The 555,308-nt window shown below is 39.2% G+C and overlaps 11 protein-coding genes, 1 long non-coding RNA gene, 1 other non-coding gene and 1 pseudogene across 39 annotated transcripts; 7 read left to right on the forward strand and 7 right to left on the reverse strand.

Moving 5' to 3' along the window:
- Positions 1-27,755: 27,755 nt before the first annotated feature.
- On the reverse strand, positions 27,756-28,727 carry LOC101954399 (forkhead box protein R2-like; annotated as a pseudogene).
- Positions 28,728-58,500: 29,773 nt separating this feature from the next.
- Positions 58,501-244,271, forward strand: Mast2 (microtubule associated serine/threonine kinase 2). Of its 12 annotated transcripts, none has more exons than XM_005317979.5 (30): positions 58,501-59,036; positions 84,151-84,298; positions 88,317-88,459; positions 129,281-129,312; positions 185,815-185,906; positions 213,992-214,067; positions 216,861-216,881; positions 218,814-218,892; positions 221,011-221,165; positions 223,783-223,858; positions 225,585-225,794; positions 229,787-229,888; positions 231,908-232,040; positions 232,967-233,028; positions 233,286-233,371; positions 233,821-234,029; positions 234,566-234,704; positions 236,726-236,858; positions 237,578-237,743; positions 238,231-238,332; positions 238,582-238,704; positions 238,882-238,991; positions 239,360-239,514; positions 239,757-240,040; positions 240,138-240,332; positions 240,963-241,189; positions 241,399-241,521; positions 241,963-242,099; positions 242,228-242,421; positions 242,718-244,271. In XM_005317979.5, the coding sequence occupies exons 1-30, from the start codon at positions 58,854-58,856 to the stop codon at positions 244,214-244,216; spliced, it is 5,394 nt and encodes a 1,797-aa protein (XP_005318036.2). In that variant the 5' UTR covers positions 58,501-58,853; the 3' UTR covers positions 244,217-244,271. The 12 variants fall into 12 exon arrangements, with proteins under 12 accessions (XP_005318036.2, XP_013219463.2, XP_013219471.2 ...); XM_013364009.4 differs by having other exon boundaries at positions 242,231-242,421; positions 242,715-244,271; XM_013364017.4 differs by having other exon boundaries at positions 242,231-242,421.
- LOC120891107 (U2 spliceosomal RNA) lies at positions 132,445-132,632 on the reverse strand. Its single transcript, XR_005735529.1, has one exon. It is a non-coding gene; the product is annotated as a U2 spliceosomal RNA (small nuclear RNA).
- Positions 244,272-248,503: 4,232 nt separating the features above from the next.
- Pik3r3 (phosphoinositide-3-kinase regulatory subunit 3) lies at positions 248,504-366,472 on the reverse strand. Of its 3 annotated transcripts, none has more exons than XM_078026183.1 (10): positions 366,451-366,472; positions 281,108-281,216; positions 278,508-278,606; positions 268,537-268,717; positions 267,954-268,079; positions 265,426-265,568; positions 261,981-262,157; positions 255,315-255,389; positions 254,305-254,475; positions 248,504-252,287 (listed from the first exon to the last, which is right to left on the reverse strand). In XM_078026183.1, exons 2-10 carry the CDS (start codon positions 281,188-281,190, stop codon positions 252,089-252,091), a joined length of 1,254 nt encoding a protein of 417 aa, XP_077882309.1. In that variant the 5' UTR covers positions 281,191-281,216; positions 366,451-366,472; the 3' UTR covers positions 248,504-252,088. The 3 variants fall into 3 exon arrangements, with proteins under 3 accessions (XP_077882309.1, XP_005318039.1, XP_077882310.1); XM_005317982.5 differs by lacking the exon at positions 366,451-366,472 and adding an exon at positions 324,001-325,118; XM_078026184.1 differs by lacking the exons at positions 261,981-262,157; positions 366,451-366,472 and adding an exon at positions 324,001-325,126.
- On the forward strand, positions 254,463-259,994 carry LOC144368034 (uncharacterized). The gene is made up of 2 exons (XR_013427753.1): positions 254,463-258,688; positions 258,784-259,994. It is a non-coding gene; the product is annotated as an uncharacterized LOC144368034 (long non-coding RNA).
- Positions 366,473-370,361: 3,889 nt separating the features above from the next.
- P3r3urf (PIK3R3 upstream open reading frame) lies at positions 370,362-370,710 on the reverse strand. Its single transcript, XM_040288600.2, has one exon. It carries the CDS (start codon positions 370,635-370,637, stop codon positions 370,395-370,397), a length of 243 nt encoding a protein of 80 aa, XP_040144534.2. The 5' UTR covers positions 370,638-370,710; the 3' UTR covers positions 370,362-370,394.
- A 3,878-nt stretch (positions 370,711-374,588) lies between these two features.
- Positions 374,589-379,709, forward strand: Tspan1 (tetraspanin 1). 3 transcript variants are annotated; one of them, XM_005317984.5, is made up of 8 exons: positions 374,589-374,743; positions 375,188-375,252; positions 377,891-378,097; positions 378,294-378,368; positions 378,484-378,582; positions 378,663-378,815; positions 378,923-379,006; positions 379,290-379,709. In XM_005317984.5, the coding sequence occupies exons 2-8, from the start codon at positions 375,196-375,198 to the stop codon at positions 379,335-379,337; spliced, it is 723 nt and encodes a 240-aa protein (XP_005318041.2). In that variant the 5' UTR covers positions 374,589-374,743; positions 375,188-375,195; the 3' UTR covers positions 379,338-379,709. The 3 variants fall into 3 exon arrangements, with proteins under 3 accessions (XP_005318041.2, XP_040144531.2, XP_021575896.2); XM_021720221.3 differs by having other exon boundaries at positions 374,603-374,733; XM_040288597.2 differs by lacking the exon at positions 378,294-378,368.
- A 2,485-nt stretch (positions 379,710-382,194) lies between these two features.
- Positions 382,195-395,539, reverse strand: Pomgnt1 (protein O-linked mannose N-acetylglucosaminyltransferase 1 (beta 1,2-)). 2 transcript variants are annotated; one of them, XM_040288601.2, is made up of 23 exons: positions 395,425-395,539; positions 394,360-394,472; positions 391,227-391,396; positions 390,517-390,631; positions 390,288-390,406; positions 389,190-389,255; positions 388,987-389,100; positions 387,708-387,825; positions 387,415-387,513; positions 387,138-387,265; positions 386,765-386,835; positions 386,483-386,558; positions 386,205-386,288; positions 386,072-386,113; positions 385,808-385,866; positions 385,454-385,526; positions 385,239-385,367; positions 385,030-385,155; positions 384,070-384,134; positions 383,821-383,865; positions 383,294-383,429; positions 382,956-383,065; positions 382,195-382,864 (listed from the first exon to the last, which is right to left on the reverse strand). In XM_040288601.2, exons 3-23 carry the CDS (start codon positions 391,344-391,346, stop codon positions 382,777-382,779), a joined length of 1,983 nt encoding a protein of 660 aa, XP_040144535.2. In that variant the 5' UTR covers positions 391,347-391,396; positions 394,360-394,472; positions 395,425-395,539; the 3' UTR covers positions 382,195-382,776. The 2 variants fall into 2 exon arrangements, with proteins under 2 accessions (XP_040144535.2, XP_005318042.2); XM_005317985.4 differs by lacking the exons at positions 394,360-394,472; positions 395,425-395,539 and adding an exon at positions 391,869-392,002.
- Positions 394,992-410,306, forward strand: Lurap1 (leucine rich adaptor protein 1). The gene is made up of 2 exons (XM_005317986.4): positions 394,992-395,589; positions 405,004-410,306. Exons 1-2 carry the CDS (start codon positions 395,392-395,394, stop codon positions 405,523-405,525), a joined length of 720 nt encoding a protein of 239 aa, XP_005318043.1. The 5' UTR covers positions 394,992-395,391; the 3' UTR covers positions 405,526-410,306.
- Positions 410,307-423,204: 12,898 nt separating this feature from the next.
- On the reverse strand, positions 423,205-442,273 carry LOC120890754 (uncharacterized). 4 transcript variants are annotated; one of them, XR_013427754.1, is made up of 4 exons: positions 441,997-442,273; positions 435,897-435,971; positions 434,050-434,173; positions 423,205-425,981 (listed from the first exon to the last, which is right to left on the reverse strand). XR_013427754.1 is itself a non-coding variant. In XM_078026187.1 (3 exons), exons 1-2 carry the CDS (start codon positions 442,267-442,269, stop codon positions 434,078-434,080), a joined length of 369 nt encoding a protein of 122 aa, XP_077882313.1. In that variant the 5' UTR covers positions 442,270-442,273; the 3' UTR covers positions 423,205-425,981; positions 434,050-434,077. The 4 variants fall into 4 exon arrangements, 2 of the variants coding, with proteins under 2 accessions (XP_077882313.1, XP_077882312.1); XM_078026187.1 differs by lacking the exon at positions 435,897-435,971; XR_005735168.2 differs by lacking the exon at positions 423,205-425,981 and having other exon boundaries at positions 431,586-434,173.
- On the forward strand, positions 433,380-471,534 carry Rad54l (RAD54 like). The gene is made up of 18 exons (XM_040288609.2): positions 433,380-433,517; positions 433,603-433,689; positions 435,448-435,567; positions 447,023-447,083; positions 447,777-447,912; positions 448,376-448,445; positions 448,561-448,849; positions 449,470-449,594; positions 454,407-454,557; positions 459,509-459,635; positions 460,615-460,689; positions 461,013-461,143; positions 461,707-461,817; positions 462,085-462,208; positions 462,573-462,651; positions 463,184-463,363; positions 468,649-468,812; positions 468,905-471,534. Exons 1-18 carry the CDS (start codon positions 433,515-433,517, stop codon positions 469,113-469,115), a joined length of 2,244 nt encoding a protein of 747 aa, XP_040144543.1. The 5' UTR covers positions 433,380-433,514; the 3' UTR covers positions 469,116-471,534.
- Lrrc41 (leucine rich repeat containing 41) lies at positions 469,232-491,677 on the reverse strand. Of its 4 annotated transcripts, none has more exons than XM_005317987.5 (10): positions 491,413-491,677; positions 487,308-487,394; positions 486,595-486,665; positions 475,464-476,601; positions 471,922-472,182; positions 471,208-471,372; positions 471,015-471,113; positions 470,327-470,449; positions 470,017-470,092; positions 469,232-469,923 (listed from the first exon to the last, which is right to left on the reverse strand). In XM_005317987.5, exons 1-10 carry the CDS (start codon positions 491,609-491,611, stop codon positions 469,704-469,706), a joined length of 2,439 nt encoding a protein of 812 aa, XP_005318044.1. In that variant the 5' UTR covers positions 491,612-491,677; the 3' UTR covers positions 469,232-469,703. The 4 variants fall into 4 exon arrangements, with proteins under 4 accessions (XP_005318044.1, XP_013219561.1, XP_013219559.1 ...); XM_013364107.4 differs by lacking the exon at positions 491,413-491,677 and adding an exon at positions 491,040-491,354; XM_013364105.4 differs by lacking the exon at positions 491,413-491,677 and adding an exon at positions 490,670-491,021.
- A 267-nt stretch (positions 491,678-491,944) lies between these two features.
- On the forward strand, positions 491,945-500,320 carry Uqcrh (ubiquinol-cytochrome c reductase hinge protein). Of its 2 annotated transcripts, XM_078026189.1 has the most exons (5): positions 491,976-492,105; positions 495,864-495,890; positions 496,319-496,466; positions 496,611-496,772; positions 500,104-500,320. In XM_078026189.1, exons 3-5 carry the CDS (start codon positions 496,404-496,406, stop codon positions 500,134-500,136), a joined length of 258 nt encoding a protein of 85 aa, XP_077882315.1. In that variant the 5' UTR covers positions 491,976-492,105; positions 495,864-495,890; positions 496,319-496,403; the 3' UTR covers positions 500,137-500,320. The 2 variants fall into 2 exon arrangements, with proteins under 2 accessions (XP_077882314.1, XP_077882315.1); XM_078026188.1 differs by lacking the exon at positions 496,319-496,466 and having other exon boundaries at positions 491,945-492,105.
- A 9,000-nt stretch (positions 500,321-509,320) lies between these two features.
- On the forward strand, positions 509,321-539,495 carry Nsun4 (NOP2/Sun RNA methyltransferase 4). Of its 4 annotated transcripts, XR_013427755.1 has the most exons (8): positions 509,321-509,594; positions 513,682-514,016; positions 518,930-519,084; positions 523,524-523,684; positions 525,592-525,748; positions 530,176-530,238; positions 536,348-536,472; positions 538,062-538,221. XR_013427755.1 is itself a non-coding variant. In XM_078026190.1 (7 exons), exons 1-7 carry the CDS (start codon positions 509,502-509,504, stop codon positions 538,336-538,338), a joined length of 1,209 nt encoding a protein of 402 aa, XP_077882316.1. In that variant the 5' UTR covers positions 509,349-509,501; the 3' UTR covers positions 538,339-539,495. The 4 variants fall into 4 exon arrangements, 2 of the variants coding, with proteins under 2 accessions (XP_077882316.1, XP_005318046.1); XR_001230175.4 differs by lacking the exon at positions 530,176-530,238 and having other exon boundaries at positions 509,333-509,594; XM_078026190.1 differs by lacking the exon at positions 525,592-525,748 and having other exon boundaries at positions 509,349-509,594; positions 538,062-539,495.
- The last annotated feature ends 15,813 nt before the right edge of the window (positions 539,496-555,308 follow it).

Genomic DNA, 555,308 nt, shown 5'->3' on the forward strand with positions numbered 1-555,308 from the left:
AGGTATAAGAGCAAAATTATTGTAATCGTAACTAAATTAATGTATTTGATGTAAGGGTGTTTTTTAAAGTAAAAAAAATACTTAAACTGTTTAAAATATTTAATTAATGTCATTAAAATAATTTTTTAAATAAATGAGGCTGGGGCTGGGGTTGTGGCTCAGTGGTGAGCGCTCGCCTAGCATGTGTGAGACCCTGGGTTCCATCCTCAGCACCACAAAAAATAAATAAATAAAACAAAGGTATTGTGTCCAACTACAACGAAAAAATAAATATTAAGAAAAAAATAAGGGCTGGGGATGTGGCTCAAGCGGTAGCGCGCCATGCCTGGCATGCGTGCGGCCCGGGTTCAATCCTCAGCACCACATACCAACAAAGATGTTGTGTCCGCCGAGAACTAAAAAATAAATATTAAAAATTCTCTCTCTCTCTCTCTCTCTCCCCTCTCTCACTCTCTCTTAAAAAAAGAAAAAGAAAAAAGAAAAAAATAAGTGAGTCTGGGGTTGTACTTAGTGTAGAGTGTATGCCTAGCATGTGCAAGAACACAGATTTGATCTACATTCTTGGGGCGAGGGGAGAAAGTTGTACCTGAAAACCGTAAAACATGATAGAAAGAAAAACAAGGCAATATAAACAAAAAAGACATCCTGTGTTCCTGAATCAAAAGTCTTGATCTTGTTAAGATGGCCATACTCCCTAAATTGAGTTGGGTTTCAATGCAAATCCACCTGGTTTCTTTGCAGAAAATTCATAGAGAGTCTAGGAGACTCATAATAGTCAAACCAATTTTTAACAAGAACAGAATTCCAGTTTCCATTTCTAGTTGATTTGATCTGAATGTGTCCTTGAAAAATTTATAAGTTAAAATTGAATCCCTGGGCTGGAGATGTGACTCAGTGGTAAAGTGCTTGCCTAGCATGCAAGAGGTCCTGGGTTCAATTCCTTAGTGCACCAGTGCATGTAAGCACACACACAAAAACGGAATCTTATTTGTTGGTAATGTGAGGTGAGACCTTAAGGAGGTAATTTGGTCATGAATGATAATCTTGCTCTTATAAAGAGGCCTGAGGAAGCACTTTGCCCTACTTCTGCGTAAAGAAGTCACCATCTGTGTAGCAGACAGCCTTTATTAGTCACTGCATCCACAGCCACATTGATTTTGGACTTACCTGTCTCCAGAACTGAGTAACAAATTTCTATTTATAAATTACCCAGTAGAAGATATTTGTTATAGCAGCCTGAATGCATTCGTGCACAGGTCAAACAGCTACCCCCAGAATTGGAGAGAAACAGATAGATACAGAGAATCTCAACATATTGGAGCAGAAACCTCCATGAGAATCAGTGCCAGTATGGGAAAACTTGAACTGTAATAGACAAACTGACCGTAACTAGGTGTGGACAAGTCTGAGAACAAAAACTCCAGAGGGCCACCTACTTTGGTGAGTTCAACCCTAGGAACTCGACCTGGTTCTCATAATAACTATCAGAGAAAAATCCCCTTGTCTTCCAGGATGAGGCAGGGAAAAGGAACCACTTTGAAATAGTCAGGTCTGCCTTCAGTAGACACTAGTTAATAAATGCCTAACAGGCTGCGCCTGTATCAGAACCTAAGTGACCTAAGAGGAAGGCAATACCCAACTCCAGCCAAATCTTGCCTTCTTATTCTGCTCAAGAGGGGAAAAAAGACTTGAGAAGCACTTGTGAAGTCATAGTTCATAGGCTCACTAAAGATTAAAACATATGATTATAGAGTTTTTCCTACCTCCTCACCTCACCACCACAATATTAAAGTCCTCTATATAATAGTTCCTTTTACCCAGAGTATCTTTCCAATCTATCAGAAACAAATTATAAGACCTATTAAAAGGCAAAAATTGGGCTGGGGTTGTGGCTTAGTGGTACAGAGCTTGCCTAGCATGTGTGAAGCATTGGTTTTGATTCTCAGCAACCACATATAAATAAATGAAATAAAGCCCATAGATAATGAAGAAATTTATTTTATTTTATTTTTTTTAAAGAGAGAGTGAGAGAGGAGAGAGAGAGAGAGAGAGAGAGAGAGAGAGAGAGAGAGAGAGAGAATTTTTTTAATATTTATTTTTTAGTTCTCGGCGGACACAACATCTTTGTTGGTATGTGGTGCTAAGGATCGAACCTGGGCCGCACGCACACCAGGCGAGCGTGCTACCGCTTGAGCCACATCCCCAGCCCCATGAAGAAATTTTTTAAAAGGCAAAAGTTTTGAAAATACAGAGTATCAGAAGCAGTAATAGCACAGATATTAGAATTATCAAGCAGGGAATTTAAAATAACTGATTAGTATGTTGAGTTCTAAAGGATAAAGTACACAGCATGCAAAAACAGATAAAGTAAGTAGAGAATCATAAACACAGTAATGGTAAAGACCAAAACCACCATAACAGAAATAAAGAATACCTTTAATGGGCTTATTAGTAAACTGAACACAGCTAAGAATCCCCGAGCTTGAGGATATATGAAATTTCTATTAAATTAAAGCAAGGAGAACAAACACTGTATGTGGGTGTATGTGTGTGAGAGTGTGTGTATTTTCCAATATGTCCAAGAACTGTGGGACAACCTGTGAAAAATGTTAATATGCTTAATGAGAATTTCAGGAAAAAAATGAAAAAAAAAACCAGAAGAGCTTCTTTTTATTTGTTCTAATTAGTTATCCATGAAAGCAGAATGCATTTCGACTCATTTTGATTCACAAATGGAGCACAACTTTTCATTTCTCTGGTTGTATATGATATAGAATTGCACCACATGTGCAGTCATACATGTATCTAGGGTAATGATGTTCATCTCATTTCATTATTTTTTCTACCCCCATGTTCCCTTCCATTCCCTCTCTCCCCTTTGCCCAAAGTTCCTCCATTCTCCCCATGCCCCACCCCCATTATGGGTCAGCATCCACTTATCAGAGAGAACATTTGACTTTTGGTTTTTTGAGGTTGGCTTACTTTGTTTAGCATGATATTCTACAACTCCATCCATTTACTTGCAAATGCCATAATTTTATTCTCTTTTAATGCTGAGAAATATTCCATTGTGTATATGTACCATAGTTTCTTATCCATTCATCTGTTGAAGGGCATCTGGGTTGGTTCCACAGTTTAGCAATTATGAATTGAGCTTCTATGAATATTGATGTGGCTGTGTTGCTATAGTATGTTGATTTTAAGTCCTTTGGGTATAGACCGAGGATGGGATAGCTGGGTCAAATGGTGGTTCCATTCCATTTTCTAAGGAATCTCTATACTGCTTTCCATAGTGGTTGTACCAATTTGTAGTGCCACCAGCAATATATGAGTCTAACTTTTCACCCACATCCTCGTCAACACTTATTATTGCTTGTATTCTTTTTTTAATTTTTAAAATTTGTTTTAATTAGTTATTCATGAGAGTAGAATGCATTTATGCACTTTGATATACATAGATGGGACATAATTTCTCATTTTTCTGAGTGTACATATTGTAGAATCATGTTGGTCATGCAGTCACATATATACATACAGTAATAATCTCTATTCCATTCTACTATCTTTCCTATCCCCACATCACCTCCTCTTCCCTCCTATCACTTCCCTTTATCTAATCTAAGGTAATGCTATTCTTCTCTAGTGCTTCCCGCCATATTGTGAATTATCATCCGCATATTAAAGAAAACATTCAGCCTTTGTGTTTTTGGGATTGGCTTATTTCATTTAGCATGATATTCTCCAATTCCATTTATTTACTGGCAAATGCCATAATTTCATTCTTCTTTAAAGATGAATAATATTCCATTGAGTATATAGACCACATTTTCTTTATCCATTCATCTATTGAAGGACACCTAGGAGAGTGGGATAGCTGGGTCAAATGGTGGTTCCATTTCAAGTTTTCTGAGGAATCTCCATAAAGCTTTCCACACTGGTTGCACCAATTTGCAGTCCCACCAGCAATGTATGAGTGTACCTTTTCCCCCACATCCTTGCCAACATTTATCATTGCTTGTATTCTTGATAATTGCCATTCTGACTGGAGTGAGATGAAATTTTAGTGTAGTTTTGACTTGGATTTATCTAATTACTCAAAAAGTTGAACATTTTTTGTATATTTATTGATTGATTGTATATTTTCTTCTGAGAAGTGTGTAAGCATCTGTTCTTTTCCTTAGCCCATTTATTCATTGGTTATTTATTTTTTTGGTGCTAAGTTTTTTGAGTTCTTTATATATACTAGAGATTAGTGCTCTGTTTTAGTGTGTGTGTAGTAAAGATGTTCTCTTACTCTGTGGTGATTCTCTTCACATTACTGATTGTTTCCTTTGCTGAGAAGAAGCTTTTCAGCTTGAATCCATCCCATTTACTAATTCTTGATTTTATTTCTTGTGCTTTAGGAGTCTGGTTAAGAAAGTCAGAAAGAGTTATTTAAAATAAGTGATAATGACTGAGAATTTCTCCAAATTTATGTCAGTCGCTAAGCAACATTTACAGGGAGGTCAGAGAACACCAAACAGTAAATATTTTCTAAAAAAAAATCAAAATTGTTAGATGCTGTGGCACATGCCTATAATCCCAGCAAGTTCAAAGACTGTCTCAGAAATTTAGTGAGACCCTGTCTCAAAATAAAAAAATAAAAATAAAAAGAGCTGGGAATGATGCTCAGTGGCAAACATCCCTAGGTTCAATCCTCAGTACTGAAAACAAAAAAGAAAACAAAAGAAAACAAACCCCCCCACACACACACACAACTAGGCATATGGTTTTCAAACTAAAGGAAATCAAAGATATAGAAAAAAACCTAAAAGAGGGACTGAGGTTGTGGCTCAGAGGTAGAGCGCTTGCCTAGCATGCTTGAGGCACTGGGTTCAATCCTCAGCACCACATAAAAATAAAGTAAAGGTATTGTGTCCACCCACAGCTTAAAAAAAAAAAAAAAAAACCTAAAACAAAACAGAAGAAGCTTCCGATCTTCTTTTCCTTGGAAGCTATGCAAACAAAAATAGTTGAAATATTTAACATGTTGAGAAAACAAAACCACCAACCTCGAATTCTATACACTGTAAAACTATCCTTTAGAAACGAAGAGAGCTGAGAGCTGGGTGCAGTGGCCTAAGCCTATAGCCCCAGCTACTTGGGAGACCAAGGCAGGAGGATTGCTTGAGTCCAGGATTTTGACACCAGTCTATGCAACATAATGAGAGCCTGTCTCTTAAAAAATAAATAAAAGGTGGGCTGAGGTTGTAGCTCAGTGGTAGAGTGCTTGCTTGCATATCATGTGTGAGGCACTGGTTCAATTCTCAGCACCACATTATAAATAAATAAAGGTTCACCAACAACTAAAAATTTTTTTAAATAAATAAATAAAAGGAATTATACATAAAGACCAAGAATGCAAGGTATGCAAGGCTGAAAATCAATAGGCTAAAAGAGTATGGAGGTTGCTCAAAACAATAAAAATAAAACTAAAATATGGGGCTGGGGATTTGGCTCAGTGGTAAAGTGCTTGCCTAGTATGCATGAGGCTCTTAGTTCAAATCCCCAAGTACCAAAACAACAACAACAACAACAAAAAACTACAATATGATCCAGTTATCCCACTCCTAGGTACATATTCAAAGGAAATGAAATTAGCATACAAAAATTATACTTGTATGCCCATGTTTATTGCAACATTATTAACAATAACTAAAAATATAAAATGTGCTATGTGTCCATCAACAGAAGGGTACAGAAAATGTGGGAAATATACATAATGGAGTATTATTCAGCCATAAAGAAAAATTAAAATCCTGTCATTTGCAGAAAAGTGTATGGAACTGGAGCACATCATGTTAAATGAAATAAGCCAGACACAGAAAGACAAATATTGCATGTTCTGTCTCATATGTGGAAACTGAAAAAAAGAAGAAAAAAAAAGTCAATCCAAAAGTAGAATGGTGATTATTAGAGACTGGAAAGTGTTTCAGAGAAGGGCCAAGAAGAGTGCGTGGATATGATCAATTCACATTGTATGCACGTGTGAAAATATTACGGTGAAGCCCATTAATATGTAGAATTAGTATGTGCTACTAAGAATTTTAAATTAAAAAAACAAAAATCGCACGATTCCAACAATATATGCAGAAAAATCACTTTATAAAAGCCAACATTCAGGGCTTGGATTGCAGCTCAGTGGCACAGCACTTGTCTTGTGCCTATGAGGCACTGGGTTTGATCCTCAACACCACGTGAAAATTAATAAATAAAATAAAGGTATTGTGTGCATCTACAACTAAAGTATATATATATATATATTTTTTTTTTTTTAAAGCCAACACTCATTTATGATGAAATCATCAGCAAACTAGGAATAGAGAGGAATTTTATAAAGCATAAAGCAACATTTACAAGCTGGGTGCTGTGGTGCACACCTGCAATCCCAAAGACGTAGGAAGCTGAGGCAGGAGGATGAAGAGTTCAAATCCAGCTTCAGCAAGTTAGTAAGGCTCTAAGCAACTTAATGAGACCCTGTCTTGAAAGGAACAAAGAAAAAGGGCTGAGGATGTGGCTCAGTAGTTAAGCATCCCTGGCACCCAAAAAACAAAAAAGAACATTTACAAAAACTATAGTTAACATTTACATATTTACTAGAAAAATTTTGCACAAAGATCAGGAGCAAGAGGAGAATGTCACCTTTCCAATATATTAATGGAAGTTGTAGTTAACACAATAAAACAAAGAAAAGGAAATAAGAGAAATACAGACTGAGAAGGAAGAAATAAATTATCTTTATTCCAAGATGACATAATCATTGGTGTAAAACCCAAAAGAACAAACAATAATAACAAAAACTTTCTGAAATTAATAAACAATTATAGTAGTGTTGCAGGATTCAAGGCTAATATACAAAAGTCCTATCTACCAGCAATGAACCATGGAGCACATTATGTTAAGTAAAGTAAGCCAGACATAGAAAGACAAGTATTGCATGTTTTCTCTCATATATTGAAACTGAAAAAAAGAAAAAAAAAGTCAATCCAAAAGTAGAATTGTGATTATTAGAGACAGAAAAGTGTTTCAGGGAAGGGCTAAGAAGAGTGCATGGATATGATCAACTCACACTAAATATGATCAATTCTAACACTAAAAACACAATGTCACATACATTAGCACCTGCCATAAAGATAAACACTTAGGTATAAATCTAACAAAATATATCCAAAATCTATATGAGGAAACCTACAAAATCTCATGAAAGATACCAAAAAATAAATAGATGAAATGATATCCATGTTAAAAGTCTAATATTATTAAGATATCTGTTCTTTTATACTGCATCTACAGATTCCAAGCAATTCAAATCAAAATCCCAGCAAGTTATTTTGTGGATGTCAACAAAATGATTATAAAGTTTATATGGAGAGGTTAAAGATTTAGAATACTAACACAATATTGAAGTAGAAGAACAAAGTTAGAGAACTGACCGACACTACATGACTTACAAATTGACTACAGGGTAGAGTGTGGCTCCGTGGATAGTGCTTGCCTAGTGTGTGTGAGGCCCTGAGTTTAATCCCTAGCCCCGAAGAAAGAGAGAACTATAAAATTGCATTAATCAAGACAGTGTGTTATTTGTGAAAGAATAGACAAATCAATGAAACAGAATAGACAGCCCAGAAAGAGACTCACATAAAATAGTCAACTGATCTTTGAGAGAGGAACAAATATAATGCAATGGAGAAAGTTATCTTTTTAACAATTAGTGCTGAAACAATTGGATATCCACATGCAAAAAACATTATACACTTCACAAAAAGTAATTAAAAATAACCTGGGGTGGGGGGAGGGCTAGGGATATGGCTCAAGTAGTAGAGCGTTCGCCTGGCATGCGTGAGGCATTGGGTTTGATCCTCAGCACCACATAAAAAATAAAATAAAGATATTGTGTCTGCCTAAAGCTAAAAAATAAATATTAAAAAAAAGTAACCCGGGTGTGCACGCCTGTAATCCCAGTAGCTTTGGAGGCTGAGACAGGAGGATCACTAGTTCAAAGCCAGCCTCAGCAACAGTGAGGTGCTAAGCAACTCAGTGAGATTTTGTCCCTAAATAGAATACAAAATAGGGCTGGGGATGTGGCTCAGTGGTTGAGTACTCCTTAGTTCAATCCCAGGGTCCCCCCTTCCCAATTAAAAGTAGATTATAGACCTAAATGCAAATTTATAAAACTATAAAATAACATAGAAATCTAGATGACCTTGAATTAGTGATAACATTTTAAATATAACACTAAAGTCATGATTCATGGAGAAAAAGGTTCATAGGTTGGATTTCATGTAAAATTCACTATCAAGAGAATGAAGAGATAAGCCACAGACTGGGAGAAAATATTTTCAAAAGACATATCTGACAAAATACTGTTACTCAAAATATACAAAGAACTCTTAAAACTCAACAATAAGAAAATAAGCAATCCAATTTAAAAATGAGCCAATATTTTGAAAAGGGTGAAAGACTTTAACAGACACCTCACCAAATAAGACATATAGATGACATAGCAGACCCTAAAATACTAATTATTGAGTGAGAGAAGCTATATGATTTGGTATGGTGTGTCTCTCAAAGGTTCAGTGATGGAGGCTTGGTCTTCAGTGTGGTGGTATTGAGGAGGCAGCAGGTAATGAAAATAATTGATGGTCATGGGAGTTCCAGTCCCATTAATGAACTAATGCTGTCTCATGAGAATGGATCTGTCTCATGGCCCTAGATTAGTTCATATACAGGCTGTCATAAACCATTCTGTCACCTTCTCAAATGCCTCCTGTCATTTTGATGCCATCGGCTTGAGGCCCTCACCAGAACCAAGCAGATACAGGTACCCTGCTGTTGAACCTCCTGAACAGTAAGATAAATAAACCACTTTTTTCCAGACTTGAGTATTTTGTTAGAGCAATATAAAATAGACTAAGACAAAAATAAATCTGAAAAAGCTACATACTATATGATTTCAACTATAAGAGTTCCTGAAAAATGAAAAACTATGGAGATGGTAAAAAAAAAAAAATCAGTGGTTGCCAGAGGTTTGGGGATGGGAGGATGTACAAACAGACAGAGCTACACAGGATTTTTAGGGCAGTGAAAATACTTTGTGATACTATCATGGTGAATATATGTTATTATAAATGTGTCCAAAACAGCAGAATGTGTGTCTAGAGTGAACTACTATATCAGTGTGTCAATGATGTGTCAATGTAAGGCTCATCAGTTGTAACAAAAGATCACTTTGGGAGGGAATGTTGGCAATAGCAGTGTCTGTGCATGTGTGAGGCAGACAGTATATGGTTTATCTCTGTACCTTCTCATATCTATGATCAACTGATTTTCAACAAGGGTGAAATGATAATTCAATGAAGAAAGAATAATCTTTCCAAAAAATGGTTCTAGAGCAACTGAATATTTATGTGCATAAGAATAAAGCTGGTATCATTTATGAAATAACAAATGTTTTTATATTTGATTTGATTCAACTCATTACAATCATTATTCTGATTCTTATAATCCCATTTTTGGCCAGTAGGAATTCCCCTATGGTTGATTCCTATATTATTTTAATGTAACACCAGTAGTCAGTGTTAGCTTCCTTTCTTTCAGGCACTCAAAGATAATTTCAGGCTCACCTTGCTATTTCTTGTCCCAGACTTGATATCAGCCACTGCTCAAAAAAAAATGTAGATACTTTTTAATGGAAAAATTGTGTTTAGACACCACAATTTGGGCACCAGAGGGGACTAATTGCTGCATTGTTAGAATATCTGCATTTATCTTTAAGAAGATTCTAGGTTGTTAATACACAGATAATAAAACTTTTCCTTGTGAGGTTGTTAAAGACTAGAGAATGGAGACTTTCCAATTAAGCAATATATTTCACAAAGAATTAGTCTAAATATATTAATCAGAAACTAAATTTTATTAGCCTTTTGTTGTTGTCATTTCTCTTTTTTCTTGAAAAATAATAATTTGGACTGGAAACAAGGAGTAAAGGAGAAGGACGGTTTATTTATTTATTTATTTATTAAAAATAAAAAATAAAAAGAACTTGCTTTGGGGGCTGGGGTTGTGGCTCAGTGGCAGAGCGCTTGTCTCACACACATGAGGCATGGGGGTTGATCCTCAGCACCACATAAAAATAAGAAAATATAATATAGATTTAAAAAAAAGAACTGCTTTTAGGATTGGATGAAAAAATCGTTACAGAATTACCAGAAACAAAGACGGAGCAGAATTTTTTATGTTAGCCAAAGAAATGTATAATCCTGAAGTGCAGGGGAGAAAGAAAACCATGAAGTGGTTCCTTAAGAAGGAAGAGGGTTAAAGAAGAAAAGGAGACAGTAAATGTTATGGAGTACCTACTGCTCCTTTTTGGTGCCCAGCCCAGGAGTAGTCAGTTATTCTTCAGAGTCATTGTATATTATTAATTTGGTAGGCAAATTACCAGAGAATCAAAGGATAAATAAAGTACTTATTTACACACCATAACAGAACTGAACTCAAATTTCAGTTCACCATTGTCCTTACTTCCTTCATAACTCAGAACTTCTTGAATCTCGGTAGAGGACCACATTGCATTTAATGTGTTGGTTTTGACTTTTATCTAACACTCATGGTTTTATTTTGGTTAAGAGGAGAAAGGTAAATGATGACTGAACACCTTGTGATCTAGATTATATTTCCTCCAGGGGTCAGTTTCAGGGCTTCCAGGAGTTGGGGTTAGCCAGAGAAGCACTCTCCAAACAGGATGTTTTTCCAACTGGGCTTTTTTTTCACAAAGTACTTTCCAAAGACAATTGCCTATTTCATAGGCAGCAGTTCTCAACACTGGCTACCTATTAGAATCAACTGAGGAGTTTTAAAAACAATACTATATCTAACCCCAAGAGATACTGATTTAATCGGTTTGGGATAGGGCACAGGCATCTTATGTTTTAAAAAATTTCCAAGTGATTCTAATACTGTATTCAGCTAGGGATGAAAACAACTGTTCTAAACAGCGAAAAACCTGGAGGCTTTTGATAATAGGGTGGGGAGGGAAAGGTATACATAGAGAACAGTATATGCTAACCTGTTTGATTATATACCCCATCAGTAAAATACATTAAGTGCCTTTGTGTTAGTTGTATGTAACACAAACTATAAAGCTAAAATCTGATAAATATAAACAATATTTTAAATAGTTTTTATTTTATTTTTAGTGGTATAAAAACTCTTAAGGGAATGGGGGTGGAGCTCAATGGTAGAGCTCATGTTTATCATGTGAGAGGCTCTGGGTTAAATATTTAGCACCACAAAAACAAAACAAAACATAAATGCTTCTAACTCTATTGGGAGCGATGAGACAGAATGGGATTGATTCTTTTAAAAACTTGCTTTAATATATTTTGAAAGTAATTTGAATCTATTGTTCTAAGTTTAATTTATTTCCATGGTTGGTTTTAATGGCTGTTATAGTTTAAAAAGATAATTCTCAAAAAGGTCCACGAGTCCTTTCAGTCTTAACACTAAAGTAACTATGTTATCTATATAGTACTATGTAGCAATAATACTACAAACTTAAAATGGGTGTGGTGGCACGTTGTCTGTAGCCCTAGCCTTTGGAAGGCTGAGGCAAGAGGATTCCTTGAGTCCAGGAATTAGTATCCAGCCTGTGCAGTATTGTGAGATCCCAACTGGAAACACCCTCCTCCCTCGCAAAAACAAAAAAACAAAAAACCATATTTATTGTCTCACAGTTTTGGTGAGTGGGATTCTGGATATGCCTTAAGTTAGTTCTCTGCTTCAGGGTTTCACAAAGTCACAGTCAGTTTATCTGCCAGAGCTGCTGTCTCATTTGAGGCTTGATTGGACAAGGATTTGCTTTCAAGCTCATGTTGTTGTCAGCTGCATTCAGTTCCTTGGAGGCTGCTGGACTGAAAGCCTCTGTTTCTTGCTAGCTGTCAGCATGAGGCTGCCTTTAGCTCTTTGTGAGGTTTGCCTCTCCCTGGGGCAGTTCACAAAGTGACAACTTGCTTCTTTCAAGCCATCAAAGGAGAGAGTCTCTCTTTATATAAATATAATCACATACAGCTATTCACATACATAGAGTCACCTTTGTCACATTCTATTGGTTAGATGCAAATCACAATCCCACTCACTTTCAAAGGGAATGGAGTGTATAAGGTAGTGAACACTGGGAGGTGGGGTTCTTGGGGACTGCCCTAGAGTCTGTCTGCTATACTTACCAAATGCCTAATACATTGAGAGGAAAAGGAAAAGCTATTTTTCATGGTTGCAAACAAATGATAAATGTAGAAGGAATAATAGAAGATCACTATTTTTAAACTATCATACTGGATTATATAAATAAGAAGAACAATAAATACTAAAAGAATGATTAAAAATATGTTGGCAAACAGATATTTACATAATCTAGACCTATCCCCTCACAGATTTTCACTTCTACTAACAAGTTAACCTCTGACATTAAACATCTAAAAAACTAGACAAAATATTTGAAACAACACTTCTCAGATGATGAAAAATAGGTCCCACATGAGTGTGGTCTCTGAGAGAAGGGGAACAAAAGAGGAGAGTCTTAGCTGCTGCAGCCTCCTGTGTGGAAAGAATATGTGGCCAGAGTTTAGGGAAGTGCAGCATTCTCCTAGAGTTCGGGAGACAGAGTTGAGAATTTGAGAAGGCCAAGAAGAATAGAATTTTCAAGGCAAAGTACCAGAATGAAGAGAGCAGCACAGAGAAGTCGGATATGGATATGGAGAACACTTCGGAAGATTCCCAGGTGAGTACTGATGAGAACAAGTGTGCAAAAAAACATGGAAAAATCCTGAATTCACATAGGCCAGAAATATTAAATATTCCCAAGAGGCAAAGTAGCCCATCAGGTAGAATGCTCAGTACTTATTAGTAGTGCCTTAGCAGGGTTGCAAAATTAGGCTCAGACTAAAAGCTGCTCTGGTTCCACTTAAAGTTTCAAAACAAACCATGAAGGATCAGTTTCCTAGAACAAAACTCAAGAATATTTATAGGAATCCAAAAATATCCAGCACGTAACAATTGGCAATGTAAAGTATCAAATAAAAAATTATCAGGCATGCAAAGAAACAAAGAATAGAGCTTATAATGAGGAGAAAAATCAACCAGGAGATCACCCAGAAATGACAGGTAATTGAATTAATAGACAAGAACATTAAAATAATTGTCATAACTCTATTTCATATGTTCAAGAAGGTAGAAAGAAGCTTGTGCCAGCTAAAGAGACACATGGAAGATATGTTTAAAAATCAAATAAAACTCATAGAAGCAAAAAAAAATGAGATGAAAAATACATTCGGGGGCTGGGATTGTGGTTCAGCGGTAGAGTGCTCGCCTCACACGGGCGGGACCAAGGTTCGATCCTTAACACCATATAAAAATAAAGGCATTGTGTTGTGTCCATCAACACCTAAAAAATAAATATTAAAAAAAATACATTGGGGGCTGGGGTTGTGGCTCAATATTAGAGCACTTGCCTAGCATGCGTGAGATCCCTGGCACTACATAAAAATAAATAAATAAAATAGAGGTATTGTATCCATCTACAACTAAAAAAAATTTTTTTAATCTAAAAATATATATTTATGTATATTGACTAGAATTAGCAGCAGATTAGATCCTGCAAATCAGTTAACCTGAAGACATAGTGATAGAGACTACTCAAAATGAAACATAGAAAGAAAAATCTTAGAAAAATAATGACTACAAACACAAGTTGGAACCCACAGGATGGACTATGTTAGGAAACCTGTGTCAATTCTGTCTCCTTGATAGCTTGTGTGTTGGACAGAAGCTTTAAACAGAACTGTCAACCACTTGACATAATCGACATTTATAGAACTCTATACAAAACATTAGGAATAGAACACTTATCAAGATAGACTATACTCTGGGTTTAAAAAAAAAGTCTTGGGGTGGAAGTTGTAGCTCAATGGAAGAGCGCTTGCCTAGCACGTGCGAGACACTAGGTTTGATCCTCAGCACCCCATTTAAAAACTAAATAAATAAAGTTAAAATTTTTTTAAGGGGCTAGGGTTGTGGCTCAGCAGTAGAGTGCTCACATAGCATGCAAGGCCCTGGATTTGATCCTCAGCACCACATAAAAATAAATAAATAAAATAAAGGTATTGTGTCTAACTACAACTAAAAAATAAATATTAAAAAATTTAAAACTCTTGATAGATTTAAAAGGATTCCTGCGATACAAAATATGTTCAAAAATGAAATTAAACTGGCAATCAGTACTAATAAGTTATCTAGTTTACTTGTTAACTAAATAACACACTTTAAAATTACACAAGGTTCAAAGAAGAATTCAAAATGCAAATTAAAAACTAATTTAGAGTGGGGGCTGCTGGGGTTGTGGCTCAGTGGTAGCATGCTTGTTTAGCATTCATGAGGCACTGGGTTCAATTCTCAGTACCACATACAAATAAATATCATAAAGGTCCATCAACAACTAAAAACATTTAAAAAAGAAAACAAAAGAAAATTTTAAAAATAACAATAATTTAGAGGGGTTTGGGATGTAGCTGAGTTGCAGAGTGCTTGCCTAGCATGTGTGAGGCACTAGATTCGATTCTCAGCACCACATACAAATGAATAAATAAAATAAAGGTATTTTGTCCATCTACGACTAAAAAAATTTAAAAAAATTATTAGTCTCCATGAAAATGAAAATAAAACTCAAAATATCAATATGTGTGAAATAGAGCTAAAATAGTCCATAGGAAAATTTATAACCCTAAATGTGTGTTAGACAAGAGGAAATTCTTGCTTTCACTGGGAATTAACCATATTTTCTCTCTAAAACATAGGATAAATGGTCATTTTCCATTAATTACCAATTTTCAGAATATTGTACATAAACTCACTTTTCATTATTTTTTTTCTGAGAATCCCTATGAAATTATTTTATTTATTCAATAGTTGACGATCAATAGTCATCCTTATTTTACTTCATTTTTGATTCTCAAATTATGTCAAATTTGGTCAATGAGAATCCATCTGCTTGTGGCATAACTTTATTAGTCCTTGAGAGCTTCCTTGTTTTCTGCCCCAACAAGATATCCTGGGCTCATCTCTTGCAGGTGGCCAGCACCCGGCTATGGTGGGTTCACAGAAATTAGATAAAAGAATGCGGTAGGAACTGGAACTGAACAAACCAAAAAATGGGCCCAGATTCTTTACTTAAGGAGGAATACATCAAAGGCAGGGATAACATTTTTGCAATAAACAGGTTATCCTTTCTCTGTGCTAGACTTTTTGTGTGTGTGTGATGCTGGAGATTGAGCCCGGGACTTTGTACATGCAAGGCAAGCAAGCACTCTACCAACTGAGCTATATCCCAGCCCTATACCAAGCTTTTGATGGAGCAAGGTAGAATGCCACTTGATCCAAGAATTCTCAAACCAGCAGGGTTGCCAAGCTGGGAGATACCAGGCTTTCCTGCCTGATGGCTTCCACATCATCTCTTTAGTTCACTCACAGTTCACGGATGGTTCTCAGCACTCACCTATACTTTCCTTGCCCCATACCTTTCATAAGTTATTTCATTTTAGTGGGAAAAAAATTAGGGATTACAATATGGATGCTAGTCACACTGATTACTGTTGGAAAACTTTATTTAGATTCTCCTGAAAGTAGACCCTGAAACAAGAATTCAGTGCAGGTAATTTATTTGGAAGATGATCCCAATAAGTACAAATCAGGAAGTAGAGAAATGAATCTGGGCAAGAAGAAAACCAGTAAAGTACATGTTAATAAACAGATTACTGTTAACAGGCAAATGGAGCTAAATCCCACTGGGAACCTTATAAGGAACCATCAAGAATGTGCCCCTGGCTGGGCCTGGTGGTGCAAACCTGCAATCCCAGCAGCTCAGGAGGCTGAGGCAGGAAGATTGGGAGTTCAAAGCCAACCTCAGAAATTTAGTGAGATCTGGGCTGGAGTTGTGGTAGAGCTCTTGCTTAGCACATGTGGGTTCAATCCTCTGCACCACATTTTAAAAAAAATTATAAAAAAGGTTAAAAAAAAAAAGAAAAAGGAAAGAAACATATGCCCTAAACAATTTAGCAAGACCGTCTCTAAATAAAATATAAAAAAAGGGCAGTGGATGTGGGCTCAGTGGTTAAGTGCCCCTGGGTTCAATTTCTTTTTCTTTTTTTAAATATCTATTTATTTTTTAGTTGTAGTTGGACACAATACCTTTGTTCCATTCATTTATATCTAATAATGGTGCTGAGGATTGAACCCAGGGCCTCGCATGTGCTAGGCAAGCATTCTACCACTGAGCCACAATCCCAGCCCTGGGTTCAATTTCTGATACCAAAAAATAAAAAAGTGCCCCTGAACTGTTTCACCCCACCCCCCACCCCCCAACAGAACTGTTGGAATATTTATTCACTTGTTTCCATTGTTTGAGAGCTATCCCTAGATTAAAAATTCCAGCACTTCCATCAGTTGCCCAAATTGAAAAGCTGGCACTGGAACTGTTCCCCACAGCCTCAGGTGAACTCACATGGGCATAAAAAGATAGGGAACAGGATATCCAAAGAATCTACTACAGTTTGCCATTGCTTCTAGGTGCTTTCAAAAGACTCTGATGGGATTAGCCTGGTGTGGTGATGCATGCCTATAATCCCAGGGACTGAGGAAATTGAGGCAGGAAGATTTGCAAATTCAAAACCAGCCTCAGCAATTTAGTGGGACCCTTTGGGGGTGGGGAAGACAGCCAGTATGTCATTGGGGGGTTCTTCTGCCCAGAGGAATCCAAGACACCTTAAACAGCCACCCTAATTCTTAATATCTCAAATAAATAAGCCACCCTAAGTCTCAATATCTCAAATAATTAACACATAATAAAACACAAACACTTAGAAATATATGTACAAAAACAAAATCCCTGATAGATCTAGTCCACAGGAGTTCTTGAACTGGACAAAGACAAAATGGCTCCAGTGGTTTATTTAAGGGGGTACATCAAAGGCAGGGGTAAGGTTTCAAGGGCGAGTCTCGCTTTGTTAGATCTTGCAGTAAGCATGTTGATTGACATCTTGGCAGGTCACACCCATCTCAGGTGCTTGGTTGGATCTTAGGCAGAGCTTGAGGGGGAAGTTCACCTATATCTGGTAGTCAATCCCTGTGGGGAGTGCCCGCGGGAGTTCCCAGTGCCAGACTTATCCCCTCAGGAGGCTATTTTCACAAAGTAATCCTCGCACAGCCCACAGATGGCTAGTGACAGGACCCGTCTCAAAATAAAAAGTAAAAAGGGCTGGGGATGTGGCTAAGTGCCCCTGGGTTCAATCCCCGCCCCCCCCCCAACTAAAAATAAATAATAAAGTAAAATCACAATGGACATGAATTTTTTAAAAATGGAATTCATATTAATATTTCCATTTCAAAATAAATACTATAGAATTTTGCTTTAGTTTTAATAATTTGCATTTCTTTTCTCTCATACTGAAAACTTTGACTCTTTTTAAAATTTATTTTTTATTAAAATTTTCTTTTTGTGGTATCAGGGATTGAACCCAGGACCTCACCCATGCTACATAAATGCTCTATCACTGAGCTGAGCTACACATCAGCACTTTTTAAAAAGTTATTTTGAGATAGGCTTTTTTTCTTTTTTTTAAAGAGAGAATTTTTTAATATTAATTTTTTAGTTTTCGGTGGACACACATCTTTGCTTGTATGTGGTGCTGAGGATCGAACCCGGGCCGCACACAAGCGCGCTACTGCTTGAGCCACAGCCCCAGCCCCTTGAGATAGGCTTTTTGTTGTTGTTGTTTGGTATTAGGGATTGAACCCAGGGACACTTTACCACTGAGCTGAATCTCCAGCCCTTTTTACTTTTTATTTTGATACAAGGTCTCACTAAGTTGCTTAGGTCCTCACTAAATTGCTGAGGCTGTCTTTGAACTTTTAATCTTCCTGTCTCAGCTGGCATAATTGCTGGGATTATAGGTGTGCACCACTGCACCTGGAAAATCTTGGCTTTTAGTAACATTAACATTTAGTTTTTTCAACCTACAGTATATATTATTGGATTAAAAATTACACTACCAATATTATAGGAGTAATAAAATTATTGAATAATATTTAATATTTCTGAAGTTTTTTTCATCTTCAAGATATACCCTTCTCTGCTGGGCACAGTGGAGCATATCTGTAGTCCCAGGTGTTTGGGAGGCTGAGGCAAGAGGATAGTAAATTTGGAGGTCAACCAGGGCCGCTTAATAAGACTCTGACTCAAGATAAAATAAAAATGGCTGGGGATGTAGCTCATTCAGAGGTTGAATGCTTCTGGGTTCAATCTTTATGAAACCACATATACACACACACACACACAAAAAAAAAAAAATAGAAAGAAAAAGAAAAAAGAAAGAAAAAAAAACTTGTCCACAAACGTTTATAGCAGAATTATTTGCAATAATCACAAAGAAAAAAACAACCCAAATATTCATCAATCAATGATGAATAAATAAAATTCTATAACTCTATGCAATGAAAAGGAATAACATATTAATTACAACGAGAAAATGAACCTTGAAAACATTATGCTAAGTGAAGGAAACCAGTCACAAAAGATCATATATCACATAATTACATTAGTAGGAAATGTCCAGAACTGACAAAGTCACACAGCCATAAAGTAAATTACAGGTTGTTGGGAAGTGGAAGGAAGGGTGTCAAGAGGATCAGAAAAATGGTAAAAGGAAAATGGTAAGCTAATGCATTATGGGTATATTTTTAGGAGAATGAAAATGTTTTAAAATTAGATAGTGGTTATGGTTAAACCGCTCTGTAAGTAATCCACTGGAATTGTATATTTAAAAGGTCAGATTATGCAGTATGTTAAGTTGTATCTTTAAAAATATTTTTTAAAATAAGTTTTACTGGGCTGGGGCTGTGACTCAGCGGTAGAACGCTTGCCTAGCATGTGTGAGGCCCTGGGTTTGATCCTTAGCACCACATAAAAATAAATAAATAAAATAAAAGTATTGTGTCCAACTAGAACTAAAAAAAAAAAATTAAAAAAGTTTTACTGACTTAAAGGTGTATAAAGTATCGTCTTCAAAAGTCAAATGAAACAATTTGTTGATAGTTTTGTTAGACTGTTAATTCATTTATTATAATTTATTTTAAGTTTGGAATTACTTAGTGTTTTTTTTCCTTTAATGGTACTGGAGATTGAACCAAGAGGTACTCCACCACTAAGCTACATTCCTAGCCCTTTTCATTTTACATTTTGAGACAGGGTCTTGCTAAGTTGCTGAGGCTGGCCTGAAACTTGCCACCCTCCTGCCTCAGTCTCTAGAGTAGCTGAGATTACAGGTGTGCACTACCACACCCAGCTGTTTTTTTGTTGTATTATTTTTGCATCATACCATATACTGACATATTTTTTATTATTAAAAATGAATTTTGCCAGGCGCGGTGGCATGTGTCTCCTAGCTCTTTGGGAGACTGAAGCAGAAGATGACTTGAACCCAGGAGTTTGTGATCAGCCTGAGCAACATAGTGAGTCCCTATCTCAAAAAAAAAAAAAAAAAAAAAAAAAATTAAAAAAAGTTTGTGGGAAGAACACTTGAGATCTACTGTACTGTCTTGGTGAATTTCAAGTATATAATACATTATTGCATGCAATATATAGTTACCATGGTGCATATTAGGTCTCTAGAACTTATTTATCCTTTTAAAAAAATATTTATTTTTTAGTTGTAAGTGGACACAATATCTTTATTTTAATGTGGTTCTGAGAATGGAACCCAGTGCCTCACTCGTGCTGGGCAAGCACTCTACCACTGAGCCACAACCCCAGCCCTAGAACTTATTTATCTTATCAGTGAAAGCTTATACACTTTTATCAATATCTCTCCTTTCCTCCACCCTCACAGGTTCTGGTAACTACCATTCTACTCTCTGTTACTATGAGTTTGACTTTTTTTTCCCTTAAGATTCCACAGATAAGTGAGATTATGAAATATTTGTTTTTCTTTCTTTTTTAAAAATATTTGTTTTAATTGTAGGTGGACACTAACCTTTATTTTATTTTTACGTGATGCTGAGGATGGAACCCAGTGCTTCACGCATGCTAGGCAAGCACTCTACCTCTGAGCCACAACCCCAGCCCCCAAAATATTTGTTTTTCTGTATCTGGCCTTTTCACTTACCATAATGTCTCTAATTTTATCTGTATTGTCATAAGTGCCAGGAGTTCCTTATTTTAAAGGCTTTTCCATGATAGTGGTGGTGTGTGTGTATATCACATTTTCTTTATCCATCCATCTGTTGACGGACACTTTGGACACTTCCAAAGTGTTTCCATATCTTGGCACTATAAATAATCCTGCAATGAACATAGAGAAATGCAGATTTCTCTTCAACATACTGATTTCATATCCTTTGCATATGTATCCAGAAGTAAGATTGGTGGATCATATGGTAATTCTATTTTCTGACAATACTCATGCTGTTTTCCATAATGTCTGTACCAATTTGCATTTATGTTGTCTCCAACATTGTACAAGGGTTACAAAGGCTCCCTTTTCTCCATATGCCAGGACTTTGTTATTGTTTTCCTTTTTTTTTTCTTTCTTTTTTTCTTTTCTTTTTTCTTTTTCTTTTTGGAGTACTAGAGATTAAATCCAGAGATGCTCTATCACTGTGCTACATATCCAGCCCATTTTGTTTTTTATTGTGAGACAGTGTCTTGCTAAATCACAGAGGTTGGCTTCAAACTTGTTCTCCTACTATAGCCTCTGGAGTAGCTGGCATTACAGGTGTGAGCTACCACACCTGGCTGACTTGTTATTTATTTATTTTGCAGTGCTGGAGAATCAAACCCAGGGCCTCATCCATGCGAGGCAAACATTCTACCACTGAACTACATTCCCCAGCCCCTTGATTTTTTTCATAAAAGCCATCCCAACAGGCTTGAGGTGATATCTTATTGCAGTTTTGATTTTCATTTCCCTGATGATTAGTGTTGTTGAGTATCTTTTCATATATCTATTGGCCATTTATATGTCTTTTTGGAAAAAGGATTATTCAGCTGCTTTGTCAGTATTTTGATTTTTTTTTAATTTTGCTACTGAGTTGTATGAATGTTTAATTCTTTTTCAAATGTAAAAACATTACATGGTTCAAAAATCAAACACATAAAAGTTATATTTAAGGGTGTATATCTGGAATAGAGCACTTGCTTTGGCATGCATAAGGTCCTGACTTTGATCCCCAATACTTTAAGGAAAAAAAGAGTTAGGCTCATAAATCACTTCTGTCTATCCTTCTTCATCCCATTTTCCTAGATCTCCCTATAAATAACCATTTTCATTAGCTTCTGATTAATCAATTAATCACTCTAGTGTATATTTTTGCAAAAAAGCATAAATATTATTTTTCTACTTTTTTCTAACCAAAAAGTAGTATGCTTTATGCTTATTCTGTATCTTGATTGTTTTCACTTAATATGTCATGAGGATCACACTCTAAAATACTTATTCTCACTCTTTTAAAAATTTTCTTTCAAGTTGAGGTAAATTAATCATAAAAGTTACATAATATATATTATATAAAAATATAGAATTTTACATAATATGACATATACATAATAGTTAAACCAGTTAAAATATATAGTTTAGTGACATTGAATACATTAACATTGTTGTTACATTGTTCTCTAAAACATTTACATTTTCCCAAATTGAAACATTGTACCCATTAAATACTATTCCCCATTCTCTCTCTCTTTTTTTTTAATATTTATTTTTCAGTTATCAGCGGTCACAATATCTTTGTTTGTATGTGGTGCTGAGGATCAAACCTGGGCCGCATGCATGCCAGGTGAGCGCGCTACCGCTTGAGCCACATCCCCAGCCGCCCCCATTCTCTCTTTCTCCCAACCTTTGGCATCCACCATTATACTTTCTGTCTCTATAAATCTTCAACAAGTGGAATTTTACAACACTTGTCCTCCGATGAGTGGTTTATTTCACTTAGCATGATGTCTTTGGGATTCATCCATGGTATAGAATTGGTCAGAATTTTCTTCCTAAAAAGACTGAATATTGGGCTGGGGATGTGGCTCAAGCGGTAGCGCGCTCGCCTGGCATGCGTGCGGCCCGGGTTCGATCCTCAGCACCACATACCAACAAAGATGTTGTGTCCCCCGAGAACTAAACAATAAAACATTAAAAAAAAATTCTCTCTCTCTCTCTCTCTCTCTCACTCTCTCAAAAAAAAAAAAAAAAAGACTGAATAATGTTCCATTGTTCTATTATACCACGCTTTGCTTCTTTGTCCACGCTCAGGTTGCTTCCATCTTTGGCTACCATAAATATTGTTGCTCCAAACATGAGTATACCAACATCTTTTGAGTCCCTGCAGCCAATTCCTTTGGGAACATGTCCAGTAGTAGAATTATTAACTATCTTCATTTTTTTTTTCTTTCAGTACTGAGGATTGAAACCAGGGATAATATAAGTCTGAGCTACATCCTTCAATCCTTTTAATTTTGAGACAGGGTCTCACTACGTTGCCTAGACTAGCCTCAAATTTGTAATCCTTCTGCTTCAGCCTCCCAAATAACTGAGATTATAGGTATATGCCATGGCTCCTGGCTCCTCATTTTTTTTTTTTTTTTTGTTATCGCTGCAAGAGCTGAGGGATATATTATAATTTATTTAAGTGATCTTTTTTTGATGAATACTTTGTATCATTTTCAAATTTCTGCTATCATAAATATTATCACAATGCAAATAACTGTGTGTGCCAGTCTCAGTGGGTGGCACATGCCTGTAATCCCAGTGGCTTGGGAGGCTGAGGCAGGAATATAATGAGTTCAAAGCTAGCTTCAGCAACTTAGTAGGTCCTAATCAACTTAGTGAGACCCTGTCTCAAAATAAAATACAAAAAAGGGCTGAACATGTGTCTCAGTGATTAAGTGCCCTGGGTTCAATCCCTAGTCCCTGGAAAAATATTTTAAAAAATTAAATTAAATTAAAAAGAAAAAAAAGAAAAATGGAAAGAACCATGTGCACATGTTGTGCTTATGTTGTTTTATATTTATGTAGGATGTGGATTGGTCATTCATCATTCTAGTTACCCTGGCTCTTTTAAGTCAGGCCTCTCAAAATCCATTTGAGACTCAGGATCATTCTATTCTCATAACTTTCAGGAGTCAGAAGAAACTTGGTGGAATTTTTGTAATCATGTACCAGTTCCATGCTTCTTCTGGGAGTACAGGAATCTTATTATTGCCCCTTGCTACCCTGGGAATCAGGAAGCTCTGTGAGGAGGCTACAGATATGTATGCCCAAGTATTCCACCTGGCCATGTTAATGATTGGGCTTGTTGCCTTTTTGTGTTTTCTACATAGGTATACTATGCCATAACCATATCTCAACAGTCAAGTCCAGGCTTAATCCTTTCTCTCTCCTTTTTGCTGTTCCTTAACTCTTCTTCCTAACCTCCACATACCCCAAGCCAGTCTTAATCAGTCTTAACCACTGGAAACTTGCTCTTCTATCTTGTGTAGCTAAAGCTTTAATTCTCAAAGCCAAGAAACACTTTTTAAAAAATCTGACATGTTATTTCTTCCCAAAGGTTGTGAGACAGTAAGGTCATTGAATTGTGGGAGGAAAGCGGTCTAAGAAAATGCATAGGGATAGTCTAACTCACTTATTCTGTTGCAAATCAGGATCAATCTTTTCAGTAATCTAATAATCTTCTAGAAGAAAATTTGCATTTTCATACTCAGGAAATTAAGGCATCCAGTTATCTCATTAGCGGTGAGGGATATACCCTGATTTTGATATAGGAACCCCAGAGGTACTTCTGCCTTCTTCTGCTTTGAGTTGAACCAGACCTAGCTGCATACACTGAACAAAGTTTCTAACAAATCTGGAAATGTTCTGAAGCCTTTGGTTCCCTTCTTTTCCATACCAGTTTCCATGAGTGAATTAATAGGAAGCACATCATGCTTGAGCTGTAGATCTTATTTTCTTGAGGACAACCAGTTTCTTGGACACAATGAAGGGGACCCCTATTTTTCCAGGAATATCCATGTTTTTCCACAAAGGGAGCACTGAGAAAACAAATTTAGGGGAAAAAATAGAAAAAGCCGAATTTTCTGGCCTTAGAGATAGTCTAACTGTGCCACCAACCAGGTATTTGACCACAGGAAAAATCACTTAACCTTTAAGCTTACATCACTTTATCTATAAAATGGGTATAATACCACCCCCAGCGATAAAATAGTTAAAGGGTCTCATATACTGTTTGTCTCTGTGCAAACAGACCACATTGTTATTGCAAGGATGATTGCTTCCTGTATGGCCAGATTAGATTATTTAATAGATTTCCTGCACATGGAGTATGTATCTACTCAGGCTTCAGCTGCTGTGGTGCATCCAGGGTAACCAAGATGAGTTTCCTCGTTCATCCAGTTTGTTTTATGACCTGGTCTGGCTTTAGTTTAGGCTGACATTGAACAGGTTTCATCCAGGTAGAGCTGCCAGGACTACCTAAGTAAGCATCCTAAGAGGTTGGAAAATTATTACCTGGATCCCGTTCATTATAGATAAGGGCCTCTCTATTCTTGGCTCTCTGTTCTTGGTTTTGAACTCCTTCATACCATTCCTTCCTTACCTCTCCCTGCTTTCTCTGTTTCTTGTTCCTTCTTCCCTGCTTATGCTTGTATTCTTTAGACCCAGACCCATGCTCTGGCCTAGGCTATCCCTGGCTAGACCATCAATCATCTGTTTAGCTTAATCATCTATTTAGTGATTTACCCAGTCTCTATGAAGCTGATCTGAAGAGTAAGGCCTGTCTGAATAATTTCCCCTGTAACTTCTCTCAAATCCAGGATCACAAGGCACTTTTGAATGAAAAACCACTGGGATTGATAGAAATTATAGAGAAAAACAGGGTAATATTACTATTACCCCTACTCCACAGACAATGTATGAGCAGATGGGGACTAAACACCACTGTGGTTAGACATTAATATTAAGATAATCTTATCTTCTTAAGTCATGCCCTCAGACACGCACACTCTAATACTTACTCATTGTACACAAATATCATAGACACACAAAAGACATGCACATTGTCATGTTTATACATATTGATACAACATATACACACAAATACTCACTGACATGCACACATCTTAGGTCAGAAGATCTCAATAGAGTAAGGAAAGTGATTGACTGGTTCCCTTTCACTCCCAAAGTCTAAGACAAACAGGTAACATCTTTACACAGATAAGGACTTGGGAGTTTGAGGAATAACCCCTTTCTGGTTTTGTTCATTCTTGCATTGACTGCAATCACAAAAGTAACAAAAGCTGTCTTATTGAATGTGACTCTGTGTCCAACACTGCTTTACCCCCTTAAAATATGCATCTAATTGAGTTTTTACCACAGCTCTGTACAATGAGAACATTCCTGTCCTCACTAGGCTGTGAGATCATCTTAATGTTAATGTCTAACCATATTGGTGTTTAGTCCCCATCTACTCATACAGGACCTCAGTTGCCCTCAAAATTCTCCCCAGATATTCCAAAGGGTACTCAGGAGTGTCTCACAGGAGTTGAAGGAAAATTGTTTCTATTCCTACATTCCAGTCCTCTCTTGTAGGAACCTTCCCATTATCTGGTATGCTCCATCAGAACTGTCCCAGAACTCTCCAGCAAACATAGACATCCTCCCACCTGTGGCCCTGGCACTATATTTTGTAGTAAATGAAGGGAAGAGGGCAATTATCAACACCCCAACTTTGTAACTGGGTCTCCAAAGCATCCCCAAGTGTGCCCTTTCTCACTAAGATTTTTTTTTTACTTGCATCCACAATATTTTTATTAACCCCAAAATAGTCTATTAATGGTCAGAACAAGTATAATACAGAGGTAGTATTTACAATTATATTTTTGAAGGAATTGTTTGAATATCTTGCTTTTAAAATTCAACCTAAATAGTTTCTTATCAGTTATAGTAAATCATTAGAAATGTAATTTTTTAATTGTTTAAATATTGAATTGGCTGTTTTTGTATTTAACAGATATTTTTGTATCCCCTTTATTGAAAGTTTCGCAACTAAATGGAAACTTAAAATCTATTTTCTAGATTTTAGTTAGCATATATTTATTTAATAATAAACTAACATAGAAAGCAAAAAGTCATGCTTACATCTGATTTTTTAAAAAGTTTATTTGTACAGAAAAGATAAATTTTGAAATTATAAAGCCAAATGCCAAAACATTTGTTGTTGTTTTGTTTTTGTTCTTTTGTAATACATCAATCACATCTCTTGATTCCCCAAAGAACATAAAAGAAAGTCCAAACACCTAAGTAGTACATAAAAGGTCTTGTGGCTATTTTTCTTATAGCCATTCCCGGCCCTAATGTAACTAAACTGCACTGAACTTATCATTCCCCGAAACACTCCATTCAATTTGTTAACACTGTTGGCTCTGTAATGTCCTTTCTCCTTTATCTGCTCAGCAAATTCATATTTACACTTAGAAACTAGCTCAAAAAACATTTGCTTCTCAATGTTTTTTATCTTTCCCAGGAAGAATGCCTCATCTCCATGATAACTTTCATCACATTTACGTAAGAATTATCTATCTCCCACTAGTTATCTGATAGTTTTTTTTTTTTTAATCATTAGCACCTAAGATGGACCTTGACACATTGGCATTTCCTCAATAAAGATTTGGTGAATGAAAGAATGAGAAACCAAGCTTTGTCATGAAAAAGCTTTGTCATGAAAAGTTAATCAAGGAGCAATTCAAGGTTTTTTTTGATATTCAAACTAAAAGTAGTTGCTTGGAATTATTTGTCAGTACTGGAACTGGATAACAATAGGATAAGGCTGAGTAGACCAAGACCAGAAAAAAAGTGAGGATTTGAAGAATAAAAAAGATCACTTAAAAAGTGACTAAACCTCAGGCCCAGTTCTTTGTATATGTATAGACCATCAGGCGATACACAAGGTTGCCCACAGTCTGGGTCCATCCTATATTTTATGCTTTATACTGCAGTGTTTACTTTCATATGTGAGCCTACCATGGCTCTGGGACCTGACCATGAAAACTGTATCAAAAGTCACAAGATTTTCAGCTTTGAGTCTTTAGTGTAGGGTTAGGTGGAGGAAGGCTTCAAAAGGACAGAAATCTCTCAGACATTTCTCGAAATGTTTGTTGGTGCACTGTTTGATGTAATATATCTCTTCTAGAGAGTACTTCAGTAGGCCTACCAGAAGTACTGGAAAAAGGGGCATGGATACCTCACTGATCAGAGATCAGACTTAGAGAAACCTCAGCTTTCTGAAACAGATCAGAACAGAGAAGTAAATACTAAACAGAATTTTAGTATTTTTTTCACATAAAAATATTCCCTTCTTTCCTTAGTTTCCATGCCATTATTCCTGGGATTTTCTGCCTCTGTTCAAGATTAGAACAACTGCCACTATCTTGATGAAACCTCCATGAATTCCCACCTGGATAAAAGCCCCACCTCCTCTGCACTTACCTCTCACCTTATTTAACACCATTCTTGTAGTTAAAGACCAACTTGGCATCAACCAGGCAGGGTAGGCTGAGGGATTAATAAAGGTCATTCAGACTATGGGTAGGCATAGAAAGGAGGGCAGTATTCCAGAAAGGGAGCAGTTGTTCAAAGGTCACAGAGGGAGGGCATCAAATCAGATTGGCTCATGACATGTTGGATGCTCTCTCTGAGGCCAAGAGACAAGTATCCTCCTGAAAGTGGAGGTGTCCCTCCTCCCTGAGCCTCCAGAGGCAAGAGCAAGGCTTTGCATAAGCCTCATCCTGAAGAGTGACTGGCACCTTTTCAAAGCTGCCCAGGAAGCAGAGGATGTGGTGAATGGTGTTTTTTTCCAGCCATCTGGAGCTGTCCAGAAAAGAGGAAAATGTCAAGTGAAGTTGTAGATCTGTTGCACCTTGAGGCCACAAGGCTGTTTGTTAAGGCTGTTTCTTAAGGCTGGGGCAATTAGGTAGCTGTAATTGAATGGAGGCCAAGGTCAGGATTTCCTTTCCTGGTTGTTGGCTTGCCACCCACAGCTTTGGCTTCTGAAAGCCATCCCTTTTGTTAAGGGGCTTGAGGGCCACAGAAGATGTTGTCCTATTATTCCTCAGCATCCTTTTCTGTAAGCTCACAGTCACTTGGGGAAGAGATGTGTTGCTTCTGTTGGAGAAACTGATCCCTGGAGGAAAGTGGCAGGGACTCCACCACTAACTGAACCTCTGAGAAATTAGACTCTTCATCTTTTGTGGGTGACTGAGAGGAAGAACCCATGCTTGTCAGATCCTTACTACTGGGCTTTGGGGCCTCCTGGCTGCTGAGAGGGCACACAATGTGCCTTCTTGATGACACCTGGCTTATTGGGGTTTACCCACATCCACAAATTGGGTTCAGAATGAGAAACATCTTGGACAGGACCAGGTTTCCACTCTCTGGGGGCTTCATTACTTGAATTTTGTATTTGACAAGGTTCTGCTCAGCTAAAGAGCTCTGGTCCATGGTGTAAGGCAAGAATAACTCATTTCCCATGTCCCAATCCAGAGGTGCTGGAACCCATCCATGAAGACTATACCAGGGGTCAGGATTTTTTAGCATTAAGTCCATGTTTAGTGTGGAAATAGGTGGAAGAAGACTACTGAATGGACAGATGTCTCTCAAAACTTTTGTTGGGGCACTGAAGCAGTCTCTCCTATTGAGGGAGTTTATGAGTAGGCCTTCGAGAAATACTTGAAAAAGGGACACCAATGCCTCACTGGTCAGTGGTCAGACTTGGAAAAACTCCAGCTTTCTTGGAATGTCTGAGATGGTATTTCTCTTTTACTCTCAGTCTGGTAAGATTATTGAAATCTACTTGTTTTCCAAGGGCTTGACTTCAAGTGCCTGGGAAGGTGACTCTCTGGAAATTCTTCGATTAGGTATATGTTTAAGAAAAATTCTTTCACATATGCACACTGAGCAATATTTAGGAAAATTGTACTATACTGAAGAGAAAGGCCCTGATGTGGCTGAATTGAGCAGAAGATGACCTCAGCATTCAAAATGACCCATGGAAAAGAGCCCTCACAAAGATTTTGATGCATACGGTGTTCCAGCCCTTTTGTAGCAGATGCTGTTGGTACCTCGTCCTTATCCTTTGTACCATTCACTTAGGTGCTCACTAACAAACTTCCGACTGCCTACAACTGTATCTCTTTGCCTGAATGTCACTAAACCTCTTAGTCTGGCAGTCTGGAAGTACGTGGCAGAGGTAGGGGATGGAAGGAATTAGCTGGGGCAGTCTTCAACAAATGACTGATGGGGGGAAAATATGCACCTATATATTTTTTTTTCAAGAATACTTTTATTAAAGGCTTGAAGGTGACATGGAAAATAGAGTAAAATGGTAATAGAACACCTGTTTCATATATTATATTCTGTTCTTTTCAGAAAAGACGTCCATTCCCATTCTATGTTTAAGCTACCTCCATGTGATTTTCTGGGCATAATCTGTCACAGTTCATCATCCTCGCATGCACTAACTCTTGTTTTGTTTTTTTTTTTTGGTATCAGGGATTGAACCCCAGGGCATTTAACCTCTGAGTCACATTCCCAGCCCCTTTTTATATTTTATTTTAAGACAGAGTCTCACTATGTTGTTTAGGACCTTACTAAATTGCTGAAGTTAACCTTGAACTCTCAATCCTCCTGCCTCAGCTTCCCGAGCTGCTGGGATTACAGTGTGTGCCACCATGCTAACTCTGTATTCTACACAATTTCCCAGGTAAGAAGTTTCTCCATTACATTAAGCACCAATCTTGATGATACCTGGCTTGATAATTCATTTTTAAATACCTTTATTTTATTTATTTATTTTTATGCGGTGCTAAGGATTGAACCCAGAACCTCGTTCGTGCTAGGCAAGCGTTCTACTGCGGAGCCACAACCCCAGCCATGCTCCCACTGATAATTCATTTTCTATTGACTTCTTTCTCTTTCCTTTTTTATTCCTCACTTCTTCCCAGTGTTTCCTGATCTTCTTAATAAACAGCTTACTTTTGAATCCTTGTCTTGAGGTCTGTTTCTAGGGAATTATAATTAAAGCATACAGTCTCCAAGGAGAAATCAGTCCCTCTGGCAAATATAGGGATTGAATGATGATATTCCCTTCACCCATCACATTTTTTTTGAGAAAATAAAAAAGTTTATTTAAAAATGGACCAAAGACCTGAACAGACATCTTATTAAAGAAGCTACTTACAGATAGCAAATAAACAAATGAAAAAGATGTTCAACATCATATATCATTAGGGAATTAATACAATATAATAATACATGATATAATATTACATGCCTATTAAAATAGCAAGAGTCCTAAATACTGACAACACTCAATTCTAGTGAGGATGTTCAGCAACAATAATTTATTTTTTCTGATCAGAATGCAAATAGTACATCACTTTGGAAGACAGTTCAGTGAACATACCTTTCTGTATTATCTAGTAGTTATACTCCTTGGTATTTCCCTGAAGGAACTGAAAATTTAGATACATACAAAAACTTGCACATGGATTTCTTTTTATTTTATTTTTTGGTGGACACAACATCTTTATTTTATTTTTATGTGGTGCTGAGGCACCAGCGCTCGGCACATGCCAGGTGAGTGCGTTACCACTTGAGCCACATCCCCAGCCCATAATGTTTTTTTTTTTTTATTGGTTGTTCAAAACATTACAAAGCTCATGATATATCATCTTTCATACATTTGACTCAATTGGGTTATGAACTCCCATTTTTACCCCAAATACAAATTCCAGAATCACATTGGTTACACACTCACATTTTTACATAATGGCATATTAGTGACTGTTGTAGTCTGCTACCTTTCCTATCCCCTACTATCCCCCCTCCCCTCCCCTCCCATCATTCCTCTTTACCTCATCTGCTGTTGTTCAGTTCTCTCCCTTGTTTCCCCCTGCCTTTCCCCTCACATCCTCTTCTATGTAATTTTGTGTAACATTGAGGGAATTTTTTTTTATTTGTTCTTTTTAGATATACTTGAGCCACATCCCCAGCCTGCACATGGATATCTATTGCAATTTTATTCATAATTTCAAAATGTGGAAACAACATAGATGTCACTCAATAGGTGAATAAACTTGATACATGCAGACAATAGAACAGTGGTGATTTAAAAAAATGAGGGCTGGGGTTGTGGCTCAAAGGTAGAGCACTTGCCTAGCATGTGAAAGGCACTGAATATAAATAAATGAATAAAAGAAAGGTCCATCAACAACTGAAATACATATATATATATAATTTTTAAAAAGAAATGAACCATCAAGCCATAAAAAAACATGGGATACTCTCTGTTTATTTATTTATGATCCTGACTATTTTATTTTTTAATATTTATTTTTCAGTTGTAGTTGGACACAATACCTTTATTTTATTTATTTATATGTGGTGTTGAAGATCGAACCCAGGGCTCCGCACTTGCTAGGTGAGCACTTTACCACTGAGCCACAACCCCAGCCCCCTGACTTTTTAAAATGTTTTTTAAAAATATATTCTTCTGAGATATACATAATAGTAGAAAGTATTTTTTTAGAGAGAGAGAGAGAGAGAGAGAGGGAGAGAATTTTTTTAATATTTATTTTTTAGTTTTTGGTGGACACAACATCTTTATTTTATTTTTATGTGGTGCTGAGGATTGAACCCAGTGCCCACCACTTGAGCCACATCCCCAGCCCATAATGTTTTTTTTTTTTTATTTGTTGTTTTTAGATATACATGACAGGGGCTGGGGATGTGGCTCAAGCAGTAGCGCGCTCGCCTGGCATGCGTGTGGCCTGGGTTTGATCCTCAGCACCACATACAAACAAAGATGTTGTGTCCACCAAAAACTAAAAAATTAATATTAAAATTCTCTCTCTCTCTCTCCCCTCACTCTCTCTTAAAAAAAAGAATATTTAAAAAAAATAGATATACATGACAGTAGGATATATTTTGACATATTATGAATATATGATATATAACTTCCCATTCTTGAGGTTATACATGATGTTGAGTTAGATGGTAATGTATCCATATAAGAACAGAAAAATTATGTCCAATATATTCTACTATCTTTCCTATTTCCATTCTCCTCCCTTCCCTTTATTCTCCTTTGTCTAATCTTCTATTCTTCCCTCCCCACTCTTTATTGTGTGTTAGCATCTTCATACCAGAGAGAACATTTAGCCTTTGTTTTTTTGGGATTGGCTTGTATCACTTAGCATGATAGTTTCCAGTTCCATCCATTGACTGGAAAATGCCATAAATTCATTCTTATTTATGGCCGAGTAATATTCCATTGTGTATATGTACCACATTTTCTTTATCCACCCATCTGTTGAAGGGTATCTAGGTTGGTTCCAACCTAAATAGCTTAGCTATTGTGAATTGAGCTGCTATAAGCATTGGTATGACTATGTCACTTTAGTATGCTGATTTTAAGTTCTTTGGGTATATGCTGAAGAGTGAGATAACTGGGTCCAATAATAATTCACTCCACATTTTCTGAGGAAACTTCAAACTACTCTCCAAATTGGTTGCACCAATTTACAGTCCCACCAGCAATGTATGAGTGTACCTTTTTCCCCACATCCTCATCAACATTTATTATTATTATTTTTTTTTGAGAGAGAGAGAGAAAGAATTTTAATATTTATTTATTTATTTTTTAGTTTTTCGGTGGACACAACATCTTTGGTTGTATGTGGTGCTGAGGATCGAACCCAGGCCACACGCATGCCAGGCGAGCGCGCTACCACTTGAGCCACATCCCCAGCCCCTCAACATTTATTATTGCTTGTATTCTTGACAATTGCCATTTTGACTGAAGTGAGATGAAATCTTAGAATAGTTTTGATTTGGATTTCTCTAATTACTAGAGAAGTTAAACATTTTTTCATATAATTGTTGAATGATTGTATATCTTCTTCTGAGAAGTTCCTTAGCTCATTTATTGATTGGGTTATTTATTTTTTTGGTGTTAAGTTTTTCGAGTTCTTCATATATCCTGGAAATTCATGCTTAATGTGAGGTGCAGATGGTGAGGATTTTCTCCCATTAATAGGTGCTCTCTTCACCTTCTTGATTTTTTTCTTTGCTGTGAAGAAGCTTTTTAGTTTGATACTAACTCATTTATTGATTCTTGGTTTTACTTGTGCTTTAGGAGTCTTGTTGAGAGTGTCAGTTCCTAAGCCGACATGATGGAGATTTGGGCCTACTTTTTCTTTGAGTAGGTACAGGGTTTCTGGTCTAATGCTTAGGTCCTAGATCCATTTTGAGTTGAGTTTTGTGCAGGGTGAGAGAGAGCAGTCTAATTTTATTCTGCTACATATGGATTTTCAGTCTTCCCAGCACTATTTGTTGAAGAGGCTATCCTTTCTTCCATGAATGTTAATGGTGCCTCTGTCTAATAAGAGATAACTGTATTTATGTGAGTTTGCCTCTGTGTCTTCTATTCTGTACCATTTGTCTTCATGTCTGTTTTGGTGTCAATATCATGCCACTTTTTTTTTTTTTTTTTTTTTTTTTACTATAGCTCTGCAGTATAATTTAAAGACTGATATTGTGATCCCTCCTGCTTCACTCCTCTTGCTGAGGATTTCTTTGGCCATTCTGGACCTCTTATTATTATTATTTTTTTTTTAAAGAGAGAGGAGAGGGAGAGAGAGAGAGAGAGAGAGAGAGAGAGAGAGAGAGAGAGAGAGAATTTATTTATTTATTTATTTTAGTTCTCGGCGGACACAACATCTTTGTTTGTATGTGGTGCTGAGAATCGAACCCGGGCCGCACGCATGCCAGGCAAGCGCGCTACCGCTTGAGCCACATCCCCAGCCCCTCTTATTATTTTTTTTAATGTTTCTATGAAGAATGCCATTGGAACCCTTTTTTAATATTTATTTTTTTAGAAATAGTTGGACACAATACCTTTATTTTATTTATTTATTTTTATGTGGAGCTGAATATTGAACCCAGGGCCTCACATATGCTAGATGAGAACTCTACTGCTAGAGCCACAACCCCAGCCTTGGAAACTTTTTTTTGAGGGGTGGGTACCAGGGATTGAATTCAGAGGCACTTGACCACCTAGGCACATTCCCAGCCCTATTTTGTATTTTATTTAGTGACACAGTGTCACTGAGTTGCTTAGTGCTATGCTTTTGCTGAGGCTGGCTTTGAACTTGTGATCTTCCTGCCTCAGCCTCCCAAGTTGCTGGGATTACAGATGTGTGCCACCTTGCCCAGCTGCCATGAGAACCTTAATAGGAATTGCATTAAATCTGTATAGAGCTTTTGATAATATAGCCATTTTTACAACATTAATTCTGCCTATCTAAGAGCATGGGAGATCTTTCCGTCTTCTAAGGTCTTCTTCAATTTCTTTAGTGTTCTGTGGTTTTCATTGTAGAGATCTTTCACCTTTTTTGTTAGATTGTTTCCCAAGGTTTTTTTTTTTTTTTTTTGAGGCTACTGTGAATGTTATAGTTTTCTTAATTTCTCTTTCAGTTGATTCGTCATTGGTGTATAAGAATGCAATTGATTTATGTGTATTAATTTTATATCCTGCTACTTTGCTGAATTCATTTATGAGTTCTAGAAATTTTCTGGTGGAGTTTTTTGTATATTCTAAATTTAGAACCATGTTGTCAACAAATAGAGCTAGCTTGAGTTCTTCTTTTCCTATTTGTATCCCTTTAATTTCCTTCTTTTGCCTAATTGCTCTGAGAGTTTAAAGGACTATGTTGAATAGAAGTAGCATTACATTTTGTGTGTGTGTGTGTGTGTGTGATGCTGGGAACCCAGAATCTCACAAGTGCCAGGCAAGTGCTCTATCATTGAGCCACATCCCTAGCCCAGTCATCATTCTTGTCTCTCCCCAGAGCCTCCTGATGTGTGGTAACTCACACATGAGTAACATACACACCAACCCACTAATTCTACCACAAGCCAGACTCAGAATTTAGTTTGGTTTTATCTGGGACATCAATGCTACACCTGCAAGAAGAGGGAACTGAGCGTTAGAGGAGGAAAGTGACTGTGCTGAGGTTTGGTACATCTGGGCTTGGTCCAGGCCTAAGGGTTATTTATATTTGCTCTTGGTGGAGGTTTGAATGTGGAAGCTTAGATGGGCTTTTGTGTCACAATAGTGCTGTTAGTACCAGCAGCATGGTGACATGAGGCTGAGGCTTTCAAAAAGATTTTACTAAACACTTGAAGATGGGCTGGGGATGTGGCTCAAGCGGTAGCGCGCTCACCTGGCATGCGTGTGGCCCTGGGTTCGATCCTCAGCACCACGTGCAAATAAAGATGTTGTATATGCCAAAAAAACTAAATAAATAAATATTTTAAAAAAATAAACACTTGAAGATGACATGGGAAATAAACACAAAGTAAAATTATATCAGATCACCTGTCTAATGAATTATGGTCTATTCTTTTCAACAAAGCATCCATTCCCATTCTATCTCCAAGCTATTTCCATTTGGTTCCCTGGGCATAATCTGTCCCCTTCTAATCTGCCTGAGACTGGTCTGCAGAGTTTTCATCTTCTGGACAGAGGAGATATAGGACTATTTTTCTAGGGCACAGACCTTCAGTCTTTATCAAAATATCTATTGACTCAATATAGCACAGTCTCAATTCATCTGAAACAGTAGAGATTGTTTTCTCAAGATGACACTTCAGACTTTAGAAGTCTGCTTTTCTTTTTTTGATTCAACTACTTTATCAGCTCTGCACATTGTCAGTATCTAAGAGGCCACTCTGACCACTCCTCTGCTTTGCCCACAGGCTTGTCTCAGTTTTCTTTCACTCACACTGACCCTATACCTAGATTTTATTGTTTTCTTCCTTTTCTTTTTGGTACTGGAGATTGAACCCAGGGATCTTCTACCATTGAGCTACATCCCTACCCCTTTTTATTTTTTATTTACTTTTTTTCTTCAAACTTAGGGCCTTACACATCGTAGGCAAGTGCTATACTGCTGAGTTATGTCCCCAGACCCCTTATTTTTAAATTTGAGGCAGTGTTTTAGTCACCCTTTTCACTGCTGTAATGAAAAGGACCCATCCAGAACAACTGTAAAGGAGGAAAAATTTATTTGAGAGCTCGCAGTTTTAGAGATCTCAATCCACAGACAGCAGGCTCCATTCCTTGGGGCTTGACATGAGACAGAACATCATGGCAGAAGAGTGTAGTGGAAGGCTGGGGATGTGGCTCACGCGGTAGCACGCTCACCTGCATGTGTGTGACCCGGTTAGATCCTCAGCACCACATACAAACAAAGATGTTGTGTCCGCCGAAAACTAAAAAATAAATATTAAAAAAAAATTCTCTCTCTCTCTCTCTCTTTAAAAAAAAAAAAAAAGAAGAGTGTATTGGAGGGAAGCATCTCATGTGATGATCAGAAATCAAATAGAGAGTGACCACATACAAATGTATACCCCAAAGCCATTCCCCCAATGCCCCTACCTTCTCCAGCCACACCCCACCTACCTTTAGTTAATCCCATTAGGTGATTATTTCACTGATTGGGTTGAGGCTCTCATAATCCAATAATCTCTTTTCTGAACCCTCCTGCACTGTCTCACACATGAGTTTTTGGGGGACACCTCACATCTAAACTATATCAGGCAGGGTCTTACTAAGTTACCCAAGCTGACCTCCAATTTGTGATCTTCCTGCCTCGGCCTCCCAAATTTCTGGAATTACAAGAATGTACCAGCTAATACCTAGATTTTCTAAGCAAACTATAATTAGTTAAGCATTCCTGCCTATTCTGCCTTTCATCAACCCCAGGGCTTTTGGGAAGATGTTGCTTCATAACCCATGATGATTGTAAAATAATCTTGTCTACCCTGTAAGATTTTAGATAGGCTAAAGATTTTATCTCGAAGACTGGCTGGTCAACTGGTTTCATTTACAAACTCCTCTCACACATAGAACAAGAGCAGGCTTGAGAGTCTTCACTGAATCCTGAGAAGATCCTAAAGGGTGTATATCCCCATTTAAAAGCACCCAAGGCATTGTACTCTCATTGCCTGTTATTACTCAGAAATGACTTGTATTTGAGGAGTGGCTTGCTTACTCTAGCCGGGGGAAATTGATTTTATTACTTTGCCTGGAAACAGAACAGAATTGAGATGAAGAAGCCGAGAGGGACTTTTTCTTTTGCCTAACTAAGAAGCCGTAGTTCTCAGAGACACTCTTGAACAACTGGTCTTGGGCCTACCTTATTATTGTTGGTAAGTTATAAAGAAAAACTGCCAACTGGATAGCTGGTGAGGTCAGAATCATCCAGCCTTGGGTCAAGGTGAAAGTTGTTGAAGTGTACATGTGTGAAGTTAGTTGTATATTCCATTTCAAGAAAAACACAGCCATATCTTTTCCAAGTCCCTAATTCTTTAGGTCAGTTTACTTATTTATTTGATTAAAAAAGATGTACTTTATTTTTCTTGTGACTGAATTGGAAAAAGGGTGGGTGGATTAGGTTGCTTGGAAACTGTACCTGGTATATTAGCCAGAGTTCTTAGACAGAATCAATATGGGACACACCTATTGGTATGGTGAGCACGCCTAGTCTGAAAATCTGAAACCCCAAATGCTCCAAAATATGACTTCTTTGAGTGTCAACATGATGCTATAAGTGGAAAATTCTATCCCTGACCTCATGTGACAGGTTGCAGTCAAAATGTTGGCATATGAAAATATTTTGAAAAATTACCTTCAGGCTTATGTGTATAAAGAGTATATGAAACATAGATAAATTACATGCTTATACTTATCAAGATTTGCAAATATTCCAAAATAAAAAAAAATTCAAAGTCTGAAATACTTCTGATTCTAAGCATTTTAGATTATGGGTAGTCAACCTGCAGGTAGATAAACAGATGAGAGGAAATTTGTTAGTGGAATTGGCTCACGTGATTTAAGAAGTCCCACAATAGGCCATATGCAAGTTGGAGACCTTAGGATATTGGTCATATGTCTCAGTCCAAGTCCGAAAACTTCAGTACCAGGAAAGAAGATGGTATTATTTTCAAGCCCTAAAATTAACTCTCAACCTGCTTAAGGTATTCTGCAAACAATCTGGTTAGGCTGACATCTGGATTTCAAACATTTGCAGGCTTCTTAATCTTACAGGTTTTTAAAGGTGCCCATGTAGTTTATGTACATGTCAGATGTTTCATAAATTAATTTTGAAAGAATGAATAAATTTGAAAAAAAATTTTAGGATGTTATGAACATTTATTTTATTCATTTATTTATATATGGTGCTAAGAATTTAACCCAGTGTTTCACACATGCTGGGCAAGCTCTCTTCTACAACCCCAGCCCAGGAATGAATGAATTTTAATGAAAAAACACATTCTCTCTCTCTCTCTCTCTCTCTCTCTCTCTCTCTCTCTCTCTTTCTGTACTGGGGATTGAACCCAGGGGTGTTTTATCACTGAACTACATCCACAGTACTTTTTTATTTTGAGACAGGGTTTCACTAAGTTGCTTAGGGCCTGACTTTCAACTTGTGATCCTCCTGCCTCAGCCTCCTGAGTCTCTGGGATTACAGGCATGTGCCACCATGCCTGGCTGACAGTCTCTTTTAACAAGTGAGTAGAGAGCTGGGCATGGTGATGCATGCCTGTAATCCTAGTGACTCAGGATGCTAAAGCTGGAGGATCAAAAGTTTGAGGCCAGGCTTGGTAACTAAGGGAAACATGTCTCAAAATAAAATTTAAAAAAGGTTTGGAGGTATAGAGTTCAACTCTAGAGCACTTGCCTGGTGTGTTAATACTAAAATAAATAAAATAAAATAAAATAAAAGGTGGGTGGAAGAAGAAAAGGGAAAAAAGGAATGGAAAATGACTAAAGGAAAAGTGAATTTGAAGGATCAAGGATCAAGTCATCATTTGGTAAATAAAGTAGGTCAAATAAATTCAATGTAACTGTGTTTTGGTCTCAAAACAAACCTAGTTGCTTGGGGACTGATGAAGATTTTGTCTGGGCCTGACATTTCCTATCTCTTCCAACATCAGCTCTGAAGATCTAGAAATGGAAGCAGATCCACCCAGATGTTATAACTGTCCAATTCTCTCAAATTTTTTTTCTTTTTTGAGACAAGTTCTCTATGTTGTCCAGAGTAGTCTTGAATTCCTCCCACCTCAACCTCCCAAATAGCTGGAAGTACAAGAGTGTGCTACTACGCCCAACAATATTATCAATATTAATATCATTAATAGCATATATAATTATTAATAATCATAATAATTATTATTGCATAGTGCTGGAGACTGAACCCAGAACCTCATGGATACCACTGAGCCACATGCTCCATCTTCTGTCTGAATTATTTCTAACCAGAGCAGGTATTCAAGACTTGACTCAAGAAGGTGTTCTCTCTCAGAGAGTTGAAAAACCCAAGATTTTTGAAACCATTTCCTCAGGGTGTAAGAAGGCTGTCTATGTAGCATAATGTTTAGAGGGTTAGAGGGCAGGCTCCCATGACAGACAATGGCTTCCATACTTTACAGCTATGGTAAATAATGCACATGCGTGAGACCTTAGGTTCAATTCTGAGCACCACATAAAAATAAAGATATTGTGTTCAGGACTGGGGATGTGGCTCAAGGGGTAGTGCACTCACCTGGCATGCGTGGGGCTCTGGGTTCGATCCTCAGCACCACATAAAAAAATAAATAAAATAAAGATGTTATGTCCACCGAAAACTTAAAAAAAAAAGTAACTATTAAAAAAATTTCTCTCTCTCTTAAAAAAAAAGATATTGTGTCCACCTAAAACTAAAAAATAAATATTAAAAAAAATAATGCTTTTTTGCTGCCTGTGAAACTTTCTCATCCGGCCTCTTTGTGTGACAGAATTTGCTCCTCTAGTCCTAGGATACAAGACTCAGGCATGGACTACTGTAGTATTCCATTTCTCTGGCCTTTGATTTGTCCACAGGTGACAAGTTACCAAAGTAGAGTTAAACAGAGTCCTTTCTTGGCATCATGTATAGATTGTGGAAAGCACTCTACCACTGAGCTACAGCCCCAGCCCCAGCTCAAAAGTCTCCTTTTTGACTGAAGTTTTTTTTTTTTTTAACCTGAGATAATATGAGCCTGGGGCTTCTGGCTACTGTCTTTCCTATAGTGGAAAGAAACCAAGTGGCATTGTATTTAATAATATAAATGCCTACCACTTATTCGGTACTTAGAAAATGTTAGTTTCCCTTTACCATAAGCTTTGTAAATCCAGTCCTCACTTAAATATCTTCTGATTCTGTCATTCTGTAGCTTTCTTTTTCTTTTCTTTTTTTTTGGTACTGGGGGTTGAACTCAGGGGCACTTGACCACTGAGCCACATCCCCAGCCCTATTTTGTATTTTATTAGAGACAAGGTCTCACTGAGTTGCTTCACACCTCACTATTGCTGAGGCTGGCTTTGAACTCAAATTCTCTTGTCTGAGCCTCCTGAACCACTACAGGTATGCGCCACCATGCTCAGCTCATACTGTAGCTTTTTGAAGGATAAATGATCCTTCTTAGGCCTCTATTCTACCAAGAGTCTCTAATTTTTATTTTCCTTACCAGGGAACTAATCAAAGAGAGTTTGAGGAAATATTGGCTATGCAAATCCAACAGAGGAGTTTCACAGAACTGAGCACACAGAGATAAAGAAAACAGACGTGGTCTCTGTCCTCTCATGTCTCTGTCCTCAAGGATTTGATACTTTAGAGGGTAGATAGACAAAAATATGAACAATGACAACACAATATATCAAATGCCATGACAGAATTGTACACTGGGGCTGTGTTGCGGGGGAGTTGGTGAAACCTCATAAAGAGACGTAGGGTAGGGGAATGAAACTTTGGTCTGCATAGCTGCATTCTCCAGATGAAGCATCAGCACAGGTAAGTTCTCCAGGCACCTGATGGTTCTGCTAGTGCATATAAGTGCCCAGCTTCTGTGCCATAGTATAAACTGCTGCAGTCTTGAATCCCACTAATGGCAACTTCTGAACTTTCTCCACAACTACTGTCTTTCCAGAACACAGAGTGGAGAGATCAAAACAACCAAGACTTTCATCCTAATACAGCTATAGCTCCTAGGGAGGAGGAGAGGACTAGGAAAACTGGTGGCAGGCTAGGGTGGTGAGTCAGGCAGAAGACAGCAGTGGCTGGAGAACAGGGCAAACTAGAAGAAATATAGACAGAATAGCTCCAGTGGTCCCATCCATTACATGTCCAACCAGAAGGTCTGATTTCTCAGCCCTGTAGAAGGCAATCCTCACTGTCTTCACAAAGGAGGTAGAAGCTCTGTTCTCTCTATAAGAAGTGCCAGGCTACAAACATCTGAGAAAATGCTCAATCCCACGACTGTTTTAAAAAATACCAATGAAAACAACAATCCAGGCCTAGTGGTGCACATCTGTAATTCCAGCTACTTGGGAGGCTAAGGCAGGAGGAGTGAAAAGTTCAAGGCCAGTCTGGGTAAGTTGGTGATACCTTGTCTCAAAATAAAAAAACAAAAGTAAAAATTCCTCTTCAATTAGTTTCCTGACTGAGAAAAATAAAACTTAGAGACTATTGGTAGAGTAGAGGCATAAGAAGGACCATTTGTCCTTCCAAAGGCTAGAACAAGACAATATTTAAATGAAGACTTTATTTTCAAGGACGATGATGATTTTTTTTTAAATGGGATGTAGCTCAGTGGTAGAGTACCACTGGGTTCAATCCCCAGTATTACAAATAATACAACTACCAAATTTTCCCTTTCAATTTGTGACACATCACAGCTTCCATTTTCTTAGAAGGTTACAGGCAAGTAGATACTCCCAGGGACTACAGTGAAAGAGTAGATTAGAAGGCGACTGGTTTCAAATGCACACAAGCACTTGACCTATGATTTCACAGAGCTGTTAATTTTAGAAAGGGAAATTGACAAATGGAGGCCACAGTAGACACCTTTTGGAGTGTCCTCCCAGTACCCAATGTTTCACAACTGAAGGACCTATACATGTTGCTACCTTCCTTATTTCAGCTTCAGAAGTAGAATCTTGGCCCATTGTCCACTATTGATTGCACTGGGATAGACACCTGACCAAACCAGATCAATTATATTGTGTTTCTCACATAGGAATTCTGGGTTAGTATGGGCTATCTTGAATAAAAGAAGTGTAAAAATTCTGTAACAATGTCAGTACTATTATCCACCAAATGGACGGAAGAAAAGAGAAAATCGGTCTGCAGAGAGAATAAAATAGGGCAGTGTTAATATCAGCTTTACTGATAGTAAGGGATGGCTGAATAAGTAATTATATATTATGTGTATGGTACATTATCAAATTGCCATCAAAAATGTCTTAGAGGGGCTGGGGATGTGGCTCAAGCGGTAGCGCGCTCGCCTGGCGTGCGTGCGACCCGGGTTCGATCCTCAGCACCACAAACAAAGATGTTGTGTCCACCGAAAGCTAAAATAAATAAATAAATAAATAAAAATTCTCTTTAAAAAATGTCTTAGAGGACTGGTTAATGGCATGCAAAATGCTTAACATACAATGACAAAAGTATCAGGGTATACAATTTTCCAAAAAGTTTTCAATTGCACAAAACTTTCAACGATAGTTAACTTGGGGCAACCTTGGGTCATTTTGTACTTCATCTTATTCACTTTGGTTTTATTTGAATTTATGTATGGAGCATTGATAACATAATTAAGGCTGTATGAGAAACATTTTATATGTATATATATATATATGTATATGTATATCTATATCTATATATATATATTTTTTTCCTCTACTGGCAATAGAACCCAGGGTTGCTTTATCCTTGAGCTGCATTCCTAGCTCAACCCACCTTTTTCTTGAAACAGGATCTTGCTAAACTGCTGAGACTGGCCTCAAACCTGTGAACCCCCTGCCTCAGCCTGGGATTATAAACCTGAACCACCATTCCTGGCTGCGATATACTTTTTATATTTATTCATTCATTTATATTGGTGGTATGGGGATTCAACCCAGGGCTTCAAGCATGCTAGGCAAGCGCTCTACCACTGAGTTGTAATCCCCAGCCCCTATACACTTTTTTTTTTTGACACTGGGGATTAAACCCAGGGGCACTCAAACACTGAGCCACATCCCCAGTCCTTCTTTAAATTTTTATTTAGGGACAGGATCTCACTGAGTTGCTTAGGCCCTTGCTAATTTGCTGAAGCTGGTTTTGAACTCAAAATCCTCCTGCCTTGTCTTCCTGAGCTGGTGGGATTATAGGCGTGTGCCACCACACCTGGCCCTATATACTTTTAAGTTGCTGTAATTTTAATGATAACATAATTTCATAATTTATTCAACCATACTCACTGTTAAATTATTTTGTACTGTTTGCTAGGGATCAAATTCAGAGTCTTGGGCACACTAGGCAAGTACTCACTCTACCAGTGAACTACAACCTAAGCTTTACGTATAGGTTTTTAATAATTTTTACTATTTTAAGGGATATTATGAAAAAATATCTTTATTGTATTAAACTTTCTTCTATATCTTGCCTTATTTCCTTAGGATCCTTTTTTAGTCATGAAGTCATTAGGGTGGAACATTACTATCGTTCATGAATAATTTTGGCCACAGTGCTTACTATAAAGGCTAAGCCTACTTCCTTTGCCCTTTGAAACACAGGGGAATCCCAGGTCAAGCACATTGCCTCAATAGCCAGCTAGTTCTTTTTTTGCCTCTATGGTATACAACATGAACAGACATTCCAAAGAATTAAAGTTGTAGAACTCATGATTGAACACTGAGAGAGAATATTAGGGGAGGAAGCCTACCTTCTTGTTTGGTAGAGAAACTGTGTAGAAAAACTTTCTGTTCCAGGAACCCCTTACCCTCAATGCTCTCCTTTCTCTTCCTTTGATGGATAATTGAATGACACTAATTCTCATGGTTTATACGTACTACTTAGATTAATTTTATGGGTCAGGGTCTAGTCTGAGAAACAGAGCCAATTCCATGTCATAAAATGGAAGGAATTTTATATAAGGAGCTAGTTACAGATGGGTTGGAAGTGAAACAGAGCATGAGAAAGCAACTGAGAAATGAGCAACAGCAAGAAGTCTCCACCACTTCTAGGGCTGAAGAATCAACTGAGGAAATGGTATTAACTGTCCATGAGTAAGGGTCATTCAATGTGAACTGAAACTATACAGGGAAGGATTGCCTTTGGGGAACTGAATTTGGGAGAAAGAGACTCTGGGGAGATCTAAAACCATAGAAAAGACACAGTCAATGTTAGAGGTGCTCTAAGGTAGAGATCTGCCAATCCCTCCCATTAACCAAAAACAATCAGTTTAGGAAACCCTAGAAATATAACTTGTATGAGTCAGTCCCCTGTAATTAGAAGAACAGCAAAAAATGAATTTGAGACTGGCACAGTTAATAATGGCTGAGATTTAAGAGGCTGTTCCCAAGTCTATTCGGATTTTTAAAAATCTAACCTTAAGCCAGCATAGTGACATAGACCTCTAATCCCAGCAATTCAGGAGGCTGAGGCAGGAGGACTGCAAATTAGAGGTCAGGCTTGGCAAATCAGTGAGACCCTTTCTTAAAATAAACAAATAGAATAGGGCTGAGGATGTAGCTCAATGGGAGAGTGTCCCTGAGTTCAATCCCCAGCACCACCAATAAATAAATAATAAAACCAGTGCTATACAGAAAATAGATTGAGAGCAAAAACAGAAATGGGGATTCCATTAGAAGGTTATTTCAGTTGTGCAGGTGGGAAATGATAGTGGCCTGGAATGGGAGTGGCAGTAGAGATTAGATTTTCTCCACAGATAGACCCAAGAGGATTTGATGATTGATTGCATGCTGAGAATAAGGAAGTCAGTGGCATCAGGGATAACTCCTAATTTAGATTTAAGGAGCTGGATAGGTGGAAGTGCCATTCATCAGGTGTGGTTAAGTAAAACAAGTACATCAGGAAGGAGGAAACAGGTTAATTCCAGGTTTGATTCAGAAAGCATACAGGATAATCTTGGGACATCCTCTTTTCCTGAATGCAAGAAAATTATCAGACTACTGGGGCTTGTCAAAAGAATGAAAAGACACAGGAGCCAATCTAAAGGTCAACCCACTGGTCAAAAATAAGGTAATTGACTAAAATGAATTGAAACCACGAGTCCATAAATGTCTTTAAATAACAATGAAAAAAACCCCACTGGTCTCCTTTGGAGATGACAGGACACTCATTCTGAAAAATTGATAAACATAGAAAGAATTGAGCACACATTTTGGTCCTTCTGTACAATGAAATATTAACTTAGAGTCCCTAACAAAATAATATATTTAGGCAGTGGTCATCATGTCTGCCAAAACCTTTAGGTGAATGGTTAATGGGAAAATCTATAATAAATGGATCAGGCTACTAATATCTGAACCTACTCATGTATCTTATCAACATTGAAAGTGGAACCCCCAGTTATCATGTGCTTCCTGATATGCTGCAATGAGAATTACACAGCACTGTGCATGAAGTATCCTCATAAAGAAAAATGAGTCTGAACCTCATCAAATCCCCAGAAATAATTGCCAATTTACTAGGGATAGGGTAATATGTTGAACAACATCATGAGATGCAATCAGCTGAATGAGAGTAAGAGAAGTGCTATAGAATAAATGATTTGTTGTCTTTAGTAGATAAATAATATAAAAAGACTGGTTGGGGCAGGGGATTTTTCTTCTGGAGATAGTCATCAGTAAGCCAAAATAAACACTTAAGAGTACATGCAGGGCTGGGTTTTCTGGAAGTGAAACAGAGCATGAAAAAGCAACTGAGAAATGAGCAACAGCATGTGTGAGGCGCTCACCTGGCATGTGTGAGGTGCTGGGTTGGATCCTCAGCACCATATAAAAGTAAATAAATAAAATAAAGATATTAAAAAAACTTTAAAAAAAAGAATACATCCAGTGGAGCTGGGGTTGTGGCTCAGTGGTAGAATGCTTGCCTAGTATGTATGAGGCACTTGGTTTAATTCTCACTACCACATATAAATAAATAAAATAAAGATCCATTGACAACTAAAAAAATATTTAAAAAAAAAAGAGTTCATTCAATCAGGAGGCTGAGGCAGGAGGATCATAAGTTAAAAGCCATCCTCAGCAACTTAGTAAAGTCCTAAGCAACTTAGTGAAACTCTGTCTCTGAATAAAATATAAAAAAGGACTGGGGATGTGGCTCAGTGGTTAAGTGCCCCTGAGTTCAATTCCCAGTAACTCCCCTGCGGAAAAAAAAATACTCAAGAACTGTGGAGGAAGAATCAGTCCAGTGTAATGCATATTCCTTTGAAGGTCTACTGCTAGCAGTAACCAGCCCTATTCCTTCTACAGGGGCCCTACCCACCTACTCACTTTGCCTGATGAAACACAAAGACTGTTATACAAGAATTGCTTGCAAAGTTGTATCAGATACATGTGTGATGTGGTGGCTGCAAATGCCCAGTTCTTAAGGGTGCAACTTATGACAAGTCTGTCCATCATGGTGTTAATTAGCTAAAGTTTGCTAATTTTAGTATGTTTGCCTAGGAATGAACTACACACCACTGCTGAATGGCACTATAGTCACAGAGAGTCCTGAATTCTTACGAGGTTGAAGAAGATTCCACATGCAAATTCTATTGAGGTTATCCTCATGTATTTAAAAGTACATCATTGTTCAGTCCAAACAATTGTTTGGATTATCTTCAGTTAAAACCAATTCTATCCACTCCCATAAGGCTACCTGAAAGTCATACAGTTGGTATCAATACAAATTCATAGTTTCCTACCTAATTTTAGGTTATCTGCAGTAGTTTTTATCATCCTTGTTCAATCTACCCTCAAAATCTTCATCATTCCAAGAGCTGCTGAGCCTTCTTGTACCCACCTTAAATTTTAAGCACATTATCACATTCTGTTGTATTAATTCTATTTGTAGCATGCCCTTCTGTAGACAGTGCTTCTGTTTCCCAGATGAACTTGAGTGTGTAGGAAATACAGAAAAGGAATTGCTCCAATTCTTTGAAATTCTGGATTCGATGACTTAAGAGTAGATAATTAGATTCCAAAATGTAATTGTTGTTTCCTGAATAAATCTTTCTCCTATTTTATCTAAAGTTCTCAAAAGGCTAGAAGATGTTCAGAAAATATTATAGCAGGCTCATGAAAACTCTTAAAACCTAAATTTCTTTCTACGGAGACAAAATAGAACAAGACAAACCACCTTAAACTATACCTTAAATAGGGGAAAGGAGAATCTGTTATAGATTAAAGGAGACTTAAGAGACTAGCCACCAAATCAATGTATAGATGTTGTCAAAAATAATTTCCTCAACAACTGCAGAAGGATGTTTTTGTGCCAAGGAGGGAAAATTGATCACAAACTGTGCATTAGGTGATATTAAGAAATTATTACTTTTATTAGGCATAATGTTATTATGATTATATTTTAAAGGTCATTATCTGTAGCTATACATAGTTATATATGGAGATGTTTGCCTGCCTAATGCTTACTCATCTATTACATTAACTTTACTATGACTTCTTCAGAGAGTGTTACCCAGCACATTGCCTAATATGAGAGAGACTCAATAAATGTGTATTTCTAAGTTCCCCAGTGATGCCACTGTGGCTACTCTTCTAGGTCAGTGTTTTGCAACTATCTGCAACTTTTAAAAAAATCTTTGCATAGACTTTTATAAAATGCAATATAAACAACCAGAAAAAAGTAATAACACAAAAGATGTAACTTTTTATTATTGATTTACAGACAAGATTACTCTGCCAAATTGCTGTAAATGGTTTTTTAAGAGCTTGCTCTCAGTTTCTTTCTTTATTTACTGTTTTATAGATCGATAGCAGTTTTACGACTGGCACAGTGTGGTTTGGGGACCATACTTGGGGTAGTTCTGTTCCAGATAATCTCTAAATTTCTTTATGCTCTTAGGAATCAAGAATGTTTTATTTTAGGGTGATTACCTTTTAAAGTCTGTATTATATCATTTGTATTTGATATATATCAAATTGTTGATATATAGTTAAATACACAGTTATATTGTTATATATATATGCATATATTTGCATACACACATATATGTATGTATATATATATATTTTTTTTTGGTATATTTGTTTTGGGTATGCACCTTCTGCTAATATAGGCATTTGGTTTTTTCATTAACCTCTATAACATTTTCAGATGTTAATATCTCTCCACACTCAGTAATAACAAAATTATTATTCTTCCACTTCTTCCCACTCTTCTTCTTCTTCTTTAACATGTACTTGTAGTTAGTGACAAACGATACTTAAAACAATTTTTCTTAAAAATTTTTTTCTTAGTATTTTCTTTATACCTTATCCTTTAAATAAACATACCTTTATTATTTTAAACAACATCTTTTGACCTCCCAATAATGAAAGATAAATAAGACCAACTTATTTACCTATTTCCCAACTTCTGTTCAACATATTGTTATTTCACTTCCACAGATAATGACATTTATACAATACTCTGAAATTATAAGGCCCTCAGTAATTTTTGTCTCAATCTGCCATTTGTTTACAGTGATGTAATGTCTGTGAGTTTGGAAGCTGTAGGCCTCCTCACTTTTCGTTTTTCTTCTTTTCTTTCATTTGTTCCTTTTTTCTTTTGCAGTACTGGGGATTAAACCTAGGTCCTTAGACATGCTGGGCAAGTACTCTAATTTTTATTTCTTATTTTTATTTTGAAACATGTCTGGCTAAGTTGCCCAAGCTGGCCTCAAATTTGAAATCCTCCTGCCTCAGTTTCCCAAATAGCTAGTGTGCACCACCAAGCCTAGCTGGCCTCATTACTTTTCTTTTTTTTTTAAAGAGAGAGAGAGAGAGAGAGAGAGAGAGAGAGAGAGAGAGAGAATTTTAATATTTATTTATTTATTTTTAGTTATCGGCGGGCACAACATCTTTGTTTGTATGTGGTGCTGGGGATCGAATCCGGGCCACACGCATGCCAGGCGAGCGCGCTACCGCTTGAGCCACATCCCCAGCCCCTCATTACTTTTCTTGACCAGGAACTCTCCATTCAAGGGTATGTTGTGTTCTGTCATAGACACCAAATATTTTAACCATGAGTTAATTATATATATGAAAATATATATAATCAATCACTCAAGATATGTGGCTAAAATTAAAAATATCCAATAATTTTTATCTACATGTTTTCAAATTTATATGCAACTCTTTTTTAAAAAATATTTTTTTAGTTGTAGTTGGACACTATACCTTTATTTTATTTATTTTTATGTGGTGCTGAGGATTGAACCCAGAACCTTGCATGTGCTAAGCAAGCACTCTACCGCTGAGCCACAACCTTAACCCCTATATTCAACTTTCAATGAATGAGGGGAAGGTAGTATAACTCAATCTCTGCATGGACTGATATCTAGAGAAGTACAGTTCAGCAGCCAAAAGTAACTTCAAAATGGTATAACTTGACAAGTAAAGCCCAAGGAAAATGAGCCCTCTTATTTCTCTGCCAAAGGTACTGCTTGAGAATTAAGAAGAAGATTTTTTAGAAAAACTCATTACAACTCCTCCTCCTTTCTTACCTACTTCTCTTATATACTGTGGGCAACCCATAAGTTTTTTTTTTTTCTTTTTCTGCTTTTCTACCCCTGCCTTCCACCTTTGATTCTCTCTTTTCTTATAGCTCTTTTTGAAATGGATCAACTTAGCTTCTTGGACTAAGTTTTCTTTCTTTCCCCTTTAGTTATTGTTTCTATTCCTGATTCTCCTTATTCTATATTCTCAAAGTTTAAAGAAGCAGTCTGTCATATAATAAAACTCTCTTGGCTAGGTAAAAACTCAGGAATGAGAAAGAAGGTTGTGGGCATCTGCTTGATAGTAATTTTCATCTGTCACATCTATTTCTAATGGAGCTTTCCCCAAACTTGAGTCCAAGATATCCATCTTGTATATCTTATAGGCACCACAAAATCAACATGTCCCCAAATTGTACTTCTTTGTAATGTTCAGTGAGTGTGTTTGTTTAATATTTCTCTTTCATATAAGACTAAATACTTGCTGAGTGTGTGAATAAATGAGTGAATAAAATAATGATACTTGTCCTTCTTTCAGCATTCCATAGGACAATGAAAACTATCATAATCCACGTGGTTATTTAAGCTAGAATCCTGACTCTTCCCATTTGTTCATTCCCTGTACCTGGTGAGTTCACCAACTCCAATAGGTTTTACATTTTTAATATTTATCCTTAATTTTCTCTCTAGCCCTTCTACTATAAGACCCTGACAAGTATGGGGTCATCCTTTATGAATTCTTTTGTAATCGACTCCTAAGTGGTTTTTGATTTTTGCTCTTATTTCCCTCCAATATACCTGTTACTAATCGTGCCAGACAAGTTCACTATCTCCTGTTAGCCCAAGGAAAATGAGCCCTCTTATTTCCCTGCCAAAGAGTAGTCACAGGCAGTTATATTCTACATCACACAATACCACTTTCTTAATTCCTAGATGTTACTTATTGGATTAGGATGGGATACTAATTTAGAAGTGTAGAACTTAACCTTAGTGTAGGTTCCCCAGCAGCTATTGAAGCAACTTGTAAAGTAAAGTAAAGCTTAGCCAAATAGCTTCTTATTCTTAGGTAAGTGAATAAAGAAGTAGGAAATTACTCATATATTAGAAGTAAAAATTCAAGCTTTAAATATTGCCTAGAGCTAGGTGTGGTGGCATATGCCTGTAATCCCGGTGGCTCGGGAGGCTGGGGTAGGAGGATAGCAAGTTTAAAACAAGCCTCAGCAATTTAGCAAGGACCTAAGTAACTCAGTGAGACCCTGTCTCTAAATAAAATACAAAAAAAGGGCTGGAATGTGACTCATTGGTTAAGTGGCCCTGGATTAACGCTCCAGTACCAACCAAACAACCAACCAACAAACAGAAAAATTGCATAGAAAGGTCTGGTAGTAGAGAAAATGCTTCCATAAGACAGTTTTGGCTGAGTTGTAAGCATTGGTAAGTGGAAGTGATGGTACAGAACAAAGACATAGCATGGTAGGTAAAGGTGCTAATTGATTCTGGAAGGAAAAACAAAAACGTACTTGAAAGCCAAACACAGTGGTGTGTACCTGTAGTCGGAGTCTTCAGAAGGCTGAGGTGGGAAGATCACTTGACCCTAGGAGTTCAAGACTAGCCTGAGTGATATAGAGAAACCCTGACTGGAGGTGGGGGTGGGGAAGGGGGAGAAAGATAAGAAAAGAAAAAGAAACATGAATTAAAGCGAGACCAAGAGAGAAACTAATCATGGTATAAAGAACATAATGTGCCCTAAACACTTGCCACTGAGGGGTCCTAGAGATGCTTCCAGTTCCAAATTCTCTGAGGCCAACTGGGCTTTTATTTTTAGATTTCCCTGAGATTACTGTTTCCCTTTATTGCCAAGTGTATCCTAGTGTATTTAGTATGGTTTTGTTTTTCATCTGTAGCTGGTGTCCTGCCCAGAATCAAATTTGTGATCCACTAGCTACTCTAGCAAAAGAGATATCAGAAAGAAATCACATTTAGTGATACAATGGAGATTTGGCTAAGTGTAACACACACACACACACACACACACACAATAACAGTGACTTCAACAAGAGAGAACTGTATTTCTTTTTCACATAATAATACGCAGGGCAAGTATGAGCTACTCTAGAAACTTTCTATATTATCCCATTGTTAGCCATAGAATTTTTTTCATCCTTGTAGTTCAAGGTGGATTTTTATCATGACACTTTCTGAGCAATAAAGTGGAAGAAGGGAGAAAGGAGAAAGGGAAGATGAACTTCTCCTCTTTAAGAACATAATTCAGAAGTTGCACTCAGAACCTATACTCACATGTCATTAATTTTAGTCTCATGGCTATACATAGCCACAAAGAAGGCTGGAAATTTTGTCTTTATTCTGAGTAGCCATGTGTCCAAGAATAGGAAGAAGGGAATGGGTATTGGGGGACAACTATCTGTTTTGCCACAATAATAATATAGGAATCCTTGAAGGTGATTTTTAGAAGAGCAATCTGAGCTTCTTTGAATCACTTAGGGAGTCTTAGAAAAGTAAAGCATGCTAGAATCACTGAAAGCAGCCTTCTCCTGGAGAGTTTGTGTAGATTCCCCAACCCCCTAGAAATGCTGAGTACAAGCTCCCTTAACAGGATTAGCAAGCAATCATTGCCTGGGGAGAGGGAGCATAATTATCCCTTTTATAGTAAGCATTTAAGAGGCAAGCTGAAGGTCTCTAAGATGTGGGTTCCTTGGGGAACTTGCCTTGAGGCTGCCTATTTCCCTGGGTTGTAACTGTGCTCTGTATGGAACTTAAAAGGGTAAGGACTAAGAGCTTCTTCTGTGGGAACTCTGGCCTGGCCATCTTTGACTAAGTTTAGCACTGAGGGAATGGAATTGTCTTCCCTGAAAAAAATATCTATTGGATTGGGAGGACCTTTCCTTGAAGGCCATGCTGTGTGATCTATATTACTCTGTTCAGGCTACCACAATAAAATACCATAGACTGCCACAATAAAATACCATGACTTAAACAACAGAAATTTATTTTCTCACAGTTCTGAAGTCAAGAAGTCCAGGATCAAGGAATCAGCCAGTCTCTCTTGGTCTCGCTTTAATTCATGTTTCTTTTTCTTTTCTTATCTTTCTCCCCCCACCCCACCCCCACCCCCAGTCAGGGTTTCTCTATGTCACTCAGGCTAGTCTTGAACTCCTAGGGCCAAGTGATCTTCCCACCTCAGCCTTCTGAGGACTCTGACTACAGGTACACACCACTGTGTTTGGCTTTCAAGTACTTTTTTGTTTTTCCTTCCAGCCTGTAGATTGCTACCATCTCACTGTGTCTTCTTCCCTGTTTTTATCTCAGGACAGAGAGTGAAACTTTTGGTGTGTCTGTTTATAAGAACACTAATCCTTATGACAATATTTAATTTTACTTCTATAGAGTTACCATTTTCCAATACAGATGCTTCTCAACTTATGATGGGGTTACCTCCTGATAAACCATCACAAGTTGAAAATATTCTAAGTTGAAAATGTATTTAATACACCTAGGCTATTGAACATCATACCTTGGCTTAGTCTATCTTTAATTGTGATCAGAACACTTACTTTATCTTACACCTGGGTAAAATCATCTAACATAAAGCCAATTTTCTAATAAAGTATTGAATATCTCATGTAATTTACTGAATACCTAGAGCAAAAATACTTTGGCAATAGGTTGACTGTAGAGTATTAGTTAACTCCCCTTGTGATCACATGACTGACTGGGAGCAATAGCTCAGTGCTGCTGCCCAGCATCGTGAAAGAGTTTTGTACAATATATTGTTAGCCTGGGAAAAGACAAAATTCAAAATTCAAACTACAGATTCTATTGAATTCATATCATTTCCAAGCCATTGTAAAATAAGGAAATCATAAGTCAAACCATCAGAATTCAGGGGTCATCTATATAGTCACAATGGGGAGTTAAGATTTCAACATATGCATTTTTTTTTAGAGAGAAAGAGAGAGAGAGAGAGAGAGAGAGAGAGAGAGAGAGAGAGAGAGAGAGAGAATTTTTTAATATTTATTTTTTAGTTTTTGGTGGACACAACATCTTTATTTTATTTTTATGTGGTGCTGAGGATCGAACCCCGTATCCTGTGCCCCGTGCACGCCAGGTGAGCACGATACTGCTTGAGCCACATCCCCAGCCCACATACACATTTTTGAGATGACACAAATATTCAGTCCATAACAAATGGTCTTAAAAAGAAATTATGTTGATGGGCTAATCTAATTCTAGCCTGACTAGGCTATGGAAGTTAGATTGATTTTCCTAAGTAGAATTCAAAGATAGTCACATGTTCCTCCCTGCTCTGAATCCACTCCCCTTTGCCGTGTAACTTTAGTCACTTCCCATACTGACTTACTTTGGCAATGTGGCACCAATAGAGACTTGGCAAGTGCTTTGAGGTTGCTGTCCCTTTGTTCTTGGAAACCCACTACAGCTGCTGAATAAAGAAGTCCAAGCATGCCTAATGGATGATGTGGTGTATATGGCTTTGTTGCTCCCATTTCGATGGCCAGTAGCTTCCCAACTGCTAGACGTATGAGAGATGGCATTTTAGATGATCTAGTTACTAACCACTTTCATACTCTGAGGTTATGGAACAGCCTGTATTAGTACACTTCTGAATACTGTGGCCCTCACTTATGGGCTCTAAAGCAATTTAATCAAAAGCTTATCTTGAGTATTTCACTGGCATTTCAAAGCAAATACATCTAAAGTGAAATTACTATAATCTCTTTCAAACTTTCTTTCTCTTCCATTTCCCTATATCAATTGCCCAAGCCTGAAACTTGGAAATTATTTAAAAAAATTTTTTTAGTTGTGGATGGATACAATACCTTTATTTTGCTTATTGTTTTTATATGATGCTGAGGATTGAACCCAGTGTCTCACATGTGTAAGCCAAGTGCTCTACCAGTGAGCCACAACTCCAGCCCCTGGAAAATATTCTCTTTTTAAAAAATTTTTTATTTATATGTGATACTGAGAATCAAACCCAGGGCTCACACATGCTAGGCAAGTGCTCTACCACTAAGCTACAACCCCAGCCCTGTAAATTATTCTTAAGTCTTTATTTCCCTCTCCCTCTCTATCCAGAAGTAATCAACAGGTCCTGTTGTTAGTGCTTTTCATTTTTCTCTAAAATGTACCTACTTTCTTTCATCCCAATTATCATTGTCTTAGTACTAGTCACCATTGTCTCCTTCCCAGTTAATATAATATCTTAGTAATTTGCATAGAATTTAGTAGTGGAGTGGATGTGAAGTATGTGAGAAAGGGAGTACTCAAGGATCACTCTGAAATTTTGGCTTGAGCAATTGAAAAAATTGACTTGACCTTTTTTGGTGGGGGTGGAGTACTGGAGATTGAACTCAGGGGCACTTGACCACTGAGCCACAATTCTACCCCTATTTTGTATTTTATTTAGAGACAGGGTCTTGCTGAAGTGCTTAGTGCCTTGCTTTTGCTGAGGCTGGCTTTGAACTCCTGATCCTCCTGCCTCAGCCTCCTGGGATTATAGGTGTGCACCACCATGCCTGGCAACTTGTTATTTATTGAGCTGGGGAAGATGGGAGAAAAAGTAGATTTGGAGAAGATTGTGTCACCTGATCATCTCTGGCTGATGGGAGGCTGAGAAAGCATCTGGCTTGTATTAATTTTTTTTTTGTTGTTGTTATTTGAGCTGGATCTCATTTTGTTGTCCAGGCAGGCCTCAATTTCTGGGCTTAAGCCTGGCTTGTGTTAATTTTCAACAACTATGTAATAGAAATTTGTTAATTACCATAAACTTAGCCACTCAAAATAACATATCTTTTTTTTTTTTTTTTTTTTTTTTTTAGAGAGAGAGAGAGAATTTTTAATATTTATTTTTTAGTTCTCGGCGGACATAACATCTTTGTTGGTATGTGGTGCTGAGGATCGAACCCCGGGCTGCACGCATGCCAGGCGAGCGCGCTACCACTTGAGCCACATCCCCAGCCCAAAATAACATATCTTATCTCACACTTTCTGGGGGACAGAGGTCCAGGTCTGACTTAGCTGTTTGCTGTCTCAGGTTTTCACTACTCTTCCCTCAAAGCATCAGCTGGGTTGTATTTTTTTAAACAATTTTTAAAAATTTTTTACATGTTATTGGATCTTTATTCATTTATTTACATGCGGTGCTGAGAATCAAACACAGTGCCTCACACATGTAGGCAAGCACTCTATTACTGAGCCACAATCCCAGCCCACTGGGTTGTATTCTTATCTGGAGACTCAACTGGAGAAGGGTCTGTTTCTAAGTTCAGTCTTATTGTTGGCAGAATTATTTTCCTTGTGGTTGGAAGACTGAGCACTTGGGGTTTGTTTTGTTTGCTGTTAAGAGTCTGCCTTCAGCTCTTATAGGTTGCCAATTTTCTGCCACATGGTCCTTTCCATAGGCACTGAATTCAGAACCTGACATTTGCTTCTTCAAGTTCATTATGCAAGTGAGTCTTCTAGCAACACAGAGCATTATATGTTGTAACATAATTACAGAAGTGATATTGCATCAGTTTTGCTGTATTTTATTGGTTAGAAACAAATCACAGATGCCACCTACACCGAAGCGGGGAGGGTATTATACAAAGGTGTAAATACTGGGGAAGGGATGTATTATTCTAGCTACCCTAGAGTCTGTCTGCTTTCCTAGTCTCAGTAGTGGAAGGTGAAAAGTCAAATGGGGTTCTGGTCCATAAATTACCAAGGCTGAGTCAGTGGATTCTATTGCCAGAGACTGAATCTGGAATGATCATACAATTATGAAGAGAGGGTTAGAGTTCCTTTGCAGGGGTGCTCAGTAGCCGTGTAGAAAGAACATGCTGGTAGTAATAACAGTGTCCCGAGATTGTTGTCCACATGCAATCTGTGGAAGTCCCTTGTTTCTGCCTATCTGCTTATTTCTCCAATCTCTAGTTTTCTGATCCTTTCAAAATACCCTTCCAAAAAATTTCTTCTTAGGCTCAGGATGATTGGAGTGTTTTTCTGCACATGTAGTGTCACAGCATGGGTTAATGAGAGAAAGGTAGGCAGAGACTGGGTTTTGGATGGCCTTGCCACTTATAGTAAATCTTCCCCCGCCACCTTTTATTGACACTGAGGATTGAACCAGGGGCACTCTTAACACTGAGCTACATCCCCAGTCCTTTTTTTTTTTTTTTTTTTTTTTAATTTTGAGACAGGGTCTCCCTAAGTTGCCCAGACTGGCCTCAAACTTTCAATCCTCCTACCTCATCCTTTGGGGTAGCTAGGATTACAGGTATACACCCAAATTTGTTTTAACTGTTTTAAAGCAAAGGAATAATGTTACATGAAGATCCTTGTGAGGTCTTTTTGGAGGATTGGTTTCAAGAGTATGAGACTGGATGCAGGTGAACCAGTTGGAGGGCTTTCCCAGGCAAGCAGGTGAATGCCTGGGATTTGACTTGAGGCAGTGCCAGTTGCTTGGAAAGAAGAGGCAAATTGGAGAGATAGTGGGGTTACAAAAGCAACAAGACTTGTTTGTTAATTGGATGGGAGGGAGGGAGGGAGGAGAAGAAAGGAGTCCAGGATGACTTTCAGGTTTCTGCTTGAGGCAGCTGAATGGGTAGTAAGGAACTGGGACAGGAATGTAGGAACAGGTTCATGACAGGTTGTCAAGTGCTTTGTTTATGTGTGTAGGGTCTGATATCTGATAGACCTCTGTGTGGGTCCTCACTCTGCACTTATTAGTTCTGTGATGTTGAGCACAATTTGTGACTTGAACCTGTTTCCTCAACTGTAAAGTGGAAATAATACAACTTATTTCTTGTTTGTGTGTATGTTCATTGAATGCACAGTATCCAAGAAGGCACTCCACCTTTAAAAAGGGTTCAGAGAGACATGACAAATGGGTGTAGCTTTCAGGAAAGGCTTCTGGGAATGAACTCTTTTTGGGTCAAAGAGGAAAAATACAGCATTGCAGCAGACCAACAGAAGCCAGGAGGACAGGCAGGGTTGAGTTGCCACTGCACGTTGCTGAGCAGATGAGTCACTTGGAGGCTGCAGATCAGGCTGCCCAGGGCACCGCAGGCTGGCCTGGGCACGATGACTTCATTGTCAGTGAGGAGTCCTGGAGATCATTCCGTAAAGACATTTTTGTTCCCAAGGAGTCCATTACTTCTTCCTCTTTCATAGGATTTTTTTTTTCCCCACGCTCCTACTGCCTGGAAAGAACAGGAAACGATGTAAAAGGGATATAAGAGCCAGAATTTGTCTTTTAAGTCCTGTCTAGGTTTATCGCTGATTTGCTGGGTGACCTAGTAAGTTTCACTTCACCTGAGTCTCCTTATCTGTAACATTAAGAATGAGCTGGCTATACTCCCAAGCGTTATGTGAGAATTAGAGGAAGGTTGGCAGGCACTGAATTAAGAGGCATTCATTAGCATTTTACTCGCTAATTGTATATTTGGTCTCCTTCCTGCTCCGGACCCTCTCCCCCTCCTGCTGGAATTCGTTTTTGGATTTCCTGCACCGATCTTGGCTCGGCATATAGACTCATGAATGGATGAATGGAAGAATCAATGAGAGTCCGCAGCCGCCTCGGCAGGCCGGGAGTCCCGCCCCTTTCCGCTTCCCAGCGCGCGGCGGGGCCACGGGCGGGTCTTTTGCGACCGTTCGCTGGCGCGTGCGCGGGAGGCCGCGCGCGTTCGGAGGTGGCGGGCGGGCTTCCCGTGCGCGCGCGCGAGGGGCGGGGCCGGCCGGAGGCTGGCTGGCTGGCGGGCGGCTGGCTGCTGAGCCGGCGGCGGCAGCGGTGGCGGCGGTGGCTACGGCGGCGGCGGCGGGTGGCCGGCCCAGCGTGTGCCGGGTGGAAGAAGACAGGGGGTGGCAATGCTGCCGCCTGCGTAAGGAGCGCCGAGGCGATCGCGGCGCTTGAGCCTCCAGAAAGCGCGGAGACGCTGCGGGCCGGGGTCGGTGGCTTCGGGAGCCCGCCGGGCCATGGTGGCCGCGGGCGGTGGTTGCCGCGGCAGCGCTGCGGCCCGGGGCTGTGCGAGGCCGGGACGGTCAGGGTGCTGACGCCCTCCGGGCCCAGCCAGAGACATGAAGCGGAGCCGCTGCCGCGACCGACCGCAGCCGCCGCCGCCCGCCCACCGAGAGGATGGGGCTCAGCGGGCGGCAGAACTGCCCCAGTCCCAGCCCCTGCCCCCGCGCCGGCGAGCGCCGCCCGGGAGGCAGAGACTGGAGGAGCGAACGGGGCCCAAGGGGCCCGAGGGCAGGGAGCAGGTAGGGAGGGTTGGGGTCCGGGAGGAAAAGGATGGGGAGGTGGAACCTGAAAGGGAGTTGTGGGGGAGGGGACCTCAGGCGAGGGGACCCGGGCTGGAGCCTTTGAGGGGTGTGGGGGCTGAGTAGTTTGGGGAAGGAGGTGTTGAAGTCTAGAGAGGAAGAAAAATTGGGAGTGGAGGGAGGATATGGTGGCTTGGAGTTGAATTGGAAATGGGGGAATAGGGAAATGAAAAAATGGTCCTAGAGGCATTTGTAGCTAGGGGTTCTGGATGGGGAGAAGGAGCACTGGAATGTGGGCTACGTGAACAGGCTGCAAAGAGTAGGCTTACTAAAAGGAGTATGGAGCTATTCAGAGGGGTAAATATTGAAGAGGAATTGCAATTTGAAAGAGTGTTATGCTTTTTTTTTTTTTAAAGAGATTGTCCTCATGAATTATAAAAATGGGACATTCTTAAACGTTTTCTGATTTGGTCATCCTTATACTTTTGTACTGGTGTGTTCAGAATCATTGTTAACATTCTCCTTAGAAACGTCTACTTTATGAAATGCCAATTTTTATAACATTTGCACATGTGCAGTCCCAAGCTAGAAACATAATCATAGTTCTAGGCTTTGCTTTTTAGTTTACCACTGAAAATACTTTAATGGAAAAACAGAGAAAACAATGTAAAAATATTCATCGGGTTTCTAAATGGACAGAATGTGTTTATGTAATTTATTAGACAATAGTAGGTGTATTTATGAGTAGGGGATAAAGGTCAGTTTTATCAGGAAGGAAAAGCTGCCACTATTAGCTTTAGAAAGTTTTGGAAGGAGAATATGTGATCCTTGATCTTGATGGATTTGCAGAAAAATGTTCTGTAGTCATGAACTCCACTGACAACTTTTCTTTTGCACAGCTTCACTCCAGACCCCAGTGATTTCATCCTTGAATATTCATTTCAAGACTTTTTATAGCTTTCCTGCCTCTTTTCCCTCAGTTAAATAAGGATCTTCATTAGACATCACTATTGTATAGTTTCAGTGATGCTCATCCCTGCCGTTGGATTTTTTTCTGAATTTTGTTTTTCCATGTTATATTTTAAATAAACTGCACCCTTGGCTGTCTCTGCCATTGCTTTTAGGCTGCTGAGCATTATCCTGTTGCTGCAGTACCCTTCTACCCATCCTTGTCTTTTACATCCTGTGCAGTGCCTGTTTAAAACTTTAAAAATGTACAGTCAAGTCCAGATCCTTTTCTGACTCAATTTACCTGGTACAGTTGACCTTAGTATATATTTTTCAGAAGTTCAATATTACTTGACTTTTCCCTCTTTATGTTTACTCATTGTTAGGTTTAGTCTCAGAAAGAATTGTCCATCCTTTTCTTTGAGGCTTATTCCTGTACTTATATTCTTCTGCTCTTGTCTGCTAAAGACCCTTGTTATGTATGTTCTCTGACTTATATATCAAATAGACATAAAATAGCATAATTTTCCTGAATTGTGTAGCCCATCCACGCTACTTTATTTCTTTTTTGCTTCACTAACAACCTCTTGAAAAATGTCTCAATTTCTTTACCTTGTATACATTCCTGATATCTGGTATGTCCTATAAACTTACACTTTCCCAAAATTGTTGTCTTCATGGTCATCAGTAACTACTTTTTGGTTTACATTTTCATTGAGATTTGACTTAGGGTTCACAAATCAAAGGTTCATTTAGCTTGTGAATTTTTACAGAACAAATACACCCATATGATGATTATTCAGATCAAGATGGAATACATTTCCAGTACCCCAGATTGCTTCATTGTGTTTTCTTTCAGTTACTACTGTCCTCCAAAGTAACTGTTTCATGACTATGACCATAGATTAGTTTTGAACTAATACTTTATATGAACGAATAATTCAGTTTGCTGCCTTTCATTACTAAATTCTTTCATTGGATCATGTTTGTGAAGCTCACTTATGTTGTTCTTTATAGAAATACTTTGTTCTTTTTAATTGCTGTATAATTTTCCATTGTGTGAATATGCTGTGAAGAATACTAAAATTTGTTTTTCAAATTAAAATACAATGTCTGCTACTGGTGAAAAGTTTCATTGTGAAAGAGTTACTCAGAGAAATCTGTGGAAGTTCTAGGGACCTTTTTATGACAGAATCTCATAGTTTTTTCCTAGTCCTCATACTCTCTGACCTGTGTGAGCTGTTTGTCACTGTTGGCCATGTGTTCCTTCTTGACATTTTCTTCTTTTTTATGTAATCCATTCCACTGTTGCTTCCCTGACTGCTCCCTTGTGTCTGTCTCTTTTCTCTTCCTGTTCCCTAAAATGTTCCTTGAGGATATGTCCTCTGTGCTTAGTTTGTTCGTTTTTTGTTTGCTAGTCTCTAGCAGGCTCACTCTATTTGTGGCAAGTGCTTAGGATGTGGAACAAGGATCTGTAGTCCTCTGTTAATGGCATTGTGTTACAGAACCTTGTAGAGTCATCTGTCTTTAGGCCTGACCTCTTTTCTTAATTCTACATTTCAGTTTTGGGGTTTAATATTTCCACTACAGACTCTCAGCATTTGTGTTCTTTAATTTGTGATTTTTATGACTTGATATGACTCTGAAAGTCTATGATTTATAATAATTTATGATTTCAAAGGGCAAAAATTTCAAAATGTGTTATGGGTGTGTTATTAGGCTGGATGGATTCTGTTCATTGTGAAGGTAAATAACTTTGTTCTCCATTTTTTATGACATGGAATAGTGTTTTTTTATACTTTATATTTTGTTGGTATTTATGAATAAGTTCCGATGAAGATGCAGGAGGTCAGTGGCTTCTCCCTACATCATTCCTTTTTGTCAACAAACTTGACATTAAATACATAATATTTGCCTTCTCTGATGCCCTTGACCTCCTGGGCTAGTCATTTGTTAGGTTGTACCAATACTGCCTTCACAACATCTTTCAAACCTTTATTCCCACATGTTAAATTATAATATATGGGCTGGGCTTGTGGCTCAGTTGTAGAGGGCCTACCTCGCATGCGTGAGGCCCTGGGTTCGATCCTCAGCACCACATAAAAAAATAAATAAATAAAAATGCAGATATTGTGTCCATCTACAACTTAGAACATTTAAAAAAATATAATATATTCTGTGTTTTATTTAAAAAGATTCGAACTCATTGCTTACCTAGGGATCAAACCTCATGCATGCTAGGCAAGTGGAAAATCTTCTACCACTTAGCTATATGCCAGATACCCACCTTGCTTTTTTGAAAATTTAGTTTGAGACAGAATCATGCTGAGTTACCCAGGCTGGCCTTAAACTTGAGATCCTCCTGCTTCAGCTTCCCAAGTAGCTGTGATTATAGTCATCTACCACTACACTTGGCTTTAAAACTTCCCACTTTTTATTAGAAAAATTAGAATTAGATTTTTTTCCCCCCTTGATTCCTTAGGGCCCTTTGCTTTTCCACTGGGCCATATCCCCAGTCCTTTTTATATTATATTTAGATTCAGGGTCTTACTGAGTTGCTTAATGCCTTGCTAAGTTGCCTAGCCTGGCTTTGAACTTGTGATCCTCCTGCCTCAGCCTCCTGAGCTGTTGGGATTACAGGTGTACACCACTGCACCTGGCTTATTTTTGCTTTTAAGGTGCAAATTATTAAAGGTAAGAACTATGTCATTGTTTTATCTAAGATAATGCATATCCAGGAGAGCTCACAGGAGATGCTAAATAAGAATTTATTGAATGAATGAATGAGTCAATAGAAAACTAATCAAATAGTTTGAATTTGGGTGATGTGAATAATAATGGTAGTATGAGAAATAGACAAGTAAAGGACATGGAACATTTTTTAGGATGGGCGAAGTTGAGTTCAATTTTAATGTTTTTAGAGTACCTTTAGTACTACTGAGAATTTTCAATATTATTTTAACAAATTGGCTTTTCCTTACCCTGCACTGCAGTGTTAGTATATTGCAAAAGTATAGGATACAAAACACACAAGGGAAGCTGCATAACATGTAAGGAACTAAAATTGGTCTGATATTACTGGAGCTTGAAAATGAAGACATAGTTGCTAACCTAAGATTCAAAGAACTTCTATTGTAGATAGACTTTAGTATAAAGGGTAATAATTGTGTTTTAGCTTGATTACTGTGATGGTCATGTGTAGAATACAGCATAGGACATGATGACCGAGACATGGGCATTTGAGAATTCTTATTTTTCAATGCAGAAAGTTTTATCTGCCCTCCTTTCCTTCTTTTTTTTTTTTCAAAGAGAGAGAGAGAGAGAGAGAGAGAAAAAATTTTTAAATATTTATTTATTTTTTAGTTTTCGTTGGACATAACATCTTTGTTTGTATGTGGTACTGTGGATTGAACCCAGGCCACACGCATGCCAGGCGAGCGCACCACCATTTGAGCCACATCCCCAGCCTCCCTCCTTTCCCTCTTATCTAGGGTATGGATGTGGGCTAGCTCCTAAAAACCTGTTAACTTCAGAATATTTAGTTTTATCAAAAGTACTAGAGGAGAGGGGCTGAGGATGCAGCTAAGTGGTGGTGCACTTGGCTATTATATGCAAGGCCAGGGTTTGAGCCTCATTAGGACACATATAAATGAAATGGAATGATAAAATACTGAGAGCAGAGAGCCTGAGATGGTAAAAGCAGAAACGGGTTTGCCAGTTTTCCCTGATGAGGTTAGGACACATGTGCTTTCAGGGTTTTCCTATCTTTGTTCTTCTCGATACCCTTTATCCTAAAGATGAATTTACTGTCTTAGCTTTTTTCAACCCTATGTATTCATAGAGCTGAATATTGCAATCTGTGTGTCTCCTTTATTGCTGGTCTTAACTGCTTTATGTATCTTTGGTAAATCTCCCACTTAGTTTTGTACTTTTTTGGTGAAATTCCAGTGGTACCTTGGTATTTATTAGTTTTTATCAGTAAGTGTTGTTTTTATTATTAATCAACATTTGGGGTTTCAAAGGAGTTTGAAAGCTGGAGCTGTTGAATCAAAGCTTAGCCTTGGAGGAAGAGGAAAAAAATTCTCAAGAATGGTGAGTCTAGGAGGGGAGGCAGAGGCTGGAAGTTATGAAAGTTGGGGCTTACACAGAATGCATTGTTTGTGAAATATAGACCACATACAAACGAAGATGTTGTGTCCGCAGAGAACTAAGAAAAAATAAATAAGTGTTAGAATTCTCTCTCTCTCTCTGTCTCTCACTCTCTCTTTAAAAAAAAAAAAAAAAAAAAAAAGAAAGAAAGACATTTTAAAAAAAAAAAAAAAAAAAAAGAATGGTGAGTCTAGGAGGGGAGGCAGAGGCTGGAAGTTATGAAAGTTGGGGCTTACACAGAATGCATTGTTTGTGAAATATAGTTGACCACCATTTTGCTTTATTGTACCTCATTGTTAATTTCCAAATACTTTCGTCTTTGAACCAGGTCCATGTATACAGTAGATGTACAGTAAATAATTGGTGGGAAAAAAAAATTGACATCAACCTGAGCCTCCTGCTTTCAACTTCACTCAGTATACTTTATCAACATTTTTCTACTTCTAAACTTTTAGTTTTGGGCTTGCCACAGTCTGACCTTCACATTGTCTCCTATCTCTAGCTCACTCTCCTTTTAGGATTTCTTCTCCAAAAATTGTGCAAGCTTTTTGGAACTTTCAGCCATTGATTTTATTTTATTTATTTTATTTTAGAGCATTTGTTCTTATTAATTAATTAATTAATCAATCAATTTTTGCAGTTCTGGTGATTGACTCCAGGGCCTTGCATATGCTAGATAAACACTCTACTACTGAACTCTACTACTATACCCCAGCCTTCCAGCTGTTGATTTAAAACAATTTTTTAAAAATTTTCTTTTTATTGTCACTCAGTTCATGCCTTTACTTTCTTCCATATCCTACTTAATTTTTCATGGACTGTCATAATCATTCCTACCCATCAGCTCCTTTGCCTCTTTTCTGTTAGTCAGACCTGCCTGACAAACCCCTATCCATGATTAAACCAACTGTTTTTTTTTTTTTTTTTTTTAAATCCTGTTCTCCACCTGAATGTGACTGGCAAGAAAAAACCATACTGACATCTAAATATGTGATCACTAACCTCAAGGTAATTGTCAGTCCTGACAGTCAATCTTAGGACATTTCACTAGTTTATTAACTTTCCTAACCTTAAATGATAGTTTAAGGGCTGGGGTTATAGCTCAGTGGTAGAGCTCTTGCCTCAAATGCTTGAGGCACTGGGTTTGATCCTCAGCACCATATAAAAATAAATAAATAAAGATAGTGTGCCCATCTACAACTAAAATTAAAAAAAAAAAAATGATTGTTTTTCTTTTCCCCTGAATCACCAATACTCACTCTGTCTTCCTTACTTTTAGTTGATGTCTTTGCTTCCTGTTTCACTGAGGGGAAATAAAAAGACAACCAGAAGAGAGATTTCATAAGCTTACCTTATCAATTGGCTTATCTGTATATATCCCCACATTCTTTGTTCTCCCACCTATTGGTGTGGGTCATCTGTTCCTGCTCCTATTTAAGGTTAGTCCTTAATTAAGAGTTGCATGTAATTGTTTTATTTTTGCAAAGCTGGAAGCATTAATAATACATGACTCAAAAATGTAGTAGAAAACTATACTAACTAAAACAGAATGGTATCTGAAAAAATGCTTAACGTCACTAATCATCAGGGAAATGCAAATCAGAATCTCAATGAGATATCACTTCACTCCAGTTACAATGGCTATTAACAAAAAGATAAAACAAGTCTATTGAGGATGCAGAGAAAAGAGAACACTTATATACTCTTGGTAGAAATGTAAATTAGTACAGTCATAGTGGAAAACAGTATAGAGGGCTCCTCAAAAAATTGAAAAATAGGCTAGCATTCTCACTGGTATGAAATCAGTATGTTGAAGAGACATCTCCACTACCTTGTTTATTGCAGCACTATTGACAATAATCAAGATACGGAATCAACCTGTTAATAAATAAATGGATAATATAATACATATATATATATACACACTCACACACACACACATACATACACATATATATGTACACACATACACACACTCACAATAGAATAGTATTCAGCCATAAAACAAAGAAAGCTTGTCATTTGCAACAATATGAATAAAACTGGAAGGGCATCGTTAAGTAAAATAAGCCAGACAAGACAAATACTGCATGGTGTCAATAATGTGTAATCTAAAAATGCTGATGTTATAAAAGTAGCATAGTGGTTACCAGTGAAGGTGGAAGGAAAAGTGGATGAGGAAAGGATGGCAAATGGGTACACAGTTGCAGTTATAAAGAATAAATTCTGGTGTTCTATTGTTCTGTAGGACAACTTGTTAACAATGTATTGCACATTTCAAAGAAGATTTTGAATGTTTCACCACATACAAAGTTTGAGTTGATGAACATATTAATTACTTTGATTATTTCATTACACAGTGTATACATGTATTGAAACATCACATTGTATCCCATATATTTGCATCATTATTTTGTGTTTATTAAAATTTTAAAGAGCTGAGAGCAGAGGCACACACCTGTAATCCCAATGACTGGAGACTGAGACAAGAGAATTGCAAATTCAAGGCCAGCCTGGGAATTTAGTGAGACCCTGTTTTGAAAAAACAGGAAACAAAACAAAACTTTGACACACACACAGGCTGGGGATGTAGCTCAGGTGGTAAAGAAAAACAAAACAAAACAAAAAAAGGAGGGTTGGGGTGTAGCTGAGTAGTAGAGTTCTTACCTAGCACAGTTCTGTCCCCAGCACAGGAAAAGAAAGTTCTGTTCTGGTAATCTTTTCATGTTCTGCATCAATTTTTCTTCTCCATTGAATGGTTCTTGTTGATTGGTGTCATATTTCCCATCTTAAAATATCTTCATTAAGCTTAGAACTCCCTCATTCATTCGATTCAACAAATTTCTTCATTTTTTGAGTACTATGAGGTTAGACAGTGAGAAAGGCTAACAGTCCCTGTCCTCAGGAAATTTTGTATCATTTGATCTGCATTTGACATGGTTGATCATTCCATTGTTTGGTTTTTGGGATCATGCTCTATTGATTTTCTTTCTCACAGGAAGTGCTTTAGGGAATTCAATCTTTGATCTGCTTCTGTCTTTATTCTTTTCATGTGTTTTCATATTTTCTTGGTTTATATTCCATCTCTGTGTTGATGATTCCTGCATCTGTTTTTGACCTTTTTCCTGAGTTCTAGACTGATATTTCTAGTTGTGTGTGTAATATTTCCATTTGAGTAGTTCCGATCTCTTAATCTTAACATACATCAAAGATGGACTTTTTTTTTTTTTTTTTTTTTTTGGTATTGGGGATTGAACTCAGGGGCACTTGACCACTGAACCACATCCCCAGCCCTATTTTGTATTTTATTTAGAGACAGAGCCTCACTGAGTTGCTTAGGGCCTTGCCATTGCTGAGGCTGGCTTTGAACTCAGGATCCTCCCAAGCCGCTGGGATTATAGGTGTGCAGCACCACACCCAGCCTCAAAACGGAACTCTTGATGTTCTCTTCCCAGTCTGCTGCTTCCTTACTTTTTCCCAGGTCAACAAATACTGCCATTCATTCACTCATTTACCAGACCAGAACTTGAAATTGTGTTTGATTTTTTTTTTTTTCCTTAACCTTACCTTCCACATTTAGTTCTTCTGAACTGTTAGGTGTTCCATTCAAATTGCATGAAGCTTTTCCCCATTATCTCCACCACTACCCTAGTCCTATCCTGCATCATCTTTCATCTGGATTATAGTAAAAGTTCTCCTAAATGTCTTCCAGATACTATTTTTACTGCCCTCTTTACCCCTCTGTGATATTTTGCACACAGCAGGTCATCATGTAAAAGCTGAAATAATAGCTTGTCACTTCCCTGCACAAATCTCTATAGTGACTTTCCATCACAATTTAGATCAGAATCGAAAGTGTTGACTTTAATCGTACAAGATTCTTTGTGATCTGATCCTTGTCCTTCTCTAAACTCATTTCCTCTCATTCTTCCTTTTGTTTACTAGTTCTAGCTACACTGACCACCTTCGTGATTCCTGGGTATATTAAGCATGCTTTTGCCTGAGGACATGAAAAAAATTACTGTTATTTGAGGACTTTTGCACTTGGTAGTTTTCTTTATCTAAGGTACTCTTTTTCAGAAGTATATATGGCTTTCTCATTTTGTTCAGGTCCCTGTTCAGATATCATCTCAAGGATTCCTTCTTTGACCAGCCTTTCTAAGTTAACTCTCTTGGTCACTTACTTTCCTCTTTGTATTCATGTCTTTTATTCATGTTATTGTCACATATTTGTTTGTTATTGTATTTTCCATTAGAATAGATGCTTGCTGAAGGCAAGAATTTGTGTCTGTTTTTTCTCACTTCTGTGTCTCTAGCCTCTTTAATTGTACCTTATATATAGAAAGTACCAAATAGTCTCTCACCCCTTTAACTAGGGATTGAACCCAGGGCTTTGCACATGCTTGGCAAGTGCTGTACCACTGCGACACATCTCCACCCCTCAATAAGTACTTTTTGCCTGAATACATAGTAAATGAGATTAAGTCAAATTCTGAGTTCAGATTCCACCTCTGTGACAAGTTACTTAAGTTCTCTAAGCCTTAATTATCCCATATGTAAAATGGAGATAATAATATTACCTATTTCATAGTGTTATTTGTAAGGATTTAATAAGTTAATCTCTTTGAAACATAACAGCCTGATATCAAGAAGCACTCAATACTATTATCATGTTTTTAAGATATATGCACAGAATTTAGTAATATAGAATTCATACTTTTTGCTATTCTCAACTGGTTTTAGAAAGAAATACAATAGAAAAAGATGTCTTGACCTTGACCTTTGATTGGTATTATTGACCTATTCTTATTTTGTTCAGCTTGAAAGGGAGGCTTTAATTTGTGTAATTTTCCCTTCAGAGAATTTTCCAGATTTCTTTACTAAGTAACAGGGTTAAAAGAAGAGCATAGTGCTGGGGCTGTAGCTCAGTGGTAGAGCGCTTGCCTAGCATGCGTGAGGCAATGGGTTCGATCCTCAGCACCACATTAAAAAATAAATAAATAAAATAAAGGCATTCTGTCCATCTGCAACCACAAAAATATTTTTTTAAAAAGGAGAGCATAGTCTTCTTAGGTTTTAGGATATAATTAAGAACAAATCAGCCCAGGGTACCTATATTTTAAAATTTTGTGGTAGCATTTCAGCTATACCAGCTTTAATACAGCAGTGCTCTTTAAGGGACAAGCTGAGTATCAGATACACACATTCTTTAACCCTTAATATGTTGGCAATATAATGTTGTCAAGCCTTCTGTAAGGTATTGGAAATGTTTTAAAAAGGGGTTTAGAAATAGTTGGTAATAATTTTTAAAAAGCCCTTAAGTAATTTCAAAGGAATGTTACCAAGATAGTTATGTTTGGGTAACACAGGAACATTTGAGTCCTACTTTTGATCAGTAAAAGAAAAAGGACACTGTTATTAGCACAGGTTTTGGTCTTTATTTTAGTAAAGAACACTAGGTGTTCTTTACTAAAATAGGTTTATAGGTGCTATAACAGATATATTCAAAAGAACATAAACTGGTGGGACCTAACTTCCTTCTTCTACAGAGGACTTATAAGGCCACCCGAGGAAAGAGGATGATAGGTCAGACTGAAAATGGCTTAATCATTTCCACCCATATTTCTTTCCCAGAACTAAGTTACAGGACAATGCATAACTGCTAGAGGGCTGGAGAATGTCAAATAGCTTATGCCCAGGAGGACAGAAAATCATGTTTGGTTAACATCTAGCTATTCCCTGCTATAGCCCTGAGACCCAAATGTAGTCCTTAGCTAGAATGATATAGATATCCTTTATTTTGGTTATAAATGGCCTAAAATTATAGTATCCTTTTATTCCTTCTAGGCCCATAGTTTTGGGTCACAACCATTTAGTGTAGGAGGAAAAGCCTTTTCCCAAGCATGGTAGAAGATCTGAAAAGCTTGTTTCCTTCTGCCTGTGGTAGAAACTGATCTCTTGGAACCCCCACTGTCCTTCAGGCCTTGATGTGGAGAGAGCTGTCTTTAGATTCTCTCACTTTGTTAACCCAGCCATGTGGAAGAGGAAAAATGTCAAAAGTGATTCAAAAAGAAGCCAGAGAAGCCAGGTGACTGGGTCCCACCTGTTTTTACATTAATAGCTCCTAAAAGGAAGTATGATCTAGAGAGCCTACCTTTATAAAAGTGCTTAGACTTTTAATTTTTTTAAGTTATGGTAAAATACATTTGGCCTGGAATTTACCATTATTGACATTTAGTACATTCAGAGGTTGTGCATCCTTTACCACTATCCAGTTCCAGAACATTTTCATCACTCCAGAAAGAAATCTCCGGATTTATGGATTCTGTATATTTCCTATAAATGACCTATCATATGTGGACTTTCATCTGGCTTCTTTCACTTAATCATGTTTTGGGGATTAGTCTACATTGTAGCATGTATTAGTACTTTATTCCTGTTTGTGGCTAATTAGTATTACATTTGATGTATGATATATTTGGTTTATTCATCAGTTGATGCACATTATGTTTTTTCTGTTGTGGTTATTATGGGGTCGTTCTGCTATGAACATATGTGCACTAGTTTCTGTTTGACTATCTTTTTTATTTTGAGACAGGATCTGATAAATTGTTTAGGGCCTCACTAAATTGCTGAAACTGGCCTTGAACTTGCAATCCTCTTGCCTCAATCTCCTGAGTTGCTGGAGTTACAGGTGTGTACCATTGCACCTGGTTTGGTAATTTTTTTATTAAAAAAAAATTTTTTTTTGGTACTGGGTATTGAACCCAGGGGTGCTTGACTGCTGAGTTATATCCCCAGTTCTTAATTAATTAACTAATTAATTAATTTCAAGATAAAGTCTTGCTAAGTTGCTGAGGTTCTCACCAAGTTTCCCAGGCTGGCCTCAAATTTGGGATCCTCTTACCTCAACCTCCTGAATTGCTAGGATTACAGGTGTGTCCCTCTGTGCCCAGCCTTTATTTAACTTTCTGAAGGATTTCCAAACTATTTTTCATAATGGTTATACCATTTTGGTATTCCCATCAGCAATATATGAGGGTTCTAATTTCTATGTCTTTCCTTCACTTGTCATTTTCTTTCTTTTTTTTTTTTAAGAGAGAGAGAGAGAGAGAAAATTTTTTTAATATTTATTTTTTAGTTTTTGGCAGACACAACATCTTTGTTTGTATGTGGTGCTGAGGATTGAACCGGGCCACACACATGCCAGGTGAGCGTGCTCCTGCTTGAGCCACATCCTTAGCCCTCACTTGTCATTTTCTGTTTTTAAAAATTATAGCTGTACTAGTGGATGTGAAGTGGTATTTCATTATCCTTTTGATTATCATTTCCTTACTAGGTAATAATATTGAATATATTTTTATTTACTTATTGACCATTTGTATAGAAATGTTTATTCAAGTCTTTGCCTATTTTTAAACTAGGATTTTTTTTTTTTTGGTGGTGGTTGTTTTGAGTTATAAGAGTTCTATATGCATTTTGGATAATAGATTTACCAGGTAAATTATTTTCAATTATTTTCTTCATTTTTTATTCACTAGTTTATTTTATTTTATATTTTCTCTCCTACCCACCCTCATCAATTTATTTTAGAGAACTAAGTTGGGATTTATGAACTTGGAATAAAGATTAAATTTATGTTTCTATACTTTCGGTGGCTTTATGATTTTGTGCTAAATCTCTTAGTTTTTTCTGCTAAATTTTCTCTTTTACACATTGAAACAAATGTTCCCTTTTATTACTCTAATGATGTTCTATTTCCTTTTCTTTCTTTTTTTTTTTGTTACCAGGGCTTGAACCCAGGGCATTTAACCACTGAGCACATCTTCAGCCCTTTTTTATTTTTTGCTTTAAGACAGGGTCTTGCTAAGTTGTTTAGGGCCTCACTAAATTTTTGAGTCTGGCTTTGAACTTGTGATCCCACTGGCTTTGGTGTTATATTTTCTAAGTGAAGTCTTTGAGTATTGTGAAAAAAAGTACTTGATCATGTATGCCTAAATACCTGTCTTATGTCTATATTTATTCTTTCTTTCTTTCTTCCTTCCTTTCTTTCTTTCTCTCTCTCTTTTTTTTTTTTTTTTTTGTGCTAGGCATTGAACCCAGGACCTCTGCTGCTAAGTTGTATTCTAAAACCATGTTTATAGAATTTTATTTTGCCCTGTGAGAAATTAAATTCTTACTTGGTAATCATTTCTGGCATTTTTAATTCTCATCTTGTTAAAAATTATTTAATTATGAAACAGATTTACAGAAAAGTGCTTTAGATACCATATGCTGTTACTATGGTAACAGATTATTTGCAGTTTTGCTTCAGAGTTTTTTTAAAATCATTTTTTAGTTATAGATGAACACAATATCTTTATTTTATTTTTATATGGTGCTGGGGATCGAACCCAGTGCCTCACACATATGTAGGCGAGCACTCTACCTCTGAGCCACAGCCCCAACCCTAGAGACTTTTTTAAAAGAAGTAAAATGTTAGAGAGATACTATTAGCATCCTTTCTCAAGAGGAAACAAGTGCTCTAAAGATGGTTTGCATTAAATGTTTTATTGGGGGAGGGGAGAGAGACCTTTTTTACTACAGATATTTGTCCATAAGCAAGATGCAATAGTATTTGTTTTTAAATTATGTGTCATACCATATGAATCCTTTTATTTTATCTTTTTTTTCTCTTGACATTGTTTTTGAGAATTATGTGTGTCATAGATGTGCAAACATTTTCCTGTAAAGGATCAGATAATAAATATTTTAGACTTTGTCATACTGTATTTGTCACTGATATTCTATTATAGTGTGATAATATCCAAAGGCAGTATGTAAAGAATGAATTTGAATTGGCTGTGTTCCAGTAATTTTATGCATAGAACTAAAATTGGAATTTCATATAGTTTTCATATTCTTCATATCAATAGTAATATTTCATGAAATTTGTTTTCAACCACTTAAAAACAAACTATTTTTACCTTCCTGGCTGGATATAACTTATCACCAGTGGAATTTGACTTGTCAGTTGTAGTTTGACAACCTCAATCAATGTTAATACATTTAGATCAATTTCATTAATCATTAACTGTTATGGAGCATTATTTTGAATAAATGACAATTTATCTGTTTTTATAGTAATGGGCTCTTAGGTTATTTCCATCTTCTCTACTATAATGCTGCAGTAAACATTTCCTTATGCATATCTCCTTGTGTACATGTGCAAAGAGTTTCTCTTGCTAGGTGTATTGTCAGACACTTTCTGAAGTGATTTGTGCCAGTTTGTATTTTGATCAGCGATATTTCCCTATGTTCTTGTCAACTCTTGTTATCAGGTCAAGAAGAAGAACTTTGTCAGTCACCAGAAACTCTTCTCTCTGTACCTCATCCCATCACAGCTCCTTCTTCTCTTTAAAAGTAATTATTACTTTGACTTAAAAAGTGATCACTATCTTGTACTTCTTTATATTTTGGAATGTAGTTAGAATATCCATGCATTATTCATCTGCTTTATTTTTGTCATTAAACTTTTGCTAATATTTCAATAGCATATTAGTGTTTTAAATAAATTTCCCTTTTTGCTAGTAAGATTCAGAATCCTTTCATTTAAGCTGGGCATGGTGGCCCATGCCTCTAATCCCAGTGGCTCAGGAGGCTGAGGTAGGATCATTGTGTTCAAAAGCCAACCTTAGCAACTTAATGAGGCCCTAAGCTACTCAGTGAGACCCTTTTTCTAAATAAAGTACAAAAAAATGGGCTGGGGATATGGCTCAGTGGTTGAATGCCCCTGGGTTCAGTCCCTAGTACCAAAACAAATATTTATTTATTATCTTTCATTTATTTGTTATTTATTTATTTGGATTTTTTGTCTTCTGTGACTTGTTCATGTGCTTCAAGGTTTTCTTTTTCCATCTTTTTTTTTTTTTAAATTTTATTTATTTATTGGTATGTGGTGCTGAGGATTGAACCTAGTGCCTCACACGTGCCAGGTGAGCACTCTGCCACTGAGCCATCACCCCAGCCCTCCATCTGTTTTTAATTGATCATTGGGAGTTCTTTATTAGTGTCATTTAAATATAAAGAAAAAGCAGAATTTGAAATTAGAATTGAAACTTGTAGTAGCTTAGTGGGTTTGGATTTGAAATGAGGAAAAGAATGTTTATTTTGTAGTGCTGGTTAAATCAAGATTGAAAATGTCTTGTTTGAGCACAGGCCTGTAATCCCAGTGGCCAGGGAGGCTGAGGCAGGAAGATCACAAGTTTAAAGCCAGTCTGGGCAATTTAGCAAGGCCCTAAGCAATTTAGTGAGATCCTATCTTAAAATAAAAATGAAAAAGGGATGGGGATGAAGCTCAATGAACCCTGTATCAGTGACAAATACAGGGTTCAATCCCTGCCCCCCCACCCCCCAAAAAAGCCTTGTTTGTATTGGATCTTTACCAAACATTTTTGTTTTTTATTTTGCCTGTTTTTTGTCTCTGCTGTACATTTATTTTTAAATTATTTTTAAAAATATTTGTTTTTCAGTTTTAGGTGGACACAATATTTCATTTTTATATGGTGCTGAGAATCGAACCCAGTGCCTCACGCACACCAGGCGAGCGCGATACCACTTGAGCCACATCCCAGCCCCTCCTCTGTAAATTTATGTCAGAATATCTCTTACTTTTTTAGCAGAACATGTATTTTTAAGATTCTTCCTTTCCTTTTTAAAAGCTTTTTATTGTAAAAATATAAGTACAGAAAAGTACCAAAAACAGATACATGACTTAGTGGATCATAAGATAAACATAACTTTAGAATCCCTAACCAGGTCAAGAAGAACTTTGTCAGTCATTCAGAAACTCCTCTCTCTCTGCCTCATCACATCACAGCTCCTTCTTCCCTTTAAAAGTAATTATTACCTTGACTTAAAAAGTGATCACTATCTTGCACTTCTTTATATTTTGGAATATAGTTAGAATATCCATGCATTATTCATTTGCTTTATTATCCATTAAATATGCAGCAGTTTCCAGTGGCAATACTGTTACCTCCAATAATGTTGACTGAAAACTGCTGATTTGTTAATATGCTGTTGACATTCTTTCTCCACCTACATTTTGTGGTTGACCTATATCTATATTGTCAGATTATACAGCCATTATATATTATATTTTCTCCTTTTTAATGTACATTTATTCTTGTTTTAAATTTTTTTTTGTAGTTGTAAGTGGACAGAATGCATTTATTTTATTTGTTCATTTTTATGTGGTGCTGAGAATTGAACCTAGTGCCTCACATATGCTAGGCTAGCACTTTGCGACTGAGCTACAGCCCCAACCCCATTTATTTTTAATTCTACAAATAATTATATAATTCTAATTAATATATTGATGTGTCTGTAGTGACTTTTTTTCCTACTTTAGGCACTCCTTCCCCCCAGAAACTGGAACTTCATGCATGTGCCTTGACACTTGCCTTATTTTGTTGCTTTGAATGAGTCATATTTTAATGTTCTTTGTGCCTTGTGATTTTTGTTGAAAATCGGACATTTGAATATTGGTAACTTTGGAAATCAGCTTCTCCCCATTTACTTTCTGGTTTCTGCTGATTGTTGAAGGCTGTAGTAATCTATGAAATGCATTTTCCCAATCTTTTTCATATTTGGTCATTAAAATTTGTTTTTTTTGTCATGTTTAGATTTTCTTGATCACCAGGAGCTGGCCAAACACACATGTGCACGTGCATGTGCACATGCGCGCGTGTACACACACACACCGACACACACACAGACACACACACAAACTTCTGCCAGTCTTATAGATTTACTTTTTGCTGGGATTTTACTTCAATAGTTAGCCAGATTTGCATACTTGATCCTGAAGAGCATTAAGGTCTTTTTAGGTCTTTCCTCAATGTATAGTTTGCCGGAATATGCACATGACTTTCTAAATTACATAGAATATTCAGGTATTTTTGATTGCTCTATTTTTCCAAAGAAGTTCTTTTCTGTTCTTGCAGACATTAAGTGGTCTGTTTTATGTCTCAGTTATAATCTTTTGCTCCAGATGGCTTTGGGTGTTCGAATTACCTTTCAGTGTTTTCACTTTGATCAGGTTCTGAGGTATAATGAGAAGACCACCTTGCTCTTTAGATAGGTCCCCCAGACAAGTTAAAACAAACACAAACTGCTGGACATGGTGACACACATCTGTAATCCCAGTGGTTCGGGAGGCTGAGGCAGGAGGATCGCAAGTTCAAAGTCAACCACAGCAATTTAGTGAGGCCCTAAGTAACTTATTGAGACCTGTCTCTAAATACCATATTAAAATAAAGGGCTGGGAATGTTGCTCAGTGGTTAAGTACCCCTGGGTTCAATCCCTGGTACCAAAAACAAAACAAAACAACCCCCCCCAACAAAACAAAACAAAAACCAAAAAATCCATAAACTCATTTATGTTCAGAACCAGGGACCAGGGTCCCACACTCAGAGCATCATGCCAAGGAGGAGCAAATTAAAAATCCCACAAAGCTTCTCTATTAAGTTGACTTTTTTTTTTTTTTTTTGAGATTGCACTATATTGCCCAGGCTGCCTTGTATTTTCAATCCTCTTGTCTCTGCCTCCCAAGTAGTTGGTTGTAGACAAATACCGCTCTGCTGGGCTTTTAAAATTGACTTCTTAATTCACCTTTCTCTTGATTACTTGTAAACCTTGGTTCTGATAGTTCTGCTTGTTTTTCAGTGTTTTTGTGGGAAGATGAGAATTTGGAACTGTAGTATACCATTTTGCTGGTGTTATCTCTGTTTTTTTTATATATATATATATATATATATATATATATATATATATATATATTTTAGTTGTAGATGGGCACAATACCTTTATTTTATTTTTAATGTTTTTATGTGGTGCTGAGGATCAAACCTATGCCTCACACTAGGCTAGTGCTTACCCCTAAGCCACAACTCCAGCCCCTCTGGTTTTATTTTAATTTGTATTTCCTTAATCATGAATAATATTGAGGATAGTTTCATATATTCATTTGCTATACTTTGTTGAATTGTCTACTCAATCTTTTGGAGCATGTTTTTATTGGCTTGTTTCTTTTTTTATTATTGGCTTGTGAGAGATCTATATATACTGACTGACTGTCATGTTTTCTTTTTTAAACCTTTTTTGAAGAGCAGAAGTTTTAAAATTTGCAGATGTTTAATTTATATAGTCATTATTTTTAAAATTGTGTGTTATGTCCTAAGAATTTTACCTACGTCAAAGTTAAATTTCTTTTAAATATATGTATGTATATGTTGTGGATGGACACAATACCTTTATTTTATTTATTTTTTTATGTGGCATTGAGGATCAAACCCAGTGCCTCACACTTGCTAGGCAAGCACTCTACCACTGAGCTACAACTCCAGCCCAGAGTTAAATATTTTTTTAAAAATTTTCTTTCAAAAGTTTTATACTTTTAAGTTTTCTTTATAATCCATTTGGAGTAATTTTTGTATGTTGTGCTGATATGTTTGAAGTATGGGTCAAGGTTCATTTATTTTGCATGTGGATATCATGCAGAGGCTTTTTGATATGGATTAAGAGAATGGACTTTGATAAATGTGGTGGAGTTTGACTCTTGGCAGGATAGGTTTTGCCACAGGTGTAGAGTTCTCTTTACCAATTGGATTGCTAGTCATATGGGAAAAGTCAGCTTCCAATGAGAGTTAACCCATTTTTTTCAACCTGACAAGTTTTTAATGTGTATACTCCTATTTTCAGCTGTGAATTTTTTGCCTACTTGGAATCCTATCCTTGATAGCATAATGTAAGTATACTGCTAGGCTTGTGGGTAAAATTAGTCTGAGATTTGGAGGAGGGAAATGGTTTTGAGTCAATGGGTGGGAAAGTCTGTGAGGACTATGTACAGCAATAGAAAAAATATCCACAATTCAGTAGTATTGAGTTAAAAGAGAAAGAAGTAAACTCTAAGAGTTGGAAGGAACATGGAGAGATTATGTAGTCTAGGAATTTAATTTTTTAAAGCATGAAATTTACATGGTATATAATAGACACATTATTACTACAATAGAGAAATACAGGCTATATATAATTCCTGGCTTGCTAGCTCTAATTCCACCTTTAAAAAAAGTCTTGCTTTAGAAAGAATGTTACCAAATGGGCATGTGGCGCATGCCTGTAATCCTAGCAATTTGGGAGGCCAAGGCAGGAGGATTGCTGGTTCAGAGCCAGCCTCGGCAACTTAGAGAGGCCCTGAACAACTTAGTGGGACTTGTCTCAAAAAATAAAAAGGGCTGGGGATGTAGCTCAAGCCATTAAGTGCCTCTGGGTTCAATCCCTAGTTAACTCTCCCTGCAAATAAAAAGAATGTTATCATACAAGTGAATTGACTTTTGTAGGATTTACTCCAAACCTGCTGTATTAATATATTTGGGCTACTATCACAAAATTCCATAAACTGGGTAGCTTATAAACAATATAAATTTATTACTTATAATTTTAGAGGCTGATAAATCCAAGATCAAGGTGCTGACAAATTTGGTCTCTGGTGAGGACGACTTTCTCTTATGCAGATAGTGCCTTCTCTCCTGGGCCTCATTTGTAAGGGCTCTAATCTCATTCATGAAGCTGTGATCACATAACCTAATCACTTCCCAGAGTGTCCTTAGGGGTTAGGATTTCAATGAATGAATTTTAAGGAAGACATAAGCATTTAGATTCATTTAATTTGGAAAGTAAACCAGTTGCAAACTTGAATACTTGATTATCAATTTCAAATAATTTGTGGCTGATTTCTCACAGTTGATCAACTTCTGTATGGTGGCATCATATAGCAAGTTGTTGATTTAGTCTTATTGCTCTCAAACTTTGGTGTGCTTCAGAATCACCTGGATGGCTTGTTGAAACAGATTTCTGGACTCTCCATGGAATTTTAAAAAAATATTTATTTATTTTTTAGTTGAACATAATACCTTTATTTTATTTATTTTTATGGGGTGCTTAGGATCAAACCCAGGCCCCTGCATGCACTAGGCGAATGCTCTACTGCTGAGCCACAACCCCAGCCCCTCCACTGAAATTTTTGATTTAGTAGATCTGGGATGAGGATTGAGAACAAGTTCAAGCTGGTTTTGGGACCACACTTTTAGAATCACTGTTTTAGGCAAGAAGAGAATTATTCATTGTTTCCTTTGGTTTTCTTTCTTTTGTACTAAACATTTATAGTTCTCCTAATGGTTGTTAGAAAACTGCTGTAAATTTATAGGTTTGGTAATATTTACTATTGCCATAGCAGTGTTTTATTTGTAAACTTGTTTTTCCTTCTGTATTCTCTTGCTGCTAAGCATACCACCCCAGCCAGAAAACTGAAAGTCACTCTTGTTGCCTTTTTCTCCTTAACTCTCTATTTTAAGAATCATTTGAGGGCAGGGGCTACAGCTCAGTGGTAAAGCGCTTGCCTTGCATGTATGAGGCACTGGGTTCAATCCTCAGCACCACATTAAGTCAATCTACAACTTAAAAAATATTAAAAAAAGAATCATTTGACTATAGAAATGATAGAGAACAATATAATCTAATTTAAGCAGAAAAGAACAACAAAACCTGTAGGTTTGCTGGACCTCATAAGGGATTAGAAATGTAGAAAACTTTAAGAAATAAGGGTGGAAGTTAGTAAGGAAGTTCTTCTCATGCTTCTTTTCTTTCTCTAGGGCTACATGTGGTTTGGTCTTACTTGCTTTGTTTTCTAGTCCTGTCCTTTGATTACTTCGAAGTAAATTCAGTAATGCTCTGCTATTTTAAAAAGTTCAGTCTAGGGCTGGGGTCATGGCTCAGTGGTAGACACTTGTCTAGTATATGTGAGGCACAGGGCTCGATTCTCTGCACCACATAAAAATAAATAAAGATCCATTGACAATTAACAAAATACTTATTTTAAAAAAGTTCAGTCTAGGGGGCTGGAGTTATAGCTCAGTGGTAGAGCTGCTTGCCTAGCATGTGTGAGGCACTGAGTTCGATCCTCGGCACCACATAAAAATAAATAAATAAATATAAGGAATTGTGTTCATCTACAACTAAAAACAACAACAACAACAACAACAACAAAATTAAAAAGCTTCAATCTGGGGCTGGGGCTGTAGCTCAGTGGTAAAGCACTTGCCTTGCATATGTGAGGCACTGGGTTCAATCCTCAGCACCACATAAAAATAAATAAAGATACTGTGTGTTTATCTACAACTAAATACATATTTAAAAAAAAGCTTCAGTCTAGTTGAGTATAAGAAGTAAGATGCAAAAGAGTTCATTTTGAGTGATTACATTCATATCAAGTTTTTGGACTTTGTATAATTAGTTATGCTGTTAAAAATCTGAGATCCCGGGCTGGGGATGTGGCTCAAGTGGTAACGCGCTCGCCTGGCATGCACATAAAAATAAAATAAAGATGTTATGTCCACTGAAAACTAAGAAAAAAAAAAGTCTTGAGATCCCCTGGGGTGTGTGAGGGGATCAGGGATAGTGATTAGAAGAAAGCACAAGGGGGCTTTTTGGGATGCTGATTATATCTTTCTTTTAATCTTTGAAAAAAATATATAAATATATACATATGTATTTAGTTATTGATGGACCTTTATTTATTTACTTACATATGGTACTGAGAATTGAACCCAGTGCCTCACACATGCCAGACAAGTGCTCAACCATTGAGCCATAATCCTAGCCTTTTCTTTTAATGTTGATGCTGGTTACATGGGTATGTTCACTTTGTGAAAATTCACTGAGTTGTATGCTTAGGTATGTGTATATCTGTGCAACAAGTAATATACTTTCAGCAAAAGTTAAAAAGACGGCCTAGCTTCAAAGTTAAATTTCTTATCTAATTTAAATTTTCTTCCCTTTGCCAGGTTTTGAAAGAAGAGATTAGGAATAAGAAAGGTCATGATCCAGTCTTTCATTTTTTTCTTCCCTCTGTTTTCTGGCTTTTTTTCTTTGGTATGTCCCAATAGGGACTAGAGAGATTGAAAAGGATATATTTTTCTCTTAATTGGTGCCGACTGAGTCCTCTCTTGGTTGTTCTTTCTTCTTTGGTGAAGACTGATTGGATGCCTCCTGCACTGAATTATTTCTTATAATAAACAATTCCTATGAATCTTGATACACCAAGTGGTAGAAGTATATGTTGCTCTCTTGCTATATTTTGCACCATTAACTACTGTTTCCAATTTACCTTTATCACTGCTCACTTCCACTGTATTTGCCTAGACACGTGGGAGACTTTGATGATTCAATGTCTCAACTTTACCTTTATCCTTTTATCCATGTTTTGTGCTTAAACATTGGTAAATTATGTCCTGGATGGTCACCACCAACCAATATTCGTATTTTCCCATGTTTATGAACTCGTGAATCAACATATGACCTTAGAGATTTTCTTCTCTTTCATCTTGTCTTAGAGAAGTGGACATTTTCCCATTTTTTCCTTTGTGGCTTTTAGTATTCCATGGTGCCTGTTACTTGAGTCTTCCTTTCTCCCTTTCTGTCCTTCCCTTCTTTCTTTTTCTTCCTTTGGATTGAACTCAGTGGCTTCTTGGTTGTTAGGTAGGTGCTATACCCGAGTCCTGAATCTTCTTTTTCAAATGCTGGATGACATAGGTATCAGTTGTTTCTTAGACTTCTTATTTTGTCCCTATAATATCTAGTAATGCACTCACTACTTATAGCTTCTGTAACAGTCCATCTTATGTTTCTATAACAAAATACCCAAGCCTGGGAACTTTATAAAAAAAGAGGTTTATTTAACTTACTGTTTTGGAGATCTAGGTTCATCTGCTTATTCTGTTGAGGGCTTTTTGCCTACATTAAAAAGCATAATGGAGGGTTTCATGGTGGGAGTACATGTGAGAGGGAAATCACATAGTGAAATAGGAAGCCAGAAAGTTTTAGGGGCTAGGCTTGCTCTTTTTATAGCAACTCACTCTTGAGGGAACTAACCAGGTTCCTTGTAGAACTACATTAGTCCTTCTTAATGGCAGGAGTACTCCTAAGGACCTAATTACTGCCCACTAGCCCCCCAACTCTTAAAGGTTCCACTGCTTCTCAGCGTAGCCACATTGAAGATCAAGCTTCCATCATGTGAACCTTTGGGGAGCAAACCATATCCAAACCACAGTAGCTACCTTCCTGAAGATGTGCCTCATTTGTCTAATTTTTCTACCAGTTAATACTGTTAAAAAGGTAGGATTTCCCTTTAAAACATACATATCTTGATGGTGTTGTATATTGTTTACTGAGTGAGGAGGAAAAGGCATTGGGGTGCAGTGGATGAACAAGACTAAAATGAGGCAAAAGGGAAACTCTGTCAGTATTTCATATTGTCTCTATCTTCTCCATAGTATTTTTATACTTTTTTGTTTGAAAACATATTGGCTTTTATTATAGGCATCTGAATAAAGCTCTAAGTTTTCATTTAGGACTAATTGAATATTAGTGGTATTTCTAACTTTGCATAATAGGTAAAGGAAGGCCTGCTATTTGATGATTTATTTAAAAACTAAACCCATTGGGTTGGGGTTGTGGCTCAGTGGTAGAGCGTTCGCCTAGCATGTGCGAGGCGCTGGGTTTGATCCTCAGCACCACAAATAAAAATAAATAAAGAAAAGGTATGTGTCCAACTATTTCTAAAAAATAAATATTAAGAAAAAAACCACAGGGGCTGGGATGTGGCTCAAGTGGTAGCGCGCTTGCCTGGCATGCATGAGGCACTGGGTTTGACCCTTAGCGCCACATAAAAATAAAATAAAGATTGGGCTGGGGTTGTGGCTCAAGCCGTAGTGCGCTCGCCTGGCATGCGTGCAGCCAGGGTTTGATCCTCAGCACCACATACCAATAAAAATGTTGTGTCCGCCGAAAACTAAAAAATAAAATATTAAAAAGAAAAATTCTCTCTCATTAAAAAAAAAATATTATGTCCACCTAAAACTAACTAACTAAATAAATAAACCACACACAAAAAACTAAACCCAGATGTAATGGCCTGTGCCTGTATTCCCAGCTACTTGGGAGGTTGAGGCTGGAGGATTGCTTGAGTCCAGGCCATCTTAGGCAACATAGTAAGATCCTGTCAAAAACAACAACAATAACAAACACCAAAAAACTTTTCTTTACTGGATATGGGAAGAGTGTGATTAAAAGAAGAACAGTAAGTAGATAAATATAATTAGAAGTTTTATGTCATTTTGTGAGCCTTCTCTATTTTTCCTTTGTCATTTCATAATCAGTATCCCTTGTCCCAGTGGCTTGGGAGGCTGAGGCAGGAAGATTGTAAGGTCAAGGCCGGCCCTAACCAAGCAACTTAGTGAGACCCTATTTTTTTTTTTAAGAGAGAGAGAGAGAGAATTTTTTAAAAAATACTTATTTTTCAGTTTTTGGTGGACACAACATCTTTATTTTATTTTTATGTGGTGCTGAAGATCGAACCCAGTGCCCCACGCATGCCAGGCGAGCGCGTTACAGCTTGAGCCACATCCCCAGCCCCCCTATTATTTTTTTTAATATATATTTTTTAGTTGTAGATGGACACATCTTCCTTCCTTCCTTCCTTCCTTCCTTCCTTCCTTCCTTCCTTCCTTCCTTCCTTCCTTCCTTCCTTCCTTCCTTCCTTTCTTTGCTTGAACCCAGTGCCTTACACATGCAAGGCAGGTGCTCTACCACTGAACTATAGCCCCAGCCCCTGAGACCCTATCTTAAAAAAAAAAAACAAAATTAAGGGCTGGGGATGTGACTCAGTGGTTAAGTGCCCCTAGGTTCAATCCCTGGTTAAAAAAAAAAAGAAAAGAAAAAATTCCATGTCCTTGCAAAGCATACCAGGCTTTTATTAAGGGAACTATGTTTCCGGCTTTAGCTATTGAGTGGGAAATATAAAATACTGATACTTTTTAACTAATGAATGTTGTAGAGATGTTCAGTGTAAAGTTCTTATACTTCAGGAAAGTGACTAAAAAACTATAATGTTTTACTCTTTTTTTTTTTTCTTTGAAGGATGTGGTAACTGGACTTAGTCCCCTGCTCTTCAGGAAGCTCAGTAATCCTGACATCTTTTCATCTACTGGAAAAGCTAAACTCCAGCGACAACTTAGTCAGGATGACTGTAAGTTGCGGAGAGGAAGTCTGACCAGTTCTCTGTCAGGTAAATATCTGATTTTGTCTGAATGTGGGAGACTGAGTGGTAGAGAGCATGTTTTACATGCATAAGGCCCTGGGTTTAAACCCCACAACAACAACCAGAAAATGAGAGCAAACAAAACCCAGCAATAACAACAAAACAAACAAAAAGAAATGTGGGACTTTGTTGTTAATATTTAAAGTTGTATCAACTGAACATTTTGACAGCCTCTTCTTTGCCAGTCTTGTATGGAACACTCCTAGGTAAGACTGTTTTCTCTCCTTATATCTTCTTCATGGACTCTAAATGCTAACCACCTGAACTGATAGGTATTTCTTGGTTCACCAGTGCTTCTGGCTACATTCCCCCTCAATCTGATTTCTCTCTCCTCTTATGTGGATTTCACATCTCTTTTCTCCTTTTGATTTTCTTTTTCTCTCCATTCACCAAACCTAAGTCCATATGCTTCCCCATATTCTTCAATGAAAAGGCAATTAAAAAATTCAAGGGAAAAAATATACAAAGAAATTTTGGTCTAAATAGAAGGCAATTAAAATGTAGCATAATCTTAGTATAACAGAATATGAAAAAAGGAGAGTCTATCCTTTGACCATAGCTAAAATTGTTAGTTAAGTAGAGAAGAAAATGTAATCCTATCATATTCCTTTGTTTAATAGTAAACAATTTTCAGTTTCTATTTCTTTCAGTTCATTTCAGGGTTATTCCTTTGGTTTTATTTTCTCATTCTTGTATTGAAATTTTTACTTTGCCAATTATCTATATAGACAATTCTTGTTTCTGTTCTATAGAATTCTCATCTTTTAGAGATGTGATTATCTTCTAATTGACCATGAATGAGTGGATTTTTGAATTAAAATTTTAAAAAGTTTATTATTATTTGGATTAAATCTTTTTCCTTTGATCATCTAACAACCAGAGTCCAGTCTTTTACTCTGAAATGCTAAATCCCTTCTATCCTGTAATTATGTGACTACTAGGTTCTATACTGTGGAAATGGAGTTGGGTTTGACTCTTTTGTCTATAGAATTTGCATATAATCTGATTTCAGCATTTTGTCTTGCTTTATGCCTTTTTAGGTATTTTCATTTCTGAGTACTGAACCTAAGATTTTGCAGAACAAACTAACACCCCTCTTTTTTAAAAAAATTTTTTTTAGTTGTTGACAGACATAAATACCTTTATTTCTTGTTTTTATGTAGTGCTGAGAATTGAACCCGGTGCCTCACACATGCAAGGCAAACACTGTACCAACTCAGCTGCAACCCTAGCCCCAATACCCCTCTTAACTACAGCCTCCCCTATGCTTATTATAGCTTGTGTCTTTCCAGTTTCATTGGTTCTGATCTATCTATTTACTTTAGATCCTCCTCTCCAAAAGAAAACAAAATATGAAAACAAACTAAAACAACCACTCTCCAAAATATATGTATTTTATTTGTTTATAAAATTGTTTTGTTTTGGGGGAGAGGCACCCAGGCCTCATGTGTGCTACATAAATGCTCTACCACTGAGCTATAACCATAGCCCTTTAAAAAAATAATTTCACCTCTAAATAGTCAGTTAGTTTCTGTCTGTCTGTTTTGGTATAGCCTGGAGGACAAAAGATAAAAGCATGTGTTCACTCTGCTACTTTTTTTTTTTTTTTTTTTGGTATTGGGGCTAGAACCCAGGTCCTCATTCATGCTAAGCACACCCTTTTTCACTGAGCTACACCCTCAACCCTCACTCTGCTATCTTTAATTGGAAATGTTTTATTCAATAACCTCTTGAATTATCCTAAGAATAGTAATTAGGATTTTTAAGATTTTCTTTTTTTCTGTATTATTTGTTTTACTAAAAGGCTAGTTTTGTTTGTACATAATATTTCTTTTATTTTATGTTGTTTATTTTCCTCAAATTCTTGGCAGTTGAGGCTGGGGTTGTAGCTCAGTGGTACAGTGCTTGCCTAACATGCGTGAGGCACTGAGTTTGATCCTTAGAACCACATAAAAAATAAATAATATAATGTTGTTAATATGAAAAAAAATTCTTGTCAGTCTTTCTCATTTGTGTTTCAAGTTCTTACTGCTCTTTGCTCATATTGGGTTCTACTAAAGTTGTATGAACCTTTTTATCTAGCAGGCTCTTACTTTGAAGAGGGATATGATGATACTAGCCTTTTATTGTGGGTAGGATGAGTCAACAAACTAGCTTTCCTTTAGAATATATAGGTGATGAGTTGGCAGGTTGTTTATAGGATTATGTAGTATTTGCAAAATGAAGTTCAGAGGGCAGGTATGCAGGCTTTACTGTAAGTTTGTGAAAATTTTGAGTTGAGAACTATTATTATTATTATTTTAAATATTTTTTAGTTGTAGATGGACACAATATCTTTATTTTATTCATTGTTATGTGGTGCTGAGGATCGAACCCAGTGCCTCACACATGCAAGGCAGACACTCTACCACTGAGCTATAGCCCCAGCCCCTTCATCATTTTTTTGATGCTGCAGATTGAACCAAGGGCCATGTGCATACCAGGTGAGTGCTGTACCACTGAGTGACATCCAGCCCTAATATGATTTCTTGTGACAATTTTATGGAGAGGCTTCCCAGTAAAGGGTATATTTGAAAGGAGACTTGAAAGATAACTAGATTTTAAAAAAATGTATCACATTTTTTTTTTGATTAAAAGTAAAACAGGGCTGGGCTTGTGGCTCAGTGGTAGATCACTTGCCTAGCATGTGTGAGGCACTGGGTTCAATTTTCAGAACCACATATAAATAAATGAATAAAATAAAGGTTCATCAGCATCTAAAAAAAAAAGTAAAAAAAAAAAGTAAAACAGACTCAGTTTTTTAAAAAATTTGAGTATAAAAACATGTATCAGGGCTGGGGATGTGGCTCAAGTGGTAGCGCGCTTGGCTGGCATGCGTGCAGCGCGAGGTTCGATCCTCAGCACCACATACAAATAAAGATGTTGTGTCCACCGAAAACTAAAAAATAAAACATTAAAAAAAAAAAGAAAAAAAATATGTATCATGACAAAGTGAAGTTCTTAGTCTTTCTCCTACATCTTAGTTGTTTTTGTTTAGTTTTTGCCAAATTGCTGTTCAAATGAGTTATCTCATATTTTGTTTGTAGCAAAAACAAGAAAACTGTAAATAACTAGGATTTTGCTGGCACAGGAAGATTTAAGTGAATTAGGTGGTTAAAATTAAGCCAATTGAGAGTACTAGGCATAATGCTGAAGCTGAATGAGTGAATGGGTGTGAAAAAGAGTGGAAGGAGATGAGGCCAGGAAGTAATCTTGATCTATGGGGGTCTTTTTATGATGTTAATTCTTTAAATAATTAATTCTTTGGCTTAATTCTTTAAATAGTAGAGAGCCAACAGAAGTTTTTAGGGAAGGAAATTATACCACTACATTTATTTTGGTTAGACCACTAGCAGCAATGCGAAGAATGTTGTGAAGAAAGGATGAAAGTGGCAAGTTAGCTGGCAAGTTCCTGAGGTTCTAGACACTTAGTCTTTTTTTTTAAAACACAATCTTTACAGGTGACTTTCATGTAATTTTCAGTGAGATTAAGGCAGTCAGTAAATTGGATTGAGCACATGAAGTCTTCTAAGTGAGTCTTCTGCTCTCTAGCAGTGTAGATTGTTTCTCTTCTGAATCTCAAGGCCAGACTTATTTAGGAAAATTTGTCTGTACCACTCATGTTGCACTGAGTTAGTGAGAAGCCAAGTAGATTGGAAGAGATTGGAAAACTCCCATACTGATGGTTAGGTATATATCAAGGTAGGAGGTTGGCATGTTATTGAATATTACTGAAAACAGTCAATTCATTTCAGTGTCCTACTTGGAATTCTCACTACCACCCAGACATTTGGACATTTTAATGCACTATAGATTATAAAATGGATAAGAAAGACTTTACTTTGTATTAATATGATTATATCCACTTGACATCATTGCATCTGTATTTTTTCATTTATTTATCAATAAATAATTACATATATATTTTTTGACCCTTGGTTTGAAGGTAAGCAGCTGCTCCCTTTGTCCAGCAGTGTACACAGCAGCGTGGGACAGGTGACTTGGCAATCTTCAGGAGAAGCATCAAACCTGGTTCGAATGAGAAATCAGTCCCTTGGACAGTCTGCCCCTTCTCTTACTGCTGGCTTGGTAAGTGATAGTAAGGATGTTGGCTTTTTTGGGGAACAAACCCTTGAGCCTCATTTGTCATTGCTACATATTATTCTCCTTTTTAGGATTTAAGTAATTTCTCAAAGTGAAGTATGGAACAAGATTGGAATTTTCATTGAATATATTCTGTTGACTCTCTCAGGCTGTCACTGTCACTGGTACTAATTAGTGAGCATCAAGGAAAGATTCAGTATGGTTATAATGTTAATGAATACATTTCCTGGGAAAGAACTTTTTTTTTTTTTTAATAGAAATGATTCTAAATTTTGTGACATTGTGTTGCTTCTCTATACAACTCTGTGGTATACATATTTAATACATGATAGGGAACATCTTTGAAATACAGTGGGTACTTAAATATACATTAGATGATATTTAATGGATTTTGTGTGAGAAGCAGGGCATGTATGATAGTCTGGGCATGCTGTTTTCTGCCTGTCCTTGTAAGTCATACCATTTTACCTTCAATGGTTCTGCCTGGCTACCTAAGGCACCCATTAATTTTCTGCCAATTTCATACCCTTTCCTCTGACCTTTAGAATAGGTATAATAATAATTTTCAAGGTACAATAGCAAACTTGCTCCCATTAAAATGTAATCTAATCCATACTTTAGAATTATCAGCCTTTTGTCTTCCATGGAATAGAAAGTTTTACCCATTTGTTCATCCCAGAAGAGGGGATGGGGGAGGAATTCTTTGTGTAGCAAGAAGAGACCTGAATTTTTGATCAAGGGATTTCCTAATATTACCTGAAGTTTGGGATTCTTAGGCTGTAGAGAGAACCAGGCACTTCTCCTTATGGCACTTCTCCTTTCCCCAAATTTTTATTTTTAAAATTTCAAACTTACAGAAAAATTGAATAAATGGTACAGTGAACATCCATATAAGCCTTTGCCTGGATCAGTTTGTAAATATTTAGCCATACTTATTTTATCTGTATGTATATTTAATTTTTTCCTGAGACATTTCAAAGCAAGTCAAGGACAATATTATACTGTATCCTTAAATATTTTTTTCTAAGATCAAGGACAGTCTCCTAAATTACTGTAATATATTATTAGATCCAGAAAGTTTAACGTTAATTTAGTAAAAGTATCTAATATAAAAGCCATTTTCAGATTTCCCAACCTGGTCCCCACATGTCTATAAAAGCCCCAACCCTTCTTATTTAGCCTTTGGAACTTAAAAAATATATATATATATATGGGATGTGCACCCTCATAAAGTCTAAGGGTAGTTTTAGGTATCTACATTTTCCTTAAAAATACTATACCTAATTCTACAACACCCCTTTTAAAACTACTGCCACCAACTTAAAGGAGAGTATTTGATTTTGAGGTCATGTGTCATAGAAAGGATTCCTAGACTAAGGTTGGTGGAGTCCTAGCCTAGGCTAAGTGAAGTAAATACAGTAGTCCTTAGTATTTGTGGAGAGTTTGTTCCAGGAATCTCTCAGATTTCAAAATCTGCAGATTCTCAAATTTCTTATACATAGTGGCACAGTATTTACATATAATTTATGTATAGCCTCCATATACTTTAAATAATTTCTAGATTATTTATACAATGTAAATGTTACATAGACAATTGTTGTATTGAATTATAAACACATTTTAAAGGACACAAATAAATAGATGAGGAACTACATGATGTCTGGAAGTGTACTGAGTGCAGGAGCTTCCTCTTCTGTGAGTTGGTGCATGCCATCCTCCTGGCATGTGGATGAATTGCTCTTCCTTTAAGCCACGCTTCCATGTGCTTAGCTGTCCAGGAACACTGTAAACCCTGTACTTTGGTTTTTCATAGAGATTTCATTATATATGCATGACTCAAGCATAGACAACTGTTTAGAAATGTGATTGAACACAAAATGTGTTACTAATGCTAATAGGCTGAGGGGAGGAAACCCACAAGCAAGGCTAGTCTGTTTAAAAATCTTCTTGGCCTCTCTGTGTAGCATTCCTTTTTAGGTATGAGGCCAGATTCCTTTTGAAATGGGGGTCTTGCACTATCAGAAAAGATAGGTCAGAGAATTTCTTTATGGCCAGTTCCAAGATAGAAAGGTGTGGGAGATGAGGGTGGGTTGGGTGTAGAGTATTTTTTGTTTCTGTGTCCTGCCTTGGGGAAGAGAAATTCTAGATTCTATGTATAGCTTTAGGGAGAAGGGTAAAAAAGAATTGATGAAAGAAGGGCTTAAAAGTATTGATGAAAGAAGGCTTAAAAGTATTTCAACTTGGGCTGGGGATTTGGCTCAAGCGGTAGCACGCTCGCCTGGCATGCGTGCGGCCCGGGTTCGATCCTCAGCACCACATACAAACAAAGATGTTGTGTCCGCTGAAAACTAAAAAAAAGAAAGAAATAAATATTTTTTTTAAAAAAAGTATTCCAACTTTATAACAAAAAAATTGAATTCATTTTTATCACTTTGGGAAGCTGTTCTGAAGCTACTTTAAGAACTAAGGACACAAAGCCAATTTTTTTTTTTTTAAAGAGAGAGAGAATTTTCTTTTAATATTTATTTTTTAGTTTTCGGCAAACACAGCATCTTTGTTTGTATGTGGTGCTGAGGATCGAACCTGGGCCGCACACATGCCAGGTGAGTGCCACCGCTTGAGCCACATCCCCAGCCCAAAGCCAAATATTTTGACTTTATTATTTTAGTTATTTAAGAAATAACAGGGCTATGTGAGTTGTGAGATTGGTAAACCTGGCAAAAACCACAATATATATGTGGTAATGTCAGAAGGTGAGATTCATATAAAATAAAATCAGTCATTTTAGAGTGTACATTTAATAGCATTTAGTACATTCACAATGTTTGCAGCTACCATCTACCTAAAGTTCTAAAATATTGCACTACTCTAGAAGAAAACTGTCTACCCATTAAACAGTCATTCCTTATGCTACCCTTATCCCAACCATGGCAACCACCAATCTGCTTTCTGATCCTAGGGATTTACCTATTCTGTATTCACATAAGTGAAGTCATATAATAAGTCCCACCTTTTGTGTCTAACTTTTGTTATTGAAGATTGAACCCAGGGACACTTAACTGCTAAGCCGCATTCCCATCCTTTTTTTTTTTTTTTTTGAGATAGGGTCTCACTAAGTTGTGTAGGGCCTCCTCTCTAAGAGGAGACTGGCTGCAAACTTATAATCCTTCTGCCTCAGCCTCCTGAGTTGCTAGTGACTTTTTTCATTAATCATGTTTTTAAAGTTTTTCTATATACTACATACCAGTAATTTATTCCTCTTTATGACTGAATAAAATTCCATTGTATGGATTTATAGTAGTCTCCCCTTAGTTGTACTTTGGCTTTCCAGGGTTTAAGTTATCTGAGGTCAATAGTAGTACAAAAATAGGGAAATTCCAGAAATAAGCAGTTCATAAGTTCTAAATTACGTACTATTTCAAGTAGTTTGATGAAGTCTTATACCATCCTGATCTGTCCTGCCTTAATCATCTTTGTTCAGCTGTACATGTTCCCTGCCTGTTAGTCTCTTAGTAACCATGTTATCAGATCAGCTGTTCTGGTGTTGTAGTGCTTGCTTCAAGTTACTCTTGTTTTACTCAATAATAGCTCCCAAATTCAAAAGCAGTGATGGCAGTTTTACTACACAGTATATTTAATTATTATTATTTTCATCTTACTGCCTAATTTATAAGTTACAACCCCAGCCCCAGGGATTTTATCTTGTCCTTCTGTCTTCTTGCATTCTTTCTTTCTTGGCTGCAATTGAGTAGCTTTCTATCATGCCAATCTGCTGTGATGCTCTGTCTCACTTCAGGCCCAGAGCAATGGAGTTGGTTGACTATTGACTGAGACTTCTCAAACTGTGAGCTAAAATAACTTTTCCTTCTCTAAGTTGTTCTTGTCAGGTATTTGGTCACATCAGTGAAAGGCTGAGTAACATGTCATCTGATGTAGATACTCTTTAAAAAAGTAATTTAGAGCTGAGGGTATAGCTCAGAGGTAGAGTGCCTGCTAAATGTGCATGAAGCCCTAAGTTTGATCCCCAGCAACACACAAACACACATACACACACACACACACACACACACACGAGTTTATTTATTTAAAGTTTTATTATGGTTTCTTTGTTGACTCATGAGTTTTTTTTTTTTTAACATTTATTTTATTTATTTATTTTATGTGGTGCTGAGGTTCAAACCCAGTGCCTCACGCATACTAGGCGAGCATTCTACCAGTGAGCCACAACCCCGGCCCCTTGGTTATTCTTTTTGTTAAGAGGAATATGTTTCTGATGCCACCTAGTGTCATTTCCAGGGTATATGAATAATGTTTCATAAGAGGTTTTAAAACAAAAATTGGGAGATTTAATGAGATTTGGGTATTAACAGTCTAGAGTTTTTCAAAAACATTCTCTCCTTTTTTTTTCTGGCAATATCAGGTTTCAACCCCAGGGCTTTGTGCATGCCAGGCAGGCACTCTTCCACTGAGCAACAACTTCAGCTCAGGTATCCTTTCTCAAATACCAAAATAATCATTATTTTACCTGAACAAATTTGGAGCCAAATTTTACCTAGGATTGTTAAACATTTTTTATCTCTTCTGTGATGATTTATAAAGAATTTAAGGTATATCAGGCTGGGGATGTGGCTCAAGCGGTAGCGCACTCGCCTGGCGTGCGTGCGGCCTGGGTTCGATCCTCAGCACCACATACAAATGAAGATGTTGTGTCCGCCGAGAACTAAGAAAAAATAAATAAATATTAAAATTCTCTCTCTCTCTCTCTCTCTCTGTCCCCCTCTCTCTCTCACTCTCTCTTTAAAAAAAAAGAATTTAAGGTATGTCATCCTAATATAAAGACCTCTTTATTGTCTAAGGAAAATTAAAATTTAAAAACATTAAAAATGAATTGGTTGTCTAATGGTATCTTAGTTCATTTTGCGTTGCTATAATAGAATACCTGATTGGGTAGTTTGTAAAAAGTAGAAATTTATTTCTCACAGTTCTGGAGTCAGGGAAGGCCTAGATCAAGGTATTGGCATGTGGTGAGGGCTTCCTTGCTACATCCACAGATGGTGGAAAGTGGAAGGGCAAGAGAGTGTACCCACTCCTACAAGCCCTTTTTTTAAAAAAAAATATATTTTTTTAGTTGTAGATGAACACAATATCTTCATTTTTATTTGTTTATTTTTATGGGGTGGGGGGACTGAACCCAGGGCCTCACGAACTCGAGGCAAGCGCTCTACCATTGAGCTACAACCCCAGCCCTACAAGCCCTTTTTATAGTGGCATTAACCCATTTTGGGGGCTACATTTATACCATAATGTAATGAATTCTTATAATTTTTTGTTTCCTCAGCATCCATATCAAATATATATTAATTTTTTTTTAAAATTTTAATTGGAAGCAATGCTCAGTCACCCTTAATCGAATTTCCAGTTCTGTATCCCCTCCCAGTTCCTTGGTATTGTCAGTCCAGACTTCTGTCTTATGCAACCACCTCCTGCAGCCACCTCCTGCAACCACCTCCTGGTAACAACTAGGTGCAGGGGCTGTGCAGATAGTCTGATGTGATTCCCTGTCAGTCACAGTGTGACCTATTGGAACTTATGTCTGCTTGATTTAAACTCACTAGTTAAAACTCCCCAAGGAAAATCTGTTTGGATAACTTCCTGGACCCGAATAAGTTAGCTTGGGGATCTGCCACTCCATTTTCTGATGTGTGTGTGTGTGTGTGTGTGTGTGTGTGTGTGTGTCTTCCAGGTGTGCCATGTACCCCTCAGGGCCTTAAGTAATAAAATCTTGATTTTTATCTTATGTTTCCCCTTAATCATTGAAGGAGTGATCTCTACCTTAAAGATCTTAATGTACCATAACAATTGGGATTACAAAGATATCTTATTGAATTTGTTGATGCTTATAATACATGGGAAAATGTTTATGAAAGTTTTCTAAAAAGTGTCATGTGTCAAAGAGAATGATATTAAAGTTAAAAGTTACACCAGGGTTGGGGTTGTGGCTCAGTGGTATTAAAGTTAAAAGTTACACCAGGGTTGGGGTTGTGGCTCAGTGGTATAGTGCTTGCCTAGTGTGTGTAAGGCACTGGGTTTGAGCCTCAGCACCACATAAAAATAAATAAATAAAATAAAGGTATATTGTGTTCATCTATAACTAAATAAATTTTAAAAAATATATTTAAAAGAAGTTAAACCAGTGGATTTTGTTTTTAATATTCTACAGAATGTACCAGTTCTGGCTTTTTTTATACCAGGGATTGAACACAGAGGTTCTTTACCACTGAGCCACATCCCCCACCCTTTAATTTTTTTTTTTTTTTTTTTTTTTTTTTGAGACAAGGTCTCACTAAGTTGCTTAGGGCCTTGCTAAGCTTTGAGCTTGTGATTCTCCTACCTTAGCCTCCCAACCTCTGGGATTACAGGCCTTGGTCACCGGGCCCAGTAGTACTGGCCTTTTGATTGGGCCTTTAATGTCATATAATGCCATGCGTGTGTGTGTGTGTGTGTGTGTGTGTGTGTGAAAATATTTTTTTTTAGTTGTTGATGGACCTTTATTTCTTTTTATGTAGTGCTGAGAATTGAACCCAGTGCCTCACATATGCCAGGCAAGCGCTCTATCACTGAGCTATAACTCCAGCCTGCGTCTGTGTATTCAACAGTGCTAGGCAAAGATTGAAAAGCAGTGCCATTAGTATGTTTTGTCATGTAAGCAGATATTTGAATTGTGCTAGAGAACTAGTTTTTACTAGATATTAGGCCTAGGTTCTTTTGCATGCATTCTTATATATTTCTCAGCCATATTGAGTGTATTGTCATTTTTCCATTTTTGGAATCTGTCTTGTCTATAGATTGTATCGGGAACAAGACTGATTTTAGAGATTGGAGACCATTATAAAAAGAGGAATGTTAAATAGTAGTTGGTGAAAATAGTTAATATAGCAGACCTGAGATTGTAATTCTTAACAGGCCTTTCTGCAAGGTTGGCTCTTAGCTGATGTCTGGGAACTTGAGCTCTTATTTATTTATTTATTTATCTTGTGAGCTCAAGTGTGGTACATACTAGGCAAGCACCCTATCACTGAACTACATCCCCAGTCCTTTGGAACTTTTGTAGTAAACAGTTTCCTACACTGATAAAACTCTTCCTTGAATGGCAAGGAACAGTGACTCACTGTGCCTAGACTATACAAACCATGTAATTTATGCTAAGCACTTGCTTTCCTTTTGGCAATCTGAAATTTTGAAGGCAGAGGGGCCATATGACTAGCTCCAATGCATGCTTGGAGTACTCAGTCTCTGGTGAACTTTCCTGGTAGACAGTATTTTATGTATGTTGTCAGAATTTGTTGCTGGAGGAATTAAGTGTGCTCTGTGTGACTTTACTAGGAGAGAATTCTTATAGGCTTATACCTGATTTCCTCCAGACTACTTTTTTTGCTGATTTTGATTTGTATCCTTTCACTGTAATAAATCTTACTTATGAATATGACTATTTGCAGAGTCCTGTATTTACTCCTAGAGAATCACTGAACCTAGGGGATGGTCTTGGGGGATCTCCGACACAGGGAGTCTTTGCAAGGCTTGTAGAGTAGTTAAGGGTCATCTTCCAAGATTTACATTAATGATGGAGATTGCAGATTATTTTATGTTAATTACTTTAAGTCAGTTCATAGCACCTGATCCATGTTTTTCTCTGCCGCTAATTACTTAAGGAACGGCATTGTTTGCCTTGTCCTGTTAGGATGACAATGTTTCTACCATGACCTCCTTGTGTGCTTTATGACATATAAAGGAGATAAAAAGATCAGGATTCTTATTTTCTTGGTCTGTTAACTCCTTGCATTGAGTCTTATTTCATCTTGTTTTTATTGTTTTTGTTCAGTTAATGTTATTTATATGTCTACTATGTTAAAAGTATAATGCTGAGAAAGAAAATTAGGATACATATCTCTTAAGCTACCTTATTTATTTATTAATTTATTTTCTCCTATACTTTGCCCATGCTTAATAAATCCTCTTCTGTTTTCTCTTTTTTTTTCTCCTCAGGATTTCCTGATTGATATTTTATGTTGGTGAATATGTTTAACAGTTTAGGTACTCAAAAAAATAAATGTTTTAGATTGTTCATCTTATTTCCCATTCTTGCAACATTGTTTCTAACCCATAAAATGACATAATTTGCAGCATATACTCTGGTATGTGGATGTATGTGTGCATACATGTAGGTTTGTATGTTTAGTAACCACAATTTGTTAGTGTTGAATGAGAGAATTATGGGAAGACTTTTGATTCAAGATATCCTGTCAGTATTTAACATGTGGAATGTATATGTAATAAATAGCTTAATAACAATGCAGCTCTAATAGGTTAAATTGAACCTATGCAGTCCATTTAATTCTGTGATCCATTTGAAACGAATTTGTAAATTTTTATCCTTAACTGCTTACATTGAGGTATTTACATCTATTGTGGGACTTGGGAATTAATCTTGCTATGGTGTTGTAAAGTTAGAAGTAAATCAAACAATGATAGTCTCATTTCTTTGGGTGGAGAGGTATAAAACAGAGATGACATAAGAAAAATTATACTTTTGAGGATAATACTAGATTTGTGTTTAAATTAGGGTCATGGTATCTCTAGGCTGTAGAATTCTTTCCTAAATTGTGTATGGTTTAACTAGTAAGTAATAATGTATCCACATGATATTGGGGCTTTTTTTTATTCATTTAGCAAACATATTTCAGGTTTTCATTGGATTTCCAGGAATTGTTTTGAATGTGGGAGAAAATAAGATGTATAAGACACTGTCCTTAATTATAGAGAACTTCTAGTTGCTATGTGATCACTATATGAGGCATATTATGGTCACAAAAGAAGTGGTGATAAGTTGTGAATGTGTGGGTATTAAAAACTTAATGATAATGCTTGAACTGGGTTTTAAAAAATTAGGGGGAGGGGCTGGGGATGTGGCTCAAGCGGTAACGAGCTCGCGGCATGCGTGCGGCCCGGGTTCGATCCTCAGCACCACATACCAACAAAGATGTTGTGTCCGCCGAGAACTAAAAAATAAATATTAAAAATTCTCTCTCTCTCTCTCTCTCTCTCTCTCTCTCTCTCTCTCTCTCTCTCTCTCTCTCTCTCTCCCCCCCTCTCTCACTCTCTCTTTAAAAAAAAAAAAATTGGGGGGAGGATACTAGGGATCAAACCCAGGACATCATACATGTTAGGCAAGCCCTTTTCCATTTTGCTATATTCCCAGCCCTGTTTTATAAAATTTTGAGACAGAGTCTTGCTAAATTTCTCAGACTGACCTTGAACTTGGGATTCTTTTGCCTTGGTCTCATGAGTACTTGGGATTACAGGTGTGTGCCATCACGCCTGACAGAGAAAGGTGATAACCAGAGTCAAAGGGTAGAGGGCAGATAATGATAAATAAACAAAGGGTGTGTGTGTGTGTGTGTGTAGATCACTGTATATTGTTTAGAGAAAGTTTTTTTTAACTGAATGAGGGTCTTTGCCCATGTTCTTTATTCTCTGTACATTTTTTTTTGTTTTCCTCCTCAGTTGTCTCATCTCTATTTAATTTACTTTAATTCTGACCCTTTTCTTAATTGACTTATATATGCAAAATATCCTACTTTCTGGAATAATTATCTAATAATTATACTCTTCCTAGAAACCTCTACAGGTTATGCTTTTAATCACAAGGAATTGATGGAGATCAGAGAGTGAATCCATTAACCAAAAGATAAGAATATGGGAGTCAGAATAGACTTAAGGATTGAATGATTGTCTAGTAAACAATTGTGAATAGAGCTCAGGAAATTTGTGCTAGAGATATAGATTCAAGTGTCAATATTCATCAGTATGAAAATGGTAGTTGAAAGTATGAATGTGGATGATGAGTTCATTTGAGGGAGAACATGGAAAGATTTAATACTAAGGACAGCCTGTAGGAACACCTCTTTTGTTAGGTGGTTATCTCTGTTAGCATAGAGATCATGTCTTTTTTAATAGATCTTTTTGGACTGCTTTTTTTTTTTTGGCAGTTTCTGTACTAGGTGCTGCATGTACACAGAATAATAAAATATGGTGTTTGTGCTTAGCACAATTGTAGGCTTTCAGGAGGAAGGGAGATAGATGTGTAGTAAATAGTGGGAAGCAAAACATGCTGTAGGGAAGTGAGAAAAACTGCTTATCTTCAGTAACTATTCCATTACTGTGTCTCTCAATATGATTAGTTAGGGATTTTGCTAATCTTTCAAGCAGCATAATCAATTTGTGGAATATTTTATATTGCTTAAAGAAACCAGGTAGTCATTTCAACAGAAAAGTTGCTTTAAATATATATATCTCTTGTGATTATAATTTTTCCGTAGACTGCCAGTATTAAATGGGATAAAAAGATGTTTGCTGCTTTGCTTTAAATAAAATGCTTAGAGAATTAATTAAGAATAGACAGATTTATATTGAAACAAATGTAATTGTTCTCAAAGGGTATTGAGAATTGATCCTTTAGTAAATGTTAATATTTCTTACTAGCTTTTATGAGTGGCACTGATTATGGAAGGGTAAAAGATATAGACATGAGTCTTGTCTTTATGGAATTTAGAGCTTCATGTGGTGACAGACACTAGTAAATTTTCAGAGAAATAATATATTATTCTGAGTTAGCATTGATGTAATTATATCTATAAATGGCAATGAAAAGATTAAAGTTAATACTTTCAAAGAACCACAGTGTTAGAAATATATTTTAGTATAAATAAAATGAATATGTATGGTTGTTAACTTGGTTTTTCAGTATGAAATCATAGTCCATGTCCTCTGTACAGTGACTTTAGAACTGTATTAAAAATATCTCTGACAACAAAACTTTTTATGAGACATTTTATTGTGTTTTCTGTAGTTCATTTTAGGTTCCTGGTTATGAATGCAATTGTAAATTGCTATAGTGTGCCTATTAAAGAAATTGATGGGCATCCGATCTAGTCTTTCTGACTTTGAAGGAATCTGGTTTTTCATTATCAGCTTATGGTGGCAGTCTATTACCTGCATTATATTAAAGGACCTGTGCTGTTTTCCCTTCAGCACCAAAAACATTGATGTGAATGTAAATAATTTGCATTTCTCTAATTGCTAATGATATTGAACATTTTTTCATATATTTGTTGAGTGATCATATTTCTTCTTTTGTGAAGTGTCTGTTCAGTTCCTTAGTTCATTTATTGATTGGGTAGTTTGTTTTTTGGTTTTCGAATTCTTTATATATCCTGGAGATTAATGTTCTATCTTATGTGCAGATGGCAAAGCTTTTCTTCCATTCTGTAGGCTCTCTCTTCACATTTTGATTGTTTCCTTTGCTGAGAAGGAGCTTTTTAATTTGAATCTGTCCCATTTACTGATTCTTGATTTTACTTCTTGTGCTTTAGGAGTCTTGTTAAGGAAGTCAGGTCCTAGGCCAACATGGTGAATATTTGGGTCTACTTTTTCTTCTGTTAGGCATGGGGTCTCTGTTCTAGTACTTAAGTCTTTGAACCACTTTGAGTTGAGTTTTGTGTAGGGTGAGAGATAGAGGTTTAATTTCATTTTGTTACATATGGATTTCCATTTTTGCCAGCACCATATGTTGAATAGGCTATCTTTTCTCTAGTGAATGTTTTTGGCACCTTTGTCTAGTCTGATATAACCATATTTATGTGGGTTTGTCTTCATGTCTTCTATTCTGTAGCACTGGTCTTCATGTCTGTTTTGGTGCCAATACCATGATGGTTTTGTTACTATAGCTCTATAGTATAGTTTAGATTTTATATTGTGATGCGTCCTGTTTGACTCCTCTTGCTGAGGATTGCTTTGGCTATTCTGGGTCTCTTATTTTTCCAAATGAATGTCATGACTACCTTTTTTATGAACAACATCATTGGAATTTTAATAAGAATCACATTAAATCTATATAGCGCTTTTGGTAGTATGGCCACTTTGATGATATTAATTTTGCCTATCCAAAAGCTTGGGAGGTCTTTCTGTCTTCTAAGGTCTTCTTCAATTTCTTTTTTTAGTGTTCTGTAGTTTTTGTTGTAGAGGTCTTTCACTTTTTTTGCCTAAGTTTTTTTTTTTTTTTTTTTTTTTTAAGCTTTTGTGAATGGGGTAGTTTTCCTAATTTCTCTTGCAGTGGATTTGTCACTGATGTATAGCAATGTGCTTGATTTATGAGAGTTGATTTTTTTTTAATTAAAAAAATTTTTTTAGTTGTCAATGGGCCTTTATTATTATTTATTTATATGTAGTGCTGAGAATTCAACCCAGTGCCTCACACATGCTAGGCAAGTGCTCTACCACTGAGCTACAACCCCAGCCTCCTATGTGTGTTGATTTTTTTTTAATATTTATTTTTTAGTTGTAGTTGGACACAATACCTCCATTTCACTTATTTACTTTTATGTGGTGCTGAGGATCGAACCCAGCGTCCCGCATGTACAAGGCGAGCGCTCTACTGTTGAACTACAACCCTAGCCTCTGCTACTTTGCTGAATTCATTTATTAGTTCTAGAAGTTTTTGGTGGAGTTTTTTGGGCTTTCTAAATGTAGAAGTATGTCGTTGGCAAATAGTAATGGTTTGAGTTCTTCTTTTCCTATTTGTTTCCCTTTAATTTCTTCTAATTGCTCTGGCTAGAGTTTCAAAGAGGGCATCCCTGTCTTGTTCCAGTTTTTGCAGGAATGCTTTCAATTTTTCTCCACTTACAATGATGTTGGCCTTGGGGTTAGCATATATAGCTTTTATAATATTGAGGTATGTTCCCATTATCCCTAGTTTTTCTAATGTTTTGAACATGAAGGGGTGCTGTAATTTTGTCAAATACGTTTTTTGCATCTATTGAGATGATCATATGATGCTTGCTTTTAAGTCTATTGACGTGATGAATAGGCTGCTGCTCTAGAGAAGAGACTTGCAGGATGGAATCACACCAGGGATCTAGCTTTGATTTTTCACTTAATCACTTTAGTAGTTTTTACAGTGCAACTCATTTTAAGATGTCTTCCTCTAAGACAAGGAAGATTGGTAGGAATTAGAATTTAATGATAGGATTTTGAGTTTCTATAAAAGTTTTGAATTCTTTATGTCAGTGTTTGAATTAAAGGCCTTCCTTTGTCTTTTTTTTTTTTTAAATTTCTTGTAGTTGTAGATGGGCAGAATGCCTTTATTTTATTTATTTTTATATGGTGCTGAGGATCAACCCAGTGCCTCACACATGCTAGGCAAGCACTCTGCCACATCCCCAGCCCCTTCCTTTGTCTTTTTGGATATGTCTATTGAAATGTGAATGTGTGTGTCTTTCATTTTGTTTTTCCCTTACTGGGGATTGAGCCCAGGGGTGCTCTACCACTGAGCTACACCTCTGGTCTGGGATTATAGGCTTGCCCTATTTGTTCTTTAATAAGATTTTAGTTTTATCCTTTAAAAAACAATGGGGAAGATGAAACCTATTTTTAAAGGAAAGTACAAAACAATTTTTCTGCTTTTATTTGTGCTTGAGACTTTTTTTTTCTGATTTGATGGCATAAAATTTATATTGTAAATGAAATGTGTTATTGATTTTTTCATTCTATGATTGCTTATAAATATTGCCTAGATTTAAAAAAAATGGCAGTAATTTTTGTAGGTTTATCTCACTTCAATTTTTCCATTTGACCTCTTAATTTTCAGCCCCACTTGAAATGAATTACCTGAGCCAGGGGACTGAGTTTGCTCCTGGCAAACAGAATTAATGGATTAATTTTCAAAAGGGGCAGAAAACTCCCAAGAAAAAAGTGTCTCTTAGATGTAAAGGAAAGTGCATTTATGGGGAGAGGGTAAAATGAAAATGTAAGAATTTAAGCTTATTTATTTAACTTTTTATTTTGCAGTAATTATAGACTCACAGAAAGTTACAGAAATAGTACTGAATGTTCTGTGAACCCTTTACCCAGTTTTCTCCAATGTGTTATCTTATATGCTATAGTAGCAAAACTTGGAAATTGATAATTATATAGCACTTAAATTGGATTACCAAGCTTTTTTGATTTTTTTTGGCAGTGTGTGGGTTGGGTTGGGGGGAGTGGGGGGGTTACCAGGGATTGGACTCAGGGGCATTTAACCACTGAGCCACATCTCCAGCTCTATTTTGTATTTATTTAGAAACAGGATCTCGCTGAGTTGCTTAGCACCTTGCTTTTGCTGAGGCTGGCTTTGAATTCTTGATCCTCCTGCCTCAGCTTCCTGAGCTGCTGGGATTACAGGTGTCCACCACTGGCGCGATTTTTGCATTTTATATGTATTTGTGCTTGTGTGTTTGTGTGTGGGTGTATGTAGTTTATATAACTTGACTCCATGTGTAGGTTGTGAATTGACTACCACTACAATCAATGTACAGAACTGTTCCATTATGATTAAAGAAGACCCTTATGTTACACTTGTGTACTTGCATTCACCTCTGTCTTTGTCCCCTTGCAACCATTAATCTGTTTTCCTTTTCCATGTTAATATTACATAAATGAAACTGTATAGTGTATAGCCTTTTGAAATTATCTTTTTAGGCTAAGCACAGTGCTTTTGAGATCTACCCAAATTATTGCATATGTTGCTGGGGGTGTAGCTTAGTGTTTAGCATGGGTGAGGCTGTTGGTTCAGGCCCTAGCATCAAAAAACCCACAAGCAAACCACAACAAAAAACCCACACACAAATTATTGCATGTATCCAACAGTTCCTTCTTTCTACTTTGTTTTGTGGTATTCCATTGTATGGCTGTGCCACCATCTGTCTACCAACATGCTGATGAATTGGATTTTAAAAAAAAGAAAACTATTACAGTTTTAAGGATTCTGCATATATTCTAAATTCTTTGTTGGATATGTAGTTTGCAAATATCTTTTCCCAGTCTCTTCTTTGATTTTTAGATTCTTTTTAACTGAGTCTTTTCCAGAGCAAAAATCTTTAATTTTGATTAAGTTCAGTTTATCAATTTTTTTCTCTTTTGGATGTGCTTTTGTTGTCATCTCTAAGAACTCTTCATCTATCCCTATTTCCTATGTTTTCTTAAAAAATTATAGCTTAATATATTTCTTTTAAATCCATGATCCATTTTGAATTAAGTATATGGTATGAGGTATAGGTCAAGACTTATTTAGCCTGTAGATGTGCCATTGTTCTAGAATAATTTATTGAAAAGTCTATTGTGGGAAGCCATTTCTGACACGTGATTGGGTGGCTCCCGTTAAGGGTCTGAGGTGCTTTGGCTGTGTGGAAGCTTTCCTGGCCCTTTCCTGATGAGAGAGCCCATCCGTGTGGAGGGGTGCCTGGCCACTGACCTCGGGGACACAATCACTGACCCTGACCTTGGAGTGCAGCCCCCCCTCAACCTTCATTGGATGGAATTCTCCCCTGAATCTCTTGTTCCCCAATAAAAGGCTACTCCCAGGCGTGTTCGCTCTCTCTCTCCTTTTAGCCCTGAGTAATCCTCACTGCTCTGCTGGGCGGTTAGAGGTGGGAACCAGAGAGGTGAGCCGTCTCGGACCTAGCAATAGAAATAAGGTAACTGAGTCTGTGTGTTTATTTCGATCTCTTCTAATTAACTTTATGCCTAGAACCTCATTAATGAAACCATTGCGCAGGCCGCATGGTAGAGTCTATCCTTCCTGCACTGAACTATTTAGCATTTTTGTTAAAAATCATTTGAACATATATGGTGGTGGTCTATTTCTGGTTTCTCTTTTCTGTTCCATTGACCTAAGAAACTACCCTTCTGCCAGTACTACACCGTCTTGATTACTATACTATATTGTAAGTCCTACCATCAGGTACAGTTGTTGAGAGCCACAGCGGAATGGCCCCTGGCATTTTTCCAGAAGTAATGGTTGAAAGGTGAGCCATTAAGATGATGCTGGATTGATTCAATTGTATATAGACCCCTGCTATCTGCTTCCAGCGCCCGCTACTTTGGAGTTCCTGTTGAGTTCTAGTGGAGGTTCTGAGAGTGAGTGCGCATAGCCCTGGGGAGTTCCGATTGGGGTGCTGGAGAGCTGTGTGGGTGGTGTTCTGGAGAGTTCCCAGGGAGTATGCATGGAGTGCTGTTGGAGTTCAGGCAATAAAGTTTCCTGTTTGAAGATACAAGTGCTTTGTGGCGGCTCGGATTTGTGCCCAGCCAGACTGCAGCATATAGTAATTCTTTACTTTTTATTTCCATTAGGTATAATGATTCTTTATTCTTTATTTCCAAATTGTTTTGCTCTTCTAGTTTCTTTCCCTTTCCATATAAATTTTAGTCATAAGCTGTTTAAATCTACAAAACATTCCTTTGATTTTTTGATATAAATTGCATTGAATCTATATATATGTGTAATAGGAAAAACAAAACTGCTTTTCTTACTCTCACACACACCACAACACAGAACAGTTCTGACACAGATTTGTGGGGCTTTTCTTAATACTTCAACCAACTCTCCAGGATTGGACACCAGCTGAGTGTCTTGCTGCAGTCGGGGTGGCTGGGCAAAATAAGCGGGGGTGGGGGGGTGGGGGGGGTGGGGGGGTGGGGGGTGGGGGGGTGGGGGTGGGGTGGGGGGGTGTGACGAACAACTTTTGTACATTGATACAGCAGGAGTGGGAGCCGTATTTTTGTAGGACAGGAGCGGTATTTATACATTCCACACAGCTTATCTTAATTAGCATAAACTAGATACATCAGTCAACCAATAAGAAATCTCCATACTGGTGTTACTTCACAAACCACTTCCTCTGGCATTTTGCCAGGCGCCATCCAGACTTGTTTACAGACTCTAATATTCCCCTGGCAAAATGCCAGGCGCCATCCTGACTTGTTTACAGACTCTAACAGTGTCTTAAAATTTAACTCAACTCTGACATTAGCTACCTAGAATTAGCATCAGATCCCACAGGTTTTGGTCTAGTTCAAGATTTCCCTACTTCAGATGCCAATCTCAAGCACCAGGATGTTTTACCTGTGTTTCTGACCTACTGGCTATATCAGGGATTCCCATGACCCCCTCCTTGGGTGGGAAATTTGGTAGGATGGCTCACAGAACTAAGGAAAACACATTTACCAGTTTATTATAAAGGATACTGCAACTGATAAAGAGGCACATAGGATGAGATGTGGGAATGACTGTGGAGCTTTCATGCCTTTTCTGGGCACACTACCCTCTAGGCATTGTTGTGTGTTCAGCATCCTGACATGGATTTTTATGGAAGTTTCAGTCATGAAGGCATGATTGATAATCAACACAGTCTCCAGCCCCTCTCCCTATCCTGGAAAATGGGGATAGAAATTTGTAAGCTTCTGATCTTAGCTTGGGCTTTCTGGTACCCAGCTCTCTCCAGGAGCCCAGAAAGAATCACCTCATTACAACAAAAGTCATTCCTATCACTCAGGACATTTATTCCAAGGAAATAGGAGCAGGTCATAAACTGGGATGAAGATCAAAATAGGTATTTCTTATTATAAATCACAATATCACAGTAAGTTTTGGGAGAGTGGCATTTTACTCATGAGTACAGTATGTCTCTCAATTTATTTTAAATTTTTATTAGCATGTTATAATTTTTAATATAAATGTCTTGTGTATGTTTTGTTAGATTTCTACCTTTTTCATTTCCTTATGTTTTCTTCCTTGAGGAGGTGAAATTCTTGAAGAGGAGACAGTTCTGAGTATACATAGCCTGTGGTACACAGGAAACTCCAATTAATGTTTATTGAACAAATATTGAAATGACTAAATGGAACCAATATGTGGCTGCTTCTGTAAGAAGTCTTGGGAAAACCTTTTCTGATGAGGTATACTGTAATCAATAAAAGTAAGGCCATTGTAGTTGCATGTGCAATTGCACATGTGATTTTTGACATCAAACATTTTTGTTGATTTTCTTCTCTCCTTTTAATTGTACTGCTCTAGATTCATGTTTTATTAGCAAAATCCTTAATTATTTGAGCATTACATGTAATTTGGTTTGGTTTGTTTTGCTTCTATATGTAAAAGATATGTTCTTTCTTTTGAAAATATATTATTATCTTACTGATTTTAAGTTAAGAGAATTCTAAATGTTAGAATACAGTAAAATAAATGAATAGTTACATTGAGGAGATGCAGAGCAAAATCAGGCCTGGAACAATATTCTGTATAGTAGTGGGGGAAAGTTAGCCTTTCCACCTAGTTCTTTATGTGAGTGTGCATCAATGTGTATGTCATGGGAGCAGTGGACTGGGCTGGGGAGGAGATATACATCATGTACAGGGTTAGCTTATTTATTTTAGCTACTACTTTAAAAAATGTTTTTAGTTGTAGATGGACATAATACCTTTATTTTATTTACTTATTTTTATGTGGTGCTGAGGATCAAACCCAGTGCTTCACACATGCTAGGCAAGCATTCTACCACTGAGCTACAACCCCAGCCCTTAGATAATACTTTAGCAAGAGAATTAGTACTCTTTTTCAGGTATTAATTTTGTCTTAGGATTAACATAGCTTTTAAATCAATATATATAAAATTTGCATGAAAAGTCTCCATCAAATTTTTGTTCTCTTATTCATTTAGTATTGGGTATTACATCCAACAGTGCTTTACCACTGAGCTACAACTTCAGTTCTTTTTTTTTTTTTTTAAAAAATATTGAGACACAGGGTCTTACTAAATTGGTAAGGTTCTTCCCAAGTTGCTGAGGCTGACCTCAAAGTTGTAATCCTCCTAACAGCCTCCTGAGTCGCTGGGATTTCAGGTCCCACTCAGCCTGGCTTTTTTTTTCCCCTTGTTGTATTTAACAGTTGTATCTCTAGAACCCCAAATAGCATCTGGTACCTCAAGGATATTTAATTTGTGGAGTAAGCGATGAAAGTAGGATTACTGTTAAAATATAGTGATTTCCTACGCAATTGAGTAACGAATCTTAACTATAAGCCTGTGCAAATCATAGGAAATGGTTTCTGTGGGTTATCAGGAAAATCATTGTCTTTTTTGAGGAGCATGTTTGTTCTGTATAAAAAGGCCTTTCTATTTGGAAGAAATTTTACTTGACTGATTGAGTCTCTATTTAAGCAACAAACAGCAAAGAATCTTTGTTGAGAAGATCCAGGTTCTATTCTTTGGGCTGGGCACATGCCATCCTAGACTGTGACAGGCCTAGGAAAATCTCCCCAAGACTGACTGCCTCAAGATTTAGATTTTATAACAGAAATTAACCTTCTCATTGTGCTTACCTCGGCTTGTTTACTATGTAAAGATCCTTAGGACTTTCTGCATAAGTTACTTATAAGACATTTTATTCATGATTTTTTTTGACACATGGAAGGAAAATATGTAGAGAAGTGTGTAAATGCAAACTATTCTGAGAATTTATTTAACTAATGCATATGTTCTATGTTTTAATCTAGTTCTTGCCAAATAGTCCTCTCAATACTGAAATAATGTGGTAGTAGAAAATTGATTAAAATGCTGGCTTACTCATCCATTTTGAATAGGAAATTGTGCTCTATCTGTTGTATTTAGTTAAAGCTGCATGTTTTAATAAAAAGCATGTGTTGTGGTTTATATATTTAGGTTTCCTGCAAAAGCTCATGCATGAGACAATGCAAGAAAGTTGAGAGGTGAAATGTTTGGGTTATGAGAGTTAACCTAATCAGTGCATTAATCCCCTGAGGGATTAACTGGGTGGCAACTGTTGGCATGTTGGGTGTGGCTAGAGTAGGTAGGTCATTGGGAGTGTGTCTTTAGGGTATATATTTTGTCCTTATTGAGTGGAATTCTCTGCTTCCTGGTACCATGTCCTGAGCTGCTTTCCTTCACCACTCTTCCACCATGTCCTGCCTCACCTAGGGCCCCAAAGAAGCAAATTGGCCTTCTGTAGACTAAATCCTCTAAAACCGTGAGCCCCCAAATAAACTTTTCCTCCTCTAATTGTTTTTTAATATTTTTTAGTTGCAGATGGACATAATACCTTTATTTATTTATCTTTATGTGGTGCTGAGGATCGAACTCAGTGCCTCACATGTGCTAGGCGAGTGATCTACCAGAGTCATAACCCCAGCCTTCTAATTGTTCTTGACAGGTCTTTTGATCACAGTAGTGAAAAAAATGACTCAAACAACATGGGTTCAAGTTTCTAATACACTGAGCAGGTTATTTCTCCTTCCTGGGTCCTAATTTATTTAGTTTATGAAACAGGGGATTTCAGATAAATTAGCACATCCACACATAAATCAGATTTATTTGAAGCAAAATTCACTGGCCCATTAGAATAATTATAAGTTCTAAAACCTTCTCTTTCTGGCTGTTATATCTGCTAACCTCCTAATTATTCCACCTGTTTTATGTGAGATTCTGTCATAAAGCATATATCTTGCCATTCTTTCTGCCTCCTGCTAGTAGCTTTATTATCTTTATCTTTAGCAACCACAAGGATCCTTCCAACATCCTGGCACAGTTGTTGGAACTCATGATCATTTCTAGTCCATTTAAGTTCTATGCCTTGTCATTCCTTTGAAATGTTCTTACTTAAAATTGTAACTATAGTTAGCCTCCTCATTACAACCTGACAGTTTCTGTTTCCTCCTTTAATTATCCTTAAAATATACCAGTTCTCAGGATCATTAGTCTTCTCTATTAGATCCTTCTTCTTTTTCCCATCCTTTAATTTTTGCTTTCCTCCTTTTTAAACTTAGATTCCATGATCTGTTAACTTTTACTTTTTAGTCAATGTCATAAGCTTTTACTGCATTTTTTGTTAACCTGTCTAGCAAATCCATGTGGTAAAACTTTTTCCTTTTTCACTGTGGTTTAGTGAAGCAGATTGGTGGCCCTATAAAATTACAATGAATACTTTCAGTCATTTTGCACCTCTGTTTATGAATTCTACTTCTCCATTAATGTATTTTCTGGTTCCTTGCCTTATCTTTCCAGTTTTCTTTCCTCTTTTCAATTTTCAGTATCCTTGTTCTCTACTGATTTCCTTCTTATTTCACAGAAAACAACAGCTATGATTTGGAAGCTTCTTTACTACTAAAGTTACAAATATTTTGTAATTTGTGCCTGTGTTTTCTTAGAAATATTCTTCCTCTTATCTCTCTGTTCATGCTCTGAATTCCTTCCCATTTTTTGAAGAATAATTTTTTGGAGAAGTTTCACTGTAAAGGGCAGGAAAGAGTTAAATGGAAGCTGAAGAGTTCTTTGGATTCACTATCTTTATTTCCTCATCTGTTCATTCTGCAACCCATTGCCCCTGGACTTCTGCTCATACCACCCATCCACCTCCAAAGCTGCTCTTAAAAGGGTACTGGTGACTTCCAGGCCAGTAAATTCAAGGGACATTCTTCAGTGATGGGCCTCCAGGCAGCATTTGTTGCCGGTCAACAAATGCTGACCACACTTTTTTCTTGGCCTCTTTGATAGCACTAACGGTCTGGATTCTCCTCCTTATCCCTCTTTTAACTTTTCTTCAGTCTCCTGCAATTTGGTCAGTACTTACAAATATTATTTTAATATTAAAGATTTACCATATTAGAAGAATACAAAATTTGTATGAATTTTTAAGAAAAAAATATGAGTCTAAATAGTCCAGGTTGTGCAGGAAAGTTTGGGCAGAGAACATACTACTCTGTCAGAGATACTGAAAAAGGTAATGTTAAGATGCATTGAAATGTCTTCTAAATGACTCTTCCTAGCAACCTTATAAAGTAGATGGCTGTATTTCCTGCTTAATCACAAAGGATTTGAGGTGAGGAAAGATGGGATAATGTTCAGGAAACAGTACATTGTTCTTTCTGATTGCAAAGCTAATTTACAGTGAGGTAGTGAAGATAAAATCTATTAGTTCTGTGTTATGGGTGTCTTGAATGCCAAGAGGAGAAGTGTTTTCTTTTTTGAACTTGCTTTTTTAGATAGTGAGGACTGGTGGAAGATTTTTAAGATGTGTGTAACACTTTAGGAAAGGGAACCTGTCTTGGCCAAGGGTTGATAATCCTATAAATTTGATTACAGTGACCAGATGGCATTTCCCTGGAAACTTTTCTCCAGTTTTCCCAAAGTAACAAATGGAGCCCTCTTCAACATTCTTGTTAATACTTTGCATACCTTTGATGTGGAACCTCTTGCATTGCATTGCATCATCATTACTTGTTTGTATTTGGCTTTCTCATTGGATTTAATCTCTTCTAGGATAGAATTATCTGTTCGTGTATAATATTGATTTTGGTAATCCTTCCCCGTTCTATCTTAGTGGTTGGCATAATAAATGATTTCTGAATTAGTAGATGAATAGTTTGAATTTTGAATCCCTGGTCGCATGGCTTTTGAAAATGTACCATTTTAAATATTTCTACTGATTATAGGGTTGAATGAATTAGAGACTACTCCTGCTTTTCTCTGCTGATATATATGTTTTAGTTAATAAAATTATCTTGATATAGAGGTTCTATGGCTTTAAAAGCCTGTGACTTTGCAGTCACTAATTATACTATGTAGCATACCCTATGCAAACTGTCTGTCTGTTCAGGTCTTGTGTTTGTTTTCCCCATAGACGTAATCCAGCCATTAGTTGTTTAAAGCAGCAGATGGAGGAAGGAGTCCAGGGAGCTGTGGATTTATTAGCTCTCACAATGAAAGACCACACTGGTTATGCTAAGGATTAAAAAGTTTCTGCTGAAAGAAAGGGAGATGGGTCTTGCTTTCTGTGCTATTTTCAGCATTATGGCTAGCTCTTGTGACTATAGTCAATTGTAAGAAAAAGATCTTGTAAATAGGCCTTCCTTCAAGTCCCAGACCATTGGTTGCAGCTGTCATAATTTTAAAAGGGGCAGCTTTTCTTCTTGCATACACACCAAATCTGACCCATAGTTACTGCTGTATTTACTTCTTAGGGAATACAACAGGCTAATTCAGGGTTCTTATATATATCTTTTTCTGTCAAATTTGTAAATTTGGATTAATATTTCTTGGAATCTTTTGCAGAATTGATAATTTTTGCATCATGTCCTATAGATTGAAGAATAATGATTGTGAATTAGAAGATAATGTATATAATCCTCTTCCTAAAAACACTGGGCTGCTGTATTAACAATTTTTCTTTTTTAGAAAAAATCACCAACTTGCATCACCTTTCCCTGATGCTTACTAGGATTCTAGTAAGTAAGACAATTACAATAAAAAGTATAAACATGGAAAGTATAAACATGGCTTATGGATGTTTAAGTGATAGAATCATAGTATGAGAGCTAACCTTTCTCTCTTGAAATATTAAAAAACTACCTATTTTTGAACCATGAATTAAGAGACAAACATCTTTAAACTTAGCTGAAGTCCTACTTTGAAAATGGTAGCCAGTGGCCAAAGAAACAGTTTGAGATGATTGAAGGTTGAGTGAAACTAGGCTTTTTCATGCTGTGCCCTTTTAGAAGTCTGGTGGAATGGGTTGCGTTTCCTGTGACAGCACCGTCAGCAGTGAATAGATGAATGAATTCCTCCATGCTCAGAACTCACAACACGTGTACTAGCCCCCTCCAAGGACATAAAAGAGCAGCCAAACCGACCTTAGCAATGATCCAAGCTCCTGAAGAAAGAGGCTTTTGGGACTGTCCAAGATGTGAGGACCAGCGTGTCTAGCAGTAAAGAAACAAAAGAGCCTGTGACAGTATCGAAAGAATCTGACATTTGCTTTGTCTGTACAAAGGATGAAAGGAATTTTGCCGACTTAATCAAAACAATAACTGGTTTTATATCAGTTTGAGTCTAAAAACAGGCATCAGAATAATATGTTTTTCTTTGTATTTCGGAAGAATTGTTATTTTTTAAGAAAACGTATGTGGAATGGTTTTGTTTTGGAAAGGAAGACGTGATATGGATTTTATAAGCTTAGTAGCTGTAGGTGGAGACTCTGTTGTTTTGTTTGCCAGCCTTTTTAAATAAGCAGTGAAATCAGGATATCAAAGATTGGAATTCTTCCCCCCGTCCTCAGAGATCTTTGTTCTTTTCTTAGTATTTTGAAAAATTCCAGTCAAAGCCTTATGTATGGAAAAGAAAAACAAATGCAAAGTGTTTCCCCTATTTTGGGCACTGATTCTGAAGGGATCTGTCTGTATCTCCTGTGAAGGAAGACGTGGCTCTGATGTGAGGCAGTGATTGTGTACTGGTGCTAGCCTGGTATAGTGGAGTAGCGGATTAGTGGGCACAGCCTGGTGTGCTGAATGGACTGTTTGCCTCTTTCTTCAGCATTTAAATAGGCACTAAGGCACTACTAGTTGACTGTCTGGGGAGTGGCTTTTTTTGTGTGTGTGTCTAATATCTGTTATGGATGATTCCAGTATTTTACGGAGGAGAGGATTACAGGTGAGTAAAAGACTGATCTCCTTTTTATTGTTTTGAAAATGTATTGAACATATTGTTGCAATTTTGTTTAATTCATTTGAGGCAGGAGGTAGGGTAAAGTGCCACTAAGTTCCTCTTTATCCTATCATATACAGTTATAATTAGAGAATTTGTCTAAGATTTTGCTACTTGGTGGAAAAATACTGCCTGGGCTTCCTTATATTATATCAAGTGAACGGACCATTAAATTATATGGATGCAAGCCTAATTTTGAGCATTAGACAAAATTGCCGACAGATTATTTACAGTAAACATATTCTGTCCCTGACTACAATGCCTATGCCTATTAAGTGACATATAAATACATATAGCATTTATTTGATTCTACATATAATTTTAAAAACTTTTCTAAAATTATCACATTGTATATATATAGTCTATCCATCCATCTATATACTCCTTAAGTCTTAGAAGTAATTTGGCACATGAAGAGGCTAAGTAAGGTATGATAATAAGGAGGAATAGACTGATAGATAACTTTCAACTGAATTTTAATGAATACCCTTAGTACTAAAAGAACACAAGCTAAGTTTTTAAAATTTGATGATTTTTTTTCATGCTTTGTAAATTAGATCATCTTGCCTTAGTCTTCTTTGTAAAGAATAAGCCAGCTTCTATTTAGTATATCACTGACTAATTTTGAGAATTGACACGATAAAGATTCCAGTATAAAACACTGATCTAATTAAACTGTGAAGATTTAGTCAGGAAATATAGCTCCTCCTTTTGATTTTGGTCTATTTATTTGTTATTTCTTTTTTTTAAAAATATTTTTATTTTTTTATTTGTTTGTTTTTATGTGGTGCTGAGGAATGAACCCAGCCCCTCACACATTCGAGGCAAGCGCTCTACCACTGAACTACAGCCCCAGTCCCTATTTTTTTTTGTTATTTCTAAAGTTTTCTTTTTGTGTACAAAGCACCTAGGGTCTTTTTAATTGCCATGAATTAATGTTATTTTTGTGTTTTTTTAAGTGCTCAGAAAGAATATATTAGTAAACTTAAACAAAACATAAATTGAAATAAATTATATTTTTAGTTATGATTTGTATTTCTTATTAATGTCATTATAAACATTCAAAGTTCACCAACTCTTTATCAATTGTCCAGTGTGCTTTGGACTTTAAAAGTCAATATGATAAACTATTTCTTACATTATTTCTTCTATTACTATGACTGGTTTGATGAGCTTTTTTACTTGATTTGTTGGGGGGAGTTTGGGAAGTACTTATAAAATGCTCATAAGACCTCACATAAAAATAGTGATATATGTCCAAGTAGCTGCTAATAATTAAAAATGGCTGGTTCTATTAGCTCTTTTAATTACATTGCCTATTTATTTCTCTTTAGTTGCCAGGATTCAGAAATGAAATCCTATTTGTCTGATGGGGAATATTTTTAATTATTGTGCTGTTTTGTGTTAAACCGATCATTTCTTCCTATAGTGACTGACTCAGTCTCCAGCGTCTGCTACCCTATTCACTGATGTCCTTCCTCTTGAGTCTGTTTCTTTCTAGTGGGAGTGCCAAACTCCTAGATTACATAGTACTAGAGGGTGCTTTCCTGTAGCAATACTTGTAATTTTTTAAAAATTACTTTATGGCTTATTTTCCAGAAGACCAGAACATTTTGAAATAGAAGTATGCTTGAAAATCCACAGTTTAGATTATTTGTTTTAAATAAGTAAACTACAATATAAACTTAAAAAAGTAAATTTTAGATTAATATACATAAACATGGAAAAGCTAATGTATGCTTACTCATATAGGGGATCTACTGGGTAACTTCATATTAGAAGTTGAAAATTCAAATGTTTGGGTCTAATTGCTTTTTGGTGAGATAGACTAAACTTCCTAGAAATTTCCCAGAAAATCAGCCAACCATGAAACCTGCTTTGATCCCTCCAACTTTCTTTACCAGATTTCTTTAGAAATGGAAGTTTATAAACAGCGCATTTATAAGTTCCATAAGAGTATGACCTTGTCTGTTTTGTTTGCCATTTTCTCTCTAGTGAACAGAACAGAGCTGGGCACAAAGCTGTGTTTGTTGAATGCATGAATAAAACAAAAACAAAAAATAAAGGAGATGTTATTACATTATTTTATTAAGTTTTAAAAGTTCTGAACATGGCTGGAGATATAGCACAGTGGTAGTATGCTTGCCTAGCATACACAAGGCCCTGGGTTCAACCCCTACTACTACTAATACTACTAATAAATTACATTATCCAGTAATGTAATTATTGATGTAATAATGACAATTATTATTATTTCTGGACAATGTAATAAATAAAAAATAAAAAAGATACTGAATACTAGGTTAAAAGAAATAATATTTGTTGCTGGGCTCACTGGTGCATGCCTATAATCCCAATGACTCAGGAGGCTGTGGCAAGTGGAGCCCAAGTTTGAGATCAGCCTTAACAACTTAGGCCCTAAACAACTTGGTGAGACCTTGTCTCAGAATAAAAAATAAAGAGCTGAGGATGTAGTTCAGCAACAAACTGCCCCTGAGTTCAGTCCCTATTACACCCCCACCTCCCAAAAAAGAAAGATAAAGAAATATTTGTTGTTGACATTGTGATAACTGTTTATCTAGAAACACCAAAGGAACCAACTAAAAAGCTATTAGAATAAAAATATCTTAGAAAAATAACCAGGAACAATATCAAGAAACTAATTGAATTCTAATTTGCCAGCAATATGCAATCATAAAACAGGAGAAGATATTTCGCCCATATTAGCAACAAAATTCCCCCAACACCAAAAATAACTTTAATGATAAATATTAACACACATGCGCACACACACACACACACACACACACACACACTCTCTCTCTCTTTGGTACTTCTTTGGTACTGTGGATTGAGAACCAAGGGTGCTTTGCCACTGAACTATGCATGTAGCCTTTTTTTTTTTTTTTTTGACATTCATTTGAATCAGATGGGATATAATTTCTCATTTTCTGAGTGTACAGGTTGCAGAATTACATTGGTCATGCAGTCATGTATATACCCACAGCAATAATAATGTCTATTTTATTCTGCTGTCCTTCCATTCCCCCCTTCCCTCCCCTCCTCTCCCCTCCCATCACTCTCCCTACGCAATCTAATGTGACCCACTTCTTTTTTTCCCCCCTCACATCGTCATACCTGTATTCTGTATAATGAAGGGGGTCTCTTTCCCTCTTCCATGCAATTCCCCTTCTCCCTCCTTTTCCCTCCCACCTCTCTTCCCTATCTAGAGGTAATTTTCTTCTCATGCTCTTCCTCCCTACTCCATTTTGAGTCACCTCCCTTATATCAGAGAAGACATTCGGCATTTGTTTTTTTGGGATTGGCTAACTTCACTTAGCATAATCTGCTCTACTGCCATCCATTTCCCTGCAAATGCCATGATCTTGTTATTTTTTAGTGCCGAGTAATATTCCATTGTGTATAAATGCCACATTTTTTTATCCATTCATCCATTGAAAGACATCTAGGTTGGCTCCACAGTCTAGCTATTGTGAATTGTGCTTATGCAGCCCTTTTTATTTTGAGATAGGGTCTCGCTACATTGCTGAAACTGACCTTGGAATCCTCTTGCTTTAGCCACCTGAGTCCTTGGGATTACAGGCATGTGCCATTCCACCTGATGGAAACTATAAAATATTTTGAGAACATAGAAGGAAAGATGTATTATGTGTGATGTTAAAGATAACAATATTATAAAGATGTTAAAAAATAAATAAAATAAAAAAAAAATAAATCTAGCTTAGGTGAAGGTAGCTTTTACCAGATCAGCTAATTTGAACCTAAATTAAAGCAAAACAACTAGATCACTGTAATTTTGGTACAAAATAAATGTAGTGATAATAATAGTAGGCTAGAAATAGACTAGTTTATTTAATAATTTAACATGTAAAAGAAGACATCAATGAAGGGAGGAAAAGTTACTCAATAATTATGATGGAATTATTGGGATAATTAACTATTGGGAGAAAATTAGGCTTTATCCTTACTATTATATAGTGACATAAGTTCAGTGTAAATAAACCAAACAATAATAAGAAAAACAGCATTCTTCATGTACAAATAAGAATTTTCTTTCATATTTGTAGTATTTCAAAATTAGCATGAAGTTTTATTTTACAAACTTTAAATGTGGCTAAATTTATTCAGTTGATGTTGCTTTTAAGTGTAGGTTTCATTAGTTTAGGTTTTTTTTTTAATATTTATTTTCTTAGGTGTGGATGGACACAACACAATACCTTTATTTTTTTGTGGAGCTGAAGATGGAACCCGGGTCTCGCCTGTGACGTGAAGGCATTTGAGTTTGAAACATTTATGTCTCACTTGAAAAACTTCTTTTTTAGCCTTCCCTCTCTATTGTGTGAAAACTTATGCATTTGGGGGTAAACCCAACTTAGGCCTAAATGTATTATTCAGTTTTGTAAAATGGCCATGGATATAATATACATTTCCTGGTTTTCATCTCAAAATAGTTTTGGTAAGGAATGTATTTTTAGGAATTTGTCCATTTTATCTTTTTTTTTAATATTTATTTTTTAGTTATGGTTGGACACGGTACCTTTATTTGATTTATTTATTTTTATGTGGTGTTGAGGATTGAACCCAGGGCCTTACACATGCTAGGTGAGCGCTCTGCCGCTGAGCCACATCCCCAGTCCCTTGTCCATTTTATCTTGAGAAAAAAATTGTTTTATATTATTTGTTTGCACTTTGGGCTCATCTGCTCTTCACACTTTGCTGAATTTATTCTCATATTCCTTTCATATTTCTAGTATTGGGTGTTTATACTTTTGTTTCATGATCAATATCAACAGAACTTTGTCTTTTTTTGTTAGTTTTCTACAAATCAGCTATCTCTTTGAGCTTTTCCATATCATTTTGTTTTTGGTGTATCTTTTGCAGGTGGTATGCGATAAGTTTTTTGTAAAATTGTCTATTTATATTTATTATAAATAATGTTAAATTTGAACTTGTTCCTGCCATACATATTATGTCTTGTCTTTCATGTGCCACATTTCTGTGCCTTATTGTCCCCCAATCCCCATTTTTATTATAATTTAAAAATACTGATAGAGCCCATTTTCTTATTTTTCATTTCCAAATCTAGTGATATGCTAGACCAAATTTAAAATTTCAACCTTTCCTTAATAACACAGGACTCTTTACTTCTAGATTTACATGCTATTTATGACCCATATTTTAGTTTTTTCCTAAAATAAATTTCACATATTAGATATTTCTATTATTACTATTTTATATAGTCATTTTTTTAATTGAGATTTTTGCATGTTTACCAGTTTCTAGCTCAACATTTATTTTTAGATTTTAGACTTTTCTTCTGGGAATATTTTTCTTCCTAAAATATATCATTTAGACATTCTTTTAGTATAGGTATGTTGGTAGTAAATGCTTTATTTATTTACATGTCTTTATTTTGCCTTTGATCTTGATAAGATATTTGTCTGTGTATATGGTTTTTATAATAGTAGCCATTTTTTCTTACACTTTACTAAACATATTATTCAGCTATCCTTTATTTCCATCATTACTATTGAGAAATGTATTGCCAGTGTAATTGTCATTCCTTTGAAGCTTCTGAATCTTAGACTTTTTAAGTTCTTTTTTCCTTTGGTGTTTTTCAGTATTTCTATTACCTACCTGGTCTAGGTTTTTTTTTTTTTTTGTGTGTGTGTGTGTGTGTATGTGTGTGTTTAGTACTCAGGATGGAACAAGGGGCACTCTGGTTCCATATTGAGCTACATACCCAGCCCTTGTTAATTTTTATTTTGAAACAGAATCTTGCTTAGTAAGGTTGTTCAAGCTGACTTTGAATTTGGAATCCTTCTGCCTCAGACTCCTGAGTTGCTGGTGTTACAGTAGTGTACCACCATACCTGGCTAGATTTTTAAAAATTAGTTCTTCTCAGGATGTATTATGCTTCCTATATGTGTATTCATTTCTGTCATCGATTTTGAGAATCTCTTAGCCATTCTCTCATCAAATATTACAATTTTCTCCATTTAGTTTTTGCTTTCTGGTATTTGAATTAGACATGTTGAGCACAAATACTACATACAAAAGGTCATATATTGTACATTCCCATTCAAATATTAGAATAGCAAAACTGATCTATAGAGTTAGAAATCAAGATGATGGTTTTCTTGGGGAGTAAAGGTAGTGATCAGAAGGGGGAGCCTGAGAAAGCTTCTGGATTGATGGTAACACTTATTTACTTTGCTCTGGCTGTTTGTACTAGTGTGTTCAATTTAGGAAAATTTCAGTTGTGTGCTTATGTGCACTTTTCTGTGTTTATATTGTATTCCATAAGTAGTTTAAAAGTATTATCTTTAATCTAGTGGGAAACTGAAGTATAGGGTGGCATTAAGCAAAATTTTTGAGAGGTGATAATTTTGGACTAGACTCACAGTAGATTCCAACAGACCAAAACCAGCATGGATCACTCATCCTAAGTGCCATGTAATCAAACTGAACTTTGAAATAGGTATTAGAACAAACCAAAACAAAAACACCTAATAGCCAGTTGGAGGGGGCCTAGTTTACCTGAACTGTAGCTCAATGATAAAAAAAAAAAAAAAAGTCCTCTATTTTAACTTTATGAAGAAGGTGGCTTTTAAAATGACCAATCTACTTTTAGTTCCTTCTTTTTGCTTTCTCCATTCATTTTCTGCCAGAAAGCCAAATCCCTCTGCTTAGCTCAGCAGAACACCCATTCTAATGAGATGTTGGCCGATACTAGAATAAAATAAAATTGGTCTTTAAGCCATATTTAAATCATCAAATAAAAGCCAAGTTGATCTTTAAAACAGGTTTGTTGTAATTTTGTCTTTTGACAGTGATGTTGTTAGCAATGTATATCTGGTAGGTCCTAGAATGTTGTTCTCCACTCCTAGTCTCAACTCTAACGGTGTTATTTATGTTAGTCATATGACGTAGATTTAAATATGAATTATCTAAGATACAAGAAGATTGAGTTATATTTCTTGGAGCTGGTTCTTTTCCTTTTCTGGGAAAAATTTGCAGGGAGAAGAGGAATGGCTAGGGTGAATATATGTATGAGTGAGAATTCAATAGACAGTAGGAGGAGGGGCTCAGGGAGGGAGTTGCCTCAGGGAAAGATAGCTTTAATCAACAGTCACGTCTGTACTGGTGACTGTGAACATAAAGCACAAACACCAGTCTTGTGACTTTGTGACTCTTGGCTTGCATTTTTACTTGAGGGGGTAGTGGTTATCTCCTTTGGACACTTGAGGCCTTTGTCTTTACTTTAGAAATATTTTATGCATTTAGTCATTGTGAGTAAGTGAGTAATACATACAGGCAGGGATTCCTGATGGGTCTGTGTGAATAGCAATATTTCATTTGTTATATAAAACCTTCAGAAGTTTGCTTTATTGGCACGTGAAAGGGAGTGAGTGTTTATTTTTTGAGGATTTAGTGTGTGTAGCTTTCTTCGTACTTTTACATGTAGTTCTCAAAACCTTTTATTTTGCTCAATATAGTCATATAATACTTTAAGTTTTTTGGGAAGTGTCATCTTTAGCAGGAAGTATCAAAGTACATCAATTTGAGAGATCCAAAATGGTAATAGAATTTTGGAGACCGTTAAAATAATATACCCTTGGTGGTTTTGGATGGAGGGTTGTTAGTTGTCAGGGGTGTGGTTAGTTTTTAGAGAATAGCACTTTTTATCCTTTGGCATTAGATCTTTGTTGCTGCTGAGATAAATTAGAAAAATGCAGTTTCTTATTACTCATGATAATCTATAGTGTATAACCTTAAACTTTTAAATATATTTTCACATTGTAGCCTTGGAATTACTGTGAGTTAGAGTAGGTATCTACTTGTGTGATAGAGGTGTGCAGAAAAGAAAAACGGAGTATAGAAAGGCTTGATGACCACTGACATTTAAGGAGGCAAGTAAGAAACCATTGTTTGTGTGTGTGTGTGTATGCATATATATATTTAAACAATATATATGTGTGTGTATACACACACTTATTTATTATTTATTTTTTAATATTTATTTTTTAGTTGTAGTTGGACATAATACCTTTATTTTTATTTATTTAATTTTATGTGTTGCTTAGGATCGAACCCAGGGTCTCACACGTGAAAAGTGAGCGCTCTACCGCTGAGCCACAACTCCAGCCCCATTTATATGTTTACATATATATATATATGTGTAAACTCTGAGCCCTGGGTTCTTTATACCATGTAGAAATATCTGGTTACGGGGCTGGGGATGTAGCTCAAGCGGTAGCGTGCTCGCCTGGCATGCGTGCGGCTCGGGTTCGATCCTCAGCACCACATACAAACAAAGATGTTGTGTCCGCCGAGAACTAAAAAATAAATATTAAAAATTCTCTCTCTCTTTCTCACTCTCTCTCCTCTCTCACTCTCTCTTTAAAAAAAAAAAAGAAATATCTTGTTACTGTCTCCAAACTGTCTTTATTGTTCCTGAAACTCATATGAGAACTATTCACCTAGCATTTATAAAATAAAGTACTTTTTTAATACATGATTTTATTTGACTTTTACAACCATTATCACTAAGCAATTAGAGGTAGTTGAAATACCAGGTATGTTAAGATGTGAATCTAGTTTTCTCAACTTCATATTTTGTGCTTTTTCCTCCATCTTAACATTATTGTATAATGTAAGGACTCTATCATTGCAACTTGTTCTTAGGGGGATGCCAAGGGTATTTAGTGGAATAAGCAAATGGTCAAAAAGAACAAAATACATTAGAGTTTCATAGAGATGTCATAACTGCATACACATAGGTTTTTGCCTTGTCTCCTGACCTCAAGAGAGGCTCGTGCCTAATGGTGAATATGCGAAAATGAACCTCCACAGTGTCCAGAGCAGTAGTAATGATAGTATATGGGAAAGACAGATTTTTATGAAGACCGAAAGGTTTATTTGCTGTCAAAGTTGACAAGATGTTTATGTTTGGAGTAATTGTTTTTTAAAGGCCAGTTAATAAAATTATTAAAGAGGATTTCCTTAATAATAGGTAATGTGGGGGCTGGGGATGTGGCTCAAGCGGTAGCGCGCTCGCCTAGCATGCGTGCCGCCCGGGTTCGATCCTCAGCAGCACCACATACCAACAAAGATGTTGTGTCCGCCGAGAACTAAGAAAAAATAAATAAAAATGTTAAAATTCAAAAAAAAAATAGGTAATGTGTCTCCCTTTTTAGAAAAGGGAATGGGCAGAACTTTAAAAGCAATCAACATTAAGCTGTTTAAGTAGTTTGCATGGATAAGAAAAAAGCAGGAGGTTGTGGCTTCATGAAACATGTTTTAAAAGGTAGAAGTATGTGCTGTCAGATGCTTCTGATCAAATAAAAATAAATGGAGACTTAAAAATGCATGGAGGTTCTTTATCTGGAAACCATTGGTAACTTAGCAAGTATGGTTTAAATAGAGTTGTAAAGTCTAAGTGTATTTTCAGTGTGTTGAAGAATGAGTAGGAAGTAAGAATTTGGAGATGGTGGATATAAATAACTAATTCAAAGTGTGACTGTGAAAAGAAATACAACTGATAAGGCAGTGATTAAAGAGTACCATGATGCACGCCTGTAATCCCAGTGGCTCAGGAGGTTGAGGCAGGAGGATCAAGAATTCAAAGCCAGCCTCAGCAAAAGCAAGGTGCTAAGAACTCAGTGAGACCCTCTCTCAACAAAATACAAAATAGGGCTGGGGATGTGCCTCAGTGCTCAAGTGCCTCTGAGTTCAATCCCTGGTGTACTACCTGCCTCCACAAGAAAGGAATGTGTAGTAACTAAGGAGATTCCTTTCTTCTTCTTTTTAATGTCAACATTGGGTATGCTTGAATGTGTTCAGCATGTGAATTGGAAGATTATGAAGAATATGGAGCATTAAGGAGGGACTTATAGATCAGAGAAGGCTGGGACAGACTGCACCTTGTAATGTATTGTCAGTTATTACCAGCCTCGTTTATGAGAGATGATGATGAGTCAGAGAATTTATGTTTTTTTTGCCTAAATGGGAAGTATGTAAATTCATCCCACCTTCCTGATTATGTAGCTTTCCACCCCAACCTGCTATGAATATTCCTCATGAGAGGAAGGATTGGGAAACCATTGCCCCTTGCTTGCCTTTATCTGATTGGAGAACATATTTTGTTCCACTAGGTCATAGGCATGTTTTTATGGTACAGAACTTGGTACAGAATGCACTAATCTGGAACCCTGGGTGTCAAATGTAGGTTTAAGGAATGGGTGAGGAAGATAAAGAGATGGAGTCCCCTGGATGCATTTTCATGGGCACATTTTCCTTGCTTTATAGGGATTTGAAAAGGGGTACCATATGCATTTTAATAGAATTTTTGTTAATTTTTGTTGTATAAAAGTATAATCTAATATTTACCCATTTAAACTATTTAAAAAACCCTCAGAATTGTTAATATAGATTTGAAGAACAAACATTTCCAGTTTTATATAAATTGTTTCCAAAAAGTAGACATAGAAAATATATTTTTCCAACATATTTAAAAATTTATATATATATGTGTGTGTGTGTGTGTGTGTGTGTGTGTGTGTGTGTATATATATATATATATATATATATATATATATATAGTTGTAGATGGACACAATATCTTGTGACCTAATCACCCCCTAGAAACCCTATCTCTTAATTAAGTTTCAACATGAATTTTGGAGGAGGTGCAAACATCCAAACCATAACAACGAGGATAGTATAAATATGATGTCAAAACTGGAGGAGAACAATTTGAGAAGGGAAAGGTCTTAGGCCTTTCTTATTTACATAAAGACAAAAATCCTAAGTGAAAGCTTTCAGACCTCAATGATTTTATTAGTGAAGACTTAATATTTAAGGTAGAAATAACACATCTTATACAGATTCATCCATAAAATAGAGAAACATCTTCCAGCCAGTTTTAGGAGGCCAGCACTGTTGTGATAACAAAATTTGACAAGACATTCATTATAATAGAAAACTAAAGATGGGCTGGGGTTGTGGCTCAGTGGTAGAGCCTTGCCTAGTAGCATGCATGAGGCACTGGGTTTGATCCTCAGCACCACATAAAAAAACTAAATAAACAAAATAAAGGTATTTTGTCCATCTACAACTAAAAAAAATATATGTTAAAAAAACTAAAGACTGTTATCCATTGTGAAAATAGGTACAGAAATCATTAATGAAGAATTAGCAAATAGAATCTAGCAATGTACTTGATGAAGGTGTGTTTAATTCAGAAATGCAAAGTGAGTTCAATACTAGAAAATTAATCACTGTAATTCTCCATATTAACAGAAGAGAAAAACTATAGGAGCATTTCAGTAGATGCAGAGAAAGCATTTGACAAAACAGCTCAGTGGTAAACTGCTGGTCTTACATGTATGAGGCCCTGGGTTCCATTCCTAGCATGGGGGTAGGGGAGGGACAAGACTTGAAGCAAATTGGGAACAGAAAAGAAACTTTATCAATCTGATAAAAGTCATTTATGAAAAACTACTACTAATACAATATTTAGTGGTAAAATATTGAATTTTTTCCCTCTGAAATCAGATGAGAAACCAAGTAAGGATGTCTACCACTTTCATTCAACGTTTTATAGGCAATCCTAGAATATGGAAAGAAGTAGAATGCTTCCTAATGATTGTTTATATAGAAAAGTCCTAAGGAATATACCAAAGTTATTATGATTAATATAATGGTGAATTCAACAAAGTAACAATACATTTGTCAATATATAAAAATTGATAGCATTTGTATACTACATGCAAACAATTGGAAAATAAAATACATTTTTAGAATCTGTAATAGTTTTAAAAATGTGTCCTTAGGAATAAGTTTTAAAAAGTGTAAGATCTTTAAAACTTTAAAAAAGGGCTGGTGTTTTGGCTCAGTGGTAGAGCACTTACCTAGCACACATGAAGCCCTGGGTTTGATTCTCAGCACTGCACATAAAATAAAGGTCTATTAACAACTGAAAAAAAAAAACATTAAAAGAAAAAAATTTAAGGGCTGGGGTTGTGGCTCAGTGGTAGACCACTAACCTAGCACATGTGAGGCCCTGGGTTCGGCCCTCAGCACCACATACAAATAAATAAGTAAAATAAAGGTATTGTGTCCAACTATAACTACAAAATAAATATTTTTTAAAAAATTTTAAAAACCACAAAAACTGTAAACATTAAAGAAGAGCTAAGTAGAGAATACTGTGTTCATGGATTGGAAGACTTACTGTTTTGAAATATTACAGCAGGCTTTCTTTTAGAAATTAATGATCTGATTCTAAAATTTATGTGGAAATGCAAAGAATCTAGAATATTCTCATCACTCTTGAGAAAGTACAATTTAAGGAGCTATACAACTTGACTTCAAGACTTAACATAAAGCCACAGAATCAGAAGTACCATTTTGTTATAGTTTGATTTTCAAAAAAAGCACTATAGCACTTTGTTAGGGAAAGTGTAGCACTTTCAATAAATGGTGCTGAATTAAGAGATTGCCTTTATGGAAACAAACAAACAAACAAACAAAAAACGAACCTTAAGCTCACCTACATATTATCTCAAAATTAATTCAAAATAGGTCATAGACAATCAAATCTAAAACCATAAACCCTATAGAAATAAAATGTTGGAAAATATTTTTGTCACATTGGAGTGGATAGAGTTTCTTAGATACTATACAGAAAGCATTAACCATTTTTTAAAACAACAAATTGTCAGGGCATGGTGGCACATGCCTGTAATCCCAGCAATTTGAGGCCAGTCTCAACAACTTAGTAAGGCCCTAAGCAATTTAGTGAGACTGTCTCAAAATAAAAAGGGCTGGGTGTGGCTTAGTGTTTTAGTGCCCCTGGGTTCAATTCCTAGTATCCCACCATCCCAGAGAGAGAGAGAAAAAAAAAAGAGAAAGAGAGAGGGAGAGAGAAAGAGACACATTAACCATCAAAATGAAAAACTTTTGCTTATCAGAAGACAACTTCAGTAAGATAGACTACATACTGGGAGAAAGTATTCACAAATATACGAGACAAAGAACTTGTGTCTTGCATATATGAAAAAAATCAATAATAAAAAGAATCTAATTAAAAAGAGGGAAAAAATTTTAAGGTACTTCATAGGATAATGTATACTGATAATTTTTTTTTTCTACATGAAAAGTAGAAGATTTATGTTTGGTACCATCAGTCATCAAAAAAATGCGAAATTAAAGAAAGCCACAGTGAGTTACCATCTACCAGATAGCTAAAAGACTATATTCATTGGCATGAAGAACAATTGAACATTCTTTTATTTTTAATGTGAATGTAACAGGTGTTAGCTAGAATTTGAAGCAATTGGAACTCTTGTGCATTTGGGTTTTTGTTTATTTGTTTGTTTTTTGGTACTGGGGATGGAACCCAGGGCTGTTTAACTACTGAAACACATCCCCAGCCCTTTTTCATATTTTATCTAGAGATAGGGTCTTGCTGAGTTCCTCAGTGCCTCAGCCTCCAAAGCCACTGGGATTACAGGTGTGTGCCATTGCACCTGGCTCTCGTGCATTGTTAGTGGGAATGTAACATGGTCTAAGAACTTTAGAAACAGACCTGGTAGTTTGTTATAAAAATAAACATATATTTGCCTGTAACCAAGTAATTTCAACTCATGCATATCTATGTTTATATGCATGTTATCCAAGTTAAGGAGCCAGCCTAGGTATCTATCAACAGATGAATGGGAAAAGGAAATGTGGCATATATACACAATGGAATATTACTCAGCAATAAAAGAGAATAAAATCATGGCATTTGCAGGTAAATGGATGGAGTTAGGGAAGATAATGCTAAGTGAAGTTAGCCAATCCCAAAAAAACAAATGCCCAAGTTTTTCTCTGAAATAAGGAGGCTGATTCATAGTGGGGTAGGGATGGGGGAGCATGGGAGGAATAGAAGAACTCTAGATAGGGCAAAGGGGTAGGAGGGGAAGGGAAGGGGCCTGGGGTTAAAATGATGGTGGAATGTGATGGACATCATTATCCAAAGTACATGTATGAAGACATGAATTGGTGTGAATATACTTTGTATACAACCAGAGATATGAAAAATTTGTGCTCTATATGTGTAATATGAATTATAATGCATTCTGTTGTCATATATAAATAAAAAAATTTTAAAAATGAAACTGTGGGTAACATAGACTACCATATATGCTTAAACACTCTCTCAGCTCTACCAATCAAGTTCTGAACCCTTAGAAGTTATTGTAACTATTATATAAAATTATATTAAAATCCCTGCTTTTAAAAAAGAAGGATCACTCTCAGTGTTGAGTGTAAACTATAGAGGGCCAATGACTGAAGAAAAAATGAATACCAGTTAGGAGATTGTTGAGAGGGCAGAGAAGAGACCATGGTGGCTTAGATTCAATACCAAAAGCCAACAGTATTTTTTCTTAACACCTTTAGTAGTAAAACTTACTTTACTTGAATTCTTTTGGTAGCAAAATTAAACTGTGCTTAGAGTTTTATCACATTTATTGTGACTGTCATACATCTTGCTGCAAAAAATTTAATGTATGTAATTTATTTTGTTGCTATCCCAGTCCTTGTTGGGGGTGTTAGGTATATATGTATATACATGTGAACATGCACATACCCACACACCCACACACATACATATGTACACACAATTGACTTTTAATAAAATCCCCTTAAAATTCTAATATCTGAAACATGACTGGATCCAGAATTTTTGTTAAAGAGCATGGAGATATGTGTCTGTGGAGATAGTGAGAAATGGTTGGAATCTGAATGTATTTTAAACTTAGAGCATTTAAGAATGGGGGCTGGGGATGTGGCTCAAGTGGTAATGCGCTCTCCTGGCATGCGCCGGGTTCGATCCTCAGCACCACATACAAATAAAAATAAAAGATGTTGTGTCCACCGAAAACTAAAAAATAAATATTAAAAAATTCTCTCTCTCTCTCTCTCTCTCTCTCTCTCTCTCTCTCTCTCTCTCTCTCTTTCTCTCTCTCCCCCCTCTTTTCTCTCTTCTCTCTCTTTAAAAAAATAAAAAAGAATGACGGATGGATTAAAAAAAAAATACAGCTGTCCAGAGTCTTGGTCTCTTGAGGCGGGGAAAGGCTATGAGATGGAGTCATTTTTGGATTTTTGGTGGAAAGAACAGTTCTTTTTTGGACTTGTTGGCCTTGAGATACTGAGTAGACAATTAGTTGTCCAAGTGTTTGGAATTTGGGAGACAGATCTGGGAAAGAAAACACTTGTAAAGTGTTGGGGGGTATAAATTGGTACAGTGGTTTGGGGAGACAATTTGGAATATCTAATACTTTAGGACTTTGCATTTCTACCTCTAAGTGTATGCTTCCAGGAAACTTTGTATATGTGTGCACTAGGAAACGAGTACAAGAATATTATTTTTGATAGAGAAGAAAAACATTGAAAGAAAATTAAATGCTCATTTATTGAAGAGTGGATAAATAAATATTAGCATATTTATAGATAGGACTCTTTGTAAAAATTAGGTGAAACTCTTTGAAACTCAGGTGAAGTACAGCCACATGGGCAAATCTACCATTATGTTTTTTGGGGGTGCTAGGAATTAAACTCAGGGTCTTGAGCATGCTAGGCATCTTCTCTACCATTAAGCCACATCTCCAGCCCAAGTTTACTAATTTTTGTAGTGTTGACTAATTAATGTCACTGAGTCAACAGATGAATACATATAATATGAAACCATGTATATATAATTTTAAAATATGCAAAATAGTACTAATAATTATTTATGAATATATATGATAAATGGTATGAACCCTGATTCTTATGTTAAGGAAAAAATAAGCAACAAATTAATAATAGTTGTTAAGATGGGACTGGTGAGTGAGCTTTAGGAAAGCAAGACACAAGGGCCCCAAGCTGTAAGAGTTAGTTTTTTTTTTTTTAATGCCAGAGTTAATCATCTTTTTGTTATATATTTTATATTCTTGTTTGTCTAAATATTTTTGAATTAACTCTTCCCCTTCTCCCAATCCCATTTCATTTCTTTCATGTCCCTGCTGTTAATAATATGAATCCTTTACAGTTCATGAGCAGTTCTTGGGAAAGAGAATCTACATTGGAGAGAGGGTTCCATCTAGTGGGAAAAATATTGCAAGTATTCTAAGAGACATTCTTTTTAGGAAGGAAGAATAAAGAGATAATCCTGACATTTTTGTTTTCACTGACCTTTTAGAGACAAAGGGAGAGGTTATTGTTTAGAAATATTTAGTCTTTGCCTTTATTATGACAACCCTAGGACATTTAGGCAGACCTACAGGACTCAGGGCCCTGTTTCTGTCTAACTTGTCTGTGTTTTGTTTTTCAGAAGGAGTTGAGCCTTCCAAGAAGAGGCAGCTTGTAAGTAGATGATTTTTACCATTATGATTGTGATTATGATGATCTCCTGCTTAGGAATCCCTCTTAAGAACTGTTCTCAGTATCCCTTGGAAAAATTCCACTCAAAAAATTAGTTTTTTATTTGATTTCTATCAAGGACAGGAAAGTCAGTGAACCAGCTGGTCAGAGCTTCCTCTCTTTCCTATCCTTCTTCACCTTCAATCCCCTTCTCTTCTTATTTTTTTGCCAGAATTTTGGGTAAGCTTTCATCACAATCTTATTCTTGTTTGGGAGGATTTACTGAGTTTTGGTAGACTCAAAATAAGAAGGTTAAGATATTGGGGCTGGGAATGTGGCTCAGGCGGTAGCGCACTCGTCTGGCATGCGTGCGGCCCGGGTTCGATCCTCAGCACCACATACAAACAAAGATGTTGTGTCCGCTGAGAACTAAGAAATAAATATTAAAAAAAAAGGTTAAGATATTAAAATTGAAACTCTTTTATCAGAATCTGTCCCACAACATGGTCCTAGGGGAAGACCAATCTCCCTGACAAGTTGGGCAGCTAAGTTTGGATATTAGGTTGAAGTAGGTCTCCAACCTTTGTATTTTATTCTGGCTTCAGGGTGGTTAGGGGAGATTGGAAAATAGTATATCCATGGGTTTTAATTTTTAAACTTTTTCTTGGTCTACTTTTTCTCCAAGAATTCTGTTTGAACAATATTATAGATCTGGCTATCAGAATCATCTAGAATGCTTGTTAAAAAAGCAGAACATAAGGCTAAGAATGTAGCTCTGAGACAGAGCTTGTGGGAGGCCCTGGGTTCAACCTTCAACACTACAAAAACAAACAAACAAAACAACAAAAAAAACAGAATGTGAACTTATTGAATTATGCTGTCCATGTTATATACATGTGCACATGCACATACCCACACACCCACACAATACATATGTACACACAATTGACTTTTAATAAAATCCCTTTAAAATTCTAATATCTGAAACATGACTGGATCCAGAATTTTTGTTAAAGAGCATGGATTTTATAACTTATACCATATACTCAGATCCATCATGATTTACTAAAAGCTAAGTCTGGGAAATACTAAGAAAAGAGAGCTTTTATAAGACAACTTTTCCTCAAGGAGAAACATATGAGATATAATTAAGGAATAAGACACAGTGATATTCATACTTTTTTATTAAGTATACTTTGTGTATGCATCATGTGGTTTTATTAAGTGTATGAAACACATAGTAATTCTTTCTGTTAATTTCATTTCAGAATTTTGATTTGATCTGGTTGATTTGATCCAATGATTAAATTGTTTTCTGAGATTTTTGTAAAGCCTTTTTGGCTAGTTTATGGAAGCTCTTTGTTGTTTGATATAAGGAGACTCTAATTATAAGTCAGAAAACTTGGGGGGTTCAGTCTTGGCTATATCATTTAACAACTTTTATAAATCTAAACAAATCACTTGTCTCCTCAAAGGTCAGTTCCCTTATCTATGACATGAAGGTCCTGACCCCTCCTTTTCCTTCTTATTATTATTAAAGCTGTCAGAAGGATCACTTAATATTATGTGGGTAGTTCCTTCCTACTTAGTTTTATTCTAAAATTTGTTTTTAGAATTCTTATAAACTTATGGATTCAATTTGGATAAGTTGTTATTTAAGGGGCACATTTCTTTCTTTAAATTGAGTTTTAAGGGTGGATTTCAGGGGCTGGAGTTGTGGCTCGGTGGTAGGCTTGTCTAGCATGTGTGAGGCACTGGGTTCAATTCTTAGCACTACGTATAAATAAATGAATAAAATAGAGGTTCATCAACATCTAAAAATATATTAAAAAAAGAAAAGAGTGGATTTCAGTTCTAGTTTTCCAAGCATCCTGACTCTTCTATAAGCTAAGCAAGGTAAGGGCACAATCAGAACTGAGAGGGCATAGCTTTTCAGCATTGTATTCAGCAAATATTTGTATTTGGTCACTTTTATGTTCTTTCTGACATTTTTTTTTCACTTGGTTTCCTCTATTTGGAAGCTCTCTAAGATTTTTTTTTTAATATTAAGTGAAATAGATTAAAGCCTTAGGCACTTAGTTCTTGTAGGAACGTGTGCCTCCAGTGAATGGAATTTCTGGGGAGGAAGAAGAGGGAAGGGATATCCTTAGTAATATTTAGTACTGGAAGAATTTTTGGTCATGTTAGCTTTAAACTAGAGGAATTTTTTGGTAATTTTAATGCTATCCAAAGTTAGGCCTACTCCAACTGCCTTAAAATGTTTAATTAAGAAGGATCAAAATGATCTTTTCCTCCTCTTTTTAATAACAATTCACATTTAAAAATTGATCATCATTAAATATCCACTTACACCTCTTCTATGCTGGGAACTGCTCTAAATTCTGAGGTTAAAGGGTTCAGTTAGATAAATTCTCTTTTGAGGAGCTCCTGTTAAAATCTAAGTTCTTCAATACAAAGTATCTTTTTTTAATTTCTAAAATTAGAGACAGAAAAATATTTGTTCAGAGGAAGGGAGGACACATGAATATTGCTTTTAGTGTGTTTTATGTTGCTATAATATCTGGAATGATTTATAAAGAATAGAGGTTTATTTTGGTTCATGATTTTGGAGCTGGGAAGTCCAAGAACATGATACTGGCATCTGCTCAGCTTCTGTTGAGGTCCTTGTGCCATTTAATTTAGGAAAAGGGACATATGCAGAAGAGGCAAAATAGGAGAGGGCAGCTTACCTGTAGCAACCTGTTTTTGAGGTAACTAATTCAGTCCCACTAAAGACATTAATCCTGCCTAACCTATTCACTCCTTTTTGTTGTTGTTGTTAGTAAGAAGCACATTGTTTATTAAAAAAAAAAAAAAGCCACGGAAAACATGGAGGTAGTGAGGAACTTAGTATGCAGGGCCCGAATCAAATTCAACTTCGCCAATCCCTCCTCCACAAGGTAAGAAAGCAAACAAACCAGAAAAAAAAAGAGAGAGGGGGGAAAATAAATAAATAAATAAATAAATAAATATATATATATATATATATATATAAATAAAGAAAGAAAGCACAAAAAGAAAGAAAAAGATCAAGTTAAGCTGCTTTAACAAACCGAAAGTGGCATGGGGGTGCGGGGCCGGGGGTGGTGGTGGTGGTGGTGGTGCACCATTCCTGGAAGTACTGTGATATACCAGGTTGATGTGTGGAGTGGATGAAGCAAGCTCTTATTCCATCTCCCTGCTCCAAAAATCTATTTAATATATTGTCCTTGGATAGAGGATGTATCAGATATTAAACTGATAAAACAGATACTATCCATGATCTTAGCCAAAAAGCCAGTGCCTCCACCACTTCTCCGTACTGTTATTTTGGAAATCAAATCTCAACATGGATTTTGGAGAAGACAAACCATATTCAAACAATGGCTGACACTAATCTAGATATTACCACTAGCAAGTTAGTTTTTAAATAGGAGTTATGATTATTAAACTTGAATTGTCTTACATTAAATGAGGGTATTAGTTACTTGATCTTTCTGCTTGGTCATCTTTCCCACATAATCAGAACTCCATGGAACTTCTTTTTTATTTTTCTTTTTTTAAAAAATTTTTTTGTTCTTTTGAGTTATACATGACAGCACAATGTATTTTGACATATTATACATACATGGAATATAACTTCCCATTCTTGTGGTTGTACATGATGTGGAGTTACACTGGTGTATTCATATATGAACATAGGAAAATTATATCCAATTCATTCTACTCTATTTCCCATTTCCATACCCTCTTCCTTCCCCCCACTCCCCACTTTTCAATCCAGTGAACCTCCACTCCTACTTCTCCTCACCTATTATGAATCAGCATCTGCATATCAGAGAGAGCATTCAGCCTTTGATTTTTTGGGATTGGCTATTTCACTTAGCATGATAGTCTTCAGTTCCATCCATTACCAGCAAATGCCATAATTAATCCTTCTTTATGGCTGAATAATATTCTATTGTGTATTTGTACCACATTATCTTTATCCATTCATCTGTTGAAGGGGACTTAGATTGGTTCCATAGCTTATCTATTGAAAATTGAGTTACTGTAAACATTGGTGTAGCTGTGTCACTATAATGCTGATTTTAAGTCCTTTGGGTATATGCCAAGGAGTGTGATAAGTGGGTCAAATAGTGGTTCCATTCAAAGTTTTCTGAGGAATCTCCATATGCTTTTCAGAGTGGTTGCACCAGTTTGTAGTCTACCAGCAATATATGGTATACCTTTTACCCCACACCCTCCCCAACATTTATTATTACTTGTATTCTTAATAATTGCTATTCTGACTGGAGTGAGATGAAATCTCAGTGTAGTTTTAATTTGAATTTTCTCGAATAGCTAGAGATGTTGAACTTTTTTTTCATATATTTGTTGGCTGATCGTATTTTTCTTTTAAGTGTCTGTTTAGTTCGTTTGCCCAATTATTAATTTTTTTTGGTATTAAGTCTTTTTGAGTTCTTCATATGTCCTGGAAATTAATGTTGTATTTCAGGTGCAGTTGGCAAAGATTACCTCCCATTCTGTAGGCTCTGTCTTCATGCTCTTGATTGTTTCCTTTGCTGTGAAGCTTTTTAGTTTGAATCTGGCCCATTTATTGATTCTCGATTTTAATTCTTGTGCTTTAGGGGTCTTGTTGAGGAAGTCATTTCCTAAGCTGACATGATGGAGATGGGCCTACAATTTTTTTTTTAGGCATATGGTTTTGGGTCTAATGCATAGGTCCTAGATCCACTTGGAGTTTTGTGTGTGGTGAGAAATAGGGATCAAACTTCATTTTGTTACATATGAATTTCCAGTTTTCCTAGCACCATTTGTTGAAGAGGCTGTCTTTTCTCCAATTCATATTTATGGAGCCTTTGTCTAATATGAGATAGTTGTATTTATGTGGGTTTGTCTCTGTATCTTGTATTCTGTACCATTGTGTCTTCATGTCTGTTTTGGTGCCAATACTATGCTGTTTTTGGTACTATAGCTCTGTAGTATATTTTAAGATCTGGTATTGTGATGCCTCCTGTTTCACTCCTCTTGCTGAGGATTTCTTTGGCTACCCTGGGCTTTTTATTTTTACAAATGGATTTCATGACTGCTTTTTCTATTTCTATGAAGAACGTCATTGGAACCTTAATATAAATGGCTTTAAATCTGTATAGTGCTTTTGATAGTATGGCCATTTTGACAATATTAATTCTGCTTATCCAAGAAAAAGGGAGATCTTTACATCTTCCAAGGTCTTCTTCAGTTTCTTTCTTTAGTGTTCTGTAGTTTTTTATCGTAGAAGTCTTTCACCTCTTTTGTTAGATCGATTCCAAAGTATTTTATTTTATTTTTGAGGCTATTGTGAATAAGATAGTTTTCTTAATTTCTCTTTCATTTGATTTATCACTGATGTATAGGAATGCAAATGATTTATGGGTGTTAATTTTATATCCTGCTACTTTGCTGAATCCATTTATGAGTTCTAGAAGTTTTCTGGTGGAGGTTTTTGGGTCTTCTAAATGTAGCATCATGTCATCAGCAAGTAGGGATAGTTTGAGTTCTTATTTTCCTATTCGTTTCTCTTTAGTTTCTTTCTTCTGACTAATTGCTCTGGCTAGAGTTTCCAGGACTATGTTGAATTAAATGGTAAAAAAGGGCATCCCTGTCTTGTTCCAATTTGTAGAGGGAATACTTTCAGTTTTTCTCTACTTAGAATGATGTTGGCCTTGGATTTAGCATGTACAGCTTTTACAATGTTGATATGTCCTACTATCTCTAGTTTTTATAGTGTTTTGAACATGAATGGATGCTGTATTTTTTAAATTTTTTTTCTTGTAGTTGTAGAAGGATAGAATGTCTTTATTTTATTTATTTTTATGTGGTGCTAAGGATCGAACCCAGTGCCTCACACATGCTAGGCAAGCGCTCTGCCACTGAACTACAGTCTTAGCCCTGTATGCTGTATTTTATCAAATGCTTTCCCCAAATCTATTGAGATAATTATGTCATTCTTTAAGTCTACTGATGTGATGAATTATGTTTATTGATTTCTGTATGTTGAACAAATCTTGCATCCCTGGGATGAATCCCACTTGATCATGGTGTACGATCTTTGAAGTGGCACCCCCTTTCTCTATAGAAAAATGTTAACTAGGCTTCTCCAGAAATCTTCACCATGGCTGATTTTAGGACTGTCAGCAAAAGAGTCTGTGCAAAAGAGTTCAATGTAGATAAACTTCCTATTTTTCTGTCGCCCTGTTTTACTTGGCCATGGCCGAGAAGATACCAGCACTCCAGGTGCTGAACACCCCCTTACTAGTTTTTCACAAAAATATCCAGTATAGTAGTTTGTGCAAAAATGTGCAAACAAGTCCTCTGGCCTTGAGCTGGGCTTCACAGAGATGTCTACATTTTTAAGATAAGTTACCAATTGGGCTCCATGGTAACAACTGTCAGGGGGAAGAAAGAAAGGAGAGAAGCTCTCCCCTTCTCAGGTGTTGTCCTGGAAGAGTTAACTTGCCCAAAACAGTGAAAGAAAAAGCTGTTTTTATGTGAACTTCTGCAGACTGAGAACTTCTGAGTCCCTCCCCTTACATGCTGGGTATAAAACTCTGAAACTACCTGAATTTGGGGTTCAGGGGATTGATTGATTATAGCAAAAGCTGTGCCCTTTGAACCTGGCTGAAGCCAAATAAAACTGTTTCCTGGTATCTTCAGTACCTTGCCTCATTTGTCCCTACAACATCTTTTTAATATGTTTTTGTATATGATTTGCCAGTATTTTGCTGCAGTCTGGCTGGGCACAATTCAGGAGCCACTTGTCAAAAGAAACGAACTTTATTTTTAGAACCATACATGCCAAACAAAACAGCTCCTCAGGAAAATCTTCAGAGCCCATCTGCCACCACCGGCTTCCCATAAGCCTCTCCCAAAACCACAAGCCTCTCCACTTCCCACAATCCTCCTGCTCTTGAGGCCGATTGGCTGGGTTGCGTGGGTGGAGCCAAAAGAAGTCCCCCAATGAGCAGCTCCGTAGTCTGAAAGGGCAGGGAAACAGCCCAATGAACATCACCACAGAGGAGCCAATGAGCTAGAAGTTGCTGGGGCCGCTGTGAGCCAATCATCAGCTGGCAGTCTGAAAGGGCGGGGAAACAGCCCAATGAGCATCACCCCAGAGGAGCCAATCAGGTAGAAGTTGCTGGGGCTGTTGTGAGCCAATCATCAGCTGGCAGTCTGAAAGTTTGCTGGGGCCCCTTCGACTGTGGCTCTCAACAGTATTTTCTTAAGAATTTTTGTATCTATGTTCATCAGGGATATTGGTCTGAAATTTTCTTTCCTTGATGTTTCTTTGTTTGGTTTTGGCATCAGGGTGAAACTAGCTTTATAGAATCAGTTTGGAAGGGTCCATGGAACCTCTTTTATAGAAAGCTGAATAAGTGTTTATAGGTAGTATTTAGAAGGAGACAATGAATTTCTTAGAATTCATAATAGAGAAGCTAGGCGATTGATTGTTCCACCATGTGTTTGAATAAATTGAATTAATACTTTATAGTTTGCAACTGGTATCCATAAAGTCAGTGACCTGCCATTTCTTGTTTTTGTAGCCTAGTCTGGAAAGTTTTAGAAGTTCTCATAATTGTTCTCTGAGTCCTGGTCAGAAGGAGAGAGATGTTACATTTGTATTCCTGTTTGTCATCTCCCAGAGTGGCTCCTGCACGAGCAGATACTGTGCTCCATTCTAGGTATAAAGTCCCTAAATATTCCTTTGGCATATTTTCTCAAGTATAGTTTGTTGACACAGAAATTTAGAGATTGCAGCTAGTTCTTGTCTCTTAAGAGCCTCATTTTCACTTAATTAATTATTAATTAAAATTAGCATAATTTTGAAAATAACTGAGCAATATAAATGAATATCAGTAATTTTGGAGGCTCTCACTTGTTATGCTTTTTCTTGTAATATGGTATCTGCTTTCAAATGGACAGGAATATAAAATGGGTTTTTAGACATGTGATATCTTAACATCATGTAAAACATACTCTTCTAGCCAGATATGGTGTTGCATGTTGATAATCCCAGCTGCTTGGGAGACTGAGACATGAGGATCACAAGTTTGAAGCCAGCTTTAGCAACTTAGTGAGAACTTTCCAAAATTAAAAAATAAACAGGGCTGGGAACGTAGCTCTGTGGTAGAGCTCACCAGGGTTCAGTCACCAGACTATAAAATAAATAAACAAATGTGAACATAAATATAAATATATGTGTACTTCCACCCAACAAGTAGTTCCTCCAATGTCTCCAAATTGATAAGTGGAAGGATAGCTTAGAAACAAAGAACTTAGGCCTAAGAATCAGGATGACCTGGGTTTGAGTCTTGGCACTACTATTTATTAGACCTTTTTTTGGTATAACAAGTGCTATTTTTTGTTTGTCTTTTTGCCTCCATCTGCTTTTTCATTTGCTCAACTTTATCTACGTATATCCTTGCAATTCCAATTATATACAGACACTATTCTAGATATTAGATATATAGTAGTAGTAAGTAAAACTGATAAAATCCTGTACTAATGGAGTTTCTATTCTGCTCGAAAAAGAGTCAAAGACATACATGGTAGGTCAGTGATAATGAGTATTCAGAGGAAAAATAGTCAGTTAAAAGACATAGGGTTGGGGCTGGGGATGTGGCTCAAGTGGTAGCACGCTTGCCTGGCATGTGCGGGGCGCTGGGTTCGATCCTCAGCACCACATAAAAAATAAAATAAAAAAATGTTGTGTCCACCGAAAACTAAATATATATATATATTTTAAAAATTTTAAAAAAGACATAGGGTATATGTTTTTGTGAAGTAAACATTTCAGTTTTAATTTGGATTGTTCAGGAACTAATTTTCTCTTTAAGGTGACATTTTTGAGTGTAGAACAGAATTCTGGGGGGCAGGGTGGTGGTGGTGATTAGGTTATGATAGGAAAGAAAGCTGTTAAGTTCCAGTATGAGGAATGAGAATATCAGCCATGTCTGCCATTCTGATAAGGGCATTGTTGGGATGAGTTGGTTATGAAATTTCTTTTGGCCTGTCACATATCGTTTATTTTAAACTTATCTTCCTGAAATTAAATCATTCTCATTTTTAGAAAGCTATTTATATTTAAACCCATCTAGGTTTTTAAAAAAATGCATTAAAAAAATCTAGTGCAGAATATTATACCTCAAGAAATTGATAACCTAGTTCTAAGTGTACATATCTGGGAAAAAAGAATTTGGAGTCTTGAAGTTATTTATATTTATTTACCCAAGCCAGGAGAGTATTATATTTTGTTTTTTCAAGATAAAAATGGTTCTAAATGGCTTTCTTTGTATAATTCTGTGGACGGGACCTCTTTCTGGCAATACTTTTCATTTAGGATTACTTGTTTTGTTTGCAAATTTCAGCACTAATATCTAATCCTTACCAATGGGAGTTCTTTGTGAATAGTGTTCATGTCACAAGTTACCCAGAAAGTCAAGTCTTTCTAATATCATTTTCATATCAAGGTAGTTGGTCTCAGATTTCACAAAATGTCTTGCATTATTCCTTAGAGGATATCTGCTGTCAGTGGAGGTAAGGAATGATTTTAAGAGTGAAGAAGGTAGCTATCTCACCAATTGTGGTGTGTGTGTGTGTGTGTGTGTGTGTGTGTGTGTGTGTGTCTGTCTGTCTGTCTGTCTTGCTGGCTTTTATTCTTAGAGCCCTGAAGAATTCCTTCCTGGGGTTCAAGGATGTGAGGTGTGAAACTTTGTCTTTCTGAAACTGACACATTGTCATGTACTTCCCCACTGTGATATAACTTGATGTCTTGATCAGTGCTTCTGGATAATATACTAAAAAGAGATATCACCTGATACATAAGTGTAATAAACCCGTGAGGTATTGATGATGATTAATTTTTCTGTGGGGTTTTGAAAAGTGGTAATTTTGGTGCCTTTAAGCACTGTGAAGGCAGAATTGGTAACCTTTTTTCTATGGTCTTTTGGGCTGGGATTGTGGCTCAGCGGTAGAGCACTCGCCTAGCACAGGCAGGACCCGGGTTCGATCCTCAGCACCACATAAAAATAAAGGCATTGTGTTGTGTCCATCTACACCTGAAAAATAAATATTTAAAAAAATTTGGTCTTTTATAGAAAATGATTTCACATATTTTCTCTACCTATCTAGAAGGAAGGCAAGTATTGGCAGAAGTTGGCAGGGGTGTTGCAGTAATCATCACTAATTTCTTTACAGAAATTATTTTGTTTTTAGAAAATGGACATAGTTGTTACTGAACTGTAAGTATATGGACATAGAACCTAAAAATTCTTGAGAGCTCTTTTTTGTTATTGTTTATGTTGAAATAACTCATTGTTAAGTTCATGATTCTACATTTATATTTCTAGCCCTCACAACTGTCAGTTTACTATAATCTACTTGGATATTGCAGAGACATCTCAACTTCATTCAGCATTTATGAATCTGTAGTCATTGTCTTTCTCACAAAACAGCATTTCTCTTATTTTCTAGCTTACTAAGTAGTAGCACTTCCTCAAGATGGAAACTTTAGTGGTCCTTGTTGGATTTTTCTTCCTCATATTCTTAAGTCTTTTATCCTTTTCAATGTCTCTTTTCATTTCTTTTTAAAAAATTCTCGAATTATATATAACAATGGAATTTGAACAATGGAATTTGTTGTTACATTTTGCACATGCACAGTGTCTCATATATAGAAAGTAGGCATATATAGAAATGGATTCAGAAGAGTATTCTCTCTGAGTTGGGGATTTAGCTCAGTAGTAGAGTACTTGGCTAGCATGCAGGAGGTCCTCGGACTCATCCTCAGTACTGCCTTTCACCCTTTCCCACTCCTCCAAAAAAGTGAATTCTTCCTGAATCAAGTCTCCTAAAGGAACAAACAGCCCAGATACACCTTGATTGCAGCCTCCTGATACCCTTAGCAGAGAGCTAAAATGTGCTTGAATTTCTGACATAGAAAATAAGATAATAAAACACCATTTCAAACATATGACTACAGTCATCTCTCTTCAGTTCATTCAGTCCTGTATGTTAATTCTTATTTCACTGAATCTTAGGTTAACATTCTGCTTGTCAACTAAAAAGAGTTTTGGAAATTCTGACTCAATTACCTGGAATGCTCTGGAAATTGTCCAATTGTCCAAGTGATGCCACTGGAAGCTTGTGTCCAAGAGTCTATTCTTTGACATCTCAGTGGTTTTAAATACCTGCTGTAGTCTTTTTTTCTGAATCTCTGAGTACTTTTTTGTTAAGGCACAGAATCTGACTTCTGGTTGATTGCAGAGCCTTCTGACAGGATCAACATAAGACAGAATCTCTGTAGATGACAAAGACTTAAATATCTGTGATTAATTTATTACTGATAATTTTTCAGTGGTGAAAGTTCAGATAAATGTTTATAATAAAAATAATATAACTAACAAAGGAATTGAGTTGTTTCTGTGGCATGCAAAATAAGAATAGTAAATTCAATCCAAAAAGTCTTAACAACATGTTGCTAAAAGAAGTTCTTTTCAAAGAAGACACTGAATATTATATCTGACTTAGAAAACATGAACATAATTTTTACAGTGGAAAAATATCTTATTGTATAACATATAGTAATCTTGTGACACGACCCACAAACCAAGAAAATACTGAAAATATATTAGGAATATCAAGTAAAGAGATACAGTGAGTCTGGAGTAAATCCGGGTATCTGTATTTTTATAAAACTTCATTGACCTAGAAGATGGTAGATTCAGATTTTAAAAATAAGGTCATTAACAAGCAAACATTTTACATAACTGAAATTAATCTGTTGTTTCCTAAAATCTAGCAGAACCCTATCAGATGGGCTGTCTGATAGGGTTCTGCTAGATTTTTACTTCACCATACTGGTGTGGTAAAGTAAGCAGCCATGTTGGGAAAGCCTAGGTGAAAAGGAACTTCTAGTAGCTTCTAGGAACTGATAGCCAGCAAGAAATTAGGACCCCCTGTCCTACAGCAACAAGGAAATACCTGCCAACTACCTGAATGGGCTTAGAAGTGTATTCTTACTGAGTGGGGAGTTTAGCTCAGTGATAGAGTACTTGGCTAGCATGCAGGAAGTCCTGGGATCCATCCTCAGTACTTTCCCGCCCTCCCTCCAAAAAATGAATTCTTCCTGAATCATGTCTCCTAATGGAAAACAGCCCAGTTAAACCTTGATTACAGCCTCCTGATATCCTTAGCAGAGAACTAGGTAAAATGTGCTTGAATTTCCAACTGACACGTGTTACTACATGTGAGCCTTTTGAGTAGGTATAGACTGGTATCTCACTGAGGTTTTAACCTGTAGTTCACAGATGAATAATGATGTTTTCCATGCCCTTGTTGGTCATTGTATATCTTATTTTATGAAATAAGTGTCAAATCTTTTGCCCATTTTGAAAAAAACCGAATTTTTAAAATGACTTTTGAGTTGTAAGAGAGGTATATTATCCAGATATTATACACTTTTCTAAAACAGAGAGAGACTATTTTCTTCCTGTCTGTGGTTTACCTTATCCTTTTTAGAATGTCATGTTTCAAAGAGCAGAAAGTCTTAATTATAATATTGTTTAGTTTGTGAGTTTTCATGGTTAGTATCTAATCATGTTCTGTTCAAGAAATCTTTGCCTATCCCAAGATCATGAGGATCTTTGCCAATCTAGAAGTTTGTAATTTTACCTTTTAAATGTGTGGGTTTTAATCCCTTTGAATTAATTCTTACAGCTTTAAAAATTGTGTCAAAACAAAAGTTTTAGTATAAACATTTAAAGGTATAAATTTCCCTCTCAGCACTCTTTTAGCTGTATTCTATAAAGTTTGGTACATGTATCTTCATTATAGTTTAATCCAAAGTATTTTTTAGTTTTCTTTGTCATTTCATGTTTGACCAGTAGATTATTTAGAAGTGTGTTATTTATTTTCCAAATATTGGGGTATTTTATGGTAATTAATTTTCAGGTTTTGGTCAGGCAATGTAACTTATAGGATTTTAACCTTTTGAAATTTCTTTTCTTTTTTTTAAAGAATTTTTTCACAATGCCTTTATTTTTATTTATTTATTTATTTATTTATGCCTAGCACATGCTAGGCAAGTGTTCTATTACTGAGCTACAATTCCAGCCCTGAATTTTTTTAAGATTTCTTTTGTGGCCTAATATGTTGTTTTTCTTGATGAATTATTAATGTCTATTTGATTAGCTTCCCTGACTTCTAACATGTGCCACCTCAGCTTTGTGGAACTACTGTGCTCTATTTGAACTCTAGCTCTCTGTGCCATGTAAGAAAAGTGTTCCCAGGCAGTTTGGGGGCAGCTCACATTTTGAGTTTTCTTTCTTTCTGGGTGTATATTCTTCTATTACCTGTTTCCCAGAGCCTGAAAACTGTTGCCTTATGGATTTTGTCTAGTCATATGGTGGTTTGTAGTGGAATGGCTAGTTCTGTTCCATAATCTCATAGTTACACATGGAAATATTCTAGTCTTTTAGGGCAGTACCTAAAATTGGAAGATTTTTTTTTGGGTTCTCTCAAAATGTATATTTTTTTGCATCAAGTATAAATCTAATGAAATTCTCATTCATTTTTACTTCCTTTTTTCATATTCACGTAGGTCAGTAATATGTATATTATAATTTGTTGTCTAATATGATTTTGTTCCTATTGTAATCTATAGCATTGAGTAATATTTTCCTTTAAAAATATTAGGCATAATTTTTGTCTCTTACTATAATACCAGTTAAGTTACTAATTTTATTTAAGTATTTTTTAAAAAATATTTTCTTAAATGGACAGAATATCTTTATTTATTTATTTTTATGTGGCACCGAGGATTGAACTCAGTGCCTCACATGTGCAAGGCAGGCACTCCACCACTGAATCCGAGTCCCAGCCCCCTATTTAAATCTTTTTTCTATCCTATTTGTTTCATCATTTTAAAAATCATCTTTTATGTTTAGGCATTTTAGCATCAAATTTCATAATCATTTACATTAAACCTAACTTTCCCTTTGTTTTTTATGATTGTTTTACTTTTATTTTTTTTTTAAAGAGAGAATGAGAGAGGAGAGAGAGAGAGAGAGAGAGAGAGAGAGAGAGAGAGAGAGAATTTTTAATATTCATTTTTTAGTTCTTGGCGGACACAACATCTTTGTTGGTATGTGGTGCTGAGAATCGAACCCGGGCCACACGCATGCCAGGCGAACTCGCTACCGCTTGAGCCACATCCCCAGCCCCTGTTTTACTTTTAAACCATGAAGGGAGAATCTTTGTATTTAGGTAAATATTGGATAGATAGTATTATTCTTTTTAAGAGCAATCACATTAGCATTCTATATGGAATTTACTTGTCTTTTTTGAAGGCCATGATTTCTGTTTATTTACTGTTTTCTTCAGTGATAATAATTTTATGTGTGCCTTTTTGTAAAGTACAGGTAAAATCTGTTCACTTTTGGTGTTAGCAAATGTTTTTTTCCAAATGTAAGTTAAACAACTTGTTTGTAAATTTTCTTTTTTCTTTCCCAAGCTCTACTTCCTTATTTTCCCCTCTGTAGTGAGTACAACTTATTTTCATTTTTAGTGATCTATAGGATTTTAAAATAAGATGTTGTATTCAGAGAGTACCAAAAATATAAATTAAAATGCAAAAATGGAGAATTTCCATACTTTAAAAATTATTTTTCTTTTTAAATATTCAAAATTACTAAAGATTAAATTCAACTTATTTAAACAATTTCTAATTACCTCTGATATGCATTTTTATAAAAGTTAATTATGATTCTAGCATTAATTAAACATTTGCCAGTGTAAAATGTTGGTTTCTTAACCTTTGTAATGTTCCTAAATACATTTACTAGTAATATGAATTCCTTAATTCTTCAAAATGATTCTCAATTGCTGTGTACAATTGTTATGAACCCTGACTTAAATTATGAGTACTTTCAGAACCATGAATGTAAACAGAAGGAAGTCAGGTAAGTGGATGTTTAACTCTAGTATTAGTCAATAATTTTTTTAGGCAATAGATTATTATTTTCATATTATCTGAAAGAAAGATTTGACAGGTTGTCTTTTCATTTCAAAAACCCTGTGCTGCCCAAATATTCCATACTCTCAAGCACAGTTTTCTCTGAAATTTACAGTTTTATAATCCACACATGGAATTCCAACAGAGTTGCCTTTTTTTTTTAAGGATATGGGAATGAAAATATGGACAAGTGTTTTTCTGGAGCCCAAACAGTAAGTTACAAGAGTAAATTTTTAGGATTCCATTTTGTTACGGCAGAATGTCATATCTCATTGGCAGAGGCATCCTCATTTCTTTCTTTCATTTTTTCCCCCCTGTATTTGTAGATGGACAGAATGCCTTTATTTTTTTTATTTATTTTATTTTATTTATTTTATGTGGTGCTGAGGATCAAACCCAGTGCTTCATGCATGTTAGGCAAGCACTCTAGCCCTAGCCTCCATCCTCATTTCTTTAATGAGCTAACTTTTTTAGTGTTTATGTTATTTCACAAACACAGGATCTCTAAAATGAGTGATCCATGTTAGAGGCCTTTCTACCCTGGCTCTAAGTTTGTGATCAATTTGTATAAATGAATAAGAAAAGGTAGATGTTTCATTTGCTGTACCGCAAAGTGTTGAGCCCTGTCTTGAGTATTAAGAAGAACTGGAGAATACCTAGTGGAAACTTAGAACCCTACATAATTGGAAGCCTCAACTGTGGATGGGACAGCCTGAGGCTGGGGCTTTTGTGACTGACCTTGATATCAATGTGATGCTTTCCAAAGTGCACTACTGAGAGGTGTTACATATCTGAGAGAGAATTTGGTTATCTTTAGGACTCATGGAGAACCAGAGCTGTGAGAGCTGAGGAATTAAACAAATGTGTGTATGTGGGGGGGGAAAGTAAGTGCCTACAAGATGCTAAGTGTTGGGAATTTGCTTTCGTGATTAAACTAGAACAGTGAGCCTGGTACAATGATGAACACCTGTAATTATAGCCGCATGGAAATTTGAGGTAGGAGTATCACAAGTTGGAGGCCAGTCTCGGCAACTTAGACCCTATCTCAAAATAAAATTTAAGAAAGGGCCAGAGATGTAGTTTCAGTGGTAGGCCTAGCATGTACAATGCCCTGGATTAAATTCCTAGTATCAGAATAAAAATCAAAAACAAAACAGAACAGTGTCTTTCAAATATTTTAGACGCTGACACTTAATAACAAATAGATTTTCATTGCTACTCATGATGCATGTTTGCATATAGTTTATATTATTTCAGCAGTAGTTGTCAGAAACACACACATTTCACAGAATTTATATGTGAAGCTCTCATATTCTCTTTTCTATTTCTATATCCTCTTAAAAAAAAAAAAAGTTGATCCTGACTTCCTAAGTTGGTTTTAAGATTTTCCAAAGAGCCATGACCTGCATTGAAAAAGCACTGGTTGGAGTATGAATTAGTTAGTCCTTTGAATGTTACTCTAGAAAACAGTTTAACATGCTCTACCATTTAGATGAATGAGAAGAGCCCTTTGGTGTAGGTCCTCTGCAGCAGGGTCAACACTGTTGCTTACCTTTTGGCTACCAGTCTCTAACTCACAGTTTACCTTGTTCCTTGGATTTCTCAGATGATTTCCTATTCATTTAGACATATGCCCTTTAGTGTGGAGATAGTTCCTGGAGAGGAAGACCGATATCAATAGCTAACGCTTCTATGGTGCTTTCTCTGTGATAGGTACTTTCTGTCTTACATATATCTATCTTCACTACATCCTTAATTATCTTCATTTTACAGGTGGGGAAACCAAAGCATACACAAGTTAAGTAGCTTAATTCAAAAGAGATCTTCTGCAGCTTACCTTAAAGTCTTGTAGAAAGTCTGCCATATAAATGCTTTCATTTGGGCTGGGGTTGTGGCTCAAGTGGTAGCGCGCTGGCCTGGCATGCGTGTGGTCCGGGTTCGATCCTCGAACCACATACAAACAAAGATGTTGTTTCTGCTGAAAACTGAAAAAATAAATATTAAAAAAAAATTCTCTCTCTCTCTCTCTCTCAAAAAAAAAAACATGCTTTCATTAATGGTTATTGGATGAAATTAAATTAGTTTCTGGGCTTCTTTTCTTTTTTTTTCCCATGGGCGCAGTCTTTTATTTTGTTCATTTATTTTTGTATGTGGTGCTGAGGATTGAACATAGTTCCTCACATGCTCGAGGCAAGCACTCTGCCACTGAGCCACAATCCCGGCCCATGGATTTATTTTCTTAACTTTCCTTATGCTTTTCTCATTACAAGATTTTTCAAATGATTAGATAATAATAGAAATTGAATAAAAAGTGGTTTCAAGCTTACAAGCAGTATGAGTTCCTTAAATTGGTCAGAGTCAGAATTTGAATAAGACTATACTTTGAGCTCTAATGTTAAGGCCCTGTCATCCTTCTCTAGGCCTGGGAATGAACAGTGTTGCAGAAATGCCCGATTATTCTTAGCATATTACAGATCCCAAATTGGTAAAATAATGAGCTATCTTCCAATCCCCGGCTCATTGCAACAGCTGTTGTAGCCTAGCCTATGCCTCCTGGGTTAATAGTATTTCTGACATAGTGTGAGTTTTCAAGTTGGTATGTACAGTTTCTGCCAGGGCCTTCACTGCTGCCAGCTCTGAGTTGGAGGTTGCAGCTGATTTGTCGGAGAGGGAATTTGGTGCTTGTCACTGACAAGGAACAAGGTGCTCTCTGGGGCTCTGATTTGCTGTCTACTGAGTGTGAATGATGTCAAGCAGATCAGAGGACAGCTGATTCATTTGGGATCTGAAATTCACTCTGGCTCCCTACTGCCTCCTGGGCTTTTAGGTCTTTTTTTAGGGGGGAGAGGGGATTCTGAATATCATGGTTTTGGAGAAAAGTTCTTTAATTTTCCCTGTAAGTTTGGGGAGCCTTTGTAAATTTCTTTTGGCTGATGTATCCTTTGTGTGAGAGAACTTCCTGCCAAGGAGGGCAGAGCTTGAATAGCCAGGAGAATGATGAAACGGAGAAGGGAGAGACTGGGCGCACCTTGCCTGCGGATTCAGTAAGGAGGCTGGGGTCTCTGACTGGAAACCGGAGAATGTCAGGAAAAGAACTAATGCCAACTAACACAGCTTCATTTGCTTGGATGAAGACTGCCTTGGAGATGCCTGTCGGGAAGAGGGTTGAGCTGGCTTCAGTAATTCAAGGTCAAATTCGTGGTCCCTGTCCAAGGCTGTGGAGTTTCCAATTCAGGAAACTTGAGTTGGATATAATTTTAGGGTTCCTAGGCACTTGGGGAACTGCGATAACAACGAAAATAGTTTTTTCCTTGTATTGAAAGCAAGTGCTAGTTTAAAATTAGTGTCAAAGCTGCAAATACAAGCCCCAGGAATGTGAGAAACAGATGGAAATGAAAAGTACCTCCTCTGACTGAAGAGTGTTGCATTCCTGCCCCTAGCCTGTCAGCTCAGACCCTCAGACCTGCCCTTTTAGAGCCAAAATGGGGCTCCTTTAGGATGTGCCTTAAATCTTATTTCTCTATAGGTCAATATAAAAAAGTGCTTTATCATGTGAGAATTTCAAGTCTCAGAAATGAGGAAAGGCTCCACTGCAGAGTGACATTTCCAAGAGCCACTGAGGCTTATTTAATGAAGTGCTGAGGGAATTGATCAGATAGAGAACCAATGGAAGAAGAGTCCTAGAATCCATTTCACCTTGAAATGCCTTTGCTTAACTCACAGGGTGGAGAGACTGCACTTCAGATTTTTTTCCTGGGTGTTAGTGCTTATGCCCAGACATTATGGCTTAGTCAGATTTCTTCAGTGGCTTCCTTTGGGCTGATGCCTTTCAATGTCTGTTGATGCTCATTGATTGAATTACTACTAATTCTACCAGACCCTGGAAAATAGCACTTGTTTGAAGTAAATAATCGAGCATTTTATTCCCTTATAAATGGCCATAAAAAAGAAACTTAATTTAAAGTAAAGATGACTTGATAGGAAAATGAAATTTTAAAATGTAGTTTGTAGTTTAAAAAAATGTAAGTGGTCAATAGTCATGCTTTTTGAATATTGATACAGTGGTATTGGGAATCCTTGTATTTGTTTTAATGACTAAATTTGGAAAATACTACCCAAGGAACTAGTAAGTAGTTTATAAATCATCTTTCCATTATCAAACACAGCTTCTTAGATTCAAACCCCATCATATAACCAGTTTGCAGAGTGGTAATTAGGATTAAAAAGGAAATGAAATTTGGTTGTCATAGACTTTTATAATAACAATAATATATTCATCCATCAAAATAGTTAAATTTCATTTTATGTGGTAAGATTTAAGGCTCTCAAACTTGATATAAGCAATATTGTTCATGCTAACAAATATTAAGTGGCATATGTTTAATTAGCTCTAACTTATATAAAGGGAAAATATGTTGAGCTTGTGGAAATTTGAGCATGACTAATTTTAAATAGTTGTCCAACCTCCCCTTTCCTATTTTATCACACCTGCCTCCAATGTACTTACCTAAGAAATAAGCTGAAGTCAGTTCAAGGGTTAATGAGAAGGAAGGCAAAGATTTCTTCTAAATATGTGTAATTAAACATAAGCAGAAGGTCACCATATCCATATTCTAAAGAGTCAGCAGTAATAATACAGGAAAGTAATGTTATTTTGAAACAGGTTAGGTGCTTTTATGATACTTAAGTAACTTTTTAATCTTGTAATTAAAATATTATAATTAAATATTTTATATGTATATACAAGCCATGCCAATACTATAGCAAATTAAATACTGTAAATCTGTCATTTATTTTTCATCATCTGGGTCATACTTACTATTGACAACAAATTAGAAATCTATATTTATTACCTATCTGTTTTGAATCTAATTATCTTATTTAATAACCTTCAGTAGGACTGAACATATTAAGATTGGGGCTGGGGATATAGCTCAGTTGGTAGAATGCTTGCCTCGCATGCACAAGACCCTGGGTTTGATCCCCAGCACCACAAAAAATAAAAATAAAAAGATGGTTAGATTGTTTTCAGGGAGAAAAGGAACCCAGAAATTTAAATTTAAAATTAAAATAGAAGCAGATTTAAATAGAAGCAGATTTAAATAGAAGCAAAGTTTATTGTAGGGAATGAAATGACATAATTTAATGTACTCATTAGGGAAGAGTTAGCCAAATAAGTTGGTGTCATGGTAGATAAAGTCAGAAATTTATAAACTTTTGAGGATGTTTTACTTTTGTGGACATATACATTTCTTTAGGAAGTTTTAGTCATTGAACATGAACTGTTACCTGCTTTTTACTAGTTGATGAGTTGCAAATATGTTCTTTTTGGATGATAAATTATCACTGACCCTCTTTTTCCTACCGTGGTCCTTGTCAGAATCTCTACTCTTTGCCGAGGAGCCGATGTAAACCAGCATAAGTTCTCACCCTCATCAACTCCAGCTTTCTCCCTTGTTAAAATCCCGTTTAGTGCTGATTGTGTTCTGGCTACTTCTCCTCTTGCCTTTTTCCTGAGCCCACAAGCCCACAGCAGCCCTGGCAGTCCCTGCTCCAGCTGCCCACTGCAGTGGAGGTAAGGAAATCTGTTGTAATGTGAATGTGGGTCTTGGTGATTGCTTCTGACCTTATAGATAAAACCCATACTTTACTCCTTAATAATGGGAAGAATCTGAGTAAGATTTAAGTCCTATCCAGAGAAGAATAAAGGGAACTCACAGATCTCTGCTATATTCAAATTTTCTGGAGAAAAAAATACGTTAGTATGTTAAGATTGTTTATGTGCCAATCCTGACCACAGGGCTATCCTGTGAGCTGTGACCACTCCAGAGCAGGACAGCGTGCTAGAGATCGTCAAAGATTAAAACATTCAAACTTCATGTTTTACACAGCAGGAAAATTGGAGACCAAAATGGGTGCTAGAGATCTTCAAAGATTAAAACATTCAAATTTCATGTTTTACACAGCAGGAAAATTGGAGACCAAAATGGGTTAAATTATGTGTTTAAGTTGATGAAAACAGTCCTCTTGTATTTCTTTCTGCCTTCCTTTTTATATATTCAGTATTACTTCAGGGCATACTATGCACTGGACTTACTTAGCCTTGGGCATGGAAGACAAAATAGTGACCACAAAGTGATAAGTCCCTATCCTCTGAACTTAGGTTCTAGGGGAGACAGAGAGACAAACAAGTTAATGAGTAGATAAATAACATAATGGATGGCCAGAATTGCTACTGAGAAAATGCAGTAAAATAAGGGGAATAGAAAATGTGAGGGCCAGCCAGGAGTTGACGTTTTCTATGAGATGGTCAGGGAGGTCCTCACTGATGAATTGATGTATGAGAAAAGATCAGAAGAAAGTCTTGGAGACAGAATGGAGGGATCTGAAGGAAAAGTGTCAAGGGCCTAGTTTAGGAGCTTGCTTTATGTATAGTTTGTGCAGCACAGAGTTCCATGAACCTGGTTTCAAATAAATAAGGTGATTATTGGTAGGAAATCAGGTCTGAGATGTAGTGGGGAGGCAGATTAAGTAGAAATTTAAATGCCATTGTATTTATTTTTATGCTGAGTGAGGTAAGTAGCCATTGGAGGGTTTAAAGTCAGAGAATATCCTGTTCAAAAGTTAAAAGGCTATTGGTGTAATCCAGGTTAAGAGACAATGGTTATTTAAACCTATGATGATGCAGGTGTAAGAAATGATTAGATTTGGAATGTGTTTTGAAGATGAATTTGATAGGATTGTTTTGATGGATTAGATTCAGGTTTATGAAAAAAGGGAAGTTAAAGATGACTAGAAATTTTGGACTGAAAAGCTAGAAAATTGGAGTTGATTATAAACTGATACTGTAAAATATCTATAGTTAATTACACCTTTAATGAGAGATAAACAAGGTCTGGGTTACAGGTATACAATTAGAAATTGAGGTGATATATATGATATGAATCATTAGATTTATGGGTTCCTCCAGCCAGTGACACTTAATAGATATATCCAAAGATTGAGTCTTGAGGTAATCTGACTTCTAGAGGTTAGGGAGATAATGATGAACTGGCAAAGGAGAAACCAGAAAAGACTAGCTGTTTAGGAAGAACCAAGAAAGGTATCTTGGAAGCCAGTTGAGAAAAAAAAAATTCAAAAAGAAAGGTGTGATTGATTAGTAGGTAAGTAATGGTAAAGCTTTTTTTAAACATTTATTTTATAGTTGTAGGTGAACACAATATCTTTATTTTTATGTGGTGCTGAGGATTGAACCCAGTGCCTTAGGTAAGTGCTCTACCTCTGAGCCCCAGCTCCTTGGTAAAGCTTTTTGTTACGAAACAACAACAACAAAAAAAGTAACGTTAAAAACTAAAAGTGGAAAGCACAAGTTTTGAATTACAGGATTTGATATAGGAGCTCAAATTCTGAAGACAACTTGGGATAGTGATACTGACATAGGACATTGTCAGAAATTGACTCCTCCCTGAGGGCACCCCTTCTGGAGTAACTGATCTTTGGTATGAATCTGAGAAAGACAGTAAGTTGAGTAGCACCTACAGCCTAAGGTATGCCCAATCTTTGCACAAGGCTTGAAGCTAGAACACACAACCTAGGGCATTGTTTTGCAGTATTGGGATAAAAACTTGTTAAATTTATGGGTATTTTTTCCCTTAGACTTGTTCACATGTTTGATTGGTGTTTATTCTTCTTTTATATCTGTTCCATGCAAAATATCAGTTCAGTGATATGACAAGATGACTTTAACTTATTTACAGAATATTTTTGTACTCCTTTAAATAATATTGAGATTCTGGGATTCAGTTACTTGGAAATAGTTTGGTACTTTTTGAGGAATACTTTTATTGGTATACTTTTTTTTTTTTTTTTTTTCCCAGTATGTCCATGGTCTTAACCTCTTTTAGGTTTGGTAAGACCAGAGTACCATTTGGGACTGATTTTTCCTTTCTACTAAAGCAATACTTTCTGAGTACTCCACCTGATGCCTGTTTATTGTTTTTTCCCCCTTGGACTGATGGGAACAAACTGTCCTGGCACTGTGTGAGCTCTGGAGAGAGTGCCACCTGCTCCTTTTCTTGGACAATTTTCTTTTTCACATGTGCTGGTTGGTACTTGGCTAAAAACTTAAAGAGGAACTTCCTGCAGAGTTTTTTTCTGTACAGCTCTCTGCTCTCTGATACTCAGCCTTACAAATTCTAGCCACCTTAGCATTCCCACATTCTCAGTTCTGTTCCCTAACTCAGGGAGACTGCTAGGCTCTTTTTGCCAACCATTCTTGTGTTGACATGTTATTCCTCCAGTTTCCTAGGGCAATCTTAGAGTTTACTTTGTGTGTTCTCCTTCTGTCTATCATATGTGGTTTTACATATTTCATGTGATTTTTTTTGGGGGGGTAGTATTTTAGGGTTTTTGTTTTGTTTTTATTATACAGGATCTCACTATGGTGCACAAGCTGACCTCAAACTCCTGGGCCCAAGTGACCCATCCTTTTGCCTCAGCCTCCTGAGTAGCTGGAACTATAGGAGTAGGCTTTCATGCATTGCTGATTTTTTATTTTTAAATTCTAAAGCACAAGGATATATCTTACCTCTGTTTCCTCATCTTGGCAGGGAGGAGAAGACCCTTAAGGTCATGTTTCTATTATCAGAGATTATTGGTTGATTTACTAACCTGTTAGAATTTATTCTATTTCCACTATTTTTATCCTTTTTTTAAATCTTGGCTATAGAAGAAAATTAAGAAATGAAACAAGAAGATTAAGAAACATTTGCTGAGCATTTATTGTGTACTAAACTTTTTTCTAAATGATCTATATGTTTATTTACTTAATCCTTAAAAATAAAAATACTCTGATGAGGTAAACAACAAAAGTTCATTTTATTGATGAGGTAGGTAATCCAAATAAATCTACTTTATAGGTGAAGACACTCTTTTACAGAGAGGTTAAGAAAGTTATTCCTAAATAGTGGAAATTGTCATTCAGCCCCACAGCTTCTTATACCAATATGTCCATGGTATTAACCCCTTTATTATTATAATGTTTCTGATAAAATATGTGGAATTGAGTAGTATTTATTTAGTAAGTTAACAAACACCAAGGACTTAATAGCTCCAGTCATTGTTTTAAGAACTTTAAATTTGTAGGTGATTCAGTTTTCACACACTGATTCCATGAGGATAGATTTTATTATCACTGCTCATTTCATACAAGGGGCAGCTGGAGAGATTAAATAAATTGCTTAAGATAATACAGCTGAGACTAAAACCTGCAGTCTGGCTTTAAAAATCATATTCGTAAACTATACTGTTCTGCTTCTCTATGATACTTCCTATATGCAGTATAATGTGTCCTGAACCAAAATAAATTTTGCAGCCCCAGGTCTTCATTTATCTCAAGGTAACATATTTATAACATTCTTTAATAAATCCCCCTTCAGTCTGGGATGAGAATTGGTATTCTCACAGTCCAGGGTCACTTCTAGGCCATTATTTTTATTGCCTGCTTTTAAAAACCTGTTTTTCTTCTATGCTTACATCATTCCATTTTGTTAGCTTTTACTCCTGTTTCTTTCTATCCCCACCAATCAGTGGTGTGCTCTGTGTTCACATTTAGAATCTAGGACAGAAACAGTGCACACAATGACAGGCTTCCATTCTACAAAATCCTTACCCATGAATATGTGCCTATTGAACTTTATTGTTATTAATCAAGTGAGTAAGTGGAAAGAGGAGGAAAACAGTTTCAGTAAATAATGTGAATAAGAAAAGAAGTAAAAATTGAGAGCTACTGGCAGTGGCTTTGACCTCTATTTAAAATTAGACCAAGAGAGAAGGAGTTAGGATCTACCACCTCTCAGTAGTCATATAGAAATGTCTTTTATCCTTTTTGAAATACAACTATTGTTATGAACTAAATTATGTCTCTCCAATATTCATAGGTTAAAGGCTTAATCCCCAGTACTTCAGAATGTGACTATAGTTAGAAACAGTCTTTAGAGAGATAATTAAAGTTAAATGAGGTCACTGGGATGCACCCTAATTCTATGATTTATGTCCTTACAAGAAGAGAGGATTAGGACACAAGTGTGCATAGAATGAAGGTCTGTGAAGACATAGGGAGAACATGGCCATTTGCAAATCAAGGAGTTTGCCCTCAGAAAGAACCAGTTCTGCCAATACTTTGCGCTAACACCTTACTCCTGGACTTCCAGACTCCTAAACTTTGAGGAAACAAACTTCTGTTGTTTAAGCCGTCCAGTCTGTGATATTTTGTTATGGCAGCCTTTGCAAACTGGTGCAGCTATTAAGACTTGGCTGCATTCCCTCAAAGAGGTAAAACCAGCATCCCTTTGCTTCATAGTGTAGTGAGAACTGACCCTGTTCAAAGTTGTTATTCAACCTCTTTACTGATTGCATCTTAGAAATGGATAGTCTTGGGATCTTACAAATCATTGTCCATAATAATTTGAAGAACAATTGTTGTTTCCACTCTAACTCTATGCTACAATTCTTTAGTTTTTGTTTTTTGTTTTGTTTTGTTTTGAGGTGGGGTCCCATATAGTCACTTAGGATGACCCTGAACTCCCAGACTCAAGGAATTCTTCTTCCTCAACCTCCCAAATGCTGGGGCTACAGGTGTGCATTACTGTACCATCTAGCTCTATACTCCATTCTTGTTTGTGTCTTGATTGGAAGGGATGAGTCTGTTATAGATCAACCTTGATGGGTATGATCAACTTTAAGAGGCAAAATAAATTTGATTATCATCTGATTGAATTAAATACCTCCAACCTGTAGTCAACTTGTAAATCTTCTAAGACTGTGATTGCATTTAATTGCTTGGCACTCAAGCATTGGTAGTATTGCATTTTTGGAATGACCCTGTTTTAAAAGATTGTTGAAGTCTGTGGTGTTAACTGGTATCCCTGAAGAGAGAGAGGATATGGTTACTGTCCCAGCTTTAGGTCTGCTGGGCATAGAATTTTGATGGTAGTACCTTCCTGGAACATAGAATGATTTAGATTTTGATTTAGTTTTGAATTGCCTTAGACTTGAGAGTTTGTAGCAAGAAATTCTTAGAAGAGTGATCTCTGTATTGGAAGGATTTTAGCTTTAACCTGCTTTCTTACTGCATAGCAATACCTTCCATGTAATGTCTAACAAAAGCTGTTCAACCTTTGCTTGAATTTCTTTGGCAACAAGGAGGTTGCTATTGAAACTTTCAGCCATTGTGCCAGTCAGCCCTCTGGCCCCTCCCGTGTGAGGCTTTTTGTAGACTTGTATGGCAAAAGGACAGGTGTTACTTTGGACCTCCTCCAAAATGAGGCAGCCTTTGAACCCTTTTTGGGCTAGCATCAATATTATTTCCTGCCAAACAGAAAGCACTGTTTTCATTTTACCAACACCTGCTTTTCTTGTCTTTCTTCTTTTAAACAACTGCTTTTCAAATTAATTCCAAAAGAGGAACATCTCCAGAACTTGTTTTTTTCTTGACCCTTCCATATACCAGTTATAGGCAAATGACTTCCCTTTTTTCTACCTCAGTATTCTGCATCATTAAAATGAGGGTAATAACACTACTTCAAGGATTGCAGTAAGCATTAAACAAGTTAATACATGTCACATTTAGACTAATACCTGCCATCCTCATAACTTCATTTTGTTTCCATTTTCTCGTGTTCCGACTTTCCTGGGGACAGTATCCCTTACCATATATCCTTACCACGAAAGCCTTTTTCCTGGCTAAGGAAAGGCCATGGTAGCTAGGTACCCTACTGCCCTTGTATGCAGCTCACTAATTTTATCTCTGAAGACGCCCTTTGGACTTGCCAAGACAGAGATGGAAATGAGTTTAGCCTGCGCCAGCACAGGCTTCATAAGTGAAGGTTCGGGCTATGTGAGAAATGCAAAGGGAGTTTGAATTAAAGAGATGGACTCTAATTACCTTTAAACAAGCTCCAGGACGGCTTCTCCTACCCCCAGCCTCAAGCTACCTATTAGGGTAGCAAGGTTTACTGAAGAGGAGAGAGAGAGAGAAAGAGGGAGAGAGAGAGAGAGAGAGAGAGAGAGAGGGAGAGGGAGAGGGAGAGGGAGGGAGAGAGAGAGAGAGAGAGAGAGAGAGAAAAAACACACGCCAGGGAGTGGACTTTTATTGGGGAATAAAAAATTCTGGGGGAAAAATCCCATCCAATGAAGATTAAGGGGGGCAATGTCCCAAGGTCAGGTGCGACAATTGGGTCTTCGGGGTAGTGGCCATACATGCTTCCACATAGACAAGCCCTCCTAACTGAGAAGGGTGGGGAAAGCTCTGGACACGAAGATGTGTCTAAGCGATCGAGCGCCTCTCACCCAGTCAGGGAAGTAACTCAAATCATGTGCAAGGATGGCCTCCCACAAATGAGAAACACTCTGAATTACATTATTTTAAAAGGACCATTATGTGGCAGTGGAAAACTCATCAGAATGGTGTTCAGGTATTCATTTATCCTGTGTCAGGGAAGGAGTGACTTCAGAGTATCTTCAGGAGAAGTGATTCTCTTATTAGGGAAGGAAACACTGGTTTTGGGTTTTGTCTTTTTAATGGAAAGGTGAAGTAATGAAGAATACTAGCTGATTTAACCCCAGGAAACCTTGTATGGGGAGAGTTTTTCAGAGACCCTGGCTTCACCAGACTCTCAATATAACTATAAACATATGACTTTTCTGTTCAACAAAATGCCAGATGCTCACTCCTGGCTTAAAAGTAGGAAGATGATGCGTTCTAGAATATTTCTGTTTCTAGAAGTAGGAAAATTTTGTTATACTGAATATAATGTTGTATTATGGGAAAAAATCTCAAGAGCATTCCAGAGAAGAGAAAGATGTACTATAGCCTACATTATCAACTCAGGTCAATATTATATATGTGTATATATTCTACAGCCCCACCTTCTCTTTTTTTCTTTCTTATTTTGAAGCAAATCTCAGACTTAATGTTATTTTATGTGTAAATATTTCAGTTTGTATCTTTAAGGATAAGGATTCTTTAAAAGAAGAACCACATCATGTTAGCACATACCTAAATTAATAATTTATCAATATTGTCAAATGTTTAGTTAGTGTTCAAATGATTTTTATAATTTTTTTTGGAATAAGTAATACTCTGTTTCCCCCCAACACCCTTTGTGGTGTTGGAAATCAAACCCAGGGCACATGCTAGCCTATCCTGGGGCAACAGGCCTAAACCTAAATTGTCACGGACAGATTTGTATGTCTTGTTATTTTATGTCTCCTTTAATCAAGGGTTTTCCCCCTTCTCTTTCTTTTCCTTGTTGTAATTTAATTGATTGAAAAAACTGAGTTGCTTGTTAATGGAGACTTGACCATGTCCTGGATTTTGCTCATTGAATCCCTGAAGGCTTAACATATTCTTATGACCCCTAAATTCCCAATATGCTGTTTGATCTGATTCTGATGGGGGAGTTACTTAATAATTTGGTAATGTACATCTTTCAGGAAACAGGTAATGCCAGATCACTCCTTCATTTTGATAGTATTGGCCCTCTGATAATTATCACCTAGATCTTAAGAATTATTAGGAGTTTGCAGAAGATGATATTCCCATTCCCATCCTACTAGCTATAATATTATACAAAAGCAATTTTCTCCTCATTACTTACTTGTCTACCCTGAGGTGCAGTGATATACCCTTGAGTCAACTCAGCTAGACTGGTTTTGTTTTTGTTTTTGTTTCCTTGTTCTTTTTGTTACTGGGGATTGAACTCAGGGGTACTCTACCACTGAGCTACATTTCTAGTTCTTTTTATTTTATTTATTTATTTTTTTATATTTATTTACTTATTTTTTTTTTAGTTTTCGGCGGACACATCTTTGTTTGTATGTGGTGCTGAGGATTGAACCCGGGCCGCACGTATGCCAGGCGAGCGCACTACCGCTTGAGCCACATCCCCAGCCCCTCTAGTTCTTTTTATATTTTATTTTTAGTTAGGGCCTTGCTAAATGGCAGAGGCTGGCCTCAAACTTAAAATCATCCTGCCTCAGCCTCCCAAGTTGATGGGATTATAAGTGTGTGCCACCATGACTTATCTAAACTTTTTTTTTTTAAAGAGAGAGAGAGAATTAATATTTATTTTTTAGTTTTCAGCGGACACAACATCTTTGTTTGTATGTGGTGCTGAGGACCGAACCCGGGCGCATGCATGCCATAATGCTTGAGCCACATCCCCAGCCCTATCTAAACTCTTTACTGACCTTTAGTTTAAAGCCTGCTTTCTACTTTGTAGTGAAGGTTCTTTGCCCAGAGCAGTGCAGCCAGAAGTTTATGATACTTGCTATATAAGTAGCTAACCCAATGCTCAGCTGAGGAAAGCTGGGTAAAGAGAGGAAATGTGTTTAGAAGTCATCTTGGGGCAGGTTGTTTAAGACTTGGGCACAGAGTTCGTCTTTCATGTCCTTGGATGATAAAGAAGGAGCTGATGCCAGTACTGATTACCTCATTTTATAGATAGGATGGATTCAGGGAAAGAGAATCCAGCCATTAAAGAACTAGTACACAAAGAGTAGAGACAGACACATGTAATTTTTATGACAGATCCTTGGCATAGAAGAATTAATTTTTATGACTTTAGTTATTTTATAATGTATATAAAATCATGCCCAGAGTGACTTTTCCATCAGTGATAGATCTCATATATTATGGTGGCCCCATAATATTATAATGAAACTGAAAATTTCCCATTGCTTAGTGATAAAGCTATTATAACATTATAGCACAATATAAGGTGTAAACAAACATACTGTGCTACCAAACATGAAAGCACATAGGACATACAATTATGTATATGTAGTCTGTTATGCTTGATGATGACAATAAATGACTATATTACTGATTTATGTATTTGTTATAGTATACTTTTAATGGTTATTTTAGAGTGTACTTATAAAAAACTGTATGCTGTTTAACTGACAGGAGCCTCATATATCTCAGGTTTATTCATACATGAAAAATGATTGCACCATTTTCTCTTGATTGAATTTCATGTTGTTTTATTCATCATGGCCCTGGAAGGAATAGGCTATAACACATGTATACACTTGATATCCTTGTTATGTAAGCTACACCATTTAGGTTTATATAAGTATACTTGATGTATGTACAATGACAAAATCATTTGAAAATGTGTTTCTCAGAATATATCCCTATCATTAGTGCATGACTGTATATTTTCTTATTATTGTATTTATATCTTCAGGATGAATTTCTAGATCCGAGATTGCTGAGTCAAAGAATAAAAGTATATGTAATTTTATTAGTTTTGTCCAGTTATGCTATTTTGTATTTCCACCATTGCTCATAGTCTTGCCTTCAGAAAGTAGTGTCAAACTTTTGAACTTTTGCCAGATAGGTGAGAAATGCTATCCCAGTGTAGCCAACTGAAAAGTCATATTAAAGTGTTCCTTACAGATGAAGAATTTATTTCCTAATATCATATGAAGGGAATTTGTTTTCCTCTTCTTGAATATTGAGATGACATATGTCTGTCTGTCTGTACACCTAGCCACATAGTAGGATCTCTGAGCAGGAGAATAAATTCATATTGGCAACAGAAATGTTCCTAGCATGGGGTAGAACTAAAGATCCTTTTTATCTAGTAGGTGTTCAGCTTTCAACTCTATTGAAATCATTCACAAAAATTCTCTGGACGTCAGCAGACTCCCTGCTACCCCCATCCAGTACTAGGGATTAAACTCAGGGACATCCTACCACTGAGCAACATCACCAGCCCTTTTATATTTTTAAACTTTGAGACAGAGTCTTGCTAAATTGGCCAGGCTGACCTGAGATTTGCAATCCTCCTGCCTCAGGCTCTTAACTTGCTAAGATTCAAGTGTGCATGACCATGCCTGGATAATTTTAAAAATTTAAAAATTTCAGGATTCTTAGAATAGTTCAGACTTTTCCTTACAGCTATGGGTCAAGAAAAGAAAGCCCAAGTGTTTGTATAGTCCACAGCTAAAGATGAATATTAGTTTTTAAAGAGGTTTATAACAAACAAGGAATATGTGACACAGATTATATATGGCCTGCAAAGCCTAAAATGTTCATTATTTAGCCCTTTACACAAAATGTTTGCCAGCCCTTCCTAATTTACTTGAAAATCAACTCCTGAAATTATATCCCATCACCCTGAATGTAATAATTCCTACAGATATTTTCATATTCACAATATAGCTATTCAAGTCAGAAAATTAACATTAATAAATACTGTCATGTAATACATAAACTTAATTAATATTTCACCAAATGTCCCAGTAATGTCTTTTATAACAAAATTATCTGATCCAGTATAACCCCAAAAGCATAGGCAATGAAAGCAAAAGTAGGCAAATGGGATTATATCAAACTAAAATGCTATTGCACAGCAAAGGAAACAATAAAGGTAAGAGGTAATCTATGTACTAAGACTGGGAGGTTTTTCTAACACTTTTTATTAGTGACCTTGTTTGTTTACTTGCTTTTATGTGGTGTTAGGGCTCCAACTCAGGGCCTTGTGCATGCAAGGCAAGCATTCTTCCACTGAACTTCAAATAATTCCACTGAACTACATCTCCAGCCCCTGGGAGAAAATATCTGTAAATCATGCATCAGATAAGGGGCTAACATAAAAAATATACAAGAGACTCAGCTTCTCAATAAAAATAAAATAAATAACCCTATTATAAATGGACAAAGGAGGGCTATAAGTGGGTGTGTAGTTCAGTGGTAGAATGCATGCTTAGTTTAGTAGAAGCGCTGGATTTGATCCCCAGAATCAGTCATTCAATCAATCAGTTAAAAAACTAGCAAAGGACTTGAATAGACATTTCTCAAAGGATATGCAAATGACCAACATACATATATGTAAACATTTTTAATGTTTAATGTCTTTGTCAGAGTAATACATACACATTAAAACCATAATGAGATATAGCCTCTGGCTTACTACATTGACTGTTATCAAAAAGATGAAGGAATAGTGTTTACAACAATGTGGGGAAAAGGAAACCTCTCATATACTGTTGGTGGAAATGTAAATACAACCATTTTAGAAACATTATGAATGTTAATCAAAAAACTAAAAAGAGAATTCTCTTATGAACCAGCAATGTCACAGCTGGGTATATACTAAAGGAATTGAAATCAGCATTCTTTGTATTTTATTATTTTTTTTTAGATGTAGGTGGAAATAATACTTTATTTATTTCTTTTTAAGTGATGCTGAAGATTGAACCCAGTACTCACATGTGCTAAGTGAATCCTCTACCACTGAGCTATAACCCCAGCCCTGAAATCAGCATTCTGTAGAGATATCTGCATCTGTGTTCTTTGCAGCATTAGTCACAATAACTAAGAAAACAACCTAAAAGTCCATTAACTGTTGAATGAATTACAAAAATATGTGTATACACAATGGAATACTGTTCAGCCTTAAAAAAAAAAAAAACAAGTTCTTCCATTTGCAACAACATGGATAAATCTAGAGGATATTATATGAAATGAAATAATTCAGACACAGATAGATACCATATGATCTCACTTATATGTAGAATCTAAAAGTCAAATTCATAAACAACAGAATGGTGGTTACCAGATAATGGGAAGGTAAATGGGAAAAGGGAAGATGTTTGTCAATAGGTTTGAATTTATAGTTAGATAACATGGATCATGTTTTATTGGCAGCATAATTACTAGTTTGTGTACTGTATATTTCAAAGTAGCTTAAACAGAAGATATAAAATGTTCTTACCCACAGGAAAAAGTGTCTATTTGAAATAACGGATATACTAATTAGTCTGATTTGATCATTGCACAACATATGATCAAACAACATTTTTCAAGACATCACATTGTACACTATAAATATATATGATTTAAAAAATCTGATCCATGATCATGTGTTGGAACTTTCTAGGCTTCCCCACCGACACTTTGGTGCAAGTCAAGCACTCTATTCCTGAGCTCTACACCCATGCCCTGGATGTTAGAGTTTTGTTGTTATTTCTCTTTAATCTCCTATCTGGAGCAATTTGGTAGAATTTTTCAGCTTAGAAAAGCTGACACTTTTGAAAATTATAAGGCCAGTTATTCAGTCTGTCATTCTCTCAACATTATGTTCAGGTTACGTATTTGGGGCAGGAATATCACCATCTGGATGTTATGTTCTTATTGTACCCAATCAGGTGATACAGGATTTCATTTTGTCATGTTAACCTTGATCACTTGATTTCAGATGGTGCCTGCCAGGTTTTCACTATAAAAAACCTGCCAGGTTTTCTCTTTTAAAAAGTATTTTGTGAGAAGAAATAAAAAGTGATCTATTCCTCCTGTTTTTCAAAAATTTAAATTATCCTCCCCAAATTTCAGCCTACTATTTGTAGTGTCCATTGATGTTTTGTGGCCATGTTAGTTTACTACTCTGGTTGCCAAACAGTCTTTTTCTAATTCCATTGTTCTTTCTTTACTCGCAAGTTAGCATTCTACTGTACAGAAAGCTCTCTGCTCTCCCCGTTAATTTCCTCATTTATTATGTCACATGAACCTAAAGATTCCTATTTTATATAATGGCTTAAAATCTGTTAATATCATTACACACTTTGTTGCTGATATTGTACTATTTGGTCAAGGGGAATTTCTTCATGCTGGCTTCTGGGCTCCATCATTCTTTGAATACTTTCTTACTTTTTGGCCCCATAAGATATTCCTGTCTGGCTTATTTTGAACCCTCCCATTCCTGTCCTCTAATTAGCCATTTCTTTAAGGAGTGTAGTTCTTTTTGGTGGAGAATATTATTTAAAAGCCAATATATGGATAGTAGAGGGAATTGATGGTATTTGGATTCACTTTTCTCAGGGAATGTATGCATGTGTCGCACATATCGTTTTTAAAAAAATTATATTGGTGCAGAATAGTTATACATAATAGCAGGATTCATTGTGACATTCATTCATGCATATAACATAAATTGATCAATTCCGTTTCCCAGTCACCCCCCTTGCCTTCCCTTCTTTCTTCCCCTTTTCCCCCTTCCTCGGAACACTTAATGCTCTCCCTTCTATTTTTATGAAATCCTTTTGTATTTTTAAATCCCTTTATTTTGTCTCTAGCTTCCACATAGGAGAGAAACATATGACCCTTGATTCTCTGAATTTGACTTATTTCACTTAACATGATGCTTTTCAGTTTCATCTACTCGCCTGCAAATGATATAATTTTGTACTTTCTTATGAATGAATAAAACTCCATTGTATATATTATTACATTTTATTTATCCATTTATCTGTTGACAGACACCTAGGCTGGTTACATAACTTGGTTATTGAATTATGTTCTATAAACAAAGGTACAAATGTATGCTGTCTTTAATCTTTTGGATAAATACTGAGGAACTGTATAGCTAGGTCATATGGTAGTTCCATTCCTAGTTTTTTGAGGAACCCCCATACTGATTTCCATTGTGGTTGTACTAACAACTCCATCAATAGTTTGTTAGTGTTCTTTTAACCCGTATCTATTGTTACTTTGATTCTTTTTTTTTTTTTTTTTTTTTTTGACTGGACATTGAATCAGGGGTCTTAACCACTGAACCACATCCTCAGTTCTTTATATTTTTTATTTTGAGACAAGTTCTTGCTAAGTTGCTTAGGGCCTCACTAAGTTGCTGAAGGTTGCTTTGAACTTGGAATCCTCCTGCCTCAGCCTCTAGAGTTGCTGGGATCATAGACATACATTACTGTTCCTGGCTTGTTACTATTATTCTTGATGATTGTCATTCTGATTGGAGTAAGAGTGTAGGTTTGTTTTGTGTTTCCCTGATTGTTAAAGAAGTTGAACTTTTTTCTTTTATACATTTGTTGGCCACTTGTACTTTTTTTGAGAAGTGTCATTTGCCCATTTACTGATTGCCTTGTGTGTGTGTGTGTGTGAAGTTTTTTTTTATATACTTACCTAAATGTTGGAGTGTTGCCTTTGTTTTCTTCTAGCATTTGAAAAGTTTCTAGTGCTTTTCCTAGGTGTTGATCCATTTTTTAAAATGTTTATTTTTTTTAGTTTTGGTGGACACAACATCTTTATTTTTATTTTTATGTCGTGCTGGGGATCGAACCCAGCGCCCCATGCATGCCAGGCGAACGCGTTATCGCTTGAAGCCACATCCCCAGCCCGTATTTGATCCATTTTGAATTGACTTTTGTACAGGATGAGAAGTTGAAATCTAGTTTCATTCTACATATGGACATCCAAATTTTGTAGCACCATTTGCTTAAATGGCTGTTGTTTTTTTTTTAAAAAAACATATGTTTTTTGGCACTTTTGTCAAAGATCAGTGTATTTGTATGGGTTTGTCTCTGTGTCTTCTGTTCCATTGGTGTACATGTATGTTTTTATGCCAGTACCATGCTGGTTTTGTTTCTCTAGGTCTGGAGTGTAATTTGAAATTGGGTATTGTGATACCTTCAGCATTGCTCTTTTTTACTCAAAATTGCTTTACTGTTTGGGGTCTTTTATTCATCTTATGCATTTTAGGACTTTTTTCTAGTTTTCATTCCTAAAGTTTCAAAAATTGTCTGCTATTATTTCATTGAATAAGTTATCAGTATCATTTGCTTCTATCTCTACTCTTTCTTTAATGCTAATGAGTCTTAAGTTTGGTATCTTAATGTTGTCTTAGAGTTCTTGTATATTCTGATTGAAGTTTCTTTTTCTCCCCTTTTAATACTCTCTAATAAAGATTAGCTACCTTGTCTTCAAACTCTGAGATTGTTCTTCTTCTTGATCTAATCTATTGGAGAGACTTTCAGCTGAATTTTGTATTTGATTTATTGAGTATTTTATTTCCAAGATTTGATTCTTTTTCAGAATCTGTTTATCAAAATGCTTATTCCCATCCTGTATTTTCTCTTAGTTTAGTTCTTAGAACTTCTTTTAATTCATCATTTGTTTTAAAAATCAACTTTTTGAATTATTTGTCCCTGATTTCATCCACTTTGATACCTGTGGATTCAGTTGTTGTTGGTGGGGTTGGAGTTAATAAACTTTTGAAGGCATCTTTTTGGTTGTTTTTTTCATGTTTTCTGAGATCCTGTATTTGTATATCTGGTGTGATGGCTTTCTATTCCTCTTTTATGTGAGGATCTTTTAGTGAGCAGCTGTCTCTTTACAGGAAGCCCTGGGCTGGGTGTATATTTTAGCTATAACACATCTGATCAGTGTAATCAAAGTGCTAAGTTTAATCACCAGTACCACTTTGAGATGAGAGAATAACTGCCTATTACAATAGTAATTTCATAGCAAACCATGTCACTATATACTAAAAAATTATTATTAATGATCTCTACAACTGTGTTAGCCAATAAGAAAAGTGGGTAAGAAATAATATAGAATAAGCTGAAAAGATTAAGGATTAATAGTAGTATACTAACTTGATTTGGAAGAAGGGTTGAAAAATAAAGAGAACAAAAGAAGAAAAAGGTAGAGAGAAGAGAGACAAAAGATAGAATTAGGAAACCAAGAATGGAGAGGGGGAAGGGAATAGGAATGAGAAAGAAGCAAAGAGGTGTTACAAAGGATCTGATTAATTACAAAATATGTCTAATAGAACTGGATAAAAAAAACAATCAAAAAAAATCACTTTACATAGAACAGCTTATGCAACACACTCATTAAAAGATTTGATTTTCTTCCTGAGATTTTCTAAATGGAGACATTTTTTTCTGGGGTTTTGATTCTAGAATCTTCCAGCTATGAGGATGTTCTTTTGACTGTAATATCATACTATTTGTTTTCAGCTATGACACTAACTAAATATCTTAGGAGAATCTATATGCTAAGCTCCAGCCCTCTTTGCATGGCAGCAAGTATTGGGGGAGTATTGTCCATTTCAGAGCAGAATTCAACCTCAATATGGCTTTGTTATTGAGAATGGAGTATAACTTTGGCAGGCCTGCTAGCCAGCGCTCTTCTCTGGGGCTGGGGCCTGTGCACTGATCTGGAATGTGCCTCACCCCTCATTCTGAGAAATTCAGTCCCATGTTCTAAGGAGAGGTTTGTGCATCAGCCCGTCCTCCAGACCTTTCTGGGTTTGGGGAAGGTAGCAGGATTTGTGGTAGAATATTATAGGTTCATCACTTTCTATCTGACCCTGATCAGAGTTCAGATTTATAGTTTCAAATGAAAGCACTTCTCACACTTCTGCAGACAGAAGATATAGACCCCCACAATTGCTCAGAACTTTCCCTGAGTCTTTGTTAGTCTCACTCCTCTATCCAGATTGACTCACAACTTGGGCACCTACCAGTTTAGTAAAAATAAAGCCTCAGTGGCTGTGGGGTTTCGAGGACTTAAAAAGAAAAGCATACCAAGAACAAAACAAAATAAAATTTAAAAAAGCAAGAAAATTGAAAAATAGAGATGTCTAATTTCCATCTTAGAAAGTCCAAAGTTGTAGCTGCTTTCCCATTTTCATTAAATCTGCTGGAAAGGGCTGGGATTTTCCCAAGACAGCTGACTTCTCAGTGTCTGAGTAGCTTTTCTGCTCAGATTTTGAATTTGTTGTGGATATTGGTACCTGCTTTCTAAACTGCCTGGGAGATTTTCCTTCAGCTCGTTGGAGGGGGACTTCTTCTCTTCCATTGTACTACTGTGTGCCTAGTACTTCTCTTTCTTTTGTAGAAACTGATATTTCTGATTTTCCCAATTGCTACATCTCTGAGTTGCCTACTGGCCTTTTCCCACAGCCTTCCCACCTCAACCTGCTGCTACAGAACTGTTATTTGATTCAGTCTCAGAATGCAGCTACCATATGGTATCGGTTTCTCTAATCTGCCATTTTTTCCTTATACATGTACCTTAAAGCTTTGTGTTCACATTGGTACCTCTATTTCAATTCTCGTTCAGTCTAGTTTTTTCTATTTTCATATTTTTAATTCCCTTCTTCGACAGTAAGAATGCTGATCCCCATTATCTTGTATTTATTTTCTTAGTTGATCATTTCTTATGTTCATAACTAATCTTTTGCAACCACTGAGCTTCTCTGTGTGTGCTCTCCTCACCTTGCTGGGTCTCCAACACACTATGCCTGTCAGACACTACTGTTCTTTCCAAGCAAATAACCATCAGTTTCTGACCTCAGAAGGGCTAGGGATGTGGTTCAGTGGCTAAGGGTTCAATTTCCAGTACCAAAGAAAAAGTTTATGAATTTTATAATTTACATTTATAAAATTCACCAATTGTGATTTGATGGCTTTTACTAAATTTATAAAATTGTCCAATAATCACCATAATCTAAATTTAAAACATTTCTATCACCCCCAATTTTTTTTGTGCCCATTCGTAAGTTAATTTTACTCCTTCTATTCCCAACCTTAGGCAATCACTAATCTGCTTTTTGGCTCTGTAATGTTGCTATTTCTGAACATTTCTTATAAATGGAATCATACAATTTGTAGTTTTTGGTTTCTGACTTCTTCACTCAGCATGTTTTTGAAATTTATCTATGTTGCACTTATTAGTAGTTTGTTCCTTTTTATTGTTTATTCCATTATTGTGTAGACCATATTGTTAGTCTGTTCAGCAGTTGATGGACATTTGGATTTTTTCCATTATGGGGACTGTTATGTGATATTCCTGTGAACATTTGCATACATGTCTTTGGGTGGGCACATATATATATTTTTCTCTCTTTTGGGTAGAGTCCTAGGAATGAAATTATGTTGCATGATTAAGTTTATGCTCACTGTTTTTTTTTTTTTTTTTTTTTGGTGGGGGGATGCTGGGAATAGAACCCCAGGGTCTTACAAATGCCAGGCACATTCTAGTGGGCTTATAGTAAAAGCTCACTGTGATATTAATTTGCATTTTCCTAATGACTAATGAGCATCTCATCACATTATTTTTTAACCATCTGTATATTTTTTCATAAAATGTATTAAAATATTTTGTGCATTTAAAAATTGGTATTATTATTATTATTATTATTAATTATTTTGTGGGTGGGAGTCTAGGTCTGAGTATTGAACCCTGGGCCTCACACAGGTGTGTTCCACTTCACCTATCTCTGATACTTCTCACTTTTTATTAGAAAAAATCAATTAAATGTTCCTTCTCTTGGTTCATTAGGGCCCTCTGCTTTTGTGCATCAAACATAGATTACTGAAATCATTTTGTCTCTTACTGGGTAAGTTCTTTGAGGACAAGACTGTTTCATTTACTATTATTAAAAAAATCTTGGCAGTATAGTATATTCAGTATAGTATAGAATATTCAGACATAGTTATTTTTCCGAATATTTGTTAGAAATGTAGATACCCAATAAATATCCTACCATGTATAATATCCAAACCAATAGGGCAGAGATTTTTATATAATTAATTCAAAAAGAGCTGCTACTAGCCTTGTAGGAAAGAAAATTTTGGTCTATAGCAAAAGTTTTTTCCTTAGTTCCTCCATTGCCTTGTGCCATCAGGAATTTACCTCTATAGAAATATATCCTTTTGATCAACAACACTGAGAACCTACTGTACTCTCTAGGTAGAATTTCTAGATGATTGGAATATCTCCTAGACCTTCCTCTAAGGAAGAAATAATCACTAATCATAATAAATTCATCAATTTGTATAGTATAAGGTCATAAGTGCTACTGGGGGAAAAGGGTAGAGAAAAGGGAGTTAGGAGAGAAGATCAGTATTATAGGGAAATTGGGAATGTGACATTTGAGTGAAGTCTTGGAGGAAATTTTTGCCATTAAATAGCTGGGGGAAGGACTCAGTAAAGGGAGAAATTAAGATGGAGGTCTTTGTAGCTAGATGTGAAATTAGCACAGTAGGGCCTGTGGTTGTAGTTCAGTGGCAGGGAGTATGCTTCGCATGTATGAGGCACTGGATTAGTTCTTCAACACCATATAAAAATAAATAAATAAAAAAGTATTGTGTCCATCTAAAATTTAATTTTTTTTAAAAAAAAAGGAAATTAGCAGAGGAGTGAAATCATATGATTTATCCTTTTAAAAGATCACAATGTTAAGAATAGACTAGGGAAAGGGATAAGGGTAAACCAGAGAGATTGGTTTGAAGGATAAAACCAAGCAAGAGATAAATAATAATAATATAATGGGTAAGTAATAATATCTCCCTTGTCTAACAAAAAAGCATGTATTCTCCCACTCTGGCCTCTCAGTCCTAATGGAAACATAATTTGGATATTACTATAAAATAATATCTGGAAGTGCTTGACCTTAAATGGCTCCAGGTTTTTCTCTATCTTGTTTATACTTAATGAGACAGAAGTAATCTTTTCTTCATTCTAAATTATAAAAGGAATTAGCCAGTGCTCAAGTTCCTAGGAACAGCTAGATCTCTAGGTTGGGAAGTTGGAGGGGACTGAGAGATCTACAATCATGCATCCTGCTTAATACCCTATGTTGCTTCAAGCTGGGAAGTGGGCTTCATAAGTAAATTTATGGCAGCTTTTGTAGGGATCAGATTTTGTAAAGTGCCTTTTAGTTATTGGATGGCTAGTTAAAGGATATTTTAAAACTGAGAACCACATAATCTCCAAATATGGCCACGTAGTTACTGCAATCCTAGGCCAGAGACCAACTTTAGGCATTCCAATGAACCAGGCTCTGCCACTCACCAGATTTGAACAAGCAGGAGACACATGGCAAAGGCAGGAATTTATACTCACTGTGGCCACACCAGGAAGAAAAATAGCAATCTAGTGCCTGAAAATCTCTCAGAGGTGCTAACAATATTCTTGGGGTTATATTGGGAAGAAACAAAAGTGAGTGGGTTGTGGAGCAAGAAGCATGCATAGTCAAACAGTCTTGGATATACTAGTTTGGTTGATCATTATCTCAGGTCTGATTCTTCTGGTGTCTTGACACCTGGGAAAGGATTGCCTACAAGGCTCCATGTTCCTGGAAGTTGAGATAAGCTGGAAAAGAGAGAGAACTCTGAGAGAAAACAGGTTAGAATAACAATTGGGATTAGTTAGGACTATGATTGAGATCTCCTTTTATTTAGGGAGATGACTGAAGTCTTTCAGGTGCTACTTTGGTGGTCTAGAACAGGACCAGGACCTTTGAAAGTAGGTAGTTGAGAAGTAGGTGTAAGATCTCTTCAATGAAAACTATATAATAGGGCTGGGATTGTGGCTCAGTGGTAGAGTACCCGCCTAGCATGGGTGGGACCTGGGTTCTATCCTCAGCACCACATAAAAATAAAGGCATTGTGTTGTGTCCATTTACACCTAAAAAATAAATATTAAAAAAAACTATAGAATACTGAAGAAATAAATTGAAGAGACATAAGAAGATGGAAATACCTCTTATGTTCATTAGTAGGCATGATTAATATAGATAAAATGGCCATACTCCCAAAGCAGTATACAGATACAGAATCAATGCCATCCCTATCAAAATACCAATGATATTCTTCACAGAACTAGAAAAAACAGTCCTAAAATTCATTGGGAGAAATAAAAGACTCAGAATAGTCAAAGCAATTCTAAGCCAAAAAAGCAACTGGAGGCATCACAATGCCTGACTTCAGCTATCTAACTACAGAGCGATAGTAACAAAAACTGCACTTTGCTGTCAAAAACAAAACAAAAAAACAAAAAACAAAAAAAAACAAGACACATAGACCAGTGAGATAAAACGGAAGACACAGAGACAAACCCACACAGATATAGTCATTGACAAAGGTGCCCAAAACATACATTAGAGAAGGGACAGGACAGCCTTTTTAACAAATGATGCTGGTTATCCACATGTAGAAGAATGGGAGAACTGGTTATCTACATGTACAAGAATGAGACTAGCTTCTCATTACTCCCCCTGCATAAAAGTCAAATCAAAATGGACCAAAGACCTAGAAATTAGATCAGAAACTATCAACTCCTAGAAGAAAATGTAGGTTTGACATTCCGGCATATAGGTTCAGGCACCAGTTTTCTCAATAGGACCCGTAAAGCTCAGGAAATAATGCCAAGAGTTAAAAAAAAATGGGATGCCATCAAATTAAAAAGCTTCTGTACAACAAAGGAAACAGTGAGAGAAATGCAAATTAAAAATACACTGAGATGTCACCTCACTCCAGTTAGAATGGCAGTCATCAAGAATACAAACGATAATAAATGCTGGAGAGAATGTAGAAGAGAAGCAACTTTTATACTGGTAGCAGAATTGTAAGTTAGTGTAACCACTCTGGAAATCAGTATGGAGGTTCCTCAAAAGACTAGGCTTTGGTATTTATTCTAAAAAATTAAAGTCAGCATACCATAATGATATATGCGTACCCATGTTTATAGCAGTACAATTCACAATAGCCAATCTATGATACCAGCCTAGATATCCGTCAGTGAGGTGAATTAGTGAATGGGATACATACACACACACACACACACACACAATGGAGTTTTAATCATCCATAAAGAAGAATGAAATGATGTCACTTGAAGGAAAATTGATGTACTGAAGACCATTATGTTAAGCAAAATAAGCCAAACTCAGAAGGTCAAGGGTCACATGTTTTATCTCTTATGTGGAAGCTATAAAGGAAAAAGGACAAGAAAGGTGTGTGTGGAAGTTTCATGAAAATCAAAGGGAAATCAGTGGAGTAGAGGAAAGGGCCCAGGGAGAGAGAGGAGGAGAGGGAACGGGGAAATACAGGGTAATGTTATTGGCCAAATTTATGTCATGTGCATATATGAATATGTAACAACAAATCCCACAGTTTGTACAACTGTACGGTTATGAACAACTGTAATGCACCAACAGAAAATATGAGAGAAAAAAAGCTGGTGGTTGATAACCTGTTTATTATGATGTTCCTATAATCTTGAAAATATCTTAGTTGCTCTTATCTTCCTACCTTCAGCCTTGAATGGGGAGGAGAGTGATTAGGTTAATTTAGGACTAATCTACCTTGTATTTCCAACTTAATAATGATTAACCTCCCTATGTGCAAAGTTGAACCTGCTCTAAAGTTCAATCCATTTTGTTCCATTATATCATGTATGGAACACATATGGAAACTTAAATTGCACAATATTTATACCCTCTATGGTAACTTTGAAATTTGGGGACTTAATGGGTTAAGATAGCAAAAGGAGACAGAGATGCCAAGCTAAATTTAACTACCCATTTGGGTACCTGCATGCCCAAGTGAAGAGTCAGTGCTTTTAGCAAAAGCAGCTTTTAAGTCCTTATTATATCAATTCAGCAGTGCAGAGATTGTACAGTGTGCTTCAGCCCTTACTCCCGCTATTCACTGAGGTGGCCATGGAGAGACCTGAAAGAAGAGAGAAAATGTTAGGCCTCACTCTGAAAAACCAAATCTTTGCAATTGGCAGCAGAGCATTAGCTCAGGGACTTCCAGGTTACCTCCCTGACTGGACACCCACCCAGTACTTTTATCTTCCTATGATGAATGAATGAAGGCTTAACCTTTATCTTTTAGGATCCTGAGAAAATGACCAGAGCCCATTGAAATGCATTAGCCAGTTACTTGTTTTGGATCTCAGCTGAGTCATGGCATCTGTATCAGAGTGTCTGACCTTTTTTTCCCCCTTCCCAGAGCAGCTGTCACAAATTTGCCAAGTGAGATTATGTGTACCTTCATGAGGCATGTGAACTAGAAATATGATCTTTAGTATCTCGGATTTATTTTAATTTATTTTAAAGTTTTAATAAGATCGTGGCAAATGAAGTTGGAATCAATTGTCTATCCTTGAAGTTTTAAGGGATTTACACTTTCATACACAATGAGTTTAGAATATAATAGTTTGATATGACTTATATGTGCCAGGTATCTTCTTTATTTTAATCCTTGTGACAGATATTTATCAGGAGCCCACCATGTGCCAGGCAGTGTTGTAATCATTGGGAACACAACAGTCAACACATTAAACAGAAGTCCCTGCCTTAATAGAGTTCAGATTGTAATGGGAAGAGAGACAACAAAATGAAAGTGTAAGATACATAGCGTGTTAGATGATGGCAAATACTGCGGAGATAAATATATCAGGATAGGGGGGCATGTTTGAGGAAGAGTTACAGTTTTAAATAAAATGGTCAGAGGGGGGAAGTCTCTGAAATCATACTTGAGCAAAGACCTAAAGAACTTGAGGGACCAGGCCCTGAGGCTCTCTGATGAAAACATTCTAAGCAAAGGGAATATCAGTTGTAAGGCTCTAGACAGAAAGGCTTGTTCCAAGAAAAGTGAGCCCAGTGTGGCTGAAAAGTGAGCTACAGTGGGAGGGGTGGCAGAGACCCAGACCATATGACAACACCTTGAAGAACATCACGAGAGCTGTGTTTTACTGAGTGAGATTGGGAGAATTCTAAGTGGAAAAGTGACATGATATTACTTAATAAAAAGGTAAAAAATTGTGGTTTTATTGAGGTATGATTGAACCCTAGTAGACTCTACATGTTTTAACTATATAGTCTGATGAGTTTTGGCATACATATACATTTCCAAAACAATGATAGTCATTAAGCATATGATTTTGATAACGAGCATAAAGATTATATAAACATGTCTGTAACTCTCAAATGTTCCCTCAGACTTTAAAATCCATTCCCGCCTCTGTTTAGGCAATTACTAGTCTGTCACTACAGATTAGTTAGCATTTTCTAGAACTTTGTGTAAGTGAAATCATATGATATATACTCTTTTCTACATGGCTTTCTTGATTTTGGCATAACTATTTTTGAGATTCATCTGTTGAGTGAAATCAGTAGTTTATTCCTTGATATTGATAAGTGGTATTACATTGTGTGGAATGGTTTGTGTCCAATGATTTGTTTATTATTTACTTGTCCACGTACATTTGGAGTGGTTTTCAATGTTTGGCTGTCACAAATAATAAAAAACCACAGTTATGTCCCATTATTTTGTTCAATCTCATAATCTTTGTCTTAATTGCCTATATTTAGAACAATTGTATTTAATGCAGTTATTGGCGTGAATACAGTAAACCACTTAACATGGTCCAGTTCTGTCCCCACATAGTCATTACATAGTGACTACACAGTAATAGACATTTGTCATATTTTACTAGATGTCTGATAAATCCGAGATACTAAAGATCTGGTAAGATATGACAAATGTCTATTACTGTGTAATAGGAGGAAGCTACCAACTCTTGAGCAGCATTAATATTTTTTTAAAAGGAATATCTTTTAAGGGTTTACATCTATTATCTTGCTATTTGGTTTCTATTTAGCCCAACTATATTTGTTCTTTTCTTTTTCTGATTTCTTGGACCGTTTTTAATGATTTCACTTGATTTACTTTATTGGATTAACTATATTTTTCTTCTTTTTTCAGTAGTTGCTTTAATTTATAATAAAATTTTAACTTCCCACAGATTACCTTCAATTAATACCATACTTCCTATATTTAATATAAGAGCTTTAAACAGCATACTTCCATTTCTTTCCTCCCAGGCTTGGTGCTATAAACTCCATAGTAAGTTTATATATATATGTGAAACTGCATCTTTTTTTGTATTTTTTTTTTTTTTAGTTGTAGATGGTCACAACAATATCTTTATTTTTATGTGGTGCTGAGGATCAAACCCAGTGTCTCACATGTGTGAGGCAGGCACTCTACTACTGAGCTACAGCCCCAACCCAGTAAATTATATTTTTTAAAAAATTAATTATACTTTAAAAACTTATTTTTCTATGTGGTACTGGGGATTTAACCCAGGGGTGCTCTACCACTGAGCCTATGTCCCCAGTCCTTTTTTATTCTTATTTTGAGATTAAGATTGGCCTTGAATTTGAAATCCTCTTGCCTCAGCCTCTCAAGTATCTGGGTCTAGAGGTGTGGGTGTGCACTATCACTGCACCTGCAAAATTACCCTTTCAAGAGTTGTTTGTTTGTTTGTTATAAAATTTTTGTGGTACTAGGGATTGAACCCAGTGGCTCATGCATGCAAGCAAGTGTTCTGTCACTGAGCTACATCCTCAGCCCTACTTTAGAAAGAATTAAAAAGTTAAAACAAAACCTGTAATCCTCACTACTCAGGAGTTGAGGCAGGAGGATAGCAAGTTCAAGGCCAGTCCAGGCAATTTAGGAGACTCTAACTCAAAATAAAATTTAAAAGGAAAACAAACAAAGGGCTAGGGATGTAACTCAGTGGTAGAGCACTTGCCTAAGTTGTGTGAGGCTATGGGTTCAGTCCCTCGTACTACAAAAACAAAACAAAACCCCAAGAAATTTCTATTTATGTACATATTTACCATTTCTGGTGCCTTTCCTTCCTTTGTATCCAAGGAAAGATTTCCAGATTTCCACCTGGTATCATTTTCTTCTAAAGGGTTTCTGGTGATGGTGGCCTACTGATAATGAATTATTAGAGCTTTTGTGTGTCTGGAAAAGTCTTTATTTTGACTGTGATTTTCAAAGATATTTTTGCTTGGTATTGAAGTCTAGGTTCAATACTTAAGTGATTTTCATTGTCTTCTGTCTTGCATTTTTTTTTAAAAAAAGTAATGTCATTTTCTTTGTTTCTTCTGTGATATGTAATTTTTCTGTTTGCTCTTAAGATTTTCTCTCTATTACTGGTTTTAAGAAACTTGATTATGATGTGCTTTGGCTTACTTTTCTTCATATGTCTTGTACTTAAGGTTTATTAAGCCTCTAGGATTTGCAGGTTTTAGTTGTCATTAAATTGGAAATCTTTGGGCAACTATTTCTTTAAAAACAAACAAACAAAAAACCCGACCTTTTGTCTTTTCCTATTCTCTTTCAAGGATTCTAATTTCTAATTACAAATAGTGTCTGCTTAAAGTTGTTCCGCAGCTCACTAATTCTCTTTCCTTTCAACATTTTTATTATGCATATTTAAGATATACAATATGATGTTATGAGAATACATAAAAAATAGTAAATAGGTAACTTTTGTCAAGCAAATTAACATATCCACCATTTCACATGGTTACCCATTGTTTGTTGTCTTTTTTTTTTCTGCAGCAAGAACAGCTAAAATCTACTCATTTAATATAAAGCCCATATATAGTACAGTTTTATTATGTATAATCCTCATGCTGTACATTAGATCTCTAGATTTAATCATCCTACACATCTGCTACTTTGTATTCTCTGATCTACATTTCTTGATTTCCTTCCCCTATCCCATCCCATCCTTACTGTTGTAATGTTGTGTTCATTGCTGTGTCCGTCCATTCTTTCTTTCTTTCTTTTTGTCTTTCTTTGATGGACACAATACCTTTATTTTATTTATTTATTTTTATGTGGTGCTGAGGATCAAACCTAGTGCCTCACACATGCTAGGCAAGTATTCTACCACTGAGCTATGATCCCAGCCCAATATCTGTTTTTTTTTTCAGATTCCACATATAAGTGAAATCATGCAATATTTTTCTTCATGTGTCTGACTTTTTTCACTTAATGTAGTGTTCTCCATGCTCATCCGTGTTATAATAAATAGCAAGATCTCATTCTTTTTTTAGGGTTGAATATTATTCCATTGTATGTTTGTACACTTAGATATTGGGAATAATGATAAAATGGACATGGAACTGCAGGAATTGAGAATGAGGTAGTAATTTAGGAGGAGGGAGTGTTGGGTCAAATGGTAGATACATTTTAATTGGTTTAGAAACTTACATACTGTTTTCCATGATGACTGTTCAGTCTACATTTCTAGTATACTAGAGTGCCCTTTTCTCCAAACCCTTGAAAACATTTTTTTGTCTTTAATAAGTAATGTGGGAAGAACTGAATTTTGACATGCAAAAGAGTGAAATTGGCCTCTGTGTTATACCATTATTCAAAAATCATCTCAAAATGAATAAAACTCCTAAATAGGTAGCCAGAACACATAGACTTCATAGAAGAGAACATAGTGGGAAAGCTCCTATAAATTGGCTTTGCAGTGGGGTTGGGATTGTGGCTCAGTGGTAGAGCACTCACCTGATGTGTGTGAGGCCCTGGGTTTGATCCTCAGTAACACATATAAATAAATAAAATTAAAGCTATTAACAAATATATATGAAAAAAATTGGCTTTGCAGTGACTTTTTGGATAACACACCAAAGCTCAGGCCACAAAAGAAAAACTAAATAAATGGGATTACATTAAATTAAAAAGCTTCTGCATAGTGGAGGAAATAATAAACAAAATGAAACAGTATCCTACAGACTGGGAAAAAATATTTGTAGGGGGCTGGGGCTGTAGCTCAATAGTAGAGTGCCTGCCTTGCACATGTGAGGCACTGGGTTCAATCCTTAGCGCTACATAAAAATAAATAAATAAAGTTATTAAGAAAAATATATTTGCAGGGCTTGGACTGTAGCTCAGTAGCAGAGCACTTTCCTAGCATGTGTGAGGCACTAGGTTTGATCCTTAGCACCACATAAAAAATAAACAAATAAAATAAAGGCATGTTGTCCATCTACAACTATAAATTAAAAAAATATTTGCAAAATGTATATCTGATAACGGGCTAATCCAAAATTTCTAAAGAACTCAAACTACTCAACTTAAAAATAGGCAAAAGACCTGAAAAGATATTTCTCAAAGAAGGCATAAAAAATACCCAAAAGTGATATGAAAAGGTGTTCAATATGGTTAGTCATCAGGGTAATGCAAATAAAAACTTAGATCTATCACTTCATTCCTGTTAGTATGGCTGTTACCAAAAAATATTCTTTCCATTTAAAAATTCCTTTATGAGTTTTATTTCATATATTTTCTCTTGCCGTTTCTTCAAGTTGACTAATCTTTGCTTCTTTGGTATCTAATCTCCTGTTAATGCCATCCAATTTAATTCATCTCTAATCTCAGGAAGTTCAGTGCTTTAAATATATCTTCTATAATCTCTCCTTAGCATGGTCATGTTTTCTTTTCCCCTACCTTTCTGAAAACATGGATATAGTAATGACTTTGATGTTCTACCTACTAATTCTATCATCTGTATCCTCTCAGTTTATTAATCTTCCCCCAACTTTGGATCCTATTTTTCTACTTTTTTTTATGCCTCATAGGTTTGTATTATATAGCAAAATTGAATTTTACCTTATATGCTGCATATTTTTGTATTCCTTTCAAACTTTCTTCTGGCTTACAGTTATATTTCTTGGAAATAGTTCGATGTTTTTGAGGATTACTTTCAAGCTAGCTTATGTGAGTCCAGCACAGCATTTGGGGTAATTTTTCCTTGCTTCTAAGAAAATACTTCCAAGGGGCTGGGGATGTAGCTCAAGCGGTAGCGCGCTCGCCTGGCATGCATGTGGCCCGGGTTTGACCCTCAGCACCACATACAAACAAAGATGTTGTGTCTGCCGAAAACTAAAAAATATTTAAAAAATTATCTCTCTATCTTTAAAAAAAAAAAAAAAGAAAATACTTCTGAGTACGCTACCCAATATCCTCTGAATCATAAGGTTTCACCTTTGTCTAGTCCCAGCCTAGTGTAAGCACCAGGAGGGAGTGTTCCACCAGTTCTTTTTCCTGGGTGTTTCTTCCCCTAGCATTGATTAGTACTCAGCATAAAACTTTAGGGAAACCCTGTGCAGATCTCCAGAGCTTACTGTGTCACACTTTCCATTTGCTATAGATTTCTTCTCTTTGGCATTCTGTCCTGAAATTCCTAGTTGCTTCAGCCTCCCTGGATTCTCAACTCTAGTCTCTTTAGCTTAGAGAGATCATGAGGCTCTATATGTAGGGTTATTCCTCCCTGTGCTGTTGCTGGGAAGTTGCTCCAGATAATAAGCCTAAGTAATCATGAGACTTGCCTTGATTCCCTTCTCTTAGCAGTCTCCCTTCTGCATTGCTTATTTCCTGGTGTCCAAATATTTTTCAGGTTTTTCTTTGGTTTACTAGATAGTAGAGGGACAAGAGTGAAAACAGGAATACCAATGAGAAAGTGATTTTACTTTATTCAAAGAAGAGATGAGTGGAAAGAGAAAGATCATTCCATTCACAAATGCTCTACAGGCTGGGGTAGTAACAGGGATGGAGGTAATGAGAATTGTTTAGTCTCAGGATATATACATATATATACCTTTATTTGATTTATTTATGTTTATGTAGAGCTGAGGATCAAACCCAGTGCTTCATACTTGCTAGATGAGTGCTCTACCACTGAGCCACAACCCAACCCCTAGTCTCAGGATATATTTTGAAGCAACAGAAATTGCTGCTTGTTTTGGTTGTGGGTTTCAGAAAAAGACAAGAATCAGTGAAGATATGTGGGGTTTACCAGAGCATTAGGATGAATGGTGATATCACGTCATGAGACAGATACAAGGGAAGGGTAGCAGGTATTAGAGGAAATTCAGGAGTTCTATTTTGGAAATGTTACTTGAGCTGCCTTTTACACATCCAGGTGGAAATGTCAAGAAGGCACTTGGATATGAAGTTTGCACTAAAGAAAGAGCAAAGAGCTAGCCATGAAATGCTGTATATCATCAGCATCCACATGGTTTTGAAAGTTATGAAACCAAAAAAACAAAAACAAAACAAACAAACAAAAAAACACCTCGTCATTCAGGGAGTGAGTGTTAAGAAAAGAAGAAATTATATTTCAGACCTGAGCCCTCATAGCATCAAGTCATTTAGCGGTCAAGAAGAGAAGGAAGCAGGAAAAGAAAATGAAAAATGAACTGCTACTGAGAGAAAAGGAAACCTAGGAAAGCACCTTGTCTTGAAACTAAATAAAAAAGAGTCTCATGAAGAATCACACAGACTTTAGGAACGAAAGAAGCAGGCATACAGTATATAATTGCATTTATATGAAATCCAACAGCAAACAAAATTAAGACGTGGTAATAAAAGAAAGTGGTTGGGGGGAGGTGTGGGCAGTGAGTGGAAAGAGACACAGGGAACTTTCCTGGTTACTAGAAATATTCTGTCTATCATTTGTGATGTTTTTATATGGGTAGAATATGAATTTTAAAGAAAGGAGTTATGTTTGTCAAATGATAAGTTTACATAAGATAAAGACTACCCTGTGTGCATATATGATTACATGACCTGTGTAACTCTATATCATGTACAACCAGAAGAATGAGATGTTATAATCTATTTATTTTTGATATTTCCAAATGCATTCTACTATCATGTATAACTAATTAGAACTAATTTAAAAATTTTAAAATATAATAAAGGTCAAGATTTACATACATTTAAAAAAATATGAGGACTGAGAATTAACCGCTGCTAGTATTGATCTTGATACCATTAGTTTCAAAGGCAAGATGGGAATTTGTGTCTAGAGTGGGGTAAAGAGAAACTGTGAAATTAAGAAGACAAGACACAAAGCAAAGGCTCCTATATGGGATTTTTCCTAAATAGGAGAACCAAAGAAGTGAGCAAATATAAAGGGGGATGGGGTTACCTATGCAAGTTCTTCTCCTTTTGTTTTAAATGGAATAAACGTCAGCACATCTTTATGATGATATAAATGATCCAGGAGGCAGTGGTACAAGAGGCAGTGGGGGAAGATTGAATAGGGACATGAGTGGAGTTGAATTAGATCTTTCCTACTTTTATTTCAGATAGGAAAGGAGAGCATACAGAGTAGGTGGGCTAGAAGATTTTTATAAGAGGAGTATGTAGTAGTGCTTTATGATGTTTTTTTTTCCTCCCAGTTAAATAAAAACTAGAGATAGCAAATGGTGAGATTTGGGAGAGGGAATTAAAGGTTTGAGGAGAAGATGTGAATTAGTTTTCTTGGAGAGGGCATAAACACATTACTAGGTATATATAGTAAGGTTGGCTAGTGGTAACAAGAACCCACTTGATATTTGTCGCTATAAATATAATTAACCTCATTCTATGGATTCAGGTGCAAACTGGATGGACAGTTGGGTTTTAAAGGGTTTGGATTTCACTAGATGCATAATGTGTTTTATGAAATCCAACAACAAACAAAATCTTACTACCTCCTAAGGACATCATAAAAGGGTGATATAGTTCTTGGAGAATAGCAAGACTTCATTTAGAACTAGAATTTAAAATGAACCTTCAGAAAATAAATTAAGAGCTGGGTGCTGTGGCACATGCCTGTAATCCCAGCAACTTGGGAGGCTGAGGCAGAAGGATCACAAGTTCAAGGCCAACTTTAGCAAGACCCTGTCTCAAAATAAAAAAAATTTTAAAAGTGGAGGGCTGGGATATAGCTCAGTGGTGAAGTGCCCCTGGGTTCAATCCCCAGGGAAAGGAGCAGTGGGGTAGGGTAGTGAGGGGAAAGAAGGGGAGGGGAGAAATTGAGAATACAGGGAGTTTGCTGATGATGTGGTTCAAGGAGGCACAATATAAGCTTTTCTGAAAGATCCAGGAATGGGAGGAGACTGTCAAGTTTGAAAATGGCCTTGGACATTTAAGGATGATGATCATGGTAATTAGGAATGTGGATTCCTCATGGTGATTTCTTAAGGGAAGCTGTGTTATCAATTCTAATCATAATCTCTTTCTTGAAATTGATCTCAATCCTTCTGGTAGGTTTTTGCCACATTTTCAATAATTCTTCATTCCTTACAGGATCTGGCTGTGACCTTCCTGATAGCTTTCATGACCTACTTCTTTTCCCATTTTCTACCACCCACTCTTGACCTCTTCACTCCTTCTTGAACATACCAAATTTGTTCTTATCTCAGTACCTTAATCTTTGCCTTTCCCTCTGCCTCCCAGCTCTTGTTATGTGGCAGTCCTTCAGTCATTAAGATTTTTGATCAAATGTCATCTCCTGGTCAAGACTTTCCTGACTACCACTGCTTCCAATCCCATTCCTGTCTCTTATTTCCTTCTTTTCCCCTTCTTTCTATTCCCTGCTTCTCCCTCTCTCTCTTTTACTACGTACTCTGTCATTTTTTTTTCTTTTTTTATTTTTTAGTTGTGGATGGACACAACACCTTTATTTTATTTATTTATTCATTCATTCATTCATTCATTCATTCATTCATTCATTCATTCATTTATTTATTTATTTATGATGCTGAGGATCAAACCCAGGGCTTCACACGTGCTAAGTGACATGCTCTACTGCTGAGCTACAACCTCGGCCCTGCTCTCTCATTTTTCCTTCTTTTCCTCTGGCACTATTCACTCTAGTTATAAGGACAGTCTTTCTCTTATTTCCTCCTGGTTCCCAGCACCTACAACAGTGCCTTGTGCATAGGAGATGTTCAATAAATATTTATATGGATGAATTATAAATAATCTTTAAAATATAGGCTGATTTTTAAATAAGTTCATGCACAAATTTCAGTAACATCTTGCATGATCTGTTTTTCTCCAACCACAGGAAAAAAAACTTTATTAACATGTAATAGAAACCAGTTTTTTTGTGTTTTTTTTTAATTTGTTTTAATTAGTTACACATGACAATACAATGACCTTGACATTCATACATTTGATTCAGGTGGGATATAATTTCTCATTTTTCTGAGTGTACCGGTTGCAATCATATTGGTCATGCAATCACATATATACACACAGTAATATTAATGTCTGTTTCATTCTACTATCCTTCCTATCCCTCCATCTCCTTTCCTCCCCTCCCCTCCAATCACTTCTCTCTACCTAATCTAAGGTAATGCTATTCTCTCTCTCGTTTTTTTCTCACATCTTCATACATGTGTTTTGTATAACGATGAGGGTCTCCTTCCACCATCCATGCAATTTCCCTTCTCCCTCCCTTTCTTTCCCACTCCTCTTCCTTAGTAGAGGTAATTTTCTTACCCTACTCTTTCTCCCTATCCCATTTTGAGTTACCCTCCTTATATCAGAGAAGACATTCGACATTTTTTGGGGGGATTGGCTAACTTCATTTAGCATAATCTGCTCTAATGCCATCCATTTCCCTGCAAATGGCAAGATCTTATTATTTTTTTAGTGCTGAGTAATATTCCATTGTGTATATATGCCACATTTTTTTTATCCATTCACCCATTGAAGGGCATCTAGGTTGGCTCCACAGTCTAGCTATTGTGAATTGTGCTGCTATAAACATTGATGTGGCTATGTCCCTGTAGTATGCTGTTTTTAGGTCATTTGGGTATAGTCCAAGAAGGGGAATAGCTGGGTCAAATGGTGGTTTCATTCCCAGCTTACCAAGGGATCTCCATACTGTTTTCCATATTGGCTGCACCAATTTGCAGTCCCACCAGCAGTGTATGAGTGTACCTTTTTCCCCACATCCTCACCAGCACTTATTGTTCTTTGTCTTCATCATGGCTGCCATTTTTACTGGAGGGAGATGGTATCTTAGAGTAGTTTTAAGTTGCATTTCTCTGATTGCTAGAGATGATGAGCATTTTTTGGTATATTTGTTGATTGATTGTATATCCTCTTCTGAGAAGTGTCTGTTCAGGTCCTTGGCCCATTTGTTGATTGGGTTATTTGTTTTTTTGGTGTTTAGCTTTTTGAGTTCTTTATTTACCCTAGAAATTGGAGCTCTATCTGATGTGTGAGGGGTAAAAATTTGTTCCCAGGATGAAGGCTCCCTATTCACCTCACATATTATTTCTCTTGCTGAGAAAAAAACTTTTTAGTTTGAATCCATCCCATTTGTTGATTCTTGGTTTTAATTCTTGTGCTATAGGCATCTTATTAAGGAAGTTGGGGCCTAGCCCCACGTGATGGAGATTAGGGCCTACTTTTTTTCTATTAGACACAGAGTCTCTGGTTTAATTCCTAGATCCTTGATCCATTTTGAGTTAACTTTTATGCATGGTGAGAGATAGGGATTCAATTTCATTTTTTGTGGGTTAGTCTCTGTGTCCTCTATTCTGAACCATTGATCTACTAGCCTGTTTTGGTGCCATTACTCTGTAGTATAGTTTAAGGTCTGGTATAGCGATACTACCTGTTTCACTCTTCCTGCTTAGAATTGCTTTAGCTATTTTGGGTCTCTCATTTTTCCAGATGAATTTCATGATTGCTTTTTCTATTTCTATGAGGAATGCCATTGGGATTTTGATCAGAATTGCATTGAACCTGTATAGTGCTTTTGGTAGTATGGTCATTTTTAATAATATTAATTCTGCCTACCCATGAGCAAGGTAGATCTTTCCATCTTCTAATGTCTTCTTTTATTTGTCTCTTTAGGGTTCTGTAGTTTTCATTGTAAAGATCTTTCACCTCTTTTGTTAGGTTGATTCCCAAGTATTTTATTTTTTATTTTTTGAGGATATTGTGAATGGGGTAGTTTTCCTCATTTCCTTTTCAGAGGATTTGCCACTGATATACAGAAATGCCTTTGATTTATGGGAGTTGATTTTATATCCTGCCACTTTGCTGAATTCATTTAGTAGTTCTAGAAGTTTCTTGGGTCTTCTAAATATAGAATCATATTGTCAGCAAATAGTGCAAGTTTAAGTTCTTCTTTTCCTATAGTTATTCCTTTCATTTCTTTCCCTATCTAATTGCTCTGGCCAGTGTTTCAAGAACTATGTTGAATAGAAGTGGTGAGAGAGGACATCCCTATCTTGTTCCAGATTTTAGAGGGATAGAAACCAGTTTTGTAGAAGAAACCTAGGCCTGTTCTGAAATTTATGATAAAATGAGATTACTTACTTTATTGATTAAGCTGTTATAAAAATAATAATTTAAAATTTCATAGATTAAGTTAATATTTCCGTATCTTATGACAAGAACATTAATTTCACGAGATAGGAGATTTATTTATTTATGCATGCTGGAGATTAAACTCATGCCCTTACACATGCTAGGCAAGTTCCTTACCACTGAGCCCCAAGTCTTGATAACAAAATATTTTAACTTCTGTTTATTTTCTAAATAAAATTGCCTTTTCCCCTTCCTTCCTTCCTTCCTTCCTTCCTTCCTTCCTTCCTTCCTTCCTTCCTTCCTTCCTTCCTTCCTTCCTTCCTTCCCTCCCTCCCTCCCTCCCTCCCTCCCTCCCTCCCAGGGGCACTTAACCACAGAGCCACATTGAACCACATCTCTAGCCCTTTTTATTTTTTATTTTGAGACAGGGTTTCTTACAGCCTCGCTAAATTGCTGAGGCTGGCTTCAAACTTGCAGTTCTCCTACCTCAGCCTTGCAAGCTGCTGGGATAACAGGCGTGCACATGGTTTTCTTCATTTGATATCATTTCAAACATGGTTGTTACCCTTAGAGAGTTTCTTGTTTGTTTAAGAAGCAAACCAAAACACTGGCAAAGCGCAATGGCAATACAAGACAAAAGTCAAGGCAGCAACAAAATTTATTGCAAGGTGGAACACACTAAATTATGTAATATAACTGGGACAAGCAGTAATTGCTGACTAAGTCCATTTAAAATGGTATACTGCTCAACCCATATACTAGTGTCACTCTTTTGTTCCTCCATAGCTACTCAAGGTCTCTGGGATCATGGTGTCCCTGTTATAACTGACATTTTGCTTTCATTGCAGTTGTCGGACAAGTAACCGCAAGAGCTTGATTGTGACTTCTAGCACATCTCCTACACTACCACGACCACACTCCCCACTCCATGGCCACACAGGTGAGTGCTTGGAGGTTAAGAAAGATTGGATGAAAGAGTGTCCACAGAAGCCACTTCAGTACATTACATTGTCACATCACTAATTGAAGCATACAAGAGTTTATGAGGTTTTTTTTCTTTCTGTAAAAGAATGTGTTCAGTCTGCTTTTGACTCTTAGTAGCTTCTTCCCTTGTCCTCTCACATTCCTTTTAGACTTGTACATATTTGGGGGCTACATGTATCCTGGGTCAGTGGCCAGGATATATCTTTATATATGCTAGAAAAATCTTTATAGTTTATTCCTGATTTTTTAAGTTTGTCAAAAAGATTTTATTAAATTATATTAAATTTAATATATAAAAATTATATTAAATATGCAAATAAATTTTTAAAAAAGTGAAGTTAAAGAGTCTCAGAATATCTTATGGATGCAAATTTCAGAATGTAGAAGATTTGAGAATATAATCTAATGTCAAGTTAATGTAAGGCCCTGGGTTCGATCCTCAGCACCATATAGTGTTTTCTACCATGTTATGGCTCCAGTATCTTGGGCCATGTAATGAAGGTCCAGTAACATTTTATCCTACCATGCCCAAGGATCAAGGCTCACAGAAAGGAATCTGGTTAACTTTCTCCCCGTTAGACTAGGAGGAAACAAAAATAAGAGGAATATTTGTTTCAAATTGATTTTACATATTGGAACTAAAGCACATGACTTCATGCATTCAGACTGTCTTCCATCTGGAATATACATTCCAGATAATGTAAGTACCAATTTACATGCCTCTGACGGAGGAATATATAAAAATGATGAGGTTTACATGAACTCAGCCACATTACTACTTCCACGAAAGGCAAAGACTTCATTTGAGGATTTATCAATGTATTTGGTCTAGACATATTCTTGTGTCCCATGGGAGCCAGAACAGCTTTGTTAAAGGGACTGCTGTATTGCTACATTGTTCTTTGCTACACACTGTTTGTAATAGAAATTCTAAACCTGGTGTTAATGGAAATGTAACAGACTTAGACCCATAGGAAGCTGTTCAGAGATTGCTGCCCAGATTTGGTAATTCATGAGTACTGTCGACCTAAACCTGGACCCTCTCTTTGGGGATATTGAAGTTGTGAAACAGGTTGGTATCAAGCTGAATAAGATAGGTCTCTTTCTCTTGGGTTTATCTTCTTGCTCATAGTTTACTGAGTCTTTGAAGGGAGAAAGAAAGAAAGAATGCATATGGATTAGTTGTCAGGACCCCGAGAATCTAGGGATTCTGAAACTGAACTTTGTCCTTGGAAGAAAGGTCTCATCTCAAACACTGGATTAGGTCATATAATTTCGCCTGCTTTTGTAATTTATAAAAACTCAGCATGCATCTGACCTGACCTTTTCAACATATAGAAATAAATTTAGCTTGTCTGACTTTGTACATAGTTTCACAACTGTAATGTGAGTACTAGGCAGTAATTACTATTGGCTGTTCCTCTCTGAGATGATTATCTCTTTATTTAGATTCCTGGCAGTTAGAGTTTATGACTAATTCTTCCCTATTCAAGTGGCTTTGATTGAGAACATCACCTGGCCTTTTCAGTCTGCCTGGATCCATGGACTGTAACTCCATTTTTTGAGTTAACATGTGTAACATGCTTAGAACTTTATTAAAGTTAGGGTCATCTTAACAATCAACAGCACAAAGTCCAGGGGAGGGGAGTAATTGACATTAAACACCCAATACATGGCTCTAGACTATATTTAACCAGCTATTGAGAAAGACAGCACTGATTGTTCCTCACAGATCAAATTTGACATTAGATTATATTCTCAAATCTTATACATCCTGAAATTTGCATCCACAGGATATTCTGAGACTCTTTAACTTCACTCTTTTTAATTTATTTGCATATTTAATATAATTTTTATTAAATTAAATTTAATATAATTTAATATTTTTGACAAACTTAAAAAATCAAAAATAAACTATAAAGATTTTTCTAGCATATATAAAGATAAAAATGTTATTAAAAATAAGTTTCTGCAAATCAATTTCCAAAAGAAAAACAGTTAGAAATTAAGTAAAAAAGTGTCTTTTTTAAATGTGACCAACAATTTTGATGAAAGTGGAACTTGTATAAGGCTACCCTGTTTGTTGAATACATCAACCCATAGGGAAGTACATAGCTGTGAGTGCTGCACGTAGTATTCAATCTTAAATGAGCTGCAAGTGACATTTATTTGACTTAAAATACTGAACACGAGAAGTTAATATATTTTGTCTGAAACTGTTCCATTGACCAATAGCACTCGTTTTTAATTCAATCAGATAAATTATAATGTTACTCATATATCTATATTAAAGTAAAAGGAAAGAAAGGAGGAAGGAAGAAAAGAAAGGAAGGAGAGAGAGAAATAAAGGATAAAGGAAAGAAGGAAGGAAGGGAGAGAGGGGGAAGCAGGAAGGAAGAGAAAACAAATAAATAAAATACTGAGGAAATGAACAAATGATCACTTTTGTTCTAAGAAAATTCCATATGTGCTTAAGCTTTGTTAGGGTCAGAAGTATACATAAAATTCCTATGTTTAAATTCTAACCTCAACACCTAAGCTTATGACTCTACTTGGAGATAGAATCTTTTTTTTTTTTTTAATATTTATTTTTCAGTTTTCGGTGGACACAACATCTTTATTTTATTTTATATGGTGCTGAGGATCGAACCCAGGGCCCCATGCATGCCAGGCGAGCGCATTACCACTTGAGCCACATCTCCAGCCTCAGAGAAAAATAATATTTATTTTTTAGGTATAGATGGACACAACACAATATCTTTATTTTTATGTGGTGCTGAAGATTGAACCTGGGCCCTGCCCATTCTAGGTGAGCACTCTACCACTGAGCCACAACCCCAGCCTCAGAGATAGAATCTTTAGAGAGAAATTAAGTTAAAATAAGGTCATGACCCAATATGACTAAAGCCTTTGTGAGAAGTGTGTGTTAGGACATACACACAAAGGAAAGATTTTTTTTTCCTCCAGAAATACTTTTGGTCCTTTATGTTATTTCATTAATAATTGACAACTTTTAAATGAAAAATCTTGTTCTCTGGGAGGAGAACATTGGTTTAAACGAACAGTGAATTTAAATCTATTCTCTTGTATTTTCCATTCTTATTACTCCAGCATGTGTTTATGTTTTATATGTGTTCCTATATGTAACAACATATTATATAAACAAATAAAATGTTAGTAATGAATAAGATTTCTGTTCTATAAGAGGGGAGTTTTATTGAGTCAAACGTTAGGGCTTACATAGCTTTTTTCTCTTTTATTTTAATTCAATTATTTATTCTAATTTGTTATACATGATGTCAGAATGAAATTCATTTCATATTATGCACATAGAGTACTTTAACTTCATTCTTAAGTCTTAACTCTGTTGAATAACATGAGGTCTGATAATTTGAAAGTGGTTTTAATTATTCCATATATTTCAGTGCTTATGTAGTATTAAATATCTGCATAAACAGCTTTCAGCTTCAATAAGATCAAATCAATAGGTACTTAGCCATCTGGAAATGGAAATTTCCTAATTCTTTTTGTTTGTTTGTTTTTTGTGGTTGATGAATGTTTCTGAGGCTCAAACCCAGGGCCTCATGCATGTTTGGCAAGTACTGTACAGCTGAGCCATACCTCCCGACATCTCTAGTTCTTCCTTTCTTTCTCCTTCCCTTCCTTCCTTCCTGTAAGCAAAACTAAAGACTGTACAGAGATATACCACGTGCCCCCCTCACTCATATATAGGCTTCTCATTATTAATATCCCCCACCAGAGTGGTACTTTTGTTATAATTGATATGTACACTAGTACATCATTATCAGGTGGTCACTTATTTACATCAGGGTTTACTAGTGGTATTTATGTTTTATATGTGTTCCTATATATACAACTGTGTATTTAGACAAATGTATAGTGATATGTTTTCAACATTGTAGTAACATACAGAATATTTTCACTGCCTTCACTGCTCTATTCTCTGCCAATTAATACTTCTCTCCCTCTAACCCCTGGCATCCATCAATCCTTTTACTGTCTATAATTTTGCCTTTTCCATATCACGTAGTTGAAACCATACGGTATTTTGCCTTTTCAAATTAGCTTCTTTTACTTAAAAGTGTATTTAATGGCTCAAGATTCAAACAGCAGGAGTACTGCTTCTCAGTGAGGTGGGTAAGAGGGAATTCACTGAAATTCAATATTGTAGAGTCAGAGTCCTTTAGAGGCTCTGAGCCAATAAACAAAGAACAAGAATTAGTCGGATCCAAGCCTGTTAAGGCAGCAGCAGCAACACTGGATAAACACAGAAGGGAATGATAACACGCAGAGAGAAACACACAGTGGATAAATTTGGAGAGAAAAAAAAACCTGTAGATCAGGGGCTGGGCATATAGCTCAGTTGGTAGAGTGCTTGCCTGTCAAGCACAAGGCCCTGGGTTCAATCCCAGCACCACAAATAAATAAATAAATAAAACCTGTAGATCAGAAAAGCAAACTGAACTTAGCTGATCCAGAGGCTGCTCAGTGAAAAGTGAGCTGTATTTCTTTCTTTTTTCCCCCCATTTTTATAATAATTCTTTTGAATTCTTTATCTGATATTTTATCTACTTCAATATCTTTGGGGTCAGTTTCTGGTGAATTAAAAACTTAAGGAGGTGGTGTGTTACCTTGTTTTTTTATATTTCTTATGTTAGTTGGGTTTTATGTATCTATTAGAAAGGATTATCTATTCCACTCTTATGTAGGCCTTTTTAGGGCACAGTCTTCACTTGCCAAAGTGTCCTAGAGCTATCTGGATTGAGACCCCCTTGTAGGTGTGGTTCCCACAACCTCTGTGTTAATTTTCTGTTATTGCTGTAGCAATGGACATCTGTAGTTGAGACCTAGGGGCCTACCCCTAACTGTTTCCACTTGGGATCTGGTTGTTAGTTTGAGTTTTTGTCTCTTGTATTATTTATATTGAAATATAACTGAAGATTGGGTGTCATTAATTTGTGGTTGAACAGCAAAGTCTCTACCCTGTGAACTTGTAGTGTCCCTGTAGGTTTCTAGCAGCTCACAAAACAAGAGGTAAAAAACAATAGCAACAACCAATTGTAAACAATATACAACATTAAATTAAATACCCAGTTTCTTCAACATTAATTACTATACACACACACACAAAATGGTGGGGTGAGCAATTGTCAACAGTAAAAATAATAACTGTGAACTAGATCTGGCTTTAAAACAAACAATAGGTGTCAATTATGTCATCCACAGCAGTAATGATTGTATTAGCCTTAATTGTGGGGGTGGGATTTATATAACCAATTAATTCTAAAAGATTGTAAAAATACAATTTAATTAAGAGAGAAAAATGTGATAGGAAAGTAGAAAGAGTTTATAATTTCAAAAAGTCAACAGAGAGAATGTAGAAGAGATGTAGCAGGTGATGGTTATAAGTTCAAAGAAGAAAAAATAGAAACAAAGTAAAGAAAGAGAGGAAAAGAGAATAGTAGAATTTGTTAGCAGAAGAGGGAAAGAGAAACAAACAAATGAAAACAATATAAAACAAAACAAAAATATACAAACCAAAAATCCTAACCCTCAAAAGATAAGGCAAGGAAAAATAACTACATTTAAAAAATGCTAAAAATGAGAGAAAAAGAAACAAATATGAATGTATGTATATGTCCGTGAACAAATCAGCACAGCAAGAAAACACACACACACATACATACCGCTGAAAAGGAAAAAAGAATGAATCATTTCCACTGAGGTGGTCAAAATAGTTGATGAGAATGGATGGTCAATGTCTATATCTGACTGTCTTTCTGTTTATTCTTGAGCTATGTACTGACAGTGAGAACAAGGACTGGGGGTTGTTAACCCCTTCTTTTTGTGTTGCTTTCTGAGCTGCCAGATGAGTAACCCAGGTCTAAAGCTGGTTGAAATGAGTTGCAGCTTCCCTTCTCACCAGTATGAGGTGGGATGGAATGGGAAATACTGTCAGTTGGAGTTTTGTCTAAAAAAGACCAAATTGATGAACTTCCAGAGTAGGCTGCTGCAGAGTTCTGGGAGGGGAGTTCTAGTTGGTTGGGATTAGGTCTAATCAAGCCTCAAGGACATTGTTGGTGGTATCTGCTCTGGAAAAATTAGATCAACACACCCTGCAGCTGCAGCTTGGCCACATCAAGATGGTAAGTCAGCTCTCTGCTGCTACTTGAGAAACAGAGCACTTTTGAAGCCCCAGTGTACAGTGGAGCCCTCAGGATCAGCTAAATTCAGGTTGCTTTTCTGAGCTCAGGTTTTTCCATGCCAAATCTTTTTCTCTGTGTTCCCCTCCCTCTCTGGTGCCAGTGCTGCTACCACTGCTGCTATCATTGCTGCTGCCAAGGTCAGTTGGCTCCAGTGTACTCTTTCTTCTTTTTTTAATGTACCCAAATTTCTGGGTCTCTAAGACACTCTGACTATCCAATATTGAATTTGAATCTCAGTGTTGTATTTCTTAATTGGCAAGCTGACAGGAGCCATCTTGAAAGGCCACGTTGCAGTTTACTGCTGTGGGAACGCAGAAGATCAAAGCAAGCATTGCCATACTGTCCCAGCAAGTGCCTACCTTATGGTCTAGGGTGTACCAAGCAGAATGCATCTGGTCTGTCTAGACAAAACTCTGATTGACAGTTCTTACCATTCCGTCCTACCTTCTACTGGTAAGAAGGGAATAATGAGAGCTATTTTAATCAGCTTCAGTTTTAGGCCACTCCAGCTGGGAGCTGAGTGAGTAAAACAAAAAGAGTAAGGGCTTAACAACCCTCAGCCCTTGCTCTGGCATGGACATGTTCTATATCTCTTAGTACATAGCCCAAGAAGAAACTGAAAGGACAGTCAGGCATAGGCAGTGATCATCCATCCTTGTTGATGGTTTTGACCACTTCTGTGGAAAAGATTTTTATTTTTCACTAAGAATCTTTTTTTCCAGTGGGCACAATGGTGCACACTTTTAATACCAGCAACTTGGGAGGCTGAGGTTGGAGGATCACAAGTTCAAGACTAGTCTTAGCAACTTAGTAAGGTCCTAAGCAACTTGTGAGACTCTGTCTCAAAATAAAAAGTTGAGGGCTATAGATGTAGCTCAGAGGTACTGTGCCCCGAAGTTCAATCCTCGGTATCAAAAAAAAAAAAAAAGAATCTTTTTTTTTTTCGTGTGTGTGTGTGTGTGTGTGTGTGTGTGTGTGTGTGTTCTTACTGTGCCAGCTCATTTTTTTCCTTTCATTTTTAACTTTATTTTTAGTGTTGCTGAGGATTGAACCCAGGGTCTCACATGTGCTAGGCGAGCACTCTACCGCTCAGCCACAACCCCAGCCCTAGGGTTAAGGTTTTTGATTGTTTCTCTTTCTCTCCTTTCTTTCCCTACTATCAGCCAGATTCTCCTGTTCTTTTTTTCTCCCTCTACATTATTTTCCTATTTTCCTCTTTCCTTATAACCATCACTGACTGCACTCTCTCTATTCACACCTTGAACATTCTAAACTTTCTTCTATTACTTTTTTCTCTTACATTTTCTTTTCTCTTAATGAACTGTATTTTTACCATAATTTAGAACTATTTGGTTTATATAACTCCTGCTGCCATCACTCATGTTGTTGCAGTTATTAGTGCTGTGGATGATGTGGTTGGCACCCGCTTTTTACTTTAATCACAGATCTAGTTCATGATTTTTGTTTTTTCTGTTGGCAGTTGCTGCCTCACCATTCTTGTTCTGTGGTAATTAGTGTTGTGAATGTAATAGTAGGCACTGGGTGTTCATTCACTTCTACATATTGTTTGCTTTGGTTGTTGCTATTGTTTGTTTTGTGCTTTTCTTTGAGGTGCTGTGAATCTATAGGGACACTACAAATTCATAGACTAGAGATTCTGCTGCTAAACTCTTTCTACCCAGAAGCACACCTTGTTCCACATACAAATCAACCACACTCAAACTTCAGCAATACTTTAATACAAAGAATAGAAAAGCATAACCCCCCCCCAAATTAATGACCAGGCCCTAAGCAGAAATGGCTGGGTAGAAGGGGACCCTCAGATCCCACTCATGGACCCATTCCTATAGCAGAAACAAAATTAACACAAAGGCTGTGGATACCACAATTACACAGGGTCTCAATCTATATGAAAAAAATAAGGTAACACAGTGCCTCCTAAAGTTCACAGTTCACTAACAACTGACTCCAAAGCTATTGAGTGAATGAGATATCAGATAAAGAATGCAAAGAAGGATTATAAAAATAATCCGTGAGGCCAGGCAAGGTGGCTCACGCCTGTAATCCCAGTGTCTCAGGAGGCTAAGGCAGGAGGATTGTGAATTCAAAGCCAGCCTCAGCAAGGCACTTAGCAACTCAGTGAGACCCTGTCTCTAAATAAAATACAAAATAGTACTGAGGATGTGGCTCAGTGATTGAGTGGCCCCGAGTTCAATCCTTGGTATCCCCCCCACCAAAAAAAGATGGGTGAATTCCAAGAGAACACAAACACACACAAAACACACATACACACACACACACACACACACACACACACACACACACACCCTGAGGAATCAAGGAAGTCAGTGTAAGATATGAATGAAAAAGTCAATAATGAGATAGAGGTATTGCAAAAGAACAAAATAGCAATCTTGGAAATAAAAGACACAATAAATCAAAAGGCTCAGCTGAAATTTTCTCTAATAGTACCATGCTGAAGACAGAATTTCAGAGCTGGAAGACAAGTGGCTGGCCTTGAACATTTATTTAGACAGTATTAAAGAAAAGAAAATAAGTAAACATGACCAGAATATACAAGAACTCTGGGACAACATTAAGAGGCCAAATTTAAGAATCATTGGAATTAAAGAGAATTCTGAGATACAGGTTAAAGGTATTGGTATTTTGATGGGGATGGCATTGAATCTGTATATTGCTTTGGGAGTGTGGCCATTTTATCAATATTAATCATGTCTACCAATGAACATGGGAGGTCTTTCCTTCTTCTTATGTTTCTTCAGTTTCTTTCTTTAATATTCTATAATTTTCACTGTACATGTCTTTCACTATCTTGGTTAGATTTATTCTTAACCTCTTCAGGGAAAAAATAACAGAAAAATTCCAAACCTTGAGAATCAGATGGATGTCCAGATATAAGAGACATTCAGAACCACAAGTAGACAATATCAAAAAAGAACTTCTCCGTGACACATTATAATTAAAATGCCTAACACATAGTAGAATTTTAAAAGCCCCAAGAGAAAAACATCAGGTCTATATACCAATAATGAATCTGCTGAGAACTCCAATCAGCAGATTCATTCACAGTAGCCTCAAAGAAAAAAAGAAAAAGAAAGAAAACAAAACCTAGGAATAAATCCAACCAACATAGTATCACCCACCAAAAATTGTTGCTCTGAAGTTTGTGATACAAATTGACAAATAATCTTAAGTCTACTTTTATACACCAGTATACCACTTCATCTTATAATAACAAACCTTATAAAACCAAAATATACTTAAATCCTTCATTTTACTTACACATATATATATACACACACCCCAATTGAATACATTGATGCCACTTATTATTTTAAACAAACCTCCCATTACCTATTAGATGGATTTAGAATGAGAAAAATAAGCAGCTGGGTGCAGTGGCACATTTCTGTAATCCTGATAACTCAGGTGGCTGAGGCAGGAAGATCACAAATTTGAGGCCAGCCTCAGCAACTTAGCAAGACCCTATCTCAAAATAAAAAACAAAAATAAGTAAGCTGGGCATGGTTACACATGCTTGTAATCCCAGCGGCTTAGGAGTCTGAGGCAGAAGGATCGCAAGTTCAGACAGCCTTAGCATTTTAGCAAGGACCTAAGCAATTTAATGAGACCCTGTCTCAAAATTTAAAGAGGGAGGATCTGGGGATGTGGCTCAGTGGTTAAGGGCACCTGCACTCAATCCCTCAATCCCCAGAAGGAAGAAGAAAGGGGGAAGGGAGTAGAGAGAAATTTTATTTTATTTACACTTCTTTTTCTTCCTTCCCTTCCCTTCTCTTTCTTCCTTCCTTGCCTCATAATTGGGCATTGAACCAGGGGCACTGTATCACTGAGCTATTTTTCCCAGCCCTTTTTATTTTTTATGTTGAGACAGGGTTCATTAAGTTGGCCAAGCTGGCCTCGACCTGTGATTCTCCTGTATTTGCCTCCCTAGTAGCTGAGATTGCAGGCATGTGCATCCATGCCTGGCCACTTATTCCTTTTCTGATGCTTCCTCACTCTTTCTGCAGGGCTTAGTTTCTCAACCCTTGTAACTTTCCTTCTCTCTGAATTTTTTTTAACATTTCTTAGAAGGCAAGGTATCAAAATCCCTTGTTTTTAGTTTAAGAAAATATTTCATTTTCATTTTTAAGAATAATTTTCACTGGCTGGGGATGTGGCTCAAGTGGTAGCACGCTCACCTGGCATGCGTGCGGCCCGGGTTCAATCCTCAGCACCACATACAAACAAAGATGTTGTGTCCGCCAAAATCTAAAAAAAATAAATAAATATTTTAAAAATTCCCTCCCCCCCCCCTTTAAAAGAAGATTTTAAGTTGGTCTTTTGCCGCAGTCTGGCTGGGCACAATTCAGGAGCCACTTGTCAAAAGAAACGATTTTTAGAACCTCACAGGCCAAACAAAACAGCTCCTCAGGAAAAACCCTCAGAGCCCAACTGCCACCACCAGCTTCCCACAAGCCTCTCCCTCAACCACAAGCCTCACTGCCTCCCACAATCCTCCTGCTCTTGAGGCTGATTGGCTGGGTTGTGTGGGCGGAGCCAAAAAAGTCCCCCAATAAGCAGCTCCACGGTCTGAAAGGGCAGGGAAATAGCCCAATGAGCATTACCACAGAGGAGCCAATCAGCTAGATGTTGCTGGGGCCGCTGTGAGCCAATCATCAGCTGGCAGCTGGAAGTTTGCTGGGGCCCGTGGCTCTCAACATCTCCCCCTCTCTGTTTAAACAACAAGCATGTGGCTTAGGGACCATGCCTGCCTTAGGTTGTCCAATAGTACATATGGTCCTTACCCGTTATCGGATGAGCTGACCTCAAGGCGTCAGCCTCCTGTCTTACCATTGCAATTGGATCTTACCCGTCACTGACTACTGGTCCAGTATACAGCCACACCTGTGGAGAGGTCTTTGTACCAGCGGAGGGGTGAGGTTCTTTGCCTCACCTCTGTTGGCCCCCTATTTTACCTGAACGATCATGACAAGCAGAAGGGAGGAAGATACACCAAGCCAATTGACGGTTCCTTTTGGAAAAATTGTACCACCGATGACATCATCAGCAAAAATACCCCAACACTACCACAAGTCGCTGCACCAACAGATAGTTCACAATGCATACAAGTGATACATAGTCCAGGCAAGTTCTGCAAGCAGTTCAGTGATGGCTATTGCAGAAGCTGTAGATTGGTTTTATCTTTGTCTTCACCAGCACTGGGATTAAGATAGGAATTCTGGCAATAATGGCTAAAGAAAAAATTATGTAACATTCTAGAAGGCACTAAAAGAAAACAATTTTCTTAACAATTTACATTGTCTTCACCGGCACTGGGATGAAGATAGGAATTCTGGCAATAATGGCTAAAGAAAAAATTATGTAACATTCCAGAAGGCAGTAAAAGAAAACAATTTTCTTAACAATTTACATTGTCTTGAAGAGAATTATTAAATATAATGAAAAGGAAAGGTGAAAGTAAACAAACAGATCTGTTAACCTCCTTTTTTGTTCATATATTAAAACAATTCTTAATAGTTATTTACGCAATTTAAATTAAACCATTTAAATCACGTGAAAAAAAATTTGGATCCATTTTTTCATGAGCGCTCATCATATATGATATATGGACATACGTACATTCAAATATACAACACATAACATAATAGTAAAGGCCTTATAACTTTTTACAGGTGAAATCTCCATTGCAATGTTTAAAAACTCTATAGTCAAAAAAATAGAACTGATCAGCAAAACATTAACCTAGGTCTAGGCAATAATAAAATAGATATTGAAAAAAGCATCCTGGTTCAGCCAGATGTAAGGATAGCCAAACTGGAGTATCAGTTGTTACGGATTTGAGCCAAATCATCTTCTTTTTGGTCTGTAGAAATCGCTTTAGTTAATCTTTCTGGAATCCAAATCGGCTGCTGTTCTCCCTGTGGAAACACACAAACAGACCCCTGACTCCAGACAATTACTGGGTCAGGACCTTTCCATTGTCCTGTTAGAATATCCTTCCAAAGTACCTTGGGCTTATGTACATTTTTTGGACACATATGCCTTTCTGCAGCACTAAGCCCTGATGAATCCAAATTTAAAAAGTTTAGAGTAAAAAGGGTTATTTTAAGTTTATCTTTGGGGAATATATACCCCTTCCCAATTCCCTCTTTTTGCTTTAATAAGTACATTTTAATAGTTTGATGAGCTCTTTCAACTATACCTTGTCCCTGTGGATTGTATGGGATTCCTGTTGTATGAGTAATGCCAAATGTTGAGCAAAATTGTCTGAAAGAGGTAGAAGTATAACCAGGGGCATTATCTGTTTTAAACTGTTTTGGAACGCCCACAGTGGCAAAATTTTGTAAGCAATGAGCTATAATATCTTTAGTTTTTTCCTCCGGCATGAAGGGAGCCCATCAAAAATCCAGAAGAAGTATCAACTGTAACATGCAAATATTTTAATTTTCCAAATTCTGGCAAGTGTGTGACGTCCATCTGCCAAATATGGTTAGGTATCAATCCTCTAGGATTGACTCCAAGATTAACTTGTGGTAAAAAGGTCACACAATTTTGACATTGTTTTATTATTTGTCTAGTTTGTTCCTTAGTTATTTTAAAATGCTTTTGTAAAGTATTAGCATTGACATGGAACCTTTTATGAAAATTTATAGCTTCTTCTAGTGAAGAGAATATGTATGTCATGTGTAGTTTTATCTGCTAAATCACTGCCCAAACTAAGGGCTCCAGGCAATCCTGTATGTGCCCTGATATGTCCTATAAAGAATGGATCTTTTCTGTCCCAGATTAGACTTTGTATAGTGGAAAGCAAAGAGAAAACAGTAGAGGAAGGGGAAATCCTACCAGTATCTTCAAGGGATACTATAGCATTAACTATATACTGACTATTGGAAAATAAATTAAATACAGAATCTTTAAACATCACAAAAGCTTGTAATACTGCATTAAGCTCTACCTTTTGAGCTGATTGTTTGGGTACTAAAAATGTAAAAGTTTGATCAGGTGTAACTATTGCTGCTGTACCATTATTTGACCCATTAGTGAATATATTTGGAGCATTCATGATAGGTGTTTTTCTTGTCGTTTTTGGAAAAATTACAGGATGCAATGACTAAAAAGACAATAAAGGATTAGATGGTTATCAAATGAAACATTAGATTTGCACATGATTATTGCCCAAGTATTTAACTCATTAGCTAACTCATCAATTTGATTCATAGTATATGGAGTAATAATTTTATTGGGAGAAATTCCAAACACTCCCTTTGCTGCTTTTATTCCTTTGAGTATTAATTGTCCTACAGCCTCAGGATACCTAGTAAGAATAGTGTTAGGAGAATAAGATAAGTGTATCCATAATAATGGACCTTCTTGCCAAAATACTCCTGTAGGAATATTTTTTGTTGGTAGTACAATAAATAATAAAGGCAAACTTATATCAATTCTGTCCAAATGCATATTTTCCATATATGTTTCAATGATTTTTAATGCCTTTCTTGCTTCAGGCGTTAACATTCGGGGTGAATTTGGATCTGATGGACCTTTTAGGATATCAAATAAAGGTCCCAACTCTCCTGTTGGTATACCTAGATAAGGCCTTATCCAATTTATGTCTCCTAATAACTTTTGAAAGTCATTAAGTGATTTGAGTTGATCTACTCGTATTTGAATTTTTGGTGGACGGACCATGATTGAGGATAATAGAACTCCTAAATAATTAATTGGAAAATTTAATTGTACTTTATCTATTGCTATCTCTAGATTATAATTTTTTAATAAGTTTGTAAGTGTGGCATAACATTCTAGCAATGTGTTTTTATCTTTGTGTGCTAATAATACATCATCCATATAGTGAAATATTTGTAGTTCAGGATTTTGATTTCTAAGTGGCTGGATTACTTTGTTAACATAAATTTGACACATAGTTGGGCTGTTAGCCATCCCTTGAGGGAGTACTTTCTATTCATATCTCTGATCAGGACCTTCATGATTCAGTGCAGGGATAGTAAATGCAAAACGTGGACTATCCTCAGGATGAATTGGAATTGAAAAAAAAAACAATCTTTAATATCTATAACTAAAACATATCAGGTTTTTGGCAAAGCAGACAATTGAGGAATCCCCAATTGAGCAGGTCCCATAATAACCATTTTATTATTAATGGCTCTTAAATCTTGCAGTAATCTCCATTTACCAGATTTCTTTTTGATGACAAAAATGGGAGTATTATGGGGAGATACAGAAGGTTGTATATGTCTTTCCGCTAATTGTTGTTTGACCAGGTCATAGGCTGCTTGTATCTTTTCTTCAGTCAGGGGCCACTGAGGAACCCATACTGGTCTTTCTGATTTCCAAGTAATTTTTATTATCTCAGTGGCCCTTTCTGAAAATCCAACCCATGTCTGTCTGTTCCTTGATCTATTTGTATTGGTGCTGCTATACCTTGTTCTTGTTTTTCTAATCTTTTTCCTTTCCTAAAACCTTGTCTAGCTATAATAGTGGGTGCATTCTTCCTTTTCTCTTTCAACACTTTAAATATTTCTCTCCACTATCTTCTTGCTTACACAGTTTCCAAGGGCAAGATGAATATCATTCTTGTCTGTGCTCCTCTATTGAAGAATTTTTATCTTTGATTTTCTCTAATTTGAATATCATATGCCTTCATATTATCTTTTCAAAATTTATTCTGCTTGATGTTTCCTGAGCTTCCTAGATCTGTGGCTTCTTGTCTGACATTAATTTTGGGAAATTTTCAGTCATTAGTCCTTCAAATATTATTCTGTTCCTGATTCTCTTTCTTCTTATAGTCTCATCACATGTATTTATGCCTTTTTTAGTCCACAATTCTTGGGTATTTTGCCCTTACCCAATTTTTTTTCCCTTTGCTTGCTTTTAAATTTTGAAAGTTTCTATTGTCATATCCTGAGCTCAGAGAGTCTTCCCTCAGATATGCCCAATCAGCTAATAAACCAATCAAAAGCATTCTTTTTTTAAAAAATATATTTTTTTCAATTGTAGTTGGACACAATACCTTTATTTATTTATTTATTTTTATGTGGTGCTGAGGATCAAACCCAGGGACTCGAACATGCTAGGTGAATGCGCTACCACTGAGCCACAACCCTAGCCCCTAAAAGCATTCTTTAATTCTGTTATAGTGAAGTTTGTTTTTTTTTTTTTAGCAGTTCCTTTTGATGCTTAGAATGTCCTTCTGTTTGCATTTATTATCCGTCTGTTCATGCATGCTGTTTACTCTTCTATGCAAGCCATTAGCATATTAATATAATCTTTAAAATTCTTAGCTGGGCTCCGTGGAAGGTGGGAGGTGAGTTTGAGGCTAGTCTGGGAAACTTAGTAAGACCTCATCTCAGAAACAAACAAACAATAAAAACTGTTTCCTAATCTGATAATTTCAACATTCCTGTCATATTTTATTAAGGTTCTGATGCTTGTTCTGTCTCTTTAAACTATTGGTTGCCTTTTAGTATGCTTTGTGATTTTTTTTTTGTTAACAGATGGATATGACTACAATAAAATAACTAGAATAAATAGTAATTTACTTACTATTTGTAAGGTGTGGGGAGAGAGGAAGTATTCTATAGTCCTATGATTAAGTCTTTGTCTTTTTGTCATGTCCTCACACTCAGAGATTCTTCCATCAAATATGAACTAGTCCTATCAGACTTAGACCCTCACTTTATATGGTAGGAGGGCTGTGGGAGGCAGGTGCTGAGGACTTCTCTTTCAGTTTAACACCAATAAAATAGCCTCTTCTGAGGACAGGCCTTGTTAAAAACAGAGTAGTGCCTTTTTCTCTCCCCTGGGTTTTCTTCATTATTCACTGTGAAGTCCTGGTGAATTTCTTGTGGATAAAACTTATGAACATTAAAACAAAACAAAACAAAAAACCAACTTATGAACATGTGGGAGACTGGCTATGACTGGGTCCCTCTGGAGTTTTTAACCCTCAGCATAATCCACATTGAACCTTCAGCAGTTTATCAATTACAATTGAGGTTTTCCTGCTTTGGCACTTGTTTCCATGAAAGTTTTTGCTTGTGAGTTTCTGATGTAGTGAATTCTGATTCTCTTTCTGCCTCTCTGTCTTTCTAGTTTGGTGAGCGATGATTTGCCCTGTAACTTCATTTTGCTCACAGATTTAAGAAGAATTGTTTTTTCAGTTTGTTCATATTTTTACTTGTTAGGACAGAGTAGCAATTCCTAACCTCTTTACATTCCAGACCAGAAATTGGAATCAGTCTATTTTTATTACCCGGAACTATTCCATTGTATAACTGAACCACAACTTAGGTATTCATTTTCTCCCTAATGTCTAATTAGGAGGCAAAAAACAGACGGTGATTTGAACAGGTGAAACTTTAAAGCAGAACGAGAGTACCCAAGGAAGAACAGACTTGGAAGGAGGTCTCTCTAGGATGGATTTAGCCTCCTCTATGCAGGATATAGAGGAGAGTATGTAATTGCTCCTCACTGAGTGGCAAGGATATTTTCTGGTTTTCCAGGGCCAGAGCTGGTCCACAATCACTTGGCAATCAGGATGCAGCCCTCTGGAGCATAGACAAGTCAAAGCCAATGGTCAGGCCTCCAGAGAGGGGAAGTGGCTGCTGTAAGCCAGAAGCCTGAAGAACACTGTACCTGAAGGAAGGCCATGGAAGACAAACCCTAGGGGACAGGAGATACAGCAGACAATCAGAGGGAGTTGGGGAACTAATGTGGGACTACAGCACACGGTATCCTTGTAGGTAGGGTTTTGGAAAGGGGATCATCAGGTTCGTCCAGGGCTGCAAGTTTGTCAGCATGTGATCAGGACAAAGTGCTACCACATGTCCTCATTCCTGATGCTGACAATAGTGTGGTTGTAGAATTAGTACCTGGAACCTCTTCTTTCTGCAATGCCCCTGCAGTACTCTCTACTGAGAAGGTTGACATTTTTCTCTATAACAGGTAAATGCTTAAAAGAATTATCTCTTTTTTTATAGAGCAGATATTGAAGGATGAATTTGGAACTGAGCTACATTAAATTGATAATTAGCTCAGACATTCAGATTGTTTTTAGTTGTTTTTTAAAAATATTTATTTTTTTTTTAGTTGTACCCAGTCAATGCCTTTTGTTTATTTATTTTTATGTGGTGCTGAGGGTCAAGCCCAGGGGCCCGCATGTGCTAGGTAAGCGTTCTACCGCTGAGCCACAACCCCAGCCCTAGTTGTTTTTTTTAATATTTTTTTTTAGTTGTAGTTGGACACAATACCTTTATTTATTTATTTTTATGTGGTGCTAAGGATCGAACCCAGGGCCTCCCACATACTAGACAAGTTCTCTACCACTGAGCCACAAACCCAGCCCAGATTGTTTTTAGTTTTTCACTGTTAAAGTCAATGCTTCAGCAGATATCCTTCCTCATGTATTTTTTGTATATACATACAATTTTTTTTTTAGGATTTAAGTATGGAATTTCCAAGTTTTAGAATATACTGTACACCATGTATGTATTATATGTCAAAATACATTCTGCTGTCAGGTATGACTAAAAAAAAATAAAAATAAATAGTGTGGCAAAAAAAAAAAAAGAACCTATAGAGTGAAAGTGTATTGAATGATGTAAGTGAATAAAACATTGAAAAAGTAAAAAAAAAAAAAGAATATACTGTACAAATTTTTAAGAATAACATCAATAGGTCAGAGGGAATACATATTTTAATTATGTTGTATGTATCCCCTAACTGATTTTAAACTAATATGCTGGGATTACAGGTGTGCTTTCTTTAAGCCTTTAGCCCCTATCATTCTAGATGAAGCACCCCTCCATTATCAAGGAATAAGATCCATCTGCCAATGCATGTTAAGGACTTCCATTATGTGAAGGTGGGCAGCAAGACCATATCAGTGCCAGCCATCAGAGTGAATCGACAGACCTCAGGCTGCTGCAGCTTCTGTTGGTTCTAAGTTACCAAGAAGGAGTCAACATTTAAGGCACTGGTTGAAACATTTTCTTCACAGGAGAAGAGACACAGAAAGATCAGTGTCTATATTGTGCATCAGTCTCCCATGGCTGTTGGGTCTCTCCAATAACCTGTGCAGAAAACTGGACCACACACAATACTCTTCTGTTGCAGGCAATCCCATTTCTTTCAGATATACTGGAGGTGTCATATGAACACACATTTACCAATACAAAGAAGTTACTGCCTAGCCAGTATAGGAGAAAAATTTCCCTTAACAAGAAGAAGAATCTGGCTCCAAACAATAGCTCAGCACCCAGCTCCCATATAAAGTAATGCTCCAGGCCCAGGGCACTGATTGAGCAATCCCCAAAGGGGTGACAGGTGGCGTGATGTTGCTTCCTCAACACCTAGTAATCCACTCCTCTCTACTCCTTAACATTTAGTTAAGTGCAGTTACTTCACCTCTATCTTCCTGAATCCAGTTGGGCTAATTTCATTATCTCTTAATCCTGTTTGTGTCAACCCTCATAACCCCAGGTTACCACACCCCACTCCACATCTTCTGTACTTAGTTAATGTAAACCTATGAACATTCCCTCTTCTTTTTTCCCTTAATCTCATGCCTCTCTGACTTTAGAAATCCTTCCAATTATCTTTTGTATTTTTAATCTGTTCTCTGAACATTCTCTTCTAGTGGAATCATAGGAGGACAGGAGAGGGAGAACACTGCTTGTCCAGCAGCCAGCTCAAGTATTAGTAAGCTCTGTTCTCTCCCACACTTCATACCATTGAGTTAAGGAGTAAAAGTAGGTATCCTCTTTCATCTTTTCATTACTCTCTGTCCTTTCTTCTTAATCCCCCAAGGTTCTAATCTTATACCATTAAGTTATATCACCTAGTACCCATCATTGCTGCTATAAAAGTCTCCACATATTGCCTTTGTAGAAATTTTAGCTCTTGTCTCATATTACTCTCTGCAGTTCTATTCCTGTATTATTCTTCATGATCTTCCAGCCTCTCAAGTTCTTTGAATTCCTATCTTCCAGTGAACTCCCTTATGCTTCCTCAAACATTTTACCCTGGACATATTCATTAGGTCTTGTCTTTATGATTTCAGTTTCCTTCCTGTTCTCTAGACACCACCTCAAATCTTTCTAGCCCATATCATCTGTACATCTCTGTGAGTAATTCACGTTTGTCTTGATTTGGTGGAAGAAGTTAAGGACAGGAGATAAAAACATTGGACTTTTCAGTGTATAAAAGGATTTGGGGCCAGGGTTGTGGCTCAGCAGTAGAGCACTTGCCAAGTATGCGTGAGGCACTGGGTTCAATCCCGGCACCACATATAAATAAACAAAATAAAGGTATTGTGCCCGTCTACAACTAAAAAATATATATTTTTTTAAAAAAGATTTTGAAGCTGTGGTCTGAATGAGATCACAAAGGAATGAGCATAAACAGAAAAGACTAAAGGTACAAGATCTGAGCCCTTGTGCCAGGTGCGATGGCATACACCTGTAATACCAGTGACTTGGGAGGCTGAGGCAGGAGGATCATGAGTTCAAAGCCAGCCTCAGCAACAGCAAGGCACGAAGCAACTCAGTGAGACCCTGACTCTAAATAAAATACAAAATTGGGCTGGGGATGTGGCTCAGTGGTCAAGTGCCCCTGAGTTCAGTTCCCAGTACCAAAAACAAAAAAGATTTGAGCCCTTGAACATCCCCATTCTTAGAGATTAGGGGAATAAGGCGAGAGGAGACAGGAAAGAGGATAACTTAGAAAGTATGGTGTCCTGAAATCTACATTTAAAAGAAGTATTCAAGGAATAGAGAATGTATGCTGTGGACAAACCCAGTGAAATGAAGTCTGAGAATTGCCAGTTAGACATAACAGTTGATGCCAGTGTTGACATTGAATAGCCATTTCGATGGAGTAATAGTGCAAAATACAACTAGAAAGTCAAGAAAGAAAGGGAAAAAGCACTTGCCTAACGTGTGAGGCCCTGGGTTCAACCCACAGGACCATAAAAACAAAATATAAATAAAATTTTAAAATAAAAGGATGCTGTGATGGTGGCACACATCTGTAATCCCAGCAATTTGGAGGCTGAGGCAGAAGGATTCACAAGATCAAGGCCAGTCTGGGCAACTTAATGAGGCCTTAAGCAACTTAGTGAGGCCCTGTCTCTAAATAAAATATAAAAAAGGGCTGAGGATGTGGCTCAGTAGTAAAGCACCCCTGGGTTCATCCTCTAGTACCCCCCAAATAAAAGAACTTTTAAAGGGGTGAATTTTATATGTAAATTATATTGCACTTTTTTAAATTGAGAGAAATTCAAGCAGTTTGAGATGCGTTCTTAGTTGGTAAAACTGTGAGGAAATATCTGTTATAAAAATCAAGATAATGTTGACTTTATGTGGAGAAGTGTTGGGGTTTTGACTGAGAAGATTATATGTAGGCTTTGGAAGGTAGCATTGTTACTCTGGGTGCTGTTTACACAGGTGTTTGCTATATAATTGTATTCATTTATAACTAAACTGTGTGGGGAAGCAGCTGCTTCAAGGTCAACCCTCCCAGTTCTGTGGGTTTGTTGTTTCATTATAACTTATTTCTCTGGGGTGCATGATGTCTTGCCTTTGAACTGCCTCCTCCAACCTTTAAAATGCTTGATAAAGTTGAAAAAGCCTACATCCTGGGATGCTGGGTTTTCTATCACATTTTTTGTACTATTGAGCCACTTCTGGATATCTTAAAGAAACAGTTCTTCTCACTGATGTGTTTTCTGGGGCTAGAACTGAAAATGGTAAGACATTACGAATTGGTTTAGAATTTTTTTAAATGTTAATATTCTGACATCTTACAATCTTCCCCATGATAAGACCAAATCAAATGATTTTTATTCTGCCATAAGTAGTAGCAACTTTAGTTTTTTTAAGGCAAAGTAAATAGAAAAAATAGAAGAAACACAATAAAGGTAACACAGGTATTTTTAGGGCTCAGCATCTGTAGTATAATAAAGAATTTTTGTAGTCTTTGTCCTAAGTTCTTGCACGCTTCTAAATGCTTTTGAATTTTCCGAGACTTAGGATTGTTGCTTTGCTAATGAGGTCATGGTCCCTAGATAGTTTCATCCTGAGTGCTGGTCACCAGAAAGACTAGCCATATGATTAGAAGGATGTAACTTTGGGCCAGCCTTCCCTGCAGAAAGGCATAGGGGTATAAGATTGAGTTGAACTATGTAATGAAATCCCAATAATAACTCTGAACAACAACTATAAAATTAATTAATTAATTAATTAATTAATTAAAAATAACAACTCCGGGCACCAAAACTCAGTAAAGCTTCCTGGTTGGTGAACACATTAATGAGTGAGAGGGTGGCAGTCTGATTCCAAGAACATAGGAGTTCTGCATTTCCTCCCAGACCTCATTCTCCCTGAGTGAAACTGTAATAATAAGCATAGTACTTTCTTGAATTCTGTGAGTTGATCTAGTGAACTATTGAACCTTAGGAGACTATGAAATTCTCAATTTTATGACCAGTCAGCAGTATACCTGTGTCTCAGTAACTCAGTCCCCACAAGACTTAGGTTTAGTAAGGTAGTCTTGTTGAGGACTTTGCTCTTAACCTATGGGGTCTGCCCTAAGGCTGTACACTTGGTGTCATAGTTGAACTGAGTAGGTGGAGTTTTTTTTTTTTAGAATAGGTCTTAAAGTCTATTGGGAGCCGGGCTGTGGCTATGGCTCAATGGAATAGTGCTTGCCTCGCACAGGTGAGGAGGCACTGGGTCTGATCCTCAGCACCACATAAAAAGAAGGAAGGAAGGGAGGGAGGGAGAGAGGAAGGGAGGGAGGGAGGGAGGAAGGAAGGAAGGAAAAGATAGATAGATATTGTGTCCATCTACAACTAAAAAAAGTATTTTAAAAATTCTACTGGGATCCTGTCCTGGAGGAAGGAATGCTCATTGGTCATCTGCTGGGTTACCAGGTGGTAGGAATCCACCATGATTTCCCTTTGCACTACAGAGACTTTTTGACAAAGATTTCAGTCACAGACTTAATGGCCTGTTTTTGCCTATGTCTTGGCAACAACTCCATAACTTGGAAACTATTTTCTTTCTTTGACATTGGCCATATAAAATGTTGAATTGTGAATCAGCTCTTTAAAATTCTGAGTAAATTTAAGAACCCTAAAAAATGATAAATTAATAAATACTCATTGACATTGTAATAAAGGTATAATGTGTGGTGCCTTTAATTCTGTAGATGTGATCAAGGATTCAACTTAAGATTCAAAATAAGCCTTTGATATAGAGGTATTTGTAAACTAATTCTAGATAAACACAATCGGATTTTGACCTTATGTAGTCCCTAATCACTTTTCATGTGGATTGTTGAACTTTTGGAGGGGGACACTTTTTCTGATGTATCACTTTATACTTGTCATTCTACTAAGAATTTGTCAGTAACAACATTAATAAAATAAAATGTAGGAGAAAATATTTCCAGATGGAAATTAATTAAATGTAGGAGAAAATATTCCCAGATGGAAATTAATTAAGTTTAGGAGAAAATATTAAAAACATTTGTATCATAAAATATAAGAATTGCATTTGGGTTTACAAATATTTAAAGTATGGATTGATACTAGTTACTCCTATTCGCTCCATCTGTCAGACTATGTCATAAGTTGTATATGATATATCATGAGCAAAAAGTGGAGTTCCATGACATACCCTCAGTCATTCCTCCCTTCAGCATATAATAACATATTGCAGTATTGCATTTTTACAATATTTTGTAATAGCTATAGAGGGGCCTTTGAAAATGTGGTACAAGAAGGAAATAAACTAGTTCTCTTGTAGCAAATTAAAATAATGGCCAAACTAAATGATGTAATGCAGTTTTTTAAAATAAAATATCCAAATTTTCACACTTTTTCTATACTAGCTAGTGATTTTTAATAGTATGCTGTTTAAAAGATAATTGGGAAAGGTTAGAGAAAATATTCTTTGTCTTTTTAGAGTGAATGTGACATTTTAACATTGTGTGTAGAAGTGGCTACATTTAAAAAGAAAACTATGCCATAGAGAAAGCATTTTTGAAATATTCCTATCTATATGTGATTTTCGTTGACCAAAAAATATGGTACCCATAAAAACCGATGAAACCACTACTTTAAAACATTGGAAATAGACTATTTCTAACCTTCCAAATTTAAGGTTCAATTTTTGCTAAAAATGCAAAACTATAATCTTTCTGTTTACAAGAATTGCTGGACATCATAAAAAATATCATTCTTTGAATGGAATTGAAAAACAAGTAGTATCATGATCTAAGAAACAGATTGAACAATGCACTTCTGAGGAAGCTACATGTCTTTGCAAGGTGTATTTTGTATGTATAATAAAACTAAGTCACAAAATCTAAATTCAAAAACCAAACCACAGGATTAGGGGCAGCTTAATGGTAGAAAACTTGCCTAGCATGTTGCAAGGCCCTGGTTTTGATCCCCAGCACCACACACATACCCTAAGATTTCTAAAAATATGAGCCAACTTAATCACATTTCACTCTCAAAAGAAGAAAAAGGAATTTTGTACTATGGATAAAATATTTTTAAATATTTGTTTTACTAATTTATATTTATTTTAAACAGATTTCACTGGGACATATTATACAATAATCAAAGTATACACTTTGATAACTTGACATATGTAGCTATATATTCATGAAGCCATCACCACAAAGTAGGAAATGTATTTGTCATTTCCCAAAAGTTTCCACTTAACCTTTTGTGACTCCTCCCAACTCCAGGCAACTACCCATCTGCCTTCTGTCACTTATAGACTAGTTTGAATTTTGTAGAATATTACCTAAATGGAATTATACAGTTTTTCTCTAACATCTTGTCCTTTGCATTTCTATATGAATTTTAAAATCAGATCATCAAAAAGGTACTTTTGATTGGGATTGTGAGTAATTTGTAGCTCAGTTAGAGAGCTGACTTATTAACAATATCAGATCTTCTGACCCTTGAATATGTTTTTTTTCCATTTATTTAGATCATCTTTAATTTTTCTCAACAATGTTTTGTTTAGTTTTGTATGACTTTTGTCAGATTTATCCCTAAGTGTTTCATAGTTTTAGGCACTCATAAATGGTAATTTTATTTTCAATTTCTGATTATTCCTAGTATATATAAATATAATTTACTTTTGTATATTGATCTTGAATCCTGAAGCCTTGCTGATTCACATATCTAGTAGCTTCATTATAGATTCTGTCAGATTATTTACATAGACATCCACGTTGTCTATGAATAAAGACAACATACCTTATTCCATTGGCTAAATCTCCAGTACAGTCTTGAATAGAAGATATCCTTGTTTTGTTCCTGGTGTAGAACATTTTTCTCTTTACTATTAACCATGATATTAACTGAAGGTTTGTCATAGACACCCTTTATCAACTTAAGTGTGTCCTTCTTTTCTTTTTTTAAAAAAATATTTTTAGTTGTAGATGGACACAATACCTTCATTTATTTACTTATTTTTATGTGGTGCTGAGGATTGAACCCAGTGCCTCATATGTGATAGGCAAGCACTCTACCACTGAGCTATAAAAGTGGTTGTCTTTTTTTTCATAATTTGCCAGACTTTTTTTTTTTTTTTTCAAATGGTTGTTGGATTTTTGTTGAATGCTCGTTTCTGTGTCTGGTGACAGTGGAATTTTTAAATTGTAAACCAATTTGTGTTTCTGTGATAAATATTACTTGGTTATTACATAGTAGCTTTTTAATATATCACTGTATTTTATTTACTGAAATTTTTTAAATATATGCATCTATATTCATAAGGGTTATAAGACTGTAGTTTTCTTGTAATATCTGGTTTGGATATCTAGGTAATGCTGACCTCATGGAATGAGTTGCAAAATAATTCCTCCTCTTTGATTTTATGGAAGAATTTATGTAAAATTGTTATTTCTTCCTTAAATGTTTGGCACAGGGCTGATGTTGTGGCTGAGTGGGTAGAGCACTTGCCTAACATGTACGAGGCACCGGTTTCAATACTCAGCACAGCATAAACATAAATAAATAAAATTAAGGTATTGTGTTCATCTACAATTAAAAAGTATATATATATATATACTTTTTTTTTAAAGGCAGAATTCTCCAGTAAAGCTTTAAACCTGAAGTTTTCTTTGTGTGGTGATTTTAAATAAGTTGAAATTTGTTTAATAGATATAAGGCTATTCAGAATTTTTCTTTCTGCGTGAACCTTTATAGTTTGTATCCTTCAAGGAATTTTTCAGTCTCATTTATACTGTCAAATTAATTAATATAAAGTTGTTCATAATATTGCCTTATTTTTCTGATATCAGTAGACTCCATAGGACTGCCACCTTTCTCATTCCTGATGTTGAAAATTGTGTCATTTTTTTTTCCTGGTCAATCTAAGAAAACCTATGTGTGCTTTTGTTTTTATTGGTTTTTTAATCAATTGATTTCTGCTGTGAACTTTATGATTTCCTTTCTCCTGGGTTTTATTTGCTTTTCTTTTTCTAATTGCATAAGATAAAAGCTGAGGACTCATTGAACTGAGTCCTTCTTTTCTCATGTAGGCATGAATTTTCTCTCCAAGATCTGCTTTAGTGGTTTCTGATATATGTTTTTATTTTATTTGTTTTTTCTTTTTCTTTTCTTTTTTGTTTGCTACCAGGAATGGAACCCAGAGGTGCTTAATCACTGAGCCATATCTCCAGTCCTTTTTATTTTTATTTTTTAATATTTATTTTTTTAGTTTTAGGTGGACACAATATCTTTATTTTATTTTTATGTGGTGCTGAGGATCAAACCCAATGCCCCGCGCATGCCAGGCTAGCACACTAACACTTGAACCACATCTCCAGCCTCTCCTGTTTATTTTTTATTTTGAAATAGGGTCTCACTAAGTTGCTTAGGCCTCACTAAACTGCTGAGGCTAGCTTTGAACTTATGATCCTCTTGCCTCAGTCTCCTAGTGTCTGGATTACAGATGTGTACCACTGCCTGGCTACATGTTCATTTTTAATAGTTCAGAACACTTTTATAATTTCCCTTTTGATTCTTCTTTGATCCACAATTTATTTAGAAATATACTGTTTAGTTTCCAAATATTTGGGGATTTTCCAGAGGTCTTTCTGTTAATTTATTTCCTATTCAATATAATTGTGGTCAGAAAACAGATTTGGTATGGCTTAAACTTTTTAAAATTTATTGAATCTTATTGTATGACCCTGAAAAGAATGTATACCCTGCCTATTATTTGGTGCAGTGTTCTATAAGTATTATGAGGTCAGGGTAGTTGGTAGTGTTCAAGTGTTCAATGTTTACTGATCTTCTTTCCCACTTCTCAATTTATTTAATCAGTATGGACCTGTAGATATTTATTTTCTAGTTTGGATCTTTTTAGTTGCTCAAATTCTTTCTCTTTGACCATTGGATGTTCTATCAGTTGGCTCCTTCTCCTCTTTGACATAACACCCATCAACATGGTAGTTTATCACTTCCTTACCTTCTGATACTATTAAATACTCTAGGCATTGGGCTTAAAATTATTATATATATATATATTTTTTTTCTGGTCCCAGTTCTAGAATCAGCCATTTCTCCAAGGAACCTTGGATTTTTTATTGGAAATAATATTAAAAACCAAGATCTGAGAGTTAGATAAGCTTTGTTACTCTAGTATCCTTTCTTTTAGTCCTTAGCTGAAAGATCAAATATAATATTAGTATATATACTAAATTATGTATATACATATATCTATAAACATTTCTATGCAACCATCTGTATTTCTATTAAACATGAGTTCTTCCCTGTTGACTCCAACTAATCCATTATCACAGGGATCATTTTTGCTTTTTCACTTTGCTTTTCTGTAAATTTCCACTCCCAGCAGTGAGAAACCTGGTTTCCACCATTTCCCATCCATATATCTAATTATTTAGGTTTATGAAGTGTCAGCACTTCATGAAATATGGTGCTTACTTCAAAGTGAGCTTTCAGGTGGAAACATACAGACAATTTCTGCCAAGTAGGTCCTCCTAAGTATTAGCCTGAGCTGGAAGACAGAACAGAGAAGTATGATAGGTTCAAGAACTATTGTGACTAATACAAAAGTAAGCACACAGTTTTGTTCAGAACTTCTGAGTTTTAAGTTACAGGGGACACATGAAACATAATTGAGGAGATGGCAGTAATTCCTACACCATTTGAAGGTTGGATGTGCTTTGCAGACTTGGGGGACTTAAGTATGGTCTGTTTTAAGGTAACTCCTGAGTCCCCACCTGAGAACTTTGCTTCCGCTTAAAGCACATAGGCTTCTGGTTTAGCTCCTTGGATGCAGTATGCAGAGATGAATGTGCAAGACATTCCTGTTGCCCTTGGATAAATGTTTGAGCATTTAGCTGTACCATCTGCACTAAAGGAGCTCTTGAAGCCTTTGGAAAATTGGGTTAACTTAACAAGGCAGATTGGAACCTGAAGTGTTCCTAGAAGGACAGGAAATAGGTAAGTTGCTGCTGGATCTAGAATGGATATCTGAGAGATGTGGATTCTTATAGGCACCATGGGAACAAGGGAGAAAACCTGTGGGCTACCAAACCTTTACAAAGACAGAATTTGTAAACTGATGGTGGCCTGAAAAAATAACAAGATATGTTAATTGCCAATGGGAAAGGAAGATTTCTTTCCGAAAGATCATGTCAGCCCTCCTCAGAAGGGAACCTCTCAGAGGGTTTCTTTTTCTTATTCCATCCACAGGTAACAGTCCTTTGGACAGCCCCCGGAATTTCTCTCCAAATACACCTGCTCACTTTTCCTTTGTTCCTGCCCGTAGGTAAGTTGCAAGAAAACTTTGTCTGTGAATAACACATGTGGTACACTTGCATGAAAGTTAGTTGAATATCAGATTCCTCCTATAAGTCAGTGCACTTTCAAGTATGTTACCTTGGATTACCAGCCATCAAAATCCTTCCCTGCTTTTCTCTCCCAGATTATAATCATCTTATTCAAGTTTTGCTTTCTGTGTAATTTATGTATTTGCGTTTGAATGTTGGAATGGGAGAATAAATTTAAGAAATAGATTTATTTTTATAATTCTTAATCATATGTCCCTGGTGTCCTAAAAGTATGTTCCAAAGCACTGTATCTCAACTGATAGCTGTCCTCAAGTGATCAGTGGGAAAATGGGCTCTCTTCCCTGGAGGACCAAAAGGTGTACTCTTACTTCTCTAGCTCAGTGTGTTCCAAGGGACTGGAAGGGCCTGACATTCCTCTCTGCTCACCTTTGAAAAGCTGGCCTGTGTGTGGACATAGAAAGACTGCAGGGTCTTCACTTATCCTTCCAAGAATTTAGAAAGATTTGGTACATACGGAGCCATGCTTTTATTTCTCCTGCCATTTATTTACTCACTGAAAGTGCTGTAAGAGTGTCTGTGGCCCAGGATAATCATCTTGACAGCTTCACCCATGGCTAAGGTATCACCTGGCTTCTAGAGAAGTACAGGTTGATAGAATCCATCTAAACTGTGTGCCAAGGCTCCGTTCTTATTTATTTATTTATTTATTTGCTTATCTATTTATTTATTTATTTATTTATTTATTTATTTATTTATTTATTTATATCAGATCGAACCAAGGGGGCATTTAACCTCTGAGCCTCATCCCCAGCCTTTTTTTTTTTTTTTAAAAAAAGCTTTATATTTTGAGACAGGGTCTAAGTGGCTTAGTGCCTTGCTAAGTTGCTGAGGCTGACCTTGAATTTGTGATCCTCCTGCCTCAGTCGCCTGATTCACTGGGATTACAGGCATGTACCATTACACCTGGTTCAAGTTTTTAATTTTTTTTTTAACTTTTAAGTTTTTTCCTGGTTAGAGTCTTAAGTACCAAAAACTAAGTACTCCAATTATGAGTCCAGATTTAGAGCTATTAATAAATGGAGAACATAATACACCTTGAGGCAAGAATAGTTTTAATATTTATAGTACTTTTTTAAAAGACATGACCAAAAAAAACAGACTTTTGGAAATAGCTATTCAAATGAAAATCTAGAAGAAATATATCCCTTCCACTCCAGGATTCTGTGTAGTTGAATAGACCTTGAGCAGGGAAAAGTTTGATGACTGATTTGGATGCCCTTCCTGATCCCTGCTTTATTCAAAAGAAACCTCATCCAGATGTGTTTCCCGGACTCATCTCTCCTACCCTATGTAACTTCCAATTAGTTAACCAGGGATTCAAGTAGTATCACTTACAATATAAGAATCTGTTGGATTGATTTTTTTTTTTTTTTCTGAACAGCTGGAAAGACTTATCCCAGACTTTCTGCCTGGACTGTGTATGAACTGTAGCCTAGATTAAGTATGAACTAGGACAGCAGGACCTATGACCAGATCCCCCAGAAGTGGCATTGAGTCATTTTCCATTCATTCAATAAATTTTGACTGAACTCTGACTTTGAGCTTGGCACAATGATGAGTGCGTAGTATTACAGTGGTAACAAAATAGTCATAATCCCTACTTTCTTGAAAATAGATAGGGTCTATGTACTTGTTTCCTTCCTAAGGAATGCTATCCCCTCAGATGTTCACTTAGTTAATTCATTCTTGTCATTCATATCTCATCTTAAATATATTTCCTTAGAGAAACTTTTCCTAATGACACAATCTAATGGTACCTCCTTGTTAGTCTCAATTAAATCATCCAATTTTATTTTTAAACTAGTACTTTCTAATATTTCTTAATATTTTCTTTTTGTCATGTTTTTTCTCTCACCTCAACCAGAATCAAGTTACCTTTAATACCTTAATCTGTTGAAAACTGTGTCTCCTGGTACATAATAAGCATCAATGCTTATTGATCAAATGGGTGATGAGAGAGACAGACAATACATGAAAAGCAAATATTTAGTTGTAAGCTCTGATAAGTACCATGAAGGGAAAGAACATGATGCTGCATGAAAGAATAAAAAGAGTAGGCTGTGAGTCCCCACTGGTGGTCACATAAAGCCACACTGAAGGATAAGAAGCAGCTACCATGTTAGGTGTGAGGTTACAGAGTTGGGGACTATCCTAGGTAGAGGGAATAGCAGGTTCCGTTGATGCCCTAAATCTACTTGATTTAGGCTTCAAAAGCAGGACCAACTGGGAGGCTTTGGGGCCTGGTATTACCACTGGCTCAAGTCTACGCTCATAGGCATGACATTTGAGTCATGTGAATGGAACATAGACCCCCGGGCTGTCCTCCTACAGAACACAGTGGGAAAAACTGCTAGTTTTTTTTTTAATATTTATTTTTTAGTTGTAGTTGGATACAATATTTCTTTTTTTATGTGATGCCGAGGATCGAACCCAGGGCCTCTCATGTGCTAGGTGAGCACTCTACCGCTGAGCTACAACCCCAGCCCAAAACTGCTAGTTATTGATGGGGTGGAGAGGAATGCTTCAGCCATGCCAAAGAGGGACCAAAAATTGTTGGTTCCTTGTTATTGAGGTCATTTTACTTCCAACTTTTACACATTTATAAACAGAATATTTGCCTTCATCAAGTTAAACCAAATGCTGGGGGTCAAACAGATTGCTATCTCTGGTTCCCATTGGTTCTCACTGTGATGTACATCTTTTCACTACAGCCATGGCCACAGAGCAGACAGGTAATAGTGGGTATGATGGGGAGAGGGGCTGGACCACTGCTATGCATGGCCAGATAATGTGGCTTGTGATTTTGTGCTTGGTGAGAGAACTGGTTGTGATGATTCTTCTCTGACTGTGGGTATGAACACTGGGCCTTTCATATCTATCAAAGAGGCCTCATAGGATCCACTACCTGCTGGAACCAAGACTCAGAGCTCATATTCTTGGAGGCAGGAACTACTGAATAGTTCCAAACTTCTGAACCTAGGTACAAATCCTGCATTCTTACAACTTTCCTCAGTCTCCCAGTGAGGAGGCCAGACAGAGGAACTAGAGACATCCTATGGTGACATTTCATTCTGATAGCTCCTGTTCTTCAGTGTACAGAGAAGTGACTGCCATGCAGTTGGTTTCCATTTTTATCTAAAGGATTGAAAATCACAAGTGAAAAGGTGTATTTAATAAGGCCTTAGGAAATCCAACACTGAATTACATTTATCTTTGCTGAGCTCTATTTTCCTGGAATTAAATGGCTTTCTTGTGTAGAGCACCCAGGGCCCAGCAAAGAATCAGAGAGAACAGCATATTTTATCACCCTCCTGGACATTTCTTTGCTTCAGAGACAAGGTTCCAGCAGAGTTCTGATTTACACATGCTGGCTGCCTGGGTGGCATGAAGTTTGAGTCATGTGCATGTGGCATGGAACACTGGGCTCTTCCCTTACAGAACACAGTAGACTAGCTGCTCTGTGTTGGGAAAGGTGGGGAGCAGTGCTTCCAAAGGAGAAGCCCTACCAAGATTTATTCCCTTTTTTTCCTTCCTCCTCCATTTCCCATCTCCTGCTGTAACTCTGAGAAGCCTTGGACAAACCATTCCAATCTCTGGGCATCAGAGTTTTCTCTGCAAATTGTAGTAAGAACTTAACTTCTAAAGGTCTTCCATTGCTGATAGATGTAAGATTCTGCCGGTAGCAGTGAAGATATTTCATCTGGCTTCAACCTCAGCAGGCTGTATACCTCCAAGCTCCACAAGAAACAATACTTTATGCCACTTTCCACAGTGCAGGCAAACAATCATGTGTTTATATTTTAAAAGCTTTAAGTCAGATACCCCTTTAATCTTTCTCTTCTATAGTAAAGCATGTAATTGTGGTTCTTTGAGATAAGAGCTTTGTGGGGCATACTTTTGAGAAAGCAAGGAAACCTCCAGAGTTTCATATAAAGCCAAAGGTATGTCACCTCCATCCTCTTTTGTAAGGTTACTGTCATTCTGTGGCAAACATTTTCAAAGACTGATTTTATGGGTCCTAATGGATCCTAGATGGACTATAACTATTTGCTGTCTATTGATGTTCAGTTCAGATCCAGATGATGGTCTGCTTTTTCCTTACTATCAACCCAGTGTCCTGGGAAAACAAGAGCCCTTCACATAGTCTTCAAAAAGAAAATAAAGCTAGGTGTGGTGCTTCATGCCTGTAATTCCAGCTATTCTGAAGGCTGAGGCAGGAAGATTGCTTGAACCCAGGAATTTGAGGCCAGCCTGAGCAACATAGCAAAACCCCATCTCAACAAAAAGGAAATAGCTGCATTTCAGTGGCAATTGTGTCCTTATGATAATGCCTTCAGGTAGAGTACTCTGTTGTTGCTTCTTTTTGAAAGTGAATGAGTTGAAAGTATTAAAATATTTATTCCAAAACCACAGTATTATATAATAGATATAAAAAGCTATGGGTTCCTTCATAGTCAGAAGTGTCCATCTCTGAAGTGGAAAACATACATCAATAGGCCTCTTGTAGGAGAGAGTGTGTGCTAGATGGAGCAGTACTGTTTGGAGATGAGAAGAAGCCCTCCAGCAAATCAACTGCCCAAACATGCTGATGGACATAGCCAGGCAGGTCCTGGGCTCAGGGTGGGGACCTGTAGAAATTACCTAATATTCTTCTTCTTACATAGGACTGATGGACGGCGCTGGTCTTTGGCCTCTTTGCCTTCTTCAGGCTATGGAACCAACACTCCTAGCTCCACTGTCTCAGTAAGTAGCCAAATCTGTGGCCATACCTCCTTCATTCTGATCCATACAACACTGTCCAATGCTACAAAATGGTTCTTGGCTTTTCCTTTAAAGCCAAATTCATGTAGATTGCTTGGGGGTAGTGCTGATTGGGGCAGAAGGCTAGCGACCCTTCAAAACATAGACAGATCCAGAAACACCTTTGGAAGGTTCCCTCCCCTCCCTGGAGTCAGTTTTTCCTGGTTGAGTCAGAGAAGGGCTTGTGAATGCACTTTTTCTTTGCCAGTGAGACTGAGCATGGGGACTCCTAAGCATCGTTTCCCTGCCCACCCCCAACCTTATTTCTAGAACTGCAACCAAGAGCAAATCACCCCTCCCATGTCACAAAGCTCTGGCAGACCTTCTGCCTCCTTTTTTACCTTTTTCTTTCCAAAAAGTCAAGAAAGAATGTGATGTATATTAACGAAAGACTAGTCCTTACTCTAAAATTTTACTTATTTTTTTTAAAGAAGGTTTTAGCCAAAAAAACACAACTGATATGCTAATTGCTACCATGTGCAATCAACCCTAAAATGAGTCCTCCTTTTTATTAAAGGATGACAAGGTTGGAAAACTTAGTGAAAAGCTAAATACTAAGTGTTTTAGGCTTTACAGAATGTATATTTGATGAGTGTATCCCCATTTCTGTTCTTCAAGTCTTCTATGACTGGTTTGTCTGTAGTCATGAATCCCAAGCACAGCAAAGGATCACCATTTTCTCCCATGACTAGATATTACTGTTAAATCAATCCAAAGGTCTTATTGATCTTTGGCAGCTAAGCTTAAATACCCATTTTTCCATAATCCTTTACTCAAACAAGTGATTTTTTTAAACCCAAAGTAAGAGTTGTGTGTGTGTATATTCTATGTATGTATATGTATACACACATATACTATGTATATTTTTTTCATCTGTTCAGTAAATTTAACTCAATCCATTGCTCCAGCTTATTGGGATATTTTAAATACCAATTTTGTTCACCATAATTTATTGCCCTGCTAGCTTTATGTTAATTGGGTGAAAATTCTTTTTGCAGCCTAAATGAATTCATTTTTAAAAATGTTGCCAGGATAGAGCACAGTGCAGACATTGCATTGTTTATAGTTTTTGTTCTATATAACATTCCATGAGAGAGACACACACTGTTAATCCAAAAAGTGCTAATTTCTCCCTTGATGTTGACCCTATAGCATTATATTTCCCTCTTCGTGGTGCTACAGCTTTGACTCTAAATGATTTAGATTTTTAAGCCCCAGACCCTTGATTAATTGATAAGTAGAAATTGGGCCAATAATGCTAGACTTACCTGCTCTCTCAGAATCTTGCTGATTCTGGAGCCTGTGGGTTGCTACAGCGTAGCTATATGTGTGGGTTTCCTTCAGTGATGCTGGTTCACTTCCTCAAATGGTCTGTTGTGACTGGCAGACTCTTGTCAGGAATCCTCAATCACTCAGCCATGTTTAGAGTTTCATGATTGTTTTCAGATCAAGTTTAATCTTTAGGTCTAGATCTAGAAGGAATTTTCTTCTCTGGTATATTTGCCCGCCTTGTGTTGTCCCTAGTATCTGGACATAGCTTCCCAGCCTCACCAAAGCTAGTTTTTCTCTAGATAACAGTTGAAAAGAAACATGGCTGAGCTGTCCCCTGATGGCACTCTTAAGGTTGTAAAAGGGAAAACTTAAGGGGATGTCATTTGCAGCTTACCTGGAACATTTCTTGAGCTAGGAAGTGTGCTCTCTACTTGCTTACTATCTCAAGAAGCCAAAAGCTTCATAGAAGGCCAAGGGTCCTTGCAGAAGAATCTGCTTTTTACTACCTCAGAAGGCTCCTCGGTGTTGGAGAGTTCTCACACCTCATGAAGGTCTGAGCCCAGCTTCTAGCACAACTCCTGAAGGACTCTAGTGTCTTGGCTTGATCAGTACTGAGACCTCTGAAGGTTTCATGGTGAAAAGAATCGTGCCCAGTCCAGGCTACAGGAAAGGAGCAGATGCTTTGTGTTCACATTGGCTAGGGAGTCCCTGAGCAGTTTCAGTCCTTCTCCACTCTTGGACTGCCCTTGCTCCCGTCTTTAATGCTGTTTGTAATGTTTTCCCCCATAGTCATCATGTTCCTCACAAGAAAAGCTGCATCAGTTGCCTTTCCAGCCGACAGCTGATGAATTGCACTTTCTGACAAAGCATTTCAGCACAGAAAGTGTGCCAGATGAGGAAGGACGACAGTCCCCAGCCATGCGGCCCCGCTCCCGCAGCCTCAGGTGAGGAATGCTCTCCTACTGTTCTAGTACCCAGGGGCCTCGGTTTGCTACACACCACAGGGATTGGCACACATCTCCTGTAAAGCGCCAAGATATGAATATTTTAGGCTTTACAGGCCATATAATCTCTGTCACAGCTACTTAACTTTGCTGTTGTAGTGTGAAAGCAGCCACAGGTAACATAAAAGCTTTGTTAGTAACACAGGTAATGGGCCAGATTTGGTCTGCTGGCTGTGGTTTCTAACCCCTGGTGGAGCATATTGGCCAACTTGAGTTAATCAAATCCAGTTTTGTATTCAGGTTCAGCTCAGCCCATTACTCAAAAGCTATGTGATGATGCTGTCATGTGGTCTTTCTCTTTTTCCCTTCCAACTCCATTCAGTAAAAGAGAGTAATAGTATTATTAGTTCTAATGATTACCTGACTGCAGAACTGTGAGGCCCAGAGTGAATGAGCTAGGCCAGATGGAAAGCTGCTGTTACAGACACAAGTGGCTGACTTGGGGAAGGAGCCCAATTTAAAAGCAGAATTAATTGCCCATCTGAAGCTGAATGCAGTGGCATATAACTGTAATCCCAGTGACTTGGTAGACTGAGGCAGGAAGATTGCAAGTTGAAGGCCAGCCTCGACAACTTCAGACTGTGTCTGAAAATAAAAAGGGCTGAGGATGTAGCTCAGTGGGAAAGTGTCTTAGTTCAACCACCCGTGCTATAAAAATTAAACAAAATAAAAAATGCCTTTTCAAAGCCATCTCAATTTTAATTCCTTGAGTCACCTGGGCCTGCCTTCATCAAACTAAACAAACCTTAACAGCTGATTTGTCTGAATTCCCCTGAGTTAGTTGGGGAAAGTACTGAGGCTCAAACCTAGAGCCTTGCACATACTAAGCTAGCACTCCACCGTTGAACTACACCCCCAGCCACTAACTGCTCATTCTCTTTGGTATTAGCTTATAAATATGTGCTAGCATTCCAAGTTAAGGGAGAGGGTGGAGATCAAAATGAGCTCAACTTCATGAGACCCTTCCTAGGGTCTCTGTGAAGTAAGAAATTGGCTAACATGTACGGGGTGGTGTCCCAAGGAAACAGTGCCTCCCAGAAAAAATTCCCTAAGGTATTGCTGGCACTGGGACAGGGAGTGAGCTGGGCCAGATTGATTCAACTTCAAAGATTAAAGATGATCACTGAGACTTAAGTGCAAAGGATCAAGAATACAAATGAGTGATGTAAATCCGAATGACTATCCTTATCTCACAGAGGAACACCTGAATCTTGTGATCTCAGCAACTTACATAGAGTAAAGGGTATATTTTAGGACTGAGAGGACCACAGTGACACTCAGGGAAGTCCCTCCTGTATTATTCTTAAATACTTGATCATTTGCATCAGGAGGGCAGACAGAACAAGGCTCACTCCCAGGCTCACGCCTGAAATCCCAGAAAGGCAAAGAACAGTTCTGAACCTAGCCCAGTTGAGATCTCCTATCAGGGCACTAAACTAGGCAGGACCCAAATTTAAAACTCAGAATTTTAAATTCTTTAAGGAGATGTAACTGCATGTGGGCCAGTGGGGAAGATTTAGGTTACAAGGGAAGATAATAAATTAAGGCTGAAAACACTGTTATTCTCTTTAATAGATGATCCAGACATACAGCTCACTACAGGCTAGATTCACCTGTCTCCCAGGCCGGAGGTCAAGTTAGCTCTCTAGGCCACAGTTTGTTTGGAAAAAGAAATAAGTGTGTAGAGTCTTCCTTTGGTTGCTTTGGAGGTTGATCAATTTGATTTGATTCCCAGAGTGTGCGAAGGTATAGCAAACCCCACTGGTCAAAGCTACAAGGACACAGGGTCTTGTTCTGAGGAGGTCATCCCCAGGAAAGCCACCAGTGGGCTCAGGAGTAGGCTCCTCCTTTCTCAGCCTTTTCAGGCCCTGGCAAGAGTTCTTTGTGAAAGCCATCCTTCTTGTAGGAAGATAACCTAGCACCAGATGGCACTGGTTTTGAACCTTACAAGGTACACTGGGAGCTCTAGGAATAAGAAAGGCTCTGGAACTCATCACATGCGCATTCTTTCTCTCTTATTTTATGGAGATTGAACCCAGGGGCATTTTACCACTGAGCCATATCCCCAGCCCTTTTGATTTTTTTGAGACAGGTTCTCACTAGGTTTCTTAGGGCCTCGCTAAGTAGCTCAGTCTAACCTCATGATAACTTTATGATCCTCTTGCCTCAGCTTCCCAAGCTGCTGGGATTACAGGTGTGCATGACCATGCCCAGCCAGCTCTCATGAAGATGGGAGCTTGGGCCAGGCATAGTGGCACACACCTGTAATCCCAGCAGCTCAAGAGGCTGAGTCTGGAAGATCGCCAATTCAAAGCCAGCATTAGCAAAAGCAAGGCACTAAGCAGCTCAGTGAAACCCTGTCTCTGAATAAATACAAAATAAGGGTAGGGATGTGGCTCAGGAATTGAGTGCCCTGAGTTATTGCCCAGTACCAAAAAATAAAAAAGATGGGGATGGGTGCTGAAATTAGTGGGAGGGCAGGGGTTCTAGGGATGGTCAGCTTTCTCTTTGAGAGTTTCATAGTATTAAAATAAGATAATTTTTTTTTCTTATTCAGTCCTGGACGGTCCCCGGTTTCCTTTGACAGTGAAATAATAATGATGAATCATGTGTACAAAGAAAGATTCCCTAAGGTAAGGATTCACTTAAAAGAAGCCAGTACCCCAAGGATGGCTGCCTACAGCCAGTCCAGTAAAAACACTTTGGGGTGAGGGGTGAACTGCTGCCTCCAGAAGTAACCAGGAAGAGGAAAGGCTCCCACAGGAGGAGGAAGACATAGGCATGCAGACTTCCAGACTGTGTGAGCAGCAGGAGGCAGCAGGGTCTATGAGTTTATGGGCTATATTTGCAGAACCTCTGCTTGTCCATTCCCCAGAGGGACTAGAAGGGAATGTCAGAAAGGTATTCCAGCACATGTTAAATGGGAAGGAAAGAACTGGAGGCCTGACTTTCCACTGTGCATATTAGGATCTGTGAGTCATGGTCCCCCCATGACATGATTTTCCCTCTAGAATCACCTTCATTTGGTACAGATTTCTTAAGCAGGCCCCAGACAGTATACAGACAGATGCTGTACCTACAGGAAGGCCACAGGGAGCAGTGAGTAGGAGACAGAGGGCATAGAGTTGTTTACTAACATTTGTATTTGTGTTTTCAAGGAAAATGTTGATGGAAGAAAATAGGTTGTTATCCTGAGATAGCTGAGAAATAGCATTCACACTTGTCTGCAGAACCTAGGACCTTGCTTCCCATTTGCATTTCTGTTTGAACACCATTCTGATCTGGCCTTACTGCAGAAAGCAGCCAGCTCTGTCTTGAGAGGGAGCAGTAGACTGACAATCCCTGACAGTAGAATCCTGGGATGCCCAAACCTCATTCTTCAACCTCTGTTCAGAACTCTCTGGGTCTGTTTGTTTCTGTCTCAGTTGTGCAATTGGGGGTCCTGCTCCTTTTTGAGGCCCTTCCTCTAGACTCAGGTGTAGTCTCCTGTAAAGATATGATGGCTGATGGAGATGATGACCCCTTGTGCTTTTCTTGATGGACAATAAAGCAATAGCAAGGAGCAAACTGCCTGAATTGAAATCCACTCCTACTGTTTACTAACTGTATGACTCCATTCTGCTCTTCTGGGATCCAGGCAAGAGTCATGTTTCTATTCATAGTCCTTTATTCCAACTTGGATCCAAGACCAGACAGATTCACAACTTCAGTAAACATTCTCTGACTACCTGCTTAGCTGTGTCCAGCAGAACCTCTGTTAAGCAGGTCCTCAGGTTAAGTAAAAGGATCCTGAGATGATAATATTGTCTCTGATTTGAAGAACTTCCCAGTCCAGAGAAAGGCTTAGAACTCAGCAGTATCCATACACTACATGTATCCAGTTGAGGCCAATGGACGAAGCACTGATGAAAGAGAACTCCTGTTTGCTGGGGAAAGACTTCCCTATGGAGAGGTAATGCTTGTGTGACACGAAAGGAACTAACAGGAGCTTGTGAGGCAGACCTGCAGGGCGAGAGGGCCACAGTCAGAGAACAGAATAAACAAAGACAGAGGCATGAATGCCAGGGTAAAGGAGAACAGCAAACCTTCTATGCCCCCAGACAAAGAGCGTGCTCTATAGGAAATAGTCAGGGACAGGCAAATTCAGGCAATAGAGGCCCTTGAATATAGTGCTAGGGCATTCTGACTTAACTTGAAAGTGATCTTCTTGTTTCTTCAGTCATTAGATTTCCCAAATGCAACATCAGAAAACCAGGCTCCCATGGAGCCTGTCCTTTAGCTGTTACCAAGTCCTTCAGCTTAGCTCCAGCTGAGATAGGACTAGAAGGGAACTGTCACTTTTCTTGCTTTTATTCCCAGGCCACCGCACAAATGGAAGAGCGACTAGCAGAGTTCATTTCCTCCAATACGCCAGACAGTGTGTTGCCCTTGGCAGATGGAGCCCTGAGCTTTATCCATCATCAGGTGATTGAGATGGCCCGAGACTGCCTGGATAAATCTCAGAGTGGCCTCATTACATCACATTACTTCTATGAACTTCAAGAGAATTTGGAGAAACTTCTACAAGATGTGAGTGACTTGGTGCCAGGGCTGTGGTAAAACCTCCACATAGTGGGCTGCGATCAGAAATTTGCAGGTTCCCAGTCTTCCCAGCCTGCAGGCACCACCAGGTATCCTTATACAGGATATACAGGAACCACCTCCACGTGTGGTACTGATAGACTTAGATCCCTCCCTAGTTCCTTGCATCGTTGAGTAAAGCCTGTGTGGTATCAGTAGACTCAGTTCTATAAGTCCTTTCTTCTCTACATCTAAAGCTGTATTATTCTGCCTGAGGCTCTAACACTATAGATTCATAAATTCTTTGACTAAGAGATTTGTTACCCAAAGTCATAAAGTGGCCCCAATGGATGTGGTAGGCTCTCTTTTCAAAAATGATTGGTTTAGGGGCTGTAGCTCAATGGTAGAGTCTAGCATGTTTGAGGCATTGGGTTCCATCATCAGTACCACATAAAAATATATAGATGAATACAATACTTTTATTGTGTTCATCTACAACTAAAATAATAATAATAATAATAATAATACTTGGTGTAAGCAGAGCCTCCCAACTGTCTCTCCTCAGCCCAAAGGAAGCAGGGCCAAGGCTTAACCTGTGGGTTTATCCACTTGCTGATGTTCCACTGACATGGTGAGAAGTGCTCTAGTAAGATTTCTATGTGTAGAGATCTGATCCTCTGCAGTATGAAAAAAATCCCTGTGAGGCTAAAGGTAAATTAATCCAGAGACAGCCAAGACCAAGCATACTGCTTTAGGAAGTCATATTGAATTTGACTTCAATATGACTTAAATTCAATATGACTTTAGAAAGCCAAATTCCCATGAAAAGCAGCTATTTGTTTCTACTCAGGAATAATTTTCTAATAGTTTTTCATTAATAAATGGGGTGCCCCAGAAACATTTAGGAATCAAGGTATTGCTAAATGATTACCAAGTCTCCTCCTTTTTAAAAATTTTTCCCGCTTGAGATATGTCGCTGTATATTGCCCTGCTGGCCTTAAACTATGGGCTCAAGGGGTTTTCCCACCTCAAGCCTCACGTGTAGATGTATCTGGGACTATACACAGGCACCACTATACCCAGCTTCGAGGTTCCTTCTGAAACATTGATCTTCTCAAATGCTGAAATCAGAGTCTTGCCCAAAACCTCCAGGCATTTTCTCAGACTGACTATCCCTGGGGTTAAGTGGTTGATGTACTAGGAAGACTACTGATTGTGGAGCCAATTTGTTCCTTTCTTCCTTGATTTGTTTGGCCTTTGGGAGGGGGGTGTTAACAGGTATTCAGTGTAGACTCCCATCTCAGGAATTTGCTGTTGACTAAGGTTATAGGCCCACCAATATATATACTTACAGTAAAAAAATAACAGCTTTCATTAACAATGTGTACTGTGTACCAGACACTATCTTCCATTTATTATAATACAATGTGATTGACAAGCACAAAAAGAGATAAGTTCTGAGCACAGAGAAGGGCTCAGCATGGTTCAGAGAAAGTCAAATCTTGGCAAGTAGAAAAGCCTAGGAAACAGTGTAAGGAACTTGGTGCATTCCAGAAATTGCAGATGAAGTAGTTTGGCCAACTAGAGTAGATGCCTGCAGGAAAGAGTTGGTAAGTTTGAAGAATTAGACTGGTAGCCAGATGACGAAGGGTCTTTCTCGGGAGGAATCCAAGCTTAGATTTTTAGCATAAAGGCAATGATAAAATGGCAATCATTCATTCAATGAGATTAAATCAAAAACCATCATCATTAGCTTTATGCTTAAAATAATAAAGATTGCTAGCATTTACAGAGCACGTAATACATGCTAGACACTGTATTATCTCATTTAATTAATTTAATCCATACCCACCTATAAGGAAAGCGCTATTATTATTCCCCAAATTTAAAGATGAGTAAACTGAAGTTTAAAGGACTGAATCACCAAGATAACTCATTTCTTAAATAGCAGAAGTAGAACCCAAACTCATGTTTGTCATGTATGTATGTACATAAACACACACACACACGCACACAAGAATAGGTTATAAGGGTGCTGGAGATGTAGCTCAGTGGTAGAGTGCTTGCCTAGTATGTGCCAGACCCTGGGTTCCATCCCCAGTATCACATTTGGAAAAAAAAATACACACACACATACACAGAAATCTTCATTTGAAATATTTCTTATAACCTATTCACTACTCAGTCTTCTGAGCTTCCCTAAGATTCCACTGAAGCTGCTCAGACAAAAGCAACCAAGGAAATAATTGACTAATTGCCAAATTCTGTGGCTTCTTTCAGGCCTCATCTTTCTTCACCTTTCTACAGGACACTGTGAACACCTCTTGAACCTTAGCTCTTCTGGTTGTCAATTCCTTGTTCTCTCTAGCCTTGCTGCCTCTTCATAAGTTCCCTCTCTACCCACTCTAAAATGCTGCTGTTTTACAGGGCACTGTCCAGAATCTCTTTCCTTTCTCCACCCTTGTGCTGATGAGCCTTTTCTACTCCCAGGTCCTTAGTGGAAGACTCCCACCTGCTCCTTTATTTTCCTAAACTCCAGACCAGTGACCTACCTACTGAACTCCTTCACTGACTTCCCCAGATTGGTGCATATTCTTTGGTCATAAGTAATAGAAATAAGACTCACAGAAGTTTTAACAGTAAAGGGATACTAAGATATGGATGAAGAGGGTAGGTTTTGGAGAACTGAAGATAAAAATGCATCAGGCCTTAAGAAGGGACCAGTGTCAGCAACCAGAAACTGACAAGCTCTGGAAGTGCTCATTCTCCTTTCTTAGCAGTTTTTATCTGTGCTCTGAGGTTAGATATGGCCATCTTTTTTCACCAAGTGTAGATTATACAGTTTGGCTACACAGATAATAACTGTTATCTTTCTGAGCATTGAAAAATTCCCAGGAAAGCAGTCCACACTGGTCAGCTGTTGGAGGTGGAAGGGAAGGTGCAGCCACAGAGTATCAGGGTGGATCCTAGAAGCATGAGCTGTTCTCAGAAGACAAGCAAGAGGTCCTGGGGCCTGGGGCTGGGGCTCAGTAGTAGGGCGCTTGCCTTGTACGTGTGAGGCACTGGGTTCTATCCTTATCACCACATAAAAATAAAGAAAATAAAGGTATTGTGTCTATCTACAACTAAAAATATTAAAATTTTAAAAAAAGAAAGAAAGAAAGAGGCTCCTGGGCCCAGCAAATACCAAGGTTGTCTATGAGGACACCTCAAACTTAAATTTGCCTCTTCTGCCCCACTGCTCTTTTCTCTAAAGACAAACTTCTCATGTTTTTAGTCTATTGTTTATCTTCTTGCAGTTCCTGTTTCACTAAGGGCTCAGTGAAGTTTCCCTAAAAATGAAGTTGCAGTTACCTCCCTTCCTGCTTCTGCCACCCCTCAGATCCATCTTAGAAAATGGCCTGAGGCTGTGCACTTACCTTGGTTTTTACTGCCTTGACTTCTGCCTTGTTCAGTGGAGTTATTGCATTAATGATTTCCCTGATTTTAGGCTTGCCCTCTTTAGTGCACCCTCTGCTCTGCAGCTAGTGGTCTTCCTGAAATACCTCTCTGGTCATATCATTTCCTTGCTTTGAGGTCTTTTGTTCCTTACAGTGTGTCTGGGGTACAAGGTGAATATCTATGAAGGCTCTATTGAGAGTTGCCCCTTAAGATGGGGTGTGGAAGGTAAATCAAGCTTGTTGGTTGTAGGAGCAGGTAAAGGTGTGTCTGGGTGACATTTCTTGGTCTTGTAGTATTCTCAGACTCACTGGTCTCTCATGAGTGAGCAACTTTCTCCCTCCCACAGCTGACCAGCCTTCTCCTCTGAATTAATTCCTTCCTTCCTTCCTTTCTTCCTCCCTCCCTCCCTCCCTCCCTCTCTCTTTTTTTTTTTTTGCTTTACAGAGCTCTCTCTACTACCAATAATTTCTCTCTGTAGTCAGCTCTGCCCATTATGGTTCTGCTCAGCCCAGCCACACCAGACCAGTAGCTTGCTGAAGTGACTTTTGTCTTCTTTGCAGGCTCATGAGCGCTCAGAGAGCTCAGAGGTGGCTTCTGTGATGCAGCTGGTAAAAAAACTGATGATAGTCATTGCTCGTCCAGCTCGTCTCCTGGAATGCCTGGTAAGTGGACTCGGGAAGATTAGATGGGGAGATGGGGTTTGAGGTTGTAAAGGAAGTATCCTGCCAACAACAAAACTGTGGCAGCACCACTACCATCTCTGTTGCTTAGGTCTGTATTTAAATATGATCTCTAAGCACTGGGGGACTAAACAGGTTCCTTTGAGGACAAATTGATGGTCCTGATGGGTATGGCAGGGAAAGTATTAATCTGACTTATTCCCACATTGAGCCACCTTGTACCTATTTAATGCTAGACACTGAAAGTATAGACATGAATAGAACAGAGTCCTGATCTCAAGATACTTCCTCTGTAGTGGCACTAGCAAATATAAAGCATGTGGATATATAAATAATAATTGTAATATTTTAAGAAATGTCATAACTCAAGTGAATGCAAGGTGCACCAGAAACCTGGTGAAGGAAGTGCTTTAGTTCTGTATAGAATGAGCATTCAGTGAAAGCTTCCTGAGGGAGAAGAGGCCTATTCAATGACCTGAAGGATGAATGCACATTTGCCAGGCCAGGGATGTGGGGTAGGAAGACAGGGTGGATTTGATGAGGTAGCGAGGGATGAAGTTGGAAGGCGGGCAGCACTAGATAATGGAAGGTGTTGCCTTCTCAGCTCAGGAGTTTGCATTATCCTTTAGTCCACTTGGAGCTACCACAAAGTTGAGGTTAGAATATGGCATGATCAGGTTTACTGTTTTCTTAACTGACTTTATTAAGATATACTATACATTCAATAAAATACATCCTTTTGGAGTATGCAGCCTATTGAATTTTAACAAATGTATATCTGTATAATTACTGCCATGGTTGAGATTTTTGTGTTTCCTTAAAGAGTTTTCTCATGTCCCTTTGCCGTCAGTCCTCTCCCCACCCTGCTTCCAGGCACCACTTATCTGCCTGCTTTTGCTGTGGATGTTTGCCTTTGTATAGTTTCATGTAATGAACCCGTGTTCTGACTTCTTTCACTCTGCATAGTGTTAATTTTGAGATGCATATGTTGTTGTATGTATCAGTATATGGTTCCTATTTATTTCTGAATTAAGTATTCTATCAGATTTAGTTCTAAGAAATATTACTTCAGCCTGGACATGGATGGTGAATTGGAAGAGAGGGCAGGATGAGCAAGGAACTGAGGACAGAGGCACTTAAAGCAATTAATGTGAGATAGGGTGATTTGAATTAGGACAACGGTAGGGGGGGAAAAGAAGCAGTAGATTAGAGAGGTATTTATAAGGTAGATTTCTGAGATGGGGCTGAGAAAGAATAAAAAGTTAAGAAGACTTCCAGGTCTGGTGTAGATCATATCTGAGTAGGTAGTTTAATTCTCCAAAATAGAGAGACTGTATGGAATGAAAACAGGCAAACCAGAGGTTAGAGAGCCTCTGCATCAAGAACATGAAGTCTGTGGCAGAGCAGGGGCTTGGACCCAGCAGGTTTGCATGCTGGTTTTCCATTTCTTCTTACTTTGTCACCAGGCATTCCTGTGAACCTTGAATTCCTCACCAAGGTCAAAGAGTTGTTAGAAGGATTTAGCCCAGGGTATGGCACTTGGTAGGCACTCAGAAGTGACACCTTTATTATTATATGCAGACAGTGACTATGCTTTGGTCAGCATTGGAGCTTCTACCCCTTGCATATAGGAAGTGCATAGTGAATGTTAGAAGGTGTATATGTACCACTATGACTGGGAGCTGCAGCTCTTATGAGCTGTAGTCGAGTGTGTGCCAGGACTGCTCTGGACTGGGCACCTGTACACACCTGACAGTACCATCTGGCTAATGGAAGGCTTGAAACCTGGTTAGCAGACAGAGCTCTCTTGATGGGAGACTGCTTTTTCCCCATTTTTTGTGATCCCTGAATCATGATATTTCTGGTCTTCAGAGGTTGAGGTGTCTTATCACAGAGAAGGACCTCTTATTCATCATCCTCCTCTATATACTATAAAACCAAAGAGATCAATAGCAGTCACTTGTATCTTTCACCAATGACCACCTCTCTCCTCTGGTACAGGAGTTTGACCCTGAAGAGTTCTACCACCTATTAGAAGCAGCTGAGGGCCATGCCAAAGAAGGACATGGAATTAAATGTGACATTCCCCGCTACATCATTAGCCAGTTGGGACTCACACGGGATCCCATAGAGGGTGAGCATGCTGCCTGGGGGCTATAAAGAAGAGATTTAGCCTGGATGTGGACATAACATGGCATCTGGGGCCTCAGGACCATAGGAGGCACCCTGTGATCTCTGTCATAAAACAGCCTTTTTTTGGGAATTACTCTTCATATCTGTCTACTGTGTCCCTGTCTGGATTGCCTTGGGCCTAGCTAGGTTGGATTTAGAGCCTTAGGCCAAACTAGGCTACCAATAAAGGACGACAGTCACATTTTTTAAAATGGTCGTCTCCTCCACATACTTGCCTCTCCTGCTGACCACCTTACAAATCCTCCTGTCTTTGGAGTGGTCTAACCCAGCGCTTCAGAGAATATCTTCATTCTTTTGGGCTTCACACTAAGCCTCTGCATGAATATGGGCTTGCGTATCCTAATCTGTGGTTGTCCTGCTCCTGTCTTCCCTGCTTTCCAGCCCCACCCCGCAAAGCAATCTTGGCCAGCAGGATGGCCCAGCCTTAGGCCCTGTTTCCAGGAAATATCCCAAGTTTGAGATGAGTTTCTATAGAATGTATCAAGCTTTGTGAATGGCACTGGGCTCATAGAGATAGTGGTACAAGGAGCTGAGGTTGTTGCTCAATGGCAGAACATTTGGCTCGCATGTGAAGCACTCACACCACATAAAAATAAATAAACAAAATGAGGATATTGTATCCATGTATAACTAAAAAAAATATTTAAAAAGAAAGAAAGAGTGGTATAATAGCATTTGGCTTATTTTCTGATCCCCAAACTGTAACTACACTGAGGATAGAGCCACAGGACTGGATTTGTATCCCAGGCAAATGCAGAAAGCATTAATGCCTACCCCATATGAACCTATTCTGTGACCTAACGGTACTGCTATGATGTCTGACAGTGTCACGCACACTTTTCTCTTGTGTCCTTGCTGTATTTCTAGAAATGGCCCAATTGAGCAGTTACGACAGTCCTGACACTCCAGAGACTGATGATTCCATCGAGGTAAAGACCCTGACCTCCCATTCCTGGAGTCTGAACCCTATGAAACAAGAGGAAGTGAATTCTCTTTAAAAAGAGAATATCTGAAAGAGGGATGGGGAATTGGTGACTGCAAACACTGAGAAGTCATGCTGCTTCCAGGGAAGGATGGACAGAACACTACAGCAGGGCTGAGCTGAGCTGGTGCTTGGTCCTGGCTTTCCCCAGCACATGGACTCTGAGAAGCATGACTGCCTCCTGCCTTTTCCCTTGTCTTCCAGGGCCGCGGGGCATCTCTACAATCTAAGAAAACCCCCTCTGAAGAAGACTTCGAGACTATTAAGCTCATCAGCAATGGCGCCTATGGGTAAAGGCAGGGGTCAGAATGTGGCCAGGAGTAAAACGAGTCAGCCCTTGTTCTCTCCATTCTGGAAGCATATGATTCCCAATCCCCTGGGCAGCCGATACCTCAGGGCCCACAGGTGGATCCTCTCACTCCCTGAAGCCCCCTGGAGAGGCAAGAATTCAATATCCTGTGACATCTGAGCATTGCTCATTTCTCAGGCAAAATGCTCATCCCTCTTGGTAACATTTCTCCTTTCCCTGAGCTCTGGAAGCATTCATCTGTGTCCTCAGGTCCTGGCTTACCAGGAAATTTGAAATTTGGGCCAGGGAGCTTAGATCCCTTTCATTAATATGTACATCCCTGCTCCCTCATTCTGTGCCTGGGTAAGGTGTGACATGTAGTTCGGGTAGTGGAATGCACAGCTCTGGTGCTGACAGCCTTTGGAGGCTGAGCTGGGTTGCATTTCTCAGGGCCGTATTCTTGGTGCGGCACAAATCTACCCGGCAGCGCTTTGCCATGAAGAAGATCAACAAGCAGAACCTGATCCTACGGAACCAGATCCAGCAGGCCTTTGTGGAGCGTGACATACTGACTTTCGCTGAGAACCCCTTTGTAGTCAGCATGTTCTGCTCCTTTGAGACCAAGCGCCACTTATGCATGGTGATGGAGTATGTTGAAGGTACTGAAGGTATTGGGAAAAAGGTGGACTGCTGTGGAAGCCATGGTACAGCCCAAGACTTTAATAAGGACCAGTAACTGTATATTATGTAGGACAGTTTCAGAGTCAGCTTCCAAGCCCTCTTTGGGACTCCTTCCTGCCTCAGAATCTCAGGCCATTTGGCCATGGTGAGCACAAAGCTCCTCACCTCACTGTGAGACTGCCCATTTCAGTTACAGTGAGAGGCAATAGGATGTAACCGTCTAGTGGCTGTAGAATTCATTCCCCAGAGCCACAAGTCATTATGCAGGCATAGAGGCCTGGGTTTCTTTCCTCCTTTGTCTTAAACAATGATCTTGACAGCCATTGGCAGATTCACTTCACTTCCCACTCCTCTCCACACCCTGTCTCCCACTCATGCTAGCAACAGAGGGCTAGAATCAGTCTCCAACACCAGGGTACCCTGTGAGGCTATCTCCTTTGGGACCTGCAAACCTGGGAACTGGCTAGAGCAGGGAGCTGGATGCTTCTCTCATAATAGTCTGGGCTTGTTGCAGGAGGAGACTGTGCCACTCTGCTGAAGAACATTGGGGCCTTGCCTGTGGACATGGTGCGGCTATACTTTGCAGAAACTGTGCTGGCCTTGGAATATTTACACAACTATGGCATCGTGCACCGTGACCTCAAGCCTGACAAGTATGCCCACAATCTGGGTCCATTGTTCATGGTTTCCCTCTTGAGTCTAGATAAAGGGAGGAAACACAGCATGTCTGAATGTGTTCTAGAATGGCTCCTAGGAAACAATGATGGTGTGTGTGTCCTTTTAGGCCTAGTACTCCAGCCTCTTGACCATTTCATATGCCAAGACCACTGCCACAAGAGCAGGAACATCATAAGGCTTCAGTGACATGAAAGAGTCACTGAAATCCCCTGAAGAAACCAAGCAAGAACTAAGGAATTAGCACATCTAATAGATTCCTGAATGAGTGTCCTGACATTTATTGATACTACAGTGTGCCAAGCACCATATTCTGGGTTTTAAATATAGTCCTTTTTGTATTGAACTTAAGTCTAGTGTGAGAGACAGATGATATATGTGTATGAGGCTTCTTCTTGGAAGGCATTCATCAGGTGGAAAAAAGTAGGAGGAGCTTTCTAAAGCAGGGGGGCAAGAAGTATAAAGATACACGGGTAAGAGAGAACATGATCTATTCAGGAGCTCCAGGTAGTATAGCTTAGGTGGTGGTAGGTCGGAGAGAAGTGAGAGAAAAGACTAGAGAAGAGATGCAGGGGCTAGACCATCAAGGATCCTTTCAACTTTGGGTTTTCTTTTAAGGAGCATAGAGTCTTCAGAGGACCTGTTGACCAAGGTGTGATAGAACATGTTCAGATTTGGGTTTTGGTATAGAAAGACCACTCTACTAGTGGAAGAGACAAGTCACTCAGGATACCAGGCCAAAGACAACAATGCCTGCACCAGACCACAGGGACAAGATGGAGGAGGGGATAGTGTAGGGAAATGGAAGGGAACAATTAATGTTGGTGTTGGGGTGGAAAGGGAAGCAAGGAAGCAGAAGGAGACTAGGTTGCCTTACAGATTTCTAGCTTGGAACTGGTACAGAGGTGATAAGCCTCCATGGTAGAAAGTAACTTTGGCATTAGATAGACCTAAGTTCACATGACCTCATGCTTGTTTAACTCTATGAGTTTGTCTGTTAATTAAATTTACTCCTTTCTAAGTGAGAATGATAATACCTTTGATGTTTAGTTGTACCAGAAAACCTTTCAGGGGCCAGATTTTGTACATGTATATGTGCATGTGCATTAGGAATTGAACACAGGGCCTCATGCATGCTAGGCAAGCATTCTATCATTCTGTCATCCCCTACCCCCAAATATTTTTAAAAGTACTTATCACAAAGCTCAGTAATTGACATAAATTACTGTTTTTTCACTGAGAAGAGGAACCAATTGGGAGGCATGCCTTTGTTTTGAACAGGTTGAGTTTGTGGTATCTGGGAGGTTGAGTAGGTATGGAGCTTGAGAAAGAAGTCAAGAGCCAGAGACAATGATTTGGGAATCATTAGAACAGAGAGGTGGCAGGGTGAAGCCTTTGGCACAAAATGAAATGGCTCAAGCAGAGTATGTTAATGGAATCTGATTTCTAGTTCCTCCCAACCAATCCTCCTTATAAGACAGCCATGGACATGGGATAAGATTATGTGCCCCTTTCCCTTCTCCCTGAAATGGGGATAGTGAGCTACCCAAGTGAGGAGAGGGATTAGGGATGGCTAGAGCAAACAGCCTTAGGATAAGTCGATCTCAGCTCTATGGAAGAAAGTCTCTTCCTCTTCACTGGTAACCTGTTCCCAGTATCAATTACAGGTGGAGCAACAAAGAAATGAAGTCATGGGAATGGGTGGAAGGCAGGCTAGCTATTTGTGTAGAATGTGGCACACACACCCTGACATACCCACCAAGAAGCAAGGAACTTCAGGGCTTTATTCTGCAATATGGAGGAAACACACTTTACCCACTGAATAGAGCATTTTCAAAGCCAGAGCTGTGTATTTTTTCATAGCTGCCTGTCTCCCTGCTTATGTCCCACAGAAAACCATAGAGGCCTATGTAGGAAAATTTGGCAAATAATAAAATGAGCACTTGTAGAAAACCTTGAAATAACTCTGTTTTTTTTTTCCCCCCCTGTGGCCTCCTAGCCTCCTGATTACATCCATGGGGCACATCAAACTCACTGACTTTGGACTCTCTAAAATTGGCCTCATGAGTCTGACAACCAACTTGTATGAAGGCCACATAGAAAAGGATGCCCGGGAGTTCCTGGATAAGCAGGTAAGGAAAGTAGGTGAAACCTTGGGAACTGAATTCCAGGACTCATAATTAGGTCTTGGAGCCACATGTTTACTTGTGACCAGATGTTAGGATTGGAAGCTTCTATCTTTTCAACCTTTTGGTTCCAGGGAGACATTGAAATAGCACATTTGGAAAATAGGATGGGCCATGAGAATCATATGAATATAAAATCCAAAGTCATCTTTCTCCTCTGGGTTTGGAGAAAATAAGTCATATAGCTATTAATGTGGTTTCATATGAGATCAGTCCTGAACCCCTGGCCTGAGTCAAGGGCAGACCTCTCCTGGGGCCTGTTGTTCTTGGAACATAGCTCCAAATTCCACTTGGCTGGGGCTCAGTTCCCTGAGAACTGCCTCTGGATGTTGCCTGATTTGACTTTTCAGGTTGTGAAGCTCACAAGTCCCTGTAGTAATCACATAAGGATAGGTTCTGTTCTTTGGGCTGGAGGGCAGAGGCCGTTTGTAGGACCAGATACCAGAAGGGAATGTTGCAAGCTCAGGGAGATTAGACATTATGATTAATTAGGAAATACACCCCACCAAGAGTTCCAATTCTGGTTCCCTGATCCTGTTTCTCAATTAAGGCAAGCTGAGTCTTCAGAGACTTCTTATCTAGGGTAGGAGCATCCCCACTCCTCCAGCCATCATGCCAGTGAGCTGCCTCAGGATGCTGAGCCAGCCTGGCTTCTCTGTGCCCAGGTGTGCGGGACTCCAGAGTACATAGCGCCTGAGGTGATCCTGCGTCAGGGCTATGGGAAGCCAGTGGACTGGTGGGCCATGGGCATAATCCTGTATGAGTTCCTGGTGGGTTGCGTCCCTTTCTTTGGAGACACTCCGGAGGAGCTCTTTGGTCAAGTGATCAGTGGTAGGTACTATCACCCTTACCCAGTGTGGAGTCAAAATCTAGGTCCACAAATAAGAATTATGCATGCCCCTGTTGAGGCCTTGGATTTCTTGTTCTGAATTCAAGTGTGTGTGTTTAGTATGCTTGCTTCTTAGGAATATGTGTGCATGCACTCACGCACTGAGTCCCCTGGGACCTATCCTGTGAGTATGAACTCTTTTTTTATTTTAGCAAATAAAGCAGGGTGAGCTGGAGCTCCAGGACAGAGGAAGTCACTGTTTTTATAATGCCCACCCTGGATCAAAAAGCCAGCAATGTTCTAATAAGGAGTGTGATTCCTCTTGGAGGGGAGGAGCCTATAGAACTTAAGGAATTTGGCTCCTAGATGGGGCTTTTTAGGGGCTCTGGACTGGCCCTTATGACCTCTCTTCCTTAATATTACACTGGGGCCTTCTGCATCTCCCCACTATCTATCTTTCCCTTTCTCTCTCATCCCTGATGACTTCAGATGAGATTGTGTGGCCTGAGGGTGAAGATGCACTACCCCCAGATGCCCAAGACCTCACCTCCAAACTACTCCACCAGAACCCTCTGGAGAGACTGGGCACAGGTAAGTTAGGCCCTACTCTTTCTTTCTCACCACTTAGGAAAGGGGAAAGGGAGACCAAGCCCACACACCGTGAGGTTCAGGCTTCAGGTGTGGACAGTCTTTCGGGATCCTGAAGTTCTTCCCTGCTTGCTACAGGCAGAGAAAGAAAGGTGTTTGAGCTTAGGCTTCCAGGTGCACCTTTTCCAGGTCTGGCTTCTTGCTTGACTTGCTGGCCTGGACTCCACACAACTCATCCTACTTCTTGTCTAGGTAGTACTTATGAGGTAAAGCAGCACCCATTTTTTACGGGTCTGGACTGGACAGGACTTCTTCGCCAGAAAGCTGAATTTATTCCTCAACTGGAATCAGAGGATGATACCAGCTACTTTGACAGTAAGGTCGCTGGGGGTGAGGTGGAGTGTTGGTCCTACCTGTGTGCTGAAAAGTGCCTATGCATACTATGCCTATGCAGTGGGAACAACTTCTCAGGGCTCTGCTGAGGTCTGATAGGGTCACAAGGATGCCATCAGCAGGGTCCCTGAAGGGAACTGTCCTGTGTGTCTGGCCCAGCCCGTTCGGAGCGATACCACCATGTGGACTCAGAAGATGAGGAGGAAGTGAGTGAGGATGGCTGCCTTGAGATCCGCCAGTTCTCTTCCTGCTCTCCAAGGTTCAGCAAGGTACGACTTAGGAGGCCAGATCAGAGGGATGGGAGAAGAGGACCTGTCAAGAGACACACCTGGGGCAGGCTGAGGGAGTTGGTGATAGGACCACTTCAGAAAAAGAAGAGCAGAGTGCTGGGCTGCATAGAGTAGATGCTTCTAGAACCACTCTCACTAATTCCTGATATAAAAGATGTCAGGATCAACATCTCTTATATCAGGAATTAGTAAGAGTGGTTCTAGGTCAACAGGATAAGTGCTTCCCCAAATATTCAACTGGGATGTGGGGAAAGACTCAAATTCCAGTTTCAGGTGCCAAGGATGTGATTTGTCATTTGGGAGATGTCGCTGTCAGAGCCAACTCCAGTGTGTCCCTGTGCCCACAGGTATACAGTAGCATGGAACGGCTCTCACTGCTGGAGGAACGCCGGACACCACCCCCCACCAAGCGCAGCCTGAGTGAGGAGAAGGAAGACCGCTCAGATAGCCTGGCAGGGCTAAAGGGCCGAGACCGGAGCTGGGTGATTGGTTCCCCTGAGATGTGAGCACCCAGGGCTCGCCAGGGTGGGCAGCACAGCCAACCCTCCCTATCACACAAATCTTAGGAGAGATTCAGGTGCTGGGGAGGTGTGCTTGTGGGGTAAGGTGGCATTCTCAAGGCAACCCTGGTGGAACATCTGAGGAGAAAAGTTCTGTGACTGTAGCTCTGTGTGCTCCTAAGGAAGCCTTGGCATGAGAGGGAGACTGCTTGGGTCATCTCACCCCAGGCTTTATGTCTCATAGATTACGGAAGCGGCTGTCGGTGTCTGAGTCGTCTCACACAGAGAGTGACTCAAGCCCTCCAATGACAGTGCGACGCCGTTGCTCAGGCCTCCTGGATGTGCCTCGCTTCTCTGAAGGCCATGAGGAGGTCAGCAGCACCCCCAGGAGGCAACAGCAGGAGGGTATATGGCTTCTGACACCCTCTTCTGGAGAGGGGGCATCTGGGCCTGTCCCTGAAAGGCCTGTGGAGCGGCGACTAAAGCTGGATGAGGAGCCTCTCTGCCAGAGTGGTGCTTCCAGCTCAGGTGTGGCAGTGTGTGGTCAAAGGGCCTCGGCTGGGAGGACACTACAGGTAGGGAGGCTCAACTGTATTGTGGGTCTCATTGTTCATTTGGCCCATAGCCACGGAGACTCGAAGCCGTGGGACCCCACAGCTGGCTGAGGGAGCCACAGCCAAGGCCATCAGCGACCTGGCTGTGCGTAGAGCTCGCCACCGGCTGCTCTCTGGGGATTCTATAGAGAAGCGGACCACTCGCCCTGTCAACAAAGTGATCAAGTCTGCCTCAGCCACAGCCCTTTCCCTCCTCATTCCTACAGGTGCGACCCCTAAAGAGCTGGGGTAAAACCCATAGAAAGGGCCTTAGAATCTCTGTAAGCCTGCAGCAGGGGTACAGGGGGCAGGTGTGTGTGTGTGTGTGAACCTCTGAGAAACTGTATGTCCCTTTATTATGAAAATGAAAGTCTCCAAAGGTGTGCATTGGTGTCTGGAGTTGTGTGTGTGTGTGTCAGGGCAGGACAGCACAGTGTGACAAGTGTAGGCTTTAAGGCAAAGATCTAATATTCAAATCTTGGCTTCATCAAGAAAGGCTCTTGGCCTTGGAAAGTTTTTAATCCTTCTAAGCTTCAAGTTCTTCATTAAAAAATGTGGATAATAATAATGGCTAGCTTGTAGGATAATTGCAATGTTTATTTATGTATGAAGAGTTTATGTAGTCCCCAGCACATGCATAAATGCCGGTCCCCATCACCTGCACCCCCACCTCAGACCTGGGAAACTGAGCGGGTGAGAGGGCTTTGGGTCACGGGTTATGGGGAAGATACACCTGGGTCAGGCTCTGTCTGTGACTGGGGCTTGGAAGGAATCAGTAGACTAGAAAGGGCGCCAGGCTGGGACCATGGCCAGGCCAAGGCCTTTGACCCACTAAGTCCTGGCTTCTCCTTCTCCAGAACACCACACCTGCTCTCCATTGGCCAGTCCCATGTCCCCACACTCCCAGTCGTCCAACCCGTCATCCAGAGATTCTTCTCCAAGCAGGGACTTCTTGCCAGCCCTTGGCAGCTTGAGGCCTCCCATCATCATCCACCGAGCTGGAAAGAAGTATGGCTTCACCCTTCGGGCCATTCGTGTCTACATGGGTGACTCAGATGTCTACACTGTGCACCACATGGTGTGGGTATGTCTGGCCATCTAGACTTGTTGTCTCAGCTCCATCACTCCTCCACTTTCCCCTCAATGGAGCCTGTTTGTCCTTTCTTCTGTCACTGCCCATGCTATCCACAGGGGTCAAAGGGTGATGGTAAATGGGGTCGCAGCTTAATGATCAGAATAAGCCCTACACTTCCTGCCCAAGCTTCAGACTAAAGATGCTCTTTCCTGAGACAGCATGTGGAGGATGGAGGTCCAGCCAGCGAGGCCGGGCTTCGTCAGGGTGACCTTATCACCCATGTCAACGGGGAGCCTGTGCATGGGCTGGTGCACACAGAGGTGGTGGAGCTGATCCTAAAGGTTAGTGCTGGGAATGCTGCCCACTGTAGCCCCTGAACAACCCCAGTCTTGTTAGTCTGGACTGGCCAGAGAGGAGTGGGAGGATTGAACACACATAGCATAGATTCCAGGGTCACAGAGAACTTGGTTGGCACAGCAGAGAGTTTTCTCCAGAAAGCAACAGCCTCATTAGCCAAGGCCCAGATTCTTCTGAGCTGTGGGTAGGACTGGCTAACAGGGCAAGGGAGCTTCTTCTCTGTCTTCCCGTCCCCAAACCTCTCTGGACACCAATGGAAGCCATTTCCTAATCTGTGAGAGGGAAGACAGGCCTTATTCAGACATGTTGGCACAGGAGCAAAAACTGGAGCTGTGGTATAGCCATATGCAGGGGTAGGGACAGGAGCAAGAATATGGCTACTATCTTAGCCTAGACCTCATGCTTTGCTTTGTTTTGCTCCCCAGAGTGGAAACAAGGTGGCTATTTCAACAACTCCCCTGGAGAACACATCCATTAAAGTGGGACCAGCTCGAAAAGGCAGCTACAAGGCCAAGATGGCCCGAAGGAGCAAGAGGAACCGGGGCAAGGATGGGCAAGAAAGGTGAGCCAATTAGTCAGAGGTCTGCTATGAGCACTTGGGTACTGGCAATATGTCGGGTGGCTTGACCCCAGGCCTAGAGTGTGTTGTGCTCCATGCACCGACTTGGCCTTGGACCCTTATCGTTACAGCAGAAAAAGAAGTTCCCTGTTCCGGAAGATCACTAAGCAGGCCTCCCTGCTGCACACCAGCCGCAGCCTTTCTTCCCTTAACCGCTCCTTGTCGTCGGGGGAGAGTGGGCCAGGCTCTCCCACACACAGCCACAGCCTTTCTCCCCGATCTCCCACTCAGGGCTACCGGGTGACCCCTGATACAGTGCACTCAGGTACAAAGGGCTCTCTGCAGGTAGAAACCACCCATTGGGAAATAGGAAGTGCCTTGGCCCTCTGCTCCCCGCATGTCCCACTCTCAGAATCCCTTTCAGCTCATGTCTAAAGATTCAGTAGTTTTGGGAGGAATTGATGGGGAAGGGAGTGACTTTATTTCTGTAGTCTGGGTACTAGTTCTTTGGTAGGGGAACATGGACAATCCTGGCACATCCCAGTGAGCCCTCCCTTGCCCCTTGGTCACTTCTTACAGATAAAATTGATCCACCTTTGTCTCTCTGTTTGTACAAAGTAGGGGGGAATTCATCGCAGAGCAGCTCCCCCAGCTCCAGCGTGCCCAGTTCTCCAGCTGGCTCTGGGCACACACGGCCCAGCTCCCTACATGGTCTGGCACCCAAGCTCCAACGCCAGTACCGCTCTCCACGGCGCAAGTCAGCAGGCAGCATCCCACTATCTCCGCTGGCCCACACCCCTTCACCACCACCAGCAGCTTCACCTCAGCGTTCTCCATCACCCCTGTCTGGTCATGGAGCCCAGGCCTTTCCCACCAAACTTCACTTGTCACCTCCACTAGGCAGGCAACTCTCACGGCCCAAAAGTGCAGAGCCACCCCGCTCCCCACTGCTTAAGCGGGTGCAGTCAGCAGAAAAACTGGCAGCTGCACTGGCTGCTTCTGAGAAGAAGCGAGCTCCTTCTCACAAGCATGGTCTTGACCTGCCCCACTGTGAGCTAAAGAAGGAGCTGCCACCCAGGGAAGCCAGCCCGCTGGAGGTAGTTGGGACCAGGGCTGTGCTCTCTGGGAAAGGGGCACTGCCAGGGAAGGGAGTGCTACAGCCTGCTCCTTCACGGGCCCTAGGGACCCTTCGGCAGGACCGAGCTGAACGACGAGAGTCACTGCAAAAGCAAGAAGCTATCCGTGAGGTAGACTCCTCAGAGGATGACACCGATGAGGAACCTGAGAACAGCCAGGGTGCACAGGCATCCAACCCAGAAGTGAGCCAGAATCCACCCACCAGAGGAACAGGAGAGGGTGGGGAAGAGGATACCTTCTTGCCCAGGGACTCAAGAAACCAGGGTCTGGTGGTCCCAGGCCTATTGACAGGGGTCATATTAGGGCCTCCCAGAATAGAAGGTGCTAATGTTCCCCAGAGGTGGCTTGGGAGTCCACACGCCTTTGAGGAGGCTATCACCTCCTCCTCACCAGGCCCTAGCCTGTGTAGGTCTGGACCCTCAGACCCTACCCCCGCTGAAGGCTGCCGGAAGGCCCAGCACCTCCACACCCAGGCATTAACAGCACTTTGTCCCAGCTCATCAGGACTCATCTCTGCTGCTGCCTCCACCTCTGGGAAGTCAGGTACATGGTCCTGGAATTTCCTTATTGAGGACCCAGACAGGGTATCCCCAGGCAGAAAGACAACAGTGGAAGGTGGGCTATCCAACCCCCAAGATTTGGAAACTACAGCTCCAGTCCACCCTAAGAGCCCATCTCCCAGACAGGAGAGGAAGTCAAAGCCACCCAGTGCCCCTAGGCTGGCCCATACACCACGTGAGGTTCCCAGCCAAAGTTGGCTGTGGGAGTCTGAATGTGCAGAAGTAGAGAAAGAAGAACCACCCCTGAGCATCACCAAAGTGCCTGATGCCTCAGGTGACAGAAGGCAGGACGTTCCATGCAGAGGCTGTCCTCTTACCCAGGAGCCTGGGCCCAGCCTGCTTTGGAGGAGCCGAGGACCAGGGAGCAACCCAAAGCATCAGGATTCCACATTAGCACCAGATGAGGTTTTAAAACAAACATAGCAGTTGTTTGCTATTTCTTGTACCAGACCTGTGTAATACACGCTCCTGGAAACACCTTTGTGTTTTGCATGCTTCTTTCCTTCAGTCATCATACTCGTAACTGTCGGTCTAGGTCCTGTGTTGCTGCTGGGAATATAACTGTGACTAAGACAGTTTCCACCCTCTTGGGAGGAACACACTATCTAGCTTCGCTTCTCAGAGACCATCTGGGTTCAAACATGAAGAACAGGTGAATAGGTAGTTTTGCTGAGTATGGTAGAGGGAGGGCTGTCAAAAGTGCAGCATATACAATATACCTGGTATGTTCAAGAAACCAAAGATAATTCAAAATGGAAATGGGTATGGCAAATTAAACAAGGTATGGCAAATTAAGCAAGACCGTATCTAATGGTCTTCCATTGTGTAGGTGATACAGAACTAAACCAAAGAAGATCATGTGGCAACTAATATTCCTACTAATGGATAATAAAGCTTGGGCTTTCCTGCCCGAGGTAGATCTGGGATTGAACCTAGGTCTCCCTTGACTATACAGCCCACATTCACCTCATTCAGAGTGTGTCTTAGCCAGTAAATGAGGAGGAGAAAAGGTACTAGTAGGTAAGGAGTTTAACTTTGAATGTTTTGGTTTTAAGGTTTGGTTTGGGGTTTCCCCATCCCTTTTTTATATTTTATTTAGAGACAGGGTCTCATTGAGTTGCTTAGGACTTTGCTAAGTTGCTGAGGCTGGCTTTGAATTCATGATCCTCCTGCCTCAGCCTCCCAAGCCACTAGGATTACAGGCATACACCACTGCACCTGGTTACTTTGGATGTATTGAATTTGAGCTATTTCTGGGTCATCCAGAAGGTAATTGGATGCACAGATCTGGAACTCAGGAGGAAAATCTATACTAGGTAGAAATGAGCCAACAGTGTATCAACAATTAGTGTTCCTGAATCAACAATTCAGGAACACTGATATTTAAGGCAAAGAAGGGAGACTCAGAATAGCAACCAGAAGAGGAATCATAAAATCCAAGAGAAGAGTTTCAAAATGGAATAGTTACTTGATAAAATGGTGAGTGGTCAGGTGAGATGAAAATAGAAAACTGCCTGTTCAGTGGTAAGTCCTTAGTATTTGTAGCCAGCAAACCCTTCCTGGGATGTTTGTCAGGTATGCCCCAGCAGTAAAGGTGGACATTGCTGTGTGCATTCTTCTTTGAGTAGAGCTATACTTTGTGAGTAGTGCAGAAGAGAAGGAAAGATGTATGTTGGTGTAGGGGGAGTCAGGAGATGGCATCACAGGGCAGGGAGTGGGGCTTGGTGGAGTATCAACGCTAGGGGTGTCTCCATGCCAAACCATCGTGCACTGACATTGTACTGAATGTCCCACAATCCAATGCCTGGGTCTCAAGGAGAGGGGTCAGGAAACTGGGAGACAGAATACTACCTTTGAGTCAGTGGCTGGAGGGGTGCCTCCTGTACTCTGCAGCCCTTTGTCATCCTGCATGGGGAAGGTGGTGGCCACCAGAGGGCGTGCTCTATCCACCTTCTGGTCCTCTTGATTTCACTTTCTTCTTCCTTCAGTTATTTATAGACAGCAAATCATGGGCTGCCTGCACTGGGCATTGGGAAGATAGGTTGCAGGATCCAGGAGGACGGCTTGGGAGATGAGTGCCCCACATAGGTCAGGATCTGGTCAGAAGCACCATACCATAAATATAGGTGAAGCGGATGGAAGGAAGCAGATTTTGCAGTTTCAAGAGAACTGCCTTCTTATGGGTTTTGAAATAAAAATGGGAAGAAGCCCTAGGACACCAAGCATTGTGTAGTGCAAATGCCTAGGGTACATGCCTCAATGGTGCTGTCCTTGAAAAACACTGAATTATCCTGAGGGGAGTGAGGAAATTCTGAGAGGCAACTTCAAATTTATGTTTTATGAAGATCACTCTGGCTACAATACAGTCAGGCTTGCATTGAGCAGATAGGCCAGAGAGAGCACGATGCAGTGACCCATATAGTGGTCTGAACTAGGATAGCAACAGTGAAGAGAAAACCTTAATCTGAGGAAGGAGGGAAGAAAGCATGGGAAGATGGACACAGATTTAGGGCCGACAGGAAAGAAATGGTTATTTAAAGCTCTACGAGGATTTCCCAGAGAACGTGCAGAATGAGAAGCCCAAAACTCTAGGATTAGCTGGGAGGATGGAGCCACTGAAAAGAGAAACATGTGAGAAATGAGGTTTGCAACATTACAAAATCCGTTTTATAGACTTACATTTTGTAATGTAGCAGTGTACAGTGACAGGCACCTACAATCCTAGCTGAGGCTGAGGCAGGAGAATCACTTGAGCCCAAGAGTTCAGAGCCAGCCCGAGCAATGCAGCAAAAGAAAAAAAAATTGTGATTTGCCCTAGGAACAATTGAAAGTTACTTATAATGTTTTATACAGGTTCAGGTTTGTAGTTTAAAAAGATAACTGGACGCCATATGAGAATGAATTTGAGGGGGCAAGAATGGAGGAAGGGAGACCTTCTAGGGATTAGGCTCTGTAGCAAAGCAATGAATTTAGAGAATTGATGGTTTCATTGGTATTTAGAAGGTAAAATTAATAAGGGTTGGCAGAGGGTTTTATAGATATGGAACAAGGCTATCAAAGATGTTGACTACAGCTGGGGTTGTAGCTCAGTGGTAGAGTGCTCACCTAGCATGTGTGAGGTACTGGGTTCGATCCTCAGCACCACATAAAAATAAGTAAATGAAGGTACTGTGTCCATCTACAAAAAAAAAAAAAAAAAGATGTTGACTACATCTCTGGCTTATGCCAAAATGAACCCAATTTCCATTCAGCGAAATATGAAACAATGGAAGAAACCAGGACCAGAAGGTGACCCTGCACATTCAGTCTCTGGCAGGAGAAATAGATGTAATTGGCCTAAAGATGGTGGGTGGATTCATGGATGTGGAGAAAATGGTTAGGTAAAAAGGCTTATATGAGAGGAAGGCTGGAGGAACATCAGAAAAACTAGGTGAATGAATTGTAATGAAGTCAATGAAAGAGCTTTCCATGAAGAACAGTCAACAGAAATGGATACTGAAGACATCGAAGTCGGCAGTTTGGGGTAGTGGAACCTGTACTAAAATGCTTCAGGTGAGGAAATAAACACATTTAGGCAGGTCTTTCAAAAGGTGTGGCTTTGAGGGGTGGGGAAAATAAGGAAAAGGATATGGGATTGAGTAGGGATTGAGGACATATAGAATTAGAGATAACCAAAAAATAATGAAAAAATGGTAATTCATCATGGGAGCCAGGAATGGTGACACAATTATAAGCTTGTAACCACAGCTACACGTAAGAGAGTTCCCTGAGAATGTGAGAGAAAAATAGAATCCAAAATATGGTGCTGAGGAGATAGGCTTTTGTTGGAAGATATCTTTGTGATTAAAGGTGGGACTGAGAGGACTTTTTAGGGTATTTGTAGGTCTGGTGGTAGGACGAGAAGGGAATTCATAGCCAACCATGTGTTTTCTCTGAAGTAAACAAGTTTGAAGTGCCTATGGGCCCCTCTAGTTCCCAGTGGAAATGACCAGATAGATGGCAGGTAGAAGTCGAAAGACAGGATAGGCAGGAGATAAGAAAGGAATTTTGAGTGTCCTCAGCACACTCAAAATATTTTCCCCACCTCTTAAATTTAGGTTTAAGGGAATTCATCCACACCTTGTATGTATAAAGTATATAGAGGGGAGGAAGGACTCATGCAGTCACTTAGAGCAACAGACCATTCCCTGCTCAATCTGATTTTGTAATTGATGTATAATTGGGTGAGGCCTGAGACACATGGATGAGAACTACAACATACTGTGTGACAAGATACATTGTCATGTTTGCTGATTATATTCCTAGCACATAGGAACCTTAACAAAGTGCCTTGAAGTATAGTGACAATTGCCTAGGAAAACAAAAGGATAAGACCCTAAGACAATCCATTTACCCTGCCCCCAGAGTGAAAACACTTCTTTCTAGGCAGAAATATGTGATGAGCTTATTAGAAGGGGAGGAAATGGCCCTCAGATATAATTTTCTCAGTATCTGGGTGGACAGGGCTCATGGTAATGCCAGTTAGGGTCTTCCTGTTCAGGGGAGGAAAGGAACACCTTATGACCTCCAGTACAGCCTCAGGACTGATCTTTTGGTGTTTATTAGAAGGACTAGGAGTGTCACTGGTTTTTCAACACCCTAGTCCTCTTACCTTGCCCTTGCCCCACCCCCTGCCCCAGCCCACCCTTCCATAGCATCAAGACAAAAAGGTGCTTTATTGCAATGTCTTTATTGCATTACTGCAGCAAGTTGGCCAGACTATCCCCTCTTGGGGAAGGTAAAAAACAAAAGCCACAAAATTGTCTTCCTCACCTTCCCCCCACCCTCACCCACAACTGCACAGCAATGTCTGAACACATTTGGTGACAAGAACAATTTGCAAAAGTGGTCTAGGAACTACATTATGAATTGTCCCAACACAAGACACATAGTTGGCTTCCTTGTGAATCAGATTTTTTTACGTAAACTACATGAATTTTGACTACATCAAAGACAACAGAATAGGCTTTTCACAAGTAACAACAGGGCACCAAAGTCACATGCTGGAATTTGTAAGGAAATAAGATTGGTTGTCACAAGTGGCTGGAGCTAAAGCAAGGCTGAACAGTTGTCAGCTGGGGGGCCAGGCAGGTCTCTTCTGGACCCTCTGGTTTCTGTGGCCATTGAAACCTCACAGAGGCCTACGATGGGGTCTTAATGGGCAGCAGAGATCAACCTAGAAACCAGGAACTGCCCAAATGTAATTCTTGACTCACTCAATAGAATGCATAGGGCTAGTTTCCTTTCAGCAAGAAGAGACCCAAAGAAGATACCAAATTGGTTCTCAGAGCTTCTTCAGGGTATATGAGGTCTAAAGTAAATGGGAAAGCCCATCAAGTCCTGGGAGAAGGAAGATTAGAGGTGTTAGGAGGTCTTTATCCTTGGCCAGATCAATGATAAGGACATAGGCAATCTATCCAGGCCTGAACCATGGCCAATGTTTGGCATCTAGCCAGGTAGAGAGAGCCTTGTTCAGTGATGAAAGCTCCACCTGGAAAAAAGGTAGGCCTTGGACCTGTGTCCAGCCAGCCCCAAGCTGCCTTCATGTTGGTGGCTGGTTTATCTAGCCAGGAGAATAATGGGCCTCACTGGTCTTGGTTTGTCTCTGCCTCCATGAGAATGCAGTTAAGATGCTGAGAGAAAATCTCAGGGCCCAGGTCACAGGACAGGACACAGAACTATACTCATATGAAAAAGTTGCCAAGACCTGCTCCCCAGCCATGGAGTGAGCTTGCCCCACCACACACACTGGGGTCACTATTTAGCAGAACGGACCATATGCCATTTATGCTGGCTCAGAATCAAGCAAATCATGTGGCAACTGGTCAGAAAAAAAAACACCTTAAAATTTCTCAAATGATCCTTGATTTCAGATCTCACAAAACAATGAATTCAAGAATGAGAAAAGGAAAAAAGGGGGGACAGGGAGGAATGTAGGAATGAAAAACAGCAGTCCTCCACAGTCAACCCAAGTGTAGATAGTAAGATAGTGCTCTGCTCTCATGCTGCACACTCTCAACGTCTGACCAACAGGGTACAAACTACCCTGATACATTGTTCAACACTACAGATGTGTGTATCCTATCCCATTTTGGTTTATTGTAAGAGACATTCAGAACACATTAAATTTTAGTACCTGATAGGAGGGATTCCTTGCACCCAATCTTGAGCATGTAACTACTTGAGCAGGTTCAACACCAGATGCAAAGCCACCCTGGGGTGACCACCAGCAATTAGCATCCTATTACTCAGTAAACCTTTCAGCAAGATTTCAATCTGGCAGTTTGGGGAAAGGATGTGTTAGCTATCAGTTAAGGACTTAACTGATGGTGGAGGGATTTCACTTGTCTCTATCTCAACCCAATCCTTAAAGTGTAATGTAAACAAGGAAAAGCCAAAAAGATATGCCCTTTCCTTTCTATCCTCATTGTTAGTAACTCTGGAAGTCTTTCCAAAAACTTTTAATCTATGTCTGTCTATATAATACTAGTCCATTCTAGATATTGTCACCAAGATAATGCTCAGGGAAAGTAATATTTGTTTTTTCAGCCCCAAAACTAGAGTTTTCCTAGCTATGAGCCTTAGGAACCAAGATCCAGGTACTAGCTCAACCAGGATGCCTGACTGCAAAGCTCTGGACTCAAAACAGCTGACTCACACTAAGCCCACTATGGTTCCAGGATTGGCTCAGAGGCAGCTGGACTCTATTTGTCAAATGAATGCTGACTGGAGAGTGTGGGGCAAAATGGAGGCAGAAGTTGATGCCTGCCCTCCACTCAGCTCGCCTAGCTTCACTCAGCTGGAAGGCTTAAGCCACATGGAGCAGAAGATTCCTGGCCTAAGATTACAGCCACTGGAGCATGAGGGCAGACTGTGCACATTGCCCTAATGGCAGGATCACAAAAAAGGCAAAGACAAAAGCTTCCAGATGGCTTCTACTAACAGTCTAAACTCCAAGCCATCTTCTCCCTGCAAAAGCTTCAAAACCACTATATGGAAGCACATGTGTAATGTGGCGTGACCCTCACCCTGGACACCAGGGCCTCTGGGTCTGTGATTTACTGAGGTGTCCCTGACCACAACCTGATTCTCCTCCTTAGCCAAGTAGGCTCCCGAGCCCTACCAAAGCAAAGGAGGGGTAGATGAAAAGAAATTAAATCATTTATAGTATTTTTGCAGGGCCTTTAAACTTGGGGAAGCACACATAAGAATGTTGTTCTATATCATTATTTGGTATATCAAGCCATCTAAAAGCACTGGATTGCACCTTTTCTTTACTCATACAAACAAGTTACAAAGGTTTCAAACAACAGATCATTCTTTAGGCTAGGGAAACACCACACAAGCACCAACTTTGTTTTATGATTCAAAGCTCACTATCCCCACAAAAAGAATGCTATTTCTCATCTGAGAAACGAGGGCAGGGCAGAAGGAAATACATCAACCAGTTTTAGTGTTTGCTAAAACTCACATTTCTAGTTTTCTTATTTTCAAGTTTTGGTACAGAAGTATGCATTTAGCTACTAGTGCCACTTTCTCTCCTTAGACCTTAGTCTGGCAACAAACATTGTTTTGCTGGTGTCTGAACATAAATGCTTCTTTAGAGGGAGGAGATAGTGAGACGCTGAAGCCTAAATTATGTTGGTAAGAAATAAAGTACCTTCAGTTGACGGAGTTTTTTACCCCTTGCTTAGATTCTTTAAATGAAATCCCAAACCTCCCTACTTTGCTTTGGTTGTCTTTTTTTTTTTTTTTTTTTTTAAACCAAATCCCATCCTACCACAGAACCAAAACAGTCATCTTTTGGGGGAGAAGAGAAACTGCTAAAGCAAATCTGAACTCCCAAAAGAGCCATGTCTCTGCTGCATTCTCAGAGTTGAAGAACAAAAGAGGACATGGACTCTTCAGATGTTTCCAAGTACGACTCCCACCCTCTACCCCATCAAGCCTAGTGTTTCTGTAGAGGGTGCCTGGCTAAACAAAAATAAAAACCCCAATGAAATAGACTTTCCAAAACAACATCTGCTTACAGGTTAGTATGTCAGTGCAGCAGCACAGCTGAGACCCAGAGACCCCAGGCCCCTGATTCCCCCCATCCTGGCCAGCTACTGCTCGGCCTCTCCACTTCCACTTCACATTCACAGATTCACTTCTTGTGCAAAACAAGCAGTCTACGTAGAAAGAATGCCCTCATCGTAGTCTAATAAAAACTGTAGAAAAAAATGCTAGAGAGCCACCTCTCTTCCCACTCCCTCTTTATCTGCAGAGTGAAGGCATCTGTGCATGAACAGGATAGGCAAGCCTAACGTTGAGGGAGTCATTGTGCTGAATCAGGGATGTCTGCTGGTAATGGAGCACCAGCTCCTTCAGTGAGCTGTACAGGTTGTAGGGCTCTGCAAAGCCATATCCCCGAGCAGTGCTGTAGATCACACAGTGTTTCACTTCCCCATCGGCACTACAAAGAGACACCAGAGAAAAATGTTAAGGCAGTACATGAAAAAGGGACAATGAATGGTCAGAAGTCTGAGAGCAATTGTTACGTAAAGGAGGAGACCCATAAGTGTTTTGTCAATCAGACAAAGCTTGTAAAATTGTGTTCTCCTCACCCTCTTATAGGTTTGGCCACAGACAGACATATTGAATGCAGAGTTTATTTCTCAACTCTTAATTCTATTCATTGATCTACATGTCTACCCTTCTCAGTACCACACAAGTCTTGATTATATAGCTTTGTAATAACTTATGAAATCAATGTGTGACTTCTCCAACTTGTTTCTATTTTTTGAAGGTTATTTTGGCTACTCGGGATCCCTTGCATTTTCCTACGAATTTTAGGAACATCTTGTCAATTTCTGCAAATACCTAGCTAGGATTCTGATAGATCTGTGCTGAATGCATAGATCAATTAACCATTCTTAATATATAAGATATTTTCACTTATTTTTATTTATTCCTGACAGTGGAATGTAAATATTTTGACATATTTATACAAACATGAATTAGGATCTAATTAGGATCTATTTTTCTTAAAAGATTTCAAATCTTGCAAAAACTATCCTCCCCTGTCATTTCCATTCAGATGACTTCAGCAGCACAGGTCAAAGAGAAATGAAATGTTGCAAGTAGTTCTATCTTTGGATGACAGTAAACCAATGCACTTTATGATGCACTTCCATTTTTTTGCCCATAAACAACCATCCATCCTTTCAAAGTCCAGCCCCAAACTTCTTTTTCTTCACCATAATTAACAGTTCTACATGTGACCAACCTACTACTGATACCTATTTCACAGTGATTTTGTTTATCCTAAATAATTTATGAAATGAAGAAAGCCTGGTGCAACTGAAAAATGTGGTTTTTGAAACCTGGCAAACTTGATTTAAACACTTGAATCCATGACATAAATAGACTACTGAAGGCAGGATGATCAAACAAAGCAGATTAATATGAATGTCCTTTGTCTATCCTTACTTTCTTTGAGGGCACAATAACTTTGCCATCTTTATTTTGCCTTCTGCCATACCTAGGAGTAGCATAATTATATAACAATAGTAGTAGGTAACATTTACTTATTATGCCCTATTTAAAGCATACTACATTTTATATATATATATATACACACACACACACACACACACACACATAAATATGTTATTTGAATTTTACCAAAACCTCAAAGTAGGTATTGTTTTTATTACCCTCATTTTATAGATAAAGAAACTGGGCAAAGAACAGTTAAGTAATTTACCCAGAGTTACACAGCTGATAAGCAGTTAGCACCAACATCTGAACCCATTATATCTGGCACCAAATCTTGCCCTCACCATCATATCATCTTCTAAGTACAAACTGTGTCAAAGAAGATGTGCCTTCTTAAGGAATATACATAACACTCAGGCAAATTCTGATTAAGATAGAGTTATCTTGGGCTGGGGTTGTAGCTCAGTGGTAGAGTGCTTGCCTAGCATGTGCGAGGCCCTGGGTTAATCCCCAGCACCACATAAAAATAAATTAATTAATTAAATAAAGGTATTGTGTCCAAATACAACTAAAAGTAAATTAAAAAAAAAATACAGTTATCTCCAAATTTCACTTTCCATTAAAAAGAAAACAGACTTTTCCCAATAAAGTCCTAAGAGCATCTTAAGAAAAATGTATCCACATTTTATATCACTATCTAAATAAATTTAATTAAAAATTAAATTAGGCATATGAGACTACTAAAGAATTTTTTTTTCAATTCTAGACTCACAGACACTTGAACTCCAATAGCAACAATACAAGGCCTAATCTGTTTACCATGTAAATTAAAATCCCCAAGATAACTTTAGATATTATTTTTTCTAAAACTGTTTTCTTTGTACCAGTATTAATGATCTAAGTAAGCCATGGGTCTTTATTACTATATGTTAACTAATTTCATGAGGGGTTGATTTTCTATTAATCAATGCATAAGATTTCAAAAGACTTACACCACAGAGCAGGCATAGCATCCTTTCTTGCTACTTTCACGAATTAAAAATGCACCATCAGGTTTCCCATAAAGCAAGTCCTCTGCTTGTACACGATTGATATCTTCAACAAACCAGGTTTTCTCATCATAATGTGGCAAGTTTTCATCTTCCTCATTGATAAAATAGGTCCTAAAATTTAAATATTTAAAATATTATTCTAATAATCAGTTTATTTATATCTAATAGCAAATTCATAAATAAAATGCTCTTCTAAATCTTTAACCATAAAGTGACAAAATCAAAATTGCAATTGGTTGGGTGTTGTTATTTTTTGTTTGTGGTGTACTGGGGAGCTTGAGCCCAGGGGTACTCTAGCAAAGGTACAGCCTCAACCCTTTATTTATTTATTTATTTAGGCAGGTGCCAGGGATTGAACCCAGGGTGCTTAACCACTGAGCCTCATCCCCAGCCCTTTTTTATATTTTATTTAGAGACAGTGTTGCTAAGTTCACTAAATTGCTGAGGCTGGTTTAAACTTGCGATCCTCCTGTCTCAGATCCTCCTGTGTCAGCCTTGTGCCACTGGGATTACAGGTGTGCGCCACCATACCTGTTATTTTTTATTTCAAGACAGGGTCTCACTAGTTGCCTAAGTTGGTCTCAAACTTGGAAACCTCCTGCCTCAGCCTATGAAATCACTGGGATTATAAGCACAGCTAGTTAGGTAGTTTTTAACAAATTCATTACTTGCTATGGTACAGAAAACATAGAATTCACATGTCTTATCCAATAAGCTGAAACATACATATCTGAATAGCAGTTTTTACGCATCCAGTTTTCATGGGACTGGACAGGTTTCTGAACTCAAGTGCCCATGGGGTACTCTTAAGACAATTCAATTAAAAAGAGATGCAAAGTTCTTCATTCAATATCCTCAAGTGACAATGAGAACCACTTTTCAGCATGATAAGAAAGCCTGTCTTATACTAGGAACAAAGCCTCTGACAGAAAGGTTTAGAGACAACTTACTCATCAGCATCCTCATTCTTGATTCCCAGCCAGGCATTCAGGCGCTTCTGTCTCACTCCTTTGTGATTGAGCCATCTGCCAGAGGGAAGAAACCATGTCAGAATTTATATAAACTGCTTAGACAAAGTAGATAAATCCAAGGCAACCAAATTTCCTGAGTCCAGGAACCTCTTATTTTCCCTAGTGTCACAAAAAGTAGCCAGAGGTTTCCCTAAATGAGTCTCTCCGTTACTTTTATTTAAATTATACTATGATGAATTAATCTTTTACACAAACGGCAGAAATACAGAAAACAAGTTGAAATTAGACACATCTCTTACTTTCCTTTTTTTTTTTTTTCCTTTACTATAAGCTTATGCCACTCAAACACAGTGGCACATCTGTTTCAGAAATCATTAGTTTGGTGAGCATGGTATCACTAAGCCAGAGGACCCACTTCCTGTGTGACCTGTTGAATTAAGTTTAAAATTCTAACCAGTAATTTCAAGATCCAATTTTGTACCTAAGTAGACAAGAAATTCAGGATGGCAAACTGAGTAATTAATATGAGTTTATTTTATCACCAAGCAAATCATGGTAACTTAAAATACTAACATTTAGATATAAAATGATGTAAACTATTAAGTTTATTTCCTTCTAGATGGCCAATAGTCTAAAACTTAAGTAGAGAATAAAAACTTTCATTCATTACCTCCCCCAACCAAGACTCTTTATCACTCAGGTCTCATCATGCCATCTCCTCAGACATAACTACCCTAACTGTGCCAACCAGACAGCCCCCAATCATTCTCCACCCTTTATTTTATCAACTTCATAGCACTTGGTTAAAATTTATAATTTTATGTTTTCACTGCTTAGGTTTGTCTCCCTCACTAAAATGTAAATTGCTTTAAAGAAAGGGGTCTGTCCTGTTCAAAGCTATATTCTCAATGCTTAAAATGGTACAAGCACAAGGATATTCAGATATTGATATTAAATTAATACACAGTAAACATTTGCTGGTGGACTGCTTTTAGAGGGCAAGGGGTGAGGGGCCATACTGGGGACTGAACCCAAGGATGCTCTACCACTCAGTTATATCCCCAGCCCTTTTTAATCTTTTAGATTTTGAGACAGGATCTTGCTAAGTTGCCCAGGCTGGCCTCGAACTTTAAATCCTCCTGCTCAGCCTACCAAATCACTATGCAACCAAGCCTGGCTAGTGGACTGCTTTTAACAAAATCTTCACAATTCCAGGATCATCTTCTATCTGTCTCTGACCTCAAGTACATTACATAATCTAAATCATACCTAATTTTTTACATAATCTAAATCATACCTAATTTTTAACTTTTTTTTTGAGAGAGAGAGAGAGAGAGAGAATTTTAATATTTATTTTTTAGTTTTCGGTGGACACAACATCTTTCTTTGTATGTGGTGCTGAGGATAGAACCCGGGCCGCACACATGCCAGGTGAGGGCACTACCACTTGGGCCACATCCCCAGCCCCTTAAGTTTCTTTTAAAATTCTTTCACACAGATTTTTCAGACTGTCTCAGGAAGACTCGCCTTTTAGTTTACCTGATTTCATGTTAATACTTAATGAAGCTGGAAAATAGATAATATGATTTTGATAGAACCAATTTAATAACAATCCCACATTACCACTTCTAGTAAAATGTCTTGAGACTCTCCTCTAAACATTCTTATCACCAAAGTTTTCTATCCTTAAAGAAACCAATCTTCTCTTTATTAAAGAAACAAGTAGGGCTGAGGCTGTAGCTGAATGGCAGAGCGCACGTATGAAGCACTGGGTTTGATCCTTAGCACCACATAAAATAAACAAATAAAGACATTCTGTCCATCTCCAACAACAACAACAAAAAAAAAAGGAAAGAAACAATTATACTGGGTAAGAAGTTTGAGCTGAATTAATCACACCATAGTTTCTCCTGAGCCCCATTTTCTTTTAACCACCAACCACTTTACACCAAGCCTTCCATTCTGGGAGGGAAATTAGCACAAGAAAGGCTAGGAGAAAAGGAAACAAAGAACAATGTTTGGTCTACCTTCCATTTAAGAAACTTTCTCAATCTCCCCAAAATCCACTTGAAAGATTATTATGCAGTTTGGAGTCCTATTAACAATGTCAAGAGCTGTTTAATTTTTAAAAGTCATTTTGAAAAAGCTCAAATTACATTAGTTAATATGTAATTCATACTTAATTTACTGTTATTGAGCAATACATAATCACATGTAAAGGCTGTAAATTCCATGGGAAAAATATGAAGCAAGGCGTCAAAAGACCTATATCTAGTTCTCTCTTTTATAAATTTTTTTAAACTTTTATTTTAGTTGTTAATAGATCTTTTCTTTCTTAAATTTATTTATTTATTTATTTATGTGTATGTATGCGGTGCTGAGGATCGAACCCCAGTACTTTACACGTGCCAAGCAAGCGCTCTACCACTGAGCCACAACTCCAGTCCCTTATTTTCATTTTTTTGTTATTTTTAATGCTGATTCTAATTGTGTAGTCTCAGACCAGCCTCTCTTTGAACCTTAGTCAGCTCTTCTTTCAAGAAAAAAGAAAAAAAAAAAAACAAGGAAAATATACTCCCATAGTTTACACTGAAATTATCTTCAGAGAGAAAACAATAGTTTATATCCTTTCCTTGCCTCTGCCCCAGCAAGTCGGGGTGGAGGTGTATACAGCATTCTTTCTAAAGATCTAATTGGCCTTATAACCTAACTAGCACACTTGAAGAGGAAGAAAGTTTGTGTTTCAGTCTCCAGTGATCAAGAGATTAAGCTAGGAAGTCACTCAAAGAGGGGACAGAAAAAAACGTTTCAACTTAAAGCAGTAGTCCCTGGACATAGAATAAATATGAAATGGTGTGACGAAGTGGGTGGCTCACACACAGGCACTTGAATGGAGCACAAGAACATTTTAATATACAGGGCCTATTAATAGTCAAATAGGAGATTATTGTGAAGGGCACCTCTAAATTTTCTAGAACAGAAGTATTTAACCAGATGGCAGGGCCCAAAGACTAGGAGCAGAGGAAGCAAGCAGGCAATGATAGCAATCAGGCCAGGGAGGACCTTGTGCTTCCGTAATTTTCTGGTACGTGAGATCTTGGAAAAAATTGATTTGATTTTCCCCTGAATAGCCTTTGTTTTTTTTTCCTCTGCCTTTTTTTGGAGGAGGGGAGTAATACTGTATTTACATATATATATATATATATATATATATATATATATATATATTTAAAGATAGAGAAGAGAGAGAGAGAATTTTTTAATATTTATTTTTCAGTTTTCGGTGGACACAACATCTTTATTTTATTTTTATGTGGTGCTGAGGATCGAACCCAGCGCCCCGCATATGCCAGGTGAGCACGTTACCACTTGAGCCACATCCCCAGCCCTACTTATATATTTTTAGTTTATTATTTATTTTTTTTTAATTTTAATATTTATTTTTTAGTTATCGGCGGACACAACATCTTTGTTTGTATGTGGTGCTGAGAATCGAACCCGGGCCGCACACATGCCAGGCAAGCGCGCTACCACTTGAGCCACATCCCCAGCCCCTATTATTTATTTATCTATTTATTAATTTATTTATTTGCAGTGCTGGTGATTGAATGCAGGGCCTCACATTTGCTAAGCAAGCACTCTATCACTAAGCTACACCCCAGCCCTCTTTTTCAAAATTTTTATTTGGTTTATTATAATTATACATATTAGTGGAATTAATTGTTACATATTCATACATATACACAATTGGTCAATTTCATACCCCAATAAATTGATTTTACTTTAAAGAAAAAGAAGAATGTGACTTGTCTTGCACCAAGTTTTATGCAAAGAGCATCATACTCCCCTAAATAAGAGGAAAGTGAGTAGGCAGAGTGGTGCATGCCTATAATACCAATGACTGGGGAGGTTGAGACAGGAGGATTGTGAGTTCAAAGTCAGCCTCAGCAACTTAGTGAGATCCTAAGCAACTTGGCAAGACCCTGTCTTTTAAAATATAAAAAAGGGCTGGGGATGTTAAAATATAAAAAAGGATTGGATTAAGTGGTTCTGGGTTCACTCCCCGGTACCAAAAGAAAAAAAAAAAGAACAGTTGTTCATCAATTAATAATGGTTAAATAAAATATGGTATATCCATCCATAAAATGGAATACTATTCAGGTCATAAAAGGAATTGAGTGCTATATATAGCTACATATTACATGGATGAACTTTAAATATCATGCTAAGTGAAAGAAGCCAGTCTTAAAAGACTGTATTAAATGTTTCCACTTATATGAAATGTCCTGAATAGGCAAATCCATACAGACATAAAGTAAATCAATAGTTACCTAGGGTTGAGGGAATGTAGGTAGTAGGTAGTAAAACATTTTCTACTGTGATGAAAATGTTCTAAAACACATGGTAATGGTTGTATACCTCTGAATATACTAAATACTTTGAATTATACACTATTTTTTTTTCTGAGACAGAATCTTTCTATGTTGCCCAGGTTGGTCTCAAACTTGTGGACCCCAATGATCCTTCCACTTCAACTTCCTGAGTGGCTGGAACTACAAGTATAAACCACCTCATCTGACTTTCAATCACACACTTTTTAAAATGGATAACTTGTATGGAATATAAATTATGTCTCAATAAAGTTTCTTAAAAACAGAATACATCATCCTCTGCAGTACTCTTTTAGCTGCAAAATCCCCAGTTCATGTTACTCAGTGCTTATCATTGATGTATCTATATTAATTGTCTCAGCAAGGTATTCATTTTTTAATTTATGAATACCAAATTTAGATTTATGAATACCAAAAAAAAGTAAATGGTAACCATGAAAACTAACCTTAACTCATAATGAAAGAGAAATATTCAGCACTGAAACAGATCAAATCCACCAAACCTAGAGATAATTCTCGGTTAGAAACATAAAACTGTATAATATTGAATACTGGACTATCCTCTTTGAAACAACCCTTCTAAAAGCGACAATGGCTGTCTGTGTCATCCACATTATCTAAACTCTTTTATGTTTAGCTTATAGAACTCATTAAAGGAGGTTTCAAGGTTTGGTTTATCATATTCTGTGGTCTGAATGTTTGTGTCTTCCCAAAATTCACATGTTGAAATTCTAACCACCAAGGTCAATGTTATACTATAAGGAAGAGGAAGGTGGTTAGGTTGGAGTTGAAGCCTCATGAACAGGATTAATGTCCTTATAAAAGAAATCTAAAAGACACCACTCATCCTTTCATCATGTAAGAATATAACTAAAATGGGCTGTGTATAAAACAGGGCAGTCCCTCACCAGGCACTGAATCTACCAGGGCCTTAATCTCAAGACTTCTAAGTCTCCTAACCTGTGAAGTGACTTTTGTTGCTTATAAGCTACCCAATTTATAGTATTTTGTTACAGCAACCCAATGAATAAGATTCCACATTTATTCATGTCCTTTGGGATGGTATATTTCCTAATATCCTAATATCTTTATTGCTTTTCAAGGCAAAGAAGTACTTCCATTCATTCCTTTGGTCCACGGCATAGCCTTCTTGGTCTTTCTTCAACTTTGTGATGTGACTAGAACTACAAAAGCATCCTGAAAGTGGGTGTACCCTACTTTTACATAAGGGCATGTCATTATCTTATTTATAAAGCTCTTCTCTATGCTATATATACTTGCTTAATTTTTTTGGGCCACGACAGCAAACAGAAATAATCCCTTGAGACAGGTGTTATTAAAAACTACTCAGAATGGTGTAGTTTTGTTTATCTCAAAAAAATATTATCTAAATTTTCCTCTACTGAAACTCATTTGCCACTGTTCCAATCTCTAGGCTTACATTTTGTTCCCTCCCCCTTTCTCACACAAAGAAACCCTAGGGTCTCTGAAAAAAAACAGAATCAGAGGCCTTTTCTCTTCTTTTTTTCTTACCAGGAATTTGAATTGAGTGGTATTATATGCATAAAAGTGATCCACACTTATATTTCTTAAGTCTATTCATTACCTAGAACTAAACCTAATATATTTTCTCTTTTCATAGATTCTCTCCCTCTATAAAGCAGCCATTTGTCCTTCTAAAAATCCTTTTAACACATTTTATTTGATTATATTTGGATAATATTCCCATTATACCTATATTTGGCTAAACTATATAGCTTTCCCTATTATTAAAGAATTGGGTTTCACTACTCAAGTTATCTCAAGTGCCCATGATAGACACATTTCTGTTATTTAAATTCAGAATTTCACTTCTTGAGTATAAAAATCCTGTAAGAGACTGTTCTGATAACTGTTTTTGTGTGCTCCCATTGTTAATGTATCTGAGGGGCAATTTTGGTTTCTATGATTCTACCATGTAATCAAAGATTCCAGTTTTTATGTTTTAGGCTACATTAACCTTTACTTTTTCATCTATATCACTTTGTGATGCCATAGTCACCCTCTGAGATTTCCAAGGCATTTGTATACAGTCCCACATCCTGGTTTGCCCCCTCTGGGACCCCCTACTACTAAGAGGGCTGTGTTCCTAAACTCTTACAATTTTACTGACCAGTTCTCAATTATAAAGTTCTTCTTCCTCCTATACTATCTCTAGTTCCATTGGTAATCTGATGCTGGTGTCTCCCTCCCCACATAGCCTCAGACTACTTACACAAGATGCTGATCTCGGATCTTGCGCAGCTGTATCAGGTCAGGTTTGATACTATTCATTTTTTTATCTATTTCTCGGTTGTCCAAAGCTTGTTTCTTCAAATCCTGCTCTAGACGAATTTTGCTGTCATGAATCTCACCAAGACGTGATTTCAATTTATCATAATTCATCATAATTCTGTGAAAATATTTGATATATTAAGGCTAAAACAACAAAGCAGAAAAATCCTGTAGCATGAATATGATCCTCAAAAAAAATATTTTTGGGGGGGTACTGGACATTGAATCCAGGGACACAGGGGCACTTAACCACTGAGCCACATCCTCAGCCTTTTTAATATTTTATTTAGAGATAGGGTTTGCTGAGTTGCTTAGGGTCTAAGTGCTGAGGCTGGCTTTGAACTTACAATCCTCCAGCCTCAGCCTCCAGACCTGCTGGGATTACAGGTATGTGCCACCGTGCCCAGCTCAAATATTTTTTGTTTTTAAGAGATAGTCCCTTGCTATGTTACCCAGGCTGGTCTTGAATCTGGGCTCAGGTGATTCTCCTGCCTCAGCCTTCTTGGTACAAGAACTGCAGGCAAATGCCACCCATGCCTGGCTACTATCCTAAAAATATCCTAAAAATAAGCATGGTAGACATTTGTTGTTTTTGCCTGATCCATTCCTAGTCTTCTGGAATGGCAACATGATGTTCCTTATAGGTAAGAATTCTCTATCCTCATCTCAGATCCAGGGACACACACAGCCCAGGCTAGCCAATAAGAGCATTTCATGTGATCCTATCCCCATCCTCAGGCCATTATGATTGATTCAGTAATAAGAATAAGATCCCAGTTGACCCAGTGAGTCAATTCTAGGAATTTTGCTAGAACTATTGTTAAAAAAAAAAAAAAAAAAAAGAGAGAGAGAGAGATTCTCTCTTTCCACTGGGGTTGCTAAATTATGAATATGTGATCCTAGGATTTCCAGGAGTCATACTGCCACCTCACAGGGGAAAACTGCCTAAGGATAAAGGCAACTCCGAGAAAAGTTGAGCCAAAAGACAATGTAAAAAGAATCCCAGGGCTGGGTTGTAGCTCAGTGGTAGAGCGCTTGCCTAGCATGTGTGAGGCACTGGGTTCAATTCTCAGCACCACATAAAAACAAATAAATAAATAAGCTGGGTGCAGTGGCACATACCTATAATTCCAATTGCTTGGGAGGCTGAGGCAGGAGGACAGTGAGTTCAAAGCAGGCTCAGCAAAAGCAAGGCACTAAGCAACTCAGTGAGACCCTGTCTCTAAATAAAATACAAAATAGGGCTGGGGATATGGCTCCGTGGTCAAGTGCTTCTGAGTTCAATCCCTGGTACCTAATAAATAATTCTCAGCACCACACATAACTAAATAAGTAAATAAATAAATAGGTAAATAGGTAAATAAATAAATAAGAAGGCCCATGGACAGCTAAAAAAAAAAATTTTTTTTTAAAAGATCCCAATGACCTTGTATAGGCCCTGGACCCTTGTTCAACCATGGCTGAACAAGTAAAGCCATATGTATGACATTTAAGAGATAGCACAGCCCAGCAATTCAGAACAATGACTTCGCAATTAATATACCTAGCTTTAATCTCTCTCCTGCCACTTAGTGTGGGGCTGTGGGCAGATTATTTAACTTCTCCGTGTCTTCATTTCTTTTATCTGCCTAAAAATGGACTTCTACAATAGTACCTACCTTCATTAAATTATTATGATAATACATGTAAAGGGAATAGAGAATATTGCCTAGCACCTCTTGATAAGCACTCAAAAGATAGTAACTATAAGCTCTTCAAACACATGAAGTTTTGCTATATTCCAAATCATTTTAAGCAATTATTCACATTACTCATTTGTCCCTCAATAATATGTGGCTTAATTCTCACACATTCCAACATGATATTATCCACAGTTTATGGAGGATGAAACAGACTTAAAGAGATTAAGTAACTCACCCAAGGTGGCAAAGCTAGTAAACAGCCAATGCAGTTAAGGTCATGATTTTAACCATCAAATTAATACTGCCTCCCAGGATGTAACTCTATATTCAGGCACACATAAGTTTTCCAACAATGTGGTACCAATATGACAAATAGTTTTACTTTACCATTGCATATGGTTTACCATCCATACATTTAGGCCTCCCAAATCCTTTCTGCACCCTGAGTTCCAAATCTAAATAACCAGCTGCCTGCCTCCCAGATAGCTCTATTTAGGTTCTCATTGGAACAAAACTCATTAGGTCCAATCCTGAACTCTCATCACATACTTTCTTTCTTTTCTTTTCTTTTTTTTTAATTAATATTTTTAGTTGTAGATGGACACAATTACCTTTATTTTGTTTATTTATTTATTTTTACATGGTGCTGAGAACAGAACCCAGGGCCTCACACATACTAGGCAAGAGATCCACCACTGAGCCACACCCAGCCCATCATCACACACTTTCTATTTTGGTAAATAACACCATCTCTCAGTTGCTCCCACTGAAATCTAGGAATGATCTTTACTATCTCCTATGCCTGCCACATCTGGAAAGAATTTTTATCAACTCATCCTTCTTTTCTACTATTGCTCTGATCTAGGCCCGCACCATCTTTTAACCTGATAGCCACTCTCATTGTAGCTACCTATAATTGTCAGGCTGATCTTCTTTCCTAGAGTCTTTTCTTTTCCTGCAGTGATACAGCATTTGACCCAGAGGTGCTTTACCACTGAGCTACACCCCCAGCTCTTTATTTTCATTTTTTATTTTGAGGCAGGGTCTTATTAAGATGCTTAGGCACTTGCTAAATTGCTATGGCTGGCCTCAAATTTACAATCCTCCTTCCCCGCCTCCTACTCACTGGGATTATGGGCATATGCCACTGCACCCAATTTACCTATAGTCTTATTACACTCCAATTTATGCTTAGACAACTGCCAAAGTTGACTTTCAGTTAAAAAAAATATTCATTAAGTACCCATTGTATACTCCAAAGGACCATATAGGTATTGAGGTTATATCAGGAAAAGTGAGCCACCATGCCTGCTTTCAATGAGTTTGCAGTTGAGTAGGTATGGCATTCAGTAAGTATAACACTAAGGATCAGGACCACACACTGTAGGGACAATGACAAAAGCCCCTAAAGTGGATGAGGAAATCAGGGAAGATTTTCTAGAAAAAAGTCAAATCTAATCTGAGTCTTAAACATGAACAGAAGGTAACAATTTGGAGATGGCGAGTGAAGAAAGAACACAGAAGAGAGGAGGTTCAGTTTGGTGCCATTAATATGAACATTATAAGTAGTTCACTATAATAGGAATGTGTAGTTTGCGGGGATGAAATCAAGCAAGGTAGGCATTATTGGAAAAGAAAAGAAGTCTTATCTCACTGGCATACTGGGAAATATTATATACTTGATGTATTTGCAGACAGACTTACCGTTCAATCTCCTTTTCATTTCCCTCTCTGCGAAATCGCTCAATATATTCTTTGCTGTGTTGTTCTTGTGTGTGACATTGCTCTTCAAATATTTTAATAGTTTCATTAAAAGCTTCAATTGCAGTCCTCTTCATCTGTATTTCCTACAGAAAAAAAAGAAATGACATAAATCCCATTATCTTTATTAGTTTTCATAACCTTGATCTTAAATTCTGTAATCCTAGTTATAATCCCATATAAAACCCAATTAAGATGGCTAAAACAAGACACTTTATTCAACTTCTACCCTATCACTCATACACAAAAACATTATTCAAACTGTAAAAGAAAAAAAACACTACCTGAAATAAGACTAAGCACCACAGAAAGGTCTCCAAGCTGCCAAGAGACTGACCCTGAACACCTGTCATCAGGATCAATTTCTGCCTTTGCACCTATTTTTGTGCTGAACCCCCAAAAGGTTCTGAAGGAGTAAATGGATAAAGCTCAGAGTCCATGTACCAAAGTGCAAAGTCTTATTCCCAGTAGAGTCCTACAGAGTCTATTTATTCTTACTTTCATTTCTAAAGTACATACTTAATTTTCCAAACAGACTCATTAGTAAATTAATCTGATTAGGAGCAAAGAATGAAAAGGGGAGAAAATAGCTCCTAAGGGTAGATTCACTAAGAATAATAAGATGAAAAACTAAAAACTCAGGCTGGGGATGTGGCTCAAGTGGTAGCGCACTTCCCTAGCATGTGTGAGGCACTGGGTTCGATTGTCAGCACCACATAAAAACAAAGTAAAGATATTGTGTCCACCTAGAACTAAAAAATAAATATTAAAAAAACCCTAAAACCTCCACAAAACAAACGTAAGTCCAAAAGTCCAGTAGGTTAAGCCCTTCAGCATCAGGGTAAATGGTCCTGTATATTTCAACAAGTTGCATTTGAATCAAGATTCCCCTAAAATCTTCAAAAAAGGTTGGGGGGGCCTATATTTTGTTTAGTTTACTTTTTAGAAAGGCAATAAATCTTCATAAAGGTCTAGAAAGATTGCTATCCTAAATATCTTTAATTCTAGAAGTTTTGATACTTATGGGATAATTCCTCAATTTTCCAACTTTTACTAATTTAAACTAATAATTACTGAAAATTACTATATAGAAAGTCCCATCAGAGGGTAAAGAAATTTTTGAAACATAAAGCATGCCTTCACTTTATGTTAGGTATAATAGATAGGTAGAATAGATTTCTGAACCATAACAAGGCCTGATTTCAAGTCATGGCATGGAAACCAAGTGAGATTAACTAATTATTTATTGTTTTATGGAAACTTCACAGAGGAGATGACATTTGAGCTAAGTCTTAAAGAGTAGGGTAGAGGAAGAAAATGCAGCCCTGCACACAGAAGGCATGGTATGAAGTATATATGAAATAATAGGATATGTTCCAGGATCAATAATTACTCAGTGGGACTAGTGATAAGAAGATTAGCAAATGAGGGAAGCTAGAAACTTGTGATGGGCCATAAAGTTGCATGTATATCACACATATTCAGATAATACTAAACACTCACTGGAATGTTCATATCTAAATATCTAGCTGCATATTCTACAACTCTCAAATTATAATCAACTCTTAAATTATGGAGGGTCTTGACTCCCTTGTAAGATTAAAAGTTACCCATAAAGCTCTGACCCTGAATCTTCAAAGAAAACACCCAAACTTTTGACTCTACTAACACCAGTATATGTACTGGTAGGTAGGGAAGCAAAAGGAAAAGTATTCGAAATCACAATCAAAACTGCAGCTCCCCCATACACAATGCCTCTACATCTACCACCAAAACTATAAAGCTACTTGTATTTGTGCCCTTTCTCTATCTTCTCCCTTTATCTACAGGTGCTACATGTCTCACCTCCTCTTTCTCAGGTACTTCATTTTATCACATTAGCCAGCCCCTTTTACATTATCAACTTTCCCTGTCTAATGGTTCGTTCTCATTACCTTACAAACAAATTTGGGGGGGGGGGACTCTCTTAATCCTAAATTCTCTTAGAGTCACAGTTAAGTTCTTGAAAGAGTTATTTAGTGCGTGTTTGTATGGGGGTCTCTCTTTGCCCATACACATCAATTCACTTACAACCATTTAATTTTTTTAATCACTTACAACCATTTAATACTAAGTAGATAGCCAGACACAGTGGCATTTTCTTGTAATCCAAGCTTCTAGAGAGGTTCAGGCAAGAAGATCACAAGTTTAAGACCAGTCTCATTAATTTGTTGAGACTCTGTCTCAAAATAAAAAATAAAAAGGGCTGGGGATGTAGTTCAGTGGGCTCAGTGGTAGAATACCCCTGATTAGATCCCCAGCTCCAAAAAAGAAAAAGAAAGAAGAAAAAAAAGGCATTATTAATACTAACTGATATAAAATTATACCTTTAACCAATAAAAAAGCAACTGAAGATCTTCAAGAGAATTATAGAAAATATAATGTAACTAACACTGTATACCCATTAGCTCAAACAACAAAAATATACTAACCTGGGATGTTCTGGTATATTCTTCATATAGCCTATCATACTCTTTACTCTTTTCCTGATACTGAGAGTGGTACTCTTGCAGTTTTTTACCTACTGCATCGATGTTATCTTCTTTTACCAACTGATCCTACACAGGGAAACAAAAGAAAAAATGTTAACAATTCTGACATAAGTTCTTCCATGTCTATAGGTTTTTAAATTGTATTTTAGCTTTAGAAGTTCAAGCCACATTAAGATCAAGCATACAAAAGCATTAAATCCTTCTGTTAACACTAAGATCAGCCTTTAAATCACATAAACATCATTAGGACTTTAAAAATTAAGAAGTAACTAATTAGAACAAATAAATTTTTTTAAAAAAAAGAAGTTAAGTATAAGTGGGAAGCATATAAAGTTAATAACCACACGTAATGGGTTATTATGAAAGGGTAGCCACAAAATGTTTCAAATATATCTAAGAAATATCTAAAATATTAAGTAGGAAATTTTAAATGACTAGATTTCTTTTTTTGACTGATAAACAGAATCAAATGAGGTTAAATAATGACTTTCTCAATAATTATCAAGAACTTCTGTAATCATACCTGTTGGTATTTGGAGACTGGGTACATAAGCTTCACATCGAGTTTGGGATTATACTGAGCAAGAGATTCATGATGATAGTGGTTAATGAGCTCCACCACAGAATTAAATGTCAGAGGATCAGAAAAGCCATATTTACCATCCCGATGATAGATCTTTATTAACTTATTATTGCCTCCCTTCCTGTGAACAACAAGACAACTGTTGATTTTTCCCCAAAATTCTACTGAAATATTACTTTCATAGGGAGACAGAAAGTTTGGTTCACATAATAAACAAATTTTACTATGTTCATAAGGCTAGAGACAGTGAAAAGGCATACACATAATTATGAATGTGAAAGTATACATAATATTATTTTCACATATATTTATTTTGCCCATAAATATCTTGGTTATTAAAGATCAACATTCTATACATTCAGAATCAACAAAGTCAGCCCCCAAAAAAATCACTTAAGAAAAATAAGTAAATTGTATCTTTTGTTCTTTTTCTGAATGAAGCTTCTAATTCAAATTCTACCAAGGATTACAGATGTAGCTCTGTGGTGGAGTGCTTGCCTAGTACACCAAAGGCCCTAGGTTGATCCATGGCACCACACATTAATAAATAAATAAATAAAAAGTAATCAAGTTCTACCAATATTTTTTAGGACAGAGACAAACTCTTTAGGACCTAAAGATAGGCAGTTCTGTTTTTTGGCAGCCATCTCTAAATGAAGGTGATAATAATCATTGTCACACAATCACCAACATTCTCAAGTGTTTTGTTAATGCACAAACATAATTAAGTTCCTTGAATGATTTATGGCTGGGTAACTGATCTAGCACCTTATACTACCTTTTATACTTGTTTATAATACTTGGAAATGAATATCTAAATGTTATCATAATATGTAAATGATTCAAGTTACTCAAGTGCTTCACAAAGCATAGCTTTTGAAGAGTCATGTATATCACAGATGTAATTTGATGCTTAAATTGCTCAGACCATCTTTATTTACTGAGTCCTAGCCAAATGATACCTTGAAAGATAATTTATAACCAAAATTTAAAATAGCAATGTTTTACAAGTATCATATGGCACAATCTAAAACCACAGCAGATAAATACCTTACAGCATAGCAAAATACTGTACCATTCCCATTCAACTTTGAACAGCATACAAGCCTAAGGGAAAAAATAACGCCCCCATATGGTTTAAGTCATGCTATTCATTATAAATGATAAGTGAGACATTGGAATTTGTGAAAGGTCAAATACGATATGTTTGAACCTATGAACTAGTTTAAATTATTGCTTAGAAAATATTATTTAGAGGGAACACATAATCATATATAGTTACTATAGGTGTGTACACTTACATTTACTCACAATAAATTCAAGCTGGTCTCTCCATTAAAATTAAAAGGCATTCAATCATTCAAACAAATGAATTTAACATCTACTATTACCAGGAATTATACAAACCACTGTAGATACAATGATAAACAAACAGTATGCTGTTCTAGTTCATGATCTCATGGACCTTGAGGAACATATATCCATCTTTCATTTTATCAAAGATTAAACAGTCCTCAAAATATGGGAATGAGAAAAAAAAACAAGATGATTTCAACATTTTTATATTAAAAATTCAAATAATGAAAATGACATTTATTTATTGGCCTAAAGTTACAAAAAAGAACTTTTTTTTTTGAGATGCCTATTGAACATTCAAAAGCAGATGATACAGCAACCTTAAAAAAGTCTGAAGTTCAGAAGTAAGGTAATTCAGGAGTTGTCAGCCTGTAGGTGTTATTTGAAATTGATAATAGCTGGACATATGAAGAGGTACAAGGTCTAAACCCCAGGAGACACCAGTGTTTAGTAATCAGGGATATGAGAAAGAACAAGCAAGAGACCAAGAGTCTAATAAAGTAAAAGTGTGACATCCTAAAAATCAATTTTTTTCTTATCTTTTTTTTTACGTTTATGTAAAAATCTAGTTGCTATGCTTTTTTGTTCTATTTAGTTATACATGACAGTAGAATGCTTTTTTATTTTTTATTTTTATAGTTGTTGATGGACCTTTATTTTATTTATTTATATGTGGTGCTGAGGATCAAACCCAGTACTTCACATATGCTAGGCAAGCTCTCTACCACTGAGCCACAACCCCAGCCCAGTAGAATGCATTTTGACACTTCATACATAAATGGAGTGTAACTTCTCATACTTCTGCTTGTACATGATGTAGAGTTACACCAGTCATGTAATCATATATGCACATAGGGTAATAATATCTGATTCATTCTTTTATCACCCCTACCCCCATATCTCTCCCTCTTTTCACACCCCTCTATCTAATCCAAAGTACCTCTATTCTTCTTTAACTCACCCCAGTGTGAATTAGCATCAGCATATCAGAGAGAACTTTCAGCCTTTGGTTCTTTGGGATTGGCTTATTTCACTTAGCATGACAGTCTCCGTTTCCATCCATTTACTAGCAAATGCCTTGATTTAATTCTCCTTTAAGGAGAGTAATATTCCATTATGTATATATACCACTTCTTTAATTTGTTAAAGGCCATCTAGGATGGTTCCATAATTTAGCTATTGTGAACTGAGCTTCTATAAACATTGATGTGGCTGTGTCACTGTAGTATGCTGATATAAGTCCTTTGGGTATAAACTGAGGAGTGGGGTAACTAGGTCAACAGGTGGTTCCATTCCAAGTTTTCTGAGGAATCTCCATATTGCTTTCCATAGTAGTTACACCAATTTGCAGCTCCACTAGCAGTGTATGAGTGTACCTTTTTCCCTATGTCCTCGCCAACATAAAAATAAATTTTTGAAAAAACATTTCCACAAAGAGGAAATTATAAACAGGTCCAAGGATCACTGAGTGTGGCAAAGTACAGATAACTAAGTGACCCTGACCAAATGGTTTTAGTAGAAAGATGAGGATGGAAGCCTGACTGAAATGAATTCAAGAAAATGAAAGAAAGGGAAGAATAAATGCCCACAGACAATTATCTCAAGGAATACTGCTGCAAACAAGAGAGAAATGTGGAAGGAGATATATGGTCAAGGGAACTTTATTATTATTCTTAAATAGGAGATAACATGTCATATTTATATTCTAAAGGGAATGATTCAGTACAGAGACAAAAATTATTGATCCAAAAAAGAAGACAAGATCATTCCTAGAGTGATATCCTCTAATAGATTAGAGGGATAGGACAGGATCCAGCTTACAAATAGAAATGTAGATCCTGAGCCAAGTACATTGATGTACACGCCAGTAATCCCAGCAATTCAGGAGACTGAGGCAAACGGATTACAAGTTCCAGGCCAGCCTTAAAACTTAGCAAGGCCCTGTCTCAAAATAAAAGGAGATGTAGTTCAGTGGTAGAGTGCCCCTCAGTTCAATCCCTAGTATTGGAAGAAGAAGAAAGAAGAAAGAAGGAAGAAGAAGAAGAAAAAGGGAAGGAAGGAAGGAAGGAAGGAAGGAAGGAAGGAAGGAAGGAATGTAAACCTGGAACAATCATCCACCAGAATAAAACAAAAGCAGATTATTCACACTAATATGCAAATAGGTTGATATCTAATGGCAACAGGAGTATGAAGGAGTTCTCTTTTGACTGAGTCTAAATTCTCAGTGAAAGAGGAAGTTAACTTCTTAAATAAAAGAGGGGAAAGAGTTATTGATTTAAGAGAAAAAAAAGAAAGTGTAAAATTGTCACCTAAGAAAGTGGAAGGATGAATGAATTATGGAAATGCAGAAATTAAGCTGGGTGGTGGCCCACTTAAAGTTAGCAGTCAAGAATTCAATGTGAGACCAGTCGGTATGGCTTTTTTTTTTTTCTACATTGAGCTGTCCAGGTATAGGCAGGGAATACATGCAAAGTTGAATTTAAGAAGTATTAGAATTTGTCTAGGTAACTATAATGCAGGGAGAGAGGAGGAAATTTTTGAGAGTTCACTCACAAAATAATTTTTTGTTTTGAGACACACTCTCACTGTTACCCAGGCTGGCCTCAAGCTCCTGGGCTCAAGAAATCCATCAGCCTTCCAAGCAAGTAGTCTATAATTCCAAGTAGCTAGGATTATAGATATGTGCCACCAAACCCATAGCTTTTAACAAAAGTAATTTTAATAACAGACCATGGACTCTAAACAGAGGAGGCAAAAAGAGAAGACATGGAGGAATTAAGGAATGGTGAATTTTTAATAATATGTACGTCTCTGTGAGTCTGTGTGTGTGTGTGTGTGTGTGTGTGTGTGTGTGTGTGTGTGTGTGTGTGTGTCTCACTCACTTCATTCTACTTTAATAGAGGAAAATATCCTCCTGGTATTCAACTATCTGGACCAATGCCTAGCAGATAAGAGAGTCTTAAAGATTTGTTAAATATCCAGATTTTCTATAATGAATACTATTTACTGATTTAAACAATATCAGTTACTGAACTAAAAAACTTCCTTGGACTGGGGTTGTAGCTCAGTGGTAGAGCACTTGCCTGGCATGTGTGAGGCACTGGGTTCGATTCTTAGCACTGCATATAAATAATAAATAAAAAATGGTTCATCAACAACTAAAAAAAAAAAAAACTTCCTTATTGCCTATTCTCTGCAGTCTAGTTTCACTCATTCTTTTCGTTTGAGGATCACCAGTGACTTCTGCTAAATCCAGACTCTGTCCCCTAGACCCCAGTCCTCCCCCTTCCTAGTATTTCATTCTCCCATGACTTTTTTTGGGGGGGGAGGGCGGGGATACCAGCAATTGAACCCAAGGGTGCTTAACCACTGAGCAACATCCCCAGCCCTTTTTGCTATTTTACTTAAAGACAGAGTCTCATTGAGTTGCTTGGGCTTCACTAAGTTGTTAAAGCTGGCTTTGAACTTGCGATTCTCTTACCTCAACCTCCTGAGCTCTCCTGTGGCTTTGATGACACTATTTTTTGCTTTCAACCTCTCAAACTATTCTTCCTGTCTTCTTCCTGATCTAAATACTGTTATTCCCTCATTTTTTTTTCTTCAGTCTCTACCCTATGTTCCCACTATACACTCTTTCTTTAAAATCCCATTTATGGGGCTGGGAATGTAGCTTAATGTAAAGCACTTGTCTAGCATATGTGAGACCCTGAGTTCAATCCCCAGTACTGCCAAATAAATAAATAAATCCCATTTATTCTACACATAGTGTACCTGGCTCTTTTTATGGTCATATACTCTTTCCCAAGCATTAAACTCACATTTCTAGCTATATCCTTGATACTTTTTTACCTGGCAATTTTGGAATAGCTAAACATCAACATCTATCTCTTCTTTTTTTTTTTTAAGCTGTAGTTGGACACAGTGCCCTTATTTTATTTATTTATTTTTATGTGGTGCTGAGGATCGAACCCAGGGCCTCAGACTTGCGAGGCGAGCGCTCTACCGCTGAGCCACAATCCTAGCCCCCTATCCTTTCTTTTCAATAAAACAACTGCTCCCAATTTTCCTATTTTTATAAATGGTACTTTCATTTAAGCCTAGCAGATTCATTCTGTAATCAAATCCCTCCCTTTTGGTCTTAACTCCACATTTAACTCCTCAAATCCTTTCCTAGAGCCACCGTCCTGTGAAATTGTGTATTCAATCATTTGACCATGTCATTCCTCTGCTTGAAGCTTTTTATCTATTTTTTTTTTTTGCACCTAGAAATAAAATTCAAATTCTTTCCCATGGCTCATTAAGCTTTCTGAGATCTTGTTTCCTCTTACTTCCAACTTCATCACCTACTACTTATGGTTCACACTATAAAACAACCACAAAACTGTCTCTATATTCATGTGACCTATCAAATTTTTTCAAAATTGGAGTCTTTGCATTTCTGTTCCCATTCCCTGGAAAACTTTTCTGGCTGACTTTCTAGTCTACCAGTTCTCCCCTTAAGACCTTTTTAAACTCCCTAGCCCCATATTCTTTGTCATATGTGCTCCCTATATTGTACTTCATATATTATGAAGTATTCTCCCCTGCCTCTCTGTTTTGGTGTGTATGAGGCGATATTGGGGACTGGACCCAGGGGGTGCTTTACAACTGAGCTACAACCCCAGCCCTTTTTATTTCTTTATTTTGTCACAGGGTCTCAGTAAGTTACCAAAGCTAGTCTCAAACTTGCAATTCTTCTACTTTAGTCTCCTGAGTCACTGGGACTACAGGCATGCACCACTATGCTGAGCTCATTTTTTTTAATGTATCTATTTTATCTTCTTCTCAGCCCTCTTTCCTCACTAAGAATATACACACAAGAAGTTAGAGGCCATGTCTGTCTTTCTCATCATTTTCTTTGTTTAGTACCTGGAATACTATGGGTACTCAATAACTATTAAATTATTAAAGAATAAATCCTACTCTAAATCACCACTATCTCTTAATTTATAAAAGCCTCCTTTACAGTATCCTACCTCTTTTATTCTTTTTACTAAAATTGAGTCTGATCACAACTTCCCTGCCAAAAAAATGCAACAGTTCCTGCCTGCCTACCTATAATATTAAATACAAACTCCAAATTTTAGAATTCAATGCCTTTTTCAACATGACCCCTTTCCAATCTTCTATCCCCTATCACTTCCTCCTCTTTACATACTTTACCCTCTAACCAAATGGGACTCTATTTCACAAAGCATATTTGCAATTTCTTATCTCTATATCTTTTATTCTACTGTAATCTATTCCTGCAACTCCTCCCTTAGTTTCTCTATATCCAACAATTTTCCTTCTTCAAGCTATAATGCAAATGCAATTTCTTCCATGGAGGCTAGTTTTCTATATTCTCTTAACAAAATAAACCCTTTTCTTCTTTCAATCCCCAAAGCATATTATTTGAACCTCTCCTATTATTGTAGTTCATTCAAAGCAGTTTTCTTAATCCCTTTGTCCTCAGTAGCCTAAGTGATCCTTCAGATCACTTCAATTCATTGTTGGATGCCCTGCAGACTAACAAGTACTGAACTATTAGCATTTATTAAATTCAGTTAACACTATTACTTTTCTTCTAGCAAGATCTATCAAAACTCCACTCAACTATTATTTTCTCTGAGAACCCTCTTTGTCTTTCTCTTATTTAATCTGTCCATTCAGATTATTTACTGACCACATACTATATGTCCAATTGTTATGCTAGATACATGAAAATCTTAAAACATTCTTATCAATGTATATCAACTGATGAATAAATAAAATGTTATATATATACAATAAAATATTATTCAGCCTTAAAAATAATGATATTCTGATATGAGTAAAGCTTGAAAATACTATGGTGAAGAAATAAGCCAGACACAAAAGGTTTTGTATTGTATGATTCTCCTTGAGATATTTTAAATAGTCAAATTTGTAGAATAATGATTACCAGGGGTTAAAGGAAGAATCTGATATAATACTTAGCATACTGCATTAAGCTACAGTGTATTTTTCATCTTTTCCAACAACACACTTGTATTATAAACTTTTAAACATAAAACTTTGCCTTATGCAGATCCATATTCCCAATCCTTGCACGGTAATTAGTATATAGATAATCCTATCTATTTTACAGCTGGCCAATAATAAATAACTTAAAAAGAAAGATGCTAGCTCCCCATATCCAGAAGATCACATGGCTCTTTTTGAGAAATACTATTCAAGGAGTTTCTTTTATTTTTAATTGATTTTTTTTTAAAAAAAGACAGTGGAATGTATTACAATTCTTATTACACATATATAACACAATTTTTCATATCTCTGGTTGTATATAAAGTATCTTGACACCAATTCATGTCTTCATACATGTACTTTGGTTAATGATGTCCATCATATTCCACCATCCTTGCTAATTCTCTATCCTTCACTTTCCCTCCCATCCCTCTGGTCTATTCCTTGGAATTTCTACATCCAGAGAATGCCAGGTGAATTAGGAAATATTAAAGATCTCTTCCAGTTGTAGGACTCCAGCATAAAATTTTCAAGCTAGCTCAAGACTAGGAAGCAATGAGGAAGAAACTTTGCTTGTCCTTATTCCTAAGAAGTACTACAACTTCAGGTAAGTTATACAAACTCTGTAGGCTTTTTCTCATTTGTAAGATATAAAATTGTTGGGCTGATGGAATGCTTGCCTAGTATATGTGAGGCACTGGGTTCAATCATATAAATAAATAAATAAATAAATTATTAAGCAAATTTTAAAAAATAAAATAAAGTTGTTGCTTTGGGCCAGAGTTGTGGCTCAGTGGTAGAGCGCTTGTCTAGCATGTGTGAGGCACTAGGTTCCATGGCCGGCACTACATTTAAAAAAAAAAAGACAAAATAAAAGTATTGTGTCCATCTACAACTAAAAAAGTATTTTTTTAAAAAAATGTTGCTTTTAATTATGTGTAATTAGGAATCTAGATGTAAAATAGCATCTTCATGTGGTATTTAAATCATTTTTCAAAGCTTTTTTTTAGCCAGGTGCAGCGATGTACATCTGTAATTCCAGCAGCTCAGGAGGCTGAGGCAGGAGAGGAGGATCCTGCAAAGCCAGCCTCAGCAATTTAGTGAGGCACTAAGCTACTCAGTAAGAGCCTGTCTCTCTAAATAAAATATTTAAAAAGGTAGGAATGTGGCTCAGTAGTTAAGTACCCCTGGATTCAATCCTGGTACCAAAAAAAAAAAAAAAAAAACTTTTTCCCAAAATCAACTTTTTTCCAAAGCCAGGCACAATGGTATATGTCTGTAATCCCAGCTATTGAAAGATTAAGGCAAGAGAAGCACTTCAGCCCAGGAGTTTGAGGCCACTCTGAGCAACAATAAAAAGGACTTGAGGTATGACTCAGTGGTAGAGTGCTTGCCTACCATGCATGAGTCCTTGGGTTCAACCTCAAGCATTGATAACAAAATAAATAATACATACTACAAAAACAAATTATGAATCTTTATTATAATTAACTATTTTAATTATTAAAGTTAAATATGGATATAGAGCTAATGCAATTTTCTTAACCATTTTTAATATTCCATCTCGGACTGGGGTTGTGGCTCAGCGATAGAGCACTCACCTAGCATAGGCGAGGCCCTGGGTTCATTCCCTAACACCACATAAAAATAAATAAATAAAGATATTGTGTCCAATAAAATATATATATATATCCATCTCTATAAGTATAAAAGAGCCATACATTTACCATTTAAGAGATTCTAATGTTCCCACATGAAAGACATGGCACAGGCTGAGAACTGCTTTATCTTTTACATGTCTTTGTCAGCCAAAATTATGCTGAGCTGTACTTTCTAAAGACTGCATTAAGGGATTGGGGTTGTGGCTCAGTGGTAGAGCACTTGCCTAGTATGTGATGAGGCACTGAATTTGATTCCCAGCACCTCATATAGATAAATAAATAAAAATAAAGGTCCATCAACAACTAAAAATATATATATGTATAAAAAATATTGCATTAAGGAAAACAATAGGGTTATTGGAGGGATAAATTCATCAATAACCTTAGGCTTTCTCATGATTTCTACACTTCATTAATAAGGTCAACTATATTCTTCTTATTCCCTTACTTAGGGATTTAGCCTTTTCATTTTTTGCTATATAAAAAAATTGCCATTTTTATATAAATATTCAAATATGGGTCTGGGGATGTGGCTCAAGCGGTAGCGTGCTCGCCTGGCATGCGTGCAGCCTGGGTTCGATCCTCAGCACCACATACAAACAAAGATGTTGTGTCCACTGAAAACTAAAAAATAAATATTAAAAAAAAATTTTTTTTAAATAAATAAAAATAAATGTTCAAATATTAATGTACAGAAATAAATTTTTTTAAAAAGAAAAAAATAACCAACTGAAACTTATGTATCTGAACTAAATAAAAATATGAAAAAATATGCATATAAATAACTCAAATAAAATACAGAACTCTCTATAAACCCTGAACTAAAATAATGCTAGGAGAACACTAGCCAAAAGACCGAAAAGTACTTACCTCAAAGTCAAAGTATAATCTCCCTGCATTTTTGTTGAGGCATCTCGGACCAAGAAGGTACCATCTGGCATATCGCGTAATTTGTCATTTACCTCCTCCCTGAAGAATAGAATTACAGGAATTATAGAAAAAAGTGAAAACACTTAAGCATTAGTTGTGTTCACATGATATTACTTAGACTAGTTGGAGATGGTATATTTAAGGTTATAGAATCATGGAGACCTCCAGAAGACATTTAGTTCCTTGCCCTAGTGTACTCCTTCTGTTTTGATTTTTAGTGATGTGAAATCTAACTCTTCCAGATTTCAACTACCTAGAGAGGATAGTACTTTCAGTAAGCATTCAGGGCTTTCTTAGGCAGGTCAGGGAAAACCAGCAGCTGTTTAGAAAGGTTATATTTAAGCCATAGTGGCAGCTATTTCTAAACTGAAGGGAAAATTCACTTAAGTTCACAATCTTTCAATATGATATTCTCTAATTTAAATTTATACTGACAATAAATTCTTTTTGCAGATTGGTTTAGTACTTTAAGGAATAACATTATAACAGTCAAATAAATGGCAGGACATAAAAGACCACTAAATTATAGTATAACCATATGATCTTAAAATATTAATTTAAATGGCATTAAATACAATAGACCTCTTGATTGTCTACTACAAAACTTAAAATGTTTTGATCAATTTTAATATGAAATATATACTAAGACCTATTCAAAAAAATTAAACACAGAATTACCAAATGATTCAGCAATTCCACTTCTGAGTTTATATGCAAAATAATTTAAAGGATTAAGATATTTGTACACCAGTGTTCATAGACGCATTATTCACTATAGCCAAAAGATAAAAATAATCCAAACATACATCAAGTACACATATCTAGATGAAAAGATGAATAAAAATGTGTATATATCACATTAGGATTTTATTTATTTTAACAAATATGATTCCACTTATATGCAGTACCTAGAATAGTCAAATTCATAGAAACAGAAAGCTGAATGGTGCTAAAGGCTGAAAAAGAAGAGAAAAGTGAGTAAATATTTAATAGATACAGAGTTTCAGTTGGGGAAGATTAAAAGTTATAATAATATATGATAGTGATGTTGACTAACAATGTGATTGCACTTAATGCCAGGGAACTAACTGTATGCTTAAAATGGTTAAAATGGTAAAGGTTAAAAAAAAAGAAAAAGAAGCACCACTTTGGTAGTGGGAAAGAATAGAGAAGAGAGAAGAAAGGACAAGGAAGACAGCTTCAACATGGAGTTTGATTTGCCAAAAATGGATAAGGGCTGGGGTTGTGGCTCAGTGGTAGAGTGCTTGCCTCAAATGTGTGAGGCACTGGGTTTGATTCTCAGCACTACAAATAAATAAAAAATAAAGGTTCATAAACAACTAAGATGAATAAATAAATAAAATTTTTAAAAAGATGGATAGGAATTTTTAAAGAACAAGATATATTAGATAGGAAAGACAATAGAATGAATTGGACATTACTTTCCTATGTTCATATATGAGTACACGTCCAGATCTCCACATCACATACAACCTCAGAATGGGAAGTTACACTCCATGTATGTATAATATGTCAAAATACATTCTACTTTCATGTATAATGAAAAAGAACAAATAAAAAATTTTAAATATATATATTAGAGACCCATTAAAATTTAATAAGGGAAAAAAAAACAAATAAAAGAAAAAATGTTTAAATTAAGAAATATACACACACAATACACATATTTTCCCTCAATTGGTTCATAATTATACAAAACCATATTTTACTCAAAAAACAAATCTGTCGGGGCTAGAGTTGTGGCTCACTTGCCTGGCATGTATGAGGTGCTGGGTTTGATCTCAGCATCACATATAAATAAATAAATAAAATAAAATAAAAGATCCATTTACAACTAAAAAACATTTTTAAAAAAATCTGTCCTAGAGTCTAATTTCTCAAGTGAAGTATGTGAATAGTCTGTATCAAAATCACCTAGGGAAGGTTGGTAAAATGCAGACTCCTGGGATCTATGCAACTGAGTTTTGTGCATGCAACAATTTTGGAACCATTGTCTTATAGAGAAAGTAAAGTATCTAAAAATATTTTTAGTTCTAAATCAAAGGTAACTATCCTAAATGTGTAAATTTCATTCATTCAGAAATCTATCCTCTTTATAGTATTATAAAAAATTAAGCCACACTCTTAAAGATTTTCATGTCACTTTCATGGGCAGAAATAAAGACTTTTTTTAAATGTTCTCACAATATTTAAAGTGGTAATCTGTTTAAGTGACAACAGGTAGAGTATTAAAATGTTTTAGCTACTAATTCTCAAAAATGAGTTTTTAAAAACTGCATTCAACCAGGGATAATGGCAAATGCCTGTAATCCCAGCAACTCAGGTGGCTGAGGCAGGAAGACTACAAGTTCAAGGCAGTCTCACCAATTTAGAGAGACTTTGTCTAAAAAAAAAAAAAAAAAGGAGGACTGGGGATGTAGCTCAGTGATAAGAGTGCCCCTGGTTCAATCCCCAGTACCCAACTCCCACAAAAAAAAAAAAAAAAAACCTGCATTCAACTATAGTAAAATTCTAATTACCTGGAAATATCTCCCCAGTACCATTCTGCATCCTGAAGAGAAATGGAACTGTCCTTCATTCCATTTGTAACTGCTGAAGTCATTGGCTTAGGTGGCTTTGGTGGAAGAGCTGGAAGAGAAATTAATATTGTTTTGCATATGTAAATTATTTTTTGTTTTCTAATTTCCTCAGAGCCAGCTTTTTTCTGGGTATAGACCTCAGGTGCATTTTTTTTGCACCAGGGACTGAACTGAAGGGCACTTGACCACTAAGCCACATCCCCAGCACTATTTTGTGTTTTATTTAGAGACAGGGTCTCACTGAGTTGCTTAGCTTTGAACTTGTGATCCTCCTGTTTCAGGCTCCTGAGCTGTTAGGATTTCAGGTGTGTACCACTGTACCAGGCCCCAGGTACACTTTCACCTCTGAACTATATCCCCACCCCTTTTTCATTTTATTTTGAGACAGGATCTCACTAAATTGCCCAGGCGGACCTCAAATTCAGGATCCTCCTACCTCAAGCTTCCAAATTGCTGGGATTACAAACCTGTGCCAGCAGGCCCAGCTCAAGAGCAGTTTCTTAACCAAAAAATATTACAATTGAAATAGTTAGCCTGGTGCAGCAGTGCACACCTGTAATCCCAGGGACTCAGAGGCTGAGGCAGGAGGATAACTAGTTCGAGGCCTGTCTCAGCATTTAGTGAGACCCTGACTCAAAATAAAAAAATAAAAAGGGCTGGGGAGGTAACCAGGTACTAGAGCACCCCTGGGTTCAATCCTCAATACCTGGGTAAGGGAAAATTTTTCAAACACTTTTCAATCAAATTAATGTTATCCAAAGAAGGAGTCATTTTGGAACTCTACCAATAATTGCCTGAAACGTAAAAATCTCAACATATTTACATTTTTTCTTCCTTATACAATATTAACTTTTAATTCAGTAAAACTGCATTTTTTTTCCAAAAGACAAAGTAAAGCCCCTTCCCAAACAATTCATTCAAAAGCTACTAAGTAGGGTGAGCATGGTAGCATACACCTGTAATCCCAGCAACTCCGGAAGCTGAGACAGGAGTCTCACAAGTTTCAGGTCAGTCTCAGCAACTTAGACCCTTCAGCAACTAGTGTTTCAAAATAAAAATATAAAGGGCTGTGGATGTAGCTCAGTGGTAAAGAGCCCTAGGGTTCAGTTCCCAGTTACAACAACAAAGTACCATCAAGAAACTAAAATCACAAGCAGTGGGAGAAAATTTTTGAAAATACATTTGATAATATATCTGTAAATATTTTTTGAAATACAGATAAGAAACCTCTCTAAAACACCTGAAGAATTCTTGAAACTCAATTTTAAAAATGGGCAAAGGATTTAAATAGATAATTCTCTAACTAAAAAATGATGTATAGATGGTCAACAAGCACGTGTAAAGAGGTTCAACGTAAACAGCCATCAGGGAAATGCAAAACCACAATGATACCTCTTCATACCCACTAGGATGATTTTAATAAAAAAATACAGATAATAACAAGCATGAGTAAAGATGTGAAGAAATTGGAACTCTTTTATTTATTGGAACTCTTTTATTTATTTGTTTGTTTGTTTGTTTGTTTTGTACTGGGGATTGACTCGGGCACTTGACCACTGAGCCACATCCCCAGTTCTATTTTGTATTTTATTTAGAGACAGGGTCTCACCGAGTTGCTTAGTACCTCACTTTTGCTAAGGCTGGCTTTTGAACTTGCGATCCTCCTGCCTCAGCCTCCTGAGCCACTGGGATTATAGGCATGCACCACTGTGCCCAGATGAAATTGGAACTCTTATTATACTGTTGTTGAGTATGTAAAAATGATGTAGTTTCTTGGAAAAGCAGTCTGGCAGTTTCTCAAAAGGTTAAAACAAAGAGTAACCATATGACCCACCAATTTTACTCCTATGTATATACCCTTAAAAATGAAACATACATGCACACAAATACTTGTACATGAATGTGCACAACAGCACTATTTATAACATCAAAAATGAAAATAATTCAAATGTCTATCAGCAGATGAATAAACATGATGTATATAAAATGTGTACATTAGAATATTATTTGTCAATAAGAACTGAAGTACTAATATATAATACATCATAAATAAACCTGAAAACATTATGCTAATGTTTTGAAGCCAGTCATGAAAGACCACATATTATATGATTCCATTGTCCAAAATAGACAAATCTATAAAGCTAGAAAGTAGATTAATGTTACCTAGACTAAGGAGCTAAGAGAGAATAAGAAATCACTGCTAATGTAAATAAGGTTTATTTCAGGGTAATGAAAATGTTCCAAAATTAACCAAACTCTATGAATATAATAAAAATCCTTACATTATCCTATGTGAGTGGAATATATTTTATGTGAATTATATATCAATAAAGTTGTTAGCTAGACACAGTGGAGCACACCTATAATCCTAGCTACTCAGAAGGCTGAGGTAGGAGGATTGAAAGTTTCAAGCCAGACAGAGGAACTTAGCAAGATCTTAAAAAATTTTGGCAAGATTTTAAAATTAAAAAAAAAAAGGAAAGGAAAAAGAAAAAAAAGGCTGGTAGTACAGCTCAGTGGCAGAATACTTGCCTAGCATGCACAAGGTCCTACATTTGATCCCCAGTACGAAGCCCCCACAAAAAAAAATTAAGAATCAGATTTAGGTACTTTTTAAAACCAGGAATTTATGGCAGATCTCAGCCCTCCTCATCCTCTTATCCTGGGATGTGTGCTTAAATATTATGTCTCCAGTCTATGCTGGGGCACATCTAGTTTTACAAATCAGAGGCTGTCTCTGAAGGATAGCCTGAACTTTGTAGCACTCTTCTTTTGAAGGATGATTATTTTCCCACACCTCACATAAAACTCTGGGCCTCTGTTCTCCCTTAGCTCTATTTTTCCTAAATGGACTATTGTCCCTTTCCCACACCTTAAAATTGATTTCCTTGTCTCTCTTATTATTCTATATACTCATCTACTCCCATAGCTTCAAACAATTTCTAACTTCTGGATCTTTTCAGACTAGCAATTGTCTAACAAAAGACATATCAGGCATTTATTCAATAAAATATATTTTGAGCACTTAATATGTATCAAGCACTGCCATACGTTAAACCACTGCTTCTCACATTTTAATATGTGCATAAATCTTTCAGGGGCAGGGATCCTGTTAAAATGCAGGATATGATTTGCTAGGTTTAGGATGGGGCCTGGGAGTGCATTTCTAACAAGCTCCTAGTGATGCTATTGTTGATGGAATGTCTCTTTTAGAAAGTTTCTTTGGGGTAAAGAAAAAAAAAATCATTCAAGTGGAGTACAGTAGCTAAAATATAGTAAATACATTTAGTTCTTCACTCTTTCTGTTAATCACTCCTAAACGGCAATAAAATACATTTTTAAAGGTATAAAAACAATATCAAAGAAAATAGGAAATAACAGATAATAGCAACACAACTTTAGTACAGGAAATGCAACCAGATGAATTTGACTTGGTAGAATGCAAAAAATGAAGCCCAAACCTAAATAGAGAAAATCCAAACAAAAGCAATCTGTTCATACCACTATACTCTGAAAAGACCAGGAAATGCAGGCACAATGTATCTCTGAAAAGAGGTTTCAGGATGGGGCTGAAAAACAGAAGAACTGGCTGAGGATATTGAAAGAGCAGTTAGGCCCTCAGTTTTTCTCCCCAACACTACCAAGCAACAAGGCAGCTATCCCCATTACCCTCTAGACAAAGGCTGCCTGTCAACTCACAAGTCCGAAAAAACAATGAGAAAAACTGGACTCAAGGAACAATAACTAAAGCTAAGAATAGGGGTGACCTATTTATTAACAATAGCAGAAGCTAGGAAAAGTCTACCAAACAGCAAATGCCTAAGGCCTCTTTCTTTCCCCTGTTCTCTGAACGATAAGCTCAAGTTTACACCCCAGGCAGAAGTTATGGAGATATTTTTCTTCGGGAGAAACTTACAGGATCCTAAAAAACGACTTAAAATATAGATATTTTGGAATGACCCAATGAAAAAGGTACTCATCATCTTATCATCTTTTAGCAAAAGACAAGAAGTTTTGCCTACTTGCATTGAGCTTCAAATCTGCCGTTTAGTGCATCTCATTCTTAAATAAGAACAAACCACTTTAAAAGGAAGGAAATTTTGACACATTTTATTGCATGACTGAACCTTGAAGACATTACGCTAAGTAAAATAAGGCAGCCATAAAAAGCAAAATATATGATTCTTCTTACATGAGGCTCTCCAAGTAGATGAATTCATAGAGACATAAAGCAATGGCACTTGTGAGGGACTTACAGGAGCAGGGATAGAAATGTTAAATGGATACAGAATTTCAAATGGGGAAGATGAAAACGTTCTGGAGAAGGATGGTAATGATAGTTACACGATGTGAATCTACTTAATGCCACAGATCTTACATGTTTAAAAATTGTTAAAATGGTAAATTTTGTTATGTACAGTTACAACAATATTATTAAAAAAATGTTTTAAATACCAGACATTTGAGGAAAACAAAAAAGAAAAAGAAAAGGTATTATAGAGTAAACAGTCAAGGAGAAGAAAACCTCACAAATACACAAAAATGGTATAACAATCTCAGATATATAAAAGGAATACTACATCTATGAAACACACACAAAGTCTATAATGAATTACATTCAAAGAATAAGAGCACTTAATATATTCAAGTTATGGCAAATTAAAAAAACTCAATTGCCAAGCTGGCAGATAAAGTGGAAATCTCTCGGGAAGTGGAACAAAAAAGAAAGTAATAAAAAACAGGAGAATCATCCTAGAAAAATCCAATACTAAACTAACAAAGGAGTTATAGAAAACAGGGAGCAAAACATTTAGGATAAATAAGGAAAAATTTTTCAGAGCTGAAAAACATACATTTTTATAATTAAAATGCCCACAGAGTAGGCCACACAATTAATAAAAAAGACCCAAAACAGGGGCTGGGGTTGTGGCTTAGCGGTAGAGTGCTTGCCTAGGTTTGAGGCCCTAGGTTCAATCCTCAGAGCAACATATAAATAAATAAATGAATAAAATAAAGGTATTGTGTCCATCTACAACTAAAAAAATAAATATTAAAAAAAAAGTATATCCCTGTAAAATTTCACAACATGAAGGAAAAAGAAAAGGCCTTGGGATTACAGGCATGCAGCACCAGGCCCAGCTAGCCTAATTTTACTATAAACCTTGTGGTACTCTTTCTGAACTATAAACTCATATTGCTTTGCTAAACATCAAAATTAAATTAAAAGAAACCTCTGATTTATTCTAAGTCTACCACTTAAACCAGAGTTAGTAAATCATCTCACCTCTCTAAGCCTTAGAAATGGTATGTTGAAACCAATAGGTTAGGAAATTCTGATTTTTATGTTTTCAGAAATTTTGTAAGCTATTGTCATTAAAAACTAAATCAGGGCTGGGGATATAGCACAATAGTAGAACGCTTGCCCAGCATGTGTGAGGCACTAGGTTCGATCCTCAGCACCACATAAAAATAAGTAAAATAAAATACCCCCACAATTCTTTCACTTCATTGAGATGTCCATTACTCATTATTTACTTTTTATTCTGGCTGGTATTTATTTTTATTATATGCTGGTATTTATTCATCTCTTTTGCCTGTCTTATTCTCCCAACTGCACCTGCCTGCCAAGATCCCAAACATATAGATCATTTTCATACTTCTTCCACTCTCTCACTAACTGGGGAGTTATACCATCTTCAATTTGGTTTCACTAGTAGTAGTCTCCAACCATAAGTGGACCCTCAACACAATCCACAATCTTTCCCTAATTTTTTACTCTCCCCATTCTTCATTATGGCTACTTCAAATCTCTGCCTTTTCAAACATCATTTTATACTTTCTTAACTCATCTTTGGCAGACCCAGCTCATATCCTATGAAATATAGTGTGAGCAGAGTTACTTCAGTTTCCTGTCATTCATCTATAAATATATGTGCATCTACTCCCATTTTTTCCTTAATATCTAAATTAGTCACTCTAACAATGTTCTAGATCTCATTTCCTTTCCACCAGAGGGACTATAGTCCTCTAGCACCCTATGATTTTTAGTCTCTCCTGCTTTACTGGAAACTTTCCCAAAAGCTTATAAATATGCTCAAATCACTCAAATGTAGTCCTCTAAGACAAGTGATTCTTTGGGGTTATAAACTCCTTTTGAGAACTGATGAAAAAAAGCTTTAAGTCTTCTTTCAAAAAAAATTGCTTATACACAAAAATGAGCATATAACATGTAATTCTGGAGAAGTCTACAAATCTCAGGTTAAGAATACATACCTCACCCATTTCCTTCATACCCAAGCTTTTTGCAAAGAGCTAAACATTGCCTCTTTGCACTTGAATTCCCTCCTGAGTACATCACAATCTTGCCTCCCAACTCCAACCTCAACTCTTGCCAAGGTCACTGACCATGTTGCTAAATTCAGTAGATATTTTTCAATCATTATCTGTGATATTTGATACTGAAATACTCTCTTTACTCAGTATCTGAGACCCTATACTTTTAAAAAATATTTTTTAGTTATAGATGGACATAATACCTTTATTTTATTTATTTACTTTTATGTGGTGCTGAAGATCGAACCCAGTGCCTCACACATGCTAGGCAAGTGCTCCACCACTGAGCTGCAACCCCAGCCTGACGGTAAATTCTTTATAGTTTTTCTACTTCTGGTCATTCTTTCACAAGCTGCTTTCCCCAGGCTAGTTGGAGTATCATCAGGAATTTATCTTGACTTCCTCTTACCCTCCACTCTACACTAAACCCATAACAAACTAGCAATCCACAGGGCTGATTTTAGTGGTCATAACTGTACTGTTCTGACTTTAAAATAGGTACTGTTTCCCCACACCCAGAGTGTTTTGATTTACCAAAATTCAAAAATTGGAAAATTCTGCTGGACAGAGTGGTACAATCCAAGAGACTCAGAAGGCTGAGGATCTTGAGTTCAAAGTTAGCCTCAGCAACTTAATGAGACCCTGTCTTAAAAAAAAAAAAAGCTAGGGATGTGGCTCAGGGTTAAATTCAATCCCTGGTACCAAAAAAAAAAAAAAAAGGGGGGGGGGATTCCATATTGAAATCCTCATCTCTGGCTTTTTGGCTTTTCTTTCCAAAAATTTGGCTGGGCAAGGTGGTGGTGCACAACTAGAATCCCAAATACTCTTGAGATGAAGACAGGAAAATCACAAGTTCAAGGCCAACATGCCCAATTTAACAAGACCCTGTCTCAAAATAAAAAGGGCTGGGGATGTAGCTCAGTGGCAAAGTAAAGTACCTTGAATTCAACCCCAAAACCACACACATACAAACCTGGGAGATCAGGATAATCTGAGCTCATACTGCCATAAGGCAATAATTACTCCCTATGGTTTCCCAGACACCTACAGCTAAGTATCAGTTGCCATTTTCATTTTGTTGGTATAGCATTTTTTAAAAATATCCAGCCTATTTCACGGTCTTCCATATAAACTTGGAACACTACATTCTGTACATTTTTCTGAGGTAATTTCATGCTGCAGACTTCCAAATTTTATTAGTCACCCAATTCCCACAGGGCTAATTTGTACATGTAATTCATGCTTCAATATCTTTTTAGGAAACCCTCTTATTTATTCCCTCCCCCAGCAAGACTGAAGTGCCCCCATTTGATTTTTTTATTTTTTTATTTTTTAGTTGTAGATGGACACAATGCCTTTATTTTATTTATTTATTTTTATGTGGTGCTGAGACTCAAACCCAGTGCCTCACATGTACTAGGCAAGTGCTCTACCACTGAGCCATAACCCAAGCTCCTATTTGATTCTTTTAAAAGATATTTTTAGTTGTAGATGGAAATAACTTTATTTTTTTAATGTAGTGCTATGGATCAAACCCAGTGCTCTCACACATGCTAGGCAAGCACTCTACCACTCAGCCACAACCACAGCCCTGCCCCCATTTGATATTATAAGCATTACCTGCTTACCCCTACTGTCATACTTCCCAGTCTGTATGAAAATAATATCCAATTTTGTCTACATCCTCTACCAAACCACCAGCTCCTAGTAAGCAATGTATACTATACTAGGTACTGTAACCTCAGCACCTAATATAGTACCTAATACGTGACAGAATCTCTTTAAATATTTTGTTGAGTTAGTAATGAAACTCCTGAATATACTTACCCATCTTAAGCTTATCAAAGCAAATAACATTGTCATACCAGTTTTAGTAAAAAGATTGCCATAAATACTCCTCCCTAGTAAGGGCACATAATAACTAATATTTATGCTTACTTTTATGTCAGGCACTGTTGTAAATGCTTTATATATATTATCTAATCTAATCCTCACAACAACCTTATAAAATAGATACTGTTATAACTATGTTACAAACAGAAAATCAAGGCACAAAGAAGCAAATAAGCTAATAATAATAAATAAAGTTAGCTTTTGTCCACCCTCTAAAGGCTAAAGCTATAAAAGGAACCAGCAGTCTTGTTTTGCTCCCAGAGGCTGTCCTTTTAACCACTTCTCAGATTGTCTCTCACTTGTACAGAAACGGATGATCCTTTTCTAAGAAAAAAGATAAATGTTTGAGAAGATTCTTTTGAATGAAATTAGTCATAAGTCAACATCCCAAAGAAATGAAATAATTAGGGAAATGTTCAAGCATGAATATCATAATGAGTTTTGATACTGCAAGCATGCCATGAGCAATTCTTATCTGAATGGAAAGTAAAACCTTACATGAAATGCTGTATATATGCATATTCAACATATACTTTTAGATTAATTTGGAAACCTTTAGTTTAAAATAAACATTATCCAATAAATTCTTCCAAGTAATAGAGAATACTGCTTTAAAGCAGCCTTATTAAATTGTAACAACTAGGAAAACTGAAAATTCAAATTGATTGAACTGGGTATTCTAAGAAAAGAAATTTGTGCTTAGAATGTAACAAATTCTAGGGGCTGGAGTTGTGGCTGGGAGGTAGAGTCCTTCCTTGCCTGGCATGTATGAGGCCTGGGTTTGATCCTCAGCACCACATATAAATAAATAAATAAAAGATAAGATCCATTTACAACTTAAAAAAAAAAAAAAGAATGTAATTAATTCTATAACAATAGGCAAAAGTACTAGTCCTTTAATCAGGGACCTGGGTTCTAGTCCTGGATTTGTCAGAACCAACTAAGTAAAGCTTTGGAACAAATGGTACTTTTTGTTTTAGTTGGGGTTTTTGTGAATATTAATAATCCATCTCCCTTTCTTTGGTAATAGTATCCCAACTTCTTCAGGTAGATTCATCTTCCCCCATGTACACATCTCAGCAAATCCAAGTTTCCTTCTATTCCCTGATCCAAGAGATGAGAGCACAATCTAAATGCAAATTGGATCTTTTCTATGGGACTTTGAATTCTGAGCAAAATGATGCAAATGACAGAGCAAGACTCAGAGTTCTAGCTAGAGCAATTAGGCAAGAAAAGGCATCCAAAATGGAAAGGAAAAAGTAAAACAATATTTGCAGATGATATGATCCTATATATAGAAAAATCTCAATGAACAAAAATAAAACAAACACTACTACAGCTAATAAACAAAGCTGTAGAGCTTCTTTGCCCCTCTCAGCCTTCACAGAATTGAAGAGTTGAGGAATTCTCTGAACAAGCTTTTTCATGGCAGGTTCGATCTTCTATCCAGACCAATAAAACTTTCTCTATACCAAAAATAAGGTTGTTTGCTTTCTTATCATTCATATGTTCAGTGGAGCAGCCCTTTAATTTTCTTCAACAACTTTCTTTTCCTTTGCATTCACAACTTGGCTAACTATTTGGTACAAGAAGCCTAGATTCTGGCCTATCTCAGCTTTCTTAACATGCCTTCCTCACTAAATGTAATCATTTCTAGAATCTGATTCAAATTGAGAGACATGTGACTCTTCCTTTTACTTGAACATTTAAAGGCCATTGCAGGGTTATTTATTAGCCCAATTTTAATATGGTTGTGTTTCCAGGAATAGGGAGGCCCAAGAAGAGGAAGAAAGATGGGGAATGGAAGGACAGTGAAGCAGTCAAAACACACAAAACATGTATCAATTAAGTTCAGTTTTATATAGGCAAGCTTTGTGATGCCCCAAAATAATTTTAACAGGGCTGAGCCGATAGACAGCTCAGTGCAAGAGTGTCCTTGGGTTAAATCCCCAGTATAACAACAACAACAACAAAAGGGTTGGATACAGAGGGAGAATAATTTTTTCAACATATGAGATTGGAATAACTGTATATCCATATGTAAAAGAAATAAATTTTACCTATGTACAGAAATTACATCAAACTGAATCAAAGATCTAAATGTAATAGAACTATAAATCTTTTAAAGAAAATATAGAGGGGAAATCTTTGTGATTTTAAATTTGACAATAATTTCTTGGATTTGACACCAAAAGCACAGATAATAGAAGAAAAAGTAAACTGAACTTTATCAAATTTAAAAATGTATGTATCAAAAGACATTATCAAAATAGAATCGGGCTGGGTGTTAAGAAAAAGAACTTTAAAAACACTAAAAAGAGGCTGAGGTTGTAGCTCAGTGCAGAGTGCTTGCCTCACATGCATGAGGCCTTGGGTTCGATGCTCAGCACCACATAAAATAAATAAATAAAAATAAAAATAGATATTGTGTCCAACTTAAAAAAAGAAGTAAAAAGAGAATCAACAGAATGTGAAAAAAATATGTGCAAATCATATGTTTAATAAAGGTTTACTATCCAGAAAATATAAAGAACTTCTACAATTAAAAAAAATTCAAATCTGGCAAAGGACTTGAACAGACATTATCTAAAGAAGATATACAAATGGACAATAAGTACATGAAAAGATGTTCAACATCACTAGTCTTTAGGGAAATGTAAAATGAAACCATGAGTTACTACTTCATACCCATTAGAATTAAGTTCCGTTTTATATAGGCATTAGAAAGGCTATTATCAAAATAATGGAAAATAACAAGTGTTGGTGAGGATCTGGTGAATTAGAATGCTTGTGCATTACTGGTAGAAATGTAAAATGGTGCAACTTCTGTGGAAAACAGTTTAGTTATTCCTTAAAACATTAAACATAAAATTACCATATAGTATAGCAATTTTACTTACAGCTGTATATTCTAAAGAACTGAAAGCAGGAACTCAAACAAAAAACTGTATTCCAATGTTCACAAACTTATTCACAATAGCCAAAAGCTGGAAACAACCCAAATGTCAGAAGAGAGAAAATGTGCCATATATATATAAATGAATTATTATTCAGCTTAAGAAGGAATGATATTCTGATACAGACTACACATTCATGAACCTTCAAAACATTAAGATAAGGTAAATAAGCCAAACACAAAGATTTGTATGATTCTGCCAGGGGTGCACGCCTGTAATCCCAGTGGCTGGGGAGGCTGAGGCAAGAGGATTGAGAATTCAAAGCTAGCCTCAGCATAAGCAAGGCACTAAGAAACTCAGTGAGTCTCTGTCTCTAAATAAAATACAAAAATAGGGCTGGGGATGTGGCTCAGTGGTGCCACTGAGTTCAATCCCCGGTACCCAAAAATAAATAAATAAATGCAAATAAAAAGGGCTAGGGGTGTAGTTCAGTAGGTAGAGTACCCCTGGGTTCAATCCACAAAGGGAAAGAAGGAAGGAAGGAAAAAAAAGAAAAATGTAAAGTAATACCACTCTTTTTACTAAGTAGGTTTTGGAAATTAATTTTTCCTTAAAAATATTATTTATGAGTCTAGGATGTAGTTCAGTGGTAAACCACTTGCCTCCCAAGCATTAAGATGAGCCACATCCCTAGGCCTTTTTATTTTGAGAGAGGGACTTACGAAATTGCCCAGGCTTCCAACTTTCAAGAATTTCTGGCCTCAGACTCCCAAATTGATGGGATTATAAACAATTGTCAACATGACAGCTCCTTTTACTTACTTTGAGACAGGGTCTTGCTAAATTGTAAACTGGCTTCTGATCCTCCTGCCTCATCCCTGAGTCACTGGGATTACAAGGTAGATGCTGCCATCCCACAGATTTTTGTCAGTTTTAATTTCTATAATAGTTCATATCAATAATATAACTCACACAACTCAAATAATCTAAAACTCTTTAGTCTCTGATAATGTTTAACAGTGTAAAGTGTTCTCAAAACAAAAAAAGTTATAAAGCTCAGTGTGTATGTAGCTCAGCAGTAAAGCACTTGCTTAGCATGAACAGGATTCTGGGTCCCACCATTAGCACAGAGAGGATTGAGAATCATTGATCTACTCTGACCTATATTTCAGAAAGAGATTTTTTCCCCCTTTTCATTATTGTCTCTTTTTCCAGGTACAAAATGGGTTTTTGGTACAGGCTAACTTATACCCTGAAAAAATGAGAGCTAAAATGAAGAAGAGGCTCATATCCTGATCCTATAATCTACTCCAAAAGCCCTATTTGTTAAAGAACAAAACACTGCTAAGCAAATGTAACATAATAGGCACCAAAAATATTTATTATCCATTCACAGGATATTTCAGTTATCTCTAAACCAAATTTAACTAACATATGCAGAACTATAATTAAAAACATAAAATTAATCATTCCTGTATTACGAAAAGAATCTCCTGTATTTTTAGCTTAGCTGGCTATGTTGGTTGTTTAATGTTACATATTACTTATTTAAGTTACTTATTTGAAGCAATTAACTAAAAAATATAGGAATTTGCAATGCTCCCTTTATATTTTCCATTCTCAACCCATTTTTTAATTATTTTAATTTATTTTTGTACTGGGGATTAAACTCAATGGCACTTAACCACTGAGCTACATACAACAGTTCTTTTTATTTCTTATTTTGAGTCAGGATCTTACTAAGTTGCTTAGAGTCTTGCTAAATTGGTAAGGCTGGCTTTGAACTTGCAATCCTCCTGCCTCAGCCTCCCAAGACACTGGGATTATAGGCATGCTCCATCACACCCAGCTCAACTCATTTTATTTAACATATATTTTTTTAGTTGTTGATGGGCCTTTATTTTGTTCATTTATTCATATGCGGTGCTGAGAATCAAACCCAGTGCCTCACACATGCAAGGCAAGTACGCTACCACCGAGCTACAACCCCAGCCCTCAACTCATTTTTTTATTAACATTTACTCTCCAAATAATAAATCCTTTCTTCTACAGATATCCTTGATGTGAAAACTCTCAGCTTAAGAAAAATGTTTCATTCACATAATCACTTGCTGTATCATACTGAGGATACTTAAATACTAAGAACATAAAAAGATTATCTTGTTAAACATTATCAAAGGCAAATGGTGCTATCAAAGAGAAGTACACAAAAACCTGAAATAGTTCATCAGATGATAAATTCTGACTACCTAAATAGAAAGTTTTACCCACAATAATATAACTGACCACATCAGTAGAAAGGTATTCTTGGGCTGGGGATGTGGCACAAGTGGTAGCGCGCTCGCCTGGCACGCGTGTGGCCCGGGTTCGATCCTTAGCACCACATACAAACAAAGATGTTGTGTCCACCGGAAACTAAAAAATAAATATTAAAAAATTCTCTCTCTCTCTCTCTAAAAAAAAAAAGAAAGAAAGAAAGGTATTCTCAATTTCTGAAAACCATTTTTTTTAGTTGTACATGGACACATACCTTTATTTTATTTATTTATTTTTAGTGTGGTGCTGAGGATCAAACCCACTGTCTCACACATGCTAGGCAAGCACTCTATCGCTGAGCTACAACCCCAGCTCTCAATTTTTTGAAACCTTAAACCAGCTTTTACTTATTATTATCAAGGAACCAAGGAACAAGAAAAAGAATTCCAGTACATAATTTATGAATAAGTATACTCAAAATGCAGAATAAAATAACTTCTAAAATAATTTCCTAAAGCTCAAAAATTTATTTCCTTTTAGAGGAATAGAAATATAACACGTTAGAACTACTCAGGATGTTAGTGATATAATCATAGATGTAGCAACATACTTAGAAAAAAATGACTGGCTCATTAAGCTACCCAAGGGGAAAAGAAACAACTACCTTCAGGGAAAAGAGAAAAATGTTATTTTAATTTTTAAAATCTCAATTTTTTTAAAGCCTAAAAATAAAGTCATGGAAACAGAGGAGAAAGAAAAAGCTTTTCATCTTTCTAAGATAGAAAAAATGGATAGCTTTTATCAACTTCTTTTAAAAAAAAAAAAGATAATGATTAAACAAAATTTCTCCCCAGCATCAGTGAACTGCCACATTCAAATCCAGACTTCACTGACTATTTGGCATGCAACACTGAATTACGAACAGTTTTGCTCATGCATGGATAAATGCGATTTTTCCTCACTGGAATGATTTCTCTGTAGCATGCTCATTAGTAATACACTAACCCTTTCCTATGCCCCAACAACCAATCTGCTTTGTGAGCTAAATCCCAATCCCAAATCAGATGTTGTTGGCAAAACTAATCTCTGAAAGAAAACAGTATAACAGCCAATCATTACACAGAATCTGGATCGTATGTTACTGACGTTGAGACAGAAAACTGAAGTTTCCAGCAAGTAGTTTCAGTTGAACTTCTTGTCCCAGAAAAATTAAAGTTATAATTTTATCTTTGGAGATACATGCATTTTCTTTAAATTATAATATTGATTTTTCTTTGAAAACATAATTGTCTTCGTTTTTTTTTTAATTTTTATTTTTGTAGACATGTATGGACAACATGCCTTTATTTATTTATTTTTATGTGGTGCTGAGAATCGAATCCAGTGCCTCACACATGCTAGGCAAGCGCTCTGCCACTGAGCTATAGCCCAGCCCAAAAACATAACTTTCTAAAAGACTGTTTCACAACCAAAATAAACAATGATTTCAACAATTAGAGGAAAAACTTCAATTAATTTAAAGTTAAAATATGGGTGGGGGTTGTGGCTCAATGTCAGAGCTCTTGCCTAACATGTAGGAGGCACTGGATTTGATCCCCAGCACAGCAAAACCAAAATAGTTAACAATAAAGTTATTTAGATTGAATTACTAATAGATTTTTCTCTCCCTCTGTACAAGCTACAGTTCCTTCAGATTTCAATTTTTTTTTTCATTCCTCTCACCCCCCCCCACCCAGTACTGGGAATTGAACACAGGGGCACTCTAATTACATTTCTAGTCCTTTTATTTTTTATTTCAAGACAGAGACTTGCTAAGTTACCCAGGCTGGCCTCAAACTTCTGATCCTTCTGTCTCAGTCTCTGAAGGTGCATTGTTATAGGAGTACACCACTGTACCAGACTCAATTCATTTTGATACTGTATTTTTGCCCGCCCACTCATCTGACAATTATAATTAGGCTAAACAGCTTCTTCTGTTAAAGTTAACAGTCTTAAGACTCCAAAAATATCAATACTGTGACTAATAATTTCCTCCCGATAGCAATGAATTAATTATATGTCAATTAATATATCTTGAATGACTTCTCCAGTTGAGAGTACAAGATGATTAAACATGATATATTTTATACTTACTATACTCAAATAAACAGAATATTGTTTCTTAGCATTGATTACAAACACACAGATGGAACTTTTTTCCCCTAAATACATCCTTTTCACAGATAGCTGATCATTGATAAATGAAAATTACTGGTCTAATGTAAAAATCCCCTGGCTTAGCCATACCTAGCAATGCAACTTTAAACAATCCTCTCAAACTCCTTCTCTACTTAACTACCTAATGATTGTAACTACACTGTCTCTCCCATCTCTAGTTTTTACGGTCTTTTGTATCTGGCCATTAGAGAGATATAATATCCTCAACAGATTTCACTGGAATATCAGATATTTCATTAATACTTTGCTGGGGTACTAAGGGTCATTCCCAACTGGTAAGCTAAATTCAATTATGAATATCACAAGGTATTTACATGTGAAGTGGCACACACCTATAATCCTGAACCCCGCTTCTTGGGAGGCTAAGGCAGAAGGATCCTAAATTCAAAGTCAGCCTGGATAACTCAGCAAAACCTTGTCTCAAAATAAAATTTTTAAAAAGGGGAAGGATAGGTTGGAGACGTAGTTCAGAGATAGAGTGCTTGCCTAATTTGTGGAAGGCTGTCAATTCAATTCCCAGTATCACAAAAAATAATAAAAATAAGAACAAAAAAACAGCATTAATATATTTTAAAAGTCAATAGTCAATAACAAAACTGAAGCTAAGTACGATTAGACATACAAGGGAAAGGAGGTAGCAAAAAAATGTATGAAACACTTCTCAATTCATTTCATAAGACCAATATTTTTGATACCAAAGGCAGAAAAAGACAACATAAAGAGAAGCAAACTAAAGACCAATAACCCTATGAACACAGACACAAAAATCCTCAACAAATACTATCAAATTAATTCCAACAATATATAAAAAGGATTATATATCATAAGCAATTGATATTTATTCTAGGAATTCAAAGTTGGATCAATAAACAAAAATCAATCAAGGCAATAAATCATATTAATGGAAGAAAGGGCAAAAACCTCATGATCATCTCAATAGATGCAGAAGAAGTATTTAAAAAATTAAACACCATTTCATGGTAAAAAAAAAAATACTCAAAAACTAGGACAGAAGGAAATTTCCTCCACCTGCTGAAGAACTTCTATAAAAATCCTACAGCCAATATCATATTTACTAATAAAAAAAACTAAATATTTTTCCCTATGATCAGGAACAACACAAGGATATTCACCACTTTAATCAACACTATTCTTGAGTTCTAGCCAGAGCAATTAGTGAAATGAAATAAGTAAAAGGCATCCAGATTGAAAAGAAGACCGTCTCTATTTCCATACAGAAAATCCTAAAAACACACAAGAAGGTATTACAATAAAGGAGTTCAGCAAGATTATAGGATATGAAATCAATATACAAAAATAAATAGTATTTTTACACATGGACAATGAACAATCCAAAATTGAATTGAAGAGAATAACTCCATTTGCAATAGTGTCATAAAGAATAAAATACTGGACTGGGGTTGTGGCTCAGTGGTACAGCATTCACCTAGCACATGTGAAGCATTGAGTTCAGCCCTCAGCACTATAAAAAGAAATAAAGCAAAGGTATTGTGTCCATCTACAACTAAAAAAAAAAAGAATTTATAGAAAAGGAATAAAATGCTGAATAGACATTTCTGTGAAAAAGATACACAAATATCCAATAAGCAAAATGCTCAACCTCATTTGTCATCAGGGAAATGTGAATCAAAACCACAGTGAGATATCACTACATACTAAGAAAGCTAAATCAAAACGACAGATAATAACAAGTGTTGATAACAAGGACAAAATGAAACCCTCATATGTTGCTGTCAGGGATATAAAGTATTACCTAGCAATTCCACTCCTAGGTATACACCCAAAGGAAATGAAGACATATGTCCAATTAAAAATTTGTACATGAATGTTCAAAGCATTATTATTCAAATTAGCTCCACATTATAGGTAAAGAAAATGAGGTATAGTAAGTAGGACTTGTTCAGGGTCACAAATTTGGTAAATGACAGAAAGATAGCTATTATAATATTTATTGAATACTGACATAATATTTATTGAATATTGATAACTATTATAATATTTATTTATGTTCAGCATTATTTTATCTATTCAGTCTTAGATATTTTCCTTAAATATTTTCATTTTATAGTTAAAAAACAGACTCAGTGAACAATAATAATAAAAGTGATTAATAACTAAATATCAAAAGAGTCATTGCCAACAAGTGCCATATAGAAGTTCAAGAGAAAGGGATTATGGTGGCTTGGGTAAAGAGAGTTTGGAGACAACAATATTTGAACTTGGAACCTGAAGAATAGGTAGGATAATATTTTTTGTTTCTTTGATTTATTCTTTCCATATTTTTTTAAAAAAAGGTATTTGTAAGAGTTTCACATTGCGTGTTTCTGGGTTTTTTACTTTGATATAAAAAAAATTCCTCCTTAATTTTAATTAAAATACCAAGGTTATCTATGGATATTTAAAGGGGCCCAAGATAATTTTCTGACCTCTGGTATATGATTTAAAACTGCTTAGGAAATTGGAGCTTCCAATTAACTCTATAAGTTGAGTATGAACTCCTCCATAGGTCTTCTAGCCAGGCATGGTTGCACATACCTATAATTCCAACTACTTAGGAGGTTGAGGCAGATAGATCCCAGGTTGCCAACTTCCCGAAATTAACAAGACTCTATCTCAAAATAAAAAATAAAATGGACTGGGGATGTAATTCAGTGGTACAGCACTCTTGGGTTCAATCCCCAGTACCAAAAAAAAAAATTTATAAAGGTCTTCTAGAATAGATTTCAAGCATAGGTTCCTATCAATTATCCATCCATCTATTATCTAAAGTTCTTTTCCTTCAGACAGACATTTATATTCAGTTATTATTTTTACTATGGTTAATAGAAGAAAATGGAATTTGAAACAATTAAAAGCCACTGAGGGTAGAATTCTTGCCTAGCATTTGGGAGACTCTGTGTTTGATTCCTAGCAGTGCCCCCCATACACACACACACCCAGCCCCCTAAAAAAGAAAAAAAACTTGTTGAAACCAAGAATTTAGTTCTTTAATGCTGAAATGAAATAAACAAAATCAGAGCTTTTTAAGGGACAGTCTTTTTCGTTTATCATTTTCTTCAGTATTAACACTTTCATTCTTATTTTGTTGCAAGAAACTTTTAGATATGAAACATTTTGCATTAAGGAATATTCAAGAATATATCAGAATGGATTTAATAAGAATGACTACATTTTACACAAAGTTACAGTAGGGATTGCCATATGTGAATTTATTACTCATTAGTTTTTATATTTCAAGATGCTTATAATTGTCATCTGTAAATTAATTTCTACAAGAACTAGTCATCATTCTAATCTGTTTCATTTGTAGGTAAGTTCCTATTTAATGGGTTATGACTTCAAGTGGGTATCTGATACTTTTTGATTGGATCTGATAACTATGAAGAATTAAATATAAAAATTTTTAATGAGCTGTTGATAAGATAGCTTCTGAAAATCTGCACCCATTAAACAACTATTCATCTTTAGTCCCATCCCTCAATCCTAGGTAACCACCATTTATTTTGTTTTTATGAATTCAACTAACCACTTTAAATATCTTAAAAGTGAAATATAGTATTTGACTTTTTTAACTGATACATAAAAATATAAAAAATAGAACATACTTGTGAGGTGCCATGTGAAGTTTGACACATGTATATACTGCATGATAGTAAAGTCAGGTTAAACATATATATCTCCTCAAATATATATCATTCCTTTATAATAAAAACATTCAGAATCTTTTCTTCTAGCTTTTTGAAGTATACAGTACCCTACTATTGTCACCCTACTATGCGACAGTACACCAGAACTACTTACTCTTATCTAACCATTAGTACTCATTGACCAACCTCTCCTCAAGCCTGTCTCCTACTCTTCCATGATGCCAGTAGCCACCATTCTACTCAGCTTCTATAAAATCAAGTTTATATACTGCACATGAGTGAGATCATGTGGTATTTGTCTTTCTGTGAATGATTTATTTCACTTAACATTTTTCCATTTCCATCTATGCTGTCACAAATGACAAAACTTCATTCTAGTTAGAGTAGTCTTTTGATATATGTACAACATTTTCTTCATCAATTTATCAGTTGTTGGATACTTAAGCTGCTGCTATTTCTTGACTCTTTTGAATAATGCTGCAGTAAACATGGAGTGTAGACAGCTCTTCAACACGCTGATTTCATTTCCTTTGGATATATATCCAATAGTGGGACTGCTGGATCATGGGGGATTCTATTTTTAATTTTCTGAGTAACCTTCACACTGTTTTCCATAATGACTATACTAATTTACATTTCTACCAGCAGTGTTCAAGCTACAACCTTGCCAGCACTTCTTATCCTTTTTCTCTTGAGTGTGTATGTGTGTACACATGTAAGTATGTGTAGGCATATGTGATGCTAAGTATCAATCAAACCCAAGGCCTAATATATGTCCATGCATCTACCACTGAGCTATATCCCCAGCCTCATCTTTTATCTTTTTGAGAATAGACATTCTTATGGGAGTGAGGTAATAATTCATTGTGGTTCTGATTTTTATTTCCCTGATAATTAATGATGTGTGTGTGGGCACACATGTGTGTGTATGTGTATCACTGGATTAAACCCAGGGGCTCACATACGCTAGGCAAGCACTCTACCACTAGGCTACATCATCCACCCATTTTTAAAAGTTTATTTTAGTCAGGGTATTGCTTAATTACCCAGGCTGTCCTCAAACATATGACCTTGCTGCCTCAGCCTCCTGAGTGTATTTTTATAAAACTAGGGGTTTCTTTTATATGAATGATCATAATTCATTGAAATAATCTCTCAGGGGCTGGAGCTGGGGCTCAGCGGTAGCACATTTGCCTGGCATGTGTGAGGCACTGGGTTCAATTCTCAGCACCACATATAAATAAATAAAACAAAGGTCTATCAACAACCAAAAAAAAAAAAAAATATATATATATATATATATATATATATATATTTAAAAAAAAGAAATAATCCCTCAATATTGACATCAACCATTCTCTTGCCAGTTATATCCCAGTTCCTTGTGTTTTTGCCACACAGTTACAATAAATCCCTCAACCATGTGGAATCAATCCAACCACCTGCTTCTACTAACTACTTCCATACTATAAATGCTGAGTTCTGCTGAAAACCCCAACAGCTTGGGAATTCATGCCACTGTAAACTCTCTTATTATAACTGAGATTATCATCCTGTTAGTAATTTAGACATAACCTCTGGTTAGTGACCTCTTACATTACACATAGTCATCAGTGGTAACTCTAAATCTTAAACCCAACACTTTATACAGTAGTCCCCCTTATCAACAGGGGATACAACCTAAGACCTCCAGTGGATGCCTTAAACCACAGACAGTACTAAATCTTTATATACTGTTTTTTCCTATACATACATACACACCTATGACAAAGTTTAGTTTATAAATTAGGCACAGTAAGAGATTAACAATAATAACTAATAATAAAACAATCATAACAATATACTATAACTAAAGTTATATGAATGTAGTCCTTCTCAAAACATCCTATTGTAGTATATTCATCCTTCTTGTGATGAGTGAGATGTGTGATAAGATGAAGCAAGATAAATAATTTAGGCATCATGATAGTATTAGGCTACTCTGTAAAAATTACTTGAACACAACCCCTGAAATACCACAACAGTCAATCTGACAAACCAAGATGTGTACTAAGTGGGTCTACCCTGGGACAAAAGGATGATTCACATCTCAGGCATAACACAATAGAACAGTGTGAGATTTTATCACTCTACCCAGCACAGTATATAATTTAAAACTTAATAACTGTTTATTTCTATAATTTCCCATTTAATATTGTTATTTATTTTTTAATTTTAGGTGGACACAATATCTTTATTTTTTTATTTTTATGTGGTGTTGAGGATCAAACTCAGCGCCCCACGCATGCCAGGTGAGCGTGCTACCGCTTGAATCTCAACCCCAGCCCCCCATTTAATATTTTCAGACCACAGTTGACCACAACTATGAAAAGCAAAACCTTGGTAATGGAGGACTATGGTCTATCTCTTCTTACAAATGTTCTTTATCAAGAAAAAGAAATCTGGGGCTGGGGATGTGGCTCAAGCGGTAGCGCGCTTGCCTGGCATGTGTGCGGCCCGGGTTCGATTCTCAGCACCACATACCAACAAGTATGTTGTGTCCGCCGAGAACTAAAAAATAAATATTAAAAAATTTCTCTCTCTTTCTCTCTCTCACTCTCTCACTCTCTCTTAAAAAAAAAAAAAAAAAAGAAAAAGAAATCTGACCTAATCCAATTTTCCAACCTACATTCTTCTTCAAATCCATGTTCTTCCTTCTAAGTGTCAGACAAAGGTTTATCTCCTCCTTCCCTGAGCTAATAAACTTTTCTCACCTTCAAATCCATCGCCTTCCTGTTCCATTAAATCATACAAACCCATATATTCAATCTTATCTCTACTTTAAAATCTCTACCAAAACAAAAGAAATATACAGCTCTATCTTTTTTAAAAAAATGTGTTTCTAAGCTCTACTTCTCTCTCTAGCTACCTTTCACATTTGTTTCACAGCAAGTTTTCTAAGATTGATCTATATTTGCCATTTTTTTCATTTCATATTTACTTTAAAAAAATTTAAGTTGTAGATGGACACATACGTTTATTTTATTTATTTATTTTTATGTGGTGCTAAGGATGGAACCCAGCGCCTCACACATACTAGGCCAGTGTTCTATCACTGAGCTACACCTCTAGCCCTCACATTTACGTTTCAATCTATTATGATTTGACCTCCACCCCAAACACTATATACATGTCTCATTAAGGTCCTCCCAATAGAAAAGTTTAGTACAAGTTTCTCTATCATTATCTCATATAATCACTTTAAGTTTTATACTGGTACTCATTGTTTCCTTTTCAAAACTCCTTTCCTGGGCTTCCCAGAGACCAATCTAGCTCTTTTCCTACTTTCTCTGCTTCTATTGAGTCTCAAATTGAATCATACTGGTTTAACATACTATGTTTCAAGACTTCTCCACTATATGCAGGATAAAGTCCAAACCCTTCACACAGTATATATGGACACACATGATCTGGTCTTTGCTCACTCTTCCAAGATCATTTTCCTGCTTCTTTCCCACAGGTACCTTTTACCCTAAACACACCAAAACACCCATAGCTCACCAACAGTCAACACTTTTTTATATCTTTGTATGTATGGTTCCCTGTACTTCATAGAATGCCCATCCCTGCCCTCTTCTTTAACCACACTTCCTTTTCCAGCTAATGACTCAGACCATGCATAGTTTTTTCCATGAAACCTCTAATATCCTCAGGCCTTGTTAAGCGCTACTTACTCTTGATTCCACAGAGCTTTTCTTAACTCTCTAATATAAGGCTTATTGATTATAGGTTGGCTATTGATCCCTGTATCAGTATTAAGACTGTGAGGTCTTCGAGGTTCCACATTTTCTTGTTTATCCTTATATCTCCAGTGCTGAATGTCTGATTAATAAAGGGCTCTCTAACAGTTCCCTACCACTGTATCAGAAAAACAATGACTTTCAACAAAGATGTAGAGTACCTGCTACATGCCAGATACTAAGGTATTATTTCATTAGATATATATATATATATATGCATTATTATTTCATTGTTTGTATATGTACATATTCTCATATATCATATTTCATATTTTATAATTCTTTTTAATATTTATTTTTAGTTGTAGTTGGACACAATACCTTTATTTCACTTATTTATTTTTTTAAACATTTATTTTTTAGGTGTAGATGGACACAACACAATGCTTTTATTTTTATGTGGTGCTGAGGATCGAACCGGGTCCCACCCACGCTAGGCAAGCGCTCTACCGCTGAGCCACAATCCCAGCCTTCACTTATTTATTTTTATGTGGTGCTGATGATCAAACCCAGGGTCTCGCACATGCCAGGTGAGCCCTCTACTGCTGAGCCACAACCCCAGCCCCATATTTTATAATTCTTATAAAAATCCTTCTGATTTAAGTATTATGCCCATTTTACAGATGAGAACTATTCGATGTCACACAGTTGGTAAACAGATCAAATCAAACCAGTCTTCTAACAAAATACAATTCTTTTTCCTCTCAAGGAAGCCAAGTACACAAAGGCATGACTTTAAAAGTTTCTAATCAAGTTTTGGGCATCCCTCACATAATATGTAATGTCAATCCCAAACTAACTACTTATAGCAGTTATCATAGAATTCAAAAACATCCACCAAGCACATTCTCTTCTAGTAAGGGTTCTCTTTTATTTATATTTCCAATTCTTCACTTCATCCAACCCTAAGAAACAGAGTTGGTAAAACTTTATTCTCAAATTTAGAAGCTATAGTAGACAGAATAATTGCCCTCTAAAGAACCCCTGGGACTTATAAATATGTTACATTACATGGCAAAAGGAACTCTGCAGATGTGATTAAGATAATAATGTTAAGATGGGAAGATTATCTTGAATCATCTGAGTAGACCAAAGTACTCACAAAAGTGTTTAAGAAGGAGTAGGAAGGGCTGGGGATGTGGCTCAAGTGGTAGCGTGTTCGCCTGGCATGCGCGGGGCGCTGGGTTCGATCCTCAGTACCACATAAAAATAAAATAAAGATAGTGTGTCCACTGAGAACTAAAATAAATAAATAAATAAATTTTTTTTTAAAGGAGTAGGAATGTCAGAGTAGAAAAGGAAAAATAATGATGGAAGCAGAGAACAAGGGGGGTGTGATTTGAAGAAATGATAACCATACATACTGGCTTTGACATTAGAGTAAGGGGCTAGGAACCAAGGAATGCAGGTAGAAAGGTAAGGAATGAAGCTAGAAAAGGCAAGAAAATGGATTTTCCGTAGAACCCCCAGAAGAAATGCGGCTCAGCCAATATCTTGATTTTTAGGTCTTCTGACCTCCAAAACTGTAAGATAATAAATTTGTTTACTTTCTTTTTTTCATGGTACTAGGGATTGAACCCAGGGCTTTGCACACACGGGCAAGTGAGCTACAATTTGTGTACTTTTAAGTCACTAAATTTATAGTAATTAAGATATGGAAGCAATAGGAAACTAACACAAAGTCCCACTTATTAATGCTTCAAGTAATAAGAAGCAGCTGCAAGTTTATCTTTCTAAAGAATAAGCTTTTTCAAACTTAACTTTAGTATCTATTTGTAAATCTTTTCTTTTTAAATATACCTTTAAATTTTTTTGCTATATAATAACAAATTTAGGACAAACATTGTCCACAATCCCATAATCAAATTAATATTTTCATTTAATCATAGTACTTTCTACATCCTTCCCTTCAACATATTCTATTTTGTTTTATTTTGCTTTTTGGTGCTGGAGACCAAACCGAGGGAGGACTTTGTACAAAAGCTCCTCACTGAACTATACACAGAGACCTCATATTTTCTATTTTTTACATATTTGCAGTCATATCAAGGAATGAATTTTATGTTTCTTTTCATTTTGCTTCATTTTTTTCTGAGTTTTTTTAAAGAGAGAGAGAGAAAAATTTTAATATTTATTGTATAGTTTTCAATGGACACAACATCTTCATTTTATTTTTATGTGGTGCTGAGGATTGAACCCAGCACCTCGCGCATGCCAGGCGAACATGCTACCACTTGAGCCACATCCCCAACCCCCCTGAGATCTTCTTAACCATCCATTTTTCAATCATAGAGAAGAATTTTTTGCAAGCCAGGCACTGTGGTGCATGCCTATAATCCTAGCAACTTGGGAGTTTGAAGCAGGTTCAAGACTAGTCTCAGGGGCTGGGGTTGTGGCTCAGTGGTAGAGCATTTGTCTCACACATGTGAGGCACTGGGTTCTATCTTCAGTACCACATAAAAATAAGTAAACAAAATAAAGATATTGTGTCCATCTATAACTAATATATATTTAAAAAATATTTCTAAAAAAGACTAGCCTCAGCAACTTGGCAAGGCTCTAAGCAATTTAGTGAGATTCTGTCTCAAAAATAAATAAATACATATTTTTTTAAAATAAAGGGTTAGGGATTTGGCTCTGTGACTAAGCACCTCTAGGTTCAATCCCCAGTATGGGGCAGGGGTGGGGGGTGGGGGAGGGGGATCTTTCGCAGCTTCTGCAACATCTCAAAAATACTCCTCCTAGATGTCCTGCCAGCTCCAAATCACCTCCATTGAGCTGGGCCCCTATATGTGGGAGATTTCTACCAGTCCTGTGAGATGCAACAACAGCTTCTGGGGAAGCTGGACAGAGGAGGGAGTCTGAATCTCCATTCTAGGGAAGACCTTGAAAATCAGATGTGGCACCAAGACAGATACAATGGCTGGTCATATCCAGTGGATATAGGGATTAACAGCTTAATGGGCCTAGGAATTCCTCAGAGCCGGCTCTTACTTTGACTGGAGAAAATAAATCAGGGACCTAGAAGATGCTGTACATATTTGCAAAAACTTCTGAATCTTTTGGGAAATAATTTTGTCTGGGTAATAAGATTAGAATACAAATACAACAGAACTTTTCTTTAAGTAGGTATTGTTATTAGAATCTCAGACCTGGCTGGAAGACCTAGACCTCAGGGGTACTGCTGTAGTTTGAATGTGTCCCCCAAAAGGCATGCAGCAGAAACTTAATTCATTTATTCTCTGTCTTTGTCACTCTCTTTTTGCTGGGATTCCAAACCAGTCCTCAAGCATGGTAGCCAAGTGCTCCACACTCCCATCCCAGATACTTAATTCTCAATGCAGCAGTACTGGGTGTGTTTGTGTCATGAGGGCCTGCCCTCATAAATGGATTAATGTCAATTATAAAAAGGGCTTAAAGCTGGGCATGGCACATACTTATAATCCCATCTACGTGGGAGGCTGAGACACAAGAATTGATTGCAAGTTTGAGGCCAGCCTCAGCAATTTAGAAAGACTAATAATAATAATAATAATAATAATAATAAATTAATTTAAAAAGGGGGGGCAGCAGAGGCTGCAAGTTTGAGTACTTGCTCTCTTGTTCTTTTCCCTTCTGCCATGGAATGGCAGAGCAAGACCCTCAGCAGATGCCAGCACATTGACTTTGGACTTCCCATCCTCCAAAACTGTGAGAAATAAGCTTATTTTTTAAATTAAAAAAAAAAATACACCTCCTAGGCAGGCCTGATGCCAGCTTCAGCAACTTAGCAAGATCCTGTCTCAAAAATTAAATAAAAAGGGATAAGGGGCTAGGGATGTGGCTCAAGCGGTAGCGTGCTCGCCTGGCATGCGTGCGGCCCCGGTTCGATCCTCAGCACCACATACATACAAAGATGTTGTGTCCACCAAAAACAAACAAACAAAAAAATATTTTTTAAAAATTCTCTCTCTCTCTCTCTCTCTCTCTCTCTCTCTCTCTCTCTCTCTCTCTCTCTTTCTCTCTCTCTCTTTAAAAAAAAAAAAACAAATTTAAAAAAAATAAAAAGGGATAAGGATATAGCTCAGTAGTAGAACACCCCTGGGTTCGGTCTCTAGTAACAAAAGGAAAAAAAATTTTGACTTTGGGTTTTAATAATTGCTATTCAAACTATAATACCCTTCATTGGCTATCCCTATGAGTCATTCCTTTACTTCCTTTAGATCCCTGCTCAAAATGTCATCTTAAATGTGAGAAGATATTTGCAATGTATGTAAGAGACTGAGGACTTTCTGAGAAAAAAAAAGAGAGAGAGAGAGAGAGAGAGAGAGACATGAAGGACTAATATCCAAAATCTATATCTGCTACAAAATCAGTAAGACGGAAAAAACAAAACAAGGACAATCCAAGAGAAAAATGGGAAAGACCATGAAAAGGCATTTCATGATATAGGATAACCAAATTGCCAATACATAAAAAGAGCAATCTCATTAGCAATAAGGAAAATGCAAATGAATTTTAAACCACTACACAATACAACTATAAATGCTTAAGATTTATAAAAATTTGATGTCTAACAACACTTAGGGTATTGTAGATATAGAAAAACTCCCAAATACTGTTGTGGAGGGAAACAGTTTAGCATTCTCTAAAAGGGATGATAAACATATTCTATAAACCACAATTTTGAATCCTAGACATATGTCTTACAGAAACATGCTGATATATAGCAGGGCATATGTATAAAAATGTTCATAATAACATTGTCCACAATAACCAAAAGCTGAAACTACCCAAATATGTACTGTAGGAAAAAAATGATATACAATGAAATACTTTATGGTAATAAAATAACAAATTTCAGCTACATGAAAACAATATAGACAATATAGAAGGAAAAACATAAGAGAAGATATATTGTTTAATTATATATATCAAAGTCAAGAAGAGACAAAAATAATATGTATCATATAGGTATGCAACCATAAAGAAAAGGAAGTAATTACCATAAAAAGTCAATAATTACCTCAGATGGAAAATGTAACTGGAAAGCGACATGCTTTGGGCTTTTGGAAAGCTGGCTACCTTCAATATCTTTATCTCAGTGGTTATGTGATTTTTCATTTTATATGAAGCCAGTAAACTATGTGTTTGTTTTATACACTTTTAAGTATGTATTATATTTCAAAATAATAAAGTTAAATTGCCATATCAGAGAGTGAGTCCTTCTCTGACTACTCAAAATAAGATAGCAACTCATTCTCTGCCCTCCATCCCCCTTACCCAGTACTTGTTTCTGTAGATTACTTACCTCCACCTACCATACTATATATTTATTTCTTAATTTGTGTACTGTCCTATCTTTTCCCACATATGGCAAAGACTATTTCATTCACTGCTACAGTCTATTGAAAAGAGTACCTGACAAAAAAAGCACCTTTACAACTTCCTCCATGTTCATATAATCCTTAACAAAGAGGTGAAACACAGTTTTTGTTTTATAAAAATAGAATATTTTATTTATTTGTTTGTTTTTTGGTACTGGGTGTTGAACCCAGGGGCACTGTACTACTGAGCTATATCCCTAGCCCTTTTTTTTTGAGACAGGTTCTTGCTAAGTTTCCAAGGCTGACCTTGACCTTGGGATGCTCTTGGCTCAACATAGGGAGTTACTGAAATTACAGACATGTGTCACCACATCTGGCTAATTCATTAATCTTAAGAGCTAAACTATATGGGCTGGGGATGTGGCTCAAGAGGTAGCACGCTCGCCTGGCATGCGTGCGGCCCGGGTTTGATCCTCAGCACCACATACCAACAAAGATGTTGTGTCCGCCGATAACTAAAAAAAATAAATAAATATTAAAAAAAATTCCCTCTCTCTCTCTCTCCTCACTCTCTCTTAAAAAAAAAAAAGAGTTAAACTATAATGCCTCAATTTTTTAAAATGTGGGGAATCAGTAATATCTGTAAAATCAGTAATATCTGATTTACTATCACCTGCTCATGGTCCCAAACCCAGAAACAGTAAAAGACACTCTCCTTTCCTCCCCAAGTAAAGCCTAGAAAAAAAAGAAACCACCAAAAGAAGAAAACTTAGACCATTTCACCCTGCCTCATTTTTATTTAGAGGCTTTCTCTTCCAAACCTGCTTTTATCCTTAAATTGCCTCTCTCCATTTATGGTACCAGCTCCCAAGTAAGAAACTAAAAGTCATTTTAGATTCCTTCATTTCCCTCAGGATAGTCTCTAAGCCCCATCAATTCTACTTTTAATACAACTCTCCTATTTATTCTCATTGCTATTACCTTACTTTAGGGTTTTATAACATCTTTTGTCTATACTGAAATAACTTCCTGATCAGTTTTTCTTCTTTAATCTTACTTTCCTCCATGTTTTTCATTTTGCAGCAAACATGTTCTGTTCCCTACTTTAAACCAATTAGTGCTATCCAATGCTCTGTGGGATAATATCCAACCCCTAAATACATTTCAGGGCCTTTGACAATGTTGAACTCACCTATTTGTCCAGATTTATCTAATGCCACTTCCCACCCCTAGGCATTTACACAGGCTGTTACCTCTCCACTATCCCACCAATTAACCAATTATACCTCCTTTGTGTTGTGCGTGTGTGTGTGTGTGTGTGTGTGTATTCTTCTTTTACTATAACACAAACATGCATCCAACCAATATTTACTGACTACTTTCAGAGATAGAAGGTATTAGAGAACCAGCAATTACTTATGGACTCTGTCCTGATGAAATTTATAATCCAATGAGACCTAAAGAGGCTAAACTACTAATAATAAATTGTAGTTAAGAATTAAAAAGAAGACTGGGGTTGTAGCTCAGTGGTAGAGTACTTGCCTCACATGTGGAAGGCACTGGGTTTGATCCTCAGCACCACATAAAAATAAAATAAAGGTATGTGTTCATCTGCAACTAAAAAAAAAAAAAAATTAACAAAAAAAAAAAAAAAAGAATTACAAAGAGCCAGGCACAGTGGCGCATACCTGTAATTCCAGCTGCTAAGGAGGCTGAGGTAGGAGGATCACGAGTTCAAAGCCAGCCCCAGCAATAGCAAGGCACTACACAACTCAGTGAGACCCTGTCTCTAAATAAAAATACAAAATAGGGCTGGGGATGGGGATGTGGCTCAGTGCTTAAGTGCCCCTGGGTTCAATCCTGGTACAAAAAAAAAAAAAAGAAAGAATTACAAAGGAGCCAGGCATGGTGGTGCATACTTGTAATGCAGCTTGGGAGGCTGAGGCAGGAGGATCCCAGGTTCAAAGCCATCCTCAGCAACTTAGCAAGGCTATAAGCAACCTAATGAAACCCTGTCTCAAAATAAAAATTTTAAAAAGACCTGTAATCCCAGTAGCTCAAGAAGCTGAGACAGGAGAATCTCGAGTTCAAAGCTAACCTCAGCAACGGCAAGGCACTACACAACTCAGTAAGACCTTGTCTCTAAATAAAATACAAAATAGGGCTGAGGATGTGGCTCAGTGGTCGAATACCCCTGAGTTCAATCAATAGTACCAAAAAGGAAAAAAAAAAAGAATTACAAAGAAAATAATAGAATACAGAGTATAATGAAAATATAACCAGACTTGGTACCTGCCTTTAATACCAGCAACTCAAGAGGCTGAAGCAGGAAGATTACAAATTCGAGGCCAGCCTTACCAACTCAACAAGACCCTCAGCAACTTAGAAAGACCCTGTTTCAAAATAAAAAAATAAAAGGGTTGGGAATGTAGTTTAGTGGTAAAGTACCCCTGGATTCAATCCTCAGTATCACAGAAAGAAAGGAGAAAAAATGTATATTATATGATAGCCAGGAGAAAGGGAAAGTTATAAAGAAAAGTACTGTATATACTTTTTTACATGCAGTTCTTCCTATATAACAGTGTGAGCTCCTTGAAGACAAGGATTGTCATCTTCTTATCAATAGCCAGGATAGTAAAAGTCAGGTACATAGACTATCCTACAAAGATCGATCCTGTTCACCTCTGAGCTAATTACTGTGCCCAGGCAAGTACTCTTTTTGACCAGGCCTGGGTCATGTGCCCACCTTTAAACCAATGGATTACGTCAATTCCATTAAAGCCAAATCAATTACAAGAGGAAGAGGCTTGGTTCTAAAGGAAAATAAGGGAAGCTAAATAGGCAAAAACCAAAAACCAGCATTGCCATTATCTCCCTCCAAAACATATCTTACGCCCTGCCACACTGTAAAGAATTTAGGTAGGACTGACCTTTTCCCCAGCTCCAAAGGTAGACCCTGATTTGATATAGCAGTTTCTCGAAGTATGATTTGTGCCCCAAAAAGTCAGTAACATCTGGGAACTTGTTACAAATACAATATCCCGGAACTCAACCCCAGATTTACTCAAACAGAAACTTTGGGAGTAAGGCCTAGAAATCTGTGTTTTAAAAAAAAAAAAAAAAAAATCCTAGGTAGTTCTAACGCATGCTCAAATTTAAGAGCCACTTGTCTAGACAGAGAAAGCTCCTCAGATTTTAATCAGTGATCCTTTGGAACACAAGGATGATTCAATTAGTCTAGCTCAGTATTTTGGGGTTATATTCATGGGAACATCATCTTTCTCCCCCAGGAATGAGGAATCATATAATCCCAGGAGCCAACGGCAGCCATCTTTTACTATAGGAAAGCCAGCCTGAGAAAATAGCTGATAAGGAGTAAATCCCAGAGAATTACAGAAAAAACAAGGCCAAAGCCTGACAGCCTTGATGAAACCATACCAGAGGCCCTCACTCTTGTCTTTTCAATTACATATGTCCATACATCCTCTTTGTTTTAACCATTTGGGTTGGATTTTTTCTATTACTGAAAGTGAAAGTATCCTGATATCTACTAAATCAAGTTACAAATATTCCTAAACACCATACAAAGAAAAAAACTTTTGATATTGTATGTCTCCAGTGTTATATGGGACATATTCATGTATTTTATCTGGCAACTCTAAATTTCCCTGGCTGAGCCTTAGAAATCAGAGAGGCCCAGATCAGTCCCAGTACGGCAGATATGGTAGTTGCTCTTATATTTCATGATTATTTGGAGAAAGACTAAACCCCAAATTCTGAATTAATGTCCTGCAACAAGCCTAAACCATCTGATTGTCCTTTTAAAAACTAAACAGAGGAGCTGAGGTTGTGGCTCAGTGATAGAGCACTTACCTAGCATGTGTAAGGCACTGGATTCAATTCTCAGCACCACATATAGATAAATGAACAAAATAAAGGCCCATCAATGTCTTAAAAAAAATAAAATAAATTAAACAGAGATAGGCATGGTGGCGCCCAACGGTAATCCCAGTGACTCAGCAGCTGAGGCAGGAGGATCCCAAATCCAAGACAGCCTCAGCAACTTAGTCAGGTCCTAAGCTGTTTAGTATAATTCTATCTTAAAATAAAAAAAGAAAAAAGGGCTGGGAATGTGGCTCAGTGGTTAAGTGCTCCTAGGTTCAATCCCTGGTACCAAAGAAAAAACACTGAACAATGTATACTTACTCCATTGTATACCTATATCTGTACTCAGGCATTTAAGCATTACAATAATTAGGAAAAAAACACAAATCTATATTAATTGTCAACAAATTTAGCCCATAACATAAAATGAAACATGTATGCCATGGTTTCCTTAATTTCTTCTCACCTTCATAGCTCACCAAACAAAGAAAGAACTTTAGAAAAATTTTCTTTCCTAAAATACTTCTGAGATAGGCCTGGTGACACATACTGTAATCCCAGCTACTCCAAAGATTGAGGCAGGGATTCCAAGTTCAAGGCCAGGCTCAGCAACTCAGTGGAATCCTATCTCAAAATTAAAAATAAAAAAGGGTAGGGGGTATAGCTCACTGATAAGTTATAATCTCCAGTATCAAAAGTATTAAAACTTACTTTTGAAAGTAAGTTATAATACAAATATAGATCTATACAGAATTGTTTATAAAAGTAACTTGTGAGTAAACCTACCTCAAATAACTATGGCCATATATACTGCTACTTAGCAAACAAATGTCAGAGATCAGAATTTTAACACTTCAAAACAAGAGAAAAATAAGCCTGTCGTAGTGGTGCATACTCTAATTCCAAGGACTAAGGAAGCTAATGCAAAAAGATCACAAATTCAAGGCCAACCTGGGCAACTTATTAAGACCATCTAAAATAAAAAATAAAAAGGGCTGCCAGACACAGTGGCACACTCCTGTAATCCCAGTGGCTAGGGAGGCTGAGGCAGAAAGATGGCAAGTATAAAGCTAGCATCATCAACTTAGTGAGGCCCTAAGCAACTTGGCAAAACCCTGACTCAAAATTTTAAAAGAGCCAAGGAAGGGCTGGGGATGTGGCTCAAGCGGTAGCACGCTCGCCTGGCATGCGTGCGGCCCGGGTTCAATCCTCAGCACCACATACCAACAAAGATGTTGTGTCCACCGAGAACTAAAAAATAAATATTAAAAATTTCTTTAAAAAAAATAAAAATAAAAAAAAAAGAGCCAAGGAAGTTGCTCAGTGGTTAAGCACCCCTGTGTTCAATCCCCAGTACCAAAAAAGGGAAGGGGGACACTAAAGATGTAGCTCAGCAGCAGAACCCCTGAGTTCAATCGCTGCCCTCACACCTGCCATTACTATAAACTTGCTCACTCCTTTAGTTCAGATCCTCCCTATCCACCCAATTAAAATAGCAATCTTCCCCTCCACACACACAGTCTCTGCTTTTTCTGCATAAAATTTATCACAATCACTAATATTTTACTTATGGATTTGATTATTCTCTGCTTTCCTCCCTCTCTTGGAAATGAATGCTCCATAAAGACAGGTTTTTTAAAAAATTTTTTTTAGTTGTTGATAGACTAAAAAAGTTTTATTTTATTTATTTATATGTGGTGCTGAGAATCAAACCCAGTGCCTCACACATACCAGGCAAGTGCACTACAACTGAGCCACAGCCCCAGCCCCCATGAAGACAGGTTTTTGCTGTTTTGTTCACTGCTGCTCCTAGAACAATTCCTGGAAGCCAAACATTAAAAACATGAATGTATTAATACACAAAAATATGGGCATTGTTAAGTGCTTTACAATTACAAATATACTAAATCTTCTTGAATGATTATTATCACACCCATTTTTTTAGATGAGGAAACCACAACACATAAAGAGATAAGTAAATTGCCCAATGACACATCCTAGGAAGTGGCAGAGACACAATCTAAACTCAGGCAGTCTGGCTGGGGAATGTAGCTCAGTGATAGAGAGCTTGCCTAACCTGGGTCCTTTACTACAGGTTATTTTAAAGTAATATCCTAATTTTTAAGGCTAACATTCAAATCATAAATTATTCCACAGGTTCCAAGTTTACTTAATTTATTAAACTTGAGAATTTGAAGTTTGTTGTTTTACAAAATGCTCTCACTCATTCACTTGCTGTACTACTACTGTATTCCAATACCTATGTTCCTCAAATGAGAAAAGTGCCACAAGTTATTTACCTCTTTTACCTTCTAGTAAATAACTAAGAAGAAAGACAAAAAAAAAAAAGAGGTCTATCTTATATTTAACTCTTAATAGTATTTGACCCCATGAATTCCAGCTTAGAAAATGAAAATGGGTTTCCCACTGCTACTTTTGAAAAAAGAAAAAAAATAACTTGTTATTATTTTTAGGTTTTGGTTTTGCAGGATTCTGAATGGAACCCAGGGGTGCTCTACCACTGAGTACATCCTCAGCCCTTTTTATTTATTTATTTTTTTAATTTTGAGACAGGTCTCACTAAATTGCCCACGGTCGCCTCAAATTTACCAATTTTCCTGCCTTATGCCTCCAGAATCACTGGGATTACAGATGTATGCTAACAAATCCAGCAGTTTATGTACAAACACAAAGACAAGAATCTTGAAAAGAGGTATGATTTAGCCAGCCACAGTGGCACACACGTATAATCCCAGTGGTTCTGGAGGCTGAGGCAGGAGGATCACAAATTGGAGGCCACTTTGGGCAATTAGCAAGACCCTGCTTCAAAATAAAAAATAGAAAGGGCTGGTGATACAGCTCAGTGGTAGAGTGCCCCTGGGTCTAATCCCCAGCATGTGTTTTCCAAATGACTTTCCAAGTTAGCCACTGTTCACTATTTACCTAACATCCATTCCCTCCTTCTTCCCTTTTTAATAGCATCCCTCCCTTATAAACTGTATCCCCTCAGGAGAAGTCAACAAACACCATTCCAGATTCAGGCACATAATTAGCCTAAGAGTAATCACAAGTGATTGGTTCAAGAACTAGTATAGGATGTGAAAGAAGTCCGCTAGAGGTTTTTGGAAAGTTTTCTCTCTCCAAAAGCAGAGGCACATAAAGGGACACCTTTCTTCTTTCAGAAGGTGTTGTGTATGGATATAATGTCTTGAATCACTGCAGTCATTTTGCTACCAGCCTAAACATGAAGCCAATCCCAAGGATGACATATATGAGCAATAAAAACAAAACATGAATTTTTTACTGAATGGCTGAAATCCACCAGCCCTGAAGCCTATTATTTGAGAAGATAAAATTTCTTCTCAAGCCATTTTGAATTAGGTCTTGCTACTTACAAGTAAAAACATACAATATGAAAAATATCCCAGAAATAATATCAGGAGAAAAAGTTTGTGGTTAATTCTACAAATGTTTATAAGAACCTCAACATAAATTATACCATACTGAGTGAACCTATTATAGAACTGAAAGTCAAAAGTCTAACATACACCTGTAATCCCACTGACAGGAGGCAGAGGAAGGAGAATCTCAAGTTCTAGGCCAGGCTTAGAAATTTAGCAAGACCCTCAGCAACTTAGCAAACCCTATCTCAAAAGATAAAAAGGACTAGGAATGTAACTCATTGGTAAAGCACCCCTGGGTTCAATTCCCAGTACCAAAAGAAAATTTAAAATGTCTAATATATATGAACAAACTCCAAAGCAATATATTTCTAGCACAAACAATTCCTTCTAGTAAGGTTTTTTCCAAAATAAGTTCAGATTTCAAAATTTTAATTCATGATTATTAAGTTTAAAAATTAAAAATATAAATATTTAAGATTACATAACCATAAGCTCTGGATTTGTTGCCCCATGCCCTCAGAACATGAGAAAGGATATTCAAGGCTGGATAATAATGGATGGTACTGACTTTGGCCTTGTGGCTCATCAATACCAGGTCACATGATAGTTTTCATATTAACATGACATATGCAAAATGGTATAATCTGGCTGGCTGGACCTAGACCACTGTTTTTATTTTTCCAAAAAAAAAAATGAAACAACCAGGCCAGGGTTGTAGTTCTGTGGTAGAGCACTTGCCTAGTATGCATGAGGCACTGGGTTCAATCCCTGACACCACATAAAAAAAATAAATAAACAAATAAAATAAAAGTATTGTGTCCATCTACAAATAAAAAAATATATTTAAAAATAATGAGATAACCTTCTTACTTTATATGAACTTACAAATAAACACAGGAAGATCTGGGGTTGTAGTTGTAGATCAGTGGTAGAGCACTTGCCTAGCATGTATGAGGCACTGGGTTCAATCCTCAGCATCACATAAAAATAAATAAGATATCATGTCCATCTACAAATAAAAATATTTTTTAAATATACACAAGATATAACATACCATATATGAGCAAGCTATTTGGAAACTAATCTTTAACAAGGCTTAATGACTAACTGTACCTTGATATCATATGTGAAGTCCTATTCATTCTAAAGTTAATTGGTATAATAACACATTGGGTAACTCAAGTCTCCAGTTGGCCCTGTGCTGTGTAAAACTAACCTAAGAGCTTTGAAAAACTTACTAATTCTTCAAATTTTCAAAACAACTTTTACCACAAACCACAAAATCTTGCTAATAATAACATTAAGTACTGCATCTTTTCATTATCTCCTATATTTAAATTTAATGGTCACAGGATGATAATAAACAATTAGTCATTAAGCCTTATTAAAGATCAGTTTCCAAATAGTTTGCTCATATATAGTATGTTATACCTTGTGTATATTTTTTAATTTTTATTTTAATTTTTTTATTCTAATTTGTTATATATGACAGCAGAATGTATTGCAATTTATATAGAGCACAACTTTTCATATCTCTGGTTGTATACAAAGTATATTTACACCATTTGTGTCTTCATACATGTACTTAGGGTAATGATGTCCATCTCATACCACCATCTTTCCTACCCCCATGCCTCCTCCCTTCCCCTCCCACCAGCCTTGTGTACATTTTTTTAAAAAAACTTTAGTTGTAGATGGACACAATGTCTTTGTTTTATTTATTTATTTTTACAAAAAATCAAATTGGCTGGGTCCACCAGCCTAAGATTTAATAAAATACTCTGGCATTAGATATTTAGAGAAAAGAAGATACAAAAGAAATATGAGGGGCTGGGGTTGTGGCTCAGTGGTAGAGCACTTGCCTAGCATGTGTGAGGTACCAGGTTTGATTCTGGTAATTAATTTTCTAATTATCTAATGAGATGTTGCCACCCTAACAAAATTTATCAGCACCACATATAAACAAATAAAATAAAGGTCCATTGACAACTAAAAATATTTTTTTAATTATACATATATATATATATGGTAGCCAGACCTTAAGAAGTTTATCTCTCCCAGCGGTTCAGGAAGTTGAAGCAGGAAGATCACAAGTTCAAGCCAGCCTCAGCAACTTAGCAAGGCCCTAAGCAACTCAGTGAGACCCTGCCTCTAAATAAAATATAAAAAAGGGCTGGGTTGTGACTCAGTGACTAAGCACCCCTGGGTTCAATCTTTGGTACAAAAAAAAAAAAAAAAAACAGCAGCAGCAGAAGCTTATCTTCTAGGGGAGATAAATTACATTCATAATTAAATACCATAATATAACACACGATTCCATGCCAAAGTAACAGACCAAAAGACCCTACATATAAAGAAGAAGTGCACTACTAAAATTTTTGGAGAAAGTTTTAAGAAGCAAGGGGGACTGGCACAGAATCCTGATTTAAAGATGGGGGTAGGATGAGTATATTCTACATAGGAAGCAACATAAGCAAAAGCCTGGAGATAGGAATAAGCAAGATATATTCAGGATACGAGGCTAGAAGGAATAGGATAGAAGAGAAATGTGAGAATAAAGGATCAGTAATAACGTTCTAAATGTAAGTTGGTACCATATACTGAAGATCATTTATACCAAGTTAAGAATATATCTTCTGCTTAAAAGAAAGGGAAAGGGCTGTGGACATAGTTCAATGGTAGAGCACTTGCTTAGCACGTAAGGAGGCCTTGGGTTTGATTCCCCAGCCCTGAAAAAAAGGGAAAGCTATTGATATTTATTTCAGTAGGATAGTAACCCAATGAAAATAACATTTTAGTAGGATTAGCCCGGCTGAAGAATTCTGAATAAACTAATGGGGAAGAGGAACAATAAATCAGAAATAGCAATCAGTTAAAAGAGTTACTGTTTAAGAGCCTAGGCTTTAAAAGTCTGGTAGACAGAACCACTTTGCTATCTGCTAGCTATAAGCCATTAATTAGTTACCAAACTTATCTAAATCTCAGTTTCCTTGTTGGAAAGTGGGATAATAGTACCTATTTTATAAAGTTTTTGTGGGCTGAAAGTAATAGTATATATGAAAACATAACATACTGCTTGGCTATAATAATTATTCAAAAAAATGTTATCAACTATTACCTTCAATAAAAATCATTTCAAGGGGGCTGGGGTTGTAGCTCATTGGGACAGCACCTGCCTAGCACATGAGAGGCACTGGGTTCAATCCTCAGCACCACATAAGAATAAATAAAATAAAGGTATTGTGTCCATTTACAACTAAAAAGAAATTTTCATTTAAAAAATAATTTCAATATGAGGTGATAAGTACAAGTGCAAAAGAAAGTAAGAGGAAAAAATGACTTGGAGCAACATTTCCATAGGCTCATGAGATATTATAAATAGGAAAGACACAAAACTTAAAAAACAAAATGGACAAAGCCCCTCAGTTTTAATTTAACACAGTAAATATAAATAGATATAACCCACTAAAACATAAGTTCTTTGGTGTACTCAATTTTTAGGAGTCATAAAGGGACACTGAGAACAAAAAACAATGAGAACCACTTCTCTAGACTATGTTTTGCCAAACAAATAAAAATTTTAATTTTCTAATTATCTAATGAGATGTTGCCACCCTGACGAAATTTATCTTGATGAGAACCAAAAAGTCTACAATTCTAAAGAATGTATCTGTTACTTTCAAAAAAGGAACATTACATTTTCCCTCACATCAGAACAATAACATCTAATCTAAGATGCTGAGCTAAAAGTCCACTATCTATAAGTTTTGTGCATGAGTTACATCAGTCAAGTTAACCTTCCAATAGTTTCTGTACCAAAAGTGGGACTCTGAGAGGTCTATCCTGCAATTGCTTTGCTACAGAATAATCCCAATTCCCAAATTCACAGAAAGATTAACCAAGATGCTCATTCTTGGCAATTCTCAGGACCACAATCTTAACATTTCTAAAATAAAAAAGTTTTATGTTTCAGTAATTTCAATAGCTGACAGAAAACACAGAAACATTAAGCTCCCATTTGAACTCGATTCTTACATGGTCAGTAACTTATTAGAAACCTTCAGGATGCAAGGTAATGATAGTTATTGAAAGATAGGCTGGAGGGAAACACCTTTGAAAAATATTTTTTGAGACCACTAGAAGCAATTAACAGAAGAATTTTGCATTTATGGTTCTGTCTAAAACTAAGATGAAAAACATACAAAAAATTGGCCCTATTAATAATTAAGGGCCCTAAGTAAACAAATGTCTAACTCAAAAGTTATTTAACTAACCCTAGGCTATTGCAATAGCCGAGGAATGAGATGACCAAGGACCTTAAGTAGAAAATACCTAAAGGCTAGGAAAAAAAAAATCTTTGGTTATTTATTAATTCAACATATATTGATTAAATTGTCTACTACCTGCAAGACCCTGAGCAAGTTAAGAAGCTTCCAACCAGATGGGAAGACAATTCCACAGGGACAAGTACAAATAAATAAACATAGTAGCTACTCTCAACAGAATGGAAGAAATTCCATCTGAGAAGTGCTATAAGAGGGAGAAAAAAGAAAGGAAATAAGACTTCTAATAGGGATCAGAGAACATATATCCTGGCAAAGAAGGTATGTGATCTAGGTTCTAAATTCATATATATAATCTCAACAAGTGAACACTAGGAGTGAAAGGCATTCCAGGAAGAGGATAAAAGCATACAATCAAGGAACAGCAAATAAAAAATAGCTCTACATAAGTTATGATGAACTCTAGAAGAATGGACTAGAAAATTAGAAGTAAAAATAGAGGGACTCTGATGACAAAGTAAGCTATTTGGCACATTTTTGTTTTAAGTAGGCAAAAGGAAGCTACTGGAAGTTTTTTAAACCCACTAGAAGATTTATCATTGGAAGGTAAATCATCAGATAATATTTTTAACATTACTGTAGACTAGAGAGAATAAAATCCGGAAAACATTTAGTGTGTTATCATGCCAGTCCATGCAGGGAATAATATGAGTTTCATATAGAGTAGGAGCTAAGAAAAAGACAGATACAAAACATGCTGCAACCACTTCACTGATGATTTACTTATAGTTTTAAATGTTTCAAAGCTTAATTAATCATACAAGGTTAATATGCACATTATTTCTGTTAAAAAATTCATTTCACTGGCAATGTCTCAATATACTCAAGTATGGTTCCTTTTTTAAAAAGCTAATAGTAATAACTAACCATATTCTATATTAAGGATGCAAAATGAATAATAAAAAGCAGCATGTACATATTTTCAGCATTCTGAATAGAATTTCAGTATGCACAATTTCATTCAAGAATGAAAATTTTAAACACAAAAGTTTATTTCCATGGAAAATAAAGTTCGGATCAGAATTTTCTATAATCTTATAAGACCACATCTTTACACAGTTACAAGAGTCAACTTTTCTTAAAAATTATTTTTGGAAAAATTCAACTCAACTTGGCCATTATTTTTCTAGTATGCCAATATTTTTCAACCATTAATGCCTTCATTTTCTCTCCTCCTCCCTACTAACCTCCCCGCCCAACAAATTCCCTTTGTATGTCTCCAAGGCAAGACACTATGTGATACAGTACAATTCTAAGGCAGAATATATAATTCTTATAATAACAGAAATCTAAAATTATTAACCTTACTTTTTACAAGAAAGGTTTCAGTAATGCACTAAAATTCTTAGCAAATGAATGACAAATGTATCTAATAGAAGTGAAGCTTTACCATTAGGGGGAAACAAAGGGGAAAACACACACAATAGATGGGTGGCAAATCTTACAAACTTTACAAAACACCAAAAAGCAGCATCTGGATTACAATCACAATTATAAAAGCAAATAAGAAGGTTCTAAAACAATAGAAAAGAAAAAAATTCTGAGTGATGAATAAGAGTGAAAAAGGTTTATTCAATATTAGTATTAGTTTTTAATATAGCATCATTTAACATCATTAGTAATTGAAAAAAAAAAAGGATAATTTACTGTTCAAAAGAACACAGAAATAATTTCCACATACCTCCTATAAGGCATTCACACTTCATTACACTTGCATGGGCTTAAATCCTTTCAAAGATCTCCAAAAATACATAATCTTATAATAAACCAGGCTCCCAATGACACACAATTTATCCTGTAGGCTTAGTTACAACATTTTAAAAAAATACAATGAATTCATCCTCAACAAAAACAGAGAGTCATAAAGGCAGTTTACTTATTCAAAATCATTACATAAAGCACTGTCTGTAATTGCAAACAAGGTTTCAAAATCTGACAGCTAATAATCATAAAGTCAGAATTCAAAGGGAAAAAAAAAAACTTTGTTTCATTTTTCCCTCCTTTTTCTTCCCTACCAGATATACAGAATGTCTGAAAAGGCCTTGGATAAAGCTCTAAAATAAAGACCCTGTATGGTATATGTTACAATGTGTATAGGAACCTATCACATATATGTACAAATCATATATTCACAAGAAAGAGAAAGGTTTTAATTTTACCCTGAAAGTTGAAGTTATATTAAACTCTATCCCATAAATTAAGTCAACATAAATTAAAGAATAATAAAAAGATTGCATGTAGATCTGTCTGAGTTACTATATTCTAGGAAGGAAAACCTCAGACTAAGGCCATGACTGAACAAGAACGCCCAATCCCTGAAAATCACTAACCGGCATTTGGCTTCTATGAGAGGAAAAAGGGAGTCTTAAAATGAATATCACGTAGGCAACTCAGTTTCTGAAGTTAACCAATGTAAAACACAACGAACCAAATCAGACTAATGTATGAGATGATAAGCTTTAAGAAATTCTCCCAAAGGGAAAAACTGACTTCAAGAGTGGAATATAAAACATCATTTGCAGGTAAGAGTTTTAATTGAAAGGGAAAAAAAAAAAAGTGGAGGGCCGACAAAAACCTGAACGACCCTCAACGGCAAAAATAGAAAGTAGTCTTTCCTCCCACCCCCACTCTATCCCCCACCCCCACCTTCGCAGGACAATAGGATCAGGGTCCTAACCGCAAACTTTAAATGTGTAAACCAGAAGCAGTTTTATAGCAGCTCTAACTGCAAATCTGCCCTTCATCCCGAACCTAGCGCACCCCAGCATACTTCTGCCCTGAAAACATTATCAAGGTCTTGTTAAACACAAATCAGACCCATCCCAAGATGCTTCCCCCCCCCCAAGTACCTGGAGGATCCATTTCAATATAAAATATCAGTTCTGTCGAATAGGGCATCATCACCTCCCTCCAGTCTGCGTCATCGCGGTCCATACTCCACACCGTGTTGTACATCGCGCTCTCAGGGGTAGGTCGTTAGGAAATGTATAGAAAGCATATATACTTTTTGGTCTGATATTTAAAAATCTAAAAATACATATCTACAAAAGTTCCGCACGGAAATGTACTTCGGGGTTTCCAATGGCTGGTAAAAGTCCAGCCAACTACCAGGACGAGGACAGACAGGGTCCTCCTCGTCTCTCCCACAGCACCCAGAAAAATGCCTCCCTGAACTTTCAAGCTATGGGCTTTTCTCCTCAAAAGTGCTACAGAGAGGCTTGTGCGGAGGAGGGTAGAGGTGTTAAAAAGCGGCTTCCCAAAAATCCTTCCTATACAATCGCTCTCCAAAGAGAAAAGCTCCCGCTGCCTCCAAATCTTTCCGCGGAAGACACTTTTGTGTCCTCTGAAGGAAGAATTAAAAGGGGGGAAAAACGCGTCGCGAGAAAGCTGGGGAATGACAAAGAAAGGAATAAAAAAAAAAAAAAGAAAAAATTTAAAAAGGGACTGGGAATTGCGTTCAAGTTTCGGGGTCCCAGTGGTCTGCAGAGAGCGATTCCCTCTAGGGCCAGGATTCGGGTTCCGTTCTCGTGGGGCTCGGAACCGAAGCTGCAGCAGCTTTGGAACGAGGGCCGGTCAGAGAGTCCAGAGAGCTCGGCTCGGCTGGGCGCTCCAGCCGGGGTGTGAGCAAACCCGCCAGTGCCGGCTACCCTGACGCTCGGCCCTGATTCCAGCCACTAGAGTTTCATTTTAACAGCGCGGAGGGGACATCCTCCCCCGCCCCCACACCCCCTGCCGAGGCGCCACCCAATCTCGCGGAATAGGGGGAACAGCCAGTATCACCACTGCCCCTTCCAGTCTATCACGCCTCGGCGTACAAGAACTGTCAAGTGCCTTAGAAAGTGTTGAAGCAGCGGTCCTCCACCTCGGCTTTCAACTCTCCCTGCCTCTCTCTAGGACTTGGCTCCTCAATCAGCATCCTCTCTCCACCACAGCCTCAATCAAAATGGTACAGTCCGGGCGCTGGCCGCTCGCCAGGAGTCGGTGCCGGGAGCACGCCAGCCCAGCCGGGAGGGTGAGGGAAGGGGGAGGGAAGGGAACAAGGTAAAATGCGCGGTGATTGGCTGATCCCGGTTGCCGGAGCCTGGAGCCTGCGTCTTTTGTCTGCCTTGCTCCGGCAGAGGAGCGGGAGACGACTGCGCGCCCCAAGCGGGCCAATCAGAAGACAGCCGGCGCCGGCCGGTGTGGCAGCGATTGGTCAGACTCCAGTTACTAAGCGGGACAAAGGCAGAAGGGGGGAAGGAAAGAAGGGGGGAAAAAAAAAAGAAAGAAAGAAAGCGCAAACGACGGTTACTGACAGGCTGAGCGAGCGCTCGGGCGCTCAAGCTGCCCGGAGACAGGCGGGGCTCCCGCTGAGCCTCGGTTCGCCCGGACGAGAGGAGGGGGAGGACCGGCTGGCGCGCGACACCTCTGCCCAGAGACTGGCCACTGGGGAGGGGAGCGGAGGTAGAGGGGCTCTTACTGTCTCTTGGCGGGGTGTGCGCTTGTCTGGTCCTTCGGAGGTCTCCAGGCAGAGACCTCATCCCCATGCTGGGACTGCCCTCCCCCCAGTCCCCGTGACAACTTGTCAAATAAAGGAAAGGTCGCCAAACCCACTTGCAAGACCGATCCCTCTCAGCGAGAGGATGTGCCCATGGCCCCCTGAAGCTTTCCCTGCCGCTACTTCAACGCAATGTCATTTTGAGTAGTTAAGCATTTCGCAGTTCATCTGCGCGTCCCACCTAAGGACTTTTGAACCCAGAGGTAACTCCCTACACTTGAAAGAAATAGTGGGACATCTCAGCAAGTCCTCTAGTTTGAGTAATCAAGCCAGGAAAAAAATATATATATCTTGGAATTATAGTGCGTATGAGATTTCTAAGATAAATCACAGGTGTTATAATGTCTTGCCAAAATGGTTCTATTCTGTTTCCCTGATAGACCCCTAAAGCTGTGAGATCAGCTTCCGTATGAAAATGCTGAATCTTTCCATGCATTTCAGAAACAGCTAATTAACTTGCTGGGGAACACTGAATAGCTAAAAGTAGATTTGTGCCTGGATTGCCATCCTTCTCTGAGGAGGCCAAAAACTGCTCCATTTCCTCTTTGTACAGAAGTAACAAAGCCCATTGTATTTGAGTTGACAACCTGATTTAAGCCCTAGCAAAACCTCCTACCCTGAGCTGCTCTGCTATATTGATTCGCCCATAGAAAAGTTGCCAGGTTTCACCCTATACTTCCTAAAGTAATCCTGCTTTCCTTAAAGGCGCCCTGAATTGAGACAGTTCCTGAGAGCAGACAGACAAAATGTGTACATACTGAGTATAAAGGGGCAAAAAGATGCTAAGTGTGGATGAACAGGGTTAAACTAAGAAAACACCAGTATTCTTCTTTACATTTCTGGAAAAAAAGGCTATTCAGAAGCCAGATCAACTTTGGGGCAGAGCTCATTAATTTTAATCTCAGAACCATTCCTTCAGGTAGAAGATACTGGAAGGTCAACTGTAATTTGTGGCTGGCTTCCCAGCAGCTTCTACTTCACCATATCTGAGAGCCAGAAGTACTCATATTTCTAACACTCTACTGTAAACCCAGTGATGCCTGAGGTTGAGGCAGAAGGATCTCAAGTTTGAGGCCATCCTGGAGCTTAGTGAGTCCTTGCCTCAAGTGAAAAAAAAAAAAAATTGAGGGCTGGGGAACCAGGTGCACTGGCACACACTTATAATCCCAGCAACTGGGGAGGCTGAGACAGGAGTGTCTCAAATTCAAGGCTATTCTGGGTAACTTAGAGAGACCCTGTCTCAAAAAATTAAAATGACTGAGGATGTAGCTCAGTGTTTGAGCTAAGCCCCTACATTCAATCCCTATTATGGTGGGGGCAGAGGGTAATTCACATTTGATACCTTACAAGCAGAACAATCAGTTAAGGACAAGTTGAGGTTTTTATTTTATTATTATTATTTTTTTTTTGATACATTCCCAAACAAAATAAGGGTGAAAAGACTAAGTGTGGAAAAGATAATGAGTTTCAGATTTCCACAGCAGCTTTTGCCTGGACTGTTTTTCATCAATTAGTGATAAGGTTCCAACTTCTAATACACAGCAATCACCTAGTCCTTTCCCACACCTAACACTTTGGGGGATGGAATGAAGGAATAACACAGTATATAATCAAATGCTCAAGACTGACACATGGAGGGCTGGGGTTGTGGCTCTGTGGTAGAGCACTCACCTAGCACATGTCCAGGCCCTGGGTTCCATCCTCAGCACCACATAGAAGTAAATGAAATAAAGGTGTTGTGTCCAACTACAACTTAAATATAAATATTTTTTTAAAAAAAGATTGGCACATGGAATAAAGCTGTGATTCAATCTTGTCACTTGTCAATATAAAATTGTATAACCCAACTCTCCAATTTAAATAGATTTTTGAATAGGAAACCTCCAAAAAGTAATGATGCATGAAGCCATGATCAATTAAGGGGAAGTACAGTTCCTTCAGAAAAGTTTGAACAGTGCTCTGCCATGGTAGAAACTGCCTGTCAGATGATGCTCACTTTCCTCCGAAACCTCCTCTTTTGTGTGTTTGGGGGCGGGGTGGGTACTGGGGGTTGAATCTAGGGTCTTAGTTTCAGTTGAGAAACAGAAGTAAACTTCTGATTACTTGTCACCAAACTGCCTAAGGCTTTTTGGCAAACACAGAAAATATTAGCTCCAGTGTTCTGGACCACTTCCATGCTGGAGAATTATATTTGGCCTGGGTGTGGATTAAATTCAGCTCTAAGAGCTCAAACTTCTGGGTCATAACCTGCTACTTTGGGAGTTGCTTTTTTTTCCCCCCTCTTTGCCTCTCTCCTTTCTTTTTTCAATTTAGTCTTAGATAAATCACAAAATTTGTGTGCTTTCATTTATATATGTGAAATAAGAGAGTGCCTTCTGATTTATGCAAGCTACTTTATTTTGAAACACTCTGAGAATGAAAAAAAAAATGCCACTTAAGTATTTAGAGTAGTACTTTTCTGTAAGTCCAAATGAATAAGATGTCCTTCATTTTTCACCCCAGTCTGGTTTTGTTATGAAACTGTTCAAATATGCTCCATTTCCCCCTCTTTATTTCAGAGATGGATGAAATATTTCTTCTGTGTTCTGAATTTAGGATATGATCTCAGAGTTCTCTTTGCCAGCAAAATCAGCTTGGAACTCAGCCAGAAGTTCTTCGTGATTAAAGGTGCCATCTGAGCACACAATATTTTTTTTAAAGACTTGCAAAATAAAAATGTACTTTCCCCCCACTGAGGTCCCTAGTTTTAATACCAGATCTGACTTTAACCCTTAGGAAGAAATTCCCCCACCTCTTGTTTTTTCCTTCTCTCATCATCTTCTCTTGACCACTTATCTTGTGTAAGGTCCAAACCTATACAGCCAAATAAACTAAATATAGTGGGACTTCAGAAAACACTACAAATTATCAGTTGCTAATTTCAGGTACTCCCCGGCCATGTTCCCTGTGAATCATGGATATAACAAGTTTTGATGGAAAAGTCTGCCTTTATCGTGTAAAAAGAGCAAAGTTAGTGGGTCTTCTGGAAAGACATTTCACCTGGGAATTGATATTAACCTCTTGAGACAGAAGTATCAAAATCATGATTTTCTATTTTTCTGAACAACAATCCTTTTATTTGGCATTGTCATTTTCTTATCTCTCCTCATTTTTCCTCTTCTTATTCTTTTTTTTTTTTTTTTTTTTTTTGGTATCAGAAATTGGTACCAGGAATGCTTAACCACTGAGCCACACACACACCCCCTTTTTTTTTTTTTTTTTTTTTTTTTGACAGGGTCTCACTAAATTGCTTAGGGCCTCGCTGAGTTGCTGAGGCTGCCTTTGAAATTGCAGTCCTCCTGCCTTAGCCTCCCAGGCCACTGGGATTACAGGCATGCCCAGCTTTTGTTTTGTTTGTAGTGTTGCTGGGGATCAAACAACCCAGGGCTTCCACTTGCTGGGCAAGCTCTCTGCCTTTTACCTATATCCCAATCTTCATCTTTTCTAACACTTCATTATTCATGATAGAATTAATCATATCAGCCCAAATCACTGTGAAATAATGACATTAGATGAGTGGGTAGACTTCATAAAAGTGGCATTCCTTCAGATTCCTTGGCTTAGGGACAATTTCTGAGGGCTTCCTTAGATCCATCAGCACATGATGTAGAATTGTCATGCCTCAGTCTCCCCACTTTGTGTTCTTCTTCAGCTTTAGGGTGTCACAGAGCAGATCTTTCTCTCTAGCCTGTCTGCCCTTCCAACAACACAGGGGCCACCTGGTTGACCTGTGTGTCACTGCTTCAAACTTCCCCTCTGACAAGGCAACAGATTTCAGCTTGGCTCTCACCAGGAGAGCAAATAAGATCCAAATGACAGGAACAATAGTCCAGGCTGTTTCAGGTGGGCAGGGCACAAACAGGGCAGACAGCTGGTGAGCTCTGTTGGCTCTTTTAATCTCCATAACCCTGAGAAGGAAGAGGGTTGCATTTTTATTCTCATTTTACAGAGGAGGAAATTGAGACCCAGAGTAGTGAGAGGAATTGTTCAAAGTCATGCAGCCACTTAGTTAAAGAGCCAAGACTAGAGCCCCATGTTCCATTGCAGGTTCATTGCCTTTCATGTGACATCACACAGTTTCCCTCTCCCCTTCATTCAGTTGACAAGTATTTACTAATGCTTCCAGACACTGGGGATTCAAAAATGAGTAAAACAAAATCTGTAACCTTGAGTCCAGAATCCGTAGAGGACCCATCAACAAAGAAATAAAATAGGCATATGGTAGAAAAATTGGCAAAGTTCTCTGGGAACCCCAAAGACAATGATAATCTAGGCCCAGATGCAGGTAAGAAGATACTTCCTAGAGGAGGTAACATTTGGCCTTTCCCAAACTTATAAACAAGTCTTTTTATTTCTGTTTTCCCATTCTATATGACTAACTTCAAAATTGTTCCAAAATAAGGCTGAGGCTATAGCTCAGTTGGTAGAGTGCTTGCCTTGCATGCATAAAGCCATGGGTTCAACCCTCAGCACCACAAAAAAAAAAAAAAAACTTGGCTGGAATTGTGGGTTTTGGCTCAATGGTGGAGCACTCGCCTAGCTCATGAGAGGCCCTGGGGTCAATCCTCAGCACCACAGAAAAATAAAATAAAGCTATTGTGTCCAACTACAACTAAAAAAAAAAAAAAAAAAAAAAAAAAAAAAAAAAAAAAAAAACTGTTACATAATAAAGAAAGGCCTAGAAATGTAGATCAGTGGTAGGGTGCCCAGAACAAAAAAAAAAAAAAAAAAAAATCTGAACATGTCACTCACTTACTTAAACCCTGAGGTAATTCTTCTTGCCCTCAAGATAATGTTTAAGTCTCTTAGTCTCATATCCAGGTCTTTGATAATCTAGTCCCTGCCTACCTGTCAAATCTCTTCATATAGTTCTTTCTTAAGAACTAGCTCTACTGAGATACTTCCAATTCTCAGAACAGTAGTAAACTTCTCCACACAACACACTACAATATAAAGTGGCAAACACCTACTTCTTTGAATCTGATCTCACAAACTTTGCTCACATGGGTCTCCCTGTACTAAGCTCTGCACAGCCCTTGGCATACTATGTGTTAAAGTAGCCTTTGCTTGTCTTCCTCCCACCACTCTTAGAATTCCTTATAGGTCAAAGGTGTGCCCTCAGTATGGAGCCTGGCACAAAGTAAATGGCTGGGCATGTTCTTTGAGTGAATAAACAAAAGTTACAAGTAAACTCTCCAAGAAGGCTCTGGAGCAGTGTAAGCTCAGGTTATCCTAGTAAGCCTTTCTGTAGGTTCTCAGCTGACTCCCCATTTAAAAGGACAAAAAGAAAACCAAAAAATTGTATAGTTCTTTGGTTACAGAAACCTTCTCCTCCTACTGGCTGCCTCTAGGGTCTTCACAGACACTCAGTTCGCCTGCCCTTTTATTTTATCAGCTGTGAGTTGTTTGCAAAATTCCAAGCAGTTTGTAGGGAATTCAGGAAAACTCAGCAGCAAAAAGAGAAACTGGTTTCATTTTCCAGCCCAGCTCATTTCTGAAATGTAACACCATATAGGGCTTTCAAGTATGCTCACTTCCTGGGGTCACTATTTCAATAGTTCTGAACAATTTGTAGTTTGTGCCTTCTTTCTAGAGGTACAGTAGTAATCACCCTGTAATTTCATAGGTCTCAAATCTAAAACCCACTTTATATTTCACTGTTAAAGGGTAAAATCAGTCCAGTTCACTTCCTGAACAATCTTGTTTTTTTTCAAAAAAAAAAAAACTTTCTTTGCAGTGAACAATACAATTTCAAACATCCTTTAGAAATCATTTTTATAATGTATTATTGAAACAAAAATCCTTCAGTCTCATAAAATACCTCTGCAGGGGCATCATCCTTGAAATCTGGGAAAATGGTGGAATTTCTAGGATCTAATGATGACACTGTTCCTGTGCTGTCCTCTGCACAACCCTCTGCACACTATGTGTTAAAGTGTCTGTCCTAGTTCTTCCTCCCATCACTCTTTTTTTAAAAAATATTTTTAGTTGTAAATTGACATAATAGCTTTATTTTATTTATATTTTTTAATGTGGTGCTGAGGATCAAACCCAATGCCTCACACATGCTAGGCAAGCACTCTACCACTGAGCCACAACCCCAGCCCTCCTCCCATCACTCTTGTGGGTAGAAAGCATGACCTCAGATCATCTGTGCCCAGCATAGGGCCTGAAACAAAGTGGATCCACTAATTTCTTTGTCAAGTAAGAAAAATATAAGCATGGATTGTAAAAGGCCTGGTCATCTATGTCTTTTTTTTTTTTTAAAGGTCTTTTTTTTTTTTTAAGAGAAAGAGAGATAATTTTTTTTTAAGAGAGTGAGAGAGGAGAGAGAGAATTTTAATATTTATTTTTTAGTTATTGGTGGACACAACATCTTTGTTTGTATGTGGTGCTGAGGATTGAACTTGGGCCGCACGCATGCCAGGCAAGCGTGCTACCTCTTGAGCCACATCCCCAGCCCAACATCTATGTTTTTAGATGTGAAGATTTGCCTGAAAAATGATACATTGCAGGGATTTTTTATTCTTTTCTTTTTTTTCCTTCTTTTTTTTTTTTTTTTTTTTTTTTTGAGGAGGAGGTGGCAGACTCACTAAGGTCTCACTAAGTTGCCAAAGCTGACCTTGAATTTGTAATCCTCTGGCTTCAAATGACTTACCTTTTTTATCCCCCCTTCGGTACTAGGGATTGAACTCAGGGGCACTTGACACATCCCCAGTCCTATTTTATATTTTATTTTAGAGACTGGGTCTCACTGAGTTGCTTAGCACCTCGATTTTGCTGAGGCTGGCTTTGAACTTGTGATCCTCCTATCTCAGCCTCGGGGGCCACTGGGATTACAGGTGTGTGCTGCCACACCCAGCTCAGATGACTTATTTTTAATTCAAGGGTAGAAACTACCTTGTTCATCTTATGCTTCTTGCAAAAGAGGCACTCAATGAAGATCCTTATTTTTCCCAAACTTTGTTCTAGATTCTGTTTCTCCCCTCTCAGTGCCAATGGGAGAAATTCAATATTATTTTAGAGCTAAGGCTCCAAAGGTACTGGGAGCATATGTTCAAAAGCAATATATTTCATATTGTAAAAAAAGAAATGTAGTTAGTCATTACATATATCAAATATGTAATATAATTATTGCTCTTAAAGTAGATTTATTAAATGTTAATGGTGAAGGGGAAAACAGTCCAAAATTACAAGCTCTTTTAGTTCAGTTCAACTAAGCTCCACCCACAATGGGCCAGAGTACTTGTGCCAAGTACTCAGTAAAACACATTTCTGCCTTGGATGAGCCCACCATTTAGCAAGACAGAAAAAGCAGTTTCACTGACTCCAGTGCTTTCAAACTCACTAACTCTCCCTGAGGCCATAAGATCAGAGCAAGATAGTACCCTTTGTTTACCCTCCCTATCTTTCCTCTCCAACAGCCTTTCTCTGTTTCTTAGCCTCTTCCTGACTTCCTTGACTGCTGAATATTAACCTCATACTCCTTGCTGATTTGGTTCTTGCAGCATTGACTTCTGGCTGTATTCCCTAATGACAACTGAAACTTGTCCTTTAGATCATGTCTTCTTTCTAAGACAATGGAGGAGTCTAGCTCAGTATCCTACCCTGATAGAATGGGTTTTGTGGTTAGAGCTTCTCCTGGGTTCTACCAGGACCCACAAACAAGAACCAGACAATATCTATCATACCTATGAGTTGCTTTATCTGAAATTTTTTTTTAATATTTATTTTTTTATTTTTATGTGGTGCTGAGAATCGAACCCAATGCCTCACACATGCTAGGCAAGTGTGCTACCACTTGAGCCTCATCCCCAGCCCTTTATCTGAAATCTTAACTCTATCATGGACTACCCTTCCTACCCTTCTTTATTTTATTTTTATTTTTTTTACTTTTTGGCCAAAAATAGAGATTGAAGGAAATTATTTTCACCTAAACCACTTCAGTGTGTGGAATAATGCCCCCCCAAAAAACGTTCAAACCCCTGAAAGCTCTACATATGACCTCATTTGGAAAAGGGATTTTTGCAGCTATAATTAAAGATCTTGAGATGAGATCATTCTGGATTTAAGGTAGACTCTAGATCTAACGACAGGCTCTTTGTAAGAGAAACACAGAGGAAGACTTGAGACAGACACAGATAGAAGGCAATTTGAAGATTTGAAGAAGTGGCAGAGATTGAAGCCCTTCACCTACAAGCCAGAGAACACCAAGAATTACATGCAATCACCAGAAACTAGAACAAATCAAAGCCAATTCTTCCTCAAAGTCTCCAGAAGAAACCAATCCTGCCAACCTCTTGATTTGGGACTTCTGCCCTCCAAAATTATCAAAGAATGAATTTTTATTGTCTTAAGCCACCTAGTTGAGATAATACTTGCAATCTTAGAAAATACAACCATAATAATTTAATTTTTAAAAAGTGACATTTAGGGCTGGGGTATAGTTCAGTAATAGAATACACGCCTAGCACATGCAAAACCCTGGGTTTGAGCCCCAGTTTGGTGCGAGTGCGTGGGGCAGGGGGGGCATTTTAATGTCAAGATGTAGAGAGGTAATAATTTCTTTCCAAGAAATGACTGAAGTCACTTTAAATATAGTGCTCAAATTGATGAAATTTTGTCTTTGACTGGCTCTAATCCTAGGAACCACAATCCTAACCCCAAGGTGGGTCCTTTAACCATTTTCTCCTAACACCTTCAACTGTATCTTCCTCAGGTTCTTCCAAAAGAAGTCACCCTGACAAAGCCAGATCAAAACCACAATCTCCTTTGGCTTCCTCCTCATGCCCCTCCCCCACTTACTAGTGGGGATTGAACCTATAGGTGCTTTACCATGACGCTGCATCCCCAGCTTTTTTTTTTTTTTTTGCAAGAGGGGGTGTACTAGGAATTGGTACCAGGAATGCTTAATCACTGAGCCACATCCCCAGCCCTTTTTATTTTTTAATTTGAGGCATAGTCTCACTAAATTACATAGGACTTTGCTAAATTGCTGAGGCTGGTTTTGAACTTCCTATCCTGTCTCAGCCTCATGAGCCAGTGGCATTACAGGCATGAACCTCCGTAACTGGCCCCAGCTCATTTTAATTTTTGTTTTGAGACAGGGTCTCACTAAATTGCCCAGACAGTTCTCAAATTAGAAATCCTCCTATCTCTGCCTTCCAAGTAGCTGGGATTACAAACATGAACCACTGTTTGCAGTTCCTCCTGCTCTTACACTCAGGCAGTTGGACTTAGTTAAAGGAAAACCAAACTTCCTACCTTAGCTCTGAGCTGGTCTCTGGTTATGATTGAAATTACTTCTGCTTCCTGAATCTGCTTCCTCTGGCATTCCAAACTTTCACCATTGATCTTGAATGACTACCTCCCACCCTCAATACATGTAACCTTGCCTCTTACTTCACAAAGACCAACAGGCATAACACCCCCTTTTTCCCCCTCCAGAGTCTATAAACTTGTACTCATCCATGTTTTCTTGTCTTCCTCCAGTTGAAAGCTAATCACCAGATCTGACCTCTGGATGGCAACCTCTTCAGCCTTCTAAAACACCAGTCCTAACCCATCTCCTATCTATCCAGATGGCCGTTGGATACCCCATGAAACAATTCAATTTCATCATTGCTAAACTAGTTCCTTTTCTAGTTAGTTGGCAGGACCAGATAAAATACAGGTTAGATAGGGAGAAAGCATGTGCAAAGGTCCAGGAGAGAGCATATAGCTCTTCCAGGGCATTGAAAGCAGTGCAGGATGGCCTAATGCTGAAAGAAGGTAAAAGGTGGTGAGAAATGAAGCTACAAAGTAAGTTCAAAGAGCCTTGTAAACCAAGAGAAGGAATGTACACTATATGTTCAAGCAATGCTGGGAAACATGAAAGAGTTTTAAGTAGAGGAGTGGCATGATCAGATTTGCATTTGAGAATCACCACAAATTGCAGAGTAGGTTGAAGGCACAAACTTGGAAAACATTGTTGTTCCAACAATTTCAGCAAATGATGGAGAGTCCTGTGTAGATTTGAGAGATGTTTAGGAGGTAGAAAATATCACAGTAGGTGAATAATGTTTGCCACTGTAAACAGTGGGTCAAAAATAAGATCATAACCTTTCTAATGGAGAATGCTTCCCTCAGTTTTCCTCCTTTGCTTCTCCAGGTGATTTATTCATTTCCAGGACCTCACTGACTGGATCAGCATCCCAAGAACACTACTTAAGGCCTGAGGGTGTGAATGGATAGATGACCCAGGCTGGTGACTCAATTGCCCCTTTGTAGTGGACACCTTCTAATACCTCTGAACAGTTCACCTTGAAGTCTCCCTTATCAATTTGAATGCAACCTTGCCCCTAGCCCTTGTTGATGGAACCCAGGCCAAGTCAATTAGAGTTTCTTTCACAAATATTTAGAAATAGTACCCCAAACAAGAATTGTTCTCTTCAGTGGTTGAACCTGTAATATAGACTCATTCTCTGGAGTTGGCTGTGTGACTCCTGCTCACCCTGAGGGCTGAATTTCAAAGGAAACCAGTCTTCAGAAACCAAAGAAGGCTGGGCACTGTGGTGAACATCTGCAGTCCCAGCAACTGGGGAGGCTGAGGCAAAAGGGATAGCAAGTTCCAGTTTGCTTCAGCAATTTAGTGAGATCTTTAGCAACTTGGCAAGACTCTATCTCAAGATAAAAAAATCAAAAGGACTGGGATGTATCTCAGTGGTAAAGCACCCCTTGGTTAAATCGTGAATACAAAAAAAAAAAAATGCCAAAGAAAGATGAAGGAAATTCTGGGGAGTAAGGATAAATAATGAAAAGAACACATGCAGAAATCAATTCCCTGAGCTGCTAGAGCTTGAATATGATTGTTCTCCAAAGATTCAGGAGCTAGAAGCTTGGTCCACAGAGAACAGGGAACAGAGAGAAAAAACTGGGATTGGAGAGGTGGTGGAACCTTGAAGAGGTGGTACCCAGTGGGAGGTAATTAGGTCATGGAGGCACCACTCAGAAAGGATTCATGCCCATCTTGATGGAGCGGGTTAGGTTTCAAGGCACTAGATCGAGTTGTTAAATAGAATGTCCTCCTCATCTCACATTTTTGCTTCCTCTTTTGAACACATGCTTTTCCTCATGTTCCAATTGCCGCTCTCATACATGCTTTTCACCATGTGATGTCATCTGCCATGTTAGGATGTAGCATAAGGACCTCATTATATGTGGATGCCCAAACTTGGACTTTTCAGCCTCTAAAACTGTGAACCAGGAAAAGCCTCTTTTCTTTATAAAGTATGCAATGTCGGGTATTTTGGTATAGCAACATAAACCAGACTGAGACATGAGCCTCCTAACATCTACCTTTGTTCTTATTCTAAGATCAGACCCACAAACATTTGCAGAGCACAAGGCAGATGTTTAAGTGAAAGTTCGTATATCGTGTGTCAAAACAGTTTTAAATCAATCTAACAAACCATTAATTTGTTTGTTTGTTGTTGTTGTTGTTGTTGTGCTGGGGAACCCAGGGCCTTACGCAGGTGAGGGAAGCACTCTACCAACTGAGCTATATCCCCAGCCCACATGCCACTAAATTAAAAAAAAAAAAACAAATAACTAATCCTCCTATCTTGCCAAACATCATATGCTTCATGCAAACCTAGAAAGCTAAACTCAAAATTAGAATTCAAAGATCCATAGGGTTCTGACAGAACATACAGAACATGGAAAGGGGTTGAGAGAGCTGACCCTCTTGTCTTCCCACCCTAGTTTCATCCTGCACTGCAAGGGTCTTTGTGCATATGTCTAATCTCCTTCCACTTGTCTCTTACCAATAACTATCCCTTGACCACCCCTTGGGTCTAAAGGAGGTGACACTGACAATGCTGTCTGTCCTCAGGAGAACAGATCCAGGGAAAGGACCCATGCAGTTACTGAAAATTGACTAGAGGTCATTTAGGCAGGAAATTCCGAGAGTCAAGATACTAAGCACTAGAAGAGGGAAGCAAGGGCTGTGAGTGAACAAGTTCCCATAGACTCCTCATCATAAGGGTAGAAGAAGGCTCAGAGAAGGGCAAAGCAAGGAAAGCCCTCTAGGCATGGGGCCCAGAGCAGGGTCCCTTCTTTTAGGTCTAATGGGGAATGTTTATGGAAATTGTTTATGTAAGCAGGTTACAACTAAATTCTGTTACTTGCAACACAAGAATCCCAAGACTCCTGTCCTTTTTAAATTTTATTTATTTATTTATTTTTGTAATTGTAGATGGACAGCATGCCTTTATTTTATTTGTTTATTTTTATGTGGTGGTAAGGATTGAACCCAGTCTCTCATGTATGCCAGGCAAGCACCCTACCACTGACCTACAGCCCCAGCCCCAAGACTCCTGTCTTAACTGTGAACCACAGTCCCGGTTTTCTCTCTCTTTTCCCTAAGAGCCTGGAGTAGTGCCTGAGAGAGAGCTTTCTTTTTAGCCCTAATGCCTAACAAATAGGACAGAACCAAGGAAGCAGCTTCTGTCATGAGTTCCGCTACCAGTGTTAAATTATATTGGTCAAGCACTGTGACTTTCCTCTCCCATTTTAATTATACTTCCAATTACCACTTTTTGGCTCCATAGGTAGCCCTCAATTTAAAATGTCACTTTATTTTATTCTTGAATCTTCAGGCATCAAACAACTCAACATCATATCAGAGTTTATGGATCCTGCCTCTCATCTGATTTGGGAGTCCTCCAAAATGGAAAGGATGTTCAGATGCTAGGCAGCCAAATATGTCAAATCTTCTCTATAACACTATTAATCAGACCTTGAAGGTATCTCCCTTGGAGTAGATTCTGGTTCTCTCCCTTGGGAAGCTTTGAGTATTTCATTGAGGTACTGTGTGTTGTTGAGGCACTGTGTGTTCTTATGCACACGTGCGCACACAAAATTTGGTTTAGATCCTGCCAGTCATGCCTCTCTCCAATTGCATGCTCCCAGTTGAGGAAATAATGATATAAATTGGACCATAGAGTTAAATGTCACTATGAGCTTGGCTTCCAAGATAAGTAGCAGCTTCCTGCTAGAACTGCCTCTCAGTGGCCTATGCAGCCTGGACACTGTAGCAAGGCCCTCTCTCTCTCTCTCTCTTTTTTTTTTTTTTACTTTTTTGTGTTGCTGGGGATCGAACCCAGGGCCTTGTGCATGCAAGGCAAGCACTCTATCAACTGAGCTATATCCCCAGCCTAAGGCCCTGTCTCTTTAAAAAAAAAAGGGGGGGGGCTGGGGATGTGGCACTCGCCTGGCATGCTTGGGGCGCTGGGTTCGATCCTCAGCACCACATAAAAATAAAATAACAATGTTGTGTCCACCAAAAACTGAAAAATAAATATTAAAAAAATTCTCTCTCTCTCTCTCTCTCTCTCTCTCTCTCTCTCTCTCTCTCTCTTTAAAAAAAAAAAACGGCAGACATAAACTGGTCAGTTACCAAAACCAACCAGCCTAACACTGGAAAACACATGGGCATGTAGGGCATAGTCTTAACACCTGCAAAATCCTCTCTTTTAGATTACCTGTGATTTCCCACTTTTGAAGAAGGAACTCTGTTTTCTTGACAGTATTGCACCTTACCATCAGACAGACTTGTGCTAACAAAAACAATATATTCTTCTCTTCATTTTTCTAACATAGTATATGCTGTAGTTTGGATTCCAAAGTCCCCTAACGGTCTATGTTTTAAAGCTTTTAATTCCAGCCTGGCACTATTGAGAGGTGGTGGAAACTTTAAGAAGTGGGGCCAAGGGCTGGGGATGTGGCTCAAGCGGTAGCACGCTTGTCTGGCATGCGTGCCACCCGGGTTCGATCCTCAGCACCACATACCAACAAAGATGTTGTGTCCGCCGAGAATTAAAAATGAATATTAAAAAAAAAAAAAAAGAAGTGGGGCCAAGTAGGAGATCTTCAGGTCATTGGTGTGTAACTTTGCAGGAGACAGTGGGACCCATACTGGAGATTTAACCCAGGGATGTTTTACCTTTGAGCTATGTTTTTATTTTTATTTTGAGACCCAACTGCTTCAGCCTCCTGAGCTACTGGGATTACAGGTGTGTACCACTGTGCCCACTTCTGCCATGATGTTCTGCCTTGTCACAGGCACAAAGCAATGGGACCAATTGATCATGGACTGGAACTTCCAAAACTTCAAACCAAAATAAACTTTTTATTATTATTATTATTATTATTATTATTATTATTATTATTTTAGTTGTAGATGGATACAATGTCTTTTTTTTTTTCATTTTTATGTGGTGCTGAGAACTGAACCTAGTACCTCACACATGCTAGGCAAGCACTCTACCACTGAGCTACAACCACAGCCCAAAACTTTTATTTTTATAAATTAAATCTCAAGTTATGCTGGGCATGGTGGTACACACCTGATATCCCAGCGGCTTGGGAGGCTGAGTCAGGAGGATCACAAGTTCAAAGCCAATCTCAGCAAAAATGAGTTGCTAAGCAATTCAGTGAGACCCTGTCTCTAAATAAAATACAAAATAGGGCTAGGGGGCTGGGGATGTGGCTCAAGTGATAGCACGCTCACCTAGCATACGTGAGGCACTGGGTTCGATTCTCAGCACCACATAAAAATAAAATAAAGATATTGTGTCCACCTAAAACTAAAAAATAAATATTTAAAAAAAATACTTAAAAAAAATAGGGCTGGGGATGTGGCTTAGGGGTCGAGTTCAATCCCTGGTAAAAAAAAAAATGATAATAATACCCACAAAAACCCAAGTTATTTGTCATAGTGATGAAAACCTGATTAACAAAGTATCTTCCCCCAATGCCCTCAAAATTGACATCAGCAATTGCTTGAACAAGCATGTCACCACAGTTACCAGGGACCTGAACACCCAAAAGGGCTCAAGAGAGTGAGGGAATAGACTTCCTTCTACATTTTAAGCTGACTTTTGAATTGGCATTCTGATAACTTCAAGTTAGAACACTAAACAATTCTATAGTACTGGAAGAATTTTTCATAAACATTGTGATTTTTTTTTTTTTTTTGGTACTAGAAATTTAACTAGGGACACATCCCCAGCCCTATTTTGTATTTTATTTACACACAAGGTCTCACTGAGTTGCTAAGCACCTCGCCATTGCTGAGGCTGGCTTTGAACTTGTGAGATCCTCCTGTTTCAGCCTCCTGAGCCACTGGGATTACAGGTGTGCTCCTCCGCACCTGGCAAACATTTTTTTTTAAGATGTTGATGGATCTTTATTTTATTCATTTATTTATATGTGATGTTGAGAATCAAAACCAGTGCCTCAAACATGCTAGGCAAGTGCTCTACTACTGAGCCACAACCCCAGCCCATTGTGATTTTTTTAAGGGAATATCATGTTTCAAACATTCTTTATTTTATTTATTTGTTTTTATGTGGTGCTGAGGATCAAACCCAATGCCTCACCTGTGCTAGGAAAGTGCTCTACCACTGAGCTACAACCCCAGCCCCATTGTGATTGTTTTTAATTTCCTGTATTAATGAAGTAGGACCATTTTTCTGTGGTAGAATGCATGCCCTGGATTCAGTTCCTAGCACAAACATCATCATCATTATCACCATCATCTTCATCATCATCATCATTGAGGTCCATTTATGGCCTATGCTTATGCCTATGTGATATTATGTGTATCACCTTTTGCTGAGATCAGGCAAAATTAGAGAAGTTGTAAAGGTATAAAAATCAGGCTCAACAATCCCAAAAAAACAAATGCTGAATGTTTTCTCTCATATGAGGAGGCTGATTCATAGTGGGGTAGGGAGAGGGAGCATGGGAGGAATAGATGAAATCTAGATAGAGAAGAGGGGTGGGAGAGAAAGGCAGGGGGCAGGGGTTAGAAGTGATGGTGGAATGTGATGGACATCATTATCCAAAGTACATGTATGAAGACATGAATTATTTTATATACAACTTTATATACAACTAGAGATATTGAAAAGTTGTGCTCTATATGTGTAATATGGATTGTAATGTATTCTGCTGTCATATATTTAAAAATTAATTAAATAAATAAATAATATAAAATCAGGCTCAATTCTCTCATAGGGTCCAGTATCACTGTTGTAATAGGATGTCTTTTCACTTGAAAATGACTTAAGTCTCATTTCTCACTTCAAGAATGGTGCACAGAGGTGCTCAATATCAACAAGAACCAGACTTTTTTCAGTTGTCCTTACTTTTATTTATTTATTTATTTATTTATTTATATTTTTTAGTTGTAGAGGGACACAATACATTTATTTTATTTATTTTATTTTATTTTTATGTGGTGCTGAGGATTGAACCCAGTGCCTCACACATGCTAGGCAAGCACTCCACCACTAAGCCATAACCCCAGCCCCAATTCTCCTTACTTCTAATGTTTCCAAAGGTGACAACAAGGATAGATCCAACAGCTCCAGGCTTAACATCCTACCCAATTAGCAATTTCATCCACCAGAGCACAACTTTCCCAATACAGTTGCAGAAAAATTCTGTGAGATGAATCTCATTGGCCTAGTTTGGATGACACACTCACTCCTAACAAATCAGTGAGTCCGGTAAGAGGGAATGTTATAACTGGACAGGTCATGTGGCCATCTCTGGAAGTAGAGTAAGAGGGTTAGGTAGTTGCATCAGAGCTATTGAGATTGAGAATCAGGAAAGGACAGTGTCTAAAGAAAATTGGGGCAGACAAAATATATGTTCACTCTATTGAAGAGCCTTTGTTCATGTTTCTCTAAGATTTTGGCCATATACACATTTGGCATACACATACACCACATAAATAAATAAATAAATAAATATGAGTATGTAAATTATTAAACATTTCCAGATAAATTCAAATGACCAACCACTTTCCCCAGCAACCTCTGGATAGCATCATGGGTTCATGAAACCCTCATCCTTTCATGCTGATAGACCTATACAAGACAGATAAATTCCACCCTGTTTCTTTCCTCTGCAGTTGAAGGAATTTTACAATACCTGTTCTTAAATTCAGTCCTGGAAACAACTGACTCCATAGGAAGTGGCTAAGCTGTTCTGTATGTGGAACACAATGTGCTGCACTATTTTGGAATGTCTATTGAGAGCCAGGAAATGCATGTGGAACCAGAACTTAACTGATTTTTTTTTTCGCTATGAAAAAGGGGACTTTTTAGGATTTAGAAATCAGAATAATACATTTAATCATTAGGTCTTTAGAGTGATTTCAAAAATCATTCTTCTCAAACAATATAGAATTCCTGCATCATTTTCTAAAGGGTCTGGGTTTCCAAACTCTAGTGTATGCTGCTTATCCTAAGCATGTTATCCTAAGTTACATTCCATTCCTCAAGTGAGAAAACAGTTCTTGGTTTGGTTCTACCATGATATCTTTTCGAACTTTTGGGAATCCCCCCCAGTTTTTTTTCTTTGGTAAAGTACTCCTAATTAAATCCCCAGTAACCTCTCCACCAAAAAGCATAATAATTCCAGATAGAATTCTCAAAATACAAGCCACATGTCCTCAGCCTTATTTATCTGTTAACTACTATATGAGAATGTTTAATATTTTTTTACCCAAGTTATTCTAGCATGAGTACCTACTTCCCAACTTATAGAAATTGACTCTACCTCAAACTATCAAAATATCTTTCAGCTATTCCTTTTTGTTTTTCCTGATGCTGGAGATTAAAACCATAGCCTCTTGTACATTAAGGATGGTATTCCAATGATATACACTCCAGCCACAGGTTACTGATTTTTTTAAAATATTTTTTTTTAGTTATTGATGGACCTTTATTCTATTTGTTTGTTTGTTTATTTATTTATTTATTTATGGTGCTGAGAATTGAACCCAGTGCCTCACACTTGTTAGACAAGCACTCTACCACTGAGCCACAACCCAGCCCCCCAGCTATTCCTTTTTTTCCCTTTTCTTTTTCTGGTACAAGGGATGAAACTCAGCAGCACTTAACCACTGAGCCACATCTCCAAACCTTTTTTTTTTTTTTTTTGAGACAGAGTTTAACTAAGTTTCTTAGGGTCTCACTAAGTCACTTTGGCTAGTCTTGAATCTGACAATCCTGCCTCAGCCTTCCAAGTTGCTGGGATTACAGGCATGCACCACCAGGCCCAGCGTCTTTCAGGTATTTCTTATTCTCTTCTTTTTTTTTCTTGGTACTGGGGGTTGAACTCATGGGTACTCGACCACTGAGCCACATCCTCAGCCCTAATTTATACTTTTTATTTAGAGACAGGGTCTCACTGAGTTGCTTAGTGCCTTGATGCTGCTGAGGCTTGCTTTAAACTCGAGATTCTCCTGCCTCTGCCTCCTGAGCCACTGGGATTATAGGTATGCATCACCGCGCCTGGCTTCTCTCAGCTATTTCTAAGAGCATCTCCAGGGTGCTTTGACTTGAGAATAAGTTCTTCAATGACTAATCATCTTACTCTTTTTTTTTTTTTTTTTGCTTCTGTGACAAATGACTTCCAAGAGCTTGCCACATCTCCAATAGTGATCAAAAGCAACAACCTATTCTGGCTTTCTGGAGAACACTTTTGGACCTGGTTTCTCCTGTTGATGGGGCTGGAATCTGCTCCATAAAAGTAGTGTGCTTTTTAAAGACTATCTCCATCCTACCTGATTTCTTTCTTTTCTCCTCCCCATTGTTCTGGTTTCCCAAGAGGTGGGTTATAAAGATTTATAAATTCCTTGACATCTTGTTAGAATTGAATGTGGGAGTTGAGAAGGAAGAAGAATGAGGAATGTCTGTATTCTCCTCCAACTCATTTCTCACAGAGAATGTACTGTGATTACTTCACAATTATTTTATCACATGTCTCTCTTCCCTTGTAGACTACAAACCCCTTATTTACCACAGTGCCTGACTTATATTAGGTTCCCAGTCAACGCTCATTGACTGAATGGCATACTAAATGATAGCTGTACCCGCAAAGTACCATGAGAACATAGAGAAAGTCATCTGTCAGTCTCAGATAACCTTCCTTGGAGAGGGGGGAAAAGCAATACTTGGAATTTGGTCTTGAAGGATAAAAACAAGAATTCACTAGGCAAATGAGAGGAAGTAAGAGTAGAAGTTAAGAGCTCAAATGTAGTTCAATAGCAAAGGTCATGCCTAGCATTCATGAGGCCCTGGATTCAATCCCTAGCATGGCAGAAAAAAAAAAAAAGTAAAGGCTAAATTGTTATAATAAAAAATTCAACATTCAGTGTGTCAAACAAGTCAAATTTATTTTCCTGTCATACTCCAGCCCAGAAGTAGACAAGTAGTCCTGGTTGAGTGAGAAATTCTATCCATAGGTCCCGCTAAAATTCATGAAAACTCTATTAGTAAAAGGAAGGAGGAGGAAATGTTACAGCCATCCATTCCAGCTTGAGGGAATAGCCTATCTAAAACTCATGAGACTAAAAGAGATCAGCTTGTTTGAAGAATAGAAAAAAATTCAGAATGCCTAAAATATAGAACATGAGGGGCAGAACTGGTGGGAGATGAGGAGAAGAGACAAGTAGAAGCCTGATTTCGAAGGTCCCCTCACTATCCTTCTCTCATCTACTTATAACTACCCCCCATCACACACCCATCCATTCACCTCTGCTGTAGCCTTTCATCTGTCAAGATCAGAGAGGCCTCAGGGCCTTTATGCCTGTTATCCCTCTACCTAGAATGCTTTTTTTCCCCAAAAATCTTGACTATCACTGCTACCTTTTTTTCATTCAGGTCTCAGCTTAAATGTTACCTCCTCATAGACCTAAATGTAAAAGGCCTTCCCTTATGTTGCTAGTCAAAGAGGCCCCCTCCACATCGCATTTTGTTCCAGTACTCTATTTTAATTTCTTGCTAGCACTTATCACAACTAAAATAATTTTATTTACTTTTTTTTGTTCATTGCCTCTATGTCCAGCTAGAAAGTAAATTCCATGATGTCAGATGGTTCACATTTCTATGTAACCAATGCCTAAAATATTACTCCATAAATGTTTACCAAATGCATTTAGTTTAATTCCTTTATTCTTTTTAATTGCAATTTAGAAATATTATGAGTTTTGCCCAGGGCCATGGTGTTTCAGTTTTCTTTCCCTCCCTCCCTCCCTTCTTTCCTTCCTTCCTTCCTTTTTGGTTAATATAGTAAATTTTATGTTTTATTAACCACAATTAAAATAAATTTATGATGTTTGTGAGCCAAAAAAATATTTACATGAATATTTGTTCAGAATTATCTATACTTGAACAGGTTGGGATACAGCTCAGTGGTAGAGCCATTTGCAGAACACTGGATTCAGTCCTCAGCACTGGAGGAAAAAAATGCTTCTCACTATGGATGATTGTGTGTGTGTTGCCCAGATCAAACTCAGGACCTTGGGTGAGCTCTGCCACTGAGCAACATCCCTAGTCCCATAATTGAAAATTTTATAAAAACACTTTTTATAAGACTATTAGCTCTTTAATCTATAGAAGGTTCATTCCAACAAATTTAGAAGAAACAGGATATATAATATTTCAAGTTATATGTGTTCTGTTTCATGGTACAATGCTATTTTTCTAATTTACTAAAAATTTCCAAAAAATAAAATTTGCCAATTTTATTTTATTATTATTTTTTGCAGTTCTGGGGATTGAATCCAGGGCCTTACACATACTAGGCAAGTATTCTACCACTGAGCTATAACCCCCACCCAAATTTGCCAATTTAGAAGGCATTTTAAATCCATCTCAGTTTATTATAGAGGAAGTAGTGATGTTGAAGATGAATGAAAATTTGCAGGTGCAGTGGCACACATCTGTAACCCTACTTGGGAGGCTGAGTCAGGAAGATTGCTAGCCTGGGCACTTTAGGGAGACCCTATCTCAAAATAAATTGTAAAAAAAAAAAAAGAGGGGGATAGGGATGTGATAAAGCACTTGTCTAATAAGTATGAGGCTCTAATTCAACCCCCAGCACAGCACAAAAAAAAAAAAAAAGATAGATCCAAATGTAAAACCAAAAATTATAAAACTTCTTTTTTTTAAAAAAAAATATTTATTTTAGTTTTCAGTGGACACAACATCTTTGTTGGTATGTGGTGCTGAGGATCGAACCCGGGCCGCACACATGCCAGGCGAGCGCGCTACTGCTTGAGCCACATCCCCAGCCTCAATTATAAAACTTCTTGAAGAAAACATAGGAAGAATTCTTTAAGACCTTGAGTTAGAAAAAGCTTTCTTAAATATGACAAAAAGGTATTCTATAGCCAGTAGGATAACTGTAGTCTACAACAATCTATGATGTACCTTAAAATAACTAGAAGAATCTGAAGTTTCCCAGCACTCAGAAGTGACTAAGCACATATTTGAGAAAATGGAAATGCTAATTACACTGATTTGAACATTATACATTTTATAATAAGCAATTCCAATAATCATTCCATACTGCATAAATATGTAAAAATATTACGTGTCAATAAAATAAATAATGAAAATTTTTGAAAAATAATTAAAAATGGACTTCATCAAAATTAAAACTTCTGGGACTGGAGGTGTAACTCAACAGTAGACAGAGTGCTTAGCATGCATGAAGCACTACCTTTTGCATTCCTAGTAGCAAAGATAAATAAAGCCACCATTGAATTACAGTATACCTGTAATCTCAGCTACTCAGGAGGCTCAGATAGAAGGATCCATATGTAGAACCAAACCTGGGCAATTTAGTGAGACCCTGTCTCAAAATAAAAATAAAATAAGAAGGGCCCAGAGTATAGCTTAGTGGTAGCATGTGTGAGGCTCTGGGTTCAATCCTCAATACTGCAAATAAATATATGCTGGGGATGTGGCTCAGTGGCAGAACACCTCTAGAATTTCTAGATTCAATCACTAGTACCAAAAACAAAACAAAACCTTTATATCCAGAATATATAAGGAACTTGGAAATAAAAAACAACTCCATTAAAAATAGGGAAAAGATGTGGATACTTCACCAGAGTAGATATAGAGATGGCACATAAGAAGACAGTCTAAACCACTAATCATTAAAGAAAAGCAAATTACAACTGCAATGATACACCACTAAATGCCTATTAGAACAATCAAATTTTTAAAAATCAAAACCCAAAAAACACAACAAAAGCCTGACAGTATCAAGTGCTGGTGAGAATGTGGAGCAAATGGAACTCTCATATACTATGGGAAACAATTTGGCAGTTTATTATAAAAACAAACATACAATTATCATATGATTGCTATAAATCCAAGAAAAACAAAGATTTATGCTCACACAAAAACCTGTTTAAAGCAGCATCATTCATAATTATTAAAAACTGGAAATGACACAAATTTCCTTTAATTGGTAAATGGATAAATAAACTGTGATATAGCCATATAATCCACCACTCCTCAAAAATAAAAAGGAATTAATTACTGATACACTTAACAACATGAATGAATACCAGATGCATTATGCTAAGGGAAAGAAGCCAAACTCAAAAATCTATGAACTGTATGATTCCACATTTATACTATTATGGGAAGGCAAAACTATAAGAACAGAAAATGGTGACTGTCAGGGATTGGAATGGAGATAGAGATTGACGACAATGAGATAATACAAGAGACGTTTTTAGGGAGTAAAAAAACTCTTTTATGTCTTTTTGTAAGGTTTTGTTTGTTTTTGGTATGAGGATTAAAGTCAGGGGCATTTAACCACAGAGCCACATCCCCAGCCCTTTCTAATTATTTATTTTTATTTTGAGATAGGGTCTGCTAAGTGCTTCAGACCTCTCTTAAGTTACTGAGTCTAGCTTTGAACTTGTGATACCCCTGCCTCCAGCCTCCCAAGTCATTGGGAATATAGGCATGTGCCACCACACCCAGCTACTCTTTTGTATCTTGATTGGGGTAGTGGTTAAATGACTGTGTGCATTTGTCTAAAACAGTGGTTCTTATTTGGAGGTAATGTCCTAAGGACATTTGGCAATGTCTAGAGATGGTTTTGGGTTGTCACAATTTGGAGAGGGGATTCTCTCAGCATTTACTAAATAGAGAGGCCAGAGATACTACTAAATCCTACAATACAAGAAGATATCTCCTCCGTGGCAAGGAATTATTTAACATAAATTATCAATAGTACTAAGGTTGAAAAACTCTAGTCTAAACCAGAGATCAGAAAATAATAGCCCAAAGGTCAAATTTTGCCCACCACCTGTCTTTGTATAATTTACAAGCTAAGAATGATTTCTACCTTTTTTTAGTGCTAGGAATGGAACCCAGGGCTTCCTGCACGGTAGACAAGCATTCTGTCGCTGAGCTATACTCTCAGCCATGACTTTTACATTTTGAAATGGTTGCAAACAGTAACAAAAATATCAGAAGAATAGCTTTTTGAAAGTTATAAACACTCGAATTTCCATGCCCGTAAATAAAGTCATGCCGTTTTGTTTATTTATTGTCTGTGGATGTTCTGGCACTCCAAAGGCAACTGAGTATGACAGAGACTGTATCCACAAAGCCTAAAGTGTTTACTCTCTGGTTCTTTAAGTTTGTTGATCCCTGGTCCAAACCATAGTAATGTACCAAATGTTACCCAAAAAGAAAGTAAAGTTAACTTATGTAAGTTTTACTTATATAAATTATAAAAAGTGAAAAAAATTAGATGTGAAACTTTAAAAGCCCACATTGAGCTACTATGAGCTATACTGACCTACACATTTCTATAACTGTCCACATTCTTTGGAATTCATTTCTCATTGAATTTCAACAATAAAAAAATTTCCTATTTAAAAAAAAAAAAAACATATGCGACATTTTTGACCATGAAGAATCTTATTCTGTCTCTTGACACAGAGACATCTCTCCAGAGAAGACATCTGTTATGCAGCAGCTCAAACCGCGTGCACTTATCATCAGATCAGTAACAGGGTCTGACTGAGTCTCTCTGAGCCGTGACTATCCCTGAACTGAATGAGGCATTTATCACACACTGTAGTGGACAAACCAGCTGACCATCATGCACAGGGCCCAAGAGTCTGTCAATTAGCTCCTGTCCATTAGCCCTTGTCCAAACACACAAATGTGCTGGCCCTGGTACTGCAGTCACGTTATCAGTCCCCTCCAGACCCTGGAAGCGAGAACAGGCATGAGCTCGTTGTCTCCTACAATCCCTCATCTCCATTTGGACAAACTGTCAGTTAATTAGCTAATGTGGGTAAAAATGTTTGAAGCCAAAAAATGTTCAATTGGGGTATTGTTGTAATAGGCCACTAGACCCCCCCTCCTTACAACTCCCTCCACCTCAAAGTCTGCCCACAATACTTCTGTTTGCTCATTGGAAAACTACATAGGAAGAGATTGAGTGGCTATACATGTTCAAGGCCAAAGCTCCTCCAGCCTCCTGCTGTAGGTGGTTATGGATTTAGTCAACTAGACTCATAAATCTCAAATCCTAGGGGGTCCAGATTGGCTTTCCTCTTTGAAAGGACCAGTAGCTAGGGGGCTGGTGTTGTGGCTCAGCAGTAGAGTACTCGCTTAGCATGTTCAAGGCCCTGGGTTTGATCCTCAGCACCACACAAAAATAAATAAATAAAAATAAAGGTATTATGTCCATCTGCAACTAAAAATGTATTAATAAGAAAAGAAAATCTCTGTTTAGAAAGCTGATCCCTAAAGTGCAGTGTGATGGCTAAAGTGCCCACAGCTTCTGACACTTTGTGCGGTTTACAAATACCAAAACAGGAAGGTGCCAGTGCAGGCACATCCCTCCTGTCCATCTTCCCTCCCTGAAAGTGGGACTGAAAATAGCTGACCTCAGTCACCCAAGGCCCAATTTCAGAAGAGTTAACAGCACAATTTCATTATAGCCATATTTGGGCAATTCTTGTATGATCCCTGCCAACACTTAGGAAGTAGGTGGAACATCCTCTGTCTCTTCCTGCATTTCTGTCATATTTCCTCCCTATTTCCATTCCTAAGACCTCATCAGTACTCTTTTGGGCAGCTATAACAGCCTCCTGGACCATCCCATTCCACGCCTTCCCTGCCCTCATGCCTGCTGTCTTTAAGCTCTGCACTGCAGCCAGAGCAATTATTTGAAAACACAATTATGACTTTATTGCTCCCTGCCTAAAAATGTTTGATGGTGAGCCAGTTGTGGTGATGCACACCTATAATCCCAGCTACTTGGGAGGTTGAAGCAAGAGGATCACAAATTCTAAGCTAGCCTCAGCAATTCAGAAAGACCTTTAGCAATTTAGCAAGATCACAAATAAATAAATAAGTCTGGGGATGTAGCCCTGTGTTAAAATAACTGCCCCGGGATTCGATCTAAAAAACAAAAGCAAAAAAAAAAAAAACAACCAAAAAAAAAAAAAAAACACTATTTGATGGCTCTCTGTCACTCATAGATGAAGTCTAAACTCTGTAACTTCACCATCAAATTGCTTTGGAATCTAGTCCCCACTTCTTACCTCACAGCACACTATGCTTACACCATCCCAGGCAGTTTCCCCTTTCACAGCTATGACTCAGGCCAGCTCACATCCTTTTCCTTCTTTCTGAAATGCCCTCTATATTTCTGTATTTGTGAAAAGCCTTTCTTAATAATCAGCCCAAATGTAACCTTTTTCAGGAAGCCTTCCATGTGGTCACCTCTGAACCCTCAGAGCATTTTGCTTGTTTTTCTCTTGACCTATTCTGTTTTATGTGATGGCTACTAATGTAGAGGTATTGTCTTCCCTACTGGTCAGTAGGAATCTTAAGAAAGTTCTATAACCTATATGTAGCATATAGTAGGCGCTGGTAACCATTTAGTGATGATGAACAAACTGCAGGTTATAAACTAATAGAAACGTGAATTAGAAAGAAGAAAACTAGGATGGAGGTAAAACCTCAAATTATGATCAAAAGAAAAAAAGGTTGGCAGGATTGAAGAATTTTCTGTTGCTCTCCCCAAACCCCACGGTGCTAGGGTTCAATCCCAGGGCCTCACACGTGCAAGTGCCATACCTCCAGCTCAGCTGTCATGTCAATAACAACAGCTTACAAGATCTAGGCAATGTGCTAAGAATTATCACATTTACTCATTACATCCACTCTGCAATGTAGATATTATTATCATCTACCTTTGATAGATTGAGAAACTGAGGCTTGGAGAGGGCAAATTCATTTTGTTTCAGATGCTGACCTTATTGGTTTAAACACATCCCACACACTGCCACTTCAGAGACTTTATACTTATAAGCTTTACTCTGTGCCTGAAACAATCTTCCCCCAGGTATAGGCAGGACTTGCTTCCTCTTTTCTTGGAAGTCTATGCTTAAATATCACCTTATCAATGAGACCTCCTGTCTATCTCATATGAAATGACAAATTATTCCTATGACCCACTTCCTCTTACCTGCTTCCTTGCCTTAGCTCTTATCTCTATCTGTCATATACATATTTTACTTATTTCTTTATTCCCAATTTCCTGTCAACTACATTATAGATTTCATGGTCACATAGTTAAGGGCAAAACCCAGATTCAAAACCCAATTCTGACTTCAAAGCCAGATAATAAAATTATAGTTGTGAGACAAAGGGAATAGACTTGTTCTCCAAGGGCCCCAAAGATAAATACTTTTGATCAGGGGGAGGCTTTAGGGAGATTAATTTTGCCTTAACATAGTATGATCTAGTTGTTAGCTGAAGTTCTCTCTGCCTCCTAAGAACCAGATAAGATTGGCTCAAATCCCCATTCCAAAAGGTCTGAAAATCCCCAGAGCAATTATACTGTCATATCCACCTCTTTCTCTGCTTCCACTATCCAAATTTAGCTTATGGATTGCCCCACATGGCATATGCATTATCCCTTTCTTGCACCTGGTCCTCAGCCCTTTCTATAACTACCATACACATTCAACATACATACACACACACACACACACACACACACACACACACACACACATCCATGACAATAGCCAAACCCCACCAATGTAGTAAAACAAACAGTCTGATCAGTGGAGGAATTTATCAGCCAGAGTAGATCAAGTCATTGACTTGATAATGGACACGTTTCTTAGTCTCTTAGGCCTCCAAGAAACAACACCAGAAAAATAGAAGGTTCTGTTTTTCAAGTGTTTTTTGTTTGCTTGTTTGTTTTTTCCTGCAGTGCTGGGAATGGAACTCAGGTCCTTGAACATGCTAGGCAAGTGCTGTGACACTCAGATCAACAAGAACTTTTATAACATTAATAGTGCTATATCATAACGCAGGTACATTAATAACAGGGTAATAGAGTGCATTGGCACAATCTTTCTAGAAGAAATACATATCATTTTTTATTGTTTTTTTAGTTGTATATGGACACAATACCTTTATTTTATTTATGTATTTCTATGCGGTGCTGAGGATTGAACCCAGTGCCTCACACATGCCAAGCAAGCACTCAACCATTGAGCCACAACATACCATATCAATATTCTTAAAAATCAAAATTATCTGACCCAGATACTTCCAGAAAAATGTGTAAGAAAATAATCCAATATATGAACAGAGATTTTAGGAGGATGTCAAGTCATTTTATGGAAGGGCTTCGGAGTAGGGAGGAAGGACTGAAGAAACACCAAAGAGAACAATGAGATCTGACCTCCTTGGCAGAGCTAGATCTTGCTGTTGCCAAAAAAGCATGGTCAAAGGTTTATGCACAAAGATTTTTTTTTTAACCTAGGGGCACTTAACCCCTGAGCCACATTCCCAGTCCTTTTTATATTTCATTTAGGGACAGGTTCTTGCTAACTTGCTTAGAACCTCACTAAATTGCTAAAGCTGACTTTGAACTCACGATCCTCCTGCCTCAGCCTTCCCAGCCACTGGGATTACAGATGTGCACCACTATGTCCAGTACACAAAAATTTTTATCATGACACTTTCCCCCCCCCTCTGGTGCACAGAGGGTACAGTGTATCAAACCCAGGGAATTGTGCATGCTAGGTAAACAATCTACCACTGAATTACAACCTCAGCCCTCATCAGAGCATTTTTATAATAGCAAAAATAAATAGAAACAATCTATATATCTAATAATAAGGGTTTGGTACTGGGCTCAGTGGCATAAGCCTGTGTCCCAGGGGCTCAGGAAGCTGAGTCAGGAGGATCACAGTTCAAAGTCAGCCTCAGCAACTTGGTGAGGTCCTGAGCAACCTAGCAAGACCGTTTCAAAATAAAATATAAAAAAGAGGTGGGGATGTGTCTCAGTAATTGAGCACCCCTGGGTTCAATTACTGGTACAAAAAAAAAAGAATAAAGGTTTCACAAAATAAGTATAATAACTCTATATAGTAGATTATATGGTAATTAAAAATTTGTAAAAGAGGGGCTCTGGTTGCAGTACAGTGGTACAGCACTTACCTAGCATGTGTGAGGCACTGGGTTTGATCCTCAACACCACACATAAATAAATTAAATAAATAAATAAATAAAATAAAGGTATTAAAAAAAAGATTTGAGGGGCTGGATTTGTAGAATGCTTGCCTAGCATGTATACACACTGGGTTTGATTCTCAGCACTTCATATAAATAAATAAAATAAAGGTCCATTGACAACTAACAACATATTTTTTAAAAAGTTTTAATTCTAGTTTATTAAAAAAATTGTAAAAGAATTTTAGAATTAGATACCATAGCATGCATGTGCTTGTACTCCCAGTTACTTGTAGCCAGATATGGGACAGTTCTTTTAATTTTGTTAAATAAGTAAGCAAGATACAAAATTATTTATGCATATTATTATTAATATTATTATTTTGGTACTGGGAATTGAATCCAAGGGTATTTTATCACTAGTCCTTTTTTTTTTCTCTCTCTCTCTCTCTTTTGTGGTGCAGGGGATTGAACCCAGGGCCTTGTGCTTACAAGGAAAGCACTCTACCAACTGAGCTATATCCCCAGTCCAAGATAGGTTTTTTTTTTTTTTTTTTTTTTTTTTTTTTTTTTTTGAGACAAGTCTCATTAAGTTGCTGAGGATCTTGCTGAATTGCTGAGGTTGGCCTCGAACTTGAGATCCTTCTGCCTTAGCCTCCCAAGGAACTGGGATGACAGATGTGTGGCACCAGCCATTCATATAGTATATAAACCATGTAAAAGAAAATCTCAAATCCCCAGAAATGAAAAAAAAAGGTAATAAATTAAAGTGATATCATTTTTTTATCTCTTAGTAAATGCTTTCTATGTTTTTCTTTTTGCTTGCTTGTGTTTTCCAAGTTTTTCACAATGAACAAACATTAAACATTTTTTTATAAGTCATCCATTTTAGTTACTAAAAATATGACTATCACCTTATCATATCAGTCTGCCTCAGTCATTTAAACACCAGGAGAAAAAACTTAATGGATCACAGGTGAAAGTTAGCAAATATTTTTTTTAATGTCCTACAACTTTTCCCCAATCATCAACAAAAAGAATCAATTTTTCTTAATCCCACCATAGACAGAATGCATCACTTCATTACATGATTTTTTTTTTTCTTGAAAAGTAAAATAAGGGGCGGTAGAGCACTCGCCTAGCATGCGCAGGGCCCTGGGTTCGATCTTCAACATCACATAAAAATAAATGAATGGAATAAAGGTATTGTGTCCAACTACAATTAAAAAAAAAATTTTAAAAAAGAAAAGTAAAAAAATTTGGATATAGTGGTGCATGCCTGTAATCTCAGCTAACTGGGAGGCTGAGGTAGGAGGGTCACAGGTTTGAGGTCATTAGCAAAACCCTCTCTCAAAGAAAAGACAAAAAAGACTGGGGTTGTAGCTCAGTGGTAAAGCACCCCAATGGGTTCAATCACCAGTACTAAAAAATAAAAATAAAAAGGGTTAGGTCTAGATGTGATGGCTTACACCTATAATCTCAGTGATTTAGGAGTCTGAAGTAGGAGGATCACAAATTTCAGGCCACTCTCAGCAATTTAGTCAGGCCTTGTCTCAAAAAAGGACTGGGCAGGGCTGGGGATGTGGCTCAAGCGGTAGCGCGCTCGCCTGGCATGCGTGCGGCCTGGGTTCAATCCTCAGCACCACATACCAACAAAGATGTTGTGTCCGCCAAAAACTAAAAAATAAATAAAATATTAAAAAAAAAATAAAAATAAAAAAATAAATAATAATAATAATAAAATAATAAAAAATAATAAAAAATAAATAATAATAAATAAAAAAATAAAAAAATAAAAATAAAAAAATAAATGTGTGTGTGTGTGTGTGTGTGTGTGTATTTAAAAAAAAAAAAAAAAAAAAGGACTGGGCAGCCGGGCACAGTAGGACATGCCTATAATCCCAGGGGCTCAGGAGGCTGAGGCAAGAGGATTGCCAGTTCATAGCCAGCCTCAGCAAAAGGGAGGCACTAAGCAACTCAGTGAGACTCTAAATAAAATACAAAATAGAGCTGGGGATGTGGCTCAGGGATTGAGTGCCCCTGAGTTCAATCCCTAGTACAAAAAAAAAAAAACAAGGACTGGGATGTAGTTCACTGATAAAGTTCCCTGAGTTCAATCTCTAATACCAAAAATTTTTAAAAAAGGGTTGAGGATATACTCAGTGGTACAGCAGCCCCAGTTCAATCCTTGATACCACAACAAAAAGAGAAGAAAACACTTGGGAGGCAGAGGCAGGAGGATCACAAGTTCAAAGCAGCCTCAGCAAAAGCAAGGGGCTAAGAAATCCAGTGAGACCCTGACTCTAAATAAAATACAAAATAGGGCTGAGGATGTGGCTCAGTGGTCGTGTGCCCCTGAGTTCAATCCTGATTACTGCCCCCCCGCCAAAAAAAAAAAAAAAAAAAAAAAAGGTAAAAGAAAGAAAAAGAAAACCTAGGAATAGAATATAAACTTGTCCTGAACCCCATTATAAAAATGAATAGACACTAGGGTTCCAGCTCCTAGTGAGATACTAGTGCAAAATTAGGTGCAGGCTGATCAATGCTAGAGAATGAGATCTGTGGGAGCTGTCTGCAGGAATCTCTACTTGTCACTTTGGGGGCTCTGAGGACACATTCTGCCTATAGGCCCCTTGGATGGTAAGGTTTCCCTCACTGTGTGCAATGGCTGATTGCCAAAGATTGCTGGATGAGGAGACAGAAAACAAGATTTTGTGGGGGGGGGGGCGGGTATTGGGGATTGAACCTAGGGGCTTGTGCGTGTTAGGCAAGCATTCTACTACTGATCAACATCTTGGCCCTTTTTATTTTTTATTTTGAGACAGGGTCTTACTAAGTTGCCCAATTGGTCCCAAACTTGCAATCCTGATTCAACCTCCTGAGCATCTTTGGATTATAGGTGTGCATCACAAGCCTAGCAAGATTGTGCTTCTAGGATAACATAAATGGGACTATCTTCCTTAAACTTTCCTCTTCTCCTTCCCTGATGCCCAGTAATCCTCCAGATTGCATTGCTTCACCAAAGAAGCAATGCAGGGCTGAGGTTGTAGCTCAGTGGCAGAGCGCTTGCCTGGCATGGGTGAGGCACTGGGTTCAATTCTCAACACCACATATTAATTAATAAATAAATAAAGGTCCATAGACAACTAAAAAAAAATTTAAAAAAAAAAGAAGCAATACAATTGCTTAATGCTTTTCTTCCCTCCTAAAGCAAATGTCACCATTGATGATGTGTAGCTAATACTGTGTGAGACTACATTACCCACAGACTTCCCTTACCTCTTGGCTCTGCCACTCAATTTCTTTTTTTTCTTTTTAGTTGTAGATGGACACAATACTTTTATTTTATTTTATTTATTTATTTGGTATCCAGGATTTAACTCAGGGGCACTCAACCACTGAGCCACATCCTCAGCCCTATTTTATATTTTATTTAGAGACAGAGTCTTACTGAGTTGCTTAGCACCTTGCTGAGGCTGGCTTTGAACATGAGATCCTCCTGCCTCAGCCTCCTGAGCCACTGGGATTACAGATTGTGTGCCACTGTGCCCAGCTATTTATTTATTTTTATGTGGTACTGAGTATCAAATCCAGTGCCTCACACATGCGAAGCAAATGCTTTATCACTGCGCTACAACTCTAGCCCATCTGCCACTCAATTCTTGAACCTCAGTGTCCTTAGCTATAAAGTAAGAGATAGTAATCCTAGAAGCACAGAACAGTGCCCCTCTTCCTGGATACTCTTTGGGAACAGTCTGAAAACCCAATCCTTGAGTTTACATAATAATATGACTATGCCCGCCCCAAACTGCCTGGTAGCCTGAACAATGAAAGGAAACACACAGGCCCTACCTGGTGATGGTAGCAGTCCCACCATGGCTCCCCATTCAGACCTGCAATATGCCAAAGCCAGGGAACAGCCAGCCAGCAGTGGCCTCTTCCATCTTTTTTTTGTGTTTTGTTTTAGTACTGGGGACTGAACCTAGGAGCACTTAACTACTGAAGCACTTCCCCAGCCTCCCCCTGGGGGATATAATTATATATATATATATATATATATATATATATAAATATATAATTATATATATATATATAGAGAGAGAGAGAGAGAGAGAGAGAGAGAGAGCTAGAGCTGTGTTTTTTTTTTAAGTGACCTTTTTAAAATTGTATTTTATTTAGACACAAGGTTTCACTGAGATGCTTAGAGCCTTGCTAAGTTGCTGAGGCTGGCTTTGAACTCCTGATCCTCCTGGCCTCATTCTCCAGAGCCACTGGGATTACCAAGTGTATGCCAACGTGCCTGGCCCCTCTTCCATCTTTAAGGCAGAGTAATTGCCAGGTGGGATTAAAGAATCCAAATTATTGAGATTCTGTCCAAGGATGTGGTCACAGGCATATCCCAAACTGAATTCAGCTTCCCCTCAAATGTGTTACTCTTCCTGCTCCCTGCTGGAAATAAGAGTATCACCCTCACACCTCCTACTATAGCTTAGATTGTGAATGTCCACCAAAAGTCCATGTGTTAAAGGCTTACAAGTGTGTGCCAAGATGGCCCCTGCTTATCTATCTAACCTCATCTTTTTCTACTGACTGCCTTATACCTTACAGTTTCCTCAAATTCCCCATCTTCTCTTACCTGCTTGGGTTTTCCCATGCTATTCTCTGTCACTGATGTCTTTCTCTTCTTCCCCTTTATTTCCAGACTAGATCCTATTCCTGTTTTGAGACTCAACTCACATTTCCACTCTTCCAGGGGGCTTTTTGCTCCCCAATTCCCCCACATGCCCCAAACTGGTATTCTCATTGCTGCCACTTAGGTAGTATTGTTTCAAACACCATGGATGTCTTAATTCATTTAACCCTCACAACAAACCTTGCGCATAGATATTTCTATTATTCTTATTTTACAGATAAGACTACTGAGGTTTGGAGAAGTTACAGCAAAATTTCCAAGACCAATCACTAAGTGGCTCTGTAGTACTGAAACCCCAGGCCTATTTAAAAGAAGAGAGAGAGAGAGTGCGAGAGCAAGCACTAGAGTGCTAGAGCTGTATTTTTTTTTTTTTTAAAGTGATGGGGTCTCATTCTCCAAGCTGATCTCCAACTGCTGGGCAGTGTCAGCATCCCGAGTAACTGGGACTACAGGTGTGCCCCACGCAGACTTGTTCTTTTCTGATTATAAAATACCAAGAAAAACACAAGAAAACACTCCTATTTAGTCTGGCATGCAGTAGGCACTCAATAAATGCATCTCTCTTTGCCTATACATACAAGCATTTTTCAACACAAACCACTCACAATGTCCTTGCAGTTTTGCTTCCTAAGGGGAAGCCCTTGGGATCTCTCTCTGCACCCCTCCATCCTGCCCTCAGCAGTCCCCTGGGAGACAAGGAGTCCCTAAAGGATAGGGATGGGAGGAATTAGCTCTTGGTGCCTAAACACATCAGTACAAATGAGGCAGAACGCTGATTTCAGGCTTGGAGTGGTCCCTCAGAAGTCTGTGGATTCCTGTATCCTCCACCCCACCAGCCCTAAATCTACTCACCTACCTTAAACTTTTAACTCCTAAAATCTCAGGCCCAGTCCTGGAGACCAGGAACCATCTACTCAAGGTGACTGATAATCTTCCACACTCTTCGTTCAGGAGGGCCTAATAGACCTCAGCTTCCTTCTCTCCACCTGACACCTCCTAGCAGGACTAAATACAAGTGTCCCTGGACTCCCACTCGTGCACCCATTTAGTGTCCTGAAGCCCTTAGGTCAGGAGAGGCGCTTCCAGCCTGGCGCTGGTGCCAGGTGCATCTGGCTTTATGGAAAGAACGACCATGAACCAGAGCAGATTTGCTTCACAGGAGCTTTGGGAAGGCTCTACAGAAATTGTGGACAACCGCATCCTTCTCAGAGCCAGAAGCTGAGATGGGAGGAGAATGGAGAAGAGAGGAAAGTGGGGAGGAAGCTGCTGAAGGGAGGAGAGGTGCTCAATGGCCTTGAAACTGGTGGTGGAGGCAGGCATCTAGCGACCTCAAGATGGGCCTTCGTCCTCTAGGGAGAGAGATGGGGCCAGGGCTTTATGTCTGGTATTAAAGGAAGTTGCCAGTCCGCCCCAAGATGACTAAAGTATAGTGAGAATACATGAACACACACCTTCACTGTTAAGAAACTTCCAGCTTGAAAAAAAAATCTTTCAGCTACAGTTTCCTCAGGTTTCCCTGACAACTGTTACCCCTGGGGCTTCCTGATACCTGGGACCCGATCACAAAGCAAAAACAGTTGGATCTCAAGTCCTGGTCCTGACTGTCCTGTTACCCTTTGGACTTCCACTCCAGCCTCAAGGGCCAGCCTCCCAAGGCAATTTATTCATGCCACAGAGCCGATCAGTGCCAGCTCTGGACCTTCACGCATGCTGTTCCTTAGTCAGGAAAGTCCTTTCCTCTTGGTTTCAGCTAAAACTTTGTCCCTTCTTTAAGCCTACCTGGAAAACAAAAACAAAACCCTGTGTTTCTTTCTCAGGTTGCCTCTAGGGATCTGTGTCCCTGCCTAAACTCCCAGTGTACAAAGTCTAAACTTCTCTTTCAGTCTTGACATCTTTCTTGGGGTTGCCAACTATTTTCCCTATTAGTCTGCAAGTTCTCAAGAGCAAGGACCAGGACTGATTCAACTTTGTATCCTCAGTGCTAGGGAAGTGCCTGGCATATGGTGGGGACAGCAATGACTTTTTATTTTATTTTTTAATTTTATAGGCCAAAATAAAAGAAAAATTCTATTCCAAACAAAAAATTTGGTAAGATTGTACCCAAAATACACCATAAATTTGAGTTCTAATATGTATGCTCACATTTACACTTCCACAGTTTTGTGGAGAATAGATTTGAAAAAAAAAAAAAAACTGAAAAAGCAAAACAAATTGAGGTGGTTTTTTTTTTTTTTGCCTTGCTGTTTCATTTTTTAAATTAATTTATTTATTTGTTCTAATTTGTTATACATGATAGCAGAATGTATTTCAATTTATTTTTTTTAAAGAGAGACAGAGAGAGAGACAGAGAGAGAGAGAAAATTTTAATACTTATTTTTTAGTTCTCGGCGGACACAACATCTTTGTTGGTATGTGGTGCTGAGGATGGAAACCGGGCTGCACGCATGCCAGGCGAGCGCGCTACCGCTTGAGCCATATCCCCAGCCCTGTATTTCAATTTATAGTACACAAATGGAGCACAATTTTTCATTTCTCTGGTTGTACACAAAGTCTTGTATCCTGTTTAGATCTCAGACTCCTCCCTCACTCTTGGAGTAAGATGAGATGACCCCCAGGCTGCCTCTAGCCCTGTTCCTGTTAGCCAGTGACTTCCTGGATCTCCCAGCCTCCTAGGATGACCCAACCTTGGTCAGGGGTCAGGAATACATCTGAAATCCTCCCACTTTCTTTAGATCAATTAAGAGAAACAGTTGTGCAAGGTTATTGGGAATCTCAAAACTCTAGATCTAGTGTCAACACACCATGATGTTGTCCCAGTGGGAGGGAAAGTCCCACTGCCCCCAGGCTCCTGAGGCCTTTTAATCAACTCCAACTGAAGGAGGGGGAAACCAGCTCATTTCAGAAAGTGAAAAAAAAAAACCATTTACAGCTTCTCCCCAGTACATACAACTCTCTTCAGGAGCAACATCAGCAGCCTCTCAACATCCTGAAGAACAGCTCTGAACCAGCTGGTTCTCCTTTCCAACCTTCTCACCTCCAACCCAACCTGGGCTAAAAATACCGAATTCTTGAAAAAAAGATTCTCAGTTCAGGGGGCTGGGCCTGTGGCTTAGCGGTAAAGCACTTGCCTGGCATGTGTGATGCACTGGGTTCGATTCTCATCACCAAGTAGGAATAAATAAAAACTGAAGGTCTATCAACAACTTCAAAAATATTTTAAAAAAAAAAGAAAAAAGATTCTCAGTTCAGGTTTTTCACACTGTACAAGAAGCTGTCAGCCCCCATTGCATACTATCATGAATGGAACTGGCCACATGAACCACTTCTTGAAATTCCCATACATAGATTCTCATTTTACTGGAGCCACTTGGAATAATGCTAACTTAACACTGTAGCCCTCAAATTCAGAGAGACAGACCTAGATGCGATTCCAATTCTGTTATTCCCTGTTGGATAACGTTGGGCATGTTATTTACCCCCTCTGAGCTTTATTTCATTCACCTATAAAATGGGGACAGTGAAGGCTGGGGATATAGCTCAGTGGTAAAATGCATACTTAGCACTTTTGAGAGACACTATGTTTGATCCCCCTCCAAAAAAGGGAATGATGAGGCCTGGGGTTGTGGCTCAGTGGTAGAGCATTCTACCAAGTATGAGGCACTGGGTTCGATCCTCAGCACCACATAAAAATAAATAAAGGGATTTTGTCCATCTACAACTAAAATAATATTTTTTAAAAAAAGAATAATGATTTACATACACAATGTGGTGGTTGTGGCCATTATCTAAGATTTATGAATATACCTATCATCAGCATTGACAAATATAGGATGTCAAATCTGAGCATATTTTTTATTCCCTATTTCCTACATTTTCTCCTGAAGCTAACACTTTCCCTGGAAACTAAATATGGAGATATCTGAAGCTAGAACTGTTCAGGACAAAACCAGTACTACATAATACTAAAAGCTACCTTACAGACCCAATTATAGACTTCAAAAGAAAACAAAAAAGGTTTGAGGTCCAGAGAGGGGACAGGGTTTGCCAGAGGTCACACAGCAGGTATAAATAGGTAGAATAGGGGGCAAGCAAGGAGAGGGAGGAAAATGGGGGTTATGAATAGAGGTTCCGGTGGAGGTATTGAGCTGAATCCACAGACAGGCAGCTGAGCAAGAGGACCTTCAGCTGACATTGCCCCATTTCCCATGCCCAGCAGGGCCTGGCATTTGCCTCTCTTTGGAGCTGCTCCTTTTAGGTTCCTGAGTTTGCAATAGTTTCCCAGAAATGCTAGGTAAATACCTCTGCTGTTTGCTGAATAACCAGCCCCATAGATCAAACAAGGGTCTCCATACCTCAAGGTTAGCTCCTTTTATTTTTTGGTCCTAGGGATTGAACCCAGGGCCTTATGTATGTAAGGCAAGAAGCACTCTACCAACTAAGCTATATCCCCAGCCCCTCCCCAGCCTTTTTTATTTTTTGTTTTGAGATAGGATTCTTGCTAAGTTGCTTAGAGCCTCGATGAATTGCTAAGGCTGGCTTTGAACTTGTGCCGCAGCCTCCTGAGCTGCTAGAATTGTGTACCACCATGCCTGGCAAGATTGGCTTCTTCTTTATAGATGCCTGGCTCCTTCAGGCACCACACCAGACAGGGGCCCTCAGCAAGGTCCCCTGTCAGGGCCTTACCAGGGGTTCTGGATCCCCACTACCTGAGATAACTTTCATGTACACTGTGTAGCTCAGGGCTCAGCATTTCCTTTGAAGAATGTCAGTGCCTCCCAGCCACCTCAAGAAAAACGTGGAATATTTTGGTGCCTATCTTGCCAAAAAAGATAGCCAGACACGAGTTGTCAGCCTCCTATGTGATAAGAAATCATACTAACCTTCGGAAATGTCCTTGACTGATATCACCTGCACTTTGGGGGAAGCTGGAAGTGTTGGGGCCAATTAGCCAATATACTCAGCTATTTAGTGATTGTTCTTTTTTTTCAGGGGAGGAGTGTGTTTTTTGGTACTAGGGATTGAACTCTGGGGCGCTTTACCACTGAATCACATCTCCGGTCCTCTTTATTTTTTAATTTTTGAGACAGGGTCTCATTGAGTTGCTTAGAGCCTTCCTGAATTGCTGAGACTGGCTTTGAACTCGAAATCCTCCTACCTCAGCCTCCTGAACTGCTGGAATTACAAGCATGCGCCACCACACCCAGCTTTTTGTGTTGTTGTACTAGAGGTTCAACCCAGGACTTTGTATATGCTGGACAAGCACTTGGGCTACATCCATTCCCACCCCTTCCTTCCTTTCTTTCTTTTAATTTTGAGACAGGGTCTTATCTTTTTTTAAAAAAAAATTAAAAAATATTTATTCTTAATTTTAGGTAGACACAATATCTTTATTTTTACATTTATGTGGTGCTGAGGATCTAACCTGGTACCTCGTTCATGCTGGGTGAGCATTCTACCACTGAGCCACAACCCCAACCCTGAGACAGGTTCTTATTAAGTTGCACAAGCTGGCCTTGAACTTGTGATCATTCTGCCTCAGTCTCCTGAGTAGCTGGGATTACAGGCATGTTCCATCTTGCCCAGATTTTTTATTCTTTTTTGCTTTTTGGGTGCACTACTAGAGATTGAACCCAGGGACACTTTACTGTTGAGCTATACTCCCAGCCCTTTTGATGTTGTATTTTGAGATAGGGTCTCCTAAATTTAAGAGACCAGGCTGGCCTCGAATTTATAATCTTCCTGCCTCAGCTTCTGAGTGCCTGCGATTACCTGCAAGTGCCAGCATTCCTGGATCTATCTATCTTTCTTTCTTTCTTTCTTTCTTTCTTTCTTTCTTTCTTTCTTTCTTTCTTTCTTTCTTTTTTTCTTTCTTTCTTTCTTTCTTTCTTTCTTTTTCTGGTTGTACACAAAGTATATTCACACAAATTCATGTCTTCATACATATACTTTGGATAATGATGACCATCACATTCCACCATAACTTTAACCCCATGCCCCCTCCCTTCCCCTCCCACCTCTCTGCCTTATCTAGAGTTCATCTATTCCTCCCATGCTCCCCCCCTCCCTACCCCACTATGAGTCAGTCAGAATTAAAATCAAGAATCCATAAATGGGATAGATTCAAACTAAAAAGTTCCTTCTCAGCAAAAGAAACAACCTGTGAGGTAAATAGAAAGCTTATATCTTAGGAGCAAATTTTTACCCCTCACACATCAGATAGAGCACTAATCTCTAGGGTATATAAAGAACTCAAAAAGTAAACACCAAAAATAAAAAATAAAAACAAAACAAAACAAAAATCCTGGATCTGTTTCTTTAGGGGGATGGATAATTACTGTGTTTGTCCAAATTGGTCTCAAACTTGTGATTTCAAGTGATCCTCCTACCTTAGCCTCCTAAGTGCTGGAATTACAGGTGTGCACAACCACGCCCGGCTATGATTTGTTTCTTAGGTTATATTATCTTCATTTTTTATAGTTCTATTCTATCCCCACCTTCCTCTTCCCTCCCCTCATCCTCAGGAACGAGGAATGTGTCCTCATGGGCAAAGTCTGTCTTCTGTCTGGTTTATTGCAGGTTTATTACCTCACCTAAGTTCATGTGTCCCAGGCTGTCTGTCTCCCTTCTAAGTTCTTATGTGAATTCCTTTGCACATCCCTAGGAGGAAATCTGGTTTAGACTTTCATCTGAAGGTAGAGGCTTTATTAATTAACTTCTCAAAACTTCCGATTCAAGGATACTCTAATTCTGAGGTCTTGGATTCAGTGATGCCACCATTCTAGATTCCTGAGCTTCTGAAACTCAGATTACACCAAGCTAGAATTCTGTGATGCCAAGATTCCATGACTGTGAACTCTATGATCTAGAGTTTCATTGTCTTTTATTGTGGTTAGTGAATTTTGTCATTGACTTGGTGACAAGAGCAAGGATTCACTTGGTCTGGTTTTCAGCATTTGTTTCCCAGAATTTGCAAATCTAGACTCTAGGCTCTCTTCTCTGGATTTGCTGAGATAGAGGAAGAAGATGGCTGATAAGAGAGGGATTCCCACTTTTCCTGAGGCTGTTGGGTAGCCCAGTCCTAGGCCCCAACAGTTCATTCTACCTCATTCAAGCCCCTCATTTGTCTCTATATCTGAGAATAGCAGGAAAACAGTCTCCTTTACAGCCCTTCCTCCCTGGCCTGCCCTAGGGTCCAGGGGAAGAATATTCAGTGGAAGACTGCCCTAGCCAAATGGGCAGCAGGGGAGAGTTACACACAGGGCAAAGAGCAACGAAGGAGGGCTGGGGATGTGGCTCAAGTGGTAGCGCGCTCACCTGGCATGTGTGTGGCCCGGGTTTGATCCTCAGCACCACATACAAGTGAAAATGTTGTGTCTGCCGAAAACTTAATAAATATTTTTTTTTTTAAAAAAAAGAGCAATGAAGGAGGCATGAAGATTCCCTAGGAATTTCTGAAGCCTTCCCCAGAGGTGAGGAAGGAAGAGATATGGGAAATGAGGGTGTAATTGAAGGCACTGGGTGAGGATGGGTAATTGGTATTGCATCGTAATATTGGAGATCAGCCTCCAGACACTGACCCATTAGTGACAAGGGACCTCTAGCCCGGTGCTCCAAAGGCTGTCTGGTCTGGCTCCTACCCTTTGACCTGGTGTTCTCATACCTGAGTCAGACTCCCAGAAAAACCCAGAGGGAAGGAGCTGGGGGATGGCGAAACAGATCTTCCAGAGTCACTTCCTGGGAGGGCCCACTGAGGCTAGAAAGGGGACAGAAATTTCCAGGCTTAGTGTAGAAACTCAGGTAGAAACTGAAACTCGGGGCTCCTGACTCCACTCCAGAACTGCTCTGTCTCTGCTCCAAAGGGTCCCAAAATTATAAAATGCTCCTCCAATCACATGATTGAAGAGACTCAGGGCTGGAGGATGGGCCTGCCCCAGGCTACCTCCCAGGAGCCTTTTGGACCCTATCCTCCAGTCCCAAAGCAGGAGACTAAAGCTGCCAAACCCGATTTTCTGGTGGCTGCCTGAAGCTGGCTGGAGCAGGAAGCCTTCTTCCTGGCATTGGACACCTCAGGCCACCATCCTCCTCCCCCTTACCTCATGATTCCCTGGCCTGGCCTTCAACTCTGCATCTGTGCCAGCTGTTCCTCAGCTTCTGAAAGTGCACCCCGACTTCTTCACTTCTTCCTCCACCTGACTGACATGGGTTGCACACCCCCTCGATTTTCTCATCTATAGATGGGAGCAGTGGCCTGCCTCTTAGGGAATCAAGGAATCAGTTGCAGCTGTGGAGGGGGGGATCCAAAGAAAAGGGGTGTGAGAAGGGGGCCCATCACTTGCAAGTTTGGTGTGGTACTGGGAGCGATGCCTGGGGAGTGAGAAGAAAGCACTGCCAGTAGAAATCTGGAGGTATGGTTGCTGGGGTAAGGATACAAGGTAAGGGGGGGTGTGCTCCCCCTGGTTTTCTTACTGTTACCCCACCTATGGGAAGCAGAAAAAAGGAGAGTCACAGAACATCATCCCAGACTACGTGCCCGCTGTGTTCAGAGCCCTACCACTATTTAATAAGTGCTGCCTGTGTGGTGCGTTTAAAGTCTGTCTCCCTCCGAGCTGTAACCCTCATGGGGAAGAACTCCCATTGTCTTGCTTACTGCTCTATCTCATCTCCAGAATTTAGCACCTCCCTGGCACAGAGCAGGAACCATTAACTGCTACAGAGCTACACATTTAAAAGCAGAAGCAGAGGCACCTTTAGAGGCTGGAGACCTGCCAGGTGAGCTCACCTAACCCAGGCTCCTGCTCCAGGCTGCCCCATGGCTCAAGCATTCTCCTCTGGCTTGGGAACTGGTGTTCTCAGCTGCCAGGGAACTCTAGCTGGATGGAAGAGAGTGAGCTGCACCCAGTCATCCAGGGGACCACCTAAACTGAGGTGGTGGGTGCCCTCTAGCTGTTGCTGCCTCTGAGAGCCTGGAGGGGGAGGAGGGGCAATGGAGGAGCGTCATTGCAGATAGAGCTAAAAATAGCCAGAAGAGATGATGTCATTGAGTTCCTGCATCTTAGCACCCCCTTACACACACACACACACACACACACACACACACACACACACACATACATCCTCATTCACTCTCAAAGACAAAGATATACACAAACATGGCATACATGCACATGCACACACACACCACACACACACACACTCACCTTATATAGGGGAGGGAGGCTTCTAGGTCCCAGGGCTGCAGGGGCAGGGAAGTCTGGTGAGTGTGTCTACATGTGTGTGTCTGTTTGTGCCTGGGTTTGCATGAGTGTGATTTCATGTGTCTATATCTATATGCTGGTATGCTTGTGTCTGTGTATGTTCATTTGTAGGCATGTGTATGTATTGTTGCATGTATCATGTGGGGGGTCTATATGCATTTGTGTTGGTGTGTATCTATTTATGTGTCCGCATGGATGTGTGTGTTTCCTGCCTTTGTGTCTGTGAGTCCACTTATATTTATATGACTGCATGTTTGTGGATTGTGTCTGGTATCTTTATATGTTCGGGGCCCCTTTGTGGGCCTAGGGCACTGGCCTAGCCACCTTCTATCTCTGATATTCAACAACCCTTTTTCCATACCCTGAGAAGCCCACCACTTTTGTATACTATGCGACAGTGAATTCTCTGCTCCAGACCTCACTGCAGGGTCCCAGTCTCTGGCAAGCCTTGGATGGACTTAGATAGAGTTTATTTTCCCTTCACAGGCAACAAAGATCATTAGCCAGACTTCTTGAACACCAAGGGGCCACCCCATACCCAATCCTCAGGGGCATTAGGACACACACTAACATGCACAAAGCAATACATTAGAAATAGAGACCCTCACAATGTTCCCAAACAGTAGGACACAACCCTAAGGAGACACACCCCTCAGAAATTCAGTTACACCCAATGACACATGCGCACACTCAGAAATCCAAATGGAAAATCCCCAGGCCAGAGAGCTCAGCACCCTCCCCCATTTCTGGGCTCAAACTCAGTCTTGCCCCACCCCCAAGTGCCTCAGCTCAGCTGCCAGTTCTGCAAACACTGACCTCAGAGGATGGCGGGGGCTGAAGATGATAGGCCCTCCTCAGACTAACTTTTCTGTACTCTCTCCTCCTTCAGGCTGCCCCCATCCCCGCCCCTGACCTTGATTTTTCTTAGCAGAGCCAATGCTGTCTCAGGCATACCCGTTCCCTCACTAATACTCCTTGACATACACAACCTGCCACAACACTCATTCCATGACAGAGGCATATCCAGTCACATGTGCCTTATACTCCCATTTTCCTGTCACACACCCTTTAACACACACACATAACAGGACACAACTCCTACTAGAGCACTTATGGGTCTGTTTTCATCCCACTCCACTATGCTCTATGCTCTATGCCTCCCTATACCTTCCAAGATGTCTATCTCCCTGTGCAGATGGGAGTGGAAGGCAGGAGAGCCCCTTACCTCATAGAGCAGATCAAAAGCTGAGGCCAGGGCTGGAGTTGTGGCTCAGTGGTAGAGTGCTTGCCTGGCATGCGTGAGGCCCTGGGTCAGTCCTCAGTACCACATATAAATAAATAAAGATTCATTGACAACTAAAAAATATTTTTTAAAAAAGGGTTGTGGTTGTGGCTGAGTGGTAAGAGCTCTCGCCTGGCATGTGTGAGGAACTGGGTTTGATTCTCAACACCACATACAAATGAATAAATAAAATAAAGGTATTGTGTCCATCTACAACTAAAAAAAAAAAAAAAAAAAAAAAAGCTGAGGCCAAAGATAGTTGTGTGTTGCTGACCTTGTCCTGTCCTTCCACTGTCTGTGATTCCTATTGTTATCACTGAAGCCTGTCCCTGGGAGTATTCAGCCCCAACCCTGCCCTCATACCCTTCATAGTTGGTTAGAAAACCCTCAGTATGAAATTAGGTAGTTTGAGCAGAACGATTTTATTTGTGGTTCACCATCCACAGCCCCTTGAAGATGAAGGTCCAGAGTAAGCCAAGCTTCTGGGCATTTCTAAAGGATCAGAAAGCTCCCAGGTTGACAGAGGTGTCTGAGAACTGAGGAAAAGGAAGGAGAAGGAAGGGAAGTTAGCATTTCTGGAGGCTCCCATTGGCCCTTGGATTCATCCACCTCCCCAAGCCCTCTACTTCCAGCCATTCCATTCTCCATTAAAGCTCTCAATAGCTGGGATCACACCTGTAATCCCAGCAACTCAGAAAGCTAAGGCAGGAAGTTCAAGTCTAGCATCAGCAATTTGGCAAGACCTGATTTCAAAATAATAATAATAATAATAATAGATGTGACATACTAGTACAAACTTTAAAAATAAAATAAAAAGAATTGGGGATGTGGCTCAGTGGTAAAGCACCCCTGGGTTCAATTCTCAGTACAAAAAAAAAATTTTTTTTTAAATAAAAGCTCTCAACATTTAGGAAACCTGCCTTCAAGATACCACCATAACTTTGGGATGATATTTCACAATTTGTCCCTTAGAGTGCCTAAAGAGAAGCAGATGAGGAAAAGCCAGTGGCCCTGCTTTTCAAACCCCCACCCTGAGTCACAAGTCCCCTCTACAACCTTACTTCTCTGCTAACCTTGAGGTGAGAGGATCCACACACTGGTGGTAGCAGTATGGGTGTTGCTGATTTCTGTGGTCATGGTGGGAAGATTGGTGGCAGCTGGGCTTTGAGGTTTCTGCCGGTACCTTCTGCGGCTACACTTGAACATACTGGGAATCCGGGGACGGGGCCAACCCATACCTGGCCTACGGTAAGGGGAACTCAGGCCCCGGGGCCGAGGGGCACGGACAAGCTGAGAAGGCCCCATGAGCATAAGAAGCTTCTGCAGTGTGCCCGAGGGGTGTTGCTGACCAGGGCAACTAAGGCCTCTATGACATACAGTCTGCCTAAGGGTGGTGCTCTTTATTACAGATCCTGGCCCCCCATGGAGCCGGCTCCCTCACAGTTTTCCTCATTGGGTCCAACTCAAGAGCTAGACAGAGCTGGGTTGTCCCTTGGGTAAAAGAATTCTAGGTAGGGGGGAAACAATCACTCAATTTTTTCATTTATGCACATTAACATTATTATTATTTTTTTTTTTAAAGAGAGAGTGAGAGAGGGGGGAGAGAGAGAGAGAGAGAGAGAATTTTTAATATTTATTTTTTAGTTCTCGGCAGACACAACATCTTTGTTGGTATGTGGTGCTGAGGATCGAACCCGGGCCGCACGCATGCCAGGCGAGCGCGCCACCGCTTGAGCCACATCCCCAGCCCACATTAACATTATTAACAATGTTTATTGAGCACTTGTTATATGTCAGACACTGTGTTAAACACTTTACAAATGTTGTCTAATTTCATGATAAACTTACAAGAAGATTCTATTATTATCCCCATTTGTACATAGTCAGCTTTCTTTATTCCCTGTAGTTATGTTCCACAAAGTCACCACAAACATTAACCAATTCTGTATCATCCCCAGGGGAAATGCACAGGTTGCTACAACTCTCAGTCACAACATTTTTTGAAAATGTTCAGTGATCAACACATAACCTGTTTTTTGTGAATGGAGATACCTTATTTAATATATAGTATTGAGTCATTAACAATGAACTTGTGGCCACCAGAAGTATAATCTGTGCCTCATTCAAGTTTATCTAACATATTCATTTTCTCCAAAGCACATTATGAGCTTCTTGTGCTTAGGAACCTAGAGGATACTTTAGCACTACTACTAGGAGCTATTTTAACCTGCAAAATCACCAAAAAGAAAAAAAAAAGTGAAAAAACATGGCATTAAATAGACTCTCAAAACAACATTTGTTTATGAGAGAAAAAAAAAAAAAGAGTCCTCTCATTCAACATACCTCAGCTGGAAATGTATATGTGTTTGGCAACTCAAATTTTTTACCTTGTCAGGTATGGTGGCACATATCCATAATGCTAGCTCCTCAGGAGGCTGAGGCAAGATGATAGCAAATTTAAGGCCAGCCTCGGCAACTTAGGGAGAACTTCTCTCAAAATAAAAAGAGGTGGGGATATAGATGTATGGTAGAACAGTTGCCTAGGATGTGCAAGGTTCTATGTTTGATTCCCAGAATAAAAAAGAATATTTTGATTTTTACTTTGCTATGCATGTACACAAATGACTGCAAAAGTGTCACAAGTATTCGTTTGGGGTTAAAAAATAATTTTAATGAGTAGGTAAATTCACAGTTATGGAATCCATGAATAATAAGGATTGACTGTATAAGAAAATTGAGGCTCAGTGAGATGAAGTAACACAATTAGAGGTAGGCGGTAGTTCAGGTCCATGATGGTCAAGGTCCAGAGCATTATCTCTTGCTACTCTGTGCTCATTCATTCATTCAGGAATTGTTCACTAACAACTTCATATTAGTGTGGGCACCGGGGACATATAGAAGAATGTGACCTGTTAGACGAAAGAGAAAGCCTTATGAATAATCAATACAGGTGGAAATGTAAGGGCACTAATTTTGTGTACATCTCCTTCCTTATAGATAGGGGCTCTGCCCTGCTTTGCACTGAGTTGGGGGACTTGGACTTGCCTTTCCCTCTATAACTCAGCCTTCTATCCCTTTCCCTTCTACTCTAATGTCCACCTTCTGTCCCATAGAAGCCTGCTGGAAGATGGTAGGGCCCTCAGCACTACTGTGGCAGATCTTACCATCCCTGACTCCAGCCTCTACTCTCCTTATCCTCAGTCTCAAAATATGACCTTGCCCCACCAAACTTTAGCCACTTACCTGTAAGACTCTCTGCCCCTCCTTTTCCTCAGATCTAGGACCAAGGCCTTCTCCCCTGCTCTTTATTGAAATCAACCCGACCTGCCTCCTTAGATTCCATCTGAGTTGGCACAGTAGTTAAGAGGTGCACTCTGGGCTGACTGACAGGTTGATTCCTAATTATACAACTTGTAAGTGGTAGACCCAGGGTTCTACTGATCATGGCAAGTACTTAATTTTTCTATGCCTCCAATTCCTCATATTTAAAGTAGGGATTAAAAAGAAAATATCTCATAGGATTGTTGTGAAGGAGGAAAAAAGACAATATATGTAATGCATTTAAAGCATAATCTGTATTATTATTTTTTTAAAGACTAGTCTTGATAGGTTGCTAAGACTAGCCTTTTGGTTTAAAAAAAATTTTTTTTAGTTGTAGATGGACACAATAACTTTATTTTTATGTGATGCTGAGGATCAAACCCAGTGTCTCACACATGCTAGGCAAGCACTCTACCACTGAGCTACAACCACAGCCCCTCAGACTGATCTTGAACTTGTAGGTTTAAAGGATCTTCCCACCTCAGTCTCCAGCAACCCAGTTTATAGTCTTCAATATTATGATTCTCTCTCTCTTCTGTTTGTTTAGTTGCCTCCTCCCACTTAATTATAAAAAATTTAAAAATATACTTCCTGGACTTGGGGTGTAGCTCATCCCGTAGCCCTTGTGCTATATGGCTCTTCCTTCTGACTTTGCTCTATGCTCTTTCCCCTGTGACCTAGAGCAGGAAGAAAATCCCATTTTAAAACCCCATACCTATTCAGACCAGGAAACAGATGTTTAAAAACAAGCCTAAGAAAAGCCACCAGGATCATACAGCTAAGAAATGACAGAGCCAAGATTTGAACACCCAGTTTGAGTAACTGGAAAGCTAGGGCTTTCCCAACACCTCTTCATCAGGAATGGTGAATGGGAGGTTGAGGAGGTAGTCCTGGGAGGACTGATGAAGACAGAGGTTATAGAGCCTTGGAACTGGGGTGACTCCTTTGTGGGACCATGATGCCACCTGCTGGCAGAAAGAAAAAGGGTATGCACAGAATGCTAAAAGAAGACTGGAGAGGAAAATATGGGGAAGGAAAAGAGAGGGGGGGAAAAAAGGGAACTTAAGGTTTTATGGAGGGAAAAGGACTGGGAATCATGTGCTACTCAGAGGAGAGAACAGAAGCTGCCAAACTTGGTCATTTTCTTGAAAGTGTGGCTGGTGGGCTGCAGCTGGGGCTCAGCAGTAGCATACTTGCCTGGTATGTGTTGAGGCACTGGGTTCAATTCTCAATACCACTTATAAATTAAAATATTAATTTAAAAAAGGTCTATAAACAATTAAAATAATATTAAAAGTAATAAAATAAAAATTAAAAAAAAGAAAGTGTGGTTGGTGTGTGTGTGTGTGTGTGTGTGTGTGTGTGAGAGAGAGAGAGAGAGAGAGAGACAGAGAGAGAGAGAGAGAGAGAGAGAGAGAGAGAGAGAGAGGCAGACAGACAAAGATAGACAAAGAGGAAGGCAGAGGCAGATGCAGAGTGTCTTAAAATATGTATCTCAGATATTCTATTGTTTTTTAGTTGCTGGGAATCAGTGCACAAGGAGTCCAGAGTGCATGTGCACACACATGTGTGCACCAGTAGCTGTTTTTAGATATGTGACTATGTGTTTGATGTGTGAACATATGGATGACAACCTGGGGAGATGTGCTCTCAGAGCCGTGAGCATAGGGTGTGGAGGAGTGCATTAGCAGATGTAGGATAAGAAGTATGTGTGCACTGTTGTATGCAGGGCACTCAGAAGTTCTGGAAGCCACACGCCTCAGCCCCATCCTTCTCCCGCTTCTTGAGATCAGGAGAAGCATAACCCATGGGTGATATTTCTAGGCGGAGGCCCATTGCTGCTGTAATGATGGGGACCAATCTCCAAGCAGCAGAGGGCAGTAGGGACAAGGGGAGGCTGATTGCCATGGGTGGGGCCAGCGAGCGGGCAGAAGGAAGCTTTTAAAGCGCCTGCCCCACCTGCAGGTGAGCACTGGAGTGTGAGATTCTGCCTGCCTTGCCGGTTCACAGAGTGGAAGCTCCCTGGAGTTGTTCTGTTTTCTTCTGAAGCCTCAGCAGGATCCCTCTCAGAACTAGCTGCCGAGAGGTCTGAACAGGTGATGGTATAGGATAGAGATTATCTTGTGAAGTGATATTAATTTTGAAATTCGTGAAGATCTGGAAGAGCCATGGGGAGGGTCCTGGAAAGGTCTGGATTTGGTCTGGAGAGGAGCCTTGAACATACAGGTGTTAAGTAAGGGTATATGAAGTGACCTACCTGCAGTGTGGGAGTAAGGCTTGGGGTGCTCGTGCAGGAGTCAGGGGTGTTAGGATCCCAGAGACGCCAGTTCTGGCAGAAGGTCTGGTACATAGTATAGGTGGGTACAGATGTCAGAATGGGAACTTCGTAAAATCCTGAGGAGTCCAGAGTTCAGGTGCAGAGAAAGCTTGGTGAGATACGGGTCCAGGATGTTGGGGTCTGGTGTGTTGGGGCGTAGAAGGCAGGGCCAGCCCAGGTGGGGTGGGGGACATGATATCCTAACTTGCACCTCTGCCCCTAGGAGCCACCATGCAGTGCTTCAGCTTCATTAAGAACATGATGGTCTTCTTCAATACGCTCATCTTTGTAAGTATGGAAGTTGTGTGCCCTGTGGGCTCCCTACAGGAGCAGGTCACCATTTGAACAGAGCCTAAGCTGGGGAATGGGAGACTACTGTGCCCAGACTTTGCCTTGCAAGTTTCCCTTATGAGAGGTCTCCCTTCAAATGCTGATTCCTGGATCCGGTAGAAGTGGGGCTGCCACAAGGGGGAGGGGGGCTGTTTAAGAAGGGAATGGAGAAGTTTTAGGACACCCCCTTCCTTCTAGGAAGCTTCAGCTCAGGTGTAGGGCAGGGCAAGATAGGCTAGCAGGAGTGATTCTCCCCTTTTTATAGGCATAGGGGGTTCTGAGAGGGGAAGGGATTCACCTAAATTTTTCTAACATGGAAAGCAATTTCAGTGGCCTCTGTAAGTGGGAGGAGGGAGTTGAAAGGAGGCAGGGACCATGTCTCCTTAGAGCAAAGAGTCTGTCTCAGATAGCCCTTATTCATTCAACAAACACATTGTTGGGGCTGAGGGTATAGCTTTGTAGTAGAGCTATAGCATCTATAAGGCCCTGTAGAGCACAGTAAAACAAAAACAAACATTCTTTGACTAAGACTCTAGCCAGGTGCTCGGGTAGTAGGTGAGCAGGGCCATTTTCTACCCTCAAGGATATCAGATCCAGTAAGCCAAATAGGCAGATAACTGTGATGCAATGTATGTCTGGATTTAACAGAGGGGATAAGGGAGCCTATAGGAAGGGCTAGAACCTAGCCTGGTGGGAGAATACTTCCTGGAGGACATAACTGGAGCTGGGAATTTGTATTGGGTGGGGAGCTATAAAGCATACATAAACCCCAAAGGAAATGAAACTCGATATTGTTCTGAAAACCAGGAACAGATTGCATAGGGCATGTTTGAGAAACTAAGCAATGAAACTGGCCAGTAAGCCCTGGAGATGAGGGTAGAGATAAGGAGAAATGGACAAAGTATACAAAGGACAAAGCCCTGAGATGGTGGCTAAGGGATGAAAGAAGGGACAAGGAAGACAGAGGTCTTAGAGATGATGCTTATGTCTGACATGAGCAACATGTGGGACAGGAAGGGAATATCTCACAAGCAATTGTCTACCCAGTGGAGATGCAGCTCAAATTGGAGCTTGCTGTGGATATTTGAAAGTCACGTGCCCATAGGTGGCCAATGAAGCCAGGGGACTGCAAGAGAGCCCTTGGGAAAAGTGAACTCTGGGATTAGCTCAGTGGTAGCGCACTTGCTTAGAACACATGGGGCCCTGGGTTGTACCGTGAGTGGGGCGGGAAAGGTGACCTGTGAAAACAGATTATTAGGGATAAGCAGGGAAATAGCCACCATTAAAGAGATGGAGGAGCAGCAGTGGGAAAAGGAGGAGGAAAACAAGGAGAGTAAGATACCAGAAAGGTCAAGGAGATAAGGCCCGTGAAGTGATTTAGCACAGGAGGTCACTAGAGAACTCAGAGCTACATTATAGTGGATTAGAGTGAGTAAAAGGTGAGGAAGTGGAGACATGAAATAGAAATCAGTTTGGAGAAATTGGGTGGGTAGACTCTGACTCCTATGCAGTCCATACCTCGTGTTTTCTTTGACTACAGAGAACTAGCTTTTATTCATATATCTGGATGGAACCATAGGATTCCAGGGATTGGGAGAGCAGAATCTTTTTGGCCTGAAGGGGTTAAAGGCAAATCCGGCTTGGTGTTTGGCCTCTGTTGCCCTGGCTTTGCCAGGCAGGGCTGAGTAGAGTAGGGCAGGCCTAGGCTCCTTGAAATTTGACCCCACGGGCTAGAAGCCCAGTGTTCTGGCTGTCCTTAGGCAAACATGCCTGAGATCCAGCCACAATCTGCCAGCTTATCCCTGATTCTAGCCTTGGTTTCTATAGGTAGAAGGTGGGGACTAGGCACTAAATTGATGTCAGGCTGATTCACCCATTGATAATCTGAGTCAGAGACGCTTTATGTTAGGAGCTGTGGGAACTGAGCAGGACTTACCCCAACTGGCTCCTAGAATTCCCTATGAGGATTAGGGTTGAGACGGAGCCCTTTAAGAGAAGCTCAGGCTGATTTCCCCCTCGGGTGTCCCAATTTCTATTTGTAAGGCAAGGGGGACTATGTGGATAAGGAGAAGGTCTGGTGTCTGATCCCAGAAGGGAGCCAAATGAGACTTCAGGGTGGGTGAACCCTTTCAAGCACCACCCTCTTCAAAGTAGGGAGCAGGTGCAAACTTCAGCCCCGCCTCTGTTACCATGGTGACTATTGAGCCTGCTCAAAGCTACCACCCGTTCCCACCTATTAGAGGACAGAGGTGTTTTAGGTGCTGGTAGCCCAGAAAGGAAATGAGAGATCCGGCCCTCACCTGCCTGTTTTCACTCCTAGATATGTGGCAGGACCCTAGCATCAGTAAGGGAAAGTCTTCTCTCTTCCCTGACCCTGTGGATGTTTCTAGTGCTCCTGATCTCATTTGTACTCAAGTGTGCAGTCTGGTGCTCGCTATGGTTTTCCCAAATCCCATCTTTCTGGCACTAGAGGATGTTTCCCTCCCCACATGATTCCCCAGCCAAGGAAGTGGGAGACATCCTCCTGACTCAACCGTATGATAGGGAGCTATTTGCCAGCATTGTTTGAATGCCTGCCTGACTTCTCTGTCCCCAGCTGTGTGGTGCTGCCCTGTTGGCTGTGGGCATTTGGGTGTCGGTTGATGGGCCATCCTTCGTGAAGATCTTTGGGCCGATGTCATCCAGTGCCATGCAGTTTATCAACGTGGGCTACTTCCTCATCGCAGCTGGAGTTGTGCTCTTTGTTCTTGGTTTCCTGGGCTGCTACGGTGCTAAGTCTGAGAACAAGTGTGCACTCATGACGGTGTGTCAGACCCAGTTCCACAGGTCTATGACCAAGGACCCCCTCACCCTTGGGATCCCCAAATCCTACTTTGTACTCCAGGGATTTCCAATATAAGGGATCCCTGCCATGTTTTTACAGTAGGAGGGTCGGTTAGGGCAAAGAGAGCACGAGGGGCCATCTCTCCCTAAAACTCAGACCCCTGTTCCCCAATCAGTTCTTCTTCATCATCCTCCTCATCTTTGTTGCTGAGATTGCAGCTGCTGTGGTTGCCTTGGTGTACACCACAATGGTGAGGCACTGAAATGGGTAAGGGAGGAAGAATGGGCAAAGCCCTGGGAGTGGGCTAAGGCCTGTACATGGCCACCTTCCCTACCAGTCCCTCAACATTGGCCTGCTCTACCTAGGCTGAGGAATTCCTGAAAATGGTGGTAGTACCTGCCATCAAGAAAGACTATGGTTCCCAGAAAGACTTCACCCAAGTGTGGAACTATACCATGGAAGGGGTAAGGCAGACTGAGGGGATTTTGGGGGTGGAGATAAAGAATCAAGGCCCCACCAAACACCTACCCCACCTTGCTTCCAGCTCAAGTGTTGTGGCTTCAACAACTACACGGATTTTGAGGACTCACCCTACTTCAAAGAAAACCAACTCTTTCCTCCATACTGTTGTATCAGCAATAACAGAACAGCTGAAGATTCTTGTACCATGAATGAGGCCGAGAAAAACCCTGTACAGGTGAGGGGCATGGAAGGGCGGGGGCTGCTTTAATGGCCTCAGAGTAGCAAATAGGGATGAGGGGTAGGGTAGCTGCCAACTATAAATGCTCTCTCCCCTTCCCCAAGGGTTGCTTCAAACAGCTTCTGCATGACATCCGAACCAATGCAGTCACTGTGGGTGGTGTGGCCTTTGGAATTGGGGCCCTGGAGGTAAGGCAACAAGGAGGCTGGGGCTGGGGTTCTGATTACCACCATATCTGGGCTGCTTAACTCATCTCTGAGGCCTCTCAGAAGAGACAGACATCCCCCCCCCCATGCTGGGAATTGAACCCAGATTTCTGTGTATACTAAGCACATGCTCTACCAGTGAGCTATATCCAGCCCAGGAGACAGACTTCCAACAGAGATGCATGTAGGCTGTCTGGGGCGCAAGGGACCAATGCTTGAGGATCTCAATCATATCCCTCATCTCTCCCTGTTCCTTTCCCACCAGCTGGCTGCCATGATTGTATCCATGTACCTGTACTGCCATCTGAAATAAGTCCACTTCTGCCTCCGCCATTGCTGTTGCCACATGGGAACTGGGAAAAGACACCATGGCACTAACAGTGTCACTGGGGCTGGAGTGGGCCTGCCCTTGCTGCTCTGAACTTGGGGCTAAATAGAAAACCACCCCTTTTAGGTTGGGACCCACCTGTTCCAGAGCCTTTAAGGTAGCCAATTCTTCTGACTATTTCCTCAGTCTGTTTCTTCCAGCCTTAATACCCCCTTAGGCTAATGGGGGCTTTTGATGATTCCAGTCTCCACCGGAAGATGAGAGAAAGGGACCCATAGCCTGGGCATATTAAAAGTCAGCAGGATGTGTACAAGGCACTTCAAAACTGAAACACCAATTAAAATGTTTCTATTTGGACTCTGTGTATCCTTGGGGAGAGGGACTCAGCTTGCCTAAATCTCTTTCAGATTCCAGTGGGGCTGGCAACTCAGAAGCCCTTGGAAAAACTATAGAAGGGAAGTGTGGGGGGGGTTAGGTTCCAGGCCTGGGAGGGAGCCCAAGGGGGATAGGTAAAAGGGCAGTGAGGAAGTGAGAGCTGGGCCAGTCTGCCTTCCTAGAATGGGGTAGGACTTTGGCCTGAAATTTTCCTCCTCTGGGTGGGGGCACTGGACTGGAAAGCTATGAAAATAACCTTGTGCCCAGTCAAGGGAGAACAGAATTGTTACCAGGGCAATGGGAAAGTCACTCCTTAGACTCTGGGAAGCCCTTCAATAGTGCCCATCAGAGGGTCCAAGCTGCCTTCTCACTTAGGCAAAATCCTAGATCTGTTCCAGCTTTGGGGATCTTAGAAAGCAGTCCCCCACCACCTCCCACCCAGCATTGGGGATGAAACCCCAGGACACTCTACTACTGAGCTAAATCCCCTATCTATCCATCTAGAGTCAGGGTCTCACCCATTTGCCAAGACTGACCTTGAATTGCTATCCTTCTGCCTCGGTCTCCCAAGTTGCTGGAATTACAAGTGTGTACCACCATGCCTGCCCAGCAGACCTGATCTCTTATTTAGTCTTAACCATCCCTATGACCCAGGTAAGGAAACCAGGACTTAAAAAGGCCAAGTGACTTGCCCAAGTCCCACAGCTTTAGTGAAGAAATGAGTCTAGACTTGGACTCTAACTTTAGAGCCTAGTGTGGTCCTTTCTGACATGATGGTAGTTTTACTTGAAGTAGCACCTGACCAGAATGTTCCTGAATATTGCTGAATAAGGCATGACATCACAAAGGAAGAAGGCTAGCTGGGCACAGTGGCATATGCCTATAATCCCAGTGGCTCAGGAGGCTAAGGCAGGAATATTGGGGGTTCAAAGCCAGCCTCAGAAATTTAGCAAGGCCCTTAGCAACTTAGTGAGATCCTGTTTCTAAATAAAATATTTAAAAAGGGCTGGGAATGAGGCTCAGTGATTAAGTGCCCCTGGGTTCAATCCTTGGTACTAGTGGAGATGGGGGTGATGGGGGGGGTGTCTTTCTTGTTTTCTGTCTATCACACATATAAAGGAGGTAAGTGCTGACAGGAAGACAGTGTTTGCTACCAAGAAAAGCCCGACCCCATTAAACTAACTCCTTCTTTGCTTTCCTCAGATGTTTCCTCAGATGTTTTTATCTATCTCCAGGGCACCCCAGATTTACTACCCCCTTGTCAAAACCAGAAAGGAACAGCAACCTAGCCAGAGCCATTCGGCCTGAGGTATGGTCTGTGAAGCCGACCTAAAGCCTGCTAGTGTGCTAGGCAGAGAGAGAATTAGCATACCTTAGCCCTTTACCACCCCACCACCCTACAGTCTCTCTCATATACTACCCCTCCCCCACATATCCTGTGAGGAAGCTGCAGAGGATTTGTTTGCCCAGGGTGAGCCTCTACTTCATCACAGGCTAATTGCCCCTCAACCTGACTGTTTTGATACATCATATACTATCTCTAGCTCCAGCAAACACCGAAGGCGTCAGGTTGGCGAGATATGACCAAGCTATCTAAATGGTATCATTGCTGAGCTGGGCTCCAGGCACTGGTAGAGAGGCAGGACAGAGAACAAGGGCAAGAGTTCCAATAAGTTCCTGCCTTCCTGGCCAAGACTCTATATTAGGCAGACCCTTTCTCAAGAGGTGTCCTACACTCAGATCCTGATCCTAAGCCTTTCATAGATCCTTTAAATGTCAAGTCCCCTTGCCTTGGACTATCACATACTCCCTCTGGATAATCCCACCTGTTTCCTGGAGACTGTCTAACTTAGATCTTCCTGCTCTTTGTCACTGGCTGGCTGAGTGAGAATCTGATGAAAACTATCACCCTCTTCTCCAGAAAAATACCAACATGACGTTATTCATACAAAGTACCCTAAGACCAGACACCTTTGCTCCCACACCTGTCTGCAACCCAGTCCTAGCCCCCTGACTTGATGCCTGCCTAGGATCCTCCCACGAAATCACCTCTTCAGGCCCCAGTGGCTGCCATTCACTGTTCCTGTCTCAACCACTTCCTTCCCACCCCCACTATGTTCACCTGCTCTCCCATCCCTCCCCCCATCCCTTTTTCTGCTGCTCCATCTCTGGGGACAGGTGCAGGGCCCACACAGCCAAAGTAGGAATAGCCTGGTAAACAGTGGGGAAGGGGTGTGGGATGACTGCTTGAAGCTCAGCCCCAATTAGGGTGGGGCTAAAGTCAGGCTGTCCTAGGGTGGAGCCTGGGGAGAAATCTTGGAATTTGAAACTTGGGCCTCCCCTGGTGGCCAAATGGGCCCTAAATCCTGTGAAATACAGTAGGCAAACCTATCATCCATTCAGATGATTCTCTCCCTCACCTCTCTGCCTCTCTGTGCACTCCCAACACATACACGACACATTCCCACAGATTTTCTCCTTTTTTAATCAATGATCACCTTATCCAGCTTCAGAAACCTGGACAAAGAGGAAGCTGAGAGGAGGCCTGGTTCAGTGTCAGAGTGTCTCTGAGTGATTCTGTGTCAGCATATGGACCCTACCTGGGCCTGTTCATGGGTTGGGCACAGCAATTTCCTGAGTAAGAGCCAGTCCCACCCTCAGGGCAGTATTTCTGCCCCAAAAGGAATCAAAGCCCTACAGTTCTGGCCTATTTCCAAGGCTCCCAGGGCAGTCAATAAATAGGTTAGATTCTGAGCCAGGCCTGGGAGGAGGGGACGTACAAGGGGAAAGATCAGCTTCCCAGGGATCCCAAAGATTCCCAGGTACTGTCCTGCCCTTCTCTGACAAGGAAGTAAATAAATAGACCTTAAACTCAACAACAGGGGAGTTGGGACAGGGGAGCCCTCCCCTTCAAGTTAGTAATTAAGTCTCATGTTAAAAACAAACCAGCCCCAGCCCCTACCAGCATCTACAAAATCCTAAAGGATGGGGTGAAGGGCTAGCCTGCCTGGGGGTACACAGTACCCAGCCCTGCAGGGTCCTGGAGGTCTCATATCTGTTCAGCGGCTCCCGGGGCTCCCTCCTCCTTTGGGGGTGGCTCCAGGAAAATTGGGGTGACTGATGGTGGCTTCTTCACTCTGGAATAATATAAGAATTATACATAGAGAAGAGCAATGTCCGTCAATCCCATTAAGCCCCCATTTCCCAAGATAAAACATGGTCACTCACGAGTAAGGGGAGGCTGGGACCCCCACCACCAGGAAGTGGTTCTTCTTCCGAAATAATCTCCATAGACCCCGGTGGTTGCCACGTACATCCAGGTCCCAGATATGGAGGCACTAGCAGAGGGGGAAGGGAGAAACATGGTTCAAGGAGCTGAAGGGCCACTGAGGACCCAGCAGCCACCTCAATCTGCAAGAGGTGGCATCTTCTGGACCGTGAATTTGGACAAGGGGATGGAAGAGAGGTTCTGAGAGAATGGAAAAGGTCCTGAGATTGAAGTCTCCAGAACAAAGGCTCCCTGCATCTTGGGGCACGGGTTGGGGGAAAGTGTAGTGTTAGGGCACCTTGGCAAGCTGGGTCCAGGTGGTGAAGTCATCCTCTTTCTCCATTCGGATAAAAGCCACATAAGTGTGGCCCTCTGTGTCTGGCAGGAAGGAATCTTCACAAGGGTTTTTGCTGTGGTCCAGAACTTCAGCCTCACTGCAGTGGAGAGTGCAAAGGTAAGGCCAAGGCAGAGCATGCTTTGGGGTATGTCTCACTGGATCCTAGGCTTAGTTTAATGCTCTGCTGTTGCTATCTTGAAATTCTTTTTTTTTTTTTAGAGAGTTTTTTTGATATTTATTTATTTATTTTAGTTTTCGGCGGACACAACATCTTTGTTGGTATGTGGTGCTGAGGATCAAACCCGGGCCACACGCATGCCAGGCGAGCGCGCTACTGCTTGAGCCACATCCCCAGCCCCTGAAATTCTTAATAATAATTAGGGACACTGATTTTCATTTTGCATAGAGACCCACACATAATGGAGCCTAAAATCCCAGTATTTAACTCCTTACCCCCAGCCAAACGTGCCAATTGCCCTGGGTCATACCTGAGTAATCTGTGAATTTCCACTTCATAAGCATCTTTCTTCAAACTGGAGAGGAGGGAGAAATGTGTCAAGGGAGGAGGGGAGCAGGTCCTCAGGTCCCATGGGTATAGCAATGGGCAGGGCAAGGGGTCACATGAGCAAAGGAGGCAGCAGGACCGGGATAAATACACAGGTCCTAGGTCTGGAAGGGACCAAGGACAAGTCATCAGGTCTCCTAGATCTTCCCCTTGTCCTGCTGCCAGCCCCCACCTGTCCACATTCCGAAGCTGGACACCAGGAACCGTGTTGAACTTGTGCTTCTTGAAGTAGGCCTCCTGGAGTGGGTGTGAGGGTGAAAATCAGGGCCTACACCTGCTCACTGACCCACCACAGATCTACAAGACCCACAAATGAAGTCCTAGGTCTGGAAAGGGCCCTCGAGTTCCTCCCGACTCTTTGCAGCATCCTTGGCAAGCTCTAACTACTTTAATTTGGGCTCCACCATTGTTGGAGAGCTCATGCTGACAGGGTAGCTCATGCTAGTAACTGAGTTAGTTCCTATTCTCGTGGCTGTCCCTGGGCCTGCTGTGCTAGAACCAAAGAAGCCAGGAACAAGCCCTGCAAGAGTTGGTGACAAAGGGACAGACTGGGCTGAGAAGGAAGAAATTGCTGACTCTACTGAGAGTGACCTAAGGAAAGTGCCTACCCCACTCTGGGAGATGAGTAAGGCTTTCATATTAACTAGCTTCTGGAGGTCTTCCTGGCTTCTAGGAGGTTCCAAACTGATTCTATTCCTTTGAATTGAGCTATCTCAAGGGCCCTCTCACTGGGGGTGGCCTTCAGCATAGACAGGTGGGTGTGGGGGTCTGGGGATGTCCCTGTGGAATGAATCCTACCTCTTGAAAGGATAGGAGAGGACAAAACTTACAGGTCTGGACCAGTGTTTGGAGGCAGAAATACCTTCCTCCTACCCCCAGACTAGTGATAAGAATAGTAATAATACCAGTTAACCCTTATCTAATGCTTACAGCTCAAAGCATTTTATATACATTAACTCATTTAAACCTCGTGACCCTATAAGTATTTTTAATCTCACTTTATATATAAACAGAAGCAAAAAAACCAGGATAGTAATTTCCCTAAAGTGACATGCAAAGGTAGAATACTCCATAGTCCATGTCCTGGACCACCCATGCCATACTGTGTCCTATGCTCCTGCATCCCACTCACATGGAAGTAGCCATTCATGTTGAGGCCCACAATGCCAAAGTGGTAGGATCGGGAAACATCAGGGATGATGCACTCTCGGCCCCTGCGCTGTTCAGGCATCCGCATCCACATGTCCCAGTCCCAGAGCTGGGGATATGTGGAAGATTATGAAGGTCAGAAGTTTTGGCTGGTAGGGAACTCCAGCCCACTCACCCTGCCTTCCCAGGTACCTTTTCTGGAGTGGGCCACTTGGGCTCGAGTTCCTCCTTGTACAAGGACTTTCTGAGCACCCAGCCCAACCCAGGCATGGTTTCCACACGGTACAGCAGTGCTGGGTCCTCAGCTGTGTGCTCATACCCCTGAGGACAGGGGATCATTGTGGGAGGGAGGTATTAGCTCTGGGTCTCTACAGACTTCCCTGCTAACCCCTAGTCACACAGCTTACCTGGTCATTCCAGGCAGAGATGCAGTATAGGCTGTCATCTTCCTCTAGCAGATGGATGGACTGGCTCAGGAAACTGAGAGAACCAGTATCAAGAGTTAAGAGAAGGTAATAAAGTAATGCTGGAAGAGCTACAACTGGGACTCAGGAGCCAGGTGTCTTCCCCAAATCCCCACTGTCAACATTTATCCTTTATACTCCAGCCCCAACTCCTGTCTTTGCTTAGGTTTTTCTCCCACTTTTAGCTCATTCTCCAGAAAGCTCTTCAAGACAATTTATTGACTTCTCTGGATACCCCACCAAATAAAAGGCTCCATGTGGCTTATAGATGCTACAATGGTGGGCCATCTCCCTTACCTGAAGAAATCCACAGCAATGTCCAGGTCCTCTTCCAGAACCACAGCAAACTTGGCCTCCTGCAGGGGCAGGGAAACATGATCCCAAGGAAGCATCTCCCATCCTGTAGTTCCTCCTCTACCCCATTTCTTAGGTACCACTACCCTTGTTTTCCAAATCAGGAAGATAAGGCTTGGTGAGGGGAAGCAATTGCTATATGATAGGACTAGACTTATGTTCATGTATCCTTTCCCCAGGCCCAAGAGTTGTATCCTTAGTACTCACCGGGAACAGGTTGAAAGTGGCAGTGAGACTGGCCTTGTAGTGCTGGGTGGAGAGTGGGAATAGGTCACATGAACTTTGAGGTGGAGGGCAGGACTAGTGCCTATCCCCCCTTCCATCCTTGCCTAAGCAGTACCTGAGACACGCGGGCATTCTTGATGCTGATGGGAGTATGCTGGATGCCCCTCAGACCAAACAGCGCCACCACATCCATTGGTTCCTGGGGGACATGGCCACTGGTTTCATGTGAGGCCACTTCCCCATGCCCATCTCTAGGGACCATAATAAGCCAAGCCCTTTATATTTTACAGCCCTTGCCTGAATTGCTGCCCTTAGCAGTCCTCAGCAATCACTCTGCTCAGGGCCTACAGCCCTATGCTGGCTCTGCTGAAGGCTCCCCCATCCCCTACTCACCTCATAGTAGCCATCGATGAAAACTGTTATCATCTGTGGAGACACCCCCTGGGCTGAGAGTAGAGAGCGCAGCATCCTGGGGAGTCCAAGGATGGGTTAGGGCTTCTCTGTCCTCTGAACTCAGGGGACTCTATTTATAAATGAACCCTAATTCCCCATGCTCACCCACATAGGTAAATGCCCACTTCAAGGGTTCTTTCTGCAGGAAGATGAGCTAAGCACCCTCCCACTTGCTAAGCATCTTCCTGTTCAGTGGTGGGTATAGCCCACTCCCAGGCTCACCTGTACAGGTAATTAGGTCGATTTCCTGCAATGACAGCCACAGGTACATTGAGGACTTTATTGTCTGGGAGCTGTGTTAAGAAACAGCTTTTAGCTTTTGCTTTAGTGCTCCTTCAAACTGGGATCCCTACTTATGGAAGAGTTCTCAGTGAGGTGGGAGACTCAGAGCAACAAGGAAGAGACAGAGGGTCTTTCCTGTTCTGGCCTCCCTATACATTGAGCCCAACTCCAACCCTGGGTCTTGCTCATATAGCTCATCTGTTTTTCCCCACCCTGTCTTTCAGAGCTCAGCCTGGTTCCCTCCAAAACTGGGGTAGAGAAAGTCCAAGCTGGTAGGAAGAATTCCAAATCTCACTGCCCAATGCCTGCTCACCAGGTCAGGGCTGAACTCAATGGGTGTGGGGTCCTTGCAGCTGCACACACTCCCATATCCCTCAACTTTGCTGCAGAAGCGCCTGCGACGGCGGTTCATCTCTGTGTCAGCCCAGTGACACTCTGCCTCTGAGGAAGGGATGGGGTTGACAGGATGGACACATAAAGCCAGCGTAAAGAGCCCCAGGCACACAATCATGGGATAAAGTCCCATAAAGAGAATCCCAATGCCAACCCCCTGCCCAGACACTCCAGAGCCCAGCTCCCACTAACCCTACCTTCAGCTGAGCTCAGTGGCACATCTGTCTTCAGCAGGACTGGGTCTCCCCAGGAGGAGAGGGCAGGCGACTTAGAATGTTTCTCCCCAAGGACGGGACCTGGCAAGGGTCATGAATGAAGGGTAATGGGAGCCCAGACTCCAGTTTGGGGCTTTTTCCCATCTCCCTGTCCACTTTGATCCAACACACTGCCAACTGTTCCTATATGTCCCCATCCCATCCCACCCCATCTCCTGGGGCTTTTGTTTCTCCCTTGATACTACTACAAGATGGATAGCTTTTGGTGCCAGCACCTCCTTTTCGTCCCACGAAGGCCCAGGTGTCTCTCCATCCAAGGGCAGGGCCAGCCTGGCTACCCAGGCTCCTCAGCAGAGCCTTGGCTGTGTCTTTGAGGTGGAAGGAGCCCTCATCCTGGGGGATCAGAAAATGTGGAGGGCCTGACTGGTACAGTTCCAGGAGACCTGGCCTCACAGCACCAATTACATATCAAGTACTATTAAAACCTTTTACTTAAATTAGCTCATTAAGTCATCACAACAACCCTCTATGGTCACTATCTTTCACAGATAAGAAAACTAAAGCTAAGTGAGGTAGTGGCACATGCCTGTTAGCCCACCTACTTTGGAGGCTGAGGCAGAAGGATCACCTGAGCCCAGAAGTTCAAGTCTAGCTTAGGCAACATGGGAAGGCCCCTTTTCAAAAGGAAAAAAGAAAAAAGAGCACTGAAGGCTTAGAGAGAGTTGAGAATCATCTAAGGTCACCTAGGTAATAAATCCTCACCATAATCCTACACAATCTGTCCCCTGCCACCTCTCTGCCTTCTCTCCCACTTCTCTCCTCTTCCCTTGGTCTGCTCCAGCTCCACCGGCTCCTTTGCTATTCTTCAAGCTTGCCAGGCACTTCCCCATACCGGGGCCTTTGTACTTGCCACTCTTGCTACCTAAATGTTCTTCTTCCAGACATTCACCGGGCTCACTCCTCACTTTCTCCAGTCCTCTGTTCACCTATCATCTCCCGACAGGGGCCCTCCCTTTTTAAAATGTAACCCCACCATTCTGTCTGTTTTCTCCTTCATCTAAGTAGTCATTTCCTAACATTTTAGATTTATTTGGCTGGTTTTTGTTGATCTCATCCCATTAGAATATAAACTCCATGGGGTAAGGACTCTGGCTTATTTCCCATTTTATCTTCAGCACCCAGAGCAATGCCTAGCATACAGTAGGTGCTTAAAACCTGTGTGCTGAGGGCTGGGGTTGTGGCTCAGTGGTAGAGCACTTGCCTAGCATGTGTGAGGTACTGGGTTTAATTCTCAGCACCACATACAAATAAATACAAATAAAGATCCATATATATATATATATATATATATATATATATATATATATATATATATATTTTTTTTTTTAAACAAACTGTGTGCTGAACTAATAAAAGTGCCAAGGTAAGGACTGGAACATGAGTCACCTATCTTCAGAGGTTCTTCCCACGATGCTCTGTCATGGGCAGAGAGACTTCAGGGCCATACATAGGGAACAGGGCATAGGGAACAGGGTCCCTGGCAAAATCACTGACCTTGACGGTGCAGATGAGCACTCGGCCGGGCGCCACCATGTTGAGGAACAGCACCATGGCCTCATCCTCATGAGGTGAGTATGTGTCAAACACACGTTTTGCCATCACATGGCCCTGGCAAGGGACATACCTCTCATGAATAAGTGTCACCAGCAAGGAGAACTCAGCTTCAGTCCTCTGGGTCCCCACCCTTAGAACCTCACCGTGGCCTGGTTGAGGACGATGACATGGATGCCCCGGCCCTGCTCCCGGGCCTCATCCTCCAGAACCTACACGGTGACAGAGACAAAGTCCAACTCATCACTCTGACATTCACTCTGTCTTATGGGTGCTTAAAACACCAGCTGCACAGAACCTCCCCTCCTGCTTATGCCACTGTTTATAGTATTAACTCAGCTTGAAGGCGCCTCTTCCAGAAAGCCTCCTAGTACTCCCATCAGAAGCGATCACAGCTGGGTGCAGTGGCGCACACCTGTAATCCCAGCAACTTGGGAGATGGAGGGAGAAGGATTACATGTTCAAAACCTGTCTCAGTAACTTAGTAAGACCCTAAACAAATAAAAAGAGCTGTGGCTCAGTGGTTAAGCGCCCCCCTGGGTTTAATGCCCAGTAATAAACAAACAAACAAACAAAAAAATCAAGATCATATCTTTCTACAACCCCTCTCTCATCACTTCCATGGCTCTCTACTTAAATTCTGGAGATACTGTAATCTTCCATCAGACTGGGACCCTCAAGGTACGGCAGATCCCCAGTGCCTAGCCCAAGGCTAAGACCAAAGGAGGAAACAAGAAGTGGTTATAAAATAATAAATCAAGAAGACATAGTGGCACATGCCTACAATCACAGGACTTGGGAGGCCAAGGAAGGAAGATTGAGAGTTTGACACCAGCCTTAGCATTTTAGTGAGGCCCTAACCAACTTAGTGAGACTTTGTCTCAAAACAAAAAATAGAAAGGACTGAGGATGTAGTTCAGTGGCAGAGTGCCCCTGGGTTCAATCCCTGGTACTCCCACCCCAAATCAATCAATAAATTAATTAATCAATCAGTGAATTAACTGCCTACTAATACTAATGATCACTTTTGAGATCTCGGTACATATAAGACACTTCACATTACTTTTCGTTTAATCCTGACAAGTAGAAATCATTGGTTTCAGCCTACAGATAAGGAACTAGGGGTTCCAAAGTCACAGCAAGAAATTGGTGGAACTGCAATTCCCACTCAGGCAGTGGACCCCACACCCAGTGGACCTTGCCCTGGAATGGAGTGACTGTACACCAGACCCAGGCCCACTTACTGTGGTGCCATCCACTGCCACATATACTTTGCTGCGGCTTGAGTACACCTCCACATCCAGGACTCGCCGGGGTCCACTGCCTCTGCGCCGTGGGGGCTCCAGGCGGCCAAGGGTATCATCTATGGGGGTGCAACAAGTCATGGGCATAGTCTCCCCCTTGGGATCTGCCTGCCACTCTTGCCCTGTGATCCCAGGGGTCCCCCCTTCCCCACCCTCAGCCTGGCCCCACCGTAGTCTTGCTCTGGCTCCAGGTCTTCACTAGCTTCGCTGATTGCTCGCCGAGTGTCCAAGATCAACTTGATGTTGACAATGACAGTCACCAGCAGGAAAAGCACGGCCCCTGTCTGAGGGAGAGGCGGGATGAGTGAGGCACATCTCCTCCAGGTCATATAGGGTCTTCCTGAAAGGAAGGCCTTGGCAGCAGTGAGGACACAGTTAGAACCTGGGATCCTTCTCTTCCTCTGCCTACTCGTCTCCTGGACCAGAGCCTGGTTTCATTGCCACCTCCTCCAGGAAACCTCACCTGACTCTTTCCCCTTGTCGGGGCCCTCCCTACCCAGTGTTCTTGTGTTCCTCCATTTGAGGTCTTGATTTCCTTGGTCCCCTCCACAATTAGTTCCTGGAGATGGAGTCAGGCCCAGAGAACCAAGTTGGAAATCAAGAGACCTTGATCCTAGCCCTAACTTCTTGACAGGTATATATATGTCCCTGGACAAAGCCTTCCTGATCAGACTTCAGGTTTCTGTCAGAAGCCTAGAAGGTTGGATTTGGGTTCCAATTCCAGAACTCTAGGTCTAAACCACTGCTGGTAGGGGCATGACACATAGAGGTTTCCCCTCTATGAACTTGCTGCTCCTTTCTGGTTGGAGGTGGCTATAATGAAGTATAATAGTCCAGGCTAGGGTAAACCTGGGAGGAACATTTGGGACATCTCTTTACCTGACAAAATCTCCGCAGGGTCCGCTGATTTGTCAGTTTATACTTCCAGGTAAGATACCAGCTTCGCTTCTTCCTAGCCCCAAAGGGCTTGATGAGGGGGCTGGGCTTCCAGTCATCCATACCGGATTTGGGAGTCACCACTGTCCCGGCCAATCCATGACTTCAGGAATCTGAGGGGACCAGAGGGTCACATGGAGTAAGGGTCACATGGAGTAAGGTGCTCCTCCCAAAAGTCTGATGCCTTCTGGAGAAATGAGGATCTCCCAGCAACTCCTCCCTGCAAACATCCATGCTGTGTGACCTGGGGAAAGTGGCTCAACTTCTCTGGGCCTGGCAGGAAAACATTCAGAGGGTTTGGATCACCTGGAAATTCCCTGGGGCTGGGGGAACTATCTCAGTCAGGACTGCTCAGGGCTCCAGGGGTAGAGGCCAAATAATTGACTCTAAAGGTTCATCAGCCTCTAAAAGTCCTTCCCAATCCTCTGGTGGGCAAAGAACAGCGACTTTCCCCGCTCCAATCCTCCACCCTCGTCCCATTCCATCTGGCCCGGTTCTTCTCCCAGGGATCAGAGAGGCCCGAAGGCTCGGGAGACCTGCCCTGGCCGCGTCACCCCTCCTGGACCCCAGCCTAGAGGCACTCACCGCTCAGGGGACCCGGGCCCCGCTCGGGCGCCCTTCGGGCCCGCACGGTTCAGCCCCGCTCACCGCGGCCTCCGCCTCCTCCATGCCGCTCGCGGCCCGGCCCCGCCCCGGCCCGGCCGGCCCGCCCCCCCGCTTCCGCCGCCGCCGCCGCCGCCGCCGCGGGGTGAGAGGGCGGCGGGCGGTGCTTAGGGCGGTGGCCGCAGCCGGGCGTCTGCAGCCTGCGAGGAGGGGTGATGCTCAGACCCTCGTTCGCAGCTCCGCAATCCCGCGAGCCAGTGGGCTGCTGGCCCAGAGCAGCCCGCACCTGGCCTTGCCGAGGGCACCTGATTCCTGTGCGAGTCCCTGCACCTTAGACCAGATAACTCTGCACTCCAGGGTTAGGGGGGCTCTACGGGATCGCACGCTGCTATTACCCAGGCTATTACCCAGGCCTGGGGCATGCACAGCCTTTGGAGCAAAGAGGGATTAAAACCCAGGTTCTACTACTGTTCTGAGCACTTTACTTATATTAACTCATTCAATTCCACGACTCATAAGGTGGGCACTATTACTTCCCCCATCTTAGGTTAAGAAAATGAAGCCCAGTTTCACAAAATTAGGAGAGCTGGAATTGAAACCCAGGCGGTCTAGCTCCGGATTCTGTTCTTAACTACTGCACTATACTGGCTATAGTAATATAGAGTTGTGAAGTTTGAGATAATATACATAAAATGCTTAGTTTAACACAGTGGTTCTCAAACTTCAGCTTGCATCAGAATCACTTAGAGGGGTCCTGGGGTTGTGGCTCAGTGATAGCGCACTTGCCTAGCATGTGTGAGGCAGTGGGTTCGATCTCAGCACCACATATAAATAAGTAAAATAAAGATCCATCAACAACTTAAAAAAAAATCACTTAGAGGGTTTGTTAAAACACAGAAAATTAGTTACTCTCTCATCCCTACAGTTTTAGCTTCATTCTGGGATAGGTTGAGATTTTTTTTTTTTTAACCTTTACTTTATTTATTTGTTTATTTATTTATGTGGTGCAGAGGATCGAACCCAGCGCCTCACATGTGCTAGGAAAGTGCAGGTTGCCCTACCAGACCGGCATATTTTTGCATTTCTAACAAGATTCTAGGTGCTGTTGATACTTGTTTGAAGTGATTGGGAAACCATGGAACCATTTTAGGCAGGAGAGTCAGAGAATCTGATTTATATTTAAAGAGAACCTTTACTGTTTTGTGGAGAATGAATTGAAAGGAGACAGAAAACAACATCAGATATTTTTTTGAGCTCTCCCTGTTCCATCTGCCTCCTGCATATTGGTGTGGTACCCCCAAAATATTAACAGTGCTTGTTTTAGGAGTTGAGGCAATAGGTGATTTTTCCTAAAGAGTATGTATTAAAATATAAGAAAACCCAACACATTTTATTAATATTTTTTAAAGTGTCCTTAAATTGGGCGTGGTGGTGCACACTTGTAATCCCAGCTATTCAGGCAGGAGGATGGCAAGTTCAAGGCCGGTTGGTGCAATTTAGTGAGATCCTATAAAAAGGTGGGTGTGTGGGTATATGGGCTGGGGATGTAGCTCTGTGTTAGATCACTTGCCCATTATGTGGCAGGCTCTGGGTGCTCCCAGTGACTGATTAAATAAATGTAATCAGTCACTTAGTCTGGTCAGTCTTATTTCCTAAAGAGTTCTCTATTCTGGTTCAATTCTTCTCCAGCTTCACAACCAGACCCTGGTCCAAGTGGTTAGTTTCTTGTCTTCCAATAAGTTCTTGACTCCAGATTTTTACCACTCCAATCCTTTCTTCTTGCAAAATCCAGAGGAATTTTTCAAAAAGGCAAATATTCTATCTTTTGCTTAAAACTTTTCATAGATCAAAAAAATACTAAGGAAAAATGTTACAAAGATAAATTACAAAATAAATTACAAAGATAACCATTAGATAAAATAGAAATGATGAAAATAAATAGTGCCAATGTCAGAAGGGAAGTAGAATTAAATCCATATATTCAAATTTATCTCTTTTTTTCCCCCTCTGGTACTGGGGATTGAGTCTTGGGGTGCTCTACCACTGAGCCACATCTCTACCCTTTTCATTTTGAGACAAGGTCTCACTAAGTTACTGAGACTAGGAGATGGTCTTGCTAAAGTGCTAAGGCTGCTCTTGAACTTGTGATTCTCCTGCCTCAGCCTCTGGAATAGCTATGATTATAGGCTGCACCACCACTCCTGGCATTCATATTTATTTTATAGGAAGTCAGTAGACCGAGTTTAAAATTAAGTAGTGATATAAGTCTGTTACTTAGAATTATGGGTGTAAGCACCAGGAAAAAAATAAAAAAGAAAGCGGTTGCCTCTGAGAAGAGGGAAAAGAGATGGGAAGGGGCAGGCAGGGCAAAGCTCTTTATTTATTTATTTATTTAGAGACAGGACCTCTCACTAAATTGCTGAGAGTCTTCCTAAAATTGCTGTAGCTGTCCTCAGATTGAAGATCCTCCTACCTCAGTCTCTGGAATTGCTGAGATTACAGGCATAGGCCACTTCAGCTGGCAGTAGTTGTCTTTTCATTGTAAATCCTCCTATAACCATGGGCTGGAATGACTTGAATTAAAAGCTGAAACAAAACAAAACAGTTTTTCATGGCTCCTCACTGCCTGTAAAATAAAGTCCAAACACCTTGGTATTCAGGAGTGTGGCACTCAGACCAGGAGGATGGCCATCACCTGGGAGCTTGTTAAAAATGCAGAATCTCAGGCCCAGCCCCAAATTCATAGAATCAATCTGCTTAATATTTATCTAATTAATTAACTATTTTATGTGTTGTCAGAAGTAGAACTGCTGTTCTCAAGTGACCAATCCTACTATCTCAGCCTCAGAGTAGCTGGGATGACAGGGCAGTGCCACAGGACCCAGAAGACCTGCATGTTAACAAGTCGGTAGATGATTCATACTCAGAGTGAAGCTTAGGCAGCATCTTGTTGGTAAGCGGGTGCAGGATGAAACCCTTCAGCTTTAATACAGGTTGCTCTCCACTGGTCTGAATTTTAGCCAATGAAAGGAGTGTGTGTGTGAATGGTTAGCTAAATTCTAACCCCTTTTTAGACCCAGCTCATTTACTCCAGTAAGCTTTCCAGATCTCTATAGCTGTTACCACGATCCTTTAAACTCCTATATCTATTTGAGGTTGTTTAGTCTTAATTCTGCAAACACTTGTTGGGCACCTATTGTGAGCCTAGCTGTACTCAGTGCTAAGGTGAGGAGTAGAGCTGAGCTCTTAGCGCTCCTTAAGGACCAAATCCAAGATCGCCCAGCCCCAGCTATCCAGGGCCAGAGGTTGCGTGCGCAGCACTCGAATATATATCTACCCCCGGCTCCGCGCGGCTTTTCTGAGTGTTACGGCGCCCTCCTCCCGCCCCTGCGCCGCGCGGGCGGGGACCCACCGGTTCCGCTCGGTAATAGCCGGCGGAAAAAGAGGACCCCCGGGAGCGGACCCCGGCGTCTGGCTTCCCAGCCGGGTTCAGGCTTGGGCGCGCATGGAGGGGACCGTGGAGTTCCAGACACCTGACCTGAGAGACGTGGAGGGCAAGGTGGGCAGGAAGACCCCTGAAGGGCTGCTCCGCGGGCTGCGAGGCGAGTGGGAGCCCGGAACCTCTGGCGCGCTGTTGCTCCCGGGGGCGACCAGCAGAAGCCCGGGCCTGGGGGACAAGATCATGGCGCTAAGGATGGAGCTGGTGAGTGGGGACACCACAGGCCAGGAGGACGGAGTCCCTAGGGTCGAGAGGAACCTACTCTCGTCCCCAGAGTTAGACTGGAAAGGAAGGAGTTAAAAACTCGGCACTTAACTCCTCGGGATCCCTCCTAGGTCAGTCCATAAACACTGGGGTGGAGGCAGAGTGACGTCCATTAATTGTCCCCCAAGGATGAGTGGAGTGTTTGATGATCCTGAGGACTGTGGGTAGTTTTTCCTACCAAATTATTTAGGAGAGGAAAGGAAAGGGCTGGGAACTACTCAGAACCTAGCTCTTCAAATTCGGTCCCCTCCCCATAGGGGCCACCTATTCTCCCAGCCCCCATTTAAGGCAACCAGGTATTTTCTCCTCTTACAAACTGGGAAAGGGTTTGGCTCCTTTGAGGCCTGGAGTGTTTGTGAAAATATTCAGCACAGAAGAAATTTGGGTAAGAGGGTATCTCCCCTGCCCTCTTCAGACTGCCTGGACTAGGGCCACTGAAAACATCTCCCTTTCCTTAACATCTCTCCAGCTGCACTTAAAATACTTGAAATTTCTAGGGCCATAGCAGAGAAAGTGCTTCACTTGGACTCAGTTGCCTCCCCTGCAATCTAGGATACTGGATATTTGGATCTCATCTATACCTTCTTGGGAGGAAGAGGAAACACCAGTCCTCCCCTGTCTCCTGGAGTTGCAGGTCTAGATTCAGAGCCAAGAGGGCAGCTGGGGCCCCAGCATGCTCCCCAAGGATCTGGTTCTGGTGAAGGAGGCGTGATTTACACCTGCTACCACTTTGCAGCCAGTTCTGAGGAACTGAAGAATTGCCAGCTGAATCTTGGCCCAGAACCAGGAGTCCAGAGTGAGCCTGTGAGCTAATAAGTCTTCCTGGAGTCCCACTGTGTGCCAGCTCTGCCAAACTGCTCTGGGAGGGAGCAGAGGGAGGAGGTCTTCCGAGAGCTCTCAGATCAGCCAGGACTCTGACCTGCTGGGAGAAAACAAGCTAGGAGATTCTGGTGGGTGGAGCAGTCAGGAGTTCCCTGGGGGCAGGACTTGAATGCCTAGTGTGCACTTGCCCTTGAAGGTTGGAGGTGAGTGCCTGATTCTCCAGAGCTGGACTTGACTGTAACCACCTCAAGGAATGCCCAGCTTTGCCTCATTGTACAAACTTTAGCTCAAGGTCCAGAAAGAGCCTACCTAGTTTGCCCTGCTTTGAAAACTTTTACCAAGTACATATGCTAGGTACTAAGCATCCTGCTGAACCAACCTTCCATGATGATCTCTCTTTATTTTTTGGTACCTGGGGATTGAACACAGGGGCTCTTTACCACTGAGCTACATCCTCCTGCCCTTTTTATTTTGTGACAGGGTCTGTCTAAGTTGCTTAGGGCCTTGCTAAATTGCTGACGCGGGTCTCAAACTTGGAATCATCCTGCCTTGGCCTCCCAAATTGCTATGACACCACTCCCGGCTTTTTATTTATTTATTTATTTTTGCCATACAGGGATTAAACCCAGGGCTTTACATATGCAAGGCAAGTACTCTACTACTGAGCTACATCCCCAACCTATATATTTATAGATGGACACAATACCTTTATTTTATTTGTTTTTAAAAATTTTTTTAGTTGTAGATGACACAATACCTATATTTTGGGCTGGGGATGTGTGGCTCAAGCGGTAGCACGCTCGCCTGGAATGTGTACAGAACCACATACAAACAAAGTACCACTTACAAACAAAGATGTTGTGTCTGCCGAAAACCAAAAAAATATATATATATTAAAAATTCTCTCTCTCTTAAAAAAAACTATATTTTGAATTTACTTATTATTTTGTGTTTTATGTGGTGCTGAGGATTGAACCTAGTGCCTCACACATGCAAGGCAAGTGCTCTGCCTTTGAGCTACAACCCAGCCCTTATTTATTTATTTATTTTTATTTATTTTTATTTTAGAGAGAGAGAATTTTTTAATATTTATTTTTCACTTTTCGGTGGACCCAACATAGTTATTTTATTTTTATTTGGTGCTGAGGATCGAACCCAGCACCCCGCACATGCCAGGCGAGCGTGTTACTGCTTGAGCCACATCCCCAGCCTCTATTTATTTTTTAATGTGGTGCTGAGAATTAAACACAGTGCCTTACACATGGTAGATGAGCACTCTACCACTGACCCACAACCTCAAACCCCCCCAACCGTTTTTATTTATTTATTTATTTTTTGTTTTATTCTTATTATTTTTGTGGTGCTGGGGATTGAACTCACATATAAGACAAGCACTCTACCAACTGAGCTATATCCCCAGCCCCCTTTTTATTTTTTAATTTTGAGTCAGGGTCTTGCTAAGTTTCCCAGGCTGGCTTGGAACTTATGACCCTTAGCCTCCTGAGTAGCTACAATTACAGACCTGTGCCACTTCATCTGGTTTACATGATATTCTCTCAAATCTTCACAGAAACCTTGTTAGATAAGTGATATTTTATAGAGGAGGCAAGGGAGGTTAAGTAATTGCCCAAAGTCATATAAAAAATAAAAAGCAAAGTCAGGATTTGAACCCAGATCACCTGACCACATTTTATATCTTTACCATTGAGACCTGCCTTGTACCAGATATTTTAAGCCTGTCTTGTGTTATTGAAATGAGGAAAGTGATGTTTTCCCGTACTTGGAGATATTTAAGGGCTTGCCTGAACTCACACGGCATCTGGAACCACACCTAATCTCTCTGGTTCTCTTTTCCGACTTGCTGGGGACTACCAGATTATGAACTTTAAGGTGGTACATTTAACTTCTGAATTTGTCTTTCTGCATTTTTGACTCACCTGGCATGGGGCCTAAGACTGCCCTCAGTTGGGGAGGGGAGAGAACCTTTTGGGGGCTAGAATAAGGGACCCCTTAGCCCATTCTTTTCTTCTTCCCTCAGGCCAGGAGGTCATTAATCTCTTAAGGCATTCTGCCCTGCCCACTGGTTATAACCAGGAAGGACAAGGGGAAGAGCAGGGGATTTCCCTTGGCCTCACTGGAGGCAGGACAGGTCCAAGCCCTTTAAAAACTGTCCTTCAATTGCCCCTCTCCCTGCTTTCCTTTTTGGGAGGGGCCAGTCCTGCCCTTGAGGCCAAGGTCAGCTCTGCCTATTGGCTTCCCCACTCCTGCTTAGCTCCACTAGGCAGAGGCTGAGTGAAGAGCTAGAGTCTGGAATTTGTGGGTATGGGAAACAATGGCAAACTCCCCTCCTCACTTCTCCCACCCAAATAACTGTTGTTATGACAACCCACCTCCACAGAGCAGTTTGTGGAAAAGCTTCAGGCAAGGAAGGGGAAGACATAGGTTCAAGTCTAGATTCTGCTACTGAATCATTTTGTGATCTTGAGCCAGGCCCTCTCTCTCTCAGGGCCTTAGTATTTCTGTCTCTTGGAGGGGGAAGTAAGGGAGAATTGTGAAACTAAATGGTTTGCAAGAGCCTTTCTAGTAACAATAGTCTAAGAATCTCAATTCACCACCTAGGAGCTAAAATTGGTACTGAGCAATGAGGGAGCCTACTTGGGACCCTGGGCCTGGGCAGAAAGTCTGATATGCATATGGGGAGGAGTTGGGAGACTTGAATTCCCCCAGGGAGAGAATGGGTTAGGGTTGCCTCTAAGACTGCATCTCTCCTGAGCTGTTATTCCCTGCTTTGTTTCCAAAGAGATGGTATGAAATAACTTTCTTTTTCTGGCGAGAAAGCCTTGCTTTTTCTATTTTGGGGAGTGACGCTATCACAGTCAGGGAATCCCACTGTCACAGGATTATAGAATCTGATCCTCTGATTCATTTCACAGCAACACAGTACCATCTAGTTCCCTGAATTTTGGGGACCACCAGAGGGGCCAGATAGTAAAGGAAAGAGAATCACAGAACTGAGTGTGACCTACCCAACACTAGGGAGAGCGCCAGAAACAATTGAGCAGGATTTGTTCTCAAAGAGCTCACAATCTGGGTTAGGGAAGGAGGGGACAACTCTAGTACAGGATGAGAAGTGCTGTTGGAACCCTGGGGGGCCTCCTGGGAGTCTGGATCATGAAATAACATAGTTGGATTACTGCCACTTGGAATTGGAGGGGATATATCCTGAAGTTGGAATGCTTCTCTCCTCCTCTTTGTCTGGCTAAGTCCTACCTCATCCCTAACCTTCAAGTCTCATCTGACATCCATTATTTAGGAAGCATTTCTGGCCTCCCTGAATTGGGTTATGGTATTAACCTAGGTACTCATAGTCCTCTGTGCCACAGTTGTTTCCTCTAGCATTTGTCACTTAATTTGGGGGTGGAGGGGCAGGGTACTGGGGATTAAATCCACTCTACCTTTGAGCTACATTGCTAGCTCTTTTTATTTTAATTTTTTCAATTTTGAGACAGGATCTCACTAAATTGCTGAGGCTGGTCTCAAACTTCTGATCCTCCTGCCTCAGCCTCCTGAGTCCCTGGGATTACAGGCATGTACCATCATGCCCAGCTTGTCACACTGAATTTAAGGACTTGCTTTATTGTCTTATCTAACCCACAAGACTGAACCCTCTGAGGTCAAGAAATGGTGGCTTTTCTCCTTTGTCTAACACAGTGCCACGCCTGTAAGAAACATTCAATAAATATTTGTCCTGTGACAGATTAATTTTATCTTGAGAAAGGGCAAGGAAAACTTCCCAAGGAAGAAGGCATTTGAGATAGTCCCTGAAGACCGAACAAAGGCTGTAGGAATTTAGTTTAGGAGGGCAGACTCAACCCATTCACTTACCTTCACTGTTTTCTGAAATTCTATTAAAGAACCAATAGAAAGATTATTATTTTTTTAAGAGAGAGAGAAAGAATTTTTTTAATATTTATTTTTTAGTTTTCAGTGGACACAACATCTTTATTTGTATGTGGTGCTGAGGATAGAACCCAGCGCCCCGCGCATGCCAGGAGAGCACGCTTCCACTTGAGCCACATCCCCAGCCCAAGAAAGATTATTTTAAAAGGCATGAGGCAGGTGGCTCAGTGGTAGCATTTGCCTGGCATGTATGAGGCACTGGGTTTGATTCTCAGCACCACATATAAATAAAATAAAATCCAGTAACAAATAAAAACTTTAAAATAAATAAATAAATAAATAAGGCCTGAGGCCATAATGACAATCAGAATAAAGGGAGAAGGTGATGGGAACAAAATTTTGGAAGCTGATAAGAAGAAGAAAAGTAGTAACTAACTCAGACCTCAAAAAAGCTGAATTCTAGGTGGGGCATGGTGGCACATGCCTGTAATCCCAGTGGCTCAGGAGGCTAAGGCAAGAGAATCACTTGTTCAAAGCCAGCCTCAGTAACAGCGAGGCACAAAGCAACTCATAAGACCCTGTCTCTAAATAAATACAAAATAGGGCTGAGGATGTGGTTAGTGGTCGAGTGCCCCTGAGTTCAATCCCTGGTACCCCACCACCACCACCAAAAAAAAAGCTGAATTCTAAGCTAGCAGTAGGGCAAGCTGAAAAGCAATGCATTTGCACTAAGAAATTCTCAAAGAATTGGTGCAGTGGTGCACAAGTATAATCCCAGTGACTCACTTGGGGAGGCAGAGGTAAGAGGGTCACAAATTGGAGGCCAGCCTGGACAACTTAGCAAGATTCTGTCTCAAAAAATTAAATGGTCTGGTGATATAGCTCAGTGCTCAGTGGTAAAGTGCTCAAGGGTTTAATCCCCAGTACCAAAACAAATCAAAATAAAAAGAAAAACTCTCAAAATCTTAGGAGTTAGATGCACCAGGTATTTCTGGAACTGAGAGCACAAGAGGTGCTGAAACCAAGAGGATTGCTTAAGTGTCTGTTTAAGAATGATATTCTAAGATGGTGCTGAGGTACATACCTATAATCTCAGCTGCTTGGGAAACTGAGGCATGAATTCAATAATAAGCAATTATAATTGCCTCAGCAACTTAGCAAGGCACTAAGCAACTCAGTGAGACCCTGTCTCTAATAAAATACAAAAAGGGGCTGGGGATGTGGCTCAGAGGTTAAATGCCCCTGGGTTCAATCCTTAGTACCAAAAAAAAAAAAAAAAAATTTCTAAGATCCCTTCCCCTTCTCTCACTGTGTAACCAGGTTAATTACTCCTTTATCTAGCAGAGGTTGGAAATAGAAGAGTAGAATGGGAAGGAGGAAAGGGAGGAAGGCAGAAAGAATTGAAAGAGAAAACACAGCATGAGAAGTAGTTTTGGTATGAGGACTTTAAATTTTTTTATATTTTATATTCATTTAGGTGCTGGGATTGAATGCAGGGCCTCAGGCATTCTGTATAATGCCTGAACTACATCCCCGGCCTCTAGTGTGAGGACTTTTGTTTAATGCATTTAGTTTGGACTGTACCACTGAACTACATCCCCAGCCTCTAGGATGAGGACTTTTGTTTAATACATTTAGTTTGGACTTGAATTAGAACTGTTATTTCACTGTTAATATGTTTGTCCACGTTAGGAAAGAATTAAAGATAACCTCCATTATCTTATGTCTTTAATAGTCTGTATTATCTCATATCTCAGTTATTTATGCCCATCTCACCTTATTAGGACTATAAACTTCTCTCTCAACATTTTTTTAAGTTGTACATGGGCACAATGCCTTTGTTTTATTTATTTTTTATTTTTATGTGGTGCTGAGGATCGAACCCAGTGCCTCACACATGTGAGGCAACCACTCTACCACTGAGCTACAACCCCAGCCCTAAAAACTTCTCTTAAGCAGTGGCAATGAGACCTTTAAAATGTAACACAGAAAATTAGAAGACAATGGAACAATGTCTTAAATCTCAAAGAAAAATTAATTTCAACCTAGAATTTTATATCCAGCCAAACTTACTGCTATAAGGCTAGAATAATAACATTTTAAAACATGTAAAGTTTCAACCTCTAGATGCATCCAGAGGGAGAGCACCACTCACCTGAATTAAGTAGTAAATCAAGAAAGAAGGGACTAGGGTTGTGTCTCGGCAGTAGAGCGCTCGCCTAGCATGTGCAGGGCGCTAGATTTGATCCTTAGCACCTCATAAAAATAAAATAAAGATATTGTGTACAACTACAACTAAAGCAAATATTTTTTTTTTTAAAAAAAAGAAAGAATATATGGGTGGCATCTAAGAAATAAAGGATCCACCTTAGGAAAGGCAAAGGAAATCCCTAAGATGATAGTGAAGCAGAGACAGATTGAAGCAGATCAGAAGCCTTCTAAATAGATACTACTCAGTTACTCAGGAGGCTGATGCAGGAGGATCACAAATTCCACACTAGCCTGGGTATCTCAAAATAAAAAATGAAAAGGGTGATAGTTCAGTGGTAAAGCACTCCTAGGTTCAAGCCCCAGTACTGACTGTAAGGTGGGGTGAGATGCCTCTAGAAGATAGAATAGATAGATCATCTCATGTGATGTGTTTGAAAGCCTTGAAAGGGAAATTCAGATAATTGGGAAGAATCTGGGAATGATCTACTGGTAACTACATAGTAAACTAGGCAGTAAGTCTAAGCAAAGCATAGGTTGTAATAAATAAAAAGTAACTATTGTAAAGTACATAGCTTGGCTATAAGTAGCATTTCAAAATCCTAATAAGGTAATTGTATTGCCTTTTGGGAAAATGAGGAGGTGGGAAGTATGTCTACATAGCAGAGGAGTGGGGAGTGAGTTAAAGTTAAATCCTTAACTTCTTATAGTGTGGGAAGTCAATAGAAAAATGTTCAAAATTTAAAAATCAAAAAGTTGCAATAGAAGCATGTGATTTGGAGGCTAGGCTGAGACAGAAGAATCACAAATTCTAGACCAGTCTCAGGAATTTAGGGAGGCCCTAAGCAACTTAGAGACCCTATCAAAAAAAAAGGGGGAGGGGGCTGGGGATGTAAGTGGTAAGTGCTCCTGGGTTTAATCCCCAGTACCAAAAATAAATCTTCTATAACTGTTTGCTTCCATGTAAGCATCTATTGATTTGACTAAAAGTGAAACTAAGGGCTGGGAATGTGGCTCATAGGTAGAGGGCTGGCCTAGCATGCGTGAGGTACTGGGTTCGATCCTCAGCACCACATAAATATAAAATAAAGATATTGTGTCCACCTTTAACTAAAAAATAACTATTTTAAAAAATGAAACTAAATAAAACTAAAAAGTCATGTTGTAGCAGGACCTTGGGTCCATAGAGAAGTATGCCAGAGGTGAAACTAGAGAGATGGGCAAGAACCATATTACTATAGGCTTTTGAATGCCAGCCACTGAAGTGTTTAGATTTCATTTTCTAAGAACAATGCAAAACCAGTAAATCCCTCTTGAGCAAGGGAGGGACAGGTTCAGACTTGTGCTTGGGAAAGGTATTTTAGTGCATCTGAGCTGAGAGGGACCCTGGAGATTACCCAGAAAATTAGAATTATTTCCAGTACAGACAGGGAGACTGGTGTTAGGTGAAGGGAGACCATGAATCCCAGCCAGTGGGATGCTGATCCTTCTTAGTCCTGGCCAACCTTTTGTTCCCATAGCCCAAGCCCATAGTCTTGTTACCAGTACTCTGAAGGGACTAGGGAACTAGGTTAACTCGTTCTTTATTTTTCAGCTCCCACCTGCTTTTTGTCCACTTCCCAGTTAACAATCTATCAAGCTATTCTCTGTCCGTTTCTGAGTCTTACTGGTGAATCTGAACCAGTTCAATAGACTAAATGCCCTAAATATGAAGTTCTAGCCTACCAAACTAGAATTTGATTGGATTTTAGTATTTAACATTACTAAGACCTTATTCTGTGCTAGGTACTATGCTCTCAGTGTGTAATAGCATTTCAAAATCTTTATAGCCACCCCGTGAGATGAGTGATTTAGCCCTATTTGCAGTCAAGGAAATTGAGACTCAGAGAAGAGTCTCAATCACACAGCTAGCTCATCAATAGTGGAGCTGGAGCTGGGTGCAGTGGAGCACATCTGTAATCCCAATGGCTTGGGCGGCTGAGGCGGGAGGCTCGGGTTCAAAGCCAGCTTCAGTAAAAGCAAGGCACTAAGCAACTCGTTGAGACCCTGTCTCTAAATAAAATACAAAATAAGGCTGGGGATGTGGCTTAGTGGTCGAGTGCCCCTGAGTTTAGCCCTGGTACCCTCCCCCCCAACCAAAATAGTGGTTGGAAATTTGGGGGGGGGTTGGGGAGGCGGTTTCTGGGGATCAAACCCACGGCCTTATATATGCTAGGTAGCACTCTACCATTGACCTCCATCTCCACCCTGAGCTGAAATTTTAAATATTTGACCATTTTTTTCTAAAGCCCATTCTCCACATTCTGTTTCCATGCTTCTTAAAAGCAAAACACATTCGGTTGGTCACTAAGTAGGGGTCTCTGGAAATAACTGTGGAAGCCCATCGCTCAGACTTGTGACTAATTCCTTCTTCCACTCTCCCAGGCTTACCTGCGAGCTATTGATGTGAAGATCCTGCAGCAGCTGGTGACCTTGAACGAGGGCATTGAGGCAGTGCGTTGGCTGTTGGAGGAACGGGGGACACTGACCAGTCATTGCAGTAGCCTCACCAGCAGCCAATACAGCCTGACAGGCGGGAGCCCAGGCCGCTCAAGGCGGGGCAGCTGGGACAGCCTTCCAGACACCAGCTCTACTGACCGGCTGGACAGTGTCTCTATTGGCAGCTTCTTGGACACTGTGGCCCCCAGAGAGCTTGATGAACAGGGTCCCCCAGGGGCTCCCTGTCCTGAGATTGACTGGACAAAGGTTATACCTGGCGAGGAGAGGGCCAGGACTGAGGTGGATCTCACAGCCACCAGGCTAGAGAGCTTAATGTCTCTGAGGAAGCCTCCAGGGGAGGGGCTCCAAGGTGGACCATTGGAGCCACCAGAGGACGAGAGTGCCAAACTGGACTTTGAGGCCCACTGGTACTGGGGACAATGCCAAGATGATGTGACCTTCTTGTAACAACTTTCCCAACATTTTGTACTCCTATAGATCTTTCATCCCTTGGCCCTGGTCTCCCACAAAATTTATTCTCCCTCAGTCAAGGAGTAGGAATAGGATGCTCTGAAATCAATTACCATGAAAACCTGGCTCATCATAACTCCGGTCCTAGGGAGTCTCTACCTTTATCCCTCAATTACCAGGCCCCTAGAGCTATTTTCATAGAGAGGTTAACTACAGGTGGGTGTCTCCTGGTGTGAGGGTATTTCTATCCTCTCTCTCTGCCCCTCCCCCAGATAAGGATTTATGACCCATAGGAGATCACTAATGAAGAAATTGGGATGTAATTACTCATCTAAAGTCTAAAAGTCTTGCCACCTCTTGGTCAAGAAGACTGAGACATTCAGGGCCAACCCTTCCTGGATTAGCCCTCCCAGAATCCTTGGGAGTTGGTAGACCCTCCCCTTCCTACTGATGTCATTTCCTGCTAGGATGGACTGACTTTTTGTCTGTTTCAGTCTTTGGATGGTCAGTATAAGGGTGTCTGTGCCTCTGCTGCTAAGTGATACCATATCACTTCATAGCCTTACCATTACTTCATGTGAATGGCAACACATCACCCCTTCTGACAGGAAAGTTGCTCACTGGTGGATGTTTGTGCTGCTTTTTGGAATGTTCTTACCTTTTAAACAGGGAATTCTCATTTTGTCCTAGGGGGTCTCACGGTCTCTATCTACATCCCTGTCTGGTGCAACACTTTTGTCTGTTTGCTTTCTGGGAGAGAAACTGTTAGGGCCTGCACCTAAGGCTCTGAGTCAGCTTGGTCCACTCTGCTACAGTCCCCTGTCTTACCCAATCCCTGGGCTGCCCCATTCTAATTTTGACTCCATTTCTGCCTGCGGGGAGGTTCAGTTTCTGTGTCTCTACACCTTCTCAGTTTCCTTTTCAGGCCTCAGGCCTTTTATATGCAGATGAGTCCTAGCCTTCTCACCCTATGTTGGGAGCTGGGGAGAGTGAAGTTTGAGGCCCTCAGGGCTCTAGGGTAAAACCAGAATCTTGGAGGGTGGGGAGGTGTTATCTTCTCTGACTCTGTAATGCCCTTCCCCCACCCGGTCCAGCCTTCCACCATTTGGTCACAAGGATGCCTGCCTGAGGTTGGGATACAAGGAATCCCCTTGTCTGGGCCACAATGTGGGGGTGTGGCAGGAACAGACAGAGGCTCTTTGGTCTCTGGGCCCCATCTTGGTAGGTGGGCAGGAGCAAGGGAAAGTCCTCCTTTCTCCCTTAGAGCAAGCCCCCTTTACTCTTGGACCTAAGGAGGGAGCAGGGGACTGGCTCTGGGGCTGGATCTCAGGACCCTAGCTAATTACACCAAAGAAGGAATTCACTGAAGCTGCCAACCTGGGGCTCAGAGAAGGGACAGGCCCAGAGGCCAGGGGGGATAAGGACTATGGCTGATGTTTGAATGAATTCTTGGAGATTAACCCTTGGATCCCAGGTGACTGCCCCATATGTTGGCCCCTGTTTTTTGTGGGCCCTAATCTAATTTGATTACTGGAGGGGCGGGGGGGGGGGAGGGAATAAAAGAGGGTCTTGGGATAGTTAACGTGCTCTCCTGAGTTGGAGGAATCTTCACCAAACCTTGAAATAACTCCTACCATTTTTCTACTTTTCAGTTTTTGTTGGGGAAGGGAAGGAAGGAAGCCAAGTCTCTATTTCCCTTAAAACTCCTCAGATGTTGTTCAGCAACCCCCCACTCCCATCCTTCTCAGCAGTCCATGGCTCGCCCCTAAAGATCCTCTCTTCTCCTCTCCCTCAAAGTGAAAGAAATGTCCAAAGTATCCTCTCAGCCTCTTCTCTTCTGCCTACCAGACCTCTCTTTACTGCTCCTCAAGAACCTGGGGCTCCTGACCCCTTAAAGACTGGGAATTCCAATACTCCATTCCAGCCCCTTCTCCACAGCCATTTTATAGTGTTCCCTTGAGTGACCAAAGTAACCACCCTTCCTCATGGACGTCATTATATTCCTTTTTACTTTTTCTGGGGGTGTGGGGTGGGGTGTGTGTGCTTAGAGACGCTTGTGTGCTGGGCACTGAGCTATACCCCCCAGCCCCATTGCATTCCTTTTTGAGTCTCACTTCACGTAGTCAACCAACTTCTCAACTGAAGAGGTTGCCTGCCCTCTTGTGGCCTTTATGCACCATTGCCAGGGTGGCTGGGTGGAACCTCCAAGCTCAAATAACAGTGCAGCCTCCTAGAAGACTAGCCCTCTCAGTACACAGAGAGGCTGGGGACCCAGGAATATATAGATTTGACGAGCATAACCCTTTGTGAAATCTCCAAAGCCACACTGTTCCCAGTCAACACCTCCAAAGCCCAAAGGAACTGAAAGCAATTTCCTCTGATTATAATGTTTGACCCATATTATGTCATCCCTAAAGAATCAGCTCCCCGTCTTTAGAGAAAGGACTGCAGGCTCTGTAGAATAGAAGCTTGGGCCTGGACATCAGGAAGAAAGCCAATCCCAGACCAATCATGAAAGAAAAGTAGGACCAGACATTGTGGGGGCAGAGCTCAGCATTTCAAACTTGTAGGTTACAAGTGGGACGGTGTGGGGAGCTGTGAAATTAGGAAAAACACATGGATCTTGTCAAGATTGGGGTATATCACAGGTCAGGGTATTATGTATAAGTCGGATAGGCACCTGAAAGTGTTGAAATGTTGGAGAGGTGAGGCAAGTGAGGCTACCTGGGTAGTCCAGGTAGGTCTGGGCATCCTGTGTTAATACCTTAGACTCCAGTTCCCTACCAGAGAAAGGAGCCCCACTTGTCCTTCCTGTTTTTAGACTAGCTGGGTGAAACTCAGCTGGTCTATTACCCTAGACTTTTCTGGGTTTCAGGGAAGAGCTACTTGGAATCTCAAAGGAGAAATGGTGAGAGATGTAGGAAAACTTGAGAATGAGCTGGGCACAGTGGTGCATGCCTATAATCCCAGCAACTCGGGAGGCTGACACAGAAGGATTGCAAGTTCAAGACCAGCCTCAGCAACTTAGTGAGACCTGTCTCAAAGTTTAAAAAGGACTGGGGATGTGGTTCAGTGGTTAAGCACCTCTGGATTCAATTCCCAGTACCAAAGAAAAGGAAAACAGGGTGTCTAAAGTATGAATAGAAGAAGCATACTGTCCTGTGAGTACTCTGGGGGGGCTTTTGCCAGGGATCAGGGTAAAGGTAGAAATGAAACTGCTCATGACAGCTACAGAGAACACTTGAGAGGGTAAGGAGTGACACCAGAATGGGTCCATCAAGGGAACATTAAACCACGTGAGTGGACAGGTGTGAAGGCCTGTGCTTAGAGAGCACCAGGCTGACTGGAAATTATGGCAGCTTTGGTGAGAAATATTTGAGGTTACAGTGGACACAAGCTAATTTGTACTTTTGGTGCCAGGCATGTATTGGGTATTCAGTTATACCTGTGTGCCTGTTCAAGGAAGGGAGGGATGAATGTGTGTAAATCCATAAGGAATGTGACTTACAAAACTAAAGTTAACTGATTGTTTATATTAGGTAATTGAAAACTTACTCTATTTAATTCTTAGCAACCCTATAAATAGTACATAGTTAACAATGTCTTGTTGCTTAGAAATATGCTCAAACTCAGATACATATCAAATGAGCCATAATATAAAACTGGATCAGTATCACTTCCTACCCGAACCTCCACACTTAGTCTTAGGAGAATAGGTATTGCTGCTCAATAGTAAAGGCAGGTTCCTGTTGCTGTAATGAATCACCACAAGTTTAATGGCTTAAAAACCATATCTATCTAAGCACTGTGGTACATGTCTGCAATCACAGTAACTCAGGAGGCTGAGGCAGGAGGATTGCAAGTTTGAGACCCCCAAGCAATTTGTTGAGTGAGACCCTATCTCAAAATAAAAAATTAAAAGGGCTGGGTATGTGGCTCAGTGGTTGAGTGCCCTGGGTTCAATTCTGGTACTAAAAAGAAAGAGAACTTGTGATCCTCCTGCTTCAGCCTCCCAAGCCACTGGATTACAGGTGTGCACCACAAAGCCCAGCTGTACTGTTTTCTCTCCAGGACCATATTGTGCTCCTGCTTCTTCAGGCATGAGATAATTACACTCCTAATGAACTAACCTGGGTTCTAGAAAGGTAGATTATCTTCTTTTTAAATTACTTTTTATTCTTCAATAGTTTCTTTTCTTTTCCTTCCTTCCTTCCTTCCTTTCTTTGTTCCTTTCTTTCCTTTCTTTCTTTCACAGTGCTGGGGATTGAACCCCAGACTTCACATGTGCTACACTGAGTCACAGCCCCAGCTCTTTTTCCTTAATAGTTCAGCTGGGCTCCTCAGAGCATGATGAATTCTCATTGTTGTTGATACCAGGCCCCTTTTCATTTTCTTTTTTGTGGTACTGGAGATTGAACCTAGGGCCTCATGTATACTAGGAAAAGCACTCTACCACTGAATTTCATCACAGATCTTTTTCATTTTGAGATGAGAGTCTCACTGAGTCATCCAAGCCGACTTCAAATTCAGGATCCTATTACTTTAGCCTCCTGGGTAGCTGGGATTATAAGTATGCACCACTATGTTCAGCAACCTTTCTTGTTTTCTTTTGATCCCTGATCCCTATGCTTGTTCCTCTCCCTGGTATAGGCATACACAAATGTGTCAGTGTATGTTTGGATATGTATGTATCTTTAAATATATGTAGTTATGTGCTTACATGTTTTAAAAATATATGAATGATATATTAAAAAGAATAAACTAGCTTCTATAATGAATTGCACCCATATTTCAGTGGCTTAACACAGTAAGAATTTGTTTTTCACTTATCCCACATAGCACAGGTATTCCTGGCCTGACAGATCTCCCTGTCCATGTCAGAAGCCAAACTACTTCTGTTTTCAGATGGTGAGAGTATGATCTCTGTATCATAAAGTTCCTTGTCAACTTTTCACCACATTGGTTTATTGTCTATTGATGATCATTCTATGAATTGGATACTTCACTAGGGATTATATAACTGTGATTTGCTAATACTACTATTTCATTTCCACTTATTAGCTCTAATTCTGTACAGAAAAACTTTCCACAACCTCTGGGACTATTTGGTAACCCTAAAATAAAGTTCATACCAGAATGGAAAGAGAAATGCTTAAATCTCTTTCCATTCTTAATTTCAAAGTTATAAGTTGATGTTTTAGCAACTACTAATGGCATTCAATGATTTTGTTTTGTTTTACTCTCTCCCTTTTTAAAAGTTACTATTATGAACCTATAGTTCTTATATATTTAATGTCTTTTAATCATTTGCAATTTTTATATTACATAAAATATCAAGCTTGGGACTGCATGTGTGTGAGACTAAGGGATCATGAATAAATAAATAAACTTGGGATTACTAGCATCATAATTAAATAATTAATCAAGTATATACAAAAATAGAGAAAATAGCTGGGCATGGTGGCTCATGCTTTTTTTTTTTTTTTTTTTTTTAAATATTTATTTAAGTTCTCCACGGACACAACATCTTTGTTGGTATGTGGTGCTGAGGATCGAACCCGGGTCGCATGCATGCCAGGTAAGCGCGCTACCGCTTGAGCCACATCCCCAGCCCTGGCTCATGCTTTTAATCTCAGCAATTTGGGAGGCTGAGGCAGGAGGATTGCAAATTAGAGGTCAATCTCAGCAACTGAGTGAGACACTATCTCAAAGATATAAAGGGCTAAGAATGTAGTTCAGTGGTAAAGTGCTTCTGGGTTTAGTCCCCACTACCAAAAAAAGCATCAAAAATAGAGTAATGAATTCTTATGTATCTATCATCTACCTTCAAGTTATCAATTCTCGGCCAATCTTGATTTATTCCTTCAACTATTCTCCCCAGTCAAGAGTATTTTGTAGCAAAATCATTCATCTATAAATGTTTAGTAACTCTAAAAGATAAGGACTTTTATTAGCCATTATTGTGCCTAAAACTAGTAATTTCTCAACACCATGTAGTAAAATATAATTAGTGTTTAATTTTCTGATAACTTTTAAAAATAGTTTTAGGCTGGGCATGGTGGTGCATGCCTGTAATCCCAGCAGTTCAGGAGGCTGAGGCAGGAGGATAGCAAGTTCAAAGCCAGGCTTAGCAATTTAGCAAGACCCCAGGTAACTTAGTGAGACTGTGTCTCAAAAGAAAAAAAAAATTGAAAAAGAGCTGGGGGTATGGCTCAATGGTTAAGCATCCCTGGGTTTAATCCCTTGAACCAACAACAAACTAATTAGTTTTATCACCAGTGTTATTCTGGCTTTTTTAAAAATAGTTTTATTCTTTAATTCTGTATCCCTAGACACTATATTTTAGTCTCATCTATTTAAGAGCAATTGATATGTCTTCTATGAGTTTCCCATACATCCTTTCTTAACTGCTTACAATTTGTTTTTTAAAGATTCTGGGCCATTTGATTGACACAATTTATCACAGACTGGATTTTGCTAATTATATATTCATGCTTCAGGGATTTTGTTTCTTTGTTTTGTTAGTGCTGGGGATTGGGAATGAACCCAGGTCCTCATACATGAAGTAGATTTTTTTTTTTTTTTTCATTTTTGTTACTGGGAATTGAACCCAGAGATGTTTAATTCCTGAGCAACATCACCAGCCCTTTGTTTTATTTTTTAATTTTGAAATAGGGTCTTGCTAAGTTCTTAGGGCTTTGCTAAATTGCTGAGGTTTATCTTGAACTTGTAATCCTCCTACCTCGGTCTCCCAACTTGCTGGGGTTACAAGCATGCACCACCATATCCAGCTAGACAGGTTTCTTTATGTTGCCTAGACTGATCTTGAACTTGTGAGCATGATCCAGTTCTAATTGTTCTGTGTCCCCAATATTTCCTGCAAATTATTAGCTGGACTCATAAGCTGGGTCACACTCGGAATTGATCACTTTGGCGGGACAATTAAGAGTTGGTGCATGCCTGTAATCCCAGTGGTTCAGGAAGCTGAGCAGGAGGATCACGAGTTTAAAGCCAGCCTCAAGGGGCTGGGGATGTGGCTCAAGCAGTAGCAAGCTCTCCTGGCATGCGTGCTGCCCGGGTTCCATCCTCAGCACCACATACAAAGTTGTTGTGTCTGCTGAAAACTAAAAAATAAATATTAAAATTCTCTCTCTCTCTCTTTAAAAAAAAAATAAATAAATAAAATAAAGCCAGCCTCAATAAAAAGTGAGGTGCTAAGCAACTCAGTGAGACCTTGTGTCTCTAAATAAAATACAAAATGGGGCTGAGGATGTGGCTCAGTAGTTGAGTGACCCTGAGTTCAATCCTGGGTACCACCAGAAAAAAAGAGGAATCTGGAAAAAAAAATAGTCATATGAATCTAATTGTTTCTGTGATTTTATTTTTTCAGGTGCTGATGCTTATTGTGTCTGTTAATTAATTGAAGATTGCAAAATGGCACCTTTAGTACTATAACCTCCTTTTATTGATTAGTTTAAATATCTTTATTTATTTATTTTGCAATGCTAGGAATTGAACCCAGGGCCTTAGGCATGCTTGGCAAATATTTTACCACTGAGCTACATACACAGACTCTGAAATACTTTTATAAAGAGAAGTTTCCTCTCATCCACTATTTGGTTTCTAAGTACTATACTTCACAAAGGAAAGCCAGAGTGAATGCTTGATTGCCCCCCCCCCACTTTTTTTTAATGGACACAATATCTTTATTTTTATTTATTTATTTATTTTTATGTGGTGCTGAGGATCCTACCCAGGGCCTTACATGTTCAAGGCAAGCGCTGTACCACTGAGCTACAACCTCAGCCCCCTCCCCTTTTTTTAAACCAGTGTTCAACAAGATAATGAAACAAATTTCTATTATTATTATTATTATTTTTTTTGGTACCAGGGATTGAACTCAATGCACTCAACTATTGAGCCATTGAGCCACATCCCCAGCCCTTTTTTTTTTTTTTTTTTTGTATTTTATTTAGAAACTGTCTTACTGAGTTGCTTAGTGCCTCCATGTTGCTGAGGTTGGCTTTGAACTCACAATCCTCCTGCCTCTGCCTCCTGAGCCATAGGGATTACAGGTGTGCACCTCCATACCTGACTTCTATCATTGTTTTAAGGTAACAATTTCAAAAGTGTATCATGGGCTGGGGTTGTGGCTCAGCGATAGAGTGCTCTCCTAGTATGTTCGAGGCCCTGGGTTTGATCCTCAGCACCACATAAAAATAAATAAAATATCAGTATTGTGTCCAACTACCCTTTTTAAAAAATGAATATTTTAAAAAAATAAAAGTATATCATTATGGGGCAAGGGATGTGGCTCAGTGGTACAGTGCTTGCCTGATATGCATGAAGCCTCAGGTTCAATTCTTAGCACCACACACATAAAAATTTATCATTATAAACTTGTGAGTTTATATACACATTACATAGATTTAAATAACTTAATTGTTATTATTGCCAGATGCAGTGGTGCAAGCCTGTAATTCTAGTTTCTCAGGAGGCTGAGACAAGAGGATTCCAAGTTTTAGGCCTAGAACTTGGCAACTTGGCCTGTGAGGATCCTGTCTCGAATAAAATAAAAAAGGCTGGGAATTTGGCTTAGTATTAGAGGGCTTTGGGTTCAATTTCCCATATGAGAAAAAAAGAAAAAAGAATTGTCATCATTTAAAAGTCAATTGCCAGCCTACACCTGTAATCCTAGCGGCTTGGAGGCTGAGGCAGGAGAATCACAAGTTCAAAACCAGTCTCGGCAACTTAATGAGACCCTGAGAAACGCAGCAAGATCCTAAATAAAATATGAAAAAAAAAAAAAAAAGGCTGGGGTTGTGGCTCAATGGTTGAGTGCCCCTGAGTTCAACCCCTGGTATGTCCCCTGCCCGCCCCCCACAAAAAAAGAGTCAACTGCCCCAACTTTGGTAGAGTTTCATCAAGTTATTCCTGAGTTCTTTCAATATTACTAGTCATCTCTTTTCTTGTGTTTTTTTTATAAGATACTCCTTGGACATCTTGGATACAGATGTGACTTCCTTTTCCTTCCCTTCCTCCTTCCCTTCTTCCTTTCCATTTGAGACAGGTCTTTCTGTTTCCCAGGATGGTCTCAAATTTGTGAACTCAAGTGATCCTCCTGCCTTAGTCTCCTGAGTTGCTGGGACTTAAGGCACACCCCACCATGCCTGGCTTTGGACACATATTTGAATCGGCTATGATTCTAAGAAGGCTTAAAGGTTTTTGTTTTGTTTTGTTTTTTGATACTGGGGATTGAACTCAGGGGTACTCAACCACTGAGCCACATCCCCAGCGCGCGCCGCGCGCGCGCGCGCTCTCTCTCTCTCTCTCTTAATTTAGAGATAGGGCCTTGTTAAATTGCTGAGGCTGACTTTGAACTTGTGATCCTGCTGCTTCAGCCTCCTGAGTTGCTGGGATTACAGGTGTGTGCCACCATGCCTGGCCAAGGCTTGAGTTTTTTTTTTGTTTTTTTTTTTTCAGATTAGAAATTAGAAGTTTATTAAAGGACAGCAGAAAAGACTTCTCCCGGAGGAAGAAGGGGACCCAAGAGGTGGAATCCCAAGGCTTGAGTTTTATAAGTGATATATTTCAACATCACAGCTAGGCCTTTTCAGTGAACAAAGCTAGCAGTTTATGTATGTGTACATATACTATATACATCCATCTATCTATCTACACACACACACGCACGCACACACACACATATCTATGATAAATTACCTCACAAGTAAACGTTGATATTTTCAGTTCAAATTCAAAATTACTGGCATGTGCAAGGTCCTGGGTTCCATATCCAGCACAGTAAAACAAAACAAATTCAAGGTTAATCACTTTTTTAGAAAAACATTTATTTGTTAGTTGTAGTTGGACACAATACCTTTATTTTACTTATTCATTTTTATGTGGTGCTGAGGATTGAACCCAGGGCCTCACACATGCTAGGTGAGTGCTCTACCCTAAGCTACAACCCCAACCTACAAAGTTAATCACTTTTTTACTTAATCGCTTTTCTAGCTCCTTTCATCCATATAAAGAAATCCTAGTTTTCAGGGACAGAGAAGATAGAATATTCTATAATTATTCATTTTATTTCATATTACACATGAAGCATTCTCAGAATAATAATTTAACATTACCATAAAAATGAGCACTGAAAACATTTAAAAAGTATTTTTCTATTGTGTTTCTCCACAATTGTTTTTAGAGGGTGTAGCTCAGTGGTAGATCACTTGCCTAACATAGTTAAGGCACTAGTTTTGATCCTCAGCATCACATAAAAAATAAATAGGCTGGGGATATAGCTCAGTTGTAGAGTGTTTGCCTCACATGCACAAGGCCCTGGGTTCAATACCCAGCACCACTAAATAAATAAATAAATAAATAAATAAGGTTATAAAAAAATATATATTTAAAAAAAATTGTGGGCTGGGGTTCTGGCTTAGCAGTAGAATGCTCACCTAGCATGCACGAGGCTCTGTGTTCAATCCTCAACACCACATAAAAATAAATAAAATAAAGGCATTGTGACTAACCAAAAAATAAATATTTAAAAAAATTATTTTTATACATATATGAAGACATGAATGGTGTGACTCTACTTGTGTACAACCGGAGACATGAAAAATTGTGTTCTATGAGTTGGAATGCATTATGCTGTCACGTATAACAAGTTAGAATAAATAAATAAATAAATAGATAAATAAATAAATAAATGTATGTTTTTATAAGGGTTGGGTTTGTTTGTAGCTCAGTGGTAGAGTGCTTGCTTAGTATGTGTGAGGCACTGGGTTCAATCCTCAGCACCACGTTAAAAAAATAAATAAAATAAAGGTATTGTATCTATCTACAACCAAAAAAAAGTTTTTTAAAATTGTTTTTAGTGCCGGAACAATGGTGCATGCCTATAATCCCATCGGCTTGGGAGGCTAAGGCAGAGGATCTCAAGTTCAAAGCCAGTCTCAGCAACACCAAGGTGTTGCTAAAAAAAAACTCTAAATAAAATTTAAAATAGGGATGAGGATGTGGCTTAGTGGTCGAGTGTCCCTGAGTTCAAAATCGTTTTTATAGTAAACCTACATTGTCTGGGCATAGAGTTATTATGTACTACACTCTGTCCTGCATGGCTCTTACATAGCTTTAGTTCTACAAGTAACTTTTTTATGTAATACCTCCAGTCCTTAAGGCATTGTTCAGAAGAGCCTTGGGAACAATATTTCCTGAAATCATGTTTGTTGATAAATTTATCTGTGTCTTTTATACTTGCAAAGTTTGTGTTACTAGGGTTGTACTTCCCTTTTTTGAATCTCTTAGTAAATATATTACTTCTCTTTCTTCTGGAATGAATTATTATGTTTGAAAAGCCGAAGGATAATCTAAATTTTTTTTGCCCTTCTAAGTCATACATTCTGTTTTCTAGATGCCCAAGAGATTTTTTAAAAAATATTTTTTTAGTTGCCAATGGATTTTTAGCTTTGTTTGTTTATATGTGGTGCTGAGAATCAAACCCAGGGCCTCACATGTTAGGCAAGCGCTCTACCACTGAACACAACCCCAGCCCCAAGATTTTTTTTTTTTAATTGTTGGTGGTCATTTGGGGACGATATTCACAGTTTCGCAGTATACTTTTTGAATATGTAGTCTCAAATTTTTCATTAGTTCAAGAAAAATCTTTTTAAATAGCTTTTAGAATTTATCCTGTTCCTTTACTTTGATTTTTCTTCTTCGAAGACTCATTATTTCTGTATATTTTTAAGTATTCTTTTCCCATTTTCAGTATTTGTCACTGTTTCTCTCATATTTTATCTCATTCTTCAATTTTATATTCCCATGGTTCTGAGATCAAACCCAGGGTTCAGGCATGCTAGGCAAACACTCTACCACTGAGCCACATCCCAAACTTCAGTTCTTTTTTATTTTGATTTTTTAGACAAATGCTTTTACTATGTTTATAAAATCTGCATAGTTGTGTTAAGCGTTCATTTTGATTTTTAAAATTTCCTCTTTTTCACTTTCTATAAAAAGCATTATCCACTGTGTTAATTTGCTTTTTTAAATATATTTTTTAAGGTTATCAATGGACCTTTATTTATTTATATGCTATGCTGAGAATCGAACCCAGTGTCTGACACATGCTAGGGAAGTGCTCTACCACTGAGCCACCACCCCAGCCCTCATTTGCATTTGTGTACATTTTAGTCTTCATTTCTACACTGCTTTTTCAGTTCATTTCCAGTTCTTTCCACATTCCTTTCAGAATAAGTCTGTCATTCACTTACATTTTTCTAATTCTGATTTATGTTCTTTCATGCATCATATCATTGTCTTAGTGTCCTTTGCTTGTTTTGAAATAGTCAATGCTTTCACTATTTGTAGTCATGTTATTCTTTTTCTTTCTTTCTTTTTTTTTTGATACTGGGAATTGCACTTAGGGGCACTCAACCACCGAGCCCCAGCCCCAGCCCTATTTTATTTAGAGACAAGGTCTCACTGAATTGTTTAGCACCTTGCTTTTGCTGAGGCTGGCTTTGAACTTGCCATCCTCTTGCCTCAGCTTTCCAAGCCACTAGGATTACAGGCATGCACCACCATGCCCAGTGTTGTAGTCATGTTATGTATGTTTGTTTTGTTTTTATGTTTTGCTAGGGATTGAACCTAGGAGCACTTTACCATTGAGTCACATTCCAGCCCTTTTTAATTTTTGAGATAGGGTTTCACTAAATTGCTGAGGCTGGCCTCAAACTTAGACTCCTCCAGCCTCAGCCTCCCCAGTTGCTGGGAGCACAGGTATCTACCACTGCTCCTTGCTCCAGGAAGTTTTTACAACATTATAGAGCTCCCTTTTGTGTTTTGTGTCACTTATTTTCCTGTATTCCCCTCCTCCATGTTGGTTTCCATCTTATTCTTTCCTTTCTGCTATTCCCATCTTAACACATTTTTATTTGACTTCTAGCAGTTTATGTTAGAGTCTGTAAACAAGTCAGGATGGCGCCTGTCATTTTGCCAGAGGGAGTGGTTGGTGAAGTAAAGTCAGCGAGCCATTAAGTGTGGAGATTTCTTATTGGTTGACTGCTGTATCTAGTTTATGTTAATTAAGATAAGCTGTTGGAATGTATAAATACCTCTCCTGTCCTACTATAAACGGCTCCCACTCCTGCTGTATCACGTACACAAGTTGTTCATCACCCCCCAGCTATTTTGCCCAGCCAGCCGGGCTGCAGCAAGTTTCTGTTCTATGTGAGGCATGGTACTAAGAGAAAGCCCTTGTGGGTCAGTTTGATAGTTTATAGGAACAAGACCTGGCCCAGCCCCTTTGGTCCTCACTGTAGGCCCCTGGCACTTACCTTCTATTTTACTTTTATATGTAATATCTATATATCACACACACACACACACACACACACACTAGGTATTGAACCGAGGGGCGCTTAACCACTGAGCCACATCCCTAGCTCTTTTTATTTTTTATTTTGAGGCAGGGTCTTGCTCAGTTCCTTAGAGCCTCTCTAAATTGCTGAAGCTAGCTTTGAATTTGCCATCCTCCTGCCTTAGCCTCCCGAGCCACTAGAATTACAAGTATGTGCCAGGGTGTCTGGCTTTTACCTGCTATTTTATACACTCTGCTCCATTTTTCATCTGTTCTATCTACTATTCTCAGCTGACCTGTTGTTATGATTTGGATTTAGAAATATATCCTGAAAAGCAGCAGCAGCTTCTTCTTCTCTTCTTTTTGGTACTGAAGATTGAATCCGGGGTCACTTTTTTATTTTCAGATATGGTCTTGCTATGTTGTTGAGAATCTTGCTTAATTGCTGAGGCTGGTCTCAAATTTGCAATCCTCCTGCCTCTCTGGGATTAGCATCATGCCTGGCTCAAAGTCCATGTTTTAAAAGCCTGATTCCAATTCAACAAGGTTCAGAGGTGGGGCTTTTCCATTTGATGGATTACTAATTTGAATAGACTTGGTGATAATTTAGGCAGATAGGCATGGATGGAGGACAGTGGTCTTGGACTATATCTGTCCTTGGCTCCTTCCCTGTCTCCCCCCCCCCACCACACACATACCTTCTCTGTTTCTCTCTCTCTGCTTCTGGTTGCCATAAGCTGAGCACTGTCCTCTTTCATACCCGTTCATCATGTTTTGCCTCACCTCAAGCCCAGAGCAATGGAGTCATCCAAAAATGAACTGAACTCAAAATTAAACTTTCCTCCTCTAAGTTGTTCTTGTCAGTATTTTTATCACAGCAACTAAAAGCTGACTGACATATCTGTTTTGATTCCAGTGAATACCTACAGGCTCTTTGGGGTTCTCCTGTCCTTAATCTGTCAAACACGTTATGCTAGATTCATGGGATCCCAATAGACCTCCAGGAGCCAAATCCAAAGCAAGCACACAAGAGTCTTTATTGCAAACTCGAGCCTGGACTCACAACTGTTCCCGACACAGCGGTCCCAGGGAGTGAGTCCTGGTCCTTTTGTTCAGTGAGATTTTATAGGTTTTGGGGAGATACTCTATGTGTCACAACATCACACAGCAAATCATTCCATACCACAGGAAAATCAAATAATAACTTTTAACATTGATTAGCACATTCAATGGCGGGAACAAGTTGAGTAGGGGTGATTGGTTAATATAAGAGAGGGATTCCTTTGAACTGATTGGTTTAGGCCATGAGGGGTGTATGTGCTAAACTACATGGTTTCCCAATATGTTATCTGTTGGTAAAGATGGCGCCTAGAGTGCTTCTCTTCTGCCTGGAGCACTTCTCTTCTGGGAGCTCAGGTTCATGACGCACTGAATGGCATGCAAACCCTAACCTCCAATCCCTGAGAATGGCACACCTCCAATCCCTGAAGTGGCTCGAACTGTTGGCCAATGAAGAAGTAATAGTCCACTCACCTTGCTCCTCCTCATCCTGTGTTGAGCCCATAAATATCAACACCCTGTTCGCGTTTGCTCTTTTACTCTTACTCTCTCTTACTCTCTCACTCTCACTCGCTTACTCTCCCTCTCTCTCTTGCTCTCCCCCTCTCTCCCCCTCCTCTCTCTCTCCCCCCTCCTCTCTCTCTCCCCCTCCTCTCTCTCCCCCCTCCTCTCTCTCTCCCCCTCCTCTCTCTCTCCCCTCCTCTCTCTCTCCCCCTCCTCTCTCTCCCCCTCCTCTCTCTCTTTCCCCCTCCTCTCTCTTCCCCTCTCTTCTCTCTCTCTCTTCCTCTCTCTGTCTCCCCCCCACTCTCCTCTCTCTCTCTTCCTCCCCACCCCCTTCTCTTCTGTGACTGGCCGCTACGGTCCTGCTAATAAAATCTCAGACAGGTAACTGCAGCCCATCCCATGAGCGCCTGAACCCTAACTCACCAGAATGAGGGAATTGGCTGTTGAGTGTCCGGCAATCCCTCTGGGTGTTTTAGCGGGGGAATGCACCCCACCTAGACCCATCAGGGTCGCTGTGGACCCTAGGCGCTCTGCTAGGACACCCCTGGGAATCCACCGCCTGGGATGTAGGATTAATTCTCCCTAACTCCTCCATCTCTCTTCACTCTTATCTCCCGTGGATGGATTATCGTAATTGCTACAGCCCGTCTTACCTGAGTCCAGAACTCCGTTCCTCCTGTTCCTGACTCTTTCCTTCCAGTCGAAAAACTTTCCTGACATCAGGTTGCCCACGGCCCCAGCCCTACTTGGGTCTCACAGATCGCACTTCACTGGTGACGACCGGGTAGTGCCCTCTGTATTTCCTCCAGGCAGTCGGTCATTTTGGGGATGCCCACTTGATCCTCCGTTCACCCCGAGCTTCCCGGCCTGGGTTTTCTCTCTCTCCCTCCCTCTTACTCTCTGACTCCCATCTTGCCCTTCCAGCATGGGAAATTCCTTGTCCCTCCTGGCCGATTCTCCCTTGCAGTGCCTCCTAGATAATTTGAAAACCCTGAGCCTGGCCCCTGATATTAAACCAAAAACAATACAAAGGACTGCAAACCCTCCCTCCCTGTCGAATTCTCTCTCTCTTGGTCTCTTTCCTCTATGACTCCTCCGTGTCCTTCCAAACCTGTGCCCCTCTCAATCCGGCAACTCTGTTACCCATTCAGGCTCAAGGTCAAACACAGTCTCCAATACATAAATGCAGGGAAATTCTAGAAAACTTCCTCCCATGCCCAACTAATATCACTGAGGGACCTCTAGACCAACCTGATTACATCTGGTTCACTGATGGCAGCTCCTTTATGCATGAGGGGATCAGAAAAGCTGGATATGCCATAGTGTCCCTATCACGAGTAAATGAAGCCAATCCCCTGCCTGCAAATACCACCAACCAACAGGCTTAGCTGGTAGCTGCAACTCGAGCTGTGAATTGGCAGCAGGGAAAAATCTTACACTTTATACTGATTCCAAATATCTTTTCCACATTCTTTTATCTCATGCAGCAATTTGGAAGGAGAGAGGTCTCCTGAACTCAAAGGGCACCTCTATAACCAACTCCACATACATCACCCAGCTACTACAAGCTTCCCAGCTTCCTAAAAAACTTGGAGTTGTCCATTGCAGATCACACCAAAATGACTCCTCCCCCGTCACACAGAGGAATTCAAAAGCAGATCAGGCAGCCAGGTCAGCTGCTCTTTTAGACCCCACCAGATCTCTCATTGCCACGTGCTGTCCATCATTACCCAATAATGGAGACCCACCTACACATGCCCTCTTTACTTACCTCCCAAAGGCAGATTCTCAAAGCCTTTTTCCACTCTTTACTCTGACTCTCCAGGATAAAGAAGTGATAACAGCAAATCACAGCCTCGTGCCAGATATGCAAAATACATCAAAACCCCCCAAACCTTCCCTTCTCATCAGGCTAGGGGCCATATTCCTGGGGCAGATTGGCAAATCGACTTTACCAACATGCCCAGAGTAAAAAACTTCAAATACATACTAGTTTTAATAGACACATTCCCGGGTTGGGTAGAGGCCTTCCCCACCTCAAATAAGCAGGCTACCACAGTTGCTAACATCCTCCTAACTGAAGTAATCCCTCAGTTTGGGATGCCCGCTTCAATCCAATCTGACAACAGGCCTGAGTTTGTCTCTCAAGTAACCCAGAATGTGGCAAAGACGTTGTCCATTCCATGGCACTTTCATTGTCCCTATCGTCCCCAAGCCTCAGGTAAGGTTGAGTGAGCCAACCGCACAATGAAAGACATCATAACGAAACTATCTTTTTTTTTTAATATTTTTTATTTCTCGGCGGACACAACATCTTTGTTTGTATGAACATCTTTGTTTGTATGTGGTGCTGAGGATCAAACCCGGGCCACACGCATGCCAGGCGAGCACGCTACTGCTTGAGCCACATCCCCAGCCCGAGAGAGAATTTTTAATATTTATTTTTTAGTTTTCGGCAGACAAAACATTATTGTTTGTATGTGGTGCTGAGGATCGAACCCGGGCCGCACACATGCCAGGCGAGCACGCTACCGCTTGAGCCACATCCCCAGCCCCATGAAACTATCTTTAGAGCTTCATTTAGATTGAGTTAAACTCCTCTCTCTTGCCCTACTATGCCTGAGTGCTTTATCAAAAAAGTCATTCCTTGCCTTCCCCTTTGAGATAATGTATGGTCGTCCCCTTCTCCCCCCAGAATCTCACCAGAGCCTTGACTCCTCCTCGACAAATATGCTCTTCCCTTCCTCTTCCTTATATGCTCTGAGTTATGGAAGCAACAAGATTTGTTGCTTCTGGATCCAGAGAACTCAGCTGCCTCCTTTCTGCTCAAACCAGGAGAATGGGTCTACTTTTCTTCCCCAGGGGAAAGATCCCCCCTAACCCCAAAATGGGAAGGGCCATTACAGGTAGTGCTGTGTACACCCAATGCTGCAAAACTCCAACAGGAAGGAAAGAAACTAACTCCCTAGATTCATATTTCTAGGTTAAAACCAGCGGCAAGCCCTCCAGAGGACAATCCCACCACGGCTCCCAACCTTGCAGGACCCCCACAATCACCCAGATTTACCTGTGAGATATCCTCAGATAACCTTCTCAAGGTCCGTTTTTCACAGTCATGCACCACCCTTCATCCCATTCTGGAGAGGACATACATAAGAATGGGCCTCCTGATAGGATCTAGGAACTCACAGCAACACAGTACACCCACACCCTTTATAGAAATCAGCAATTGGCACAACAATCCTATTGGGACCTCTTCACAAACCCCATCAGCTGCTGGATTCTCCAGATCCTGGGACCTCTAGTTGGTCTTTTTATTCTGTGCCTTCCTTCCTTGCATTTAAAAAATTCCATCAAGGACAAATTAACAAAATCTCTAACCAAACTTTCAATCAGCTCCTCCTCAGGGATTACCAGCTACTTGCCAATGAGCCAAACGACATGCACATTCAGTCATCCCAAGAAACCTCCACCAAGTGCTGAAAGATAAAGATACTGAATGTCAACTCCACCGAAGGGCCATCTCTACCCCACCATGCCAAAAAAAATAAGCCCTTGGTTTTCAGCTTTATATGTTTTAATCTGCCATCTCCTGGGCATTTTCTACCAGACCTACAGACTGGACAACATGCCAGAAATTAATGCTGTTTCTTTTCATAGTTGCAGGGCACATTCATGGACTTCTTCCTGGAGGAAATCCATGCCTTCAGTGCATGGATATGGGGCCTCCTGGCCCTTTTTCTCCAACCAACTGACCTCCTTCCTCCCTCTAAATGATGCCCCTACTCAGCAGGAAGTAGCCAGATGGAATACTACGCCCCCAAACCAAAATAAAAAAGGGAGGAATGTTGATAAAGATGGCGCCCAGAGCACTTTTCTTCTGGGAGCTCAGGTCCATGACCCACTGAATGGCGCATGAACCGTCACCTCCAATCCCTGTGAATGGCTCGAACTTTGAATGGCACACCTCCAATCCCTGAAGTGGTGCGAACTCTCGGCCAATGAAGAAGTAACAGCTCACTCGCCTTGCTCCTCCTTATCCTGTGTTGAGCCCATTAATATCAACATCCTGTTCATGCACCCTCTCTCATTTTCCCCCCTCTCCTCCCTCTCCTCCCTCTCTCCTCTCTTCTCTCCTCCTCCTCCTCCTTCTCCTTCTCTCTCTCTCTCTTTCTCTCTCTCTCTCTCTCTCTCTCTCTCTCCCCCTTTCTCTTCTGTGACTGGCCGCCAGGGTCCTGCTAATAAAATCTTGGGCAGGTAAACGGTTGTTTCAGCTTGTTGAGTTTACGGAGCTTTTCCGCAGTTCCATCATTATTATTATTATTATTATTATTATTATTGTTATTATTATTATTTGAGATAAGAGTCTGCCTGTCCCCTAGGATTGGCCTCAAACTTGCAATCTTCCTGCCTCAGTGCCGCAGTCTGGCTGGGCACAATTCAGGAGCCACTTGTCAAAAGAAACAAACTTTATTTTTAGAGCCACACACGCCAAACAAAACAGCTTCTCAGGAAAAACCTTCAGAGCCCAACTGCCACCACCAGCTTCTCACAAGCCTCTCCACCTCCCCCACTCCTCCTGCTCTTGAGGCTGATTGGCTGGGTCGCGTGGGCAGAGCCAAAAAAAGTCCCCCAATGAGCAGCTCCGTGGTCTGAAAGGGCAGGGAAACAGCCCAATGAGCATCACCACAGAGGAGCCAGTCAGTTGGCAGCTAGAAGTTGCTGGGGCTGCTGTGAGCCAATCATCAGCTGGCACCTGGAAGTTTGCTGGGGCCCCTTCGGCTGTGGCTCTCAACATCTCCCCCTCTCTGTTTAAACAATAAGCATGTGGCTTAGGGATCGTGCCTGCCTTAGGTTGTCCAATAGTACATATGGTACTTACCCGTTATCAGATGAGCTGACCTCAAGGCGTCAGCCTCCTGTCTTAGGTTGGTATCATTGCAATTGGATCTTACCCGTCACTGTCTACTGGTCCAGTATACAGCCACACCTGTGGATAGGTCTTTGTACCAGCAGGGGGATGAGGTTCTTTGCCTCACCTCTGTTGGCCCCCAAATTTTAGCTGAACGACCATGACAAGCAGAAGGGAGGAAGATACACCAAGCCAATTGACGGCTCCTTTTGGAAAAATTGTACCACCAATTACATCATCAGCAAAAATACCCCAACACTACCACAAGTCGCTGCACCAACAGATAGTTCACAATGCATACAGGTGAGTTCACAATGCATACAAGTGATTCATAGTCCAGGCAAGTTCTGTAAGCAGTTCAGTGATGGCTCCTTTTGGAAAAATTGTACCACCGATGACACCATCAGCATAAATACCCCAACACTACCACAAGTCGCTGCACCAACAGATAGTTCACAATGCATACAAGTGAGTTCACAATGCATACAAGTGATACATAGTCCAGGCAAGTTCTGCAAGCAGTTCAGTGATGGCTATTGCAGAAGCTGTAGATTGGTTTTATCTTTGTCTTCACCAGCACTGGGATTAAGATAGGAATTCTGGCAATAATGGCTAAAGAAAAAATTATATAACATTTCAGAAGGCACTAAAAGAAAACAATTTTCTTAACAATGTACCTTATCTTGCACAGAATTATTAAATATAATGAAAAGGAAAGGTGAAAGTAAACAAACAGATCGGTTAATTTCCTTTTTTGTTCATATATTAAAACAATCCTCAACAGCTGTTTACCCAATTTAAATTAAACCATTTAAATCATGTGAAAAAAATATATATTTGGATCCATTTTTTCATGAGCGCTCATCATATATGATATATGGACATACGTACATTCAAACACAAAACAAGTGTGCACACATAATCTAACACATACAAGACATAACAAATAGTAAAGGCCTTATAACTTTTTACAGGTGAAATCTCCATTGCAATGTTTAAAAACTCTATAGTCAAAAAATAGAACTGATCAGCAAAACATTAACCTAGGTCTGTATGAGCTCAAAAAACAAAATAGAACTTCATGATGTGGGAAAGGGTAATAATAAAATAGATATTGAAAAAAGCATCCTGGTTCTATCGCAGATGTAAGAATAGCCAAACTGGAGTTTTGGATATCAGTTGTTATGGATTTGAGCCAAATCATCTTCTTTTTGGTCTGTAGAAATCGCTTTAGTTAATCTTTCTGGAATCCAAATCGGCTGCTGTTCTCCCTGTGGAAACACACAAACAGACCCCCAACTCCAGACAATTACTGGGTCAGGACCTTTCCATTGTCCTGTTAGAATATCCTTCCAAAGTACCTTGGGCTTATGTACATTTTTTGGACACATATGCCTTTCTGCAGCACTAAGCCCTGATGAATCCAAATTTAAAAAGTTTAGAGTAAAAAGGGTAATTTTAAGTTTATCTTTGGGGAATATATACCCCTTCCCAATTCCCTCTTTTTGCTTTAATAAGTACATTTTAATAGTTTGATGAGCTCTTTCAACTATGCCTTGTCCCTGTGGATTGTATGGGATTCCTGTTATATGAGTAATGCCAAATGTTGAGCAAAATTGTTTAAAAGAGGTAGAAGTATAACCAGGGGCATTATGTTTTTAACTGTTTTGGAACACTCACAGTAGCAAAATTTTATAAGCAATGAGCTATAATATCTTTAGTTTTTTCCTCCGGCATGAAGTAAGCCCATCAAAAATTCAGAAGAAGTATCAACTGTAACATGCAAATATTTTAATTTTCCAAATTCTGGCAAGTGTGTGACGTCCATCTGCCAAATATGGTTAGGTATCAGTCCTCTAGGATTGACTCCACGATTAATTTGTGGTAAAAAGATCACACAATTTTGACATTGTTTTATTATTTGTCTAGCTTGTTCCTTAGTTATTTTAAAATGCTTTTGTAAAATATTAGCATTGACATGGAACTTTTTATGAAAATTTGTAGCTTCTTCTAGTGTAGAGAAAATATGTATGTCATGTGTAGTTTTATCTGCTAAATCATTGCCCAAATTAACGGCTCCAGGCAATCCTGTATGTGCCCTGATATGTCCTATGAAGAATGGATCTTTTCTGTCCCAGATTAGACTTTGTATAGTGGAAAGCAAAGAGAAAACAGTAGAGGAAGGGGAAATCCTACCAGCATCTTTAAGGGATACTATAGCATTAACTATATACTGACTATTGGAAAATAAATTAAATACAGAATCTTTAAACATCACAAAAGCTTGTAATACTGCATTAAGCTCTACCTTTTGAGCTGATTGTTTGGGTACTAAAAATGTAAAAGTTTGATCAGGTGTAACTATTGCTGCTGTACCATCATTTGACCCATCAGTGAATATATTTGGAGCATTCATGAGAGGTGTTTTTCTTGTCATTTTTGGAAAAATTACAGGATGCAATGACCAAAAAGACAATAAAGGATTATATGGTAAGTGGTTATCAAATGAAACATTAGATTTGCACATTAGACCATGGAAACAGCTGGGACCCCTTCGGCTTTGGCTCTCAACACTTCAGACTTACGGAATGCTGGGATTACAGATGTGCATCCCCATGTTTGGCCCTTCCCTTTCTCCTTGATATCTATAGGATATCAAGTGCTTCTTCACTTTGTCCTTTATGAGCCTGGCTAAGAATTTGTTTGTTAATCTTTTTTTTTAAACCCTGGGTACTAGGGATTGAACCCAGGGGCACTCAATGATTGAGCGCCCACATCCCCAGCCTTTTTTTTTAAATTGTTTTAGTTATAGATGGACACAATACCTTTATTTTATTTATTTGTCCTTTCTTTTATGTGGTGTTGAGGATTGAACCCAGTGCCTCACAGATGCTAGGCAAGCACTGTACCATTGAGCCACAACCCCAGCCCTTCCCCAGTCCTTTTTAATATTTTATTTAGAGACAGCATCTCCCTGAGTAGCTTAGGGCCTTGCTAAATTGCTGAGGCTGGCTTTGAACTTTTTATCCTCTTGCCTCAGCCTCCCTAGCTGCTGCTATTACTGGTGTGTACCACCATGGCTAGTTGAATATTTGTTTCAAGTTGAATTCTCTGGAGTCAAAAATGAAGATGGAATTTGGAGTGCAAGATATTTATTAGGAATCAATACCTGTGAAAAGAAGGGTGCCTACCTGGGGCAGGAGAAGTGCAACTGTAAGCCCTTGGCCACCCCAGTGGGGAGCTTACCATCACCTATTGCCTACCAAAGTATACTTCATACAGCCATTATGGCTGGGCCTTTATTGCCTCAGTGTCTTAGCCAACAGATAACAAACCACTCTGGGGCATACATGACTCAGAAAAGTGGCTCTGTGTAACCTGAAGGAGCCAAAAACCAGAAGCGAACCACATTCCCTACAACTGGGCAGTGTATTTATTAGGATTCTCCAGAAAAAACAGAGCCAACAGTAGATAGATGGGTTTAAATATAAATATATTTTAAGTATAAAGAATTGGCAGCCAAGTGTGGTGGCTTGTACCTACAATCCCAGCTAATGGGAGGCTGAAGCAGGTGGATTTCAAGTTTGAGGCTAATCTGGGCAACTTGACAAGACCCTGTCCCAAAATTTAAAATTAAAAAAATAAATCTGGGGGGCTGGGGCTGTGGCTCAGTGGTAGGGTGCCCGCTGTGCAAGTGTGAGGCCCTGGGTTTGCTCCTCAGCGCCACATAAAAACAAAATAAAGATAAAAAAATTCTGGGGATGTAGCTAGTGGTAGAGTATTTGCTTTGCAGGAAGCAGTACAAGGCCCTGGGTTCAACCTCAAGTGCCAAAAAGAAAAAAAAAAAAGCTAGATGTGGTGGTGAATACTTTTAATCCCAGTGATTCTGGAGATTGAGGAAGGAAGGTCAGGAGGATCACAAGCTCCAGGCCAGCCTCAGCAACTTAGTGAGACTCTGCCTCAAAATAAAAAGGGTCTGGGGATGTGGCTCAGCGGTTAAGCATCGCTGGGTACAAAAAAAAAAAAAAAAAAAGAAAAGAAAAAAGAAAAAAAAAACATTATCTGGTTTCAGATAATGTCATGCATGGTTATGGAAGCAGACAAACTCAAGATCTGCATCTGCAGGGTGAGTCTACAAGTTGGCTGATCCAGGAGAGCCAAATGATGGAGTTGTAATCAGATTCAAAGTTCTAAGAACCAGGAAAACTGATGGTGTAGTTTCAGTCTGAAGGCTTGTCTCAGGAAAAATGGATGTTTTGGTTAGAGTGTAAAACAGAAAAAAAAATGATGTTAAAAACAGACAGGAAGAATTCTCTTAATTTAATGAGGGTTTGCTTTAAAAAAAATTTTTTTTTTAATGGTACTGGTACTGGGGTTGGGCATGGTGGTACACAACTGTAATCAGAGCAGCTTGGAAGGCTGGGGCAGGAGTATTGCAAGTTCAAAGCCACTTCATAAACTTAGTGAGACCCTGTCTTAAAAAAAAAAAAAGGCTAAGGATGTAGGGATGTGTCTTCATGGTTAAGTGACCCTGGGTTCAATCCTTGGTAGCGAAAAAAAAAAAAGATACTGGAGATTTAACTCAGGGCCTGTTGCATACTAGACAATTGCTCTACCACTGAACTACCTCCCTAGCACCTTCCCTATTTTCTTTTCTTGTGGTATTAAGGATTGTACCCACCAGAGATGTTCTATCACTGACCTACATCCTCAGACCTTTTTTATTTTATTTTTTGAGATAGTGTCTGGTTGGCCTTGTTTATAATCCTCTTTCGTCAGTCTCCTGAGTAGCTGGGATTAGGGTCAGCCTTTTGCTTTATTTAGGTCTTCGACTTATTGCCTGAGACCCAACCACATTAGGGAGTACAATCTGCTTTACTCCAGTCATCCAATTTAGTTCAGACATCTAATTTATTTGTTAATTTCATAAACAACCTCTCAGAGAATCACCCAGAATAATGGCTAATATCTGTACACCCTGTAGTATAGTCAAATTGATACATAAAATTGACATATATTCATTGGGGATGTAACTCAGTGGTAAAGTGCTTACCTAACAAGTTCAATCCTTGGCAACACACACACACACACACACACACACACACACACACACAAAAGGGACTAATAGTGGCAGAATCTTGTGTCATCCCTGTGTCTACTTTATGGATAATATCCATAATCCATAAAGAGTGGAGTGTGTAGTCCTTTGTCCCTTCACAGAATATCTGGAACTTGAGCAGCTATTTCTGACTGAAAGGTGGAAGTCACATGCTGACTATGCAGGAACAAGAAGTTGCTGGGCTGCTAACTTTGTGAAACCACACTACTGGCCTTGAATTTCCTATTTCTGATTTTGTGCCCAGCTCCAGTTACATTTTGACAACTCAGTTGAACATTCATAAGCAAAACAAAGGCTCCAACCCAAACATTATACATTATACAAAAAGTACTTCAAGATGGATCACAGATTTAAATGTAAAAGTATGAAGGGTTTTTTTTTTTTTTTTGGTATGTTTGTTCTTTTGTTCTGGTGGTACCAGGAGCTCTTTACCAATGAGCTTACATCTCAGTCCTTTCCATTTTTAAGACATTGTCTAAGTTGCCAAGACTGGTTTCAAAATTGCAAGATCTTTTGCTTGAGTTTTCAAGTAGCTTGGATTACAGGCCTGGGCCACCCACCACTTTTGGCAAAAAGTTTTTAGGTAAAAAATTAGAGAAAATTTTGAGGATGGAGTGCCAAGCAAAATGTTGAGGGCTAGGGATGTAGGTCAGTGGTAAAGCACTTGTCTACTATGTGGAGGTCCTGGGTTCAATCCTCAAGAGGATGGGGGTGGAGGGCCTTTGATTCGACATCAAAATTCTAATTCATAAAAAGGAAAAATTGATGAATTGTACTTTATCAAAATTATGTGTTGGCCAGGCACCTGTAATCCCAGTGGCTCTAGAAGATAAAGCAGGAGGATAGCAAATTCAAAGCCAGCCTCAGCAAAAGCAAGGCACTAGGCAATTCATGGTATTGGGGCTGGGCATGGTGGTTCAGTGGTCAAGTGCCCTTGAGTTCAACAGCAGTATCCGCCCCCCCCAAATAAAATAAAATAAAAATGTTTATTCTGTGAAAGAGACTGTTAAGAAAATATTTGCAAACTACATAACTGACTGGTATCGAATATACAAAGAATGAACAAAACAGTAAAAAAAGACCACTTCAACTAAAAATGGCAAAAAGAGACATTTTTATTAAGAATCTACAGATATCAAATAAGCCTATGAAAAGATGTTCGGTGTCATTAGAAATTAGGGAAATGGGGCTGGGATTGTAGCTCAGAGGTAGAGAGGGCTTGCCTAGCTTGTGTGAGGCCCTGGGTTTGATCCTCAGCACCAACTAAAGATAAATAAATAAAGGTATTATATCCATATAAACTAACTAAATAATATATATATATATATATTAGGGAAATGCAAATTAAATCACAATCACAATTAGATATCACTTTTCATATACCAGAATAGCTAAAATAAGAAAGTAACACTAAACCCATGAGGATGCAGAGACACTGGATCGCACAAACATTGTTGACAGGAACGTAGAGTGGTACATTCTGAAATACAATTTGTCCAGTTTCTTAAAAACAAACAAAAAATGGGGCTGGGGTTGTGGCTCAGCGGTAGAACGCAGTGGCCGACGACCGTAATGCCACAGACACTAGACGCTGGGGCAGGAAAATGTCAAATCTGAGGCTAGTCTCAGCAATTTAGGAAGACACTGTCTCAAACAAGGACTGGGGATGTTGCTTAGTGGTAGAGCGCCGCTGGGTTCAATGCTCAAGTGCCACAAAACCAATAATAATAAAAAACCCCAAACAAAACAAAACACCCCAAAACCAAAACATGAAACTACCATGCAATCCAGCAATTGCACTACTGGGTACTATTACTATAATACCATTTCAAATATGAAGAAACTGAAGTTTTGAGAAATTGGGTGATTAAAGACGCTTCCATTCTAGGAGAAGGCAGCTTCTTTCAAGACATTCACACGTGAGATGGTCACATCCCACAGCTCCAGCCCGTCACATAGAGCCCAGGCTGAACACTCCGTGCTAGATGAGCCAACAAGACTTCAAACCCAGGCCTCCTTTCAGGTCCGGCACTTGAAGGTTGCTATCAGTTCCTGAACCCGACCCAAACTCGCCTTTCCTAAACCTTAGGCGTCTACCCTAGGTGGTAATTCCTCCGCGGCCCAGTACATCGCAAATCGTCCTTTAAGTTGTAGCATTGCCAGTTCAATGGTAGAACAAAACGCCAGGGGCCAAAGTCGAAGGTCAGCCAGTAGGCTGAGCCGGGGGCGTTCGCTTCCCCTAGCCCCACCTCCCAAGTGGTCGGTTGAGCCTCCAATGCAGCTGAGCTTCTACCACATCACTAGCCCCGCCCCTTCCTTGGGGGGAGACTGCCGAACACATCGAACGCAGCCAATGAGTGAAGGAGCGGCTGCATGGCGGGAGGTTCGATTGACCCAGCCTGGCGGCTGTTAACGCGCGCTTGGGGAAGAGGAAGGTTAATGGGAATTGAGTGTCCCGGAATCCATCTCTGCCTCTCTTTTCAGCCCCTTCTGGGATTCCGTTCCCAGTTTGGGTTTTTATTGGTCCTTCTGGGATCCTTGCTCGACCTCCCTCGATCCAGTACGCTATCCGCACTCCAGCCCCGGGACATCCCCCTCCTCCGGATGCAGGCTCCTCGCCCTTCCTAGGCCTCGGACTTTAACCCCAGCTTCTTTCTTCTGGACCTTGGTTACCGCCCCCACCTCGCATGGATCTCCTCTCTTAACCGAGACCATTATCCTGACTTCACTCTGCCCATTCTGGGACCCCCCTGTATCCTCCCCATCCTAGATTTATACCCGACTCTGCCTTGACACTTCCTCTTTGGTCTACTCTCTGGACTCGGCTAACTGACGATCAACATTCTCGCATTTTGGACTCAAACTCCTACTCCTGGCTGGGTCCCCTCCATCCATGCCCCCTTTTTAATTAGTCCATATTCTGAATAATATAGCAGTTCCACCTACATCAAGCCCTCGTCCTGCATTCTCTGTTGCTGAGTGCCTTTCACCTTTGGCTGATGGATACTTGACGTTTGGGCCCCAGGATGGTAAGTGTGAACCTAGGGGAGACAGGAATTCTGTCTAGGTTTAATGGGCTCAGGCTGAGGATCCATTTCCACTCTCCCCTTACAGAGGAGGAGCTTAGCTCCCAGTCAGCTGGCCAGAAGGAAACTGGAAGGCAGATCTGATGATGATGAAGACTGGCAGCCTGAGGCAGTGGTGAGTGCCCAAGGAGATAGGGAAGGTGGGAATTCAGGTTGTTTGTGCAGAAAGGAAGCCTGGACTTGGTTTCTGGGTTTACATAGTCACCTCCCAAAGTCATATGTTCAGTAGTGTAATTGATGCTCCCTCTGTGCCAGGCATTGAACAGATTAATAAAATTTTGTAGCTTCACTAGAAGCTAATATAACCTTAGTTTTCCTTTTGGGAGGGGTACACCAAAGCCAAGAAACAGCTCAGATCGATCCTTTGACTCTTATGGGGGAGAGGGAGGGGATAAAGGCCTTTACAATAGTAACTAGCAGCCTCCTATTTGTCCCTTGCCCCATGTCACAGAATAGTAGAATATTCTGGACCTACCTTAAAATCTTGAGCTTAATTTGGCCTTTCAGTCTTGCTCATACTCAAGTGCAATATGTTCTACTTTGGACTGAGGTCTGTGCTTTGCTTCATGCCCTGGAGACTTGCTGGTTGTGGACAAGACCTATATAAAAGTAAACAGAGTCATGCAATATCTACTTTAAAGGGAAAGAGAGCAATTTCAGAATCAAGGGTTTGGCTAATGGAGCTTTGGAGGAAAGGATCAGCTAAGGAAGGAAGGCACTTTTTTCTAGGACAGTTTGTAAGTAAAGGCATGTAAAGGGTGGAATGAGGCCTGGTGTTTGCTTCAGATGTGTCTTAAGAATCACTGAAGGGCTGGGGATGTGGCTCAAGTAGTAGTGCGCTCGCCTAGCATGCGTGAGGCACTGGGTTCGTTTCTCAGCACCACATAAAAATAAAAAAAAAAGATATTGTGTCCACCTAAAACTAAAAAAAAAAAGAATCATTGGAGCTTCAAATAACTTGACAAGCTGGTACAAGAGGGTTCATTCCTGATTGCCTGTTGGAGCCTTCTCTTTAGTTGCATCGCTGGTGGGGATTTTTCCACCTGCTAAGGGAGGCACATTAACTGTCCCTTGTATGTCTTACACTTGAACTTGGGGCATCATTCTCTGCAGGTGGATCGGGATGGAGCTGTGTGTTGCTCCTGAAATGCTTGGTGCTAGTGTCTTCACTGCTGTGGTGGACTGAGTTGGGGGTGATGTGAGAGTTGGGTACAGCTGTACTCTTGTCCACCCTTTGGGAAACTCAGAAAGGGAAACACTTGGTTGGGTCTGCTATGACTCCATACTGCTGGTGGGCTTGCTTTTCCCAGGCTTACTTCATTTACCTCTTCCATTGTTTTTCCTTCATTTGAGGCAAGTTACTTAATCTCATTAAGCTCCAGTTTTTCTAGAATTAAAAAAGGATATCCTACTAAAGAAGGATAATAAACAGGATTGCTGTGATAATACATGTGAAGACGTTAGCACTTCATCTGGCACTTAATATGTACTTCTTCTTCTTCTTCTTTTTTTTTTAATAAGATGGAGTTATACTATGTTGCCTAGGCTGGTCTTAAACTCATGGGCTCAAATTGATCCTCCAGCCTTGGCCTCTCAAGTAGCTGGGACTACAGGTGTGTGCTACCACACCTGGCTCTAATAAATCACTTTAAGGGCTGGGGTTGTGGCTCAGTGGTAGAGCATTCGCCTAGCACGTGCGAGGCCCTGGGTTTGATCCTTAGCACACATAAAAATAAATAAATAAAGGTATTATGTGAATTTTCAACTTAAAAAAAACAAATAAATAAATATTTTAAAAAATCACTTTAAGAGTTAGTTTCCATTAGGGTGATCTCTGGTCTTTCAGACCTCAGCTTGCCATTTCTTTTCTTAGACACGGAAGAAACAGAAATCCAGTAATGAGACCCAGATCCAAGAGTGTTTCTTGTCCCCTTATCGGAAACCTTTAACTCAGCTAACAAATCGACCACCCTGTCTGGATAGCAGTCAACATGTAAGTCAAAACTGCAACCTACCTATATATATGTATGTCCAGTAGTAGATTCCTACAGTAGAGACTCTATCTTTGACATTGTAGCCAGCCTGTCTATAGCTGTTGTGGCCTGTTGAGACAAGGGTGCCTGAGTGAGAGTTTATTTTTACTATGTTTACTATGTTTATTATTACTCTGTGGGCACCAGATCTCAGGTGGTTCAGATTCCTAAAAAAATGAAAACAGAGGAGAGGGAAGGCTATGATGGGGTGTTAGACCCAGGATCCTTATGGTACCTTGGTCTCTAGCTCTATTTATGGCTTTGTGGACTACAAGAGTCCCATCCATACCTTTTTGTGTTTCCTCTAATAAAGTCAAATCACCATCATGAGTTCTGTGTGTTATCTTCCTGACTCCAAAGCTTCCTGAGAAATGTTTTAAAGGAAAAATAAGAACATGTAACAAAGGTTATTCATTTGTGCGTTTGGCAATAATTTTATATAATCAATAATTGTAAAAAATTGTGTAACATGTCATAAAATAAACACCTCCAAGCCTACTTCCTAGGACTAGAACTTGGCCAAATTTATATTGCCTTTCCACATCCCTAGTGGTACCACTACTCTGAACTGGGTTGACTAAATACTTTTTTTGCAGGGGGTAATACTGGGGATTGAACACAGGAGTTCATGCATGCTAGGCAAGTGCTCTACCACTGTACTATATCCCTAGCCCATTTATTGTATTTTGAGGTAGGGTCTAGCTAATTTTCCCAGGCTGGCCTTGCTTGAACTTTCAATCCTTTTGCCTCAGTATCCTGAGTACTTAAGATTACAAACATGTACTACCATGCCTGGCTAAATAATTTTTTCTTTTTTTTTTAACTAGGGATTGAACTCAGGGGAACTTTACCACTGAGCTACATTCCCAGCCCCAACCTGCCCCCCAGCCCCGCCCCGGCCTTTTTTAAAATTTGAAATGGGTTTTAGGACCTTGCTAATTTGATAAGACAAGCTTTGAACTTGTGATCCACCTGCCTCAGCCACCTGAGTTGCTATGAAAATGCATTTAAAAATTTTAAAAAAATATTTATTTTTTAATTGTAGGGGGACACAATAATTTTATTTTATTTTTATGTGGTATGGAGGATCAAACCCAGTGCCTCATGCATGGTAGGTGAGTGTTCTACCACTGAATCACAATCCCAGCCCTAAAAAAATTAAAAAAAAATATTTTTAATTGTAGATGGACACAATATCTTTATTTTTTTTTATGTAGTTCTGGGAATTGAACCTAGCTAGGTAAGTGCTTTACCACTGAGCCATAAACCTAGCCCCTTAAATTTTTTTGATGTATATTTTTAGTTGTTGAAGGACCTTTATTTTATTCATTTATTTACATGGGATGCTGAGAATCTAACCTAGTGCCTCACACATGGCTAGGCAAGTGCTCCACCACTGAGCCGCAAACCCAGCCCTAAATAATGCATTTTTTTTAAAGATATTAAGAACTTTATTTATTTATTATTATTATTATTTTTTTTTTATTGGTGCTGAGGATTGAACCCAGTGCCTTACACATGCTAGGCAAGTGCTGTACATCTGAGCTACAATCACAGCCTCCTAAATAATGCATTTTTAATTGTTATTTTGAGCTTAAAAAAAATAGTTTTAGCAGACCCGGTGGCATGTGCCTGGAATCCCAGCAACTTGGGAGTGTGAGGTAGCCTGGGCACTTTAGTGAGCTCTGTCTCTAAAAAATAAAAGGGGTGAGGGATGTAGCTGTAGCTCCAGTGGTAGTGCCCCTGGGTTCAGTATCTCAAAACACACACATAAAGGTATTAAAGTGGTCTGTAGCCCTGTGGGATTGTTTTCATTTAGAATTTGTTCAGGTTGTCCCATGGAATTATGTGATATAACTTGTGATATAACTTGCCTGAGGCCCTGGGTTCAATCCCCTAACTGTCTAAAGACTGGGAAGACAAGAATCTGCAGAACAGTCTGATTAAGAGTTGAAGGGAGGGGCTGGGATTGTAGCTCAGTAGTAGAGTGCTTGTCTAGCATGTGTGAGGTACTGAGTTCAATCCTCAGCACCACATAGAAATAAATAAAGGTATTTTGTTCATCCATAACTTAAAAAAAAAAAAAAAGAGTTGAAGGGAATGGATGGTTAGCTAGGTAAAAGGGATAAGAATCCTTTAGAAAGAGCAACAGCCTACGAAAGGCTGGCAGCTAGAGAGTAAGGGAGGCCCTGAAAAGGATTTAGCAGGGTTGGATCAGTTGTGAGTGTGGGAATTTGGGAAATGGTGCTGAGAGATAAGATTTGAAAACCTGTGCAGAAACCCAGTGGAAGGCCTTTTGTAAGCATGGCTTATTAAAATATTGAAACAGTTTAAAATAGTTTATTTTTGTTTTTTTTTTTAAATTTTTTGGTACTGGGAATTGATTCCAGGGTGCTTTACTACTAAGCTATATATATCTATATCTATATCTATCTATCTATCTATCTATCTATCTATCTATCTATATATATATATATATATCTTTTTAAATTTTTATATTGAGATAGGATCTTGCTAAAGTTGCTGAGGCTGGCCTTGAATTTTTGGTCTCCTTTTTCAGACTCTCAACTTACTTGGATTACGGTTGTGCGCCACCCAAAATAGATATTGAGATATTTTTAATAGCAAACTTATAGGAATTTGACAGAAGACAGACAACATTAAAACCATACAGTTGCTGGGTGCAGTGGTACATGTCTGAAATTCCTGTAACTTGGTAGGCCATGTCCAGAGAATCACTAGAGCCCACAAGTTTGAGGCCAGCCTTGGCAACAAAGCAAGACACCATCTCAAAAAAATAAACATTAAAAAAACAAACAAAAACAACAACAAAAACCCCAGAACACAAAATGATGGCCTTGACCAGAAAAATTTAACTGATTTGTTTATTGTTGTTATAAAGTTGAACTCCTGAAACTTGTTTGCTGAAATATTTTGACATTCATTAATGCTTTATATTCCTGAATTTGTATTAAATATTCACCCACCAATAAACATGGAAAAACTGCCAATACCTCACTCCTATACCCTACTTTTCCTTTTATAATTGCATATTTAGGTACCTTTTGACTCCTGGGGGAAAATATCTAGCATTTAGAACTATTAATAACAGAAAGATTTGATTTATTATTTTATATGTTTGAGAAATGTTTCCCATGGTAGTGGATTTCTTCACTTATGTGGCCACTGATGTGTTTTGACATCATTGTTACACATTTTCTGGGGATAGTGCAGAGATTGGCGTTTTTTTGGGGGGCTGGGTGGGTACCAGAGATTGAACTCAGGGGCACTTAACCTCTGACCCACATCCCCAACTGTATTTGGTATTTTATTTAGAGAAAGGGTCTCACTGAGTTGCTTAGTGCCTCACTTTTGATGAGGCTGGCTTTGAACTTGTGATCCTCTTGCCTCAGACTCCTGAGTTACTGGGATTACAGGCTTGTGCCACCACACCTGGGTCCAGGTTGGTGTTTTCAACAAGGTCAACTACATAGGCCTTACTTGCCTTCTGCAAAGCACCAGTAGCTGTACTCTGAGGTGCAGTTCTGTTTGGAAATTCTCACACCTGATCACATACTGGAAGGAAAACTTGCTGGACTTTTGATGACATTTAATTTCAAGTGCCACAATACTAGACCTACCATGGTGAAGTTTCTTCACCCCTCCAATATAGGTTGCACTCTTTTGTGTGTTTGGTACCAGAGATTGAACCTGGAATTGTTTACCCATTGAGATACATCCTCAGCCCTTTTTATTTTTCATTTTGAGACAAGGTCTTACTAAATTGCTTAGGATTTTGCTACATTGCTGAGACTGACTTTGAACTTGCAATCCTCCTGACTCAACTCCTGAGCTCCTGGGATTACAGGCATGTGCCACCATGCCCAGCTAGGGTGCACTCTTATAAGTTGTTTTTGTAGTCATTTGCTTCTTGGCTGCTTTCCTACTAATTTATTTGCAGACAGTCTTTTTTTTTTTTTTTTTGCACCAGGGATTGAACTCAGGGGTGCTTAACCACTGGATTTTATTTAGAGACAGGGTCTTGTTGAGTTGCTTAGGACCTCTCTGAATTGCTAAAGCTGGCTTTGAACTCATGATCCTCCTCCCTCAGCCTCCCCAGCTACTGGAATTATAGGCATGCATCACCAAGCTATGCGACTATCTGCTTTGTACTAGCCATGATTTAGAGATCCTCCCTACTTATCTTCCTTAACCAGTAGCATCCTTTAATTCCTTTTAAAATCAGAAGGTGAAAGAGTATAGTAATCAATCTAGCCTGGATTGTATTTGTCTTTATACCAATGCAGTCATAGAATGAAAATATACTATGTGAGATATATATATATGTATATGTGTGTGCGTGCGTGTGTATATGTATTTAAGTATATATATTATATAAATCAATGTTATTTTTTATTAAACACTAATACCAGATGTTATTAATTAATATTAAGCATATATAAATAATATATATATATTTTTAATGGTGGAAGAGGCTTTAGAGACAAAGTTCCTAGGGCCCACAAAAGTCATGATGAGCTTGGATAAGAAGTCTTTAACCTTAGACATGATGAGTTTGAAAGGCCTGTAGGATATCTAAGATTGGAAGCTGTTGTAAATGTGGATGTGGAGCCTAGGAATGAGGTAGGGACTAGAAATAGATTTGAAGGTCAGTAGCATAAAGAAATTTGATACCTTGGGAGCACATTGTTGTGTCATTTGGAGGAGTTGAGGCCTTAAATCCTAAGCCAACTTTTAAGGGGGTTAAGAAGAGGAAGAAGCACCCATTAAGAAACTAAGTATGAAGTTCCTTACAGAAAGATGGAAGAGTGGTAAAATTGGTGTCATGAAAATCAAGGGTGAAGTATATTTAAGAAGGAATGACCAGCTCTATCAAGTAAGATAAGAAGAAATCATGTTCATTGGAATTGGGGTCATGCATGCCATTGGTGACCTTGGGCAGAGGAGTGTAAAGGTGGCAAGACAGGAGTGGGAGGTAAGGAAGGGGGCTTTCTAGAAGTTTGCCTGTGGAAGAGAAGAGATAAGAGATAAAGGAATTTTTGTTTTGTTTTGGTGCTGGGGGATTGAATCCAGGATCTCACCCATGCTTAGTATTTGCTTTACTACTGAGCTACGTTCCCTGCCCCAGAATTTTTGTTAAGGTAGGAGAGAGTTAAGCATTCTGGTCAGATACTAGCAGAGAGGGAGATGTTGAAATGTAGGACATAACAGACTAAATCTATGCAGAAGGTGAAGCTTTAACCTTGGTGGGGAAAGAGGGGGGATGCTCTCCCTCTCTTATCAGAAGGGCAGAATGGCATGAGTTATCAGCAACTAAGTGAACAAGAACGGGAGCATGATGTCCCATCTACCTCTGCCAGATTCTGGTGTTATCACCAGATCCTTGGAACCTGGCCATTTGAAGTCTTGCAGGGTGTGGCCATCAGGCATTTTTGGCTAGGGTTCTTAACATTTTCCTTACCAGTTACTAAACCTGTTGCTTTCCCTGCAGAATTTTTGGCTCCTGGGTTCTATTAAAAGCCTGTTTTTAAATTTGGAGCATAAATTCTTGGCTACTGAGAACTTTAAACCTAGCCTCTACTACTGACAATCTTGAAAATATATCAGTTTTATAATTAATATCAAATAATAAAGGAAATTTTTCCTCTTGTTTGACTTAAAGGGTAACTTTTTGTTAGCATCTGTCACAATGATTATCATTGCTATGAATAATTGTAACATGTAAGTTAGGAATGTCAATAAAAGTTTTATTCAGATTGCAAAGAAATGTGCCAACAAGGGCTGGGTCTGTAGCTCAGTGGCAGCATGCGTGAAGCCCTGGGTTCGATCCTCAGCACACATAAAAGTAAATGAATTGGGGCTGGGATTATGGCTCAGAGGTAGAGTGCTTGCCTAGCCTGATGTGGCAGTGGGTTTGATTCTCAGCACCGCAAAAAATAAAGATATGTATCCAACTATAACTAAAAAATAAATATTAAAAAAAAAGAAATTTGCAAATAAACAAGATTTGGGGTGACTATTTAAGAAATCACTTGAGCTGGGTGTGGTGGCACACACCTATAATCCTAGTGTCTCCAGAGGATGAGGCAGAAGGATTGAAGATTCAAAGCCACCCTCAGCAATTTAGCGAGGCCCCAAGCAACTTAGTGAGACCTGTGTCAAAATAAAAAGGACTGGGGATGTAGCTCAGTGGTTAAGCGCCCCTAGGTTCAGTCCCTGGTCCTCCCCTCCCCCCACCATAAAAAAAGAAAGAAACAAAAGCACTCAAAATATTCAGGTTTAGAGAGCAGCATGTGGGGTAGGGGAGGTGAGGTCGTGGCCCAGCAGGGACGGTCTCCCTCCACCGCGTGTGGGGCCGGGGCACTCACTTGCAGCCCTTGGGCACCTTGGGGACACTGGGCTTGGCTGCCTTCTTCAACTTCTTGCTCCCAGCCGCTGCCTTCTTGGCCTTGCTGCTGCTGCTGCTGCTGCTGCTGCTGCTGCTGCTGCTGCTGCCGCCGCCGCCCTTGTCCTTGGTGGCAGCGGCCTTCGGGGCGCGTGCTTGTCTGCTGCGGCGTTCTTGGTGGGCCAGGGGTCCGCTGGTGCCCTGCTACCGGCTTCTTGGGTTTGTGCACTACAGGCGCGGAAAAGGGGCTCACCATTAGCTGGCCGCCTGCTTTTGGCGATGGAGCTTGAAGGAGCCAGTGGCGCCTGTGCCCTTGACCTGCAGTAGCAAGTCATTCTGCACTAGCATGCACCAAGTACTTGAGGATCTTAATAAAGATGCTATGAAAGAATGTAAGACAGAAAAATAATTAAATATTTTTACTGTGGCCTTGGGAGAGCTCCAGTGCTTGTAGCCCTGGCATTGATTGAAGGCGGAATGAAATATGAAGATGCAGTACAATTCATAAGACAAAAGCGGCATGGAGCCTTTAACAGCAAGCAACTTTTGTATTTGGAGAAGTATCGTCCTAAAATGCAGCTGCGCTTCAAAGACTCCAATGGTCATAGAAACAACTGTTGCATTCAATAAAACTTGGGCGCCTGATGCTATTGCCTTGGAAGTGGAACTTAAGATGGGACCTAATTTGTCGTACATATTAGCCAATATGTTGGCGTGGTGAATAAGTCTGATGAAGCTTCTATAGGAGTATTGGAAAGCAGTTTTACCAGGCCACAAGCTTGACAGAATTTCAACCTCTATGTTTGGGTTATGGTCAACATGTTTGGACACTTAGCAAAAGATTCTTGCTGTTCACAATTTAAAATGTGCTTATCATTTGTACCAGTTGACCTTTCCTGAAATCATGCGGTATTGAGTTAATGTCTTTAAATATATTTCCATGCCAGAATCTTACATAAGAAATTTAGAAAGATTAGGTGCCAAAATACCCAGCACAATACTTGTATATTTTTAGTATCATACAAAACCAAAATTTTAGGAACTAAGAACACTCTAGACCTTATGTGATTTATTCCTTCGATCATTTCAAACATTGTAGGCCCTATATGATTATTTGCCTGCTCTTTTTATGTTTACATCTCCCACATTCATACCAGTATACATCAGGTTTGCTTTTACCTATTGGTTTTTTTTTTTTCATTTTACCAAGTCTTAGAGCAATCATTTTTATTTAATATCTTTCTATAAGTCTTATTTTTTGCTGTTATGGGAAACCTTCATTTTGAAAACCTAAGCACATGTCTTTAAGTCTCCAGACAAAAAAAAGCCTTACAATTAATTTAATGTTTGCACTCTGAGGTGCAACTTAACAGGGAGGACCTGAAAAAAAGAATGGGAGGGGGCTATTAAATATTTTTAGTAAAATGTTGCCTTTGTCTCGTGTAGAACCTGTAGAATATATGCTCTTTAATTTAGTAAATATTTTTTAAAAGGTAGAGATGCTCTGTTATTGTAGGTAAAACAATTCTTAATCATAAAGTTTCTGAAATTCTTGTAATTTTTTTTTCATAATTATCAGAAGTTGTTTACCAACTTTTTGTTTGAAGTGTGATTTTTTTTTCTTTTATTCCCAACCTCTTGCAAAAAAAAAGAGAAAAGTGGGTTTCTGCTGATGAATTGAGCAGACATCTAATATTTTACATGCCTTTTGAGCTGTGTAACTTAATATTTGGATACTTGATAATTTTGTTTTATTATGTAATTGATAAAATGGTGATGTGTATTAATGTTAGTTCAACCATATATTTATACTGTCTGGGAATGTGTGGTTATAGTTCTGTGGGAGAAATAATTTGTCAGTGTTCACCAGCTTGTAAAAACTTAGTGCGAGAGCTTAAACATCTAAATAAATAATGAAATGCAAAAAAACAAAACAAACAAACAAACAAAAAAACAATACTATTGATCTACATATGCTTTCAGATTTGATTCATATTATGATTTATTGGTATGTTTTGTTTCAATATAGTTTCGTAATATACATTAAATGTGTCTCATAACAATAAAAAAAAACCCAAAATATTCAGGTTTACATGTTGTCTCTGGGAGTTGTCATACCTCAGAGTTCAAAGTGTATTCTGTAGATTAGTAACATACTGATATGTAATTGCAATTATGTAGCAAAAATGATTCAAGAAGAAAACATAGTGCCTATTTACCTTTGTATAAGCAATTGTTACTTTGCTTTCAACATTTGTAACTTATTTTAAATTATTATGTATATGTGTATGTATGTATAGGAATGTCATAGATGCAGCTAGCCCAGGCACAAAGTATTGATTATTTTGTGAAAGGAAAAAAAAAAAAAAAAAGATTTGGTTGATAGTTACCTTCAATTCTCCATATTTCTTTACTGACCATAAGTAACATTTATTACATTTTCCCCATTTCTTTTTTTTTAATATTTATTTTTTTTAGTTGTAGTTGGACATGATATCTTTATTATTTTGTTTATTTTTTATGTGGTGCTGAAGATTGAACCCGGGGCCTCGAACATGCTAGGCAAGCCCTCTACTTCTGAGACATGATCCCAGCCCACATTTTTCCCATTTCAAAGACATTGAGCTGGGCTGGCTGTGGTGATGTATACTGGTAGTCCCAGAGGCTTAGTAGGCTGAGGCAGGAGTATCTCAAGTTCAAGGCCAGCCTCAGCAACTTAATGAGGTCCTGCAATAAAAAGTACAGAGGATGTAGCTCAGCGTATGGTACCCAAGTTCAATCTCTAGTACCAAAACAATAAAAAGGAAAATTTCAGGGCAAGAGAAGGTCCTCTCTATTGTTACTTTTGCTAAAAGGGAGTTTTTTTTTTTTTTTTTCTATTACTGCTTTTTCTTACAACACATTCACATTTTAGCTACCTTTAGGATCTCTGTTGTTAGAGTCTAGGTTCACAGATTATTTTAATTTCCCAAAGGACTTAGGTGCATATGGACCAAAATTCCCTAGGAGTTAGTTGTCAGCTCCATATTAACTCCCCTCCTGCCTTGCCACCATAGCCTGTGGTATAGTGCTGATTCCAGGCTGAAGTGCTGGTGCAGAGGCTTCTTGCAGGCTTTTAGGTGAAGGCACTAAGGTTTTGTCTCTAGAATCTTCATGTGTCTGTTTCCTCTCACCCATGTCCCACTTGCTTTTTCTTGGTAAGGGCTTGCCTTCCCTCTCATGTGTTCTTTCTCTTGTGTTTTCCATGGCAGGAAGCTGTTGGCTCTTGGCTGTCAGTATGCCTATGTGTAATATGTTGGTAGGAGGCCATACTGCCCACTGATTAGGGGCCCAGAATTAGGAAAATCTTGGATCAATCTTGGCTGTGTGTCTTGAAAAAGTGATATAATTGCTCTGAGCCTCAGTTTGCTTATTTTTATTTTTATTATTCATTTATTTATTTTTTTTAGAGAGAGAGAGAGAATTTTTTAATATTTATTTTTTAGTTTTCGGCGGGCACAACATCTTTGTTTGTATGTGGTGCTGAGGATCGAACCTGGGCCGCACGCATGCCAGGAGAGTGCGCTACCTCTTGAGCCACATCCCCAGCCCCAGTTTGCTTATTTATTTATTTATTTTTTTTAAAGAGAAAGTGAGAGAGGAGAGAGAGAGGGAGAGAGAGAGAATTTTTAATATTTATTTTTTAGTTCTCGGCGGACACAACATCTTTGTTGGTAAGTGGTGCTGAGGATCGAACCCAGGTCGCACGCATGCCAGGCGAGCGCGCTACTGCCTGAGCCACATCCCCAGCCCAAGTTTGCTTATTTTTAAATGGAATACCAGTAATACAGTAATCTCATAGGACTATTAGGATTAAATATTGACATGAATGTAAGAGGCTTAGTTCCACATCTAGCATACATTGTTAGCCATCATTATTGTTCATTTTTGTTGTTATTGTTGTTGCTACTACTATTTTACTAATATCTCTGTTCTTATCACTCCTAGTACTCTTTTTTTTTTTTTCTTTTTTCTGTACTGGCTATTGAACCTAGGACCTTGTACATGTTAGGCAAGTTCTGTATAACTGAACTATATCCCTAGCTCTTTTTAATTTTATTTTGAGGAAGGGTTTTGCTCAGTTTCCCAGGATGGCCTCAAATTTATAATCCTCCTGCCTCAGTCTCTTTAAGTAGTTGGGATTATAGGTGTATACCACCATGCCTGACTACTACTACTCTTTGTTGGGCTATTTAGTTCCTAAGGAGGCTGATGTAGATATTAATGTGAGAGTTAGATGCAGTAGGCAAAAGATGTAGCAAAAACAACAACAAAACAACACACAACAACAAAAACTTGTAGAGCTGGATGTGATGGTGCATGCTTATAATGCCAGTGGCTTGGGAGGCTGAGGCAGGAGGATCACAAGTTTAAGGGTAGCCTCAGCAACTTAGTGAGGTCCTATCTCAAAATAAAAAAATAAAAATAAAAAAATAAGCAGCCCTGGGTTCAATCTCCAGTACCAAACAAACAAACAAAAAGAAAAACTTGTGGGTTGGGGGTGTAATTAAGTGGTAGAACATGTAGTTAATATGTACAATGACCTAAATTAAATCCCTAGCACCACCATCCCCCCATTAAAAAGGAAAAAAAAAAAAGCTCTATAGGACAGAGGTTAAATCCATATATTAGGATTGTCTATTAGTATTGTACAGGTAAGTGTAGGATGCTTGCTTCTTAAGGTGTGGCACCCTAAAGAAGAGCCAGGTGTCTTCATTGGCATGGTCTTACATGAACAAGTGAATTCTGAGCCTCAATGGTTGATTGAAGTATGGCACTTCTGCTGTTCCTAGGTATTGTAAAACCTTACATGAAATCTCAAAGATGGAAGGAAGCTGTTGTACAAAACCTAATGTGGAGCATATCATAATAATATTGTCCCATAACAACTCATTAATAAGTCCTGAATCCCTGATTTTCTCTTTCTCTCTTCCTCCCTCTCCGCCCCCCCCACCCCCCCTCTCTTTTAGGAAGCATTTATTCGAAGCATTTTGTCAAAGCCTTTCAAAGTCCCTATTCCAAATTATCAAGGTAAAATGGAGACTTCAGTTTTTTTAATTAGTCATATATGAATATGCCTGAATAGATTAAAAACCTTTGCTTAGATGGGAAATGAAGATGTCAGTCCTGCTTTGACTGTATTTAGGATGACCCTGTGTGAAAGTTGTATTAGCTTCAGCAAGGACTGTCAAGACTGACTGCCCTTCATCTTCTTTGTGGGGATATACCAATGTTCAGAAAGCTCCTGGTAGGCCAAAGTAGCTAATGGACCTGGGCTTTCTTCAGTCTAAATGTATTCAGTGGTATCTCCTTTATGAGGCTATGTGGGAATCCTCATTTCTACAAAGTTTCCCCTGTTCTATTTAGGGCATTGCATTGTGCTAAAACAGGCTGGGGAGGGAGGATGCCAGCCTCAAGAGCTCTCAGACTTAAAAAGCCTCTTTAAGGTTTCAGACCTTCCCAGGACTGACTCAAGATGAACAAGTTCCAGCCCTCCAGAAGTTTGGAGTTGAATGGGAGAAATAAAATGGGAATAGCTCTGATCTGAGGCTGAGGAAATAATGGTTAGGTAGAGGTGTCCAAACCAGGTTTGGAGGAATTTGGGGAAAGAGTGGATCATATGAAAGCTCAGGAAAGGTTATGTGAAGGATGTGCATTCAAGCTGGGCCTGCTGGAGCTCCTGAACATAAAGTCTTAGTTGACAGATTGATTGCTGATTTCTAGGTCCTCTGGGCTCTCGGGCATTGGGTCTGAAAAGGACTGGGGTCCGCCGCGCTCTTCATGATCCCCTGGAAGAAGGTGCCTTGATTCTGTATGAGCCTCCCCCACTGAGTGCCCATGATCAGCTGAAGCTTGACAAGTATGTGCATTGATATTCCTTCAGCAGTTGTAGTCTTCTCTAAGAGTATACCTGGGTGGGCAGAGGATTATTTTGGTATGACTTTTCTGTGGGACTGGAATAGATTATCATGGAGCTGTTTTAGTTATTTAATCATCCAGAAACTGGTGGTTGGGGAGGGGAGACCCTGAGGAAGAGCTTGTGGTCATGTCCAGTTAGTAGGGTTCCTCACTCCTCCTACCATGTTCAATCATGAGAGGAGTAATTAAAGTGAAGACATGGGAAATCCATTTTTCTTTCCTAACTTCCTAACTTTTAGAGCAGGAACTTGGACTAGGCCAGAAAGGTACTTTCTTAGCTGTGTCTGTGGTTCTGGATTGGCAGAACACAACTTCCTGAGGGCAGAACACAACTTCTGAGGGTGTGCCCCTGCCCCTGTCTGAGCACCATGTTTTTTTTTTTTTTTTTTTCTGTGTTTTCTCAGGGAAAAACTTCCTGTCCATGTGGTTGTTGATCCTATTCTTAGTAAGGTTTTGCGGCCTCATCAGAGAGAGGTAAATGAGGGTGAGAAGAATGAGGTATGGGTGGGGAATTGAGCCTGGGAGACTACTTTCTCTGGGACATTGGTTTTATAGATGCCAAAATGGACTGAATGCTGTTATTCCCCAGGGAGTGAAGTTCCTGTGGGAATGTGTCACCAGTAGGCGCATACCTGGCAGCCATGGCTGCATCATGGCTGATGAAATGGGCCTGGGAAAGACACTGCAGTGCATCACGTTGATGTGGACACTCTTGCGCCAAAGTCCAGAGTGCAAGCCAGAAATTGATAAAGCAGTGGTGGTGTCGCCCTCCAGTCTGGTGAAGAACTGGTATAATGAGGTTGGGAAATGGCTTGGAGGAAGGATCCAACCTCTGGCCATCGACGGAGGATCTAAAAATGAGATAGATCAAAAGCTGGGTATGATTTAATCTACCTATCTTCTATTTATTTATTTATTTTGTGGTACTGGGGATTGAATCCATGGGTGCTCTGTGACTGAACTACATCCCCAGTCCTTTTTATTTCTTATTTTGATGTAGGGTCTTGCTAATAGTCTGACCTCAAAGTTGTGGTCCTCCTGCCTCACCCTTCCAAAGTGTTGGGATTATAGGTGTGTGCCACCATTCCCTGCTCTGCTGCTTGCTTTCTTATGTGTATGCTTACTTGTGGCCAGAGTTGAGGGCAATGCAGGAATAGAATTTTCATTGAAAATAGCTGAAATAATCATTTCTAGGCTACATTAACAGCCATTGCTTGGTGTGGTAGTGTGCACCTGTAATCCTAGCTACTCAAGAGGCCAAGGGAGGAGGATCACCGGTTCAAGGTCAGCCTGTGTTATTTAGTGAGACCCTGTCTTAAAATAAAGAACAAAAAGGGGTTGGGGATGTAGCTCAGTGGTAAAGTGCTTGTCTAGCTTGCCTGAGGCCCTGGGTTCAATCCCCAATAACATGCACAGAAAGAAAGAACGAAAGTAAGAAAGAATAATTTTTTTCTTTAATATGTTCTGATTTGGTTCTTTGAAAACTTTTCTGTTGTAGAAGGATTCATGAACCAGCGTGGAGCCAGAGTGCCTTCTCCTATTCTCATCATTTCCTATGAGACTTTCCGCCTTCATGTTGGAGTTCTTCAGAAAGGAAGTGTTGGACTGGTCATATGTGATGAGGTACTTGATGCTCAACTGTCTGGGTATACAAGATCCACAAAAGTCTCCTAACCTGAGTACTGCCACCATCTCAGAGCTTCACTAGTCACTTAGAGTGCTGAGGACAGATGAAGCTGTCTTGGAGAAGATAAGGGAGAAGTAGAGCTTGTAACACCAATCTGCTAAAGAGATTAAACAGTGCTCACAACTCTAAGGGGAGTGAGTTGCTATGGGCCAATTGGTTTTGTTGTTTCTAGACAGTATTCCTAGACCAAAGAAGAACCTTGAACGATAGCCGGTAGGGGAGGGGTTTGGATTGGTAGAGAGACATGGCACAATGTTTCGGATAATAGGATCTAGAGTCAGAGATATTTATTTATATCCTTGCTTTGCCACTTCTCAGTAGTGTGACTATGGAGTTTTTACTTAACTACCTGAGCCTTTGTTTCTGCATCAAGAAAATGGGGTGATAGTACCTGTCTCATAGAATTATTATTATTATTGGTATTGGGGATTGAACCCAGGGATGCTTAACCACTGATCCATATCCCCAGGCCTTATACTTTTTTTTTTTTGAGATAGGTTGCTTAAGGCTTTAGCTGGGATCATAGGTGTGCGCCACTGCACCTGGCCTCTTAGGATTATTATAGTATGCAGGAATTGTGGTAAAGATGCTAGTATTCAGAAAATAGTGAGGGTGGCTGGGTACTTTTACTTTATTTATTTTTTTTAAAGAGAGAGAGAATTTTAATATTTATTTTTTAGTTTTTTGGTGGACACAACATCTTTGTTTGTATGTGGTGCTGAGGATCGAACCCGGGCTGCACGCATGCTAGGTGAGCACGCTACCTCTTGAGCCACATCTCCAGCCCGGTACTTTTACTTTAGAGAGCCTTCCTGGACTCTAGTGAACTTGGCTACCCTGAGGCTGCTGCTCTGTTTGTACCTTATGGGGAGCACTAGAGTCCTTTTCATATTTCTGGGACACTAGTAGAGATTTGGTCGAAAGACTTGGCCCCACCTGCTATCAGATTGGCATGCTTGGCTGGGCTCTGGGGCTTCTAGAACAGCCTAGTATCTGAGGAGTGTAGGGATGGGACAGAATACAAAAACTTACTTTTGGATATTGTGCTTGCAAATTGTGAACTACTTCCTACCTGGGCCTTTGAATTTAGGAAAAGTCAGTCATTGTCTGTAAATTGCTGATACCCTAATCGACTGTTCTCTAGGTAGTGATAAAGGATTTAGGAGCTTGGGGGTATGCATGTGACTGCCCTCTGCTTGGGTCCTGGCATCTGTTTCATGATAATGGAGGGGGGTTGCCAGATGCTGTGACACATGCCTGTAACCCCAGCAACTTAGGAAGTTGAGGCAGAAGTATTGCAAGTTCAAGACTAGTCTGAGTAATTAGTGAGGCCCTAAGCAACTTAGCCAGACCCTGTCTCAAAAAAAAGTGAGGGGGGTGGTGCTGGGAATGTAGCTTAGTAGCAAAGCTCCACCAGAGTTCAATAGCTAGTACCAAGAAAACAATGGAGGGGACTATGCCAGGAACCTGGTCCAGACCACGGCATTGTGGTAGAGAAAGGTATTGAACTATTGAGTCCTTGAGACTTGGAATCATTTTGATCTCCCCGCCCCACCCAGTACTGAGAATTGAACTGAGAATTGGGATCTTTACCACCAAGCTACCTCCCAAGCCCTTTTAAATTTTATGCTTTTAAGGCAGGTTCCATTAAGTTGCTGAGGCTGGCCTTGAACTTGTTATCCTTCTGCCTCAGTCTCCTGAGTCACTGGAATTATAGTTGTGTGACACTATACCTGGCTCATCTTAATTTTTTCTATTCTTTTTTTTTTTTTTTTTTTTTTTTAGTTGTAGATGGACACAATAGCTTTATTTTATTTAATTTTATGTGGTACTGAGGATCAAATCTAGTGCTTCACACATGCTAGGCAATTGTTGTAACAACCCCAGCCCAATTTTTTTCCATTCTTTATTGTTCTCTTTCTTCATCACTCTGTCCTGTTTTAAGAGCTGACTGCAGAGTACAAGAGACCATATTTCCTCTTGCCACACTGCAGTCCTTACTCGTTTACCTTTTTGTCTGCTTTTGTCAAATTATCAGATACCTAAGGAAGCCAAAGTCCTAAAAAGTGGTCATCTTGTTCCAGGAGACAGTTTTTCCTTTTAGACCCTGGAAAGGGAAGGGTTGATATCCCAGGCTTTCATGTTCCCAATGTGCACAGTGGCTTCCTTCCAGCTGACACTTCTCTAGTATACGTGGTTCTCTCTTTGTTTAAAAAAAAAAAAGAATCCTGATCCTCAGTCAGAAGCCATGGAATCAATCAAAAGCTTGGCTCAGGTATGGATGGGCTGTCCCTTTGTGCCTCATTCAGATCCACTTACTTTACTCACACAGAGCCAGCCAGGTTAAAGATGCTGGGGAAACACATAAAATACATGGATGATACTTAATAGGAGTCATATTTCAAAGAGATAGAAGTGGTAATATTTAATCTAGGTAAATTTTTTGTTTTTAGAAAAGAAGAATCAAACTGGGCATTGTAGTGCCTGCCTATAACCCCAGCAATTTGAGAGGCTGAAGCAGGAGGAACTGCAATCTAGCAAGGCTCTAAGCAACTTAGCAAGGTCCTGTCTCAAGGGGCTAGGGCTATAGCTGAGTGGCAAAGTGCTTGCCTAGCATGTGTGAGGCACTGGTTTGATCCTCAGCACCATATAAAAAATAAATTAATAAACAAAGATTGTATACTCATCTACAACTTAAAATATTAAAAAAAAAAGACCCTGTCTCAAAATAAAAATTAAAAAGGACTGGGAATATAGCTCAGTGGTAAAGTGCCCTTAGGTTAAATTTCCAATGCCTCCAAAAGAGAGAATATAGGTAAAGTTCTTAAAGACAGTGCCTGGCACATTAAAAGTTTCACTAAATAGTAGCGTCGGGCTGGGGATGTGGCTCAAGCGGTAGCACACTGGCCTGGCATGTGTGCGGCCCGGGTTCGATCCTCAGCACCACATACAAACAAAGATGTTGTGTCCGCCGAAAACTAAAAACTAAATATTAAAAAAATTCTCTCTCTCTCTATTTATTTATTTTTTATTTCTTGATAAATAAATAAATAAATAAATAGCGTCAATGTGTATATAGTTCCATAGGAGCACAAAGGTAGGAGAAACCAGTAGTCTTGAGTCATTGAAGAAGGCTTTGCATAAGAGTTGACATTTGAGGAATGTGTCTTTTGGGGAAAGCTCTAGGCAGAGAAGTGGCATTGGCAAAGATCTAGGGAAATCCAGCAAGGGTGTGCCGAGGAGGCAAGCCTTCCTGGACTATGACAAGTTGTGGAGATTGTCAGAGAATTTAGCTGGAGCCTAATTAATAATTAGAGCTTTGAATGTTGAACTAATGAGCCTAAAGATCTTGGACTTGACCCTATAATTGGGAATCAGTGGAGGATGTACATTCAATTGCATTGTCAAAGGATGACCAGAGGGAGCAAGGCTGACATGTTTGTGCATTTTTTCACTAGTCATTGAGTTATGTGTGATTTGCTTAGCATGGAGTGGGAACAGAACATAGAAAAGGCACAGACCTGATCTTGCCCATATGTTTCTTGGAGAAGAAGGGAAGGTAGTAGGTTTCTTTATCATTTTCTAGAAGTGGCTCTTTAGATATACTAGCTATGTAAATTCTGGTAGAAGTCAATGAGGCACAAAGAGACAGCCCATCCATACTTGAGCCTGGTATTTATTTCTGTTGGGCAAGTATGCATTTCTTTGGAGTTGTGGCTTAGTGATAGAGCACTTGCCTAGCATGTGTGAGGCCCTGGATCTGATGCTCAATGCTGCACATAAAGGAATGAATGAATGAATGAGTGAATAAATCCTCAGTGCTACACATAAATAAATAAATAGGGGCTGGGGTTGTGGTTCAGCAGTACAGCGCTTGCCTAGCGCATGTGAGGCCCTGGGTTCGATCCTCAGCATCACATAAAAATAAACAAATAAAATAAAGGTATCGTGCACTGGGAATATAGCTCGGTGGCAGAGCGCTTGCCTAGCATGTGTGAGGCACTGGGTTCCATCCTCAGCACCACATAAAAATAAACAAATAAAATAAAGGCATTCTATCCATCTACAGCTACCCCCCCAAAAAAAAATTAAAAATAAATAAAGGTATTGTCCAACTACAACTAAAAAATAAATATTTAAATAAATAAATAAAAGATCCATTGACAACTAAAAAAAAAAAAAAGGCCTAAAATAGAAGTTAAGTGTGTGTGTGGCTGGGGAACAGGGAGAATGAGAGCTAGGGAAGAGATGTGAAGGGAGGCTCTTTAGATATACTAGCTATGTAGATTCTGGTAGAAGGAGTCTAGTCAAGTTCCTTTAGCACTGATGGCCCAGTCAAGGCCAGGAGACTAATACAGAAGATATTTGGCTCAGAAGATTCTGAGTTTGTTGGACTGTTACGGGATGAGGAATTCCAGAAAGCAAAGATCTATAATGTGGCCACATGATCTCTAAAGTGGGTAGGTGAGCTGCCAAGACTGGAGATTGGGTAGGGAAAGGGTTGGGAGGGAACAGAGGGAATTCTTGTTTAATGGGTGTAGCACTGGTCTGGAAACTGAAGGTCTATCTCTTGAGTTTGATATTTTTCCCCAAGCAAGTGGTTGAACCAACTCTTGCGCTATTCTCTGCCTAGTTCCCAAGGTCTCAGGACCTGTCATGTTTGTGACTCCTATTTTCCTGTTTACATAAGACTTTTGTACCATTTAGGGATGCAACATTATATACCCTGAGTGAAAATTCTCTTTCAGGGACACAGACTCAAGAACTCTGAAAATCAGACTTACCAGGCTCTGAATAGCTTGAACACCAGTCGACGGGTGCTCATCTCTGGGACCCCCATCCAGAATGATCTGCTTGAATATTTCAGCTTGGTACATTTTGTTAATTCGGGCATCCTGGGTAAGAATCCAGCCTTGTGTCATAATGGAGAGGAACTTTTTCTTGTCCTGGGAGTGTAACTCAAATTAAGGAGAGAATGCTAGTTAGTTAGACTAGGGAATCTTAGAGGAAGTCAGGAAGCAGCAAAGCCACTGGGAGGTCTTGGCTCTGCTAGACAACCCAGCAAGACCCACTTTGGCCATTTCTTTCTCTGTAGAAGCAGCAGGGATGATATATAGGGCATTTTTGCTCCTCACACCCTACCTTCCTTATAATTAGACCTTTGACCTCAGCAAACTACTCTGTCTTGAATAGTTTCTTCTTTTTTGAAAAATCATTTTTAAATGTACAGTTCAGTGTTATTAAGTACATTTGCATTGTTTTACAACCATCATCACTGTTCTTCTTTAGAATTTGTTCATTTTACAAAACTGACATTCTAGGGGTTGGGGATATGGCTCAACTGGTAGCGCGCTCGCCTGGCATGCGTGCGGCCCGGGTTCGATCCTCAGCACCACATACCAACAAAGATGTTGTGTCCGCGAGAACTAAAAAATAAATATTAAAAATTCTCTCTCTTTCTCTCTATCTCTCTCTCTCTCCTCTCTCACTCTTTCTTTAAAAAAAAAACCTGACATTCTAGCCTTTAAATAATAACTCTTCAATCATTCCTTCCCCCCAGTCCCTGGCCAATATTATTTGGGCAATTTTTGCATATAGATATTTGTGGAAAGGTTAGTGCGTCTCCATCTTTTTTTTTTTTTTAAAGAGAGAGAGAGTTTTAACATTTATTTATTTTTTCTTAGTTCTCGGAGGACACAACATCTTTGTTGGTATGTGGTGCTGCTGAGGATCGCACCCGGGCCGCACGCATGCTAGGCGAGCGCGCTACCGCTTGAGCCACATCCCCAGCCCCGCGTCTCCATCTTGCCAGTCCTCTGGAGAGGCCCTTTATGTGGAGAATTGCTGAAGTAGCAAGATTGCCATAATGTGAACATATTTATGTAACCATTACCTGATCAGTTACTACCATACCAGCTCCCTTGTTCTAGTCATTATCTTCTTTCACCTAGAAGTAAAAATACTTTCTGATACTATGGATTAGATTTGCTCCCTTCCCCCGCCCCCATACTGGGGATTGAATCCAGGGCATTTTACCAGTGAGCTAAATCCCCAGCCCCCTGCCCCATTTTTTGTGGGGGTGGGGAGATGTACTGGGGATTAAACTAAGGGCCACTGAGCCACATCCCCAGCCCTATTTTCTTTTTTTTAGATACAGGGTCTCACTGAATTGCTTAGCGCCTCATTTTTGCTGAGGCTGGCTTTGAACTCATAATCCTCCTGCCTCAGTCTCTGAGCCACTGGGATTTTAGGTGTGCGCCATGGTGCCCAGTGGTTTCTAGGTTTTTATTCTTTTAAATAGTGATGCTGTGGACATTCTTGTACATGTCTGCACTTCAGCCTGGTATTTATTTCTGTTGGGCAAGTATGTATTTCTTTGTCCTAAGAGTGGAATCACTAGGTTGTATATTCTGCTCATCTATATACTCCAGTTTTCCTGACTGTAACAGTTGTATATGAAAATTCCATTGTGTCTATATCAGGGGTCAATAACTTTGTCTTCATTGACTGGATAGTATTTTAGATTCATAAGTCATCTTTCTCTGTCATAGGTACTTAACTCTTTTGTTGTAGTATAGAAGCATCTATAAATAATATGTAAATGAATGGTCATGACTATGTTTAATGAAATTTTATAGAAATAGATGGTCGATGGCTAGCTGTGGTTATAGTTTGCTAATCTTTTTTTTTTTTTTTAATATTGTTTAGTTGTCAATGGATCTTTATTTATATGTGGTGCTGAGAATCAAACCCAGTGCCTCACACATACTAGGCAAGTGCTCTACCACTGTGCCACAACCCCAGCCCACCAGTTTGCCAATCTTATATCACCAATATTACCAATATTTATTACTTTAAAATTGTAGTTACTCTGATGGGTCCTAGCTCATTGCATTTGTCTAATCAAGAAAGTTACTTCTTTCAATATGTTCATTGGCCATTTAAAGACCATTCTCTTTTTTTTTTTTTTTAAACATTACTGAGCCTTGAACCTCAGACGTACTCTACCAATGAGCTACAACTCTGTCTCTTTTAAATATTTAGTATTTTGAGGCAGTATCTCATTAAGTTGCCAAGGTTGGCCTTGAATTTAGGATCCTCCTGCCTTAGCCTCCTTAGTCACTGGGATTATAGGCCTGCATCATTGCCCCTGAGATCATCCTGTTTTGTGAAGTAAATACTTTTCATAAAAAAAGTTTTGTGACTTTTTTTTTTAATATGTATTTTTTTTTTAGTTGTTGATGGACCTCTATTTTATTTATTTATATGTGGTGTGCTGATAATTGAACCCAATGCCTCACACATGCTAGGCAAATGCTCTACTTCTGAGCTACAACCCTAGTCCATGGCTGATTTTTTTTTTCCCCCTATTTTTAAACATTTTGTTTATTTGATCATCAGTTGATAGACATTTGTGTTGTTTCTACCGTTCCACCTTTTGGCTGTTGTAAACAATGCTACTATAGACATTCATTTACAAATCTCTACTTGGATATATTTTCATTTCTTTAAGTGTTTACTTAGGAGTGAAATTGCTATATCACAAGATTTACTCTGTTTTAATGAAGATGTCTATTATTAGATTGAGGAAGTTAGCTTCTATTCCTAGTTTGTTGAATATTTTTTATGAAAAGGTGTTGGAAGATGTTTTATTATTTTACCTTACATTAAAGTCTATAATTTATCTTAAATTAGTTTATTTATTTTTTATTTTTTTTAGTCATCAATAGACTTTATTGATTTATATGTGATGCTGAGAATCGAACCCAGTGCCTCACATATGCTAGGCAAGTGCTCTACCACTGAGTAACAACCCAGCCCCTTAAATTATTTTATATATGTAATATAATGTGAGAATTAAGATTAATCTTTTTCCATAAGGATATTTAGTTAGCCCAGCACCATTGAAAAGACTGTTCTTTATGCATTGCATTACAGTACTACCTTCTTCATAAATCAGATGTGTTAATCTGTTTGTGAACTTTATTCTGTTACATTAGTCTGCTTCTGTTAGTATTTTTCTGCTTTAATTACTATTGCTTAATATGTCTGGATTAATGTGAGTTTTAATGTATGTTTTCCAGCTATACTGGGGATTGAACCTAGGGCTACTTTTACTTCTAATTATATCCCCAGACCTCTTTGTGTTCAATTTTGAGAAAGAATCTCACTAAGTTGTACAGGCTAGCCTTAAACTTGTAATCTTCTAGCCTCATCCTCCCAAGAAATTGGGATTATAGGTGTGCTCCCACAGCTGGCCCAGCATAGTTTTTTTTGGATTTCTCCACATACAAAATCATGTCATCTGCAAATAATAATTTATGTCTTTTATCCTAATTCTTTGGCTTTTCATTTCCGTTTTATGCATTAATTACAGCTTTTATTCTTTCTTTCTTTTTTTTTAATGCGGTGCTAAGAATTAAACCCAGTACCCAACACATATTTGGCAAGCGCTTTACCACTGAGCCACAACCCCAGCCCTTCACATGTACAATGCTGGACAGAAGTACTGTTAGAAGATCTCATTCCTGATCTAGGGGGGAAAAGAAAGCCTGTCTGCTAGCCTGTGTCCTTCCTCTTTCTCTTCCCTGCTCCCTCCATCCTCTCCCTCCCTTCCTTGCTGCCTTCTGAGTAAGGACTTTTTTTTCCCTATTATTAATTTCCTAGGAGTTTTTTGTTTTGTTTTGTTTTTTTAATCACAAATGTGTGTTGAATTCTATAAATTTTTTGAGGTGAAATTCAAATAATAAAAAATTAGCCATGGTGAATTGTATAGTTCAGTGGCATTTAGTACATTCACATGGTGGTGCCACCACCACCCTTATCTAGTTCCATAAATTTTCATCACTAAAAGGGAAATTTTAAACTCATTAAACAGTTCCTATTCGCCCTCCTCCAAATCTTGGCAACCACCAATCTGCTTTCTGTCTCTGAATTTGCCTTTCTGTGTATTTCTTATAAATATATTCATATGTGACCTTTTGTGTTTGGCTTCTTTTCTATTAAATATTTTTAGGTGTAGATGGACACAATACCTTTATTCTATCTATCTATCTATCTATCTATTTATCTATCTATCTATTTGTGGTGCTAAAGATTGAACCCAGTGCTTCACTTGTGCTAGGTAAATGCTCTATCACTGAGCTACAGCCCCAGCCTTGTGTTTGGCTTATTTCTATTAGCATAATGTTTTCAAGTTTCCTCCATTTCGTAGCATATATCAGTACTTCATTAAGTCTATACGCTACTTCATCTATTAAAAATAACATTTAGTTATGCTTTTAAAGAGAGTTGGGCCCAATCTTTTAATTGGACAAAGCTTAGTCTATTTATACTTACTTTAATTAATTATATTTTTGGGCTTTACTGTTTCACTGTTTGGCCTTTCAAGTCTTTATTGCTTTGGGATCTCTTATTCAATAACAGAAATTGCCTATATTTTGTTCAGCTTTGGCTGGTCTGTGATAATGTGGTTTGTTGCTGCTGGCAGTGGGAAAATCATTTTATCACATGTACTTTTTTTTAAAGAGAGAGGGAGGGAGAGAGAGAGAGAGAGAAAATTTTAATTTTTTTTTTTTTAGTTATTGGCGGACACAACATCTTTGTTTGTATGTGGTGCTGAGGGGATCGAACCTGCCAGGCGAGCGCGCTACCACTTGAGCCACATCCCCAGCCCCTCACATGTACTTTTTAAAAAATATTTTTTAGTTGTCAATGTATTTTTATTTATTTATATGTGGTGCTAAGAATCAAACCTAGTACCCCACACATATTCGGCAAGCACTTTACCACTGAGCCACAACCCCAGCCCTTCACATGTACTTTAATTTTCTCTTTTCTCATGTGTTAGGGACTGCCCATGAATTCAAGAAACATTTTGAGATGCCAATTTTGAAGAGTCGAGATGCAGCTGCGAGTGAAGCAGACAAGCAGCTAGGGGAGGAGCGACTGAGAGAGCTTATCAGCATTGTGAATAGGTAACAACCCCAAGTGAGGTCATCCGAATTGCTTCTCATGCCATCTGAGGCCAACCCTTTGGGGACCTGGTCTGATTAGAGCCCTCAAAGGCTGTGATTCTAGGGAAGGGGTTGGATCTGTGCCATGACTATGACTACTGAATAAATGATGGAGTTTTGCAGTTCAAGTTTCTATTTTCTCTTTAGCCCAGAATCTATAGTATCTATAGTCTGGTTTTAGTCTGTTTACTAATCCACTGATGAAAATCTTCTCTGATGTAGCTGGACTTACTGAACGAAATATCCCCTGGTATATTATTAGTATATCAGAAGCTTTCTCTTCCCAGGCTCCATAGTTGTTCTTTGATATTTAGGAGTAGATCTGAAGGATACCTATTCTTCAAAGGCAGCTCCCAAGCTAAGAGGTCGTCTTATTCCATGTGTCCACATCCTAGGCAGGCAGGTGCATTCTGGCTCCTCTGTTGTAGGTATGCACAATTGATGGGGTTATGTTGTAAATAGTCTTTCTGCTTTTCCTAATGCCCTAGTTACATCTGCTTACTAATTTTAGATAGTAGGGAGGAGAATCAGAGTGTTCTTAGGAGCTGCTTCTTAGGTGCCTCCCTATCCGCCATGGTCTACCCTGAACTATCATAAGCTTGGCAGACATGTAGGCAAATTCGGACAGAAACCCCCCTGAAGACTTGGTTTGAAGTTTGCTTTCCCTGAGAGAGCCCTAGGCTCAATGGAAGACCTCAGCCTTTTCTTGAGAGAAGCCAACCTATTAATGGCAAGAGAGAGTTGTTACTGTAAGGTTGGCTATTTGGAAGGTCTCTGTTCCCATGACTGAGACCCTGATAGAGATATTTTTACCAAAGGGCCAATGGGTCCTTGGCATTTTATACTACAAAAGAGTCAGTCTTGGTCCTCTGGATGGTAGCTTTTATTCCAGCATGGTTGTTTTTACAAGCCTTTTGTCTTTTTATTCTGTTTTTACTAGGTGCCTGATACGGAGGACCTCTGATATCCTTTCTAAATATCTGCCTGTAAAGATTGAGCAAGTGGTTTGTTGCAGGTACTGAAATCAACTGAAGGGTGTAGCGTGAGTGAAAATGAAAGTTTAGCTTCTGAAGCAGGGCTGGGTCTGAAGATATCCTTAAAGGACAGAAATGTAGGATCAAACCCTGAGGCACTTCACCACTGAGCTACATTCTCAGCCCTTTTTATGTTTTATTTTAAGACAGATTGTTGCTTAGTGCCTTGCTAAGTTGCTGAGACTGGCCTTGAACTTGAGATCCTCCTGTCTCAGCCTCCCAAGCCTCTGTGATTATAGGAGTGTATCAATGCTCCTGGCTGGTCCACTTTTTCCGCTACTGACCCAGTTGCCTTTTTATTTAGGCTGACACCCCTTCAGACTGAGTTATACAAGAGGTTTCTGAGACAGGCCAAGCCAGCAGAAGAGTTGCGTGAGGGCAAGATGAGTGTGTCTTCCCTTTCTTCTATCACCACTCTGAAGAAGCTTTGTAATCGTGAGTTGAGCCCTTGCCCTGATCTTCTGTATAGTGAGTAATGGAGAGCAGGCTCCCATAGATAGTCCAGTAACTTTTTTGTAAAATTGTCTAGAGACCCCATAGCAGCCTATAGCACTTGTGATTCCAAACCTCCCCAAGGCATGAACCCTCATTGTGGACTCTAATAAGCTAGACCCATTGCTTTGGAAAATATAGCTTATTCTGTGCCCAGCTAATGCTTGATTCTTGTTGTACAAGACTGTGTGAGCATTTGAACACACATGTTCATATAAAATGTTAGGCATTAGGAAAAATGATAAAGCTCCATGTCTTAGAGAGCTCTGGTATAGCTCCCTTCTTGTTGGGAGAACACACTAGGGAGTGAAATTATTCATCCATGGTCCCAGATTTTATTGGCTGCACCCTGTTGGAACTGGGAGGTGGAGACTGAGTGAGTGCTGCTGAAAAAGTCCTCCTAGATTGGGCATTTAAAGGGCATTCTAGTGAGCTCTTAAGTAGAAACTTCAGAAAGCAAAGTAGCTGTATTGTGGTGTGGAGTTTTTGTTTTGTTGGTTTTTCAGATCCAGCTCTCATATATGATAAGTGTGTGGAAGAGGAGGATGGTTTTGAGGGTGCCTTGGACATCTTCCCCCCTGGTTATAGCTCCAAGGCTCTAGAGCCACAGCTGTCAGGTAAGCTTTTCTGCCAGTATATGGACCTTTCCAGGAAGAGCAGTGGAAGGAGAGTGGGAAATTATTTTTGCTGGAGCCATCCTGTCTCAAGGCAGGATAAAGAATATGGGCTGGGAATGTAGCTCAGTGGTAGAGTGCTTGCCTAGCATGCACAAGTCCCTGGGTTTGATCCCTAGCACCATAAAAAATTAAAAAAAAAAAAAAAAAGGCAAGAATTGGTCCATTGGGATGGCCAGTGGAGGGACTGATGGTTGCTGTTTATTCCAGGTAAGATGCTGGTCCTTGATTATATTCTGGCAGTGACACGAAGCCGCAGCAGTGACAAAGTAGTGCTGGTATCCAATTATACCCAGACATTGGATCTCTTTGAGAAGCTCTGTCGGGTTCGAAGGTAAGGAGGATCCTAAATAGGCTGGCAAGGGATGTGCTTCCTCACCACCTTCTAGAAAGATTAGATATTCTGATTGGTGGGTATGGTTCAAGATGTTGGTACATGAAGAATTTCCATGAATATGTATCTTTTCTTATTGTTGTAATGGCTCTAGCTCCATGTCTAAGCAGAATCCCCCCACTGGTCCTTCAGGTATTCCCACAGGTCAGAGTCCTGACCCCTAGCTCCCTGCCCTTCTCTTTGGGAATACCAAAAAGCTATGACATGAGCAGCCTCACGCATGGTTTGGTGGACCCTTCAGGGGCCATGGCTCCAAGGGGGGCCTTCCTTTCCTCTTGGTTTTGATCTTTGGATCTCTCTTCAGGTACTTGTATGTCCGCCTGGATGGTACAATGTCCATTAAGAAGCGAGCCAAGGTTGTGGAGCGCTTCAACTGTCCATCGGTAAATGCATAGCCCCTGCCCCCACACCTCCAGTGCAGTAATATCAGAATTAACACTTGATAGAGAAGATGTAAATGGGTTCTACAGTTAGAGTTTTTCTTTTCTTTTTTCTTTTTTGGTACCGGGTATTGAACCCAGGATTGCTAAATCACCAAGCCATATCTCCAGCCTTTTTTTTAAATTTTGCAACAGGGTGTCTCTAAATTGCTGAGGCTGTCTTTGGATTTGTGATCCTCCTGCCTCAGACTCCTGAGTTGCTGGAACTACAGGTGTGTGCCACCATGCTTGGCTACATCAAGTTTTTTTGTTTTGGGTTTTGTTTGGGGGCGGGATATGGGGATGAGGGTTAGGCTTGTTGGTCATTTCTGGGCTGGAAACTGTTTTTGCAGACTGGGAAATTGGCTAAGTGGCAGGCAAAGTATGGGTTATCACAACTGAGTACGAGTAGAAGCAGCATGAGAGTGGCTGGGATGAGTAGGATCCCAGTTTAGGCTACAAGAGATTCTTGCTCCCCTGCTTTCTTTTTTTCCAGAGCCCTGATTTTGTCTTCATGCTTAGCAGCAAAGCTGGAGGCTGTGGCCTCAATCTCATTGGGGCTAACCGGCTAATCATGTTTGACCCTGACTGGAACCCAGCCAATGATGAACAAGCCATGGCCAGGGTCTGGCGTGATGGTCAAAAGAAGACCTGCTATATTTATCGCCTGCTGTCTGTAAGAATGGTGATGGTGGTCACTGTGGGGGTGGATCATGGAACAAAATCTTCAAAACCCATTTTAAATTCTTTGAAATAGACACTTCTATCAGTGCTATTCTATAGGCCTAGCCTTGAGCCCTGTATTCCTGTTCTCCTTTCCCCTCTATCCAATCCCCCCCACCCCCTCGCCTTTTTTTTTCTTTTGGTGTTGGGGATTGAACCCAGGAGTGCTTTACTACTGAGCCACATCCCTAACCCTTTTTTAAACTTTTTTGAGACAAGATCTAAGTTGCTTAGGGTCTTGCTAAGTTGCTCAGAGTATCTTCAAACTTGTGATCTTCCTGCCTCAGCCTCCCTAGTCATGAGGATTACAGATGTGTGCCACCATACCTGGCTTCCAAGTGGTTCTTATTATGCTTTTTGGATGCTTGTTCAAAACATCCTTTGTGCAGGGCATCTATTTTCTTTCATAGCCAATTTCTATTGTGTTGTTTGCCTTCTAAGTCTTCTCATTCCCTCATGTCCCTTTGGTTAAGAAGCTGTTATGGCATTTTCAGTTACCACCTTGAGTCTGTCCCATAGTTCCTCTTTTGCAGGTCATGTTGTCTGATTTGACAAAGGGTAGTCTTTTCTTCCTTGCTACAGTCATCTAACCTTTACTATGTTCCTAATTTAGCAATGATTTTGAATATTAGTTGTCTTTGTTTCTTTCCCAAATCCAGCAATCATCCTGTCCAACTTTGAGGACTATGCAGTTTTCCAGCATTCTGGCATTCATGTTTCTTTGACTTCATCTCTAATGACTCAACTCCCCCTCATCTAATTTCTCCTAAGGCTTTAATTACTCTCATCCTACTTTCACCTCCTGACATTCCAGCTTTTCCCTCCTTATAATACAGTAAGAGAACCTTTCATGTCCACTCCCAGTCAGTTTGGCTTGGCTTCCTTTTTTTTTATTCAGCCTAATCCTGTGTTTCCTATCAGCTACCCTTCCCAATATTCATTTCACTTGGATCATTTTAGCTATTCTCAGCTTCCACCTCAACTATATTTTGCATTTACAGGTTGGTACTATCATAAATTCATGTTATCTTGGGCTGAGGATGTGGCTCAAGCAGTAGCACGCTCACCTGGCATGCGTGCGGCCTGGGTTCGATCCTCAGCACCATATACAAACAAAGATGTTGTGTCGGCCGAAAACTAAAAAATAAATATTAAAAAATTCTCTCTCTCTCTCTTTAAAAATAAAATAAATAAATAAATTCATGTTATTCTTTTTGGCTGAGCCATCTTATTTCTTTCAATGATCATTTCAAGCCTTTACCACTTCCCTACCTGTCTCTTTCTGTAGAGAGGCTATCTTTACAGAGAGAACGCAAACTACTAGGCATGAATTCTTTTACCTCTTTTCCTCTTTTCTATAAATCTCTATACCTAGTATTTCCCTTCCTATGCAGAGAAAGATTCCCTTCTTCTTTGGAATTCACCCTTCTAGCTCTACTGTGTTAAACCCTTCTTCTCATCCTTTCCTTCTTTCCTTTTTTTTTTTTTTTTTGGTTGGTGTTGGGGATTGAACCCAGGGGTACTTTTTATTATTATTTTTTTTTTATTTTGAAACAAGGTCTTACTAAGTTATCCAGGCTGGCCTCTAATTTGGAATCCTCCTGAGTCACTGGGATTATAGGCCTGTGCCATCATGCTCAGTTCTTAGTTGTTCAATTTTTTTCCCCCCAAAGCCTATAAACATGCTCAAATAGTTGCCACTATTTTGGGAATTGTACCCAGTGGTGCTTTACCATGGAGCTATACCCCATCCTTTTTAATTTTTATTTTGACACAGGGTTTCTTTTTTTTTTTATTTTTTAAAAATTTCTTTGTAGGGCTGGGGATGTGGCTCAAGCGGTAGCGCGCTCGCCTGGCATGCATGCGGCCCGGGTTCGATCCTCAGCACCACATTCAAAGATGTTGTGTCCACCAATAACTAAAAAATAAATATTAAAAAATTCTCTCTCTTCTCTCTCTCTTAAAAAAAAAGATGTAAAAAAATTTAAAAAAGAAAAAAAGGTCATTAAAAAAAATTTCTTTGTAGTTGTAGATGGGCAGCATACCTTTATTTATTTTTGTATGTGGTGCTAAGGATTGAACCCAGTGCCTTACACATGCTAGGCAAGTGCTCTGCCACTGAGCCACAGCCTCAGCCCCTTGACACAGGGTTTCACTAAGTTGTTTTGGGCCTTGTTAAGTTGCTAAGGCTGACCTCAAACTTGGAACCTCCTGCCTTTTACAGGTATGTGCCACTGAGTCCAGCTAGCTCCCTCATTTTTTTTTCCCCCTTTTGGTACTGAGGATTGAGCTCAGGGGTACTGAGCCACATCCCCAGTCCTATTTTGTATTTTATTTAGAGACAGGTCTCACTGAGTTGCTTGGCACCTCACCATTGCTGAGGCTGGCTTCGAACTCATTATTATCTTCCTGCCTCAGCCTCCCTAGCCACTGGGATTATAGGCAAGCACCACCACTAGGATTACAGGCAGGCTCTCTCCAGAAAGCTCCCACTTTTTTTTAATGGTTTATTTTTATTTATTTTTTAATATTTTTTTAGTTGTAGTTGGACACAATATCTTTTTTATTTATTTATTTTTATATGGTACTGAGGACCCAACCCAGGGCCTCAAATATATATGCTAGGCAAGCGCTCTACTGCTGAGCTACAACCCCAGCTCAGCTACCACCTTTTTTAAAAACAAATTTTCAATTTTTTTTTTTTTGATACTGGGAATTGAATACCTGGACACATAACCACTGAATCATATCCCTACTATCCTCAGCCCCTTTTTATTTTGAGATAGTATCTTGCTACATTGCTTACGGCCTCACGAAGTTGCTAAGTCTGGCCTTAAACTTGTGATCCTCCTGACTCAGCCTCCCAAACCATTGGGATTTCAGGTGTGCATGTGTCACCGTGCTTGGCTCCCTCTGTCTTATTTTAACCACAATTCTGGAGTGCTTTCCATTTGTTTACTTCAAACATTTTCAAAGCATTAATTGAACTTCTTCACCTCTCATCATCTTGGTCATCAGACTTCTTATACCTGCCTTCAAATGTACTACAAGCTTCCTTATTGCCAAAATAGGGGACTCTTTATTTTTTTCCCCTGGTGGTAGGGATTGAACCCAGAGATTGCACATGCAAGGTAAGCACCAAGCCACATCCCCAGCCCCACATAGGGCACTCTGAGTTTTTTTTCCTTGTGATTCTTGTCACTAAGCCTTCCTAAAATTCTCTTGAGAGGTGCTGTGAAGTAGCTCAGTTGATCACTTGCCTAGCACATGGAATGTCCTGGGTTCTACCTCACTCCATTTTCTTTTCTTGTCTTGGAAACTCCACTCTGATTCTCTTATCCTCTTCAATTATATACTCATTAGATTGGTAAACCTTAACCCAGATCTCTTACCTGAGCTTCAGACCCATTTTTCTATTATTAAATCTACATTTCCACTTGAATCCCCCCACCCTTTTTTTTTGGTAGTGCTGGGAATTGAATCCAGGCCTTCTGTATACTAGGCAAGTGCTGTACCATTGAGCTACACCCCACAACTGTCCACTTATGAGTACTTTATGACTACACTCATTACTCTTCTGAATTTAAAAAAAATTTTTTTTAGTTGTAGATGGATATAATACCTTTATTTTGTTTTGTTTTTATTTGGTGCTGAGGATCGAACCCAGTGCCTCACACATGCAAGGCAAGTGCTCCGCAACCCCAGTCCTACTTTTCTGAATTTTATCATTTAATATTCTCATATTCAAGCCTGGAAATCATCTTGTGGAACTGCTATCTGTCCTAAAGACAGCTGGGCTCCTACCAGTTATTGACTTCTCAATTTCCTTACTGACTTTCCTCTCTATCTTCTGCTAAGGTCATAGTCACCTTTTGTCCCATCCTAACCCATTCTTCACATACTGCTTCTAGAATAAATTTTTTTTAAAATTATAAATTTGTTTTTCATTTAAGACAATGCCAAGGTGATTGCGGTGGTGCATGCTAGCAACTTGGGAAAACTAAGGCAAGAGGATTGCAAATTTGAGCCCAGCCTCAGCAACTTAGTAAGACCCTGTCTCAAAAAGTACTGGGGATGTGGCTTAGTGGTAAAGCTCCTCTGGGTTCAATCAAAAAAAAAAAAAAAAAAAGCCAATCCCTTCATTTTAGTATCCAAGGTTTTCTAATATGGCTTCTGCTGAATTTCCCAGCCCCAGTTATTATTACTCTTCACAATCTTCTAGTCAGCCCAAATTAAATTTTTGTTTTGAGACAGGACCTCACTATGTTGTCAAAGCTGTCTTCAAACTCCTTGGCCCAAATGATCTTCCCACCTCAGTCTCTTAAGTAACTGAACCCTTCATAATCTTCCACTAGGCCTGGTTTATGCCTTTGTTCCTATGGTACAAATAAATGCTTTTGCTTCTCTCTACCCTTGCAAACTGTCTATTCATTTTCAAGATTTAGCTCATATGTCTCTCTTTTCCACTAGTTTGAATTCAAGGATAGGGATCATATTTGATTCTTGGTGTCTTGTTAATGCAAAGCCTGACATGAAATAGATACTCAAACCATGATTATTGAATAAATGAGTCTGGCCTGTGTAAAGATCTAAAGCTGCTGTCAACCTAAAGGGATTTAGCCAGGCCCTGAGATCCTGTACTGGTAGAGAAAGTAACCTGGGTGAATAAATGTATATAAGTCAGGTTTCTAGGAGATAGCCTAGAGCTGGGTGCATGGTGCACACCTATAACCCCAGTGATCTGAGAGTCTGGGGGCAGGAAGCTTGGGCTGCTTAGTGAGAGCCTCTGTTAAAATAACAAGTAATAGAGGGCTAGGGATGTGGCTCAAGCGGTAGCGCGCTCGCCTAGCGTGCGTGTGGCCCGGGTTCGATCCTCAGCACCACATACAAACAAAGATGTTGTGTCCGCCGAGAACTAAGAAAAAATAAATAAATATTAAAATTCTCTCTCTCTCTCTGTCCCCCTCTCTCTAAAAAAAAAAAATAACAAGTAATAGAGCTAGGGATGTAGCTTAGTGGTAGAGTGCCCCTGGGTTCAAGTACCACCAAAAAAAAAAAAAAAAAGCATAAGACTGGGAAAGTGGGACCCAGCTAAGCAAAGAGGCTACTCCAGGATTTGTACTTTTCATTCCCCTCTCCTTCTCTTGAGTGGCCTTAGTTTCAACTCTTTTTGAGTTTCCCTGCTCCCTCTGTATGGGGATGACTGAGCCCTATATCCCTTATACTCTATTCTCCCAGGCAGGAACCATTGAGGAGAAGATATTCCAGCGGCAGAGCCACAAGAAGGCACTGAGCAGCTGTGTAGTGGATGAAGAACAGGATGTAGAACGGCATTTCTCTCTGGGCGAGTTGAAGGAGCTCTTTACCCTGGATGAGGCTAGCCTCAGTGATACACATGACAGGTGGGTTGACTACCCTCACTATTATCTCTCAGCTACCTGCCCAGCATAGAAATGGGGTTTGTAGTGACCACAGCTCTGTCCTCTGACCCTAGGCTGCACTGCCGCCGTTGTGTCAACAGACGCCAGGTCTGGCCACCCCCTGATGGTTCTGACTGCACTTCAGACCTAGCCCAGTGGAACCATAGCACTGATAAGCGGGGGCTCCAGGATGAGGTACTCCAGGCTGCCTGGGATGCTGCCTCCACTGCCATCACCTTCGTCTTCCACCAGCGTTCCCATGAGGAGCAGCGGGGGCTCTGCTGATAACCAGCTGGTCTGAGTGTAGCTGTTAGCAGAAGGGTACAGGGAAAATGGGCTACCTGCCCCAAGGGTCCTGCTGAATTTTGTTCTCTGGGAGAAAATCATCAAGAAGGGCTGCATGATGTTTGCCCAAAATTTATTTTATAAGAAAAACTTTTCTGGTTAAAAAAAAGAAAGGAATAAAGGTATGAAAGGGACTGAGGCCTGGGAACAGTGTGGTAAGCCCATAGGGAAAAGGCCTGGTAGTAGGCATTCCTATACTTTTCTAAAGCCTGGGTACTTGCTTGAGGTGGGAAGGCAGGACCCCAGGAGGGGGCTATCCTCAGTGATAGTGATGACCACTATAACCTCTTGGCCAGGGTTCTCTGGTTTTGAGTAAGGGGCCCAAAGGCTCTAAACCCAGCTGTGAGAATGTCTTTGCTGGGCCCTGTCAAGGCCTCCAGAACCTCAGTGCCAGGGAAGATGGAAAAGAGAGGGAAAGGGTGGCAGAAAGAGAAAGACAGAACTGGTGATTGGGGATTCTGGGCAGCCCATGCCTCAGCCCCTGCAAGCTGATGGTACTGAGCATGGATCTGTGAGGTATGGGCCCCATCACATGGTGCTGACATAATCCGCGAAAGCCTGGGATGAGTCCCACGAGTCGCTGACCACGTGGCAGGTGGCCCGGAGCCGCCGGATAGCTTCCCTGGCTGTGACTGCATCCTGGTCCAGCCAGTTCTGGAAGAGACGCAGGTGACCAAAGGCTCCACGGCCCCAGCGCTCCAGCCGCTTGGCAAACTCCAGAAGTCCATCTGGCTTGATGCAGTTGGAACTGGTAGGGATGAGATAGATTAGATATCCAGGAAGCAATTCATCCCTGTTTGATATCCTGTGGTCCCATCCCTCCCTGCCCACTACCATGTACCTGATGTCCAGCTGACAGAGAGAAGAGGAAGAATCCTCTGAGAAAACATCTGCCAGGGCCAGCAGGCCAGCATTCCCTAGATAAAAGGGGAGAAGTGCACATTACCTCTACCAAGAACAGGAATGTGGGTATTCCAACCTGACTCTGACCAGGAGAAGCCTAGCCTATCAGTTCCTAAAGCCCCAGCACATAAATGTTTATACTCCAACCTTCCTATTCCCAGTGAAGAGGTTTGTGTCTATTCGTAGTGAGTTTCTAGGTCAAAGGCCTGGCTCCTTTCCCCTCTCCCTCCCTAGGGTCTGGTCCCCACCCAGGCGGTTCCCTGGCAGCCGAAGGCCCTTCAGTGTCGAGTTGCCCTTCATAGCAGTCACCATCTCAGGCAGAAATTGGGCTGGGCGCTTCTCAAATAGACGGCAGAAGGAGAAGGTAATTTCTGTCAAGAGAAATTAGAGTAAATTCTAATGGTTATATTAGGACTGGTGTTGCCCCTCCTGCCCCAGGTGGCCCTAGCAAAGTATGCAAACATTTTATAGAAACCCAGAAAGGGGAAGGAATTGTCCAAATCTGCAAGCAAGGCTGAAACTAAATAAGGATTTAAATGAGAGAGTAAGCCTAAATGTTACTGCATGTACACTTCCCCATTCACTTCCTTCTTTCCCTCTGTATCCACTGACCACCCTCTTTGTAGGTGTGAAAATTAGAGACAAGGTTATGAGAGACTGGCACAGCACCCTTATTTCTCCCCACCACCACTATTTCTGCCAAGCTCTGAAAAATAAGAAATACTTTTGGGTGAGATACTCTAAAAGAGTAATTTCTCAGTGTTTGCAGAGGAGGAGTTGAGTTTGGGACTTTCAGAAGGAGGTTCATACAGGTTCTATGTTCTTTATAGTTGTTCTTTATAGTTGAAGAAAAGAACACTGATTTGCTCACTTAGTGAGACAGTGGCAGAACCACAATAAGAACAAAGATGTCTAGGTTCTGGAATAGGAACTCACCTTGAAGAGTCAGATTCTGTAGCAAAAAGAGCACCTCGCTCTGACAGTCGGCCAGATTCATGTCATGGAAGCTCAGCCTCTTCAGGGCTAGGTTGTACTCTGGATAGGAGACAGAGATCATGGGCCAACCTTAATGTTTCCAGAAAGCAATGCTAGATTCCTGCCTATACCTCTTCCACTGGCTGGATCCTACCTTTGAGTGTCTGCAACACAAGCCCAAAATCCTGGGGAGAGGCAAAGGTGGCACTATCCAGGGACAGCTGCTGCAGAGAACCTGAGGCCTTCAGAACAGAGCAAAGCAGTGGGGCTGGCTGGGCGCCTCGTGGAAATCCCATCTCCAGCTGCTCCAGACAGTTTTCTAGATGTGATAGGGAGAGAAGATTCTTACTGGTCATGTCTACCTTTCTCCCGTAGCAGGGCCCATTCCATCTATAAGGTATTCACTAAGAAAATCATTTATCTACTTGGCCTTGAGTTTCAGAAACTCTGCCAGGTTTTGGGAATAAAGCACTCAATTGGAGATTTGGCCCTTTCCCTCATAGAGCTTTTAGTCTAGGTAGACTAAACCACTCAGACACATCCAGATATAATAGGGTATGTACTGTTGGGGGTTAAAAGTCATAGAACTAAGGGAATGTGTAGCAGGGGGACCTAAACTGATCTGAAGGTCATTTGGTTCTTGGCTCAACTATGGCCAAGGTCACTCTTCTGGGTTTATGGTAGTCTGGGCTCTGTCTAGCCCAAGGTTATCTTACAGAACTGTAGCCTCCAAAGAGGAAACAGATTACAGCTCAGCCAGGAGTGAGTGGAAGCTGATCTGGAGTGGAGGTCCTCCTCTCCTCCCCACACAAATGCAAATGCATATTTTTGTGGAGATATGTGTGTGCATACACATGCAGTACTTCACCTGGTATCTCCTCATCCCCAACTATGTGGTTAGGGGGCCCTGCATTCCCTGGCACTGCAGGGTTGTCCCGTTGGCTTGGGTGATCAACACGAATAGAGAGGACCCGCAGCAAGGGCAAGGCTCGCACAATGGCACGTGTCAGCTCCAGGATGGGCAGTGGTGAGAACAGGTCACTGAGATGCAGGGCACGGAGGCGACATCCAGCCTGGCCTGACAGGGCCCGCAGGCTGTCCAGCAGGCGGAAGATATTAGAACCCAAGCCTACAACAGGAAAGAGTCATGGGGGAGTGTCAATAGCATTAACATTTAGAGACATTCAAATATTTCCATTACTACCAAATCCAATTTTTAAAAACAACTTGTCTCTCAATTATTTATATATGTCTTGCTTTTTCCTCAGGGAACCAGCAAACTGATGCCTACTGGGCTATGCCCTCAAATATCAGGGCAAGTCACAAAACGGAAGAAAAAAATATGGCAGGTGGCATGTACTAGCAGCAGAATGCCAGGTTCAGAGAGCAGTAAAGGTTTTCAGATTTCTGGGTTCCAAGTAGTTTTTTGAAGAAGCCTGGCCTTAGATAAAATTTTAGACAAAGAAGGTATAGCCAAGGGTTACAGCTAGAAGGCAAGGAATGACTTTGAAGGCTTCTCTGGCTAGATGGGGGCTCAGGAAACTGAGATCTAAAGGGTGGGACAGTAGAGTCCATGTGAGAAGTCCCGAAAGCTAGGCTGAAGAGGTGGTTTGCTCTCCTATAGACCATTGGGAACAGGTATAAACTGAGTAGCAGAGTAACAGTGATCCAAAAGAGAATACATTAGAGACTCAATTGAGTGGGATTGGGATGGAGAAAGATAATCACATCTACATTGGAATGTAGCTCAGTGGTGGAGTTCTTGTCTAGCAGGTTCAAAGCTCTGGATTCTATCCTTAGCACAGGAAGAAACTAAAATGAAATCCATGTTCCACAGAGTAAATAGGACCCAGAAGGATCCTTGGAATCTGTTCCCTTCCGGACTGTGCTGATTACTGTTGATTTGTTTATTTATCTAAGCTTTATCCAGTAACTAAGTATGCGATGAGATTTTTTTTTTTTTTTTTTTGCGGGGGGTGGGGTGTTAGACACTAGTAAACAGCACATGTGATGGAACTCGGAAAGTAGAGTATGATGAAAGTACAAAGGTTTGGATACCTAACACCTAGTCTGCCTTATTATCAGTAAGGGCTTTCTAGTTGAGTCCTAAAGAATAAAGGAGACAGGTTAAGAGAGAAGAGTGGTTGTGGCACAGAAAGGACATATAGAAGGTTAAGGAGAAACAGGTTCTAAGAACTAAAAAATACTTGTCACAGAGCTAGGGTTGTGGTTCAGTGGTAGAGTACTTGCCTAGCATGTGTGAGGCACTGGGTTTGATTCTCAGCACTGCAAATAAATAAATGAGCAAAATACCCACCAATATTAAAAAATTTAAAAATATTTGTTATAGCTGGGTATGTAAAATATAAGGGAAGCATTCAAGATAGAACTATAGAGGTAAGCAGGAGCAAAGACATGAATGACTCTTGAAGTAAAGTATGGGGATGTTCCATGGAAAGGTTTTTAGATAACTGACAAGTCATTCAAATCTGCAAGTTTAGAAGAATCCTTGTGCTGCAGTACACAAGGGACTATAGAGAGGAGAACTGTTGAAATGAAACCAAAGTAAGGAATAATGGTAGCCTGAATGAAGGATGTAGGGGTAGAGAAATAAATGGATTTGAGAGAAAAATGGGATCTGATGACCAAATATATATGTAGTGGAGGCAGAATTCTGGTTTCATTGTACAATTAAGCCAACTCTGATATCACTGAGAACATAAGATTAATATATAGAAGGTACATCCAAGGTTAGACATGAATAAGGTGTTGTCAGTTTGATACATGGGTCTAGAAGCTGAGGGAGAAGATCTGGGTTAATTCACAGAATGAGGAATCATTGATAGTTGGCCACTGAAGCCACAGGAATGGATGAAATTGTCCTGGAAGGATGTGTAAAGGATGTGAGGAACTCAGAACATTAGTAGCATTTGGAGAGGGAAAACATTTGGATTGCTGAGGTAGTGGAAATACTTCACAAAGAAGATTATTAATAGCAATTGCTGCCAAGATACATGTAAGATGGAGATTGAAAAGTATACATTGCATCTAGTAACAAGGAACTTGGTGATCCAGGTCCTTTACAATATATATGGATAGACTAAATTTGTGTTGAGCAGGAGAGAACAGGGGATAGTTAAGAGGATATAGAGGAAGAGAGATACAGTGGTAGTTTTTGGTGGGGAGACAGTGAAAAGAAGGGAGGCAGCATAGGATTTTTTGGGGAGTGTACTGGGGATTAAACCCAAGGGTACTCAACCCCTGAGCCACATCCTCAACCCTGCTTATAATAATCCTTCTGCCTTAGGCACTTGAGCTGCTGAGATTACAGGCGTGTGCCACCACACCCATCTTACTCATAGGATAGTTATTAGGATTAAATTGTTATATTGAGGATACTTGAAATATGTCAAACATATACTAAATAGTATACAAAGGTTATTACTAAGGCATTTAGAAGCAAGTTTCTCTAAGAAGTTGGGAGAAATGGGTCTAGAGTGCTAATGGAAGAATTAGTCTTAGTGTTCTTCACCTCTTCCATTATGGTGAAGGAGAAAAGGATAAGAGTTTATGGACTGGTTAAAACTAAGCTGAAGGAGTTCAGGTGTGATGGCTTCTATTTTCTTTTTGTGAAGTAGGAGGGAAAAGAGGAGAGTAGGAATGGGAGCTGCTATTACAAACTGGGTTCTTAAGAAGGTAATGCCCATGAATGTAGGCACCATGTGCACAGGTGTGTGACTTTTCTCCAGCAGTGGGTAGCAGCATAGGCTGATTGCTTTTTTTGCCAAAGTTGAAGTTTTACTAGCTGAGCACAGCAGGTGGGAAAGGACTGAGGACTGCCTTGCAATTTGCTGGTCTTATTTAAAAAAAAAAAAAAAAAAGCGTCCCACACCACGTCTAGACAGATGCTTCAGTGTGACTAGTGGGATCCAAACCCTGGCTGGTTCTGCATACATTTTATTTTCCCACTTGCCTTTGGAATACTTCCGGATCTAACTGACTTGTCTCACATTCCTCAGAATCCCTGCTTCAACAATGAGTCAAGCCTACAGACCTCATGTTCCTCTCTTAACAATGACAATCTGCTACCGTTTTGTTTTTATTGGGGGTTAAACCCAGACACATTCTACTACTATATCCCCAGCACCCCCTGCTCCTTTATAAAGTTTTGAGACAAGGCCATTAAACTTGGAATCCTCTGCCTCAGCCTTCCAAGTTGCTGGAATTACAGGTATGTGTCAACATGCCCAGCTTGCTACTGTTTTTGCGTTTGCCTTTTGCCCCCTGTGAAGCATACTGAACTACATTTCCAGCTTCCTGATCATATTCCCAGTTTCCCCCTAGGGATTAGGCACACAGCTAGTGCTGCTGGGAGATCCTAGCCCAAACCTGCCCCTCCAAAGTGCTCACCATTGTAGGAGAGTGTGAGGCTCTCCAGAGACACCCAGGAACTCAGCAGGTGGCATAGTGTCAGAGCTGCCTCCGTGGAGAGAGGAACTGTGAATAACTCCAAGGTGGAGATGCTGCGGAATCGTTGGGAGGCCTCCAGTGCTGGAAGCCCTATGCAGCTGGGATCTGATCCATCCAAAGCTCCGCAAGCTACTTCCCCAATCTCCATTTCTTCACCATCCTCTTTCTCACCAGCCACAATAAAAACAAAGTCATACAGGTCTTCAGACTCTGCACCAGACCCCTGACGGGTGCGAGCACCCTTCTTTCCTGCAGCTCTCTTGAAACGCTTTAAGGGCTTAGGTTGTGGGGCTGAACTAGCTGGACCCCGTTTGGATGAGGATGTGGAAGAGGTGGCAGAGGAGGTGGTAGCTGGAGCAGAGGGTGGCCGCTTGGTACCAGGGGCCTCATGGGAGGTGGCTGGAGGGTGCAGCTCCCTCTTAGGGTCTGTCCCACCTGCTGTGAGGCTCTCCTGTGTGCTCCTGCGAGTTACCCGAGTGGCAGTTGCAGCTCTAGGCATCTGCTTGGCTTCACTCTTACGCCGGGTGGCCATGAGGGCTGCAGCACATCGCTCAGCAGCATCCCGGCGAGGCCTGCGTGAGCCAAGCAATAGGGACCCTTCATCGCGGGATGGGGCCCTGCCTCGGGAGGCCTCTCCACAGAGGCGGCAGGGTGGGCCACCAGGGCCTGGCTGCCAGAAACCAGCACTCATGGTGAGGATAAGGATGAAAAGGGCTGACTCAGGCACAGGCCAGGAGTACAGCGACACTTGGCTGACAGCCCCATGGTGAATAAGCTGATGTAACAGCTGCCGAAGTGACTGCTGAGCAGCCACATCAGAGAAGAGCAGGTGGCGGAACTTGAGGGTGTGCAGGGAACTGGCCAGGGTCTCCAGAACCCTGCGGTTGGGCTCAGCCACTAGCTCAGTTGCACCCTGCAGCATGTTACAGATGGTGAGCTGTCGGACATGGCGGGAGCTGTGCAGAAGAGGTGAGAAGCGCTGGTCACAAAGACGCCTATCGGAAGACACATCAATGGTCCCACGCAGAACATGGGAAAAAAAGGCCTCCATAAACTTGGCTCGCCAACAGGTAACACTCTGAAAGTAGAAAACATGCCAGACAGCCATGATACTAAGAGTGCAATCCATGAAATTTATCCTAATTTCCTTCCAATAGCAAACTACTGAGCACTTACTGAGCCAGGCAATGTTCTACATGATACAAATTAATTAAATCACATCTTCGAAGTGTGCAGTATTACTATTAACCTCATTTTATAGATAAGAAAACTAAGACATTACAAAATAAATGAAAGGAGCACTTTAGTCAGGCACAGTGGTGTACACCTGTAATCTCAGCTACTCAGGAGACTGAGGCAGGAGGATCAGGAGCTTGGGGCCAGCCCGTGTAACTTAACACCCTGTCTCAAAAGGGGCTGAGGATGTAGCTGAGTGGTAGAGTGCATTTGGGTTCTATTCCCTGTATGGAGGGGGGTGGGAATTAGCTTTTCTGTAGAATAAAGTATGTTGTGCTTGCCCGAGGAACAGAATAATTTTATTTTACTGTAGGCAAATCAAGTTGAAACTATTTTTGATGGTTTCCTGAAACTTTTGATGCAGGAATGCGTTTATGTGTGCTGGGGACTGAACTATGGGCCTCAGACATGCTAGGCAAGTGCTCTACCACTGAACTATATCCCCAGCCCAGAGTCATTTTCTTTTCATCAATTGAACTAAAAATCTAAATTTGGGGGGGGGTCACCAGGCACAAAGGGATTATCACTGGTAGTGTTATCACTGGTAAGTAGAAATCAAGATCTGAGCCCTAGCTGGGGATGGTGACACATGCCTGTAATCTCAGCAACTTTGGAGGCTGAGGCGGGAGAGTCTGGCAAGTTCAAGGGCAGCCTGGGCAACTTGGCACGACCCTGTCACAAAGTAAAAAAGGGCTGAGGGTGTAGCTCAGTAGTAGAATTCCCCTGGATTAAATCCTTAGGACCATATACACAAAAATTTGAGCCTAGGAAATCTGATTTCAGAGACCATTCTTTATTTCTTTTTCTTTTTCTTTTTTTTTTTTTTAAGACAGGGTCTCTCTTAAGTTGCTGAGGCTGGCTTCAAATTTGTGATCCTCCTGCCTCAGCTCATGAGTAGCTAGGCTAACGGGTATGCCACCACTCCTAACCAGACACTATTTTTTTTTTTGTTTTTGCTGTATTGTCTCACAACTCACTCCTAATTGTATCTAGAACATGACTGCATCTTTCCGATCTTATCACCACTAGTTTTGGTTAGCTCCTTATGATTATACACTTGGCCACTTTATTAGCTTCCTGATTACTCTTTGTTCCCTTAATCCCTTCCCAAACTATTTTGCATGAGCTCACTGAAGTCCTCTTCATGAAATACTACTTCAAATGTATTATTCTGCTTTAAAATCCCAGTAGTTCCTTACAATCTAAAATTGCTTATGGCCTAAGCTGAAGCTGGCTTTGAACTTGCGAGCCTTAGCCTCCAGAGTTGCTTAGATTTCAGATGTGCACAACCATGCTGGAGTTAACATGTCATTCTCTTTTTTTTTTGGTCCCAGAGGTGCTTAGTCACTAAGCCACATCCCTACCCTTTTTTATTTTTTGAGACAGGGTCTCACAAAGGTTCTTTGAACTTTAAGCTTCTATAAGGCTGTTTAGTTTTGGGATTTCTCTACTTCAGTTTAAACTGTTGTACACTGTTCCATGGTGTTTGATTTCTTAGCCTTGTAGATGTCTTAACTAAATGAGAAATTCCTGGTGAGAAGAATCAAATCTTAGATTTGTTTTCTCCAAGACAAGATATTTACTTTGATGGACATGGAACTTCATCATTCTTTTTTTAAAAAAAACATTTTTTTAGTTGTAATTGGACACAATACCTTTATTTATTTTTATGTGGTGCTGAGGATTGAACCCAGGGCCTTGCACGTGCTAGGTGAGCGTTCTACCATTGAGCCACAACCCTAGCCCCCATCATTCTATTCTGATATGGGATTTTCAACCTTTGGCATATATAAGAATTTCCTACAGAACTTTTTTTTTTTTTTACCTGCCCCCCCCCCAACTCAAAATTCATATGTCAGGTATCCAAAATTGGTGATTCTATATGGAATATCTGAGGTAAGGTTCAGGCATCTTTAAAAAAAAAAACTTGCCCCAGATGACTGAAGTGTGTCAGAGATTAGGAAGGACTTCTGCCTAATTCAAAAGGGCACTCTGAGACAAAGATGGATACCTATCCCCAGAATTTCTAACTAAAGACCATCACTAAGTCCTCATCCAATCACAATGCAGGGGGAAGCCTGCCAAATTCAACATGGATCCCAGCTGTGACTATAGTGTTGACCCCTTTCCTTCTGTTTGATGTGGATACGGTCACCTACTTCATAAAAACTGTAAAATACAAAGTAAATGTTACTGCTGCTGTAGCTAAAGCAGCTAATTACCCAGATGGACTTGCTTAACAGCAGGGTCCTTATTCAGCCCAAAGCAAAGGCAGTAAGGGCCAAAAGGTTCCCAAGACCAAAAGTCAAAACACTTCTATTTGGTTCTTACTCTACATCCATACACTCCTCCATATCAGAGTAACCGCCCAATTAATGAGGTTTTCAGCAGGATGTAGGCCTCTACTCTCCTCTGGCAAGTGTCATTACTTTTGCCCTAGCCTCTGCCTGCTGTGATACTAATTAGGAATAACTTCCTCATGCTTGAGGTACCTGTGGCAGTAACAGAGAAGGTCCTTGTTCACCAGCAGCATGGTATTAGGAGCAGGAAAAAATAGCTGGAAACTAGATCTCTGCTCAGCATCTTTTTGTCTTTTGATGGTACTAGGGCCTTATTGTATGCCAGTCAAGTGCTCCACCACTGGGATACATCTCTAGCCCCCCTGCTCGATTTTGAGTGGAGGTAGAAGAGTATTCCTAAGTCTTTCAGGTCCTATCTTTCCCACAGATTTGCTGGTCCACATGCACAGTCTTGAAAGACAGTGGCAGGTAACTATCAAGGCTTCAACTTCACATGAGATAGATATAAAATCTGGACCTTTACAAGATACTATGGTGGTTTCTGCATAAAGTGCATGGGGAAATGTAGGTTAGGTAACTACTAAATATTTACTGACATGTTAATGACTAATGAAGACAATGGTAAAGAATATTTGCAGGCTGGGGCTGTAGCTCAGTGGTAGAGCACTTGCCTAGCACGTGAGGCACTGGGTTTGATTTTCAACACTACATTAAAAAAATTAAAATACTTGCAACTAGAATGCCTCAAATATAACTGCAGTGAGAAGCATGACAGTGATAGGGAACGTGCTCTCTAGAGCCAGAGTCCTTCAAACTTGAATTCTGGGTCTGCCATTCACTTTAGGCATTATAGGTATACATAATGGTAGGACTCATTGTCACATATTCGTATATGCCCAAGTAGGCACGCTATTTCACTGAGGTCTTTTTGCCTTTGTTATCTGTAAAGTGAAGGAGATAAATATAACAATGTCATAGGGCTGTTGTGAGGGTTAAATGTGTAAAGTTAGCTATCTCAGTGGCTTCTTTGTTATGAATTAATCTATAAGCAAAGAACAGTTCATGGTATTTTATTCCACCACCATTTTTTAAATATTTTATTTTAGTTGTAGTTGGACACAGTACCTTTATTTAATTTTTATGTGGTGCTAAGGATGGAATCCAGGGCCTCGCACGTGCTGACCTATAATTCCAGCCCCTCCACCACCACTTTTTGGAAGAATCTGTGTTAAAATGTCAAAGCTGAAAAATACATGACTTAGACCAAGTTATTCATTTTGTGAACTATAGCTCAGACAATGCAAAGTGATTTAAACACTTTGTTTTGTGGGAGGGTAAGGGAAATGAGGCACTGCCAATGAGAAATGAGAAGTGACACCTGCTCACCAACACAATAATGGTCAATTCTCAATGGGCTGGCACAGGCACTGGTGGGGAAGGAGGTAGCATGTGTACAAACTAAGGAGGGCTAATTTTTCTGTTTTTTTGGTACCAGGGATTGAACCCATGGGCACTTAACCACTGAGCCACATCCCCAGCCCTAATGGGCCCAGAGTCTCATTGAGTTATTTAGCGCCTTGCTTTTGCTGAGGCTGGCTTTGAATTCATGATCCTCCTGCCTCAGTCTCCTGAGCCACTGGGATTATAGGCATGTGCCACTGTAGCTATTTTTTTTTTTTTTTTTTTTTTAAAGACAAGGTCTCACTATGTTGCTCTGGCTGGTCTTAAACACATGGACTCACAATTCTGCTTCAGCCTCCCAAGTAGCTGGGATTATTTATAGGTGTGCGCCACTTCACCCAGCTACATAGTTTTTTTTTAATGGATTTTTGTGTGTGTGTGTGAGGGGGTGTTGGTACTGGGGATTGAACTCAGGGGGCCATTTACCATTGAGCTATATCCCCAGTCCTTATTAAGTTGCAGAGGCTGGTCTTGACATCTTCCTGCTTATCCTCCTGAGTTGCTGGGGTTAAAGGCATAAATCACTGCATTAAATATTTTCTTCTGCTAAATTTTTAGAGCCACCAAATGTTCATTAGCTTGTAAAGAGAAGTTTTGTTTTTGGAAAGATAAAGAAGCAGACCAAAAAGTCATGTGTAAACCAACTCTAGAGTATATATGTACATGTGAATAGTTATATACATTTTTTTTTTTTACAACATTGAGACAATTTTGAAGTTTCAAATGCTGGATTTTTTTTGACCACTACACCACCATATACATATGTATATATGTGAGGTACTGGGGTTTAACCCACAGGTACTCTACCACTGAGCTATACCCCCAGCCTTTTTATTTTTTATTCATTTTTTTTTTTTGGTACCAGGTATTAAACTCAGGGGCACTTAACCACTGAGCCACATTCTCAGCCCTTCTTATTTTTCATTTTGAGACAGGGCCTCAGCCTCCTGAGTTGATGGGGATTACAGGCATGTATCACAGTGCCCAGCTATACCACCATGTATTTAAATATTTAAATTTTTTTTTTTTTAGTTGTAGATAGGACACAATATCTTTATTTATTTTTATGTGGTGCTGAGGATTGAACCCAGTACCTCACCCATGTGAGGCAAGTGCTCTACCACTGAGCTACAACCCCAGCCCAGTATTTAAATATTTTTAAAATTATATTTGGTTTTCTTTTTTTTTTTTTTCCTTGGAAACTGGGTCTCTTTTGGAAACTATGTGCTCAGGCTGGTCTCAAATTTTTGGGCTCACATTCTGCTTCAGCCTTCCAAGTAGCTGGGACAACAGGTGTGTGCCACCATGCCCAGTTAAACATTTTTAGAATGTGATTTTAATATAGATGTACCTTATTAATAATTCACCTAATATTGTTTTTAACCATACTGAGGATTGAACCCCAGGGACACTTTACCACTGAACATGATTCTCTTGCTTTAACATTCCAAGTAGCTAGGACTCCAGGTGTGCACTACCATGTCCATGTTTGAACTTGCAATCCTCCTGCCGCAGCCTCCTGAGTCTCTGTAATTATAGGCATGCACTATCACACCCTGTTTACTTTCCTTTTTTGTTTTTTTAAACATCAATGGGACTAAATGATCACTTTATTGGAGATTTTGTGTATTTTATGATTTGTCCAGATCTTTTCTATTTATTTGTTTATTTTGGGGTATTGGGGATTGAACTCAGGGACACTCAATCACTGAGCCACATATCCAGCCCTATTTTATATTTTTTAGAGACAGGGTCTTACTGAATTGCTTAGTGCCTCACCATTGCTGAGGCTTGCTTTGAACTCACGATCCTCCTGCCTCAGCCTATTGAGCTGCTGGGATTACAGGCATGTGCCACGTGCCTGGCAATTTTTAAATTTATTTTTGCTGTACTGGGGATTGAAGTCAAGGACTTGCACATGCTAGACAAGCATTCTACCATGAGCTATATCCATTTTTCTTTTTGTAGTACCAGGGTTGAACCCAGCGGCACTTAATCACTGAGCCACATCCCCAGTCCCCCTCCTTTAAAAATATTTCTTTAGTTATAGATGGACACAATACCTTTATTTTGTTTATTTTTTCATATGGTGCTAGGGATTGAATCCAATACCTCACGCATGCTGGGTAAGCACTCTACCACTGAGCCACAACCTTGGCCCCCAGCCCCTTTTTTAAAATATTTAGACAGGGTCTCCCTGAATCTCTTAGTGCCTAAGATGCTGAGGCTGGCTTTGAACTTGTGATCCTCCTGCTTCAGCCTCCCAATTATGGGAGGGTTTACAAGTGTGAGCCATTGTGCCCGGCTGCTTTTTTTTTTTTTTTTTTTTTTTAGTTAAGGTTTTATTAAATTGCTCTAGTTGTCCTCAAACTTGTGATTCTCCTGCTTTAACATCCCAAGTAGCTAGGATTCCAGGTGTGCACCACCATATCCAGCTTCTAAAACTTTACTTTTTAAATTCTATTTGGATGTTTTCTTTTTCTCTGCATCCTTTTGTTTTGACAATATTGTTTATTTGCTTTTTAAATTTTGTTTATGGTGTTGGCCTTTTATGTGGTTAAATTATATATTCTTTCCTGGGGCTTCAAACATGTTAGACAAACGCTTTATCACCTGAGCTACTCCTCCAGCCCCATATTATTTTTCTTTTGCCCATTTAATAATTAGCACTCTGCATTTTGAGATTAGAAACTGAGTCACCTTTATTATTTTTTAGTTGTTTTGTGCTTTTACTTATTACAATTTAATCTTTAATCAAATAGAAATTATTTGAGCATGCTGAAAATGAGGCTCTAAATTTTTTCTGAATGGTTAACCAATTGCTAAAGAACCATTTATTGAATCACCCTTCATTTCCCCACTGCTTTATTACCAGTGTATCTACTGTATCATACAGATCTATGCACACTAGTACTCCATAGTTTGAAATACTACTTTTTAAAAAAGTTTTTTAGTTGCAGATGGACACAATACCATTTTTTATTCATTCATTTTTATGTGGTACTGAGGATCACCCAGAACCTCACATGTGCTAGGCAAGTGTTTTACCACTGAGTCACCATCCCAGCCTCATAGTTTGAAATATTCCTTTTTTTAAAATAAATTTTTTTAGTTGTAGATAAACACAATTCCTTTATTTTTATGTGGTGCTGAGGATCAAACCCAGTACTTCACACGTGCTAGGCAAGTGCTGTACCACTGAGCCACAATCTCAGCCCCATAGTTTGAAATAGTCTTGCTTTTAAATGATATATTGGACCTAGCATAGGTTCTCAATAAGTGGTGATTTTTGTGTGTGGTTCTGGGGATCAAACTTAGGATGTTGCACACACTAGGCAAACACTCTACCACTGAGCCACACCCTCGTCCTTGATATGTGTTTCTGAGTCATGAATAAATAAGATGAAAGTTGCTGTCATGCAGAAGACATCTAGAATAGATCTGCTCCAAGCCAGGACCTCTGCCTAAGTAACTTTTATGTCACTAAGCTCGGGCACCCTAAATGTTCTGAAATGCTTTGAGCCAAGAAAACCAGATAACAATTTTTTTTTCAGGCATCTTAAGATAATGTTGAATAAAGAAAGGCTTCACCCAGTTATCCTACTCCTCAGCATATTCCCAAAGGACTTAAATCAGTATACTATAGTGACCCAGCCACATGAATGTTCACAGCAGCTGTATTCACAATAGCTAAGCTATGGAACTAACCTAGGTGTCCCTCAGTTGATGAATGGATAAAGAAAATGTGATACATATACCCAATGAACATTACTCAGCCATAAAGAATAAAAGTATGGCATCTGCTGATAAATGGATAGAACTGGAGACTCTCGTGCTAAGTAGTGCTAAGTAAAATAAGCCAATCCTAAAAAATCTAAGGCCTAATATTCTGATACATGGATGCTGACTCACAATGTCTGTGTGTGTGTGTGTGTGGGGGGGGTTCCACTGGATTGGACAAGGGAGAATGGGAATGGGAAAGACAGTAGAATGAATTGGATACAGCTTTCCTATGTTCATATGAATATATGGCCACTGATAACTCCACATTGTGTACAACCACAAGAATAGGAAGTTATACTCCATGTATGTATAATATGTCAAAATACATTCTACTCTCATGTTTAAGTAAAATTTTTTTTTAAAAGCCTTCTCTAAGATATTACAATATTCGTCACCTGCTGGTCAACCATACTGCTTGTGAAATACAGGGACAAAGGGAATCTGATGTTACTGAAAGATGGCAGAAAGCCATTACTGTTTTCTACTATTCTTACATACACTTCTTTTCTTCATAAGGCCTAGTATCTGAGGATTTTGATGGGCCTCAGTGTCATTACGCTGAATACCAATGGTTTCAGTCCAGATCTGGAAATGAAAAAACTGAAGGATATAGGACTGAATGTTACTGAATCCAGTGCAGCACCAGAAATTTAAAATTAAATTTCCAATTTAAATCTCTTTGTCATTTGGCCTCATTAATCAAATAAATTTCAGCTGCAATACTATTTTCTAAGAAAGACTTTTTTCCTTTACTTCCTTCTTCCTGCTTCCTTGTTTCATAGCAGTATCCTATCATCCCTGATCTATTTGTAGATTTCCCTACAGTTCAAGATGAGGAACTATGTCTGCACTTACGACAGCTAGGTAAGATCTAGTATGTGTGGGGGCTGGGGTTGTGGCTCAGTGGTAGAGTGCTTGACTAGGACAGGTGAGGCCCTGGATTTGATCCTCAGCACCACATAAAAACAAATAAACAACAAATAAATAAAGGTTAAATTCTTAAAAAAAGAAAACATCTGATATGTGGTAAGTTTTAATAAATATTCATTTAAGCTAGATCATTTCTGTCACTTAATCATGGAGCAGCAAAAGATAGTCTGCTTAAATAAAAACTCCAATGATTTATATCTGAATCAGCAAATAACAGAATCTCAATGTTAAAAGGAATGCTAAAATTCATCCTGTCCAACCCCTTTTATAATGCTGAATTCCCTTATCTAGTAGTTATCCAGATACCTTTTGAATACTTAGTGATGGGAAGCTTATTATCTCTGTAATTTGCTTGTTTCATCACCAATTTTACCTTTAATTTGGTAAAAGTGTGTCGTTCTCTAGCATTCATCCAGAACCAGTCTATTAACCCCTTTCATGTGATAGCATTCATGTATTTCAAGATGGTGCATGTTTCCCAAGTTGTCTCTTTTTCAGGAATAACATCTTGTCTTCCAAATGTGCCTCACACAATGTGCTTGATTTCTTTCTCTATACTCCAGGAATAGATACCCTGACCATTACAGAGCCAGGCAGGACTATGGTCCCCCTTGTGTTTCAGCCTATATTATATTTACATTAGTTCACACAGCTCAGGGTATAGTCATTATGAATGGCTTCAGCACACTGCTGGCTAAAGCCTCTTAATATATATATATATGTTTTTGTGGGTTTTTTTGGTACTGAGGATTGAACTTGGGGGCACTCAACCACTCCTGTTTTGTATTTTATTTAGAGACAGGGTCTCACTGAATTGCTTAGCACCTTGCTTTTACTGAGGCTGGCTTTGAACTTGCAATCCTCCTATCTCAGACTCCTGAGCTACTGGGATCACAGGCGTATGCCACTGCACCCAGCAATATTTTTTATATAAACTGCTTCTAGCCCAGACTATTTTATTCTCTACCCTTGAGGCCACACAATTAGAAATTTTTGGATTCATTCAAGGTTTGGTTTGTTCTGTTAATTACATTTAATTATTTGACCACTACACCAACTCTGTCCAGAACTCTAGGAATTCTGGCTCTGTCGTCTGTTGTGGTCATATCCTTCCCAGTTTTGTGTCCTTTGGTAACATGGTGGGCAAACAATTTAGTGGCAAATGCCAAATGGGTCAAAAATTGTGACAAACCATCTGAGCTCTCATCCCAAATCCATTTCATCCCTTTCCCTGAACTCTACCAGTTCCCGGCTTGTGTTTACATGCTGTTCCTGTTTACATGCTTGTTTACACGCTCTCTAATTTGCTTGTTCTTCCTGTGGAAGATTAGGCTAGAGTTCTACCTGGTACCTTAACTTACTTCCAAACTGGAAGGCCTTGTCTTCATCAGCTCATCCCACAGACGACGCCAGATAGCCTGAGTGGAGAGACCTGTAGACAGAAATAGCACACTTACTTGGCTGCTTGCTGGCCACCATGAGTGAAGTACATCAGCCTTTCATGTTGTCCTCCGGCTTCACGAGTAATATGACAGAGTGGTTAAGAGCACTGGCCCTAAAGATAGGCTGCCAAGGTTTAAATATCAGCAAACTATACTGTAGCTGTATGATGTTGGGCAAGTTGATTTCTCTATACCTCAGTTTCCTCATCTGTAAAATGTAATTAATAATTTCACAGCATTGTTGAAAGGAGCAAATGAGTTAATGAATTTCTCTAGAATAATACTTGGCACATCAGAGTTAGATAAATATTAAGCCGTTAACAGATGTATCCCAATGAGGAGAGGCAGCTTGGTAAAACGGACCATAAAACATTCAGAATATCTAGAGTATAGTCCTAGCTTTGGCATTAATTATGGTGTGCCTGTATTTCATTTTTATCAGAATAACAGAGATCATATACTTGTTCTATGTTTCACAGGACACTGCAGGGAATCATAAGAAAGTAGGAATGAGGGAACTTTTTGAAAAGCATAAAGTTCTATGCAGGCATCAATGTATAATATTTACCTGAAGAACATCAGGGTACCATGTTCACAATCACTTACTGAGAAAGAGACAGAAAGACACTCACCTTTCTTAAGGGCAGTTTCCTCAATCCTCTCCAAGTAATATATATTGAGCAGAGGTAAGATGCTTTGAAGTATTGGGCCTGGGAGGGCTACAAAAACCAAAACACAGAAAGTTTACTTTTCCCTCCCCCCCAGGGTTCCAAGAATTATATACTCTATTGGAAAGGAAAACAGAAGAGTAGACTTCTCATATGATACATGGAACATGGAAAAGCTAACTTAAGTCTCGTCTAAACTCTGGTCCACTTATCTTCAGTCACTCAGTTGGCAGCTGGAATTTCAGGGGTAAGAGCGCAAAACACGCTGATATGATCATTTAGGAGCTGGTCAGTTCACTTGTACACAAGCATAACAAAAACATTCTGCATTCAAAAGATCCTATTGAGGCTAGCATGCATGAAGTCCTGGGTTCATTTCCACTTCATAAAAAATATCCTACTGAATATGTGTGATAAAAGCTTCTTCACAAACTTCCCTACTAACTTGAGCTCCCCTGCTTTGCCACCTATATTTCAGTCACATTAAATTACTTTTTTACCTATTCATATTATGCTGCTTTCTGCCTCTGTGCCTTTGTCATACTGTTCTCTCCAACAGGAATATCCTTGCCACTTTCAGGGAATCAACCAATCATCTTTCCACTGTCACAAGTCCTTTATTAACTTTTCTGAATTCCCTTCCCATGGACCACAATTCTCTTACAGACTGACCACTTCCATCCTTTGGGTCACTGCTATAACCTGAATTAGTACTTTTCTATGAAGAATAAAGACAATCTCTTTACTCTAAATTTACTGCGCCAGGTCTGGTGGTGCATGCCGGAATCTCAATAACTCACAAGGCTGAGGCAGGAGACTGCAAGTTCAAGGCTAACCTGGGCAACTTAGTGAGACCCTGTCTCAATAAGGGCTGGGGATGTAACTCAGTGGTAGAGCAGCATAGAACAACAAAACAACCCAAACTGGCCTTGTCAGCTCTCTCTTTCTGGGAGGGATTGTAGTATGGTGTCTAAAGACTTTAGTCTCTAGACTTGGAACTGGGTGAAATCCTGACTGATTACTTAGTTAACTGTGAATTCTTAGACTATGTAACCTGTTTAAGTATCGGCTTCTGCAATTTTATTTTACTTATATTTTGTGGTTCCGGGAATCAAACCCAGGGCCTCATACTTGATAGGCAAGTGTTCTACTACTGAGCCACATACCCACCCAGCTTCCTCAATTTTAAAATCAAGATCATAATGACTACTTCTTGATATTATAAGATTAAATGCCTGGCCATAATAAACTCACTAAATACTGGCTATTAATATGTCAATATCATCTCTATACTAGCAAGAACGAGTCTAAGATCTTGGTATATAATGGCTCTCGCCATTCCATGATCTACTTTTTTTTTTTTTTTTTTTTGGTACCGAGAGTTGAACTTAGGGGCACTCAACCACTGAGTCACGTCCCCAGCCCTATTTTGTATTTTATTTAGAGATAGGGTCTCACTGAGTTACTTAGCACCTTGTTGTTGGCTTTGAACTTGAAATCCTCCTGTCAGCCTCCCTAGCTGCTGAGATTACAGGTGTGCACCACCCTGTCTGGCCCATGATCCATTTTTAATTTTACTTGTAAATAACTGAATCTTGAAATTCAAGAGTCTGAAAGTATTAATTCCCTATATTATTGCACTAATAGAGGCCATATCAACTATCATCTGGATTAACTACCCTTCTTGACTTCAGTCTCTCTCTCTCTGCATCCTAATCTTGGTGGTGACATTCCCCTCTTCAAAACCCTCAAAGGCTCTCTAATGCACTCAAGATTCAAAGTTTAAATTTCGTATACTGACATTCAAGGTATATGCCTTACTCTACTTAAGTTTCTTCATACTACCTTTTTCCCATTGCCTCTACTCATGCCTCCTTTCACAAATCAGTGTTAAGTCTGCTACCTCCAGGAAGGCTTTTCTGGCTGTATCTTAGCTCACACTGGGGACTTAATCAGTAATAATGGTGAAGGCATGAACAGCAGAGGTGGGAGAAGGAAAAAGAGGAAAAAGGAGATTCAGGAAACTGTCATTTGGGGAGAAAAAGGCAACATAGAAGTTCCTCCAGAGCCTTATCCCTTTTTCCTCAAGTCTGCTCCCCTCTGTCTGCCCACTCCTTCTCAAAGCCACAGAAATATTCATTCTCTTATTACCCACAAACTCTGCTCCTCCCTTCCCCATTCTTCTTAAGCTAGGTTCTTCCTTGCTTCCTTCCAGGCTATACCTTTCTTTAATGCTTCCTCTTCCCAACTTGGAACCTTCATACTCAGTCTTCTTGCCTTCTAGCCAGAATTAGCATCCCAGAAGTTCTGGGCTGATGCAGCTAGATCTTTCACATTCCCAGGACTTTTCTGAGTTCTTGCTCAGCTCCACTGACGCTTTTCTTCCATTCCCTTGGGTCAGCCTGACCTTTCTCAGCTGCTGGCACAGGGCCTCCACAATCCCCTCCCCACAAGGGATCTGAGGACTCCTTTACAGGAGGGAACTTGGGTCTCTTCAGGATTGGTGGCCCACTCCCACCACCAAGGGCCTCCCTGACCACTCTCCAAACTCCAGGGCCTTTTCCAGAGGCCACCTCTTCATGGTGTAACCCAAACCCCTACCCTGGGGCCCCAAGCCTCCACACCTGGCCTGACCAGCGTCTTTCTCCTGGCAAAGATGCTGCCACCACCCCAGAGGCCTCCTGCTAAACCCCTCCCCCACACGCTCCAAGGCCCAGGGCCTCCTCTTCTCAGCACCCCCCCTTGACCCCTGCCTTGTCCGGGCTCCCTGTCCTGGCCTGAGACCTCCTCACCGACTTCAGCCTTCTCTGGACCCCACCCCCTCACACCACCAGTCTGTCAGGCCCAAGGCCTCTGTCCGGGTGCAGCCAGGCCTGCTTCGCAAGGCCCTCACTTTCCCTTCTCACTCTACTACCAGTCCTCACTGCTTCCCTCCTCAGAGGCCAAGCGGCAGCTAGCGGTACCCATCCCGCAGCACTGTCTCCGCGTGCCCATCGGTAGCATGCCTCCTCTCCGCCCCTACCAGGCCCATCAGCCCAACTAGTCGGTTTTTCCTTCCTAGACGCTCACCCTGGCGCCCCAGGCCGCCGGCCCACCCTCCTCCTAGGCTCGGCCCTGCAGCACCTCAGACCTGGAGCCTCTGTTCACTCGCGTTCGGACCAAGGCCTCTTGGCCGCGACGCGCCCCCTCCTATTCCAGCCCAGCAGTCGGGGCTCCCCAGGCCATCGCCCTGCCTGGGGCCTCCTTGGCCCTTCCGCCGGCAAACCCGCGAGCCTTCCTCGCTTGCTGAACCGCTCCGGGCCCCCTCCACCCGCTCTCCACCCTACCTAGCTGCTGAGGCCCATCCCTGTGGCCTCCGGTGCTCTCGGTTCTGCGGGTCACTCGATCTCTTGGTCAGTTTAGCAGAGGCCCGGGTCGCCTGTGCGCTCCGGTCAGCCCTGGGCGGTCAGACAGGCCGCGGGCGCAGAGCCTTTCGGCCTCTCCCCAGCCCCTAACCCTTGCTCTTCAACCCGCTGTTCCACCCACTCCCATCGGCTTAGCCTCCAAGTCTCGGCACCCGGCACCCGTGATGTGCCCAGCAGACACCAGAGGCCATAGGCAGTGAATCAGTTCAGGTGGCCCGGGGCCTGGCCTTCTTGCCTCGGGCTAGGCCTGCCATCCTCGGTCCCCTGCCCCTGCCCTGGTCGGCCAAAACACCTCTGCCCGTCGGTTCGACATCCGAGATTCTTCAGCTCGGTCTAGCCGGGTGTCAGTTCGGTGCTTGCGGCTCTGGCCCGTCAGTCCCGCCTGTCGCCCAAGTCCTGCCGGCTTTGCCCTAATCTGGGCCTCCTGGCCTTGCCCCCGGCGCCCCCCGGCCAGGTCACCGTGAGAGTCCACTTGCTCATTTGGTCTCGGTCTTTACTCTGTCCAACCCTGTCAGTCACAGAATTAAAGTTCCGACCCAACAATCCAGCTTCTAGTGCCCGGCTCTGGGCCTTGCCCGGGGCCTCTCGGCCTCGCCCCCTTCGCCCCCTGGCCGCTGGGCCGCCCCCGCTCGATGCCAGAGGTAGCCCCTCACCCCGCGACTTACCCCACACCCCGCTCTCCAGAACCCCCATATGGGCGCTCACCGCCCGCCCGCACAGCTCGAACAGGGCGGGGGGAGCGCTGGGGCCCGAGGCCGAGCTCTTCGCTGGCGCCGCCTCCCGGGACGTGGCCTCCATGGTCGTTGCCGCCGCTACCTCACAGAACCAGCAACTCCGGGCGCGCCAGGCCTCGGGCGCCGCCATCTTGGGGAGGTGCGCGAGCCCGAGGGTGGCACCCTCGGGCCGCCATCTTGAAAAGGTCAGCAGTTAGGACAGCTCCACAGGCGATATGGGTAAGAGTGGGAAATACGTTAGAGAAATGTTGAATAAACTAGCACAGTTTCCAAGTCTCTTAGAATCTAATCTTCTAAATAAACTCTTGTATCAGTAAACTTGGATCTGGAGTAACTAAGGGGATGTTTCTTAGCAAAGCCGCTTTAGGTGTAAATATTAGTTCCCCCTACCTCCTGCCTTTAACGGGTAGTACAAGCCAATTCGAGCGTGTGTTCACGTCTACGAATAGTATGCCGCACTTCCGGCCAGATCGCCGGATATCCGCTGAGTGACCCTTACGAGTCCTTCTTGATCCTGAAGTGGAGTGGGTGCCGCTGTTTCTGCTGGTGGTGTTGAATCTGTAGCCGGACATGGGCCTGGAGGACGAGCGAAAGATGCTGACTGGATCCGGAGATCCCAAAGAGGTCAGGCAAGGCGATCGGCTCGACCCTTTTCACTGCCCTGAGGCCAAGGACCTAGCCAGCTAAAACACAAAAAAGCCAGGGCCCTTTTAATCAGAGTTAGCCCTCTGTGATTTGTAGGGCCTGGAGAGCTGATTCCAAATACCCTTCCTCCGTATATTTGTCGAGTGACTTTTGGAGAGGTGGCGGACTAGTCCCTCTGGGTCCCGGCTTCCTGGTTCTGTGAATGTGGTGAAGGATTAACAAGAGCGACTAAACTTTCGTAGTTCGTGTTTTCAGCTAGTCGAGTATTTTAAAGGTTTGTGGACCAAACGGACCGACGCTAGTCTTAACCCCATCTCTGATCAGGAGTCCCTACACCACATCTGTGGAAGTTCCGGGAATGTGGCCTTGCATTAGTTTCTGTGAAAAAGTGGTTCTTTTCTTTTTCTAAATAAAAAGTTCAATCCATGTTTCTTTGGGGCGAGGGAGTTGTATTTTGGGGGGACAGTGTAGGAACTTGCAGTATAATTCTGTGGTGGAAGAGGGAGCTCTTTTCCAGACTGAATGGTGACGACATCATTAATATCAATATTTGACTGCTTACTATTCCAGGGCTTTGTGTGTACTAATACAATCAATATAATATTCTTATGAGGTATTAAGTACTATTATTATTGCTATTTTTACAGAAGAGATAAAAAGCATGGAGAGAGGGGGGCTGGGGTTGTGGCTCAGTGGTAGAGCGCTCGCCTAGCATGCTCTAGGCCCTGGGTTCATCCTCAGCGCCACATAAAAATAAAGATATTGTATCCGCCTAAAACTAAAAAGTAAATATTTTAAAAAAAGGATAGTGAAGTATGCCCAAGGACACACAGATAACAAAATGTGGTGGCACACACTTGTAATCCCAGCAGCTTGGGAGTCTGAAGCAGGAGAATCCTAAATTCCAGGCCAGCCTCAGCAACTTAGCTAGACTCTGTCTCAAAATAAACTAAAAGAGATAATAGGAAGGGAGCTGGGGGCATGCCTGAGTGGTAGAGCACCCCTGGGTTCAATCTAACAACAACATACAAAATAAGGGTGGGCTGTGCTCAGTTGTTGAGTGGCCCTGAGTTCAATCCATGTTACCCTGTCCCTATCCCCCCCCCAAAAAAAAAGAAGAAAAGAGAGAGAAAGAAACAATGTTTAATGAAAAAGCAGAATTTAGGGGCAGGAATTGTTGCTCAGTGGTAGAGCACTTGCCTAGTTCATGTGATGCACTGGGTTTGATCCTCAGCACCACATAAAAATAAAGGTATTGCATCCATCTATAACTAAAAGTATTTGTTTAAAAAAAAAAAAAAAGCAGAGCTGGGTGTGGTGGCGCATGCCTGTAATCCCAGCTGCTGGGGAGGCTAAGACAGGAGGATCATGAGTTCAAAACCAGCTTCAGCAATGGTGAGGTGCTAAGCAACTTAGGGTAGTGAGACCCTGTCTCTGAATAAAATACAAAATAGGGCTGGAGACATGGCTCGGAGGATGAGTGCCCCTGAAGTAACACCCCCCTGCCCCCCCCCAAAAGAATCAGAATTTACATCCTATATAACATCTTCACATTTATGAAAAACTTTTTAAAAAATATTTATTTTTTAGTTGTAGGTGGACACATATACCTTTATTTTATTTGTATGTGGTGCTGAGGATCGAACCCAGTGTCTCACACATGCTAGTCAAGCGCTCTACCACTGAGCCACAACCCCAGTCCCGTATGAAAAACTTTTGACAATGTGAGACCAAATACCTGCTTAAAAGTTGAATCAGCTTACCCTTTACTTGCAGCTTTGTGAGCTTTGATCCCTTCTAATAGTAGAGGAGATTGTATTATTTTGAAAACATAATGGTTGTTGATCCTGTTTCTCATATATATATATATATATATATATATATGTATATGTATATATTTTCCTTTCCCCTAAATATAAACACCTGCATGCGAGGCAAATATCTTTTTTTTTTTTTTTGGTGCTAGGAATTGAACCCAGGGCTATTTAACCACTAAGCCACGTCCCCAGCTCTTCTTTATTTTGAGACAGTCTAAGTTGCTTAGGGGCTCTCTAAGTTGCTAAGGCTAGCTTTGAACTTTGATTCTCCTGCCTCGGACTCCTGAACTGCTGGGAGTACAGGCATTTGCCACCAGACCCCGCCAAATATCTTATTTCTGACAAGTCCTTGAGATACTGATCACACTTGACTCTGCAGCAGATTTAGACCTATGCTGATGCTACTGTGGGCAACTTGTTACTAACCTAACCTAAAAATTTAAAGTTGTGTGCTTGAATCAGAATAGGTAGGGCCTGATATTTCCAAGCTATCAAGTAGAGTTATGTAGATCTTTAGTGCACTTATATGGATCCACAAGCCAAAAAGCACTGACCATAAAATCATCTTTGGTTAAATTTTGGCTGCAGAAGTTTTAGGTTTGAGCATTTTCATATTTCAAATTCAAGTTCAAAGCCCAGAAAAAAATGGCTTTCCTTCTAATTTGGTTTGGAAAGTAAGGACTAAAGTTAGCTATTTCTAGCAGTTCTGGACTTAAAAGTTCTGTTGGTCCCATTATAAACATCTGACAGCTTGAGTCTATATCATAAAATGTCTAATTATTGTATGTGATCTCTAAACTGGAATTACTTAAGGGATTGTTGTAATTAATCAAATCATAACAGACATGAAGGTGCTTTATAAACTGTAGACTGTCATGCACACTTAGGTTTTTGGTAACGAAAGTAAGACTGTGTCGTGAAATATTCTTGAGATTTGTTTTAATCAGGTATAGTAAGGTGACAGACATGAAGACAACTGCCTTTTTTATGTGGGAGTGTATACTAGTATTAAACCCTGGAGCATTCTTGGTCTGAGTTACATTTCCAGTGCTCCACCTCCCCCCATCTTTTGTGTGTGTGTGTGTGTGAGAGAGAGAGAGAGAGAGAGAGAGAGTGAGAGAGAGAGTGTGTGTGTGTGTGTGTGTATGTGTGTGTTTTCTTGGCAGGCCCCAAATTTGGGATTCTCTCTCAGCTTCCTAAGTAGCAGGGACTACAGGATTGTGATTCAACATTCTTTGCTCACTGCCAGACATCATAGTGCCTGACACATATAATAATAATGATTACATCTTGCATTTTCTATTTTATCTGTCATTGTTCATTGCCACCACAGCCTGCAAAACAACTGCCTTTGAAAGAGTTTATTATAGTTCCTGAGAAGCGGGAATGCCGCACACAGTGTGTGTGTGTGTGGGGGGGTGTTATGTAGGGAAGTAAGCAGAAGAAGGAATCATAGGAAAAGTATGTTTCAGAGCCTTGTATTGTGGAAGGAATGGGTGAGGCAGTGGAGGCAAGCTTCATCAAGTTTGGGATTGGATAGTTTGAATAATTTTGGAGAGCTCTAGCCTAGGGGGCTGACCCTGTGTTTGGCCTTAAGGTGATCTAAGAAAGGGGAACTTTGTGTGTGAGACTTACATAAAGGAAGATGTTTGCTATATAGGCTTTGGATTGATTAGGTTGCATATGAATGAAAGATGTGTTTCTAGGCAAGTTGTATGCTCCTCTAATTAACTAGCCTTGGGAAGGCAGGATTAGCTCTCAGATTAGCAAGATTCCTAAAAAGTCAAAATTTTGTAAAATACAGAAAATTTAAAAAAACATGATTAATATATCTATTCTCAGTAATTATAACATCAATATGATTGGGAAAATGTATGTCATAAAATTGCGGCTGACATTAATTTTGTTTTCCTTTTGTAGGAAGAAGAGGAAGAGGAGGAATTAGTGGTAAGAGCTGTCTTAGGTTTGGACCCATCTCATAAAAGCAAGAAATTTGAGCTTTATGAAAAACTGAGGACATTTTTAAAGAATCTTTACATGACATCTTGAATAACAGGGTGGAATAAAGCTTTAACACTACTTTGTAATGGAGTGTTTGGGAGTGTGTATGTAAATTTGGTCTTGGGGCTTCTTTGGTCACACTAGGAAGCTATGTGTGGTTTAATAAAAAACTCTGGAAGGAACTTTTCTGAATTGTTCTCTGTGTTAGCATGGTCTTTCTAACTGGGTAGCTGGGGTGGAATAGGCCTGGTTCTCAGGCAAGGGAAATTGAAATTTTAGACATAACTTACACTAAAATGCTGTGTTAATGAGTAAAGCCTCCAATAGAGCTACTTCAAGTTTGGCCAGGTTTCCTTTACCACCTTGTTTTTCAGATAGGACTGAGGCTTTCAGTGCATACTGACAACCTTGGAAGGCAGGAATGTGAAACTTTTCCCTACTACTTAGCATCAGAATTGAATGGGAGACCCCATTTTGCCCTTTCTGGCAGCAGTGTGGCTCTGCCTGCTGGCCTTCTGCACGGTAATTCAGAGGCAGCACCTTGGTTTGGTGGTTATATTAGCAAAGCATGTGTGTTTGGTGTATCTCTCCTATATCCTCCATTTTGTTCTCTCTCTCTCTCTCTCTCTCTCTCTCTCTCTGTCTCTCTCTCTCTCTGTCTTTCAGGATCCCCTAACAACAGTGAGAGAGCAATGCGAGCAGCTGGAGAAATGTATAAAGGCCCGGGAGCGCCTAGAGCTCTGTGATGAGCGTGTATCCTCCCGATCACAGACAGAAGAGGATTGCACAGAGGAGCTCTTTGACTTCTTGCATGCAAGGGACCACTGTGTAAGTCAGTTTGAAGTCAGGAAGTAGAAAGCTTACAATGGTCAGGGACATTTGGTGCTGACAGTCTTCCCAGATAGCAGTATGTCAAGTACAATGCCAAACATTTTATATAATCTTACCTAAATCATTACCACTTATACTGGAGATAGTTATCATTATGCCATTTTACAAATAGAAGCTGAGACTCAAAAAAAAAAAAAAAGATGGGGCTGGAGTTGTGACTTAGTGGTAGAGCACTTGCCTGGCATATGTGAGGCCTTGGGTTCGATCCTCAGCACCACATATATGTTAACTAATTAATTAATTAATTAAAAATTGATATATTAATGTGTACTGCTACATAGTAAGAAAGCTGGGTTTTGTTTTTTTTGTTGTTGTTTTGTTTTGTAGTATTGGGGATCAAACCCAGGGCCTTTGCCTGCTTAGGCAAGTGTTCTACTACTGAATTATACCTACAGTTCTGATTTTGTGCCCCCCCCCCCATTACTGGGGACTGAATCTAAGGGTGCTTTACCACTGAACTATAACTGTAGCCCTTTTTATTTTTTAAGATAGGATCTCACTAAGTTGCCTAGGTTGGCCTTGAACTTAGGTCCTCCTGCCTTAACCTTCCAAGTAGCTAAGCTTACAGGCGTGCACCACCATGCCCATTGATTTTTGTACCTTTTTCTCTTTTTGGTAGGTGGGATTGAACCTGGGGCAATCAAAATTAACCATATCCTTAGTCCTTTATTTTTATTTGTATTTTTTGATACTGGGAATTGAATGCAGGGGCACTATACGACTGAACTACATCCCCAATTCTTTTTTCTTTTCTTTTTTTTTTTTTTTAATATTTTTTAGTTGTGGATGGACCTTTATTTTATTCATTTATTCATATGTGGTGCTGAGAATCAAACCTGGTGCCTCACACATGTAAGCCACAAACCCAGCCCTCTTTCTTTTTTTAATATTTATTTTTTAGTTGAAGTTGGACACAATACCTTTATTTTATTTATTTTTGAGTGGTACTGAGGATGGAAGCCAGGGCCTTGCATGGAACCCAGGGCTTGTGCTAGGCAAGCACTCTACTGCTGAGCCACAACCCCAGCCCCCCCCCAGTTCTTTTTACCCGCCCCCCCCCCCCGCCCCCCTTTTGAGTCAGCGTCTCACTAAGTTACTAGGGCTGGCCACAAACTTTGAATCCTCCTACCTCAGCCTCCTGAGTCCCTGGGATTACAGGGTGTGCCATTGCAACTGGTTGTTTTGTACCCTAAAGTAACAGTCTGTTAATTTATATCCTTCAATGTGTCTTGTACATAACAGTACATAGTAGTTGGTCATTTATTTATTTATTTTAAAAGCAGATTTGGGCTTGACTCTTTTCTTATACAGAAAGGTATTTTAAGTAAATTTCATGTAAGCAGTTTGATATGGTTGCTTCTATTAAAACTGATTGGGCCGGTCACGGTGGTGCCTGCCTGTAACTCCAGTGGCTCGGAAGGCTGAGGTAGGAGGATCACGAGTTCAAAGCCAGCCTTAGCAAAAACGAGGCACTAAGCAACTCAGTGAGACCCTGTCTCTAAATAAAGTACAAAATAGGGCTCATGTTGAGTGCCCCTGAGTTCAATCCACAGTACCTTGCTCTCCCCTCACCCCCCCCCCCACACACACACAAAAACTGACTGGGTGGTCAGTAGGTATATGAAAAGATGTTTGACATGGCCTGTGGTGCAGCTCAGAGGTATATTGCTTAGCATGTGAGATGCCCTGGGTTAAATCCCTAGCAGCAAAAAAATAAAAAATAAAAAAGATGATTAACGTCATTAGCCTTTAGGGAAATGCAAATCAGAGGGCTAGGGGTATATAGCTCAATGGTAGAGCACTCATTTAGCATGTACAAAGCCCTGGGTTTAATCCCTACCACTGCAAAAATAGAACAAAACAAAAAAATCAACATACCAGGTAATAAACATTGGAGAGGATGTGGAGAAATGAGAAACCTAACACACTGCTGGTGGCAATGTAAATTTTGTAGCCAGTCTGGCAATTCCTCTTAAAAAAAGGAAACTGACACATGCTACAATATGCCTGAACTTTGAAGACATTATGGCAAATGAAATAATTGTATCATAAAAGACAAATATTTTAGCCAGGTGCAGCGGTGCATGCCTGTAATCCCAGCAACTTCGGATGCTGAGGCAGGAAGATTTCGAGTTCAAACCCAGCCTTTGGGGGCTGGGGTTGTGGCTCAGTGGTAGATTTTTCATCTAGAATGCATGAGGCACTAGGTTCAATCCTCTGCACCACATAAATATAAATAATATTGTGTCCACCTAAAACTAAAAAAAAAAAAAACCCAGTCTCAGCAACTTAGCAAGGCCCTAAGCAATTGAGTGAGACCCTGTCTCAAAATATTTTCAAAAAGGGGATGTGGCTTGGGTGGTTAAGTGCCCCTGGGTTCAATGCCTAGCACCAAAAAAAAAAAAAGATTTTATCATTCCACTGTGGTATCTAAGGTATCACATTCACAGAGACAGAAAATAAAGGGTGGTAGACAAGATCTGTGAGGAGGAAAAATGTAGAGTTATGTTTAATGAGTAGAATTCCAGTTTGGGAAAATTTAAAGGTTATGGAGCTCATTGGTTGCAGAACAGTGTACCTGTACTTAATGCCAGAGGAATGCATTTATAAAACCATGAAAATAGTAAATGTGTATTTTTACCACAGTTTTTTTAAAAAATGAAGTACTGAACATGCTACAACATAGATAAATCTAGGAATGATTATAACCTCAGAATGGTATTCACTGACGACACCCCCCCCCCTTTCAAACTGTCTCACCTCATACCCTTCCCCCATTTTATTTTCCTTGTAACATTTACCACTATCAGAAGCTGCCTTATTTATGTGCTTATTATATTCCCTCATTACTCTATGTTCTGTAAACAACAGAGACATGGTGTTTTGTTAAGTTATAACTTAGCACTTAGAACAATACCTATCATAGAGTAGGTGTTCTATAAATCTTTGTTGAATTAATAAGTAAATGTTATCATTGGAATAGGAAGTTTGAGTTTCTGTAAGGAAGGCAGGAAGGGCAGATTTGTGTGGTGTTAGGGGATTTAGGTCCTTGCAGGAAATGACATGCCAGTTCTAAAGAATAAAGATGAAAATGGGAGGATTCCAGATAGAAGGGATCAACTGAGGCAACTGAAGGGAGTTCATTATCTCAGTTATATAAAGGGAATGATGAGAAAGGAGTCAGTACTATTCCAGGTGATGAAGGACCTTCCTTGCAAGCCATGACATTAAAACTGCCAACTGATAACTTTCTGTTCTTTCCATCTAGGTGGCCCACAAACTGTTTAATAGCTTGAAATAAATGTGCACTCTCAATCACTGCAGCCTTCATCACGGGGCATCAGGATATTTCCTTGTGGTTTTGAACATGCATTTGTTTTCTAATTTGTATAACTGTAAGTTCATGTGAACCTCATGGATTTTGGCTTTAGGCAAGTAGCATCTGTATAATTGATTGCATTTTAATAAAAATCCTGTGATCTGCAGATCTGCCTCATGTCCTTTTTTCAAAATTTAGTCTTTATTTTTTCCCCAGTGCAGAAATACTTAATTTTTTTTTCTTTTTCTTGCAGTGCTAGGCTTTTAAACTCAGTGCTTTTTACATGCTAGACAAGTGCTCTGCTAGCAAGCTACCTCCCTAATTTAGATTTTTTTTTTTTTCTCAGATTGAACCCAGGGGCGGTTAACCACTAAGCCACATCACCAACCCTTTTATATATTTTATTTATATTTATTTTTTAGGTGTAGATGGACACAACACAATGCCTTTATTTTATTTTATTTTTTTATGTGGTGCTGAGGATCGAACCCAGGTCCTGTCCGTGCTAGGCGAGCGCTCTACCGCTGAGCCACAATCCTAGTCTCTATATATTTTTTTTAGAAACAGGTCTTGCTGAGTTGCTTAGAGCCTTGCTAAGTTGCTAAGGCTGGCTTTGAACTTGTAATCCTCCTGCCTCAGCCTCCCATGGTGCTGAGAGTACAGGTGTGCACCACCACACCTGCAGAATTTTTTTTTTAAATTTTTAACTACATACAAAGAGAATAATCAACCCCCATGTACCCATCACCTGCCATGTATCTCTTAGTGATACTTTTTTTATATATCATTGTCATAAATAGTAATTACTCAATATTAAAATTCTTGTTCATACAAAAGTTTCTCTTATCTCACTTTTGAGAGCTTTTTATTTTGTTTTTTGGTACTAGGGATAGAACTCAGGGGTGCTCAGCCATGAGCCACATCCCTAGCCCTTTTTTTTATTTTAAAAGAGGGTTTCATTAAGTTGCTTAGGCCTTGGTGAGTTGCTGAGGGTAGCTTTGAACTTGTAATCCTCTTCCCTTAGCCTCCTGAGTTGTGGGTGCCACTGCCACCTGGTTTTTATTTATATGTGGTGCTGAGAATTAAACCCAGTGCTCACACATGCTAGGCAATTGCTCTACCACTGAACCACAACCCCAGCCCCACAAGGTTACTTTAAAAAAAAAAAAGTCTTTTTCAGTTGGCTGTAGTACCACATTCCCATAATCCAGCTATTTGGAAAGCTGAAATAGGATTGCAAGTTCAGGGCTAGCCTGGGCAACTTAGTAAGACCCTGTTTCAAAAAAATAAAAAGGGCTGAAGATGTAGCTTAGTGGTAGAACACCCTTGGATTCATTCCCTAGCACTTACCAAGGAGAGTAAAGAGGTTGTGGGAGGAGGGTTACTGGCATCCAATCGGATGAGAAAAGGCACCTGGGTTAATTGTGCTGGCAGTGTAAGATTGGTTATATACATCGGAAGGATAATGGGAGCTAGCAATAAAAAAGTGGAGTTACAAACATGGAAAAGGACAAAATCCTGAGGTATTGATAGGAACTAAAAATAATAGATTTATTTAGTGAATAAATACAGATGCTAGTATGAGTATATGTAGGGAATATATATATTCCTTAGCTCTGTCCTCAAAAAGGACTTCATTCTCCAATAAAAGGAACCAAGGCTTTTTGGAAGAATGGGTGAATGGGTGATTCTAGGGCTGGGACAAGGGAAGTATAAATGAATATTTTGTTCCAGGAAGGAGGAAGTGCTGGAATAGGGCGAGGTCTGTTAAAGGTACACAGAAACCATTAGCCAAATCTACACAGTATGAGCACCAAATATACAAAGATTACTGGATTATAACCTGTTGAAGAAAAGTCCATTAATCCATAATTATGCAAATAATTAAATTGGTTGTAAGTTTTGGTGTGGAAGGGAATACTAATGAATTATAAAAGGAGAAAGTAAACTGGAGAAACCTGGCGAATAGCTTACATGAAAGCTGACAAAGGTCATTCTACAAAATTGGGCATTTTACAAAATAATCCTTAACTTTTGTCAAGGTTTTGAAGGTCAAGAAAAAACTGAAGAACTTTTAGATTCAAAGAGATAAAATGATAATGCAAGTGAATTTGAACTGAATCCTTTTGTTTTTAAGGACAGTTTGGGATCAACTGAATATTGGATGGCAGTGAGTATGTTAAAGTTTTAATTATTACAAATTAAAAAACCCTCACAGGCACAGTGGTGTACACCTGTAATCCCAATATCTCAGGAAGCTGAAGCAGGAAGATCACAAGCTTGAGGCCAGCCTAGACAACTTAGTGAGCGCCTACCTCAAAATAAAAATTAAAAAGGGCTAGGGAGGCCAGGTGTGGTGGTGCACACCTATAATCCCAGCAGCTCAGGAGGCAGAGGTAGGAGGATGGCAATGCAAGTTCGAAGCCAGCCTCAGTAATTTAGTGATACCCAACTCAAAATAGAAAATAAAAAGGGGTGGGGATGTAGCTCAGTGGTGGTGCCACTCTGGGAGTAATCCCCAGTACTGAGCAAAAAGAAAAAATGTTAAAAGAAGTTTTGCAGGGGCTGGAGCATTTGCCTAGAATGTGTGAGGCACTGGGTTCAATTCTCAGCACCACATATAAATAACTAAAATAAAGATACATTGACAACTAAAAAATATTTTTTTAAAAAAATGAAGTTTTGCAGAAAAAAGAGACTTAAGATACCAAATGGAAACTTATTTATATGAAGGAATATACGGTCTCAGAAATAGCAAATATATGGGTAAACATAATAGATATTAGATCTTATTATTTATTTTTGGTACCAGGGATTGAACCCAGGGGTGTTTAACCACTAAGCCATATCCCCAGCCCTTTTTATTTATTTATTTTTTTTATTTTGAGACAGGATCTTGCTAAGTTGCATAAGGGCACTGGCTAAATTGCTGAGGCTAGCTTTGAACCCAAGATCCTCTCTCAGCCTCCTGGGTTGCTGGGATTATAGGTATGTGCCACCATACCCAGCTGGATCTTATTTTATTTATTTATTTTTAATCTTCTGGGTTATCTTTTTTTTTTAATACTTTTATTTTTATGTGGTGCTAAAGATTGAACCCATGGCCTCCATTGTGCTAGGTGACTGCTATACCTCTGAGCCACAACTCCAGCCCCCCCCATCTTAAAAAAAAAAAAAAAAAAAAAAAACCAGGGGCTGGGGTTGTAACTCAGTGGTAGAGTACTTGCCTGGCACATGTAAGACACTTGGCTTTGATCCTCAGCACCACATAAAAATAAATAAAATTAAAATATTGTGGGCTGGGGATGTGGCTCAAGCCGTAGCGCTCGCCTGGCATGCGTGTGGCCCGGGTTCGATCCTCAGCACCACATACAAAGATGTTGTGTCTGCCGAAAACTAGAAAATAAATATTAAAAAAAATATATATTGTGTCCATCTACAACTAAAAAAAAATATTAAAAAAAAAAACCCAAATAGCTAACATGGTTGGGCATGTTGTCTACAGGTCAGTCAATTCTGCAATATGGGAGGCTAAGACAGGAGGATCAGAAGATGGAGGCCAGCCTCAGCAACTTAGTGAGACCCTATCTCTAAACAATAAATAAAATAAATAAAGATTCAGTGGTAGATGCCTTGCCTGGCATGCAGGAGGCCCTGTGTTCAATCCCCAGTACCAAAGAAAAGAACTCTTCACCCAAACAAACAAAAACTAACACAGAAATAAAAGTTAAAAAAAATAATAATAAAGTAAAAAAAAAAATGAAATTATAGGACTAGGAGTGTGGTCAAAACCATGGGTTCAATCCCCAGTATTGTAAAAGAAAAGAAAAAAAGAAAGAAATTATAAAGATAAAAGCAGCCATGGGTGCACTGGCACATGCCTGTAATCCCAGTGACAGGAGGAGTGCAAGTTCAAAACCAGCCTTAGCAATTTAGCAACGCCCTAAGCAACTTAGCAGGACCGTCTCAAAATAAGAAATAAAAATGTGGGCTGGTGAGATAACTCAGTGGTAAAGCACTTGCCCAGCATGCATGAGGTCCTGGGTTCAATCCCCAGCACCACATAAAAATAAACAAACAAAAAGATTTTTTTTAAAGATATATTATTTTAAAAAAAAAGAAGAAGAAATAAAAATGACTGAAGATGTGGCTCAGTGACTCAGTGCCCCTGGGTTCAATCCCTGGTAGCAAAAAAAAAAAAAAAAGAGGGAGAATAATATACTAGTTATCAATATCAGTAATGATATCCTATAAACTTAGAAGTCAGTGATATTTTTCTCCAGAAAGCAAATAAGTTGGCTTTGTGGGCCATATAGTCTCTGGAAATAAGTACAGTAGTTCTCCCTTATCCACAGTTTTGCTTTCTATAATTTCAGGTAACCACAGTCAACCATGGTCTGTAGATCTTAAATGGAGAATTCCAGAAATAAATTCATAAGTTTTACTTTTTTATTTTTATTATTTTGTGACACTGGAGATTGAACCTAGGGGTGTGATATACATCACTATCCCTTTTTTTGGCGGGGGCAGTACAGAGCTTGAACTCAGGCACTCAACCACTGAGCCACATCCCCAGTCCTATTTTGTTTTATTTAAAGATGGTCTGAGTTGCTTAGCACCTCACTTATGCTGAGGCTGGCTTCATACTCGTGATCCTCCTGTCTCAGCCTCCTGAGCTGCTGGGATTACAGGCCTGTGCACTACTCTTGGCCATCACTAGGCCCTTTTAAAATATTTTTTAAATTTTGAGACATGATCTCAGTAAATTGCCAAGGCTGACCTTGAACTTGGGGTCCTTCTGCCTCATCCTGGGATTACAAGCATGTGCCACTGCACCTGTCATGTTTTAAATTGCAGGTCATGGGCTGGAGGTAATAGCCTAGTGGTAGAGCACTTGTCTGTAATGTGCAAGGCTCTGAGTTTGATCTCCAGCAGCACACACACTCAATTCAAAATGTCAAAACTGGTGCAAGAATAATAAGAATATTTTGCTGGGTATGGTATTGCCTGCCTGTAATCCCAGTGGTTTGGGAAACTGAAGATAGCAAGTTCAAGGCCAGATTCAGCAATTTAGCAAGTAATGAGACCCTGGTCTTAAAAAAAAAAAAAAAAAAAAAAAAAGGGGTAGGGATATAGCTCAATAGTAAAGAGCCCCTGGGTTCAATCCCTACTACCTGCCCACCCCCTACACTGCCCCCACCCCGTCCCCCCTCCCCACAAAGAGTTATTTATTTATTTTGGTATCAGGGACTGAACCCAGGGGTGCTTAACCACTGGGCCACATCTCCGGGCCTTTTAATGTTTTATTTTGAGACAGGGTCTCTTAAATTACTTAAGGCCTTGTTAAGTTGCTGAGGCTGGCTTTGAACTTTGATCCTCCTACCTCACCCTCCTGAGCTGCTGGGATTATAGGCTTGTACCACCCTGCCCAGCAAGAATCAAAACTTTAAAAAGCACTATTCTCAACCTAAGCACACTCGACAATGTGGGTTGGATTATTCTTTGTTGTGGGCAGGGCTGTCTGGTGTGTTGTAGAGTGTTTAGCAGTGTTGTTAGATGCTAGATGCCAGAAGCACGAGTTTTAACAACCCAAAATGTCATCAGGTATGATCATATGTTCTCTGAGGGAAAGTCAAAATCACTTCAGTTTGAGAACCACTGCCCTGTATCAACTGAAGAAACTGAATAATTTAAAAAATTTCCATTTCTTCATATCTCATCATTCCCCTAAAGAAAAACAACAAAAATAATAACAAAAAAGCAAACATCTAACTTCAGGCCCAGATGACTCTACTATTGAATTCTATCAATCTTTTAAGGAAGAAATAATGCCAATCATATGCAAATTCTTTCTGAAGTTGGGACACTTCCTAAATTCATTTTATAAAGCTGACATTACTGTGATGACAAAAATCAAAGATATTACTAGGAGAAAAAACTGCAGACAAATATCCTTCATAAACTCAGATGTGAGAATTTAATATATGAAAATAATATGTCCTGAACTAATTTCAAAACTACACTAAGAAGGGGCTGGGGATGTGGCTCAAGTGGTATGCCTGGCATGCGTGCGGCCCTGGTTGGATCCTCAGCACCACATACAAACAAAGATGTTGTGTCCGCCGAAAACTAAAAAATAAATATTAAAATTCTCTCTCTCTCTCTCTCTCAAAAAAAAAATACACTAAGATTTCATCTCACTCCAGTCAGAATGGCAATCATCAAGAATGCAGGCAACAATAAATGTTGGTGAGGATGTGGGGGAAAAGGTACACTCATACATTGCTGGTGGCACTGCAAATTGGTACAACCACTATAAAAACCACTATGGAGATTCCTCAGAAAACTTGGAATGGAATCACCATTTGACCCAGTTATCCCACTCCTCGGTTTATACTTAAAGTCAGCATACTACAGTAAAGCAGTCACATCAATGTTTATGGCAGTTCAATACACAATAGCTAAACTATGGAACCAACCTAGGTGCCCTTCAACAGTAGATGAATGGAAAAAGAAAATGTGGTATATATATTCAATGGAATTACTCAGCTTTAAATAAGAATGAAATTATGGCATTTACCAGTAAATGGAGTTGGAGAATATCATGCTAAGCGAAATAAGCCAATCTCAAAAAACCAAAGACTGAATGTTTGCTCTAATATGCCACTGCTAATTCACAATAAGGGTGGTGGGGCACTAGAAAAGAATAGTTACCTTAGATGAGGTAGAGGGAAGTAAAGGGAGGGGAGGGGATGTGAGGATAGGAAGGATAGTAGAAAGAAATAGACATTATTACTTTATGTATATAGTGACTGCATGACCAATGTGATTCTACAAACTGCACACTTGGAAAAATAATGTTATATCCCATCTATGTATGATATATCAAAGTGTATAAATGCATTCTACTGTCATGTATAACTAATTAAAATGAATTAAGTTTTTTAAAAAGCAGCCAATATGTGCCAGACAAGGTGGGACACATCTATAATGCCAGTGAGGAGAGGTTGAGGCATGAGGAGAGGAAGGTAAAGACCAGCCTGTTCAACTTTCTTTTTTTTATATTTATTTTTAAATTGTAGTTGGACAAATATCTTTATTTTATTTATTTTTTATGTGGTGCTGAGGATCGAACCTAGGGCCTCACACGTGCTAGGTGAGCAGTCTACCACTGAGAAACAACCCCAGCCTAGCCTGGTCAACTTGATAAGACCCTGTCCCAAAATTAAAAAGATGAGAGATCTAGTTTAGAGGTAACACTTGAAGAAAATCAACAATCATTCATGATTTTTTCTTCATTCATGATTTTTAAAAATCTCAGTAGACTAGGAATAAAAGGGAACTCTCTTCAACCTAGTAAAGGATACACACACACACATACAACTACAGCTAACATTTAATGGTGAAATACTGGCTAAGAATGGGAACAACACAGGAACATTCACCACCACTTTTATTCAGCAGTGTACTGGAAATCCTAATCAGTGGAATAAAGCAAAGAAGAGAGAGAGAGAGAGAGAGAGACAGACAGACAGACAGACAGACAGACACAGACACAGACATATGGGAAATAAATGTTCTTATTTACAAAAGACATTAAAAAAAATCTGGAGCAGGGGCCAGGATTGTGGCTCAGTGGTAGAGCACTTGCTTAGCACATGTGAGGCACTGGGTTCAATCCCCTGCATCACATAAAAATAAACGTATAAAATAAAGGTATTGTGTCCAAAATCTGAAGAGATTTCCAAAAAAGTTAGTACCAAGTTAATTTCCAAAACTAATGATCGAATTTTGCGTCAGGATACAAGATCAGTACACAAAATCAAATCAATTAATCTTTTTTTTTTAAGAGAGAGACAGAGAGAGAGAGAGAATTTTTAATATTTATTTTTTAGTTTTCGGCGGACACAACATCTTTGTTTGTATGTGGTGCTGAGGATCGAACCCGAACCACACGCATGCCAGGCGATCGCGCTACCGCTTGAGCCATATCCCCAGCCCTCAGTTAAACTTTAATATGTTAGAATTTCTTGGCAAATGAACAAAGTGAGCCTGTCACTTCAAGCAAAATAATTCACTGTATTTGTTCCCAGCAATAAAACAAACTTTCAAACAAAAATTAGGATTTTTGAAAAATTTGTACCCACTGTTGTAAGCTTAAAAGTTTCATAACATTTGGAGCTGGAGTTGTGGCTCAGCGGTAGAGTGCTTGCCTAGCATGTGCGATGTCCTGGGTTTGATCCTCAGCACTACATAAAAATAAATAAATAAAACAAAGGTATTGTGTCCAACTACAACTAAAAAATAAATGTCTTAAAAAAATTTCCTTGGGCTGGGGATGTGGCTTAAGTGGTAGCGAGCTCGCCTGGCATGCGCGGGGCGCTGGGCTCGATCCCCAACACCACATAAAAACAAAAAATAAAGATATTGTATCCACTTAAATACTAAAAAAATAAATATTTTAAAAAACTTCCTAACATTTAATCATTTTTGTGATACATTAGTGATATTAACATATGTGATTTTTTTAAAGATGGATCTGGTCTAGAAATTGTATGGGTTTAAGGGATCTTCTGGCCTCAGCCTCTCAAGTTGCTGGGACTACAGATGTGTGCCACCATACCCCATCAAATATTATTTTGGCTGTATTAGAGATCAACCTAGTCAGTGTCTCACGAACGCTAGGCAAGCTCTCTACCACTAAGTTACCTCCCCAGTCTTTTTTCTTCTGTTACTGGGGATATGAACTCAGGGCTTCCGTCATTCTAGGCATACTAACACAGAGCCACAACCACGGCCCTTTATTTATTGGTATAGCGGATTGAACTCAGGAGCACTTAATTACTGAGCTATATGCCCAGTCCTTTATTTTATTTTGAAACAGGTCGCGCTGAATTGCGTAGGGCGTTGATAAATTGCTGGGCTTGCCTCAAATTTGCGCTCCTCCTGTCTCAGGCTCCCAAGTCGCTGCGATTACTGGCGTCGCCACAGCGCCCAATTCCTTCCTGCGCCTTTTTTTCCTCCTAACTTCAAAACTCAATCACCAACTCCCGGTTCTCTCTAATCCTCTAAATGGGTTAAGAACCTTTTGGGAGTCTTCAGCACTGCTCCAAGGATCTAGGCGGAGCCAACATTACGAGTGCCAAGTTGCTCTTTTCTAGTACGCCTCTGGCCTCTGGCCTAGCGCGATTTGACTTGCCATTTAGAGGTGGGCGGAGCCCTGGGAGAGAGTCAATTCCCTTCCCCTTTCCTTCTCCTACCCTTCAAAGTAGCGCACATCATTTCCCCGGAACCCAAGGAACGGTAGCTGCAGTTCCGGTCGGATTTACCAGGCGACGCACGCTGATATGGCTGCGCCAATACTGAGGGGCGTCCGGGAGCTGCTGAAGCATGCGAACTTCGCGCCGGTCCCGCGAAGACTCCGACATAAGAAGAAGTGGGTAAGGTCTGGGCGGGGTCTCAGCGGGGAAGCTTTTCAGCTTCTGCATTTCTTAGACGCCTCAGGTGAATTCGATATGCTAGTCCCATTTAGAACCCCTCGGCCGCTTTCTCTCCGCCCTTCAGGGAGCGTCACCGCCTCACGTCTGTTACGTCACTCCCCGTCTGCCTTTTATCCGTCACAAATCTTCGACTCTTTCCTGTTAACGTAGTAGTATCGTGACTCCGCCTCTCTAAGTTACGTCATCACCTCCGCCCTCATTCTTTCCGTTATGTCACCATCTTTTCTCTCCTGTGCTTACCTTTCCCTTGGCCCTCGCTACCCCCTCCTCTTCCCTTCCTCTTCCCTTCCTCTCCCCCATCCCTCACCCTTTCCTCCCTTTTTTCTCCCCCCTCCCCCCATGACTTCTAATTCTCCTTTCCTTCTTGAACTTTCAACCGGGTTGACCTCACCCTTTGAAAAACGCACTAACGATTTCCCTCCCCCTCCTGGGTGTCCGTTGCCCTGCGGGAAAAGATTGAGCCCCCTCCTCACCCTTGAGCTGCCTCAGGCGTCCAAAACAGGTTACAGCGACCACCATAACCAAACTGTGGGTCCTTCCCCAAATGCAGGCAAAAGGTGCAAAAACCCCCCTCCCCCCAAAGACCCTTGCTTCACCGGCATGTCCCCCAGCTTACCTCCTCGGATCTCTTCCCCGCCCCCACCACCTCCCTCCCCACCCCCACAGGAGAGATGTTCTTTTGAACCCTGTTCTTCCCCACACGTTGGAAGGCCGTACTGCCATGGGCCCAGACACTCTAGTTCATCTCCTACAAACCCATGTTTTGACCGGTTCGGCTTTCCGGAGTCACCCTCTGTCCGTCAGCGGAGCACGGTTTGCAGCTGGATCAATTCCCCAAGAAAGCAGCATCCTTGTCCTCCAAGTCCTTACTTTGAGCAGCAACCTTACCACTGTTGCTGCGGTCAGGTGACCTCTCCTGTCACTCATCAGGCCCCAGGAACCAGCCCGATGACCTCTCCTCAACTCACTCATGTTTGCTTAGAAACTGGCCCCTTGATTTCACCTCCCTTTATTCAGGGTTCCCAGGGAACTTGTCCCATAATTTCACCTCCTCTTACTCATAGGCCCCCAGGAACTAGCCTCATAATTTCATCTCCCCTTGTTCACCGGCCCATGGAAACTAGACCTATATTTTCTCCAATCATTTCTCATAAGGTTTTGGAAATTGGGACCATGACTTCCCCTCTCCTTTCTCACTGGTCCTCAGGGAGAAGTTATAATGACCCTCCTCTTTCCCCAGCATCTTCCCCAGCTACTGGCAGCCTTTATCAGTGCCACCTTAAGCTTCCAGATTCTTGTGAACCCAAACCACAGCTTGACCAGTCCATTGGGAAAAATTGTGGCTGCCAACTTTCTTCTCAGGCAGGCATGTCTGGCTCTCCTAACTCACCTGAGGAGGGCTCTTTTCATCTTCCCCCAGAGGCCCACATATCTGCCCCTGGGACCGCTTACTGTGCCATACACCTATCTCCTGAGAGTAAGGGTTCTCCTTGTTCACCTCAGTCTCAGGTTTCCGGGAAGCCTTGCTTTGATCCCCTTCTCTCCTGGGAGACTGACCAGAGCTCTTACCTCTTTGTAACCCCAGGCACTGTGATTTCTGGTCCTCCCTGTCCTCCAGAATCGTCTCTTCCCCAGTGTCCCTGTTCTGGCCTGTGCTATTCTTCACACTTGGGCAACCAGTTTATAGCTCCACCCCAGTCAGCCCCCCGCAGAAGCTATAATGAACCTCCTCTCCCTACCCCAGTTTCCCCACAAATGAAGTCCCCCAAATTCTCAGATTTAAGACAGCAGCATATTCTCCACAAATGTCACTCCCTAGTTAACACTCCCCAGCACGCTTCTGGCCATCCCAAGCCCTCTGAGGCTGGCACCTCTCCTCTGCCTCCCTCCTGCTTCTCTGGTCCTCGTGTGGAGCCATCTGTCACAACTCCTTTGAATTCTTGCCCAAAAGAACTTCCCCCAGGAACTGCCTTACCTGCTATGTGCCCTGGAATCGTCAAAACTACTGCCCCTACTTCCCTTCCCCTTAGCCTTCCTTGTGAACCTGTCATACCCAATAGTTATCCTAAGAGCAATCCCCATCGACCTCCCTTAGTTCCCCCCTGCAATACCCACCTATACTCTGTGGTTCCCACCACTTCCCATCCCTGCCAACTTCCTGGTTCCCTCAATCGCTCTACAGTTCCTCCCTGTGGCACCTATGGCACTCCCAGGGGTCCACCTGTACTCCACTGCAAGCCTGTGGCACCTCCTTGTTCTACCCATATCTATTCTTTTATTCCTCTGAGAACACCCTTTGACCCCCAGTCTTTACCCATTATCCCCCGAGCTCGGCCCTATCCTGATACTATCCCCTGTGGCCTTCATAACTATTCTGTGGCCTCTCAAGGCCCCTCCAGAGTGCCACTCCAGATCCCCTACAGCTGTCCTTTGCCTTCACCCAAGAACTCTATCTGTAGCAATGATCCCAGCTGTAGTTCATCCATTGTTACCAGTGAAAGTCATGTTAATGAGAGCAACAACAGGACTGTCTCCAAAAAAAAAAGTAATATCAAGAGTCCAAAGCATAGTGAAAGTGGGAGCCAGAGCTCGAGTCCGTACCATAGCAGAAGTCGGAGCCAGAGTCCGCAAGATAACAGAAATCAGAGCCGGGGTCAAAGTAAAGTAGAGGACGAGACTGAGAGTCCCCAAGTTGACAGCAATCAGGACCAGAGCAAGAGTTCTGACCATGGTCGAAGTCGGAAAAAAAGCAAGAGTCCCCGTAATGGTAAAAGTCAGGGCAGGAGCAAGAGTCCCCAAAACAAGAAGAAAGGTCAGGGTCGGAACAAGAGTCCCCGTCAGAAGAAAGGTCGAAGCAAGAGTCCCCGCGCTAACAAAACGTAAGGGCCAAGTCAGAAGACTGGTAACAAGACTGACTACCAGCCATAACAAGTATTCCATCTGCAGCAACCAGGACCAATTTGTGGACTCCTCATCTGAAGTCTTCATTTGCCTTTTAATCTTCCTTTATTTTCTTCAAATCTGACTTATGTCCCTCACTGCTGTCCCCATAGCAGTCATCCTAGAAGTCTCTGTCTTGATTCATATCTCAAGGTTCTGTGAACTCTCCTTATCCCACCCTTCTTAGAGTCTGGGAACTTTCCCCAAATTACCCTCAACACTATGGTTCAGAGCATTATGGTTCCAGACACTGCATAATCTTTGGTAAGTTACTGTCATCTCTTCATCAGTTGTGGAAAGTTGTTTTTTTGTTTTTTGTTTTTGTATTCTCCATAGGGCTACTATTGTTGTATTCAGGTAAGCTAGTAGACATAACAGACTTTAGAAAGTAGAAGGGCTGTTTACAGGAAAAGTGTCTTGATTTTAAACCCAAAGCCTTCCCAATACCACCATAGTTTATTTCAGAAATAAATACTGTAGTACCCCTTAATCCATGGTTTTGCTTTTCATAATTTCAGGTAACCACAGGCAACCATGGTCTGAAGATCTTAAGTGGAAAATTCCAAAAATAACTTCATAAGTTTTATTTTTTAATTTTTATTATTTTGTGGCACTGGAGCTTGAACCCAGGGGAGTCTTAGGCTGGGGTGAAGCTCAACATTAGAGTACTTGCATAGCATGCTCAATGCCCTGAGTTCAATCCCCACCACTGCAGGTGGAGATGGGGGCCAGTCTGGAATAAGAGGAATTTAAGAGAATGGTCATTCAAGAGAGGACTCTTGAACAGAGCCAGTAGAAATTTGGATCAGTGGTTAAGGACCCTTGGGTTCAATCCCCAGAAACAAACAAAAAAACCGACACATGGTGAGAGCTAGAGATTCCTTTGCTTCCTTTCATAGACCTAAGGTAGGAAGGCCAATTCCTTACCATTTTTCTCTCTCATACTTCTTTGTTAGGCAGAGGCAGAATGCGGAGGTGGGAGTGGATACTAACTGGATCAAAGTTTGCCCTTGAGCTCTGAGATACTGGTGGGGTCAGACAGTAGGGAATAGAGGCAAGACTGGGAAGACTGCCCTTTCTCTTTTAGGCAGCAACAGAGCCCAAATTCCCTGCCAGCCAGCTTGCTCTGCAGAATTTTGACATGACCTACAGTGTGCAGTTTGGGGATCTTTGGCCATCGATTCGTGTCAGTCTTCTCTCAGAACAGAAGTATGGTGCACTTGTCAATAATTTTGCTGCTTGGGACCATGTGAGTGCTAAGCTGGAGCAGCTTAGTGCCAGGGACTTTGTGAGTGATGCCATCTCCTGCTGGAAATTGGAGCCTGAGAGTGGTCACTCTGCAACCCTGTCCCCAGACTGCAGTCCAAATCTTCGGTGCTTCACTTTTGCCAGAGGAGATGTCAGCTGCTTCCCTTCTGCCAGGTAGGATCTGGAGCCATGACTGGGACTGCCCTACCAGAGGTAGAATGAAGGTTCCCAACTTCTGCCCTCTGTGATAAGGATCATAATATTGCTAATTTTCTGGTGTGCTAATTGCTATTCATAATGTTATTCTGTTTTGTTCTGTCAACATCTTGATGAAATAGGTAAATTATTACTCCTCTTTTACATTTGAGGAAACTGAGGTGCAGAGAAGTTAAATTACTTACTTGGTTTAGCTTCTTTGATAAGGTTAGTATGTAGACCCAGGTAACCTGCTCCACTGCCTTCTATAGGAAACAACCACCTCTTACATGAGCATTCACTGCACCCTGTCCAGTTAAAAAGCTTGTTATTCACAGCTGATTTTGCCCTCACAGCCACCTTTCAAAGTAAGTAGGACAAATAATCTTAGATACCAAAGAGGAAGTGGATTTTCTTAAGAAATGGACTCTGCCTAAGGGTACAAGTTAGTGATAGACCTGGAAAAAGAAAAAAATTTACAGTCTCTTGATCCATTACTCATATATATGAAGTTGAATGAGAAAAGACTCTAGAATCAAGTGCTGAATTGTGTGTTGAGAAAAGGAGAAAAGGAGAGCTCAGTGTTATAGGATGTGGAAATTGATCTTTGAATGATTGATTGATTCATTCAATAAATATTTATTTTCTACCAAATGCCAGGCATTTAAGTGCCTTGGTTACTAGTACACAAACCATCAAGGAGCTTCTGGTATGGGAAGGAAGACAACTATTAAAAATCTCTTTATGGGCTGGGGATGTGGCTCAAGTGGTAGCGTGCTTTCCTGGCGTGCGTGCGGCCCGGGTTCAATCCTCAGCACCACATACAAACAAAGATGTTGTGGCTGCCAAAAACTAAAAAATAAATATTAAAAAAATTCTCTCTCTCTCTCTTTAAAAAAATTGAATATTAAAATCTTTAAAAAAAAATCTCTTTATGCCAAGTGTGGTGGGACATGCCTATAATCCCAGTGACTTGAGAGGCTGAGGCAGGAGGATTGCAAATTCAAGATCAACCTCAGCAGTTTAGTGAGGCCCTAAGCAACTTAATAAGATCCTGTCTCAAAAAATAAAAAATGGGGGCTGGGGATGTGGCTCAAGCGGTAGCGGGCTTGCCTGGCATGCGTGTATAGGGGCTGGGGATTACAACTCAGTGGTAGAACGCTTGCCTAGCATGCTTGAAGCCCTGGGTTGAATCCCCATACCACCAATATAAATGAATGAATAAATATAAAAAATAAAGACTTATTTTTTTTAAAAAAGTATATCGCAGCCAGGAATGGTGGTTCAGGTTTATAATCCCAGGCTGAGGCAGGGGGTTCACAGGTTTGAGGCCATTCTCAGCAATTTAGCAAGATCCTGTTTCAAGAAAAAGGTGGGTTGAGCTAGGAATGCAGCTCAAGGATAAAGCAACCCTGGGTTCTATTGCCAGTAGAGGAAAAAAAATTAGATATAGATATAGATATATACATATAAAATGTTTCTCAGGGGCTGGGGATGTGGCTCAAGTGGTAGTGCGCTCGCCTGGCATGCTTGCAGCCTGGGTTAGATCCTCAGCACCACATACCAACAAAGATGTTGTGTCTGCCAAGAACTAGAAAATAAATATTAAAAATTCTCTCTCTCTCTCTCTCTCTCTCTCTCTCTCTCTCTCTCTCTCTCTCCTCACTCTCTCTTTTAAAAAAAAAATTAAAAATGGGCTAGGCATGTAACTAGTGGTAAAGTGCCTCTAGGTTTAATCCCCAGTATCAAAAACAAACAGTTTGAGCTGGGCACAGCTACTTGGAAGCCTGAGGCAGAAGGATTTCAAGTTTGAGGCCAGTCTGGTTAACTTAGACTGTTTTTCAAAATAAAACAACTGGTAGAGCACCATTGGGTTAAATTCTTAGTCTTGCCCCACTGCCCTCCAAAATCCTGTTAGGTCCTATAATTAGAAGATCTAACCAAATGTTTCTAAGGAAGTAAAATTTAAGCTAAGACCTGAACATTGGGGTGAGAGGTGAAATATGAGGCTATAGAAGCAGGCAGGAGGCAGATTATAAAGATTTTAAAGGCCATGTGAAATTCTGGACTTTTTCTCTAAGAGGAAACTCTGAAAGAGTTTAACCTGGGTAATGACATGACCAGATTTGAAATTTTAAAATATTACTCTGGCTGCAGCATTGAAAGATTGAAGGTGGTCAAGGGTAGAAATAGAGATATAAATTAGCAATTGTCCTTATTACGGCTTGAGAAAAGGCTGAATGCTTGAGAAGAGTGAACAGTGAGACTAGAAAAGTATATCTGGAGGGGTGTGTGGGAGAACCTTTATTGTCTAGAGATTACATTATAAGGAAAAGGGATTTATCTGATAGCTCAGGGTTGCTGGCCAATAGTTGGGATTGCCAGAGCTGAATGGCTTTGGGTCTTATTCCCTTTAATACATGTTGCTGTAAATTGCTAAGATTTGTTCTAGAGAACCACCAAAAAAGGTTCTGAGCATATGAAAAGTAGTATTATAGGTTTGGATGTGAGGTGTCCCCCAAAAGCTCCTGTGTTAATGCAGAAATTCAGAGGTAAAATGATTGATTTATGAGGGCTATAACCTAATCAGTCCATCCTAATTTGAATGGTGTAACTGAGTGGTAACTATAAGCAGGTGGGGGCATGGCAAGTGGAAATGGGTTACTGGAGATGAGCCTTGGAAGAGTTCATTGCCCCATGGTGCCATTTCTCTCTGTCTCCTGGCTTCCTTAAACAGAGTGGCTATGATGTTCTGCCTTGCTATGATGACCCAGAGCAGTGGAGGTTGGCCCACCATGAAATCTCTAAAACCATGAGCCAAAATAAACTTCTCCTTTAATTGTTCTTGTTAGGTATTTTGATTATAGTGACAAATCCTTGACTAACTAACGCAGGTAGTGATGCATAGTGATTATAAGCATGGACTTTGGAGTCAGACAAACCTAGATTTGATTCTGACTTCACCACTTGTTAGACCTGTGATCTTGGATAACTGAGCCTTGGCTTCCTGTATTACTAGATAACACTATAGCTCATTAGCTCATTAGGTGCTAGCCACTGTTCTAATTTTTTTTTTTTCGAAGTTGCCGAGATCCTCCTGCCTTAGCCTCTTGAGTTGCTGGGATTACAGGCATCTGCCACTGTACCCCCTTCTAAGTTCTTAATTTATATTACTTCCTTTAATTCTCATAATAACCCTATCTGGCAGGTACTTTATTGTAAATAGGAATAACTAAGGTACAGAGAAGTTGAGTAATTTGCCGAAAGTCACACAACCAAATGAGCAACTTGGCCAAGTTTGAAATCCAGGCAGTCTGACTTTGGAATCAAGCTTTACCTGTGTTACTGGGTCATGGTGAGGATTAAATGAAATTATGCATATTAAGCATCTAGCATAGTGTCCTATGATAGCATTCATAAATGATACCTCACTATTAATGATATTCTCATCAAAATTGTGCTCAGGAACATTTTAGTCATTGTGTAAGGGAGGATAGGTTGAGCCAGGAATTGAGGTCAGTTCTGAGCTTTGGCTTTAAGCACTATGTAGTCTCTTAAGTTTCATGAGGTCCTTGGCACCCATTCCAGAGGCTTCTATTCATGAAAGACACTTTGGGAGAAGTGAGGTAATAGAGCTATTACAGTGAACAAAGCAGACAAAATCCCTTGCCTTCATGGAGATCACATTCTATCTACCAGGATGAGATAGAGAAAGGAAATACACACATATAAAGTAAATAAGTACTTTAAAGAAAAAAATGCAGGGCTGGCAGAACACTTGCCTAGCATGTATGAGGCACTGGTTCAATCCTTAACATAACTATGTAAAAATAAATAAATAAAATAAAGGTGTTAAAAAAGAAAAAGAAAAAGAATGCAGACTAAAGACACAGAAGATGATGGGAGGGGCTGGGGTCGTGGCTCAGTGGTAGAGCACTTGCATAGCATGTGTAAGGCATTGGGTTCGATTCTCAGCACCACATAAAAATAAGTAAAGGTCCACCAATACCTAATAAAATATTTTTTAAAAAGATGATGATGGGAATAAAATACTGTTATTTTAGATAGAATATTAAAGGAATGCCAGTGTCTCCAATGAGGTAACTGTGTGTGTGTGTGTGTGTGTGTGTGTGTGTGTGTGTGTGTGTGTGTGTAGAAGGATACTGGACGTTGAAACCAGGGCCTTCTGTATGCTAGGCAAGCACTCTACCACATCATCATCATGTTTTATTTTGGGACAGGACTTTACTGAGTTGCCAAGGTTGACCTTGAACTTGGAATCATCCTGCCTCAACCTCTTGAGTAAGTTACCTGGGTCTACCAGTATGCACCACAGTGCCTGGATTGATGAGTATCTTTTGAGGACAGACATGAAAGAAGTGAGGAAGCTCATCAGGGATATTTAAAGGAAAAGTTTTATAGGCAGAAAGCACAATAGTTCCAAAAGCCTGCGATGGGCTTGATACAGTGTCGTACGCTTGTAATCCCAGATGCTGAGGCAGGTGGATCACAAGTTCAAAGCCAGCCTCATCAAAAGTAAGGCACTAAGCAACTCAGTGAGACCCTGTCTCTAAATAAAATACAAAATAGGGCTGGAAATGTGGCTCAGTGTTCCAGTGTCCCTGAGTTCAATCCCTGTTATGTCCAAAACAAACAAGCCTGAGATGGGAGCATGCATGGCTTTTTTAAGGAATACCAGGGTGGCTCTCATGGCTATATTAGAGTGAATTGATCTGTTTTAAAAGAATTGCTTTGGATGTAGATAAATGAGTAAGTATAGGTTTGAAAAATTAGTTTTTTGCTGAATGGAGCTCAATGGCCCCTGAGGGCATGGATTAGGATCAGTAGGTGTCCTAATTTGGAATTTGACAATCAGGTGGTCTCTCTTCCAGGCTTGGCAGTCTGGGTGTCATGGACTACTACCTGATGGATGCTGCCTCCTTGCTGCCTGTCCTGGCTCTTGGTCTACAGCCTGGGGACATCGTTCTTGACCTATGTGCGGCTCCTGGAGGAAAGACACTGGCATTGCTTCAGACTGGCTGTTGCCGTAAGTGAGGGAGCTGGTATGTTGGGCAGGGAGGGCACCCCACCTTACTTGATTAGGGCACATTGCATTGAATGGTAAGCTTTCTTGTCCCAGTGTCAGAACAGGGACAGTACTAAGTACGTGTAGTTTTTTGTTTGCAATTATTTCCTCCCTTTCTCTGACAGTGGGTCAGGTAAGATTGCTGAGCCAGGCCTCCTAAGGCAGATTAATGCAATGCTCTGATAAATTGATCACATGACACTTTTACCCCTCTGTATCTGTTTATTTTCTCTCTAAGATTAAGCCTCATTTCTTTGGCCAGCCTGCTAAAACAATAAGACTGGCCACAGCTCCATTTATAGTTTTATATCTTACTCTTCCGCAGGCTTTTTTTTTTTTAATATTTTTAGTTGTAAGTGAACATAATACTTTTTTTAAATTTGTTTATGTGGTGCTAAGGATTGAACCCAGTGCCTCACACATGTGAGACAAGCGCTCTATCACTGAGCTATAATCCCACCCCTACCCCAGGCTTTATCATCTCTCTAGAATTATCAACCCCACCCTAGCTCAGCACCAGCTCCTCACCCACATATAAATAAATAAAATAATGGTCCATCAACAACTTAAAAAAATTAAAAGAAAATAGTTTCATGAAAAATTTTTTTTCCTTTGTGCCCTGAGAAATAGCCACAAGAGGCTATGATTTTCACATCCAACCTGAATCTTAGCTGCGCTTCTCTTATCAATTCCTGAACTTTTCTGGGTCTGAACCTTTCCATTCTAGTTTATGTCAGCCCACTTGCACAGTTTTGATTAACCTCCAATTTCATGAGTAATTCAGAGAGGTATCCACATTTGGTCTAAGTCTTCTGCAGTTCCAGAGAGAGAAAGGATGTTGATATGGGGCTAAAGAGTCCAATGCAGGAGAGCCCAACCTGTATAGGTTTAGGCCGTGCTAATCTAAGTGCTGTGGGAATCCATCAGAGAGGAGATAAGTGAAGGTAAGATTACTTAAATTAAGAGGAGGAAAAAGGACAAACCTTGCAGTTCTAAGGTATGCTGAATTACCGGCACCTCTTCCAGCTTCTCACCCAAGTGACTGAAGAGAAAGAGGCATCATTTCTCAGCTGACCAACAGCAATTATGAAGGAAGACCTTCTGGAGTTGGCACCCTTGAGCTCCTTATCAAGTGACTTTTTTTTTTTTTTTTAACTAGAGATTGAACTAAAAGGTACTTTACCACCAAGCTATATCCCTAGCCATTTTTATTTTTAATTTTTTTTAAAAAGAGAGAGAGAATTTTAATATTTATTTTTTAGTTTTCAGTGGACACAACATCTTAGTTTGTATGTGGTGCTGAGGATCGAACCCGGGCCGCACGCATGCCAGGCGAGTGTTCTACCGCTTGAGCCACATCCCCAGCCCTTTATTTTTAATTTTGATACAGGGTCTTGCTAAGTTGCTTAGGACTTTGCTAAGTTGCTGATGCTGGCCTCAAACTTGTGATCCTCCTGCCTCAGTCTCTTGAGTCCCTGAGATTGCAGGCATGCGCTACCACACCTAGCTCAGCTGACTTCCTAATCCTAGGAAGATAGGATCACAGGCTTTCAGTGCAGGAAGAGAACAGAGTTGACCTTTTCCAGCTTTCCTATTTTATGGAAATGGAAACTGAGCTCTGGGGAGATTACATAGAACCACAATTAGAACCCATCTTTCATTTTTCTCAGTTTATATCCTCCTGAAAAATTCTTCTAGACCAGAGAATCTGATCTTTACTTCTTTGAGTGCCCTCAAAAATTGGAATATTTCTTTTCAGAAACACTAAGCTGTTCATAGTAGTGACCATTCTTGTTAAATAAGATACATATTCTCCATTTTTTTCACTACAGTTCCTACCCTGGCTTGTCACTCCTTGACTTTGAGGCTAGGTATCAACTGTCATTTATCATCAAGCTTACAGTAATATTTTTCTTGTAGTAGAACTGAGTTAAAAATGAGTTATTTCCTGAACCCATGTTTGTCAAAGAAAGAGAAAAAATGAAATGTAGATGGTAAATCTGAATTAAGTAAACTAAGTGGCTTAAAGAAGAAATGTTTGGGGGCTGGGCTTGTGGCTCAGTGGTAGAATACTTGTCTAGCGTGCATGAGGCACTTGGTTTGATCCTCAGCACCACATAAAAATAAAATAAAGATATTGTATCCATCTAAAACTAGGGAATAAAATATAAAAAAAAGAAGAAGAAATATTTGGGGGGCTGGGGTTGTGGCTCAGGGGTAGAGTGTTTACCTAGCATGTGCAAGGCCCTGGGTTCGATACACAGCACCACATATAGATAAATAAAATAAAAGCATTGTGTCCAACTACAACTAAAAAATAAATATTTTTTTAAAAAGAAGTGTTTGGCCAGGTGTGATGGCGCATACCTGTAATCCCAGCATGTCGGGAGGCTGAAGCAGGAGGAATGTGAATTCAAAGCCCGCGATAGTAAGGTGCTAAGCAACTCAGTGAGACCCTGTCCCTAAATAAAATACAAAATAGGACTGGGGATGGCTCATTGATCAAGTACCCCTGAGTTCAATCTCTGGTACACACACACACACACACACACACACACACACACACACACACACAAATATACACACAAAAAAAATATAGAAGAAGAAGAAGAAATTTTTGTGATCTTTTAGTGATAGAAGGTTATACACTAAGTTTTCTATACAGGAAATTCAGGGCTAATATGAAGGCTAAAAAATCATCAGGGACTTGAGCCCCATTTTTCATTTTTCAAAATATTTTCCTATTGGCATCATTCTCAGGATTGCCATTATGGTTTAAGTTGGCTATAGAACTCAAGCAAGCTCATTCAAATTTGAGGCAAGAAGAAAGGATTAGACAAGAGAGACTCTTCTCATCTAATGTGTCAGCTTTTAAAACACAACTTCCTAGAAGTCCTACACAGTACTTCTGTCTACAGTACATTAACCAAACAGTCATTTATTCATACTTAGTTGTAAAAGAAGGCAAGAAATATACTATTTGGGGCACTGTGCCTCCTACCAATAAAATTGGGGTTCCACTACAAAGGAATAAGAGGAGGTTTTTAAAATTTTTTTATTTTTGTACTGGGGATTGTACCCGGGGTGCCTACCACTGAGTGACATCCCCAGCCCCCCCCTTTTTTAGTTGTTAATGTACCTTTATTTTTTTTATTTATTTATATGTGGTGCTAAGTATCAAACCCAGTGCCTCACACGTGCTAGACAAGCACTCTGCCACTGAGCCACAATCCCAGATCCTTTATTTTTTATTTGAGACATGGTCTTGCTAAGTTGCCTAGGGCCTTGCTAAATTGCTGAGGCTGGTTTTGAACTTGCAATCCTCCTGCCTCAGCCTCCCACGCTGCTGGGATTATAGTCATTCACCATCACCTCCTGCTAGAGGAGAATAAATTTTGAATAACCTGTAGCATCTACAGGAGAGAGCTATATATGTTTCAGGAATAATGAAATGTGATGGTGTATGCCTGGTAGTACCAGCTACTCAGAAGGCTAAGGCAAGAGGATCATTTGAATGCATGAATTTGAGACCATCTGAGTGAGATGCTCATCAAAAAATAAATAAATAAATAAATAAATAATAGAATAGTGGGAGAGAGCATGGTTCTTTAGAAATATTTGACCCCTAAGCAATCTGTCCATCCCTCTTTATCTCCAAGGTATGTTTTTCTTGCTCTTGCCTTGCCCTTGCCTTATAATAAACCTGCCCCTTTAAAAAAAAAAAAGTGAGAAAGAAAGAGGAAGGAAGGAGGATTGCTCGATTCTCACTTGGTCTGCTTTATTTATTTACTCATTTACTCAGCCTTTCTGGCCCATATAGGTGTTTGTCCTTGTGTCCTCTACTGCAGAATGACTAATTTGGTGCTGTATACATAACAAATGCCCTTGTTTCTAGGGTCTACATTGATTGACTGCCTGAGAATTGGTCTGACTATACATCAGCACCACCATTAGTAGAATGTTTTATTGGGCTATGGCCTCTGAGGTTTCTTTTTTTCTTTTTGGTGGCACTGGGGATTGAACCTATGGTCCTTTACCACTGAGCTATGTCACCAGTCCTTTTTATTTTTTATTATTATTTTTTTTGTTTTTTGATTTCAAGGATTGAACCCAGGGGCACTTAACAACTGAGCCACATCCCTAGTCTTTTTTTTTTTTTTTTTTGTAGTGCTGGGCATGGAACCCAGGGTCTTATGATTCCGAGGCAAGTACTCTACCAACTGAGCTATATCCCCAGCTCCCTTAGCCCTTTTTATATATTATTTTGCTAAGTTGCTGAGGGCCTTGCTAAATTGCTGAGGCTGGCCTTGAGCTGGTGATTCTCTTGCCTCAGTCAAAATTTTGAGTTGCTGGAATTACAGGCATGAGCCACTGCATCCAACTGAAGTTTATTTTCACAGGCAACCTCGCTGCCAATGATCTCTCTACTGCCCGAACGAGCAGACTACAGAAGGTCCTTCATAGCTATGTGCCTCAAGATATCAGGGAAGGAAACCGAGTTCGAGTCACTTCATGGGATGGCAGGAAGTGGGGAGAACTGGAGGGGGACACCTATGACCGGGTGAGTAATTCCTGATTTAGAATATCTATTGAGCTAAATCTGACCTCAGACCCTGAAGGGATAGGATCTAACCCCTCTATTTAAGCATGTAGGGCTGTGTCTAGACTTGGTCAATTTCCCATGGGTATTTGGGGGAAAAAATCATCTACACTAATGTGTTCAGCTTAAATGATAAGCTACTATCTTCATTAGAGTTGGCATCAAAAATAATTTGAACCTAATTAAATAGGGAAAAAAGTTATTAGACTTATTTCTCAAGTCACTTGGTTACTCAGAAACCTCATGAAGGTAAGTATGCATAAGTTTATTATATTTATTTCTTAATTGTAATACAGCACATGGTGTAAAACTCAGAAACCACAAGAGGGTATCCAGTAAAAAGTAAGTTTCCTTCATACTCTTGTACTCAGCCATCTACTTCCCTAAAGATAACCATTATTTCTATTTTTTTTTCTACAACCTTTAAAATATATCGTTTGTAGCATGAAGGCATGTGCCTATGATCCCAGCTACTTGGGAGGCTGATTGCAAATTCAAGGCCAGCTTGGTAAACTTTTTTTTGGTAAACTTAAAAATAGAAAAAGGGCTGGGAAGCCAGGTACAGTGGCGCATACCTATAATCCCAGTGACTCAGGAGGCTGAGGTAGGAGGATTGTGAGTTCCAAACCAGCTTCAGCAACTTACTGAGGCCCTGAGCAACTCTGTAAGACCCTGTCTCTAAATAAAATACAAAAAAGGACTGGGACTGTGGCTCAGTGGTTAAGCATCCCTAGGTTCAATCTCCAATACAAAAAAAAAAAAAGATTATTTAGTAGTTGAGTGCTAAATCAATTTCCTGTATCTCTCTCTCTCTCTCTCTCTCTCACACACACACACACACACACACACACACACGCACACACACACACACACACACACACACACAGTGTGTATTTAAAAAAAATAGGATGTGGTGCTAAGGATCAATAATACTGATTACTCATTATTCTGACCTTTATTTTTTGTATGTAATATTATATCTTGGGGTTCTATTCTATTTAATTTAGTTTTTATTTGTTTTGTGGTGGTAGAGATCAAACCTGGGGTCTTATACATTCTAGGCAAGAGCTCTACCATTAAGCTACATCCTTGGCCCATTTTTTATTTATATATATATATTTTTTTAATATTTATTTTTTAGTATTTGGCAGACACAACATCTTAGTTTGTATGTGATGCTGAGGATCGAACCCAGGCTGCACGCATGCTAGGCGAGCGCGCTACTGCTTCAGCCACATCCCCAGCCCCTTTTATTTATATTTTTGAAGTAAGTTACTCTTTGGAGATTAAAACAATTTCATTCATACTGGTAATGAATGACTACCATTTTCCTACAACCTGCCAACATTGGTGCTCTCAAATTTTGTTTTTTGCCATACAGATAGTATCTAATTTACATTCTCCTAAAAATGAAAGTATTTTTATATTTTTAAGTTATTCATTTTCTTTCAATTGGTATACTCTAAAAATATTTATTTAAAATATATACTTCTAGGACTGGGGATATAGCTTAGTTGGTAGAGTGCCTGCCTTGAATACACAAGGCCCTGGGTTCAATCCCCAACACCACACACACATACACACACACACACACACAAATATATATATGTATATATATATATTTTTTAAGATTAAAAATATATAACTATTGTCTCTGTGTTGTCATCTGATAAATCTGTCTAGTTTTTTCTATCCAGTCTCAACCATTCTTAAGAAATTGAAAGAAAGACCAAGGCTTACAGAATCTTGGGTAGGTTTGAGAGACATGCTTCCTGCCTGTTAGGAATCCCTTATTCAGTATTTTTGGCCTAGAGGCAGAAGAATAGTGGAAGAGCTCTGTTTCAGCCTAACCAGTTTCTGTATTATAGGGTCATCACTTACTGATCTTGAGCAAACTGATCTTGATCTCCCTGAGCTTCAGCCTCACTTCATTTTCCCCGACAGTGTTGAGGATGGAATCCAGGGCCTTGCACATGTGCTCTACTGCTGAGCTACATTCTCAGCCTTTATCTCTTCATTGTGAAAGTGAGTAATCATACCACGTAGGAGTATTACAAAGATTCAGTGAGAATATCTAGGGAAAGCATTTAGTACAATCAGTACCTGGTCATGAAGATTAGGCAGGTAGTAGATCTCATCAGTATTCAGCCTATGCTTGCATAGTTTCAAGAGTTTACTCAGGTTCTGTTTTTGAATACCTTTAATGTTAGAAGTTCTTCCTTTTATGGAATTAAAATCTGTAGAAGGCAAGGATTTTGGATCTAGACTTCTTAGTTTGGAATCCTGACTTTATCACTTACCAATCAGAGGATTGTGTGTGTGTGTGTGTGTGTGTGTGTGTGTGTGTGTGTGTTTATTAACCCTTCATTTAAGCTTTAGCTTCTTCATCTGTAAAATGAGGTGAATAGTAGTACCTGTCCCATTGGTGGAGATTAAATAAGAATGCATTTGAGCTGAGCATGAGTGCATGCCCATGATCCCAGCTACTAGTGAGGCTAAGGCAGGAGAATTCATTGAGCCCAAAAGTTTCAAATAAGCCTGGGCAATTTAGTTAGATCTCATCTCAAAATTTAATAAATTTTTTAAAAAGGAGCCAGACACACACCTGTAATCCCAGTGACTTGGAGGCTGAGGCAGGAGAATCACAACTGAGGCCAGTCCAGACAACTTAGCAAGACCCTGTCTCAAAAATTAAAACTAAAAATGTCTAGGGATTCAGCTCAGTGGTAGGGCACCCCTGGTTAAAAAAGCATTTAGTACAGAACCTGAAATATTGAAAACATTCTATATTATTATCATCACAATCTTTTTTATTAGTTCTTTTAATTATATATGACAATAGAATCCATTTTGATATAATTTTAAAAATTGTTTTGTAGTTGTGGATGGACAGAATTCCTTTATTTGTTTATTTTTATGTGGTGCTAAGGATTGAACCCAGTGCCTCACACATGCTATGTAAGCACTTTGCCACTGAGTTAAAGCCCCAACTCCCATTTTGATATAATTATGAAAGCATGAAATATATCTTGTTCTAATTCAGATAGATGCCAATTCCTCTCCTTCTCCTTCCCTCTCTCCACCCCCTGCTCCATTCCTTTTATTGATCTTTCTCCTATTTACCTATAGTTATTTTTTTAAATTAATTTCTTGTGGATGTACCTGATGTGAGATTCACTGTGGTGTATTCATATGTACGTAGGAAAGTTATGTTAGATTCATTCCACTGAATTTCCTTTTCTCATCCCCTCTTCCTTCATTCTGTCTTGTCTACTCTATTGAACTTCTTTCTCTCCCCACCTCTTATTGTTGGTTAGCTTCCACATATGAAAGAAAATATTGAACCTTTGGTTTTTTGGAATTGGCTTATTTCACTTAGCAATGATAGTCTCCAGATCCATCTATTTACTGGCAAATGTCATAAAGTCATTCTTCTTTACGACAATGGAGTAATACTCCATTATATATATGTACCACATTTTCTTTATCCATTCATCTGTTGAAAGGCACCTAGGTTGGCTCTATAGCTTAACTATTGTGAATTGAGCAAGTATAAACATTGATGTAGCTACATCACTGTAGTATGCTGATTTTAAATCGTTTGAATAAAGGATTTATACATGACCAGTATAACTTCACATCATGTACAACCACAGGAATGGGAAGTTATACTCCATTCATGTATTTGGTTATTCTGGGCCTCTTATTTTTCCTTATTTTCATGAGGAGTGGGATAACTGGGTCAAATAGTGGTTTCATTCCTAGTTTTTTGAGGAATCTCCATATTGCTTTCCGTAGTGGTTGCATCAATTTTCAATTGTACTAACAATGTATGAGTGTACCCTTTTCCCCACATCTTTGCCAACATTTACTGTTATTTGTGTTCTTGATAATTGTCATTCTGACTGGAGTGAAATGAAATTTCAGTGTAATCTTAATTTGCATTTCTCTAATTGCTAGAGATGTTTTTTCATGTATTTGTTGACCATTTGTATTTCTTCTTTTGTGAAATGTCTATTTAAGTTCCTGTTTAGTAACCCATTTATTGAGTGGGTTTTTTGTTTTTTTGATGTTAAGTTTTTTTAAGTTCTTTGTATATCTTGGATATTAACATTCTGTCTGAGGTCCAGGTAGCAAAGATTTACTCCCATTCTGTATGCTGTCTCTTCATGCTCTTGATTGTTTTCTTTGCTGTGAAGAAGCTTTTTAATTTGATGCCATCTCATTTATTGTTTTTTAAATTTTATATCTTGCACTTTAGGATTCTTGTTAAGGAAGTCTTCCTTAACAGATATATTGAAGTGTTGGTCCTATATTTTCTTCAAGGAGGTTCAGGGATTCCGGTCTAATTCCTAGATCTTTGATCCACTTTGTGTTGAGTTTTGTGCAGGGTGAGAGATAGGGATTAGGTTTCATTCTACTACATATGGTTTTCCAGTGTCCCCAACACCATTTGTTAAAGAGGCTATCTTTTCTCCAATGTATGTTTTTAATACCCTTGTCAAGTAAGAGATAACTGTATATATGTGGGTTTGTCTTGTGTCTTCTATTCTGTTTAGATAATGATCTCCATTATCTGTTTTGGTGACAATACCATGCCATTTTTGTTATTATAGCTCTATAATATAATATAAAGTCTAGTATTGTGATGCCTCCTGCTTTGCTTTTCTTGCTTGCTAAGGTTTCCTTTGGTTATTCTGGGCCTCTTATTTTTCCAAATGAATTTCATAACTGCTTTTTCTACTTCTTTTTTTAAATTCTTTTTAGATATACATGACAGTAGAGTATATTTTGACATATTATACATACATGGAGTATAACTTCCCATTCTTGCGGTTGTACATGATGTGGAGTTATATTGGTCATGTATTTATATGAACATAGGAAAGTCATGTCCAATTTATTCTACTGTCTTTCCTATTCCCATACCCTCTCCCTTCCCTTCATTCCTCTTTGTCTAATCCAATGAACTTCTGTTCTTTCCCCTCCCTGGCTTCTTGTGAGTTAGAATCTGTGTATCAGAGAGAACATTCATAGCCTTTGGTTTTGTGATTCTTTTTCTATTTCTATGAAGAATGTGATTGGAATCTGATGGGAATTGCATTGACTCTTTGTAGGCTTTTGGTAGTATGGCAAATTTGACAATATTAATTCTGCCTATCCAAGAATATAGGAGGTCTTTCTATCAGCTAAGGTCCTCTTCAATTTCTTTCTTTAATGTTCTGTAGTTTTCATTATAGAGGTTCTTCAGTCTCTTTTGTGAAGACTGATTCCCAAGTTTTTCTTTTTAAGGCTATTGTGAATGAGATGGTTTTCCTAATTTCTTTTTCAGCAGATTGAACATTGGAATATAGGAATAGAATTTATGGGTGTTGATTTTGTAGCTTGCTACTTTGCTGAATTCATTTATGAGTTCTAGAAGTTCTCTGGTGGAGGTTTTTTTTTGTTTTGTTTTTTGTTTTTGAAGGGGTCTTCTAAATATAGGATCATGTTGTCAGCCTGAAAGATAGTTTGAACTCTCTTTTCCTATTCATATTCCTTTAATTTCCTTCCCTTGTCTAATTGCTGTGGCTAGGGTTTTGGGACTATGTTGAATAGAAGTAGTAAAAGTGGGCATCCTGTCTTGTTCCTGTTTGAAGAGGGAATGCTTCCTTTACAATGTTGAGTTATGTTTCTTCTATCCCTAGTTTTTCTACTGTTTTGAACACGATGCTATATATTTTTTTTTTGTACATAGAATTTTTTTTTCTTTTTTTTTTAATTGGTTGTTCACAACATTACAAAGCTCTTGACATATCATATTTCATACATTAGATTGAAGTGGGTTATGAACTACGATGCTATATTTTGTCAAATGCTTTTTCTGTATCTATTGAGATAACATGATTCTTGTCTTTAAGTCTGTTTATGTGGCAAATTACCTCTACTGATTTCCATCTGGTGAGCCAACCTTGTATCCCTGGGATGAAACCTACTTGATCATGGTGCATTCTTTCAAATGTGTTTTTGTATGTGATTTGCCAGTATTTTATTAAGAATATTCACATCTATGTTCATCAAGGATATTGGTCTGAAGTTTTCTTTCCTTAATGTGTCTTTGTCTGGTAATGGTATCAGGGTGATAATGGCTTCATAGAATGAGTTTGGAAGAGTTCCTTCATTTTTCTATTTCATGGAATAATTTGAAGAAGATTGGTATTAGTTCTTTAAAAGTCTGGCAGAACTGGACTGAGGATCCATCTCAGGGCTTTTCTTTGTTGGTAGTTTTTTATTTTAATATTATTTTAGTTGTAGGTGGACACAATATCTTTAGTTATTTATTTTTATGTGGTGCTGAGAATCGAACCCAGTGCCTCACACATGCGAAGCAAGTGCTCTAGCACTGAGCTACAACCCCAGCCCATTTAGTAGGTTTTTTTTTTTAATTTTAATATTTATTTTTTATTTTTTAGTGGACACAACATCTTTGTTTGTATGTGATTCTGAGGATCGAACCCGGGCCACACGCATGCCAGGCGAGTGCGCTACCACTTGAGCCACATCCCCAGCCCATGATGTCCTCTTTACTTGCATTACTTGAAGTTGATCTTTTTAATTTTTCTATATCCTCCTGGTTCAATTTGGGTAGGTCATATGTCTCTAGGAATTTGTCAGTATCTTCAAGATTTTTTAGCTTATTGTATAAATTTTCAAAATAGTTTCTGATAATCCTCTGAATTTTATTAGTGTCTGTGATAATATTTCCTTTTTCGTCACAGATTTTTATAACTTTGAGTTTTTTCCTTCTTTTTGTAGTTAGCTTGGCTAAAGTTTATCAATTTCGTTTATTCTTTTAAAAACTCAATTTTTGGTTTTATTGATCTTTTGAATTGTTTCCCTTTTTAAAAAAATATTTTTTAGTTGTCAATGTATCATTTGTTTGTTTGTTTATTTATTTATATGTGGTGCTGAGGATTGAACCCAGGGCCTCACATGTGCCAGGCAAGCAAATGCTCTACCACTGAGCCATAACTCCAACCCTTGAATTGTTTCTTTAATCTCAATTTCATTGATTTCATTTCTGATTTTTAATTATTTCCTGTCTTCTACTGATTTTGGTGTTGGTTTGTTCTTTTTCTAGGGCCTCAAGATGTAATGTTAGATTATTTGTTTGGTGTCTTTCTGTTCTTTAATTGTTTGAGCTCAATGCTATGAACTTTCCTCTTAGAATTGCCTTCATAGTATCCCAGCTTGATATGTTGTAGTACTATTCTCATCTACCTCTAAGTATTTTTCTATTTCTTTCCTGATTTCTTCTGTTATCCATTCATCATTCAAAAGTGTTTTGTTTAGTCTCTAGGTGTTAGAGTGGTTCTATTTTTTTTAATTTTTATTTTATTTCAGTTGTTGACAGACCTTTATTTTATTCATTTATTTATATGCAGTGCTGAGAATCGAACCCAGTGCCTCACATATGCAAGGCAAGTGCTCTACCACTGAGCTACAACCTCAGCCCCATAGAGTGGTTCTATTCTTTATCTTCAATTTCTAATTTTATTCTATTATGATATAGAATGCAGGGTATTTTCTCTATTTTTTTATATTTGTTAAGATTTTGTTTGTGGCCTAAAATATAATCTTTTTTAGAAAATGTTCCATGTGCTGCTAAGAAGAAGTGTATTCAGTCATTGATAGATGAAATATTCTATATATGTCTGTTAAGTCTAAATGATATTTTTTAGTTCTGTAGCATCTTAATTTTTGTTTGGTGTCATCACAATCTTTTTTGTGTATGTGTGTGTGTGTATACCAGGGATTGAACTCAAGGACACTCAACCACTGAGCCACATCCCCAGCCCTATTTTTTTTTTTTTAAAGAGAGAGGGGAGAGAGAGTGAGAGTGAGTGAGAGAGAGAGAGAGAGAGAGAGAGAAAGAATTTTTTTTTTTTTTTTTTTTTTTTTTTTTTTTTTTAAAGAGAGAGTGAGAGAGAGGGGGACAGAGAGAGAGAGAGAGAGAGAGAGAGAGAGAGAATTTTAACATTTATTTATTTTTTCTTAGTTCTCGGCGGACACAACATCTTTGTTGGTATGTGGTGCTGCTGAGGATCGAACCCGGGCCGCACGCATGCTAGGCGAGCGCGCTACCGCTTGAGCCACATCCCCAGCCCCAAGAATTTTTTTTAATATTTATTATTTTTTAGTTCTCGGCAGACACAACATCTTTGTTGGTATGTGGTGCTGAGGATCGAACCCGGGCTGCACGCATACCAGGAGAGCGCGCTACCTTTTGAGCCACATCCCCGGCCCCCCAGCCCTATTTTGTATTTTATTTAGAGACAGGATCTCACTGAGTTGCTTGGCACCTCAACATTTCTGAGGCTGGCTTTAAACTCGTGATTCTCCTGTTTCAGCCTCCCAAGCCATTGGGATTACAGGCATGTATCACGATGCCCAGGCTATCACAATCTTTATCATTATTTTATTGCCATTTATTGATTCTAGCTATGCCTTTTGAAACAATATAGAATGAACGTCCTCCCATTTCACTTAATAGTGCTTTTAGACATTTGAAAACAGCATTGATGTCTTAAAGCATTGATGTCTTCATTGATTTATTTGTTGAAGAAATAGTTGTGTGCAATCTACTATTTGGTAGGGATGTGTTAAGCACTTTAGATGCAAAGAAAGCTCAGGGTTCCACACATTCTGGTATCTCCATCTTTTCCCCACCTGCACTTGTCCATCAACTAGAGAGAGGACAGGACCTCAGAACTTTCAGTGTTCATGACAAGACACCCACCCTTACCCTCCCCTCAGAACTTGCCTATATCTCTCCCTCCCGCTTCTTTCCTGTGTTAAATTTCAAATAAAATGTTTAGCTGGGCACAGTGTTGCACACTTGGGGTCTCAGTGACTTGGGAGGCTGAGTCAGGAGGATCTTAAGCTCTAAGCCAGCCTTAACTATTAACTACTTAGTGAGTCCCTATCAGAATTTTTTTTTTTTTTTTTTTTAGGAAAGGGGAACTGGAGATGTATTTCAGTGGTAAAGTGCCCCAGTACAAGGAAAAAAATTTTTAAATAGACTTCTATCTCCCCATAAAAGAAATTATATATTTGCAAGACACATTTTTGTGGCTTAGATTCAACTGGAACATCATCCTGACATTTGGCTGATAATGATGTACATTGGGCAGGACCAACAGAGATGCCTTAGCCATATTACTAAGTTTCTTAAGGCCTCACTATTGCTAAAAAGGCTGGCCTTTAACTTGAGATCCTTCTGCCTTAGTTCCCCTAGATGTTTGCCCTTTCTAAATATTTCCTCAGTGCAAGTTACAACTTGCTTTTCTTTCTCCTTTTGACTAGATGAGGTCAACATTTTTCACAGTTGACACTACTAAAGCAATTTCAGTAATATATTAGAACCAAAATATTCAGATATGTTATCATTGATTTATAGTCCTTTTGAAATCACACAACTCAGCTGTTTCTATGCACCAGGGCTTGGGAATCCAACATCCTTAGGTGTATACTGCTGCCATTTTCACTCCAGAGTATGGCTACCTCCTCAGGACACTGAGAAGAAGTAGGGAAAGAATCTGTAGACCTTATTTCTTTTATGGGTTATGGAAATTCCCACAGCTTTCTTTTTATATATGCATTTCAGTTGCCCCTTTGCTCATCTCTTTGTATTTACTACTGTTGAATCAATTCCTTTTATTTGTATATCTTCTATACTGCATAGACTTAGGTTTCATATTGGGACACAATCTATAAACTTCATTCTTTTAATTGCTGACTTAATCAATTAATGTCACTGATAATATTTGGTCTCAGCTCTCTTTATTTTGTACTAGGGACTGAACCCAGGGGCACTTAACCACTGAGCCACATCTCCACCCCTTTTTTTTTAAATATAATTTTAAAAATTTGTTTTAATTAGTTATATATGACAGTAGAATGCACTTTGATACAGCATATAAAATGGAGTATAATTTCTCATTCTTCTGATTTTACATGATGTAGAATTCCACTGATCATATAGTTATATATGTACATAGAATAATAATGTCTGATTCATTCTACTATCCTTTCTACCCCTATATCCCCTCCCCTCTACCTAATCTAAAGTAACTCTGTTCTTTCCTAACCCCGCCCCCTCCATTTTAATTAGCATTTGCACATCATAGAAAACATTCGGCTTTTGTTTTTTTGGGATTGGCTTATTTTCTGTAGCATGATATTCTCCAGCTCTATCCATTTACCTGCAAATGCCATAATTTCATTCTTTTTTAAGGCTGAGTCATATTTCATTATACACACACACACACACACACACACAGGCACATATATATGGAACCAACAATACCTAGGTTGATTCCATAGTTTAGCTATTGTGAATTGAGCGCTATAAACATTCATGTGGCTGCATCACTATAATATGCTTCCCAGACCTTTTTTATTTTTTGAAACAGGGTCTCACTAAGTTGCTTAGGTCCTTATAAGTTGCTGAGGCTGGCTTTGAACTCACAACCCTCCTGCCTTAGCCTCTAGAGCTGCTGTGATTACAGGTATGCACCACCACACCCTGCTACTCTTTATTTTATTTACTGTTTCTTTCACTATGTTGTCTGTATTCTTTGCTCTTTGTTTTTTCTTTTAATTTCTTTTTTTATTTAGAAAGGTTTATTTTTGTTTATTTAGCAGTGCTGGGGATTGAGTCCTGGTACCTTGTGTATGCTACTACTGAGATACATTCCCAGCCCAGATTTATATTTTAATTTTACATTGGATAATTCTAATATTAAAAGCATTTGAGATTTGATCCTTAGCACCACATAGAAATAAATAAAATAAAGATACTCTGTCCATCTACAACCAAAAAAGTGTTTAAAAAAAGCATTTGGGGTTTAATTCTATTGTTTTTTTTGTTTCTGACAACTTACTCTAAGAGGCTTATTTCCTTTTGTTTTTGTGGTTATTTTTGTTACATGTCATCCATTTTCTTTTCTTTTTCTTATTTTGGCACCAGGGATTGAACCCAGGGGTTCTTAACCAAGAAGTCACATCTCCAGCCCTTTTTATTTTTCAAAAAATTTTGAAAAATATTTTTTAGTTGTAGGCAGACACAATACCTTTATTTATTTATTTTTATGTGGTGTGAGGATCAAACTCAGTGCCTCACACATGCCAGGCAAGTGCTCTACCACTGAGCCACAATCCCAGCTCTATTTTTTAAAAATATATATTTTTTTAAAGAGAGAGTGAGAGAGGGAGAGAGAGAGAATTTTTAATATTTATTTATTTATTTTTTTTTTAGTTTTCGGCGGACACAACATCTTTTGTTTGTATGTGGTGCTGAGGATCGAACCCGGGCCACCACACGCATGCCAGGCGAGCGCGCTACCGCTTGAGCCACATCCCTAGCCCTATTTTTTAAAATTTTGAGACAAGGTCTTGCTAAGTTGCTCAGGGCCTTGCTAAGTTTTTGAGACTGAATTTGAACTTTTGATCCTCCTGCCTCCTAAGCTGCTGGGATTACCGGTGTATACACCATGCCTGGCTGGCTATAGGGTTTTGAAAAGATTTTATTGAATTTTTTAAGATTTTACTAATATATTAGTTGCACAGATTAATGGAATTTAGTGTGCTATTTCAGTATGCATACAGTATGCATTGATCAAATCTAACCTCTCTTTATCCATCATCCTTTGCCAACACTATGCCCTTCTTTCCAATCTCTAGTTATCACTATACTACATTTAGCTCAACTTTTTTGTGGTACTGGGGATTGAACCTAGGGCCTTTGGTATGCTAGGCAAGCACTATATCCCTAAACTACATCCCCAACCCCTTTATTTTTTTTATGTGCTGGAAATTGAACCCAGGGCCTTATGTATGCAAGGCAAACACTGTACCAACTGAGTTATGTCCCCAGCCCCGCAACCTTTTTTATTTTTTATTTTGAGGCATGGTCTGCCTCACTAAGTTGCTGAAGCTGGCCTTGAACTCAAGATACTCCTGCCTCAGCCTCTTTGCTATTGTTGTTTTGGGTACGAAGGATTGACCCCAGGGACGTTTTACCACTGAGCCACATCCCCAGCCCCTTTTATTTTTTATTTTGAGGTAGGTTCTTTTTTTTTTTTTTTTTTTGAGAGAGAGAGAGAGATAGAGAGAGAGAGAGAGAGAGAGAGAGAATTTTTTAATATTTATTTTTTAGTTTTTGGGAAACACAGCATCTTTGTTTGTATGTGGTGCTGAGGATCGAACCCGGGCCACATGCATACCAGGCGAGCGTGATACCGCTTGAGCCACATCCCCAGCCCTTGAGGCAGGTTCTTGATAAATTGCTTAGGGCCTTGCTATGTTGCTGAAGCTGGCCTTAAACTTGTTGATCCTCCTGCCTCAGCCTCCTTAGTCACTGGGATTATAAATGTGCACACATATTTGGCATCCCAGTTATTATTTCACAAATGTCTACCAGGTTAAAATGAGAAGTATTGGTTAGGTATTCGGATGGATGGATGAGCAGAGGGAACATTCCATGAAACCTTTTAGGCCAGGAGCCTAAAACAACTCTGGTCCCAAGTAGGAACAAACACCCTGTAAGCAGATTCTATACTTCACCTTTAACATGTTTGGCAGGTGCTGGTGGATGTACCCTGTACCACAGACCGCCACTCCCTTCATGAAGAAGAGAACAACATTTTTCAACGGTCAAGGAAGAAGGAGCGACAGATGTTGCCTATGCTGCAGGTGCAGCTTCTTGCGTGAGTGATAAATTTATAAAAACTCAGAGGAGGGCTGGGTTGTGGCTCAGAGGTAGAGTGCTCACCTACCATGCTTGAGGAACTGGGTTCGATCTTCAGCACCACATAAAAATAAAATAAAGATATTGTATCTACCTATAACTAAAAAATAAACTAAAAAAAAAAAAACTCAGAGGAGTCTGCTCACTTGGGAGATTGGGGTTTTGGTAGCTGTTTCCAAGATTATCACCCATAGAAAGGTCTTATGTCTGGAGATCTGCTGGGAGGAGTCAGACATCATGCGATGGTCCTTTTCTGGAACATTAAAACCCTTTCTATCTGGTAAGGACATACATGCCAGGGTGGGTTGCAGATTTATTCATGTTGTTTTACCCTCAGTATCAGTGACTTGCATATGTTTGAAAAATAGTTACTGAAGGGCATGATGGATCACTTCTGTAGACCTATCTATTTGGGAATAAAGTAGAGTGATACAGGAGAATCATTAGGAATTTGAGACCAGCCTGGCCTCTAGCCTGGGCAGCACTGTGAGACTCCATCTCTTTATTTTTATTTGTTTCTTTCTTTATTTAGTGGCACTGAAGATTGAAACTGGTGGTGATCTACCACTGAGATAAATCACCAGCCCTTTAAAAAGATAAATCTTTTTTTAAAATTTTGAGACAGGGTCTCACTGAGTTGCTGAGACTGGGCTCAGATTTGTGATCCTCCTGCCTCGGCCTCTGAGTAGCTGGAACTATAGGCATGTGCCACTACTCCCAGCTGAGCCCATGTCTCTTTAAGATAAAGAAAAATAGCTATTAAGGTCAGTGCTCTATAGGGTTGACTCAATCTATAGCCAATATCAGGATTTAGTCCACAACCAGAGTCAAGATTCAAGGGATCATTTAAAGAGCCTTCTTAGAAGAGATCCTATGGAGTAAAGCTGTATTGCTCTATGCCTTAAGAATGACTTTTCAGCTGGGGTCATAGTTCAGTGGTAGAGCATTTGCCTCAGACATGTGAGGCCCTGGGTTCAATCCTCAGCACCACATATAAAAAAAAGAAATATATTGTGTTCATCTATAACTAAAAAAGTATTTTTTAAAAAATGAGTTTTCAGGCCAGGTGTGGTGGTGCACATCTATAATCCCAGCAACTCGAGAGGCTGAAGCAGGAGGATTGCAAGTTTGAGGCCAACCTCAACAACTAAATAGGGCCATAGCAACTTAGTAAGACCCTGTCTCAAAATAAAAAGGGGCTGAGGATGTGACTCAATACCCCTGGGTTAAGTCCCTGGTACAAAAAAAAAAAAAAAAAGACTTTGCTGGCAAACACTTTCTGGTCCCTTTTTACCCTGTAGAAGCTTGGTTTCTTTTCTTCTCATTTGAATAAATCCTACTCCTTAACCTCCCCCCCCACCAAAATAAATAAATAAATAAAAGGATGATTTTTCAGAAAGAGTCATCATGAAAGGGACTTCAGAGTCTCTCCAATCCAGCTATCTGTTACTTATTAGAACTCCCCTACATGTGTTTCCAGCTGTTTATGTTGCTATTCCATTGCTGGGAAGCTCAATAGAAATTGCTTCTTTCTCTTTCTGGTTTCAGGGCTGGACTCCTTGCCACCAAACCGGGAGGCCATGTTGTCTATTCTACCTGCTCCCTCTCACACTTACAGAATGAGTATGTGGTGCAAGGTACCATCGAACTTCTGGCCAATCAATATAGCATCAAAGTTCAGGTGGAAGACCTGTCTCACTTCCGAAAACTTTTCATGGACACATTCTGTTTCTTCCCATCCTGCCAGGTTGGGGAGCTGGTAATACCAAACCTCATGGCCAATTTTGGGCCTATGTACTTCTGCAAAATGCGTAGGCTAACCTAGCATCACTTGTCCCTGCAGTAGGAAGACAAAGGATGTACTCTATTGGAGGCACTGGAAACTGAGACCAGTGACAGAGATGCACTCTAGATCCCGTCTCCATCCTGAGTTTTTTCTGCAGTTTTAAGCAGTAGGAAGTAGGAGTTTGTCCTACCGCTCAATTGTGAAGTATCAACAGGTTTCTAATCACTTATTACTCTTGCCCTATTGCCAAGCTTATGCTAATGGTGCCTGACCCATTTGGAGATTAGAAGGAAAAAAACCAATGAGAAACCTACACTGTAAGCTGTATACTTGTGAAGAAGCATTTAGCAAATAAAATTGTTGAAGTTCCATAGAGCTGGGGATATGTCAGGGGCTTTATGTCAGTGCAAGTACTGTTATAGTTGCATTTGTACCAACTGCAGCTGCTGAACACTAACTCCTTGGTGGCCAAGCTCAGGATCTCAGACTGATGTTTGAGACTGGCCTCTGATTATAAAGTTTCTCTCACACTTGAGGTGAGTTCTGCTTAATTAGTTGATAGTTCAGCAAGCCCCCCTAGTTTCTCCATATAGCCTATGATCTAATTTAAGGAATAAGTAACTAAAAATGTTAAGCCAGTGCACAATAATCTGCTTACTTACTCATTGAGAAAGCTCTCCTAAGCTGAGTAATTCTGACCATTCCTTCTGCTGTCAAATGTAGATAGAGAAGCTGCCTCTGCCATAGGGGTATCATACTTTTGTGTGTTTCTTAATAGTAAGTATTCTGTGGACTTCTGTATGTCAGGAAGCTAGGGAGCTCTGAGAACTATATAACTGGCAGATATATAGAACTGGGGGATAATCAGACCTCTACAGCCTTCAGAATGACAACTCACCTCCTTTTGCTTTCTGAGTGCCTAAGAATATCCTAATGTTTTGTTTTCTTTTGTACCAGATTTTTTTTGTTCTTGTTCTCGTCTGTAACCAAAGTCTAGTACCTGCTCTTTGGCCTATTTCAAAATCCCTCTGAACTCTTCCCCCAGCATCATAGGTTTTCACCTCATATAATGTGTATTTGGGGGCAACACTATATAATTTACTGACTACATGCTATTTACATCTTTGTAATATTAGCCAAAAAATGGTAACCTTTAGTGGCAGGGAGATTAAAAATTGCTTGTGGTTACCTGAAAATTTTTTTCATTAAATTTTGTTGTCATTGTTTTTCTGAAAAACTGACCCTTGTGCAAGAAAGGGTGCATGACTTTAGAATACCTGAAGGTTTCTTGGCTCTTCCTGTTGTCCCTATTCCTCTTCTATCTCTTGCTGCCATTCCTTTTGCCCTTTATTCTTTTCTTGTTAATCCTTATTTGACTGTTAAAGATGTCGGATGAAAAAGACTTTAGTGAGCTTAAGCCTTTTTCATTCTTAGGATTTGCATTGTCACTAGGCTCTGAAAGATCTTTTAGACTCCAAATCAAGTGAAGCTTAGAAGGTAGAGCTCCAGGAGTTTGGCTGGTCAATCAGCTTTTATGCATGTGGTTCCTACTTGCTGTTTTGGTCCTTGGCCTCTTGGACCAGTCTGGTGCTATGTGAATATTAAGTAATAATAGTTCAAAAGGAGAGGCTTTCCTGTCCCTGTAATCTCATTCTAATTGGGAGCACCACCTCAGGTAAGAAAAGTAGAGAACTACTTTAGAAAACAGTTTGATTCTCTCTTATAATTGATTTGTGGTATTGAGGATTTAACCCAAGGGCACTTTACTACTGAGCAACATCCCCAGCACTTTTTTTTTTAGGGAGAGATACTAGGGTTTGAACTCAGGGGCACTTGACCATTGAGCCACATCCCCAGCCCAATTTTGTATTTTATTTAGAGACAGGGTCTCACTAAGTTGCTTAGCACCTCATTTTTGCTAAGGCTGGCTTTGAACTCACAATCTTCCTGCCTCAGCCTCCCAAGCCCCTGGGATTACAGGAGAGCACCACCATGCCCGGCCCAGCACTTTTTTATTTTTGGAACAGGTTCTCCCTAAATTGTGCAGGCTGGCCATGAACTTGTGACCCTCTCACCTCAGCCTTCTAAATTGCTGGGATTACAGTGAGATTACAAAGCTACTATCTTCTGTAATTGAATATTCACTTACCCTGTACCCAGTTATTCCGTACTAAGGATAAATCCCAGAGAAACTCATACGTGTATACCAGGGCACATGTGAAGGATGTTCAAAGCAGCCTGTTCACAAAAGCAAAAGCCAGGAAATAATCCAAATGTCCATGAAATAAAAGAGTGGGTGAATTAACTGAAATAGCCTCACTATGAAATATTATGTAGTTGTAGCCGGGCACAGCGGTGCATGCCTGTAATCCCAGTAGCTTGGGAGGCTGAGGCAGAGGGATCATGAATTCAAAGCCAGCCTCAGCAACTTAGTGAGACCCTGTCTCAAAATCAAATTTAAAAAAAGGGCCAGGGATATGGCTCAGTTCTTAAGCGCCCCTGGTTTCAATCCCTAGTGCCAAACAAAGAAAAGAAAAATACAGTTGTCAAAATAAAAACAAATGAACTATAGCAGTACTATTATGGTTTGGATATGAGGTGTTCCCCCATAAGCACATGTGATAGACAATGCAAGAATATTCAGAGGTGAAATGGTTAGATTGTCAGAGTGGATTAATTAATTAATTAGTGGATTAATTCATTTAATAGATGAATACTTTGAAAGAACTACTGGTGGCAAATGGAGCATGACTGGAGGAGGTGGGTCCTGGGGGTGTGCCCTTGGGATTGTATTTTATCCCCCTTGCTCCTCCTCTTTTCAGTTCTCCAACTGTCCTGAGATCCTCTACGACACCCCTCTGCCATGATTCTTCACCTCACCTTAGGCCCAGATCGATGGAGTTCATGGCTAGTCATGAACTGAACTTCTGAATCCTTGAGTCAAATTAACTTTGCCTCCTCTAAGTTGTTCTTTTTTTTTTTAATATTTTCTTTATTGTCAGTGTACTTTGTTTATTTATATGCAGTGCTGAGAATTGAATCCAGTGCCTCAAACATGCTAGGCAAGTAGTCTACCACTGAGCCACAGCTCCAGCCCCTAAGTTGTTCTTTTTTTTTTTTAGAGAGAAATAATTTTTTAATATTTATTTTTTAGTTTTCGGTGGACACAACATCTTTATTTTATTTTTATGTGGTACTGAGGATCGAACCCAGCACCCCGCGCATGCCAGGCAAGCGTGCTACCGCTTTAGCCACATCCCCAGCCCCCTAAGTTGTTCTTTTCATGCATTTTGGTCACAGCAACAAAGAGTTGACTAATATAGAAATATAATAATATGGATGAATTTTAGCAATAAAATATGAAGCAAAAAAATTTAATCCCAAAAGAGAAAGTATAGTATGATGCCTTTTTTGAAAGAAAAGTTTTTTTCTTTTTGTTATTATTTATATACTGTGTAATCCATTAGTTTAAAATGTGCTGTTTGGGGCTGGGGATGTGGCTCAAGCGGTAGCGTGCTCGCCTAGCGTGTATGCGGCCCGGGTTCGATCCTCAGCACCACATACAAACAAAGATGTTGTGTCCGCCGAGAACTAAGAAAAAATAAATAAATATTTTTTTAAAAAATTAATAAATAAATAAAATAAGATAAAATGTGCTGTTTAGTGAATTTTGATAATTGTATATAATAGTATAGCCATGATCACCAACAAGATGTAGACAGTAATTTCATTTGCTAAAAAGATTCCTTGTGCTCCTTTGTACTCAATCCCCATTCCCTGTTCCTGTTCCCAGATAACCCTTGATCTGCTTTCTGTCACTATAGTTTTGTCTCTTCCAAAATTTCATGTTGTAGAAGACAGAGTTGATTTATAATTAGACTGTAAAATCTTCATCTTCAGTACAAGGTCAGCTGGCTTCATTGTTTTTTGGCCTAAAGTAAAGCAGAGAATCATAGTGGGAAGAATATGGTGGAGTAAAGCTGCTACCTCATGGCAGCTGGGAAGCAGGGACAGATAGAGGGGAAGGGACTGAGGACAAAATACAGTTCCCCAATGTCACACCCTTAAGGACCTACTCCTTTCAACTAGGTCTACTTCCTACAGTTTCTGCCATCTCCCAGCAGTCCTTTTCAGCTATGAATCTATCAATGGTTTTTCTATCCATGAAGTTTTGAGTATATATATTATGGTGAAAAGGAAAGAATAATTATCACTAGGATTGAGGATAATGGTTCCTATGGGTAGGGTGATAGGATGAGGCTGGAGGGAACATAAAATGAGGTCACTTTTAAGGTTCTAGTTTTCATGTGTGGTGCTTATTACATTATTAAAAACGCTATACATAAAAGTAAGTTTTGTGTGATAAAAGTGGTAAAAACACATTGTGAGGATTATTATTTGTCCAACAATGTATACCTGAGTCCCTCCAAAAAGAAAGAAGTGGGTTGAAAACCAAGGCCGCAGTGTATAATATTTTAAATATGGCTTAATGTGGGCTGTGGGACCAGCCATATCAAGAACCTAGGCAATGTTGCTACAGTCTTGTTCATGAGTTTCTTTCCCTGTGACATACAACAGCTCAACTATAGTGGGGGACCAAGTGTTTTGGCAGCCATGTTTAATACTGGAGAGAGAGTTTGAATCTGTGGTTTTCATCTTTTTGGGTCACAAATCTTCATGAGAAACTGAAAGCTTTGGCCCTTCTAGGAAAAAAATTTAAGATCACTACAGCATTTTACATGTAATTTCAAGTGTTTGGCACTCCCTAAATCTCATCTATAAACCCCTAGTTAAAAATTTAGGGGGGCTGGGGATGTGGTTCAAGCGGTAGCACACTCGCCTGGCATGCGTGTGGCCTAGGTTCGATCCTCAGCACCACATACAAATAAAGATGTTGTGTCTGCCGAAAACTAAAAAATAAATATTAAAAAAATTCTCTCTCTCTCTTTCTCTCTCTCAAAAAAAAAAAAAATAGGGATTAGAAGATCTCAGGATTTGATGGCCTTTAGTGGAAGAATAGGGGACAAGAAGAGCCAGACACAAAAAGTGGCACATACTTTTAATCCAGAGACCTGGGAGGCTCAAGCAGAATGATTGCAACTTAGAGGCCAACTTTGGTAACTTAATGAGGTCCTGTCTCAAACTGGAAAAAAAAAAAGGAGGGGGGTGTACCTCAGTGGTAAAGCACTCCTGAGTTCAATCCCCAGTACTGTGTGAGGGGAACAAGCAGAGGGCCCCCCTACCTCACCACCATCCACCTCAATTCAAATCATCACTTTCTCCCCTGCCAGTCTGCCCTTCCCATCTGCATTCTTTATCTCCACCATCTATGTTACTACCCAATTTAACTAAAAATTGTAGTTACCCATGATGACTTCTCATTAGTAATAATAGCAGTGGCGATAAATTATTGTGTACTGAACATTTTTCTTAGCCATGCCCACATTAAGAGAGCATTAGTTTACGTGCTTAATTTGTTTCTTATCTTCACAGATATATATATTCTTTTATTTTTTGGTACTAGGGATTTAGCCCAGGGTTTTTGTTTGTTTTGTTTATTTGTTTTTTTAACCAATGAGCTACACTCTTTTTATTTTTTTATTTTGAGACAGGGTCTTACTAAATTGCTTAGGGCCTTGCTAAATTGCTGAATCAGGTATTGAGATTGGGGTCCTCCTGCCTTAACCTCCCAAATCACTGGGATTTTAGGCATATACCCCACACCTGGCTGAAATTTCTTTCTTGAAATATCTTTATTTCTCCCTTTCCTTTCTATGTTCATGTGTTGGGTGAGGTCTTTTCATTTCTCACTGAAGAGTGGCAATACTTCAAAATTGGTTTCTGTGACTCTAATTTTAATTCTCCCTTATGGTCCCTGTAACACTCTTTGTTGTATGGTTGCTTATGTCAGTAATTTCTCCCATCCTGTCCCAATAGTTTGCTGCTTTTCTCATCAAGAAATAGAATTTTCTTCTACCTTTTGAATCTGGGTTGATATAATGATTTGTTTTGTCCTGTAAAATCTGGTGGAATACATACCATACGGCTTTTTGAGCCTTGGCACCAAAGGTCTTGCAGCTTCCACTATCATCTTAGAACTCTTCAGCTGCCAAGGTCTCGGCTTGGCACAGAATCACGAGTCACCACACACTTGTAGATTCAAACAGCAATTCTTTATTCCCGAACTCACACCTCCTCCACACAGGTTCAGGGGCAATCTAAAATCTCCCGCACAATTCACGTCCTAAATATTTTCTCTCCATGAGAACTCAGCGGGAACTCAGGCAGCAGGCACGCCCTACTCCCATCAGCAATAATCTTCAACCTCCAACTTCCCTAAAACTCCTATTATCTTAAACCTGGCACGCCCTAAACCCAAGGACTGGGGTACTTCCTCAAACCTGCAGGATACACCCTAATCCTTGATCCACCCTGGTCATTGAGCAGGGTCACCTTTCTCAAATGCACATGCAAGGTCACAGCGGATTTCCAAGGCAAGTCCATTTAACATGGGGTATGATGCGTCATACCTACTTGGCAATGGCCCTCAGCATTCAGCTGCATGTGAAAAAGCCTGGGTCATCCTTCTGGAAACCTGTGACAGAAGCAGTCTTAGACCTTTCAACCTCAGAACAGCAGTCAGATGGCCTCAACTGAGTGTATGACCCCAGTCAAGAGCAGCATAAATTGACTTCAGAAACATAAGTAAATAAAATGGTGATTGTTTTAAGCTACTAATTTTGCGGGGTAAATAAGTTTAAGTCAAAATTTAACATTTATGGGGCTGGGGTTGTGCCTCAGTGGTAGGTGCTTGTCTTGTATGTGTGAGGCCCTTGGTTTGATCCTCAGCACCACATAAAAATAAATTTAAAAAATAAAGGTATTGTGTTGACATACAACTAAAAAAAATTCTTTTTTTAAATTTAACATTTATGCTCAGTATAATGGTGCCTGCCTGTAATCCCAGCAGCTCAGGAGCCTGAGGCAGGAGGATTTCAACTTAAAAGCCATTCTTAGCAATTTAATGAGGCCCTAAGCAACTTAACAAGACTCTGTCTCAAAATAAAAAATAAAAACGGGCTGAGGATGTGGCTCAATGGTTAAGCGTCCCTGGGTTTAATTTCTGGTACCAAAAAAAAAATTTTTTTTTTTTTAAAGGGCTGGGGATGTAGTTTAGTGGTAAAGTGACTGTGGGTTAAATCCCTAGTACCCCCCCAAAAAAATAACACATTTGATAAATTACTTATTATTTATTAACTGGCATGATAAAATCCCAAAACAGAGGACTGGGGGTATAGTTCAGTGATAGAGTGCAGGCTGAGCATATGTGAGATCCTGGATTCAATCCCCCGTACTGCAAAAACAGAAACAAACAAAAACAAAAACCCAAACCTGACAGTGTGATTAATCTGTTTACAATTCTTTGTTTTCTGTGTTTGTAGGATCAAGTCCAAACTCTGCGATGACCCCTGGTTGTTGATTGTTTCATTCTCCTATCCTCTAATCCTTTTTTTCAGAGATTGTATCCATCCCAAGTAAAACTTGCCACTGTGATGCCTCTGAGTCATGTCACATTGTCTTCTCTGTCAGGTGTCCTATTCCCTCTGCTCTTCTTGCTCAAAGAGCAAATTTGCACCTGTTCTAAGAAACCCTCTAAAGCAATCTGATTGATCCTGCTTCTGTGTATACTATGGATACAGTACTTCCTTGTGTTTTCTTTTTCACCTTTACCCCATTTCCAGGCTAAGAAATATTGAGGAAAGGAAGGTAATATTTGTCTTTGCATCTCCAAACTCCAACATACTAGGTATGTATTATAGGTAGTCAATACATATTTGAGTACCTCTTATGCTCTAGGCCTAATCATAAATATTAAATAGAATGTGAACAGAATGGACAAGATCCTTTCTGTTGGGGCAAAATAGACAAGTAATTACAAATTAATTACAGGTAATTTCAAGCAAATTACAAAGTCCTGAGAGAAGTATAAAGAGCATATATGCCTGCGAGACCTAATCTAATCTTGAGGAAGAGATTTATTTATTTATTTATTTATTTATCATATATTTTTTTAATTGTCAATGGACTTTTATTTTATTTATATGTGGTGCTGAGAATTGAACCTAGTGCTTTGCACATGCTAGGCACGCACTCTACCACTGAGCTACAACCCCAGCCTGGAAGAGATTTTTTAATACATCTGAGGATGAGGGCTGAGGTTGTGGCTCAGTGGTAGAGTGTTCGTCTGGCATACACGAGGCACTGAGTTCGATCCTCACCACCACATAAATGTAAAATAAATATATTGTGTCCACCTAAAACTTAAGAATAAATATTTTAAAAAAAAACATCTGAGGATGAAGAGGAATCAATTTAGTGAGGCAGAGGAGGGTATGTGAAATGCTCTAACAGGAAGAATGGGTCCTAAGAATGTGAAGCTCCGAGCTGGATATGGTGGCACACATGCAGGTAATCTCAGCAAGAAGGATTCCAAATTCCAGGCTAACCTTAGCAATTTAGCCAAATCCTATGTCAAATAAAACATAAAAAGAACCAGGGAAGTAACTCAGTGGTAAAGTGCCCCTGGGTTCCATTCCAGTACTGGCGCCCCTACTAGGTAGTTTGGGGACACCAGGGTGGTGGAGAACAGGGTGTAAGAAAGAAGCCACTGGAGAACAAGACAAGAACAGTCATGACCATGACAATTTCCAAGGGGAGTGGAGAATGAAGAATAGTCTAATCAGGAATCATAAAGTAACCAATGGGAACAAATGGGGTAAGGTCTTCAATCAGCTCCATTTAGAGAAGAGAACGCCTCAGCTCAGCATTATAAGACCCTATTTTCAGCCACTGAGGCCATGAGCCTTTTTCTCTCTTGGCCCACTCTGCTCTACCTAACAGAATGCTACTTTCATCTTCAATTATTCTGTTAACCTCTGTGTGTCTTGCCTCAATTCTTAGTTTGGGACACCAATGACCTGGATTTCAGCTGGATATCCCAACAGTAACACTAAGGCAAGAGAGTCCAGGACACAAACAAGGTCCAGTAACTTGCAACAGTGAGAGAAAGAAATGGCTGTAAAATACAAGGCTAGAGAAACAAGTAAAAAAATAAAAAAGGCAAAAGCCAATTACACCAGGCCTTCCAAATTTGGTAAAGGAATGAGCATTTTATCCAGAGTAATTAGATATCATTGTAGGGGTTTTAAGCTGGAAAACAAGCTGATCAGATTTCATGGGCCTCCCACTAGGAATATGATTATCAGTTGCATTTGCTGACTGAGGAAATTAAATAACTGGCTCTACAGAAAAAGCTTCTGAAGGTCACTCCTATCCTTAAGTTTATTCATCCCTCATCTCTCTTAAAAAGTGGGAACTGATAAACTCCAAGGTGCTCAACATATTTTGAGGCTATACTTTAAGAGGCCTATTGGCAAACTTGGTTGTAGCCTGAGGAGAGTAAACAGGATGGAAAGGAAATAGGAAGGCCCATTCTGGGAAGAACAACTGACAATTGTTATGCCTGGAGAAGGGCAGATTTAGGGAAGAGAGGCCAACTCCAAACAGGACTGTTCTAATGAGACCAGAGATGTTACCAATGTTCCCATTGAGTCCCAGAGAAATGCCAAGGCAAAAGTAAAAAGTTCTAGGGCTGGGGATGTGGCTCAAGCAGTAACGCGCTTGTCTGGCATGCGCAGGGCCCTGGATTCGATCCTCAGCACCACATAAAAATAAAAGATTGCCAAGGTCAATGCTTGGCACCAGAATCACGAGCCACCACACAGCTTTGTAGATTCAAACAGCAATTCTTTATTCCCGCTCTCACACCACCTCCACACAGGTCCAGGGGCAATCGCGTTCTGTCGTCTCCCGCACAATTCACCTACTCCACGAGGCTATCTCCAAATCCCATTTTAATCTCACGAGAACTCAACGGGAACAAGCAGCAGGAACACCCTAATCCCAGCAATAATCTTCAACCGCCAACTTCCCTAAAACCCATTATCTTAAACTGGCAACGCCTTAAACTCAAGGAGCCGGTTACTTCCTCAAACCTGATCAGCTCTAAACCCGGATCGGCCTTGGTCCTTGAGCAAGGTCACCTTATTAAAGCATGCATGCAATGTCCCATCGAATGTCCTCTAAGCAGCATGGGGTACGCTTGGCAAGGAAATTTCGATGCGTCATTCCTACTTGGTAATGGCCCTCAACAAAAGATGTGTCTACTGAAAACTGAAAAATAAATATTAAAAAATTCTCTCTCTCCTCCCTCTCTTTCTTTAAAAAAAAAAAAAAAGTTCTATTTAAAGAGACTCCTCCACAGAGAAGTGGGTCCAAGTTGGTGCGCGATTCTATTTAAAGAGACTCCTCCACAGAGAAGTGGGTCCAAGTTGGTGCACGAAGGAGTAGAGATGTCCTACCTCTCTTATAGATTTCAGATTTCCTTTGTTTTCTCGCCCCCTCCTCCCATCCTAAGAGTGGGAAAGGAGCCACCAAGGGGGTGCTCATTTTCTGAGAGCCACAGCCAGTCTGTATGGCCCCTGGGCATTTTGCCAACAGTATTGATTGACAGGCGAGGCATTAATGTCCGCCTCTGCCGCTAATTTTGAGTTCTCTCGCTATTTTGGAGTTCTCGCGCTATTTTGGAGTTCTCATGGGGATTTCCGGGGATACCCCGAGAGTTCCCATTGGTTGGGAAACTGCAGGAGGAGGGATTTCCCAGAGAGATATTTCTGGCTGGGGGTTCCTGCAGGAGCCGCGTGGCTTTCGGAGGATTCTCCAGGAGTGTGTGTGAGGTTTTTTCTTGCAGGTCAAAAATAAAGTTTGTTCCTGCTTCAGTGGCTCGTGATTTGTGCCCAGCCAGCCAGACTGGCATTTGGCGGCCCGTGCGGGGAACGTCTGAAGCTTCGGGATAAGTGAAATTGCTTGCCCCTAAGGGAAGGCGAGAGAATGGGTGACCATTTTAAAAAACAATATGTTCTTGTTTTGATTTGTTTTGTGTTTGTTTCAAGCTGCCTATCCCTAGAATTTTCTCAGGCAGACTGGGAAAAATGGTTGGCTCAAGGTTTAAAGTTGTTTGCCCCTGAGGAAGAGATAGCAATAGACCACAAATGTACATGTCAAGAAAATAGGAAAATTGATACAACGATTTTTTGTTCCGTTTTTGTTTCATTCTGTTTCGGTTTTGTTTTGTGTTATCTTATTGGATTGCGTTATCTTTATAACAGATTAGAAATTAGTAAAAACAAACTGAAAGAGTGTTCAATAAATTGTTAGAGGTTCAAACCATGGAGAAAGACATTTTAGATCAAGCAAAAGAGAAGGTCTCTCAAGCTAGTCAGACAGAGGAAGAAATTTAAAGGAAGAAAGCTTAGAGGAGAAACAGCTATTAGGGAAAAAGCTACAACAGAAGGCTGCTACCAACACCATTCTATCACCAGAGGGCGTAATTCAACCAACAGCTCCACCTATGGAGATAGCTGAGTGGCCCTCAACCGCCTTAACCTCCGTAGTTAATAGATGGGATCCTGAGACACGACTTCAAAGATTTGCATGCCCTGTACTTGAGCAGGCAGGAGGGCAGCGAATTCACCGTGCATTAGAGTTCAAAACAGTGAAGCAGTTAAAGGAGGCTGTAACAACCTATGGTCCTCAAGCACCCTTCACTGTAAGCATGGTCAAATCCATTACCAACTTGGACATGACTCCAGCAGATTGGGCTAGTATGTGTAAATCTGTGCTAAATGGAGGACAATATTTGTTATGGAAGGTTGCCAATGAGGAATTTTGCAGGGAGACAGCTAGGCGAAATGCAGCAGCCGGTTACCCTCAAAGAAATCTAGATATGTTGTTAGGAAAAGGACCTTATGAGGGTCAACGGCAACAAATTGAATATGATCCTGGCATATACGCACAAATTGCTGTAGATGCGGTTAGGGCATGGAAAACTTTACAGGGGCATGGAGATTTACAAGGTCAATTATCTAAGGTAATACAAGGAACGAATGAACCTTACGTGGAATTTGTAGATAGGCTTATTCAAGCAGCTTCCAGAATTTTGGGGGATACAGAATAAGCAATGCCATTTATAAAACAACTGGCTTATGACCAAGCAAATCGTTGCTGCAGAGAGGTCATTAGACCATGGAGACGTGAAGATTTAAACACATATATTAAATTATGTAGAGACATTAATGAACAAGGACAAGTCTTGGCAGCAGTACAACAGGCTTTAGATGCCAGGCCAAAAACATGCTATAATTGTGAACAAACAGGACATTTTAAAAGGAGTTGCCCCATAGGAGGAGGGTTTAACAAAGCTAGGTATCAAAGGAATAGAACACCAGGTATTTGCCCACGATGCCGTAGAGGGAGACATTGGGCTAATGAATGCCGTTCTCAAACCACCGTAGAGGGTACTCCGTTATCAAAAAATGGACAAGGACCAGGTGTTTACCCACGATATCGTGGAGAAAGGCATCGGGCTCCATTGCCAAAAAACGGATAGGGGGGCCCAATGCTCCGGGGCCTACGACCACAAATGTACGGGGCACTGGAGGAACCCAGCAACACCATCAGGGTAGTGCCCAGGACACATTATCCAACAGATCTCTCATCAGACGAACCAGAGGGAGTGCAGGGTTGGACATCTGCGCCTCCGCCAGAGCATTACTAACTCCAGAGATGGGAATTCAAATCATTCCCACAGGAGTAAAAGGACCTCTTCCCCAAGGAACAGTAGGCTTATTGTTAGGACACAATTCTTCTATGCTAAAAGGACTTATGATAAGTCCAGGGTAATTGATCCCGATTATGAAGGTGAAATAAAAATTATAGCTAGTTCTCCAAAGGGTATATCAGTAATTTCACCAGGAGATAGAATAGCACAGTTATTAATAATATCCAGCCTACATGATAAATTTTCCAGTAGTACTATGGAAAGAGGTTCCAGGGGTTTAGGCTCCACAGGTGTAGATTGGGCTATGCTGTCTTTGAATTTAGATTCTTGCCCAAGGCTAAAACTAAATATTCAAGGACATGAATTTAATGGGCTACTGGATACAGGTGCAGACCTTAGCATCATATCTCGTCAAGAATGGCCAAAACATTGGCCATTACAACAAGCCATTCAAACGCTTCGAGGCCTAGGAGTGGCAACTAATCCCCATAGAAGTGCAATGGTATTAGATTGGAAAGATCCTGAAGGATGTGAAGGAACTATACAGCCATATGTATTGGATCATCTTCCTATAAATTTATGGGGACAAAATGTCCTAGATCAATTAGGTTTGACATTAACAAATAACATCAATCCAAATGCGCCCACTATTAGGGCTAGACAAGGTTTCAGGGAAGAAAAAAGATTAGGAGAACAAGGTATAGCAGCACAGATTCAAATAGATCAAGGAATAAATAGACATGGACTGGGTTTTCAGAAGGGGTCACTGAGGCAATAAAAATTACTTGGAAATCAGATAGACCAGTATGGGTTCCTCAGTGGCCCCTGACTAAAGAAAAGAAACAAGCAGCCTGTGACCTGGTCAAACAACAATTAGCGGAGGGACATATACAACCTTCTGTATCTCCCTATAATACTCCCATTTTTGTCATTAAAAAGAAATCTGGTAAATGGAGATTATTACAAGATTTAAGAGCCATTAATAATGAGATGGTTATTATGGGACCTGCTCAATCAGGGATTCCCCAATTGTCTGCTTTATCAAAAACCTGTTATGTTTTAGTTATAGATATTAAAGATTGTTTTTTTTCAATTCCAATTCATCCTGAGGATAGTCCACATTTTGCATTTAGTATCCCTGCACTGAATCATGAAGGTCCTGACGATCAGAGATATGAATGGAAAGTACTCCCTCAAGGGATGGCTAACAGCCCAACAATGTGTCAAATTTATGTTAATAAAGCAATCCAGCCACTTAGAAATCAAAATCCTGAACTACAAATATTTCACTATATGGATGATGTATTGTTAGCACACAAAGATAAAAACACATTGCTGGAATGTTATGCCACACTTACAAATTTATTAAAAAATTATAATCTAGAGATAGCAATAGATAAAGTACAATTAAATTTTCCAATTAATTATTTAGGAGTTCTATTATCCTCAACCATGGTCCATCCACCAAAAATTCAAATACAAGTAGATCAACTCAGATCACTTAATGACTTTCAAAAGATATTAGGAGACATAAATTGGATAAGGCCTTATCTAGGCATACCAACAGGAGAGTTGGGACCTTTATTTGATATCCTAAAAGGTCCATCAGATCCAAATTCACCCCGCATGTTAACTCCAGAAGCAAGAAAGGCATTAAAAATTATTGAAACATATATGGAAAATATGCATTTGGATAGAATTGATATAAGTTTGCCTTTATTATTTATTGTAATACCAACAAAAAATATTCCTACAGGAGTATTTTGGCAAGATGGTTCATTATTGTGGATACATTTATCTTATTCTCTTAACACTATTCTTACTAGGTATCCTGAGGCTGTAGGACAATTAATACTCAAAGGAATAAAAGCAGCAAAGGGAGTGTTTGGAATTTCTCCCAATAAAAGTATTACTCCATATACTATGGATCAAATTGATGAGTTAGCTAATGAGTTAAATACTTGGGCAATAATCATGTGTAAATCTAATGTTTCATTTGATAATCACTTACCATCTAATCCTTTGTTGTCTTTTTGGTCTAAGCATCCTGTAGTTTTTCCAAAAACCCCTATCATGAATGCTCCAAATATATTCACTGATGGGTCAAATAATGGTACAGCAGCAATAGTTACACCTGATCAAACTCTTACATTTTTAGTACCCAAACAATCAGCTCAAAAGGTAGAGCTTAATGCAGTTTTACAAGCTTTTGTGATGTTTAAAGATTCTGTATTTAATTTATTTTCTGATAGTCAGTATATAGTTAATGCTATAGTATCCCTTGAAGATGCTGGTAGGATTTCCCCTTCCTCTACTGTTTTCTCTTTGTTTTCTGCTATACAAAGTCTAATCTGGGACAGAAAAGATCCATTCTTTATAGGACATATTAGGGCACATACAGGATTGCCTGGAGCCCTTAGTTTGGCCAATGATTTAGCAGACAAAACTACACATGACATACATATTTTCTCTACACTAGAAGAAGCTACACATTTTCATAAAAGGTTCCATGTCAATGCTAATACTTTACAAAAGCGTTTTAAAATAACTAAGGAAAAAGCTAGACAAATAATAAAACAATGTCAAAATTGTGTGACCTTTTTACCACAAGTTAATCTTGGAGTCAATCCTAGAGGACTGATACCTAACCATATTTGGCAGATGGACGTCACACACTTGCCAGAATTTGGAAAATTAAAATATTTGCATGTTACAGTTGATACTTCTTCCAGATTTTTGATGGGCTCCCTTCATGCCAGAGAAAAAACTAAAGATGTTATAGCTCATTGCTTACAAAATTTTGCCACTGTGGGCGTTCCAAAACAGTTAAAAACAGATAATGCCCCTGGTTATACTTCTACCTCTTTTAAACAATTTTGCTCATCATTTGGCATTACTCATATAACAGGAATCCCATACAATCCTCAGGGACAAGGCATAGTTGAAAGAGGTCATCAAACTATTAAAATGTACTTATTAAAGCAAAAAGAGGGAATTGGGAAGGGGTATATATCCCCCAAAGATAAACTTAAAATAACCCTATTTACTCTAAACTTTTTAAATTTGGATTCATCAGGGCTTAGTGCTGAGGAAAGGCATATGTGTCCAAAAAATGTATATAAGCCTAAGGTACTTTGGAAGGATATTCTAACAGGACAATGGAAAGGCCCTGACCCAGTGATTGTCTGGAATCGGGGGTCTATTTGTGTATTTCCACAGGGAGAACAGCAACCGATTTGGATTCCAGAGAGATTAACTAAGGTCCTGACCCAGTGATTGTCTGGAGTCGGGGTTCTGTTTGTGTGTTTCCACAGGGAGAACATCAGCCGATTTGGATTCCAGAGGAACTAACCAAAGTGAATTCTATGGACCAAAACAAAAACAAAAACAAAAAAAGGTGATTTGACTCAAATCCATAACAGCTGATATCCAGAGCTCCAGTTTGGCTATTCTTAACAACTGTAACAGTGATTAACCAGGATGCTTTTTTCAATATTTATTTTATTATTGCCTTTTCCCACATCATAAAGTTCTATTTTATTTTTGAGCTCATACAAACCTAGGTTAGTGTTTTTCTGATCAGTTTTATTTTTTGACTGTGGAGTTTTTAAACATTGCAATGGAGATTTCACCTAGGTAAAGCTACACGGCCTTTACTATTGTCTTATGTGTTGTATGTTATGTGCACACACTTCTGTTTTGTGTTGTATGTCTGTATGTGTGTATGTCCATATATCTTATATGAAGAGCGCTCATGAATAAATGGATCCGAATTTTTTTTATTCACGTGATTTTAATGGTTTAATTTAGATTGGGTAAACAGCTGTTGAAAATTGTTTTAATATGTGAACAAATGAGGAGGTTAACAGATCTGTTTGTTTACTTTCACCTTTCCTTCTCATTATATTTAATAATTCTGTTCAGGATAATGTAAATTGTTCAAAAAAAATTTTTTTTCCTAGTGCCTGTTGGAATGTTACATAATTTTTTTCTTAGCATCATTGCCAGAATTCCTATCTTCATCCCAGTGCCGGTGAAGACAAAGACAAAACCAAACTATAGCTTCTTCAATAGTTATCACAACAAACTGTGTAAACTGATGCATCAATGAATATAACTCAACAATTAATGCTCAATCAAGGAGTCGATTTACTTTGGGAGGAAATGGACATATTGACAGATTCCTCTGCTTTGAACTGCTTACAGAACTTGCCTGGACTATGTATCACTTGTATGCATGGTGAACTATCTGTTGGTGCAGCGAATTGTGGTAGTGCTAGAGTATTTTTGCTGATGGTGTCACCGGTGGTACAATTTTTCAAAGGAGCTC

This window comes from Ictidomys tridecemlineatus, chromosome 11 (genome assembly GCF_052094955.1).
Source record: "Ictidomys tridecemlineatus isolate mIctTri1 chromosome 11, mIctTri1.hap1, whole genome shotgun sequence".
Classification (NCBI taxonomy): Eukaryota; Metazoa; Chordata; class Mammalia; order Rodentia; family Sciuridae; genus Ictidomys; species Ictidomys tridecemlineatus.

Bases quoted from the DNA above. Each gene is read 5' to 3' on its own strand.
- Mast2 (XM_013364001.4), top strand. From the start codon at position 58,854: ATGAAGCGGAGCCGCTGCCGCGACCGACCGCAGCCGCCGCCGCCCGCC. The intron at 237,744-238,230 runs GTAGGTACTATC...TGATGACTTCAG, and splicing joins CTTTGGTCAAGTGATCAGTG to ATGAGATTGTGTGGCCTGAG. The intron at 242,100-242,227 runs GTGAGCCAATTA...TTATCGTTACAG, and splicing joins GGCAAGGATGGGCAAGAAAG to CAGAAAAAGAAGTTCCCTGT.
- Pik3r3 (XM_005317982.5), bottom strand. From the start codon at position 324,106: ATGTACAACACGGTGTGGAGTATGGACCGCGATGACGCAGACTGGAGG. The intron at 281,217-324,000 runs GTACTTGGGGGG...TTTCTCTTCCAG, and splicing joins TATTGAAATGGATCCTCCAG to CTCTTCCACCAAAGCCACCT. The intron at 254,476-255,314 runs GTAAGTTGTCTC...TTTAAATTTTAG, and splicing joins AAGAATGAGGATGCTGATGA to GACCTATTTTATCAATGAGG.
- P3r3urf (XM_040288600.2), bottom strand. From the start codon at position 370,637: ATGCTCATGGGGCCTTCTCAGCTTGTCCGTGCCCCTCGGCCCCGGGGC.
- Tspan1 (XM_005317984.5), top strand. From the start codon at position 375,196: ATGCAGTGCTTCAGCTTCATTAAGAACATGATGGTCTTCTTCAATACG. The intron at 378,369-378,483 runs GTGAGGCACTGA...TGCTCTACCTAG, and splicing joins CCTTGGTGTACACCACAATG to GCTGAGGAATTCCTGAAAAT. The intron at 378,583-378,662 runs GTAAGGCAGACT...CCTTGCTTCCAG, and splicing joins GGAACTATACCATGGAAGGG to CTCAAGTGTTGTGGCTTCAA.
- Pomgnt1 (XM_040288601.2), bottom strand. From the start codon at position 391,346: ATGGATGACTGGAAGCCCAGCCCCCTCATCAAGCCCTTTGGGGCTAGG. The intron at 387,266-387,414 runs GTAGGGTTAGTG...TCCCTTCCTCAG, and splicing joins GCCACTGAGCTCAGCTGAAG to AGGCAGAGTGTCACTGGGCT. The intron at 383,066-383,293 runs GTGCCCTAACAC...CCCCTCTGCTAG, and splicing joins CCTGGACCCAGCTTGCCAAG to TGCCTCCATATCTGGGACCT.
- Lurap1 (XM_005317986.4), top strand. From the start codon at position 395,392: ATGGAGGGGACCGTGGAGTTCCAGACACCTGACCTGAGAGACGTGGAG. The intron at 395,590-405,003 runs GTGAGTGGGGAC...CCACTCTCCCAG, and splicing joins TGGCGCTAAGGATGGAGCTG to GCTTACCTGCGAGCTATTGA.
- Rad54l (XM_040288609.2), top strand. The intron at 448,850-449,469 runs GTATGATTTAAT...TTTCTGTTGTAG, and splicing joins TGAGATAGATCAAAAGCTGG to AAGGATTCATGAACCAGCGT. The intron at 462,652-463,183 runs GTAAATGCATAG...CTTTTTTTCCAG, and splicing joins AGCGCTTCAACTGTCCATCG to AGCCCTGATTTTGTCTTCAT.
- LOC120890754 (XM_078026187.1), bottom strand. From the start codon at position 442,269: ATGGTGAGCCCCTTTTCCGCGCCTGTAGTGCACAAACCCAAGAAGCCG. The intron at 434,174-441,996 runs GTGAGTGCCCCG...ACTTTTATATAG, and splicing joins AAGGTGCCCAAGGGCTGCAA to GTCTTGTCCACAACCAGCAA.
- Lrrc41 (XM_005317987.5), bottom strand. From the start codon at position 491,611: ATGGCGGCGCCCGAGGCCTGGCGCGCCCGGAGTTGCTGGTTCTGTGAG. The intron at 471,373-471,921 runs GTGAAGTACTGC...TATCACATCTAG, and splicing joins TGGGGATGAGGAGATACCAG to AAAACTGTCTGGAGCAGCTG. The intron at 470,450-471,014 runs GTGAGTTCCTAT...TTCTCTTGACAG, and splicing joins ACAGAATCTGACTCTTCAAG to AAATTACCTTCTCCTTCTGC.
- Uqcrh (XM_078026188.1), top strand. From the start codon at position 492,052: ATGGGCCTGGAGGACGAGCGAAAGATGCTGACTGGATCCGGAGATCCC. The intron at 492,106-495,863 runs GTCAGGCAAGGC...TTCCTTTTGTAG, and splicing joins GATCCGGAGATCCCAAAGAG to GAAGAAGAGGAAGAGGAGGA. The intron at 496,773-500,103 runs GTAAGTCAGTTT...CTTTCCATCTAG, and splicing joins TGCATGCAAGGGACCACTGT to GTGGCCCACAAACTGTTTAA.
- Nsun4 (XM_078026190.1), top strand. From the start codon at position 509,502: ATGGCTGCGCCAATACTGAGGGGCGTCCGGGAGCTGCTGAAGCATGCG. The intron at 519,085-523,523 runs GTAAGTGAGGGA...TTATTTTCACAG, and splicing joins GCTTCAGACTGGCTGTTGCC to GCAACCTCGCTGCCAATGAT. The intron at 530,239-536,347 runs GCGAGTGCGCTA...CATGTTTGGCAG, and splicing joins CCGGGCCACACGCATGCCAG to GTGCTGGTGGATGTACCCTG.